The sequence below is a fragment of the Sus scrofa genome, chromosome 2 (genome assembly GCF_000003025.6).
Source record: "Sus scrofa isolate TJ Tabasco breed Duroc chromosome 2, Sscrofa11.1, whole genome shotgun sequence".
NCBI classification, from domain to species: Eukaryota; Metazoa; Chordata; class Mammalia; order Artiodactyla; family Suidae; genus Sus; species Sus scrofa.
Window position 1 is genome coordinate 89955767 of NC_010444.4, and position 429869 is coordinate 90385635.

General features: G+C 36.8%; 1 protein-coding gene and 2 long non-coding RNA genes across 8 annotated transcripts; 1 reads left to right on the forward strand and 2 right to left on the reverse strand.

The window, feature by feature from the left end:
• On the reverse strand, nt 4367-307524 carry SSBP2 (single stranded DNA binding protein 2). 5 transcript variants are annotated; one of them, XM_021084507.1, is made up of 16 exons: nt 307200-307505; nt 219553-219625; nt 207547-207608; nt 195847-195931; nt 85001-85090; nt 61322-61381; nt 51431-51497; nt 50831-50901; nt 43198-43289; nt 37211-37259; nt 23916-23951; nt 22084-22138; nt 18398-18468; nt 15264-15342; nt 12966-12994; nt 4372-5712 (listed from the first exon to the last, which is right to left on the reverse strand). In XM_021084507.1, the coding sequence occupies exons 1-16, from the start codon at nt 307259-307261 to the stop codon at nt 5662-5664; spliced, it is 1032 nt and encodes a 343-aa protein (XP_020940166.1). In that variant the 5' UTR covers nt 307262-307505; the 3' UTR covers nt 4372-5661. The 5 variants fall into 5 exon arrangements, with proteins under 5 accessions (XP_020940168.1, XP_020940170.1, XP_020940166.1 ...); XM_021084508.1 differs by having other exon boundaries at nt 4377-5712; nt 43198-43265; nt 307200-307524; XM_021084509.1 differs by lacking the exon at nt 85001-85090 and having other exon boundaries at nt 4367-5712; nt 307200-307507.
• Nucleotides 337243-341790, reverse strand: LOC110259414. Its single transcript, XR_002341790.1, has 2 exons — nt 341670-341790; nt 337243-337376 (listed from the first exon to the last, which is right to left on the reverse strand). It is a non-coding gene; the product is annotated as an uncharacterized LOC110259414 (long non-coding RNA).
• LOC110259415 lies at nt 379014-395787 on the forward strand. 2 transcript variants are annotated; one of them, XR_002341792.1, is made up of 3 exons: nt 379014-379338; nt 389233-389360; nt 395180-395787. It is a non-coding gene; the product is annotated as an uncharacterized LOC110259415 (long non-coding RNA). The 2 variants fall into 2 exon arrangements; XR_002341791.1 differs by lacking the exon at nt 379014-379338 and adding an exon at nt 380965-382963.

Genomic DNA, 429869 nt, shown 5'->3' on the forward strand with positions numbered 1-429869 from the left:
ATTCCAAATGAGCTGAGGTACTTGCTAGAAACCAGAATGAAGCATTAAGTTGTGTGTTGCATAAGGGTGGATTTATTTTATGGGAGAAGCAGGGATTTCCCAAGTAAGAGAACAGGGTGAGTGTGGCTCTCCTGCAGAAGTCTGGACGGAGTCATTAGATTATCAGGGGCCAAAACAAATTAGCCCACATTGATCCTGTGTAATAGATGACTAGGCCTGAAATGGGTTCGTGGACCTAGGGGGAGGTCAAATCAAAGAAAAATCTACTTGTTAATCACTTAATACTCAATACTCTTGGGATAGGAAAGCTCAATTATATACATTGCTGATCCTCATGTCAGGATTACAGTGAGGAGGGTATCAAACCGGGAGAAGCCCAGAGAGAGACGGTTTCAGTTTGATAGAAAACGTCTCCTCTTTTATCCTTGATAGTGGTAGCAAAAAAGCAGAGCAAAAACCAAACCAAAAACACCAACAATATAGACAAGGACATGAGGTGGAGCCCACCCTGGCCCTGTTCTAGGAGGGGATCTTCCCCAGCTTATCAGGAGATGGCACACAAATCCCCCCTACAGATATGACCGCACGCGGCATGAGCCCTCCACAACTGTTTGTAGATAATGTCCAAACTGGATGGTTGACTAAACAATTATATTTTGGGATTTGACTTGTAGGGGCCAACTAACTACAAGAAGATAAATGGATACCCGGTTTTTAAAAGTAGAAAAAAGTAGAGAATATGCAAAACGGGATAGGAAAATTTAATCGTGATTCCGGTATATAGTTATGGAGATGGTGAACAATCGTGCTGTAGACCCTCTGAGTGAAGATATGTCTCCTGTGTGTCAGAAAGCCATAGCCACGTGCTATGAGTCTTAAAATGCAGCTAGTGTAATTTAGAACTGAATTTTTGTATTTATTTTTCACTAGAGATTGATTTAAATGTTTCTTATTTCTGGTGTATTTCATTTTAAATGACAGCTGATCAATGCTTATTTAAGACAGGTTCCCGGGTGTATTGTCTATTAAAAGACCAGGTTTAAAATTTTTTGAGGACTTCAAAGTATGTTGGAAAAAATTTTGGATAAGTATAATTATTCTAGAGACCATCTCATTCTGAATAACGGGATTTAAAAATGTCTGATCCTTTTTAAGGATTTATAAGGATTATCAGTTCATTCATATATCATGAACATTAGGGAATATACTTAAGAATATATTATAGCCTTCATTCTAATTATGCATATATGCAAACCTAACTGCACATTCTCTGCTCCCAGCATGTCTATTGGTGGCCCCTTTTACACTGGCCTTGTTAGACTGCAACCTGTGGTAATTCAGGTGTCTAAGTGAAGCTTACAGAATAATGAGAACTGTTACAGATACACTGGGAAGTTAAGAGATTAGGCTTGTTCAGGGAGGATCTGAGTGGAAAATAGGGTACGACAAGGAAGTCAGGCCAGAGCGTCAGAACGGATGGCAGCATACAATACAATCAGAAAAATGAAAATAATTAATAAAAATTAAATTTTAATAAAGGTAATGGAAAACGATGCCAAGGTATTGGTAAGTAACAGACTGCCGCCTGCATGACTGTCTTTACAAGTGAGGGGCCATAGCACTGCTCAGGCGGAAACAGTTTGTGCTGCTTTTTTGAAACGCTTTAACTCAGGAATCAAGAATTGGAAACGCGCAGAATTGCAGTACAAAGGATATTGCATTGCTATTCAAGTAGAGGAAATGTTTTTTCAGAAATAAGGAAGAGTAGGTGTTAAGGGTACATAATTAGACAAAAATTCATGTGACGGTCTGAGACACACTGCGATTTTCTATTGTATATGACATGTATTACTAATTCATTTTGTGCAGAACTGGTATGTCAGTGCGCTGCTTACTATTCTGTGGTCTGTTTTCTCCATCAGATGGTAAAGTGGCTTAAAAGCTATTGACATGTCAGTGTTGCTTAGCACACAACAAAAAGGAAACCTAATGGTATAATAAACAGACACTATTTTTTTTCTTTTAATTAAAATACTTTGAAAGGGCATGTCTTGGTGAACTAGAGAATTTATTCTACCCAGTTCATGTCCCATGGATTCCATCAGAAATACTAAGTCTTTGAGCACATGCATAACATTTCTGTTGATATATTCAAGAACACTTCAGATCTTATACTGCATTTCTGTTCTAAACATTTATGTAATATTTTATTGTCTTAATGAGAGGTGATAGTACAGGTACTCTGAGCCAAACTAAAGTGAAATAGATCTAGTCCATATGTGACTATAAAAAAAAATTGGGCATATGTGATTTCTTTATAATAAACAGAATATGACAAAAGGCAGTAAGGGTAATAGAAAATGATCAAACACCTTGTTTATAAATCCTATTTGATGCCATGACTTTAATATCTTGTCTGCTCAGTTGATTACAGCTGAGCGCCATGGAGAAAATACTCTGCTAAATTAATTCAGAAATAAGACTAACTGCTTTACTTGAGGCATGAAGCACAAATTTTTGAACTAAGTAAGCCTTTTTGTATTCTGTATTTCAAAACCAAACATTTTTAGAGTTGAACACTAGGGGCATCTTTGTTCTTAAAGGCCTTGCTTCCATCAAAAAAAAAAGGTGAATGTGAAACATTTTTGGTCATGTTTTTGTATAAGGCATGTTGCATTGCTGGTTTCTGCCTTGGACATTTTGCTATATTAAGTACATTAAGTAGCATGTGTGGATTGACTGGATAGTGTCTGTACATAACAATCAGTAAATAGATGTTTGCTCCTATCTAAGCCTTTCTATGGTTCAATTTCAAGATAAAGATGACAAACCCCCAAAAGCAGACTGCTCAAAAATTTGCTTTCAGACTTAGGTGCATGAAAAACCACTAGAATTTGATTTGGATGTTTAGTCATTAGAAATCTTATCTTTTTGAATTCATTACATGGTTCTACTTTTCCTGGTGACAGTAAAGCTAGCAGTGGAGATAGCTAACCTCTTTACTTCTGACGGCCTTACTACACGTGTCAGCAGTGAATCTCTTCTGCCACCTTCTCTCTCTTCTCGTTAGTCCATCTTTTAAAAAAGTGCAAACAAAAACGTGTGGATGTGATAGAGGAAGACACAGATAAGACTGTTAGTCATAGCTCGGAGATAGAAGAATGGAGCAGCTAGTGTGGACCTGCTTCCAAGGCCAGATTCCCCTTCAAGTGGTGGTGCAATTCTCAACCCCATCCCAGTATTTCTCCTGAGGGACTTCTAGTGGGGACAGGAGAGAGGAAGGGGGGAAGAGAGGGAGCTTTGGTTTTCTGGTAACTCTGCACAGCAGTATGGCATTTTACCTGCTCTATGGCTTTAAGGGTAGCGAGGCTGGACCAGGAGTGGCCATCTGGTCTACGCATACAGTCACAAAAGGACCTGCTATTCAGCATGTGCATAGTCCATTGGGGTGAAAGGGTGAGGCAGGTGTTTATTCTGCACACAGTAGTATTAAGGTCCACTCTGATTCTCTGATCCCCATAAAGAGCTTTCTGTTGCCCATTCTGAAGCAGCTCCCCTCTCTGACAAGCAAGGTGGCAGTCACCAAGGACAAATCAAGGAAGGAAGTGGGAGAGTTCTCCTTGTTCCTGCCCTAAAGTTAAAGTCATGTGGGACTTTTAAATAGTTGTATTTTCCAATACAAAATTATTTCCTTGGTGCTCTTAAAATACCAGGTTTACATCTATTATAGCACTTTTTAATCTGACATATGGTTTAATTGTTGCGTAAATATGTTCTTACCATCAAATTGCATTTTTTGAGATTGGGATGTGTTATATGTATTTCAGAATACTCCATTCTTAACCTACTGCTTTGCATAGAGCAGGCTCATAAACGTTGAATTGAACTGAATTAATTATCATATACCTCACTGAATTATACCATTTTATTGCTGGAAGAATTAGCATAAGATGAAATTAATGTCTATAAAGCGAACATTAATTAATTTGACTAATTTGTCCACAATCTTGAAGCAAACTAGTGAAAGGACCCGGCTCTAAAAATCTTGTAATTCTAAGCACTATGAAAAACAACATAGTTTCTCACATTTTTCTATTTCTTCATCACTGATGGGCTAGTCTTTTGATTTATTTTATTTTATTTGTCTTTTTGCCTTTTATATGGCCACTCCCGTGGCATATAGAGGTTCCAGCTAGGGGTCTAATTGGAGCTGTAGACGCAGCCTACACCACAGCCACAGCAACACCAGATCTGAGCGCATTTGCGACCTACACCACAGCATTGCAACACTGGAGCCTTAACCCACTGAGCGAGGCCAGGGATTGAACCCGCAACCTCATGATTCCCAGTGGGATTCATTAACCACTGAGCCACGACGGGAACTCCTGATTTTTTTTTTTAAACAAATGTTTATGTTACCTTCTTTGTCCTTACTAACCATAATGTATCATGCAAATAAAGACAAACTAAAGATCAGCATAATTTTATGTCTAGCTTTAACAGAAGTAAAGTCTAAAGCAGGGGAAGTCTTGTCCCATCTAGGTCAATACTGAGAAGTAAAAGAACCACAGAACAGTCATCTTGGGCTCCATCTGGGGAGGCAGCCATTCTCTGCATACGTACTAGCCACTGACTGTGATGGTATCGTCTCTGGTAAAGGCTGTTAGGGGCAAAGCGAAGGTAGTTTTCTCTTCTGATTCTCTTTATAGTTTGGTAGATCTTCCATAATAAATTTGAATGAGAGCAATACATCTTTTGAGGTATGTCTATTATATGAAACTAGTTTGGGTTTGAAGCCTTTTATTCCAGCTGAGTGGTTCTTAGCAGAGAATGTCCATCAGCATCACTGATGAAGCTTTTTCACATGTGAGTACGCCCAGCCCCACTCCAGGAAACTCTCACTCATGGGTTAGAGGGGTTCTGGGAATGAATTTAAAAAAATTCTAGTGATGCTTCTAATGTGAAATATTAGTTATGACTCATAAGCCCTTGCAAAGGATGTCATATGGTTCATTTGGTCCCTCTAATGCCTAGCACATGGCTTTATCCTGTGCTAAGTGCTCAGAAAATGAGTGAATGAATTATATTGCTTCTTGGCTGGATCCGGTCCACAGTTCTATGGAGACAGGAATGATACTGTCTTTCTCTTAATATTACAATCACCCTTGAAAGATGACTAGGGTATCCAGTTCGGGTTAAATGTAAATAATATAACGGCAGGAAAAGTCTAGTGTGTGACGTATAGGTATCTTAGAGATAATTTTCAGAGTCTTAAAGACAGTGCTGAGAATAGATGTGGTTTTGCAGTGATCCAAGACATTTCAGTAATGTGAAAATGTATAAAGCTATCAAATATGCCAACTGTTTCTAGTAGTTTCTTTACAGTGGATGTTCTCTCCGGAAAACCAGTATTATAGTTTTTGTCTTGATAAATAGTACATAGTAAAATTTTTATTTTTTAAATGTTTCAAAGAAATGCCACTTAATTTTCGAAGTTTTAAAAGACCAACCTATTGAACTCTATTTAGCTTACAGTCATAATGGCTTTATGTGTTTATTCTAAAGGAGAGCTTCAGAAATAAATCTGGATATAATATGTAGTCAAAGGAATATTACACTCTCACTCTGAAAAGGATTTAAGAAATTTCCCCCATTTCGCCATCATCCTCGGGGTGCCCGTTGATTACTCAGGCTCATATTATTGGGAGAATTCTGTAACAAGATTCAGAAACAAAGCATTTTGAAGATGTTTATTTCCCTTTTGCACTGTACTGTTTCAAACATGGAATCTACAGCCTCATTTCTGAGGACAAAGCAGACAGAATTTCAATCTCAGACGTCTACCAGGTATTCTAGTTCATTCTTTGCACTTTGACAAGTAATCATGCTTTTCCAAATGAAAATGAAAAACAGAAAACTCCAAATAACTCCTCATGACTCTTTTTCTTGGTCTCAGAATCATATTTATTCAATTTCTCACCTTTGGTTTGTAGAGTTCCTAGACTCTGGAGAGTTTAAGAAACATTCCCACCGGGCATGATGAAGGGTGTGATGGGACAATAATTCCCTGGCATTTTACTATCAACTTTGAAAGGCCACTATTTAATAAGCTTTACCTTTATTCTACACACAGTTTACATAGTACACCACTTCGACCATTGTATTTACATGAATCATAAGGAAAAAAGGAAAGAGATACCTATATTTCAGAACAAGAGAAATACTTAGGACATGGCTAATTCAGTACGTAGTTATAGAGGAAAGAAGGCTCAGAAGTGGGGTGCTACCATTTGTTTGAGTAGATTTTCTTGAGAAACAAAGACAAAACTTCTTGACGCACCTGCAAATGCTCAAGCTCCTACACAGGGATTGAACTTGTGACACAGCAGTGACCTGAGCCACAGCAGTGACAATACTGAATACTTAACCCACTGAGCCACCAGGCAACTCCTTGAAATTTTTAAGATAAAATGGCTGATAGTAGAGTTTAGTCAACACTAAGATAGCAGTATGTTCTTTAAATCCTACTTAAATTTCTGGTCTAACTATTACTGTTGGATTTTAGGCATGTGAGGTCATCTGACACTCCACATCCACAGGAAATACAGAATGCTAGTGGCATGTTCACACAGGATTGCAACTGTGACTGAGGGGCTTTTACTTGTAAAAATAAACTTCAAGGTTAAAACTTTTACTTGTTATTTCAAATGGAAGACCGGTTTTAGATTTTTTTCCTAAGCCACTGCCATTTTATATTCTGTTTCTGAATAAGTTTTTAGATTTTTTTTTAAAAGAAAATTGCTCTGAGGCTTCTGACTTAAACCAAGTTATGTCATAAAAATGAAAATTTCATGAATGAGTTATCCCTGAAGAATATGTGCCTTTTAAAAATATGGTTAAACTGTAAAGCAGAGACGGATAGATGAGCTGGTAGAAATAGAGCTTGTCTCTTGTCCTGCTGTGCACCCCACAAGGAGGATCTGAGAACAAGGATCTCTGAAGTCCACAGGAGCTCATTTGCCAGTGAACCCCACGGCTAGGGAACCACAGTTTAATGGCATAAAGAGGATTCTATTTTTTTTTTTATTTTTTCTCGGAAAATGTTAGCTTCCCAAGTATAGAGAAAGGTAACTATACTTTGAAATGAACATGAGTAACTTGATTTTATGAAAAAAAATTAAGTACAATTAACTAAACTATAACTCATTAATAAAGCTATCAACTGTGCTTTTCAAAATTTATTGAGGTACAGTTGATTTACAATGTTGTGTTAATTCCTATACAGCAAAGTGATTCAGTTATACATATATATATATATATATATAAAGAATATATATATTCTTTTCCACTATGGTTTATTACAGGATATTGAATATAGTTCCCTGTGCTATACAGTTAAGACCTTGTTGATCCTTCCATATGTTATTGTAATAATCTGGATCTACTAACCCCATTCCCGTGCATCCCTCTTCACCCTCACTGCCCCCACCAGCCAGCAGTCACAACTCTGTGTTCTCCTTGTGTGTGAGTCTGTTTCATAGATGGGTTCCTTTGTGTCCTATGTATAGACTCTACCTATAAATGATATGGTATTTGTCTTTCTCTTTCTGACTTACTTAAATTATTCATTTAGTATGATAATCTCTAGGTCCATCCATGTTACTGAGAATGACATTATTTCATTCTTTCGTATGACTGAGTAGTATTACATGGTATATTATATGTATATATGTGTTATATATATGTGTGTGTGTATGTATGTATGTGTGTATTGAATATAGTTCCCTGTGCTATACAGTTAAGACATTGTTGATCCTTTCCATATGTTATTGTAATAATCTGGATCTAATAACCCCAATGAACAAAGCCAGAGATTTAACCTACATTCTCAGAGACAACACTGGGTCCTTAACCCTCTGAGCCACAATAGAAGCTCCAGGACATTTTTTTTTTTTTTTAAGATCTGAAGTGATTGCTGCAAATGTTGTGAAAACAACAAAAGGTTGCTCCGTGGGGAGTCTTAAGGAATTGTGCTGTGCATGGGCACTGGGTGACCCAAGGAAGATAAGAGCCAAAGATAGTATAGGTATCTGAGGAACAGCTAGGGCAGTGGTTCCGAACACCAGCCTGGAGTAGGTTATGAGGGTGGGTAGCAATGAATTGTCTGTATGTTGCATTTAACTGTAGCTATGATTGTGTGTCTCTAGCAGATTTCATCATCAAGGCAGGAATATAATGCACAAAAAGGCACTCCAATTTCTTGAGCTCATAGAGGGTAGGGAGCACAAAGAATACAAATAAAGATTACTTTTAGCTACATAATGAGGCATTTCATACCTTAGTTGATGTGTACTTCTTCTCTACTACTTAAATTATTATAGTATAAGAACTGAGCTTGAAGAAGTATAGTTAAGATTATACTGACCCATTTTTAAGGGGTTTTATTACATTTTCACTCATGGGAATGTTTTTCCCTTAAGCTATGACATCATATGAATGTTATTTTTAAGCATACATATGCACACTCACACTTTGTTCTGGTTAACACATTTAATTCTTTTAAGCTCTCAGTTCTCTAATTTTATTTGCAGGTATTCTTTCATATTATCTCTTAATTAGTAAGTTAATGTCCTTCTTCCACCTCTCCCCAGAAATTGTTCCAAGCGTTTTCAAGCTTCTGTTAGAAAAGTGAACACATGTAGACATTTTGGCTCTGCTTATAATTGGAATAAAGTCATTGACATTATTCTAAAATCTTTGAATTGATTTCTCACAGGCTGCCAATAACAAGTTTTGTGGACTCTGCCACCCTCTCAAAGACCAGACTGCCAGTCCTGGTTCTCCAGGGGGTACAGGTGAGCTAGACCACAGGCTACACACCTGCAATGATGGCAGAGATCTATAGCTGGAGACTAGTTCCCTTGTAAATGGTGTGAGATCTTTAACTGGAACTGTCATTCTTGAGCTCAGAAAGCTCCAGGTTGAAAAGACTCCTTTGATAATTTATTAAGCATGACATGATCAGATTTTTGCCTTCTCTGATATAGTTGTTTTCAAACTCAAAAATAGAAGTGTTCAGTAGCTTAATGTGAACGGCAGAATTTATTTAGGTGATTTCCTTCTAAGAGGAAGGTAAGTCATATGCTCCTTTCCAGCCCCAACCCTAAAATCACTCCAAGGGAAAATATTTTTGTACCGCTGATTAAATGAATGACTTCTCAGTTGCAGGAGGGATGAAAAGAATTTTACATTTTTTTTTAACAAAAAGACTTTTAAATTAAAAATGAATCCTGCATGTTTGAGAAAGAGGCATATGAGTTTGATGAGAAAGTACTCAACTGAGCAAGAAATAATTTAAATATCATTAGGAGCTTTGAGTTCACTTTGCCACTGAAAAAGTGCTGTCAAAACGCAGTTGGCAGTGTGAGTTCGTAGCCTTGCCCACAGAAGACAGTATAATGAGGAGGATGATACTCCATATCTGTATAGCGCTTCATAGCCCTTAGCTATGTTCACACTTGATTCTCAGTAATTTTATGAAGTAGGTAGAGAAGGAACTTTGGGGTCTATTTAATGACAAAGGAAACTGAGCCCAAGTGAAATCAAGTAATGCGTTGCCACAACTTGTAAGTAGTAAAACCAGGCTTTCTGATTCTTAATTCAGTGTTCTTTATTTACCTTACATATAAAATGGATACAAATAAAAAGTAGAGAAAGCCTTGAAGCAGTGCTATCACACAATTTCTAAATATGGAGTAAGAAATTAAAAAAAAAAAACCATACTACTGATACTTGACAAAATACAGATTTAATTGGAGAATTATGAAGATACCTACAGCCAGAGACCCAAGAGGGATTTTGAACAAAACTGCCAACCAGTGATGGTCAAGATAATCTTTTGATTCATGAACAAGAATGACTAGAAGAAGGAATAGGATGGAAAGGAATGAACCCAAGAAAAGGAAAAAGGAGGAAGAGTTTCTTGAGATAGCTGTTGGAAAAGGAAGAAGATGGGAAGGTGGGGAAAAACGTGGCTAGCTTGGAGTAAAAGACTTAATGACGAGTCTATAAGTGGAAAGAGGGAGGGAAAAAATAATTGGGAGTGGAGTACACTGGTGTATGCTTGAAGCTGCTGATTACAGATAAAGTGACTATAGTGCAGCAGGGATGTGACAGACTATAGTGGTACCATCACCCAGACAGCCTGCTTAGAGCCTGAAGCCAATGGGGGCAGTGCTGAAATGAGATGCCTAGGAGCCCATCTGAAGGTGGATGCAACTAGTCATTTATAGTACTGGCATGGTTATTCCTTGGGGATAATATACTATGTTAATAGAAATCATTCAAACTTTGCTTTGTAAAAGTTTTGCCTAACTATATATGTTTGCTCTCCTTAGTTATACTGAGGTTCTTGAGGGCAGAGCCATATCTTGTCTATCTTTGGATTTTCATAGCCCAGAATAATGCCTTGGCACATTAATATTAACTGAATGAATTCCTGCCTGAGTGTAAACCATTTGAGGGCCACAGACTGTCTGTATTTAAAGAAGTCTTTTGCATTTCCCCATAGTGGACAAGGCAATACCCAATACACAGAAATACACCATGGGTGATCAATTAATACTTAAAGAATGAGCAATACATCAGTAGGCAAGAGAATGTTATCAGCAGTGGGTACAGTGTGGTGGGAAAATTTGTTTCTGGAAAGAGCAATATGAAAATAAACACAAAAGGAACGGCAACAGATCTGACATGAGAGTAGATTAGAAGATGGTATTTAATCCGTCATTATGACCCTTTAAGTTTGTAAAAGTGCTTTATAAATTACAAAGTACAGTCACATGTAGAATTCTGTTTACATCTATGTAATGTACAAGTTATGGGTTGTTAGTGGAAATTTGGGGAAGATGGCTTTAAGCAACCTAGGTGCTCCCACCTTTGTGTAATGAAGAATTATCTTTAGATATTAGAATATGGCTCTCAAATATAACTTGAGATATTTTATTATGACCACAGTGCACAATTCAGCTAATACCAATTTTAGATACCTAAGAGAGCCAATACAATCATGGTTATCTGATTTGTAAAGGTGCTTCCCAGAAAGAACGTTCCAATGGAATTTTAGAATTAATCTTATTTTGAAAGCAAGCATTGTGAGGGCTTACCTCATAGCATTTCTCACAGAGGTAAGATAGTGCCCATTATATATACTTACCTATTTTTAGAAAAGAAAAAGACCTTTCTGATTGTTCCTAAACACAGACATTCAAAGTGAATGTACAACTGTGAGGCATGCAGATACCATGTCAGGATGCCAATTAAACTCCCCTCGCCGCCGCTTTTAAGTCTTAATCTAAAAGTTTCTGTAGCTCAGTTTTATTTTCCCTGGCATCAGGAATTTTACTTTATTATACATGAATATAATTCAAAGTGGAATTAAAAATGAAGTCATCTTTAATGAATTTCTGTATTTATTGATATAAAATAGGCTTCCAGAAGAGTCATTCTAGTGGTAGTTATAATTAGTTCTTATCAGTCATTCTAAATATATATTTGAACCACAGAGAACTATTTAAAATTTATCATGACCTAAAAAGAATTTAGGTATTCTTCAAAAAAAAAAAAAAAAAAAAAAAAAAAAAAAAAAAAAAAACAGGCACCTTAGCAAAGGACTAATTTTAAATACTCAACACATTGAAGGAAGACAAACACTGACATATACTATTGGAAGGCTTACTTTCCTACTTGTATTAACACAGTTTTCCTCTAGGAGTTCCCATTATGGCTCAGCGGGTTAAGGACCCAGTGTTGTCTTTGTGAGCATGTGGGATTGATCCCTGGCCTAGCTCAGTGCGTTAAGGGTACAGTGTTGCTGTGGCATAAGCCTTAGCTGCAGCTCCAATTCGACTCCTGGCATGAGAATTTCCTTATGCCACAGGCGCAGCCATAAAAAAAAAATTCCCTTACTTTCTTACTCTATTTTGTGGAACTGTAATAATGATTGACGACATCAGCATTGCCTGATAATGGTTTGAAAGAAAAAGGAGATGTATAAATGGAATGCCTTTACAACATATAATAACCACTTTTTCAAACTTGGCCGTTTTCATGTTGTTCTAGACTTGTTTACATTTTCAAAAGATTATCTAAACTATGGTAGTCTGTTTTACAAATGTGTAACACTGTAATGTGATTAAATGGATTATTTACTTGAATCATAAATTAATCATGTGTAGTAATGCTTTAAATGAATCTTAGCATGTTTTGAAACTTTTTTTTTTTTTAAATGGCTGTACCCACGGCATTATGGAAGTTCATGGGCCAAGGACTGAATCGAAGCCACAGCTGCAACCCATGCCACAGCTGAGGCAACGCAGGATCCTTTAATCCACTGTGCTGGGTCAGGGATTGAATAGTGCCTCTGTGGCAACTTCAGCTGCTGCAGTCAGATTCTTTTTTTTTTTTTTTTTTTTTCTGTCTGTTTGTCTTTTCTAGGGCCGCACCCGCAGCATATGGAGGCTCCCAGGCTAGGGGTCTAAATCAGAATTGTAGCTGCCGGCCTACGCCAGAGCCACAGCAACATGGGATCCGAGCCGTGTCTGCGACCTACACCACAGCTCACGGCATTGCTGGATCCTTAACCCACTGAGCGAGGCCAGGGATCGAACCTGCAACCTCATGGTTGCTAGTCGGATTCATTAACCACTGAGCCACAGCGGGAACTCCAGCAGTCAGATTTTTAACCCATTGCACCACAGTGGGAACTCCTGAAATATTCCTAAAAGATGGATTTTACCCTTTCCCACAGATTATATGCATTCATATTTCAAACTTCCACTTAATTATATCTGACCTTCTACTTTCAAACTGTTGTTCAAGAACAAAATTCATGGCATTACTCTAATAATCTATAAGAGTTCCTTGTGGAACAAAACACAGATAAAAAACCAATACAGAATACTCACCTTGGAAATACTGTCCATGTCTCCTGAGCCTAAAACAAAATGTGGAAAGCAAGCCTTGATTAGGTAATGAGTCCATTTTTTACTAAGTACTCCTTTAATAAAAACAAAATGCGATCATGCAATACACTGTATGTATTTTCCATGTATATCTCCTGGATGTTTGAACCTGAAAAAATTACTTTGCTCTTACACTGAGTAGTAAGTAAGCATTATGTGATGGCAAATGCAAGGAAGAGTTGCACATCTAGTTCCCAATCACCTACTTTTTTTGGTAAAAGCAGAATGAAAAATTCTTGCTGCCATCAATTCCCGAAAGTGAATGACTAGATATATATATCATACACAATTCAAAAATGTGTATACTGATACAAATACGTACATATATTTATAGATATGTAAATAGAGAGCAAAAGAGATATGTCTGTTCTCTAAAATGGTGTTTTTGTAAACCTGATAAAATATAAAGTGGACACTGGCAACAATATCTGAAAATGTTCTGAATCATATTTACTATAATAACCAAAATCAAAGTATTCTTAATAATGTTAAAAATCTGGCAATGATAATATTCATGGCAATCCATCAAAATTAATAGTCTTCAAAATACAATGTTTTAGTTTTATTTTAATTCTTAGAAAAAATGGGCAATCAATACTAATTTCTTACTTAAGAAATGGAAATTATAACTTAGGTAAAAAGAACAGTAATCAGATCCTTGCCACGATTTTAGTTTTAACTATTTAAAGTTTTCCAGGCATGAAAATATCACAATATTTTAATAGTACAGCATTCAGTTGAAAGTTAAAATAACAAGGGCTTATTAACCCAATTAATTTATAAATAGGCATAATAAATGGCTAAATACTGAATGCAGTTATGTATATATAAATATACACAATAATACTCATTATAGATGACAAGTATATGTAAAATTATTCTTCAAATTCTATTCTAGTGAATAATATAACTGAGAATGTTCCATGACCAAATGTCATCTTTTTGTGAATGATTTTACAAGTCAAAAGATTAGAAGTGAATTACTTGATAATAAATTAGAAAGTGAAATTCTAGAATGGTGCTGTCCAGTAGAACTTTGTGTGATGATGGAAATAGTTCTTTGCCCTGTCCATTATGACAGCCATTAGCACATGTGACTACATGCATTTGATATGTGGCAGTGCCAACAGAGGAAGTGAATTTTACATTAATTTAAAATTAAATAGTCACACATAACTAGTAGCTTCCATAATTGGATAGTGCAGATTAATATTCTTAAATCTAGGCAAAAGAAGCATGGATCCTTAAAAGCACAAATGTGTCTCAAAGTTTTGTAATAGCTCTTTAGCCATGTATAATATACTACTACTACTATTAATATAATACTGTTTTTCCAAGTATCAGAGGATAGCATTTCCTGATCTAGGGTGGGGTTGTAAAGTCTGTGTATCACCTGAGTGACTCATGGGCATAGTTTCTCCAATTTAGGTAAAAAAAAAAAAATGGTAACAGGTAAAAGATGTGATAAAAAAAATTGATCACAAACTTCAAACCACACTTGTAAAGTAAGCTTATGATGTGAAATGATGATGATAAGCACACACATAAATATCTTTCTTTCTGCCTTTTCATTTGGCCTGCCTATATATACAGCATACTGTGTGTGACCAGGTCAATCGTGTATGACTTGTCTCTAGTTCTCAGTATTGGGAAACTTTTTGTTTCCCTTGAGCATACTTGGATGCATTTGGTAAGAAAATAATCATTTATGAAGTATGTTTATGGCCATTATTCCCACGACTTGAAATAGGCTTTATTACCAACACAGACAATGCGGGCAGTGTTCTCTCTTAAGAGAACCATTCAGGTTTTCCAGACTGTGATTACCAATTTTATTTTTAAAAAGAGACAAACATTAACATACAGAAATGAAGTCAAAATCTTGGAGGGAACTGAAGTTCCTCTGAGACTGTGTCTCTGGACCTTGGGAGAGAAACCTGGGGGGGAAGGTACCACAGTCCTCACAGTACCCAAAGCAGCAGTGTCTCCTTTTACCATAAAATGCTCAGGTTTCATAGGTTATATGAGCTAGATGAGAACAACTGTCATTTATCTAATTTTCTAATCTTTTGCCATTGTAGCAAATATACTGTGGATTAAATGATCAGTTGTAGGTAAAAATGGAAGCATTTCAAAATGAGTTCCTATGTACAGAAGAACTCTGCCAATCAGAAAGTCCTCTATGCAGAATTAGGGTTTTGTTTTGAGTTCATTTCTGAAGATCAAATTTAATATCCTTACCTAATGAGCCATTCATGTGATGTGACTCCATTCCTCCTAATCCACCCATGGGACCATCTGACCCAGGGCCCATTGGAAACTATTTAAAAAATGGAGAAAATGACTGTGATGGCATTGAAAACAATTGTTTATCTCAGTGTTGCTATATCTATCTTTAACACTGTAAGACACTTCTACAAGTTACTTTCATTTTCAAGTTAAGGATATTATTTCCTAGATTTTCCCCAGCCTTCTAGATTCTCTAACTGGACTCTTGTCCTTCATTCATTCCATTTCTCTGTGTTCTGGATCTTCAGGCTAATCTTTACTCATACCCAATTTTTCCTTCTTCAGATTTCCTTGACTAGAAAGCAACATAATCCTGTGCAAATGGGAAGATAAGCATTCTTTTCTAGGCTATTGACAAATTTTGGTATTATAAACCAGAGGTAGTTCTGAAGAAGCTGATTAAGATACTGGCTTATTAATAAGAATAACTGAACATTATACACCAACATTAACATTTTTCTTAGCAGACACTCCATCTTTATCCAAATGGACATAATAATTTCAACTTGAAGGTTAAATACATTTAGCTCCTTGGGGATAGCTGAATATAGCTAAGTCTTCTTGGCAGTCCAATGACTTCTATGTCAGTTCAAAGACAATTAGACATTCAATAGCAGTTATCTTTAACATTTTTAAAAGCAGTGATATTTTTGAGTGAAACCTTACATTAGAAGCCTGGTACAAAACAGATATGAACAGATGTGCTGTGGTAGAGGTGATGTCCAAGAGCTGCCCACTCAAGTTTTTCCCTCAACTCTTTGGAATATTTCTAACGAAACCTGGACCCCATTTTAAAGATAAGCTGTCTATAATTATTTTACGTTTACAGTGAAGATAGCCTACTGAAAACACTTGTTCTTAAAATATCTCATGCCCAAACCATTTCTCTCATGTCGTAGGGTATGAAATATTGAAGGTGGTATTACATGTATTTGTATTTATGTGTGTAGATGAGGTGGTGGTGATGACTATCATATAGGCTTTTTGAGGAAAAACTGCCCTCAGCAGACACCCTGTATACCACCGAATTTGTGTGGAAATTAGATGGCTTTCCATCACTGTGATCACACAAACCACATGCTTATACATTTTCCCAGCATAAAGCCAATTTTGCTGCTTAAAAGCACATGTGTAGATTTTTTTTTCTCCCGTGAATAATTCGGAATATGGTTACCTCTAATGAGAGGTCAGAGAACTTAGCTTTGAACTTACTGTTATTTTTTAGTTTTGTCAAGAGCATAGTTTAGATCTGGGCAGAGAAGCTGGTGCCACTGAGGTCAATAGCCTGTGAACCTCAGTTCGGCCTTTTTATGTGCTTCTGCTGTGCTTTACATGACACTAAGACTGTAGGTTTTCTATCTAAAGCATGTAATGCTACAGTCCCAGCTCCTAGCAGGCATTTGCTTTCACTACCTCTGACTGAAATGAATGACGTTTGAAAAAGTGACATGTTCTTCTTCTACTTTTCTTGACGCTCTTATCTTCATAATAAATTTAAGCACCAGAATGGAACACACTTGGATGATGCTGGTTTAGCTGCCTGCAGAAATGTCTTCAGTACCATATGCTCCTGGTTTCTTGCCTTACTCCCTCCCTTTCGAATATCGCGTTTTAAGATAAGAAATTGCAGTATGAAGAGCTTTGCTACATTTGTGCTGAATTTCTAAAATGAACATTGTTCATTATCATATTCAATATTCTTTAAAAATCTCTGTGAAAACACCTTTTAGACATTACTGACAGTTTTCTTATACTGGTTCTTCTCCCTGGAAATTTATTGGGTGACATAGAGAATACTGATAACTGAAGGCAGTGCTGCTTAACAGAAATAGTATGTAAGATACTAATGTGAACTAGTTGAGTAAATTGAGATATATTAGCAGCCATGTTTAAAAAGTAAAAAAGAAACAGGGTAAGCTAATTGTTAATAATTTTATTTACCTTCTATATCAATATTATCATTTCAAAATATAGTCAATATAAATTTTAATGAGGTATTTTGCATTTTTGTCATTCTAAGTCCTCAAAATCCAGGTGTGTTTCATCTTGCAGCACATCTTGGTCTGGACTAGCCAGAGTTCAAGTGCCATATCATACTGGACAATTTAAAGGTTACCTATGTTATATGCACTGCTAGGAAGCTCAGTTATAATAATTATTTCATCTATAGTTTTTGGTATACTTTTTGAAATTTTTTTTTTTTTTTCCTTTGCTTTTTAGGACTGCATTCACAGCATATGAAGGTTCCCAAGCTAGGAGTCTAATCAGAGCTACAGCTGCTGGCATACACCACAGTCACAGCAATGCTGAGCTGCATCTGTGATCTACACCACAGTTCACGGCAACGCCAGATCCTTAACCCACTGAGTGAGGCCAGGGATTGAACTCACAACCTCATGGTTCCTAGTCGGATTTATTTCTGTTGCACCACAATGGAAACTTCCTGAAATTCCTACATCTGATTTTTCTTTAATTTGAGCTTTTATCCATATTTATCTGTCTATTGACTATTTATTGTTAACATGTAGGTCTTTTATTATAGATAAATGTCACTTTCCTCTAAGCTTTCCTGGAAAAATCATGACCATATCTTATATTAAGAATACCCAAATTCTTTCTGTAGAACTGCTTCAGTTGTATATTTAAACTCCAGCTGTCAAAAACTTAGAGAAAAACAAGCATATTCAATTTCCTAATTTAACTTCAAGTTTATCAGAAAAAAAACATGTTAAGAAATTAGTGATGCAAAAAATGAGGCTAACATAAATGGTTACATATTACCTGAAACTTTCACGTAGTATTAATTATTGAGATAAAATAACGCTATATGCCAACATTTTATCATTGATTAGGTTCAGTTTTACATTTAAGTTATATTGATATGAAATCTTTTGTTACATACACTACACACACACACACACACACACAGACATATACACACACACAATCAGAACATGGAAAGAATTTGATTTTTTTTTTGATATCCAGTAAGATCCTGGATAATAATAGCACCGAGGAAAAGGAATGTACTTAAAGAATTTGGGTCTTCAAATGCACTCCAAAAAATTAAAAAAATTCATATTTACATTAGGCCTGTTAGGTCCCGGAGGTACTGCATTCATTAAAGTATACATGTTGTCTCCAGAGTTGGTTGAATCTGAAACAAAATATTATTGAATTAATATTTTTCATTACAATCAACACCCAAGTTATCACAAAGTAATCATCAAAGATTATCTGTACACTTAAGCATATTAATAGCTGCAGTATTTGAAGTGGTCATTACTTAAGTTCAGAAACAAATACCTGTAAGTTGTTCTCTGATCCAGAAACTATCATTCTGAGTCTGTAAATTAGGGATATTTACCCAATATATCAGGGATAATCACTTGAATAATTCCGGTCAAAAGGAATATTACTTTAAGAATCTAAAAAATTCCAGTAATTTTTTTTCTGCTTTAAAAAATATGAATACCTTTTGACTTACCTAAGCAATTCATATGAATAAATATAACAAAAATCTCTTAAAATTCAGATTTAGTAGATTTTTAGTTATTATTTCCTTAGGCAGCCTATACACCAATTTTAAAAGTTTATTTAGCTAATAGCTAATAAAAGCTGGTAGAATATCCTGGCTTAGTTCCCACAGAAAGAGATTAGAATAAGACTATATAACTGGAAAGAAAATTCTCTTGCTTGACGTAAAAGCCAGTTTCCATTAGCACAACTTTGGACAAAAATTTTTTTTACTTATTTTATTCTCGGTTCATTATAAAACAAATAACTAGAGTGTACATCCATATAAATATATGTAACATTTTATAGAATTAAAAACATTTTGTATTTCATGTCTATTAGCTAATTCTAATTAAGTCTCTGAGTATATGTATTTATAACGTACAACCTAAAGTGAAAGGTTTTATATTTTACATTTAGGAACTATCAATTATAAAATGTTTTTATATTATCCTAAAATTATACAATTTTCTTTAATATAAGGTAGTGGGCCTCTCTATTTTGAAAAATGTGTTTCAAACGTTTTGTACTGATTCAAGGCTGAAGACAAAAATCAGTTGCTTTCTCATGGCAAAAACCATAGAGCAAAAATGGGCAATTACTTTTCCTCTTATTTCGTGATTGTTAGATATTAATTTATCATTTTAGAGTAGGTTAGATGCCATTTTTTTTTCAGGGCTACCCCTGTGGCATATGGAAGGAAGTTCCCAGGGTCGATTCAGAGCTGCAGCTGCAGGCCCACACCATGGCCACGGCAATGCGGGATCCAAGCCCTGTCTGCGACCTACACCACAGCTCAAGGCAACACCGAACCCTTAACCCTCTGAGTGGGGCCAGGGATTGAATCCATGTCCTCATGGATACTAGTCAGGTTCGGTACCGCTGAGCCATGACAGGAACTCCAGTTAAATGCCATTTATCCTGTGTTTTTAAATAATGATCCATAACCCGAACATAATTTTTTACTTCTAGAGTAATAGATTATACTATTGAGAAAGTTGAAATGTTCACCTCTGGTTGACCTATATCTGTTTAAGCTCCTTCCTCACTTTTGAGGCCTTAACTATTTTTATATCCTTCTGTATCTCTCCTGTCATATATTCCTGCATATAATCAATCTTTTCCATCTGCATATTTCTTTCTTCCTCCAAGCATGTTCTCTACCCCATTCTCCCTTTACTGAAACTATACTCTCAATATTCAAGGCCCATGGCCAATGCTAGCTCTTCCTTGAAGGTTTTTTCCCCCAATACGTGAAAGTGTGCTCCCCCACTACTGAATTCTGCTTTGCATTATAGTTAGTATTTTGTCTTATTTTTCCTTCCTGCTTGAAACTAGATTATAAATTCCTTGACAGGAGGAAAGGGCCTGTGTCTTACTCATGTTGAATATTATGGACAATAAATACCTGCTATCTTAGATTCAATTAATGGAATAAACTCTATCCTATAAAAACTTGTTTTTCAGAAAAGCCTGGATTGTTTTTTAAACATAGGAAACCTTCGAATGGTTTTTCACCTTTTGTTAGCTTTACTAATTTTACTTAGTAATTTTAGTAATTAATTTGAAAGGAAAATGAAGAGTATATTTGAAAATATGCAGAAAGAGAAATGTATGGTTCAAATACAATTTTGTCTGAAAATGAAAAAAATTTGAGGGAATAAGCTTGGTATTTTCTAGACTATGTCTGATACATATATATATATATACACATACAGAAAAACTTTACAAAATAGGTATTTGGGCACCTATTTTTGGGGGGATATGGGCTTCGTATTAGAGGACTAACTGTGATAAAGGGTGAGTACATAGAATATGCAGAAAAGCTAGTAAGATAAACTGGTGGCAATTTCTAGCTTGAAAGGAAGAGGTGATCAGATTACTTATTACCTGCACAGTTTAAATTAATCCAAAATTTTTTTAGTACTGTAGTGAAGTATTAATCCCATGCTACCTTCATAAATTAAACCTTAACTTCACCATACAATAATGCAAATATGGGCAAGATGTTCAATTCATAGAATTCTATCTTCAATGAAGTCTGTTTCACTTCAGTGAACATGCTCTGAGAACAGAGATGCACGACAACTTGTAATATACACCAGAGTTAGTAAAGCAAGGTAAAGTTCTGAATCATCAAATTTATGCTTTTTCTATACTGAACTTTCAAAGCTTAAAAATATTTATTTGCGTGATTATTTAATTTCAAACTTTCGTATATCTTAGATTTCCACAAACCAGTTAAGAACATAGGAATTTAACAGTACGACATAATAAAAAAGTTTTCTAACTATAAAAAGTTCCCATCTATCATAACCCAGAAGTTAAAACTGACAGTCTACTTCTTTGTTACCTACTTTTTAGAATTCAGTGTTAAATGTTTTAAAATAACATTGTGATCATACTGTATTAAATCATTTTTCTGTGTCATGAACAATTCTTTGATAATAACTTTAATGGCTATATTATAGTCCATAAACATAGGTTAAAAATTTCACTAAAATTGGATTAGGCACGAAGGTTGAGTCTATTATTTTACTCTTGGCTATAACAAATGAGCATAATTCTACATGATTCTTGGATTGTGGGATTAAAGAGTCAAGTGGTAATGAACTTTTCACAGCTCTTGCTACAAGTTGCTGTGCTACTATTAGAGTCCTCAAGACTTAACACTTTTAATAGTTTGTATTAGAGTCTCAGAGAAAGGAGAGATTTAAAAGATTCCAGGAATATTGAAGTATTTTAGTTTAAAAGATTAAAAAACTTTCCCCACAACATAGTGGATTCATTAGCTAACCAATATCTACAGACATGTAGGGTAAATGATATTCTAAGCACACCCACGTCTATCTTAGATGCTAGGTATGGTGGGTCTTATTTACTCTATTAAACCTAATAGATCTATGTGTGTCATGTGTTACTAAGGCAGAGTTTTTCTTAAGTTGTGAAATTTGGATCTTTTCCACAATCTCAAGCAAACTTTCAGACAGATAAATTACCGGGCAATCCATAAAAATCAATACCGTTTTCATTCTGATTAAATCTGTTACCTATACAACAGGAATTTTCTAAATGCTTACAGTAACTGGACAATAGTTATTTAAAAACACTATTTCTTCCTACTGATTATCTCTACTTGACTTGTGAAACCATCAATGAGGTAATGAATACTACTAACTTTCATAACAATTTCTGTATTTTTTGATTTTTTTAGTCTAAGAATCAAATGCCCACGTGGCTAGTTCGATTACAATACCTGCTGGACTAGGCATGATGGGTGTTCCTGGTGGCCCTCCACCTCCTGGAGGACCCTAAATAATTATACAAAAGTTCAGTAAAAGTAAGGCATTTCATTAAGCAATATAAGGAAAAACAGAAGTTAGACTTTATAATAATCCAATTTGAAAATAGCAGAGGAAACATATTTTCTCCATAATTTATTTTCTTTGAATGCATGCTCATCTCAATGTTATGCAAAATATAATTTAGCTTAAATATGTTGAGACTGTCTTGACAAGTTTCCAAAAACAATGAGCCTGTAACACTGATTTATTATTCATAACTTAATCACATCAGGTATAATGAGTTGAAGGAAAAAACCATTTAATAGGGCCTTGACAAATCCATAAAATAGAAATAATGCATGTGCATTGGTCATTTAGTTTGCTGTAATTTTCTTGTATTTTGTCTCATGGGTTTTTATGGACAACTGAAAACCAAAAGATATTCATATGTTTAAAAATACATTGATGCTATTTCTATCAGTATCAACTGCAACACTTGTGGGCCTTGTACCTTCAGCTATCACATCAATAAGAAATGAGAGGTAATGTTGACGGATGCGGAAGGTTCCCAAGGCTGTAGCAACACAATCAATCTGAAATGGGTATTAGGTGATTCTTAAGTTCACAATCAAACTGGCTAATTCAGGCAGTGGGTTTCAGAATTTTCAAATGTACAATAATCAGTTTATTAAGTGGCTAAATGTTTGCTTCATTGTGAGTGTACAGACATACCCCACTAATTATTTCAAATAATACAGGTATTGCTATTGATTAAACAGCTTAAATTTACTTTAAATAAGTTAGTTAATAGTTTCATAAAACTAGATATCAAGCGTATTCTTAATTGACTTTAAGGAAAAATAGGTGTTACCCAAACTTTGTAACCTTCATTTCTGTTTCATAGAGAATGAGAAAAAAGGCTTTTTTTAGTTTTTGTAGCTTCAGGGAACACTGAGCACTAAGATCACAGGTCCAGAACAGCATGTGCTTTCACTATGTTCTTAAAACATTATTTCCATGGAGGGTAAAATGCTCATTGATCTTCTTCCTAAGTACACCTTTTCTCCTGCCCTGGTTAGCTAACCACCTCTGAAAAGTTCTTTAGAAAATATTTTTCCTTTTCCCATTTATCCTTGCTTCTCTGTCAGGCATTTCCCCAGAAATATTCTAACAAAATATCTTATGGCCTTGAGATGCAGCAAGGATTATAGCGTTATTATGATGGTTAAAAGGTCATTTGTAAGTTCAACAGGTCAGGTAAAACCTTGCTAAGTTGACTAACGTGAATAATTGGAAGATTTTAACATGTACTAAAAGATGGTAAATCCTCTTGATTTCTTAGCCTGAAAACTAAAAAAATCCCCCCAAATTACTAGTCATTCTTCTGCTATCTGATTATTCTTGTGATTAGGAGAAAGTTTAATGTCGCTTAGACTTTGTGTATGGTGAATGGGATGGGGAGGGATGCAGATTATTCTGGAGAACTGCAAATCCAAGCATATCATATTGTGTAACTGGGGATGGCTTTCTCCGTGATTGGGCAGAGTGTATTGTACTGGTTTACAGAAACATATGCTGAAGTAAAACACAGTACTCAGGGCAATTTTGGCCAGATTGATAACTGTTTCACTAATGAATATCAGCATATGTACTGAGGTTGGCAGATGAAACAACTCAATACAAATCAGATGTTCACTTCTTAGCCAATACACAGGGGCTCTTCTTAACATCTGGACAACTGTTTCATTGCCCAAATAAAATGTAACATCAATTCTTATGAGCAAACAAACCCATATGTACTTACTACATAGTTCCCAGGAGATGCTGAGGAGTATGGTATCTGGAACATGAACAGGACAAAAAATATATATATATTGATTCATGTGGCAATATGGAGACTGACCTAAAATGAATCTATTTTCTAACTTTTATCAAGTTTTAAAATTTATCACAAAAGATAGTAAAGAATAAAGGCATTTATTTTTAGCAACATGGATGGACCTGGAAATTATCATGCTAAGTGAAGTCAGTCAGACAATGAAACACCAACATCAAATGTTTTCACTGACATGTGGAATCTGAAAAAAGGACACAATGAACTTCTTTTCAGAACAGATACTGACTCACAGATTTGAAAAACTTAGGGCTTCCAAAGGAGACAGTTCGGGGGGTGAGGGGATGTGCTGGGGTTGTGTGTTAGAAATCTTATAAAATTGGATTGTGATGGTCATTGTACAACTATAAATGTAATAAATTCATTGAGTAATGAAAAATAAATTTAAAAAGAATGGCATTTATATCTAAGTGCTAGAAAATGAATAAAATGCAGTATTATCTTGAATTTATGAAAAAGAGTGGACTGTAGTCAAGAGGAATTTAGACAGAATTATAGCTTCAAGTTACACTGCTTTCAGGGCAGTTGTATTCACTGCTTGATATTAATGACACTTATTCTGTAATTAGAAAGATATATATTTTGCAACAAAAAACCAGAAACCAGAAGTTTTCAAATTAGTAGCCTTTACAGATGCAATTCTTAATTTATGTTCATACTGGGATACATTATTTTTTTTAAATGACAAGTTTCAGGCTACTATATTCATGCAGTATGGTCAATACTTGATATATAGACTTCTTCCTTTCCCCTTTTCCTTTCTAATTAGCTTCTAGGAAACGATATAATAAATGCAAAGGATTTTGTTACTATAAGTCTCCAAAGACGGCTAATTTGTGGGGATTAGATATGAGTAACATATTCACTCTTTCTCTGCAAATCAAGCTCTTAAACAAGTTCCTTTCTAGAGGTGAGAAGGAATTAATAAGACATTGCTATGATAATTTAAGAAATGAAAACTGGAAAACATATTTAAAAATAACTCAAGTGTGGCTATTAATAGAGAAGTAAAACCCAAGTATTCTTTTTCACACAAGCTTACTATCTTATGTCCTTCATCTTTTGCACATCCAGAAGAGATATTTTTGCCTTATTCTGCCAAAAGCCAATAAATCAACTGTCTTCTTAAAGTAAAACAGCAAGGGCCAAAATGAGACCTTAAGAGTAGTGAAGAGATTATAACGCTTATACCTAAATTCTCCCTCCACCCCAATACCTTCCACATAGTTAAACATAAAAATAGTATGAACTCAAAATAAGCAGTGGGAAGTACAACAGCTATGATTTGCCTTTGATTTGATTATTAAGTTATTTGAAAACTCTCATTGTCGGGTGTCCTTGCTTTGCCTTAAGCAGAGACCCCATGTAACCTCTGCTCTGTGACTCTGGGTAATGCAGCACTGCAGATGGCCATTCCCAGAGCGTTCAGTATCATTAGTGGTGGCATTACTTCTATGAATATCGGGATCCCTGTGGCAGTAAACATTTATTTGACTTGGTGAATGAATACAGTTTTGCTCTCTTGGGTGCCCTGCGGTTCGTGATCTGCCATACACCCTCTACATATTACTTATTATTTTAAACTTGTATACCTGCCCTCTCTTCAAATCACCCACTTAGCTTCTGGCTTCAACTTTCATCTCCTTGTAATGTTAGCACCTGGCTCATGTTCTTCTGTCTCTTTTGCCTACTGCCATTCTTAAGCAACTTCAAGATAGGATCTAGCCACTCTTTGGAATTTATGCTTCACTGTCTTTCCTATACAACATACCCTGCTTTTCCTTTTATGAATATGACTATATCCTTGACATTTTCACACAGAAATCTAAACAACTTTACTTGACTGATGTCTTTCATGTTGCTCATGACACTCACAAATATTATTCTTTATTTCAACTAGAATGTTATCCCATCACAATTCCTCCATGTTTACTAAGTCCATTATTTCCCTATTAGTTTCCTATTGAATTGCCTGTACCCTTCCCCAATGCCACCATTAGCATTTTGCTTCTCTTGCAGGTATCTTAAATTCATTATCCTAAAATCTACTTTGTTAATTTCTATCTCTTTAATCACTCTCTAGTCAACTTTTCTGTTCTATGGTAAAGATTTCTATTTTCATTTTTTTTTTTTTTTTTATTTTTAAGGGCCGCAGGCGCCGTATTGTGCGACATATTGAAATTCCCAGGCTAGGAGTCCAATCAGAGCTAGCTGCCGGCCTACACCACAGCCACAACAATGAAGGACCCAAGCTGCGTCTGTGACCTACACCACAGCTCACGGCAACACTGGATCCTTAACCCACTGAGCGAGGCCAGGGATCGAACCTGCAACCTCATGGTTCCTAGTTGGATTCGTTTCTGCTGCTCCACGATGGGAACTCTGAGATTTCTTGACAAGAAACACAAAACAGGATTGACAAGGTCCAAAATGTAATCATGTTACCCAACTTCAATCTAGTTTCCCCTGGAAGCATTTTGTTTTAGCCTTCATGGAAGCCCCAAAGCATTCTAGAGGTGTGCCAGTACACTGAGTGGGGGGATCGCCCAGTCTGTAGCAATTGCCAATTTATGTGGTATAAACATTTCTACAAGGCAGATTTTAAGCTACTGACAATTGAACAATCAGCTCTCAAATTTTAACAATTGACGTTTGTAAGCTGGCCCTCATTGGTGGCTATGCCATCCTGAGATAGTACTTTGCCCTTCTGTCATAAAATAAGGCCATCAAATTCTTGCTATGCTTTCATCTTCAACTCAACACTCCATTATTTACATACTTAAATTTTCATCCAGTTAAGATAGGATAAAGAAAACACTCTTACCAAAGCTAGCCCCTCCTGACCATCCAATTCTCTTAGTCCTTATTCCTTTTGTCCTTTTAATTTCTCTCTCTCCATGGCTCCTTCAGATACCATTAAATATACACATTTAAAATTACTTTAAAAAGTTTGTTAACTCATCTAGTTGTTAAATTTCTTTCCATTTCTGCCACGTCAAACTCTTTAACTTTGGCTTATATTAACTGTTTCTCCTTCATAGTCTTGATGCCCTTGCTAATAGAAAAGGAGTATTTGGGCTCTTACCCCTAGCACTTTATGGGACTTGTGCTCCCATAAGTTATAACAGGAGTTAACTAGAGCCAGCCTAGTCTGAGCAACAAAACATAACAATGTAGGTAGAAATTCTATGTGAGTATAGAAGATATATTGAGCTGGGTAGCTAGGACTTACAGTGAGTAGGGGTCCATTAGAAAGACAAAGAGAAGGAATGTCATTTAAAAAAGAAACGTGAAAGTACATAGTTTATTAAGGAAATGGTAGGTAATTTTACACAGCTGCTACAGTGTGGGACTTAGAGGGGACTGTGGTAAAAGATGAGGCTATTTGGTCAGACTGAAGTTAGGCTTTGGGAAACAGGGAGTCACAGGTTTGAGACATGCTCAAATTTATTTTAGTCAGATAACTCTAGAGGCATTCTGGAACGTGAATACAAGTTAGGACCAATGCAAAAAGTTGAGGCAAGAGATAATAAAAAGTATTCTAGGCAGTGCTGATTAAGATAAGTAGGAGTAGGAGAATTTGCAAATGTACTCTCTGGGGCTTGGTGGTGGGGTGGACAAGGGAAGGAAGAAGTTAAGGCAATTCCTATGTTTCCAACTTGGTGACTGGGTAGATGATGGTGCTATTAATTTATACAGAGGGAATTTAGGAGGGAGGGGACAAGTTTGGGGAATGTCTGACATGTTGAACTTGAAGGTATTAGTAGACAGTGGGACCTGATCAATGGATGTTTAGAAATAGATATCCAGAACTCAGTAGAGATCAGGACTGGAGATAAAGCTTCAGTTGAAAAATTTCCATTTAATGCTGGGCACAATACTTATTCTAGGATTTGATTACATTTGATGATAGTTGAAATTGGTAAAAAAAAAACAAAAACAAGATTATAAAGAACATTACTGTTTAAAAAAAGGTCCATATGGAGTTCCCTTTGTGGCTCAGTGGAAAGGAACCTGACTAGTATCCATGAGGGTGTGGGTTTGATCCCTGGCCTCACTCAGGGGGTTAAGGATCTGGCGTTGCCATGAGGCGTGGTGTAGGTCACAGATGCAGCTCAGAACTGGTGTTGTTGTGGCTGTGGTATATGCTGGCAGCTGTAGTAGCTCTGATTTGACCCCTAACTTGTATATGCTGCAGGTGCAGCCCCAAAAAGCAAAAAAAAAAAAAAAAAAAAAAAAAACGGATAATATGATAGAAGGAAAACCACAAGGAAATGTAAAAAGTCAAGCAAGTTAGACTTTGAAGCAAGGAGTGGGGGCAGCTTTGCTAGGAAATTCCTAAATAGGGCTTATTTTTGAATCTTGTTGGCTTAAGTCTTTCAACCTTTCCGTGACATACCTAAGAATAAATAATCAAAAGGAATATGCTGGTAAAAATATAAAAATGAATAAAGAAACATTAAAATGAAAATAAATTAACAGACATTGAGAACAAAACCAAGGAGTTCCCTTGTGGCCCAGTGGGCTAAGGATCTGAGGTTGTCATGGCAGTGGCTCGGGTCACTGCTATGGCATGGGTTTGATTTCTGGCCTTGGAATTTCAAATGCCATGCGAATGGTTAAAAAAAAAAAGCTCCAAAAAACAAAAAAAAAAAATAAAGTGTCAAATATTTCAGAGGTCAGGTATGATGAGGACAGAAAATAAGTCATTATGTTGGATTGGTAAGTAGGTCATCACTAATCTTTAGAATAGTAGTTTTTGTGGGACTTGAAATGGTAGAGAAGTCAGTTCAACCCATCTTCATTTATCACCTGCTATGTTTAGGCATTGCACTACCACACAGTAATAAGAAGGATAAGATCAAAGAATTCATTGTCCAGTAGAATGGTGGTGAGGGAGTCAATGTGTGAGACACACGATGGTCTGAAACTGAGGAAGTGTTGAGAGAATTCTTCTATCAGTTACCCTCTCTCACCTCTATAGGGATTGGAAGACAGGGGGCTTTATGGTTGTCTTAGGATTTTTTTTTAATCATGTATTTACATATATTTTTTTCTACTGTACAGTGTGGTGACCCAGTTACACATACATGTATACATTCTTTTTTCTCACATTAAGTGTTCCATCATAAGTGACTAAACAGAGTTCCCAGTGCTACACAGCAGGATCCCATTGCTAATCCATCCGAAGGCTACATTCTGCATTTATTTACCCCAAGCTCTCAGTCCCTCCCACTCCCTCCCCTTCCCCCTTGGCAACCACAAGTCTATTCTCCAAGTCCATGATTTTCTTTTCTTTGGAAAGGTTCCTTTGTTCCGTATATTAGATTCCAGATATAAGTGACTTCACTTGGTATTTGTTTTTCTCTTTCTGACTTACTTCACTCAGGATGAGAGTTTCTAGTTCCATCCATGTTGCTGCAAATAGGAAGTTGTGGTATATATACACAATGGAACACTACTTGGCCGTAAAAAAAACAAAAACAAAATAATGTCTTAGGATTTTGTTCATTGGCATAGTTTTGGGGAAAGTTCCAGCCAAAGGAAAGAGACAGACTGAAGATGTCTTTAGAAAAATGAATGAGCAACATATGCAAAGAAGCAACAAGTGGTGGAATAAAGAAAGAGAATAAATTAAAGGGTATCTTTGAAAATAAAGAATATTTCTGGGACAAGGGGAAAAATGAATAAAAATCTGATAATATTGGAGGTAAAGGGTAGGATTTGAAGAAATTTGAGTCTAATGTCTTTTTTTCCCTCTATAAGATATGAGACAATTTTAGCTGATAGAGAGCGGGCCAGGATAAGGAGTGCAGGAAAGTCATGTGACTAAGCAAGAGGAACAAAATTGCTAGTCAAGCATCAGTGAGGACTTGGCAGAGGTTGAAGTTTATAGATATTACGGAAATACAGACTGGGTACTGTGGAAGAATCAAAAGTGGTGTTCTATAAATTCCTGAAATTCAACCTTCCAAAAACAAAGCTCACTGTCTACCCTGTAAACCTGATTATTTTCCTATGTCCCTACCTCAGTTTGTGTTATTCCCATTCTCTCTGATAACTGGGTTCAAAGACTTGAAATCACCTCCAACTTTTTCACTCTATTTATCCTCAAATCCACAAGTCACTGGGTTTGTTTGTTTGTTTGTTTTGTTTTTCGCCTTTTCTAGGGCTGCTCCCCATGCATATGGAGGTTCCCAAGCTAGGGGTCTAATCGGAGCTGCAGCCTCCGGCCTACACCAGAGCCACAGCAACGCCGGATCTGAGCCGCGTCTGCAACCTACACCACAGCTCATGGCAATGCTGGATCCTTAACCCACTGAGCAAGGCCAGGGATCGAACCCGCAACCTCACGGTTCCTAGTTGGATTCGTTAACCACTGAGTCACGACAGGAACTCCATCACTGGGTATTTTTGACTATGTGTGTGAAATTTACCTCTGCCATCCTTTCTCCATCAAGCTATCTCAGGCTCTGATAATGTTTTATAAGGCCTGTTACTATACTCTCCTAATAGTGTTGCCCTATGTATCCATTTTATATGCTATCTTCCTAAAACATAGCTCTCTTCCACATAGATGAGAAAATTTAAAATTTCTCACTATTCAAAGCCCTGAAGACATTGTGTTTCATATTTCTTTTTCTTGCTTTGCTGCCTCCCAGTCTACACTACCAGCCACTGAGTAATAACTTTATCTCACACAATTTCCCCTCCTCTTTATTTTGTTTAGGCTTTTCTCCCCTCTAGTGAACAGATTCTTCTCAATGGTATTAATCTCCGCCTCCGCCCTTCCCCATATGCTTTACAAAATATATATTAATATGAAAGATGAAAATGCAGATGTAGAAGATAAGCAAGATCAAAAACTAGATGATCAGAATCATAGAACTATAACACTCTTATTTGACAGATGATAAAATTAAGGGCCATATGTATTGTCTGGTTAAGCTAGACAGATAATTCAAGAGCTGTGACAAGAATCCACATATTCTGAAATACTCTAATATCCACGACTGGATCCATGTAGAGAGGAGAGCAGAATGATTAGAGGTTTTTTTGGGTTTCATTAAAAAAAAAAAAAACTAGCTATGTAGCTTTCTTCACTATGAAGTTTAAAACTACCCTATAAGCACTGAATTCAGTTTACAAATCCGGGAGGGGAATATTATCTGTGTAGTGTAAGTTGGAAATATCCTATTATATTTTTAGAGTTCTTTTTTTAAAAAAATGATAATCTAATGATACATTTCAGAGGCTGTTTGAAGAAAGATGTTTGTATTTCACCTAGGCATAACCATTGTGGTAGCCCCTCATTTTTCCTTAACGGAGTTTCCTCTTTTTCCTGTCAAGCTAGTGAGTTGATGAGTACAATGCTATACTGAACATTTGTTGTTTCTGCCTATTCTTTCTTTGCTAACAATTCCTTGAATTTTCTTTGGCCTCCTTTATTTTCCTTTGTGCCTTGAATGAGGCTCAGGGAGTGGGTGTATAACCTAGCCTGGCTGATAAAGCAACTATACTCCTGGTCATAACTGGCTCATGAATGAGCCTATGTACCCAAGCTAAGTACAGTATCCAGTTCAGTTAGTGGTTCCCAATACCTGTGTTTAACTGAAGAGCTGTTCTCTTTTGTGCTCCACAGGGAGCCGTGAGGATGTAAATCTGGAGCTTCACACAGCCTTCTTGCCAGATGAGGGGAACAGAGGTAAGCAATGAATACAGATGGGGTCCTGATGACATTATTTGAACAACTGGAATGAAATGAGTCCCAAAGCAAATTTTATCTGGACTTTTCAGATACATGATCCAGTCATATTCTCTTTCCATATGAGCCTAGTTGGGTTATCTGTACCTTATAATCAAAAGTGTTTCCAGACAAAGCTCACTAAGACATTTTCAATAAAAGTGTTTGCTACTAATGATTAGAATTTGCCTTACAGCTCAACCCAAATGCACAGTTACACACACATTTATCCCTCCCCCAACTGCCCTTTACCCACCGATAAACACGTTTTCCATATCTGTGAGCCTCTATTTTGGAAATAAGTTCATCTGTATATATATATTTAAATACACACATATAAGCAATATCATATAATATTTGTCTGGCTTACTTTACTTGGTATGATAGTGAAGGTCCATGTTTCTGAGAATGGCGTTATTTCATTCTTTTTTATGGCTGAGCAATAGCCCATTATATATATGTACCATATCTTCTTTACCCATTCCTCTGTGGATAGATATTTAGGCTGCTTCCACATCTTGGCTATCGATAATAGTGCTGCAATGAACACGCGGGTGCATGTATTTTTTTTTTTTCCCCCACTCTTCTTTTTTTTCAAATGGCTGCACTCACAGCATATGTTAAGTTCCCCATCCAGGGACTGAACCCAAGCCACAGCTGTGACCTATGCCACAGCTGAGGCAATGCCAGGTCCTTTAACATACTGTGCCACACTGGTGATCAAACAACTCCACAGTCAACCTGCTGCAGTTGGATTTTTTTTTGGGGGGGTGTATTTTTTTTAAGGCTGCACCCACAGCATATGGAAGTTCTCAGGCTTGAGGTCAAATCAGTGCTATAGCTGCTGGCCTACACCACAGCCACAGCAATGCAGGATCTGAGCCACATCTATGACTTACACTGTAGTTCACAGCAACGCCAATCCTTAACCCACTGAGTGAGGCCAGGGATTGGACCCAAGTCCTCATGGATACTAGTCAAGCCACGATGGGAACACTATGTTTTCTAATTATGGTTTTCTCTGGATATATGCCCAGGTGTGGGATTGCTTGGCATATGGTAGTTCTATATTTAGTTTTTCAAAGGAACTTCTATACTGTTCTCTATAGTGGTCACACCAATTTATAGTCCCGCCAACAGAGGGTTTCCTTTCTCCACACTCTCTCCAGCATTTACTGTTTGTAGACTTTTCGATGGTGGCCATTCTGATTGGTGTGAGGTAATACCTCATTATAATTTTGATTTGCATTTCTCTAACAATTAGCAATGATGATCATCTTTTCATGTCGTTTTTAGCCATCTGTCTGTCTTCTTTGGAGAAATGTCTATTTAGGTCTTCTGGCCATTTTTTTTTTTTTGATTGGGCTGTTAGTTTTTTTCATATAAAGCTGTGTGAGATGTCTGTATATTTTGGAGATTAATCCTTTGTCAGTTGGTCATTTGCAAAGATTTCCTCCCTTCTGTGGGTTGTCTTTATTTTTTATTTTTTTTTTGTTTTTGTTTTTTATTAAATGATTTCCTTGCAGTGCAGAAGCTCTTAACATTAATTAGGTCCTGTTTGTTTATTGTTGTTTCTATTTTCATACTCTATAGGAGGTGGATGAAAAAGATGGCTGCAATTTATGTCAGAGATGTTTTGCCTGTTTTCCTCTGAGAATTTTATAGTATCTGGCCTTACATTTAGGTCTTTAATCCATTTTGAGTTTATTTTTGTGTATGGTATTAGAGATTGTTCTAACATCATTCTTTTACATTAGCTGTCTAGTCATGGTTTTACTACTACACATACAGAAAGATAGATATGTATGTGAATGTGTGTATATACATATATCTGTCTTCTAGTTCTGTTGGTTGAGAGGGCTAGAAGCTTTATCCTTCCAATGGGTTCTAAAATGCTACTCTCTACCAAAAGGAACCAGGAACCCTTAAAAATGGCCGTTTCCAGGGCTAAAGCTGGGAAAATATGAGCTTCAAAATGCTCAAAGAATAATGGGGACATGTCAAAAGGACAAATGACCCAGCTTGAAGGGGTTCCAACTGGGCAAATCTGAAATTATTTTAGTACTAAAGAAAGCCCCACTGAACAAAAAGTAAGAATTGGAGTTCCTGTCATGGCTCAGTGATTAACGAATCTGACTAGGAACCATGAGGTTGTGGGTTGATCCCCAGCCTCGCTCAGTGGGTTAAGGATCTGGCGTTGCCGTGAGCTGTAGTGTAGGTCACAGACATGGCTCGGATCCTGAGTTGCTGCATCTCTGGTGTAGGCTGGCAGCTACAGCTCTGATTCGACCCCTAGCCTGGGAACCTCCATATGCGGCGGGTGCGGCCCTAGAAAAGGCAAAAGACAAAAAACAAAAGTAAGAATCTATGAGTATACTGGATATACATAAATGAATGGAGAAGAAAGAAAAACTCTTGGTTATGGTAGAAAGTCAACTAATAAATGGAGAAGAAAAGACAATCAGAACATAGCCATCAGTCAGTCAACAAAGTGAAAAAATGATTCAGGAGAGAATCATCAATGGATACCAAAAGTAGCAGATTAAAGTATGATCTTTGTGATAATTAATGTCCAAGCATGTCTCCACAAGTTGATAATTACAAAGGGAAAAAAGGCAATTTTACACTGGAGAAACCTACCACATACCACCATAACTAAGTGATCAAAGTTAACATCACAAGTAATGAACAAATCATCATCATATGCTTCCTGAAATGAAGCACTAAGCAAAATACAAAATTACTTGCGAGGATTCCTGCCAAATGTATATAACGTGAATTGAATCATGAGGAAACATCAACAAGACCAACTTATGGGGCATTCTGTGAAACAACTGGCTTGCAGTCAACAAAAGTCCTAGATTAAGAAAAACAAAAGTGAAGGAACTATTCTAGGTTAAAGGAGACAAAGAGATATGACATGAATGCAGCAAGTGAACTAGGATTTTAGTTATAAGGATTTTGTTGGGACAACTGGTGAAATCCAAATAAGGTGTGCCGATGAGAAAATAGCATTATATCAACGTTAATTTTCTTGCTTTGATCCTTATACTGTGGCTATGAAAGGTAATGTCTGATTTTGGAAACAAAAGTATTTGAAAGGAAAAAAGGATATAAAACACATTTGGAAACAGCAAAACCAAAACAACCAACCAGTTTAACATGCTGCTCTGAGGAGCCAGAGGCTTAATTGTATTGAGAGAAAATGAAAAATACTTGTAATTTTAAATACGGACAAAGAAATTCAAAGAACTTGGAATTCAAAATAATACAGATGAATTATCACTACGATATAATCAAGGGTATTTAGGGGGAAAAACACCCTTTGTAATACTTCTGCTTTGTTTCATGTAAACCTTATTTTTTTTTTTTTTTTTTTTTTGCTGGAAAGTCATCAGTTGTCTGTTCTTTTTTTCTTGTTCTCATTATCGATCATTCTCAAAGGAATGCTTTTCCTTTTCTGTGTTTAAGTGATGACTTTTTTCTCTTTCTGAAGAGAAAACTACAGGTGTTTGCCCGTCCACAACTTTTCCCTGTTGACATTCTTTGAGGGGGGTGTACCCATCTATGGTATATATTAACAGAAGGGACTGCTTCCAACTTGTTCATGTGCCTACACATGTGCTGGCAAAACACCCCTTTTCAAGTGGTGGTTGGACAGTAGTTTGATATGCACAGTCAACACCCTAATTCCCATTGTTTCTCAGAGTCCAAAATAATGCAGAGCTGCTGACTTGATATAGTATATTCTCCTATCCATGATGCTTGGCTCTATGAAATCCCAGAATTTTTTAGGTACCTCAAAACTAAAAATCATCAGAAAGCATAACTATCTCCTCATGTAATACTATATAATACTCTTTACTTGGATAACACGCCCACTAGGTACAACACACCATCCTCAATATCAAATCCTGCCCACCTTCCTTGATGGCTTTTGGAAGAGAGCATCTCCAGATGAGTGTACAAAATGTGGTACTATAGGGGTGGGCAGTGGTGGGTGTGAACTGTTCTCTGGCTGCTTGCAGGGGTCAGAAGGGTAGATGGTCTTCTTGGTTCTAGATAGGAGGGCTTAATAGTTAAGATGGGCCATCCATCGTGCTTTTTAACCCAGTTTCATTAGACATGCAGATAATAGAAGTTCCAGATCTGGCAATAGAAAGATTGGCAGAGTTTTCCTTGTTATTGAAATATGCTTTTTCTGCATCTTTACTGGTATTGAGCTGCTAGTAAGGTGTCATTTTAAAGTGATATGTTGAAATTGGAAAGGTATATAGCAAGGAGTAAATAGAAATGTGAATATTAAAAAGCATATATGCAAACCAAAGGAAATTTAGTGGATATAGACAGTCATGTTACAACATAATCACGCAAAACAGTGTCTTACAAGATTGGTTGAAATTAAACGGTACGCTGAAAACCCAAATGGAAGCAACATCATCATTCTCTCCACCCCAAATATAATTAGCAAGTGTCATAGCTATTGAAACTAAGAGATAGACAGACAGTATAAATTAAATATTTCCTCTCTGACAGTTACTTAATTGAGAAGAAAATGATTGCTGCTTTAGAATTAGCCATGGATGCAGGATGATGCTTTCTGTACCATCCATACCTGACTTTAAATTCTCTTGAAGTTAAAATTAACACTAACATTGGATCAGTTTCATGTTTATTTAGCATTAAGGCCACTACTCATCAGTGAAGGTACCTCTACACATTAGCAAAAGCATCCCTTCTGGGCAGATAACCCACAGATTTCACAAATTAAAAACAGCTATCTTTCAGCCTCCTACTGACTCCCTTGACTCAGGCATCTCTGTGTAGCACACATACTATACAAATGTATGGAACAGAACTCTCTCACATATTAAAGAATCCAAGGATTCAAGTCAAGGAAAAAAAATCTCCAGAATCATCATGTTAAAATCATACTAATGATTTTAAGATGAAAGCTTAATTTTTAACTTATGCCTATATTTGTGACATCAAGAGACAAAAATATTTATGTAGTCAAATCACACCCACAAAACATGTAAGGAAAATTCTCAGGATGTCAAATACATGCTTACAAGTGTAAGAATAGCAATTTAGCCCACTGGTTCCAGGCAAATGTGTAAATCTAGGGGTAACTAGAACAGCAAATGTAATCATAATTCCTCTGATTTGGTGATTATATGCCAACTGGGTGATTATTATAGTCATTTTATAAAAATTATCATAGATTTTATGATTTACTTTTCTGAGGGTCTGCTAATCTACACTGAGTGCATGTTTACAGTAGAACTTGAAGTGAAAAAAAAGACAATTTCAACTTATACATACTTTTTCTAAAAACATGAAAATATATTTTGAATACTTAAAAACTAATATAACCAACTGTAGGGCTTTCAAAAGAAAGAGAATTCTGTTGTTAAGTGCTACAAAGTGCAAAGAAAAGGAAAAAATACAATATACTCACTGAATTGGCATTTGTTGGATTTGGCCAAGGTCTACCACCAGCTGGACCCCTATAAGACAGTATGATAAATGAAATTTTAACTGATGTTTTGAATGTTTCACAATAAGCAAAAATATCATAAAATACTAACATTTATAATTTAGTTACCATGCAGTTCTAATTATTCTTTATATTTATTTTCACAGCTTTTATATTTCTGAAGTTTAAGAATTTTATCATTTTCCAAAACAGCTTCATTTCCAAATCAAACTGCTTTTAGTAAGCCTAGATTTAAGTTCACTTACTGCATAGCCACTAAATGTGGTAATCACCTATAGCAGTAAATACATAAAGATGTTTATATTTATAAAAACCTGTTTTTGGAGTAAAAAAATCACTGAACAAATAAATAGAAACTATACCATTGTGCCATCAATTTACGTGCTGCATGTATCATTGAAAATGAAAATGAAATTATCTGTAAAATAACAATATATATAAAATGATTGCTGTTAAGCTACAAATGTATATAGAGGGTATCTAAATAATAATTTCAAAAAATTGCACAGAATATTATGTAACTTTATAAACTATGTATCAATTTATCTTTCAGTGCTACTGAGGATTTAGTTACTATTAAACAAGGGAATCTTTTTTGTTTTCATAACTATTTCAAGAGAATGACTGGAATAAATCTTGGGAAAGATAGGAGGTAATCTATGCCAATGTATGTCAATATATTCATGTTAGAGTGGAGGAGGATGTTTCCTATTTTATAGCCTAAAAGGACAAACATTTTTAAAACAAAATGAATACCTAAGTAAAAAAAAAAAAAAAATCTCTTGTCCTTAAGCTTTTAGTATTAAGTAGACCTGAATAAATACTGTCTGATAAAAAGAACACTACTGTCAGCAGGTCCTCTGTAATTATGGTCATTCAGCATTCCCTTTTCCTCTAGGAGTCCTGTGGCACAGGGATCTCGCACTGTCTCTGCAGTGGCTCTGGTTACTGCTGTGGCATGGCTTCAGTCCCTGGCTCAGGAACTTCCACGTGAAGCAGGCGTGGCCAAAAAAATTCCCTTTCCCTTTAATCTCAGTGAAAAGACTGTGATTTTTTTATTTAATAAGAAAAAAAATGTCCCCTTATTCTTAATCTAGGGAGCTTAAAAGTTCTGAGTGTTAAAGGCTGTCCAAGTTGACTATATTACCCATATTTGCTTGGAATATATACAACCATTTTGAGTTTTATTTTGAGATTCCCCAGGAATGTAAACGGCAGGGTAAGGTATGAAAAATTGTATCTTTCAGCTCTATTGGGATACTCAAGTGCAATTTTTCCCAATTCTGCTTAAGAAATAGAAGGGCAAAATAAGATGCCAGAGGACACTTGGTCAAAATATTATGCATAGGAAGAAGGTGAGAGGCACTTGTATTGTCTCTGGAAATAGTTCCCCTCTAAGATGCTGATGAGGACTTTACAATTAGTTACTGGAACACTGTAGACAGGTGATTTTTTACATACAGGATTCAATTTCCTAATGGACAGAAACTGCGGTAAAGCATAGGATATATGTTGATCAAGTAGGGCATTTGACTTGTTTGATGTTAAATAAACCACAGTAAAGAAACTGGGAGATAATTACCTTAAAACAATATACGACAGGAGTTCCCGTCGTGGCTCAGCACTTAACAAACCCAACTAGGATCCATGAGGATGTAGGTTCCATCTCTGGCCTCACTAAGTGGGTTAAGGACCCGGCGTTGCCATGAGCTGTGGTGTAGGCCGCAGATGTGGCTCGAATCTGGTGTTGCTGTGGATGTGGTGAATACTGGCAGCTGCAGCTCCAGTTGGACCCCTAGCCTGGGAACCTCCATATGCTGCAGGTACGGCCCTAAAAAGCAAAAAAAGCAAAAAAAAAAAAAAAAAAAAAAAAAACCACACCACCAATATAAGACAAAAATTTGTATACAATGATATGCAGATAATCTGATAATTTTGAAACAGTATGTTCAAACAAGGACTGTATGAATAAGATACATTAAATATAAAATAATTCTGTCAATCTGATTAATATTAAATCAATATGATAAACTAAATGTTAAAATAATTAAATATTTCACTTAAGTAGCAAATAAAAATAAAAATTAAATAACATTAAATTAAATGTTAAATTTATCCTAAGAACCATAAAATACTTTTTATTCATTTCAATTGTTTGACAAATACTATTCTCAGGTCATCATGTATTTCATATTAGATTGTATTTTAATATAATAGGCTAAATATTAATTCATTCAGATAAGCTAAATTTTCCCCAATATTACTACTGTTTTTGGAAACATTTTAGGTTTTGTAAATACCAGTAAATCAAGTGGGGGTTATAGCAGGGAGTAGTTCTGTTAGAACAATTCCTTAAATGCAGTAGTAATTCCTACTCCTTTTGAGGGCCATCAGTATTATTAAGTGAGTAATCTACCAACTATAATGTAGGCATTATTTTGAATATAAATTTCTACACAGGTATAGTTTAAAGTAGAGTATAGGATTAGCTCATTTAAAAGTAAAGGGGTGAGTTCCCATCATGGCGCAGTGGTTAACAAATCCGGCTAGAACCATGAGGTTGCGGGTTCGGTCCTTGACCTTGCTCAGTGTGTTAAGGATCCGGCGTTGCCGTGAGCTGTGGTGTGGGCTGCAGACACGGCTCGGATCCCGCATTGCTGTGGCTCTGGCGTAGGCCACCGGCTACAGCTCCGACTAGATCCCTAGCCGGGAACCTCCATATGCCTCGGAGTGGCCCTAGAAAAGGCAAAATAAATAAATAAATAAATAATAATAATAATAAAATGAAAGTAAAGGGAAAAATGAAATTTAGAGTGCACAGATAGGAGAATCAAGGCAACCATGACTACCAAAGAGAAAAATATTTTTTTCCGTAATTCATTTTGTTTCCAGATAATAACCATACAAACTTCATAATTCTATAGGATATGATCTAGGACAAGAAAGTCTAGGTCCTTTGAAATTCTTTGTCCTCTTAGTAACCATAAAATACCAAGATAGACAAAGTTTAATTAAAAATATTTTAATGCTGAATCCTACACGCTTTTGAAACTTGTAAAAATGTAGATTATTTAGAAATATAATTTCCTTTAAAAATTAATTGATAATACAGTTAAAAACATTTACGTTGTGGTTATAGTTTGTAAATTCTACTTTAAATGACCAAAATTGATTTTAAATTTTATTTCTAAATATGTAATACTAGTTATAGAAACATTAAAAGTATATTCTTATTTTAATTTTAGATGATACTATATATAATTTATCCTGAGTTTAGACCATGGAAATTTAAAAATTATATCAGAAAAACCATTTTCTTTAGAGGTGAGCAATATATACTTTTTTTTTTTTTTTTTTTTTTGGTTTTAAGGGCCACACCCGTGGCATGGGGAAGTTCCCAGGCTAGGGGTCTATTCAGAGCTGTAGCTGCCGGTCTACACCACCACAGCCACAGCCACATGGGATCCGAACTGCATCTGTGATCTACACTACAGCTCAGGGCAATGCCGGATCCTTAACCCACTGAGCAAGGCTGGGGATCAAATCCATATCCTCATGGATACTAGTTAGGTTCGTTACTGCTGAGTCGCAATGGAATTCCCCAATATTTTGTTAACAATGAAATTATCAAAATTTTATGCCAAATGGTTTGCTCTTAGTAAGAGATGAAGTTGCAGTTAGAATATGGTAATTAGTTACTTTAGTGACCAGGGCTGGGTATTTTTTACTGTCATAATTCTGTGGCCAATAAGAAAAAGTGATAAGCTAAAGAAACTTCATCCAGACATGACTGGCAGATTCCTTCTGATCCCAACACACAATAAGGTGACACTATTCTAAAGCCTTCTCCTTTAATTTTTGTTACCCGACATGTAAAAAAGTGACATGAAAAAGCCATACTACCAGTTAGAAATACTTAATTGCCATGACATAGTAAGATTTCCTTTGTTTTAAAGATAACAAATTATGACATGAGCTTCAATAAAATTTACTCTATTGAGTACAATGGAGACAATAATAAGTTTTATTTATGTCTCTTTAAACTTTTACTATGTTGGGACCAATATCAATAAAAGAATTACTCTCTCTGGCTGGGTCTTCCATACTTCAGAACTTTGTCCTTGAAGAAATCCTAATTTATAGAAAACTGAAAATGATGTTGAGACCCCAAATAAAAGTCAATAGTAATATTTAATGGAAATTTGAGCCTGTAAAGTTTAATCATTCTTTAAAAATGAGAAATTATATAAATAATAAAATAATATGTAATAAAAACACCTCAAAATATCTGTGTATATTTAAATGAGAAACGCAAATATCAAAAAAAGTCATATTAAAATTTTTAGCCATACTTTTAGTCTCCATTGTCTATGGTGTTAAAGGTCCCCATATTTATCTGTTTAAATGTATGTGAGAAGGGAATTAGACAATTTAAAGCAGCTATTTGAGTCTTTCAGATGTCACATGAAAATAACTTTTCTCTATAGTAGCAAAATGAGGTTAATCTAAAGTTGACCACATTGCTGACTGTCATGAAGAGTAAAACAGAAAAATGATATTAGACTCTTAATATTTAAAGCAAATTCTAGGTTGATCACGGTATTCAAAATCTATACTCTTTACATCTATACATAGTATTCAAATTTATTCCTTAAAAGCTATTCCATTTTAAAGTCAGAATCTTAGGTAACTTATATATATATATATATCTAAATACTACTGTTAAAAGAGTTTCACCTTTTGATAAAAGCACAGAATACCACTTCTTTTGTAGCAACCATGAATAAAGCTAAATCTTGGAGGAATTTAAGAAAAAATCAGACTTCGTGTCTACCCATTTTTACTTTACAAGTAAAAAGATGCGATAGGAAAATGTGACCTACTTTTCCTCCTTGTTCTGCTAGTTTTGAGTCTGGCTGGTACGCACCTATTAACCTATTTTCTATTTTAGCTAAAACTGCTTTCCATGAAAATGGTTCTAAATACTAAAACAAATCCCAATGTACATCAAAAAAGCTTACCTCAGGATATATCCACTGTCATTAAATGATGGCAAAGTTGTTTAATTTTATAGGTAAGTAACCAAAACGTGAACTAATAGAAAATACTTGAGAGGAGACTACCCACAACCCCTACCCAGAACTCTTTCATTATTTCTGGTAATTTTCTTTAGGCTACATTGTGGAAGTGATCCTCTAATGAATTAATGAATGTCTTTAGAAGTTCTGGGTGTATATGGAACTTTGAGGGGAAGTTAGATTATGAAAAAGCAATAAATATTCGTTAACAAATTGCATTGGCTGATAGAAGCAACTACTCTTTTGGGGCTTGAAAATCCTTTTCAGTCAAAAACAAAAACACGAAACAAAAACCCCCACCAAAACTAAAAAAAACTGTTAGTTTACTCCCAAAGTATATCCTGACTTTACAAAAGAAAATATACTGTAGAAAGTCCTTTAATAAAGAAGACTACCAGAGAGACTTGTTCCTGGATTAACAGTGGTCCCTACATAGCAAAAATACATATATTTATGAGTTTAAAACTCATAGGAATAAGGATATAGCTGTTAAAATGAACAATATGCAATTGTTTACTTCTGCAGAGTAAGTTATCTTGGTGTCATCATCTCTTCATACTTTTGTGTGAACTACATGAAAACTATGCTTATTTATAAATGACTCAAAGTAAATAAAACGTGAAAATTGGGCTACAAGTTGGCATTTACAGCATTTGAAAATGGAAAAAAGGTTGCAAGGGAAGGAAGAAAAATAGAGAAAACGTTATGAGAATGAACAAACATTTCAGCTCATGTTTATTCATTTATACTAGTTTAATTTTACACTGCACAGAAATTGAGCTGAAATTTGTAAATCCTGTTACAAACTGGTGTGACTTTAGAAGACAGAAAATAGAACACTTCACAGGGTAATAATAACATTTAGCTTACATGTTCATTCCAGGCATTCCGGGGCCACCTAAAGCATTCAGTGGGGGTCTCATTGCACCTCCATAGTTCTGTAATGATAACCAAGGGTCAGACTACCACAAAACAAAAAAACAAAACCAAAGAGGAGGGGGGAAAGAAAGGAGAGTAGGTTAATGATTTCCCTACATAACTCCTGATGGGATAAGGCCTGTGCAATTCATTCTCTGAAGGGTCCACTCTTGTACTTTTGCTTCTATTTTAACAATTACTTTGGTTCGAGTCTTTTAAAAACCACATGAATATGTATGATCATTGGAACATGTTAAGTGATTAAGGTACAGTTACAATTATAATAGTCAACATATCTTTATTCATCTGATATCCGTATAACAGTGAACTTTACCAAGCAAAACACTTCATAAATCCAAAACTATTTTTAAAGAAAAGACTTAGTCAACATGTTTGAAACTGTCTGACTCAGAAAAATTACATAAAGTCTGAAAACAGACAGGTGCATCCAACATAAAGGTGAATGCAAACTTCTGTTCACAGAGTAATCAAGAGAAAAAAATGTACTAATATACGAATATATCAAATATATGAAGACTAAAGTATCCTTAAAATATGTATGCATGAATTATGATTCAACAGGCTTCTGTCAATATCTACTATGTGCATTAATAGGATAAAAATATGTATGTTTTAACATGCACATCATCTTAGTTTAGTTTCCATAAGGATCAAAAGATTAATTTTAATATTATCATGTTAATATATCTTGACACTTATCAACCACTTTCATGCTGACACCGCTATTCCTCCAACTTTTCTGACTACTCTTCAATTTCCTTTGCTGGCTCCTTTTATTTTGCTAACTTTTCAAATGTTGCTTTTCTCAAAGTGGCTAGAACTTGAAGAATTTAGCATTATTCTAAATAAACAGGCATTTGTGGGTAATCTTATCTGCTACCATTAGTTCAATAATTATTTATATATTTGGAATCTCAAATCATTTATAGTTTGTCACGCTCTCTCTCCTAAGCTCTTAGATAACTCATATTTTAACTTCATGTGGGTTGTTTCTAGATAGATACCATTTCACACTCAACATATCTAAAAGTTGGAGTTCGCCTGATGGCTCAGCGGTTAATGAACCTGACTAGGATCCATGAGGATGAGGGTTTGGTCCTTGGCCTCACTCAGTAGGTTAAGGATCTGGCGTTGCCGTGAGTTGTAGTGTAGGTCACAGACACAGCTTGGATCTGGTGTGGCTATGGTGTAGGCCAGCAGCTGCAGCTCCGATTAGACCCCTAGCCTGGGAACCTCAATATGCCATGGGCGTGGCCCTAAAAAGCAAAAAACCCAAAACAACATACACAAAAACACACAAAAAAATCTAAAAGTAAACTCAATATTATCTTCTCAAGGCTGTATATTGCCTTCCTCATTCAGTTCTATGTCATCACCTGCCATACAGTAGTTCAGGCCAAGAACCTCTGGGAGCTCCTTGATGTTTCTTTCATTTCAATTGCTGTATCCAGTCAGTTACCAAAGCCTATTGATTGTACCTCTGAAATAGCTCTTTAAATACTGCTTTGCTTCCTATCACTCATCTCTATCGTTTACTGACACTAGTACTATCTTAGTTTCCCTGACTTAGCTCATTCCCCTTCCAATCTATTCTCCATACTGCCTCCAGAACTGTGCTTCTAAAACTCAGTCCTATTATGTCACTTAAAAGCCACAGTAACCCACAACGCCTACCAAAGGCTATTCTTCAGCGTGGTTCTATGATGTTATTCACAGATCAGCCCTAGTCTATCTTTCCTGCCTTCAGTTCTTATAAATTTACCTTCTTCTCCTACTTTCAACTATACTGTCCAGAGGATTGGATTTCTTGTAGTTCAGAAACATGCAGTACACTTTTACACTCATGTTAACTCATCTGCTATGGTCTTCTTTGTAGTAGGTACTAAGATGACAAGGGAATGTTCAATGAGAGAAGGTCTGTTAACACCAGAGAGTAAGCCATAGGTTGTAAATAAATTACCCAGTTTCATGCTCTTCTCATTATTTGCTTTTTCTTTCAGGAAACCTTGTTTGAACATCTCAATTGTGTGTGCTTTGGGATAGGAGAATGGTGTCTATCTACAATGAGTCATTGATTAAAAATATCACTGTTTCTTTTAACCTCTGGATCAAGCGTGGTTGTGTCAGTGGCAGTATTGTTCAGGAGTCTCTGAGAAGAAAGTCATTGGGAACAAAATCTGAATGGTAGAGTGTAACAGCAGTTCTTCACCAAAAAACTGCCCCTCATTTTTGATCTTAGAACATCTGTGCTTTATTTTATCATGGAAAACATTAGTTTTCCTTATAGTTCTGGACATAGAAAGACACTGGCCTGAATCTCTGTTTTTGCCCTATTTTCCCTGCCCCTCCTTCTAGATGTGTGACTGTAGGCCAGTGCTTCTCCCAATGATCCACTCAACCTTAAATTCCTTATCTGTAAAGTGATAATATCATCCCTTTTTTTAAGCTTGTTGGAGGAAAAATGAAATCATGTAAAATACCTACTATAGGATTTCCTGTCGTGGCTCAGCAGAAACGAATCTGACTAGCATCCATGAGGAAGCAGGTTCGATCCCTGGCCTTGCTCAGTGCATTAAAGATCTGGTATTGCTATGAGCTGTGGTGTAGGTCACAGATGCAGCTCAAATCTGGCGATGCTGTGGCTGTGGCGTATGCCAGCAGCTACAGCTCTGATTCAATCCCTAGCCTGGGAACCTCCATATGCCACAGATGCAGGCCTAAAAAAAAAAAAAAAAAGGAAAAGAAAAGAAAAACTATTATAGTGCTTGGTGCATTAAAAGCATGATACTTGGCCCTCCTCCCTGCCTCCCTGAATGTCTTACCACTGTTATAAGGGGCCAATTTAAACAAGTTGTCTTCTCATTTTCCCTTGAGCCCTCAACTCTTAACAGAATTACATGTTTGTTTACATACTGACTCCCTGACAGAACACGCATATTTATTTTCTCAGTTTTTTTCCTACCGTCTAATGGTTTTTCTTTACATATTTGCATCTTCTACTGAACAATTAGTACCTTGAAGGTAGTGTCTGTTTTACTCAGCTTTGCGTATCTAGTGCTCAAGTATCAAAGTGTGCAAGTGTCATAGGAAATGAGTAAGAAATTATCCAATACATATTTTGATAGTTTCAAGATGTTTTCATTTTGCATATAGTCTGAAGCAAACAGAAAACAGGAAGATAAGAAAGATAACAACTGGCTTTCCAACTGGTAACAAAGGCAGAATGGGAAGAGCTAATTTAGAATCACTGAATTTTAAATCTGATGGCAGCTATACAATTCCATCTGGTTTAATATCTCTCCCAATGCAATGCTCCTGACAAAAGGGCTGTTCAGACTTTGCCTGGAAAGTTTATAAAGAGTTTTTCCATGATTGGACAGTTTAGTTTCTAGGAAGTTCTTTCCTATACTGAGCTAAATTCCATTTCTCATTTTAGATTTGAAAATACAGTATCAGTTTACTCTCTGTACATGAGAGCCTATCACATTTTTCTACCTCACATTACTCCACCCCCAGGACTTAATTTGGAATTCATGATTATGTTCCTACTTGTATATACGTCACTGATCCTTCAGATTTCTAGAAGAACTAGAACTAGTTGGATAGTCTTGTTGAATTTTCCTGTTAATTGTCACATGGTACTTGCTGAGGCGAAGAACACAAGCAAGCCAAGTATATCTTACTATAAAAGCCAAGTAGAAAAATGACTTTAAACATGGTATAGGGGAAGATCTTTTTCTTGATTAAACAGGTAATTTTGCTTTTCTATAGAAAGGATACTGATATCAATCTAAAAATCATGTATTCCACTGAATTTAAATTTAAAACAGATTAAGGAGTGGTAAAAATGTGCCAGTATTTGGAGCAAAGTTTTATTTCTTCATACATGCAGTATGTTTTAACATATTTACTATGTTCTAGGTGTGTACTTTTGCCTACATCAGCATTATCTAAGAATCATTAGATTATAGATATTCTAGGAGCTCAATTATTCCAATAGATAACTACTATCATTCTTCACATTGGTCTTCAGATGAAAAAATTTTGGAAATATCAATGATACAAAAGACATGTGTATTTTGTGCATAAAGCTAGAAACAATATTCTAGAACTGTTTCTATAGTTCTGCTATAAAAAAGCAGATGTATTCTGTTCTTGGGTAGCATCTGTATGATTAAATATCTGTCATGAAAGCTGTTTTTCTACTATCTTTTAAGAAACACAGTTAACCCCTATTACAAATCTGTTTATAATCTGTATGTTTTATATATCAGATGTTATGAGTAAATATCTCACAAGAATCCTCTAATTCAAATGATTTTACTTCACTTTTTACCTATTATACCATTTATATGAATATGATTCCTGTTTTCATTTAAGTACATGATATGTGAAAATAATTTGCTTTAACCATAAGTACTTCATATATTGGAATTTTAAAAATTGTAGGTATTTCTGGTTTCTGAGCTATTAAGTTCATGCCAAAATACTTTATCCCAAATTATAAAGAAATAGATAGCAAGGATATTAATCCAAATGGAAGAAATAAATTCCTTTCTTTGGGTTTGAATATGCAAAGAAAGAATTCATACTATATGATAAATTTAGTAAAACTCTTCAATAAGAGATTACTCACTGTTTTCTTATCCTCTGTTGTAATTTACTAAGAACACAAAACACAAACACTTGGCTGGATATTTCTAAAACATAAAGACCAGTATGCTTTTTACTTCTGCATTTTCATATAACTTACATAAGCATTGGTCTATCTTTCAAACACTACAAAACTGACTCAAATCAGACTCTAATTTTTTAAAGTACTGAAAATATTAGTATGGGATGACAAAAGCTCAAAGAGCAGTTAGCTGAAAAGTAAGTGAACAGAATGAAGAATGACTAAATGATAGGTAACAACTTTTGATGTATATTTAAAATATATCTGCTATGAAAATCTTTTGAGGGAAAAAAAATCCCTCAAGTTGTGTACAGTGTAATTGGCTGGCTTAGTTCCTCAAAGACAAAAAGTATATTTATCAATATAATATCCTACAGAACTTATAAATTCTAATTGCTATTGATAAATTAATGATGGTTGGACATATACATCATCAATCCCTAACATGAGTAGAAATAGGGAAAAATAAATATATAAATCAGAGTTTTATAAGAGCTTAAGAAAATACATAGGAAATAACTGAGCCTAAATATAAGAAATGGGTTTTTTTCTGACTTTGAGGCTCTCCCAAATAAGTATATAATAGTTTTTTTTTAATGTGATACGGTATCTCTGAAAAATTTGTGCTTCATGTCTCAATATAGTTTGTATATATAGTTGACCCTTGAACAACATGGGTTTGAACTATGCTGGTACACTTATATGTAGATTTTTCTAATATATTATTGGAAAACATTTTGGAGATATTTAACAATTTGAAAAAACTTGCAGATGAACCACATAATCCAGAAATAGCAAAAAAAAAAAAAAAAAAGGTATCTCATAAAAGCATAAAATGGATATCAAGACACAAGTCTGTCCTTATAAGGCAAAACTCCGTATTTAATAGGAGTGAAATTTAATATAAAATCAACAATGTGTCAATTATCATACTGTTTTAAAACTTTGCCTTCATGGAGTTCCCGTCATGGCACAGTGGAAACAAATCCAACTAGGAACCATGAGGTTGTGCGTTAGATCCCTGGCCTTGCTCAGTGGGTTAAGGATCTGGCATTGCCGTGAGCTGTGGTGTAGGTTGCAGACATGGCTCAGATTCTGCGTTGCTGTGGCTGTGGTGTAGGCCAGAGGCCACAGCTCCAATTAGACCCTAGCCTGGGAACTTCCATATGCCATGGGTGTGGCCCTAAAGAAAAAAAGAAAAGCTTTGCTTTCAAAGAACTACATTACTGTGCAGTATGTGCCTTTCTCACTCTTCCTGCCCCAGCGGGAGAAACTGTGTATCAATCTATCATCCCATGTAAGTAGTTTAAAAAATGTAACAATGCTTACAATGCTGTATTGTGAATGTGACTGCAATGCTGTATATCATAAAAATGTTATAACAATTCATTCATCAGTATATAGGCTAGGCTACCATGATGCAACTGCATTGATTATCACACTGGGCTACTGTAAAGCCATTATACTGCTGCTTCTTTGTTATCAGCAGCATAATAAAGAACTGTGTTACCTGTAGATAAATAGGAAATTTTCCACAGTACTTTTTCATTTTGATGTCCAGTGTTAGAAATACATGTATTATCTCAGTGTTTTGTATAATTTAAGACAATATTAATGTAAATACTGATAGATGATTCATCTTGTAAGCAAATGATGTAAAACTTATGGTATTGATAAATATAGTACAGTACTATAAATGTATTTTCTTATGATTTTCTTAATAACAGTTTCTTTAGATTATTAGAATACAGTATACAATATATATATAATATACAAAATAGGCATTAACTGTTTGTTATTGGTAAGGCTTCCAGTTAGCAGTAGGCTATTAATTTTTAAGGAGCCAAAAGTTGCACATGAATTTTCAATTGCACAGGGGTTTGGTGCCCCTAACTCCCACATTATTCAAGGGTCAACTATTTATATGTTGGCTAGAAAACTCCTACGTCTACATTACATTTACCTGGGTGTTAGATTCTTAATTCTGACTCATTTTGACACAGAATATTTAACTTTTAAAAAGCAGATACATGAAACAAGCTCCTAAAACTGTCACTTAAAAAGACTATTCTTAGAATAAAGAAAGTAAATTAATTCACTCTTTTAACTGGTGATATGATACACTAACCTCTAGCTTAGGAGGAAGAAATTTAAAATTCTGAATTCTGGATTAGTTTCTTTGAAATATAACATTACAAGATTAATTTATACCCCATGCAGTTTTCTCAAGAGACAAAAGGATATTTTAGCTAAAATGTGTGATACCCTGGAACAGAATACTTTAAAATGTTATTAATAGCTCAAATAGGCTCAATTTTGATGTGGACTTCTGGGAAATTTTGATAGAGGAGTAGGCTAACATCTAATGTATACTGATAGAATTAGGCATGTCCCGTAAAAGCCATTTTAACATTTATTTCTAAATGGTTCTCTATTGTTTGCATATTTTGTAAAGAAATATGGTAGTATATAATAAACCGTTAATGGTATTCTATAAAGACTTATAGAAATATATTTAATGCTGCTTACTAGATTTAATTCAGTCAACTAGGTTTTATTTAACTGTCTTACACAGCTATCTTTTATAATACTTGACACCATTTTTCTTATTTCCTTAATACAACTAACAAAAAGGTAATAGTTGATCTTTTTTTAATAGTAATTACTACTGTGTATTTTCTCCCATGTACCAAAGGCATATGTGGTAGCCTCTGTTAAAACAGGGTTTATTGTTACAGCAATTTGGACACGTCATAGATAATAGGTCCTCAAGAACCTAACAACCATGTTATATTAAGCCTTGAATGAATATAAGCACATACAGCACATAATGTAGTCTGTATAAAAAGCAAAAAACTCAGCCTCTAGCTTCCTGCACTGATTATTTACCTGTGGTCCTAAGGGCACCATTCCTCTTGGAGGAGTCATTCTCTGCATTGGCCCACCCATATTTGGATGTCCTAAAAAGAGAAAGAGTGTGATGATATCAGCAGTGTAATGACAATGAGTGCTAAACCAGAGGCTGTAGCCTCCTCTCTGCCTAGTGTTGCATCTTATTTACTAAGGGACTGATTCATTTCTATCACCTCATTCTGGCTTCCTTACCACTACCTATCCACACTCTCCATCAATGTCTTGAAATTTTCTTCCCACTCTGTGTTGAATTAAATCGCTCACACCATATGCTCCTTTTTCCTTGGAACAGTGTAATAGAGCCACACATAACTGTTAGAAATTATATAAAAGTTTTTAGAAGTTACTAGTCAAAATAAGGGTTTTAGAAATTTAATATTCTGTTTCTTACATTATCACTGCCTTCACTATCATGCATGATTAAGAGGTGAAAATATAATCACTTGGCCATGCTACCTACAAAAACGCAACTGGTATAATTATGGAAAGTCTATACAAAGAAAATCTTCCTCAAAAAATACAGGATTTCCTTTGAGATTCTGCACATCAATTTTACTTTTACTTCAGAGTAGTCACCTTGTTGTCGAGTTGGGTCCATTCCACTGGGAAGTAATGGCTGACTTCCTGGGACACCTCCAAGTGCCTAGCGTATTTAGTAAAATAAAATAAAAAGTAGTATTGTAACAATTTATAAAATAAGTGCTTTTAAAAGTATTTAAAAATTTCTACAATTAAAGGATGCATTTCAGTATTTCATAAAATTTCTTATATTTCACACTCATTTATGAATTGTACAAGTCTGTACACCCAGTGTAACTTCATAGTTTTAAAAATATTATACTTGTCCCAATTTTGTGGCAAACAAAATTGGCACTTGGGGGGAACAAAATATAGTCAAAAGCTGTCCTACTTCCTCCTGAGAAGTACAATGCCCATCCCCAAAATAAATTTACTAAAGATATTAAAATAACTAATTTTGCTTTTTAAATGAAAGTTCTTTCTACAGAGTATTCTACTGATTGGGGTTGAAATGGCAAGACTAAAATGCCAAGGGGCCAATGAATGTTATTTTGGCTGGTTATATTTTCCCTAAAACTATTTAGAAAAATAATACTCCAGTTAAGCTCAAACAATTTGGATGAATGGAAAGAGAGATCTAAAAGTGAAATGAGGTAGAGATTAATAGACAGGGTTTATTTTATGCTGGTGTGTGATACCGGGTACATACTGAATTAGAAATTCTAATAGTCATTGAGCAGCACTTAGAGTTGGACCAAGCTATAAATGATTTAAACAAACTGATCTGACGTAGCATGTATGTATACACATATATGTATAATCCTGACAATTGGCTGGCATTTCTATAAAGGTTTAATAATTTACCTTAAGTAGGAATATTTTGTCTAATTAGCTTAAAATTTCAAATATTTCAAAAGAAATTTGATATTAAAGAATTTATATATCCAGATCAGAACTGCTTGCTTAATTGTCATCATTGGGATGCAGTAGAGAGCTGCCAATTTTAAGCATTTTTCAAACATTTCTGTAATCTTTGATTTTTTGTTTATAAGCACACCCAACGCCTATTTGAGTTCCTTCTGAATGATCTATTTTAGGCTTACCTTTCCAGACTAATTCCCTGCCACTGCCCACAAGGACATTCTAACTTTCAGTTCTACCATAATTCTTTCATTTTTTTTCCAATTCTTGTACTCAATCAACAATACCTAAATAGGAACCGTTTAAGGCAAAAGCAAAACAAAAGTAAACACAAACTAAAATTAAACTATCTCTCCCAAGGTCAGAAACCCTTAAGTGCTTATTCTGACGTATTTTAGATCTCAGTTGAGGGATCACTTTCTAAGAAAGTTCTTCCATATAATCCCAGTTTGGGAGAAGTTCTCCTTCTGTATGCTTTAAGATATGAATATATTTTTAAAAATTTTGAACTTATAGAAAAATTGCATAAACAGTACAAAGGATTCCCACATACCCTAAAACTGATTGCCCCAAGAGTTAACATTTCACCACATCTGGCCCTTGAGAGCAAGTTGTAGATATTTTGCCTCTTCACCTCTTAAGTACTAGAGAGTACAGTTCCCTAAACAAGAATATTCTCCTACATAACCACAGCACAACGCTCGAAGTCAGGAAATTGACATTGATGTAATGCTACCATCCCAAAACACACAGGCCTCATTTAAATTTTGCCATTTGTCTCAGCAATGTTCCTTTTATCTCTGTGGGACCAGGATCTCATGGAACACATATTGCATTTAGTTGCCATGTCTCTCCGTGCTCTTCGAAGTCTTTTCCTTAGTCCTTCTCTACCATCTCCTGAATAGTTTTGGAGAATGATTCTTAAATTTGAGATGATCCTTTGAAGTGTCTTCATGACCCAGACATGCAGTATTTCTTAGAAGGAATACTGCAGAAATGATGCTATACTCTTCTCCACGTGTCACACCAGAGGGCGCGTGATGTTTACTCATCCCACTACTGTTGCCGTTAACCTTTACTATCTCTTTGTGTTGGTGTTGGCATGATTTCTACAACATTAGATCATTACTTTTCCCCTTTGTAATTGATTATTTTTAATATTAGAGCTATTCCAAGACTCCAACATCCCATTTCTCATCAGTATTTTATCAACTCATCAGCCTCAGCATCTACAGAAAACTTCTAAGCACTATGATAGCTGCCAAACAGAAATATTCCATGTCTATCATTCTTTTTATGCTTATTAGCTGTCATCCCACTGAAAGGAACAGCTCTCCCTTCTTACTGATTCATTGACTGATGCTTAGAGATTCCTACTCTAATCTTTTACTATAACCATTCATTTCACTATTCAAATATCCAAAATTTGGCCAGTGGGAGGCTCTTCAAGCTGGCTCTTTTATCATTTTGACATATTCCCATCATATTTTGCACATTTCCTTACTGGTACAAGATGTTTCATGTTCATTTCATACTCTTGCTGGGCTAGCTCTGTAACTGGACCTTTCTACAAAGGGCCCTCATTCCTTCTAGGGGAGGTCAGCATGTTAGGCACCAAGATCTGGGTTCTTAATGTGTTCACTGTTAGCTGACCACACTGCTTTTCGGCTCTCTCGGTAAATGCTGCATTCAAAAATCTATATGTACATGTACACACAGATATGCACATATGCCTACTTAGGACTAATTCCATATCTGTGTGTTTGTGTGTATGCTACATACCTATACCATAAATTCATACACTCTAACTCAATTCCAACCTAAAACCTTCAAAATTATTTTTAGCTTTCTTCTTTCTTATGTAAATATTTTCCCCAATGGTGAGAAATCTGGCATTCATTATCTTTAACATCTTATTTATTTGCTCAATCAATGTATTCATTTGCTTAATATAACCAATCTTCTGATCATGATGGCCATTTTTTCTCTCTGGCACTCCTCTTTGCCTCCTTGAATGTGTTAGCATGAAGAGGAGTTAAGGGCTTTTATGTGCTTTTATAGAATCTTACATCTTAGTTTTATAAAACTTAAATATGATCATGGCTTATTTTTCTCTGTATCCCCAATAGACTGTAAGATCAGAGAATGTGGATCCTATCTGTGCCTATTGATTAAGAGTAATAAATATTTACCGAAAAAATAAAAGAAATATAGTTTACACTGGACTGTTTTAGGAATCATCAATGATAATGTCATAAGAACGGACTGGATTTCAAGAAGTGAGAAGAAAAAAGACCAAAAAATCAAAGATATAATTTTCATTAAACACTAAGAAGAGGTAGGAAAGGAAATAAATTGAATAGGTATGAAATTAGCAAGGGGACCAACATTTTAGAATGCATAAAGGGAGTTTCAAGAAGAAAAATAGTCATATTGTCAAAAGTTACAAATAAGCGAATTAGGAGGAGGGCTGAAAATATATGTAATCAATACTATCTTCAATTGTGAGTTTGAAGTTCTTGCTTTTTTTAAGTCTCTAACTGGTTTGAGTTGTATACTCTGATTTTGAATTTATAATTCTCATTGGTGACACCGTGTTTTATTACCATTTTCTTCAAAAATTTAGTTTTCTTATTTATCTTGTAATGTTAGAACCAAGTCTTTCTGTTTCTCTTATTACTTAAAAATATTTCATCCTATAGAAATCTTGATCAATGTCAAGCTGTCTTTAAAACTGAGTGTCTTTACCCAAATTTAACTCGTTAGTCACCAGTATTTGTCTTTTGGTAAGTCAAATCTCTGTTAAAACATTTTTATCAGTCCCAGGATGATCAGATGATGGTTTTATGTATTGAAAAGCCACAGTTACTAGATTCTTTAAAACTTTAGTATCAGGAAAAACAAATCTATACATTTTGTGGGTTGATATAAATTTGCATGTTTGTCAACATGTTACATGTATCCCAAAGAGACTTAATTAGTTACTCATTTCGGCACATATTCTTTGTTCTGTAAAAGATCTTCACTCTGACAGAGGCAGTAACACTATTAATGAGGATGCTTAATAATAACAAACATAATATCAACAGTAATGCAGGAGTTCCCTTTGTGGCTCAGCAGAAATGAATCCAACTAGTATCTATGAAGGTGCAGATTCGATCCCTGGCTTTGCTCAGTGTTAAGGATCCAGCGTAGCCCTGAGCTGTGGTGTAGTCTGCAGACAAAGCTTGGATCCCGCATGGCTGTGGTGTAGGCCAGCAGCTGCAGCTCTGATTCGACCCCTAGCCTGGGAACTTCCATATGCCGCAGGTGCACCCCTAAAAAAGTAAAACAAAAACAATAATATATACTTGTGAGCCAGTCTGTCTGTGCCAAGAACTGTGCTAAGTTCTTTATTATTTCCCTCAATGCCTATAATAATCCCATAAGATTATTATAAATCCTTTCTGATGATGAGAAACTGAGGTTTAATACAGAAATAAGTTTGTTAACTTGTCCATGATTATACTATTAGTAAATAGCAGAGCTAGGACTTCAAATCAGATCAATGTATTCCACAAGTTCTATAAGATAAGTCTGAAATCTTAGGATTTAAAGTAAATGAAATAATAAAATGTTATTAAATGTTTTTTAATAATAAATGAAGTAATTTCTTGCACAAAAAATTACTTAGTTTACAAAGGATTCATCATATAATTCCAATGGTGAGCCCCTCTAGGAACTTAAGATTCTGGTATATATTTCCTCGAATACTGTTAATGTATATAGTCTGCTCACAAAGACTAAATGCCCAGTGATGATTAAAAAATAGTGAATTTATCAATGCCTTTATGACTCAGTTAACAATTTTGACCTACCAAAAATTCTTTAATGGGCCCCCTCAATTACTTGAAATGAGGTAGAATCAAATACAAGAAAATCTGAAACTAGAAAGGAGTTTAGAAATATCTGATCCACTCTCATTTAATCTGTAAGAAAAGCAAGGACTGAAAAAGTTAAGTGACTTGCTCAGGGTCATACAATGCTGGGCATTACTGGCATTTGGACCTAAGATACTCAACACATTGAGGTCCCGCCAACAGCACCACTGTCATTTTTCTTCTGTAAAGAGGCAATATAAGTAGAAAAGATACTAAAATGAAGAAATGTGACATTTCGGTGTGGAAAGACATTTGTCTCCAAAGCACAAGTGACATAGACATTTACTTATTTTTATTTTTTCTGTACCTCAACTGTGGTAACTGCTCTGTCCAGTATAGTAGCACTGCCACTTGTGGCTACTTAAATTAGAATAAAGTTAAAAATTTGATTCCTCAGTCACACCAGCCACATTTCAAATGCTCAAAGGTGCTCAAAGTACTAGAACTACTGCATATAACGATGCAGATACAGAACACTTCTCTCACCCTAGAAAGTTCTGTTGTATATTAGAATGCCAGTTCCATAAGAGAGGGACTCCCATTAGTTTGTTTTCCAAAGTATCCCCCATGGAGAATGGTGCCTGGCACACAGTAAACTGAACAAATATTGGTTGAATAATTGAATATTTCAGAGAGTGATTTTTGTATGGCGCTAAAAAATTTCCAATCACATGTATAATGAATTTTTTTTATTGGTTTATGTCCAAAATGGGAATATCTATGCCAAAAATGCTGTAAGATAATGAGATATGTTTTGGCAAAAGAAGTAAATGTACCAAAAAGCTGTACCACTAACTTAAATTGAGTAAGATGTCAGGCAAAAAATGTCTGTGCTATTTTGAATTTGTTAATTTCCTTTGTCCTGCAAAGGTAGAAAATAATTGGAAAAGATATATATCTCAGGACATGTTCATAAATCAAAGTCATAAGGAAATAATACATTTTGCATTGCGTTTCATTGGATTTAAAATAACAATTTAAATACTTTAACAGTATAATTAACACAATAAAAAAATGACAGTGATAGAAAGGAATGTTTTAAACTTGTCAAACTATTTTATGCTTTCATATAACCACTGATTTATATTAAACAGGCAGGACATAGTTAATTTTAGAGTTTAAAATTTTCTATAGTCATCTTTTTTACAATTTCAGTTATAAGGCCCTTATTATTTATTCAGTAAGGAACATATTTCTCTTTATGCAGCTGAAGTCCTTATCTTATGTTTTCATATTAATATCGTTAAATAAAGGTCAAATTCTAAACATGAAAAACTTTACAAAGACAAAATTATTAAGAAAGGAACATGCTAAATAGTATTTATTCTGAAAATAGAACATGTAAGGAAAAATAAGTATAGTATGTTATAAAATATTGGTAATATAGGGGAATATAGTAAATTTATTTTCAGTATATTAGTACATGTCCCAGTAACTTTTTTCTGCCCAAATGCCTGCTGATTTTTCCCTATCTGAAGTGAAGAAAAGTCTTTTAAAGATTGCCTATCCTTAACAACCACTATGTTTTTCCTTGTATCATGTATAGTAAGAACTATATATTAACATTAATAAAGAATAATCTTATATATCAAATAACCAAAAGAATAAAATATCCGTACTTTAATTTATGCATATAATTAATATTATATTTATCCAATCACAAATGAAATTCCTATTTAATGGAAACTTGAAAAATGCAGGAATAGAAAAATTTCTAATCCTACCACCCAAAAATAAAGGATATAGTCATTAGTCTTTTTGACGTGTGTGTGTGTGTGTGTGTGTTGTGGGGCAGGAAGAGTGTTGAGTGGTGGAAATGAATTTGTATAGTAATATGGCAAGGGTGACAAACTATCTTTTGTGCCTTTTTTACATTTGGTAATAGATCACAGAGAATTTTTTTCATATCAATAAATTTAATTCTATAACATGCCTTTAAATAGCTGCATACTATTTCATCATTTGGATATACCATAATTTATTTAACCACTCATTTGTCTATTATTGGACAAATATCTTTGAGAGTTTCAGTAGAACGGTTATATGTAGTGTGCTTTTATTTATTTATTTATTGTCTTTTTGCCATTTCTTGGGTTGCTCCTGCAGCATATGGAGGTTCCCAGGCTAGGGGACTAATCAGAGCTGTAGCTGCCAGCCTATGCCAGAACCACAGCAATGCAGGATCCGAACCACGTCTGCGACCTATACCATGGCTCATGGCAATGCCGGATCCTTAACCCACTGAGCAAGGCCAGGGATTGAACCTGAAACCTCATGGTTCCTAGTCAGATTCATTAACCACTGAGCCACAATGGGAACTCCTGTAGTGTGCTTTCAGAATGTTGAAATCAGTTTTAGAATTTAAAATGGCCAGTTGCATTAACTATGTTATTTCAGAGTTTCAGGAATGGTGAGAAATGGAGTATAAATTCTCAAAATTCTGTAAGATCAATAAAGCAGAAGTTTATTCAGGTGTCACTTGTTAATAGTCTCTATTTATGGCTGTCTTGGTTTCCTTAGCATAATATTGAATAAATACTATTAATTTTTCAGATTAAGCATTTTATCTATGAGAAGCATAAAGACCTCCAGGTTATAGCTGCCTCAACACCACCAACCTATTTTGACAGCTGAACAAATTTCAATTTCTGTGTTCCTGCATAGATATTCTTTGCTATCTTGTATATTTCTGTAATTTTACTTGTGTTTCATCATTTTAGATACTATTACCTTCCTGCATTTTGGGAGCATAGTGATATTATACCATGTTCCAAATATGCAGAGTATAAGCCATTGTGGATTTAGTCCAGAACCATGAAAACCAGATCAGAAGAACTTAAAAAAAAATAGTCTAATCATTGGTAATTATAAATTCTGGAGAATCTGTTACCTATTCAAAATTATTAGTTAATACAACTGAAGAAGCTAACAGTAATTTGTAATTTGTAATTTTCTTAGCTTATGAGCATTTAAAATAAAGACTAAATTACTAACTAAATTTAAAACAATATATTCATTTTTACATATATCATTCAAAATAATTACTAAAAATAGCTTGGTTAATTCTACTTTAATGACTACATAATGGAATTGAAGGACTGTTTTGTTGTTTGAAAAGGTCACGCTCCTAAGTAGTTAAAACATTTCCTAAAACGATGTTTATACTAAAAAATTTGCTAAAAAATTAAAAAAATAGTGTAAATGTAAATTATTATACGTTTGAAAGATAGGTGTCTATATTAATGAAGTTTAACTCTATATGGTGTTGGGGCAAAAAAATTCCACTCAGAGAAGAGTACAATTGTTTTAAAATATACTTAAAGTCTATTTAAAATTATTTAGAAAAAAATAACCTGTATCATAACTCTTTATTTCCTCTAACTTTTTAATTGCCTCTTTTAAAACCCAAAGGCTTTATATACTTGTTCTTAAAAAATTCAAACAATCTAGATTTACAATTCCATAGCCCATTCCTCTTTGTAAAAACATGTCTTTTATTATGTCAGTTTCTCTAGCTATGGAACTCAGCTTAGTAGCTCATACACAGCAGGCATTTCAACAATGTCAAATGGATGCAATTCCAATAATTCTATGAGATGTTCATTATTCATATGGAATAAATGGAATCAGAAAAAGTCTAACACACTTGTACAAGAAATTCACATTTCCCTAATTGAGATTTTTACAAACCTGTTACAGCGATGGATGGGCTATCTGAAACACCATCAAATGCCAATGAAAGATATAACTGTCTGTCCTTAAAAAAGAAATTTAATAGACTCAGGCATCTGTAAGTAGATCTAACTGTTGATATACACAGGTTCACCCACAGAGACAATAATATTCCTACATGTTGAAAGAAACACTTAGCATCTTTGCGTCTCCCTTTCCCATTTCATGCCATGTTCCCCTGGCCCTATGTACTCAATGCAGATTCAGTCTGAAGGAGAAAACTCCTCCAACTGCTAATGTGAGGACTTCCAGCACTGCAACCATGAGGTGACCAGCACTGCTGCCTGCTTAAAGGTCTCCCTGGGGGTGAATATGGGTGCTGGCACGCCTTGCTGTGCATTAGAAGCAGAGAACACCAGCAGCTGGGACACTTCAAGGACACTACACAATTTCAAAGAGTTAGGAGAAGAGACGCAGAACTCCATTGTTATCAAATGCGCTATCAAAGAAAGCACAGCATTCTTGTTCTACTTTGGGTCAGGAAGGAAGCGGAAATTTTAAAAACATGAAAAAGAATTTATTGTGATAACAGGGTTTATTTTAGATCTGAGATAATAAGTATACAGAGAATAAAGAAAGTGACAAAAAAGTATCTTGACATAAATATTCCATATGCTTAAACATTTAAGTAATTTTTCCTGTGATACACACACACACACACACACACATTATCTCCATCCTAAAATTAAAGTATAAGCTACCTGCAAGTAAAAACTGTGCTTTATTCTGTTTAGCAAATAAATATAATATTGATAAACTGTTTGAGGACAGAAGTCTATGAAATATCAGAGCTCTTGTAGGTAAATTCGTTGGATGATCTACTGTTAACTATTAACAGAGCTAACCCTTCTAGAAGCAGCTAATTATATGCCTGCTATGCCACTATAATTGGGTAAAATTGATACCAATGTTAAGCTGCATTACTGAAACTAATAAAAATGAACTTAAGTATGTTCATAGAAAATTGTATTGCCATTCTTTACAGTATAATCAGCATTTACTGAAACTATATATGTTTTAAAAGTTAGGTTCAAAGTATATGGTAGACTCCAAGGGTCAGCAAACTTTTTCCTGTAAAGATCCAGATAATAAGTATTTTAGTGTTGCAGGCCACATATGGTCTCCATTTTCACCTTCAAATCTGCTATTGCAGTGTAAAAGCAGCCACAGATAATGTATTACTGAATGAACTCTGGGCTCTAGTTTGCCAATCCTTGATGTAGATTATGTATCACTCTAAGCAGCATTAAATGGGATGAAGGATAATTTAATATTTTATAGGAAAGAAATATTTGTGACATTTTCAAGATTTTTATTGATTCTTAAGTACACAAACACACACATCCCAAACTTAAGCAGCACACAGAAATCTTACCTGGTTAGGTATCCTCAGTGGGGGCCTTGGACCTCCAGGATATCGAGGTGACATAAAAGGCTATGGAAGTAAAACAAAACAACCAAAAAACCACAATGTAAAAACAGATCTGAAAATAAACTGCTTTAAAGAGTTTTAAAATTATACAAAACTAAATCAATTTACTTCCTTATCCTGGCTGCTTTCGGGAGAATAAATACTTTTAACAAAAACTACCTTCCTATTTTTTATTTTGTAGAATATCTGCAAGAATTTTCAAAGAGAGTGTAAAATAATCAAAGATGACTAAAGTAACAGTGGCAAAATTTTAAAAAAATGTCAATTATAATTAAGGTGATGCTATCTAATTGGCAAAAAGTTAGGATTAAGAAATTTATGCAACTGAATCTTAGTAAAGACTTCAGGAAGACTGGCACAGCATTATATAAACTGGATTCTGAGTATATACTTTTCACTGAATTATCCAATTTGGTTATCATTTTCCTTTAATAATTTTAAAGCTGTAAGGCTTCTTCATCTTTGCTTTTGTAGTTTTGTTTAAAATGGTAAAGAAATTTCCCTTCCAAGGGTCTTTTGTGGTTAGAAGAGCTTTGGTTTTCTTTCATTTGTTATAATTAAAAATTGATTGTAAATTTTAAAGTTGAAATTTCTTTGCATATTTTGAGCCTAGCAAAGTATGAGCTGTGTACTTATTTTAAACAATCATTTAAAAAGTTGATGTATAGTGTGTTTACAATGTTGTGTTAGTTTTGGATGTATAGCAAAGTGATTCAGTTATACACATACATTATTTTTCAGATTATTTTCCATTGTATGCTATTACAAGATATTGAATATAGTTCCCTGTGCTATACAGCAGATTCTTATTTATTTTATATATAATACTGTGTATATGTTATATGTACTACTAACAAAAGAAAAAAATGACTTTATACTAAAACTCAAGTCAATTTATCTTGTTGGATGAATCAGAGGCTACTAAGTTGACTGTCAGTTCCAAAACTGTCTGAAAAATATCCTGAAGGTATCATTTTAATGATTGTTTAATGTTAAGTGGAAGGAGAATATTTTTGATCACTCAGATTTGGGCATCAAATTTTTAAAAGTTTACTTCTAAAATTAAAAATTCAATTTCTATAGAAAAGCAGAAGTTCATATATATCTATATCTATATATCTATATAGATATATAGATACACACACACACACACACACACACACACACACACACACACATGAAAGTTCCCGGGCTAGGGGTTGAATCGGAACTGTGGCTGATGGCCTACACCACAGCCACAGCAAAGTGGGATCCGAGCTGCATCTGTGACCTACACCACAGCTCATGACAATGCAGGATCCTTATCCCACAGAGCAAGGCCAAGGATCGAACCCACATCCTCATGGACACTAGCCAGGTTCGTAATCCACTAAGTCACAACAGGAACCCCCCCATTTAATTAATTACAATACACAATTACATGTGATATAACCAAATTATCAACTCTAAAGGGCTGAATATTAAGTAAAATATCAAGAATGAATTCATAGAGAAGTTAACAACAGGAGTTCCTGTTGTGGCACAGTGGAAACGAATCCGACTAGTATCCATGAGGATGCAGGTTCAATCCCTGGCCTCACTCAGTGGGTCAGGGATTCAGCATTGCTGTGAGGCTGTGGTGTAGGTCATGGAGGCAACTGGGATACCGCGTTGCTGTGGCTGTGGTGAGGACTGGCAGCTACAGCTCTAATTCGACCTCAAGCCTGGGAACTTCTACAGCTGAGAGTGCAGCCATAAAAAGCAAAAAAAAAAAAAAAAAAAAAGAAACAAAAAAGAAACAAAAAAAACCTAATTTATCAAAGGCAAGAGTAAGCCAAATCTATAATACTTTACATAATTGCACATTTATAATGCAATTTCTACAAATATTTTTAGAAATTAGACCTGCAGTTCATGGCTATAGATATTTTCCAGGGTTATTTTAAAAGCAGCATCTGAAAAATAAAATCCTAACAATTTTATGTGGTATAGACTTTAAGTTGTTTTGGAGGGTCTGACAAACAAACCAGAAGAACTTAAAGTTATTTGGCTTTTTGCTTACTATGTTCTTATATGTTAACATATTCCTAAGAGGTCTTTTTAAATGGACAGAAATAGAGTATTCTTCAGATAATACTGTCAACTTCAGGTGATGAAACTTAGGTGGATTTTCAGGTTTTAACATTTTAAAAATGTTTCATTTTCATGCATTTGATCAAAGTTCACTCTGTTTTCTCATTTGTGAAGTTACTCTAAATTAGATTAGTTAACCATACTGTCAGTTAGAGGTTTAACCCAATATTCACACTCCCTCTGCAACTTTCTGAATCGCCTAATTTAATTTATGAAACTGTCTTTTAAATTCGAGACTCATTTGAAAAAATTTAATATTAAATACTGTGTCACTGATGTGGGGGTGGTTTCCTTTCTTTCACAAAGTGATGTCTTATGACACAAACATGGAGAAATAAAAATAGGTTGCTAATAATTCCTGTCTATAATAAAATCACTTTGAAATAAAATACAAGGCAGAAATTGTGTTTAACAACTGTGTGCAAATTGTGCTTACCAATTTAAATTAATTTCACAATTTCATTTAACACTACTAAATACCAATAAACACTGCGATGTACTTTATTTGAAATGGAGCATTTGAGATTTGGATGTTCCTCTGAATGTAAAATAATGTTACAGTGTTCATATACATGGACTGTTTGAAAAGATAAGTTTTCTATCATCAATAGCATTGTGAATAAATGTATTTTCATGGGACTGTCATACTTTCCTATCTGGCCCTGACACCCCATCAAAGATCTAGGAGAGGGACAGACAGGGCATGTGGTAGTTGGGAACCTGAAGGACCCTAAAGAATAAGACTAGGAGAAAGAGTCTCTCACTAATTTATCTCCTCTTATATCCCCCCTCAAGTCATTCAAAAAAATTTTTATAAAAAAATGAAAACCACTTAAAAATTTCTATCTATAGCTACACAATTACAGCAAAAAAATCAAACAAAAATACAGTTATTTTAGAAAAAAATCTACTTTTCCCTAACATATAAGCATTCCTATAAGTAAAGCATTTTACTATCCAATCAGTGCTGCTACAACATCAACTCTTAATATTCAGGTGATTCTTAAGTTATATAGTTAACTACCTAGGTATTCAACTGGCTACTTGTTGAGGTATAGACGCAGCAATAGAATCTAAAGAAAGTTCAGGGGAGTTCCCATTGTGATGCAGCGGAAACGAACCTGACTAGGAACCATGAGGTTGCAGGTTTGATCCCTGGCCTCACTCAATTGGTTAAGGATCCCGTGTGGCCGTAAGCTGTGGTGTAGGTTGCAGATGTGGCTTGGATCTGGCGTTGCTGTTGCTTTGGCCTACAGCTGTAGCTCCTTTTCGACCTTTAGCCTGGGAACCTCCATATGCCTCCTGTGTGGCCCCATAAAGACAAAAAAAAAAAAAAAAAGAGAGAGAGAGAGAGTTCATATTAGCAACTGAGCGTATTCTACTAATGTTTATATTTCACTATTCAGGAGTCAATTTGCCTTCAAATATAATTCAAGATATTAAAACAAATTTAAATTCTTTTATGGTAAGTGGTAGTCTAAGAGATTATCTACTGATTAAATATAAAATACATATACTGACAGACCTGTCAGTCTTCTCTATGTAGATAAACCTGGGAAGAACAGGTTCTTCAAAAGAGTCCTTAGCCATGAAGGTGTGCTTACTCTTTATATTTGGGGAAAATTTTTTTAATGATGTCAGGATGATGAATCAATATTTTAAGTGTAAAAAGCCCTCCCCTTGGAAAACGGGCTAAAAAAGTTAGTTACAGTGTGTGTGACCAGGAGCCAAAGGTCTGCATTCTAGTTTTTGCATCACCACTAATTAGCAGAGGGACCCTAAACCAAAGACCTTATAGGGCTTTAGTTTTCTCAACCTTAATGTGAGAGGGTTGGCCTGGATGATCTCAGAAGTCTCTTGGGAAGTAATAATGAATTGTGGATTTTTAAAAATTATTTCCAGCATTACCCTTAAATACAAAGATGAGTTTACTATAAATAGTTATAAATATTTGAAGTGTGTGGAGGTGGGACTGACGTATTCCCATGCTTTTTAGAGAGAAAGAAAAAAACCTTGTTGAAGAAAAAAATTCTCCAACCAACAATGATGCTCTTTGTTCAGATCAAAGGTCTACAGAGAGAATAAAAAAGCCGCACCTATCAATTAAAAGATATGCTAGAAATGTGTTCATTCAACACTTTTTTTTGCTTTTGATTTTTTTTTTTTTTTTTTTTTTTTTTTTAGGGCCAAACCTGTGGCACATGGAAGTTCCCAGGCTAGGGGTTGAATTGGCACTACAGCTGCCAGCCTACACCACAGCCACAGCAATGTGGGATCCAAGCCGTGTCTGCAACCTACACCACAGCTCACCGTAACTCTGGATCCCCAACCCACCGAGCAAGGCCAGGAATCAAACCCACATTCTCATGGAAACTAGTTGGATTTGTTTCCACTGCACCACAATGGGAATGCCCTTGACAAATATTTATTAAATACCCACCAGGCACTTGTTTTAGGTGGGTGGACATTAAAGAAGTAAAGATCATTGCCCTCTGCTTAGGATTAATCAATATTCACTTATAATTAAGAGGAGAAAGAATTTTCTGGAAGAATTATTTCTTCCATTAATCTGGAAGAAATAGAATATTTTCTTCTCTAAACTGCAAATATCAATGAAAACCCAAAGAAAATAATATTTCAATCTTGTACCTTCCCTCAGAAGTCTTATTACAGCATCCCTATTTGATAAGAACATGTAGTGCTATGAATGACTGAACATCAAGGCCATGCTTTTTAAAAAGCTTAATTAGGCAAAACTCATAGACCAAGCTTCTCTATAAATTGAGTAGCACAGTTAGTACTCTGACATATGGAAATACATTTATAGGCGTAAATTCTCATTTCTACATGTTTCAATTATCTACTTAGGATGAATGGGATAAGCCAAAGTGGAAGGATTATAAATATCTACAAAGCCAGAAACATCAATAAATATTTGATGACTAAATGAAAGGGAAACAAACTCTAATAGAAATATAAACTAAGCATCCAGATCATTTGCTCCAAGCAGTCTTTTAGAGAAAAGATCACACCACTTAGAATCATAATTTCAGAACGAATGTCACTCAATCTTAAAGGATTATTAGTGTCCATTATATCAAGAATTATTCATGAAATTTTAAACTTCTACTTTCCTAAAAGAGAGATTTTCCTTTGTTCTTTGCCTTTTCTGCTAGTGGGAAGTAGTAGTCTCCCTCTCCTATTCGATCTTCATGAACCATTTAATACTTTATCTCAGTTCCCTAAGAATGAGAAGGAATCAGCTCTTTCTCATCTTTCCTTCTCTGAGGATCCCAGACTCCCCACCCCCTCAATGAAATTGTTCTATAAATAATTTACCCATCTTGAAATTACAGGTGATGAGAACCATTGTAAGCACTAACTTCATTATATAGATACACGATTAAACTGTACATCTTAAAGGACACACTGCTCAAATGTTAACTTTGGTAATATTTTCTAACATTTTCAATGGTTTCTGGAAAACATAACTATGATTTATCAGTACAAGGATTTTTCTTGAGATCACTCTAAACTCTCCTTTCTCTGCCAGGTAAATTTCTACCAATCCTCCAGGGGTCAGTTTAAATATGACTTCCTCTTTTAAGGAATTTCTACAGGCTCCTTTCCCTCCATCTCCTGAGCACTTTGTTCACACTGCTATCCTAGCAGATTCAGCATACCGTAGGGTTATGTGTGCCATGAAGGAACCTACTTCAGAGAAAAGAACACAAAACCAGATCAGAGTTACTACCTTAATGTCAAGGCAATCCATTCATGAAATAAAACTGGTATTTCTAAGAATCATTAAAATTGATGTAGCAGTGTATAATCCCCTTATACTTATTTTACATATTTCAACGTGACTTTAGAAACTCTTAAATTCTTGGTCTTTAAGATGTGATAATTGACCATAAAATCTAAAATCATTAAAAAATAAAAGCTTCTTTAAGCTACACTTTATATTAGCAAAATTTAGAACAAATCAATGATGAAAAGAAGAATAATACGTCCTCAGATGAAAAAAATGTAACATTCGGGACAGTTTACATTTCCGAAAACGTAGCAGTCTGAGGTATGTTCTACAATATACAATTGTATGGGAATTATAATAATTTAAAGTAATTTTGAACTCGACAAAATTATTCATGTGAAATTTGCTTTTGATTTTGAAAAAAATAGTATATTTGTAAATGGCAAAGAAATACACAATTACCAAGTTTAAGAAAATACAAACTAACAAAATAATCTAAAAATGAACACACACAACTTCTTCACAAAACAACTCAACTGAAGTTTTACAAGTTCTGTGTTGTACGATTATAATAAAATCTAATAGAGAATTTTGTTTGAATATGCCTTTTTGACACACTTTACAGAAAAAAGTTTAGAGTGGACTAGATCAAATTTCTCAACTGCCACTTAAGTTTAATCAACTGCCACTTAAGTTTTATTACAGCTTTATAACATCCTGCTATTGTAATATCTTTATAGAACAAAGGCAGGTAAACATACTTCATTCTTACAACCAGCTGACTATAAATAAATTGCCTGACTTGGTACTTCCTCCTACATCCCCCGGCAACTGTGCAACCATTCGCTAATGTAGAATTCTTTGCCTTTGCTACCACTTAAACATGAAAAGCTGAAAAGGCAGTGATAATTCAGGTAAGAAAGTTAATTCGCTTATAAAGCTCTCTTGATTCACTGGAAGAAAAGAATTCAGCAACTGAAATAAATACAGTAAGCTCCATCTCTGTCTTGAACATTTTTGATAGAGTTTTGTCTTTTGTCCAATATATGTTGTCTTTAGTCCATTTATTTGTGCTTTTAAGTCATATGCTGAAAGGGAATAGAAGGTGGGTAGGGAATGGTGGTACATGAATGTAGTGTTATTAGAAGAGTATTATTATAATCAAACTGTTCATTATAATGTGATAACCTATAATGAGGTTCAGGAGGAAGGGAAGGAAGCAGTTAGCACATTCTAAGAGAATACACAGAGTCACATTCAATAAATATTTGGTGGTTTCCATAGCTGGCTCATTGACTGAGGACATGAACAACATTGATGGAAGACTCTAAAAACCAGAAAAGATATGATAAAGTTTGATTCTCTCATCTGAAATCTCATCTGGCCAATTTATGGGGCTGGTTAAAAATAGGTAGTACTTACTGATACTGCAAAGAATAAGGTACAATATTGGTATAGTATACCTGGTCGTCTAATGATAAAATGATTACATGTGTGGAGGGGAAAATTCAGCTTGCTTACATAGGGTAAATTATATCTTGTAGAGGGCCCATTAAGAATAGGTAAGAAAGTGTTGGAGACTCCAAGATAATACTGAGTTATAATTACAGTATTCATATCAATAGCATATAAGAGAATTTATGAGTTAGATAACTAAAAAGTCTTTTACTCTCTCCTACTGCTTTCAAGCTTCTTTTACTATTTCTGAGGTGTCAGGGTTGAAAATAATGATTCTTAGGTTGTTCTACAGAGGAGCAGTATTTAGTAAGTACTCTTCAGTATAGCAGGATGTCAATTTACGTATGCTTTGGCCAAAATAAAAAGTGTGGTAATTTTTTCTGAAGCAGAGGCCAGCCAGGAGAACTGTCAACAATTCCATATAGCAGGGCATCTCAGCTGCTTGTCTCATATAGTGTTGTGTGTAGACATAAAACTCCAGTCTTTAGACTGAAATATATTCAAAGAGCTGCAATCCTCAGTTCTCAGAAACATGTTTTAGCTTACATATTTTCTTTCCATTAAGAAGAGGCTCAGCATTTGAATAAGAGTATTAAATATTGTTTTAAACATCATACTGCCTTCAGCACATAGTCATCTTTAGTCCAAAAATCGATAAGGGAAATCGTTATTTGCTAAAAAGTAATTTGCTTCCCTTAACATTTAGCTAGAAATGCAAGGTATAAGGTGATATACAGACAAGAAAAATATGGGTTACCTTTAGTAATTACATTAACTACACAAAGATCAAATGTCTACCTTATTTGGTCCTGTGAATATATGGCTTTAGACAGATTTAATATTTTTTCTGATGTTTTTCATATACAGTTTTAAGAAGACATACAGAACAATATGCAATTCTGGGACATGGAAATTATTCTAGACTCAAGGGAAAAATCTGCTAAACAATTTTTTAAAATGATAAATATGGAAGATTATAAGTATTTATTTATAGTTCTGGAAAGGTAATAAAATATGTTCACTATAAGATTTTATCCAAAGCATAAACATTCTTTTAAAAACTAAATGTGACTTTTTATTCATTCTGTGCCCATTTTTTTTAATATATTTTTTTTTAATTTTCCCACTGTACAGCAAGGGGGTCAGGTTATCCTTACATGTATACATTACAATTACATTTTTCCCCCACCCTTTCTTCTGTTGCAACATGAGTATCTAGACATAGTTCTCAATGCTACTCAGCAGGATCTCCTTGTAAATCTATTCTAAGTTGTGTCTGATAAGCCCAAGCTCCCGATCCCTCCCACTCCCTCCCCCTCCCATCAGGCAGCCACAAGTCTCTTCTCCAAGTCCATGATTTTCTTTTCTGAGGAGATGTTCATTTGTGCTGGATATTAGATTCCAGTTATAAGTGATATCATATGGTATTTGTCTTTGTCTTTCTGGCTCATTTCACTCAGGATGAGATTCTCTAGTTCCATCCATGTTGCTGCAAATGGCATTATGTCATTCTTTTTTATGGCTGAGTAGTATTCCATTGTGTATATATACCACTTCTTCCGAATCCAATCATCTGTCGATGGACATTTGGGTTGTTTCCATGTCCTGGCTATTGTGAATAGTGCTGCAATGAACATGCGGGTGCATGTGTCTCTTTAGGTAGAGTTGTGTCCGGATAGATGCCCAAGAGTGGGATTGCAGGGTCATATGGAAGGTCTATGTATAGATTACTAAGGTATCTCCAAACTGTTCTCCATAGTGCCTGTACCAGTTTACATTCCCACCAACAGTGCAGGAGGGTTCCCTTTTCTCCACAGCCCCTCCAGCACTTGTTATTTGTGGATTTATTAATGATGGCCTTTCTGACTGGTGTGAGGTGGTATCTCATGGTAGTTTTGATTTGCATTTCTCTTATAATCAGCGATGTTGAGCATTTTTTCATGTGTTTGTTGGCCGTCTGTATATCTTCTTTGGAGAAATGTCTATTCAGGTCTTTTGCCCATTTTTCCATTGATTGATTGGTTTTTTTGCTGTTGGGTTGTGTAAGTTGTTTATATATTCTAGAGATTAAGCCCTTGTCAGTTGCATCATTTGAAACTATTTTCTCCCATTCTGTAAGTTGTCTTTTTGTTTTCTTCTGGGTTTCCTTTGCTGTGCAAAAGCTTTTCAGTTTGATGAGGTCCCATGGGTTTATTTTTGCTCTAATTTCTATTGCTTTGGGAGACTGACCTGAGAAAATATTCATAATGTTGATGTCAGAGAGTGTTTTGCCTATGTTTTCTTCTAGGAGTTTGATGGTGTCCTGTTGTATATTTAAGTCTTTCAGCCATTATGAGTTTATTTTTGTGCATGGTGTGAGGGTGTGTTCTAGTTTCATTGCTTTGCATGCAGCTGTCCAGGTTTCCCAGCAATGCTTGCTGAATAGACTTTCTTTTTCCCATTTGATGTTCTTGCCTCCCTTGTCAAAGATTAATTGACCATAGGTGTCAGGGTTTATTTCCGGATTCTCTATTCGGTTCCATTGGTCTGTCTGTCTGTTTTGATACCAGTACCACACTGTTTTGATGACTGTGGCTTTGTAGTATTTCTTGAAGTCTGGGAGAGTTATGCCTCCTGCTTGGTTTTTGTTTCTCAGGATTGCTTTGGCGATTCTGGGTCTTTTGTTGTTCCATATAAATGTTTGGATTGTTTGTTCTAGTTCTGTGAAAAATATCATGGGTAATTTGATAGGGATTGCATTGAATCTGTAGATTGCTTTGGGTCGTATGGCCGTTTTTACAATATTGATTTTCCCAATCCAGGAACATGGAATATCTTTCCATTTCTTTACATCTTCTTTGATTTCTTTGATTAAAGTTTTATAGTTCTCAGCATATAGGTCCTTTACCTCCTTGGTCAGGTGTATTCCCAGGTATTTGATTTTGTGAGGTACAATTTTATTTTTTATTTTTTATTTTTTATTTTTTATTTTTTGTCTTTTTGCTATTTCTTTGGGCCGCTCCTGCGGCATATGGAGGTTCCCAGGCTAGGGGTCGAATCGGAGCTGTAGCCACTGGCCTACGCCAGAGCCACAGCAACGTGGGATCTGAGCCGCGTCTGCAACCTACACCACAGCTCACGGCAACGCCAGATCGTTAACCCACTGAGCAAGGGCAGGGACCGAACCCGCAACCTCATGGTTCCTAGTCGGATTCGTTAACCACTGCGCCACGACGGGAACTCCGTGAGGTACAATTTTAAAAGGTATCTTATTTTTGTATTCCTTTTCTAATGTTTCATTGCTGGTATACAGAAATGCAACTGACTTCTGAATGTTAATCTTATATCCTGCTACTTTGCTGAATTTATTAATCAGTTCAAGGAGTTTTGGGGTTGAGTCCTTAGGGTTTTCTATGTATAGTATCATGTCATCTGCATACAGTGACAGTTTTATCTCTTCTCTTCCTATATGGATGCCTTTTATTTCTTTTGTTTGTCTAATTGCTGTGGCTAGGACTTCCAAAACTATGTTGAAGAGCAGTGGTGAGAGTGGGCATCCCTGTCTTGTTCCAGATTTGAGTGAGAAGGCTTTCAGTTTTTCCCCATTGAGTATTATATTTGCTGTGGGTTTATCATAAATGGCTTTGATTATATTCTGAGCCCATTTTTTAAGTTAGCTCAATTCTCTTTACATGGTTGTCCTATATTGATTTCTATTCTCAATTTTGCAATTTGAAATTTTACTCCTAAGTAAATCTTGTTTTCTTATTCTGTTAAGAACTCAAGTCATACATTATCAGTAATAAACAATATTGAGAATATTATTTTGAAATGAACATTAGAGTGTTGTGACTTGTACATTTAATTTCAGCGACTGTTCATATAGTAAGACTATTCACATGTTTTTATTTTTATAATTCCATGAAATGCTTCAAGAATTTTCTGTAGAAAAGTAATGAAGCATAAATTATACATCAAATAATTTCATCAGTTACTTTATAATTTATGCATTTTAATTTGTTCAGTTTCTTCTTTATTTTTCAAGAAAATCTCTATCAGGCATTACTGACACTCCAGTGGATAAGACACTCCTGATTAACATACTTTAATTCCAACTAGTATTAAAATAATTTAGTTCACAAAATGACATCCTTGTGCTGGCATAGTCTGCTGATAAAGCATAAATATGTAGCTTATCTTCCATACATCTTAGATATTCTATCATCAACAACACTTAATTAAAATAACTCACAAAATAACTGTGAAGTATGAACAGATCCAGTTTCCTAGATGTTATTTTGGCAAGGCTAATCTAATTCAGCACACAGTTATAAGCAGGTTGATTCTTTTGATATGGATGTAGTGTAAGCATCAAAATTGCTCACTTACATTATGGGCCCTTTCAAAAAGATGAGACTATTTTTCAAACCTTCATTACCATATATCAGATAAAGGTTTGTATCAATGGACTTGTAGATTATGAACAGGGACTATGCTGCCTTCTGGTCTAATAAACTACAGAAGTTTGAATAACATTCTATAAAAGCCTCAATAATTTGTTTTAGATCGATTTATATTCACATATCAACATAGACACTTTTTTTTTGACGCCTGTCAGACAAGTAGCTGGAGTCTTACATATGCTGAATCTGGCTGCCTTCCACTACTGGCTGAAGTCACAAGGACAGATCAACCCATGTTATTAGTGTATTAAAAAAAACACTATGGGTATGAAAATAATTATGTGAGATTTATAATTAGGATAAAGTATCAGCCAGACTCAAAAAACAAGCAAAAATAATAATTTTTAAAAACTACTCTTAATTTTTCATTAAAGAATGCAAAAGTACTCCCCTTTGCCCCCTTTAACCTATTTTATATTCATGTTTCCATGTAAACTTATTCTAGATGATAGTGTGGGAGACAGGCACTTTAATTTATCCAAATGTACCCTTGGGGAAAAGAAAGCTTCTTTGTTCGTACCTTTCTGATAACTTGATATATTAGGAAAGTTTCTCCTGACTAAGCAGTAGTCTTCAAATTCATGAGCAGTGATAACATTTGTTAAATAAACCTGACTATAAGCTTGGTTTCTGATACAAGCGGCAGATTACATATATTTTATTGTCCTTAGAAATGAAATGTTATGCTCCATTTTGACTTGGTTACTTACTTAACAAACATGAAGTCTATTTAAAGTTAATTCATGTCTGAACTACATAGAATAATCTTTTCTACTGAACAGATTTTTACAGGAGTGATTAATCCTCCCAAGTCTGTTTTGAAACTAGAGCTTACTAATTTGACTAATACTAAAAAGCATAAAAATAAGCAAGATGAGAGAACTCAAATCACACAAGGTGAAGTTATTTCTCCATCTCCAATTTAAAACATCAATTTTTAACCATGTGTCTTAAATAGATACAGAATAAATGTACAGAATAAAACTGGTAAGACAAATTTGAATGGAGAAAATATTACTAATGTCAAAGGTATTTTTAAAGTCAGATTATTTATAGAATAAGAAAATGATAGAAAACAGGTGTAGTCACAATTGCAGGCATTCTAAGTAAGTAATTCTATTTTACTGTTTTTTGATAAGCATCCATCTGTGTACAAAGAATATCCAATTACTCTATTCCCTGGCATTATGTCTTATACACAAGGTTATACCTGATTTCTGGTTATAATAGATGATACCTGGCAACAGCCTATATTCTCTTCCCACAGGTGTCAGCAGAGCTGTTTTCTTTGTCCCTCGGCAGGGATGAACAGTTTGTAACAGCCAACAGTTCATTCCCAGCAGCATTTCTTTGACCTCTCCCATTTCTCCCTCCAGCAACTGCTTCATTTCTCACTTTCCCCTTTAGAGCAAAACTCTTTGAAAGAGTTGGACATACTCGTTGCCTCCAACTGCTCTCTTCCCAGTTTATCCTGAATCGGCTTCTATGAGGCTGTTACTCTCATCACTCCACTGAAAAACTGGCCTTATCAAGGTCCCCAGTGACCACCTCAAATCCAATGGTCAACTGTCAGTCCTCAACTGAGGTGAACTCTCAGCAGCATCTGACACAGCATATTCCTCGCTGCCTTGAAACATTTTCTTCCATTTCCTTCCAGGCTCCCACATCGCCTGGTTTTCTTCCTATCTCCCACACTGCTTCCCATTTTTCTTGCTGGTTCCTCCTCATCTTCCTGCCTTCTTAACATCAGAGCCCTGGAACCACTGTAGAGCTTCTTGTTTCTCTATATTCATTACCTTGGTAATGTCATCCAGATTTTCAACATTATCTACAAGCTATTAACTCCCAAATGTCTCTAGACCAACTAGAGACAACCATAACAACTCCAGAGACAAACAGAGCCACTCTGATACCTTGCCCCCGCTCAACATTTCTGAAATACCTAATAGCCATCTTAATTTTGACAAAATTAAGTTCAACATTAAACTTCTGATATTGTCTTCATGACTCCTCTTGAAGTTTTACCTACAAACACAAGTAAACATCAACTCCATTCTTGCAGTGATTCTTGATTTCTTTTTTTTCTCCCAACATATCCAAACCATTGCCAAAATCTGTTGGCTGTAACTTTAAAATATATTTAGAATCCAATCATTTCTCACCACTGTTACAACCTCTGGCTTAGCCATAATAATTTGTCGTAATTTTGCAGTGACATCCAAACTGGCCTCCCTGTTTCCACCCTTCCCTCTTACAGACTGATCTCAACACAGCAGCCAGAAAGATCCTATTAAAACCCTCCACGAAGAGTAAAACCCAAATTCCCTACAATGACCTACAAAGTTCTCCTTGATGTGGCTTTCTACTATCTACACTTCATACTGAACTACTTTTCCCAGCTGACACTCCACTATAAAAAATATTTTTATTGTTCCAGAAAGAGTCGGTCATGCTTTGGACTCAGGGGCTTTTACCCTTGCTTGTCCCTCAGCCTAGAACAGTTCCTCCACACTTGATATGCTTGTTCCCTAATTTCTTCAGGTCTTAACTTAAAGGGCATCTTCTCAATGAGTCCTTCTGCAACCACCCCATCTAGAACTTCCTCAACACTGCATATCCTAATCCTTCTCACAATCTAACATATCATATCTAAAAATAATTACTTATTTTGCTTACTGTCTCCCACAGTAGCCTCTAAGTTCTGTGTGGGCAAGGATTTTCTATTTAGCTTTTTTACTGCAGTAACTCTAGTACAGGTAGTTGTGGGGACACTACATCTTTGTTGCTGAATGTCATCAGTAATCTTAGCTAGTGGTTCTCAAATTTTAGCTTGATGGACTCATCTGTTAAAAATAAAAAAAGCACTGGGAACTTTGTCTAGTCACTTATGATGGAGCATGATAATATGGGAAAATGGAATGTGTACACATATGTATAACTGGGTCACCATGCTGTACAGTAGGAAAAAAAAACTGTACTGGGGAATAACAATTTAAAAAACAAAAAAATAAAAATAAAAAAACAAAGAGTAAAACCACATAGGATTTCCAGTCCCATGGCCCCACCACCAATAATTCTGATATACGAGGAGTGGGGTGACACCCAGGGCTCTCTTGTCAGGAGTACACAGAACACACTTGGAGGAACACGGTTATTAGCCCTGACCTGTGGATGTCTTATAGGCTGTCTAGTGGTGACTGTATTCGTAGAGAACAGGAGTGGGCAAATCATGGCTCACAGGCTAAATGTAGCCCACTGCTATTCCAGTAAAATGAAGTTTTTCTGGAATAGCCTCACTCATCAGTCTATATAGCAGCTCTGGTTGCTTTGATACTATAATGACAGAGCTGGGTAGTGTGACTTCAGAGCTCACATATTCTAAAACAGATACTATATGGCTATTTACAGAAAAAATTCTTTGACTTATGATACAGATATAAGATACATTATTCCAGAACACCACACAGTGATAAGTTACTTTCTAGCTGAAGGTATCCTAATGCATACCTAAGACAAATCTATCCCACCTATATAGGGAATTTGTAATTTATTTAATACCTGATTTATATTTAATAATCCATTCTTCATTCTTAGTTCCCCAAAGAAAAGAATGCTGACTGCTTTTGTTTCTGTAACTTGCCTTTGGATATTTGCTATATGTTTTTTGTTTTCCAAGAACCGCTAATAAAAATAGAAGCATTCTGGGAAGAACTTTGAATAAGAAGACACTGGTCTAGGATGGCCAAGTTAGCTTTTTTGTAAATACTCATTTTGATAAATAGGGAAAGTAGGAGTTCCTGCTGTAGCTCAGCAGTAATGAACCCAACCAGTATCCATGAGGATGCAGGTTTGATCCCCGGCCTTGCTCAGGGGATTAAGGATCCAGCACTGCCCCAAGCGGTGATGTAGGTTGCAGATGCAGCTTGGATCTGGCATGGCTGTGGCTGTGGCACTGGCTGGCAGCTGCAGCTCCTATTCAGCCCCTACCCGGGAACTTCCATATGCCATGGGTGTGCCTCTAAAAAGGCAAAAATAAAGTTCCTAAAAGGAAACTTTCATTCCAGTCTAACTGGAAAACCCAGGTAAAGACTCTGAATCCCTGACACTCCATTCTTTGCTCTTTGTCCATTTTAGTCACTACTGTAGGGTCTTTGGTTGTTGGAAACTGCAATTTTTTTTAAAAAAAACTTGCTTGGTTACTCAAGCTGAGGGGTTTTAATTTGTTCTAATAGTTGAGGCCAGAAAAACCATTACCACAACTGCGGGAAAGCATTATTACAGTCAGCAGCTTCAGGCACCTTTATTTTTTAGGCTGCTTTTATCTTTATATCAGACAAAGAATTGTTCTGTTCTTGATATTTAGAATCTCTGTTCTTTAAAGATTCAGGATCACATTTTTAAGAAAATTAAACTTAATTTTTATGTCTTGAACGCTGATAAATAAGTGACTTTCTCCAGCTCTACAAATCCTGGTATAGTTAATTCTGAGAAATACTATTCTTAATGTGTGAATTTTAAACTACATATATTGATAATGTTAGGTGTTATAGTTCAGTAAGAGAGTTCTACTTGAGATACTCAGTACTCAATCAAATTAAGAAATGACATATTAACTAATCTTCTGGTTTGTTATCTGAGATCACAGATGATGTCTACAACTTTTGGGGAGAAGGAAAGGAAGTTTATATAAGTTTAGAGTATCTCCTCAGACTAACTTCTGAAATAGCCATGATCAGGAAGGATAAGAGAAAAGGCAACGCACTGGGAGAGAAGACAATATGAAGATTAAAAATAGAAGGGAACTGAGAAGGCGTGTAGACTTCTTAACTACATGTGTAAATAATAGGGGAAAACATGTGCTACTGATAATAAAATGGCGGTACTGTGAAATCTCAATAGGAAGAACAGAGGAGATAAGTATGCTTCGTTATGAAGGTATCTTCAAAATGTAGGACTTATGGGGAGTTCTTTGGTGGTACAGCAGCTTTTAAGGATCTGGCATTGTCACTGCAGTGGCTTGGGTTGCTGCTGTGGCGCAGGTTAGATCCCTGGTGCGGGAACTTCCAATCACTGTAGGTGTGCCCCCTCCAACCCCCATATGAAGGATCTGTGTCCAGGAATAAGTTAGATAAATATCTACGTCTAGAAACATTTAATCAGTGCGTGTAAAAACATTTCTTCTTGTTTTTCCTTTTCAGTTTCAAGTGTTAGATGAAATGATCACTGTTCTCCTTTTTGATTTTTTTTCTTTTAAAGTATCAAGAGTATTGTATTAACCTGAGCTTTGTTTTTGTCTTTGGTGTCATTTATACTGAGCTTTTTCTAGTCAATAACAACATCATGGAGAAAAGGGGGGATATCTGATATCTTACTATGTTATTACTATCGAAGCTTGCTACAGTGCTGTCTTGCTAAAAATAGAACTTTTGGAACATAGACCCCGAAAAGTAGAGACATCTGCAAACCACCACTAGATGGCAAAGCTGCTTTACCATTGCTAATATTCAGCCTGTAAACAAAATGTGACTTACAAATCTCCTGTAACATATTTTACACCATATCAGAGTTTTGATCAATTTGGATTTTAAAATATGGATGGCCACTGTAGCTGAAACTAAATTACTTGGTATACTTTATCTTCAACAAGTATTTATAATCTTATTCATGTCAAAGCCTTACATTTACAATCCATCATCGATATATTAGTTTTCAACAGTTTTCACTAAGAAAACTAAAGACCTAGTGACTAAGAATATAGCAAATGTATCAAGATAAAAAAAAAAAACCCAGAATATAATACATGGTAAAAAATGAACAAAAGCCTATACATAATCCAAAATTACATATTTACAGGTATATCACACATTGGTTATGTGCTCAAAGATGTCCACATTAGCGCCTATCAAAAGAATACATTGTATTTTTACATAAAAGTTATAGATGTGTTTAGTTAGAGTGATAAAAATAAGATACAGTTTTCTTTTTAAAAGTTTTCTTGTGGTAAGGAGCGGAGGAAAAAATAGTTTTGATTCTACTCTTTTTTTTTTTTTTTTTGTCTTTTGTCCTTTCAGGGCCACACCCACGGCACATGGAAGTTCCCAGGCTAGGGGTTACAGCTGCCAGCCTACATAAGAGCCACAGCAACGCCAGATCCGAGCTGCATCTGCGACCTACACCACAGGTCACAGCAGTGCTGGATCCTTAACCCACTGAGCGAGGCAGGGAGCAAATCCGCAACCTCAGGGTTCCTAGGCAGATTTGTTTCCGCTGAGCCATGACAGGAACTCCAAAATTTTTTTTCTGATTGAACTAAGAAATGCTCATTTCTTTAACAGAGTATAAGTTATAGCAAATTCACAAGAGAAATCTTGTTACTCAAATCTACAAAAAAATAAAACTTAAGCTATTACAGCTAATGGTCTAATTTTTTAAAAAACACAAATGAGAACTTTATTTTATGCATCTTATAAACTATTTTGATTATTATGCTTGTGAAGAAAATCTAATTGGTTCCAGGATTAATACTGCATATTTGATAAAATTGCTGCAATCAAATTTTGCCTTACTTTTGATAAGAAAGATATGAGAATGGAATACATAGCAGATGGATGCTTTTAATACACATCAGATTTCTTAGCATACAGTGACACGTTTGAATAATACTCTAGCACAAGGACAGGAAGAGTCAGAGTACAGACTTAGTTCTGAGGACCTACTCTGTGTATTCACACCACACCATAGCACTGTATTTTCTTCCTTCCAAACTGCCAAGCTCTAGTTAGAATCAATGGTCATTTCTCCTATCTTCTCTCTGACCTCTGTAGCAAGATTCCTCAATTTAAGAAAGTTGATTTAAAGTCATTCACCAATTCCATGGTAGGTCACTTTGAGAATTTATAGGGTTTATTATACAAATTACTCGATGAATAAAAGACTCCAAGTAAGACTCCAAATTTGTCTTATATCAAATGCCTTTATCTTATGAAACTGATACCTCTTTTTGCATGTTTAGCAACAACAGAAGAAGTACTCCCGTTTCAATAAAAATGGCAAGGTTTAAGTCTGAACAATGTTGATATCTGTCCCAAAGAGACATTTATTCAAAGATTGCCTTCCAAGATGGACCTATTAAATAAATGGGGCATTGATCAATATTATTTATTTTAGAGTTTGAGTTAATTGCTATCATTCAAATGCAGTTGTTATGAATTCACAAAGATTTTGTAATAATTCTACTTGGGAACGTATTTATAATCATACTGGAAAAGAAGGTTCTTGCTCTGCAATGTAAACAGAAATAAAAGGAGTACATTTGCCTACTTAGGAGAATGTTTTCAATGTACCTTTTATGGTCTGATCACACAGTAAGTAGAGCTCAGACCAGCTGAAGCTGCTGAAGCTTTAGGCATTAATTATAAATTCTCCTTTTTTTAACTTTTATTTATTCACTAAATTCTAATCGGCTCAGTCCTTTCCTGGTCTAGTCCCATTCCAGCTGTCCCCAGATAAGCTTTACATTTCCTAAGAATGAGGATTCAAAACTATTTTCATACTCTGGACGATTTTTGGATGTCAGTATCTCTACAGATCTAGATTAGAAACTGATGTTTGCATTTGAATTATGACTGTCTTGTTGCTATTTGAACTCACGGAGGACAGTGCTCTTTGTTAACAATAGGCATGGTGGCCAGAATCATGCCATAGGATAGGAAACTGATGCTGATATTTAGCAAACATTTGAGTACCCTGATCCCGTCATTCTATGTACCAAAGATAACATCCTATTTGTTCTTTAAAACTTTCATGGCTTGAGATTTTCAATGTTTCAGAGAGGCATTTCTAGGAACACTAGCCATACTTAAGCCTACTGAATAGGGGAAAAGAGTATTTAAAGGATTGGGTCTCCCTGGATAGAGAGGAATAATGTGTACCATGCTCAAACATATCCAAAACATGTTCTTACCTCCTATCTTTCCTGATTCAGATAAAAACATTAGGATTCTCCAGGGGCCAAAGCTAGAAACCTCAGAATCATCCTTGATTCCTCCAACTCTTTCTCTTCTACCCCAATTTGGTTAATCAGCTAAGGCCTATCAAACGTAACTATGCATTGCTTCTTTCTTTGCAGTTCTGCTGCCACTGCTCTTTAATAGGGCCCCAGAGTCTCTTTCTTGAGCTATTGTAATAGCTGACCAACTGGTATCCTGTACTAGTCTCTTTAATGGGTTCTGTTGCCTTTGTTCTTCTTTTAAGTGTTAGTGTTTTTGGAGTTCGGGTGTATGCCCCTTTTCTCTCTCATTCTGTACTTTCTCCCTGAAGAACATATGCCTGTGAATCCTTGACATGATGACAATCATGCAAATTTCTTCTCTAGCCAAGACTGCTGTCTTGGGCTTCAAACCTATATGTTCATTAGCCTAAAGGATATCTCCAATTGGAGGTCCCACAGGAACTACCCCTCATCTGCCCTACCTCAAATCTACTCCTCGTTTTGTGGTCCCTATCTCTGAAAATGAAACCCCCATCTGCCCAGGTTAGAGCCAGAAACCAGGATATCAGTCTTGAATTCTTTTACTCATACCTCTCGCCTTTAATTGTCTCTCAAATCTGTTCATTTTGCTCCCTACATACCGCCACTCCTTTAGTTCAGACCATCAACAATCTTACCTCTATGACTGTAATAGCCTCCTGGTCTCCCTACTTTCACACCTGTCTCTCTGCAATCCTGGCTACACACTATATCTGGAGTAACAGTTCTAAAAATGCACATGTGAACATGCCTCTCCAGCTTAAAACCCTTCAATAGCTTATTATTGCCCTCAAGATCAAGTTCAAACTCTTAACTACCCTCCAAGGTTCCTCAAGGCTCTTCTGGAGCCTTATCACCAGCCATTCTCCCTTTAGCCATGTAAGCTCCAGTTTTGGGGAATTACCTGGTCTCTATCCTTTCTCCTCTGGGTCTTTGTAAATTTTTTTCCCCCTCTTCCTGGAATATTCTTCCATCTCTTGCTCTTTGTGTGTGTGTGTGTGTGTGTGTGTGTGAGCGCTTAATTCATCTTTAGACACCAATTTGAATTTTATTTGCAGTTTTGACAATATTTTTCTGACAAAGACTCTCCTGGGACTGGATTTGGTGGCCTTTTGACTTGCTCTAAAAAACACACACTACTCATTTAGTATAGCCATTTTCCTTCTATAGTCTTACTGCCTTTTCTCTCTTTCATTTAATATGGTGTAAGTATTTTGAGGGCAGAGATTTTGTATACAACTATATCATAGGTGCCTAATAAAGCCTCAATCTACTCCATAGTTTGAATTCAGGTCACTGCTCTTCTTCCTTTTTTTTTTTTTTTTGTCTTTCTAGGGCTACACCCTTGGCATATGGAGGTTCCCAGGCTAGGAGTCAAATCGGAGCCATAACGCTACCCTATGCCACAGCCACAGCAATGCCAGATCCGATCCATGTCTGTGACCTACACCACAGCTCCCAGCAATGCCAGATCCTTAACCCACTGAGCGAGGTCAGGGATTGAACCTGCCTCCTCATGGATACTAGTCAAATTTCCATGAGCCATGACAAGAACTCCAGGTCACTACTCTTCTTAGAGATCCCTGACAGTTCCTACCCACCTACTGAATAAAGACTCAAGTTCTTAACATGGTATATATACAGCTCCTTTCAGTATGCTAAAGCATGTCTTCCAATTGCATTTCTGGGAATTCGTGCCTGCCCTCCCCTCTACTTTCTGTTCATATTACTCTGAACACCTCTGAAAAGGTCATTCTGCTGCTTTCACACTTTTGCTTATACTTTCCTCACTTTCTGGAATGTATTTTCTATGCTTGTTTTCTTGGAAAACTGTTTCCAAACCACTCTTATCTCCAGTTCAGACAGATTTAATAGCTCTCTCTTCTAGGTCAATGCAGATCTTTACCCTTGCCTCTGTTACAGCATATATCTTGCTGTATTACAATTATTTATGTTTAATAATGACTCACTGGCTAGACAATGAGCTTCAGGACAGTACACATTGTACACACTCATCTTCAGAGGCCTACCACAGTGCCTGGCATCTAGTAGTAGTTGAGTAATTGCTTTAATTAGAGTAATTAAAACAACAGTTAATTCTGTTTCAACCACTCTTACTAAGACTTAGGCAGAAACAGAAAAGGGGAGAATGGTTCATTCTACAAAATGTAAACATGAAAATGTACAGGTCCATCTATCTTTGCTTAATCCTCGGAAGAATGTGGCTTTCTTTCCAACCCAACCCCTCTTTTTAAAAGTGCCACTTAGAGCGCGTCTACGAGTTCTTGTAAGTAGATAAACTCTTCTGCTTTACTCACTAATTCCAGTGTATCCTTAGAAAGAGAAATAAGAGCATGAGGAAAAAATATTAAAATGAGCTAGAAATATTTTATGAATAATGATGAACTATGAACTTTAAAAGGTGAATTCAGTGGCAGAAGTTCAGGAAGCCTTGCTTTGAATCCCAGTCCTGTGACTTTCTGACTGTGTGCAAACTGGTTATTATGCCTTGGTTTTGCCATCTGTGCAAGGGGAATGATGATAATACTTAATTTTATTCCCAGATTGTTGTGAGGATTAACAGTTTACACATATGAAATATTTAAAGCATAGGCTACAGTAAGCAGTTTTAAATGGTAACTATTAAGTTATTAAGTATTAACTATTGTTATCTTATATAGTGATTAATTAATAATCAAGAGTTATAGCATATTTCTAGATTATAAGAAAGGGCCCTTAAGACAAAATGTGAGCTCTAAGACTTTTCAATACTAATATAGCATAATCAGACAAATAAGCATGTCCTAAAGGACTTGACATTTCATGGTTGGTACAAGGTTCTAATTATGACCTTTTTATTCAATTGTTGTACCGTGGAAAATTTCTTACAATTTTATTTCTCCATTTTCACATTTATAAGTACATTGATCTATGCTACAATGATGGTATGTAAAAATTAACAAATGATTATCAAGGACTTTGAAAATACAAAATACTAAAGTGACAAATTAGCTTATAAGTACCTGATGTAATTCATTAACAATATATCATATTACATTAACTCCTGTAATGCCTTCCAACTGTGGTACTTTACTCCTAAATTCTTCCTAATTTTCTCAAAAGGTGTTTCAGAATCTATGGTGGTTCGTTTAGAAAACTGTCAGATTTAAATGTGGATGCCATAAAATTAAGAATTGATGCACAATTATAATGCTAAAGTCATTATCATCTTTATCATCTTATGATATAATAAATGAGCTTGCTGCAAATTTAAAATACTAACATTTGTATTTTAAAATCTGATCTTAAAATGTTATATATGATAAAGATTGCAGTTTAAAAGCCACAAAGATGATTCTAAAACTATTTTGTTATAGCCTGTAATTTTGATAAATGAATAGATTATGATTTAGCCATATTTTGAAAGTACAGCCGAATCTTGATTATCTTTAGTCTGTGGAGATATGGATGGCTTGGATAGTTAAAATCCTTATATTATTCCAAAACCTTACCCATTAGTCTCTCCACCCAGCAAATCTTCACCACAGTTAGCCTAGTGGGCTAATTTGCATTTCAACGACCTTTATTTCTTACTTGAACAATGAAATGGCAAAACAAATACAGGAATAAAAACCTGGCAACAAAATGGTAGAAGGAAGGGATAATCTATATATTAGATAACCAGTCTCTGAATAATCAAGAGTTGGCTGCACAGCATTAAGTTTACGTTAAGGATTAAAATAGCCTCATTCTCCCTCATATCTTTAAATAAAATCGAATAGGAGTTCCTATGCCTTAACAGTCCTAGTCAGAGTTTCTCTGAGTACCTGAAAGAACCCTGGTGGTACAGGACCTACTGGCATGCCATCTCCTGGGGGAATGTTTCCTAGCACTGGACTGGGAGCTGCTGCAGCACTCTGCAAAGAATAAAGGAGAAACAAACCTACGTCATTACAGAGAAGGCACAAAACCAAAGACAGATGATAACAGACTGTAGGAAGGGAAGCTTTTCATTCCTGGGAACAAATGATTGGTAAATTCTCCCACTCCAGAGGTCAACTAAGATATAACAGTTAATCTGGTATATGACTAAGTTATTTGGTTTAAACACATCTCTTTAAGCTTCTTAAAGTCACAAAACTTTAATAGGATGGTGTATCTGAGTGATATATAAAAGGCAAGTAATAATATGACAAAATGATAGCAGTTTAAGTAAATGCTTTATTTTAAGGCACAAGCATCTGAAATGGCAACATTAACAACAAATCGGTAAATACTTCAGTAATAAATTTGAAAACGGAGGTTGCAGGATTGGAAAAAACAACTCTTGTTTAGATTATACTTTTCTGTGCTATAAATAAGTGTAGTTAATTCTCTCTCTGTAGGTGACAACACTCACTATCCGCCTTCTGATAGACTATCATTGATAGCAAAAATAGGGTGGTGAGGATAAAAAATTAATTAGGAGATTGAATAAGAGAACGGAATTAGATTTGGAGAGATTAGCCTCATATAAACAGATTATGAAAAATCAATTTGAAAAATTCAAAGTCTACTCACTTGCAAATTATTTCATGGAATCCTACGGCTTCATGAAATAGGAATACAAAAAACTTTGGGAAAGGCTCTTTGTAATCAAGTCAAGGTTTTAGATTTAATTCTTACATAGAGCAGTAATATATACAACCATGGATTTCATCCCTCAGTGTGGTTAGAGATATTACAAATACGAAGGATAGTTAAGAAGGGACCAGAAATATGTGAGGACAGATCATCATGAATCCAAGAGTTCTGTTAGGAAAAGAACTCAAAACACATTCTGCATCTAGTGTATTTGTTGTACTTCTCTCACCTATAAATTAGTTTATTCACTCATGCATTAATATTCCATTAGAATATGTAATATCAGTAAATGTGTAGCATACATTTCCCGGTATATAAATTAGTAAAAATACTAAAACACGTTTGTTCTATAGTACTGGAATTAATTATTAATGAAGGTCAGTGATTTTAGAATTTCTGAGGAAATCTAAAGTTAAATTGGTTATCTATGAATGCCAAAATTCTAAACTTCTGATAATGCATATAAGTATAAAAGGAGAAATATTATTTCTTAGCTATTAAGATGAAACATCAATCTATTATTCTATTTTAAGCAAAAACATGCAATTTCATTCTCTGTACATTAATTGAACACCTACCATTTGTCAGATATTGTTCTATTTTACATTATGTGTCATCACTCACCTTTTTTTAAAAAACGAAAGGCAAATTGCTTTTTTCATTTTAACTAAACTTTTGTAAAATTTGAATACAATGTTAGAGTAAAACGAACCACCATTTTTCTTCTTTTAGTTTAAATATATATGGTTAGAGCCAGATCTAGGAAGAGAGATTTGATCTACATCCTCTGACAGTCAATTACTGTAATAGGGAAGGTGCTCTTGGTACGGAAAGCTAGACATAGGATGTCACTCTTCTGATTCATTACAGAATAGAAACCTGTTGTTGCAATAAAAAAGACTTACGTAAAAAAAGAGACTCAAAGCTTACCTATGCTTTCATAGAAATGTATACTGTAATGTTAAGTAGGTTTACAAAAATAAAATAGAATTCAGTGAATTGTTGTAACTTGATAGTCTAGTTCAAAGATGCTATTTCTCCCTCAATTCCAGTTACCTATCAGGTATATGAAAGGAGCTTTTGCCTACCTAAAGGGAAAAATGTTTACTTGCATTTAAAGTAAAATTCAACAAGTGAAGATGTTGGCTAATCACTTATTTACTTTTTTCTTTTTTGGGGGGACTACATTGTTTAAAGGTATATAAAATGCTAGTTTTTTTCTTCAAAGTTCTTCATTGCATATATTTTCTAAGGGTTTGTTTTTTTAATCTATTTTAAAGTGAAACAAAATTAATGATAACAGATGAAGGTTTAAGCAAATTAAATCCTTGAAATATCTTCTGAATTTTCATTTTATGACTTCAAAATTATTTAATAAATTCAATTAAAATATATATTCTGAAGGACATTTTACAAGCCTTACAACAGAACAGTTAACACAATAGAAAAAAAAATGTCCTTAACCTTTTTAAGTTAATATTCTAATGTGGGGGTCAAGAAAGCAATCAGAGGTGAGAAAAAGAGCAGGGAACAGAGAGTTCCCAGGACAGGGGGTAGGACTCATAATTTTAAATAAAGTAATCAGAAATGAATGAATCAACCAAACTAATGGATCAAGTTATGGTGACTAACTGATTTAAATACGCCTCTTACTCTGTTGAGACTGTCTTCCCACATTTTAAAGATGTCTCATATTTTTATAGTATGCATCTACTTCCTCACAGAGGCACAAGAATTTTGTAGAAATTTTGCCATGATAGTCATACGCTGGCCTTAACTACAGCGGTATCTTGAAAATAAAGACTTTCATAGCTGCATGACTTCTAGTATAGAGCACAATGATTTAGTTTTCCAGCGTGACAGCAATTTCTAGGCTTGGCCTAAGGACACAATGTGAGGTGAACAGAATAGTAATAATTATCCAGTTTGTTTATCCAGTACAAAGCACTCGTATAGAGCATTTCAGCCCAAAGTTCACTTTGTGGGTCACGTTTTTGAGCTAAACTATTTATCCATTCTTCTGGGATTTACGGAGAAGGGATAACTGCTCCCTTTATTGCCCTGTGTGGACTCAAGCTTAGAGTACCACTTGGTACACCATGTTGATCAGTAACAAATACTAGTCTATAATAAACACTAAAGAGGTACTCTAAATGTTACTCTAAGCACTGTAAAAGAGTGTATTTCTCAAACTGTCCAGTTGGCTCACTTATATACAGTAGCAATATAGATAAAACAAGCTTTGAAACTGTAAACTTAACAAGAATCAAGTTTTGGAGATTAGAGCTTTATGTAGAAGGGAGAAGTGTAGCATATTTTTTGAATTTCATTGTTGGAATTTCTGAGACTTGTCTCCAGTTTACTTCCAACTCAAGAGACAAATTTATCTCATGACTTGAGGATCCACAGAAAGTTGCAATTGGTTCTAACTCAAAAAGTATGTCTCATTCTGGGGAGTTATGACTGAATTACATAAGGAGAGCGAATAATTTAATTATATTAAGAACTACTACAAAGGATTAGTTTCACTGGATTTGTGTGAATTCCCATTAGAATACCATGGAAAATCCTTTATATATAATATATCCACAATTATTTAGGGTTGACTTTTTTATATTCTGTCTCTCCTAAAAAAGCAAGACATATAAATAATATTGCTTTAAAATATTTCTTCTCACTAAACTGAATACATAAGACTTCAGAGCAAATGTGAAAATATTATCATTAAAAGTATTTTGTCTTTTTACTGAATTTGCATGCTTTTAATATATACTTTCAGATATATATTTTCTAACTGCTTTTAAATCATTTGTCATGCGACTCAAATTTCAAGGCCTTTTTGAAAATGAAAACTTTTATTTTAAAAATATTTTACCAAATCAATAATATAATTTTTACTTGCTTTTCATAAATACAATAAATTAAAATTGGTATTTTCAAATGAACCAAATTACAGAACGATTATTTGCTTTCCCAAGGATGAAATGAACTTTAAAGAGTCACTGCAAAATCTTTCCTCATGTTGCTATACACTTATCTTTGCTTAAGTCTGTGTGGGAAATTTCCCTCTTTTGGATGTTCTGTACTTGTATCATTCTACCCTATAAAAAGTCAATCTGTGTCCCTCCCTCTCTGTATTATTTATTTTTTCCCTTGTATATATGTCCAGCACCATTTCCCATTTTTGCCTTTCTCTTAAATGCTATTATATAAATGAACTTTCACAGTATTTATTATTCTCTAATTACTTCTTTCTGAACTTAAATGGAGAGGCATATGGTTTATATTTCTCTAAAATAAATATTTGAAATAAAAGCTAGAAGAGTACTTTTTTTTTTTTTTTTTTTTTTTAGGGCCACACCGATGGCATATGGACATTCCCAGGCAATAGGGGTTGAATGGGAGCTGCAGCACCACCGCCACAGCAACTCGGGAGCCATGCTTGTGACCTGCATTGGAGCTCATGACAACGCTAGATCCTTAACCCACTGCGCAAGGCCAGGGATATCAAACTTGCACCCTCATGGATACTAACTAGTTGGGTTCAATACCACTGAGCCACAACAGGAACTCCAAGTTCTTATTATAATCTTAGTTATTATCACTAGTGGTCTCTGGTAGAAAAAAAACTTGTGTATACTTCCATAAGCAAGTTTCAAAACAATAGATACAGAATGAAATTGTGCTTAAAAATAAAATTAGGATGCAATTGACTGCTACACACAAAGTTAGCATTTATCAAGGTTCTACATCTTAAATAACTAACAGTTTTATCATTTACACTCATAAATGATACTAGCAGTAAGGTTATTACTACCAAAATAATATTATTTTATTATTTACCAAGGATGGTAGAGAACCAGCTGTGTAACTATACACCAGGGAATCAGGATATAAAATATACATTTGGTGGGAAAAAATATTTTAAGTATGTGTAACATTGTAAAGGTAATAATAGAGGAACTAAAATAGTGACACATTTATTAGAAACTGACAGGAAGATTCAAGGGAGGGGTGGGTACGAAGAGACTGAGCAGGGAATTACTGGTTTTTAGTATTAAGACATTTGTATTGTTTTTAAGTCAAATACAGGTATTATTTTGAGAAACATTTAAAATGGTGATAAAGCAGACCCCCTTTCTGTGGGCAGTACATCCCAAGACCCCCATTAAATGCCTCCAACTGCAGATGGTACTGAACCCTACATATATTTTTCCTATACATTCATAACTATGATAAATTTTAATGTACAAATCAGGAATATTAAGAGATTAACAATAAGTTATAATAAGAGGATTATAATAATATACTGTCATGAAAGTTATGTGCATGTGGTCTCTCTCCTTAATCCTTACCTCTGCCAGAAATGTGGCAGTGGCTTCATCAACAAATACAGGCTCCCCAGTAATTTTTGTATTTTCTGGTCTAAGATTATTCTTGCATTTATGTAACCATCCCTTACTTGGCAGTTAATGGCTTTTGGTGTTACTCATTTCAGGGCGTCCCTTGCTGAAGTCTTTGTCGAGGCTCAGTGCTTTCTGGCACTACATATTGCCGTCAATCAGAACACGTTTTCTGTACATGTCTTCCACTCACAAATGTGGTACCTTTTCCACCCATTTAAGTGCTTATCATGCACTGTCATAACTTTTACAGTTTGAGGTGTGAAAGCTAGCATAGATTTCTTTTTTCTTCATCACAATTTCATGAATAGAAGATTCATTCTTATCACAGATCTTAGCAACCTCACCATACAATTGCTTTTCTTTCCTTATTAAGTCGAGAACTTTCACTTTTCACTTAAAGGAAGCCCTTGGCAGCTTCTCTTTGTCAAATCTGAATTGCCTAAATCACTACTCTTGTGCTTTGGGGTCATTATGAGTAAAATAAGGGTGACCTGAACCAACCACTGCGGTACCGTGAACAGTGGATCTGATAACCTGGACGGCTGCTAAGTGACACATAGGTGGGACAAGCTGGACAAAAGGATGACTCATGTCACAGGTGGGATGGAGCAGGACATGGTGAAACTTCATCACACTACTCAGACTAGTGTGCATTTAAAAACTTACAAATTGTTTATTTCTGGAATTCCCCATTTAATTATTTTTTGGACCTTGAATGACTGTGAGTAACTAAAACTGCAGAAATCAAAACCGTGGATAAAAGGTAGTAAGTTTCCTGTCCTCAAAGTTATAATGCAGAGCACAGTTACATATTTGGGCTAATGGTGGAAAACATGTCCTTTATTATACTAATAAATATTTCTATGCCAAGTATTTTATTATACTTTATTTTTTGCTTTTTTAGGGCAGCACCGTGGCAAATGGGGGTTCCCGGACTAAGGGTTGAATTGGAGCTACAGCTGCCAACCTACACCACAGCCACAGCAGCGTGGAATCCAACCTGCATCTGCAACCTACACCACAGCTCAGGGCAATGCTGGATTCCTGATCCACTGAGTAAGATCAGGGATTGAATAAACCCACATCCTCATGGATACTAGTTGAATTTGTTTCTGCTGTGCCACAATGGGAACTCCTGCCTAGTATTTTAGAACCAATTTTCAAAGATCAAAAATAAAAGGAGTTCCCGTCGTGGCACAGTGGTTAACGAATCCAACTAGGAACCATGAGGTTTTGGGTTCCATCCCTGGCCTTCCTTGCTCAGTGGGTTAAGGATCCAACATTGCCGTGAGCTGTGGTATAGGTTGCAGATGTGGCTTGGGTCCCACATTGCCGTGGCTGTGGTGTAGGCCGGCGGTTATAGCTCTGATTGGACCCCTAGCCTGGGAATCTCCATATGCCGTGGGAAGCAGTCCTAGAAAAGACAAAAAGACAAAAAAAAAAAAAAAAATATCAAGAATAAAAAAAGACACTTTTGCCTTTTCATATTTGATTGGTATTATTTGGTTTTTCTTTTGACAAGCATGATATCTATAAATAAATATTGAAGGTCTTCTTAAACTTAAACCATCACTTTATTTCTGAGACAAGACATGCTTGATCATGGATAATCCCTTTAATAGCCTAATGAATTTCATTAGCTAATATTTTATTTATGATCTTTATATGCATATTCTAAGTGAGACAGGTTTAGATAATACCTTGCTGGATTATATTTTCAAATTTAAGCATTAGGATTATTGTACAGTCTCAAAATGGATTGAATAGCAAACTCTTTTATAACACTCTGAAAAAATTTACCTAATAAGATGTTTATCTACTTTTTGGAAGTTAAAAAATATGAAGCAGTAAAACTGCCTGAATACAAAGGCAATTTTGGAAATAATTATGGTCATTATTCTTTTTATATTTTCTGCTTCTATTTGCTTCAATTATGTTCATTTATATTTTTCCCAGAACAATTCATTTCATTCAGAGTTTTAGTTTTATTCATAGACACACTACTTTCACATGTTTTAAAAAGGTCCTCTGTAGCAGCTGTGAGACTGCTAGTAGAACACAAGCATCTGTTATTGTCTTCTTCCACGGTAACAGAACGGTAGCCAGGCACATGGCAGCCCAGCTACACTACATTGCTTAGTCTCCCTTGTTCTCACCAAGAATTGCTCTTACTAATGAAATTTGAGCAGATGAGGTATGCATCACTTCTAGAATGCCTCTACTTACTTTTAACTGTCACCTACAGTATCAGCACCCTGAACAAAGGCAGAGCACCCACTAACTTCAGTCTCTGGATGACACTGTGGTGCATATTCTCTGCACCTGTCCAGGACTGTATTACTGAACTGCAGGCTCTAAGACAGATGATGATTTGTCTTCTTACTCCTAAACTGAATTAGTGTTCTCGTGGCTGTCTTTGCAAGCAATTGTTCTCTTAGTTCGCTTTTTTCTATTTAATTAATATGTTTTCTTCTTTAAAGAAACCTCTATTTTCCTTTGTTTTTTTTAAAAAAGATTTTACTGTTTATTTTCAAACTTCTTAAATTAGCAACTGTTTTCTTGTTTAAAACATAAAGGATATAAAACCGTAAATGTGATTCTGAATTTACCTTTGGTTGCATCTGCAAGGCTTGATGGTGGTGTTCACTATTTTTTCCCTAACTCATCCAATAAGTTTAATTTTGATTTCCCAAAGAATTATTGGATATAACTGAAAACCAAAATTGCACTGATCAGATTATTTAGAAAAAAAATAATAACACCAATACCAAACCTCAGAGATGCCAAAGATAAAAAGGTTTCATTTTCATTTTTAATTTCTAGCTTTCCAAATTGTGTCCAAGTAAGAATTTGTTGAATAATTTTTCTGGTCTAATTAATGAGCAATTTTTATAATTTCCCATGAATAATTATTTGTCTAATATATTGTCTCCAATTTTTGTCCCCTTACTCTTTCAAATATACATAGTACCCTACAACTGTTGTTTGTCCATTTCTCCTTTTCCATGTTTAATAATCATTGCGTTGAATCTATTTTGCCTAAAATTAATACTGCAAACTCAGCTTTCCTTTTGTGTTCATATCAAATCATCTCCTATCCACTTATTTTTAAACTTTATGCTATGTTTTATTTAACTGTTTCCCTTGTTAGCAAAAAAGTCCTCTAATATGCACCAACTGAGATGTCCTTTAATATTATTACTATTTTTTCTTTTTAGGGCCACACCGGAAGCATATGGAAGATTCCAGGCTAGGACTTCAAATCAGAGCTGCAGTTGCTGGCCTACACTACAGCCACAGCAATGCTGGATCTTTAACCTACTGAGCAAGGCTAGGGATCAAACCCGCATCCTCATAGACAGGAGTCAGGTTTTTAACCACCTGAGCCACAAATGGGAACACCTGCCCCTTAAACTTAGGAAAAAGAAAGAACTTTTCTTTATCATAAGCTTTAAATGTATTAAAGTTAAGACAAATACTGTTTACCTTCCTCCACAAAGAATGAAGAACTCAGTTTATTCTTTCTATTCTATAGCTCCCTCTTCTAGTTCCTAACCCTTAGTATAAACATCTGGATTTTTAGGTGTAATCTTTTTGTTTTCATCATCTTTTCTGTCAGTAATAATCTTGATTTCTATATTCAGTTTTTTTAATTTCTTTTTTTTTTTTGGTCTTTTTTTTTTTTCTTTTTATAGGGCTGTACCCATAGCATACGGAGGTTCCCAGGCTAGGGGTCGAATTGGAGCTGTAGCTTCTGGCCTATGCCACAGCCACAGCAATGCCAGATCCAAGCTGCATCTGCTACTTACATCACAACTCAGGGCAACGCCAGATCCGTAGCCCACTGAGCGAGGCCAGGGATCGAACCTGGGTCCTCGTGGATACTAGTCAGATTCGCTTCCATTGAGCCACAAGGGGAACCCCCAACATTCCCTTTTTTAATCAAAGTATAGCTGATTTACAATGTTGTATTAGTTTCAGTTGTATAGCAAAGTGGTGCATATATACATGTATATATACATATATACATGTATTTTTGTAATAACCCTTATAGGTTATTACAAAATTCTGAGTATAGTTCCCTGTGCTACAAAGTAGATCCATAGTTATCTATTTCATATACAATAGTGTATATGTTAATATAAAACTCCTAACTTTTTTTTGATGAGAGTCAAAAAAGACATATAGGTACCACTGTTGTCTGGTATTTAGTATTTGCAGAGAAGTCTCATAGCATTCTCATTTTTGTTACTTGGTATGTAATCCATTTTTCTCTTCTAAAGATTTGAAGGATGTTTGCTTGATATTTATAATTCCCAAATGTTTCAGTTTCATATCTAGATATTGATCTCTAAATTACCTGCCTAGAATGATGTGAACCTTTTCAGTGATCATGCCTGGGTTTTGCTGTTTGTTTCTTTTTTCGCCTAATGCTAGAAAGTTGGGAAAAAATCTTTTCAGTTAATAGATGTAAAGGAAAGATCTGGCAGACCTTAAAGGGTCATTCTTTGCAAATGTTACTAAGTAAATAGCCATGGTGTTATTGATAACTAGGGAAATATGCTTAGGAATCTTGCCAGGACAGGATTTTAATAGTTATTAGTGACATGGAAAACTGGTCAGTACACTTGTAGAAAGTACTTTACATGTATATATCATGTGACATAAAAAATTAATACATTTTGACTCAGTGGTCCTTCTTTTCAGACACTATCCAAATAAAAATTCTAAACTATGAGAAAAACAGTATGCGTAAAATATATTTACTGTCATATATTTATAGTAAGAAATATTTGAAATAACCCCAACTTCAGCAATAATATAATATTTCTATAAATTGTAGCATATAAAAGTGATAGAAGATGTTTCAATATTAAAAATTATAGTTACAAATGGAATTATTTGGGAAACAAAGGAATTTGTTTATGATGAAGTGCTATATAAAACATCCTAAATAGGAGTTCTTGTTGTGACTCAGTGGAAACAAACCCGACTAGTATCCATGAGGATGCGGGTTTGATCCCTGGCCTTGCTCAGTGGGTTAAGGATCCTTAGTTGTTGTGAGCTGTGGTGTAGGTTGCAGATGTGGCTCAGATTCAGAATTGCTGTGGCTGTGGTGTAGGCCGGCAACTGCAGGCAGCTCTGATTCAACCCTAATCTGGGAACTTCCATATTCCACAGATGAGGCCCTAAAATGCAAAAAAAAAAAAAAAAAGCTATAGAATTGAAGTGAGTTTGATTATAATTATGCAAGCAATAAAAAGAATCTACCAAAGACAAGCATATGGATATATAAAATTAACTGTTACAAGGATATATGGATTTTTAAAAATAAAACATTCACATACATTCTGAAGTTTATATTATTTCTATTTATAATATAAATAAAAATTATTATAGGTTAAAAAGACTCACTGCCAGTTTTGTCAGTAGGTATCAAATGTGACCAATACTAATAACATAAGACAAACCTAATCCTTAAAATTTAAGGTTAAATGAAATGCAGGTATTTCTAACTTAAAAAGAACTCCTAAAAAAAAAAAGAATTCCCATTACAATAAGATAAAATATGAAACATTTTAGTTTTCTTACCATGAAGAACCAGTCTTTCTGTTCTGGAAAGTGAGAGTCTAGAAATAATTTAAACATCCCTTTCATTATCCCTGGGTGTTTGTTTGCATTGACTTGACAAGCTCATTTTTAGCTCCACATGTCCTACTCCAGTTCACTCCACTCAGTCACCCTCCTAGAGTCTAGAGAACCAGCCTGACTACTGTGTACTTTTTAGGCTTGTTTTTAAAATATTTTATATACTGCTTTCATAAAAACTTAATTATCCAGAGAATAGTATTCAACCCTTTAGGCTTCCAAAAGAATGACAGACCCAGAAGGATCATTAAAAACAAAATGAAAAGTAGCCCCAGAGCACCTAGAAACATAAAGTATAAAAGAGTTGGTGATCTGAGTATTTCAACTAAAGGAAAGTGTGCTTTGATTTGCTGTAATTTCTACAAAATGCTAACTCTTTCTTATGAAGGCCAAGAAGCATGGGAAATATGATAGGCAACAGAAGGGAAGCAGTTATGGGTGTTAAAAAATGTTTTAAGTGCAAAAGAAATGCAAAAGGACTCTGATAAACACAGTGATGATTTCATTCCTAAAGAATTCTTTAGCAGGTGGCCTTTGATTTAGCTGTTAAATTTCAGAACAGCAGCCATGTTTCATGGTTCAGAAGTTCAGTTCCTTGAATTCAGTATTTAGCTTTAATCAGAAAAGGTAGATTATCAGAAAAGAGGCTGACATAAAGAATTTGCTTCAAGAATATTAAGTTCTAGGGGATTTCTTCTCATCTATACATGCCTCCCAAATATTAGGTACCTATACGTGCCTGGGGCTAAGATACACAGATTCATTTTGATCACACAGTATTTGAACCTAATGTGATTACTACTCAAAAGTATGGGTTATTAAGAAAACTCATAAAAATAGCATATAAAATTTTCTGCTTAAAATGAAACAAAATGGGTATATTTAAGACATTCTTAATATTCATATATTGTAATTTCAGTGCACAAGAACACTTACTGTCTTCATATGAATTTCAGAGGCTGGGTAAATTGTTATTAGAGCAGTTAGCCTGCATTAGGCCACATGGTCAAACTACAAGCCTACCTGTGAGCTTTTCCATTAAATACCCACTACCCCAGTCCACAAACTAACATTTTACTTAAACACTTAGTAAATTAACCTTAACAGTGGTTCAAAATACCACAGTTTAAAGGAAGCACAAGGAAAAGGTGTCAAATACTAATGTTGTAACTTCTTTCACGAATTCTTAACAGTCATATTTCTGGTCATTGCCCTACTTTTTTCCTTTTTGACCTCAAAAGCCTTTGTCTCTTTTCTACACTGATTTGGTATAAAAATCCTTAGGCTTCTACTTGTTTGGAGTCTAGGTATTCTAACTACTCCTACCGGTAAGAGAAATTGCACAATCATAGTCACCCCTTGGCAAGAAGTTGTTTTCCTCTGTGGAAGGGAGAATGTCCCCCCTCCCCAAAGCTATCCACGCCCTAATCCCTAGGGCCTGTATATGTGGCAGCACCTAGAAGCTGAGCACAGTCTCTGGCCAACTCCTTCAAGCACAAGGAATGAATTTTAACAACAACCTATGTAAGCGTGAAAGTGGGTTCTTCTCTGAGCCTCCTGATAAGAGCCTAGCAGGCCCAGACCTTAACTTCAGCCTTGTGAGACTTGGAGTAGAGAAAATAGCCCCATCTATCCAGTCTTCTGACCTACAGAACTGTGAGATAATGAATTTTTAAGATATTAAATTTATGGCAATTTATTAAGTCAGCAATATAAAACTAATACACCTCTCTCCCTAAATTACTGTTTTATTTTGAACACTTTTCATGGGGCATCTAGAAACAAGGGAACTCTGTGGATCCTTAGAGGTTATGGTACTTGCCCTGTTAAACAGTGCATATAAGTTTGATTAAATCGATTGTCCATCTGATGAAAAATAAACAAAAATATCTCACAGGTTTAATAAAGCTTGGTTTTGTGGTGTTTTTAGAGTCAAAATTGTTTTAGTGGCTTTGATTCATGCCTCATGTGAATCAGTTTTTCCCCTTCCACAGCTAAAAGCAGGGAAGCATAGTGACAGGGGCAAAAACAATTACCTTTTCTTCAGTTAGAACTGCCTGCACGACTCTAACTCTGCCTTTCTTATCCACAAGGGAAGAGCTTCTTAAATTATTAGCCGAAAGCTCCCCCGATTCCAACTAAGCTAGATACTAGGATGGGGGAACACAGAGACAACTGAAACCATAGTTGAGGATTCACCATCACGTCAACTTTTCTAATGGTCCCTGACCCGGTACACTGATTCAAAGAAACTAGGATCCAACCTCAGTCCCTGTACCAGAAGAAGGTTCACCTCTTACTTCCATTTGCTGGGCTTTTAGCCCCAGTACCCATCTAATTAGCATCTCAATGCCTTAGTGACAAGCAGAAAACATTCTATTGGGGTCTTTCCTCATATCAGCTCTGACAGAGTATGTTCAGTCCCTGGACTTCCATTTCCACAGCTGAGTCATCAGTACTTGCATTTGGATTGCCTTGGTACCAATGTACGTGCATTTGGATTGCCTTGATACTTTCACCTGTCTAGATCTCCAGCTGTTATTTCTTGCCATGCTCCCCTGGGGCATGGCTTTCTCCACCTGTAGGGCATTCCCATTACCCATTATCTACCATCCTAGTGATGACGATTTGCACATACCTCTGCCTATTGCCTGCTATCAGCCTCTAAGGCAGATCTACTAACGTGTTTGACTTCCTCTCAATAGTCAGCTGTATGACTTCTCTCAGTTGCTTACTCTGTCATCCTAGAATGGCCTTGTCTTAGAATCCAAGGTATGCTTGTTCTGACTGCATGACCACAGGACCTCTATTTAAGAAGTTCTTTTAAAAAATCTTTTGTCACAGAACAAATTACAGTCATAGAGGTAGAACTCTGTATCAACAGCATGAATCATTGCCATTTTTGTTTATGTATTTAATTTTTCCAGGAAGAAGATAACCATTATGATGTACTCGTCTTTTAAAAAGTCACATCCCTTATGAGTCAGTTGAAAAGTTTACGCAAAAAGGCATATCTTTTCTAAAATATATTTTTTCTTTTGTAATTTACAGCTTTTGTACAAACAAATTTAAAGCAGTAATTATGAGTTTTTTCCATTAAGAGCATCATTAACATGGATCTGAAACAATATGCATCTAATAGAACAAATTTTTAAATTTTATCTAGAATAAGTAGTTCAAATACACTTAAGCAGAAATTTTAATAGGTTTAAAAAAGAAAATGTAAATTATTTCACTACATCACAATACTTTAGGATTTCCATCTGGACATTAACTTTTAAAGCTTCAACATTTATTTAATACGTCTCACATCCTCAAAAGTTATTACAAATAAAAATAGATGAGTTCCCATTGTGGCTCTGGTTAATGAATCCCACTAGGAACCATGGAGGTTGCGGGTTCGATCCCTGGCCTTGATCAGTGGGTTAAGGATCTGACATTGCCTTGAGCTGTGGTGCAGATCCTGTGTTGCTGTGTCTATGGTGTAGGCCAGTGGCTATAGCTCTGATTGGACCCCTAGCCTGGGAACCTCCACATGCTGTGGGTGGGGCCCTAAAAAGACAAAAATGAATAAATAAAAATAGAAATTGAAAATAGCTTCAGTAGAAATATTACTGTTTTAAAAGGTGTTAGGTACAGTTTTCTCAAAAGTAGCATAACAGATGGATTTTAAAAGTCACAAAATGAACAAAATAATATAATAAATGAAAATATTTGTTTATATTGTCTCCAAGCTAGAAATAGAGGATAAGCCACTGAACCAGCTTTACAAATCTTTTTTATTAATACAGAGTATAACTCAGCTTAATTCTGTCACTGGGTTTGAAGCTATTTAATTGCTGCCACAGGCAAAACAAAACAAAACAAAACATTACTGTATGTTAGCACATATAAACACACAGATTAAGGGATACCTGCAAAGGTTGCTTTTATATCTGTGTAATGTTTTGGTGGAGAGAGAGTAAAACAAACAAACAAACAAAAAAACAGAAAAGCCTTAACAAAGATCCTAAAAATAGTACCTGTGAAAATACAGTAGACTAAAAAATAAGAAAATAGAAAATAACTGGCACTCTATTAGAACAGAGAAACAAAATTAAAGAAAATCATTCTAAAGATCTGCTTTAAATTAAAACAAGTAAATCTCATGAGACAGTGGTTAAGATACATTTGGCTAAACTTCATCCATCACTTTTTTCCAGCCTTCAACTGCAGGGCTCTATCGGTATCCCTGATGTTCACTGATATAAAATATGTAAGATATATCATTAACAGATAAGAATGGCTAAGTGCATTTTTGACATGAAGAGCCTTTTTTTTTTTTTTTTTTGTATGCCAAATCTTATATTACAAAATGGTATTGGGCTCTAGAGTATGCCAACACTCCTCAAAACATCTGTAATTCACTTTAGGGAATTATCTGCATTCAGATACTTTATCGCATAACTTTGGATATTTTCAAGATTAACATTTTTTTTTTTGTCTTTTTAAGGCCACCCTTGCAGCATATGGAGGTTCCCAGGCTAGGGGTAGAATTGGAGCCATAGCCGCCAGCCTACACCACAGCCACAGCAATGCCAATTCCGAATTGTGTCTGCGACCTACACCACAGCTCATGGCAATGCCAGATCCTTAACCCATTGAGCAAGGACAGGGATCGAACCTATGTCCTCATGGATGCTAGATTTGTTTCCAATGAGCCACGATGGGAACTCCAGATAACAAATCTTTATTCTTAAACAGTTAATTTGGTTTTTGGAAGTAGGCAAAATTCATCTGCAGTGTGTTGTAAGTAGTAGTTAATAAGGACACAAAAAGTTTGAATTAAAAAAATTTTAATATGACAGCCTTTCCACATAAACAGGCATTGTGAAAATTTGAAGTTATTAAGTGACAACATGATTGAAATGTTTCAGGTTTATTGATATATTTTTAAATCAATTTTTTACCTCATAATTTTCACTCATTTGTGCATTTTTTACCTGACATGTATTTGTATCTACCACATATCTGATATTACACCAAGTAGACCTTATTCTTGTTCTCAGGATCTTATCATCTTAGAAAGGAACACAGACAATTGCACACATACTTATTTACCACTGTGATAAATGCTAGAAGAAGAAAGGAGATGATGTACTTTAGAGGATTACAGGATGTTCCCTAGGAGTAAAATTTAAGCTGAGAGCTGATGAAAGTGTTGCTGATAAAGGGCAAAAAGAGAATTAGAAAGTGAGGCAACAGAATTAAATTATTATAAACCAAGTGAATTAAAAAAGAAAGACCCTAGAGTGGGCAGGAGAGTGATAGAGTACAAGAGATATTAAGGATGGTCACTGTGGCTCAATCACAATGATTTTAATTTTATCATAGGACCAATATGAAGTCACTGAAAAATTCTGAGAAAGAAGTACATGATCAGCAGATCTATTGTTTTAAATAGATCCCTGGAGAAAATGAAATAGAAGGGGTGAGGGAAGATTCCTAAAGTAGCGTAGTGATAGGTTGAAGTGCTTGGGCAGCAGTGGAGAAGAAATGCGGATGGATTCAAAATATGCCTCAAAGTTAAAAACTGCCAGGATTGATGAAGGTCAAACAAATTGGGGGTAGGGAAGAAGGCCAGGCCATGGAAGACCCAGATTTCTGGCGCACTGCTAGGATGCAGTGGTACAGGTAGAATATGGATGTGCATCATGTTGAGAGGGACGACTACAAGACGGGGGGGAGAAGCAACAGTTCAATTTGGATCAATTTAAGAACAACTGTGTTCTTAGTATTTCCAGAAAGGAAAGTCCATACTCCCAACTTGTTTAACAATCTTATTGACTTTGAATTTTAAATCCACTTATTTCCACTTAAGTCTTCCTTTCCCACTGTTTCTAAATTAAGAAAAAACAACTGACCACTAGCTTTGATATGCACTGATAGCAATATATACCTTCATTAGAAAATGATGAATAAGAATTTATGGCTTCTATGATTCCTGCATAAATTCTTCTGTAGCACCAACCATGTTAAATTGAGATTTTCTCTGTTTAGTCTGAAAATACTTAGCCCTAAAGGGCCAGGCCTGTTTTCTTCTTTTGTATACACAGTGCTTAGCCATGACTAGTGTGTGGTCAGTAAAAACTGGCTGAACTGAATCCATGTCATTTTGATGACATGTTTTGTTCTGGCTAAAATAAGTGTTATGTCATTTAGAGAACGGATAAATATCTCAAATCTAAACTAGCCTGTGTTATTTTATGTCAAGCAAGCATATCAAGTTCCTGGAAGACAAGCTGACAGAAGTCAGTATAGCTAATATTGGTTTTGCTATTTTCTAAATAGGCTTCGACAGTTTTAAAGGATGCTAAAATGGAATAAATTATACAATCTTCATGTTAGCATTCACTGTAGGTGATGAACATGAATCAGTAGTGCTATTACATGGGAAATGTCAACTTATTTTTAGTATCATTTCATCTGAATAATAATATAACTCCTGTAAGATGACCACATAATTAATTTTCAAGATCAAATTCTAATATATGGTTGCCAATCACATATAACGATTAAGTCAACTTTATTTTAAATACCATTTTGAAAATAGATCTATAAAATAACCATTTATTTCACTGCGAAATCACTATCGGTGATTATTCAAGCAGATAAGACTAGATGTTTTATCTAAAAATAAAATTTAAGGCAAAAAGCAGCAGTAGATAAAAAAGGGTCTTAATAATGAATGGAATGATTTATAAGCAAGTTATAATGATCCTTGATGCATCTAATAGTATATCTTTAAAACACATACAGCAAAACATATGGCAAATCCATCATCACAGTGACAGATTGAGATGTCTCTGAAACCTATATACCCAAACAAAAAATCAGATTTGACCACAATTAAGCTTGATTTAATGGACATTTATAAGACCCAGCACTACAAATATACACTTTTTCCCAAACACTCAGAATATTCATAAAAAACTGATCACAAACTAGGCCTCAAAGAGGCAAAAAATAGCCAAGAATGTATATGATATGGATTATATTCTTTGAACATAATGCAATAAACTTAGAAATGAAAAATTTAGTATTCAAAACTGTGTACTTCTAGAAACTGAAAATACATACTTCTAATATATAGAATCACAGTGGAAAATTGTTCATATTTGAACTACAAAAGCCCTGCATATCAAAACGTGTAAGGTACAGTTAAAGCAGTACTTGGAGAAAGTTCATAGCTTAAATGTGTATGTTAGGTGATAGGAAAAGCTATAGAAATATCAGATGTTTTGAATTTATCCCTCCACAGTAATAAATATAGGGAGCTTATTTTTGTTCCGTTTGGAATTTACAAACATATTTATTATGTTTCTACTTTAGATTTGGCACTTGTTGCATGTAGTTGAGTGAAGTGTAATGTAATACCGTATTCTTAAATCTACTGTAAAAAAGAAAAAAGTGATTAATAGTGCAAGGTAATGCATATAATCAAGTACAATATACAGTGGTAAAAAGAGAGCTATGGTAAAACGAACCATCTTGTATGCATTTTAACCTCTGAAATTGCACTGAAGTGGAAAATATCTCAGAAAGAAACAACTACCATTCAAGTTAGAACTTATCATAAACTGTAGTTATTACACTGCCTTGGTAAAAATATTGCAAATTCCTGATAGGTTTGTGAGAAACTTGAGTATTCCTGCCACTTATCCTGCACACTTTAACTCCCTGATACAACTTAGATACAGTGATCCCCAGAGAAGTCTGTCTTTTCTGCAACAGCCAGGAAATCAGAGCCTCACCAAAGGCATAGGTAATTCAGAACACAGCTTATTTTAAGTGCTACAGGAACTCACATTAAGGTGAAAACACTGTACAGCAGAAACTGGCACAACACTGTAAATCAATTATATTTTATTTTTTTTAAAAGCGGAAAACCACCAAACATTGGGGTTAACTTCACAGAAGATAGTCATGGTTAAGCTAATTGTTAAAAGTTAATGTGATAGAAAGGAATATGAATAAATTTTTAAAAATTCAGACCAGAATAAGAACATGGAAAAATGCACAAAGGAAGCAATGAGTTACAAAGGAACTATAGAAGACAGGAAATTATTCCCTCATTGGTCATTAGGGGAAAAAACTTGTATATATGACAAAGGACTAGTTTCTGGGAATGTTGGGAAACAAATCAAGATGTATTTGATTCAATGAGTGATAGTTATTTTACGTCTCAAGGACATGAAGCAGCTCAGTAACAAGATGATAGTGATATTTCTCCAAGAGTAAAAAGAGGAAGAGGAATGAGGAAAAAGCTGCAAGTAGAGACACCAACATTTAAAATAATCCAGGATTTCACATTGGAAAAGTGGATGGCAGAAATGGGTGATAACAGAGAAAAGAATACAAATAGAAGAGAAGGCAGGAGAGAAATAATCCAGGATTCAGACAATATATAGTACTATGGCTTAAAAAAAGACAAAAGAAGAATATGGATCTTGTGACACTGGCCAGTTACTGAAACTCTCAGTGCAAGAGAAAGTGTACCTAAATAATTGCAGCTATTTTATAGTTGTTGGAGGAATAATGAGTTAATTCGTATAAAGAATTTAGAATGATACCTGACAGGAGGTTAAGTGGTCAGTAAATACTAGGTATTGTTTCTTTCATTATTTATTTCTAGTTTCATATATAAGTAGAGGTGTTTGGGAGACCAGTGGGGAAACATACAGCTGAAACATGGATGAATGAAGAAAGTCGCATAAATATCTTTGTATTTTTCTCATCCTCCTCCCACTGCTGTTGTCAAAATCATCTTTCCCCATCTTTAAAAAAAAGACTGTTACAAAAGCCCCCTGTTTTTCTCCTATTGCTTTCTCCTCAGGTCCACATTTAAGGCTGCCAATAATGATCTTTTTACAAGCATAGATTTGCTCATATTGCTTCTTCATATGAAAACTTTAAAACAAATGAAGGCACCTCATGTCCTATAGAAGAAAGCCCAGATTACTTGACATAGTGTAATGTATAACTTCTTTTAATCATTGAGTACTTTTCACTCATTTGAGTCAATTAAGTTCTCAGTTAAAGCAGCTTTGCCTTATTAATCACGGAATTTCATATGCCTAGGTGCATGGAAAGCGTTAAAGATATATTGACTGAAGGCTACATAAATATATAGAATGGTAATTTTATGATGCTAAGCAAACATTAGCAAATAGGCTCTCAAAAAAGAATTTTGAAAGAATAAACCAGAAAGGTTTAGAAGGCAGGAGAGGAGACAATTTCTAGTGGAATAGCAAATACATTGAGTGACACAATGATCAAAAAGTTTTAGGAAAAGATTCTGACTTTCAATTCAATTAAGAAAACTATGAACTTAAATATCAAACATTGCAAATAAAAATAAGACATGATTACAGTTCTAAAGGGATAAATACAGTGTAAAGTGGGAACTAGATTCATAAAATAACAAGAAAAAGAAATTCACAGAGAGTCCTTCTGGGGACTTTAGAGAAGGCTTCTTGAAAATTATTATTCTGGAACTTAGTGTTGAAGTAAGTAAGAATTAATGAGGCAAAGAAATATAATTACAGTAAGGTTTTGATGTTAAAGCCGTATCACAAGGTTTGAGGAAGGAAGGAAGTTGCTGGGAAATACAGATAGCAGCTAAAAATTATTCTTTTAAAAATCTTACCTAAGGGAGTTCCCACCGTGGCACAGTGAGTTAAGGATCCAGTATTGCTGCAGTTGCGGTGTAGGTTGTAGCTGTAGCTCAGATTCAATCCCTAGCCTTGGAACTTTCATATGCCATAGGTGTGTCCCACCCCCCAAAAAAAATCTTAGCTAAGGAGGACAGTACAGCAATAATAAGGCATTTAAAAGGAATAAGACAGTCCAGTGCAGTTTTTATTTAAATGGGTAAGTATGCAAGAAAACAATAAATCAGGAGAGCAGGACCTCTAAGAGACAAAGGAATGAAATTCAGAGTACAACTTAGAGAGGAAAGAAGGGCCTCTTTTCTGAGACAGCAAGGAATAGTGAGACTGTCATCATCTACTAGTTAAGAAAGTAGAAATTAGTTGAGGTGAAAGCAATCATAAAGTTATTCCAGATGGTCTTGTTCTTCTCTGTCAAAAAGGATATGATTATCAATTGTTATTAAGAGGGGCTAAGACTGAAAGCATTTGGAAGAGATATTTGAAATACTTGCTATAAAAAAACAAGCTGTCAATATTAAGAGTAGTACTGCCAGGGTGTACAGGGCCAAGTTTATGTTGGTAATGTACACCTGAAAGGACAAAGTCAGATAAAATCTGTTTGGTAAAAAGAATGTGGCTTAATATAAGGGAAGAAGTGATCATACAGTCAGATCCAAATCTGAAAGATTAATAGAGAATTCTATAATGTAGTACACATTAATTTTGGCTTTAAAATGACCACCTTCAAATGACAACTTTCTTAGTTCAAAATTCTGGTGATCAGGAGTGCCTATTGTGGCTCAGTGAGTTAAGGACCCAATGTTGTCTCTTTGAGGATGTGGGTTTGATCCCTGGCTCACCTCAGTGGGTTAAGGATACAACAGTGACATAAGCTGCAGTGTAAGTCACAGATGTGACTCAGATACAGTGTTGCTGTGTTGCAGCTCTGATTTGACCCCTAGCCTGGAAACTTCCATATGCCACAGGTGTGGCCATAAAAAGAGAAAAAAAAAAAAACAAAACCTGGTAATCCATAATATATGCAGTCCACATCAGCAATAACTTTCTTTGAGATTTTTTTCCTAAGTAAAGGCATATTTCAGACATTGTAACCTCTAGATCATCACTAAAAAAATTAAAGTATACCTAACAGGGGAGATAAAATATCAAAAATTAATAGTAAAAAATCAGAAAAAGTCAATATAAAGGAAAAGAGGGACAAAAATTAGATGGGACAAATATAAAACAAGACAGCAGACAACCTCAAAATACAGATCATTACACTACATGCAAGTGGTCCAAACACTTCAATAAAAAGGCAGAGATTTCAGAACAGGTAGTAAAACAAAATCCAGTACATGCTATTCGAACAAACAAACATTTTATATATATATATATATATACACATATACATATATGTTAAAAATAAAGGCATAGAGGAGGATATACCTTCAAATATTTATCACAAGAAAGCTGGAGTACCTGTACAAATGTCAGATAAACCAGACTTCAGGACAAGGAACATCAGAGATAAAGAGAAACAGTTTTATAATAATAAGAGTCATTGGATTAAAAAGACAAAATCCTAGATGCATATCCATTGAAATTTAAACAAAGATTGTCAGAACTCAAAAGAGAAATGAACAAGTTCATAATTATAGGTAGAGATTTTAACACTGCTTTCTTAATAATTAATAGAGTGGGTACACAGAAAAATCAGTAGCGATATAAAGGACTAGAATAAATCTACAGGTCTAATAGAACTAAATGAATATAAAATACTACACTCAACAATAGAAGAATACACATTCTTTTCAATGTGTACTCTTGAAGGAGTCACCAAAATAGACTGGGCCATAAAACAAGTCTCAATAGCTTTTAAAAGAAATGTTTTCTGACAACAATTAAACTGAATCAGTAATTAAAAACAAAGTATTTTTAAAGTCTCACACATTTAGAAATTAATATTTATGTATTAATACAAGGGTAAAAGAAATTACATGAGAAATTTAAAAATATTTCATAGTAATTGATAATAAAAATTACAATATATTAAAATTCTGAATGTAGCTAAAGCAACGCTACAGAGTTTGTAGCATTAAATCTTAATAAGATGATACAAAGTCAATGACCAAAATTTCAATGCTATAGAAGCTAGAAAAATAAGACCAAATTAATGCCAACGTATGCTCAAGGAAGGAAACAGTAAAGATAGAAGCAGAAATCAATAGAGTAAAAAATTTTTCAAAGAGAAAATAATTATAACCAAAAAGAAGATTCTTTGAAAATTCAAAAAAATTGATAAGCCAAACTCAACAAAGGAGAGAAGACATAAGTCATGTTTACCAGAGGAGAGCAACACTTAGCCTCCTGACATGAAAAGGGAATATTATGAATAACTGTACACTAATACATTTGATAATATAGAAGAAATGAACAAATACTTTGAGAAAAAAAATGACAACTCACCTTAAAAGAAATAAATATAAATATCTCTATATCTAATACATAAATTGAGTTCTTGATAAACAAAACCTTCCCACCAACAAAAGTCCAGGCCTAAATAAAAATCTGTAGGTCACTTCATGAGGCTAGAATTACTCTGACACCAAAACCAGACAAAGAAAATAACAGAAATGGAAACAAAGACCAATATCACTCAGAAATGTGCACACAAATATATCTAAGGAAAAATCAGGAAAATTAGGATGCAACAACATATAAAAGGATAATACATCATGACAAAATAAGACTGTTTTTTTCCAGAAATGCAAAGTTGGTTTAATATATTAACAGAATAAAGGTGTAAAACCACATGATCAATACAAAACGTATTTTAAAAAAATAATTTGCATTTGAAAAAATTCAAGACTTATCTATGATTTTAAAAAAATTTCAGCAAAATAAAAACAGGAACTTTCTAAATCTGATAAAGTTCTATCCATGAAAAATTTAGAGCTAGAGTTATATTTAATAATTAAAGACGGAATGCTTTCCCCTTAACATCAGGAACAAAGCAAAGATGTCCATCATCATCATTCCTATTGGACATAATTATTTTACTGGAGGGAATAAATAAACTAGCTAGGCAAGAAAAAGAAATAAAAAGGCAAAGAGATCAGAAAGAAAAAGGTAAAACTGTCTTTATTCACAGACTACATGATCAAGTACATCAGAAGCTTCCAAAAAGTGCCTAGGAATAGTAAATTTAGCATGATCAAAGGATACAAGGTCAATATACAAAAACTAATTAAATTTAAATATGCTATGAACAGATAACTGCAAAATAAAATTTAAAAAATAGTATCAACAGTCCCACAAAAATATCTTCTCAGGATACACTTAACAAAATAAGACTTGTACAGTGAAAACTACAAAACATTTCTCAGAGAAACTTAAGACTTAAAGAAGAGATATAACATGTTCATGGAATAGAAGAGTCTATATTTTCATGCTATCCATTTACCACAATTTTGAGCTATAAATACAATCACAAATCAAAACCACAGCAGTTTTTTTTAAATGTAAAATCAACGGGCTAATTTTAAAATTTATATGTAAATGTAAATAAATTAGAATAGCCAAAGTACTTCTGGAGGGGGGGGAAACAAAGTTGGAAGACTCACACTTAATGATTTCAAGACTTTCTATGTAGCTACAGTAATCAAGACAGTATGACAACAGCTTACGAACAAATATTTAGATCTGTTGGACAAAAAAGTCCAGAAAGAGCTTCAAACTTGAATGGTCATTTGATTTTTGATAAAGATGCCTAAGTAACTCAGTAGGGGAAGGATAGTCTTCAACAATTTTGAGTAATTAATTTTAAACTCTCTTTGCCTCAGTTTCTTCATTTGAAAAGTGGAACTAAGAATATCTCAATTATGTTAGCTTCAGTGAAAATTAAATTATTTAATACATGAAATGTGCTTGGAATATTGGGTCTGGCCATATTAAATGCTCAGCTATTCAATAAGTTCATAGTTTTAAGTGAAAAATGGGTGAGAAAACTACAGATATTACTGATGAAAATCATTCTAAGATGACACTTTCACATGAAATAAAAATTAAAGTGAATATGAAGTTTTGTTTCCTTCTAAGATTTAGAAAATTGTCTTAATTTTGTTGTTGTTTGGTCTTTCCTGCCATTGTTATTTTTCAATTGAGATACAGTTGATTTACAATATTATTTTCAGGTATACAACATAGTGATTCAGTATTTTTGCAGATTATACTCCATTATAAGTTGTTAATAAGATAATGGCTATAATTCCCTGCACTATATGATATATCCTGTTGCTTAACTATTTATACACAGTAGTTTGTATCTGTTAATCCCATTCCCTGAATTTGTCCCGTCTTCCTCCCTCTTCCCTTCGACAACCACAGTTTATTTTCTATATCTGTTCTATATATACATTCATTTGTGCTTTTAGATTCCACATGTAAATGATATCATACAGTATTTGTCTTTCTCTGTCTGACCTATTTCACTAAGCATAATATTCTCTAGGTCCATCTGCATTGCTGCAAATGGAAAAATGTCATTCTTTTTTATAACTAAATACAAAATTATCTTAAATTTTGAAATTTCACCTATGTGCTTAATTTTAACATGGGACAGGAAAAACTACCCTATTTCCAAAAATTGTGGTATTATTGTAGCACTTGATATCTATTCTAGAAAAGATAAGATTCATTTTTGGAAAAAATCTGAAATGTTTAAAAATTTCAATTGTCAACTTTCTCTAAAGAAATGATGGGCCATAATTATCTTTGGCATGTACTAATCTTACTGGGCTTTTCTGAGTTTATCATTGTGGCTTTTTTTTTTTTTTTGCCTTTTAGGGCTGCATGTACAACATATGGAAGTTCCCAGGCTAGGGGTCAAATTGGAGCTGTAGCTCTGGCCTACATTACAGCCACAGCAATGCCAGATCCAAGCCATGTCAGCAGCCTATTACCACAGCTCATGGCAACACCATATCCTTAACCCACTGAGCCAGGCCAGGGATTGAACCCACATCCTCAAGGATACTAACTAGTTATGTTTGTTACCACTGAGCAACAATGGGAACTCCTTGACTTTATTGTTTAATAAATAAAAGTTCTATTATGGAATTTCTAAGAGCAACACCCACAAATTAATTTACCAAAAATATTCTTAACTACCAATGTATTTCTCTTTCAACTGAAGGTTGGATAGGAGACAATGCTGATGAGATCTAAGAGCCAATCCTCATGTAAATTAAATCTTTTGTGAAACCTAAGCCACAACTGACATCATTAACTCTTGGCAGATTCTTTGAAATGTCAGTGACCACCATGATAATCAGGAGTAAGATTATTTAGGGATTAAAGCAAAACCATCATCACTACTTACATGACTCAAGAAGCATGATATTAAGTGTGAGTACTTTCAATATCCAGGGCTATATGTGTTAATTCTCTCCACAGTGATTTATGGATACTTATTTATAGCTTCAATTATACATGCTCTACTCTACAGATAATAAGCATTCAGTAACAATCTAGTAGATGGAAGAATAAATGAACTTACTTTGTGACCTATCATATAATCTAACTTGAGAATGGTCTACGTGCACGTGAGAAGAATGTATTCTATGTCCTATATATATACCTCTTAAGTCCATTTGGCCTAAAGTATGGTTCAAGTCCAATATTTTCTTATTTTCCATCTGCATGATCTCTGTTGTTGGAAGTGAAGTATTGAAACCCTCTATTACTGTATTATTGTCTATTTCTTCCTTTAGTATCTCCTTGATATATTTAGGTGCTGTGATACTGAGTGTGTATGTATTTATGATTGTTACGTCTTCTTGATGAGTTGAGCCCTTTGTGATTATATAATAGCCTTGTCTCTTGTTACATTTTTTACTTAAAGTCTATTTTATCTGATATCCATGGAGCTATCCCTGCTCTCATTTGGTTTCCACTTATACATGAAGTATCTTTTTCCATTCCTTCACTTTGAGCTTGCATGTGTTTTTAAAGCTGAAGTGAGTCTCTTACAGGCATTATATAGTTAGGTCTGTTTTTTTATCCACTCTGCCGTTGATTATAGAATTCATCCATTTACATTTAGAATAATTATTGATATGTAAGGACTCACTACTGCCATCTTATTATTTTCTGGCTGTTTTGTAGTTCCCTTATTCCTTTTTTACTCTTTTGCAGTGATCCTATGTGAATTGGTGACTTTACACAGTAGTATGCTCTGATTCCCTTGTCTTTATTTTTGTGAGTCTACTGTAGTTTGTTTTATGGTAACAAAGTGACATATAAAACATTTTATAACAATCTGCTTATGCTGATTGCATATAAAAATTCTACCTTTTTAGTCTCCTTTTATGTTTCTAAAGTCAACACTGCTTTTTAATATTGTGTATTCATTATTTATATTATCTGATTTTTATATTCTTAACTTTTACACCAGAGTCAAATGGTTAACATATCATTTACAGTAGTAAAGTTTTTGAATTTGTCTCTTTTTATCTATATGCCTTTATCAGTGTGTTATTTTCATATATTTTCAAATGAAAGCATCCTTTCATTTCTGGTTGAAAAACTCCTTTTAGCATTTCTTATAAGGCAGGTCTTATGGTAATAAATCCTCCCAGCTTCCATTTGTCTAGGAAAGCCTTTATTTTTCCTTCATTTCTTAGGGACAAGTTTGCTAGACAGAGTGTTCTTGGTTGGCAATTCTTTCTTTCAGCACTTGAAATAGATATAATTCCACTCTTTCCTGGCCTGTAAGGTTTCTGCTGGGACATTTACTAATAACATAATGAGTGTTCTTTTGTAGGCATAATATTCTCTTTTGCTAGCTTTAGTATCCTTTTTGTCTTCAATTTAAGATAGCTTTACTATATCTTGGAGAGCATTGTTTTGGATTGAAATAATGAAGTAATCTCTAAGTTTCATGAACTTAGATGTCTAAAATTTTTCCCACATTTGGGAGATTTTCAGTCATAATTTGTTTAAATAAGCTATCTTCCCCTTCTCCCTCTCTTCTGAAACTACAACGACTTGTAAATTAATTTTTTTCATGGTGTCTCATAGATCATGTAGGCTTTCTTCACTCTTTTTCATTCCTTTTCCTTTTCAGACTGGATTATTTCAAAGTTCATATCATCTCTATAATTCTTTATCTATTTGGTTTTTTTAGAAATTGATGCTTTCTACTCATTTTTCATTTCATTTACTGATTTCTTTAGCTCCACAATTTCTGTTTGGTTCTTTTTTATTTCTGTCTCTTTCTTAAATGTCTCATTTTGATCTCATATTGTTTTCCTGATTTCACTGAATTGTCTGTGTTTCCTTATAGCTCCCTGAGTTTCCATAAAACAGCTATTTTGAATTCTTTATTAGGTAAATTGTAGTTCTCCATGTCTTTGAATTTGATTACTGGAAGATTACTGTGATATTTTGGTTATATCATGATCTTGATTTTTCATGTTAAAGTTTTGGATTGTTTTTGCATTTTAAGTAGCAATCACATCCTCCATCTTTTATTAACTTCCTTTTGGGTAAGAATACCTTATATCAGTCCTGATATAGATTCTGAGATGTTCTCTGACTTTGTATGGATACAACTGCTCCAATGCTTCTTGCTCCCTCTTGTGGCAGAATTCTTAAGCTTATATCTCTTTTCTCATCCTGCTGAATGCCCGTCTTTTGTTTTCCTGAAGGTGGCACTACATCTCAAGTTTGTGGTTTTTCCCTTGCCAATACAGCCTGGTCTGCTTTCTGAGTGAGTTCCTTGCCAACCAGACTTTGCTCTCACTGCAGCCTGGAACCACCCAGGGAGCAAGTGACTGAGTGGGGGTTGGTATGGGTTGGGGGAAGTTTATCCTTTTATTGCCCTTTGGGAACCTAATATGCTACTCTCCCAATCTGTTCCCTCTCTTTAGTCATGAAGCTCCTTCTTTAAAAGCATCCTCTGGATGCTGTGAGAGTAATGAGTCTCTTTGGTAGGGGCCCATGCTGCTGGGGAAGCCAAGTTTTCACGCACTGACTCTCCCTTCCGTCCCCACTCAGAAGAAATCACCAGCTGTCTAGCTTAGCCCTAAACTGTGCCACGTTTGAAGAGGGATGATGCTGGCAAAGATGAGATATTCCTCTTACCCATTTCAATGCAGACAAACTATTTTTTCCTTCTCTAATAGAATGCTGGAACTCCTCTGGAAACCTGGACTTTCACGAAGGCTCTCTAACCTCTTTTCCGAAGGTGCTCCCAGACTGTAACCAAGAATGTCCAGAATTGGTTCACATTCTCCTGTAGGTTTCACAGGTGGTACCTAAGTCTGTGGTACTTAGTTATCTATTACCCCAAGCACTGGTTGCCGGGGCTACTGCATCCCACAACTCCTACAAAGGTATTTCTGTTAATGGACGGATGCCAAGTTTTTGTTGTTGAAGTTAGGGAAACAAAAATAAGGGCTGTCTTATGCTATCATTATGCTAACCTCACTCCCCCTGGGCATCCTATATTTTATATCTGATGGTCCTACCCACAGTAGCCCTCCTATGCAAGAAAATTTTATTAAGACACTGAGATTTACAATTATTTCATAACACTTGCCTACTCTGAACTAACAGAAGACAAAAATATTTAAGGAATAGTAATAGAAATAATCATTAGTAATAATAATAATACTAATAAGAGTCAGAGAATTAGGTTTGAGAATGAAGTCTGAAAATATCAACACATAGTTTATTGTGGTTAAGCTGAGAAAGAACAAATTATCTCTATCTCTCAGGCATAGAATATGAAATAACTGAGGTTCAGGGAATTCACTTATGATACTTGTTGAATACACATTAGTTGTGATGTACTCTGGGATGTATAACAATGAATAAGACGTACTTTGTGCTTTCAGGGGCATAGAAGGGAAGCTTATACAAATGCTACAATAATCCTTGTATAATAAAGCAACACACACCAAATTAGAAGGGATAATAATGTTAACACAAAACTTAGACACTACAAAACATGTTGCAGAAATGGCAGGAAGAGAAAAACTGACATGTAAGGGCAGAGAGAGTATTTCATTTTTAATTTCTTCATCTTGAACCTCTGCTCCTGAAATCTAATGTCTAAATCCATTCTTGGTGGACAAATGAAATTCTCTTACTTTCCTTTAGTAGTTTTTAAAGGGACTGTTAAGTCTAGTTGATCTTATTAAAAACAAGCAACATGGCTACCATTTATTGAGCACCTACTGGGTGTTAGGCCTTGTATGTACCAAAGAGGTTCATAAGATCTCATTTAATCATTACAGTAGCTATGAGGAGCATCATGTTTTCCACTTTACAAATAAGGAGGCTATGGCACAAATATGCTACCCAGCTTGTCCAAAACACATGTTACTATGTACTGAGATAACAATTTTCAATTCAATTCTGATTTCAAAGCTTTTGTTCTTCAAGTTACCCTGTATAATGATGCTTTTCAGGTTGATTATTCTATACCTCAACCCAATCAAATCTTTAATCTAGGTTAAACAGTTTGAGTTATATTGTAAAAGAAGCTAATTTTTAGGTGAAATTTGAAAATGTCTTTTTCTCTATAGAAGCACTACCTGAGAAAAGGCACCTTATTCTGCTAACACAAGATGTATGAACACTTTGTCAGTGTCCTGAGCCTTAACTTTCTAGAGCTTTAGTCTTTTCAGGCTTTAGTTACATTTATAAAATAGGTCTTTGAGGTCTAAGGGATAAAATTCTTTATTATCAGAATTCTTCGTATACATGCAAAGATAAAACTGCTTGTCTTTGTAGAAACGCCTTAATTTTCTTAGAACAAATGTCATTTCTATTTCTCCTTTCCACCAAAATATTATGAATGCATTGTAACTCTTGGGCAAGCTACTGAAGAATAGAAAAATCAGAAATTTGCCTTCTAACACTATGCCAATCTTATAAACATAAAATTTTAAATGTCACAATACATTCTAGAGAGTCTGTATATATACATTTTCTCAAAAATAAATCAGAAAGAATTCTCTTAGATTTTATTAGAATAATGATGGGTAGGAGTTTTCAGCTAGGCTAATCATCACTCATACTTTGAGTTTTTAGTAAGAGACAAATCTTGACTAAAAAAAGAAATGAGGAGTTCCCACCATGGCGCAGTGGGAACGAATCCGACTAGGAACCATGAGGTTGTGGGTTTGATCCCTGGCCTCCCTCAGTGGGTTAAGGATCCAACTTTGCCATGAGCTGTGGTGTAGGTCACAGATGAGGCTCGGATCTGGCGTTGCTGTGGCTGTGGCGTAGGTCTGAGGCAACAGCTCTGACTGGACCCCTAGCCTGGGAACCATCATATGCCACGGGTGAGGCCCTAAAAAGACAAAAAACAAACAAAAAAGAAATGATGTCTACCCCAAAATGCATGTTCAGAAAGCACTGTATCAGGCTTACAGTTCTTAGAAAATGTTTTAACTATGGATCTAATGTACATTACTTCTGCCCGAACATGGCTTCATGGCATTTGTATGAAGAAAAGGGAAATGAGTAAAAAATTGTCCTTCCTGTTTCTCCCTTCATTGGATTTGCTAATGCAGGCCCTGAAATATTTTAGAATGTATACTATCAGGTAGATAGTTTTTTTAAACTGAAATTTTATACATAATTAACATGTTTATTTTTATCTAAGAAAGAGTAGCTTAGATGCTTAATAATAAAGGCATACCACATTTTTTTAAACTATCAAAGTAAACTTACTACTGAGCTACTATCTGACTTTAAGGCTTAAAGATTCTAGATTTCCAGATTTTTCAAAATCATCTTTCTCCTTTTCAACTACAATACTGAAACCCTAGTTTGTCATTCTGATACCTTAACTGTACCACTGAAATAAAATAGCATTTGATCTATCTTTCTGCCTTTTTCTCTCTTCATCAGTCAATCCCTCATTTCATGCTGGCAATGTCAGGTCACAATGTCAAATATCTCTGTTCTTGTCATTCATATATTCAAATATCTTCCATGAGTGCCATTTATCTAAATTCATTCTATATTTTTAACCTATAATAAGGTGCTCCATGTCCATTCTCTATTTTAGAGACACATGTCAGAATCACAGCTCAAAGAAATAAAAGCATCTCTAATATATTTACTCCTGCTTGCTGATGGACTGATTAAACTTCAGTGCAAATGAATTTTAGTCTTTATTGCTATCCTTCAACATTAATTAGGACTTACATATGTTATATTCCAAATCTACCCTCTGACATTTGGAAAATATAACTATGCTTCTGATACTGTTATCTCTGAAGTTGTCTAACATTAAATTTTTTAGTTTAACTTTGCATGTGTTTGAGAGTTGACTCCAACTATATCGCAAATTCCTCGAAGACCACAATGTCTTACAGTCTCTTACTATCTAATGAAACCTCACCAGCACCTTAGATTGAATAGCTAGGTGTTCAATAAGTAGTGTTAAAAAAATCATATTAAATATTACCCATTTTTTATCAAAGTAATTTTATTAATGATAAAAATAAAATCAATAGTTTAAAGATTTTAAAATGAGGTAAAAAAAATCACACTGATCCATTAACTTTTATTTTGAATTTATAAACGATTTAAAACTTCAAAACAACCCTTAGTTGATTTTAACTGAGTTGATGGAACAACTGAATTCCTTAAATATATCTAACATGATCAACAAATTTCTACTTAAATATGTAGATATAATTTCAGGATTTTGATTCTTATTTATATTTCATGGAATCATGGATAAGAATTTATTAAGCTACTTCTGAGATCCCAAAACACAAGTATCATATTTTACTGTAAGTATAGTAATTACGGAAAAAAAAGACCTTATGTTATTACTATAACTGACTAGGAGTGAGTTTCTTTTTACTATGAAAACAGCTAATTAGCCTCTAAGATTTTTCAGTTCTGTATTATCTCATTACATTATAAAATACATTTGGTCTCAGGAATTAGAAAAATAAGACCTTATTTTTCTTAAGTATATGTATCTTCTTCATAACAATAAATTTGATGATCTGTATTCTGGAGATCTTTAACACATGCATAAGCACCAGGTTTTCCAATTAATGGTATTTCAAGTGAAGCATCTTAGGTATATCCATTTTTGGAATTTTACTATAGTCATAATTTTAAAACTTTTAGAAATGCAAACGCTAGTAGCTTTATACAGAGTTAACCTATAAAGTTCTGGAAGTCTAGAATCAGTCTTTCTCAATGGGAAAGCTTGAACAATGAATGACTTTCTAAGGACAATTTTCTACTTATATTTTACCATATTAAAAGTATCATTTTTCATAAAGCAATGTAACAATTTCCTCCAGTAAAGTGCTCAACTTAAGTCTTGCTTGAATTTTTGATGGTTATGTGTTAATTATTTAGTAATTATATTTCAATACTGAGGACAGTATAAAATTAAGTTTTCTAGAATTTAAGAATGTATACTTTATCAAATTGAGAATAACTAGGATTTGTTTGTTTTTATGTCATTGTCCTTTTTCATGTCACGTGTACTTTTAAAAAATACCTGTAAGACTATTCTTTTAAAATGTTGCTAAGTATTAAATACTTCTAAAGTTATTATGCTTTATGTGGTAGTTTTAAGTTTCAGGAACTTTCAAAGAACTTGGAGCAGGCTATTTTAAGAAAACAATTAACTGAATATGAAAAGATATAAAAAGTGTCTACTCACATTTCACTAACCATCTACTTAAATATTTGTGACTGCTCTCACATTCATTTTCCAGTTAGATTTATTTGGGATTAGGAAAAAATCATTTACAGATTTATTTTGTTTTATAGCATGAAGCTAATAACATTGGCTGGGAAAGTCCTTGAATGTATGAATATCTGTGTTAATTCTTGTATTGAGCAACACATAAGCAAACGACAGTCTCTAAAATGTTTAACACTAATCACATTTTATGACTCAGTTGCTTTCACATGGTATATATATTTAAAATAAATATTCATATTTAAGAAGCAGAATGAACCACATATTTAATTATATAATCAGAAACTAGATGAAGAAACCAGAGTTACACAGTAAAAACAAGTAAAACAGATTTACAGAAAATAACGTAAAAATGTACCTTGGGGGGGAGGAGGTGGTAGAAGAAAATACAGCTTGGAAGATTTTTTTTAGTTAAATTATGACTTGAATGGTGATAGACTTATAGTAATTATAAAGAGCATGAACATGCAAAATGGACTCAGAATTTATTAATTTTTCATCTATTTTTAGTAGCAATGTGTAAAACAAAGCATTCAATATTATCTCTTCACTTGAAAAGGCAACATTAAAAATAGGTCACAGCTTCTGACAGAGGATACAACCTGCCAGGGTGAGGACTGTGAGCACAGTAGGAGTTCAAGGAATGATGGCAATAATGAGACCACATTACTGCTCACTCTCAGCTCTGCTGCAGCCCTGTCACCATCCTCCATGTGGCCTTGAGTGAGTCACTTAAACTTTCAGTGACCTGATGAATAGCAATACTGAGTTTACTTTCCTCACACATGTATTAGAAGGCCAAAAAGAGCCTTGATGAAATGAGCATGTAATACAGACCCCTTTACTCACTGCCCAAGTCTGTGTAACTACCTTGCACATTTTACTTTCTCTAAGACAACTTTCAGATTTATGTATGTCGCAAAAGTTGAGAGACTAATTCTAAAAATAAGAGAATCTTTCAGGGAAAGGATTTACTTTAGAAGGGAACAGGTAAAAACCCTCCAAAATAAGGGTTTTACATCTTCCTCAGTTCATGCGGAACAAAACTTGAAAGCAAAGTTGTGAAAATGGACCAGACACTTGATCTTTGACAAAGAGCGGCATGCACTCTAATAATTGTAACATTATACTAGTTTGGAAAGACTACTCAAATAGTTATCATTCAAAACTCTTGAGAATGATTTAGAAAGTGTCATTTTAATACCTCAGAGCAGGGTTTTGCCAGCCTTTGAAAATCCATCTCTTTAACAGACCTTTTCAATTCCACCTTTTATATTTCCCTATCAGCTAAGATTTTGTTAAATTTTACTCTGTACAGATTTTAATATAAAAAGTTATATCACACACACACACACACATATATATATATACACATTTTTTTTAACTGCCTAAATTCTCTTTCCCAAACAAGATGCTGAAGCACTGACTCCTGAACCTACTTAGCCAAATTCCAGATCTGGGAATGGTATTTTCTTTACTTTCAACATTAATACAAATATTACTGAGGTAAACTTAGAAACCTATAGGAAATGGCTATTTTCCAGCAGTCTAATATAATTTTTTTAAAAGTATAACCAGAACAGCTCTCCTTTATATTTCCATTACTTAGAAATTCAGTAAAAACATCACCAAAAATATACATATTTATTCATTTATTTATATATGAATAAAATATCAGGGCAGTAGGGAATAAAAATGAGACAATGATAGGATCTTGCTGTTTTGAACATTTTACAATTTCTTATTTGTTTTTATACAAGTAAACTATAGTTAACTTTCTTGTTTTCTTTTTTTGCTTTGTTTTTTTTTTCTTTTCTTGCTATTCCTTCCTACAGTCATTCCTCCCACCCTCCCTCTCTCCCATCCTTTTTTCCTTTTCTTTCTTTTGTCCAACGCTGAGTTCTGGCTGAGACTACAATTTTGACAGGAAATAAAAATTGCATTACTCAGGAAGGAAGCTAATAAGTTTCCCCTCCCAAATGCCATTAGAGACTTCTTAAATTAATGTGAAGCATATTAATTTAAAAAAAAAAGAGAGAGAGTGCTTGCATAAGCAACGAAAACAAATTCTACATTATCATTAAAATAAACTTAAATTTCAAAAATAGGTAAGATCTATTAGGACACCTTGTACATCTATGGCCAATGAAGTCTGCTCTCAACAAATGTGTGATCTCTTAAATTTATTGTTAAATAGCAAACAATGGGACTTCTACCACTTGCCTTTAAGATAATCCCATAACATAATGGATTTCCATAACAGGAAATTTCTTTTAAATATAATTATTGCTGAAATTCTTTTTTTTTTTTTTTTTTTTTTTTTTTTTAAGGGCCACACTTGTGGCATAAGGAAGTTCCCAGGCTAGGGGTTGAATCAGAGCTGTAGCTGCGGGCCTACACCACAGCAATGCCAGATCTGAGCCTCAGCTTCTGCGCCTGTGACCTATACCACAGCTCACTGCAACACCAGATCCTTAACCTACTAAGTAGGGTCACGGATCAAATCTGCATCCTCATGGATACTAGTCAGGTTCATTACCACTGAGCCACAATGGGAACTCCTATTACTAAAATTCTTCATTCAAAATGATTCCATTATTCATTGTCATAGTAGTCAGTGGAATAGATGAATTTACACACATAAGCACGTATACATACATATATATAACATGTACATATGTCTGTGTATGTGTATTTAAATGTATTACTGAATTTAATTTTATATAATTATTTACATATTTAATTGATACATGGGCTCAAATTTTACATTAAAAACACTATCTACAGCCATATAGCCACATATATTCTTGTTCTGAGGCTCCTTCTCTATTGATTTAATTATTTTTTAAAACAAGGTTACACAAAAATTCCTCTTACAAGTTAAATTTTAATTATAGTTAATGAATCATCAGCCTATTTGACTCATATTTAAGATCAAGAGAACAAGGGTTTGGGGGGTTATTTTTTGCTGTGGTTTTCTCTTTGTTTTGCATGACAATTTATCTGTGAGTGGGTACTTTGAAGTCTAAGCTACAATCTTGAGATTGTTCTCAACTACTGATCTGGTTATTACAGAGATAATAAATACCACTCATAGTGATAATGTAAATAAAAAAATACGTAACTTAATAGATGAGATTTGGTAAAAACTGCTCTTTTATTTCAATGACTTCTAACAAAGTACAGCCACTGAAGTCAACCTAATGTTTGTCAAGATCCATGAACTTCGAGTGAGCATCTAGGCTGTGTCACAGTGCCAATGTCGAATAGAATACCATAATAAAATGACTTCAAGTCTCGTCTACTAGCAACAGTACTTCGCTGAAAAAATTACTTTCTGTAATTCCGACTTTGTTTTGCCCAAATGAAAGCTGTTCACCTTTTTTTTTAAAGGTACAACTGTGACGTTTTATGAAACAAACCCTTCAATTTCTATTAAAGTGTAGGTTTTATTCATAGCTAAGTAGTTTAATTTTTCAGGTTAAATTAGTAATATAGAATATTATCTACAAGTCACAAAAATATCAATCTCTGGAAATGAAGGACAAAGCCTATATGTAATTTATAACATATATTTCTATTTTTTTCCCCTCTTTTTTGTGCATTCTTGGGCAGTGCTCATATCAGATGCTGGTTATAAGGGACTGAAGAACCTGAAAGTGTCTCTTAGTGGCATTGTCAAAAAATCTCTTCAATTTTTTTATAACCAACAAGAAACATTTTTTTAATGCACCTTCCAGGAGTTTCATCTTTGCCTAACCCTAGTAAATTCTCTGTTCTTTGTATTCTAACTCATTTGGCTTCTATGTTCTCATCCTATCTTACTACCAGATTATTTTGTTAATACAAAAACACATGTTCACTGTAGACAAATAAGAAAACAAATGAGAACCGGCAAGAAAGTAAAAATCAAATGTATTCTCACTGTTCAGAAACAACTACTATTAAAATTTTATATAAATTGTTAATATAAATTTTTAAGTAAAAATGAGATTAAGTTATAATCTATATAGGCTTGTAAAAGTCATTTTTTCACTTAACAATATATCCTAAATATCTTCTACTAATGCTTTTCTAACTCCCTTCACATTTTTACTATCTTGATTTTTCTTTTTCTCAAAAAATTTCCAAGTTCTTACTGCTTTATTATTCTAGACAAGAGATCAGCAAATTTTTCTAAAGGGACCACAAGTAAACATTTTAGGCTTTGTAGCCATACAGTCTCTGCTGCAACCACTTAACCCTGGTGTGACAGTGCAAAAGCAGCCACAGACATACATTAAGAATGGATGTGGCTATGTTTCAATAAAGTTCCAAATAAAACTTTATTTTAAAAAACAGGCAGAGGGTGGTAGTTTGCTGACCTCACATTCTAGACAAGTGCTTATAAAGAAATACTGCACATCATGAGCACTACTACCTACAGCTGAATATTTTACACATTATACTTGACCTTTTCTATCAGTACGGATTTACCCCAGCACACAGTACCAAGGAGTATGTTCATTTCCTGTGGTAATTGTAAATGTGATTCTTCAAAAGCGGCAGAAAATCCTCCATGCCGGAACGGTACCAGAAAGATATCCCCCGCTCAGTCTGTGTCTTAGAAACCTGTATTTCAATACCAAAGTAGAAGGATGCTCTTCCCTCTCCCCTTTAGCCAACAGAAGTCCAAGTTAATTGGGTAGTAACTTGCAGACACAGAGAATTTTCATCCCTGTTTCAAATCTATGAAAGAGAGAGAAATTGAGATTGAAGGAGTTGCAATAGCAGGAAACCTCCAAGTTTATATGCATCTACATCCATGTTTTCCTCTTTCCTGCCATGACAGTAACATACTAAGAGGTGTTGCTCCTCCTAGGGTCCCTCAATTTATTTATATTAGCTATGGAACTTATTCCCTATTGCTTTGCCATCACAGTTCAGAAACTCTTTTTATGCTCTGTCTCTCTTTCTCCCTTCCTTTCTTCCTCTGTCTCTCTAATCCCTCTTTCTCTTTAACTGTTTGCTCTTATCAGCATTTAAACTTAAGATTTGCTTCTCTTTAAGAACGCCCTTCCTAAATCTCAAACTGTATTCACCCATGCCCCTTACACCCAAGTTTCATGAAAGTGTTGTCTGTATTTCCCTTTTTTCATTTATTTTTCAGTCTGCCCCAGTCAGGCTTTTGTTCCCATTTGATCCACAAAAACTGACTAAAGTTATCAGGAAAGTCCTTATTGTTAAATCCAACTACCACTTTCATCATTTATCTTGTTGATGAAAAGCACAAATTATATAGTCCAATTATATGAGTTCAAATCTTGATTTTTGTCTTTTATTAGGTATGCCTTTTCTTGGGCAAGTCAACCTCTCTGTACCTCACTTCTCTGGACAATTGGGATATATTAATACCTAATTCAAAGGATTGCTTTGAAAATTAAATCAATAAAATACGCGAAACTATTTACAAGAATGCTTAGTCCACAGTAACCTCTACACAAATGTCAATTACTACTGACTTCTCAGAAGCATTTGACACTATGAATCTCTCCTTTCTAAAAACATCTTTCCAGAACACAGTCTCTAGGTTTTTTCATAACTCTGATTCATCTTTCCTAATCTCACTTTCTTGTTTCCCTTCCTATGCTGGTTTCCCTCCCAAGCCCACCTCTACTCACATTACATTTCCCCCTAGGCAATCTCTTCCATTCCCATGGCTTCCATTACCATCTGGTGTCTTCCAATCTATTATTTCCCATCAAAACTTAACCCTATCCAGACATCTGTATAAACTGGCTCCAGTACATCATCACTTGGCTATCTCAAAAGTATCCCAAGCTACACCTGTTTAAATTTATCCCATTTCCCAACTCTTTCCCAAACATTATTCCTTCTGCCACATAACCTATCTCAGTGAAGAATACCCACAACTCCTCCAGTTTGTCAAGCCTGAAATGTGAGCTGTCCTGTATTCCTTATTTTATCCCATTTTCCACGCTGAGTAAAGGTCCTGTCAGTTCCATCTTGAGAGGTATCAAAACTGTTCTCATCTTTCCTTCCCTACTGCAGTCTAGGCAACTATCATCTTTCATCTCTATTACTTCTATAGACTTTGGAGTCTCTGCTTTGAGTCTTAAGGCCCTCTTCAATATACGATCCACAATGCAGTCAAACTAATTGCAAATCTGATCAATACAAAGTTTAACAGTTACACACTGCCCTAATGAAACTCTGGCACCTGTTAATGTAGATTTTAAAAGCTGGAAAAAATAAAAATCATTTTAAAAAAATAAATAAATAAAAAGCATTCATGGCCTGGCCCCTATTTGCCTCTTGAGCTTTGTGTAAACATCCTCACTCTCTCCCCACCTCAGGTTTTTTACACAGATCATCATGTTGTTTGCAAGTAAAGACAATTTTAACCTCTTCCTTGTTGCCTTTTCCCCTTTTTTCTTGCCTTGAGTGCACTGGCTAGAACTGCCAGTATGATGCTGAACAGCAGTATTAAAAATGAACAGTGGAGTTCTCATCATGACTCAGTAGTTAACAAATCCGACTAGGAACCATGAGGTTGCAGGTTTGATCCCTGGCTTCGCTCAGTGGGTTAAGGATCTGGTGTTGCCGTGAACTGTGGTGTAGGTCACAGACATGGCTTGGATCCCATGTTGCTGTGGCTCTGGCGTAGGCCGGCTGCTACAGCTTCAATTAGACCCCTAGCCTGGGAACCTCCATATGCCGTGGGAAGTGGCTCTAGAAAAGACAAAAAAAAAAAAAAAGACAAAACTGAACAGATACCCTGCCTTTATTGTTGATGGTAGGGGGAAAACAGTCAATATTTCACTAGGAAATAGTATGTTAGTGGTAAGATTTTACCAAATTGAGGAATTTCCTTCTTAGTTTGCTGTGAGTTATTTTAAAAAAAATGAATGTTGGATTTTGTCAAATGCTTTTTCTGTATTTACTAGATAACACATTGCCTCAACTGATTTTCAAATGTTAGACCAGACTTATATTCCTGGAACAAATTCCACTTGCTCACAGTGTATATCCTCTTTATATACTATTGGATTCTGTTTGCTTTTGTTAGGGATTCTGTATGCATCTATATTCATGTGGGATACCAGTTTTTAGTTTTCTTTATTGGAATGTCTTTGTCTCATTTTGGTGGCAGGATAATGCTGGCCTTTTAGAATGAGTTGAGAAGTGTCCTCTCCTTTAATTTTCCAGAAGAGTTCATAAAGAATTGTCATTATTTCTCCCTGAAAATGTTGGACAGGTTTCAAAGTAAATCTCTGCATGTGGGTTTTGTTTTGTGGGAATGTTTTTACATATAAATTCAATTTCTTTAACCAATAGCTATTCAGATTATCAATTTCTTCTTAAGAGGGCTTTGGTTATTTGTGACGTTCAAGGAATTTATCCATTTCATGTATGCTGCAGAAATTACTGGCATAAAGTTGTTATTTTTTAATATATAGAATCCATAATGATGATATTTCTCTCATCTCTTGGTTTTGGTGTCTTTTTTTGCTGATAAGTTAGCTACAAGTTTATCCATTTCATTCATCTTCTCAAGGAATCAACATTTGGTTTCACTGGTTTTCGCTACTGTTTTTATTTCATAAATTTCCACTCAGATCTTTATTATTTCCATTTTTTGTCTGACTATGGTTTTATTTGACCTTTTTATTTTATTTGCTTGAGGTTGAAGCCAAGGTCACTAATTTGAGACCCTTTTTCCTTTCTAATACAGGTGATTACTGATGTAAATTTCCTTTTAAGTGTTAGTTAAGTGGCAATCCACAAATTTTTATATGTTGCTTGTCATTTTCATATAGTTAAAAGCTGATAACTATTCAGAAAATTTCCATATATTTTTCTGTTATTGGTTTCTAGATAAATTCCATTTGGTCAAAAAACACAGTTTGTATTTTTAAATTTAATGATATTTAAGTTTTATGGCTAAGAATACTGCTTACCTTGGTAAATATTTAATATACACTTGAAAAAAAAAGTATATTCTGCTGTTACAGGTAGAGTGTTCTATAAATGTCCATTAGGCCAAGTTAGTTAACACTGTTCCTACACTCTATATCCTTACTAATTTCCTATCTGAATTGTCTATTAATTATTGATAGAGGGGTATCTCTAAAACTGTGGATTTCTCAATTACTTTTTATCATTCTGTCTGTTTCTACTTCCTGTATTTTGAAGCTCTGTTAATAGGTGCATAAATGTATTAGATTACTATATTCTCTTGATGAGTTGACCCCACTATTATTTAAATTTAAAAAAAAATAAGAATTGTATATATTTAAGTCTTGATGAATTGATCCCATGATTATTTAAATTAAAAAATAAGAACTGTATATATTTAAGGTATACAACATGATGATTTGATATATATAAGTACATATATACACACACATAGTAAAATGATTACTACAGTCAAACTAATTAACATATCATCTCCTCACATAGTTATCTTTCTCTGCATGTGACGAGAGCACCTAAAATTTACTCTCTTAGCAACTTTCCAGTTTTTGATATGGTATTATTAATTATGGTCATCAGGCTGTACATTAGATCTCTAGACTTGCTTATCTCACATAACTGCAACTTTGTACCCTCTGTCCAGCATCTTCTCATTTTTCCCACTTCCTCACCCCTTATTACCACTGTTCTACTCTGGGATTTCATGTATATGACTTTTTTAGATGGCACATATCAGTGAGATCACACAGGTTTTTTTTCCTTTCTGTGTCTAGTTTATTTCACTTAGCATAATGTCTTCCAGGCTTATCCATGTTGTTGCAAATGGCAGACCTCCTTTTCAAAGGAGGAATAATGTTCCACTGTGTTGAGTGTGTGTATCACAACCCCTAAATTTCTTCAACCCCTTTCTTATATAAAATGACCTTCTATATCCCTGGTTATAGTTCTTTGCTCTTAAATCTTTTTCTGACATTAATATAGCCACTCCAACTTTGATTTAATTAGTATTTGCCATTCTTTTAATTTTTGATGTCTTTCTTATACTTAATGTATAATCTTGTAGGCAGCATATAGTTGGATCTTGACTTTTCATCCAATCTGGCAATCTCTGCTTTTAAAATGGGATGTTTAGATTATTTATATTTAATATGATTCCTGATATGGTTAAGTTTAAGTCTACCATTTTGCTGTCTTTTATCTGTCACATCTATTCTTTATTCCTTTTTCCCTCTTTATGCCCTCTTTTGGATTAATTGAATGTTTTTTAATAACTCCTTTTTATTCCTTTTTGATGAGTTACTACCTATAACTGTTTTCTTATTTTGGTGGTTGCTCCAGAGATTATAATACTGTATTTATACACTATCTTCAAGAATATGTTATTGGGAGTTCCAGTTGTGGCTCAGTGGGTTATGAACCTGACTATTATCCATGAGGATGCAGGTCTGATCCCTGGCCTTGCTTAGTGGGTTAAGAACCTGGCATTGCTATGAACTGTGGTGTAGGTTGCAGAATTGGCTCAGATCCTGTGTTGTTGTGACTGTGGCATAGGCCAGCAGCTACAGCTCCAATTCAACCCCTATCCTGGGAACTTCCATATGTCCCAGGTGAGGCCCTTAAAAGCAAAAAAAGAATCTTATAACAGTAGAAGATTCCCAGCCTTTATGTTGTTGTACACTGAATACATGCATATGTTATAAGCCATGTGCTACATTTTTTCCTTGAAGTCATTTATCTTTAAGTGAGATTTGAATAGCAATAGAGACATACATTTATTCACATATTTACAATTTCTGATTTTCTTCATTGCTTTGTGTAGATTCATATTTCCTCTTGCTGTCATTTCCTCCTGCCTCAAGGACTTCCACTAACATTTCTTTTAGACAAGTCTGCTAGTGATAAGTTCTTTCAAGCCTTTGTGTGCTTCAAAAAGCCTCTATTTTGGCTTTGTTTCTCAAGAATATTTTCACTGAGTATAGAATTCTACATTGATCCTCTAGTACTTTAAAGATGTTGAAAAGTGCTTGCATTCTTTTAACAAGAAGCTTCCTAGACTCTTTAAGATTTTCTCTGTAACTGGTTTTGAACTATTTGATTATCACATGCACTGGTGCATTTTTCTTCATGGTTTTTTTGTGTGTATATGCGCATGCTTAGGGTTCTTTGAAGTTCTTGAATCTCTAAGTTTATAGTTTTCATAAATTTGGAAAACTTTTGTCAATGATTTCTATAACTATTTTTCTATCTTTCCACCTCTATCTCTCTCCTATCCTGTGGTGACTCCAATTAGGTTGTCCCATAGCTTGCTGCTACTCTGCTTCTTTTTTTTTTTTTTTTCAGTTTTTTTCTTTGTGTGTTTCATTTTGGATTTCTATTGCTAAGTCTTCGCTCCTGCAATGTCTAATTTGCCATTAATGCTATCCAATGTATTTTTGATCTTTAGGATTTTGGTTGTGTTTACATATTCCATATTTTTACTTAACATCGTAAAGCTTTCCTCTAACTTTTTGAAGATACTGAAAACTATAACTGTTTTAATGTCCCGTATGCCAGTTCTAACTCTGTGTCCATTCTGGATTAGTTTTAACTGCTCTTCCTTATTATGGGTGAGATTTTGCCACTTTGCCATTGACAGGTCATATTTGATTGAAGGCAGATATAAATTTTATTCTGTTGGGTGCTGCATATTTTTATATTCTTTAGTTTTGTTCTAGGATACAGTTAAGTTACTTGGATACAGTTTGATTCTTTTGGTTCTTGCTTTTAAGATGTCATAGGTCGGTCTATCATGTGGGAATAATTATTCCCACTACTGCAGCAAGGGCCTTTTCGGTAGGCTACCCAATGGCCTATGAATTATGAGGTTTTTACATTCCTTCTGCCATGTATATCAATAGCACCCTGTACTTTCTTTAAATAAAGAACCTCTTCTATGTCATTGAAATTGCTCTTCTGGTTATCTTCTCATTATGTAGTTTTTCCGCCATACTGTTGCTCTACTTAGGTTGTACTTAAGCAATGGATATTTTGTATTCCTAACACCTGCACAGTCCTGGCACAGAAGATACTAGCTGAATAAGAACATTCATAGGTGTATGTTGACAAGATCCCAAATTCTACATGTTCAAACCAAATTTTTGTAAATCCACGGTTTAAGATTCAACTTTGTCTTTTTTAGGGCCACACCTGCAGCATATGGAAGTTCCCAGGCTAGCGGCTGAATCAGAGCTACAGGTACTGGCCCTTGCCACAGCCACAACAATGTGGAATCCAAACTGAGTCTGCGACCTACACCACTGCTCATGACAAAGCCAGTTCCTTAACCCACTGAGTGAAACCAAGGATTGAACTTACATCCTCATGGATACTAGTTGAGTTCGTTACCACTGAGCCACAAGGGGAACTCCCTAAGACTGAACTTTTTCTAACTCACATGACTTTTTAAACCTAGTGGTTACTTTTATTCCTTAGGAAATCATAACCACCTGCACATTTGAATTTGAAAGCTAGGTTCGACTTGTATTTTACTTTCCATCTCTTTCAAGATAACTTTTACTTCCCTTACTATCTCTTTGATATTAGGCTCCAGACCGAACTAATAAATCAAAACATATTCTACAAAGAAGTAGTGCTATCTATATTTACTGTGGCTTGTCAGAACTGGACATCTTGTCTCTTTAACAGTGTAGTGATGCCTAGAATTATCAGAGCAACAGCCAAGAATCAGCATGCTTGGGAAGATGTTTTAAAATACACTTATAATGTTACGAAAATTGGAAATTAACTGCAAACCAGTGATTATTTCTGCATTAAAGTCTGAGTTATCATACTTTATAATCGATTTATCTTTTTATCAAAATATCACTTAACTATATTTCTAAAACAGATCCTTTATTTTAACATATATAACTATAATAATAATTAAACCTTTTGTATATTCAAGTCTATATACATCAATACAAATGTCTTCACACACAGCAACTATCAAAACCTACTCAGCCAGGAGTTCCCATCATGGCTCAGTAGAAACGAATCCGACTAGGAACCCATGAGGTTGCGGGTTCAATCCCTGGTCTTGCTCAGTGGGTTAAGGATCCGGTGTTGCTGTGAGCTGTGGTGTAAGTCACGGATGTAGCTCGGATCTGGTGTTGCTATGGCTCTAGCGTAGGCTGGCAGCAACAGCTCTGATTAGACCCCTAGTCTAGGAACCTCCATATGCCATGGGTGCGGCCCTGAAAAGACCAAAAAAAACCCCAAAAAACACAACACAACAAAAACCTACTCAGCCATAAAAAAGAATGAAATAATGCCATTTGCAGCAACATGGATGGCCTAGAAATTAATATACTAAGTGAAGTAAGTCAGAGAAAGACAAGTATCATATGAGATCACTAATATGCAAAATCCAACAAAATATGATACAAAAGAACTTAAAGCAGAAACAGACTCAAAGATTTTGAAACCAAATTTATGGTTACCAAAGGGGAATTGTGAGTCTGAAGGGATAAATTAGGGGGCTGGGTTGACATATACATACTACCATATATAAAATAGATTAGGTAACAAGGACCTACTGTAGAGCACAGGGAAATCTACTCAATACTATCTAATAACCTATATGAGAAAAGAATCTGAAAACATATATAACTGAGTTACTGTGCTGTACATCTGAAGCTAACACAACTTTCTAAATCAACTATACTCAAATAAAATTTATTTTTCAAAAAAAGACTGTAAGTAGACTCATCTTCATAAAAAAATTTATTCTGATGAGAGTGTTATAGAAGGTATCAGAAATCTAGTTTCATTTGTCTTTAACCTAAAGTTCTTAAATAAGCTTTTAATTTTGCTTTCTCTAATAAGCTCATTATCTTTAATAAACTAATATTCAATTTATTTCAATTACTTTGTGGTTTCAACATATATATATATATATAAAACCACAATCAGTGACTGAAAAAAGGTCTGCTTCTCCTAAAAAAAACAAAATTTTAATAAACTATATTACATAATAGAATACTATAGAATATCAAGCCTTTTACTATGTGACATGCTTAAGTGTATAAAACTTCCTACGTAGTTATAATAAAAGTCATGCTGCTACTAGATTCTTCTGTCATGTCCATTTTTTTTAAAAGTTGTATTTAAATTTTAAGCATATGGTTAATTTTCCTAGATTAACAGGCGAAAAACCTTTATATTTCACTGACCTGTTCTGTTTAAATTGGAACAGAGATATGACTATAAACTCCTTACTATGAAAGGGTTGCAGGGAAAAAAACGCAGTCAGAACTTAAGTTTATCCTGTCAAAACAAAAGGAAACAATTCTTTGGATGAATCGACTTGTAGGGAAAGCAGGTATTATGTCAATGCAGATAGCAGAAGTATTTTTCTAGCTAGAGATGAATAGAAAGCTATCACAATACATATTTTTCCACATCTGGTCTCCCCTATTCCTTACTCTTTTCACCCTCTATTAGAAGAGAAGCAGCATTCTTAGATTTTATAGAGGTATGTTTTAACAGACTTGACTAAGAAATTATATTTTATAAATAAGTTCTGTTTTCATTAAGTATTACAATGGGTAACAATATTTGAGTAGAAGAATGTGTTTAAGAAATAATAGAATTTTATAGAACAAATACAAGTTGCTAAAGGACTTAAAAAAAAAAAACTGGGAGTGTTGTCCCACTCCCACTCCCAGAGTTACTGTCCTCTGATCAAAAGAATTTCTCCAATTCCCAGACATCTTTCTTTACAATTAATGTTTTCAGAAACTGGTTTTTCTCAGTTACTTGAATAAATATTTGTCTAAAAGTGTTACAGTAAGACATCACACCAAAAAAACAAAATCCCCTGATAAATCTTTCCTCAAGAATGTTTTTTTCTGTTTTATTATGGGAACATCCTCTAACACTGGAAAAATAACAGTTAAAAAGACTAAGAATAGAAAAAAAGGAAAAAAATATTGTTAGTAGTCTCTTAAAATGTAGAAAACGACAAGTATTATCTCTTAAACGTGTCTTTAACTTTAAAAATCTTCTTCATGGAAGAGCTGGCAATGCAATATCTGAAAAAAAAATCACCTTGGCTTTTCCATTTGTTAATCCTAAAAAAATTAATTCTACTTAACTTCTGGTTCAAACCAGTGGCCTTAGGATGTATGTTCACAAACAAATAAACAAAATAGGCAAGCAAAATTGTTAGCTAAAACTCCTCTACTAAATGCCAAATGTAAGAAAATTTTTAGATTGAGGGGAACAAAACCATCTAGAATCAAATGCATTTTATTTTCAATGACCCTATATTACTGAGAAGAAACCCTGAGTTGTGGCCATGTAGAAGGAAAGAAATCCATAAAACACTATAGAGTAGAATTGCATCTAGATGGCGATTACACACTGTAAATGCCTCTCATTCATCATATTCTGTTCAAATTAAAGATTCATTTTTAAGGTCTTGAGAATTCACTAAAGGAATGTCACAACTCCTTTTTTAAAATCACGTGAAATATGAAGGCAGTCTTGAACATGATTAAAATGCTTAAACTTTTTAAACTTTTATAACAATGATGACTAAGCAATACAAAAAGGGTACAATTCTAGCAAGAATTTTCCATTTTTATTGTTTTAGCTGTCTATAGCAAGTAAGATACACATTCTTTCAAATCCCATTAAGAGAGACGACTATATGAAATATTAACTTCCTCATATGTCATTTTTCATGTAAACTTGAATCCTAACTACACAAGACAATGGCATTTTATATGGGACAAGTGATTAAATTGGTTCCTTAAGTCAAATAATTCTCACTAGAAACAACCAAGGTGAAAAAAGAAAAACTATAAGAATAATCTAATTACATGGTATATATGTAAAAACTACCACTCTATGTTCCTAAAAATCACATGAATGAGACAAAAAAATATACACTTTTTTGAAATCCAAAACAGATATCATTACTTATATATAAACTCCAAAATAAACCAGGAAAAAGGTAGTAACATTCAGTAATGTAACAACATAGAACATCAAGTCTGTATGTATAGGATGTGAACAATTAGGTAATGAAATTTTAAAAGTACCATTTATTAAACCACAAAATCATGAAAATATTTTGCTAGAAATCTCAAAATATGTTCACTGAAAGCTACAAATCACTAATAAAAAATTAAAGAATTGGAAAAATGTGTAGTATTTAAGAATGGGAAGACTTAATATTCTTAATATTTCAACTTTCCTCAAACTATAAACTCAACAAAATTCCAATCAATATCCCAACAGAACTGCTTTGTAGAAAGCAAAAGCTGATTATATAGAAATGGAAAAGAACTAGAATACCCAAAATAATTTTGAAAATGAAAGACAAAATTGGAGTTTTGCATTACTTTAGTTCAAGACTTATATAAATATAAAGCATAGCAAACAAGATAACATGGTCATGAAGAAGGAATAGAGGACACACACATATGGTGATTTTAACTGACATTAAGAGATTTAATTAAGATTTAACTGACAATGGAAAAAGAAGAGTCTTTTCAACAAACGGTCCTGGAAATAAGTGGATATCAATATTCCACAATATAAAAAATAAGATAAAGAACCCAATCCAAACCTTGGACCATAAAAATTAAGTCAAATCGAGTCACAGAACAGAATGAAAAACCAGAAACTATAAAACTTTTAGGATGAAACATAGGGAAGAAGTATCGGTAGACTCTTGGTCTAGACAAAGATTTCTTACTATATCACCAAAAGTAAAAACTGATTTAATTGGACTTCATGAAAAGTAAGAAATTCTGCTCTTTGAAGGACACTATTAAGAAAATAGAGACAAGCTACAGCAGGGGGAAAATATTTGTAATTCATAATTTGGTAAAATTTTTGTATCCTGACTATATAAAGAACTCTCAAAACTTAAGAAAACAAATAACCCAGTTTTAAAAATGAGTAAAAGATCTTAAACACCTCACCAAAGATATGAGATGACAAGCACATGAAAAGGTATTCGACATCATCAGTCAATAGGAAAATGAAAACAAAACCACAATGAAAAACCAGTACATAGCTATAAAAATGCATAAAAATAAAAAAAGCTGACAAAGGTGCTGGTGAAAACACAGAACAACTAGAACACTCATACACTGGTGGTGGGAATATAAAATGGTAGAGACACTTCAGAAAACAGTTTGGTAGTTTCTTGTGAAGTTAAACAGCACGGTACAATACAACAATCACATTCCTTGGTATGTATCCAAATAAAAAAAACACACTAAAATCCAATGTTTATATAGGCTTAATTAATAATTGACCCAAAGTGAAACAACTCAAATGTCTCTCAAGTGATGAACAAGTAAGAAACTGTTTATAAACACAGTAAAACAATATGGTGTGTTCGGGGGGAAAATGATGGGTTTTGAGGACACACAGACAAACAGGCCTAACTTCAAATCTTATTTATGCTTATTCACTTAAATTAAGAGCGTCATTCAGATTACCTTAGTTGATTCACACAAGAAGTAACAGAGAACAAGGAGCTCCTTGCTGGCTTCTAGATATTCCACAAATATTCTCTCCCTTCTTCGCCTTCCTCCCTCTCTTCCTTTCTGAAAGCCCAAGTTTTCCCAAAGTCCTAGAGATCTGAGAATGTAAGGTAACTGCTTTTTAAAAAGAGTAGTGTTCCTGTTAACAAAGTCCACACAAATTAGTTCCACCAGTTTCCCTCTCATTTATTATTGCCACAACTCTCAACTGCACCATTAATCTATTATTATCAATGAGTAGTTAGTGTCTCAGGGGCGGCCAGTCTCTAGGCTAATCAGTGATCTGTGAGGCAGGCAGCCTTGAAGAACTCTGCTTAGAAAAAGATGGTAATTTGTTTACCCAGTCAAACTGAATATTCTCAGATATAAACAAGAGAAAACTGGCTAATCAACAGCAAAAGGAAGGAGCAACACACAGAGACAAACAGTGTGAAAGACTGTGGGCTTGCAAAAGAAGAGGGGTGTGTTTGTGTGTGTGTATATATATATACATGCAGAGAACATAACTGCCAGGAGAGTTCCTGCATAAAATGGCTGGGTGACAAAAAAAAAAAAAAATAGAAAAACAACAACAACAACAAAAAAACTAGACCTAAAGCTGCCTTGGTACCTAATAGTTTTCTAGTTTCAGTTCTTTATCCACTTTATGAGTCCTTATAATAAAATTCCTTATTCTTAAAATGGTATACTAAACATGTTTCATTACCTATTCTATTCTTAACCACTTTCATAAAAACTTTCTCCTGGGATTGTTGTCCCTGAGGACTATATACAGCTGATTGGCCCAAAGAAAGTATCTGACCCAAATAAGCCTACCTGCACCATTCTCTCTCAAGACTATGAACCAGGTTACCCATACTCATACAGACAGTAGTTGATTCTCCAGCAAAAGATATGCAGTTAAGGTTGTAATTATCAGTCTCATGTAAAATAAGGCTATAAGTTATCAGATATCAAGAGAAAGCTGCACTAAAGAATGAGCCAGTCATTTATAAGCCTTAGTATTAAAAAGTTCTCTCCTGGTTTCCAGCTCCTTCTAATGTGAAACATTACCTTATAAGATATTTACAAAGACAACTATGATGACTACTGTTCGGCCAACAACGGTTGTACAACTATGAACTATAAACTGTATTCCAATTACAGAGATGTTAAAATGTTTTTAAAAAGAGCGTCTTAGAAATGATATAATTCAATTTAGTTCACTAAATATATTCAAGGGGATGCTTTGGTGCTTGGAAATAGTTCTACACTCTCTCCACACTTACATTCCTGTCAAGGATATTAGTTCTAGAAACATCTTGAGCGTTGCTGCCAAAGAAGTAAAACTTTACATACTTACACTTTTGCATTCCCTGTCTAAATTTTCAAAAACAATACCATGACAGCTGAAAAGAGCCAATTTCTATGATTCCCACCCCTACTCCAATCAAAGTGAATTTTACAAGATGCTTAAGTATTATGTACAGCGTTCTTATATATCTCTTCCTCTCAATACCCCTTTGAACATGCAATGCTTAATGATTCTTTATCATAATAACAGTCTGTTAATATCTTTAGTTTCTCCTGGGGATATATTTCTAACTAAAACAATTGGGACTGTTTTTCTCCAACAGTCCAATAATGGAGCACAAAATCTGAAATCTCTCTTAAAATCTTGCCAAAGTCACTTCACCAGAAGTTAATGTCTGTCCTACAATAGCAATTATTTTTTTTTAAATTTACACATATAGAGTATAGCAAAGATAACTTTTAAAAGCTGTGACAAACTCATTTCCTCATCTCTCAAAAACCTAAGTCCCTTGGCCTAAAATTTTTAAGATGAAAAGATAGGTTTTTAAAAGTCCCACAACGATTTTCTAAAGTGCCAAAATAAATAACATAGGTGCAATTTTTGATTATTGTAAAAACTGTTCCCCAAATTTATAAGACAAATCACAAGTTTGTGTTCTATCATATTTCGTGCATAATTCTCTTACAGATTTATCAAGTTTTTCTCTTCATAGACCATAAACTCATAAAGAACTGACCATATCCTTTACTTGGAGTCTTCAGCACTATAAGAGCGCTTATTTCAGAGTAGACACATTAAAAGGGTTTGATTAATGAAATAAATATCCATTTCATTAGAGATCTTAGTAAAATGACTAAGTAAATTTAGGCTACTAATATTAAAATCTGTAGCATTTCACATATTCAGAAAAAAAAAAAAATTCCAGCCAATATACTTAACTTCCTTCTTAATCTGGCTAAAAAAGAAGCTGGTATGTTTGTATTTCTTAACTTTCATCCTTAAAAAATACTCAACTCAGAATAATATTTTCAGGGAGTTCCCCTCATGTTGCAGTGGTTAACAAATCCAACTAGGAACCATGAGGTTGCGGGTTCGATCCCTGGCCTCGCTCAGTGGGTTAAGGATCTGGTGTTGCCATGAGCTGTGGTGTAGGTTGCAGACGTGGCTCAGATCCCATGTGGCTGTGGCTCTGGCGTAGGTCGGCAGCTACAGCTCTGATTAGACCCCTAGCCTGGGGACCTCCATATGCCGCGGCTGCGGCCCTTGAATAGACAAAAAGACAAAAAAAAGAGTAACACTTTCATTTCATCAATCATTTAGTAGTAAGAATTCAAAGGAGAAAACACCAGATACCAGGCCCAAGAAAAACCATAGTAAATGAAAACTCCTGACTACTGAATATATATGTGCAGCAACTGAAAAAAATACATGAAGATAAAATTGAGAGTTTGTTAAAAACAGGTTGTGAATAGTGTATCTTCATTCAATTTATTAATCTATCTAGACTCTGATGAATAACTGTGCTAAACAGTAGTGTTTATAATGTTAATGCAATGTTCAAATAAGGCTCAGATTATAAACAGAATTCTTATGATAGCAAGGTAATTTTATACTGTCCTATAGTTTATTCTAAAAATGTGTGCTATTCTTCAAAAGGAAGAAGAGAGGAAACAACATAGTTGTCTACATACAAATATCATCACCCTTATTAAAATAACAAAGTTTTCAAAAACAGAATCGTTAGGATGAATATATGTATACTTTTACATTAAAAAAATTACAAGCATTTAAAAATTTCCCTTTGTGCCTAAGTGAGAAACAAATTTTTTTCTCTATAAACAACAAGCCAATATTTGAAGGTAGGTATCTGTCCTGCGTAACTTAAGAAATCTAGCTATACACACACACACACACACAATGGGATGTTACTTAGCCATAAAAATGAATGAAATAATGCCATTTGTGGTAACCTAAAGATTATCATACTAACTGAAGTCAGAAAGAGAAAGACAAATACCACATGGTATCCCTTACCTGTGTTACCAAAAAAGGATACAAATGAACTTATTTACAAAATACAGACTCATAGACATAGAAAGCAAAGATATGGTTACCAAAGGGGAAAAGGGGTAATAAATTAGGAGTTCTAGGATTAAAACATACACACTACTATAAAAAAAAAAAAAGCAACCAACAGGGACCTACTGCATAGCACAGAGAACTATACTCAATATGTTGTAATAACCTATAATGGAAAAGATTGTAATAACCTATAATGGAAAGTTATCTTCATATATAAAATTTCATATATAAAAGGAATCTATATATATATATAAAACTAAATCACTTGGCTGAACACTTGAACCTAAAAACAACATTGTAAATCAATGACACTTCAATAAAGAGATCAAGATACACCAAGTATCTAATAATATTGAATAAATGTGCTGGTGAAAGAAAGGACTGCCGTATTTTTATTTTTTCCTCTTTTCGAAAATGACATACAGTAAAAGAAACTCCTTTTTGGTGCAAATTTCTGTGAGTTCAGATGAAAGAATGGTGTAACCAACCACCACAATAAAAATGTAGACAGTTCTATCACCCCCAAATTCCTCTGTGCTGTCACTTTATGTCTTGTGTCTTATTCCAACCATTAAATTTAGCTATCTTTTGTTTAGTGAAATAGCTTAACAAAGATAGACTAGGGAGTGGGGGATAACTACTTTCAGTTACACTGTTAAAAATTAGTTACACAGGAGATGCATTTATATCCCCAAAACAATCGTCCCTAACTCCATGATGTTAAAAAACAAAATAAAATACAGAATTAGACTGGTGATATTCTCTAAACATCTGATTGCTCTCCAATGCTGAGAACCTCTGCTGCTGGTACAGGCATACCAAATCTACTTTGTTCCACACAATTAAATTAATAGTACCCCTACAAAATAGCCACAACTAAAGTCTATCTCTACATATATGAGCAACAACTAATACTGTAATAACTTAAAAGGCATATCAGACTGCTTTTTGCTGGCAGTTTTTTTTTTTTTTTTTTTTTTTTTAATCCTCTCAGGTAGAGCAACAGCTGTTACTGAATAGCTCTAGTCACCAGAGAATTTCTTTTAGCACAGTTTGACATCATGGCCTAAATTCAAAGTGACACCAAATTAAAGCTTGTTATGGTAATAATCATGGCAGTGTAAAGTGTTTTGGAGACACCTAAAGTCTGAGTCTTCAGATACAATTTCAATTGTATCACTGTTGACTCTGACTAGTTTCTAATCTTTAAGATAAAACTATACTTAAAAATGTTTAAAATTTTGACCAAAAAAATCAGATAAATGGGTAATAAATTAACAAACCCTTTCATTTAAATAATACACTACTTGTCTAGCAGAGGGAATATGATGGGGTAATTATCTGTTCAGAGGTTAAGTGCCAAACTTTATAGTTTTCACAAGTTTCCAAAAGTTAAAAAATAATATACAGGGAGACATCAGTAGGATAGAGGAATAAGTCCCAGTCTTCGTCCCTGCACAGAAACACTGATTTAACAACTATATGCATATTAGAATACCCTGATGAGAACCCCAGAAGCCAGTTAAGAACATGGAGCACCCTATAATACAAAATCAACCACAAACTTCACTGAAATGGTTAAGCACGGTAGTTTCACTACACTTGTGTCCTCCACCCTCAGTTTAGCACAGGTAAGTACAGAAAAAGATCCCTTTAACATGTGATTTCCATCAGGAGAAAAAGCCAAGGATGAATCCAAAATCCCTAGCCCTCAAGAGAACTACTTCCTATTTCACCTCACCCAGAGTACTGGGAGATCCAGCATAGTTTGAATGCCTCAGAGCAGCTAAGAACAAGGAAGAGGGTGGGTGGCTCTCAGCAGTGCACTGTGGACTGTAGCTGCCAGAACGGATGGCAGCAGCTGGTGGGGACTGCAACAGCCATCAAGGAACTCAGCAGCTGGTGTGGATATTAGCAGGTGACTTAGCTCTTGTGGGGTTGGAAAAGGGTGCATGATCCTGAGACTTGTTCTTCAGGAAGAAGGGAAAGCAGAAAGTAATGAGCTTGCACCTAAAACCCCAGCATCTCAGTGCACTACTCTGGGGAAATAGGGTGGAGGGCTCTCAGTATTAAGGATGGCTCAGTGAGATTGGGAGAAGGTGTACAACCTCTGAGTATTCTCCCTCAGGAGGAAGAGAAAGGAGTGGAACATGCATATCCTTTGGTTTGAGAGACTCCCAGTCTAATTGGGCATATCTAGTGAGTTTTTCCTGGCCAATGCCAATCCATAAAGACTGGAAGAACTAGACTTTTTTTTTTTTTTTTTTTTTTCAAATTGTAAAGACACCAAATGCAAAACTTGTAAGAAACAACAAAGAATCAGAGAAATATTATACTGCTCCAAAGGAACAAAATAAGTCTTTAATAACATACTCTAAATAAATGGAGATCTATTAATAGCCTGACAAAAAAAACCAAAATAATCATCTTGAAGTTCAATTAAGTACAAATAAACACAGAAAGCTAGATGAAATGAGGAAAATGATATAGGAACAAAATGAGAAACTAAACAAAAAGAGGAATCATAAAAAGAACCAAACAGAAATCCTGAAGCTAAAGTATAGAATAACTAAACTGAAAAATACATAAGAAATCTATATAAAGAGAAAGGAGTCAAAGCATGCCACTACAAAGTATCAACAAATGACAAAGAAAGACAGCAAGAGAGAGGAAGAAAGGAATGACAAAAGAGCTAGAAAACAATTAACAAAGGTCAATAATCCTTATTGATAATGTCTTTAAATACAAATGGACTAAATACTCCAATCAAAAGACAGAGTGGTGGAATGGATAAAACAAACATCTAACAATGTGCTACCTAGAAGAGACACACATGGGCAAAGGTACCATAAAAGATATTTTGCTAATGATAATCAAAATAGAGCAGAGGTAGTAATACATCAGACAAAACAGACTTTCAGTTAAATCAGTCAAAAGAAATAAAGAAGGTCACTAGATGGGAATAAAAAATGGATCAATTTATCAATAGGATACACAACTGTAAGTATATATGCACTAACACTGGAACAAAAAATATATAAAGCAAATATTAATAGAACTAAAGGGAGAAATAGACAGCAGCACAATAAAAGAAAGAGACTTCAAGATCCACTTTCATCAATGGATAGATCATTCAATCAGTAAAATCCATCAAGAAAGGACATGAATAACATTAAAGACCTAACAGACATATGTAGAACATTCTGGTAAACAGCATCAGAATATATATTCTTCTCAAGTATACATGAAATATTTCAAGACAGATCATATCCTAGGCCACAAAACAAGCCTTAACTAATTTTAAAATACTGACATCATATTAAGTGTTCTTTGCATTCACAATGGTATGAAACCAGAAATAAGTTACAGGAGGAAAATTGGAAAATTCGCAAATATTTTTAAATTCCACAAATATGTAGAAATTAAACAACATACTTCCAAACTACCAAAGATGAATTCAAAAAGGAAAATCAAAGAAATACCTTAAGGAGTTCCCATTGTGGTTCAGTGAGTTAAGGACCTGACACTGTCTCTGTAAGGATGCAGGTTCAATCCCTGGCCTTACTCAGTGAGTTAAGAACTTAGTGTTGCCACAAGCTGCAGCATAGGCTGCAGATGGGCTTGAATCCAGTGTTGCTGTGGCTGTGGTATAGGCCTCAGCTGCAGCACCAATTCGACCCCTAGCCTGGGAACTTCCATATGCCATAGGTGAGGCTGTAAAAAAATAAAATTAAATTAAAAAATAAAGTATTCTAAGACAAATGAAAATAAAAACAAAATACAAAAATCAACATATAAAATTCACCTGCAAATGCATTGACCTTTTAATCCAACAAGTCTATTTCTGAGAATTCATTCTACAGATCCAACCTGCTCATGTACAAAATGACAGATGTCTAAGTTAAGTCATGGCAGCACTGTTTTGGCAAAGTGGAACCAAGTGTCCATCATTTTGGATTAAATTCAATTAGGCTAAAGACACACAGTGGAATACTACGCATTTGTAAAATGACAGGAAAAACACATAGGGATCTCTCTATATACACTTTTGTTAAAATATACAGGGCATATTGCCGAAGGGGGGAAAACATGGCAAAAAAAGTATACTGTTTGTTACCTCTTGTGTAAGGAAAAGAAAAAATACAAAAATATATTCACATTGGCATAAAGAATTGGAAGAAAATGTAAAATAGCTATATTTATTGGCTTTGGGTGCAGAAGAATGGAGAACAAGGTAGTAGGGTGTGGGAGAAAAACCTTACATTCACTTCCTAAATTTTTATATTGTTTTGATTTTTAACTATGAGAGTGTATTATCTAATTAAAAAACTCAAAAAAGTCATCTGCATTTTTATACACTAACAATGTACTGTCTGAAATGGAAGTTAAGATAATTCCATTTAGCTTCATAAAGAATAAAATATTTAGAAATAACCTTAACCAAGGAGGTGAAAGACTGGTGCACTGAAACAAAATACATTGCTAAAAGTAATTAAAGAAGACACAAATAAATGGAAAGACATCCTAAAGACTTAATACTATTATGATGTACATAAGTACCTGAACTGATCTAGAGATCTGATACTATTCTCATGAAAATCCCAATGACATTTCTCATAGAAATATAAAAAGTAATCTTAATTTACTTAATTAACAAAAGACCCCAAATACACAATCTTAAGAACAAAGCTGGGGAATTCCTGTCATGGCTCAGTGGTTAACGAATTCCACTAGGAACCATGAGGTAGTGGGTTCAATCCCTGGCCTTGCTCAGTGAGTTAAGGATCCATCGTTGCTGTCAGCTGTGGTTTAGGTCCCAGATGTGGCTCAGATCCTGAGTTGCTGTGGCTCTGGTGTAGGCCAGCAGCTACAGCTCCAATTAGACCCCTAGCCTGGGAACCTCCATATGCTTTGGGTGAGGCCCTAGAAAAAGACACACACACATACACACACACACACACACACACACACACAAAGAACAAAGCTGGAGGCATTACAAATCCTAACTTCAAAATATATTACAGAAATAGAGTAATTAAAATAGTATGGTACAACATACCATAAAGGCAGAAATACAGATCAATGGAACAGAACCCTGAAATGAACCCACCTATATAACATCAAATGATCTTCAAAAAGGGTGCTTAGAATACACAATTGGGAAAGAAAAGTTTCCTCAACAAGTATTGGAAAAACCATATCCACATTCAAAAGAATGAAACTGGACTATCTTACACTGTAACAAAAATAAATTCAAATTGGAATAAAGACTTAAACATAGACCTGAAACTATAGAACTCCTAGAAGAAAACATAGTGGAAATGCTTCAAGACATGGGTCTTCAACGATTTCATGTATAAGACATCAAAACTACAGGCAACAAAAGCAAAAATAGACAAGTGGGAATATGTCAACCTAAAAAGCTTCTTCACAGCAAAAGAAACAATCAACAGAGTGAAAAGGCAACATACAGAATGGGAGAAAGTATCTGCAAGCCATGTATCTGATAAGGAGTTATGTTCCAAAATAAATAAGAAACTCCTCTAACTTAAATAGCAAAACAAAACTAAAAAACTAACAACACCCAAATAAGCTAAATAAAAAATGGGCAAAGGACTTGATACATGAAAGAAGACATAATGAAAAGGTGCTCAGTATGTATCACTAATCATTGAGGAAATGCAAATCAAAAGTACAATGAAATATCACCTTGCACCTGTTAGGATGGCTATTATTGAAAAAAAAGACAATAAATGCTGTCAACATTGAAGACAAACTGGAATCCTTTAACACTGATGGTAGGAATGTAAGGTGGTGCAACTGCTGTGTAAAAGAATATGTCAGTTCCTTTAAAAATTTAAAATTGAACTAACATAGGATATAGCAATCCCATTTCTGAGTATATATCCACAAGAACTGATATTAGGATTTCAAAGGAGTATCTGCAGTGCCATGTTCATTGAAGCATTACTCAAAACAGCCAATAAGAAAACAATTCAAACCCACATGTCCACGGACAGATGAAGAGATAAAGTGGTATATATGTACAATGGACTATTAATCAGCCTTAAAGAGAAGTAAAACCTACCTTTTGTGACAAAAGGAATGGAACTGGAAGACATTATTCTAAGTGAAATAGTCACGGAAAGACAAATGCTACATAATTCCACATATGAGAAATTTAAAATATCCAAGCTTATAGAAATAGCAAACGGGGAGATTCTGTTATGGTGCATCAGAGATGAATCCAACTAGTATCCATGAGGATATGGGTTCAATCCCTGGTCCCATGCAGTGAGTAAAAGAACTGGCATTGCCCTGAAGTGTGGTATAGGTCACAGACGCAGCTTGGATCCCGCATTGCTATGGCTGTGTCTGGTAGGTGGGCAGCTATAGCTCTGATTTGACCCCTAGCCTGGGAACTTCCATATGCTGTGGGTGTGGCCCTAAAAATAAAAAAAGAAAAAAAATTTTAAGGATAGAAAAAAAGAAATAGGAGATGGAATTATGGTTGCCAGTGATGGGAAGAGAGGGAAGGTGGAGCTACTGTTCTATAAAGTTATGGCATGCAAGATGAGTAAGTTCTAGAGCTTCTCTGTACAACACAGAGTCTATAATTACTGATAGAGTATTATGTTTTAATCTGTTAAGAGAGTTAAGTAGATCTCATGTTGTGTTCTTACCAAAAAAGGGACACAAGCTTTTGAAGGGGATGGTCAGGGTTAATACCTTGATTTTGATGACTATATTTCACAAAGGTATGCATATGCCTAAATTGCATATGCATACATCAAATTGTATATATTTAAATATGAGCAGTTTTGTATACATTTTACTTCAATGAAGCTGAAGATATCAAAAATATATATATTCATATAAATGTAATCCTCACATATATATGGGAAGGGAGGTAAGTGCCCTTTAATATTAATACTATAATTTGTGTTAGACATATAATCAAAGATGGTGGATCAATTAACATTTTCCAGCTGATCAGTAACATGATTAGTATCAGAGTTCTTGAAAGTTAAATCTTTTGGTTATCTGAAATAAAGCAAATTATAGAACTTTTGTTAAAAGAAACTAACTTCATTCAGAGAAAACAAGCCTTTGAGTAATAATACTTTGCTGGGTTTTTTTTTAAATTACTCCAACAGTAAGGCAAGCAATCAGATACAGAAAAAGATCACATTACACCTGAAATCAGACTAGAGAGAAATACTCTAAGAACACCGACCAACAAATATTCAGAGATGCTGTGTATGATTGTTCAGGCTATGCATATGCTCAGAGGCATCTTGGCAAGGAAGCAGAGGAGCCTGGAACTGAATCCACTTCACTAGTTAAGCCATATCCCTGTAGGATAATCCACAGACAATATAAAGGTAAAATACTATAGAAAATTTTTGAAAAATATTACATTGCATTCATTCATTAAAGCAGCTCAATGTAGTATTATTAGAGGAAGATCTCAGAATCTTAGGTCATTGCATTGCTACTTCTTCCAAATGAAACACATCATTCACCAATCTAGTCTGTATTTGAGTAATTCCATAGACAGACATTGCTATTAGGTAGTTCTTTGTGATAAGCCAAATCATATCTCTCTAAAACTTCTCTCTTTGCAATTGCTGCTCTTATACAGGATAGCCCTAAGGGATTTTTGAAGACCACTATCCCATCTGCTTTACCCTCTCTTCTTCATTGCATACAACTTGAGTTTCTTTAATTCATTATTAAATAATATGATTCTAGAAGGTGGCTACTCCAGATTTCCTAATTAGGACAGGCTAGAGGACTTGTCTTGAAGTTTCTTCTGCAAGGCAAACACATAGTTTCTACTTAGCTTTTATGGAACTACTTTTGTCTCCCTAATATTTGTCCAATTATTCTAAGATAAATGATAGTATTCACTTGGCTTCTACCATAAATCAAGTATGATACATCAGCTTGAAAATTTAACAAGCTTTGTTGGTTTTCTTCCTTTAATTTTTTGGGGGATGGCTTTGGCAGGGCTTTGGGGGTGGGAGAACAGAATGCAAAAACACATCTCACAGCATCAAGGCTAGTCAACACTCTTTTCAGAAGGCCAAGTCCCAAGAACCTAGTGTGGAACTATTCCTTCTTACAATACTGGAGTATTATATTTAGCTTATCAAAAACTCTCAGGTATATTTTCACTAATGAGCTTTCTAATTACACCTCTAAATTTTTACATTTTATTTTTTAACTTCAATATAAACTTGGTTTGACTCATGTAATTAATGTCGGATTATACATTTTGTAAATATTCAAGTACATAAGTTCAATTAGGTATACGTTTGTTTTTTAGATATTAGAATATCTAAAATATCTTAGAATAAAGATTCCAAGAGTAAATACAGTAAACCAAAGCATTTAATAAATTATTTGTCAGGAAGTCCTCTACACAGAATGTTTCCTAATTCTCCTTCAGTTCTAACAAACTAAAAAGGATCTAAATTCTAATGATATTACAAGTGAAAAATGCTTTAGGGAAAAAAAATGTGATCTCAGTTCTAAAGTACTCATGGTGGAGTTACCATTGTGGCTCAGTGGATAACAAATCCAACTAGGAACCATGAGGTTGCGGGTTTGATCCCTGGCCTCGCTCAGTGGGTTAAGGATCCAGTGTTGCCATGAGCTGTGGTGTAGGTTGCAGACGTGGCTCAGATCTGGTATTGCTGTGGCTCTCGTGTAAGACAGTAGTTACAGCTCCAATTAGACCCCTAGCCTGGGAACCTCCATATGCTGTGGGAGCGGCCCTAGAAAAGGCAAAAAGACAAAAAATAAATAAATAAAATAAAATAAAAAAGTACTCATGGTAATCCATTTAATGAAAAAAAAACATAACTTTCTGTCTTTTCTAACTCTTCTACCTCAGTGAAATTGATTAGTTATATTAAAATTTTGTTAGTAAATGTTTTTAATTCAAAAGATTCTAAGAAATAGCAAATAATCAATTTGGAAAAATTGGCTACAAGTCTTTATGCATAGTATCACACCAGATATTTAATGAAAATGGCATTCTTCTCACATCATTTTGATGGCCCAGTACATATGTACTTTCCAAAGGATATGAATTCATGTGTTTCCAGGAAAATACCGAATAACCAATTAACCTGAAAATAAATCTGGATAACTCTAGGATTGCTCTGAGTTTATAGTAACATTTTAGAGCCTCTGGGACAAGTATTGAGGAATAAATCTGTTCTGGTGTCTAATGCCAGTGAATTCCTTTGTGGCAACATTTAAACCACAGGAATTATCCCATTTGGAGGCTATAATTCTCTTGTAAGATGTGCTTCCCAATTAAAGACCACATCCAGGAGGCATGTCAGTAAACATTATGGCTCCATGGATAAATCCTGAGGGAAGATTTAAATGGTCATTAAGAAGGTAGCTTATTTACACTGGATTTACAAATTTTCAAATCAATTCTAGCAGTAAATGAATGGTCTACCGGTATAAAGAATACTGTAAAAGCTTTAGGTGAACAATAGAATCAATGTATTTCAGAGATGAAGAATTTTAGAGATCATATAAGAAGTATGAAGGAAAACTCTGATTTTATAGAGAGAGAGAGTGACTTGTCTAAAGGACAGCCATAACTGGAAATGTGACTCCTGCACGTTTCCTTTTTTAACTTGCTTCATCCCAAGCAAGTTCAAAACACTACGTTAACAAGAAAATGCTGTCCCCACAGACTGTGTCACATAATAGGTTTGCAGGATAAGAATGCAGCATATACACTGCTATCATCCCTATTACGTCTATGACTTGGTACCCTAAACCTACGTCCCCAGGCATAGAGAATGAGAAAATCAGACATAGTGACAGCCTCTTTCCCTTCCTTCCCAAAAAATCCAAGGTGCCACAAAAGGTCAATTATTTAATTATTAAAGTCTGAGGACAAGGACAGTTTTGTACTTTGTGGGTATCTACCTGATCACATGCAACTGGCTGTCTGGGTAGCCAGAGACTCCCTGGCTCATTATGCCCAGACTGATGTAAACACATGTATGGAGGCCATTCTTAACATTACAAAAAGATTCTTCTCCAAAGTATTCTCTTAAATGTTTTAGCATTTCATTACCATTACAAAATTGGATTTAAATCGAACATTTTATCCATCCCTTCAATACCTGGATTCTCATCTGGAATGTGAAGGCACAATCCCTGAAAGGCCACAGGATCTGGGGGGCTAAGGGGCTCTCTTAAACTTGCAGCCTCTAAAGATAAAAATACTGGTGCCACAATCCACAAACGGGCACCATGGGGTGTCTTAAATAGACTGGAAATTAACTGGTTCACAGAGACTCACCTACAGGAGTGAGGGTTCTGAGCCCCACATCAAACTCTCACGTGTGGGGATCTGGAACTGGGTGAAAGAGCCCCTGGAGCATCTGGCACTGAAGGCCAGTGGGGCTTGTGTGCAGGAGCTCCATGGGACTGGGGGAAATGGAGACCCCATTCTTAAAAGGCACACACAGACTTTCATGTGCACTGGGTCCCAGGGCAAAGCAAAGTCTCCACAGGAATCTGGGTCAAACCTGACTGCAGTTCTTGGAGGACATCCTGGGAAAATGGATGAATGTGGCTTGTTGTGAGGGAAAGACATTGAAAGCTAAGTGCTAGGGAATATTCAGCAGTTGCCTTTCTCTGGAGGTGGCCATTTTGGGAAAATTTGGTCCCACCTGTTAGTCAGTGTTGAGAAGCCCCAGGGAAAACAACAATCCAGGTGGGATCACAGCCCCGCCCCTCAGTAAACAGGCTGCCTAAAGACCCCTCAGGCACACAGCTGCCTCTAATCCCATCCAGAGACTAAGCCCCATCCACCAGAGGGATTAGAATCGGCTCCACCTACCAGGGGGCAGGCATCAGTCCCTCCCATCAGGAGCCTACAGCAAGACCCCCATACCTACTTCAGCCACAAGGGGGGCAGACAACAGAAGTAAGAGAGGCAACAACTCTATTATCTGTGAAAAGGTCACCACACCAAAAACCTATAAAAATGAAAAGACAGAGAACTATAACTCAGATGAGGGAGAAAGGAAAAACCCCAGAAAATCAGCTAAACGATGAAGAGATCCTCAGCCTCCAGGAAAAAGACTTTAGACTGTTGATGCTGAAGATGATGCAAGACATTGGAAATAAACTGGAGGCAAAGATGGATAACAGGAAACACTGATCAAAGAGATACAAGATATAAAACTTAAACAAGAAGAGATGCAAAATACAATAACGGAAATAAAAAATTCACTAGAAGCAGCTAACAGCAGAATACAGGAGGCAGAAGAACGAATAAGCGAGGTGGACGACAGATTAGTAGATATTACGGGTGCAGAACAGAGAAAAAGGATTGAAAATAAATGAAGAGAGTCTCAGAGAACTCTGGGACAACATTAAATGCACCAACATCCGTATTATAGGGGTGCCAGAAGAAGAGAGAGAGAAGGGGACAGAAAAAATATTCCAAGAAATAATAGCCAAAAGCTTCCCTAACATGGGAAAGGAACCATTCACTCAAATCCAGGAAGCACAACGAGTACCATATAAAATAAACCCAAGGAGGAAGACACCGAGACACATATTAATCAAACTGACCAAAATTAAAGACAAAGAGAAAATCTTGAAAGCAGCTAGGGAAAAGAAAAAAATATCATACAAGGGAACCCTGATAAGGTTATTGGCAAATTTTTCAGCAGAAACTGCAGGCCAGAAGGGAGTGGCATGATATACTTAACGTGATGAAAGAATAAAACCTCCAACCAAGATTACTTTACCCAGCAAAGCTCTCATTCAAATTTGAAGGATAAATCAAAACCTTCACAGCTAAGCAAAAGCTAAGAGAATTCAGCAATACTAAAACAGCTTACAACAAATACTAAAGGAACTTCTCCAGGCAGAAAGGAAAAGACAGCAAGAGGAAACAAAAATTCCACAAATGACAAGGCTCGCCAGTAAAGGTATATATACAGTAAAGATACAAAATCACCCATGCACAATCATACCACCAAAATCACAAATCATGAGAAGAGGTGGGTACAAATGTAGGAAACTGGAGATGAACTTGCAATTAAGAGAACAACAACCTAAAACAATCTCATATACATACAGACTCTTACATCAAATCTTCAGAATAACTACAAACCAAAAATCTACAATTGATACACAAAGAAAAATCAACTCAAATACAACACTAAAGATAGTCATCAAACCAGAAGAGGAGAGGACAAGAGAAGGAAAGAAAAAAGAGCAACAAAAACAAATCCAAAGCAATTAATAAAATGGCAATAAGAACATACTTATCAATAATTACCTTAAATGGTAATGGACTAAACGCCCCAACCAAAAGACAAAGGCTGGCTGAATGGATACAAAAACAAGACCCATATATATGCTGTCTTCAAGAGACCCACTTCACTTCTAGGGACACATACAAATTGAAAGTGAGAGGATGGAAGAAAATATTTCATGCAAACGGGGATCAAAAGAAAGCTGGAGTAGCAATACTCATATCAGACAAAATAGACTTTAAAATGAATATTTTAAGGGACAAAGAAGGTCACTACATAATGATCAAAGGATCAATCCAAGAAGAAGATATAACAATTTTAAATATCTACACATCCAACACAGGTTCACCACAATATATAAGGCAACTGCTAACAACCTTAAAAGGACAAATCAACAATAACACAATAATAGTGGGGGACTTTAACACCCCACTCACAGTAATGGACACATCAAGCAGACAAAAAATCAATAAGGAAACACAGGCCCTGAATGATGCATTAAACCAGATGGACTTAATATTTATAGGACATTCCATCCAAAAGCAACAGAATACACATGCTTCTCAAATGCACATGGAACATTCTCTAAGATTGATCACATCCTGGGCTACAAATCCAACCTCGGTAACTTTAAGAAAACTGAAATCGTATCAAGCATCTTTTCCGACCATGCTATATGATTGGAAAAACACAAACACGTAGAGACTAAACAACATGCTACTAAACAACCAATGGATCACTGAAGAAATCAAAGAGGAAATTAAAAAATACCTAGAAACAAATGACAACAAAGATATGACACTCCAAAACCTATGGGATGCAGCAAAAGCTATTCTAAGAGGAAAGTTTATAGCAATACAAGCCCACCTCAGGAAACAAGAAAAAGCTCAAATAAACAAGATAACTTTACATCTCAAGCAGCTCAAGAGAGGAGAACAGACAAGACCTAAAGTTAGTAGAAAGAAAGAAATCATAAAGAGCAGAAATCAATGAACTAGAAACAAAGAAAACCATAGAAAAGATCAATGAAACAAAAAGCCGGTTCTTTGAAAAGATCAACAAAATTGATTAACCCTTAGCCAGACTTACCAAGAAAAAAAGAGAGAGGACTCAAATCAATAAAATTAGAAATGAAAAAGGAGAAATAACAACAGACATCACAGAAATACAAAGGATCATGAGATGACTATATGCAACTATACACCAATGAAACAGAAAACCTAGATGAAATGGACAAATTCTTAGAAAAGTACAATCTTCCAAGACTAAACTAAGATGAAATAGAAAAGATTAATGGACCCATTACAAGAACCAAAATTGAAACTATGATTAAAAACTTCCAAGAAACAAAAGTCCAGGACCAGATGGCTTCACAGGCAAATTCTATCAAATATTTAGAGAAGAGCTAAACACCTCTCCTTCTGAAACTATTTCAAAAAATTGCAGAGGAAGGGATACTCCCAAACTCATTCTATGAGGCTACCATTGCCCTGATACCAAAACCAGACAAAGATTCCACAAAAAAAGAAAACTACAGGCCAATTTCACTGATGAACACTGATGCAAAAATCCTCAACAAAACACTAGCAAACTGCATCCAACAATACATCAAAAGAATTGTGCATCATGATCAAGTGGGATTTATCCCAGGGATGCAAGGGTTCCTCAATATCCGCAAATCCATCAGTGTGATACACCACATTAACAAACTGAAGAATAAAAACCACATAATCCTCTCAATAGATGCAAAAAAAGCCTTTGACAAAATCCAACATTCATTTCTGATAAAAACCCTTCAGAAAGTGGGCATAGTGGGAACCTACCTCAACATGATAAAGGCCATATATGACAAACCCACAGCGCACATCATTCTCAATGGTGAAAAGCTGAAAGAATTCCTGCTGAGATCAGAAACAAGACAAGGATGTCTGCTCTCACCACTACTCTTCAACATAGTTGTGGAAGTCCTAGCCACAGCAATCAGAGAAGTAAAAGAAATAAAAGGAATCCAAATTTGAAAGGAAGAAGTAAAACCACCACTATTTGCAGATGACATGATACTATACCTAGAGAATCCTAAAGACTCTACCAGAAGACTCTTAGAGCTCATCCACGAATTTGGCAAAGTCGCAGGATACAAAATTAATACACAGAAATCAACGGCATTTCTATACACTAAGAATGAAAAAGCAGAAAAAGAAATTAGGGAAGCAATCCCATTCACCATTGCATCCAAAAGAATAAAATACCTAGGAGTAAACCTACCTAAAGAGACAAAAGACCTGTACTCTGAAAACTATAAGACACTGATGAAAGAAATCAAAGATCACACAAATAGATGGAAAGATATACCATGCTCATGGATTGGAAGAGTTAATATTATCAAAATGACTACGCTACTAAGGCAATTTATAGATTCAATCCAATCCCTATTAAATTACCAAGGACATTTTTCACAGAACTCAAACAAAATATTTTAAAGTTAGTTTGGAAGCACAAAAGACCCAGAATAGCCAGAGACATCCTGATAAAGAAAAATGGAGCTGGAGGAATCAGGCTCCCAGACTTCAGACTATACTACAAAGCAACAATCATCAAAACCATATGGTACTGGCACAAAGACAGAAATATAGATCAGTGGAACAGGATAGAAAGCCCAGAAATAAACCCATGCACCTACAGCCAACTCATCTATGACAAAGGAGGAAAGGATATACAATGGAGAAAGGACAGCTTGTTCAATAAGTGGTGCTGGGAAAACTGGACAGCCACATGGAAAAGAATGAAATCAGAACACTCCCTAACACCATACACAAGAATAAACTCCAAATGGATTAAAGACCTAGATAGAAGACCAGACACTATAAAACTCTCAGAGGAAAACATAGGCCAAACATTCTCTGACATAAACCACAGCAACATCTTCTCAGATCCACTTCTTAGAGTACTGACAATAAAAACAAAAATAAACAAATGGGACCTAATCAAACTTAGAAGTTTCTGCACAGCAAAGGAAACCCTAAACAAAACAAAAAGACAACCCACAGAATGGGAGAAAATCTTTGCAAGTGAATCAACTGACAAGGGATTAATCTCCAAAATTTATAAATACTTTCTGCAGCTCCATGCCAAAAAAACAAACAACCCCATCGAAAAATGAGCAGAAGATCTAAACAGGCAGTTCTCCAAAGAAGACATACAGATGGCCAAAAAACACATGAAAACATGTTCAACATCACTCTTCATTAGAGAAATGTAAATCAAAACCATTCTGAGGTACCACCTTACACCAGCCAGAATGGCCATCATCCAAAAGTCTACAAACAGTAAGTGTTGGAGAGGGTGTGGAGAAAAAGGAACACTAGTACACTGTTAGTGGGAATGTAAATTGGTGCAACCACTGTGGAAAGCAGTATGGAGATTCCTTGGAAAACTAAAAATAGAACTACCATTTGATCCAGCAATCCCACTCCTGGGCATCTATCCAGAGAAAACCATGACTCGCAAAGACACATGTACTCCAATGTTCATTGCAGCACTATTTGCAATAGCCAAGACATGGAAACAACCTAAATGTCCATTGACAGAGGAGTGGATCCAGAAGATGTGGTACATATACACAATGGAATATTACTCAGCCATCAAAAAGAATGAAATACCAGCATTTTTTGCAACATGGATGGACCTAGAAACTATCATGCTAAGTGAAGTCAGCCATACAATGAGAGACCAACATCCAATGCTTTCACTGACATGTGGAATCTGAAAAAAGGACAGACTGAACTTCTTTGTAGAACAAATGCTGACTCACAGACATTGAAAAACTTATGGTCTCCAAAGGAGACAGTTTGGGGGGTGGGGGGATGTGCTTGGGTTATGGGATGGAAATCCTGTGAAATCAGACTGTTACGATCATTATACAACTACAGATGGGATAAATTCATTTGAGTAATTAAAAAAAGTAAAGGATCCCATAAATTTAAAAAAAAAAAAAGGATTTTTTTCACAACTTTTTAAGGCACCAGAAGCTACTGAGGTAGTAAAGAATGCTACAGAGTCATGACCAGGAAAGGAAGTCAGCTCAGAGATAAGCCTGGAATTTGAGGGCGATTTTGTGCTCAAAGCTTTTGTCAATGTCAAAAGTATGGCTGAGAGATTAAGAAAGGGAAAACAGGGCTTAATAATCTTACAATGATGGTACATACTAATTAGCATTCAGAGCCCACCAAGAATATAAAGCCTAGTATGGGCTGGGACCTCAAAGGGTTATACACCATTGGTCTAAGTATGAATCTAGAAATAAAACCTTACAGAAGATAAGCCTATTTTAAATCACCTCACTCTGTTGAAATTGCTAATGCTTCTAGATTTTCTGCCTGCCGGAAGCAAAAACAAACAAAAGTCCTCCTTGGAATATCACTGAGATTCTCAAATTATCTCCATTACATTTTATATACAACATTTGGACACAGTGAAAGATATCCAGGTATATGAGAAGACAACAATACCAAACATCTGGAAACCAAGAGGAACAAAAGAGACACCAGACCCAGTGGGGCTGTAGATAATGGGGCTATTAGAGGCAAGCTTAAAAACCATTATGCTTAGTACCATCAGTAAATTAAGCAGCATATTGAGAATGTTAGAAAATGGTAAAATGATAACATATAAATGCAAATTATAGAGATGTGGTGTAGGTCTCAGATGCGGCTCAGATCTGGTGTTGCTGTGGCTGTGACAGAAGCCAGCAGCTGCAGCTCTGAATCAGCCCCTAGCCTGGAAACTTCCATATGCTGCAGGTACAGCCCTAAAAAGAAGGAAAGAAAGAAGGAAGGAAGGAAGGAAGGGAGGAAGGGAGGAAGGAAGGAAATTAAAGAATAATTAGTGGATGTCTACTTTAATAATTTTTTTTAAATTAGTGGCTGGATTAAATAGAAAATGATACCTAGTTGAAAAAATTAGTGAATGTCAGGTGAGAAAAAAATATTCAAACTAAAATATGGAAGAAAAGATGAAAAATTCAGGAAAGAGCCTAAATAATTTACAGGATATGGTAAGATACCTAGCAGACAGGTAATTGGAATCCCATTATGAAAGGATTTGTTAAAAAAAAAAAAGAAATAGAAATAATAGTTGAAGATACAATAGCTGACAATTTTCCAAACCTGATTAAAGACATTAAGTCCAGATTTTAAAAGCACTACAAAGTCTAACCAAGATAAATTAAGAAAAAGTACAAAACCCAAAAAACCCTTCAACCCCCCCAAATAAAAAAAGACCCCAAAAAACACAGTATCTAGAAGTCTGCTTGCAGATGGCAGAATAGAAGGACCTTGAAGTCATTCCTCTCATGAGCACACCAAAATCAAAACTAAATGCTGAACAATCACCGATATTCCTTTCTTATTTTAAGTTTTTTATTATAGTTGATTTATAATGTTCTGTCAATTTCTTCTGTGCAGCAGAGTGACTCAATTATACACACACACATTCTTTTTCTCATAATATCTTCCATCATGTTCTATTCACAAGTAATTGGATATACTTCCCTGTGCTATACAGGAGAACCTCATTGCTTATCCACTCCAAAAGCAATAGTTTCCATCTACTCTCCCCAAACTCCCAGTCCATCCCATTCGCTCCCCTTTGGCAACCACAAATCTGTTCTCCATGTCTATGAGTCTGTTTCTGTTCTGCAGATAGGTTCATTTGTGCCATATTTTAGATTCTGCATATAACTGATATCATATGGTATTTGTCTTTCTCTGACTTACTTTACTCAGTACGAGAATCTCTAGTTCCATCTGTGTTGCTGCAAATGACATTATCTTGTTCTTTTTATGGCTGAATAATATTCCATTGTGTCTTCTTAATCCATTCATCTGTCAATGGACAGTGAGGTTGTTTCCATGTCTTTGCTACTGTGAATAGTGCTTACTGAACACAGGGGGGCATCTATCTTTTTCAATTAAAATTTTATCTGGATATAGGCCCAGGAGTGAGATTGCTTGGTCATACAGTAGTTCTATATTTATGAGGTACCTCCATATTGTTTTCTGTAGTGGTTGTACCAATTTACATTCCCACCAACAGTGTAGGAGGGTTCCCTTTTTTCCACATCCTCTCCAACATCTGTTATTTGTAGACTTACTAATGAAGGTCATTCTGGCTGGTGTGAAGTGGTAACTCATTATAGTTTTGATTTGCATTTCTCTAATAATTAGTGATGTTGAGCATTTTTTCATGTGCCTGTTAGCCATCTGCATGTCTTCTTCAGAGAAATGTCTTCAGGTTTTCTGCACATTTTTCAATTGGGTTCTTTGTTTTTTTGGTGTTGAGTTGTATGAGTTATTTGTATATTTTGGAGATTAAGCCTTTGTGGGTTGCATTGTTTGAAACTATTTTCTCCCATTCCATAGGTTCTTTTTTTTTTTTTTCTTTCTTTTTTTTTATGGTTTCCTTTGCTGTGCAAAAGCTTTTAAATTTGATTAGGTCCCATTGATTTATTTTTGGTTTTATTTCTCTTGTTTTGGGAGACTAAGAAAACATTTCTATGGTTGATGTCAGAGAATGTTTTGCCTACATTCTCTTCTAAAAGTTTTATGGTGTCTTGTCTTATATTTAAACCTTTAAGCCATTTTTAATTTATTTTTGTGCATGGTGTGAGGGTGTGTTCTAGTTTCACTGATTTACATGAGGCTCTTCAGTTTTCCCAGCACTACTGGCTCAAGAGACTTTTTCCCATTTTATATTCTTGCCTCCTTTGTCGGAGATTAATTGAGCATAGGTGTCTGGGTTTATTTCTGGGTTCTCTATTCTGTCCCATTGGTCTGTATGTCTGTTTTGGTACCAGTACCATGCCATCTTGATTTCTGTAGTTTTGTTTGTACTGTCTGAAGTCTGGGCGAGTTGTATCTCCTGCTAGGTTTTTGTTCCTCAGGATTGCTTTGGCTATTCTGGGCCTTTTATGGTTCCATATAAATTTTTGGATTGTTTGTTCTAGTTCTGTGAAAAATGTTATGGGTAATTTGATAGGGATTGCATTGAATTTGTAGATTGCTTTGGGTATTATGGCCATATCAACTATATTAATTCTTCCAATCCAGGAGCATAGAATATCTTTCCATTTCTTTGAATCCTCTTTAATTTCCTTGATTAATGTTTTATAATTCTCAGCATTTAAGTCTTTTACCTCCTTGGTCATGTTTATTCCTAGGTATTTAATTGGGGGGGGTGATTTTAAAAGACAAAAAACTATACAAATTTTCAATTGAACATATGTTCATATAGCTAAAGACCACATTTTCCAGTCTCTTGTAGCTACATAAGGCATATGACCAAGTTCTGACCAACTCAGATCCAAGATTTGGGCATAAGTGATAATGTTTAACTACCAGGTCATCACTTTTGAAAGAAAGTGTATCCCCTCTTCTTAGCTGACTGGGATTGAGTGAAACTAGACCAGTAGATGGAACCTGCCATGTTCAAGTTGGCACAGCAACAAGAGAGGCCTAATTCTCTGATATTTGTGGGGCCATCTTATCAGGCCAGATATTTAAATAAGTGAAAAATAATCTTACTGGGGATCTTCTAGCCACTGACCATGAATCCTAACTAATTTAGAAATAGGAAAGTAAATCACAAAGTGATTTGTTTTTTATGCAAAAAGCTATAATTATGGAATATGTTCCTATCCTTGGTCTCAACCTCAAGATAAATGTTACCCACAATACAATAAAAGGACAAAATAAAACAAATATCATTAAACTCCTTTATAATAAAAATTCATAATATGTTAATGATAAAAATACATGTAAATGTGCTACACACACTGGTTTTTACATGGCTTATATAATTTTGCATGAAAACATAAAAATACATGTATCACAATTATACACAGTATCTCATAAATGTGATATAAAATAAACAAGCCAGTTATAATATGACTAAACATTTAATTAATACCTTTGTTTACTCCCTTGGAACTTAATTGAAGGAGGTTTTGCTTGTTTCTCTGTTTTTGTAGTGATGTATTATAGTCCCTTGTTTTCTTACAAATCAGTTCAGGGCAGCTTAAAGTAAAAACTTCTTCTCTTAAATAATTTCCTAAATGCAGACATGTTATTGACCAGATAGCTGAACTCTGTAAAGTACCCTGACATTCTCCTTTACTACTTTTTACTTTGGTTGGCATCTGATGACAAACTTGATGTGCTATGGGCAATTAACACAAGATACCAAGGAGGGTTAGAAATTAAATTGCATTAAATCTAAGTATCTGGGTCCACACTGATTCATCTGTTTCTAATGAACACCTGAAGAAATTTTTTAAATAAGATTTAATTCTTAGAATTAACTGAGAGGAACCAAAACAACTCTGTGGGTAGTGAGTGTACACAATCATTTGCCATATACTCAAAGTTGTGATTTAACCACCAATCTCAGAACTCTACACATTACACTGGAAAAAGAAAATCTTTAAGGCACAGAGACAAAGTCCTAGACCTGGTCTAGTAGGGTTCCCTTCTTGAGCCACACACTATGGGTTCCACCCGAGTCTACATACTGACATGTACAATGACTTTACAAACTCTTTACCCCAAACTTTTCCATTTATATGCATCCACTTTGTAATGTATTACTTTTTTCCTTTTCTGCTGCAAGTCTGGAGGTCCTCTCATCTTTCATCTACCTCTGACTCTTGGTATTTGTGGAGGGGAAACATCCCTCGTCTACTGGCACTATGTTTAACAGTGTATTAAGTTTCCCAATGTTAGATTATCATGCTAAACTAATCTGAGACCCCATCTTGTATTGTTTAAGGTTAAATATTTTCACTGCCTCACTGGCCCTAAGAAAATTATTTTTCTTTTTTACCTTGTCTTTTATACATATGTGTGTGTGTGTGTGTGTATAATATTATTTTGTTTGTTTGTTTTTTAGGGTTGCACCTGCAGCATATGAAGGTTCCCAGGCTAGGGGTCCAATTGGAGCTACAGCTGCCAGCCTACACCACAGCCACAGTAACACCAGATCCAAGCCATGTCTGCAACTTATACCACAGCTCATGGCAACGCCGGATCCTTAACACACTGAGTAAGGCCAGGGATTGAACCCGCAAGCTCATGGTTCCTAGTTGGATTCGTTTCCGCTGCGCCATGACGGGAACTCCGTTTTGTTTTTTTGTTTTTTTAAGGGTTGTGCCTGTGGCATATGGAAGTTCCCAGGCTAGAGGTTAAATCAGAGCTATAGATGCTGGCCTATACCACAGCCACAGGAATGATGGATCCAAGCCACACCTGTGACCTACACCACAGCTCATGGCAATGCCAGATTCTTAACCAACTGAGCAAGGCCTAGTATTGAACTTGTATCCTCACAGATACTAGGTTGGGTTTGTTACCTCTGAGCCACAACAAGAACTCCTCAAATTATGATATATTCTTATGTTTTCAAGTGAAATTTTTCCTAACATTTGAAAAATACTTGAAAATTATAATTTATGAAAGAAATAAAATAATTTCTTCAAAAGAAAAATCATCTTGTATAACAACGCTATTATATTCAGTTTTAAGTGGCTCTGAAATCACGCTCAAACAGTGGCCATCACTGACTAGCTTACAGATAAAATAAGAATTGAGAAGAAAAAAATTAAAATACCCTATTGTAGTAGCTCACAAATAGAGTAAGAAAAGCATAAGAACAAAATTAGAAGGAAAGCAAAATCAATTGTCTTTAAACCAATGAACCTCATGTGTATTTTCCACATACAAAAATGTTAATTTACTCATAACTTATTAAGCCAAAAAATTTAACAGTAACCCCATATAAATTATTACATTTTTTCCCACCTCTTTTGCTTCATGTTGAGATTAACTTCTAAACTGTAATACAAATACTTAAATTAAAAATGGTAGTTGAAATATTAGTTATAGCAATAACAGAAGCAGCAATCATTAAGAGCTTACTATATAAAAGATTGTATAAAGTTAAATGAATTATGATATATAGTCCTGCTTATACCTCTATTAAACACATATTGTTTGTTAACCCCATTTAACTAGAGCAAAAAAAAAAAAAAAAATTAGAGGGATTAAGTAACTTGCCCAAGCTGAGACTGCTTGTAAATGGTTCAAATGGAACTTAAATGGTCCAGATAGGTGGACCAAGAGCACACTTGCCAATTTTACAAAAATATGTCAAGAGTGTCATAATTGTGTAATTACTCATTTAGATTCAAATTTTCCTTTAATTAGCAATTACACATGAATAGGCTAAATAACAGGTCAAAGATAGCACATCAATGATTACTTCCAAATAAGAATTAGAGGATGCTTGAATTACAGAGCCTCAAGAGTTCCACACTGACAGCAAATCTATGAAGTTCTCTCTTCTCAAGGTTTTCTCTCACCACTGCAAAATCCCAAATAATTTTAGAGCTTGGTAAAGATCAGAGTAGTATTACAAAAACCATATTGACCTATTATGCTAATTAGAAAATAAATTTTACTTATAAAGAGCTGCTATATAATTGAATTTAAATTCTAGATTTTCAAAAAATGTATACAATTTAATGAGAACAAAGGTCCAAAACCAAAAAGTACTGAAAGAATGTAAAGTAATGAAAGGGAAAGATACAGAAGCAGAATGTAAAAAGGGAAAAGAAAAGGAGAATCAAAATGGTTACAATAAGAAAATTACTAAAATAATTACAAATTTACAAAAGTAAATTACACAAGGAAAGGTAAATCATAAAAAGCAGACTTGCAGCAAAAATGGGAAATGAAAAATGGGAAAAATCTGTGACTATGACTATTCTTTTCTTGCAAACATCTACTAACTATAGATCTCTTCATTACTCTTTTTTCTAGACTTCTGTTATTTGGTAGCCATTCAGACATAGTGTTTGCTATTTTGTAGGTCAGGAAAATATTGAGATACTCTAATCCTTTACAGTCACTTTTTCTTTTAAAACATTTTTCTTTTTGAAGTACATAAACTAAAATTCAAGAGTCTAAATGGTTATATGAAGTACTAAAAAGTATTTTATTTCATTCTTACTTTATGATAAATGTATTTTCTTAATATACTATTAATCACTTTATACTGCTCTTCTGCAATATAACATTAGAAAGCATAACTTCCTTTCAAAGTTAAATATATTACTTATAAGAGGCCAAGTTAGAAGCTCTTTCCAACCTGCCAATAATATATCTGTCATAAGGTAACCAAAATCAAAAAGACTGATGCTTTCCTGTCTGGTTCTTTTCCAGGCTAACACTCATTTATATAAGTAATTCCATTTATCCTAAATCTGGCATTTATTACTTCTGAACAATCTTAAGAACAATGATTTAACCTAAGTATGTGACATAAACCCAAATTTCACCTAAAGGAAACCTTATTTCACAGAATTAAAAGAACATGTGATACATTACAGCTTATTTAGAAATAAGGTGTGATATTTCTAAAGCAATTCTGGTGTTTCTTCCAATGCAGATGAAAATTTGATTACAAATAAAATCTGTCTTTATAAGAATATTCACAGGAGTTCCAGCTGTGGCTCAGCTGTAATGAATCCAACTAGTATCCATGAGGATGTGGGTTTGATCCCTGACCTTGCTCAGTGGGTTAAAGATTTGGCATTGCCGTGAGCTGACATGGCTCAGATCCTATGTCGCTGTGGCTGTGGGCGGCAGGCAGCTGCAGCTTCAACTGGACCCCTAGTCTGGGAACTTACATATGCCACAGGTACAGCCCTAAAAAGAAAAAAAAAAAGAATATTTACAAATCCACTGATTCACAACTGAATAAATATATTTATAAATTAACTTCTGAGTGATTTGAAAATATGTTAGAGACCCTAATTGGAAAGAAACCGACATTAAATGCAACTCTTTTTGGGAAAAACTTTCATTTCATATATGTTCAAGAACAACTGTTCTGTCAAACCAGCTACTAAGAGTGCTTGACTATCTTTCAAGGATTGCAGTAGCACAAAATCAAAATGGTAATGACTTCTCCATCACTGCAACTTGGTCTGGGTAACACTTCAGGGGTGAAAAATTGAAGGGAAATTTTGATAACCAAAAGACATACTACATAATGAGAATGAAATCTGTTTCAATAATCAGCTATATAACTTGTCAATAAATTCTTATGTTAAAAAAACTAAACAAAATAAAATGAACTCTAGTCATTAAAGGCACTGATACCTGAGAACATTCTAGGAACAGATTCTAAAATGTGTAAGAAAAAAATTAATTTACAACTACTTATTACCATAATAGATTAGAAAGCAACTAATTTATATATTTCCTATACATGATCTACTCACCCAGTCTGGGCAGGAGGAAGAAGATACAAAAGGGGCAGGTGAGGAATAACCCTGTGATCTGGGGCAGAATAAACTTCTTGCCACCACTTTTTGGAAAGGGATAGACCCTGAAGCAGTAACAACATTCCCTGATATTGCCTCTCTGTCATAGTAAACTCCCTTAAGCATGTATCTCAATGGAAAATGGGGCCACTCAATTAAATTTGGTACAATAAATTTTTTACCAACCCTAAAGGTATAAAAATCATCTTTTAAAAAAACCAATGTATCAGCACAAAGTAAAAAGAGACAGGCTGAATGAATTAAAAATATTTATACATGTTTATATACATGTATGTGTGTATGTTATCCTTGAATTAAAGTTTATTTTTTTAAAGATCAGGACATGAGCCTTGAAGTGGTCCATTAACATGTTGCTTATAACTCATGATCACATGGCATTTAAATGGCAGAACATGGACATAAACCTAGATCTATCCATCTAACTCCAAAGACACTGCTTGTTCTTCGTGGTTATACTATACTGTCTACCACTCAAAATAAGTACACCAAAATAATTAATCATTCCAAGTCTATTAAATGTTTATATGGAATGCACCAGCCATTGTGCTGGGCGCTGGAAACTTACAACTAAGTAGTGTTAGCAAATTATACCAATAATTAAAATTGATTTTTGTTAACAGCTGTTACTATATATAAGGAAGGGTAAAAACGACATCCATTGAAGGGATTAAGAAAGGCTTTATGAAGAAAATGGTTTCTAGAGTAGTATCTCAAAGGATGGATTTCATTTAACAGGTGGAGAGAGAATCTGACCATCAGAAAATTCCGTTGTGGCTCAGTAGGTTAAAACCCAACACAGACTCCATGAGGATGCAGGTTCCATCCCTGGCCTTGCTCAGTGGGTTGTAGGATCCAGTGTTGCTGCATACTGTGGCATAGGTCACAGATGTGGCTGGGGTCCTGCATTGCTATGGCTATGGCATAGGCCAACAGCTGCAGCTCTGATTTGACCCCTAGCCTGGGAACTTCCATATGCCACAGGTGCAGCCCCAAAGAAAAGAAAAACCTGGGAAATATTTCCAAAGCCATGTGACTAAGAAAGGACCGCATTGATTTAAAAGGTAATGGATTTGAGCATAGCTTTAATGCATAGTCCAAGGACAATATGCAGGGGCAGACTTGTTTGAAGTAAATGGGAGTAGAAACTTAATAATGAATACAGAGAACTGAAGCAGATAATCATGCAACTAAATGCCAGGTAAAGAAATCTGTTTTTCTTTCTGAAAGTATTAAGAAATTATTAAACATTTTTGTGTAGAGGAATTAATTGAAAAAGCAGTATTTAATAGCTATGTATTAGTTGGGTAGAAGGGAAGGTGACAAGATAATTTGGAGGATGTTGGCAGAGAAAGAGAGGGAAGGGTCAAACAAAGTTTCAAATCATGGAAGAATAGAAGAAAAATTTTATTAAAAATAGAATCATGGAAGCTAGAAGCTAGCAAGTCTCTAATTGTTTTCTCAAAGTTTTTTGTTTGTTTAGGTTTATTTATTTATTTGGGTTTTTTTTAGGGCCACACCTGCACATCTGGAGGTTCCCAGGCCAGGGGTCAAATCAGAGCTACAGCTGCCCGCCTAGATCACAATAGCAAAACACGGGATCCAACCCGTGCCTGAGACCTACACCACAGCTCATGGCAACTCCAGATCCTTAACCCACTAAGCAAAGCCAGGGATCAAACCTGTGTCCTCAGGGATACTAGTCAGATTCATTTACGCTGAGCCAAATGGGAACTCCTACTAATTACTTTTAAAATAATTGAATTTAAAGTGGAGAATGATGTCCAAGTACAAATGATCAATGGATCAACTGGACAAGTAAGATTAAAGCATGAGAGGGACTGGGCAGTCATGCTAATAAGGATGATGAAAGGAATTATGACAATAAAAGAGAAAAACTGGTACAGTAGCAGTTCTGAGTGTTAAGGATAAGAAAGAGAATGACAGAGGAAAAAAGAGAGCTATCCCTATGTTACATTAAAATGTATTCTCATTGGAGTTCCCATGGTGGCGCAGAAGTAACAATCTTGACTAGTATGCATGAGGACGCAGGTTAGATCCTGGGCCTTGCTTCAGTGGGTTAAGAATCCAGCATTGCCATGAGCTGTGGTGTAGGCCAGCAGCTACAGCTCTGATTCAACCCCTAGCCTGGGAACTTACACATGCCATGGGTTTGGCCCTAAAAAAAAAATAAATAAATAAAATAAAAAGAAAAAAAAAAGGCATTCTCATTAAGGATGGTTTGAAGAATGGTTACTTCATTACGTCTTTAATTTTACTCCTAGCTGCTTCTGTCCCCATCCACTGGAGAAATTGGAGTGGAAATATTCTGGTCTTAAATGCTATGGTTTCCACCATATAGTTTCAAGTAGCTGACAGTAAAAAAATAACACCTGGCCCCTGGAATGTGTGTGCGCAAGCACACGCACGTGCACACACACATATTATGTAATCAGATCAAGGCTTTCACAATAAGGAAAGGAAGCTGTCAAACAGCCCCTAGATACTACCTGGAGAATAGGTTTGCCAGTTCCTATTCTGACCAACTGCCAGCAACAGTTTTCAAATTAATTAAAACATATGGTCATTAAATTCACAACAAGAATGCATTATAAATAGACATCTTTTGCACTACAGACATATTCATAAGAAGTTGCCAATAAATATCATTTTTAAGTGTAAGAGATTCTTTATCTTAATTTCTGATCTTAATTTGGCAGTGACTCAACTCAATTTCAGTTTATCTGCCCTCTAGCTCTGCAGTTAAGCAACTAATGTTCTATAAATAATATTTAATGAATTACAAAAGTTACTATTTCAATAGGCCATTCAATAAGGTTTTGTAAAACAAACAAAAATGAGAACCTCTTGGTATCCACTTTGAAAATTCGAATTTGGGGAAGAGGGTGATCTAGGGTTGGGGCAAAGGGGCTTTTCTATAGAATAAAAACTTGTGTATTTCTATTAAAGTATGGTCTCTGTGATGCAAGATATTAGAGCAGAACTATAGAAATGATTTACCACTGTTCAATTTTTTTCAAAGAAATCTGTCTAAGAGTACAGCAATTAGAATTTACAGATTTGAGGAAAAAATGTTGTACTGGGAGGTGAAAAATATAGTCACAGTGATGTATCCTCAAGCGTGAAGAACCTCTATTGGGTCACACTCTTGGCATTGGGTCACATCAGGTGGACAGTGAGACCATCAGCCATGTTAACTCCAAATTCTGCTCAAGCTCACAAACATTTACCGAGTACCTGAACAAGATCTGCAGGGAAGAAAGATAAATGATGTGATAATTCAACCAAAAGACAGCCAATGCAAAATCAAAATCCATACTGGTATTTTATGTTAGTTCCCATTTCAGACTATAAATCTTAATTTTTCCATGGGAAAAAAAACTCACTATGTCTAGCCCCCTAATCTTGTGTTCCTATCTCCATATGGTATTGTTTTCTCTGCCTTGTATTAAAATTACTGTGTAACCCTAGCAGTTTGGTCCTGGATGGAAGAGATGGATATTATAGATAATAATAGTAATAATCCAGATATCTTAATATAGTCTCAGGTCTACTACACTACATCGAGTATACATCTGCTCAATGTCAAGGTAAACACTTTAGCTAGGATTCTCCTAAAAAAAAAAAAAAAAAAAATCTCACCTGTAGGTGAGGAAAAAAACTACTTTGTGAATAGAAGGCAAGGACATCCAATGACACCATATGTTAACACCAAATGCTGATTTTATTGTACTCAGCTTCTGGCTTCTCCATTATCCAAGTATCATATTTTTAAGATATAGATGATTAAAGATAATCTTCAATATAGTTATAATGAAGGTCTTTAGACCACTTACTATCTCAGATCTAAAAATGAAAGAAAAATATATTGACAAAGTACAACATATTCTGCTTTTCTAACTGGAGCACCAAATAACACAGGAGAAAGTTCAATAAAAGTACAGACTGTAGTGGGGGTTTGGGATGGAAATGCTATAAAATTGGGTTGTGATGATTGTTGTACAACTATAAATGTAATAAAATTCATTGAAAAAAAAAGTACAGATTGTAGAGGTCAAATATACAATCCACCACTGTGGTTTAGCAGGTGTATTAATGGTCTGGTAGCTGATAAGCACCAACTGACTACAAGTTAATCATATCATTTGTTGCCTAGATCTATAAGAAACAAAGAGAAAAGGATCAGTGGTGAGGTGTGCTGCAAGTGAAATCAGTACGCATGGGTCAGAAATGTGAAGCTGGAAGTAACTGAGAGCATATAATCCCTAAGGATATGTAGCAATATTAAAGAGGCCACAGGATGGAGAGGAGGTTTGAGCTGCCACTGAGGTTAAATGTAAAATCAAAGTGTATGACTAGATGATCTGAAAAGTCACTTTTAGCTCCAAAAATCTGTTACTTTGTACCTTATGATCTTTGTGGAGGCACTACCATGTTAATAGAAATCTTAAGAGCCAAGAAGAAAATTCCACTAAGAACAGTTACTCTACTGAGTTGAAAAATTTAATTTCAGTCTTTTAAAAACAGGAGAGAGAAAAATGATGACTTTTTGCCACAAAAGACAGAGGAAAATGTTTCTGCTGGGAGAATCGATCACTTACAGCTATTTATTGTTAAAACTGAGCGTAGTACAATAATTTTAAGTATATAAGTACAGGAGATAAAGTGTGTATATATATTTTGTAGAAAAAAAGCTAAAAATAGTCTTGTTCTCACAATGGAGTCTCTGTGCCCTATCTCCTCAATATTTCCCATGTAGATGGTTCCTTTTCAGCAAAGATACATATAAAAATGCAATTTAAAACATGAGAAAGTCATATAATTATTTCAAAAACACATACTTTAATTAAACTTTATCTTAGTTACAAATTCTAAAACTTTTTAATTCAGAAATTTAGATTTAAAGCTTACCAGGTTAAAAATACATAAATGTCCTTAACAGCAGCCATCAAGTTCTATCTCAGCCAAAGCTTCCTGAGTTTTTCAAAAGACTTCCTAAACTGAGTCTCAAAGTAAATAGCTTTTCCCTTGGAATATAAGCTCTGTTTGTTTAAGTATTAGGTTAAAGCTCTGATTGTTTTATCTAAGAAAACCCATCTTCACAAGACAAAAGTATCCCTCTTTGTTTGGGGTTGGGGTCTAGGGGCTGCCATTATTTTTCCCCTTGTAAAATTTTTAAAAATACTGAAATTAAAATAGTTAATAAAATTAAGTTCTCTATTTTGAGGAAATTACACTTAAAATTTATGGTACAAAAGATGAGACTTTTCCATCTTAATCATTAAAAAGAAGCTAACTAGTTTAATATGCATTCTCATAAATTCACAAAAACATTATTCTCAAAACAGTTTATACTGAACCTAATGTGTATGTACTCAATTTCTGTATTAAACTTCTATTACACAGTATAATTTCCTTTATAACACGTATTTCTCATTTACAAAAGATATATTAGTGGCACAAACATGAAGAAAAATTTTGTAATTACTAAAATTTGATAAACACATATGATCAGATTTATTACTATCCTCTTTTAACATGTAAATACTTTAAGTAACCAACAAAGGAACTATGAAAACTACACCAAACGGGTAGATGGGGCTACCACATGTATATTTCTCCCTCACTTTGAAAAGTAGACATTCTGACACATTTCCAATTAGAAATGTAGCTTCCCATCACTGTTCAACTAGTTTTCTAATATGTTAGATTACTGGTGATAGATAAGAAAAGATGATTCTACATACATCATAAATCTAGAGAAAAGAGAATAAATCAATTACTGAGCCATTCATTGATAGCTTAGTCATTCTTTTTAGTGATCAGTGACATTCAAACATGTGGCCTAAAACTTTATGTTTCATCTAGATGTTTACCAAGAATTATGTTGTAGTAGTAGAAAATGATTAGTTAGCTGAATTTCTAATAGTTCTTGCAATATATTATATTTGAAAAAGTTAACTGTTCACATTTAGACAAATATTCACACAAGATAGCTTCAAGTGATGCATTAGGTAATTGTGAAATATTTCCTATCTCTTACTAAAGTACAAAGAAAGAACTTTTATTGTATAGCTTTGCTATCTTGGACTAAACGACCCCTTTAAATTCTATTTTAACCATAAAAAATACTGCAAAGGCAAATACAGAAGATTTTTTCTTATAACAGTTGCTTTCCAAACAGTTGCGTATAATACCAAAGGAAAACACAGGAAACAAAGGTCAAATAAGGAGCCTATATGATATGAAGAAACAGGAAAACCAAACCCAGCACATACTTAAATGCTAAATGCCTACACTGTAAGATAGGAGAGTTGTAATGTTTAGCAGCAAGATAATCTCTGGTATAAATATTCAGTGAGGTGGTGGGAGATCAGGTAAGAGTAAACAGGTAGATAATACTGCTGTGCAGAAATTCCATACCTAATAATAATTATATGTTAAGTACACCTAATCCAACTCATTAGGATGAGACAGTTATAATTTTTTAAATGATGGCCATAAATACTTCACGCAGCTTGTTTACATACATCATATTATTTAATCTTTAAACCAACCCTCTGAATTAAGTAGTTTCTAATTTGGAAACAAAAGAGAATAGTATAACACTTGTACCTCATATAAACTATTAAATAAGAAAAGTAGGTCTTCCTAGAAAATTCCGGAATCCACAAAAGCAGAAAATATATGGATCGGGCATCTTTGTACCAACAGCACTGATGCAAAAGCGACTGTGAGTTTATATTTGCTTTAGAGTAAAAATATACAAATGTCTCTCCCCTCCAACTCACTCCATCCTCAATCTTCTCTCAGTCATGCTATTCAATTGCCCTAGTATATCCTTTGTCTCTTTTTACCTATCTTTACATTCCCCATCTTCAGTTCAATTCCAGTTTCCTCCTTAAAGGCTTCTCCAATGAATTCAGCTTACTCTAATTTCTTTCTTCTCTGCATACTACATATAAGAAAATCCTAATCTAGATATTATTCTAAAATTTCATTTGCAAACCAGTTGTTTGAAACTTGGAATGGGGTTTTACTTTAGAAAACTTGCTATAAATTTCTAAGTGTCTCATAAAAGCCTTTTAAATTCCTAGTAGAAATACTATTTGTGGTGAAAAGTAATAGAAAATTGTTTCTATAACATTTTAATAGCTTACAACAAATGTTAGTGTTTGTTCAATTAGCAGTACATGAGGAAACATAACCAGAGTTCTTTATTGATCTGAATGGAGCTTTTGGATGTTTTCTGGAAGGAACTTCAAAGCTAACAGCAGTGTGCAAGAGAGTTAACATCGTGTGATTGAGTTTGCTCTCCTTAAAAAGGTTTGCATGCAAGTTTGGTCTTTGGCTGTCTTCTGGGAACTTTGATTTTGGGAGAGTTCTCACCTTTCACAAAATGATGGCTTACTATGCCTAAACTGTTTGCACAAACAATACAGTATACACTGAACGCTTCTTTTCCTTCTACCAGAGTACCTACATGACCAGTCCCCAGTAAAACCCTTAGGCACTGAGTCTCACATAAACTTCCTTGATGGAAGTTTCACATTTTTTTTTCCTTCCAGTTTTATTGAGACATAATTGACATATAGCACAGTATAAATTTAAGGTGTAGAGCATAATGATTTGATTTACATCCTGAAATGAGCATCACAATAAATTTAGAAACAAAATTAAAGAAATAGAAAAAAAGTTTTTTTTTCTGGTGATAAGAACTCTTAGGATTTATTCTCTTAAAAACTTTCACTAACTTTCAGCAGTGTTAATTATAGTTATCATGTAGTATATATATCCCTAGTACTTATTTATCTTCTAACTGAAGTTTTTATCTTTTGACCACCTTTATCCAGTTCTCTCTTTCCTTCCCCACAACCTGGTAATCACCAACTGGATCTGTTTTTTTTTTTTTTTGGGGGGGGGGTTGCCTTTTTTTCCCTTAGGGCTGTACCCACAGCATATGGAAATTCCCAAGATAGGGGTTGAATAGGAGCTGCAGCTGCTGCCCTACAACACAGCCACACAATGCCGGATCCAAGCCTCATCTGCAACCTACACCGCAGCTTGCAGCAACACCAGATCCTTAATCCACAGAATGAAGCCAGGTATCAAACCCGCATCCTCATGCATACTAGTTGGGTTTTTAATCTGCTGAGCCACAACGGGAACTCCCCTGATCTCTTCTTCTATGAGTTTGTTTTTGAAGTATAATTGACCTACAATACTACGTTAGTTGCTCTTATACAACAGTGATTTAATATTTCTATGCCTTTCAAAATGACCACCATAATAAGTCTAGTTAAAATAGTCACTATACAAAGATATGTGTAGCTATTGACTATATTTCCCACACTGCACATTTCATCTCTGAGGCTCATTTATTTTATAACTGGAGTCTGTTGTCTTTGTATGTTCCTCACCTCTTTCTCTCCTCCTCCTACCCCTTAGCCCTCTGGCAAATGCCTGTTTGTTCTCTGTATTGATAATTCTGTTTCTGTTTTGTTATTTATTTGTTTTGATATTTAGATTCCACATATAAGTTAAATCAAAGTGTCTATCTTTCTCTGTTCAACTTATTTCCCTTATCATGACTATTTCACTTAACACATACCCTCTAGGTCTAATCATGCTGCACATGGCAAGATTTAATTCTTTTTATGGATGAATAATAGTTCATTGTATACATACATACCACATTCTGTTTATCCATTTAGGTTGGACACTTAGGTTGCTTCCATATCTTGGCTATTGTAAATAATACTGCAATAAAAGCAAAGGTGCATATATCTTTTAGAATTAGTATTTTTGTTTTCTCCAGATAAATACCTAGGAGTGGAATTGATGGATCATATGGTAGTTCTATTTCTTTGGCCATGCCCACGGCATGCAGAAGTTACTGGGCCAGGTATCCAACCCAAGCCACAGCAGTGACAATGCTGGATCCTTAACCACTAGGCCATCAGGGAGCTCTGGCAGTTCTACTTTTTTTTCTTTTTTTTTTTTTAAGGCCGCACTTGCAGCATATGGAAGTTCCCCAGGTAGGGGTGGAATTGGAGCTGCAGTTGCCTGCCTATGGCACAGTCACAGCAATGCAGGATCTGAGCCGTGTCTGCAACCTACACCACAGCTCATAGCAATGCCGGATCCTTAACCCACTGAGTAAAGCCAGGGATCAGACCTGCATGCTCGCGGACACTAGTTGAGTTTGTAACCCACTGAGCCACAAAGGGAACTTCCCTGCAGTTCTATTTTTAACATTTTAACAAGGAATTATTGGAGGAATTTAGTGGATCTTGTATACCTCTACCGCTGGTAGGGGACTCTTGGCAGCTTGCATCTAGTTTCCTCCAGCACCTTCTCCCAGCTTTGAGCCTTCGCCCTTTTCCCCCAGCCTTCCTCTGCCCCTTTTTTCTTTTATAAGCTTTTGCTGTATAAATCATATCAGTGAGTATGACTATATACTGAGCTCTGTGAATCCTGAATTTTCAGGTGGTCTTAGTATAGCAACCAGACACAAGCTGTTACTATGTTTTGTCTCATTTCCATTAAAATGTGTGATTATTTCATCCTTAACACAAATAAACTACTAATAATATTCTTATTCATCTCATTTCTGATTAGGATTGTTTGAGGTTTTTGTATATAAGATGAGCAAAAGAGAAAGACTTTACCATAAAAATGAAACCATATTTAGAAAAGGAGAAAAGTTAAATATGCTATCAATATGTACATGTGAGGGGAAAAAAATCTTGAAATAGAGTGAACTGAGATGTGATTTGGGAATGGGGTCCAGATAGGGAGGAAAGGAAGGAAACCTGGAACATAAGAGTCCTATGAAGAAGGAGGAAGGTGGCAGATGAAGACACTGAATATATTCATCTCTGCCCTTGCTGCCATATTGGTACATGACATCTTGGTTGCTAAGACTCAATAAAGAACAATAATTGACTTCTGGAGTACAATGGGTGACTACTTGGTAAATACTTGTTGAACAAGCTCAACATTCTCATAGAACAGTTACGTAGTGACCAAATTTTCAGAAGGTTATGAATAAATGAGACACTTTTTTCACAGAAAAGTTTTTAAAAAAACACTTTCTGACAAGATGCCTGGGAACTTTACAACAACAACTTAGGAACAAAAAAGTAATGAGGGTCATGTATCAATCAGACCTTCAAAAAATATTAAATAGTAGCAAATCAACTCTTACATGGACAGCTAATAAAGTAAAAAAAAAATCTTTAAAGGTAAAAAGACATATTTTAAGGCAAGAAAATTCTGATCATCAAAGAAAGATGGGGGGATCTATGAGGCAGAGTATGAAAGGTTTAAATTAGAAGTTACAAAAATCAAAACACAATTCAAGACCTTAACAAGAGTCTCTAAACCAATAATAAAAAGTTCTTTAAATAAATCAAAAACAGGAAGTCAGATAGATTATAACTGGTTCAGTTAACCTTGGTAAAAATAAATGCACTCATGGGTGAAAAGTATATTGTGAAAGGTAATAATAAAATCAATTTGTATAGAGTTTTACATTTTTCAGAGGTCATTTATACGCAATATTTCAGTTGAGTCTTGCAACAACTCTATAAGAGGAACAAAGATCTTAAAATCTTCTTTTTTTCACTTTCAGAAAAAAGAGACATTCAGCTAGATGAATGATTGATTTTAGATGAACTAACTAATAAAAGAAGAGCTGATACCAAAACCCATATTTTTCTAATTCTTAAAAATGGGATTTCTTTTCCCCACCAATGTATTTCAAACTATGCCTTAGAAACATGTTTGGGGTGAAGAAGTCAAGTGCTGAGAAGAACTATCAGGCTCTAGTCAGAAATTTTAAAAGAACTTATTAGAAAGAAAATTAAAATGGAACTTGTAGACCTTTCAGATCAAGTGAGCAGCACAGGAAATATCATAAACACAGTTGAACAATATGAGCATATATTGAGGGATCTGCTCATAGGTTTTCTACATAAGATAGAGAAAGCTAGAAACACATCATTTCCAACTTTACAACATAAAAAACAGTTAATTTACAAAACTGCAGATTTTCTTGAACCTATCAGAGAGCTTATCTAAATACAGACAAACACCTCCAAGGAGAAACAGGATGAGGACACTTGATAACCTAAAGCAGATGCCAGATGGAATACAAGCTGGTAAGAACCCAGCTAAAATTTCCAACAAATTGCTAAGGGCTGAGTATGAACTAGCATGAGATCATAGAATCCCTGGGAGCCAGAAATACTCATCTAGTCACAGACCCTTCTCCACAATGTTCTCACAAGAAAAACTGGGAGAAAGCAAGTGACTGAAGAGAGTCTCCCTACTGTAACTGGCCTAGAGGAGAGGAAAAGCAGCTCCTGTGAAAAAGCTACAAAGCTCCATCTAGTCCCCTCTCTCCTGAGAAACAACAAAAAACCTACAGCTCTTAGGACACAAGCAAAGGCCCATTAAAGCTGTGGGAAAAAAATGGGGGGCGGAGGGAACACATCTCCAGTTTTGGAAATGAAGGGTGTAGAAGAACATCCTGAACCAAGACTACTAGCCACCCCCTACCACAGGGATAGAACAGGGTTACACAGAATCTGACACTCTTGAGACCCAGGGAAACAAGCCCTGCCTAACACTGAAGCTGAATTAGAACAACAGGGAATGCCATCCCTGCTCCTACACTACCAGCCTGATAAGCATCAAGTAACAAGCAAAGCAGTCAACTTCTAGGGGAGGTGCCAGATAGTAAAAAGAGACCCTCTTTTAGGCTCATAAACAAATAGAGGACTTGGAGCTAAAGGCAGACTACATAGTGAAAAAAACTCTTGAGCAAAACAGCCTCTATCTTAAACACAAAGTAATGCTAGAGAAATCTGAAGTCTGTGGTACACTAATACCAACGCAACAACAAATCCAAGCCCAGCTCAGTTCCTAAGTTAACTCAATGCTCTGCCCACACATTAAAGAATTAGGAAAAGAAGAGATACATAATTTCCTAGGCATAAATAAAATTTACCTTAGTCTCAATTGCCCTACAAAGAGGTTAGCTTTCAACCAAAAAAGTACAAGACAAACAAAAATGAATTAAAAAATGAGACTGTTAACCAACAAAGAAATAAACCGTGATATGACATTATTGGAATCATCAGACAAAACGTTTTAAACCTCTAGGATTAATACGCTAGAAGCTCTAATGGAAAAGATGGACCACAAGCATGAACAAATAGGAAACTTCAGTAGAAAAGTGAAAATTATGAAAAATAATCAAATTGAAATGCAAGAAGTAAAAAGACTAGTAACAGAGATGAGGACTGCCTTTGACAAATCCATCAGTGAACTCAACACTGAAGGAGGCATCTGTGAACCTGTAAATAAGTCCAAAAAAAGTACTCAAAGTAAAAAATAGAGAAAAAAAGAATAAAAAAAGAACAGATCGTTTAAGAGCTACTGAACAATATCAAACAGTCTAACATACCTGCAAAGAGAAGAAAAAAGAGGACAGAAAAAATATTTGAAAATATAATAGTTGAACATTTTTTAAAATTAATAATAGACAAACACAAATCCATCCTGATCAAAAATATCAAGCATGATAAAAATCATACCTAGACACATAATATTAAAATCTTAAGATAAAAAGAAATCTTGAAGGCATCCAGAAATAAAAAGACATATTACATACAGAAGGACAATTTGTTGATAGGAATTACAACAAACTCTCATCATAACTTACCATACAAAAACAAGAGAGTGACAATTTACAGAGGATCAAACATCACAGAGCAGAGACAAGCCATGCCTACTACAACCTGTCCAAATTCCAGCCTGCAACACAGCAACGCAGGATCCAAGCCACATCTATGACCTACACCACACCTCACAGCAGCGCCAGATCCTTAACCCACTAAGTGAGGCCAGGGATCAAACCCGTGTCCTCATGGATATTAGTCAGGTTTGTTAACGCTGAGCCACAATGGGAACTCTGGTCTAACTACCTTTTTAAAAACAAAAAGAAGATGTAGATTACATACTAGAAATAAGATAAATCACACATAATAGTAATTTTAGATTTCTATCTGTGGATCACAAATTATGCATATCGTACACTAAAGTTCTGCAAAGTTAAAAATCCTGCACAAATTAGAAAATAAAATTCACACCAGTGTTTCATAATACTTCTGTCATTGTTATAAACAACAGGATCATAGGAAAAGACTGTAAGGAACATAAGATAAAGAAGAAAAAGGGATACATGCATCCATATGCAGCACTATTCGCAATAGCCAAGACATGGAAACAACCTAAATGTCCATCAGCAGATGAATGGATTAAGAAGATGTGGTGTATATACACAATGGAATGCTACTCAGCCATAAAAAAAAAATAATAGTAATAATGCCATTTGCAGCAACATGGATGGAACCAGAGACTCTCATGCTAAGTGACATAAGTCCGAAGGAGAAAGACAAACACCACTTATATCTGGAATCTAATATACAGCACAAATGAACCTTTCCACAGAAAAGAAACTCATTGGAGAACAGACTTGTAGTTGTCAAGGGGGAGGAGGGAGGGAGTGGGATGGGCTCGGAGTCTGGGGTTAACAGATGCAAACTACTGAATTTGGAATGGATAAGCAATGAGATCCTGCTGTATAGCACTGGAAGCTATGTCTAGTCACATATGATGGAGGATAATGTGAGAAAAACAATGTATATATGTATGTGACTGGGTCACTATGCTGTACAGCAGAAAATTGATACAACACTGTAGACTAGCTATAATGAAAAAAAATCACTTTTAAAAAAAAGGAAGAAAAAGGGAAGGAAAAACCATAAATTGGTAATCAAAAATTTTAAAAGGAAAAACACCAAACTACTTACAAATTACTTTGCTTATTTTTCTTGCCACAGCAACAAAACAGCATAGTAAATAGATACTCAAGTTGCACAGAAAGGCAATGCTTTCCTTTAGAAATGCTTTCCTTATAACTCTCCATACTTGATTACCTTGAATGTGCTGAACAGAGAGTAAAAAATCACTATTTAGGGTATATATTTTTATATACAAAAGCAAAGTCATTACACTATTGTCCAGTCCATCTATATAATTCACCACATGCAAATGAAGCACTTATATCAATATTTTAAACCATCTCTGGACAGTAGTGAAAAATAGTAAGCTAAAGTAGTTTTTAATTGATATAATAGTTATTTCATTAACAGATAAATCCTGAATTTGGAAAAATCGACCACTGTATATTTCTAAATTGAGGCCTTTGTTGGTAATTTCCATAGACCCCATTTAAAAAATGATCCTATGTATTACATATTCATTTTTCAAAGGGTATCTGCATTTATAATGTGAGTTAATGGGTGTAATAGAATTCAATCTGTGAGAATTAGAAACAAGAGTGGGGAGGCAGGTGTGGCTGTAACAGCAACAGGAGGAATCCTTCCACCTGTTTACTTTGACTATGGTGGTAGACACAGGAACGTACAAATGATAAAAAAAAATCACGCAAAACTAGATACACACAAAAATACAAAGGAGTACAAGAAAAACCGGGGAAACCTGAATTAGATGGTGTAATGAGAAGGCTGGAGGACATCCCCCAGAACAGAGAGAAGTACTCCTAGCAGGACTGGGCCCAGTACCAATAAAGGTAGTCGTACATGTGCTTGTTGGATATCAAACCTTATTGTACTTGAGTTTTGGAAGACGCGTTACCATCAGGGGAACTAAGTAAAGGCTACACGGGATTTCTCTGTACTATGTCTTACAACTGCATGTGATTCTATAATTATCTCAAAATAAAAAGTTTAGTTTAAAAACTCAATCTGGCACAGTCCACTCAATTTTCACAATTCACATCCCAACCCAAGGTATAGTCACTCCCTCCCCCTACTCCCCAGAGTTTCTTCATAATTACAATATTAGTTCAAAGTCTAAGATCTAATCATCTAAATCAGGTCAAGATGCAAATGATGTTCTTGGGTAGGGCATCTTGAGTACAATTCTTCTCAATACAAGACCTGCCAACTAAAGAGACAAGTTATCTACCTCCCACACATCCAAAATAATATTTCATACAGACAGGAACTGATGATCAGATTTTTCAGTGACATCACTGATCATGTGAAGTGTTATTAAGATACACTGTACTTTCTGGACTCCCCGTCGTGGCTCAGTGGTTAACGAATCCGATTTGGAACCACAAGATTATGGGTTTGATCCCTGGCCTTGCTCAGTGGGTTGAGGATCTGGTGTTGCCGTGAGCTGTAGTGTAGGTCGCAGACATGGCTTGGATCCTGAGTTGCTGTGGCTCTGGCGTAGGCCGGCGGCTACAGCTCCAATTAGACCCCTAGCCTGGGAACCTCCATATGCCACAGGTGCGGTCCTAGAAAAAGACAAAAAAAAAAAAAAAAAAAAAAAAGAGAGAGAGAGAAGAAGAAGAAGAAGCAAAGAAAAAAAAAAGATACACTGTATTTTCCATTGAAAATGAAAATATTATCTGAGAAATCTAACCCAACTCCTCCAAGCTTTCTATATGATAAAAACTCACTTTTAGTATTTTGGACCAGTTTAAACAGTATTTCTTTCTCCACTTAAAATGAAGTAAAGAGATATCAGGAACTCATGAGATAAGGATTTAAAGTATTTTTAATAAATCTGATCAACATTTACCTATATATTCAAATTGAAGATTATTTTTTATTAGAAAACTAGTTTAATGTATAAATTAATCTCTGACTTTCAGAACTTTCCTAAATATCAAGGTCTTATTTCTAATTCTTAGTCCCTTTCTCTGAATCTTTAAACACTTACTTTATTAAGTAGAATTTATATTTCTTACTCTTTATTTTAAAAGTTGATCCTCAGGATGATTCATTAAAAAAAACTTATTTTTAAATAAAAATTAAAAAAATAAAAACTCTAAACTGAATTACTGTTTATCCTTTTTAATTTGTTTTAACTCTCCCCCAAGTCACTGACTCCCCTCAACAGAGAAATGGTTCTTATGTCTTTATTCTTGACAGCACCACTGTTAAGATAAAATATCTACCTACATACTCAAGGGAAAAACATGCACAATTTTTTTCTACAAATATTTACTGACAAGATCTATTACTCACTCTTTAGATTTCATATAAACCTCCATTATTAGTATAAACAAATAAATGAGATTTTACAGAAATCACAGTTCAACTTAAAAAACCCCTAAATTTCTTTTTATAATCTAAACTAATCAACCCTAGTTCCCTAAGCACCTCTTTTTATTGCTATTCTAGTCTTCTGATATGAATAAGGAAAGCATCAGATGCTATTTGTTCTTCACAGGTACTAATGCCTCATGAGAACTATATATACATTTAAATCACAGAAAACTATATATAATCATCATGTCTTAAACTTCCTAAAATAAGGGGAGTAACTCCTTCTGGCTTTTTTATATTTCAAAGAAAATTAGCTATTACTTTAGCTTCATGAAATTTTTTTTAAAAGGAAAGGGAAAATACTTTAATCAAATAGTCTACATAAAAAGCAAATCAGGTAGAGCACTGACAGGAAATTTATTGTATTTTTTATATAATTGCTATACCGTATTATATAAGTTATAGGTATACAACTCAGGCACAAAAAATGAAATTTTGGGAAAAAAATGAAATTTCGTCATTTGAAATAACATTGGTTGGTTTGGAAGGAATTATGCCAAGTGAAATGAGTCAGACAGAAAAAGACAAATTCTACTTATATGTGGAATCAAACTAATAATGCAATCTCATTAAACTGCAACCTTAAATCTATAAGGTGGACAATTTACTAAGGTCAGAGTAGTTAAGAAAGTCCTCTCTTAAGAGGCAAAATTTGACTTATATCCTGAACGAACTGAGAGCTTGCAAAGGCAGAAGCAGACATATTATAAGAGGAAAGCCTACCTTTCCCACTGATGGAAACAGTTCATTTGTTTGACAGAACTTACATCTGGAAAAGGAGGCTGAGAGTTTATCCAGAGAGTATCTAGAAAACTGAACTGAGCAAGCAGGTCCCTAACCAAAGGCACCAATCATTTTTGTTTTAGAAACGAACATCTCTCAGATAAGACACAGGAATTCAGTAGATGGTCCAACTGGATGCACAACTTTGACACAGGCAAATATAGGAGTTGGCTAAAAGCAACTGAAGGGAGCTAGTAATCAAAGGCGGAAAACTTCTCTAAGTAACACATGATGTCAAATATCACTGGCACTGAAGAAACTAAGCCTGAACATTTGTTAAGAAAACACAAGCTTAGCTTCCTTCCTTCAAAGTTAGAATTCACCTGGAAGTCCCACAAGTTGACAAGCTGATGGAAAACTAAGCATTAAAAGGCAGCTGAAAAAATAAATAAATAAAAATAAAAGGCAGCTGAAGAGCCCGAAGGAGAACCTTTGAGGAAGAGAGGAGAAGACAAATGCAGAACATTGAAAATGCATTTGAAATTAAGAGACCAGCAAGCAGAAACAATTCTGCACATATTTATAGATGGCTATATCAAAATACAATGGGGCCACAAATCAAATAACTATAATGGTCACACACATAAAAAAGAAAAAGCAAGCAAAACATAACACTAAAGATGGTCAGTAAATCACAAAAGAAGGCAACAAAAAGAGGAAGGAAAGAAAAAAGACCCAAAATAGCAATCCAAAAAATTAAGTAAATGACAATAAGTACATACATATCCATAATTACATTGAATATAAATGGATTAAATGCTCCAACTAAATGATACAGACTGACTGAATGGACTCAAAAACAAGACCCATGTATATGCTGCCTACAAGAGATCCACTTCAGATCTAAGGACACACACAGACTTAAAGTGAGGGGGTAGAAGAAAATATTACATGCAAATAGAAACTACAGAAAAGCAGGAGTAGCAATACTCATATCAGACAAAATAGATTTTAAAATAAGAAGGTCACAGGAGACAAAGAAGGATACTACATAGTGATTAAAGAATCAATCCAAGAAGAAGAAATAGCAATTGTAAATATGTGTGCATCCAACATAGGAGCACCCCAATATACAAAGCGACTACCAAGAGCCATAAAAAGAGAAACTGACAGTAACACAATAATAGTAGGGGACTTTAACACCCCACTTACAGCAATAGACAGATCATTCAGATATAAAATCACCAAGGAAATACAGGCCTTAAATGATATATTAGACCAAACAGATTTAACTGATACCTATAGAACTTTTCACCCCAAAGCAGCAGAATATACTTTCTTCTCAAGTGTACACGGAACATTCTCTGGGCTAGATCACATCTTGGGCCACAGTTCAAGCCTTGTTAATTTTAAAAAAACTGAAATTACTTCAAGCATTTTCTCTGATCACAATGCTATGAGACTAGAATCAACTACAAGGAAAAAATAGCAAAAAACACAAACTCCTGGAAGCTAAACAATATGCTACTAAACAACCAATGGATCACTGAAGAACTCAAAGAGGAAATTAAAAGATATTTAGAGACAAATGACAATTAAGATACAACAATCCAAAACCTATGGGACACAGCAAAAGCAATTATGAGAGGGAAGTTTATAGCAATACAATCATATCTCAGGAAAGAAGAAAAAACTCAAACAACCTAACCTTACAACTTAAACATCTAGAGAAGGAAGAACAGACAAAGTCCAAATTTAGTAGGAGGAAAGAGATCATAAAGATTAGAGTGGAAACTAATAACATAGATAACAAAGAAAACAATTGAGAATATCAATGAAACCAAAAGTTTGTTTGAAAAGATCAACAAAATTGATACACCTTTAGCCAGACTCATCAAGAAAAAAAGAAAGAGGGTTCAAATCATTAAAATTAGAAATGAAAAAGGAAAGGTTACAACCGACACTACAGAAATACAAAGGATCATGAGAGACTACTATGAGCAACTGTATGCTAATAAAATGGACAATCTAGTAGAAATGGACAGATTCTTACAAAGGTACAACCTACCAAGACTGGACCAGGAAGAAATAGAAGATAAAACAAACCAATCATAAGCACTGAAATTGAAAATGTGACTTAAAAAATTCCAAAAACCAAAAGTCCAGGACCTGATGGCTTCTCAGCTGAGTTCTACCAAACATTCAGAGAAGAGTTAACATCTCTTCTGAAACTTTTCCAAAAAATTGCAGAGGAAGGGACACTCCCAAGCTCATTCTATGAAGCCAACACCACCCTTACACCAAAACCAGAGAAAGATACCACAAAAAAAGAAAATTACAGGCCAACATCACTGATGAACATAGATGCAAAAATCCTCAACAAAACATTAGCAAACCACATACAAATGTATATTAAAAAGATCATACACCATGATCAAGTAGGATTTATCCCAGGGTTGCAAAGATTCTTCAATATCTGCCAATCTATCAATGTGATACACTGCATCAACAAAATGAAAAATAAAAACTATATGATCATTTCAATAGATGCAGAAAAAGCTTTTGACAAATTCAACACCCATTCCTGACAAAAACTATCCAGAGAGGGGCACAGAGGGGAACTACCTGAATATAATAAACACTGTTTATGACAAACTCACACCTAACACCATTCTCAATGGTGAAAAAGTGAAAACATTTCCACTAAGATCAGGAACAACACAAGGATGTCCACTTTCACCAGTGTTATTCAACATAGTTTTGGAAGTCCTAGCCATGGCAATCAGAGAAGGAAAAGAAAGAAAAGGATTCCAAATTGGACGAGAAGAAGTAATATTATCACTGTTTGCAGATGACATGATACCATACCTAGAAAATCCTAAAAACACTACCAGAAAACTATTAAAGCTCATCAATGAATTTGGTAGTCATTGGATACAAAATTAATACACAGAAATTGACTGCATTTCTACATACTAATAATGAAAGATCATTCAGAAAGAGAAATTAGGGAAACCATCCCATTTCATCAAAAAGAATAACATGCCTAGGAATAAACCTATTTAGAGACAAAAGACCTGTATGCTGAAAACTATAAGACACTGATGAAAGAAATCAAAGAAGACACGTGGATGGAAAGATATACCATGCTCTTGGATTGGAAGAATCAGTATAGTCAAAATGACAACACTACCTAAGGCAATCTACAGATTCAATGCAATCCCTATCAAATTACCAATGCCATTCTTTATATAAATAGAATAAAATATTTTAAAATTTGTATGGAAACATTTAAGACCTCAAATAGCCAAAGCAATATTGGAGAGAGAAAAAAAAATTAAAAAAAATAAAATGGAACTGGAGGAATTAGGCCCCCTGACTTCAGACTCTACTACAAAGCTACAGTCATCGAAACATTACAGTACTGGCACAAAACAGAAATATAGATCAATGCATAAAAAGCCCAGAAATAAACCAAGCACCTATGGTCAACTAATCGATGACAAATGAGGCAAGAAAATACAGTGGAGGAAAGACAGTTTCCTGTCTTTATGGTCTTTAACCCCACACACAAAAATAAACTCAAAATGGATTAAAGACCTAAATCTAAGGCCAGATACTCTAAAACTCCTAGAGTGCCCAGGCAGGACACTCTTTGACATAAATCACAGCAACATCTTGTTGGACCCTTCTCCTAGAATAATAAAGACACAAATAAACCAATGGGACCTAATTAAACTCGAAAGCTTCTACACAACAACAGAAACCATGAAAAAATGAAAAGACAACTTACAGAATGGGAGAAAATCTTTGCAAACAATTCAACCGACAAAGGTTTAATCTCCAAAACATACAAACAACTCATATAACTCAACAACAAAAAAACCAACCCAATTGATAAATGAGCAGAAGACCTAAATAGACATTTCTCCAAAGAGGACATACAGATGGCCAGCAGGCACATGAAAAAAATGCTCAACATCACTAATTATCAGAGAAATGCAAGTCAAAACTACAATGAGGTACCACTTGCAGCAATTAGAGTGGCCATAATTAATAAATCAACAAACAACAAATGCTGGAGATGATGTGAAAAAAGGGAACCTTCCTTCACTGTTGGTGGGAATGTAAATTGGTACAACTACTATGGAAAACAGTATGGAAATATCTCAGAAAACTAAAAACAGAACTACCATGTGATCCAGCAATCCCACTTCTGGACATATATCTGGACAAAACTTTAATTGAAAAAGATAGATGCCCCCCCTATATTCAGTGAAGCGCTATTCACAATAGCAAAGACATAGAAACAACCTCAATGTCCACTGACAGATGAATGGATTAAGAAGATGTACATAGACACAATGGAATATTATTCAGCCATATAAAGAACAAGATAATGTCATTTGCAGCAATAAGGATGGAACTAGAGATTCTCATACTGAGTAAAGTCAGTCAGAAAGAGAAAGACACCATATGTGGTATCGTTTATATGTGGAGTCAAAAATACAATACAAATGATCTATCTACAAAACAGGAACAGATCAAGAACAGAGAAGAGACTTGTGGTTGCCAAGGGGGAGGGAGAGGGAGCAGGATGGACTGGGAGTTAGGGATTAGCAGATGCAAACTATAACATTTGGAGTGGATAAACAATAGGATGCTGCTGTATGGCACAGGGAAATATATCCAATTCCTTGTACGGGAACATGATAGAGAATAATGTGAGAAAAAGAATATACACATATATATGTATGGCTGGTCACTTTGCTATACAGCAGAAACTGACAGAACATAGTAAATCAACTATAATAGAAAAAAAAAAAAGTGAGAGGTTTCCAAGGATACCACAAGTTCTAAAGCACCAATCAGTGGGGCCATCTCAATCCTTTCTTGGTCTGAACTTAAAGAAGCTTGAGCCCTCATCCAGTCAAGAGAGTAGAATAATAATTCCCAAATAAGAGACATACGATGCCCACACAAGGCCTCAAACAAATAAATATAAAAATAATAAATACTCAGAAATGTGGGCATGGAGATAAAACCAGGTCAGTTCCATTTATATTGCAAACATAAAATCTTGAGATTCCCAATTCTCTCAAAATTCCCCAGAGTTTGTTTTGTTTCCTCCTATATGTCTCTGCAGTGAATGAAATGAAAATTCTGGACATAAAGGAGTAGGCACTGTGGGAAAAAGAAGTTGACAAAGGAAAATGGGAAGAAAAGATCAAATGTTATACTCAAGGTGTGGAAAAGATAGAAGGGTATGTAGGCCTGTAATGGAATAAGTCTGCAGATTTAACTTAGAGCAAGTTCCCAATGTTCTTCCACAAAGATATTCCAGGTTAGAGTAAAAAGGAAGTTATTGTCCTGGTTATGAGGCTTGGTGTCAATAAAAAATGTATTTGGAAATTATGCCCACAGTTTCTAATGCACATTAAATTAAGATACACTATTGTAAACAATACAGAAGGCATTGTGATATCTAAAGATATTCTATTTTCTTTATGCATTTGGGCTTCTGTCCATAATAAAAATTATAACTTCAGTTTCAAAATGTTTTTCTTAATTTTCTCTTTTTGCATCTCTCTTAGGGCTGAGAAAGAAAGGATGATGATCAGGTAGAGGGATAAGGCAAGGTGATAAACAGGATAAAGTAATTATTAAAGGAAAGCTAGAAAAAGAAATACTGAATGGATCTCATGAGAGCAGTAATACAATGTTCCCATGGAAGTGGGGGCACTTAGTTTAGAAATACCATGCCTGCCATTCCCACTGTGGCTTGGTGGGTAAAGAACGCCACATGGTGTCCATGAGGGTGCAGGTTTGGCCTCACTCTGTGGGTTAAAGATCTGGTGCTGCTGCAAGCAGCAGCACAGGTCACAGATGTGGCGTGGATGTGGTGTTGCTGCTGCTGTGGTATAGGCCAGTATCTACAGCTCTGATTTGACTCCTAGGCCAGGAACTTCCAGATGCCCCAGGTGTAGCTATAAAAAGAAGAAAGAAAGGAAAGAAGGAAGGAAGGGAGGGAGGGAGGAGAGAGAGAGAAAGAAAGAAAGAGAGAAAGAAAGAAAGAAAGAAAGAAAAAGAAAGAGAGGCAGAAGGGAGGGAGGAAGGGAGGAAGAGCATACCTGAAGAATACATCCTTTCATCAAATACTGAGAACTAATTAAGTACCAGCCATTACACTGCCAAATTGAATGCATTTTTTATAGTTTTCCCATATGTTTACTCCCCTAAGGTATGAGAATTTTTACACTGCTCTTTATTTACCAGGCAAGTCAATACATGTTGGCTAAAACAAAGCTGCAACGAAGAAGAAAGGCTAATACATTGAGATTTCTCTAGCTATTAATCTAAGTTTCAGAAACTTCTGAAGAAGCCATGGATCATTTAAGTCCATTTAGTTTTCCTCCAAATTTAAATCTACTCTCTCCTCTCAACAACACATGACTGCTTTCTAAAATGAAATTGTGGCCTATAGAAATCACCCAGGCATTGACAGTTTGAGTCTCAAGTCTTGCTTCAAAAACCATAAACAGCTTTTGAATATCTTAGGAACTCAAGATAGTACCTTAACACCAAACACATTTTATTAGTGGCCCTAGGATACAGAATTCATATTGGAATGCATCCAGAAATAGTGAACAGATTCAGTAAATTTACTGGGTGGTAGAATACACCCGTCACACCATCTAAGCTCTAGCTAGTGTGTTACGTACTTACCTCACACTGTGCTGTATTTCCTCCCCCCCCGCCCCCGTCTTAATGCTAGCCCCTTCCTCCCTATCACCCTTAAGGGTTTTTCTTTCCAAATTTTTATCTCTAGGCCTCTATTCTTACTTTACTCTTATTCCTTAATTCACTGAACTCATTTTTTATAGGGGAACCTTTCTTCCTTCAAAATTTCAGATTTCTGCTTAACAATATCACAGGTCTTGAGTCACGTGAATTGCAAATTATTTTAACATTTTCTCTCTTTCTGAGTATTGAGAAGTATTAAGTATTGAGAAATACTTAACTAGCCGCTCTTTTTTAATACTTTGTTTTCACTTCTGACTTCCCATTTCATATGCCGCCACCTTAATTCAAAGGCTTTGCAGCTAAGATTATTAGGATCGCTTCTTCACGGTCTTTGCCTTTCACCCTTCCTTCACTTATTCTTACATAGTGTCCTCAGGTTAACTGTCCCAAAATACAAATCTACTATTTTTTGAATATGCTTTAAAATGCCTCTTGATCGCAGACAGAACAAAACATTCATCCAGGATAGTTGAAAAATTACTCAGTGAAAATTTGGAAAACCTAAGTTTTCTTGGCTAAACCTCACTCAATTCTTAAACAATGGCATATCATATCCTTTACATCTCTAGGCACCAAGTTTATTATCTAGAAAAATAACTAGGTCAGACCAAATAAGCAGTTTTCAAAGTTTTTAAAAGTTTTTGGATTTTTATGGATCCTGAAACTGTAAATATGCAAAAGAGATGGGGGGAAACGTTGCTTATTTAAGAGTTTTACCAAGAATCTTTGGGGGAGAGTTTTTGAACCCCGTGAGTGTAGAAGGGAGACAGATGCAGAAACAGCTGTTGTACTGCTGTTGGAATATGATGAAGACCTGAACTAAGGTATCTGCAATGGGATTAGAGAGAAGACATGTGTAAGAACTGTTTAGGCACTGGAATTGACTGGTTTTGATGATCAGTTGGAGATGAAGGAGAAAAAACAAAGAAGATTGAAAAAAGACTCATTTATGGCATAGGTAACTAGTTAAATAGAGATTCCATTTAATTAGAAAGAGAAAATAGGAACTGGGAAAGGGTGAAAACTGAGTGCTTTATTTAAAACAGAAGGAGGTCAATAGCCTTCTGGTAAGATTCTCTCCTGTCTCACTCCTAGGAACCATTGATAGCTCTTCTACTATACCTCAAGAGTCGAGGGAATGCAGCTTGAAACCACTCAAAAGGATGATCTCATAATTTCCTTACAGTTTTAAAATGCTGCCATTTGATAGCTAAGTACTGATCCTTTGTTTGATTTTTCTACTCTGGTCAAATAGCTCTGCTTACCATTTCTTAAACACACCTTACATTGTTTCAACATCAGACAGATTTAAAAAATCTCCAGAATAACTTAAATTTAGAAATTTCATTATCTCTAATAGAAAGTTAGAAATGCATGCTCTTTTTGAAGGAGTATCATATTTCTCTTGTTTATATTATGATGATATTGGCAACATAACCACAGCAATGCAACATCTGCATCAAAAAAATTAAAGCCTTTCTATATTCATCTTTCCACATTCACCAGATTAGACTTTAATAAAAATGAATATATTAGTAAAGGGAAGAGGCTTAAGATGAAGTTCCTTGAAAATACATACTTTGAAAAAATGTATTATTTTTCACAATGAAACAAACTATAAAGTCATCTCTATTCTGTTTATCTCTTTACCATATTACATCTTTCATTTATTTTTCTGAGAATTTCATAATGTCTAGATAATGCAGTAAATGAGTGCAAAAGATTTTTAAGTAAAGCAGAATTCTTCCATGATGCTTTATAGTTTCCTTCATTATCTCCCTTTATTCACATTTCCCATAAAAATGGCTGAAATAACATATTTGCCTGCAGGAAATCTCAGGATCAAAAGGAATATGGAAAATAGCTGATAGTTTTTAGCAATACTTAGATGCCACCCAGAAGCAATCCTAGGCCCAAGGACAGCTGGTAATAGAGACACACACCTCACAGGTTAAAGTAGTGAACGTACTCTTCAACAGAGCTTGCACAAAAACAAACAAAATAAACAACTTACTTTATGCTATGAAGAATATAAGGTGGTTTATACCATTTATTTACATGGCAAAAAAAATTTAAACTGGATCCTACAGGAAATGAAAACAATGGTAGAAATACTATGGCAGATAAAACGACAACGAAAAATGGGAGTTCCCGTTGTGGCACAGCAGTAATGAACACGACTAGTATCCATGAAGACGTGGGTTCAATCCCTGGCCTCGCTCAGTGGGTTAAGGATCGGCGTTTCCACAAGCTCTGTCACAGATGCAGCTCGGATCTGGCATTGCTGTGGCTGTGACATAGACTGGCAGCTTCAGCTCTGATTTGACCCCTAGCCTGGGAACGTCCATATCCTGTGGGTGCATCCCTAAAAACATGAGGGAAAAAAAAAAAAAAACGCAAAAAATGAATCTCACTACAGTAATCTCTAGGTATCCACAGGAGGGTAGTTCTAGGATCCCTGCAAATGCTTGAGTGCCTCACATAAAATGCCATAGCACAGTCAGCATAGTGGAACCTGCAGATACGGAGAGCCAACTGTCTGTTCTACCTTTTGAGCTGAACAGCAGCCTATATAGTACTGACTGACAAATGTTAATAAATACCAATGACAGTTTTTATCATCTTAATGGACTTTAAATGTAACTTTATTTGTTCCTAGCCTAGTAAGACCTCTAGTTTACACGGACTGTTTAGGAGAATTATGGCCCAATGTGAAACCAATCATTTAGGCATTTATTAATTATGATTACTGTAGGCCAAAAACTAAATATATGTTAGAAGCTAGGTATAATTTCCATATTCTTACCTATTTCTCTCCATATTCTTACATATCTATAAATTTTGACTGGTATAGAAATACAATGCTATACTGTATCTCTACATGTATTTCACCGTTTTATACTTCAAACTTCTTGAGGAAAGGTCTCTTTTGCTAGAAAAGCCCATGAGCATAGGGACTATATTTATTCTGTTCACCACTACACTTCCCAGTGCCATGCTTTCCTCAAGATAGAAAGCCTCTGCTACCTGCTCTGAGTCACTTATGTCTGCTCTGAGTCACTTATGTCTTTCTAAGTTGCTGTCTTATCTAAATTTGTCTTGAAATACAAAGTGAATAAAAGTAGTATTAAATGACCCTCCTGCAACTACATATTCAATTATATTAAAATATATAATTATTTAAATATGATTATATTAAATATATTTATATTTATATTATATATTTAATGTATTATGTTATATTAAAATAAGAAATGATAAGTACTTATTAGATAATACTTTGTATAATAATTCATTTATATAAACACACAACATGATTTGAACATCTCATGTCAGGCACCCTGCCTGGTAAAGAAACTATAAAAGATAAATAAGACAAAGTCTATTCCCTGAGAAAGCTAACAAGTTATTAGAGAAAACATCTTATTACAAAAATCTAATATACAAGGATCTAATATACATTGTCTATATACAAGTAGGTATACAATGTAACAGGATCATGGCAAAGAACATACCTACTCTATGCAGTAGTTTCTACATGAGTATTTTCCTAAACAATATGTAATTATCTGTAAAAAATCTTAATGAAGCATGAGTGAAACACTCTTCTATTATTTTATTTACATAATATGTGAGTTTATCACTTTTTAAAAAGTATCTCGTTACTACAAACCTGTAACATAATCCTTTCTAGGTATTACAAACACTCTCTTAGGCAAGAATAAAAAAACCAGCCATGTGTTATCAACAATTATGATTCAAGCCTATCACTTTACTTGATCATTTGAATGATCTGAAACATTTCCAGTCTCCCAACTAACAGACTACTTCATTCTGTTAATATTTATTGAACATCTATTATTTGACAGACCCTGGGGAAGAATGGGTCTAATTTTCTCTGCTCTCAAAGAGTTCAGTATAATAATGTGATTTCATTACCATCACACTAAAGCAATAATATATTTTGGCTCTATGTTTGCTTTAGGACAATTAAGGACTCTTCTATTCATACTAGAGAACTAAAATTATAATCACTGTATGTGTTTTTTTTAAAAGTTCAGTAGTATGTATTGATATTTTTGCTAAATATTTTAGACATAATGAAACAGAAGTAAATTATTAAATAGAACTACTTCATGTTAAGCTGTAGCAGAAAAAAATCTAGTAAACATTAATTGGCTCCACATAATAGCACTGCCTGTAATTTCAGAGTAAAATAAAACATACTAATGGGAAGGAAAAGATAGCTAGTCCAATAAACTTCAGAAGTTAGTAGGCATTATTTCTAATCACTTGAAATGATGCTTTACTTTTAATGATAATATTGTAATATGTAATAATAATTCGACTGTAGCTTAGACAAACCTGGTTTTCACTCAGGATAAAAATAACAGCCAAGCTAGATATCTCCCATCCATGTGGCAAAATCATTACCTTATAATAAAATCTTTTTCTTCTCTTGGAAGACAAATTCCTAATTATTAAATTTTCCTCCAACATTTCTGATGTTATTCTCTACTCCCCTCTAGAAAATCAACAGGTAAACATAATTCATAGAATCAATCTGTCATAGCAGAGAAGAAACAAACACAAATTTGTCTGGAATCCACCCCTAGATTTTCTGCCATCAGTTCTCAAGTATGAACAATAGCAATGCCTGGAAACACATTAGAAACAACTGACTGTGCGTATTCTTTTTCTAAAGTTAGCTGTTTTCGAATCTTGTTATGTTCAAATAGAAAACAAATATAGAAAGCCATACAAAATAAATTTGATTATGAAATTTTATAAAGCAAACATACGGTTATTATAAAGTAACCACCACTGTGGTCAGGAAAAATAGAACTTTGCCAACCACCTCAGAAGCCCTGGCCATAAGCCCCTCCCAATCATAACCTCTTCCTTCCTCTCATAAGAAACCATTATCCTGACATGTACAGTAATCATTTCCTTGTATTTTTTTTAATAGCTTTGTCATCCAAAAGTGCATCTCTACACACTATTAACTGCTAATTTCTAGATGTGTAATTATTTTACATTTGGTACTGCATACAGATGCTAAATAGTTAATATATTTTAAAATATAAATGTCAGAGGATCAATTTACATTTTAAATTGATTATTATAAGTATTTTCTCTTTTTTTCTTTTTCTCACAATAAGTATCAAGAGGGTGATTTTTTTGAAGAAGAAGAGGATATTCACATTGTATCTATAATGATTTGGCAGTATAATACAGTGACAAAAATCCACATTTCAAAGAGGCAATGGTTAGAAAACAAACCAGTAATGTTTTAAACCAAAAGCCAAAAATGTTTCTGGGTAATTACTACCAAAAGGAATTAGTGGAAATTATAGATGGTTCAAAATTGCACATATACAGTTTATAGATATCTCTTTCAATATGTGTATCTACTAAAAAAACAAAACAAAACAAAACAAAACAAAACTTTCATGACAAATGTTAAATATGCCTATGAATATAACATGGTGATATCGAATCATATGACCACCTCAAATTTAAATTTTATTTTACCAAGTTTTTTATTTTCTAATCTTAGAAGAAATATTAGAATTTACAATAAGAAGAAATTTAATCTGCTTTAAAGTAACTTTGCTGGCATTCCCATCATGACTCAGTGGAAATGAATCTGACTAGCATCCATGAGGATTCAGGTTCAATCCCTGGCCTTGCTCAGTGGGTTAAGGATCCGGAGTTGCCATGAGTTGTGTGTAGGTCACAGACGTGGCTCAGATCTGGCATTGCTGTGGCTGTGGCATAGGCCAGCAGCTACAGCTCCAATTCGACCCTTAGCCTGGGAACCTCCATATGCCGCGGGTGTGGCCCTAAAAAGACAAAAAATAAAAAAAGTAACTTGTTGATTATAAAATTAACTATAGATATTTGGAAAATACAATATAGAGAAAAATAAAAATCATTCATAATCCTATTATCAAAAGATTATCTATTTTAACATTTTAGCCTGATTTTTTTTATTTTGGCTTTTTAAGGCCGCACGCATGACATGGAAGTTCCTAGGCTAGGGGTCGAACTGGAGCTACAGCTGATGACCAGAGCCACAGCCACAGCAATGCAGGATCAGAGCCACATCTGTGACCTATATCACAGCTGCAGCAACGCCAGATCCCTGACCCACTGAGCGAGGCCAGGGATCAAACCCTGCACCCGCATGGATACTAGCTGGATTAGTTTCCGCTGGGCTACATGGGAACTTCTAGCCCGATCTTTAATTAAAAGGATTATTCATTATTTATCTCCTATGCCTCTACTATTTATTTTAAAAAATTAGTTTATCTTTCATTTCATTCAATCTCATAGGGAAATGAAGACTATAAAATAGTAAGATGATTTTTTAAACATATTAGAATTTATATATGCAAATATTCTTTATTCTAAAGATGCAGCTAATAAAGTATTTTTCATAATGCTTCCTTAAGAACTAACTTGAAATTCAGTAGGTACATATATTAATCACTATTTTAGAAATGGCTCCTAGTTGACTAACATTAACAAAGAAGAGGACAGAAATGTACCAAAATCTTATTGTTTGTTCCTGTTTCCTATTTTCTTCCCTGAGTCTTTCAAACTTCTAAATCTACACATTAAACATGAACTATGTTGATCATTTTCATAAACTGCCTATTATCAGAAGTTCAAGAAATCCTACCCATGAAAATTAATTACCACAGAGGTGTGCTAAAGAAAATATACATATTTCTAAAATTCCAAATGCTATACAAAATTATGTAAGTCAAACTTCATCTTTCCAGCAACTTTCATTTTAAAAAATGTGTTACCAAATAAAAAATAATAAATTGGCTTATTTATACGGTATAATAAAAATGTTGTCTAAGAAAGCAAATCTTTTTTTTTTTTTTTTTTTGTCTTTTTAAGGCCGTACTCACAGCATATGGAGGTTTCCAGGCTAGAGGTCGAATCGGAGCTGTAGCTGCTGACCTACACCACAGCCACATCAATGCCAGATCTGAGCCACATTTGTAACCTACACTACAGCTCATGGCAATGCCAGATCCTTAATCCACTAAGCGAGGCCAGGGATCAAACCTGTGTCCTCATGAATGCTGGTCAGATTTGTTTTTGCTGAGCCACGATGGGAACTCCCAAATCTCTTAAAACTAATATTTAAGATAAAAATTTGAAACATCTGATAAAATATGTGCTAATTCATAACAAATTTTAAAATCCAAATACTTAAATTTTTTCTAAACTACATTTTCTTAGGACCATATTATATGGTGAAGGGTTATTCTTCTGATAAAATCTACTCTAATTTTATTCCTACATCTGGTCAATGCTCATTTTCTCATTTTCAGAAACTTTGAAATATTTAAGTGGGTTTCTAAACCTAATAAATATGAGCATTCTCTAAAATACTGAAAATGCCTTATGAATGCAAAATGATGATGATGATGATGGTTATGACAATGATGTTTTATCTAATACCTCTAAGAAGGAGGTACTAAATTAGTTCCATGTTCCCTATAATATCTCCCTAGGTGAACAGTAGGCTGTACCTTTCTATACAATGGAATTTTGAAAAAGCACTTACATGAATAATTTCTTAAGATGTAGATCCACAAATATTTTATGTTCTTTACAGGAGAACACTGGTACTATCTAATGCCATCTAGTTGTCAAAATTAGTGGTTATTTAAAAAACTTTTCCTATGACTGACAGATCAAAACTAGGCTTGTCTTTCTTGATGTAATAGATGAGATGGGGTATCTCACTCTAGCCAGAATCTTCACACTCTTTGTGACTGGTTCTCTGATTTACTTTACAGCTATCACCCAAGGCTGAAAAAGGAAAACTAGATTGTTCAAATAAATACTATGTCCTGGGCCCTGACTTGTCTGCCTCTTCTGTACTTTTTCTTTATAGGCAGTAGCATCCCTCTCACTCACCTTGTCCCCAAGAGCTACTGTTTAGTACACAGCAAGCTTTATGAGAACAATCAATATCCAATGAAGTAATCACAAGCAGTCTTGCTTTAATCAGTTTAGTACACATTTAAAGTATTTACACAATCCCTGCCAGATGCCCAAGATTTTCACTTCTCTTAAGTCTGCACTCTTCCTTGTGCTACGCTTGGGGTGATAATTCTTCTAGCTAATTCTTCTACCTACTTCTAAGGCTAAAGGATTTCTTTTGGAAGAACACGTTCTTTTTCCCTTTTGAGCCCTGGTTCTGTTTTTTAAAGCTATTATACAGAATGATACCTCCCTTCTACCAACTAAACATGTAATCCTCTGGTGAAGTTTTAGGTACTTACTATCAGGTATTTCCTCAGGCTCCAGGCACAATTCCTCTTCCTCCAAACCAAGGAAACTGCTTTTCCTCCATGCCAAACTCAATCTGTAAGTCTTTTATGGTCAGTTCTGCAACCATACTGTTTTCCCAGCTGCTTTTCAATATAAGCGCATTCTTAAATGCCATTTTGCCCAAAAGAAAATCTACCCCCAACCTTTCTTTTCCTTTTCTTTTTCTCAGTTTAACTTTCTGATACCATCAACTCTCTAAAATGGTATTTGCAATTCTTCTAAAGAAATACTCAATATATATCACCTAGCCAAGAACAGTCTACTTCTCTTCCTTAAAAAATATTTTTAATTCCCATTTTCAGTTTTGCACAGAATCTTTGGCTCTCTTACTTTGAATTTCCTTTAATTCACAATAAATTTACTTATGGAACTGAATTCAGTGAAGGGGATATTTAGCCTTAAGATGTGTAACTAAAAGTGGCAAAAAGAGAATAATGTAGTATTTCTATATATTTTAAAAATAGTATATGAAGAAGAGGAGCTTTTCATTTATAGAATTCTTATGATGACTCTTATGGAATAAATAATTACTATTTAATTTTTATATCTGAAATTTCACAAACACAGCATCCTTAACGATTAAGAAATACCTTTCATAGCTTGGAGTCAGGACTACTCTCTTATCCTAAGATTCACACACCATTTGTATTTCACTTTTAAAGTTATGAACCTATTTTCCAAGGGAGAAAAGAGTAATTTCTTAAGTACCAAAGGAAAAAAATGGATGGTCCAATGCATTTTCCAACAACAGTAATCAAAAAGAAAACTGACAATATAACCTAGAAAAATTATATAGTAACTTACATAATCATGGAAGGCTTTTGCTTCACTTGAATGTTCACATGTTTCCCGTCTTTCTGGAGCTGCACAGTAGAGATCCCAAAAGACACTAAAAGAGTAATTATGGTAACATTAAGAAAAACATTTAATGCCAAATGAGATATTATAATTCTAAAAATAGAAGACAAATATTCCTAACACAAAATATGTCTTCTACTTCAGGACAAATATTTATTTGAAAGACTTAAATTCAGGCAAAGCTCTTCAAGCAATAATAGGGTATAAATTAGCCATCGTTCAGAAATGCTAATTAGATTTTTCTAAAATAAAAATATAATTAAAAAAATTAAGACTGTCATTCTTAATTGCCTATTTACATGACTTAAACACATGATTGAAATAATTATAATACTTTCACAACTTTCCCATTAAGAATAAAGTTTTTAAAACATACTAATATAATCCAAAATAATAAAGTAGTAACACTTTATTCTTAAAAGTGTAATGAATTTTTTTCAAGATAATTTGTTGTCCAATCTCTAGGCCAATACTCTAAACACCTGTTAAATCAATGTATTTTCTTAAAATATAGAATGAAATTAAAAATGTACATGCACAAGGCATTAAAAATCAGATGGCCAGCAAACACATGAGAAAATGCTCAACATCGCTGATCATAAGAGAAATGCAAATCAAAACAACCATGAGATACCACCTCACACCAGTCAGAATGGCCATCATTAATAAGTCCACAAACAACAAGTGCTGGAGGGGCTGTGGAGAAAAGGGAACCCTCCTGCACTGTTGGTGGGAATGTAAACTGGTACAGCCACTATGGAGAACAGTTTGGAGGTACCTTAGAAATCCATACATAGAACTTCCATATGACCCCGCAATCCCACTCTTGGGCATCTATCCGGACAAAACTCTACTTAAAAGAGACACATGCACCCGCATGTTCATTGCAGCACTATTCACAATATTGCAGCACTATTCACAATATTGCAGCCAGGACATGGAAACAACCCAAATGTCCATCAACAGATGATTGGATTCAGAATACTACTCAGCCACAATGGAATACTACTCAGCCATAAAAAGAATGACATGATGCCATTTGCAGCAACATGGATGGAACTAGAGAATCTCATCCTGAGTGAAATGAGCCAGAAAGACAAAGACAAATACCATATGATATCACTTATAACTGGAATCTAATATCCAGCACAAATGAACATCTCCTCAGAAAAGAAAATCATGGACTTGGAAAATAGACTTGTGGCTGCCTGATGGAAGAGGGAGGGACTGGGACCTCAGGGTTATCAGACACAACTTAGAATAGATTTACAAGGAGATCCTGCTGAGTAGCATTGAGAACTATGTCTAGATACTCATGTTGCAACAGAAAAAGGGGTGGGGGAAAAAATGTAATTGTAATGTATACATGTAAGGATAACCTGACCCCCTTGCTGTACAGTGGGAAAATAAAAAAAATATTAAAAAAAAAAAGAAATTCTATTCCCTAGAAGAAAAAAATAGGAAAACATAGAATGAAAAAAAAAAAAGAAAAGAAAAGAAAAAGAAAAAGGGGTGGGGAAAAAAATGTAATGTATACATGTAAGGATAACTTGATCCCCTTGCTGTACAGTGGGAAAATAAAAGAAAAAAATAAAAGAAAAAAAATAAAAATAAATAAAAAGCAGGAAAGCAAATGGCTGAAAGTACTGGTAAGAAAGGCAATTTTACTGATCAACAAGTACTTTTTATTACACATTTCCCACTCTACAGAATTGGAAAGCAGGCTAAATCAAGTAGTTAATAGCACAAGTTTGGGAATAGGGCACATCTGAGACAGAAGCCAGCTCTGCCATTTACTAGCTCAAGTTGTTTAACCAGAAAACAATTTCCTACTCTATAAAATGGGGTTGTTGAGAAAATTAAATTATATAAAATAAACATAGGGTCTTATAGTAAGCATATTATTAATAATATCATCAACACTACAATCAGCTTTCATAAAAGCTTAAAATGTATGCATATTTTTAAGGTAGATCATTGGGCCGAGGGCAGAGTGAACAATGGTACAATAAAAACTGGCATACTGAAATGGTCTCTTTGTTTTGACCCTTGCAGTCTTATTTAGACTGGATCTCTCTCTTCTAATCTAGAATGTAACATTCTGTCAGCCTTATAACATAACTAAATCAGTAAAATAATATTATTCTTAAAGGTGAAAAACATGAAAGATTCAGTATTGGCATTTATTTCCTTCTAAATTTCTACAATAAGCAAGAATACAAAGAAAACAATAAAGGTAAAAATAAGTTAAATAAATTTAAATTTCTATAGTAGAAGAGTACAAACAGATAAAAGTTATAGTTGGTCTCCCTATGACCTTTTTGTGATAAAAAGTATAAGAATTATACACACACAGGATACAGCTAAGAGTTTTCCACCTGGATCAGGAGTGTTATGAATTACCATATACTGCAATTATTCTTATTTACATGTTCTTAAGGAACTTCATGGCCCTTAAAAATCAAAATTTTATAATGGTAGTCTTTAAATTGTATTTAATCATAGAATATTATATGCAATATTATGACAAATACCTTAAAATCTCTTCTTGTTCCTTAATTTCCTAGCAAATATCATGAGCTTTCTCAAATATTATTCCCACATGACTTTTAAAGGTTTGTCTTACAAAATGAACTAAGATGAAAAATAATAATTTATTATTGGTTTATACCCTAAAAGTTATAGTAGCATTGTTCTACTTCTGTTTTTAAGTTTCTCTTTATGGATTTAATAGGAAGTAAAAAATTTACAAGAACATGATTATGAATAAAACAAATCACTAAAGCAGGATAAGTTTATATATGGTATTTCTAACAATCCTACAGTACCTACACAAAATTTCCTTGAATAAAGGTAAAGAAATATATTCTCTTAAAGACATTTACCCAAGGGAGAAACATAGTTCAATAATAATAGAGTCATCAATATTCCACCCTCAACAATGGATACAACAACTAGCAAGAACACAAGCAAGGAAACAGAGGGCTTAAACAGCACAATAAATCAACTGGATCTAAGAAACACAAACAGAACACTCTACCCAACAAAAAACAAACGTCCTTCTCAAGAGCACATGGGATATTTTACAGGATAGACCATACATTAGGTCACAAATTAAGTCTCAATATACTTAAAAAGATAGATATCATACAATGTATGTTCTCTGACCACAATGGGATGAAGTTACAAATAAATCAATAACAGAAGGGAAACTGAAAAGTTCACAAATTTGTGGAAATCAAAGTAAGCAAAGATGAAATAGAGAATAAAAAAATAAAATGAACTACGACTAACTTTTAGTTTTTAAAAGAGTAACAAACAACAAACTTATAGCTAATGGACTAAGAAAAAAGAGAGAAGACTCAAATTATTAAAGATGCTACTAAAAAAAAAACTGTTAGAAATAATAAATTTAGTAAAGTTGCAAGAAAATCAATATACAAAATATCTGTTTTTTGTTTTAGTGAATCTATACTAACAATGAACTATCAGAAGGAGAAATTAAGATACAATCCCACTTAAAATTACATAAAAAAGGAAAAAACCTGGGAATATATTGAGCAATGGAGGTGAAAGATCTATACATACATTGAAAACCATATGACACTGATGAAAGAAACTGAAGAAGACATCAACAAGGAAAAAGATTCTATGTGCCATGGATTGAAAGAATTAATATTGTTAAAATGTCCACACTAGTCAAGGCAATTTACAGATTAAATTCAGTCACTATCAAAATTCCTATGGCATTTTTCACAGGAAAAATAACCCTAAAATTCGTATGGAACTACAAAAGATCCTGAACAGCTGAAGCAATCTTGAGAAAGAACAAAGCTGGAGGCATCACACCTCCCAATTTCAAACTATATTATAAAGCTATAGTAATCAAGAGAGACAGACTTCCTCTCTCTATAACCTGACATGCTGAAGGCTCAGGAGCTTTTCAATTTCTCTAATCCCTACATCTATTAAGTTTGAAACCAAAATACTGTCCTTGAAATGTGGTGGATTAATCATCATGAATAACGCTTTAGATTTACAGTGTCTTAATTCCTAAGCAGAAATGAGTGAAAAGTCAGCACTTTATAGATGAAGAAGATAGAAACTAAACATAGGGAAGCAAAACCTGCAAAGTATTAAAGTCTTGTTTTTGTATCATCTATGATTATTAATAATTCCTCTACTTAAATTAAAAAAACAAAAAACCCGTTAAGATTCCCAAATTGAGGATCTCACCTGAAATTTTCCCTTCTATTCTGAGTATGTGCGTCACAGTGATTTAGCTAGGCTGTCAATATCTTTAGGGAACACACAAAGTAAAATGGGTGTCAGAGAAGTCTACAAGGGTGGGTAAACATGCTAGATGTGTCCCAGAAGGTGAGATGCTAACAGAATTATATAACCTTCACACCAATGGCCAGATTTAGGGCTCTTTGAAAATAAAAATTAAAGAAGAAGCAAAAAAGAACCCTCAGGAAAACATTTTTTTTTTCCTGAGGAGCAAGCCATGCCATTATAAGTTCGAGTAAGGAAGTTATTTCTCATTGCCTGGCCCCCAAATACATTATCAATGAATGTTACAACCCATATTGAAGAAAACTATCCATTTGCCAGGCTAATGAGAGTTTTACATGAAATGCACATGTACTTGCTCATCACCTTAGAGCTTCCATATATATGTACTTGTATTATTCCTTAGCATTGCTTAATACTTTTTAAAATGCAAACATTAAATTTTGTTCTGCTCTCATAAAATTCTCCCTTACTCCTGGGTTAGCAACAAATTCATAGTTTAAGGTATCATCAAAATAGCTTGCATTTAATAAGTATTTGCTAAATCATCATATACTAAGCATCATCTATTCAGTGTTTAATTCTCTTATTATTATTTTATAGATGAGGAAACTAAGGGTCACACAGTTAGTGGCAGAGCTGGGCCTGAACTTTTTATCTTACATTATTTTGCTTCTAATATGAGTATGTCATTAAAACTTCTTATTTCAAGATGCCTTATGCCAAGTATGGGGAGGTTTATACAGCCCAAGCATTTTGAGCACCATCAGCTGTTACAAGAGTGTGGTAGATAGATACTTGCCCTGAATAAGGCAGCAAGCCCTTAGTTATCCTACCTTCGACGCTTGTACTCCAACTCATTTTCTGAGTATTCTATGTCAACCACCTCCTCACCCTACATAAAGTTGCTGGTGATCCATGGATAGCTCAAGGTAGACTGGACTTAGATAACTTTTCTGAGTCACATTTGTATCTACTGTCTGGAATTAGCCATTCATAATGCTCAAAAAGGGATTAATGTCATTAATAGTGGGCTACTAAATTCTGTTTCGTTTAAGAAATAATTATCTGTTACTTAGATGAGCACTAGTTACAATAGAAAACTTTAATTCCAACTCTGAGATTGACTTTGAACACAGTTCTGTTCCTTAGTTTTTTTTAAGTAAAATAGAGAAATTATCTGTTATGTATCTTACAGATTTTTTGTGTAGATACAAAGAGATAGTTTACATGAAAGTACTATTAAAAGAGGTATAAAGGTATTAAAAATATTCTAGAAAAGTATCAGAGTTATTATGGTCAGAAAAATTTTTTTCTTTTATTTTTTATCATTTTTAATAGTCATTTTTTAAAAGTTTTCTTATTGACTAAGTAAAATTTGCCTCAATTTCCTTTCTAAGCCTTTGTATTTAGCATAAGATTCCATGAGTTTTTTAATGTCTTCTCCCCACAAAATCTTCCTCTGTATCCACACTCCTTTCCTATTCTCCTGGACACATTACACTTTTTCTCTATAGCCTGAATACCTCTGTCCTTTGCCTTCTGTCTTGCTAACACTTTTCATTCCCTTCTCAGTGTGATTATATTTCTCCTCCTACCCTAGTTGTTGCCTACACTGTCTTCCATTGCTGTTTAAAAATTCAAATAAACAATTAGCTATGCAATGCCTACAACAGGCAAGACATACAAGATGAGTAAGAACCAGTATGCCAATTATAAATATTATACCATTCTAGTAAGCCTGTTGACTAATTCCAATGCTATTGTTTCATATGGGTGTTTCGTTATTCTTAGCTGCACCTGATGTCATCCACTAGATTCTAAAATCATTAGCGTGCCAGCAGGCTGCAACATCTGACTTCCTACTGCCAGGTGAAAGAAACTGGATTCTCATAATAATCTTATTTATTTTCTTTGCAATTATATGTATATAATTATATATATAATTACAGGATATAAATATATGAGCCAAAACTTATTTCAAAAGTTGTTTTATAAATAAAATTAAAATAAGACAGTTTCTGCCATTAAAACTTTAAATAGGAATTAAACTGTTTTTAAACTATGCAAATTGAAAAGGACATTAATTTCAGAGGAAATAAGTTTCTTGGCATTTGTATTTCTGAAATTCATGGAAGAGCTGGAAACTTTTATTAAAGCATACAAACAGGGAAAACATTTTCAAGGGGGATTTAATCAAGGCAAACGTAAGGAACATGGGAGGGAAGCATAAGTATGATAGCACAGGGAATGGTGTAAACAGGGAAATAAGAAGTGATAAAGGAAATCATACCAGAAACAAGAGAAAAACAGTTCCAGAAAGTAGAATCACATGCACTCCTCTATCCCATGCCAAAGGGAGAAAATGCCCTCCTCTCCAAGGCCTTTACCCCTCATCTCTCCTGAACTTTATTCTGCATTCCTGTGCATGTGTATTGCTCTTTCATACATCTTCAAACTGTCCCGCTCTTTTCATCTCAACCTACATACATGTCCAATTCTATTAGCCAGATCTCTGACTTCATATAGAGAGCATCTCTATCTGAATATGATACAGGCATCTCCAAATTTAACCTGTCTAAGCTAAATCATGGTCTTTTCTTCAGAACCCATTGCTCTCTATTTCTTCACTCCATCAATGGTGTCACTATTCATCCCACCACTGAAACCTAAAACATGGGAACTTCTCCATTCACCTCCAATCTATCCCACTAATTGTTCACTACCTAGGATCCATCACCTAATCACCTTTCAACTGAACAATAATGACTGCCCTGTTAGCAGACTCTGCCTATGTTCTTAACCCTTTCCAATCCATCTCTATGTTGACATCAAGTGTCTAAAAGCACAGACCTAATCATGTCATGTATTTATTTAAAATATTTGGTTTTTAATCCAAAATCCTTGATGCACTCATCATCTGGCTCCTGCTTCTGTCTCTAGCCTTATATTCTATTACTTCATAGTGCTGCAGCTACAATTCAACTGATCCAAGAGAACTGTCACTTGAACACCCCTTTGGAGATTTCATTCTAACTACACCTTGGCCAAAATACCCTTCCCTCACTCAACGTTCAAATCAGCTGTTTCACCTTCCCTATGCAGCTTTTTCTAATTCTCTCAAGCTGACATGAGTATTCCTCCTCTACCACTATTACAGCCAGTACATACCTCAGTTATAATATCAATTGTTTATCTCTCCTACTGCTTATTTCCTTGATGGCACAGCATAATTTTGTACAGTAAATTTTTGGTGAAGACGCTTAAGCAACAGGAAAACTCCACTTGCAAACATCCTATTGAAAAACTGAAGTGAGAAGAAAACTATAAAAATGCAACTGGTTCATTCAACAGGGACCCTTAGCTTAACCAAATGAGCAGGTAGTAACTTCTCAAAGAATCCAGGTTATCCTATCATCTGGACCTCAATGGCAGCAAAAGTTTTCCCAGTCAAAATTAAAAAAAAAAAAAAAAAAAAAAAAAAAAGGCAGCATGAAAAAAAGGCAGTTCTGAATCCTTAACCCAGAGAACAGATTATGAAGCCCAGCTCTAAATAAGTTAAGGATAAATAAGTCAGGCACCTCAATATTGTCAAGATATCACTTCTTCCAAACTTGATCTATAGATTCACTGCAATTATAATCAAAATACCAGCAAGTTATTTCATAGATATTGAGAAACTGATTGTATGGAACTGGAAAAAGACCCAGAATAGCCAAAACAATATTAAATAAGAACAAAAATGGAAGACTGATACAACCCAACTTTAAGACTTATTACAAATCTACAGTAATAAAGATAGTGTGGTATTGGTAAAGAACATACAACACATCAATGGAACAGAACAGAAAGCCCAGAAAAGAGTCCCATGTAAATATAGCCAACTGATCTCTGACAAAGGAACAAAGGCAGTACAATGAAGAAAAGACAGTACTTTCAACAAATGGTACTGGAACAGCTGGACATCCCTATGCCAAAAAAAAGAAAAAAGAAAAAAAGAATCTAGATTCTAGAAATCCTTCACAAAAATTAACTTAAATTAGATCACAAACGGAGATGTAAAATGTAAAACTATAAAACACCTGTTCAGTTAATTTAGGAGAAAACCTATATAACCTTGGATATGACAATGACTTTTTGAAATAACATTAAAAGCATGATACATGAAAGAAATAATTGATTAAATTGGACTTTTTCAAAATTAAAAACTTCTGCAAAGGACAATGTCAAGATAATGAGAAGACCAAGCCACAGACTGAGAAAAAATACATGCAGAAGACACTTCTGATAAAGAAATGTTAAAATATATAAAAAACTCTTACAATTCAACAATAAGTAAACAACCTGATTTAAAAAATGGGTAAAAGACCTTAACAGAAACCTCACAAAAAAAGATACACAGATGACAAATAAGCATATGAAAAGATGCTCTACACCATATGCTGTCAGGAAAATGCAAATGAATACAATGAGATACCACTACACACCTATTAGAACTGCCAAAATCTAGAATGCTGTAGAGCAACAAATGTTGGCCAGGATATGAAGCAACAGAAACTCTTATTCAGTGCTAGTGGGAATGCAAAATGATAGAACCACTCTTGAAGACAGTTTTGCAGTTTCTTACAAAACTACACATATTTTTACCATATGATCGAGTAATTACACTCTTTGGTATTTACTCAAAGGAACTGAAAATTTACAACCACATAAAAACCTACACACAGATGTTATTAACAGCTTTATTCATAATTGGCAAACTTGGAAGCAAACTTCCAGTAGGCAAATGAATAACTGAACCACGGTACATCCAGACAATGGAATATTATTTAACACTAAAATAAATGAGCTATCAAGCCATGAAAAGGCATGGAGAAACTTTAAATGCATGTATAAAGCCCAATGTGAAAAGGCCACAAAATGTATGGTTCCAATTAAACTATGGAGGTAATAAAAGCATCTGGTTACCAGGGGTGGAAGATGGTGGAGATGGATGAAGAGGCAGAGCACAGATTTTTAGGGCAGTGAGGATACCGTGTACAATACTATAGTCATGGATACATGTCATTTTAAATTTGTTCAAACCCACAGAATGTACACCAAGAATGAACTGTCTTGTGAACTGTGGACTTGGGTGATTACAGTATGTTAATGTAGGCTCATCATTATAACAAATATCCCACTCTAGTGGGGAATATTGATAACAGGCAGGGAGGCTCTGCACATGTGGAAGCAGGAGATGCATGAGAAATCTCTACCTCCCTCTCAATTTTATTAGTGAACTTACTAAAAACTACTCTAAAAAATAAAGTTTTAATTAAAAAAAATTAAAGGGACCTCTGAAACGGTTTTTTAAAAATGTCAGGCCTCTCTGCTGGGCTTAAAGCCCACAGTCATGGCTGGCTACACAAAATGATCAGGAAAGCTTAGGAACTGGGCAGTTTCCTCGAAGAGAGGATCCATAGCTTTTCATTAGTTCTCAGAGGACCCCATAACTTCAAAATCATTAAGAATCAGTGATTTATACGATAAAGTAGGCATTTTCAAAAGGTACATTAGTAGTTTTAAGGAAGAAAAATTTAAATATTAAAAAAAATGTACCTCCTGCATGTGACAGATTTAAATTAAAATATAGCCTAAAAATATTTTTGTGCCCATTATTTACAATTTCTTTGCTATCTCCAGCTAAGCAAAAATTACTTAAAATGTCAAAACCACAGAGGAAGAGCTCCCCTGAATCGAAGAGCAAGAGAAAAAGGAAGAGCAACAGCAGATTTAAGAACAACACTTTCTGATAGCTAGGACCAAAAAGCTAAAGTCTGACAGAAACAAAAAGCCTAAGTGTTCCTGAGTTATTATCAACCCCAATAGTATGAGACTAGGTTAAATTCATGAGAAATGGAGTAAAAGAGAAACAAGTACAAGAAATAGAATTAATTTTAGAATGGAAAACTTAAAATCCTCATTTTGGTAGCTCATTAATCCAATAGGGACAGACTTAGTGGTTTCCGTGCTACTTTGTAGACCTAAGTGGAAACATACAAAATGTAAGGGTGTCAACAGATACAAAAATACAATTACATTTAGCAAAGAGTTAAGTATTTACAGTCCAGATCTAGATATCATAAACATACAATGTAAAATGGAAAGCTGTCTTTTATAATATTATACATTACAAGAGGTCAGTCGTAACCCCAGGAAAACAGCACAATGATAATGCTTAACTGCAATGAACCGTTGTTCCAAATTCAGGAACAACTGTGAACCCAAGGACCGCACCTGTTCCTGATGTATGTATGTGAGACAAACAAGGGAAACCCACAACCACAACTGACCAAGTGTGGTTCCATTCACCACGGAACTTCTAGTAAAGCATGTTTTCAGGAGAGAGATTAAAAAGATGATGGCATTCAGTAACGGATCAAGGAAACCGCATGCACAGCACTAGAAGAGAGCTTTTGGTTTTTTTCTTTTAAATAAGATGCTGAGAGATGAGTGTATAAGATTCTAGGCAGGAATTGCTTCTAACTGAAAAAAATTAAAAAAAAAAGAAAAAAAAGAAGAAGAAGAAGAAAACCCCAGCTTGTCCGCACAAATATCTAGACTAACAATTGCTGCTGCAGAAAAGGCACACACTGGTGCCACAATAAAATTTATAAATTCTGATATCAAATGGGCCTTTAATACTGACTGACAATCTTTATGTACATGTTTCTATCTCTGAGTCTATACAGAATTATCTCAAATTCTTTTGGACTATTCTTTTCTCTCCCAAACATTCACCACCACCACCTTCAGTATCCTCAGGTTTAGATAAAGTCACAAGGGTGATGCCCTCATGATGTAATTAGTGTCCTTATAAAAGAGACACCAGAGAGCCACTTAGCTAGTTAGTGCATGTTCCCTCTCTTTCCCCTCCACCCCAGTCCCCACTAGATGAGAACACAGCAAGAAGGCAGCCATTGACAAGCCAAGAACAGAGTTCTCATCAGAAATAGACCAAGCTTGGTAGCTTGGTCTTGGACTCCTTGCCTCCAGAATTGTGAGAAAATTTGTTTTTAAGCCATTGAGTCTATGGCATTTTATTATGGTAGCCAGAGGTGACAAATACAGAACCATACTTAGAGTGTAGATTTCACACATCGGTCACAATTCTAGCTTAAGAGCAGTATCTTTAAGTTAAATAATATTAATGCTGGTTTTGAGTTTTTTATTTTCTTAAGTGCTACTTTTCAGAAAATAATTGCATAAAATGAAAAATAATAAAGGAGAAGCATGAAACCATCAAAGGCAGAGTGCGAGCCTTCTGAAATGCATCATCAATCTAGTAAAAATGGAATAAAAGATACTTACCACCACCAAGAATGTAAGAATCCTGGTGGTTCCCCCAATGTGATGTTTTTTTCCCATCTTATCTAAAATGAATAAAAAAGATATTAAATAATTTCCTAAAAATACTTTTTCCCAAACATATTACAAAGCATTATTTTCCCATTTAAGATTTTAAGATAATACATAAGATTTTAATCATTTTCATATTATTCTTTACTCAAGTTTTACAAGTATTCATTTAACACTGTGATTTGTTGATGAGAGAGTCTGAGAGAAGATGCCACCATTAATTTCCTGAATTTGCTTCCCACTGAGCCAGATTTTCAGTAGATATTTCAGGACCCTAAGATACATCAAAATCACCATTACTAATTCCAATATGAAAATCAATTATCCTCACTAACCCTGAAATTTACAACAGACTGGGTTTAATATGACAGACTCTAACTTTTACTTTAAGGATTGTTTTAAATAAGTTCCTAATTTGAGAGGGTAGGAGTAAGAAGGTATACATCTTGCATAAGAGTTTTTAAAAGACGGAGATATTAACTTCCCAATTATTTATATTTCAAATGAGTTGGTGTTCACTATAATAAATATGGGAAAAAAGATCAATACTATCGAAAATTAAAAGTTCTAACTAAATGCTCCTTACAAACTAAATTTAAACACTGGAAAGCTGTGTGGATATTTATATAATGACTTTTCTAAACACTAGACAGCAGTAAACTGGAAAGATAAAACTCTTTGCATTCAGGGAGATTACATTTTAGTAGAAAAGATAGACCATAAACAAACTAAAAAAAAAGTATTTATTTTGGAAGTAGAAGGTGGCAGATGCTACAGGAGGGGAGGGGAAACAAAGCAATGAAGGAGGATAAAGAGAGGAGGAAAACAGTAAGAAGTTAGTTATAATTTTAGCTAAAATGATCCAGTTTCAAAACAAACAGACCTTATGTATAAGCATGTTCCTTAGTTTTTTAAATAATTAAAAATTATTTAACAATACTCCAATCAACAAGCCCTTAACAGAGTTCCCATTGTGGCTCAGTGGGTTAAGGACTTGTCACTGTGTCCGTGAGGATGCAGTTTGATCCCTAGCCTTGCTCAGTGGATTAAGGATTCGCTGTTGCCACAAGCTGTGTAGGTCACAGATGTGGCTCAGATCCGGTTGCTGTGGCTGTGATGTAGGCCTGCAGCTGCAGCTCCAATTTGACCCTTGGCCTAGGAACTTCCATATGCCTCTGGTGTGGAGATAATAAGGGGGGAAAAAAAGGCTTTAACAATACTAGGAAATTAAGTATTGTTAATGTAACAGATTTCAAAAAAAAAATTCAAGGAATCCTTTCTGTCACCTACTACTAAAGAAATTAGAAATTCTTAATCCAGAAGGATAAAAAACAAAAACGTTTTAAAATAAACACTCAGAAAGTAGCTCTAAATGTTAAAAAAGAAAGAAAAAAATCTAAGAGCTGCGAAACTTAATTGCTCAAAAATCACTGAAACCCACACCATTTTTAGAGTTCTTAGGTATACAAAATACAAACCAAGGGGAACCCTGACAGAGACAAGTAATGTGCTTTCAAAAAACAAAGAGAAATTTTTTAAAGATTAGAAAATTAAATTTGTGATAGCCATTTTCAAAAAGAATTAAAAGGTGAAATTCTAGGAATTGATGAACTTGAAGTTATAAAGTTTAAGTATAAACAGTGAACCGGAACATGTTATACAAATATAAGCCAGATCCTAACTCTAATTCTCCTAAATAGTAACAATCAATAATTTTTATATCTATGCTACCTTTTATCTGATAATTTCAGTTGATCAATAGTCTGTCTTTTTGCTTCATGAAAAAAAAGGAGTGATACTTAATGAGTCTTATGAGAAATAAAACTCTGATGTCCTGCTAAAGTTAAAATTTAGTCAAAAACCCGTATCTTTCAATCTTTTCTCTTGCCATTTTTTTCACTAACTGTTGTCTTCTTGAAAGCATAATAATGGACCTCACGGATGTGCCCCAGACACACTAATATCCCTAACCCCTAGAATTGTTTTAAGCATATGAACAGCAAGTATTTCAAAGCACTATCCTTACATTTCATCTCAGTTCATCTTGACTATACATAATATGACTGTGAAATAAAGCAAATAGTACTATTTTTAATAAAAAGGAGAATATGAGGTGACTACAGAAGGGTCAAAGTAGAAGGACTAGGTCTCAATGCCAGACTGTGCTGGAAGTAGGGTTAGACTCAGAGTCTAACATGAGTCCTGCTGCACCACATCAGCAACTAAGCAGTCTCCCTCCTGCACTTTCACAACTTCCACAACCAATCATCAGCTATTTCAGGAGATAAAATACTCAAGGACAATACCTACATGGTTTATATTTGAGTCTTGATGTCTGAAAGTAACATATTTGTATTTTAACCAGTATTATGTCAGTTTATTCCTTAGAGAAACTCAAAATGCTTCACATTTGAGTTCAAATCATCTTTTTCATCCTCAAAATGTTCTTCACTATATCATGAATAAAAGTCATTTTTTTCACTTTACATTGCAAGTCCGTGGCAGAAACAGCTAAAACTTTGGCCCAGCATACTGAAGTTAACACAAAAGTCATCCTTTCACAGATATTCTATAAACAACAACTGATGTTTTATGTATCTGCAAAGAAGAGATGGTTCTACATAGGAATATAATTCCACAGTGAATGATATTTTTTGCCTCCAAAATAATTACTACTCTAGATATTAGCTGTTTAAAGAAAGCATGAATGATGCTCAGGAAAACCCTAAACTATAGAAAACTATTGCAATGGCGCACTGTCAAAAACAATGAAAATTAGGAGTTCCCATTGCGGCTTAGTGGTTAACGAATCCGACTAGGAACCATGAGGTTGCGGGTTCGATCCCTGGCCTTGCTCAGTGGGTTAAGGATCTGGCGTTGCCGTGAGCTGTGGTGTAGGTTGCAGATGTGGCTTGGATCCCGCGATGCTGTGACTCTGGGGTAGGCTGGCGGCTACAGCTCTGATTCGATCCCTAGCCTAGGAACCTCCATACCTCCATATGCCGAGGGAACAGATCTAGAAAAGGCAAAACAAACAAACAAACAAAAAAACAATGAAAATTAGAAACAACAAGAAAAACATTCACCAATAGCAAATGTAAAATAAATTTTGGTACTTAAATACTACAGGACAGTGTGTAATCATTAAGAAGAATAAGATGTACCTACACGGAAAAAGGGCCATCTATGTCGATTTTTTAAGCTGGAGACAATGGAAGGCTGGAGAAGAATTCACATAGTGTAAACCTTTCCTTTTTTTTTTTTTAATGCATGAATACGTATGCATGCATTTGGGTGTATGCATATTTTAAAAAATAACACCAAACTGAAAACTATTATCTCTGGAAAAAAGGCATAAAGGAGGACTTCCATTTTAAAATCATATTAATATATGTAGTTTAATTTTTTTGGCCATGCCCACAGCATGCAAAAGTTTCTGGTCCAGGGATCTAACCCATGCCACAGGTACAACCAAAGCCACAGCAGTGACATGTTGTTTATTTTTTAAGTAAACATGTATTAATGATGGGTGAGGCTGAAGAATGGCCAGAAAATATCTCTAAATGTCAATAATCATTTTCAAAATAATTCTTCTGCTATTTATGAAGAGTCACTTTATGCTGCACTGAGTTTCATGGACACCAGGCTTGTTTAGGTGTTTCAGTGGCATCTAGGCAAACAAGTTCTCTCTCTCTTCATTCTATTTTGTCTTCTTCCATTACCCATCCACAATGTGTATTCCCTATTCCTTAGGCTGTTCACTGTTTAATCATCCTGCTCCCTTCCTTCCATTAATATTCCAGCCAAAAGCTATAGTCTCCTGTAACTTTGCAAATCTTAAGGTCAATTCCCACTGCCATATTCTGCATCTTAGGGCCTGGTCTATAATTATGCAGGGCCTCTATCATACGTTCTAGCATTTTCACCATATCTACATAAATGCAGAACCAAACAATGAATCATGAATGAAAGGTATATTGGCAAGGGCAATTCATGCCATATGGTTTATAAATGAAAATTACAAATTACAAATGCACATACTATCTGATGTAGCAATTCTTTTAGGAATTTATTCTATAAATATGGTCTTGTGTGCAAAATTACACATATAATGATTTTCACTGAAGCATCATTTATAATTGCAAAAGACTAGAAATAACCTAAATGTACATAATTATAATTAGGGGGCTGATAAAATATATTACGGCACATTTCATAGAATGAAATGCCCTACAACCACAGAAAGAGAAATTCTATTTTAATGAACCAGTATAAAACAACTGAAGTCAAATAAATGAAACAAAAATCAGAGCACAGTGTGTTTAATTTAAAAATATGATACATCATAAATACACATGTTTACTTATCATTTCATCGTTATTTGCTTTCAGTTAGGTATACTGGTCATTTACCTATTGTCTCTTAGCTCCACACCCACTCCTCCCTACTCCATTCTATACTTGGATTCTGAAAATTACATTCCTTGGCTCCTTATTAGTTAGTTTTCTGTTGAGTTCTATTAGGACATTACTTGTAGGAGATTAAAAGTCAGGAAGAAGAAAAGAAACTTCCTGCCCCTGGCTCCAAGAGAGAAGTAGTGGCTGGTTGCATCAGCAGTGACAACAGACAGAGGTGGGGCAATTCTGGATTTCTAGCAGCACCTTTTTGGAGGGGCTCCAGCCTTGTCAATATGGAGCCTCTTTAGATGATCCAGATCCACTTAATAGCATCTCCAACAACACAGTAGGTTTGAAACTCATGGGATTCAAACTTTTCAGAGTATTCCTAAATCCTTTCATACTTACTGAAAGCCAATATTCAAAAAAATGAGTATCATAAAAGGATAAAGCCAGTTTGTGTGTTAAGAAAAGAATCTCATGTTAAGAGTCTGGGAACAGGAGTTGTCATCATGGCACAGAAGAAACAAATCTGACTAGGAACCATGAGGTTGTGGGTTTGATCCTTGGCCTCGCTCAGTGGGTTAAGGATCTGGCATTGCAGTGAACTATGGTGTAGGTTGCAGACGGGGTTTGGATTCTGTGTTGCTATGGCTGTGGTATAGGCTGGCAGCTGTAGCTCCAATTGGACCCCTAGCCTGGGAACCTCCATAGGCTGCAGGTGTGGTCCTAAAAAGACCAAAGAAAGACAGAAGGAAAAAAAAAAAAAGAATCTAGGAACAAACATTTACCTATGTAGATGATTATTCCTAGACAAAATTCTGGGACTTCTAGTTTAGATATGACCCACTGTTTCTACTGTTCCTAATTTTCTAAATCCTTCCACGTACAGCAATATGGGTGCATCTATACACGAAACTGTTAAAAAAAAAAAGTTAAAAAATTTACATTCTATTAAAAAAAAAAAAAGCAAATAGAGGAGTTCCCATCATGGTGCAGTGGTTAACGAATCTGACTAGGAACCATGAGGTTGCGGGTTCAGTCCTTGACCTTGCTCAGTGTGTTAAGGATCCGGCGTTGCTGTGAGCTGTGGTGTAGGTTGCAGACACAGCTCGGATCCTGAGTTGCTGTGGTGTAGGTCAGCAGCTGTAGCTCCAATTTGACCCCTAGCCTTGGAACTTCCTTATGCCGAGGGAGCGGCCCTAGAAAAGGCAAAAAGACTAAAAAAAAAAAAAAAAAGCAAATAAAATGTACAAGAAGAAAAAAATCTGACTGTACTCTGAAGCAGACATAATCCCAAATTCGGCATTCAACATGGTACTCATTAACTGCATGTGGCTCTTTACATTCAAAACTAACTGAATATTCCTCAATTGCTCTAGCCACTTTTCAAGGGCTCAACAGTCACATGTGACTGGTGGGGAACTTATTGGAAAGTGCAGATTGGATATCATCTCCATAATCATGGAAAGTTTTATGAACTAGAGCTGCTCTGCTTTAGAAGGAAGGTAAAATTCCTCTTAAAGGAATACTTTTTATTGGGAAAAATTTAAAAAAAGGATCCTTCATGGATCCTTTCTATTTTTGTTTTTACATTTTGACGCAGAAAGGCAGTGGCCCCAAGGAATGGTTTGAAACTGGAGAACGAACATTTAATATTCTATATGATAAAATAACAAGGATTTAAGAGGTTGCTGACAGTCTCTCAAAAAGAAGTAGTCTGGGCAGAGAGTCGTGGGGGCGGGGGTCTGGGAGGATTCAGAAAAGGACAAAGTAGGACAAATGGTGCAGCATCAACAAGATGGAAGGCAAGGGGAGCCCTCAGGACAATGTCTAGTGAGAAACTCCCTATGGCAAGGAGACTCAGGAACTTAGGAATAGTTGTGTCTAATATGTGAGTTAATGTTGTTGCCTGTACTGTACTCAACTAATGCTTAACATTCTTTAGCTTTGCTCTAACCTTCAGTAAGATTCTTTTCTATGCAAGAGCAATAAGTTAGTGGAGCTTGGAGGTTATGAAGGAAACAAGAAAGTTTAGGGCAAAAAAAAAAGGTATCAGCCATAAGGAAAAGCAGCGGGGTTATAATACCTGGTGAGAGCAAGAAATTAGAGCAAGAAAACCAGGACCCCTCTCTCCCTGTAGTAAGCCCCAGAGATATTAGAAAGGACTTGAGACAACCTGCTATATGAGAGATTAGAGCTGGAGCCACTTTGATGGAAAAGGTAACCCTCAGAGGTGGGAGGACTGTGGACCATCCAGGTGATGCTATCTGGAGCACACATGTGCATAGAGGAAATAAATTTATACTTGTACTTGAAAGTAAATGACACGAGATAGAAAAGAATTGGTCAAGAATTTTTAAAATAACACTTTTAAGAACTCACCCCATGCCAGGCCCTTCAAATCACTATATATGTACTAATGCATTTAAATCTCAGCACAACTTTAAAGTATTATTTACTTCTTTTTATAAACAAAAAATTGAATAATAAGTTATGGAATATAATTAGAATCCCGCAATGTGGCCCCAAAGTGATCAGTCTTACCCACTACACTGTGTTGCCTCCAAATTAAAGTTCAAGAAATAGGTTAGGAAATTACAATTACTTCTCTCTTCATACAGATGAAAAACAAACAGAACAGAATTTTGGAGTCTATGGAGTTCAATAATTTAGCATTCCCAATAAAAAACTGAAGAAGCAATCCACTGGATGTTTTTAAGCTTCCATTTCCAGCTAACTTACTTGCTAATTTATGGCAAATAAGGCCAGCAATATAGTATAAACAAAGTAAAATTTTTAATAAGAGAAAATAATGCTGGATCTCTGAAATCTAATTTTTAATTTTATTTGTTACAGACACCAGGCCTCATTCTGAGGCATGAATACCATGCAAAATTTCAAGAATGAGTGGGATATCTTTGCATAGTGAAACAATATAACCCAAGAAAAGGATAGTTTCTAATAAACCCAAAGTAACAAAAATTGAGAGAGATTTCTTAGCATTCTATTTGTAATTATTTAATACTGAAGGATAATAAAATATAAAGCAGAGGAAGAGCTCCATGTTGAGATTATTTCTAAAGCATATTCAATTTTGTCCCCTTGGTGGTAAGAACATGAAAAATCATATAAACTATATTTAGGATTCAGGCAGTGGTATAGAATCTAAGACGAATCAGATAACAATGAGCTCGTTAACACAACCTGGCCAGAGAAATGTTTTAGTTTCTACTGTCAGTCTAATGCTGCCTCTTTGAACAAAGAAAAAAAAGTAGCTGGGCTCATAGTGCCCTACTACTCTGCTTAAAACAAAAGCTGTCAAAAGCAATCCAATTTCTAGAGGCTGGGCCATGGGCACTATTAAAAAGGCTAGGCCCAGGAGTTCCTGTGTGGCTCAGTGGGTTAAGGATCCAGCATTATCACTGCTGTGGCATGGATTTGATCGCTGGCCAGGGAACTTATGCATGCAGTGGATGTGGCCAAAATAAAAGATAGAAAAGCTAAGCCCAAGTGAGAGACTGGACTACTGAGATACATACCTTACTTGTTCAGATGATGCCTAAAGTTCCAATTTGACCTTCTCACAACTTTGGCCAGAAAGCAGACTCATACAAATGAAAGAGGCAGCCCAGCACCGTAAATCCTGGCTCACAAGGGCTCATTAATATCACAGTCATCCATATCCTCATTCATGTTAAGGGAGAATGTCAAAATCAGAAGAATTCTATCTTGCCTTGAACCAGGGTGAGGGTATGGAATACTTGAGTAACTGGTGCCACTTCAACTGTCTCATTATCACAAATACCCAACCCAAATAAATATGTCTCCCTATTTTTTAGGTTCTTTGTATAACAGTTCTAAATTAGGTATAAATCTGGGTATGGCGTAAGAAGAATTTAGATACAATAGTCCTTTACTACTCAAACTTAAGAAGTCATTCTATAACAAGGCAGCCTTAAGTTTTCCAGATGATCCAAGTGAAAGTAAGAGAGAAAGCAATGCTAAATAGGTTCCAAAGCTGTCAAAGATTCGATTCTCCTTTCTTCACTGTCCATAGTTAAGGAGGATGGGTACTACCATTCACACAGACATGACAGTACAAACCTAAGGATGCTTTTCTGTTACTTAAAAAGCACCAGAAGTTCCCTTTTGCCAAGAAGGTAAGTCCAAACTTCCTGGCAGAGTATGCAAAAACTTTCATGTAAGAATGCACTACCAGCATGGAGAAGCGGAACCCTGAGAAAGCTTTCCTGGAAAAAGTGAATTCTAAGCTAGTCAAAGGGAGAAGGGGAGATTTTAGGCAGCACTGAGTAAACCCTGATGTGAGAAGCCTTCTGGTATGTACAAGCAAACACAAGTAGTTGGTATTCTGGAAACCTGAAGTGTGAGGGAGGATACAGCAAGATACTGAAATTTAACCAATTGAAATTACAGTCAACCCTCCCTATCTGCAAGTTCCACATCCATAGATTCAACCAGTCATGGATAGAAAACATTTGGGAAAAAATTCCAGATGGTTCCAAAAAAGCCAAACTTGAAATGCTTCCATCTGGCAACTATTTACATATGATTTAAATTGTATTTACAGCTATAACAAAGCATTTACAACATATTAGATAGCATAGGTAATTTAGAGATGATTTAAAGTGTATGGGAAAATTACTGTGGGTTATAGGCAAACACAATGCTGTTTCACATAAGAAACTTGAGCATATGTGGATTTTGATTTTTTTTGGGGGGGGCACATAGGAAAGGCGGGTCCTGGAACCAATACCCAATGTATACAGAGGGACAACTGTATTTTGAACTCCAGGTTGTGCTCAGTAATGGTCTACTACAATTATACCTCCAGGCTTCCATTTTAAAATCAAGATAATTTTGTATTTTATCTTCTACTATTTTATTTTTAAATAACTATACAAATTATATATATACACACATGTTATATATATACATGTAAATTACATATATATGTTTCTTATTTTAAAATATCCTACAAGTAAGGATAAAATTCTCCATTACTCCTTTAATATTCCTACTCCCAGAAACAACTAGTCTGGTATATATATTCTTTCAGACCTTTTATTATACTTCACATTCATAAATATGTACCCACAAAAATATATAGTATTGCTTTATATTCAAAGGTTTCCATGTAACTAGTCTGGGAATCAATATGCCCATCTCTAAAGTCCAGAAATACTGTATCTTCCTGGTGATAACAGTTTGTTTTCAGCTTAACTGGTTCCTCTTGTGAAACTGAACCAAACTGACAATTCAAAGAAATCCTTATTGTTGTATTCCAAATGCAGCCAAAGAATAACATTATGGGTAAATACTTGTTTAAAAAAATATGTAAATCCCCTGTGAAATTGTAATTTTATTTTTACCAAACAGCACCAGAAAATTTATGGATCCATTTTCCATTTAGTTCAGAAGCATATCAGTATGGTACCTAGTTATCTGCCTGATCCACATAACCCATCTAAGTCCAAATACCTGAACCTCCCTTTATAAGTCAGCACCATTTTTCTTTTTTGAAGAAATGATTATTGTGTTGGTAAGAAAGAACAGTCTTGGGAACTACCAAGGACTCAGAAAGCTGAGCCAGTGCAAATGATCCCTGATCTAAGGAAAGTTATCAGTAAATCTTTCCATCAAGTTTCATTAAAGTTTCCAAGTGCATTAAAATAAAAGTTGAAAAATCTCCATAACTGGATTTAGTTTCTTTTAAATATAAGTTGGCAGTGATTGAGAGTTATTAAAGGCATCTTCTTTGCTATCTCAATCATTTCCTTTCTAACATCAAACAGGTGACTCAAAAAGGTTATAGATCAGTCTACCAATCAATGATTTAATGATATAGACATGCTAACTTCTGTTCTGATTGGAATAAACTTTGAAATCACATTTTTATTATGTTGCCTATATTCCTTCTATGGTAAAACAACTGACTTCTTAAGTTTGTAAATAAGGTATTTACAATAAGGCCCTACTAGTTCACATATACTACTTAGATAAAAGATTGGGGGGCTATGCATATTTCTTTACTTGTGTGCTTGGCAAAGGCTAGTGAACCTCAAGAAGGTTGTACCTCAGGAAGGGTACTTTGGCCAAGGGGTTGCCTGTTGTGTCTGTGATCTAATAGAGGCCAAACTAGTGATACCACCCGAGACGATGTAATTTTTTATCAGCAATTTTCTGGTAACTACATTTTAAAGATAAAAATTAATGTTAAATGATGTAAAATTAATGATAAAATTAACATTTTATTTTACCCAATATATCCAAAATATTATCATTTCAATGTGATCAAAAATTTTAAATTATTGATATTTTACATTCTTTTCTTCACACTAATTCTGCAAAATCCAGTGTGTGACTTCACATTTACAGCATTTCTCAATTGGATTAGTCATGGTTCAAGCCATATCCTCCCAGTAACTACCATACTGGACACTACAGAAACAGAGAGAAAACCAGGGCCTTTGGAATTAACATGGACCTAAGGTTTGAATTCTGGCTCCATAACTTACTAAGCTGTGTGACCATAAGCTAGTTAGGTAAACTCTCTGAATCCTGTTGTTCTTATCAGTAAAATAGGAATAATACTATCTGCCTTACAAATTTCTTAGAAGAATTACAGATAATATATGCATAATGTCTTGGCACATCATATGAAAGAACTCATTAAGAAGAAACCAGTAAAATCCTCCTCATCCTCATCGTTACATAATTGGAAAAGAAAGTGTAACATTGTAAGAAAGATCAAATTGAAAGTTTAAAAGAATGTGAAGGAGAAAAATAGAAACGGAAACAAGAACTTCAAATAAAATTATCAAAATGTTTTATAACTAAAGTTCAGTCATCAATCTCCTACTATTTATACAAAATAAAAACAAAAATCATATTTTCGGAGTTCCCGTTGTGGCGCAGTGGTTAACAAATCTGACTAGGAACCATGAGGTTTCAGGTTCGATTCCTGGCCTCGCTCAGTGGGTTAACAATCCGGCATTGCCTTGAGCTGTGGTGTAGGTTGCAGATGCGGCTTGGATCTGGCGTTGCTGCGGCTCTGGCATAGGCCAGTGGCTACAGCTCCAATTAGACCCCTAGCCTGGGAACTCCATATGCTGCAGGAGCGGCCCTAGAAAAGGCAAAAAGGCAAAAAATAAATAAATAAATAAATAAAATAAAATAAAATAATCATGTTTTCCAAAATTGTGAGTAAAGCCAAAATATTGCTAAAACTAGAGATATGACAATGTTTGCCTTCTTAAAAAAAAAATAAAATTTGCTTTCTTGGTTATTGTTGCCAAGACTAATATTTGTTTCTATTTCGAAGGAGAAAAATTAACTGGAAAGTACGAGTTTACTTACATGGAAATGGAATTTCTGAATACTAAAAATGCTTACAAATAACATACGAAGCCTTTATTATGCATTTTGATAAGCACTCAGTACATAATATATAACGAGAGTTTTTTCAAATAATTGTTATAGTATATTTTTCACTTATATAGGATATCAAAATACAGTGGAGAAAATATATAAAACATACCTCTGATAAAAATGTTTGGGCTGACTTCTGAGCTCCTACATGGAGCAGATACTCATATACGTAGAGGGCTAACCTGAAAAACAAATAAAATACTGAGAAGAGGAGTAGTTAAAATTCATTCTTTAAGACATACATCTTTTCATTACAAAAATATTTTTTCACAAAAAATCAACTCTTCCAACATCTTTTCAATGGGAGTTTATGCATGTACACTCAGGGAGAACTTTAATTAAAATACCACACAAAGATAAAGATAAATGGGAGTTCCTATCATGGTGCAGTGTAAAAAAAATCCAACTAGGAACCATGAGGGTGTGGCCTCGCTCAGTGGGTTAAGGATCTGGCGTTGCCGTGAGCTGTGGTGTAGGTCGCAGATGTGGCTCAGATCCCGAGTTGCTGTGGTGTACATCGGCAGCTGTAGCTCTGATTCGACCCCTAGCCTGGGAACCTCCACATGCTGCTAGTGCGGCCCTGAAAAGCAAAAGGAAGGAAGGGAGGAAGGAAAATACAAATAATTTTTTTTTGGCAAAAAACACCTAAACATGGGTTTTTGTCTTGGGATCATCTAACTTATCATACCCTCAATTCCCTTTGTTATACCTGATACTAATTATAATTTATAACCAATTAACAATTCTCATAACCTATTTTAAGGTATAGTTATTATCTTTTATTAGCAAAATAAATGAATTAAGTTACTGGACCTTTGTAACACTATATCCTTCTGTCTTTTTGGTGAACATTAACATAAACTCCAGCTATTTACACATTCAAAAGCCAAAATGAATGTTGAATGTCCATTTTAATATTTTTTTAGGCACCTTCTCCTTATTCTTTAGATTTGATTGTTAAACCAGTAATATTTTAGTTTATAAGAAATTTACCTTACCAGCAAATTATAGCATTATGTAAACTTTAAAGACATCAGATTACATTATGTATTTGGGTGCTTATAAAGGTTAACACAAAAGTATGTATAAATTTATCATTCAAATATAGAATATTAAGTATGCCCTATTTATACTACTCTCATTATCTTGAAGATTCAGAATTTTAAGCTACACCATGTGGCTCAATTTTAGTTAAGCTGTTAACAAAATATTATTCATAAACCCAAATTAGTCTGAGGCAGTATTTTTAATGATATCTTGGACTGATGCCCAGATAGCTCACAACAGTTCAGTTTCTGCTACCCTGTATTTACCAATATTGAGCCAGGTTTACAGTAAACAAAACAATGTAACAATAACCACAATCCTGTACAGTTACACCATCTCTCTAGCCAAATGAATGTATGATTGTTAAAGACTGACAGATAGCACTTTCAAAGTAATTTCTTCATTATCATGAAAATATAACATGTGTTTGTCATGAAAAGGGAAAGCCTATATAAAATCACTTGTTCTGTCCCTTTAATTCTTTCTCCATTCCAAAACTGCCAAACACATAAGATGAGAATTATTTTGTAGGTAATAAGCACCATGAGTAGACATCTGTTAAATTTACCAAGAGATGAAAAGTATGTTGTTGACAGTAACATACCAATATAATTCAGAAACATCTCCTAATCTCTTCAAGTTGAATATGCCACATCTTAGCTCAGTCAAATCTACCCTAACGCAGAGGAGGTAGCATGTCATGTCCCTGAATGACGCTCCCTGTGGAAGTGTGGTCCACCACAAAAATACATTATAAGGGACGTGGAAAATCGAAATATTCCCGTAGTTTCAAACAAACAAACCCCACTGGCAATTTTTTCATACATTCTTCAAAAACATATATCCCACATACTCTGTCCCTCTACTAACTACTCCCAACCCTATTACATGATTCCATACAACGGCAAATTTCGCCTTGAAAAGAAGTTATCTGTAAATGTTTCCTGGAGAGATGGTGAAGCCTCAAAATTCCCTGTCCAAATAACCCTACAGCCTACTGCCCTGGAGCCTCAGGCAATTCCTTGTGGGTTATAAAATCTTGGGCCTATAGCCAATCCAGTAATGCAGGCTAGACAAGAAAGCCAGGCCTAAGTCAAAGGCGAACAATACAGATGTTCCACCAAACTTGGGAAAGTTGGAAGTGAAAGGCAGAGAGTGAGGCAGAGGCACCATGGTTGCCCACAGGTGGGTAAGAGAACAGACCTTAGAACAGTCACAGCTAGGGCATAACTCTTGCTGTGTCCTTATAATAAACACCATTCCTTAAAGTTAAGCAAGTCACTTCCTTATAATCTCTTCTCTGTAATACTAAAGCGGTAATGTATCTCTTCTATGTTTTTCCCTGATTAATTAACAAAAAGTATCCCTCTTTTTAAGTAGAATTTAAAGCAACAATTTCCTCCTCTCAATGGGTACAGGACAATGATTCTAAAAGATGTATTGGTGAGGGCACGGAGTTGATGGGGGAAGGGGTTTCAAACTATAGAACCAAAGATTCTGAGGCATCTTCCTAGAGGTGTGCCTCTCTACTCTTCATATCTCTGTGGTAGCAGCATATCATTTGGTTACCAAACAGGGTGATAAAAATAGGGCAGGGCTGAGAAAAACTATCTATAATGCCACCTCATATATCCATGTTCTGTAACCTCCCTTGAATAAAATGAATGCTTCTCAGACAGTTAGGACCCATGCTCCAGAAAGAGTGACAGGGAGCATCGCATGGCTGAACAATTAATCAACTCTCCCACCATGATGAATCCATAATACATCACTGGCAAATCGCCCAACATTTTAACTATTACCTCTGTGAAGAGGATTTTCCAAACCTATCTCTTTAGGCCTATTCTCTCTACCAAGATCCAAACCTGCTTCTCCTAAAACTGTTTAAGTTCCTTTTTTTTTTTTTTTTAGGGCTGCACTCACGGCATACGGAAGTTCCTAGGCTAGAGGTCAAATTGGAGCTATAGTTGCTGGCCTACACCACAGCAATGTAGGATGTGAGTCACAACTGTGACCTACATGGCAGCTCATAGAAATGCCCGATCCTTAACCCACTGAGTGAGGCCAGGGATTGAACCAGCATCCTCATGGATACTAGTCAGATTTGTCTCCACTGTGCCACAATGGAAACCTCCTGTTTAAAGTTTCTAGAAAGTTCTTTCTTAAATTGACCATGTCCAGAGTTAAATTCACCTTCACCATCTGTTTACAGTACTTATGCTCACCTTCAGTGAAACACAATTTCTTTCTTTCTTTCTTTCTTTCTTTCTTTCTTTCTTTCTTTTTTTCTTGGTCTTTGCTAGGGCCGCACCTGTGGCATATAGACGTTCCCAGGCTAGGGGTCACATCGGAGCTGTAGCCACCAGCCTATGCCACAGTCAGAGCAACACGGGATCTGAGCCACGTCTATGACCTACACCACAGCTCAGGGCAACGCCGGATCCTTAACCCACTAAGCAAGGCCAGGAATCAAACCCGCAACCTCATGGCTCCTAGATGGATTCGTTAAGCACTGAGCCACAATGGTTTCTGAGTCTCAGTTTCCTCACTTGTAAAATGGGAAATGGGAAAAATACTTTTCTTGCAGTAACACTGAAAGGACTAGAGAGCACAGGAAATAGTAACAATGATTGTAACACTTTCAGCTAATTCTGTCACATATTGTATTACAAAGTTGTGTACTGGATTCCAATGCCACAATCTCTCCCAGGTCTGCCATTCTTTTCTATCCCCTTCCTGCTCCAGGGGAACCATTAGGAGCCACAGTAGTGGAGTATTTGTTCTACCTTCAGATAGATACTGTATACTCTCCACTAGTTCCCTGTAATAGAAGCATTAGAGCCACGAGAAGTAAGAATCTCCAAATCTCGGGGGGGGGGGGGTGGGGAGAATCCCTGTAATAAATTATTTGTGTATGTACATAAATGATTCCAGGGGAGTAGGCATGAAACCTGTCCATCCATCCATCCATGCTGGGGACTCACAGCATAGTCTTTTACCCAGTGACATGAGATCATTAAGCATTTTATTTGGATTCAATTTCTACTGGACAGTGAAAATTTAAAGATAAATATTGAATATACAAATATTTATTTTATGCATACTCTCATATTAATATTTTCCTTTTCCTTTTTGGATCTTTAAGAAATTTAACTATTTTTGATGAAGTACAGAGTTAACTATTCAACCTAGTGGCTCATAATGTAACCCAAACATATAGAAAAGAATTAACAATCATGCAATAAGAGTTTGGTTGTAGAAAGTAGATGCAGGCTTTTTAAATTAACACTAATTAATGAAAAAGTATTTCAATGATGGATGGATCATATATCTTTAAGTTATCTTTTTCGCATTCTAAATTTCAGATAGTTACCAATGATTGAGTTACCAAAACCACGTCCAGCACTTCTAGAGAGGGAGCCAAAGCCAGAATGCAAATATACCTGAAACAGTTCACTACTTTCCTTACTCCCTGGCTCTAAAGCTTTAAAAGTTAAGTGCAGGGGTTCCCATTGTGGCACAGCGGAAACAAATCTAACTAGGAACCATGAGGTTGCCGGTTTGATCCCTGGCCTCATTCAGTGGGTTAAGGATCCAGAGTTGCCCCAAACTGTGGTGTAGGGTGCAGACTCGGCTCGGATCTGAGGTGGCTGTGGCGTAGGTCGGCAGCTGTAGCTCCAATTAGACCCCTAGCCTAGCCTGGGAACTTTCAAATGCCGTGGGTGCGGCCCTAAAAGACAAAAAAAAAAAAAAAGTAAGAGCAAAGGTAGAGGCTACAATGGGAAGAATACAGAGAACAGCCAAAACCCAAACCCACTTGGCACGGCCTGCAAAACCATAATTATATATATCACCTACACATGTGATGCATACTTAACTCACTGTCCCAAAGTTACACATATAAACAATCACAAGATGCCATAGGAGGCAGAAGCAAAAGTCAACCAACCCTGATAAAACACCAGAATTCAAATTCCATCCATCTCCAATTCTGACAGAATCAAATCTTTTTCAACTAGGCTTCATGGATTCAAAATCTCTAATAACTTGGAAGTGGACCAGTCTACAGTTTAACTTTTTAGCCTATTTAATAAAGGAGGAATTCCCATCATGGCTCAGTGGTTAACAAACTCGACTACTATCCATGAGGATGCAGGTTTGATCCCTGGTCCTGCTCAGTGGGTGGGGATCTGGCATGAGCTCTGGTGTAGGTCAAAGACACAGCTCAGATTCTGCATTGCTGCAGCTGTGGCGCAAGCCGGCGACTATGGCTCCAATTCAGCTCCTAGCCTGGGAACCTCCATATGCCATGGGTTCAGCCCGAAAAGACAAAAGACAAAAAAATAAAATTAAGGAAAGGGGGAAATCCCACTCACCCTTTATTTTTTATGATTCTGACAAAAGTGGATTTTCACAAGTTATAAAAATATAATTAGAAGAGAATTAAAGACATATAAAAATGAAAAAAAAACATAAATATGTTAAACCTCTGACTACCCCTCAGAAAACACCCAAATAAAATTAAAAAGCAATAATAAACTAAGAAAACAGGATACACAATTACCAGGGCAAAAAAATGCAAATATGCTTAATATATAAAAAGATCATATAAAAAGACCTGCCAGAACATGTAGACCTTAATTTAAAAATAATGAGCAAGTTAAGGAAGTTAAAGGTCAAATAAGAATGGTGGCTGGAGTTCCCGTCATAGCTCAGTGGTTAACGAATCCGACTAGGAGCCATGAGGTTTCGGGTTTGATTGCTGTCCTTGCTTAGTGGGTTAAGGATCCGGCGTTGCCCTGAGCTGTGGTGTAGGTCGAAGACTCTGCTCGGATCCTGCGTTGCTGTGGCTCTGGCGTAGGCCAGTGGCTACAGCTCCGATTAGACCCCTAGCCTGGGAACCTCCATATGCCACGGGAGCAGCCCTCAACAGGCAAAAAGAAAAAAAAAAAAAAAAAAAAAAAAAGAACAGTGGCTACCTATGGCCAGTAAGTTATCCTAAGGAAAAATACTCAATCTCCTAGTCATAAACAATATTTTAAAATTTAACCATTAATGTAGCAAAGACTCCTAATACATTAACATACTCAGTGCCCAAAGGGTAAAATATAGAAGTGCACATAATACAGCTTTTTAAGAAAATAATATAGGTAAGTGAATAAGTAAGATACACAAAGTGCAGAATAGCCTGTATAGTATGCGCCCATGTACACTACACATATATTCTTCCAGAGATATTTCATATACATACAGGCATGGGAGCAACAAATGTCACTTCCCATGCTTCCCCTTCTGCTGGAAGCATGTATGTCCAAACAGAATCTTACATTGAAGGGCTTTTTTCCTAGGGGTTAGAAGTCTAGGATAAGAGGAAGGTATTTTTTTACTGCATAAACTTTCTTCTGTTTGATTATTTTTCCTGTGATTCTTGTATTACCTATTTTTAACAACAATGAAGTAAATACAAAAATACTAAATCATAAACATTTTATATCCTTTGACCCTGTAATTTTTATTCTAAAATACTAAAGAATTAATCAGAAATCCAAACAATTCATACTGAAGCTTGTGGCAAAATTATAGCAGTGAAAAACCAGCAACCTAAATATCTGATAAAAGAGGAATAATTACTTTGTGATATATGCAAGTGATAGCAAAATATATTTTTGAAGGTGTTTAATGAAATGGAGAAATGCTCATAATGTTCAAATTAACAGCATAAGCACATATATACAAAGATACATACAGAGTGTATACAGAAAAAGAGTAGAAGGAAATATGAGTTACAGCTATTGGGAGAAATATTAATCTATAAGAAGCAACAGATGAAGCCCAACTACTATGAATGTGGCAGAAAAACTAGTAATACATAAAACCGGTATGGCCTAATTAGAGTAGGAACAAACATCCATGACTCCTTCAGAAGGCCTAAGGACAACTATTGTTACAGCAGTGTCCTCTAATTAACAACCATAATGGTAGTTTTGCATCTCCAGTAAGAGATTAAATTCTGTGCCACTCACACTACACAAAAAAACTACTATATTTAGCTAAATAAAAATATTAAAACCCTGATACATTATTTGCAAACATTTTTTTCCAAGACTGCTGTCAGGATTAATTTTGGTCTGATTTTGTTTGTTTTTTTTATTTTTTTGAGGGGTGAGAGATCCATTTAGATACTTTTGATTAACTTTTAAATATACAGTAAACTAATATAAGCCAAAACAATAACAAACATTATAATTAATTTTAAAATGTGGAAAATGTTAACCATCACTGGGAATCAAACAAATACATATTAGAGCAACAAAGGGATTTAAATTCTCAATTAAACACATACAATGTAAGAAAATGGATACCTGAATACTGCTGACGGCAATAAACCAGTATAACTCTTTTTCAAAACCAATTTGGCAATAAGTATACATCAAAAACTTGCAAAAAAAGAAAAGTTCATATACTTTGACCCAATAATTCCATTACTGGAAGTCTAGCCTAAAGAAATTCTAAATGCAGAAAGCCTAATTCAAAAAGATTTTTTGGGAGACTCTTACAAGATGGCAGAAGAGCAAGAGGACATGCTCACCCTCTCCCACAAACACATCAAAAAAACACATCTACATGTAAAACGATTTGCACAGAACATCAACTGAATGCTGGCAGAAGAACTTAAACCTCCAAAAAGGGCAAGAAACTCTTGACCAAACTGCAGAGAACAAAAGAAAAAATAGAGAGAGAGAAAAGGAATCAGTACAGGTCGAACACTCCCATGAAGGAGTTGTGAAGGAAAAAGGGAACCTTCACCCTGGGAAGCCACCTAACCAATGGAAAGATCAGCCTGAGTCGGCGGGAACTCCAAGAAGCAGAGAAAAGCACAACAGCAGGTCTGAGATCCAAAACGCACAATGAGAGACACACAGACCATCTGAACCACTGGCACAGACACCACAGACTGAGATGCTGGGCGGGGGCTGGGTGCCTAGACTTAGGCAGGTCAGTCCCAGGGAGTGGGCTGGGGTTGGTAGTGTAGAGACAGCCTAAGGGACTAGGGAGCGGTGCACTGCTGGTGGGGGGAGTGGTACACTAAGGGCTGGGGAATAGAAAGCCACGGCAGAGGGAACCAGGGAGAAGGTCCAGACCCACAGGAGAGGCAAGGTGCCACTGTTGGGAAGGGGAGAGGAGGAGGGGCAGGCTGCCACAGAAAACTCCTTGGGCCCCAGTATGCACACTTTTCCACTATATCACAGAAACCTAGCGCTCCTTCCCTGTGCCTGGCGCTCGTGCCCAGCACACGCAAATCTGGCCCCACCCAAGCAGATCTGGCCCTGCCAGCACCCTCAAGCGCTCCCAGCGCCCAGCCTGCGCAAATCTGACCAGCACCCATGCCCCACCCTCACGGAGCCAGCCCCACCAGACCACCACGGACTGTGCAAAACTACACTTTGGCTTCCCCAAATTCACAGAAGAAAAACACAAGCACGATGAAGCAGCTCAGAAACCATTCCCAGTTAAAGCAACAGGAGAATTCACCTAAAGCAATCAACAATGAAACAGACCTCTGCAGTTTGATAGACTTTGAGTTCAAAGAGGAGATAGTGAAAATACTGAAGGAATTAAGAAAGGATATGAACAGTAATACAGATTCCCTCAGAAAGGAGCTAGAAAATATGAGGAGGAGCCAAGATAAACTAGAAAATTCATTTGCAGAGATTCAAACCAAGCTAAAGGCAGTAAAGACCAGAATGAATAATGCAAAGGAACAAATTAGTGATGTGGAAGATAGAATAATGGAAATCACCCAATCAGGACAGCAGACACAAAACCAAATGAAAAAACATGAAAGCAATATAAGAGACCTATGGGATAATAGAAAGTGGGCCAATCTACGCATAATAGGAATTCTAGAAGGAGAAGAAAAAGAAAAGGGGATTGAAAATATATTTGAAGAAATTATGGCTGAAAATTTCCCAAATCTAAAGGATACTGATATCAAAATACAGGAAGCACAGAAGGTCCCAAACGAGTTGAACCCAAACAGGCCCATGCCAAGACATATTATAATAAAAAATGATATAAGTTAAAGAGAGGATTCTAAGGGCTGCAAGAGAAAGGCAAAGTGTTAATTATAAGGGAACCCCAATAAGGCTATCAGCTGATTTCTCTATAGAAACACTACAGGCCAAAGAGGAGTGGCAAGATATATTTAAAGTGATGAAAAGAAAAGATCTGCAACCTAGAATACTCTATCCAGCAAGAATATCATTTAAAATAGAAGAGGAAATAAAGAATTTCTCCAACAAAAAGCTGAAAGAATATAGCAATACAAAACCCATTCTAAAAGAAATACTAAAAGGGCTTCTCTAAATTAAAAAAAAAAAAGGAAGAATTGGGATGGAGGAAACCACAATTGGAAAGAAATCACTTAAGCCAGCATACAGATCCAAACATGAAGATGTTAATAAAAAAAAGGAGAAGACATCAAAATCATACAATGTGAGTAAGGGAAGTAAGAAAAAATAATTCTTTTTTTTATCTTAATGATGTGTTTGAGCCTATATGATTATCAGGCTAAAGTAAGCAGATATAGGAAGTTGTTAACATACTTAAAAAACAGGGAAACCACAAATCAAAGCCAAACATTACATTCACAAAAACTGAAAAGAAAAATACTCAAGTATAAAATAAATGGAGGAGTTCCTGTCGTGGCGCAGTGGTTAACAAATCCGACTAGGAACCATGAGGTTGCGGGTTCGGTCCCTGCCCTTGCTCAGTGGGTTAACGATCCGGCGTTGCCCTGAGCTGTGGTGTAGGTTGCAGACGCGGCTCAGATCCCGTGTTGCTGTGGCTCTGGCGTAGGCCGGCAGCTACAGCTCCGATTCGACCCCTAGCCTGGGAACCTCCATATGCCGCAGGAGCGGCCCAAGAAATAGCAAAAAGACAAAAAAAAAAAAATAAAATAAAATAAAATAAAATAAAATAAAATAAATGGAAACCATCCAACCAAAAAAAGAAAAGGGAAACATAGAGTCAACTAGAAAACAAGGCTTAAAATGGCAATAAATATCTATCAATAATCACCTTAAATGTCAATGGAATAAATGCTCCAATCAAAAGACAGAGAGTGGCAGACTGGATAAAAAAGCAAAAACCTTCAATCTGCTGCCTACAAGAAACTCACCTTAGGGCAAAGGACACATATAGATTGAAAGTGAGGGGATGGGAAAAGATATTTCATGCCAATGGACAAGACAGGAAAGCAGGAGTAGCAATACTCCTATCAGACAGAATAGACTTTAAAACGAAGGTCATAAAGAAAGACAAAGAAGGACGCTATTTAATGGTTAAAGGATCCATTCAAAAAGAGGATATTACAATCATCAGTATATATGTCCCTAATACAGGAGCACCCAGATACCTACAACAAATACTAACAGACATAAAAGGAGAAATCGATGGGAATACAATCATAGTAGGAGATTTTAACATCCTGCTCACAACAATGGGCAGATCCTCTAGACAGAAAATCAATAAAGCAACAGAGATCCTAAAAGGAACAATAGAAAAGTTAGACTTAACATTTTCAGGACATCACATCCAAAAAAAAAATCAGAATACACATTCTTCTCAAGTGCACATGGAACATTCTCAAGAATTGATCATAAATTGGGGCACAAAGCTAATCTGAACAAATTTAAGAGTACAGAAATTATTTCAAGTATATTCTCTGGCCACAATGGTATGATACTAGAAATCAACCACAGGAAAAGAAATGAGAAAAAACCTACTATATGGAGACTAAACGACATGCTACTAAAAAACCAATGGGTCAATGAGGAAATCAAGAAGGAAACTAAAAAAATACCTGATAATGAAGACACAACCACTCAAAATCTATGGGACGCCACAAAAGCAGTGCTCATGGGAAGTTCATAGCAATACAGGCCTTCCTCAAAAAAGAAGAAAAATCTCAAATCGACAACCCACTATGTAAATGAATTAGAAAAAGAAGAACAAGAAAAATCTAAAGTCAGCAGAAGGAAGGAAATCATAAAGATCAAAGAGGAAATCAATAAAATAGAGATTCAAAAGACAATAGACAAAAATCAATAAAACCAAGAGCTGGTTCTTTGAAAAGGTAAACAAAATGGACAAACCTCTGGCTAGACTCACCAAGGAAACTAGAGAAAAAACCCAAATAAACCAAGTAAAAAATGAAAAAGGAGAAATCACAATGGATACTACAGAAATACAAAAAACCATACGAGAATACTATAAACAACTATATGCCAGCAAATCTGACAACCTAGAAGAAATGGACAACTTTCTAGAGACTTACAGCCTGCCAAACCTGAATCAGGAAGAAATAGATCAACTGAACATACTCATCACTAGAAATGAAATTGAATATGTCATAAAAACACTTCCTACAAATAAAAGTTCAGGACCAGATGGCTTCAAAGGCAAATTCTACCAAACATTCAAAGAGGAACTTATACCCATCCTCCTTAAATTTTTCAAAAGGTTGAAGAAGAAGGAACACTCCCAAAGACATTCTACGATGCCACCATTACCCTAATTCCAAAATCAGATAAAGATACCACCAAAAAAGAAAGCTATAGGCTAATATCTTTGATGAATATAGATGCAAAAATTCTCAACGAAATTTTAGGTAACTGAATCCAACAACATATCAAAAAGATTCATCCCAGGTTCACACAGATGGTTCAACATACACAATCAATCAATATCATAAAACATATTAACAAAAGTCAAAAAACCACATGATCATCTCGATGCAGAAAAAGCATGTGACAAAGTCCAACATCCCTTCATGATCAAAACTCTTACCAAAGTGGATACAGAAAGAACATTCCTTAACATAATTAAAGCCACTTACGACAAACCCACAGCAAATACAATACTCAAGGGAGAAAAGCTGAAAGCCTTCCCACTAAAATCTAGAACAAGACAGGGATGCCCACTCTGACCACTGTTATTCAACATGGTATTGGAAGTCGTGGCCACAGCAATCAGACGAACAAAAGAAATTCAAGGCATCAAAATAGGAAGAGAAGAGGTAAAACTGTCACTGTATGCAGATGACACGAAACTATATATAGAAAACCCTAAGGACTCAACCCAAAAACTACTTGAACTAATCAACAAATTCAGCAAAGTAGCAGGATATAAGATTAACATCCAGAAATCAGTCTTATTTCTGTATACTAACAATGAAATATTAGAAAAGGAATACAGAAAGACAATACATTTTAAAATTGCACCCCAAAAAATCAAATACCTGGGAATACACCTGACCAAGGAGGAGAAGGACATATGCTAAGAACTATAAAACATTAATCGAGGAAATTAAAGAAGAGGTAAAGAAATGGAAAGATATTCCAAGCTCCTGGGTTGGGAAAATTAATATTGTAAAAATGGCCATACAACCCAAAGCAATCTACAGATTCAATGCAATCTCTATCAAATTACCCAGGACATTTTTCACAGAACAAGAACAATCCAAAAATTTCTATGGAACCACAAAAGACCCAGAATTGCCAAAGCAATTCCGAGAAACAAAAACCAAGCGGGACACCTAACTCTCCCAGACTTAAGGCAATATTACAAAGCCACAGTCATCAAGAAAGTGTGGTACTGGTACCAAAACAGACAGACACAGCAACGGAACAGAACAAAGAATGGAGAAATAAACCCTGACACCTATAGTCAATTATTCTTTGACAAAGGAGGCAAGAACATAAAATGGGAAAAAAAAAGTCTATTCAGCAAGTATGCTGGGAAACCTGGACAGCAGCATGCAAATCAATGAAACTAGAACACACCCTCACACCATGCACAAAAATAAACTCAAAATGGCTGGAAGACTTAAATATACGACAGGACACCATCAAACTCCTGGAAGAGAACATAGGCAAAACATTCTCTGACATCAACATTATGAATATTTTCTCAGGTCAGTCTCCCAAAGCAACAGAAATAAAAGCAAAAATAAACCAATGGGACCTAATCAAACTGACAAGCTCTTGCACATCAAAGGACACCAAAAAGAAAACAAAAAGACAACTTACAGAATGGGAGAAAATACTTTCAAATCATGCAACTGACAAGGGCTTAATCTCTAAATTATACAAGCAACTTATACAATTCAACAACATAAAACCAACAACCCAATGGAAAAATGGGCAAAAGACTTGAATAGGTCCAAGGAAGATGTACAGATGGCCAACAAGCACATGAAAAAATGCTCAACATCACTGATTATTAGAGAAATGCAAATCAAAACTACCAGGAGATACCACCTCACACCAGTCAGAATGGCCATCATTAATAAGTCCACAAACAACAAGTGCTGGAGGGGGGGTGTGGAGAAAAGAGAACCCTCCTGCACTGTTGGTGGGAATGTAAGCTGGTACAACCACTATGGAGAATGGTATGGAGGTACCTTAGAAAACTATACATAGAACTACCATATGACCCAGCAACACCACTCTTGGGCATATATCCAGACAAAACTTTCCTTAAAAGAGACACATGCACCCGCATGTTCATTGCAGCACTATTCACAATAGCCAAGACATGGAAACAACCCAAATGTCCATCGACAGATGATTGGATTAGGAAGATGTGGTAGACACACACAATGTAATACCAATCAGCCATAAAAAAGAACAAAATAATGCCATTTGCAGCAACATGGATGGAACTAGAGACTCTCATACTGGGTGAAATAAGTCAGAAAGAGAAAGACAAATAACATATGATAATCACTTATATCTGGAATTTAATATACAGCACAAATGAACCTTTCCACAGAAAAGTAAATCATGGGCTTGGAGAATAGACTTGTGGTTGCCAAGGGGTTAAGGGAGGGAGTGGGGTGGATCGGGAGCTTGGGGTTAATGGATGCAAACTATTGCCTTTGGATTAGCAATGAGATCCTGCTGTGCAGCACTGGGAGCTATGTCTAGTCACTTATGATGGAGCATGATAATGTGAGAAAATAGAATGTGTACATGTATGTGTAACTGGGTCACCATGCTGTACAGTAGAAAAAAAAATTGTAATGGGGAAATAATTTTAAAAATTAAATTTAAAAAAGATTTTTTTAACCAAAGAATATGTAAAACAATAAAAAATAAATAAAAAGGGGAATTCGCATTGTGATTCAGCAGAAATGAACCTGACTAGCATCCATGAGGATGCAGGTTTGATCCCTGGCCTCACTACACTCAGTGAGTGGGTTAAAGATCTGGCGATGCTGTGAGTTGTGGTGTAGGTCACAGACATGGCTCTGATCTGACGTTGCTGTGGCTATGGTGCAGGCAATTGGCTATAGCTCTGATTTGACCCCTAGCTTGGGAACCTTCATATGATGTGGGTGAGGCCCTAAAAAGACAAATGACAAAAAATAAAATTAAAATAAAAATAAATAAATAAGTAAAAAGGAAAGCGGCCAGAGTACAGTATTTTACATTAGTTAATTTCATGTTTGGAAATATAATTCAGAATTTAGATGTGGTTATTCACCAAACACTTAAGAGACCTCTCGTAATTCTTAAACTTTCGAATCTGAGAAAATGTCATAATTGTACCACCAAATAAAATTACTTCAAATTTACCTTGTAAAATTTACAAAATCTAACAAAGAAACAAATTTTTAGCATTCACATGAATGAAATTCATCACATACTTGCCGAAAAAGTACCATCTAACAGTATAAGACAAGCAAATATTTAACTAATAAAGCATCTACAGCAGACACTGACATTTAAGAGTCTAATTACAGCAAATTCTCATTTGTAGTTGTAAATAAGGAATTTACAGTGTGGGAAAGGGGTGAAGAATTCACTTCACTCTATAATCTAGACATCTAATTTGTTTTTATGGGTTTTTTGGGTTTTTTTTTGGTTTTTTTTTTTGCCATTTCTTGGGCCACTCTTGTGGCATATGGAGGTTCCCAGGCTAGGGGTCCAATCAGAGCTGTAGCCGCCAGCCTACACCAGAGCCATAGCAATGTGGGATCCGAGCCGTGTCTGCAACCTAAACCACAGCTCACAGCAACACCGGATCCTTAACCCACTGAGCAAGGCCAGGGATTGAATCCACAACCTCATGTCTCCTAGTCGGATTCGGTAACCACTGAGCCAAGACAGGAACTCCTAGACATCTAATTTGAGATTAAATCTCTTGCCCCGAAGAGATTAATGGTAGAAAATAAGGAACTCTGGACAACATATAAAAAAGAAAGTAGATATCTTAACAATTAAGATAGCATTGTTAATTTTCAAACAAGTTTTCCAAGCTACACCTAAATAAAAGGTGAATACCCCCTATAGTTCAGACTTAATTCCTCTTTCTACTACATATATATGTATGTCAATATCTATGTATGTGTGAATAATAAATCTATATAAAGCAAATCATTATTTCACAAGTCAGCCAATAAAAATGGCCTAATTTGTTTAATCTCAGTTTATAGAATAAAGTGGACATGACTAGATCATAAAAGAATTTTTAATCTTCTGAGAATTCATCTAAAGTTTCCTTTATATTACTCACGTTAGTTACAATAAATATGACTTAGCATTTATAAAACTTTCCAGAAATATGTACTATAAATCGGTGCCACCTATGGATAACATTTAATCACGCCTCACAATATTCCTGCGAGGTAGATATTGTTATGAGCAATGTATAAACAACATTAGATAAATACTTAATATCTAAATACGTTGAAAGGACCAACTACCAATAAACAGCTATGTCTGTCAGCCTGATCATGGTATCCTCTATCTGCTTTTCACACTAAGGTCTATTACTAACTGTTAAATAACCTGTCTTTTGCATGCTATTCTTTTAATATTTCAAATAGATGTACTGTCGAAACCGAAAAGCAAAAGAAAGTAGCCATTTAATATGAGAAAACATACATCCATTCCAAATTTCAGTAATAAAAACTGATTTTGTTGGGATTTCTCTATCTTCTTACATTTAGCAAGAGGGAAAAAAAGATGCCAGTAAACATAAAGCCTTCAAATTAATGGATCCCCATTTGCAGTTTTAAAATTCTTTTGGGAGTTCCCATCGTGGCGCAGTGGTTAACGAATCCAACTAGGAACCATGAGGTTGCGGGTTCGGTCCCTGCCCTTGCTCAGTGGGTTAACGATCCGGCGTTGCCCTGAGCTGTGGTGTAGGTCAGAGACGCGGCTCGGATCCTGTGTTGCTGTGGCTCTGGCGTAGGCCGGTGGCTACAGCTCTGATTGGACCCCTAGCCTGGGAACCTCCATATGCCGCGAGTGCGACGCTAGAAATAGCAAAAAGACAAAAAAAAAAAAAAATTATTTTGGTTAATTCACTGTATGTGCAAAAGTAGAAGGAAGACAGGGTAGGAGAATAACAAAAAAAACCCAGCTGTTCCTAATTTCTCTTGAAATTAAACTACTCTAATGCATTTTTAACTTGTTTATGTCTGTATCTCCAGCACCTAAACTAGTAAGTACCATATATATATATATATGTATATATATATATATGTATATGTATTTAAATGAATGAATGGCTCTTTAGACAAGGTATAAGAATAGAATCCTTGGTTTCTCCATTCAAGGCATGCTAAGGGAAAGTGTAAGGTTGCCTTAGTTGCCTATTATAGCATTAGCATCCTCTTAGTAGCTTTATGATTCCGCCTCTCAATAAAAATACTATAGTCTGACAACATGAAGATTACCAAATAATTCCTTCACACTGATTCCTAATCCCTAAATACAAAGGATAAGTTTTTTTAAGAAATAAATTAGTGCATTTAGTTGTGGGTGGTAGTTAATTGCTATTTTGTTATTTTTAATAAAACAAATTCTCAAAAGACAATAGCCTCTCTATTTCCTTAAAGGAAAGAAGTCCAAGCCAGGAAATAAATAACAAAAAGACTACAGAGGGCTAGAAGAGTGGTCCAGCTGTTACCATTTAGCACTGGTGAGTAGTATGTGCTGTGAAATATTGCATCCAAAATCCACTCCCCATCTTTTGTCCTTAAATCCCAATGTCATTGACTAGAGAAGCCTCAGATACAGAGAACTTAGATTAAGTTCTCCTAATGGACTGTAAAAAGTCATGCTGGATCTAGAAAAGAGATCTCATTCCTGATCCACTGTTTAATTCCACTGTCAACTAATGGTATGTATCAGTGTCCAAATGTGACTCCTACAATGATAAAATGCCAAGAGTTAGCTGGATCACAGTTAGCTAACAAGTAGCAAAGAGCATTTGGCAGCCACTGAGAGACTGCTCATGAGACTGTAAGTAGTTTAGCAATGAAACTAGATCAGCCTGATCAAATTATCAACAGAGCTTACAACCTGGTGCTAAGGAGGTGTGAAAAATTAGAAATCTGTTTCTAACATTGTCTTTTTAAAGTTCTTCATCATTACAGTGAAGCTAAAAAAAAAAAATTTTAGCGTGTCACAAACTGTCTATGCAACCACATAATAATATTAATACCCAGCCTTTGTTTTAAACACCCTTAAAAAGTCTTTTTTTATATTCTCAGTATCAGTTTTAGAGAAATAAATCCCTGATATACATAAAAATATTGAAGATACTAAACTGAGAATTAAATGTTCTGGGCAGAGATAACTCCATCAGTTAAGATTGACAGGGACAGAAATGAAAGATTTAACAATTATTAAATGGATAGCTGGGCATAAAAATATGACTTTGCCGATGTTTCATTTATTTCATAAATGATAGACACCTAATTCTTAGGAGTATGGATTTAGAATTAAATGATTTGGTGTGCTTAGAAATAGAAACACTTGGAGTTCCCATCATGGCGCAGTGGTTAACGAATCCGACTAGGAACCATGAGGTTGCGGGTTCGGTCCCTGCCCTTGCTCAGTGGGTTAACAATCCGGCGTTGCCCTGAGCTGTGGTGTAGGTTGCAGACGTGGCTCAGATCCAGCATTGCTGTGGCTCTGGCGTAGGCCGGTGGCTGCAGCTCCGATTGGACCCCTAGCCTGGGAACTTCCATATGCTGCGGGAGCGGCCCAAGAAATAGCAGAAAAAAAAAGACAAAAAAAAAAAAAAAAAAAAAAAGAAAAGAAAAGAAATAGAAACACTTGCCTTTTGCAGACAGGCAAATTCATGATTAAAATGACTATTAATTTGGGGAAAATTTAAAGGCAAAGCTATAATAAGAATTAATTAAAAACTCATCAACAGTGTGTAGAAACATGGTTATTTGCAGAAATTAGTAAAATTCTCCATCTAATCTTAGAACTAAGCTATATACATTGGAATTACAGTACTAAACATACTTTCTAACAGTACTTACTCCATTTCGGTTCAGCTTGAAGATTATACATTATACCCAAGCTCCCACCCACCTATGGAATCTTGATATACATAGTCTAATATTCATAGTTGATACACACAGTTCTACCTATTTGTGCTATCCTTATAGAGGAGATTTTCCTTTATATCCACCCAGAATACTAGTAGCCTCTTAAACACTTGTTGACTAAGCTTGGAAGACTTCCCATATTCTATTTCAATGTTTTAACATCAAAATTAATACCAGACACCAGACTTCCATTTACGTCATGGAAGAGTAAGTGGGACTGAACTTGCCCTCTTGCTGCAGAAAACTAGAACATCAGGATATTGAAACAACTGGTTTTAGAGACTGGACAAAAGACAGTGTAGACCTATAAAACTGAGAAAAGGGGGACATACAGGATTGAGTCCTATCATAACCCTAGCTTTCTGCCTCAAGGCACATTACAGAACACAGTGCAAGGAGGGAGAAATCCAATCACAGGACAGTGGTCTAAGTTGAGGAGATCAAGGGATCAAATTTGGAGGGGGAGGTGGAGGATTGAGGCAACTAGATTTTTTAGGCAGGGTATCAGCAGGGGTGCTACACAGCAAAAGAACTCCAACAATCTGCACTGGGGAAACTCCACCTGGCCAGGCAAAGAATTGTTGCTCACAAAGAGCTGGGAAACCACTAACTACTCACAGGAGAAACAACAAGCTCATCACTCACAATGAACATCAAGACCATTTGGTGGAGATGCGTGAGTGACTTCTGAGGTAGAACTAAACTCTAGTCCTAGAGTACAAGTAAACTTACCCTAACCATGGTGGGTAATTTTAACCCCAAACAAGCTTTTAACAATACACAATTGTAGCCAGATTAATTTGACTAGAGAATAGTAGCTTTAAGTTAACTTCAAGGTAAATATTTAAAAAGTGATACTGGGTACCACGTCAGAGATATTAAAAGAACTTTCATGTTGGTGAATGACACGGTCAGTGGAGGCAAGGGATATGGGAAATCTCTGTACCATCTACTCAGTTTTGCTATGAACCTAACTAAAACTGCTCTTTTGAAAAAAGTATTTTTAAAGTGATTACAATAGGTGATGGGGCTTCTTCCTTCCTTCTCTGTATTGTTCTATGTTTTGCAAATTTTCTTTAATCAAGAAAAAATTATTTTAAAAATTAGTCATAAGCTCATATCTCCTTCCCAAGCTTATTTTGAATTATCTATATGTACTTAAGTTGGTAACCAAGAAAAAATCTTCTTTCTAAATAATATAAATTACATATTTTAAGAAATTAAGATGAGTGGAAAACATTTAAAAGCAGTCTGTTTTTCCTCTTGCTACTAAGCTCTGAAAACAACTTACTCAGAATTTCTTCCTGACTTTACCATTCTAATTTTTCTTTCTTTTCTTTTTAATCTAATGCAAAGATTACTATGAAACTGAAAATAAAGTGCATCATTTAAAATCTCTTTATTTTTATCTTTTACAGAGTGCACAAAGCAGAAGCTATATGTACAGGTAGCACCTCCTCACAACAGGACATCATTTGCCCTGGTGCCCAGCAGGTCACATGCCAGGTGGATACAACCCATGCTGTAGAATCAAGTCTAAGATTAGTAGTTCACTCAGAGATAGCCTGGCAGAGCAGGACTCAAGCTCACCTCCTCTCATGAAAACACCAAAATTACAGCTAAGTGCTTAACAAGCATCAATGAAATAGACTGGAAATGCCAAAAAATATATCCCACACCTAAAGACAAAGAAGAAGCCACATTAAGATGGTAGGAGGGGCGCTATCATGATGTAAGCAATCTCATACCCATCGGGTAGGTGACCCACAGACTAGAAAATAACTATATCTCAGAGGCCCTCCCACAGAAGTGAAAGTTCCAAACCCTACATCAGGTTCCTCATCCTGGGGTCTGGTATTGGGAAGAGGAGTTCCAGAGCATCTGAGGCTGAAGGCCAGTGGGGCTTGTGTACAGATGTGCCACAGGACTAGGGGAAATGGACTCCATTCTTTGAGAGCATATGCACTGGGTTTCAGAGCAAAGCAGGGACTCCATAAGAATCTGGGTTAGACCTACCTGCAAGTCTTAGGTGGGTCTCCTTGGAAAACTGGGGACAGCTGTGGCTTGCTGTCCTGATGGGGGCAAGACATTGGAGGCAATGGTCCCAGGGATAATCCTGGCATCACTATTACACAGAAATTGATTGAATTTCTATATACTAACAATGAAAGATCAGAAAGAGAAATTAGGGAAACAATCCCCTTTACCATCACATCAAAAAAAAAATAAAATACCTAGGCGTAAACCTATCTAAAGAGATAAAAGACCTGTTCTCTGAATAATTGGCATGAGCTCCCCTGATGACTGCCATTTTGGGAAAATATAGCCTCACCCATCAGAGAGAGAAGTCCCAAGTCAAACAACAACAACAAAAAAAGTGGGAATACAGCCCCTCCATTAGCAAACAGGCTGCCTCAAGTCCTCCTAGGCACACACCTGCCTCTAATCACACCCATAGACAAAGCCCCATCCACCAGAGGAAAAAGACTTGGCTCCACCTACCAGTGGGAAAGCACCAGTCCCTCCCATTAGGAAGCCAGCCACAAACCCCTATATCGACTTCACCCACCAGAGGGCAGAAACTAGAAGTAAGAGAGGCTATAATCCTGCAGCCTATAAAAAGGAGACCGCAAAAAAGGCTATATAAAATGAAAAGACAGAGAAATGTGAGACAGATGAAGGAACAAAACAAAACCCAAGAAAAACAGCTAAGTGAACTGGAGATAAGCAAACTCTATGAAAAGACTTAACAGTAATGATAGTAAAGATGATCCAAAATCTTGGGGGAAAGAAAAACTGGAGGCAAAGATTGATAAATTACAAGAAACTTTTAACAAAGAAATAGAGTATTTCAAGTTTAAGCAAGCAGAGATGCAAAATACAATAACCGAAAAAAATTCACTAGAAGGAACCAAGAGCTGATTACAGGAGGCAAAGGAAATAAGTAAGGTGGAAGACAGACTGGTGGAAATCAGTGATGCAGAACAGAATGAAGAAAAAAACAATGAAAAAAATGAGGTCAGTCTCAGAGAACTCTGGGGAAACTTTAAACACACCAAAATTCATATCATAGGGGTGGCAGAAGGAGAAGAGAGACAAAGGACCAGAGATAATAGTTAAAAACCTCCCTAACATAGGAAAGGAATCACTCGCTGAAGTTCAAGAAGCACAACAAATGTGATCCAGAATAAATCCAAGGAGGAACACCCCAAAATACATATGAATCAAACTGATCAAAATTAAAAGCAAAGAGAAAATAGAAAAAGCAGCTAGGGAAAAGCAACAAGTAACATAAAAGGGAACCCCAATAAGGTTATCAGCTCATTTTTTAGGAGAAACACTGCAGGCCAGAAAGGAGTGGCATGATATAAAGTGATGAAAGGAAAAAACCTCCAACCAAGATTACTCTACCCAGCAAGGCTCTCATTCAGATTTGAAGGAGAAACCACAAAGTTTACAGACAAGCAAAAGCTAAGACAATTCAGCATCCACAAACCAGCTTTAAGACAAATACCAAAGGAAGTTCTCTAGATGGAAAAGAAAAGGCCACAACTAGAAAACAAGAAAATTACCAATGAGAAGGTTCACTGGTATAAAGGCAAACATAACTAGAGGTAGGAAATCTTCTGTACACAAATATGATACCAAAACCAACAATCATGAGAAGAGGAGGGTACAAATGCAGGATACTAGAGATGTATTTGCAATTAAGAGACCAGCTTAAAACAATCGTGTGTGTGTGTGTGTGTACATATATATATGTGCTCCTATATCGAAACTTTATGGTTACTGCAACCTAAAATCTACCTGGATATACACACAAATAAGAAAATGCAACATTAACATAGTTATTAAACCACAAGAGAAGAGAACAGGAAAAAAGACCAACAAAAACAAATTCAAAACAATTAACAAAATGCCAATAAGAACACAAAAATACCTATTAATAATCACCTTAATTGTAAATGGACTCAATGCCCCAACCAAAAGACAAAGACTGGCTGAATAGATACAAAAACAAGACTTATCTATGTGCTATCTACAAAAGACACACTTCAGTTCTAGGGACACATACAAACTGAAAATTACAGGAAGGAAGAAGATATTATTCCATGCAATAGAAATTAAAGCTGGAGTAGCAATACATAATAGACAAAATAGACTTTAAAATAAATATGGTTATAAGAGACAAAGAAGCATATTACATAATGATCAAAGGATCAATCCAAGAAGAAGATATAACAAATTGTAAACACATATGCACCCTACATAGGAACACTGTAATATAAGACAATTGCCAACAGCCATAAAAGGAGCAATCAACAATAACACAATAGTATGGAGTTCCCACTGTGGCTCAGCAGTAATGAACCCAACTAGTATCCATGAGGATATGGGTTCAATCCCTGGCCTTGCTCAGTGGGTTAAGGATCTGGTGTTGCCATGAGCTGCCATTTAGGTCATAGACAGGGCTTGGATCTGATGTTGCTGTGGCTGTGGTGCAGGCCAGCAGCTGTAGGTCCAATTTGATCCCTAGCATGGGAACTTCATATGCCATGGGTGCAGCCCTAAAAAACAAAAAATAAATTTTAAAAAAAACAATAACACTAATAATGGGGGGTTTTAACAGCCTGCTTATAGCAATGGACAGATCATCCAGACAGAAAACCAACAAGGAAACATGGGCTTTAAATGATGCATTAGACCAGATGGACTTAATAGGTATTTATAGACTATTCCATCCAAAAGCAGCAGGGTACACATTCTTCTCAAGTACAGACAGAACATGCTCTAGGATAGATCACATTCTGGGCCACAAATCAAACCTTAGTAAACTGTGGAAAAATGAAATCATATCAAGCATCTTTTCTGACCATAATGGTTTAAGACTAGAAATCAAAAAGGAAAAACCTGCAAAAAACACAAACATGTGGAGACTAAACAATATGCTACTAAACAACTAATGCATCATTGAAGAAATCAAAAAAGAAACCAAAAAACACCTAGAGACAAATGACAATGAAGACACATGATCCAAAACCTATGGGGTGCAGGGAAAACAGTTTTAAAATAAAAGTTTATAGCAAAACAAGCCTATCTCAGGAAACAAGAAAAATCTCAAATAAACAATGTAACCTTACACCTGTAGCAACTAGTGAGAAAAACAAAACCCAAAGTCAGTAGAAGGAAAGAAATCATAAAGATCAGAGCAGGAATAAATGAAATAGAGACAAAGAAAACAACAGAAAAGATCAATGAAACTTAAAGCTGGTTCTTTGAAAAGGTCAAAAAAATTGATAAGCCCTTAGCAAGACACATAAAGGAAAAAAAAGGAAGACAAATCAATAAAATTAGAAATGAAAAAGGATAAGTTACAACAGACATCACAGAAATACAAAGGATCATAACAGAATATTTCCAGCAACTATATGCCAATAAAATGGACAACCTAGAAGAAATGGACAAATTCTTAGAAAGGTACAATCTTCCAAGACTAAACCAGGAAGATATAGAAGATAAACAGACCAATCACAGGCACTGAAATTGAAACTGTGACTTAAAAGCTTCCAAAAAACACAAGTCCAGAACCAGATGTCTTCACAGGCAAAAAGAGTTAACGCCTATCCTTCTGAAACTATTTCAAAAAATTGTAGAAGGAAAACTCTCAAACTCATTGTATGAGACCACTATCACCCTGATACCAAAACCAGACAAATATACAAAAACAAAACAAAACAATACAAAAAAAAAACCCCAAAACTTTGCAGGCCAATATCACTGAAGAATACAGATGCAAAAATCCTCAAAAAAAAAAAAAATACTAGCAAACTGAACCCAGCTTACATGATACCATATAAATCCTAAAGACACCACCAGAAAACTGTACCATATAAATCCTAAAGACACCACCAGAAAACTGTTAGAGCTCATCAATGCATTTGGTAAAGTTGCAGAATACAAAACTAATACACAGAAATTGACAGCATTTCTATACACTAACAATGAAAGAACAGAAATAGAAATCAGGGAAACAATCCCATTTACCATTGCATCTTAAAGAATAAAATATCTAGGCCATAACCCTACCTAAAAAGACAAAAGACCTATATTCTGAAAACTATAAGACGGTGGATGAAAGAAATCAAAGGTGACACAGATGGAAAGATATACCACGTTCTTGGATTGGAAGAATCAATATAGTCAAAAATAGTATATTACCCAAGGCAATTTACAGATTCAACACAATTCCTGTCAAATTACTGAGGGTATCTTTCATAGAACTAGAATGAAAAAAAAATTTAAATGTGTATGGAAACGCAAAAGATTCCAAATAGCAAAGTAATCCTGAGAAAGAAAAATGGAGCTAGAGGAATAAGGCTCCCTGACTTCACACTTCACACACAAAGCTAAAGTCACCAAAATAGTATGGTACTGGCACAAAAATAGAAGTATAGTTCATTGGAACAGGACAGAAAGCCCAGAAATGGAAACCCATGCACCTATGATCAACTAATCTATGACAAATGGAGGAAAGACAGTCTCTTCAATAAATGGTGCTGGAAAAATGGACAGCTACATGTAAAAGAACATAATTAGAATACTCTCTAACACCATACACAAAAATAAACTCAAAATGGATTAAAGACCTAATATAACACCAGATACCAACAAAACCCTTAGAGGAAAACTTTGGCCATACACTCTGACATACAACTGCAGCAGTATCTTCTTAGATCTACCTCCTAAAGTAATGAAAATAAAAACAAAAATAAACAAATGGGACCTACTTAAAAGTTTTTGCACAGCAAAGAAAATCATAAACAAAATGAGAAGACAACCCACAGAATGGGAGAAAATATTTGCGAATGAAGCAACTGACAGGGATTGATCTCTACGAATACCTCTTGCAGCTCAATATCAAAAAAACACACAACCCAATTGAAAAATGGGCAGAAGATCTAAATAGACATTTTTCCAAAGAAACATACAGATGGCCAAAAAACACAGGAAAAGATGAAAAGATGTTCAACATCACTAGTTACTAGAGAAATGCAAATCAAAACTATTATGAGGTACCATTTTACACCAGCAAGAATGGCCATAATTTAAGAGTCTACAAGCAATAAATGCTGGAGAGGGTGGAGAGAAAAGGGAACCCTCTTACACTGCTGGTGAGAATGTAAATTGATACAATCACTATGGAAACAGTATGGAGGCCCCTCAAAAATCTAAAAATAGAACTACCATATGATCCAGCAGTCCCACTCCTGCACATCTATTCAGAGAAAAACCATGATTTGGAAAAAAAAAAAATTCAATGTTCACTGCAGCACTATTCACAATAGCCAAAATACAGAAACAACCTAAATGTCCATCAACAGAGGAATGGGCAAAGAATATGTGGTACATATATACAATGGAATATTACTCAGCCATAAAAAGAAGGAAATAATGCCATTTGCAACAACATGGATGGACCTAGAGACTATCATAGTCAGTTAGACAGTAAAAGATAAACATCATATGATATCACTTACATGTACAATCTAAAAAAGGGATACAAATGAACTTATTTGCAGAACAGAAATAGACACAGACTTTGAAAACAAACTTATGGCTACCAAAGGGGATGGGGGGTGAAGAAGGATGGACTGTGGGTTTGGGACTGGCATATGCACACTTAGGTATAAGGAGTGATTGGCCAATAGGGACATGCTGTATAGCACAGAGAACACTACCCAGTATTCTGCGATAATCTTTGGGAAAAGAATCTGACAGAGAATGAATGTGTGTACATGTATAACTGAATCACTCTGTTGTACAGCAGAAGTTACCACAACCTTGTAAATTAACTATACTTCAATAAAACTTTAAAATGAAAAAATATTACTGTTAAACATGATTTTAATAATTATGTAATACCTCATTAAATTGTTTATGGTCAGAAAAGGATAGAAAAAAAGATCAGTAGTTTAAGCTCTACCTTCTTTGCCTGAGGCCTTCAAACTTAGGATCAGGGATGTGATCCATTCATTATGACCCAGCTTTAGTAAATTCGATTTACCACAAGTTTCAGGAACACTAAATCCTCCTCTATCCTTCTATTCCCTCCTTCATGCAAATTAACAGTCCCCTTACTAAAAGGCTGGTGTGTTCCAAAAACACTCAGCTTACTTCTCTACCCTCAACTCTTCATGTGATTGGACTTCTAAGGAGTCTATGAATAGGAATGAGGAGAACTTGATCTGACTATTCTTTTTCTTAATTCTTCTTGTTAACTCTCTTTCCTAATCTTTGCACATGCTATTTTGGCATTTAGATCTATTCTGCTTTATGTGTGCTTTCCTTTTCCACTCATTTTACATTCCCTACTACTTCTTACACCTCCTTTTTCGATGTTTCACCTTTTTCTAACTTCCTTAACCTCAGCCAAATCCCTATGATCATCTAGCTACATGATAACTGGTGATATCTGCAGAAGGACCTACCTCATTACTATCATATTTAGAGTATCTACATTAATATGCATCATTCAATGAGACTAGTGCTTATAATTCATTTTCCACTTTCCCTAGAGGAATTCTGGAAGAGTTTTTCCCGTAACAAATTGCAGCAATGTCTCTGATCTGTACTCCTTAGGGCATAGGCAGGACAGGAAAGAAATGCTTCAGAAGAATACACCCGTAGACACAGGACCCAGAATTCTTAATACCACAGAAGGAAGTGGGCAGGTGTTCAAAGGAAAACCTCAACTCAGGAAAGACACAGGATTCTTTCTCCCTGATTTTCAGAGAGTATAAATGCAGAGTAATTATATTTTTAATCATTATTTGGAGAGATTTTTTTTAAAGTTCCATGTAAAATAATCAGAAACACAGGGTTTGGGGAGCTAAATCCATTTCCTAACACTGGTTTGAAATATTTAGATTTTACAGCATTTTCTCTTTCAGGCCACTTATCTATCTCCTTGTTAAAAGACTCTTAGGCATCTATTTTGTATAAAGTATTGAGGACCAATGAAACCATTAATTGAGGACACTAAAACAGAATTTGTGGCAATATGGTCAGAGAATGTATTTTTATTCTAAGAAAGTTTCACAATTACTAGCATAAAAACTACTCTAAATATCTAATGTTAGCAACAAAAACTATTTTTAAACATCCTGAGAAACTTTACAAATAAACACTTAGTGCTCATTAACATCAAAGGCTAGTAAGCACTTTTCATTGTTCTAGGTCTTAGATTTAAAAAAAAAAAAAAAGAACACACAAATTCTGCCCTCAAGTAATTTGCAGACTTGATAATGGGAAGAAACATGTAATTAAAAATAAGATCAGTAACACAAAATAGCATATGACTAGTGTACAGGCAACAAAACATCAAGAATTCAGAATAGGAAGAGACCATTCATTGTAAGAGTCTCTTTACAAAAGGGCTCTAACTGACAGAAGAAATGGTACTTAAGCTAGGTATTAAGGGAAATGGGATAAGCAGGAAGAAAGGGGGATTTTTAAGGAAAGGATAATAGCATGAAAGAATTATCTAAATTATATACAACACTGGTAGCTGAAATAAAATTCTTTCTGTACCTTAGAGTAATAAAATGTTTTCACAAAATACTGCTTATTATTGAGACAGATTTCTACTATCACTATGCAATAGAAAGATTTTACTTTATTATGTGGAATATGATAGAGTAATAAATAGGAACTTATATTTACAGTGCTTTATAGCTTGTAAATACATGTGAAGTAAATACTTACTTAGTAGCAATTTACAGTAATTTTGTTTTATTAAGAGTTTCTTCATATGGTTCTCATTTTTTCAGCCTTTTAAAAAATAAGCACTTTTATTTTCATGTGTAATTGGAAAAAAATGTTAATCTAGAAGGCAATCCCTATGGCATTTCCTAATTAAAATTTAGGTTACCATGTAAAGCTTTGGAATATAGAAATTTATTCTGTACACCAAAACAAAAGCAAAAACCATTATTTTTTAAGTATCAGAAAGTGGAGTCTCTTTTTCTATATAAGTTTAGATAAAGTTATTCTGATTCTTCAGATACATCCGTGACACTAAAATAAAATGTTTAAATATATCTCTACATAAGAAACTAAAATAATAGATAAAAGACAAAGAAGGAAGAAGACCAGGATTAACTACAACATGAACTGAACCTCTAACAAAATTAATCTCCAGATATTCAATTTCCAGTCAATTGCACTAAGAAGCACTTAGCATCCATGGGTGCCTAAACCAATGAAAAGAGTAAACTGAGAGATGTGGACCTCCTCAAGTCCAGATACAAATAATCAAATAACTCCTTGACTTTAGATGAACAATCACAACATAATCATCAAATTTGAAAATAAAACTAAGGAGATAACTAATGTATTTAGATTCCTGAATTAGTATCCCCAAAGAAGAGGCACTCTAAAATGCTGCACTAAATCTGTTGATAGCAAAAACAAATGTAAAATTCCTGTGCTCGAATCGAAAACCTTGTATAATTTAGACAAATATAACAAGAGCCCATATAAAAAGACAGGTTTTAGTTGACTGCAAATTTAATATGAATTAATAGTGTATTTGATTGCCCTGCCGAAACAGCTAATTTTATCTTAAATGCATTAATAGAGTATAGAACTAGAAAAGGAGAGATAGCAATTCCTAGAAAGAGGACAGGAAAAAAAAGACAAGTCAGGAGCAATAGCTGGAAGTGTCAGTGATGCACAACCTGCAAAAAAGGAAAGGCTCAAACACTTATTATGTTCTTAGTTATTTAAAGGGAATGGTCTTATTTTACATGGCTAAAAAGGGTAGAACTAAAACCAATGGGTTAAAGTGATAAGAAGGCAAACTGTAACTCAATATACCAAAGACCTTTTTTTATAACCATTAAAGCTATCCAAAAATGTTATGGGCTGGGAAAAGAACAATTTTGGGGTTGGGAAATATATGTGTCCAATCTCTAAGAGAGTAAAGGTATAGTACAGGTTGAAGCTGGGAATACTGCAAGGGTGTTATTTATTAAACAGAAGTTGAGGTGAGATGAACTTTAAAATACCCCTCAAATACAAGGATATACAATCTTATTATTACTAAAGTATTTCCCAGAGAAACTGACTGACTTCTAGATCAACAGAACTATTTGGTAGAAGAGTTGAGATGAGGATGTATGACTTAAAGTTTAGTCTGCTATACCTAGAAAAATAATGCACAACAACATTATAATAATGCACAATACCTTTCACGAATAAATTAGATTTCCCAGGAAATATCACTCTGACCAAGCAAAGAATGGAGAAGTAGACAGATCACCTATCAAAGTCACAACTAAGGCAACTGCTAGTACAATCACCACTCCCATCACCAGATAAACTGTTTCTCCATAATCTAAGTCTGTGTGGTTCCCATAGATCATTATGGACCAATGTTCCAAGGTTTCCATACCAAAAATGGAAGCTTAAAGCATGTTATCTATACCATGGGAAAAGCCTGGCCATATCAGTCAAAGATTAGTCAATGGACTCCATACAAATTGGTTCAATGGGTAAAATCAGAGCAAGCAGAATTCTAATCAATAAGTGGAAAGAGGAGTATCACTATAAAATTCTATCTAGGATGTGTGTACATGTATCACTTTGCTGTACAGCCGAAATTATCACAATATTGTAAATCAACTATCCTTCAATAAAACATTTTTAAAAATAAAAATAAAAGAATGTGCAATTTCTAAACACGTTTACTTTTTCTAAATTCTCCCAGATGTTAGCTTTCCAAAGAGCAGAGAACTGCTACATCCTATTAATCCTTCTAACCTAATCTGCCCTATAATTAGAAATCATACTTTTTATTCCAAAACAGTTGAAGGGGATAAATTATGCTACTATTAACAATTATAAAGCCAGTTAAATAGAAAATGTGTTATAATAGGTTCATGGTACTAAGTCAGATTACTATGCCATTACAGTGTTTCCCTGGAATACCAAAATGTAATTTACAGAATGTAAGCAAAATATTTTAGCAAAAGTCTGCCTTCCTTAATCGATTGCCCTAAATACACAATTAAATGCATTTAAAAGGCAGAATGGTTCGGAGATCTAAACACTGTCAGGTGCACAATCTATTTGTCTTTTTAACGTTTCCTTTTGATTATAGTAATGTCAGGAGACATATCATGCTCTGCTCCAGAGGGCAGATTAACCAAATTTGCAGAGTTTTAATAAGTTTCTATTCATTCTCTCCTCTCCTCTTTCCTCCTCTCTCTCTCTCTCTCACTCTCTCTCTCTCCACACACACACACACACACACACACACACACACACACACACACACACGTTAACATCTTCTATAGCAGAAACTGCTATTTGCCTGAAAGGTCTCTCCCCTGAGTAGTAAGAAACCAAATTTTCAGCTGGACATATATTTTCTCAGCTAAAAGATAATTTTTTCCTATTTCCCTTGAAGCTGGGTGTGTTCACTTGCCTAAAGTTTGGCTGAGAAGATACAGATTTAAATTGGGGAGTTCCCGTTGTGGCGCAGTGGTTAATGAATCCGACTAGGAACCATGAGGTTGCGGGTTCGATCCCTGGCCTTGCTCAGTGGGTTAACGATCCGGCGTTGCCGTGAGCTGTGGTGTAGATTGCAGACTCGGCTTGGATCCCGCGTTGCTGTGACTCTGGCGTAGGCTGGCAGCTACAGCTCCGATTAGACCCCTAGCCTGGGAACCTCCATATGCCATGGAAGCAGCCCAAGAAATGGCAAAAAAAAAAAAAAAAAAAAGATAAATTGGAAGACTTACACAAAAGAGTATTGTTCTACATTCCCTTATCCTGCTGATTCAGCCTGTAAGGCTGGTGTGATGGTTGGAGTTTCATCCTCCATCTTGGACCATGAGAGTGAGACCACTTTGGAAATGCCAGATGCAATGAAATGAATGTTTGTGCCTTCCTCCCCCTCTCCACCACCAAATTAATGTTAAAACCCTAATCCCAATGTATGGTATTTATAGGTAGGGCCTTTGGGAGATAATTAGGTCATGAGAATAGAGTCTTCATAATGGGACTGGTGCCCTGACAAGAAGAGACCAAAGAACTAGCTAGCTTTCTCTCCACCATGAAAGGATACAACAAGAAACTGGCAGTCTACAACCTGCAAGAGGATCCTGCCTGGAAACACACCATGGCTGACAGTGTGGCTGTCACTCCGATTTTGGTCTTTAAGCCTCCAGAATTGTGAGAAATACATTTCTGTTCTTGAAGCCACTCAATCTACGATACTTTATTACAGCAATTGAAGCTGACTAAAACATTAGCCTAAAAAGGTAGAAGGAGTATATAGATCCTTCTAAACACCATTCTGGAAGGAATATGACAACTTCATGGAACTGCCACTTCAGCCCCCAAGTTCTCAATCTTCAGACTTTTCTCATTTAAGAGGAAATCATTTTAACTTTAATCTCATTACTATTTAGGGTTTCCAATTATGTGCAACCTAATCAATTCCTGATGAGTATATGGGCTGATAAATCAGGCTTAATCTCCAGTCTTCCCATAAGATGACCTCCACACAACTCTACCTGAACTGCTTTTGTTGCACTGTCAAAAAAGGTCATCATTCGAAACTTGTCTTCGTTTACTTCTTTAGTGTATTTGACTCTGGTGATAACTTCCTTAGATGTAAAACATCAAGTCACTCTTTTTACTCCTTGTCCTTCATATCCTAAACTATTGCTTTCTTTTTCCTACTAGCTTTTCTTCCTCTACCTACCACTAAAATGGTGGCATTCTCGAAGACTACGTCACAGTCTTCTCATTCCCTACATTTTCCTCAGTCAGTAGAAAACAGTCTGTGTTGACACTACCAAATCTCTACCTCCAACTCATAATTTGCAAAAAGCTCCAGGTCAATTTATTAAACTGTCCTCTGGACACATCTACCTGAATATCGCCCAGGAAACTGAAAAGCCACATTCCTCTCTGTTCTTTCTCTTAGTTAATGACACATATCCATTTAGCTGTCCAAACCAAAAACATGAAGGTCATCCTCAATTTCATACTCTTGCCTGATACACAATCAGTCACTAAAAATTCTGGAGCCCGGAGTCCAAGGCTCATATCTACCTTCTCTGGCAACGTCCTCACTGTTCGGTTCTCAGATTAATGTAATAGTATTTGAACTGGTCTTCCTTTCTCCTACCCTTGCCTTCTCCACTGTGAAGTCAACAGATCATTAGATAGCATCAATCTCTTAAAGTTGCTTGCTTGGTCATCAGTGGACCCTTGTACCTATATGCAGGGCTAGAGACCTAAATATGGTAAACACAGCCTGCCCAGATGTGCAACGGCTTCTTTCTACAGTAAAAAGCTGAACAAACGGAAAAATCAACAAACCTTAGATCTGCAAGAGAGGTGAGGTCTCAGAGCAAACCACTGCCACCAAAACTGGAGACACACCAAGGTAAACAGAAACACAACCAGAGAGGACCCCCCACCACCACCACCAAAGAAACCTACCCAGAAACCAGCACCTAGGTAGGAAAACTGTTAATTGACTATTGCTAGAGGCTCAGTATGGGCAAGTCTGAGAGATTAAAAAAAAAAAGCAGGGGAAACCAGACATGGAGGCATCCACACCACAGTGAGTTTTACCTCCAGGAGCCCAACTTGGTACTTACAGTGAATATCAGAGAAGAATCCCCTCATGATTCTAGCAGGGGGGCGGGGGAGACAACCATTTTGAAATACACTGGAGCATTCTATTCTTAAAAAGGTCTGCCCTTGGAGAAACTATTTTGCTAGAGTCTAAACTGCCAGCCAGGGTATCAAAGCCCAACCTGCTACTCAGGGTTAGTGACATACACACCTCCAGCCTCCTCCAAGTGTCCTGTCCTACCTAAAAAGATAAAGAAAGAAAGAAACAAAGAAGCACTGGAAAAAGTTCCTAGTCCAGAACACAGGCTAAAAGACTAAAACCTAATCCCAGGACTACAGAATATACTCTCCCCCTACTCCCCCATCTTTCTACTGTTACTGCAGTTCCTTTGACCTGGCACACCATGTCCACCTTTCAACAAAAAGTTACAAGGCTTACAAAAGGAAGAAAAACACATTGGAAGAGACTGAATAACCCTCACAACCTCTGAAAACAGATGGTTAACCTAAGTTAACCAAATTATTATTGCTAGAAACATCTCCCTTTCTTTGACTAAATGGGGTTTGACTTATTTTAATACTGCTTTCTTCTTTTAATGGATTTTATTTTATGCTGTTTTTAGTTTATGCTAAATGGTATAATATTTGAAAAGATCACAAAGATTATCAAATTTAAAGGAAAATTTAAGAATTTCAAATGCATAAAGATAACATTTTTAAGCAGATCTATGTGATCTATGGACATTTAAAGGTGTCCTAATGATATTACACATAAAAAGGAAATGTCAGTAAAAGGAAACAGTGTATAGGCAGAACCTGACTTGCAAGTGTTGATCCTGTAAATCTGCTGCATCTGAGAAATTCAAGCCAGTGGAGTAGGCTGACTGCCAAGATTCCAGTTCCCTTTTATGCAGCTATTGTTAAACATTCCTTCCAATTCCCTGTTCTACCACTTTCACATAAGCCAGCCCACTACTTTAATGCCATCTTGACCCCATCCCAATACTACTCCACCTCCCTGAACGCCCATTCTTCCTTTTCTAGGTGCAAAAGGGTTTCCACTTCCTGAATGATCTTTATCTTTCTCCAAGTTTAAGGACCTCACCCATTCCCCTACCCCAGCCCCAAACCCCTATCTTCTTCCTGGCACAGCTGCAGAGGACACTTATTCTCCTCTTGCCATTGTCACTACCATAGTAGGTGAAGAAATCTATCACTGCCAATGAGTTGGGAGAAAAAAATGGAAATACTCCCTGTTGCTTAGGGCATATGGAAGTTGGAGAATGGGGTGGGGGGGAAGGCACATTCTGCAGTTACTGAAATTGTTGTAAAGCAGAATAGAGCCTCTCAATTTTAAATTTACAGTTGAAATTCATATGCTCAAAGATAATGGAAAACCATAATATTGTTAGTTCTGGAATTCAGCTATATTCTGGGTACCATCTGGGAATATAATTACAATTTATAATATTTTCTCTTTGGGGATATGCTTCCTGTATCAAACAAACCAATTTGCAAACCACCTATTGAAAGACAACCTACCTAAATATTGGGGTCAGCATGTGCAGTTATTCTTTCATATTTTCCCATACTAAGAAATAAAAAATAGGGGAGGTAAGACTGTAAGGTGCTAACGAGCAGGAGCCTTGAGTGTCTTGTTCAACATCTTATCCTGTACCCAGCATCTGACACACTTTAATCACTCGACAAGTACTTGGAAAAAGAAGGCAAGTGGAGGTTGGGGACAGGGAAAAGCCCAACTGCAAGAGTCTTCTTCCATGATGAACCTGTGTCATGATTAGTAAAGGAAGAGTACAGGGCATTTCAGAGGCCTAGAAGAAAGGAGTCTTCTTTATCCTTCAGGTTACCTGAAATAAGTGGGGATTCCTTTGCAAATAATCTTAAAATTTACTCATGGCCAAAATCTTATCTATCAAGGACAGACTGTCAAAAATTAGGTCTCGGAGTTCCCATTGTGGTGCAGTGGAAGAGAATCTGACTGGTAACCATGAGGTTGTGGGTTCGACCTCTGGCCTCGCTCAGTGGGTTAAGGATCCGAAGTTGCCGTGAGCTATGGTGTAGGTCACAGACATGGCTCAGGTCCAGCGTTCCTGTGGCTATGGCATAGGCTGGCAGCTGTATCTCTGATTAGACCCCTAGACTGGGAGCCTCTATATGCCACAGGTGCAGCCTTAAAAAAACATAAAAAAAAAAAAAGGTTTGTCCAGGAGTTTCCACTGTGGCTCAGCCATAACGAACCAAACTAGTATCCATGTGGATGGGGGTTCAATCCCTGGCCTCGCTCAGTGGGTTAAGGATCCTGTGTTGCCTTGAGTTGTGGTGTAGGTCACAGACGCAGATTGGATCCAGCATTGCAGTGGCTGTGGTGTAGGCTGGCAGCTATTGCTCCGATTCGATCCCTACCCGGGGAACCCCCTGATGCCGTGGTGCAGCCCTAAAAAGCAAAAAAAAAAGAAAGAAAGAAAGTAAAAATTAGGTTTGTCCAGTTGAAACATGAGACCTTATTTTATCTTTCACTGGTAACACTATAGATAACATTATAAATGCTTTCAATTTTAGACCTGCCAAAAAACTATTAAATGAAGGACTGAGAATATTTTTGTATATAAAGTTAAGGAGTAAGGGCAAGCAATAGGAAACTCTTTCAGACTGATTTATCCAGACTGGTTGGTTTTGGTTCCACTTCTTTCATTCACTAAAACATTCATACTCCTGGGTTATGTTTTCATTACAACAGTCTGTGACAGTCCACTGGAATTTACAACCTGGTGTTTATTTACACAGAATGATTCATTAATATCACTTGCTGATCTACTAATTTAATTAGATGAACATCATTTGAAATAAAACCATTTCAGGAAATAAAGCACAAAAAAGCTAAATATAATAGTTAGCAACTATTGATTTACTAGCTTTAATATATTTAATCTTATTGTTTCCTGAGCGACTTAGTAGAAGATTTTGAAGAATAAATGAAGCAGGACCTGAAGTTCAGTTCTGCTGCCTACTGTTCTGGAGACATAAAAACTCTTGAGGAAGAAATAAATTTCTCAAAATTGGCCAGGTAAAACACTGAATTATAACATTACATTGCTGTAAGTATAAATCACTTAAACCCAGTAATAATTATTCACACACCCAAATGAAACATTAAGATGATAAAAGAAATCTATCAAATGAATATTGACATTATAAAAACATAACCATAATTATTTGCCCCTCAATTAAAATTATTTATCTAAAATCTCATCTATATGTCCTTTTAAAATCTAAGTTCTTTATACCATGTTTTATATCCTAATTAATTTTTACATTCAATTTCTTTTTCAAGGCATTATATCTCCTCAAAGGTTAAAAATGATATTGAGAAACTTATGTGCCTATTTAAAACACTCAGACTATGACTAACATAGAATATGAGTGACTACAAAATATACAGAAAGTAAAAGATTTTAAATATCAAATACCAACCGTAAAAATCAGATTGAGTCAAAATTAATTTTAAGGGTTTTTAGCATAATTCTTCCACTTTATATGTAAACAGTAAGACAGGCTGCCTAATGTATTAAGAAATGCTATCTACACTACAGGTATTTAACAAATACTTTTTGTCTAGATGTTCCACCTATCTCCACATTTCTTAACTTATACTAGTTTTTTTTTTTTTTTTTTAAGGGCACAAATAAGAGCCAAATAAGCTCAAAAAAAAAAAAAAAAAGTAAGACAGTAAAACCCAAAAGTTATCCTGTTTTTAACAAATAACTCATTTTTAGCAGTAAGTAAAGGTTGATGGATAGCCAAGGGAGTGAAAAGAGAAAAGGCATTTATTTAAACTGTGCATGCATGTGCCAAGTTCTGATAAAATAATAAATGCCAAACTCCAAATTGCAAAAAAAAAAAGAAAGAAAGAAAAAGAAACAAAATAGCCAATGGTTGAGAGTAAAGTCCGACAAACCTTTATAATTTGTTAGCCAGGAATAAGTTTGAGGAGTAATAAAGCAAAAGGAGTACTGGCACATAATTTAAGCTTCTAGGATTTGGCAAAAAACCTCTGATTTAATAGGTACTTTGAATGACATCAGCATCCACTAGTTTAACTATACTAATATAACATTTTGTTAGTTACAAAGTCCTTATTCATCACACATTGTGAAATGTTAACTTGAGACTGAGAAAGATTCAAGATCAAAACAGGAAAAATATTGCAACAACCTAAATAGATAATTGCTAAGTGTAATGTAAGATGGAGAGTTGGTCTTGGTTACTGAATGCTCCACGCAACTACTTTGGATAGCCATTCCTCAATCCCGCATCATGGAAAAAAAAAAATTCCACTGAAAAAAGTCAGTAAGAACTTCCAGGCAACTCTCTGGTGCCACTAGTTCTGCCCAAGATGGCAGCAGGACAGGGAGTTAAAATGATTATCCTACCATTACAGCCTTTCCACTTCCTCAATAGGCCTGATCTCTGTAATAACTGCCACAGCCTCATCTATGCCTAACCCAGTCATGGGAATGAAGAGCTGTGGGGGGAAAGTGGAAATGAAGGAAGCAGCAAGCATCTTTCAGTTCCACCAGGTTACTTACAACCAAAGATACATACAAAAGAGGAGGCCAAAAAATTATTAATCCAATGGTTGAGTAAAAAGTGAAAATAGGTAAATGAGTAAAAATAAGCATGAGTTTTAAAAGAAGAGAAATAAGTGGGTTTTTTCTCTATTGTTACTTTCCAATATACTGAATCCTAACTAGAGGCTTTAAAACCAAGTTTTAAAAATGAATTAGAAACTAATTTATGAGAATAACTACAACAAAATCAATAATCTCTCTGAAACATCCTGCCTGCAAAACTGAACTACCCAGTAATTGAACTACCCACTTGAGTTGGATGTAACAATTACAGAGGAGGTATGTAAAGTGCCTAGGACAATGCCTAGTCCATTATGGTTAAAATAGTAACTATTATTATGGCGACAAATACTTTGAATATATCCATAAATAGATAAACTTGACCACATTATAAAAGTATTATAGTTCCTTTTCCTTCAAGTAGGACCTAAAGGGCTAGAAATGTAATCCTCCAAGTTTCGAAAGGCTTTAAGATTTCTGAAGTAAAACAGAATAAATGGTGGTAAATTCAATTGGCCTGATTATTTCCAATCCAGCAGCAACTTTTACTTGCAGCCCTATAAGGGCACAGACAACTATGAGAATAAATGGAAGAAAAAAATCAACCCTAAATGAAGCTCTATTACAGCCCCCTGGGGTAGCTGGGTTCAGAACTGCAGGGATTCCTAAGGCTCATGTTGTCCCAGCTCCTGAGTCTCTCCACCTCTACCCCTCAACCCCATCGATGAAGCCAGAAAAAGTCAGAGGGATAAAGCAGGGGAAATACTTCCTAGAATAATGAAGTAAGGAAGACTCCACAGAAATACAGAAATGTTGAATATTTCTAAAGTCTTTGTATTTCACTGTCTATCCTTGATCAATCTGAACAAATCCTCTTCTTTATTAAGCATCTATGTGTCAAACACTGTGCTAAATGATTCCACTAAAGAAGTCTCAAACAAAAAGGAACTTTTTGACTAGGCTAATCTCATAAGCTCTTTTATTTTAATCACATCAAAACAAGTCCACCAAAACATAAAAGTATTTAAGGCAACAGACATCACTGTCACTTCTCTACCTTTTCTTCTCTTTATTTACTTATTACTACATCATTATTTACTTCAGCAACTCTCAGAGCCTTTGACATTATGATATACATTATGAATCTCTAAAAAGAGATGTACCATTCTATTCTATAAACCTATTTGACCTCTGAACTCTTTTATCCTAGAATACCAATTTACATGTAATGAATGTTTCACAGAGGATTATAACTTAACCATATAATTAACAGAGATGATTAGAAACAAAGAATCATGAGAGTAATAAGACATACTTTGAAATAAATCACTATCAATTTTTTAATTAAAGAAAAAATTTTGTTGTATTAGAAGAAGACAAAAGTTATAGATTCTTCCCATGACTCAATCCTACTTATACACAGGGCTTCCACTCAAAGCAATGAAAGCTCCAATACAGGATTCTGAAAATACAAAGTATATGAAGCTTGATGTCAATAAATTTTGAACAAAATGCAGGAATGCTATTTTTTACAAATATGCTTATCATTTCATACTTTCATCCAGACATTTGAGCATGAGCTCTCTGCTAGTGCTCAATCCCAGTAGAGAGAATCCTTATGTCACACGAACCAGATGCCAATTCAAACTGGGTCACTACATTTTTTTTTTTTGTCCTTTTATTATAGAAAGGTACATAGGAATTTTTTTTTTTTTTTGTCTCTTTTCATTATGTCTCCTTAAACAGCTACATAGTATCTTCACAGCCTTTAGCCAACTAAGAGACCTGTGATGTACTCCAAGTTGCCATTAGAGTCTCATATTGAACCACTGGACAGTAAAGGAAATACGATTTCTCATGCTATGGCTAAACCTTAATATACTCTAGCTCTAATAACTAAGAGTAGATATTTACATATAGTCTCCACTGTTTACGACAAAAGACAAACTGGTCATTTTAATAAGGGATTTTTGTCTTCTCCCCCTTTTCCCTCACATATCTTATTCAGTATTCTTTGTGTGGTGGCTACTTTATTAAAGTGGTTCAATATTTAATTAAGGATTAAATGGTAAAGCAGTTTGCCCATTAAATTATAAAAACCTTCAGTGTTTACATAGCTCTTTAAAAATTAATTAAATAACTTAATAGAAGTTTAAAAATTAGATTTCGAAGTGAGCTTTGAGAACACACAAATTATTTTGATTGCTATTAAGCCATGACAAAATATATGCACCAGACATGACAGAACACACATGCAGTGCTAGCAACCCAGAAGGACCCCCAAAGCGCAGGCATCATCAGCCATTATCTGCACTGTCTGTCAGATGGACACTCAAAATTTGGCTATAGTGTGAGTGATTCCGTGGGGCAAGAGAAGCACTCCAGGTTATCTGAGGAGGCCTAGAGGGAAACACAACACATACTTCCAGGGAAAAAAGTCAAAATAATTATTTTAAAATTCAATCATTTAAATTACATTCCTCTCTTAACTGCTAAGCACTGAACCTAAGTCTTTGTGTTTATTTTTCTAGTAACAGAAAACACTGGATTTATTAATGTTTTCTCTTAAAAGAGGAAAAACCCAAAAAAGGCTTAATAAAGTCAGCTTATTTTAGATTATCTTTCAGTTTATTCTAAATAAATTTTGTTTTAATCTGCAGATCCAGAATTTGGTGCCAATATTTTCCTTCCATCTGCAGACAAATTCCACATTTTATTATATTTATTATATTTTCTTGTATAATAAATATACTGAGGTAGAGCTGAAAATATTTGCTACCTAAAATGAATAAATGCCAAGAGTACCTGGCTATGGAACTTTCCTGCTGCTTTAGTTTCTTTGACATGTCAACAGAAAACTGGGAACTGAGACAGTGAGAGAATACCCAAGCCAGGCAAAAAGCCAGCAATCTGAACCATGTGAAATGGTCACATGATCAAAGCAGCAATGGTATTTGTGTTACCTAAGCAATGAGGTGGTGGGTTGGTGATTCTCCTTCTTAGTCATCTGGTGCTCCTTTGTTCTCCTTTCCCAATCCTTCCACTGTGGCATATAATTAATGACGGCATGATTACAATTTGTGAAGGGTATGGAAGGCTTTCACTATCTCTAGTTCAATAACTCCTGTAAAAACTGTAATCTTACATATGCTTTCCCAGTTACCTACAAGTCTAATGAAATACCATCTCCATCTTCCATTTCTCTAACAAACCGCCAACTGTTCAGTTCTATCACTTATATTACATAAAAACCCATTGTCTTCCAAATTTGCACACACACACACACACACACACACACACACACACAATTTTGGAAATGCTGGGCTAAATTTAAATAAGTTTATTGCTGGACCACTCAGAACTTTTAAAGTGTTAGTCTGTATTGATTTATTGACATGAATGTGATATGCCACATTTTCCAATCTATTTGGCTGTAGAGACCATTTTTTAATAGAACACTTTCCATAGTACACACCTTGGAAAGCATTCATCCAAATTATTCAGTACAGAATATATATTATATATGTAGGTATAAAATATCTAAACAAATAGGTATAAACAAGTATGTATATTTTATGCCTGTATGTAAAGTATGTGCATTTATATACATATGAATATGAAGCAATTCTGAATATATTAATTTATTCACTCATCCATTTACACACCCATCCCACCAGTCATTCAACAGACAGCATACAGAGTATCTATATATGTGAACATTCTTGTGCTTAGTGCTATGGAAGGTAAATCTGAAAACATGTTTAATACATTTTCTATTATTGTCTTATTAATCTCCATACGAAATATTGCAGTTTTTAAAAGCCACTTAATATATTAAAATTCTTAAAGAATCTTTTAACAGAAAACAGTTGATCCCCCTTAGGAAATTATAAATGATAAACTAAGGAAACTTAATTCACCAAAGTGCTGTAATACTGAATGTCACAAATATAGTTTATATTTATTTTACAAAATTTTCCAGGAGCAAGTAAAATTAAACATAATCAACTGATTTTTAAGTCTAAAAAGTTAAAATGTGTGTAAAACTATAGTTCAAGTTTTAAAAGCCATAAACACATAAAGACAATTATATGTACCCTAGTTAGATTCAACTAATCAACAGTTGTGCAATACCAATTACTTAAAATCTCTGCCTTGAACTTCACGATTTTTTACGCCAAGCCTTCTTTCACCTCCCTTGTTTCATTCCTTTTATATTGCAAAACTATAAGAAATCTTCAAATTATTTTACCATAAATGCTTGCGTCAAGTAAAAATTAAAAACTGAAAGACATTTTAAATTGGACATATTGGGCACCCAATATACCCATGATTATTATGAGCTATACTTTAAAAACAACCTTACTTTTGTTTTAAACAAATATTACTTATAACTCCAGCTTCTACACTTTTGCTGGATCCTCCCTGTTCCTTTTCCCTTCATCTATGCAAGGTCAACAGTTTCCTAAAATTAATTCAATCCCCATTCAGTGCAGGTATTTTCAGATGATTCTTCCCTACAGGTATCTATCTCATCCATCTCAGGACTTACAGTAAGGACTTAAAGTCCACATCACTCATGGCATCTATTATGTTACAACTTATATTGTAACTTTATACTGTCACTTAACTTTTCATGTATTATGGATTTCCATCCATCTATACTGTAATCTTTCTGAAGGCAAGGAACATTTCTTTACCTTCTTTGAATCCTATACTACACCTTCAATAAAGTAAGCACACAGAATAATAAAGTTTCACAGCTGAATGTGCAAATCTCTCATTTTGCAGATAAAAAAAGGAAGCTTAGGAAAGTGAAATAACTTGCCCAAGATTATTCAGTCATTTGGAAACTGAATCAGGGTGAGAACCCAAGCGCATGGATCTAATCTAGTGTCCTCTGGTTTAGCCCATGTTAAAAGAAGTAACACATGCCCTGAAGTGCTAAAGTATACTTGTTCTCCTTCCAGTTTTGATAAGCATAAAAAGCCAAATGTGTGTATAACCAAGAACTTTGCACTGCCTCAAAATTACCATTCTCTTCAATATTAACCACTGGCCAATCCTGAGAATGATAATGATTATACATATAAGATGAAGGTGATCTGGTTAAATGTCTACTGTCCCAGAACAGAACATCCTTTATCTTGTGAACTTCTTCCTTTTAAAGCATGATACAACTAGGGGTTGGGGTGAACAGGATTCAGTTAAACTAAATAGGTTAATTGCCAAAGTTTTAGCTAAGCAGGAATTTATCTAAACAGTAAAGAGCTATTTGCCTTCCTCTGAATCTTACTGTGCAAGAAACCTTCTTACCATTTATTTATAGAATACCCTTTTAAAAAATAACTAGCTACTTGATAGTCTGATTAATCTAAACTTTCCTTCAGAGACTCTTCCATCATCTGCCTAAGTCCTCCAGAAAAGTGGGGCCATATAGATGCACAGGAGAACAGCTGGAGCATGAAGTGACAGATTTACTTTAAGAGATTAGCCCCGAGAGGAGTACTTAGTTCTCAGTTAACCTTGTGTATTCTAACTTAAGAAAATCCCAGGGAAATAAAATTATAAACAGGGGTATTTCTACAAACTATTCATTAGATAACTCCATGGCTTTAAGAACCAGGACAAGGGATCGTTATGTCAAAAATGCCTTTCAATGGCATTAAAATAATGTCATCTGAGAGTTAACAGAGCGACAAAAATCAAATGAGTTTCTATTTAAAAAAAAAAAAAAAGTTCTCATCTCCCGTCACACTTCTTTTACTAAGAGGTTTAAGTGTGATTTAAATAGTTTCCAATGAAAAAAGATATGGTGGAATGCTAGCCCCCAATTACCTCAATGTAACTTTATTTTTATTTTTTATTTTTTGTCCTTTTGCTGTTTCTTGGGCCGCTTCCACGGTATATGGAGGTTCCCAGGCTAGGAGTCTAATCGGAGGTGTAGCCACCAGCCTACGCCAGAGCCACAGCAACACAGGATCCAAGCTGCGTCTGCAACCTACACCACAACTCATGGCAATGCCAGATCCTTAACCCACTGAGCAAGGCCAGAGGTCAAAGCCGCAACCTCATGGTTCCTAGTCAGATTCATTAACCACTGAGCCATGACGGGAACTCCAACGTGACTTTATTTGAAACATGGTTGTTATAGATAGAATTTGCTAAGATGAGGTCATACTACAGTAGGGTGAGCCCCTAATCCAATGTGACTGGTGTCCTCATAAAAAGAGTAAATTTGGATAGAGACATGCTTAGAGAGAAGAAGATGAGAAGAACCGCAGGAAGAAGACATAAAGAGGTCTGGACAGATTCTTCTTTCACAGCCCTCAGAAGAAACCAATCCTGTGAACAACATGATTTTGGACTTCTAGACTGCTGAACTATAAGAAGAGAAATTTCTGCTGTTTAAGCCACCCACTGCAGGATACTTTGTTTCAGCAGCCTTATCAAGTAACACAATAAGTAACAAGAAATAATTTGAAAGGTATCTGTAAGGTAAAGGTAAAAAAGCACTGAACTAGAAATTCAAAAGTTTTAAATGTATAACTTCTGGCATAAATCTCTGCCTCAGTTTCCTCACCTATTTCTCTTTCAGGTTGTTGCGAAGATAAGGCTTAATAACACATGTGAAAGTTCTTAAACAGTATAAAATGTTATCATCCAACATTTACAATTTACTTAATACATTTGGCTTTTAGGTAAGAAAAACAGTAAAGGTACAAAAAAGCTATCATTTTTTCCTCAGAAATGAGAGACTAATGACTTCAGATGTTAAAAGCTAAATCAAATACTCAGTGCACGTTAGAGAACATCATGGTCAATACTTCCTATCTATTAATTTTTAAAACTGCAACCCCCCCCACAAAAACAAACAAAACCCATCGAAAAACATTCGTAGCTCATACAATGATTAATTCATCTAACACCTGTTCTGTGTCTGCTATACTCCAGGAACTGGGTTCAATCTTAAAGATACAGAACTCAGAGACAGGGGTCCTGACTTCAAGGAGCTCCCTCTACAGCAAAGGAAATAGGAAGTAATTAAGCAAAAATTCAAATAAACTATGACAGAATTATGCACACAGAACAATAGAGCAGACACTTATTTGCACCTACATTTGAATACCATAGTGTTCAATTTTCTGGAACTGACAACGCTTTGCAGAGCATACATGTTAATGAAATAACTGAAAAGTTTTTCAATGTTTTTTAACTGCTGATCATTAAGAGAACTATGTTCCTCAGATTTTTTTAAAAGCTGGTTTAAACAAATATTATTTTTTCTTTAAATTTGCTGTATTTGTATTTTATCATTCTTTTGTGCTGGAGAAGAGAATTATAAAGCTAGGTAACTCGGTATTTTTTGTAAGAGAACACCAGAAAATTAATGTTTCGATCCTTCTTGAAAATCCTACCAAAATACACCCTCTCTTCCTCAACTATGTATGTGAGCTCTGTGTACCAATTAAAGCTGTCTTCGATGACTAAAGATTTTCCAAGTCCTTAGGAGTCAGCTGAGTATCAGTGAGCCAGGCATGGTTCTATAACCAAATACAGAACTGTGTACTGGGTTGATTTTTACCCCTAAGTGGAGGATAGCTGGGAGAGGCAGGGGCTAAAAATCAATACAATTAAATCCATTAGAAAAACACTTCTATTATAAATTGCTTTTATTTTTCTAAGGAAAAAAAAAAAGTCAAACAACTGATCCATTTCGAATCAAAATTAAAGACTGACTATGAATAGTCTAGTCTAAGAGCCAAACTACCTAAGAGTGCAAAAGTAAGCATGAAATAGTAAAATGACTTAAAAAGTCTTTATCACCCTCTTTGTTTACTTATGTCAATAAGAACTTGAAAGCTATATTTGCAAAGGCTAAAACACAAAGCAGATAATCTCTGAATGGATAATTGAGTTGACACTATTAGGATCTGGGAGTTGCAAAGGCAGCAGAAGCAATGGCCCCCATTTTCTGGAAGTTTAAAATTCAATGAGCAAAGAACAAGTAAATTAAATAAATTGAAACAGAAGCAAATACATAATCAACCACAGCTATGCAAATAATTCTCTTTGCATTTTTTTCTTCTGCTCTTTCACCTTTCTTTTCCATTTTTATCCCCCTTCCCCTTTTCTGACTTCTCTTCTATACTGCAATTAAGCAAATACCTCTCAAATACAGTTTCCTTCATTTTCTCCACCACCATGTGCACATTCCTAGTAATTCCTTAATAATACCTTAATCACAATTCATATCAAATCTTAATCTAGCACATGATACATAAAATACAGACATATGAAAATGTAAGAAAGAAGGAAAAAGAGAAACCCTAGAAACTGGACATATTTATGCCTGATTTGATCTACAGAATTTAGGAATTAAATCATAAATGCAGAAAGAAATAGAGACTTCTAAAAGATCTGTGATTTCCAAGAATTTAATATAGAGGTTTTTTCCCTTTGTGAAAATGTTAAAACATTATCCACTTTTGTATAAGGAATTTTTTAATATGCCTTTATTTTAGAGTTGAAAAAGTTATAAAAATAATACAGTGAAAAGAAACATAAAACAGTCACCATAGCCAGAGGTTTAACACTTAGAGAATTATTCTTTTGTGTATGTTAGGAGTCAGTCAGTCCTAGATGCAGTTTTCCCTCAATTAAACATTTTAATTAAAAAATTAAAAATTCATCAGAAGAAAAATAAGCAGATATAAATTCTTAACAATTTTAGACTATTAATTCAAATATTCAACCAAACAGGCAGTTCTTATACAGTGTCCTCTAATTCAGCAAATTTACTCTTTATTAAATTAGAAAAGAAAAAATTTGAAGAAGATGAACTCTATGACAAGAATTCAAATTAAGAACACCGTGGGTTAAGATAAATAAATAAATAAAATAAACAAACAAACAAAAAACTCAAAAAACCTCCCCCTGATCCTAACTGTCATGAATTGAGTGGTAACTAGTTGTCCAACTATAACGGGATGTAAAAAGTGAACTAAATAATGGAGGTGGATGAATGAAGATTATCTAGTAGATACCTTGGGAGAAAAAAGGTGGTTTCTTCACAAAGGCAGTGTTTTCTGATGTTTTACCCTTATTTCAATATGCCCTCACATCTTATATCACACTTCTCATCTAAATGAATCTCAAACAAGAATCTGTGCCATCAAGACTGGCACTGGCTAGTGTCACTAGCAATCAGAAGGAGGGAGATGGTGATGAGCTTTTAACATGATCAAGACCTATACAGTTAAGAAATTGAGTCAAATTTTTCTGTGGAATTGCTGAATCAACATTTATTCATCATCTCCTAGAAGCTAAAATATAATATGAGGGTTTAAGAGATGGAAATAAGACTAAAAGACCTGAATTAGAAAACAACCTCTCATTCTTAATTCCAATAGGAAACTAAAAAGCACATTTCCATAGAAACAAAATGTTGCCTCAAATATAATACGAATACATAAGAGCTAAGGGAATCCCAAGCATCAGTCTCACAAGAGTGAGTTGAAATAAATGATAGATGAATTCTAAAAAGAAGTGAGAGAGCTATGCTTAAATATATGAAAAAGGCAAAAATTTTCAGGGAAAAAAGTACATTACACTCGTGGATACAAGAATAAAAATCTGTTAATCAAGTAAAAAAATTAAATCTGATTCTAGGATTTGTTTATATAATTAGATTTTTTTTAACAAATCACAAATAAATTCTAAAGAACAAAGTCAAGAAAATATATTTTTGAATGTACATCTGAATATGACTACATCTAATGCTCTTAAAATACATTTAATAACAATACAAATAAAAACTTGATTCTGCTTTCTTTCAGGCATAAACTGAAATAGTTAAGAGGGTGCAGAAACCTAAAGCAAGTTAAATTCTATAAAATTAGCTGTTTACTTACATCTTGATGCAGGAAGGGAATTAAATAACTAGGTGCTTGTCTTTAAGATTTTTCTTCCAACTCCTACTAAAACAGGAAACAAAAAGCCTGCCTGTTTTTAAACAACTAAACTCAGCTAACTGATTCTTCTCATAAATTCTCAAGTATCTGTTCCAAAGATTCTAAAATATGGATAATTCCCCTTTAAGATAATTAATATCTGAAATCTGAAAAGGGATATTTTCCTACAGTTTACCACTTTACCAGAAATTTACCATATGCTTGAATAACGGTATAATGAAGCAGGAGGTAGCCTTTGAAAAGAATGAATCAATGAAAGTCTGATAAAAGAGGATCATTAGAAACATAACCATTTGTGGGAGTTCCTGTTGTGGTTCAGTGGTAACAAAGCCAACTAGGATCCACAAGGATCCAGGTTTGATCCCTGGCCTCACCCAGTGGGTTAAGGATCCAACATTGATGTGAGCTGTGGTATAGGTTGTGAGCTGTGGTATAGGTTGCATATGTGGCTTGGATCCCACGTTGTTGTGGCTATGGTATAGGCCAACAGCTGCAGCTCCAATTTAACCCCTAGCCTGGGAATTTCCATATACCATGGGTGTGGCTCTAAAAAGATATATAAAGATATATACATATATATACATACACACACACACATATATATATACACATTTGTATAAGGAGGGGAAAAGTAGAGCTTTTAGGACACGTCAGAAAATTCTAAGTAACAAATAACTTATCTTCAGATAAATCATCAAAAGGAAAGTATTTTTATGTCTGCAGACTATTTGAGATAAATAATGCATAAACAGATACATGACTTCTAGTGGACAAGTAAAATTGATTATTCTGCCTGATAGGAGAAAATTCAAATCTTTATCTCAAACAAGAGATAACCTCAACAGTACATGGAGGTAGGATAGCAAAACGGTTAAGAATGTGGGTTCTGGGGTGTTCCCTTTGGGACTCAGTGGTTAATGAACCCAACTAGGATCCATGAGGATTTGGATTTAGTCCCTGGCCTTGCTCAGTGGGTTAAGGATTCGGCACTGCCATGAGCTGTGGTGTAAGTAGCAGATGCAGTTTAGATCCCATGTGGCTGTGGCATAGGCCAGCGACTGTAGCTCTGATTTGACTCCTAGCCTGGGAACCTCCAAATGCTATGGGTGTGGCCCTAAAAAAAAACAAAAAAAGAATGTGTGTTCTGGAGCAGACTACTTAGATTCATACCTACCATATGATCCTGGAATCCCACTCCTGGGCATATTTCTGGAGATGACCCTAATTCAAAAAGATAAACACACCCCAATATTCACTGCAGCACTACAATAGCTAAGACATGGAAGCAACCTAAATGTCCATTGACTGATGAATGGATAAAGAAGATATGATACATATATACAATGGAATATTACTGAATCATGAAAAAGAATGAAATAATGCCATTTGAAGCAACATGGATGGCTCTAGAGATGTCACGCTAGGTGAAGTAAGGCAAATAAAGACAAGTATCATATGCTATCACTTATATGCAGAATCTAAAAAAAAGATATAAATGAATTTATGTACAACACAAAAACAGACCCACAGACATAGAAAACAAACTTATGGTTACCAAAATGGAAATGGGGGAGAGAGGTAAGTCAGGAATTTAGGATTAACAGATACACAGGTGCTGTACACCTGAACATTGTAAATGAACTCTACTTAATTTCTTTTTTTTTAAAGAGTGTGCATTCTAGAGCCAGACTACCTAGATTCATCTTCTTACTCCTCCACTTCTAGTTTAGCTGTGATGACTATGGAAAAATTATATAATGTGTCTATGCCTCAGTGTCTTCATCTATAAAAAGGAAATAATAACAGTACCTTCTCCAAAAAGTTAGTCTGAAGTTTAAATATGTCAAGTGGAGAACTTAGGTAATGCGTGGCAATGCAACTGTAAGCTATTTAAGCTATTTTTATCATCACTCTTGCTATTATTAGAGCCTAATACAAAAATACCTATATTGAAGCTTCAGACATTACCTGTTGTAGCTATCATTAACCAATAGCTCTTCAAGTAAAACATCAAAAGTTATGACCTGAGTAAGTCATATTAAAAGGGGTTGACTATCAATTAGGAACATGCCTAAATCATCTACTACATGTGAGAAAAGGAAAAAGATCTTATCTTCAGAAAATTAAGATTTCAGATTTATGATAAAGATAGCGGGCTGAACACTCTCCCACCAAATGACAGTAAAGGTTTTTTTTTTTTAAAAAAAAAAAGGCTTAAATTTACAAGGGCATAGAGTCCAGGATATGAGACAACAATAACAAAATTATAGTAAATGTCTTTTCAGATCTAAGAAATCTGAATACTAAGCAGGCAAAAATGGAAAGGAAGAACAACTCAATTCACATGACAGAATCTCCAAAAGACAAAGAAGGATTATGAACAGGTTAAAAATCTGCTTGAAAAGCTGTCAGCTTCCCAATTCCCCATTTCACCTCTCCATAACACCAGTTAGGTTAACGCTCCTCCCCTACCCCTACAGAACACTGGAGGCTTATTTTCTGGAGGAGACTGTTAAATGGTCTCATTATTACTGGATGACATAAGGCAAGTTTAGATCATACATATCACACACACACACACACACACACACACACACACACACACACGAGAGAGAGCAGGAGATGTTAGAATAGAAAGAAAATTTATGTGTTCCTTCCCCCATTTGGTTTTCAAAACACTAAAGGCAGTCTATGACCTCCAGTCAGGTACTAAAAAGTCTTCTTTGGGCAATCTAAGCAGCCTAAAACAAAATACCTAAAAAAATGGACATCAGAGATTCTCCGACTGAACAGCTCTGTCAAGTTACCATCAAAGACTACAGAGTGATATTTATAAGTCTACAAGCCTCATCCAGAGACAAAGAACTAGTGGTCAAGAGAACACTTTTTAGAATGTGTAAGTGAACAAATTAGCCAAGGATCACCGCACATGTAAGGAGAGCTTAAACAAGATGGAGACCAAAGTAAGCAAACAAAAAATATGTAAAGAGAAGAAAATTTCTTAAAACTATCATTGATAACCTTCAAAGAGATAAAACAGTATAAGTCTCAATGAAACAAGAACAGGACAGTATTTTTAAAATGCAGCAGTCTAGTAACAGGAAATTTTTTAAATCTACAGATGGTTGGAGTTCCCGTCGTGGCTCAGTGGTTAACGAATCCGACTAGGAACCATGAGGTTGCGGGTTTGGTCCCTGTCCTTGTTCAGTGGGTTAAGGATCCGGCGTTGCCCTGAGCTGTGGCGTAGATTGCAGACGCGAAGCGGATCTCTCGTTGCTGTGGCTCTGGCATAGGCCGGCAGCTACAGCTCCAATTCGACCCCTAGCCTGGGAACCTCCACATGCCGCGAGAGTGGCCCAAGAAATGGCAAAAAGATATAAAAAAAAAAAAAAAAAAAAAAAAAAAAAAAAAAAAAAACTACAGATGGTTGGAAGATAACTGAAGAAACCTCCCAATAAAACAAACCCCAAATGAAAGATGTGAAAAGCAACTGAAGGGAAAAGATAAAATAATTGGAGACCAGTCCAAGTTCTGACAACATCCAAAGAAAATAGGAATTCTAAAAAGAGAGAGAATAAGAGAATTGAGGAAAGGAAATAAAAAAAACCTAACTCAATAAAACTGCCCCGGAATAGGGCCTGATTTTCTAAATACTCAGGATGCTGCTGAACAATGTCCTCCATCCACCACAGGAAGACTCAACCAAGAGGAAATCAGGTAATGCGGGATCCAATGTAAGAAAGAAGCAAAAGGAATCCTTAGGATGATGGAGATGGCGGGAAAGGAAGGGTCTAGGATAACAACTATCAAAAAGACCAGGAGAATAGCCAGCATAGATTAGAACAGGCCAAAGAGATTGAGATCTACATCCTCAAGAAAATAAAAGGAATAAAATAATTAAGAGGCTATTTACACAACAAGGTAGAATGTGGGGATAAATTAATAAGTGCAGGGAAAATTGAGCTACCTTTTAACGCATTCCAGGAACAAAACTGTATAGAAGAAAGAAAGAGTAATCATAAACTACTACTACAAGGCAGAGCTATGAAAAGTGATAATAATGAAAACAGTAAATACTCCTCTAACCAAAATTAGAATAAGTAATGAGAGGACAGGGAGTTCCCTTCGTGGCTCAACGGAAACGAATCTGACTAGCATCCATGAGGATGCAGGTTCGATCCCTGGCCTTGCTCAATGGGTTAAGGATCTGGTGTTGCCATGAGCTGTGGTGTAGGTCACAGATGAGGCTCACATCCTGAGTTGCTGTGGCTGTGGTGAAGGCCAGCAGCTACAGCTCTGATTCGCCCTCTAGCCTGGGAACCTCCCTATGCCATGGGTGTGGCCCTAAAAAGACACACACACACACACACACACACACACACACACACGGAATGAGAGGACAGGAAGGCAAGAAATATATACATGGGAATTCCTGCTGTAGTGCAGTGTGTTAAGGTACGGGTTCAATCCCTGGCCTAGAGCAATGAGTTACAGGATCTAGCTTTGCCACAGCTGCAACCTGTGGAACTTCCTTGCGCCATATTTAAAAAAAAAGAAAAGAAAAGAAATGTGGATGTGGATGTGGAAACAGAACAAATGAGAGAACAAAATTCTCATCTTCAACTGTGAGAAGTCAAGAGCATCTAAAAAGATCAAGTAGCAGCAATATAAGTTTGTTATTTGGAGATAAGACAGTAAATAGTAAAAGTTAAAATTGTTGAAGGTAGTTTCCCCTAAGAAACAGAAAATGGGATAAGGGTGAGAGTAGACAAGGTAATTTCCCATTACAAGCCTCAAAGAATTTCTGGCACTCTTTAAACAATGTGTGTGTAAAACATTAAAAAAAATGCATATAAAACATTGATAATATTAAATCAAAACAGAAAATCTTTCCTCATACATGCTCAGTTTAGAAATTGCACAGACTAAAAATAAAATAATTTTGCCATTTAAATGAAATATATTGCTGTATTGCCTTAGAATATTTTTGCTACATAAACACACTTACATATAATTTTTAAAAATTGAGGATTTGGCTGAATATGCAAATTTATATAATTTTTTCAATTAACATTGTATCATGACTATTTTTGATGTCCTTAAATACTCTTTTAAAATACTGTACTATTCCACTTTATCCTCCAGGATCACATATTTAATCATTTGCCTATTTCAGCTTTAGTGTATAAATGGTTAACAAAGTTCTCCCTTCTCAAACTCCCATCCCTTGACTTAGGATATCTTTCCTGATTTTCTTCCTCTCTCTAGTCACTTCTGTCTCTCCTTCATGGAATCCCTCTCCTCAGCCTACCCCTTAAATGTTGGTGTCCTGCAGGACTTTATCCTCCGTTTCTTCTCCATAACAACGTGACACCACGATAAATGACAACCCCAGAGTTCTGTTAATTCTACTTTTAAATAACTTAAATCTACCAACTTCAATCCATGACCATATTAGAGTCCAAACTCTCATTTTCACCATCCTAGAGTCCTAACTGATCTCCCAGATTCCATTTCTGCTCCCTTCCACAGCATTCTCCACCTAACAATCAGAATCTTTTTGAAACACAAATCTAATCTCACAACACCCTCCTTAAAACTTTTCAATAGCTTTCTGTTGTTTAAAAGTAAATTCCCAAATGCTTTCCTGCCTACAAGGTCCTGAATAATCTGGCCCATGTCAACTTCTCTTCATTTCACACCACTCTCTCTCTGGTTCCCCGCGGTCTAACCACACTGGTCTTTCTGTTCTTTGAGCTTAACAGGATCTCTCTTGCCTGGAGCCCTTGGCACATGCAGTTTCCTCTGCCTGAAACAATTCTCTCCCCCTCCCCACAACTCTTCCCTTGGCTAACCCCTATTCATCCTGAATGAGACCCTCAAGTTGCTCATTTTATCCTATGCAAACAATGCCCCCTGGGGATGGGCAACACTACAGCTCTAAAATCTAAGACAGGCAGCACTTTATTTTATTTTATTTATTTATTTATTTTTGGCTTTTTGCTATTTCTTTGGTCCACTCCCGTGGCGTATGGAGGTTCCTAAGCTAGGGGTCTAATCGGAGCTGTAGCCACCGGCCTACTCCAGAGCCACAGCAATGCGGGATCAGAAGCCGCATATGCAACCTACACCACAGCTCACGACAACTCCGGATCCTTAACCCACTGAGCAAGGGCAGGGATCGAACCCGCAACCTTATGCTTCCTAGTCGGATTCGTTAACCACTGCGCCACGATGGGAACTCCAGGCAGCACTTTAATAAAAGAATTTGCAATTTTTTCTGTTTAATGTCTGTGTTCCATGGAAATGTAAACTGCATGACAACAACTCTTTATTCAATGCTGGTTCCTCAGCATCTAGCATAGTGCTTTTCCTAAGTAGGTATTCATCTGCTGAAAGAATAAATGACACCCAAACCTCTATCCTGGTGTTCAAAACGCTACTAAATTCTAAATCTTTATAATCAACCATGATCTCCACCTAGATGCCCTGTAGGTACCTCAATAGAACATATTCAAGCCTGTCAGATATTATCTCCCTGACAACCTTTATTTCCCTCATGCTTATCTTCCCATTAATGGCATCCTGTCAATGCTGCTCAAGGTTTTTTTTTTTAATTTGTCCCCTCTTCTTCATCTACTTTGTCAAAGCTGTTAGTTTAGACCCTTACCAAATCTTACCTGATTTCACACTGGCTTAATTAAGAGCTCCACACCTCCAGCATCAATCTCACATGTCTTCCAACCTCAGTGCCAACATAATGATTTTTTAACTAGAAAAGCCTTGGTCCTATCACTCCCACACTAAGACCTCTTCAAGGACCTTTCTACCCTGTGTGAAGTACTCCTGAGGCAATACCACTACAATACTAGCAGGTCACTGAATGCAACAAACCCTTGTGCTTTTGTCCTTTTTAGTCCCTCTGCCTGTATGTCCATCTTTTCTTACCAATTTTGCTAACTTTTTAAGACTCAACTTAGAGGTATGCTCCTTCCAGAAGACTTTTCCTAACCACCTGACCCTAGGCTGAGTTGGGTACCCTTCTTCTGCGTCTCCACAGCAACCTGGGTATCATAGCATTTATTACATTATTAACAGAATTTACTTTCTTCCCCTCCATTCAATCCTCAGTGGACAAAGTGCTATGTGTTGTTTCATCTTAGTATTCCCAGAGACTATTTAATAGTGAGCTCCCCCAAACTCTTTGTAGCATGATTGCCTAACAAAATGACTTCATTACTAGTAGAAAGTTTGGCATAAATTTTCTAATTTTTGCACAATTAAGAAAACTTATGGCTTGAACCTCACTAGAAGAACTTTACATTTTAAAATCTCCTGTAGTTAATTGTTCCTTAAATACTATACTTATAGTTCTAAAACTTAAGAAAAACAGGATATACTTATTGACTCTTCATACAACCTGTATTAAAAGACTCTCCTCTATTGATCTCTCACAGTCCTGTATGTCTTGTTGGATAGGCCAGAAATGCAAGGTCCTGATCACTCCACCATGGTTGTGTTTGCAGTGAGCAACCCCAGAGGATGAGGTATCATCACCTTCCGGGGACAAAGAGCAGTCTTGGTTACTATAAAAGCAGTGGAGTTCTCATCCTCGGTGTCCCTCAGCAGGAACCTACCATATGTTAGAGATCTATCTGTACCGTATTTCCTCTCTTCCATGGGACTTGGGGGCAGGGAATCTCTTGTCTTCTAACAGCATTCATGAAACAGGAACAGGCCACTTATAAGCAGAGTGAATCAAATTTCCGACCCACCAACTTGCCTATTACCAATTCGAGAGACCTCTGGGATCAAATATATGATATTTAAACTACAGAACAGCACTGCCATTTCTTCCTGGCCATCGTTTAAAAAATACAATAGATGAAAATCCACGTTCCCCACAAAATTCAATTTACTATACATTTCAAGATTTTCCACCTGCTTCTTTATACTCTTTTACTGCTTCAACTCTTTTATCCACAACCAAATAAATTTCATGATTCTACTTTTCACTTCTTTTATAATGTATATTCCTTAAAATGGAAGTTTTCCAGTATATTGTCTTTCCAGTCATAAGATAAAAACCCACACCTGAAATATTCACAAAGCCTACCCAAGAGGTACCAGAAGCAATCAATGGACAATATATTGTTGTGGTCTCTCCACATAAAAAAGGTCATCAATATATAGCTGAAGCATGTTGGTACCTCCTCTGAGTTGAGTTAGAGAACTCTAGATTGAGTTCTAATCTTTTAAGACCCTGAGAATTCTTCTGTACCATCCTATGGATGCTACATATGCCTTTTCATAATTTATAAGTTTTTCTTTTTGATAATAGACTTTCATATCTTCCCAGACATTAAGCAAACAACTAAGAAGTTATACTTCTGAAAAAGGCAGGGAAAGGAGACAAGGGAAGCTCATAGTGACACCTTATCAATGGGGAAATATTTTTTAGAAATTTATGTAAGAAGAAGTAGATGGAGGAAGGAAGAAATGACCTGAATTCTCACTGTGGAAATAATATAAATCATGTACCACAGGAGTTCCTGTTGTGGCTCAGTAGGTTAAGAACCCAGCTAGAATCCATGAGGATATGGGTTCAATCCTTGGCCTTGCTCAGTGGGTTAAGGATCTGGTGTTGCCATGAGCTGCGATGTAGGTCACAGATGCAGCTCAGGTCTGGTGTTGCTGTGGCTGTGGTGTAAACCAGCAGCTACAACTCCGATTCAATCCCTAGTCTGGGGACTTCCATATGCCACAGGTGTGGCCGTAAAAAGAAAACAAAGTAAAAAGAAAAAATGTACCACAGAGATAGAGTTGAGAGAGCTAACTGGTATGAGCAGATCTAAAGTGGCAGAGTAGCAAAGAAAAACTCATACAAAAGCTGAGAAAAATAAAAAAAGTGATTAAAAAGCAACAACAACAAAAAGACAACAGAGACAATGATTAGCTTTGGAAGCAGGCAAAGTAGGCTAGCTCTCACCAGGTCATCTGGCAACGATCAATCAGCCTCCTACTAGAAGCAGAGCTCAGGCTCTTGCGGGAAACCTAAGCGAAAAAAATTCTCCATATTCAAAGGAAATCAACTGAGACTTAAGAAATCAGGAAGCTGGTGGAGGGGGAGGGTTGCACAGCTTCAATGAGCAAACTCTGAGCTGATGTTCTAAATTAGTTAAATTTATTAACACAACTGTGAGAAGATTATAAATTCTGCATTTCAGATATTCCCAAGAATGCCACATATGAGAAGAGAACGTGTCAACTTGTCAATATTCCATGAGATTAAATCCTAAGGGGAATCTATGTAAGAAATCCACGACTACGGTCTTCCCCAGTACATAGATACAGTAATGCCATAGCCATTAAGTCTATAAGCTTCCTGAACACATTAAAGCACTTTGGGCCATAGAAACTCCAATGACAACCTCTACGGCCATTTCTAACCTAGACACTGCTATAAACCCCTTACATAAATCTCTAACTTTAAAATACAACTGATATTTAGTGAACACTAAATTTATGATTTTTCTCCATTTTCCCTCCACTTGCATTTTTTATAAAACCATGAACACATTTTTGCCAGAATTATATAATATCATCTTTTCTTCGGTAAAAATTTATTATGTTTATTCCTGCAGTGTTTCTCCTGAAGCATACTTGTTTATACATAGGATCCAGATGAGGTCGCCGCAGGTTTCAAAACAGAGTGTGATAATAACCTCCTGCTACAGAAATCCACAGGCTGTTTTTGGGTCTTAGGCAGCAGCCTTCTGGGGGATCTGGCTCTATGCCTTCTGCAGCAGTGAGTAGCTGCTGGTGGGCTTCCCTCTGAGGTTGCCCAGCTCCCCTTCTCCAGAACTTAAGAGCCCCCAATGCTCCTCCCCTTCCCCACCACATCTCCCATTCTCCATGAAGAGCTAAAGCCAACCCCAAAGGAGGGGCCAGGTTACTATCTTCATCCAGCCCAGCCTATACTTCTGGGGAGGGCCTGCATGGACTTCTCAATATTCACAACAAAGGGGGTGGAAGGAAAAAGTGTAGAAAATGGCTTCTCACAGTAACAGTGAGAACACCACAGGCACCCACGGTCTTTCTACTTATCTGGATTATGAACCTGAATTGAGGCTCGGGCAGAGGTAGCTGAAGGGGTGACTCCAAAAGAGAGCTGCGCCCATGATTTAAAATGTGCCCAGGATGTGTTTTCATCGAGTATACGAAGATGACAGACATGGAGATGACCGCCTTTAAAAGAAAAGTTTATTACAGTTCCCAAGAAGGGGCAGGTCGGTCAAGGAGGCAGAAAGATCAAGGGGAAAACATGGACACAAGCCTTTATTGTGGTTTTCTCAGAAAAGGCAAAGTAGGGCAGGGTAAATTGTTTAGGATTGGCAAGTCTGAATCATTTCGGCAGCCTCGAGGGCCTAGGGACTGCCCCTAGTTGGCTGCTACCTGGCCTTGGGGTGCAACTAGGGCCAAGGGATGGTTGCTCAGTAGAGGTGGTGTGTAAGGGCTCTGGACTGGTTGGTTTGTATACGAAAGGCATAGGCACAGGGAGTGTAATCTCGAGGAACCCTAGCTATCTCGAGGGTTTAGCTAGCCCTGGCGGTGAGGGGGCGGGCAATCTGCCCCTAGTCAGCAAGGCTCCAAAGTGTCAAAGCATCATAAAACACAGAAAATAAAAAATATGATTTGCACAGCCCAGACTGTACTTCTGGGCTCAGAGCTCATCTAGTTCGCACTTTTTTCATAAATTCTGGTACCATGGCCCATTCTGAGCTAAAGAGTTTTCCTAAACTTAAGAAGCCCTCCTGGAAGCACTACCAAGCCATCTCACCTTGTGTTCCCATTACCTTGCATTGGCAGAAATTATATCAGAGTAGTCACTTCAAATGGTCTTCCCTTGGTCTTACACTGTTTGTTGTTTACATCACAATTTGAAATCTGTGTCACAATCCATCGAGATGATGGCATGGCCTTTGTTATAACTTCTGAAGAAGGCACACTACTGCTGTCAGATTCATTCAGAACATTAAAGCTTCAGGTGCTAAAAAAGCACACACACTAAGCTTTTCAAGCTAGACTGTTAGCTACTGTTTAGATGTTTCCATAAAATTTCAACAAAAGAAACACAAAAATAATGCCTCCGGATTTCAAAGACATCACTAGTGTTTATCATCTTCTGGAAGGAAGGCAAGAAAGCTGACTAGATAAATATCAAAGCATCCCCCGCCTTCTCTGATGCTAAGTGTTTGAACACAGTTTTTGTTCTACTTTAAAATGCCATCAGTCATGCACTCTTAGAATTCACAATTTGGCTTTAACCATTGTTCAGTGCAGTAGATTTTTAGCCATTGGAAAAACTTAAACCTCTACAATGATTTTTTTAACTGGTAGGATTCATTTCACTGTTGAACTATTATACATGCTGCCTGATTATTCCATGTAAAAGAAAAATGAGATCTGTTTAAAGCCCACACAAATAATATCAATAACCAGGGATTTTCCTTTTGCCATGCTGTTTTCACAATCACAGGCATGCTTGCTATGTAACAGAATCCTTGTGAAACAAAATATTAGGTAAAATAGTGGTTTTAAAACAAAACTAAGTGGGAAAAAAAGTAACCAGATATACAGACAGGGTCAGTTCCACATTCTCTAGTATATTTATCAACCACTCAGCTTAGTACCATTTTCAGAAATTTTAGAAAATAGTCACAATAGTAGGAGACTGAAATCTGCCAGCTACAAATCAAGTTTGGATGGATACTATAAAAAAAATTAAGACTACTACTTGATGGAATGGTTAGTCATAGCAACAAAATAAGTCAGCTATTTAATCCTTCTAGATCAGGATTAAGACTCACAGGATCTAAAAATTTTCCAATATACTTTTCTTAACTTCTGAAGAACTCTTCCAACTTAGACAATAAGCAAACAATGGAACAGATTATACTTCAATGTCTAAAATCAAAAAGGATTAATGTCTAGAATATTCAAGGAACTCCTCCTGTATAGGGAAAATGGGCAAATGATATAAATAGCAAATTCACATTTATTCACTCAGCAAACGTAAGTTGAGGACCTACTATTTTAAGTGCTAGGATTATAGGTGTGTACAAAGAAGACACCTGCCTTCAAGAAAGAAATACATAATAAAATTAATATACTATGTTTTGTTGTGATAAATATTATGAAGAAAGATAAAAGAGAACAAAGATAGAGGTGATGAAGAGTACTCTTTTAGATAAGATGGTCGAGGGTATGATATTTAAGCAGACGGACAAGGGTATGATATTCAAGCAGACGGTCAAGGGTATGATATTCAAGCAGGGTTTAAATTCATTCACTCATTTCCTTCACTCACTCTCAACGAAGTGAGTGAGCCAAGGAAGCAAGGAGAAAGTGTTTTCTAGGCAGAAGAAACAGTAAGAACAAAAGGCTCATAGAATAACACATAAAGTACATGAAAAGATAACCAAACTCAGGGAGTTCCCAGAAATCTGACTAGCACTCATGAGGACACAGGTTCGATCCCTGGCCTCACTCAGTGGGTTAAGGATCTGGTGTTGCCATGAGCTGCAGTGTAGGTTGCAGACTCGGCTCAGTCTGGCATTTCTGTGGCTGTGCTACAGCTCTGATTGGACTCCTAGCCTGGGCGCCTCCATATGCCACAGGTGTGGGCCTAAAAAGACTAAATTAAAAAAAAAAAAAAAAAAAGATAACCAACCTCACTAATAATCAGAGAAAGGAAAATTTAAATAATGACATACCACTTTAAAAACAGCAGACCAGAGAAAATATCATGTGAGAGAATACCAAGTGTCAGCAGAAATGAAAATACAGGGAACTCTCATGTATTGCTGGTTAGAGTGTGAAGAGATACAGCCATTCTGGAAAGCAAGCTGGCAGTACTTAGTGAAATGATGAATGTATAGACCCTATGATCCAGAGGTCTTACCCTGGAAAAGTCAGAGCTCTCCCCAAAGCCATTAAGAAAACAGGTATGAAAATGAAAATTACAGGAGTTTCTGTCCTGGCTCAGTGAAAACAAATCTGACTAGTATCCATGAGGACGCAGGTTTGATCTCTGGCCTTGCTCAGTGAGTTAAGGATTCAGTGTTGCCGTGAGCTGTGCTGTAGGTCACAAATGCGGCTCGAAACTGGCGTTGCTGTGGTTGTGGTGTAGGCTGGCAGCTACAGCTCCAATTCGACCCCTAGCCTGGGAACCTCCATATGCTGCGGGTGTGGCCCTAAAAAGACAAAAAATAAAGATAAAAAAAAAAAAGAAAATGGAAATCACAGAGGTGTGTGGGGTAACCAGAAGTTAGAGGCAGCCTTGGTGATCATCATCAGAGGACCAGAGAAGATGTTGTAGATGCACACTCTGAAATATCTGAAGAAGTTTCAACTTCAGATTCAAATGGATATATATTTTTAAAGTACTAAGAACTGAAATATAGGGGGGAAAACCCTCAGATTTGCTTCGAAATAATACAGTTTTTCGATGTGGAGTTGTGGAGGGGTTAGAAATAGTTATCAAGCAAGACTGGCTATGAGTTGATCACTGTTGATACTGAATGATAGATACAAGGGGGTTTGTTATACTATTCTCTCCACACTTGTATGTTTGAAATTTTCTATCATAAAAGGCATTTTTTAGAGTGTTGAGTGAAAAAAGAAACAGATCTATAGCAGAATATCATTTATACAAATGAAAAACATATATATGCTCAAACACCACATTTTTTTTAAAGATACACACATATTCAAAAACATTATGATGGGAGTTCCCAGGTAGCCTAGTGGTTAAAGATCTGGTGCTGTCACTGCTATGTCTCAGGTGACTGCTGTGGGCACAGGTTAGATCCCTGGCCCAGGAACTTCCACATGCCATAGGCATGGTGAAAAAAAGAAAAAAAAAATGAGTATGGATGTCTTTGGAGGTAGAGAGTGAGAACTGAAATTAGGGTAAATGAGAATTATTTTAAATGAAATAATTCAAGAGAGGAACCATGCATATGCCAAAGCTGACAGTGTGCCATTATCCAAGTTTAATTCAATTTTTTTCACCTGAGGTCAAGAAAGAAAATATTAAGCAAATACTCAGCGCTCTAAGATGACAGAAAAGGGATAACTTAACCTGACTTGGGAGGAGGGGGTATTCCTGCCCTACACCATAAACTACCACTGACTGATTCAGACTCCCCAGGGTCAGGCAAAAGATACCACTTCCATTCTCATTTCACAGAAGAGAAACTGAAGGACAGCAAGCGGAATAACATTCTAAGCTCCTAAAGCAAGGAGGAGAGGTGGAATTCAAGCCCAGGGCCAGAACCGCCACTCTTACTGAGGGCATTACTAATGCTACACTCTTCGAACTTAAAACCTGGATGTGGTTATCAGATTCAACTTCCTAAAAACACTACTTCATCCCACAGTACCATTGTTCTTTGCTAAAGAAAAAAATAAATTCTTTATAGATTATATACTGCCCCCAATCACTCTCATTCACTTTATCAACAAATATCCTACTTTTCCTACCACAAATTCTCTCTTCCAGTCACACCAGTCCTTTCTTTCAAGATACCCACCACCAGGCCTCCAAGCACTTTGTCCAAACTGAAATACCTCTACTCTCCTAAACAGTACTTACTCACATCCCAGATATCCTATAAGATCCAGTATTCCAAACACTTTCATAGCACTGAGTGAACTAAAGTTCCATAGATACTCCAAGAAGCTTCCCTATTAACTAGAGCACACACTTTTTCCTTCTTTAATTTCTTTTGCACTTACTCTCTGTGTCATTCAATTAGCACCTATTACAGTAACACCTCATTTATCCAGCATTATTGGGAAGGATAAGTGTCATCAGAAACAAATTTTCCACACAACCTAAGCATTAATTTAGGAAGCAGCAAAGTAGAGTCATGCTGACTTTAGTTACAGATAGACCTAGGCTCAAGCCTCTGTTCTGGCACGTAATTAGCTTTGAGCAAGTGTCAACTGTCTGTGTCATCATCTATAAAGTGGAGATATACTACTAACGTCACAAAGCTGCAGTGGGCATTAAGGAAATCACATGCAACATTCTTCAAATCATGGCTAAATTACTCTAACTACTATTAGGCATTAAGACAAAATCATTTTTATGGAAATATTCATCAAATGCATATACTTTGAGACTTTTCTCAGAGGAAAGTGAATGTAAATTAATCCTCTCTTGATAACTCGTTATTTATTCAACATTCACTCATTCAATAAATATTTATCAATTCAGTAAGCTGCAGGATACAAAATCAATATACAAACATTTCTGTACACTAACAATGAACTAAAATTTCTTTTTAATCTCATCAAAAGAATAAAATACTTTGGAATAAGTTTAACAAAGGAAGTGAAAGATCCATACACCAAAAGGCTTGATGAAAAAATTAAAGACATGAAGTTCCTGCTGCACAGTGGGCTAAGAATCCAACTGCAGCAGCTCAGGTTCGATCCTCTGCCCAGTGCAGGGGGTTAAAGGATCTGGCGTTGCTCAGATTCAATCCCTGGCTCAGGAACATCCATATGCCATGGGTGTGGCCAACAAATTGAAGAAAAAAAAAATTAAAGACACAGATAAATGGAAAGGCATCCCATGCTCAAAAATTGGATAAATTAATATGGTTAAAATGTCCACACTACCCAAAGTGATTAGCATTTATTTTCTCATTCTTTTGTGGAATTAACATTGACTAATTTGATATAGAGCTTCCATCCCAAAATAAAAGCAGCAACAATACAGTTAAACAATGATTTTCAAAGTTTTGTTAAAAGGAAGCACGCTTTTTTAAAAAATACATTTCCTTTTATCCCACTACATAAAAACATTAATATTGGAGCTTCTCTAAGATGGCCTTATTTCATACCCTAGTGTGGTCCTCATTTCACACTACGTCATCTCCTTCAGTTCTTTCTGGAAAAGAGTTTGAAAACATGGGTATAAAGTTAAGAACATTGGCGCAGGAATCAGAAGATTCCAGTCCTAGTCCTGATGACTTCAAAGCAAAGTAACCTTGTACAAGCCATTAAATGTCTTCAGTCTCAACCTCTCCTTTATTAAAAGGGAGATAAATCTGACATGCTTAGAATACATAATGGTATGTGAATCAAAAACAGTAACATTGTGGAAGGAACACTGTCACCAACTGGATTATAAAGTAGAAACTACATCTTTTATTGCTTTTGTAATAAACTCTGGTTGCCTGACTAATGTCCAAATCATACTGAAATATAAAGGCCCCCAAAATGAACTAAATTGACCAAGATAATTTACAAATTGGTAACTGTGGCATCAAATGGAATTAACACATTCACTGAATTCCTATTATATTTGAGGTCTTATTCACTGCTATAACCAACTACAAAGAATAACAAACTTTGACGCTTAATGGAAAATGAAGTTTATCTCTTATTTACTTGAAGAATTTTAAAAAGTCAAGGAGGTAACAGAGTAAATAATATACTCTCCTAAATTTCTCAATGCTTTCGACATGTTAAACTTACTTACTTTTTATAAATTGCTAAATTAGGTTATATTTGTTCTTTAAACAGTTCATCTGAACTAACCTATCTTCAAGGAGATTAGATTCTCTTTTTAAAAAACAAAAAAATTAAATAATTTGAAGATGAGAATTTTCAAGCAGTTAGACAATATAAAAAAATAAATCCTCAATGCAGTAGTTACAAATAGAGACTAAACACACACACAGAGAGGACAGACCTAAAATGTTTCCTATGTGGCTAGAGGTTGTAGAAATGGGGAATGGAAGTAGACAGGAGTAAGTAAATGAGTGAATGAGTGAATGTGGATTAAACAGGAGAAAGGCCTGAACCAAAGATATACTATGTCTTGAACTGAGTATTATTAACTCCACTCTCTACATTTACGGTCAAAACAAACAGTACATATATAGATAGAGAAGTACATTAAATCTCATAATTTGAAGTACCTAATTCTAAACAATTGGCTCATATTATCAATTGTTCTTTTTAATCTAAAAGATAATTTTAATCTAAAAGATAATTTTTAAAAATATAGGTGCATAAAATTAATCTTCGAGAGACACAGAAGAGACACTAGCTTCTTACAGCAGTTGGTTTTTTAATTGAGATGTTGCACATCAATCCTGTTATATGGAAAGGCATCAAAATAATGATGCATCGCTAAAATATGTTAAGTATTGTAAAATACATAGTTTTTATTCTATTTTAAAACAAATGCTTTACTGCTATTACTGAAAAACAGCTACAGAATAACTATTTTTTAAAGAAATTTTACATGATCAAAATCTCATCTGTGAAGTTCCTGTTATGGCAGAGAGGAAACGAATCCAACTATTATCCACAAAGATGTGAGTTCTGATCCCTGGCCTTGCTCAGTGGGTTGGGGATCCAGCGTTGCCATGAGCTATGGTGTAGGTTGCAGACATGGCTCAGATTCCAGATTGCTGTGGCTGTGGCGTAGGCCGGCAGCTGCAGCTCCGATTTGACCCCTAGCCTTGGAATTTCCATATGCCAAGGGTGTGCCCTAAAACACACACACACACACACACAGAAAACCATGCATCTGTAACTCTAAAAATCTTCAGGCTTGCTTCAGTTAGATTTCTACTGAAAAGAAGACTTCTCATTTAGAGTAACAAAGTGAAATACTTATTTTCTGGTACCATAACTCTGATTTATATATTATCCTTTAACTTTATATCACTGACTAGATGTTTTAAGGAAAAAGTGAAATACTTTTTCTCTGGTACCATAATTCCGATTTACATATTATCCTTTATATCACTGACTAGATTTTTGAAAAAAATTACAATCTTTTGATTATAAGAAAACTAGACTTTGTATACAGCTCAGTCCAAATCTAAGTAGAAACATAGGTTCCTCTTAAGTGGTTAAATTTCAGAAGTTCCATTTTGGATAAGAAAAGAACCAAAACTGTGGCACAACAGGTTGAGGATCAGGTGTTGTCATGGCAATAACCTGAGTCCATAGGTTTGCTCCCTGGCCTGGGAACTTCCACATGATGTGAGTGTGGTCAAAACAAAACAAATCCAAAATGAACCAAAATGAACTTTTTTGTCTTTTTTTGCCTTTTCTAGGGCTGCTTCCCACAACATATAGAGGTTCCCAGGCTAGGGGTCCAATCAGAGCTGTAGCCACCGGCCTACGCCAGAGCCACGGCAATGCGGGATCTGAGCTGCATCTGCAACCTACACCACAGCTCAGGGCAACGCCGGATCCTTAATCCACTGAGCAAGGGCAGGGATCAAACCCGCAAACCTCATGGTTCCTAGTTGGATTTGTTAACCACTGTGCTACAATGGGAACTCCCAAAATGAACATTTTTACCTCCTGTTATTTTTCACTAAATTTTTACAAGTAAACCCTCCCCCCAAATTACTTCTAATAGAAGTTGTATTGAGATAAAAACCATGTAACATAAAATTTTCTATCTTAACCATTTTTAAGCGTACATGTCAATTGTGTTAACTATATTCATTGTTGTGAAACAGATCTTTAGAACTTTTCATGTGACAAAACTGTAATATTCATTTGAAAAAATGTTTGATTGAAAAAATGGGTTCAAATATGGATTCTATAAACACTAAAATGTATGATCTCAAGTTTCTAACTACTTTTGTCTCAGATTCTTTGTGTATAAAAGAGTATAGCATCTACCTCACTGGGACTGCAAGATAATGAGGTCATTAATATTGGGTGTTCCTTAGGTCATTCAAATATGTTAATAGCTTATTAAGTGATTATGCATTAACCCTTTACCTTTTTCTAGATGACCAGGGATTTAAAGAATAATGACTGATATTTTCATGAAGTAAAATCATTGCCCTCAAGAAGTAATCACAAATCCATGTGACTGCCAAGCCAAATAAACCTTTGGCAATATCCTATGGAAAAATATCTTTACTTACGCCAAGTAAGAGAGAAAGATTTCCTGGCTGCCTGAATAAGCTTCAGGCAAAAAAGTTTATCCATTTCAAGTGTTCCAGTAACCATTCCAGTAAAGAACCTTAAAAAATAGAAAGTCAATTACCTTATCCAAATAGAGTTCAATTAGTATGTTTTTTTTTTTCAATTTCCAGATTTCAACACATCTATAGAAGAGATCATCACCCAAGTTAAAAGAAATCTTTTTCCTTTTCCATAAGAACAATGAACCATTTATTTGTAGATTACTTGGGAGGGATAATACCCCAAACTTTGCTTCTCTCCTCCCTGTTGGTTCTGTATAACTTGAGAAGTTGATAAGATAAAGCCCCAAACGGAATTTTCTTGTATTACAAAATTAACTTAAAAGGAGAAATGAAAAATTCTATCTTCATTTCAATTATCATATCAGGAGAACAGTATCTTTTCCTTTTTTAACACTGCAATGCATTGGAGCATTAGATTTCAAGGCCTTAAAGTTGTCTTCAAAAGAGAGTCTTTGATTTGATGCAAAACATCAAATTTGATGTAAAACATCAAATCAAAGTTATCTCTAATATCATTCACTTATATGAATTAGAAAATCTTAATAATAACCCTTAAAATACTACATCAAATGTAAAAGAACCTAACCTACTCAATCAGAACCATAAAATAAATTCATTTCAGAAATTAAATATGTAAAAATTAATGGCATATGATGTTAAACCATCTGGTTCTTCAGTTTTTTTCTTAGTTCTTTTTATTCAGTTTCTAAACATGGAAACTATAATTTCCCTTTTTCAAAATAAAAAGTCATCCATGATGCACAGCATAGATAAATACTTTAAAATAAACATGTATAAAAACATACTGGTCTTTATGGAACAAAGTAATAATAATTTACAGCCTAGCATGTAACACATGCAATAAGAGTAATGCCAATACACCCTGTAAATTTACTCTTGGTATTTTGTAAATTATGTTTTCAATGTTTTAAAAACATTTATATGTTCAACTTCCTGTCAAAACTCTACCAAAATTGAATGGAATCTCTCAAACTTAACTTTTTAAACTAAACTCTGAATCATAATCTACGAGAAGAAATAACTACTTGCTTGTTTTTCCTGTTTTGTTGCTTTTTATAAGAACTTCCCTTTTTAACAGATACAATAAATTACATATGCAAATAAATAAAAGTAACACAAGCATTTAGTGGTCTAAAGCTTTGCAGCGTGGTTCTTTTGAGTAGTTCACACAGAAGAAAGAAATCTTGACTATAGATGAAATTGAATTTTATATAGATGCACCTATCACTACAATAGAGTATCTAATACTCTTTCTAGTAAACATACCCCCCCACCTATTTTAGTAGTCTGATGCCTTACTGGTTAAATGATATCATAACATTTTAGACAACTAGAAAAACAGCACATTCAGAAACATTCAACTTCTACCTCTATAAATATTAAATGAATATTCTTATCCCTTGAAGGAAAGGGATCAGAGAAAGTAATTCTAAATTTTAAGATCATACAACTTAAATACTATCTAAAGGTTTACATTTCTAAAATATTTTGATTGTTGAAACTGTAGCCTTCTTTGTTAGGCAAAATAAATATGTCCAGAGTTTCTCAAAAATAAAGGTCCTATTAAGTTCATCTGAATGTCAATCAGTAATATGAAATACTATCAGTCATCAACAGAAAAAAAAAAAAATGAAGGCCCAATAATCTCAGGATTACACTGAATGGAAAACATAACTTGGAAGTCAGCCAGAAAAGAGAACTAGTCATACAGCAATAAACAAACAGAAGGAATAGACAGGGCTCCCATGACTTTCAAATATCAGAAAAATAAGTCTCCTTTACTCATAGTAAATTATGATTGTTTGGATTTTCATCATACATCAATAGCTGGAAGAGAAGGATCAAAAACCCTCATTATAGCCACACAAGTGGAAACTCATTAGACTTAAAACTGAAGTATTGGCACTGATAAGTGATATATCTCACATAATGTGAATTTAATATAACCTACTCAAAATCAAACAGGCTCAAGAATTGTCCTTTATAGGTCCTCCAACTTTGCTGAGAAATCATATTAAGAAATCTAAGAAATTATTAACCCTAGATTTTCCTGACTACTCTTTTCTTTCTAGATAACACACCTCAATCTGACCAAATGTCACAATTAGACAGTATTTGCCTGTAGCAACATAGTTCAGGAAGCTGAAAGATCCCATAAGCCTGTTACACTGGCTATTTTTTTTTGTCTAAAATAGGGCCCTGAATGTAGGTAGTTCTTATTTCAACTGCTTAAATTTTTACACATTTACAAAGAAATGAAACTCATTCTCTCTCCCAGAAAGGAAGTCTGAGAATTTTTAAACATCATCAGTCTTGCAATTATTTGAGAAAAAAAAAAAATCAAAGGCAACTACAGAGACCAATCAGAAATGTGCACTTTGTCATAAATACCTATTTATTTAAAGTAAATGGACAAAAGTACGACATGTTCTGATTAGAAGTGAGTGTTAAGACCCTTTATTTTAATTAAAGCTATTTAGATGAACTGGTAGATGTCACACAAAAGTAATACCAACCTGTGCCTACTTCTCTGCCTTTTATAATTGTTTAAATATACATATAAAAAGTCATTCTTTAACTTATTTTACTTACATATTAACAATAATAAAAAATGCGATAAAACAGACACATAGCAAAATATCTCTAAGCAATCTTTAATACTTTAAAGGGCTGGTAAAACCTAAAAAAGATATTTTTCATCTTGGTTTCCATTTTTAGTTTGATGCAAATATTTCCCACCCTCTTCTTTAAATGACAGCAGGCTATTGTAACACATACACAATTCGTGTACATTTCAAAGTTCTATCCTTGCCAAGAGGACAAGCAAAAAAATGAGAAGTATATCCATAACATAAACAAATTCTCAGTACACATCATATAAACAACTAAACAGCAAAGGGAATGGACTTAGAAAGTCATGGAGTTCCATAGTGGTCTAGGGGTTAAAGCTCTGGCATTGCCACTGCAGCGGCTCCAGGTCACTGGCATTGTCACTGCAGCGGCTCCAGGTCACTGGCATGGGTCTGATCCCTGGCCCAGGAACTTCCGAGTGCTGTGGGTGCAGCCAAAATAAAATAAAATAAAATAGTCTAATGGATTTATTAAATAGAAAGATTTTTCTATATTTAAGATTTATAAGGAAAACACTTCAAGAAAGTATGCTACACTCTTAAACCAGCAGTACCACTGCCTTTCCAATCAATGACTCAATATTTTACAATTGATATGAAGACCATTATCCTTATTGGAAGATTTTTCAAACAAATGCCACTTCATTCGAGTTCCCAAGAGAAAAATCAAATTGACCTGCATATGCTCATTGTTGATTTTAAATAAATATAAGCATGCTAGATTAATGATCGAATGAAAGTACTTAAGAATTTTGCTTAGAACAGCAATGGTTGTAAACTTTAGTGAATTCGTTTCATGTTGGATGTTGCAATTATATTGACAAAACTTAATTTATTATATCTGTTATAACTACATAACAAAAAAATAAATAACAATCCTAATCTTGTCAGTTAGATTTCAAAGTTCTAATGAAACAGTCACAAGATTTATGTAAAAGGCAAATATGCTATTAATATTTTATGCAGAACTAATTCTAATTTATACTTTAAATTTTTAAAATTCAAATACACTGGGAGTTCTCGTCTTGGCTCAGCAGTTAACGAACCCAACTAGCATCCATGACGACGTGGGTTCAACCCCTGGTGTCACTCAGTGGGTTAAGGATCTGGGGATGCCTTGAACTGTGGTGTAGGTCACACGCGGCTCAGATCTGCGCTGCTGTGGCTCTGGCATAAAATAAAATAAAATAAAAGGCCGACAGCTACAGCTCCAATTTGACCCCTAGCCTGGCAACTTCCATATGCTGCAGGTGCGGCCCTAAAAAAAAAAAAAGACAAAAAAAAATTCAAATACATTTTTATAAACTAAATTACAATAATGAATCAGTATTTCACAAGTGATAACTAACAACATATTTTGTAAACCTCTCTATTGACGGGAAAAAATGTTACAAATTTTTTTGTGAAATACATAAAAACAGAACATTAATAACAAACTATACTTTATACCACTTCTATGTGTCCTTCTGTTTTCCTCTGAGCTTAAGTTTATCCTGTTACAAATAACAAAACATATTTATCAATCCATCTGGGCTTATTACATTTGGGTAAAATAGAATTGTTTTTGTTTTTGTTTTCACATCTTGAATAACCTGTTTCCTATTTTCAAGACAGTAGAAAGTAAACTCTGATCAAGGCACTTCTCTGTTTGAACCCGAGTAGCTTCAGGATGAATTCAGAATTCTTAGCATGGCTTTCAGAAGCTAGCCTTGCTCATTTCTGTAGCCTCTACCACCTTTTCAAAATCACCCCTCCCCCAAACACACCCACATAACTAAAGGACTACTCAGCTTTCTGTTTCTAGAAAGGATTAAAGTTTCTCCCACTTCTGCACTTCTCCCAAGCACAAACTACTCTCTATTCCAAAAACCCTGTTTACTTCTCTGGCTGGTTATGTATACCTTGCTCACTATTGTATCCCCACTGTCTTATACAGAGCCTCACACAGGTAGCGCCTTGAATGAATGGATTTTATGAGCAAATTATGTAAATAATTTTAAAAGGTTTAACTTTTGTTTTTGAAGGAGGTATTTATTGGTGACTGGAAAATGATATATGTTCACAAAGAGTTCCTTTTGTTGCTTTCCTCCTCTTGTTTAAAAGGGTACTTTTTAGTCAAGTGGCTTTGATGTTTTTCTTATCAAGTAACTCCCAAAAATTTATATGCATGTATGGATACAGGAAAAAATATCAGGAATGTTATATGATTACTTTCATTTTCTTCATTTTGCTTATCTATGTTTTTCAATTTTTACTTTGAGTACTTAAATACTAAAAATTATTTTAAAGGGTACCATTGTACATGTAAATAGGGATTTTACTCAAGTATTCTCATTTGTCCCTTTTACCAATTTTAAAAGTAGCAAAGAAACTTAGAGATACTCTATACAGAGGAGTTATAACACACTAACCAGGAAAGATTTTTAAAAATACTTTCCTATCAAAACTTGCTGTAAGGCTAACAGCCTGACTAGTAGCTCTTGCAGGCAACTATTAAGTTGGTTAACTATTCCACTGGCATTTCCAAGTCATCACCTACAAATATTCCTTTTATTCTAATCTCCTAAGACTTAAAAAACTTTTCAAAAACCAATTGACAGGGAGTTCCCATCGTGGCACAGCAGAAATGAATCCAACTAGGAACCATGAGGTTGTGAGTTCAATCCCTGGCCTTGCTCAGTGGGTTATGGACCCGGTGCTGCCGTGAGCTATGGTGTAGGTAACAGATGTGGCTCAGATCTGGTGTTGCTGTGGCTATGGTGCAGGCTGGCAGCTACAGCTCTGATTGGACCCCTAGCCTGGGAATCTCCATATGCCGTGATGAGGCCCTAGAGAGACAAAAAGACAAAATAAATAAATAAAACCAATTGACAAAAGCTAGCAATGTAACCCCATCAAAGAATCTTACCCCATCCTAAAAACCATTTTAAAAAATTCATAGGAGTGGGAAGGGATGAATTAGCAGTTTGGAATTAACATATACACACTACTATATATAAAATAAATAGCCAACAATGATCTACTATAGCACAGAGAACTATCTTCAATATCTTGTAATAAACTATAACAGAAAAGAATATGAAAAATACACATATATACACACACACATATATAACTGAATCACTCTGCTGTACATCTGAAACACAACATTGTAAATCAACTATACTTGAATTCAAAATTAAATTAAATTTAAAAACTAACACAATCACTTTCAAGCCCATCTACTAGAGCTAAAATCCACTTTACCTACTGCCTTCTTTCCCTTCCATATCCCCTAGAGAATTTTCGTATTATCATTCTTCAATAAAAGTGGTTGAAAGCAACTGACAAAACATCTTCACAAGAAAATAAAACCCAGTAGTGTTCCCCAACTTATACTCCCCTGCCCCATGCAAAATTACCCAAGTAAAAAAATCAATATCCTCTTCTAGTTTGTCTTCTTTATAGTTCCCTTCCCACGTGGAGGATGTCCACACTTGCCGTCTCCACTTTCTTGTCTATCCCCCACTCCTCAAAACACAGCTTGTCAGCTTGGGTGTACTCTGCTTCTCCCTAAGGTCACAGATGATCTCTTACTCTAAACATCCACCCCCTGTCTAACCTCCTCATTCATGCTACTTTCTCTGGCATAGTAACTCCTGCCTCTATTCTCAAAAGTCCCCTTCTTTGATTTCTGTGATGCCAATCCTTGTGAGTTTCTCCGCACGTCCCTCTAGTGTTCCTTTTCAGTCTCAATCTCAAACTTTTCTTCAACCTATCCCTTCAGTATGCCCCCAGGTTCCATCTTTGATTTCTTCATTCCCACCCATCGCATGGCTTCAATATGTAAGCAAAGAAAAATGGACCATATATAAGGGGAAAAACAGGCAAAAATAATCTATGCTCTCAGAAATTGGGGGGTAGAAGGGCACTACTTGTGTCAAACCTCTGGAGTGCTGGTAACGTTCTTGTTCTTGATGTGGGTGCTAGATTACACTGTGGTGTTCAGTTAGTGAAAATTCCTCAAGTTCATGAAACATGCGTTTTTCCGTATGAATGTCATACTTCAGTAAAGTTATTTTTTATAAAGAAAACGTGAGGTAAGCCTGAGTTCTGATTCCAGGTTTGACATGTGTGTTTTAGCTAAACATTTATCCCATTACAGCCTTAGTTTCCTCATCACTAAAGTGGAGATGATAATACCTACTTCACAGCACTGCAAAGAATGAAATGAAATATAAATAAGGTACCCGGCACAATGCTTGAAACACAGGTACCTTATGCTTACAAATGTTACTTCTCTTTCTCCATCCTTTCTCAATTCTGTACCTCCAGCCTAGACACCTGCCCCCACCCGCTACACACACCCAACCAGCTCAAAATCCACATATCTGTTTCCTCCCAAAATGCTTCATCTCTAGGTCTGAAAGGCATCTCAGATTAAACTTATCTTCTTCCTCCTTACTAAACTTATCCTCTTATAGTCTCCTAAAGTTTGACTCTAACCTCTACCCACAATTACAGACACCCTAAAAACCCTAATTTTTGATATTTAAGCTACCAAGTCCTGTGTATTCTATATCCTAAGACATCCATTGGACTGCCAGTAGTGTAGAAAAAAATGGCACATTATTACAGCAGCTAATTTATTACAATAGCTTCTTGTGGCTACAGCTCCAATTCAACCCCTAGCCTGGGAACCTCCACATGCCGTGGGAGCGGCCCAAGAAATGGCAAAAAAGACAAAAAAAAAAAAAAAAAAGAAAAAGAAAGGCTACAAGGATGTATCATACTACATAGGGAATGTATCCATATTTTTCAAAACTATAAATGAAAAGTAACTTTTAAAATTGTATAAAAAGTAAATATAAATGAAATAGTTCCTAATTTGCCAGACTAACCATCAATAGCTTTAATTTACTAAGTGTACCATATTCTTTAATGACTCCATGTTTCTGGACATGTTTCTCTCTCCCTCTAAAATATTCTTTGCATGCCCTCCCAATCCAATTTGGCTGATGTTTATTTCTCATTTAATAAATATCCTCTTGGAAATATCTCATGAGTATATTATATAATCTTTGGCTGGATTCAGTGGCTTTTTTCAGAATTCCCATAACACCTTCTGCACACTCATTAGAGTGTGTGTTACCCAGGTGGGAATCACTGATGGTGGGCCTCCTCTGAACCATGAGCTACCAGTGGGCAGAAACTACTGCATTATTCAGATCTGACTGATGAAGACTCAACCGAGGCTGACACATGAGAGACAGCATTTCTTAAATAAATAAAGGAATGAGAGCAGAAAGCAGAAGAAATATTATCCCCACCTCATAAAATGTATAGATTTATATTATCAGAAAAATAGTTAAACATATTTAATTTTTTTTTAAGGGCCGCACCCCCAGCATATGGAAGTTCCCAGGCTAGGTGTCTAAGTGGAGCTATAGCTGCTGGCCTGCCACAGCCACAGCAATGCCACATCACAGTCAAATCTGCGACCTACACTATAGCTCACCACAATGCCAGATCCTTAACCCACTGAGCTGGGCCAGGGATTGAACCCACATCCCCGTGGATACTAGTTGGATTTGTTACTGCTGAGCCACAACTGGGAACTCCAATTTTAAGTGTTATTTTGATAAAACCCAACTTTTTATAAAGCTCTATTTTCTGAGGCCATTCTATTTAAAGAACTGGAAGACTTGTTTCAAATGTCTAAGGAACTAAAACTTGAACATTGTCCTGGGTATTCTCCATTGGCCCTGCCTTTCTGCTCTGCTGTGACCTGGGGGGCTGATCATCTCAGCTCCATTGCCCTGTGGCTCCCAGTTGGGCTCTATATAAAGAAGGCTTCAACTGATGAGAGGGCAGGGAAAGAAAGACTGCCTCCCTACCAAGTCTCCAGCCTCTGTTTGCAGTGGGTCTGACTGTGGCTATGATCCCCATCATAAAACCACAGTTCCAGAAGGGTAGCCTTTCTGCAAGGACCACAGTGTTCACTAGACATTGGTAACTGTTCTCTTCCCTTTCAGACCTAAGCAGGGTAAAGCTTCTCTTGTTCCTAATTCCTGGGTGTTCTTCCATCCCTAGTTGGTTTTAACCCTGCACATTACCTTCAATTAAACTCTCTTCAGCTATTCTTTTAAGGGTGCTATCCTACTGGGGATCTAACACAAACACAAACATTTTACTCACTAGCAGCCAATGACTACTATGTCACAGGCTCTCTTGTTAATGAAATCCCCATCTTACAGAAAAGCATCAATAGATTTACCATTTTAATAAAAACTTGCCTATACTGTAATCTTTCTGGCTCTGAATTTTTTTTTGTTTTTGTTTTAGGCCTGCACCCCCAGCACATGGAAGTTCCCAGGCTAGGGGTCAAATCAGAGCTGCAGCTGCTGGCCTATGCCGCAACCACAGCAAAGCCAGATCTGAGCCAAGTCTGCAACCTACACCACATCTCATAGCAACGCCAGATCCTTTTTTTTTTTTTTTTTTTTTTTTTGGTCTTTTTGCCTTTTCTTGGGCCACTCTCCCTCGGCATATGGAGGTTCCCAGGCTAGGGGTTGAATCGGAGCTGTAGCTGCAGGCCTACGCCAGAGCCACAGCAACACAAGATCCGAGCCGCGTCTGCAACCCACACCACAGCTCACGGTAACGCCAGATCGTTAACCCACTGAGCAAGGGCAGGGATCGAACCCACAACCTCATGGTTCCTAGTCGGATTCGTTAACCACTGCGCCACGACGGGAACTCCGCAACGCCAGATCCTTAACCCACTGAGTGAGCCCAGGGACTGAACCTGCATCCTCACGGATGCTAGTCAGATTCATTTCCACTGAGCCATAACAGGACTCATGACTCTGAATTTTTAAGTCCAACTTACTTGCAAGATTAACCCAGTACTGATTTGAATTAATAATGAATTAGTAAGTCATTTCCCAAGATGACCTGTTACCTGAAGATGGAAAAAAAATTCATACATATATACACACACATGCATATTTACACACATATATATACATATACATATATACATATATGTAGTGTGAATGTATGTACTTTATGTAAATGTAATGTATTTTATGGTACAAAAAACTCAAATTTTTTTCATTACAATATTTCTAAATTAAAGAGTAACAGTATCAGTCCCTTATTTTAATTCAGGGTAAAAAAAATGCTTATTGAAATATCTTTAATAGCTTCCTAATAATAGCTATTGCTTATATGCACTAATAAAGTATAATAATCATATAATTTTAATCAATTATAAATGATAGTGCATGACACTGTGAAAAAAGAAAACAATGAAATTGTTTCCATTTTTTTCTCATAGTCAGTACTACAGAAATGACTATATAATAGATTCAATATGATTGTACTATTGGTCCTGGACCACATGGAATGTTCCAGATGCCCTAGTCTAAAAACAAAAAAGCCAATAGGTCTCATGCTGGCTGGAAGAGACAAGTAGAGGAAACTCATAATTAGAGAAGTATTTTTTCTACACATCAATATTCTTCTTCTATTTATTTCTGCCTCAAACATTTACCAAGTAAAATAACTAATGCCAGATTATTTGGCTTCTAGATACAGAAAGAAGAGTGGAGAAACAGCTCTACTTGAAATTATAATGTGAGCTCTTAATTGGCATCTTCCTCTCTGACAAGCCTTACAACCAAGTTGTTAAATATCAGATACCGGCTAAAGAATTTGGAGCTATTTGTGGGATATTTTGGGTGGCTACCCACCTTTTTAGCAGCTGAAAAATGTTTTCTTTAACCTTTTTCCTTAACCTCTCTCTTCTCAAACGAATCTCACCCTAACTAAAAATGGTGTAAAGAGAACTAACCAAACAGTCCTTCCCACTCACCACACTCAACAACTCCCATTATTTTTTCCCAGGATTGAAACACACTGAGGCAAGACTGTTCAGTATGGCAGTGGAGTCAGAAACCTGAGTTTGAATCCATACTATGAAATTTACTATTTATTTACTTGGACAATGTATATAACCTCACTGAGACTCTTTTCTGCCTTATAGAAAATGAGGCTTATATCAAATTCGTGAAGTTGCTGGAGGGATTAAGCAAGGAAAAAAGCCAGACATAAAAAGGCAAGTATTATAATTACACTTATACAAAGTATCTAGAATAGTCAAATTCATTGTGACAGAAAACAGAACTGGTGGTTGCCAGGGCCTGGGGGAAAGGGGAAATGGAGAGCCACTATTTAATGGGTACAGTGTTTCACTTTGGAAAGATGAAAAAGTTCTACAGAGGGATGGTAGTGATGGCTGCACAATGTAAATGTGCTTAATGCCACTAAAATGTACATCTAAAAATGGTTAAAATGGTAAATTTTATGTAATATATAGTTTACCACCCTAAAAACAAAAATAAGAAAAGAATGTTTATCAATAATTCAGGAGTTTCCTGATGACTCTTCAGGTTAAACAGCCAGTCATTGCTATGGCTTGGGTCACTGCTGTGGCCTGGGTCACTGCTGTGATGTGGATTCAACCCCTGGCCCAGAAACTTCTGCATGCTAAGTGTGTGGCCAAAATAATACTAATAATTATCATTATTATTATTCGTATAAAAATCTTACTCCTTATTGGAGAGAGGTACAAAAGGGGAGAAAAACAAAACAAAACACTACCTCAACTCTCCAAATTAAAGCTATTTGACAAAGGAATAGAAAAGAATTTTTTACTAACCAAAATTAGCCTCAATATTCACAGATGAGAAATCCAAACCTACCTCAAATCCCAAACTAATCAATTTATATAACAAAAGTATATAGAATTCAAACAGAAATTAGATCTTATGATGCAGCATTCTGAAATTAATTATATAGGATTGTGTTTAACAATATTTCTCAAAGTATTGACATGAACTTTTAACTATCATCTATCTAGTCCATGATTCCCTGTTAAATCAAATCCATATCTAAGCCTTCTTAATGTGTGTGTGTGTGTGTGTGTGTGTGTGTGTGTATAACTCATTTTAAAAGAGGCAGCTATAGTGTAATGAAACACCGACCTTGGAATCAAAAAGTCTAAATATGACTAAGCTCTGCCACATATGATCTGTATTACTCTAGCTGGGCCAGTCAGTTTCCATGTATGAATCTCTACAGTCAGTAGGAATTATCATCTACCTCACAGAATTATCAGGAGATTTAAATAAAACACATTAAAATACCTTGAAACTATAAAGCATAATTCCATTTACATTATTAAATTTGCTGAAACACAAAGAAGATTATTCTATCAAAAATTCATATTAAAAATATATACCTATTTCACAGTAATATAACTAGATAACCTCCTGTAGTCCTAAAAGCCACAGAAGACTACTAAATGCCTTTATTACAGAACACTCTTCTTTAGAAATTACATAGTAATCCTGATACTAAATATTAGGAATATTGGGGAGAAAATGAGCTAGATATAGTGATATCCTGTTGTCATATATTTATAGCAGGTTACATCCTTGATTCATTTATTCTACAAATATCTAATCAGAATTCCAAGCACTGTGCTAAGCAGTGAGAATACACTGGTGAAGACAACCATGGTTCTTCTCGTCAGGGAACTTGCAATTTATCCAGGAGATGAGACATTAAACAAAACACACAAATAATTGATAAATCTGTGATAGACATGAAAAAGGGTAAGGAGGGGTTGCCATGAAGCATAAAGTAAGGGTGTCTCATCCAACCCGGAAAACTTATGAGAAATAACTATGCCAGTCGTACAAGCCTTTGTTAACCCAATAGGCTTTAAATGTTCAATAAATCTTAACTATTTCTATCATCAATATTATTATAAAAGCCATATATTCCACTGTCCTTATTAGAAACAACTATATCCCTGGCATTTGGAAGATAAGAGATAGGTAACCTCAATATTTAGGAAAACTCCGATAAACCAGACCTGCCACCCAATTCCTTAATAAAAGCCAAAACCATGCTCCAGGAAGCATGGTTTCTTGTTTCAATTTTGACTTACATTTTACATATCCTTGAGCAATCATGCTGATCTAAAAGGTTACCTCAATGGTAATTGAGATGTGTCTAAAATGCTCTAATTCCAAACCTTCTCATAACCAATTCTCTCAATATTACTCAGGTTTCTGCTTAAAGTCTCCTCCCTGAACCTTCCCCTGACTATCCTCTAATGCAGTCTCCCAGTCACTCTCTCTGTTACATCATAACACTTCATTACTTTTCTTTAAATATCACTTGTCACCATCTGAAATTGCCTACTATATTTACGTTTCTCCTTCAAACTTGAAAGTTCCACAAAAGCAGGGACCAGGGACCCGTTTTACTCTCTTCCTATCCTCAAGGATACATCTTCCTTGCCAAAGACCTCCAGTTTTGTTTAGGTAGTTCAGGCGAAAATGTTTCCAGCCCCAAGGATGACTGATTTAAGCCAATTATGGTAATCCCATTACCTTTCCTGGTAACTGGTTTAGGGGAGGGAATTTCACAGTTTTCTCCAATAAGGCATAAGTAGCTATCGGCTAAGCTATTTCAAGGAAAAGTTTTCCTTCCTGATTGATGAAACATAAAGGAACAACCCTGCCCTTTTTCCTGCCTTTACACTTGGTTGTATGAGGAAGTGATACCGGGAAGCTGATGCAGGGATGCTGGATGCTGCATTCACAGAGGGAAACTATAAGATGGCAAAGAAGCTGATCTCTTGATGTCCTTGATTCACTGAATCAACTCTCAAACTACCTCTTCCAGACACCTTGTTATGTGAGATTCATTTTTAAACCTTGATCAATTAGGCCATTTTCTATCTCCTGTTTTGATATCTACAGCCAAAAGCATAATAAACTCTTAAGCCTCTGTTTCTTCTATAACATTAACAGAAAATAATACCTACAGTCTAGTAGATTCTTGAAGGGATTAAATGAGACAATGCAAGCAAAGCGCCAAACGTAAACAAAATACTCAAATGATAGCACTGCTTTAATTGTTACTACTAAACATTAAACTTTCCATGACAAAACTCCACCAGCTCTTTATGTAGTATTTACAATTTTATAATTTTACTGAAGGCATGCATTTTAATGTTTAAATAAAACATTTTTAATAAATTTACCTAGCTTTCATCAGTAAAGTAGCTTTTATTTTTCCTCAATTTTGAAGAAAAGAAGAATTAAGGCAAATATCTGATCAGGAAAGAAAAATAATCATATTAATATCAGGTGAGACCCTATTTTTGGTATCAACTCCTCGCTTAACTTATATGGACAGAGCCACGCATAAATTTTTCACCTACTATTTTTACCTTCACAAGTATTTCAACAGTACTTTAATATGGCTTAGATTATACTAATTCAAAATAAAACTATATTAGTAATTAAAAGTATACTATACATATAGGTACAAATTAAAAGAGTAAAAAAGAGTAAACTCTCATACTTCAGTTTCTATGTTTTTCCTATGACTAACTACTTGTTTGATATGCCATGAAGCAAAATTAACACTGAAGATCAAAAATAAGAGATTGCCAGACCATTGGTTCAAGATCACTCCAACTGAATTGTGGTTTTAAATGCTACGATGGCTTGTTAACTCTCGGAAAGCTGTTTAGTGTCCTCCATGAAATAGAATAATCAAAATTCTTAAAGCGAAATACGAGGGTAGTTTTGTCATTACTAAAGAAGTGTTACCGGGAGTTCCCGTCAGGGTTCAGCAGTAACGAACCCGAATAAGATCCATGAGGATGCGGGTTCAATCTCTGGCCTCATTCAGTGGGTTAAGGATCCAGCATTGCTGTGAGCTGTGGTGTAGGTCACAGACCCAGCTGGGATCTGGCATTGCTGTGGCTCTGGTGTAGGCCAACAGCTGTAGCTCTGATTAGACCCTTAGCCTGGGAACTTTCATACGCCATGGGTGAGGCTGTAAAGAAGTGATACCAACTGAAGCATCTCTCTTAAAGATGAGCAAAGAACAAATATTTATTCTTTCACTGCACTGGAAATGCTCAGGCTCTTCTGAACCCGTTGAATTTTTGGTTCTGTCAATATTACAAAAACAATATTATCCCCACTTTTCAAAAATCTTTAACTATTAACCTACTCTGACGAAAAATACCAGTTACCCATGATGACCTACCATAAATTTGACCAACCTGTAGAGCTATTAAAAGTTACTTGGAAAAACTATTCTTCCCCAGATGGACCATTTTTCTACCTGTTTTTCAACACCTCACACAGTGAATAAGACATACAGTTTGGTGAAGAATATTTCTTCTATTTCTCTAACACTACTGAAAAAAAAGGATATAAATCTTGGTGGATCACCTTTCAGTTCACTCTTTATAGTACACATGGGATTTTGTTACAGTAGTCAAGTAACTTTCACAGTCCTAGTCATGTTAAGCTACATGTTAACAAAACCATTAATAGATGTTACATATGTACAATATATACAAAATCTGATAAAAGTTTAAAATCTAAATATAACCACTATTTTTTATTCCAAACTCTTTTCAGATTTTAACAAGTATCTTATTCTATTGTTCCAATGCTACTTTAAGACTTCCCTTTGAGAAACAAGAAGTTATTAATAAAATTAATGTACTAGAATGTTCACAGAAGTTCACATACTAACCAACAATCCATCACTAGTACACAAGTATTTTATATCATTCCCATATCAAAGTGATAATGTACACACAACAGTAGAGAATATTCCCACATATTTCAAAATAAAATTATAATTATCTTCAATACATATTTTAAATTATACCTTTCAAGAAGTAGTTTCATATTTTTTAAATCAAGTACATTAATCCCTACTCCTATGTTACATTAATGTTAACAGTTGTGATCTCTATGGAAGAGAGAAAATTCGAAATTCAAAAAAAATTTTTCCCAAATTTTACTTCTAACTCTAAACTATCGGGGCGAAGTGTTAATAAAAGGTAACCTAGGTATTTGTGTCTTTCTCTTTCTGACTTACATCACTCAGTATGAGAGTCTCTAGTTCCATCCATGTTGATGGATTGGGAAGTTGGGGTTAACAGATGTAGACTATTGCCTTTAGAATGAACTAGCAATGAGATCCTGCTGTGTAGTGCTGGGAACTATATCTAGTCACTTATAATGGCGCATGATAATGGGAAAAAAGAAGAATGTATACAAGTATGTGTACCTGGGTCACCATGCTGTACAGTAAAAAATTGACAGAACATTGTAAACCAGCTCTAATGGAAAAAATAAAAATTATATTAAAAAATTAAAAATTAAAAAAGTAACCCAGGTATTTAAAAAAAGTAACCTAATCCACAGTGTGTTTCAGTTTAAAAATCAAATAAATATATCTTCTAGTAATAATGAAGACATAAGACACATTTAGTTCACTACTGCAAAGCAACTAAAATTTAATGATTTTTAATTTTTTTCATCCTAAATTGGTTTTATGTGGCAAACTGGCCCTGAAGTGTAGGAATAAATCTTTCAATATTTTTTCTTTCATAGTTCTGAAAAAATACATTTCAACATTAATACTCTTCCTAAGAATCAAAATAAATCTCTAAATCAAACAATACTAAAACTTAACATTTTATATTTTTCTTTGGGTTTCTTAAAAATTTTTCTGGATACTTATAAATAATGAAAAAGAGATCAATCAAAAGAAAAACTCTCACAGCTAGGATGACATTAGATCACAAGTATTTTGGAGGAAACATCCTGGGGATGGGGAAGGGGAAAGTCAATTTAATATCTTACAGACAATTTCATTCTCATGAAGGTATTCCTTCATTAGTTTCAGAAATCTTGAATTGCATTAACTGCTTGTCAATCAGGTTGCTGAAGAGAATTGTGTTACTTCACTTGTCTTTCACTTCCAAAGGAAGGAAGAAGGAAAGTTTATCATTTGGGGGGTGGGTGTTGACAGCAATTTTAAAAAGAAGGGAATAGGTGATGCTGGTAGATGCTAACTCCTACAAACTCTCTTTTATATGGAGTAGTACTTAAATGATCATTAATGCTTTAACCACTGTAAAATGACTGTGTGGTGTTTTCATAATTTAAAAACCAAAGTTACTTTTCTGAAATCCAGGTTAGACGCACAGATTTCTGTAGTTTTTGACAAGTTCATTTAGTGTCACTGTTTAGTATGTGTTGTTTATGTTTAATGTTGCTTTATAGAAGATTCATCTTTCTGTGCTCTTACATAAAGATGAAATTAGTTTAATAAAAAGTAGTAATCACCACTCAACTATTTCCAGGTACCAGTTATTCTTTCTGTGGAACAGAAAGCCACAGAGGAGCTTAAAGTTCAGCAACTTTTCATACAGAAATTGTTCATAACTACAATGTCTAAGGTTTAAAACTTCAGAGAATTTCTGGAAGGAAAAATCTGAAGAAAAAGATTCCTCATTATTTTAGGCTTCCAACTTTCACTCCTAAAGTTTCTATGTCTTCCCCACACCACACATATATCTGTCATAAAGGAGGATATAGGCAGAGGGTGCACCAATGGTTAAGACTGCATATCTGATCACATCTTTAAAGTCTGTTATACCTGATTACATAATGCTGTTCCCTAAATCTGTAGCATTCTACCCTAAATCAGGAAGGCAATCTGGGACACTGAAAAATGTATCTTTCGGCTTCAACTACAGGTTTTAAGTAAAGAAATCTTTGTCAGAAATCCAGCTAGCCATGTATCTTTGGGCAAGTTAAGTTACTTAACTAGTCAAGAGCAAAAAAAAATCTACCTTGCAGTATAGTTGAGAGAATTAGATAACACAGATATAAAGCGCTGAACACAGTGACAGATACATAGAATGACAGATAAATAATGATTACTGTTTTGTTGTTATCGGCTCTTTTTGAAATACACTTAGGCTAGAGCATATGGAACTCAAACTTCAAAGTCCTTGTTTTGGAGGTCATTGAAAAAAATTTTGTCACATTGGAAAAAAAAAAATGCTCTTGAGTCTAACATCCTTATTTATCCATCAGTATTTATTTGGTGCTTTTGACATTTGATGGCACTATTTTTAATGTTAAGGATACCTTAAAGAAGAAATTAGAAGTACTACCCCTTGCCCTCAAGAAACTTACATTTTAGAGAAAGGTAGACATTGAACAACCTATTTCATAGTTACTTAATTGCAATTGGGATAACTGTTAGAAAGAAAGCCTGTTAAAGGGGGAAATGACCTAAGAGGATCAGAATTTAAATTTCTACACAAACATCCCTCCTCCCTCCAAGGGTTTTCAATCACTCTCTCTATAATTAAACCTAATCCAAACCTTTGTAGAGACTTCAATCTGTCTGGCTTTTAAAACAACAAAATCAGTAATTAACCTGACTCCAGCCATTTTTATGTTCGGAACTGTAGAGTGAAAATATAGAAATGTGTAAAGCCGAACAAATTAATTTCAAGTATTCCATATAGCGACTTCTTAATGAAAGAAAAAACATAGGCAAGGGCCTGTCTGCTATCCACTTGAACTCATTAGAAAACGCATTTCTTGATAGATTATAAAATCCATGTTTTTATTTTGTGTCCATGCCATTATTTTTAATGGCCCATTTTCAGAATGTTTTTATTAAAGCAAAATAAATATTTACATATTTATTACTGAAAACCATTATTTCTCTGACTTTAAAGTCAGTACATTATTTTGAATTTGCTTACTGAAAGCATTCTTCACCCAGGTACCTTTTAAAACCTGCCACTTAAAAAAAATTTTTTTTAATTTTGTTACATCCATTTTAAAAACAACTTCAAGATTCCTATCTTCTGAAGTTACTAGGCCATTGTAGAATAGTGCCATTAAAGTCCCAAGTACACATAAAGGGGAAAAAATGAGTGATCAGATCAACTCACCCAGCAAAATGAAACTAAGTTTATTCCATAAATAGAATCTACCTCAACCTTGGTCTTGGATTCAAACATTCACCTAGAAATTAATGCAACAACAATTAACCCAGAACAGTCATTGCCAATTCTCCAAAAGTGGCCTCTTCACCTATATTTAGTTCATAAGGCAAGCCAGTCTAGGATTCCTGCTGCCAATTATAATGAATGGGAGAAATATATTTAAATCAAATAGCACCATCTAGCAGAATCCTTACCACTTTGCTTACAAGAGTAGATGTTACTTGGTGTTCGGTTTGGTAGATTTAACAGCAAAAGTGGGAATTATTTGCTTTCATGACAGAATCACAGAGTTGGAGCTAAAAAGGACTACAGTCACACCAGGTTCAAATTCCTCATTATTATATCAGATACTTAAAAAAAAAACCAAACTTAAAAAGTTGTCAGAATACAGATTAAATTCAGCCATTCACGTTAGTCCAAGTAAAATCCAAAATTACTTTCTCAAATTCTGCCACCCCAAAATAAAACTATACCTCAATACACATTTCAATTCCTTCACTCACCAAAATATGAAATCCAAATACTCTGTAATCATTAGAGTATCTTCCCTAAATGTTTTTATTTTCTCAGATATATTACAACCAAATGATTAATGCACACAAATTAGGTAATTTCAAAACTTCACTTCCAGTAACTTGCTGTTTCTTCTCTATAATGCTTAGTCTTTTTTATATTCCTGTCACAGCAACAAAATCCTGAATAGAGCTCACAAAATACCTCTGGGAGGGGGAAGCACCTCCCCGTTAATTTGTTTGTTTTGCTACATCAAGGCCTGCCACCCCTAAATCCTATGGGAATTGTGTATGTTGCTGCCAACACGAAGATTAGGAAATGCTCCCATCCCTTGGGCACAAAAAAACTTTCAGGAGAAGACTACTAAATGCCTAAAGCAAGGAGGGAAGCTCGGTAGTCGGTTTTTATTTATGCGGCTATTTCCGTGCGCAAGATAACCAAAGTAGCTTTTGAGAGATGCTCTCAGACTTTTCCCCAGTCTGAACCCCTCGGAAAGGCAGTGCGCGTCCATTGACAGGGAGGGATACGCCTCACCTCAGAGTAGAGGCTGTTACTGGGAATCACTGTTAGATCTGCTGCACAGCAAAGAGGGGTTCTTCCTCAGTGGTCACAGTCACTACTCGCTCTCATTTTTAGTAACAACCAAATCACCGTTACAAGTATATAAGAATAGCAGCAACAGCCCAGCCTTGCAGCGTGCCGTGACGGTGGCATCCCAGGCCGGGAGGGGCTCTTTTCTTGCCAGCCTCCTCCGGGCTCCCACCGAAGATAACACCTGTATCTCCCCACCACCCCACAAACAACTCCTCCCTGCCTCCACGCTTCTCCCCTACCCGCGAGATCCCATTCGTACCACTGCCCCCTCCCCACCGCAGACAGCCCTCCTCCTGCTGGACGCCGCGGTTCCCACCGCTACCCCTCCGCGCGCCCTGCGACCCCCGCCCGGGCCGCCACGGCCCCCAGACCTTTGGGAGGCTGCAAGTCTCCAAAAAAAGTTCTCCAGCCGCAGCCGCCGCGGAGCTGGGTCGCCTGCGAGCGGCAAAAACGCCACCCAGCCCCAGCAGATCCCGCTTCTCGCCAGCACACTTTTCCTCCCCGGGAACTCGGTTCTTCTCAGACTCCCAAACTTCAGCTGCACCACCGGCGCCCCATGCCCCAGCTCGGTGAGGCGCCGGTGGCTGCGACTGCCGCGTTGCTCCGCGGGCCGGGGAAAATCCCGACGCCCACCCGGCCCACGCCCGCACACGCCCTCCTCGCCCCGCGCGCGTCTCCGCGCCCCGCGGGGCCCCGCTCGGCCGCTCCGCGCCCGGCTTCCGCCCGCCGCGCGCCCGGTACCTCCGCCCTGTCTTCGGCCGGCGCACCCGGGCCCGAGCCCCGGCGCCCGAGCCCCCGCCGCGGCGCCCCTCGCGGTGCCCGCCCCGACCCCCGCCGGCCCCTCCAAACACACATTCCATTCGCGCGCCCTTCTCCACGCACCTGCCCCCTCCCGCCGGCCCCGCGACCCCCAGTGGCTCTCCGTCCCCGCAGCCCCAGACCCTAGTTTTAAAGTTACTTTATGAGGAGGTGAACCCACGGGTTATTTCCCTCAATCACCCAAACAAGTTTCCATCCTCGCCACCAGCAGCGCCGCCGCCCCCCAATACACTCGCTCCCTCCCGACAGCAGCCCCCTACGGCCGCCCGCCCCACGAGAGCACCTCCTGGGAAACAGCCTCTCCCCTCATCGCATGCCCCCACCTCGCGTACCCCTCCCCCTGCCAGCCCACCCCCGGTTCTCCCCGGGCGGAGAGTGTCTGTGTGTCTGCGTGCCTCAGAGAGAGTGTACGAGTGCGTGTGTGTGCGCGCGTGTGAAGGCGGAGGTGGGTGAGAAGCGGAGACACTTACTTCTCCCGGGCCTGGCTGTCGGACGGGACGGCGCTGCTGTTACTCTTGCCTTTGCCGTACATGCTTGTGCCGAGAGCAGCTCCCACTGTCACGCACCTGTCAACCCATCACAGCCTCCCCGGGAACAGCCCCGTCCCCATGGCGACCCACGCAGCCACCCCCACTATTGGCCGCCCCACGCCAAGGCTCCGCCCCCTTCGCCCAGGCAACGCGCGAGACTGACAGGCCTCCCCCTCCCTTCGGCCTGCCGAAGCGCGCGGTGGCTGCCACAGCCTAAGCGGCAGTCTCCTCCCTCCTTCCCTCCCTCCCGGGTTCCCTCCCTCCTTCCCTCTCCGCTCTCCTCCCTCCACCCGCTCTTCTCCCCCCTCCCCCCTCCGAACCCCGGCGCAAGGGGGGAATTAGAAACTGCTCTAGAAGGATTTTAAACAACTGGCTGTTCTCTCCGTCGCCGCCCCTCCCCCCGCGCCGCCCGCGCTCGGCTCCTCACTGGAGAGAAGGCGCCGGGAGGAGGGGAAAGTGCGGCCTGGAGTCTCCGGCACTAGCCGGCGGAGCTGGAGCCGTGGCGGCCCCAGACTTCTGGGCGCCCGCTGAGCACACAGGCAGACCTACGACCCAACCGCCCCGGGGACCCCCAACCAGCCCCTTTCTCTCACTCCTCTCCTGTCTGTGACCCCCGCGCCGGAACCCAGGGGTGATCGCTGCCGCTCTCGGCCCCACTCCCCGGGTGTCGCCCCCGCCCTGCTCCCAGAGGGCTGGCTGGCGAGGGAGACACGCGCTCGACCTTCTGGCTGAGCCAGGGAGGGACTGCGCCTCCGGCCCTTGGCGCCGCTGGGGTGGCGTCGCCTGGCCCCTTGAGCCGCGCCCTGCATCCCAGGGGAGCACTCTGCCTCGGGCCTGCCTCCTCTCTTTAGAGATGAGCTTGCCTCCCAAAGATGGCCCTGTGATTCATGGGGCCTCGGTGGCCCCCATCCTGTCCCCCTAAGACCTGAGCCCCGCGGCGCACCATTCACCAGCTTCCCTGCCAGATGTGCTGCAGAGAAGGGCCCCAGGTGTGCCTGCTTTTCCAGCCTTGGTCACTGATGTCAACTTACCCTGACCTTTGGAATGGAAAGGGTCTTAGAAGCCTTTAAGGACCTCCCTGTCCTTGTCTATGAGAATAGGCCCCAGCCGTTCTTCAAGGTGTGCAAAGCTTTGCTAGAGCTAAAAGGCTGCCCGAATATTTCTGGATCCAAGCTCATAATCCCATTTTAGTAAATGCACAAAAGTTTATAAAACACACATAACCTGTTTCCCAACAGAACTCCATCCTTTATCTTGTGGAGATCCTTGGATGTAAAATCAGAGAGAGTGCAAATGGGGTTAAAAAGAAGAGATGGGCATCAAATGGGGAGTGACAGGGGAAGGGGGGGTGCAGGTGAGGGTCAGATGGGGGAAAACATCAGGAAAAGACGAATAGACATGGAACAGCTATGGGAGGAGAGAGGAAATAGGATTCAAATGAGGAAAGGCACCCTTCTATTCCTCACATTCACCTTAAAGCTTTTATAGTAGGATCATAAAAATGTATATGGAGATACAGAGATAGATGGAATGGAAAGAAATGGGCTTGTGTGGGTATTGACAGCAAGTGATAGGAATAAAACATCAACAGAAGGTTAAGGAAGGGCAGTTAGTAAAAATGAGACAGAAAATCACAAAAGGTTCTGGCAACCAAACATAAATCAAAAACAGAGAAATGAAGAGAAAAGGCCTGCTAGGGTTAAGGGAAATTAAAAAAATTAAGTAAAATGTAAAAAGATAGGTAAGAGTAACACAAACAGGATTAAATGAAGTATACACAGAATATGATAGCAAAAGAAGATGGCAAAAACATTAGAGGACTGATTGATGTAAGATGTAAGAAAAATAAACTTACCTTTATTGAAGGCACGAAAATTTAGCCAAGAGAAGAAGTAAAGATAAAGAAACTGAAAAAAAAAAAGTCACCTTGGCTTAAGTTGATTGATTTCCAAGAGAAGTAATTTGCCATTTCTTACTCAAAATTCTCTTCTCAGATGACCTACAGTGATTTGGTGGTGAGGACAGGGCATTCCCTGGGTCTGAAGAACTGAAAGGAGTAATAACCTCTCTCTTTTGATAAACTTTTGTTGAAAATGCTCAAACGTCTATGTCTGCCACTGTTCATAGACTTTACCTTCCAGGTTAGCCTTATGTAATTTGTTGTTCGATTATCTACTTCCATTGGCTTTAACCCAGAAAATTATTAGCATCTCAAGGCTCCATCACCCATAGAACATTCCCTATAAGGTGCTGCTTAGAGAATGCTGTCAAGGAGAGCGCTTTGGCAGCTGCTGCCCACACCTGGCATAAGGTGAGGTTTCCATTTAAAATCAAGAGTGTGCTTTCTACTATTATCTAAAAACAAATTAGATAATTATTTTTGCACTAGTGTTGAGATTCTCTCTGATTCTCAATCGTAGCACATTAGAATTGCCATAAGTGAATTTTTTTTTTTTCTGGTTTTGGTTTATTTGTTTTTAAATACAAGATCTGGAACCCCACCCCAGACTAACTAAATCAGAAACCTTGGGGAATGGACCCAGGTGTCTGTATTTTTTGTAATCCCCAAGTGATTCTTAAAGGTACTCAAGGCTGTTGAACTCTGCTTTTCAGTATCCATTTAAAGAAAGCCAGTGGGCACCTTCTCTTAGAGCAAGATTTTTAAATGTGATCCTCCCCATCTAAAGAATTAAGACATCTTTACAGTGGACTTTCCTTTCTACCCACTGAGCCAACAAATTTGTTAATAGGATGAAAATGTATGACCACATGTGTTCTTATAGTACAAGACCACAAATAGCCATGGTTTAATTTGATATTTCCTAAAGAGAAAAGAAAATGAAGAAAGCAAGAGAAGCTGTTTGCTGTCTACTGTTATAATTTATTCATTTGATTGGTCTTTACCCAGATTTGTTACACAGAAGTGTCTTTGGGGTAATGGTATATTTTCTGATATTTAAAAAAATAAATTATAGATCTGCACAGTAGGATATGGAATTCAAAACAATTTGGTCTTAGTATCTGGAAATAATAAAATGCTAAAAGGTCTTAGTTCAGAACTTGCCAAGTTAATGTCAGAGTTACCTTTACGAGAATGTTATCATACAACAAATATACTAAGTGAAAACATAACTATTTCTATACCTGGAAACGTCACAGCTTAAGTAATCAAATCAATTATCATTAAAATATCTCAGCTTCCACCTGAACCATCATCTCGGTTTTTTTTTTTTCTCTTAATGTTTACACATGTACATAAAATGCTTCTTTGCCCTTGTTCAAATTATTTTGAGTACAAAGAGTGTTCTTTGCATCAGCAACCATATCTCATGGGGCCAATACTGTAATTAATGAGATTTGAAACACATATTCAGAGCCAAATTTGAGATCCCAGACACAGAAATGAAGATCCATGTTTTGTTTGTTTTCATTTTTAAAAGGGGGGAAAGGGGAGGGGGAGAGATAGGAGATGTAAAGCTTCCTAGTGTAAAGAATCAATTTATTTTTTAGAAGTTTGGGGTTTTTTTAACCTCATATATGAGGCTGATTAATTTGGGCGGGGGGGGTGGATTTGGAGTAGGTGAATCCTGACCAGCTGAATCACCAGAATGAAGCATTTGCATTTAAGGTTCATTTTTTTATATTTGTCAGATATAGAACCCCACAATTACTCAGTCATTAGGTCTTTTTTCCCTCCTGTTTTGTTTGGGTGCATATGCACAATTTTCTCTTTCTGGAACCTGCATCTTATTCTTGGAAGTCTTTATCATTTTTAAACAGCCAGTTTAAACAGCCAGTTTATTACACCACCCTATGCAAGCTCTAGATTGACTATACATTTCTTTGATCCTAATTTTTTCCTCTAAAACATTAAGGTTAATAATGTCCGTATGCTTACAGTGCGTGGAACTTGAGAAAAGATTTCCCTTTGCTATGTAGAACAAAGAGACTACCTCTTTATGTTTAAATGGAAGCTAATCATGAATTTAATTATTTGCATTACATAAAATCCTTAACATGTTAACTTACAAAAGAAAAACATTTAGAGTAGAAAATATTTATTTAGAAAAATTAAAATGAACTACTTCAACATGAAAATGAATTTTCTTCTTTGGGGGGTAATTTTTCCAAAAGATGACACTCTTCTATTATTTATTTGTTTTATAAAACTAATTAGTTTGTGAAAATAACATCACCCTACTTACATTCACATCACTTTTCATTTCAAGTCATTTACAGATATCCATTCATTAATACTCAAAATAGGCCAGTTAATTAGATTTTCTTAACAAGCTTTTAAAACTGGGTAAACTGAGTCCCGGAAAAATTCATTAGCATGATCTGGTATATAAAGAAAATAGAACTAGTTCCTAGATGAGGACTCTGTGTTCCTGGCTGACAGTCCTGTTCCCAGACCACTAAGCCGCACCTCTTTCTCTCAGAAGTGACTATTCCACAGAGGAATGTGAGCAAGCTCTGAGATGTTTGTCACTCAAACTACCATATGAAACTTCACTCCCAAGCAAAACAGACCAGCATGCTCGTATTCACAAACTGTTCACATGCCGTGTACCAAAGTAAGGGAATGAACGGAGTCTTTACAACCATAATACTATGTATTGGTGGTCTCTCATACCAGAACAATAAACAAAGTGGGGCCTCAAATTAACATTATTTGACACACTGCTATTGGTTTAACATCAGTTAAGCTGAGGCAATGACTGTTTTCTTACCCTGTTGCCTGGGATTTTTAAAATCCCAACTTAGATATTCATAAACACTTACCAACAGGTTGGGAGAGACAGTGTGCAGAGCTACTAGTTCTAAATATTCCATCTCTAGAGGGCCTAGTCTTTTTTAACACTATCAAGAATTTGAAATTTACTAACTTGGAATAAAATAACATACAAAGCCTTGTGCATTAGCTGAAGATGAATAAAAATGAAAAAAATAAATGCGAGGCTACCATGTATAGCAATTTCACACACTTTAGAACATTTTGCAAAACAGATTCCAAGTGTTGCAGTGTTCACTGACTGGATTTTTGTCATTAAATGTTGAAAGTTATGTAATAGGAAGTATGCCAATGAGTGTTTTTTATTCAAAAGTATTACTATATTTTTTTAGTGCATTCTTAAATCTTCACAATAGTTTTTCATTTACCAAGGTTATGCCAGTATCATGTCTTTGCACTCTTGGAGTGGACAAAAGCCCCAATCTCAAAAGGTTGTACAGCATTCCATACAGTGTCATTTCCTTCTGTTGCAAATGGAAACATAGGGAAAAAAACAGCACTAAATTTGGTTTTCATAATTTTCCAACATAACTAGGTCTTCTCAACCAAGTGTGGCAAAAAAGGAAAATGACAAATTATACCACTACGGTATTTTATTTATCTTGAAATAGTTTAAGAACATTATTAAAAATCTAAGACAAGTGTTGAATATAGCCATTGCCAATTGTAAGCCATATAGAATAAGCAATCTTATCAGGGTATTGTATACTTGCTAAAGTTATAAAGGGCCCTTTATTGTGTGGTGTTCAAAAAGTCTTTGAACCCGGTTGGGCTCCATCGTGTATATTGCAGGAAGTTCCTGAAGATTTGTAAGTATTCTGTGGTGGCTATTGCTACCTGCTAGCATCACCGTCTTTAGAGTATATGTGTACAAATTAGTTTCCTCATCAGATGAATTATTTTATAACCTCGTTATCATTAGCTTTCTAAACTCAGGTCTTTTTCCTTGGACCTCAGTTCTTAAGGCAGAGGAGAGAAGGATCCCGCTGCCATGTGGTACTGAGCTATTGACTACTGTAAGGCAAATCCCCAAGTTGTTTGTGGTACTGGGGGCCAGCATTAAGAAAATTAAAATAGGAGTTCCTGTCGTGGCTCAGTGGACATGAATCCGACTAGGAACCATGAGGTTGCGGGTTCAATCCCTGGCCTCGCTCAATGGTTAAGGATCTGGCATTGCCATGAGCTTTGGTGTAGGTCAAAGATGTGGCTTGGATCTGGCATTGCTGTGGCTGTGGCGTAGGCCGGTGGCTACACTGATTAGACCCCTAGCCTGGAAATCTCCATATGCCGCAGGTGCCGCCATCAAAAGACAAAAAAAGAAAAAAAAGAAAAAAAAAGAAAATTAAATACATTTTTGTCTTATGGTCTGCTACTTCTACACTGAGCTTACCTCCTACCCTTTAATACTCATGGGATTTTAGTTCCTTGAGGAGAACTGTCATCAGTGTCTACAACCCTGTGAACGCTACTTAGGGCTAAAGTTTGTTGCTAGGTTGAAGAGAGTTGTTTTGTTTTTGTTTTTAGGTTAAGGAGAGTTTTGACCAAGGATACTGCTCTGTGAAAGATTCTTCTTTTTGGTGTGTTTGATGCTGAGGTGCCCAGAAATTAGCGGCTTTAGAAATACTATATTCACTTGCCCTGGCCTTTGAGGCTGGTCCAGTTTCTAGGAGAGAGGCAGACAAGGAGCTCACTCTGATGACAGCTGTGGATAGTCCAGGGAGAAGAGAGATCATGGAAGAACTGAGCTCTAGGCACTTTCTCTCACCTCTCTGGAAGAGTTACTCCTGTACCCCAACTTTCCTGTACTGCTTCCTTTGGTTTTGCCTCAGCATTGTGTCCTTTTAGGAACTGTCAGGCCTATTCCATGGTTTGGGTATTTTCTTTATCTTAAAGGAGCATTTTCATTGGTGGCACATGGAGACACATCCATGTCTCGGAATTTCCTGAAGACCTAGAGAGTTCACTAAAGGGTTGTGAGGCACAGGACTACATCTTATCACCTCAGCTTCCAGTCAGTGCAAGTTCTTCAAAGGGCTTTACCTCATAAACCACCACCTTCCTGTTCCTTCTTTTAGCCTGTCCTCCCGCTCTCTTCCCCTTTCCTTTCTTTTCTCCTTAATCCCTGACAAAAGGACAAAAGGTGAGAGAAATAGGCAAGTTTCATGGGAACATATTAGATTGAAATACACGAAACCACTAATTTTGCAAGTCAAATATGGTTGACTGCTGGCACTGTTATAGGTTCCAGCCATGCAAGAATTTCTGTTTTTACAAGCCACACCATAGGCTTATGATGAACAACACTGATATTGATCAAGCTCTTGTAGTGTGCCAGGCACCATCTAAATGCTTTATGTAGAGTCATGCAATGCTCTTCACAAACATCTGAGGTAGGTATTATTATTCGTGAAATTTTCTAGTTCACACAAGAGTGTATTTCTCACATAGGCAGCTGATCTCTTCAGGCCCTCTCAGGAATCTGATACAAGCATCCTTCCATCTTCCCCTGCCCCTTAACATTTACTCTTCCATGTATCATGATTTTAGAAGGGCTTCTGTATGAATTCCGGTTGGATTAAATACAGGTGGGACCACTTGAACAGGGCTTATGGGATCTTGCTTCAGCATTGTAGGCAGCAATGAATTCTGTTCTTAGCGCTCTGCTCTTGATTAAGTAAAATCAGAAACACAATCAGCCACACTTGGCTTTATTACAGCCTTGTCCTTTATCAAGTACATCATTTCTTCCCATTTTGACTATTGTAAGGTGAATCCTTTGGCTCCCTATAGGATGTGAAAAGGAGAAATGATGTGACATGAGTTATTTCTTTTTTGATATGTAGAAGAGGTGAGTATTCTCCTTCCTCTGTCTAAATTGGTCAGTTCATGTCTTCGTTCCAGTTTTCCCCTTGTTCATTTATTCCTCTTTTGGTCAATCACATTTCCCAAACCTATGTGGCTGCGTGATCTATGGAAGAAAAACTCAAAAACCAAGGTCTTTGTTTTAAGTCACGTTCTGCTTAGGAAAAGGGAGACCTGGATCGCTGGATCCCATTGCCATGCATTCACTGATCACTGTAAATAAGTGCCCTAACTCTGGAAATGATCAAAATCTTGTCCCCTGCGTGTAAATCGGCAGACTGCCGTTCCCTTTGGGTGTTTTTTCCCCCTTGTGCGGTTTTCCTTTTCTGGTAAATTATTGTAGTTCACTGTTACTTTTCCTTCTTCTCTTGTTTTTCTGGCTTCACTTCCTCCTTCTATTGTTGTAGCTGTCTTTTCCTCTCATCACTTTTCCTGTTGCCTTTCCAGTTGGGTGGGGCCCCCATCCAACTCACTCACTGTCTGGCTCTAGAATCTCTTGGTCTCAGGGGAGAACAAGCTTGTGCCAAATTGTCCCAATCTCTGGGGCATCAGAAGAAAGATCCTAGAGACTAAGTATCCCTAAAGTTTTCCTTTATTGATTTTATATTAAAATGAAATCCAAAGATGCCTAATTAGGAAAAAAAAAAAAAAAACACACTCATCCTTTTGGCCTCCTAGCCCAGGACCATTCTGAACTCTGACAACACCAACATCCATCAATTCAAACAATGAAATCAACTTTTGTTACTTAGCATAATAGAAATAAACTTGTAATATCCTATTAGTGAAGGATCAATGTCTCCTGTCTTGAAAATAAACATCAGAGCCTGGCCTCAACATTTATGTAGCAGCAGGAGACCATTATTTTGTGGCAACATTCGATTACACTGACATCACAACAGATTTATTAAATTAATAAATAGTACTGGATTTTCAGCCTTTCGTTTCCAACCCTCGCCACCACCACCCCTCCTCAAGGTGATCTTCTGAAATCCTTCATCCATATTCTGAACTCCTTATTCTCTATGACCTTTATTTTTGTTGTTGTTGTCAGTTTATAGTCAAATTCATTTTTTAAATATCCATTTTTTTTCAGATGGAAAATTTTAAATGGTTATTAAAAACAAATTTAATGAAAATAGTTGCATTATTGGTAAAATGTTTTTCTGACAAAATGGTTGCAGAAATATTTCAGATATACTTTTCAAAGTTCTGAATGTGGCTAATGGTAAAAGCCCACAGTTTTTGCTACGTCTTCGACTTTCAACCTCAGGGCCTTTGCCCTGGCTGTTTCCTCTGCCTGGAATGTTCTTCCCTCTGCTCTTTGAATGGCTGGCTTTGTTCATTACTTAAGGCTCCTGCGATGTCAGAGAGGATTTCTCTGAGAGACCTTTTTAAAGTGCTTACTCCCCATCCTCAGTCACTCTTCATCCCATTTCTCTGTTTTATTTTCTTTAGAGTCACATTGAAATGTTTATGGTCTGAAGAACTTGCAAATTTTATGAGGGAATTTGTCTTGTTGTGCTTTTTCTTATATTGGACCTCTATGTCCCAAGACCTAGAATAGTACCATGTACCCAGTGGTGCTCAATGAACAAATACAGTTGACTCTTGAACAACAAGGGGGTTAGGAGCACTGACCCTCTAAGCAGTTGAAAATCCATGTAGAACTTCCACATGCATGATTCCTCCTTGTCTGTGGTTCCACACCTGTGAATTCAATCAACCTTGGATTGTGTAGGACTGTAGTATTTACTCTTGAAATTAAGGAGATCCATATATACGTTGACCCACGCAGCTCAATTCCGTGTTGTTCAAGGGTCAACTGTATTCACTGAATGAAAGACTGAATGAATGAATGGATAACTCTAAAACAGTCATACAAGAATGAACCTCTATCCTATCTAGTTCTCTTAGATATTTGCAACATACAATATTACAAACCCTTACGTCCTGTGGCTCCTTATAATCTTAGTAACAATAGTGATTAGACAGAAGTATCAGCATGCCTTCAGATTTTAGGCTTCTGATCTTACTCCAGTTTATTGTTGCAGAATCTAAACCAATTTAACAGAATTTGGGTGAGCAGGACATGAAAGGGAGAACTATTTCCTCCCCTTTTTTTATACCACAGATCTAACTTGCTTGGAGTTCCAAGTGGCTTAATGTTGCTGACAATAAGGAAACAAGTAGCACAAGGTCAGCAGATTAAGTTTTCAGTAATAAGCTTTCATCATGTCACTCTCTTGCTCAAAAACCTCAATTTCTCTGCACTGGTTATAGGATAACTTTCTCTCCCCTCAGATTTTCTCCAGTCTGATCCATCAGTACCTATAGCCTTCAGTACACTATAGTTATTTATGCATGTCTTTCTTCACTATCAGAGTATATACTCCTTGAAAACAGCCTATTCATTCACAGACATTTATAGTATACCTACATATTGAGCTTGATACAGGGGAATATATTTCCCTACTTTTAAGCCCTGCAATTTCTACCTTAATTTGTGCTTTGCCTTTGGGAAGTGATTACTAATGTTTCCGGAATGAAATTTGAAGACTGAAAACCTGAGTTTGTAGTCCCTGCTCCACAACTGCTCACTATGTGAGTTTAGGCAAGTCACTTTACCACTCTGTGTCTCAGTTTTATCAACTGCCAACAGAGACGATGTTCCTAACTGTATATCAGAGTTATCATGAGGATTGAGAGAGAAAATGCATGTACTGGGATTGGCATAGAGCTTGGTGCTTAGTAAGTGTTTATAAGTGTTTTCTTCCTTTGTAGAAATGGCCTATGCCCTCTATGGTCTGAAACCACACAGAAACCTACCTGGCACATTTGTCATCACCGTATCACTTTATGTACACGCAGTTCCTCTAGGCTTCTGGCTCTGACTCCTGACTCCTTTAGAGCCATTCTCTGCTCTTATAATCTGAGTCACATATAAGAATAAGCTGCCTTTTACTAGAACTTTATTTTCCTGTGTCTCATCTCCCCAGCAAGATGTAAGTGTAAGGCTAATGCTGTGATTCTTCAGCAGAGGCTGAGATGAACCTACATTCACAGCATGTACCACTTATCTGAAGGCAGTAATTGGTCAACGTAATGCCATATTCAACAGCCATTGGTGGCAGTGGACACTGTGATGACATCATTTCATATTTCACAGGTTCAAAGGTGGAAAACAAGAAACTTGATGTCTCCTAGTCACATTTGCAATGTGGGAGTTCCCACAATATCCCTTAATTCCAGGGATGAAATCCTTTCATATCTTTAACCATGGATACAGTGTAAGTACTTTTCCTCATCATATCAGCAATAACAATGGGGAAAAAATTAATCCTCCTCCTCCTTATAATAAGGCTACACTTACTTCAAGACAGTCATCAAATAATTCTCATCTCCCAAATTAACAATCAAAATATTTATTTGCATAGCTAACAGTTTAGGCAAACAAACAAAGCACTCTCTTGTAAAGAAGATGATCCCGACCCCAGTGTCAGCCTGACAAAGCCAATGGCAAAGACAATGAGGAGATCTCTGGAGCAAATGCTGCCCATCAGAGTGTCCTGGGTCCTGCCAGAGATGGCCTGATTTTTGTACCTCAATCTTACTCATCGGATGCGAGCTGCCTCAGAGAGGGCATGATCTCTGGAGACGGTGTTCTCAGCAGCTGAGGCAGCCCCCGAAGATGCGAACACTCCCCATCGCTGGATAGTGTGTCTTTGAAAGAGAATCTCTGTGTCTTCCATGCCTGCACACCTGCATTTGGATGTTGCTCAAAGGCAGAACCAGGCTGTCTTCCTGGCCTTGGTAGAACTGAATCAACGCAACTCCAGCCACACAGTTATATCTCCTACCCTTAGAAGTGTTATTTTCAGAAATACAGAAATACCAAAATGGTGTTGAAAAAAGAATTCAAAACTGAATTTAAAAATCATTTATTAATAATAACATACCAGTGGGAGTTAATAGAAGAAAAGCAAAAACATATAGATTGATTGTTCTTTTCTGTGTGTTATAGCAGAAATTACAGAATTAATACAACACAAAACATTCAGATAGCTTCACAGAACTAGAAGGAACGTTAAAAAGTGATACAGAGCACTCTGTTGGTTTTTTTTTTTTTTTTTTTTTTTTTTTTTGACCATGCTCATGGCATGTGGAAGTTCCCAGGCCAGGGAGAACACTCTTGAACACAGGAGACAACTGTGGTTTCTGTTCTCCATCTAGCCAGTAACAGCTTTATCTGAGGGACCTCTAACAAACATTTACATTCTCTTTGCTTGAATCACCAGTAATTGAATAGTGCTCATAATAGGAATCTATATCATGTAGAAATTACAGCACAAGGCACAAGATGGAAGGAGAGACTATTTTAAAAACCAATAGGAGGACTGAAGAAGAATGGTTTAATCCAAGTTCAGAATATCAGTCTTTCTCAACATCACAGCAGAGTGAAGGACAGACAATAATGAAGATTTTTAATTGTGATTCCTACAACTTCAACCATGGAGTGAGTTCATAAATTCCTTATCCCTCAGAATTTATCTCTATGGTTAAAACTCATTGATTAAGATCCCATAAATTTGTATTGTTACAGTAGTATAGCCATAGTGTCATTCTAAGAAAAAATTTTATAATAATTATTTCCTTGAAAAGAAAGGGTCTACAAATATTCTCTAAGAAAGTCTTCAAATTTTAGATACAGCTATTATTCCCATAATGTGAGGGTGGTCATGATCCATTAAAATGGACCAATAGTGACTCACAATTTTTAAAAAATTCACCTATTCTTAACAAATGTGATTTTTCTTATCTTATGCAAATTATTTGTGAAGTAATAAAAGAGCATTTACTTCAAAAAATTATTTTTCACTGATTTGGATAGGGTGTTCTCTTCTCTCACACTAGGTTTACTGTAGTCCTAGTGTAACCCCTCTCCCCATCTCAACTAATGGGGTTCTGCATTCCTGCCTAGATGCCATGTGTGCATCAGCAAACCTCTTTCTATACCCCCCAAAATTAGATTTGTGCAATAACACAGATGAGAGAGTAGAGGAAGAGAGAAAAGTTAGCTTAAAATGATAATATCCAAATTAAATATAAGCTTACAAGTACCCCAAAACTATCTGAAAGGTAATTATGCTATACCAGTTTCCTACAAACCCTTTGGTGCTTGAGTTTATTTATCACAAACTGTATAATTGCCTACAGAAAATAATGCACTTAAAAGTGACCATCCTTACATATATACAATGGAATACTACTCAGACACAAAAAAGAGCAAAATAATGTCATTCACAGCAACATAATGCAACTAGAGATTTACCATACTAAGTCAGTCAGAAAGAAGAGTTCCTGTCAATAGTTCAGAAGAAATGAATCTGACAGTAATTATGAGGAGGCAGGTTTGATCCTTGGCCTTGCTCAATGGGTTAAGGATTTGGCATTGCTGTGAGCTGTGGTGTAGGTCACAGATGCGGCTTGGATCTGGTGCTGCTATGGCTGTGGCGTAGGCCAGTGGCTGCAGCTCCAATTCAAGTCCTAGCCTGGGAACATCCACAAGCTGCTGGTGCGGCCCTAAAAAGATCAAAAAATAAAATAAAAATGTTCTTGTAAGTCAGAAAGAGAAAGACAAATATCATAGATATCACTCTTAGGTGGAATCTAAAATATGACACAAATGAACCTATCTATGAAACAGAAATGGACTCAAGGACAAGGAGGACAGATTTGCAGCGCTGAAGGGGAGGGTATTGGGAGTGGGATGGAGGGGGAGGTTGGGGTTAGCAGATGTAAGCTATTATACACGGAGGGAATAAACAACAAGGTCCTACTCTATAGCACAGGAAACTATAGTCAATGTCCTATGATAAACCATAACGGAAAAGAATAGTTTAAAAGCATATATATATAAATGAATCACTTTGCTATACAGCAGAAATTAATGCAACATTGGAAATCAACAATACTTCAATTTAAAAAGTTATCTTAGTAACTTAAAATTTTTCAATAACTCAAGTTAAACACATTGATGCTCTGATTTTCAGAGTGTGTGTGTCTAGTGAACAATCCATTAGAGGCTTTTAATTTTTTTATTATTGCAAAGAAGATCTTGGGCTGAGGCACTGCTTCCATCACAACTACCACAGGAAGATCCCTGTGGCCCCAATCCCTTCATCTCAGTGAATACTGTTAGCACTGGACAGCACATGCTGAGACCTCCACCACTGTCCTCCTCCAAAGCCAGAAGCCTCCACTGCCACTCTTGCCAGAAAATAGATTCTGTGAGGCACCTACTTCCTCACTTATCATCAAAACAATCTCTCCTGAAAGCAAGGAGGATTAGCTGAGCCTAGGTCTCAAATTTGCATCTTGCTGTTAGAGAGGCTGGGAAAGTACATGTGGGGCTTCTACATGGGGAAGCAGGACTCAGACTGTGGGGAATTCCTCAAATGTAGAAAGGGTGTTCAAAAGGTGGTAAGTGGCCGCAAAAACCTCAGCATGAAAGGCAATGAAATACAGAGCTCAAAATGTATGCATCACATGACTGGGAGGGAAGTTTCCCCAGTCAAGGAACCAGGGGAAATACTTGTCTTCCCCGGGGGGGAGCAGAAAGGAGTCATTTGAGTGCTTCTTGCTGACACCTTTCCTTGTGCTCCAGACTGTTCCAGATGGCAGGAAGTCCCCGCTCGGGCCTCTGGCTGGGCTTTTCTCCAAGAGCTGACCCTCAACCACTGCACAGGGGCAAGCTGCCAGAGCAGCAGGGAAAAACTCACCTACAGAGGCATAGCCCATTCTCCTTAACAATTTGGAGACTTAACAGACACACAGTGGGGAAAAGAACATGTGTACAAGCCTTGTTACTATGCATATGCTAATTATTAGACAGAGGGGAACATTATAATTGAGTTATGAAACAACTAAATAAAAATAGAAAACCTGACAGAGAGTTTCTTTACATGACATTCTTACACAAGAATAAACAATGCGTTCCTTGTAGAGCTTAAAAAAAAAAAAAAAAAAGCAGGGTTAGTTTTATTCTGTTAAGCTACAGTTTCTGGTTGTAACTACACTAGTGCTTGTGTTTGTTGACATCTTGATTTATAAAAACCTGAACAAGTTCGGTTTCAATAATTCTTTTTGTTCAAGCAACACCAAGAAGGGAGGAAAAGACTGAAGTCCACCACCACCCCTAAAAAATGGCATATGCAAAAGCTTTAGAATTCTCTTTGTTCAATTCGGGGTCAGATTTCATGAAAAACTCATTGAAATTCCTTTTGCTCCGCATTCTTCCATGCACGTATGGAGGCTTGTGTTCTTAACGAGCACCAAGAAACTTCTCATCTCTGAAAGATGAAATCACCTGTTTCTCTTCAACTCTTCTCAAACTCATTTCTCTGTTTTATTAAAGCCCGCCCCTTCCTCAACCACAACAAAGAATGTGTGCTAATTAATTCAAGTCAATCTAGTGCCTAGAATTCCTGCCATGTGCTAACAGTAGAACCTAAAGCAGAGAAATAAAGGGTACTGGGTTCTGTTACCATTTTTTTTTTTTAAACACTGAATCACTTTGGATAAAACCAAGAGTAATTGTACCTATGAAATGGCAAACAAGTGGTTCACATGCAATCAGATTAATGCATCTGTTTGTGTAATATGCTTTGAGATTCTTTGTTTAAAAAGAAAGATAACAAAGATAATAATATATAAATACAACAATTTGGAAAAAGTCCCGTGTACACCATATTTATTCATAAAATGTTACTCTCCTCACGTTCTATGATAAAAGTAACAAAAGAAAGGAACACTCAAAATACAGTTTCTGGTAAGAAAAGCAACCAGATGTTTTAAAGAAAATGTCTCTAAATTAGATGCTAATGTGTGATATCCACAGAGAAATTCCCCTTCCCCAAGTAGCCACTAAGCCCAAATACATATATGACTGTAAGGTAGTGCCCCTCCTAATTCATCCTTGTCTGTATAATTTACCCTCCCAGAATCATTCATGAGTCCTACCTGAAAAAAAAATACATTGCTTTAAAAGTATACCCTGTTTTTTAAAATATTTTGTTTAGTTGATTTACAATGTTCTGTCAATTTCTACTGTAGAGCAAAGTGACCCAGTCACACATACATATACATTCTTTCTCTTACATTATCCTCCAACCTGTTCCATCACAAATGACTAGATATAGTTCCCTGTACTATACAGCAGGATCTCACTGCTTATCCACTCCAAACACAATAGTTTGCATCTAGATACAAAAAATATACCTGTATGACACATCCACTTTTGCTACAAGTTCCTTTTTCAAACAAACAGCAAGGAATGAAGTTTAATTGCTGATCCAGGCTCAACATAGTAGGATCTTCCAGATATTTTAACAGGTTACTCAGAGTTCCCTCTTCTAAGACAATTCCTGAACCAAAGCACAGGAATACTTAGAATGCAGTGGCCTAATTTAATAAATAACTCCAATCCTAGAACTGAAAAGGCCAAGAAACAGACCCAAGCTGCTGTGACCCATGACCCACTGACGTGTTCTCATGTGTCCATCACATAAGATGGACAGTGGAGAAGCGCGGTAACAGATATTTTCTACTCTTTCGTGAAATGAAACATTCTCTGTGTTACAGATGACATATCAGGCTTTGTCATCAGAGTCATACTCTCAAGTTTTGCCGGTGGGAAGATTGTGTCTGCTAATAGCTGGATCCAAAGTTGCCTGAAAATCTGAGAGAGGAATTTGCCCCCAGTTGCCCTGTTTTCAAATCAATCAGACTTCACTTGAAGCTCAAATGTGACGATGACCTACCTTGTCCTGATTATCCTGTTTATTAAATGTCTGGGTTTTACTTCCCTCCCTTGATTGCATCTTTGTGTTGGCCACTGCACTCTTTCTCCACCAGAGAGAAGATCTAGAAAGCAAAAAGAAGTAAAACTGGAATTTGTGAATTATTCTTTATTATTAGTGTTGGGGGAAAATAATTTGGATTGAAATGTTTTTCAAAAAAATCAATAAATAAAATTTGAAGTTTCAATAAATAGGTTTGAACCCTTATTCCTATTACTAAGCCAAGTTAACTAGAAAATAATATATTTTTATTTGTAGTTACTAAAAAAGGCCTTACTGTTTTTAAAGTGCTTTCATGTCATCATCTCATCAGAAACTCCTGAAATTTCTGTACAATACTTTGTGTGGGTATTATTTATTTTTATTTTAATATTACCAGTAAGCACTCCATTTTATAAATGAAGAAACTGAGGACAAAATGTTGAGTGTTGCTCTGGAATACCTAGCTAATAGTGGTCAAGTTGAGACTAGATACCAGCTCTTCTGACCTATGATACCAGATGCTTTCTACCCAGCCTTTGCTTTCCAGGCAATCACATGGTTCTTAGCTGGAAGGGTCCTATATGCAGTTGTTCACATCGCAGCCTACTGGGTTCCAAAAATGCAGTTGTAGAACTTAGAATCCATTGTCCCACCAGAACAATAATGCCTATATCCCCGTGTCAATTCACAAAAACCTACACCTGACCCACAAGAGTTAAGTACGTTACTTTAAGACAAAATGTATTTCACAGAGGAATATTCTCTCAAGAAAGTTTCAAGGAAAAAATCCCAAGGTCAAATAAGTTTGGGAAACACTGCATATCATATATCCCACTCAGAGACTCATAATGTACATTTGCATATTAAAGGCTTTAAGAAATTCTGCAGGAAAGAAAAACTGCTTAAAATTGTTCCATTGAGAATCCATCGACCTTCTTTGACTTTGAAACCCTTTTATTGAGTAACAGATACTAACACCCAAAACTAGAGTTCCCCAAACCACATTCTGAAAATCGCTGCTGCAGGAAAATATGTTGAGTTGCCATTTGAGATGTGAGGAGCATCTCTGCAGCTCTGAGATTGGGGGTAACCCCGAGTGGAAGATGGATACTAGTGATCATTCCTGTGAAATCAGTGTGGGCCTAAAATCAATAATAGGTGCTGGGACATAAAGCAGAATCAGACATGGAAGGATAAGGAACAGATCAATAAAGGACAGGAACGATGCCTGGGAACACCGAAATGAGACCAGGATGATGGGGCTGGGATACATAATAGTGAACATGACAACAGTGCAGCTAACTTGGAGATTTCTTCTGCCTTCCTCTTTCTTCCTCCTCAAATCCTGTGACTAGAGACATTCCCCTAGAACAAAAAAGGGTAGGAAACAGAGAGAGGCTGAGAGAAGGAGGGGTAGACCCCAGCATTAACGGTTCCATGGAAGGAAGAGACAGAGACGAGAGGCACCGCAAACAGTGGGCTAACATCACGGTGATAGCTGGCTACATTCCTTCCCTTCTCTTGAGAATACAGTCCACCTCCTTGTCTTTTCCATCTTCTTGGGGCCATTCCCATTCCTTGGCTCGTGGTCCCCTTTTTCCCTCCATCTTTAAAACATGAGGGGTAGGAAGAGTTCTCCTCACACTGCATCCCTTGGACCTCTTCTTTGGCCTTCTTTCCACTTTTAAGAACCCTTGTGAGGAGTTCCCGTTGTGATGCAGTGGTTAACGAATCTGACTAGGAACCATGAGGTTGTGGGTTTGATCCCTGGCCTTGCTCAGTGGGTTAACAATCCAGCGTTGCCATGAGTTGTGGTGTAGGTCACAGATGCGGCTCAGATCCCGCGTTGCTGTGGCTCTGATGTAGACTGGTGGCTACAGCTCTGATTAGACCCCCAGCCTGGGAACCTCCATGTGCTGCGTAAAAAAGAACGCTTGTGTTTATACGGGGGCCACCTGAATAATCCAGGAGCATTTCCCTCGCTACTGATTAGTGACCTTAATTCTCTTTGGTCACATTGGTTAACACATTCACAGGTTGCTGGGGTGAGGACATGAACATCTTTGGGGGGCTATTATTCTGCTTACCACAGCATCCTAACTGTTAGCCTCCTCCTTGATTTTATTCCTCTCCCCACTCCCATTTGCCCCAGGCCCCTCTAACACTCATCTTGTATGTAATGAACTTTTACTGAAGATTTGTGGATTTCGAAGGGTGATCACCGTACAGTATAGAAAGGCAATTAAAATCAAGTATGAAATTTCTCTGCTTCTAAAATTTGGGGCCACAAGGAGTTTCTTTTGAGCCATGTTCCCTTCTGATCTGCCCATTATCCCCATCTTATTTGCTCCCCCTCTTATTCTCTCTCCTCAAAACACCTTCCTCCCAATTCTCACTGGAAATGGAAAATTCCTCTTACTCTATTATTTAAAGCAAATTAGCTTGTTTTGTCTCAGCCTTTTTCATCCAAGGTATGTCATGGACCTTCCTTTTCATTACCAAAAAGACCTATCAGCATCTTCAGAGACGAATTCTGTGTTTGCAGTTCATTTTACTTCTTTTTAAAAGTAATAATTTTCTTTTCCCGACATGGTAACAGAGAAGGTTTTAATTCCAATTTTAGAAAGAATAGTCCCTTTCCATTACACGTGGGTGACCTTCTGCAAGGTCTGCAGTACAGGGACGAATCAGACAGTGGTTTACAAAGAAATGAAACCAACTGCCATATTATCACCTGGGATGTTGGGAAATCAGCCTGACTCTAGGAATCAGAGCCTTGGCTACTGATTCTGTTCATGCTTCAAATGGCCTGGTGACTTTGGGCAAGTCATGGCCTCTCCCAGTCACCATGTTTTCACGTGTAAAACAGAAAAGTTGAATTAGAGGTTCTCTGGGTCCCACAATTTTAATTCTCTAGAATTCAGACTTGGCACTTTCTCTGTGTAGAAAGAGTGTGGCTCTTGGAGAAATCAGCTCTAAAGAATCTGGTAATGTTTAGCCAGTGGGTCTCTCCTCAAAATTTAGAGGATTTTGATGAAACAATGAACCTGGGATTGTATATTAAAAACATATTTTCTAGTGCCTCAGGGATCTCTGATCATATTGTAAATACCTCATTGAATTAGTGGAGTTTATGTTTATAGCCTGGGGAGTCTTTATTTGACTCAATAAGCAGTTGAGAGCAAACCTGTGTCAGAGGAGTTTTGGAGACTCCCAGAAACTCTATGACTGTGATACCTGGCTTAATCTTCTGGGATTACATTCAATTCAGGGACCCTAGGCTTTTTCTTTTCTTTTTGAAAGGGCGGTTGGGATGGTAGCCAACCTTCAGAAGCCACAGTGATGGACTGAAAAGAAAAATATGACAAGGCTGGTGTCTTTTGAGAAAGATTAATCAACATGTTATGTATGGGACAGAATGAAATAGTGAATGATCGGCAGCAGGAAAACCAATTATGAGACTGTGGTAAAAGTTCAGGCATAATAAAAATGTAACAGGATGCTGGATGCGACTTTTCCTGTTGTCTCAGAGTTTCCGCCAAAGCGCCCCAGCTGAGGACAAAAGGCAACAGGAGTCCACACATTCTAAAGACAGCTCCTAAACACATCCATCCAGGGCTTGCTAACTGTCTCTTCATCCATTCAATTATGCTCCTACCCCATATGAGAAGTTAGCGAATCATTAAGGGAAGGATCTGGGGTGTAAGTGGAAAATGCTACAGTTTGTCTCTCTTCTCAAATCACATATTCCCTGGCGTCTGGGGAACAGGCTGATGCCTGACTCGCACCTGGAGGTGGATAGGGACAGAAGCAACAGCAACGAAAATAGACTGAATTTGATAAGAAAAGGGGGATACATTTTCATAAACCAAATAGCATGGGAGGTAGTTGGGTTTCAGGGCTGCCTGCTGGGCCCGAGTTATCATTTTTTTGGAGAACAGAGCGGTGTTTTATTTTTTTGTTTGTTTGTTTTTGTTTTTTACCTATATTGCAGCTGCAGCTATGTCAGATCCTTCTAACCCAGTGCTGGGGATTGAACCCATGCTGCCTCAGAGAGAACACCAGATTCTTAACCAGTTGTACCACCTCGGGAACTCCTATGTTCTTAATAGCAGGGTTGGGGAGGAGTGAGAGTCTCAGAAGAACCCACAAAAATGTTCCTTAAAAGAAAGGGCCAGGGAGTTCTCTTGTGGCACAAGGGGTTAAGGATCTGGCATGGTTACTGTAGTGGCTTGGGTCACTGCTATGGCACAGGTTCTATCATTGGCCTAGGAACTTACTTATGCCCCAGGCATGGCCAAAAAAAAAAAAAGAATGGACTGTTACTAGGACCAAAGCCATTTGAGAGAGTCCGTCAAGAGAGGACCAAGAAAGAAGTACAAAAAGGAAAAAAAAAAAAAAAAAAAAGAACAAGGAAATGCAGCTACCACCTCCTCTGGTCCCCATCACCCCTTTCACACACACCCCACCCCACCTCACCCTCAGCCTGAAGGAGCCAGAAGCAGGTGACAGAAACAAAAGGAGGACCAAGGAAAGACTCGTGTGGCTCCCCCCACCAATCTGTGGGATCCCTGGACACACCTGAGCAGGGCGAGGGGAGAAGCTTTAAACTAGATGGGAAATGGAAGTTTTGCTTTAGATTGGACCAGACTTTTTAAATTTGAAAATGAGACTGTTGTCTAATATCCTAAAGTAACAGGAAAATATACCAAATCTGTCAGAGATATCATTCTGGGACAGGAAAGGGAGATAAGACAGAAAATGTTTAAAGGCAATGAAATTTAAAAATAAAGCTACTTCCTGTTTGTACCTCACAGAGCCTAGCTACTATAATACATTGTTATAAGAACAATAATAAACAATAATGATAATAGCAGCAATAATAATAACAACCATTAGTTAAATGTTGGCCACAATGGGCCTGGACTCTGTGCTAGGTACTAAAGACACATTATTTCCTTTGATCTTTAACAAGAGATCTTAGGAGGTAGATACTGTCAAATTTAACCCCATTTAACAGGTATTAAAAGTGAAGTGTCAACAGGTTAGGCCATTTGCTGCAAAATGCAGTTAATAAAGAGGTGATTTTAGACTCCACAACCAATTTAGGGCTAAAATACAATGGCAGTTATAGAAGGTGAATTAATGAATAAAATAATCTGTTTTTACCATTCTAATTCAAGAACGGATAACATAATTGATGAAAAGCAATGACATAATTTTATTGTACAGTGGTAATACTCCAGTTACAGTACAACCCACAAATACCATTTGTTGTTAAATATAAATGTCTACCTTAAATAACTTACTTTTGGTGTGTTGTTTTGTCTTGCTGCTTTTGTTTTTTAAAGAAATGTTGCCTGGTCATTTTGAAATGAGTTCTCTGGAATACAACCAATGTATTAATTCATCATTGATGCCATGTAGATGTTTCACTATGCCTAGGCTATTTGACAGAGATAACAGAGTACATGCTTATTGTTTTAGAGGTGATATAGCTACCTAAAACATTCATCTAAATTCAAGAATAACTTCTACACTGTGCACTCTATGAAGCAGGGATCTTGTCTTACTCCTTAGCATGCTCTGAACCCCACACTCACACGAGAAGTATCTGGCACAGTGTAGATGCTCTTTAGGACATTTTTATTTAGCACCTACTAGGTTCCAGTCACCGAGGTGAGTGTTACATGTATAAGACAGGCCAAACTTTTTAAAAGTGTTTTCACAGCCCTTGCCACACGCCTGCTGCCACCTAAAGAGAATGCTGGCTTTTGCTCTACAGCTTCTATTGTCCACCCTCTGAGGGGAATCAGACTTCTGCCAGATTCCAGGACCTTTGTGATACAGAACTGAGACACTGGGAGCCAGAAACAGAACTGGTGAGATGGGTGGAAGGGGAGAAAAAGAAAGGATAGCCCTATGAAGGTGCGACTCTGGGGAGAAGGGAGGGGGCGAGGTTTTTCTCGGGAGCACTATTGTCCATTACACACAGGCTCCTTTCCTGAGGAGAAACCCAAGTAAAGGATATCAATTTGCTTCTCAGTGTTCCGAGAGGCTGTTTCTTCTCCAAATAGGAACAAGGGGGCCCAGATGACATATGCATTATTTCTAATCCTTACAAAACCCTGCTAAGTGAGTTAGTGTCTTTAATTTCCAAGGCAAGCCTTGAAGCAGAAGCCAGTCTCTCAGGGCTGAACAACCAAGGCTAGGATTCGAGTCCAGCTCTGCTGGGCCTGAAGGCTGCCCTTCTGCCATGATACCACACCATGTTCCCATAATCATCTGGTGCGCTGAGCCAAATCAAGAGGCTTCCCTCTTCACGCAAGAGGTGTGAGGGACCTCTATGTATTCTGGTATCATACGTAAATGGGAAAGGCTTATTTCTGATATTTGAATCAGAAGAGAAACACTTAACTCCTAGCCCAAAAAGCAGGTTGTCTGCTTGCTGTCCTAAGCTTGCCTGTGGGCTTGATGGTTCATTTTGAAGTCCAATCACTCTGCACCCAGGAAATGGCATTGTTTGCCACAAAGGTTCAGCTAAAATTGCTCTGTGGCCATTCATGTTTCTGGAAATCAATTTTCTGACCAGGTAGCTAGCTGTCTAATGCAAAAAGTGAAGAGTGAAAGGTTTCTTCCAACTGCCCACTAAGTTACCCTACATCTTTCACTGACCAGATCGTAAACAGAATGGTATACAATTGTTTCGGCGGATTCTCATTTTAAATAATTTGAAGAAATGTTCTCATCCTCAGAACCAGGACTACCTACCCTCATGGAAATGGAAAGGGAATATAAAGGACCTCCAAGGAAACAAACGACTGCTTGACAGAAAATAATACAGCCCATTAAAAGAAATCTATCCACAACCCAAGGTCTAATGGACAAGCTGAGTATATGCACAGGTAGGGGGAAAACAGAGTCTGAAAGCAGTATGAGGTGGTTTTGGAATCGTTTGCAGATAGTACTTTGCAAAGTTGAGCAAACTTTCTCTCTTGTTGAGGGAATATTCCATTGAGGTGTTAAGAGTGGAGTGATTTCATCTACATTCAGAGAGTACATGTCACGGAGCCATTATAGACCAAAAAGGAGTTGTACAAAAATGACTTGACAAAAAGAAATAGCCAATCTGCTATGCCAAAATCCAGAGTGCTCCTCTTCAAGGTGAATCATATTCCCTTCCAAAATGTCAAGTAGATTTAGTCATTTTAATCTTTTTATTAGATTAAAACTTGATACTTTTATAGGCAAAAGGAAATGACTGGAATATAGGTGCCACCTCTGATAACTTGCTTATGTGATCTTGGGCGAGCTGCTTGGCCTCTCAAAGCCTCAGTTTCCCCATCTCTAAATTGGAGGATGTGCTAATTTTATGGCAGAACTAAATAAAATAACCCATGCAAAGCACTTAACACTGTCTTCAGCATTTTAGTAAACAGCCAATGATAAATGTTAGACGTTACTACTTGTCCAGGTAATAACTGATAATAAGTTTGCTGAAGTCCTCAACATATATTGTTAATTTTTACGTGCTTTTTCCCTCGAACCCATGGACAATATATGATCTTGAATAATGGAATAGAGTGTGCCAAGGGATAAAGAAACATAGATCTTAAAGGCAGAGTCAATGCAATCTCTGCATAGTTCTGACCAGTCTGGATTGGTAGATCTGGAAATTTCCAGGTGCCATGGGTATCCTTCTTGACGTGTTTCCTCCTGATGCTTGAAGAAAAAAGTCTGTTTTCATAAGCTGTTGGGTGTGATTTCCAGTGGGAGAAGGGCTGAAGAAATTTGGCTTCATTTCCAAGTATCTTTGCACTTTTCCCAATTGCACAGAACCTCCAAGCTTTCCCAGATTACCTCTTTCAGTGACATCCAATCTTTCAAAGGAAATGTAATAATTCCACAGAGAACTTAGCATTTCTGACAGCCTACCTCCCACTGTCCTCGGTGCTTCATAAATTATGCTGCTTCTGAATGGGAGCTGGGCAGCACCATTTTCCCGGCCTCTCATGATTCATGGTTTCTCTTAACTATGTCAGTGCCTCATCAGCAGAGCTGTTCCTTTTGGACAGAATGTGATGTGATCTGCTTCTTGGAGGGCAGCTTGCTAATTATGCACTGATTTTATATACTGAATTGTTGGTTGTGTTTTTTGTTTTTTTTTTATAATTTCCTGGTAACTAATAACTATGAACTTTAGAATTACTTCCAAATTCAGAAAACGTTACCATTTAATTAATAATTTGCTCTCTGCAATATACTGTGACCTGAGAAGGCACTCTATTGGTAATATGCTGTTATCTTCAAAATTAACTAACAAACCAGAAGAATGGTACTGTTCAGGTCAGATATGGAGAGGCCATAATTAAAAGAAAGTGAAACAAAAACCAAGCAGCAGACCAAAAGATCTTGTCTGATAAGGCCTCCTGGGCCAGCTATCCTCTTTGGCATTACCAAATAGCTCCCTCCTGACCTCCAGTTCCCCAGGAATTCCAAACCTAGGCCCTTGCCTACAGCACAGGACTGAGCCAATTTGTTGGGCAGTTTAATAATGGAGGAGCTGAAGGAAATAGGATGAAAAGTTATTTAAAATGACTTTTTTCCAGACTGCCTTCTTATGTACCTACTATCTTTACATGTAAGAAGAAAAAGCCATTCTTATCACCAACTTTTCTTTCCAGGAATTCCCAGATGTCTTTCCAGTTACACTGGTTCTTCCTGATTTAGGCATCTTACACCCAGGGAGATGTGATGGAAGTAGGTATATGGAGGTCTTCCCAGCATTTTCCTCCCCAAACCCCAACTCAGAAAGGGTTCTGCCATTGCCAGAACACTTCTTTGGGCTTATGGAATGCAGAATTAGAAGAAAGAAGGTGGCAGAGGAGGAGAAAAAAAAAAAAAAAGTACACATCCTGTGGCAAAGAAAAAAAATTTACGGGTTTAGAGAAGGGAAGCTTTACAATGAAGACAACAGAAGAGCAAAAGGAGATTGAAACCAAATACTTCTGTGGACTATGTATTGACAGCATGACATTTGAGAGAGGCAAGTATTTAAATTATTTTGAGACTACCTTTTTGTTGCTGGGCCATGTTTCTTGGATAACGTGATGACCCTGAGATTGGACCTCCTGAATTTTAGCCTCAGTAGAATCACTTTGAGAATGTAATGTAGATATTAATGAATATTAATACAAGCAAACTGCTGCTGCTCAGTTCTCCTACTGCCAGAGCCCACCTGATTTCTGATGCTCAAAAAGGAGAACCCCGTCAGCATTGGCACAGGACTCCCTGAACAACTCTAGCCTCCTGCCGTTGCTAAGGCTTCTCCATCCTAACCCAATAGCTCCATCAAAGGGCTTTAAAGACCCAAGGTTTACATAGGGAACAAATGGGTGGGGACAGTGCACCCTTAAAAGGGCTTAGAAATCTGCACAGGTCAGAGGGCTAAAAGCCATTATGGGCTAAGTCAGGTTTTCTTTTGTTTTGTGGGTCTGAATTGGTGACCTATCATTTGAACATAATTTTTTTTTTTCTTTTTGCCTTTTCTAGGGCCCTACCCATGGCATATGTAGGTTCCCAGACTAGGAAACTAGCTGGAGCTGGAGCCGCCAGCCTACACCAGAGCCACAGCAACGCGGGATCCAAGCCACATCTATGACCAACACCACAGCTCACGGCAACACTGGATCCTTAACCCACTGAGCAAGGCCAGGGATCGAACCCGCAACCTCATTGTTCCTAGTTGGATTTGTTAACCACTGAGCCACGATGGGAACTCCTTGAACATAATTTTTATGGGAAAAAAATGTGTTCTGGTTTCCAAACAATGAATATATATAGAGATTTTAGAAACACAACTCAATATAAGATTCCCTTTTAATACTTCTTGGGCTATATTGGTGATAGATTTAATTTTTTATTTTTAAAAGACAGACTCATATTTATATTTTTAGAATATGTATATGTAGATATGCATAAAACAAGACTATTGGCTATTCACCAAGGTGCTAATAATAATAATCGATACTTTTTTCTCTATATATACTTCAAAATGAGAAAACAATGAACATTTTTCATTTTTTAACAAAGCAAGTAAGACTGAAATGTGAAATTTATAACATTCAAAACACTGTAAATATTTTGGGATAATTTAATAACAGAATTTTAAGACTTCTATGCTGAAAAAATATACGGTATTGCTGAGATATTCAGAAAAAACACCTAAGTGGAGATAACATGTTCATGGATTGATAGACTCAACATTGTCGAAATGTCAATTCTCTCCAAAGTGATCTATAAATTCAATGCTATCCAAATCAAAATCCCAAAAGTATTTTTTTAGAAACTGATTTAGAAGAAAAAAGAAAAAACAAAGGTCCTAGAATAGCAAAAGCTATTTTTTTAAAAAACGAACAAAGTTGGAAGACTTAATCCTTAACCTACTTGATTTCAAAACATATCACAAAGCCATAAAAATCAAAATGAAGTAGTACTGATTAAAAGATAGGCAGATAATTCAATGGAGCATAATAGACAAGTCTGGAAATAGACCCTCACTTATAGGGTCAAGAGACTCTAGACAAAGATGACAAGGAAGTTCAGTGGGGTTGAAAGGATGGTTTTATTCAGTAAAGGTTCTGCGACAACTGGGTAACACTATGTGCAAAAAAAGTGAAATTTAACTCACATAATACACAAAAAATTAGTTTGAGATGCATCATAGACTTACATAGAAAGTTAAAACCAGAAAGCATTTTAGAGGACCCATAGGGGAAAATCTTCATGATGAAGGGTAGGCAAAGATTTCTTAGACTAGATAGAGAAAGTACTAATCATAAAAGGGAAATATTGGTAAATTGGACTTTATTAAAGTCCAAATATCTCTGCCGATCAAAAGACACTATTAAGAAAATAAGTAGGCAGTCTGAAGAGTGGGAGAAAATATTCATAACACATATATTTGCCAAAACATTTATATCCAAAGTATATAATGCTCATCTACAACTTAATGATAAAAAAACAAACACACTTTAAAAATGGGCAAAAGGCTTGGAAATGTCACAAAGGATGACATAAATAGCCAGTAAGTATGTTAAAATACATTCACTGTCATTAATCACCAGAGAAATGCTAATTAAAATCACTGGTATACCACCATGCATCCACCAAAATGACTTAAAATCTAAGATTGACTACATCTAGTATTAGCAAGGGTGTTAAGCTGCAAGAATTCTCATAATTGCTGGTGAATGTATAGACTGGTAAAACCACTCTGAAAAATTGTGTTATTTCTTGAAAAGTTAAGTATATATCTACTCTATGACCCAGCAATTCTACTTCTAAGTGTTTATACAAGAGAGTTAAAAAAAAATGTATTCACAAAAACTTGTGCTATATTCATAGCAGCTTTGTTCATCACAGCCAAAAAAACTAGAAACAACCTAGTTAGGAGTCTCTTCCTTGTCAGACGCCTAGCTACCTGTCCACTGTTGTCTTACATGAATCACCTTTCCCTCCCCACCCTTTCACTTATACTCTCAGAACACAATACTCTCTCTCATGCTCATGCCTCTGAAAAGTACAATTCCATCTGCCCAGAATTCCCTCTCCCTCTACTCCTGTTCTCCTGGTCCATCCTCCCAGGATCAACCTGCATTCTCTGAGGTGCCTGCCTTCACTCCTCTTTGTGATCTTAGGCTTGCTTTCCCCTAGGATCCTGGGATGATCATGCTGCATAATCTTTTATGTTCATGTTCATCCTCCCTGCTAGCTCGTAAACTTCTATCTCATATCTCATTTGCACCAAGCATTACATCTAGCACACAGTAGATGTTAAAATTTAAGTATATGCCAAAATCTAACATGCTGTATCTAATACTGAAATACATGTTCTCATTTACCTTTATTTCTAAACACAGATAAACATAATAATAATGCTACCAATTCCATGGCATGACCCTCCACACTCTAAGCAGTGCTGGAAGGAAAGGCGAATAAATATACTGTGGTGCTATTGGTCAATGTTTGTGCTGTGCCAATTACCACATGTCCTCTGAATTTTACCAGGGCTCTCAGCCTTTCAGTTTTTTAATGATTTACATAGTAGTGGAGAAATCTTAAGCAGATAATCCTGTGAAAGTGTGCTTTTTGTTTTATAGTGGGCCTAGCATGTAGGGTTTTTTTTGTTTGTTTGTTTGTTTTGTTTTTGTCTTTTCTAGGGGCCGTACCTGCGCCATATGGAGGTTCCCAGGCTAGGGGTCTAATGCGAGCTGTAGCCACTGGCCTATGCCAGAGCCACAGCAACGCGGGATCAGAAGCCGTGTCTGCAACCTACACCACAGCTCATGGCAACGCCGGATCGTTAACCACTGAGCAAGGGCAGGGACCGAACCCGCAACCTCATGGTTCCTAGTCGGATTCGTTAACCACTGCACCACGACGGGAACTCCCTGACAAATGTTTTTTAGGAGATGAAAACAAATACACTTACCTAAAGACCTTCCTGAGTAGAGGTTTTCCATATGCAAACTACTCTAGCCAAATTACTCCTCTTCTGGTTCCTTACAACTCCTGTAATTTTTGTATGCGTTAATCAAATAAATGAGAGGAAAAAAGTAAGTGTTTTGGAAGTAATGACACTGTCTATAATGAATGCTACTTAGGTTCTCTAAATTCCTTATTTCCGTGATAGAAATTTACTAATTCAAATGTCAACGCATGCTGTATAACACCTAACCCAGCTGGTGACAATATCTGGAAAAGAATCCCAGACATCTAATAAGAGATAACACTGCAATATTATTTGCAAAAACAAAATGTATTTCATAGGTTGACAGAAGTCATATTTCCTATTGAAGTAATTATTTATAAAAATCGTTTTTATTATTAACTATCCAATGCTGTTTCATGTTAGCTTACTTATTGAAATGAACTGTTCCAACGTGAGCCCATAGCTAATAAGGCTTCGGAAGTGTGGAAAATTTACTGGAACTCCAAAAGAACTGTCCTGAATCTAGGAGAAATTGATTTTGGTTCTTTCTAGCTCTCTGCCCCTCATTTGTATGTGACCTTGGGGAAGCTCTTAGATCTTTTTGAATCTCCCAATCCTTGTCTCTGGTTGGACTAGAAAGCCTTAGCTTATTTATAGCCTCAAGATTCTATGATGTCATGGTTCCTTCTCTATGCGTGTTCTCTTGAGAACCAAGCAGGATCAATAGTTTTCAGAAGAACAGAAGTACAGAAAAAAATGTGTTGTACTGCCCTAGCTCTACCCCTCCCAGGTTATGACTCCTTCTGTTACTTTTGACTGGGTCCTACCTTCCGTTTTTGGTCCAGTAACAGGGCTGCCATTTGGGAATGGATTCTCAGGCTCTAGTTGCTCCCCAGAAAAGCCTCAGCAAGTCATTTTACCCTTTGCCTCTCACTCTACATGGGTCTTTTCGAGAATATCTTAATGAAATATTTCCTCATCCCTGCGGACAAAGAGATTTTTATTGTGGGGGTGTCCCATTATTTTCCATCTCAGGGACTCCTCCTTCATTGTTTCCTTTTCTCTTCTGCTTCTCTTTCATGGCTGCGCGTTTCTTCTTCCAGTGTTGCGGGCTAGGTCAGCAGCTGCAGGAGAACTTGATTAGTGCCTTGCCTCAGTGCAGATGCATTTCCCTGACAGCATCGATCCTGGGTGCTTTCGCTTTGCAGGCAGCTCCACAGAGGAGGAGCTTGTACTGCAAAGGAGGTGGACTGTTGTCTGTTCAAGGTGAGTTTGGGGCAGGCTACTAATTCATTCCTCTTTGCTCAGCTGTTAATTTTGCTTAAATAGGAACTGCTTGCAAATTTTTATTTAAAATCCACTGCCTGACTGAGACCTTCTGATGGCAAGATTCAAAGACAATTTTTATTGCTAAGTTATTAGTCCTTTGAAAGAAGGAAAATTTGATGTTTAATATTTAAACAGTCTCTATTTTGCTGAATTCTTTGATATCTGAGTGCTAACTGTGTAACCATTTAAGGTCCATTTCTAGAGACTTTTCCAGACATTTAAAGTACTACAGGAATTTATTTGTAATACTCTTGCATGAAAAACTGCCATTCATTTCTTGCCATGGTGTCATTGCCAGAGATATGTCCATTAGGAATGAGATTTAAAAATATCTTATATTTTTATGCATTTCAATTTGTCCACTATACTGGACTTTTTTTTTCTTGAGGACAGGAATAAATTGCTTTCGTCTTTAAAATATAATCACTTTTTCAAATTTTGGAAAAAATAACAGAATTTAGCACAGGGAAACTGTATTATCTCTGGGAAAAGAGGATAACTGCAAGCATTTTTATTAAATTTTTTTTCTTGATTTTTGGTTTGAGGTTCAGGAGTCATTGAAAAAAATACTGGCACAAATTGCCAGGGACTAGATCTGACTAAAGGTTCATTTGTTCATGAATTTTTAGGACATTTCCACCTTTATGGAGCCTGTGCCTCCCTTAACCAAAATGTTCCAGCTCCACACCAACTGTCCATATTTCAAAGGCATAGTCTATTACTTGCACAAAATTGAACTACAATTACTCAACAGCCCAAAACAATCTATTCAACATATTTTTTTCCTTGGTATCCATAATTCCTACAAGTATGTACCATACCAATATAAGAAAATTATTTACATGCTTCCAATGGAGTGCAGAATTAACTGTTAGGTGCAACACAAAGATGTGGTTCCATGAAAGGAAGCTAAAACCCATTGTGGTTTCAAATTAGCAAATTCATTCATGAGTGCTAATTGTGAATTAAACTGTAGGTGTACAACCACCACAAAGCAACTTTCTTCCATAAACTGTGTCCAATTCCATGGACAAAAGGCAGCTTAATATGGCGGAAAGACCTAGGGGCTTTGGTATCTAGTCCCAGGTCCTCCATTTACTTTGCCAGATGACCTTCACCAAGCCAGGTGGTCATAGTTTCCTTAAGTGTAAGGTGGGAACAGATAATTCCAGATCAAAGGAGACTATATGAAAATATTCCCCAAACTTTGTGAATGTGACTTTTTTTCACATACTTTTTATTTAAGGTTGGAGGTGTATTTGGAATGCTTGCTTCACTCAGAGCCCTTTTCTCTAGGAATTGCCCATACTGGTAACCCTTCCTAAGGAGGTAGGCATAAAAATCATGTTTGTATCTCCCTCCCTGGTACCACCAGTGGACACTGGATCAAGGACACAAATGGCAGTTAGGAATCAGTGCTGTCAAAATTAAAGAGACCCAAGAATGTCCTTCGATGGTAATCTGGGGATCATGAGAAATTGGGATCTATGATGGCTATTTTCAACCATAAGCATACTGATGACGGGTAGAGAATGCTGGAGAATGGAGCAGATGTGCAGAGAGAAGCAAAACCAGTAAATCATGTGGTCACGGTGGAGACAGAGGAAGTACCTTGGTTCTAGGTCTCATTCTTAAACCAATGCATGGTCTGAACATTGATTTTTCCCCCCCTCTAGGATCACCAGAAGATGGCCCATTTTAACCTCATAATAAACTTCTCTTGAGTGTCTTTCTCTTCCTGGCAATGAGTAGAGCTTTGGCTAAGACATTAATACCACAATTGAAAAGGTCATTACCAAAAACACTTTATATTGTACCAAAAGCAAAAGTCTCCAACTGTCTTTTTTAGCTACCAAGATGAAACTCTTTCTAGACATGTTTGTCCAACTATAAAATGCAGACTGTTGCATAGAAGATTCAAGAACAGGTTAAATTTGCAGCATGTGGATTTACTAACTAGATTTGAAAATGTAATCCAAACAATATGAGGTGTTACCTTCCAAATGAAACTCTCCCTCTTGTCTTTCCTATATGAAACTTCAGAATCCATAGAAGGTACCACAGTATAATAAAAATAATATAAATTTTAGAATTAGATTCAGAAGTTCTGATTCCTCTAACTATGAGCTCTGTAAATTTGGTCAAGTTATTTAAGCTCTCTTAGCTTCGGTTTCCTCATCTATACAATATTTCCCTTTCAGTTTGCTGCAGGGAATAAATGAGGTAATTTATATGAAGAGCTTGGCTCCTATCAGCAAATGTTCATCTCCTCTGTCCCCTCTTCCACCACGTATGTGCTATTTTTTTTTTTTTACAACAAACCACATAATATAATTCCAAGTTAATGAGGAAGGCATAGAAAGAAACTAGAAGGGAAACAAGCTCTTTTTGACTTCTTTACCTAGTCAGTCAGAAAGTTTCTTACATTATTGTCAAAAAGAGGACACACAGGGCTTAAAACCAGACTTAGGCAGAAGGGACATTACTTAATTCATATATGCATATTTCAGTCAACGAAGTACTTTTTCAGCGCAGTAACACGTGATGCTAATACATGTCTGAGCCAGTGTGTGCGTGTGTCTACATGTACCATCAGGGCTCACCTGACAGTGGCTTTGTTCATCCTATAAACTAAAGATCGATTTGTTAAGCATATCTGCTCATTTGCATGAAGAAAGCTTGAAAGTTTCACTTACTTCACACACTGCTTCAACATTCAGGCATAAAACCTATTAAGCCCTTAAGATATTATTTAATGTAAAATAAGAATATATTTTTTGTTTTTTTCGGCTGCCCCTGGGCATATGGAGTTCCCTGGCCAGGGAGCAGATCAAGTGGGAGTTTGACCTAAGCTGCAGCTGTAGCGACGCTGGAGCCTTAACCCACTGTACCAGGCCTGGGATTGAACCTGCATCCCAACACTCCCAAGATGCAGTGGATCCTGTTGGGTCAGAGTGGGAACTCCAAAAGAGGAATATTCTTGACAAGGAAGTACTATGAGAAATATCCATCTCCAGCCCTGCCAGTCCATGTAGCACTATAGAAAACCATGTGCATTCCTTAAAACATCTAATTTCCTATATAATAGATAGGGCAAATAATCTTCTCGAAACCAGGCCTCAGTGGCTATGATGGGGTTTGCAGCCTAAATTTCAAACTGCATGTTTTCAAAGGAGGGGCACAAAAAGGATCAAGAAAACCATATGCTATTAGCTTCATACATGAATAATTATTCCTCAAGCAACTTGATGGAAAACCACCAATTCACAAATACTTTTCTGAAGGTACTCTCTCCAGCCTCTCTCCACCCATCTATGCCTAGTCTTTGTGCCAGGCCTAAATAACCTGAAAGTGGATAGAAAACAAAGAAAAATATTTATATCCTAAAAGAAGATCTTTCTTTAAAATGAGTGAAAAATAGCAACTATATTCTAATACTCTTATTATATCCTTAAGTTGATGTTCTTTTGTGGTTGTGGAAAATCATAACTTCATAAAGAATAAGAACAAAGCACTTCTATATTTACATTATTATCCTTAGGCTGTGCACATAACATGCTAATTCAACACCCAAAGGAGAGGTATCAACAATGACAAATCAAGTTTGAACAGGTTATTTAAATTGGGAAATCTGATAGCATACCCAAGTTAATAAATTATAGCCCATTAGTCCATAGTTTTATACCAGCCTCTGTCTATTTAAGGTCTATTTAGAAAAGTTTTCAAGCAACTACTGTAAACCGAACCCCTTTTTGATTTTGCTATCAGATTAGTGTTTAAATAAGTTTATGATATAAGCATTATAACTGTCTAAAAGAGCACTCCCCCTCCACCCCCCCAACCCCTCACTAATTTAGGTTAAAAACAAAGTAATGGCAGCAAAAGTGTCTTTAAGTTTTGCAATAATCCTTCCAGTACTTTTGCATCCCAAAAGGCTCCAGATGTGACCAGCCACTGCAAAATGGTAAGTTGTTTATCAGCATTCTACACTGGGAACTGGCACCTGTAATTTTACTCTTATTTTGCATCAGCATTAATAAAACACTAAAAAATGACCAAGCGAAGGTTTTGTGTAATCACACACACACCTTCAGGGTGAGTTGCCCTGTCGGCTGTCTGTCGTCCTTAAGGTGCCAGCTACAGCAAGCAGCTTCCTTCTCTGTTGTCTGCGTAGCTGCTATGAGCCTGCTTGGACAGGGAGTTCTGCTGATAGCTGGACCTGGAAAATAATGGTGAAATGTTGTTCTGGCAGCTTTTAAAGAATCGATTGTTGATCCATTTTGATAATGCAAATACAATCTTTTTCTTTCATTCTTTTCCCTTCTTTTCTTTCTTCCCCCTTATTCCTTGTTAATAGTTGTCTGCAGCAAAAAAAAAAAAAAAAAAAAAAAAAAAAAAAAAAAAAAAGCTCCTTGTCCACCACAGTCTGGAATGAAGATTTAAGAAATAAACATATTTGAATCATGTGACAACAATTAACCACTTTGTTGAGCCAGAGATTCCACTGCACCTTTACCTCCTCTTTTTAACCCCAGGGCTCTGTTCCATCCTGCCTACGGTTTTTCTAGCTGCCTGCTTCAGCCTGCTCCCATATTACCAGTGGTTTAAGAAATATGACAAGCTACCTTCTGCTTTCTGGCACTTTAACAACGCAGATTCTTGGAACTTAACTTTTGGTTGACTGCTGATTTCTAACCCTATATGGCAACAGACTGTAATGTGTTACTGATAAAAAGTCAACCCAGGATAGAAGTTTGCTTTTTTAAAAAGTTTCTTTTCTTTGATCCTGTAAAATGATTTCCTACTCAGATGCCTGTAAACAGGTCACTTTTTAAAAAATCTTTTTCTGCAAGGTCTTTACATACCTGTTAAAGGGAGACAAATGTGGAAACTAAGGAGCAGAGGGTTTAAGGGAGTCAAGCTGGGATCACAGAGTGAGTCACTTCCAAGTTCAAGTTGGGACTCAGTGTTCCCGACGGTTAATGGTCAGCTCAATATGTTTGATAGTACTTTGGGGGTTAAAGCTTGATAAAATTCTCCTTTCTGGTTTAACTTGGGTTTTGACTAGTTTGGTTTCAGTTTCTTATTCATAGCAATTAAACGTGTATTGATACGTTAAAATAACCCCAAGACCAAAGACAGTCTAGATAAGGTCAAGCAGGCTCTCTAATTGCTGTTCCCTGAAGCTTAGAGTGCTAAGAGTACACAGCAAAACCTAGTGCTATCTTTATTTCCCTGAGTTAGTTCTTAAATTGTCTTTAGAGTCAGTGATGGTCAAAATGTTTATATTCATCCAAATAACTTACTGTAAAACAAATCTTACACCTAGCAGTTCACCCATTGATCAATGTTAGGAAAGTCTCTTATCAAATATGCAGAAAGGCTGTGAAATGTGTAGGTACGTGGAAGGACAAAGAGCAGGGTTATATCCCTGCTCTAAAGGAAGTGAGATCTCATGCATGACCCACCAGATTAGAGTGACCATGGTGCCCTAATGAGGGCCATATCAGGACCTATTAATGTTTCATAACTATGGGATCCATTGTTAAGAGAGGCCTCTTCAACAGAGTTTGCGGGTTTGACCCCAGTCATCTGGATGTCAATTCATTTTAAAAGGCTACTTTTTAAAATTGTGGAAAACCTTCGTCAGAAGTCTCAAAGGTAAGTTCTTTAATGGAAAATATTTTCTATTATTTATTTTTGTTTTATTTAAATTAATTGACTAATTTTAAAGGAATAAGGTGATACTCTTAAAAGCTGGACCCAAAAGATCCTTGTGATTTGGGTGCAGATGCAAAGACTCTGCTTCTGCATTTTAACTTTTCAGTGGAGGAGTGTCCCCTGGGAGCAAAAAGTCTAGAGAGGACCAGGATCTCCCCCTGAATCAATCAAAAGCCCTTGGAGGAGTCCTAGAACCACCTCTCTCTAATTAGTCTCCTCTACTGTATTCCCTCAGCACTTACTCGTAATTATATTTATGATTGTAATTGTATTACATTACAGTTCAGATCAGTTTTTTTAATAAACTTCAGTATTATTAAAAAAAATCCCAGTAACTTACTTATTCAAGCATATTCAATACCATAAAATTTTAGTGAAATAAAATAATTTGGATGTTACTTTAATTCTATTATAATGGAATTTGGCCTTGTAACCATAACTTTGTCATATGAAACTGGATCATATGATTCTTAACAAAATGGTCCCTAACTCAAAGTTTTGTACATAGTAGATGCTTAAGAAACACTAGAACAAGTGAACAGTATACAATAGAATGTGAAAGCCATTATTGGTTATGATTATGAAATGGAAACTAGTACCCCTGGAACTACTAGAATTGTTGAACTGCAATCAGCATGGCCTTCATTCTTCACCACCATTTTTATCACTATTCGAAGGAATTAAGTGTGAAACTCTAGCCTGTCATATGAAATCTAGACTCTTTTGTTCATCCAAGATGCCTCGTTGAAAAAGTAACCAGTGTATTATCATCCAATAATGGAAGGGCTGTTTGTGCCTACATAGTGCTGTCTGTAATGGCATTAACTGTCTGGTTCTCATCTGGCTTGGGACTTTTAACTGTGCCATTGATATCAATCCTTCACTAGTAGTGGAAAACAATTCTACTTGGATATGGTTGGTCCATAGTATTTTTTTATATACAAACCATAGAACCTATTTGTCTAGTCTTTCAAAAATCTCCACTTTAAAAAGACAATGTCATAGTGCCTACACTGAAAATAAAACATTTTAAATGTGAAAAGAGAAATGAGAGAAGCCAAAACTAATTATTTTTTACCAGATATGAGTGGGATCACTAAAACATGGAAGCAACAAAAGTACCTACACTTCTATCTCTACCTGACAAGAAAATATTGCAAGGTAATAGAATTGTGTGGGCTTGTGTGTTACCCTCCAGAAGGATATTTTTCTGAATGTATGTTGTATATACTCATAAACAAAAGAATAAAATGCATGTAGGCTCTATGCATTTCACAATTACTTCTGTTATCATTGAAAGAGGAGAAGATATCTAAATAAAAAGCAATATGCTTGTAATTCATATTAATGAACTAATTTTAATTTGCAAATTCAAGTGACCTGAAAAGCAAAGCACTGCAAACAGAATTCTGGATTTAATTTTTTGCACCAGCAACTTATTTAAAGTAAGTGGATATTAACGAAGATTTTTGTTTTTCCATCAGGTATATGTATTTGGAAAAGTAAGAATCACTAAGTCTGGTGGTGATGGTTGTGCAACCTTAAAAATATATAATAACCATGAAATTGTACATTTTAAATGGTTGATTTTATAGCATGTGAACTACATCTAAAAGAGAGGGAATCACTAAGTCTTTTAGGTCATCTGGGTGGCACTGTGCATGGGAAGGAATAGTCACCAGTTCCACAGATTTCCAGGGAAGGAGCCTGGCTGATCCTGTAATAAGCCTCCTGCTGTAAAAATCAATCAACCCATAAACCAAAAACAAGGGGATAAACTTGTTATTTGTTTGAGTTCAAATGTGTGTTATACTCAGACCCTTGGCTTTGTGCCTGAAAACTAACCCGTTTCCTGAGCCGTAAAGGCAGATATCCCTGTTAAGTCTGTGGCATGGGTTCAAGCCAACAGTGAACTGACCAAGGCCTCCAGGATTCTAGCAAATGACATCCCACTTGAAAACCACCTAATTCTGAACACGAAACAGGGCCAAATGAGCATCTGATTCTGATAGACACATTTTATAGATGGCAGTTTGAGCCAGTAAACCCTACCCTCTAATCATCACCACCAGAATCGCTTGTCATCCTCTTAATCAAACATTCATTCAGAAAGGTTGCATATATAATACCATGTAAGGAAGAGGAAAAATTTGTGAACAAAGTATGCCAGAGCCAGGAAACCTATTGTCATAATTTAACCTGTGGAAACATTAGAGAAAGCAGGTTTCACTATAAAGAAAGCTGTTTTTGTCAAACTCTTGGCAGGTGCCTGCTCATGTTCACCAATCAAATCCTTAAGAACATTGCAAAGTAGGTCTTATTATCCCCATTTTACAGATGAAGCAACTGGAGTCCTGAGAAGTTTTATTTCTCAAAGAATATACCACTAGGAAATGGTAGCACTAGAATTAAAATCAGAGCTGTTTTTCACCATTACACTGTACTCTCTACACCATGGAAAACTATCTTCCCAACAACTGAAAGCAATTTGTGTCAGGAGATGTAATCAGTCCTGCTTAGTTAATAATGGCCCCCAGGTTGATGAGAATGGAAAGTAGTTCTATAGGATGGAATCCTTATTCTAGGAAAAATAAATAATTTGGGGCCACACCCCATAGGTTTTGATAAAGATGGTGGTCTTGAAAGAATGAAGGCTCCAGAGGTTAATGTTAAAACTAAATTATGGAATTGCTAATGGAATTACAGGATTATCGAAGACAATTTATCCTTTCTGTACTAGTCTTCTTCCACGTATCTGTACTCTAGCCTTTTGCCAAGCTGGTATCCAATATCGACCCAAAGGCAGGGGTAACATCCCCAAGATCTCTAAGAAGGACTGTGGTAATAAGAAATAGAACCTAACCTCTGGAGACAGACTTAGTTCAAATTAGTAACTACATGTCTTTAAGCAAGTTACATGTCTTTCCTGACCACTATTCCCTTGTTAGTAAAATGGGTATGATGGAATGACTAGTATGTAGTTCACACGACTATTCTGAGTTCAAATCACAAAGTGCAAAGATCACATTTGGCACATAGCAATCATTCAACATTATTTAGTTATTATTTTTAACAGTTCTTTTGCTGACAAATTAAAAATGGCATATATTTCTATCAGAAGTATTTCCTTTCTATATGCTCAAATCTCTCTTACTAGATTCAAAATTTTTTTATTATATTGCTCACATTAGAGAAGAGAAGCTATTTGTTCTTGAAAAAGAAATTAATGGTCATGCAACTTCATTCTTCAACATTTTTGTAGGATTTGGGGATTTTGTAAATCATTCAGGAAATAACACTAAAATTAGATTAAGACTCCTAGCATTATTATTGTAGTGGGTGATTTTCTTCAAAGTTGAAAATTTTATAATAATTTATTCAAGGTAGTTATCATCTGGGCTCTAATATTCCTTCAGATTCATATCCCTGACAAGAAAGAAAGCCACTGGGAGCTTCAGATAAATAATGAATGGGACTGTGGCCTTAGAAGATATTTGAGTAATACTGTCTTCAAAATTCTCAAGAAATAAAGGATGCACATTGGAATAAAACCAATACATTTAGAAGGCGGAGTATTTGCACTGCTGAAGGGTCTTCTTACCTCCCAGACCATGGGCTCTAGAAGGCCTTCCTTTTAAAAAATTGAAATCTAAATATGCCTGCTCAAAATCGCTTCCACAAACTTCAGGCAAACAAAGGAGCCAACCCAAACTTGTCAATGTGGCATTGCAGGCCATGTATGATCAGCCCTGCTTCCTTCTCCAGCTTCATCTCTTTGCTCAGTTCTCCTCACTTTTTGCATGCCACAACCACAGTGAACCACAGCTATGCTCCTCCCCTCTGGATCTTGGTCCAGCTGTTTCTTTACCAGAAGGCAGCCTCCATCCTCCTCCTCAACACTTTCTCAGCAAAGCCTTCCTAGACTTTCCTCCTCCAAGGCAGGATGGGGTGACTCCGGAAAGTTTTCTAACAACCAATATATGCTCCCAATATTATACTTGGCACTCAGAGTTGAAATGTATGTTTTCTTGTCCATCTTCCCTACCAGACAAGCTCACTGAGGACAGTGACTGGGTCTTGCTCACTGCCGTAGCCCCAGCTTCTAGCCCATTGCCTGGCAGGTACAAGGCTCTTAGTATCATTCACTGAAAAGATGAATCTGAATCTATATGCTTAAATTCAACAAACATACTATTACCTTTTAAATAATAAAGAACAGGTAACATATGGAGAAAACGCTATGTTTTTGCCTACTCATGTGAGAAATCTTTTGTAGGAAGGGGTTGCTTTGCTATAAACACAGATAATTCTGCTGTGAGGTAGGAACAAGGCTTCTACAGGGGTCCAGGCTTTGTGCAGATGAAGAAAAATCTGCCTAATAAAGGAGGGAGAGCAGGCAGGTGCAAGGCCAAGGGCTTCCTGCAAGAAGGGGTAAAAAAAGAGAAGATTCTAACTGTTTGCCTACCTATAAAGAGACCTTGGGGGAAAATGCACAGTGGAGCTTTATTAAGTTGTTTTCTATGTGGTGTGTGATTAAAAACTCTTTACTCCATCCACCCTACTAAATCTCCTTTGATAATGCTTTTGTGTAAAAAGTTTTGTGATTTGGGAAACTCAAAGAGGACAAGGGGAACATATGGTGATTATACATGTTTTTAAAAGTATGCATCCTCCTGAATCTTTCTTTGGACTTCTAAGCAAGTCCAAAGAGCCTATAATGTGAAGATATTGGTAACCCCAAATTGTCTGTAGACCTATCTTCCTTCCTTGGGAGACAGGATTTAGCAAGGATCAACTGGTTCACTTGCTTGTATTTTGAGGAGATAAACCAATCCTAGCCTATCACACAAGCGTATATATAACTCAGGGTTACTGTGAAAGAGTTATTTTCCTGCATGTGACTAGGCAGCTTTGGAGAAAGTAGAGAAGCTTGGTGAAATGGCTATGCATGAAGCAAATTCAAGAGATTGGGGGAGGAAGAGTGGAACCTGGAAGGCTGAATATAATATTACAGTCATACAATGCACTGGGGGAGGGGACAAAAGAAAAGGTCTGCTGTGGTGTGGGTCTAAGGAGCATGCCGGAGAGACTTGGGCAGAGAGGCAGGGCCGAATACAAAGAGGATTTATGAGAGTGTTACTATGTGCAGGGGGCAGTGTCAAACATTCCTTAATCTCCCTTTTAAAAACTTGAGTAAATTTTATAAGACTGACTAATGTTTTTGGTTTGAATGGATTATAGCTCACACTATTGCTTTAAAAGTGACTTGTGGGTGACTGTCAGGACTCTACAGAAAGCTTTGTGAGGGGGAAATTGTAACAATTCACACAATTCCTTTTGCTTCTCAAGTTGTGGGAAATTACTGCTCAAAATTCCCCTCTTTTCGACTTAACCTTAAGATATCTTTTTCTTTGCAAGAGCTCTGATCATCACTCCAGACCTTGCACTGGGGCAGTTTCAGAATCACTACTGCTCTTCCTCAATGCCTAGTATAGCATGGCTGGGAGACAGCTAGTGGAGTTTTTGTTTTTTATTATTTTTTTATTAAAGTATAGTTGATTTATAATGTTCCTTCAGTTTCTCCTATAGAGCAAAGTGATCCAGCCTAAATCACATAAATACATAAATACATTCTTTTTTTTTTTTTCTTCATACTATCTTCCATCATGTTCTAACCCAGGAGATTGGCAACAGTTCCCTGTGCTGCACAGTTAGAACCCCATTACTTATCCATTCTAAATGTCATAGTTTGCATCTACAAACCCCGAACTCCCCATCCATTCCCTTATCCCCCCCGCCCCCACCCCCGGCCCGGCAAACACAAGTCTACTCTTCATGTCCATGATCTGTTTCTGGTACTCACAGACTAGTCTTAGGTTCAAGAGAGATATGGGCTAGGACCATCTGTTCTCAAAGGGAAAATGACACTAAATATTTTCCCCTGACCCGGAGTCTATTGGCCATATTCCTGCCATTTTTTCTCTAGCTTTCTCATACTCCAAATCCTCTTGAAAAGGAAAAAAAAAAAATGGACACTAATATTTTAAGCATTTACAAGACAGCTATCAGGCTGAACACATGATATGAGTTAAGATTGGGCCCGCATATCTCCACAGTTATCCACCAAGGACACAATAGACTAAAAAACTTCACCTGATTATGAGCCATTTGGAGCATTGCTGCATTCTACAGCAGTCCAGCCATAAAGATTTGAGCCATGAAGACTGATTTTGATTAGAGGGTTTAAACAGCCATCTTGATTTAGAGACATCCTGGAGGACCTAGTTCAAGTTTATACCAGCCCCAGAGAGTCAAGGGAGGGGGCAGTTATTTTTTAAGAATTTCCTGGAGTTCCCATCATGGTTCAGTGGTTAACAAATCCAACCAGGAACCATGGGGCTGAGGGTTCGATCCCTGGCCTTGCTCAGTGGGTTAAGGATCCAGCATTGCCGTGAGCTGTGGTGTAGGTCACAGATGCGGCTCGGATCTGTCATTGCTGTGGCTCTGGCGCAGACCAGTGGCTACAGCTCCCATTAGACCCCTAGCCTGGGAACCTCCATATGCTGCCGGAGCGGCCCAAGAAATCAAAAAGACCAAAAAGAAAAAAAAAAAAAAAAAAAAGCGGGGGGGGGGAATTTCCTAATTGACAATTATAGACTATATACCTTAAAAATCATCTCGAAATCCACCCACCAGGATTTTCATCTTAAAAATCCATCTTGAAATCTATTTAGCATGGTATCTGGGAAACAGGAAGACTTTCACAAAATAGAGCTAGTATCTCTCCCTGAATTATTTCGAAAACCTGTTTTAGGATGGAGGAACGATAATCCAGAATTTTTTTGTCAGGGATCATCTTGATCAGAAGAAATCAGCTTGGATGATTCCTGACTGCTATGAATTGTCTAGATCCAAAGCCAAATGGGTTCAGATTCAAAGCATTCCCAAACTGTTAGGTTAGTAAATAGGTGACAGGAGGTCAGAACGTACTCTGGCCCACTGTGGCTGTTAACTGTATTGGTACCACTTAGGGACAAGCTGATACTCCAACTTAGATAATATCATGTACATGACTTCAGTGATGAGCACTGTTCAGAAAGCAACTGAGATTTAGATTCAAGGCATATCTAGGAATGTTGAAAAATCTTTTACTTTTCAAGAAAAGAAAAGACCATACAAGGATTAAAAGGATTGTAAATGGGCAAATAGCATTAAAACGTAGCTGACTTTCAGAACAAGGTGGACATTTACTGATGAGAAAACTAAAAGTATAAATAGCTTTGTAGTTCATTATCGTGTGGGGTTAGTAGTGTTCAAAATAATTTTGATTCTTAAAGAGAAGGAACATTATGAATCCAGGATAAAAATAAAAGATGGTCTATTAAAATAGTGGTTTAGGGAGTTCCCATCGTGGCTCAGTGGTTAACGAATCTGACTAGGAACCATGAGGTTGCGGGTTCGATCCCTGGCCTTGCTCAGTGGGTTAAGGATCTGGCGTTGCTGTGAGCTGTGGTGTAGTTTGCAGACACGGCTCGGATCCCGCATTGCTGTGGCCCTGGTGTAGGCTGGCGGCTACAGCTCTGATTTGACCCCTAGCCTGGGAGCCTCCATATGCCGCGGGAGCGGCCCAAGAAATTGCAAAAAGCCAAAAAGCCAAAAAAAAAAAAAAAAAAATGGTTTAGGAGTTCCTGTCGTGGTGCAGCAGAAACGAATCTGACTAGGAACCATGAGGTGGCAGGTTCGCTCCCTGGCGTCACTCAGTGAGTTAAGGATCCCACGTTGCTGTGGCTGTGGTGTAGGCTGGCAGCTACAACTTTAATTGGACCCCTAGCCTGGGAACCTCCATATGCCGAGGGTGTGGCCCTGAAAAAGGACAAAAAAATAAAATGAAATAAAATAAAATAAAATAGTGGTTTAATGAAAGGTTATTTGTTTTTATTTTAAAATCTTAAAGCACATAGTAGTCTTATCTTAAATAAACAGTTACTAACCTTCAGTTGTAAAGTGATTTTCAATAATCAGAAGAGGCAAAATATTCAATAAAATTTCCTAATACAAATAATAATATTTACAGAGATTATATAAAAGGTGAGTTTTTTTTTACTGAAACTATTCAAAGGAAGTTGCAAATTAAGAATTTACCAAAAATAGAGTAGGAAACTATTTTATTAGAAGTAAAGCAAAGTGAAGGCTTCAGCTACCCAAAGTCACACACCAGTGATTTAATTGGAAAGATCTTTTCTTATAAACAGGATTAATTCCAATTAATGGAAAATTCAAATTATGCTTATAAACACTAACAAAATGCTATCATTCCATAGCATATTACTTGTGCAGCATCTATCCTATAAGACATTTTATAAATAACAAAGGTTCATTAATTTTGCTAATTCTCCATTTTATAGATGAAGAAACTGAAGCATAAAGCATCTAGAAGACAAGCCACTGCAAGTTTCTGAAAAAACTGAAAAAATTCCTTTTGTTCATGGTATTCCCCCAGGGGGAAAAAAATTTAAAAGCAAGCCCCAAGTAGCACAAAAAAATGATAAAAGGAAAAGTTTTATAAGGGTATACAGCAGCAATCCAGAAGAGAGGTGAACTTGAAAGAAAGAAATAAATGTTTACAAATTGCAAAGACTTAAATTCCCTTCTCTCTGGCCCTTCTAATAAGGTAGGACCCCAAGGGACTACCTTATCCAGGAAAAAAAGCATCTTGACAGGAAGGCTCAGATTTGCAGTTCTTGACGCTCTCTTCTTTTTTTTTTTTTTTTTTTTTTTTGTCTTTTTTTTTTTGTTGTTGTTGTTGTTGTATTTCTTGGCCGCTCCTGCGCTATGAGTTCCCTATTGTCCTTTACGGCCAAGGCCGGTTGCAATACAAAGCTTAACGATATTTGTAGTTCTTGGACACTCACCCTCTCTTCCTTGTAGGACCTCTTTAGTCAGATATTTAGCATCCTATGCCGTTGTTGACACCACCAGCCACAGTATGACCTGGCAAAGTGGAATTCCTCTATGGAGGTCTATCCTCAAGTCATAGGGCCAGCTCAGCCCCTGACCCACTGTACTGGGACTGAGATCTCTATCAGAAAAAGCCCACAGCCCAGCAGGTAGGAGCAAAAGACTGTCAGACCAACCAGCAGAGATCTATATACCTGGCGAGATTTTCTATGATAACCCAGAAGCCATGGTTGTAAGTGATTGTCTCAGGCTGTATGGGGGAAAGGGGTTGAGAGAGAGAGCAAGAAAGAGAACAGAAAAGGAAAGCCCAAGGGACCTTTGTTGTTGCTACCTGCCTGCCCTCAGGAGGACATCCTGTACCCAGAAGAGCCTAGGGCAGGAGACAAGCACCAAAAGATGTGGCTGGGGAGGAAGGAAGGGCCAGGTCACCGAGGACCTGCATAGCTTTCCGTATTGAAGAGCTCAGATTTCATCCAGAAGGCATCTGGAAGCTGATGAAGATTTTTAGCAGAGAAATGCCCTTGAGAATGGTCCTTCTGGCCGGCTGCAACACAGAGTGAAGTGAGCGATAACAGCCTATTTCATCATTGTAGTAAAGTATCTGCTGCAAAATAACTCCACCGGTGCTCGATATATAAACCTGTTGACTGGATGAATGAATGAATGATCGAATGAATCATTTTAGTGGGGAGAAAGAGGAGCCTGGCAAAGAACTTACTTTGTTGATGGTTGCCAACAATACCTTCATCATAAGACAAATGAGATTTCTTAATGTATAAGGAGGGGGGCACACTGTCTACTTGGTAGGATTGATTATGCTTTTTGGTTGCTTTTATTATGGAAGCAGAAATAAAGACAAGTAAACTATTAACAAATTGTGGCTGGTATCATGTGAGAAACAGGGGCCAAGATAGAGAAGAACAAAGAAGACCTGTTTTAGAGGATATGATTGGAGAAAATCTCCCTCAGACTATGGTCTCTAAGCAGAGCCCTAAAGGAGGAGATGGATTGGACAATGGGAAGAACCAAGGAAAGAGATTTACAGTGAGAGGAATAGCTTATGTAACGGTTCGGAGGCAGGAAAGAACTCATTTTGTTCCCCAAATGGCAAGCAGACCAGAGTGAACCGAGAGCCCTTCTGAGGAAATAACCCAGGCAGGGCCAGATCCCTCAGGGCAGGGAGATCAGGAGCTGAGCGCTCCATTCCGCCAACCCCCTTTCCTGGTCCGGCAGGAGGAATGAAAGGCATCTATAAGAGGTAGCAAAGCAAACAAGCAACTGGAAGAATGAGGGGAATTTCAGACCAGTTTTATTCTAGACCTTCCCCAAAGGGATGACCACATTCTAGAAACTCACTAAAGGGAAAAGAGTACATGTATCAAAGATAAAGACTTCAACTCTGTCAAAGGAGATGCATGGGAAGTCAGATTCCTGGGCAACAAGTCTTCCTCCAAATGAAAAGTCTCACTCACCCAACACATGCAAAGAGAGGTTTTTTTTTTTGTTTGTTTTTCCTTCAACATTTTAAACCATCCCAAAATAAAACTGCCAAGGGGGAAAATGTCAAAGAAAGAAACAAGCAGGAGAAAAAGCTTCCAAGACAGTGTAGAGCAAGGGGAGGTACAGAGCAAGTCAGCAAAGGGAGATTGGCTCTCTCTGCCCCTACTCAATGCTCCCCATCTCCTTCATCCTAATGGAGTCTGGACACTGAGTAGAGGGTTAGGTGGCCCAGAGGGAAGAGAAATTTTTCCTCCTTTCCTTTTTTGAACTTGGTGTATGTTGTATTTTTCTCCTGAACAAGGTACACCTGCACAGGAAGTTTCCCTGACAGTGGGGGGAATGGCCTTTTCTTTTATTCTGTTTGATAATTCTCCATTCAAGTTCTTGAAGTTCTTTTGCCCGCAGCCCCGAGGTTCCATAACTTGTTTAGGAAGAAACATTTTGTAGCTGAAAGCAGATGGGATCCCAGTAGTAGGGGGAGGGAGTGTGTGTCCAGAGAAACTGGGAAAGTCTCTGAGATCTGCTTGTATCTTGGGGACCTCTGACTGACGGGTGGGGCATCTCCTACCTGGGGCTCCTCTACACTCAGCATAATGAGAGTGGGGAAAGTCTCAGATCCACCATTTACACTACATGACCTTGAGCTAGTTACTAGGGAGGTCAAAAACTAACTTTTCTATAACTGTGTTTTGCCAAGAATGAGGATCCCATTAATGGGTCATAAACTCAATTTATAGGTTTGACAAACATTTTAAAAAAGATTAGAACAGAATAGAAAACGATAGAGTTCTTTGCATATGATAAAGGTGAAGTATTTTCCATAAAGCTTGTCTCAGATGTGTGTGATGTGTGGGGATGTGTACATGTGTATATGGGGGGGATATATACACACATGTGTTTACTAGCTGCAAGGTCAGACGCATCGCTTATTATGAATAGTGATTAAAGAAGTTTGAAAAATACTGATAACTTAGGTTCTAGCTCCCATTCCCACTCAGAAGTAGGAAAAAGTTAAAATTGTACGTTCAACACTACTCAACATCTTTCACCTTCCGGGTGAATTTTGGGTGAGTTTTTACAATCCATTCTTCCCCCGCCCCCCGCCCTTTTTTTTTGTCTCTTCTATGGCCGCATTCACAGCACATGGAGGTTCCCAGGGTAGGGGTCTAATCGGAGCTGTAGCCGCCAGCCTATGCCAGAGCCACAGCAACACAGGATCCGAACCACATCTGCGACCTACACCGCGGGTCATGGCAACGCCAGGTCCTTAACCCACTGAGCGAGGCCAGGGATCGAACCCACAACCTCATGGTTCCTAGTTAGGTTCATTAACCACTGCGCCACAATGGGAACTCTGATTCTCCCCTCCCCTTTAACTTCCTTCTTCCTCCCCTTTAACTTCCTTCTTGTTTCTCCTCTCTTCCTTCCGCTGGTCAGTCTCCATGTCAGTGCTTGGTTTCAAGGGAATCAGAGCTTCAAGCAAACTGACCAAAAACAAAACTCTAACTTACTTAGAGGGGGAAAGGTAGCAGGAAATGCTTTTAAAATAATATTCCACACTACATATAGATTCTATATGTTTATAGTTTTTTTTTTTAATCTGTTAAGTATGATAAAGATCAGATAAATTTCATATTTGAATGCCTGCCACATTTTAGGTACTGGATAGATGTGAAGTTGTTCCCTCTTTGGGCATTTACTTGCTCAAAGAATTTCTCTAAACTAGCCCTTGCCCTCTGGGAACTTAGGCTGGGATGTGGATGTGCATGGTACATAGAGACGACAAAATGAAAACAAATCAATACATCAATGGAGTGGAAGGTATTTATATCATACTCAGATCAAGTGCGTTTTATGGCCCATGGCCAAGGGTCTAAGATACCTCAGCTGATGAATCCCCCAGGAAACTAGTTCCAATACATTTAGATTTAAAAACAAATACTGAAATACAACTGCAGGGGCACAGGCAGAGCTAACCAACCCTGAGCAAAAATGAGAGTGGCAAAATGTCTGTTCCTAAGCCCCCTGTCTGTCCTGCTCCCTCATTCAGAGCCTAATTACAGTCCTCACACTGAGCATGCAGTTGCCCTTATGCTCCTTTCACAGACCAACCCCCAACCACTCTGAGAAGATTCTGATAGCCTGTAAAATAATTGAAGTGTTTCTGTAGAACTATGCTCTCTCCTCTCTGCCTCTCTCTCTCTCTCTCTCTCTCTCTCTCTCTCTCTCTCTCTCACACACACACACACAGAGACACAGACACAGACACACACATTCTCCCCTTAAATTTCCAACAGGATCAAGGGATCTGAAGGAAACTTAACTTAGCTCCTTAATACCTTAGCAGGTGAGGAGTGGGGGAGAAGGAGAAGAGGGCCCACAGGGGATGCCCTCTCCAGCTAAAGACCCTTTGACCTGGCTCTGAAGCAACTGAGATAGAGGAAGATGCCTTCACCCTTCCAGGATAGAAGGTTGCCCAGTGAACAGGAACTGAAAGGCCTCAACTCACCCCACCACCACCAGGTCATTATACCTTAATCTGTCTCCATCTTTACCGCTATATTGGTCAAGCTTCTCTGGAGGGACAAAACAGAACCAAACAGAACAGAACCAAAGAGGGAAGCAGGGATTGGGGTGGGGGAGAGGAAAAAGAGAGAGAGAGAACAAATTGAGATTTATTTTACACTATTTGCTCACCTGATTATAGAAAGGCAAGTCCAAAATCTACAAGGTGACCCAGCAAGGTTGAGACCCAGAAAATAGCCAATGTTAGAGGTGAAGGCTGTTTGCTGGCAGAATTCCTTCTTAGTCAGGGGAAGTCAGCCTTTTGTTCTCCTCAGACCTTCAACTGATTGGAGGAGGCCCACTCACACGGAGGGCAATCTGCTTTACTCAAAGTCAAGCAATTTATATGTAAATCTCACTTAGAAATACCCTCATAATAATATCCAAAATAATCTTTGACCAATTAAGTGGCCCAGCCAAGTTGACACATAAAACTAATTGGAGGGCAGGATGTTTTCCTCTATACATTCAGTTCTCAGATTTCTTGGTTTCAGAACACTTTTATACTCTTAAAAATTAAGAATGTAAAAAAAGGTTTTAATCAGGAGTATGAGATTAACATATGCCCACTACTGTATACAAAATAAACAATAAAGACTTAGCACAGGGGACCGTATACTCAATATTTTGTAATAACCTATACAGGAAAATAATCTGAAAAAGAATATATACATATGTATACATTTATATATATAACTGAATCACTTTGCTGTACATGAAACTAACACGTTATAAATCAACTGTATTTCAATAAAAATAAAATAAATTTTTAAAAGAATGTAAAAGAGGTTTTGTTTATGTCGTATCTGTAGGTACTGCACTTTAAAGAAATACATATATTAGAAACAAAAATGAGAGACTTAAATATATATGATGAATTCCTTTCAAAATAATAATCCTAACAAATTAGTTAGCTTAACATATTTTTATTTAAAGAAAAAAAAAACTGTTTTCCAAAACAAAAATAATTGGTGAGAGTGTGTCACTCATTTATATTTTTTGCAAATCTCTTTAATGCCTGGCTTAATAGAATATGGTAGGATTCTCATATCAGCATCTGTTTTTTTTTTTTTTTTTTTTGGCTGCACCTATTGCATGTGGAAGTTCCTGGGCCAGGGATCTAACCAGCACCACAACAGCAACCCGAACTGCTACAGTGACAATGCTAGATCCTTAACCTGCTGCACTCCAAGGGAACTCCTGCATCTGTATTTTACCCTTGGTGCTGTTTGTTTTGGCTAAAATGCATGAAGAAAACCTAGTCTCATATGAATATGTAGCCAGAAAAGGGAAGAGTTGCCCAGGACTCCTCAGACCACACTTTGAGAACCACTGGTGTCACAGAACTACCTCTACTATGACTCAGAAGTCCCAGGTCCTGCTATGCCAGTAACCAGCTGTGCAACCTTAAGGAAGTCATTAAACTATTCTGAATTGAAGCTTTCTCATGCAAACAAGGAAAGCAATTAACATATTTTTGAACACCTACTATGTGCCAGTCACATTTCATTTAACTGAATCTTCATAGCAATTTATAATGTAAGCAGTTATGTGGTGATAAGTGCTTAATTTTGGAGGGGGGGAAATTCGTCCAAGATGCTCACTTGAATGTGACTTACATTGTCAAATGGCACCTCAAGCCCCATTCACCAGTTTAACCTACTGCCTGTGTGGGCCAATGCAGCCCTAATTACTTCTTTCTCACAAAGGATGGTGAGGAAGGGGAAGAGATGAAGCAGAAGAGAAAGAACCAAAATTAAATTTGAAGAGTGAAACAGGTGTGCCAGAAGCAAAGGGGAGGGGCAAGGGCTAGCCATGCCATGAAGTCCAGGGGTTAGGGTTAGCATGCTGACCTAGGGGAGCCCTAATTTGTAGTTATTTGCCAATTTTTATGGTGGCCTAAATGAGACCACATGGTCAACTTTAAACGACCAACCTGACATTTAAACAAGGAATTAGAAGGACAGGTGCACAATTGGCTCTCAAGAGCCAGTCCCAATATGACCTTCTGCTTCTTGTAGCAGAAATGAGAAACTGAGGCTTAAGTGATTAAATGACTTGACTGAGAACATGCAAGCATCCCTGGTACATGAAACAAAGTAAATCTCAGATTATATTTAGTATGAACCCAGTTACATTAAAAAAAAATTTTTTTTAGGACCACCCCTGTGGCATATGGAAATTTCCAGCCTAGGAGTCACGAATTGGAGCTGTAGCTGCCGGCCTATGCCACAGCCACAGCCACAGCAACACTAGATCCCAGACATGTCTGTGACACAGCTTTTGGCAACTCTGATCCTTAACCCACTGAGCAAGGACAGGGATCAAACCTGCATCCTCATGGATACTCATCAGGTTCTTAATCCACTGAACCACAAAGGGAACTCATAAAAATCTTTTTTTAAAAATACATCTGTGTTTAAATTAACTGTCGGTAAATGATAGGAAAAGGTCCAGACAGCTATACTCTAAACTATACGTACTAATTTACTGGGGGAAAAGAAATACGACAGGAGTGAACATGATAAAGAATTTTTATTTTTTTACTCTATATTTCTGTATTTTTAGTTTTACAATAAGACTGTAATTATGTATTCCTTATATAATCTAAAATGAAACATTTTTCAAAAAGACTTAGGAATATGATTAGGTATTTAATTATACAGGCTTAACAAAAATGGTTCAAAATTTTCAATAGGGGACTGTGGAGGGAACTTGTAAGCACCAGAGAAAGAAGAGCGTGAGAGAGGAAAAAAAAAAAAAAAAAAAAACCAAAAAACGAAAACAAAAACAAAAAACTACATTGATATAGTGCCTCCTCTTTTAGGTCCCTTAGCAAATTCTCTTTTCAAATAATTTCTCTCCAGTGGCTAAACCTGAAGTATCAAATATAAAATGTCTTATATTCTCTGGCTAATTGGAATGGCCAATAGCTTTTTGAGAAGACTAATATTAAAATGAACCTTGAATCCCATGTACAAGCCAGGGTTCAGGTCTCAGTTTGTCAATACTTACGGAACCACTTAGCTCAATCTGGGGTCAGCACAAAGCAAGCTTCAAATTGTTCACCTCTTATTTTCCAGGTGTGTGTGTGTGTGTGTGTGTGTGTGTTGTATGCATGAGTATGTACATGTATTGATGGAAGTGCTTTGGTGACCTGAGCTAAGTGAGGAAGAATAGAAAGGCACCCTGCCAAGATCGTTTTCTCCCATGTTCCACAAAGTAATGATTAACTTGACCTGACAGATTCTTCCTCTAAGGGTAAGAGTCACCAATATCGTAACATAAATTAATTTACTTAAGGCAATTGTCTTGTCTTTTTCCTTATCACAAAAACTTAAAGAATAGGAAAAGTAATTAGGGAGGAAGAAAAAAGTTTTTTGTAGTAGGAGGCACCAAATTTGGGTAAGGGGAGGGGCCCCTAGAGTGGTTTGGTAGAAAATCAGCCTGGATGTGAATCTGGGCTTTGTCATTTGCTGGTATTGCATCCTAGAGTAAACTTCTTAACCTCTCCGATTTCCTTTACCATAATATAGTATTGCATACATTTCATAATTCACAGAGAGGAAAGAAAATGAGTTTGCAATCATTGAGGCACTATGACCTGGATGAAGGTGGTGTAGTGATGGTGATGCAATGATATCAAGGATTATGAGAGCATGACATTAAACTACACTTACTGCTCCCAAATTACTTTCACATTCATCCATTCACATTTTTTCTCCCCATAATGCCCTGGGGGTACACCGAGATGGCAAACAAGTCAGAATTTATCACCTGAGTTCATCCAAAAAGCTGTGAACATCAGAACTGGGGGAGAAGGGATTCAAAATATCAAGTTTCTAATCTACAGGTTTCCACTCTATCTGAAAGGAGAGTATTCCTACGAAACCTGTCGTAAGCTGAAATGGCATGTCGTGAAGAAGCAATTATCTTTTTAAATAAAAGTGAAAATCCGGTTAATGAAAACAAGTACTAAAACAGGTCTGCCATAAAAGAAAACTGGTGTCCATCAACCTTTCGAAAGGAAAGTCACGGATACCTGTCTTTCAGATTCATCACAACTTTTGATGCGCTCTTTAGTGTCTGAAGAAATAAAGATTTTGCTATTAAAAGGAAGAGTGAACTATATTATTTTTCCTAAGACTATGAGTTAGTATCACAAAAAGTATCCCTTAATACCATAACTCAGGTAGAAGCACCACATTCCAAGTAGCAATAATGAAAATCCAACCAACTCAACAACGTTCAACCAAACAACGGTTTGGATGGTTTGGTTGTTCATCCAGACAACCAGGTAAACTGTCTCTGTACAATGGCCACTTTCCCCTTCCACTAAACATTATTGTAAAATATTTGAAAACCTAAATTAAAATAGTTGCTGTAAAAGCAGACATAAAGGATTAAAATAAAAATGGCAAGGACAACCACCAGCAAAAGCATTGTAGAGCCGGCAAATATTACATTTAACCCCACATGAATTCTCTGAAGGAATTTAACACAATTTCTCCCATTCTAACTCAAAAATTAATTTCCGTATATTGTCCTTGATATTTGGATTGGGAATGAAAAGGAGAAAACCGGTGAAAGTGTGAAGATTTTATATGAATTAATCAACCAACGGTTCAGACACTGGGGAGTGAAGATTAAACTTTATAGTTTAGAAACCCAAGGACAGTACTTTTTCTCATGAATGTAGCTCACATCAAAAAGTCTCCACTGGCATCTGTCTCTCATTTACAACATTCAAGTGAAGAAATAATTTTTATGACATCCCAATGAGAAGATACAAAGAGGTTAAACATTTTATAGAAAAGTCAAGGGAGAGTCAAAATTAGAACTAAATGGTCCCCCAGTCCTGGCACTGACTGGATTCTAGATGAGAAGATAATTTTGTCCCTCTGTCCACCCACATTAAAGCCTAAACAGATGAGACAATTTGGCCTCAAGGCTTGCATCTAGGTTTGTCCGCCCTGTTGTTCCCCAGGCCTAGTCAGAAGTATTCTATGGGACTGAGGTATGAGTTGGCCTACATGCTTCACTGGGTGGTGAAAAGCTTACTTTGTAAGGATTGTCTATTCCTGACATCATAGACAATCTGAACCTTTTCTCGAGAAAAATCTAAAAGGAAATGTGTGAGCAAGTGAACCTATAGGATCTGCCAGGCTTCATCACTTTCAAGCACCAGTTGACTTACAAACAATCCAGAATACCATATGCTATGATGAGGAGTCAAGTTCTGTATCCCACAGAGTAGGCAAACTTTTCATTTCTGTCATACAAAATCAAGTTGGCAGATTTGACATAAAGAGTATGCTACGGGTAATTCATTCTGTGCTGGACTTTAAGGCCCTTGGGAATATGGTGATTTTTTTTTTTTTTTTTTTTTTTTTGCACACCTTTCTCAGACTCCCATATAACTTAGCCTGAGGTAGATGTTCTTTCTATGTATTCAATCAACAATCATCATCAGATAACTTCTCTGTGGTTAACCAGTTTGAAGAAAAAAAGTATAAGATGTGGTCTTTACCGAAGACTTCACAATGGAACTGAGCTTATGAGAAACAGCTAAAAACATGCGCACAGTATAATGTTATACAAAGAAACCATGCACCTAAGAATTAAGAAAGGGCCAGCATGACTTTAGGACTGGAAACCTTAAAGAGAAGTAGCGTCCTCTGCTTTTTGGAGCTTTCTAAATAGTCTATTCTTTCATTCTTTCTATAAGCAGAAAACCCCAAATTGAATGGGATCTGTGAGCACTTAAAGACATTGAGAATTTTCCACTTCTGGGAAAATGGAGTAGATGTACTTTTCCCTCTTCCTCCCACTAAATGCAATTCAAAACCCTGGACCTTATATATAAAACAAACATAAGACTCTGAAAGGCAGAGAGAAGAGGGGAACTTAATAGGACCTCAGGATCCAAGGAACCATGCAGTGGTGGGTGCTCTGGATTTCCTTTTGGCCCATTTATCCCAGACTTGGAGCTGAAGAAGACAGCAGTCCAGAAACACCAAGGAGAACAGGTGAAGAAAGCTCCAAAAAATCCTGCTCTCTGTAGCAAAAGGGCAAGGAGAGGGGCAGCCAGGAAAGACTGAAAACTTTTTGACAACAACTGCTCTACTCCGGTGAAACACCAAAGAAAACCTGTGGCCTCAGCCACAGCCATACCAGCAAAAGCCAAGTGGGACCCTAGAGTTCCACCCTTGAGAAGCTGTGATAGGAAGCCTAATAGTCCTGCCAGGTGGGATCCGACAAGGCAAACAGAGAGCCAGGACTTTCATCAGGGCAGAGGTCCCCCTGTATCCTGGGCAAGGGGTACACAGGATCTCTCTATTATTTCTCACTGCTGCATATGAAGCTCCAACTATCTCAAAATAAAAAAGTTTAATTTAAAAAAATAATGGAATTGAGTCACTTTTGACATGTGAGGTGTCTCTATTGGGAAAGGAAATTTCATTTGTTGGATAATTCAAAATAGTAATCTGAAAATTAGGAGAGTGTATTAGTTTCTTGCGGCCACTCTAAGTCACCACAAACTTGGAAACTCAAAGCAACAGAAATTTATTCACTCACAGTTTTGGATGCCAGAAGTCTGAATTAGTATCAATGTGTGGGAAATGAGGGTGTCAGTGGCTTCTAGATCTGCTGAGATTTCTTGGCTTGTGGCCACAACATCCCAAACTTAAAATCTCTTTCTGCTTCATCTTCATGTTACCTTCTCCTCTGTGTGTATGTTAATTCCTACTCTGCCTCTCATAAAGATGCTTTGTGTGACACACACCTACAGTCAATCTTTGACAAAGGAGGCAAGATTGTACAATGGGGAGTTCCTCTTGCGGCACAATGGAAATGAACCTGACTAGTATCCATAAGGACGTGGGTTCTATCCCTGGCCTTGTTCAGTGAGTCAAGGATCCAGCGTTGCTGTGATCTGTGGTATAAGTCCAGACACGGCTTGGATCCTGTGTTGCTGTGGCTGTGGTATAGGCCCACAGTTGTAGCTCCAAGATTTGACCACTGGCCTGGGAACTTCCATATGCCTTGGGTGCAGCCCTAAAAAGCAAAAAAAAAAAAAAATGTACAAGGGAGGAGTTCCTGTTGTGGTGCTGCAGAGGAATCGAATCCGACTAGGAGCCATGAGGTTGTGGGTTCAACCCCTGGCCTCACTCAGTGGGTTAAGGATCTGGCATTGCTGTGAGCTGTGATGTAGTTCGCAGATACAGCTCAGCTCTGGCATTGCTGTGGCTCTGGAGTAGGCCGGCAGCAACAGCTCTGATTCAACCCCTAGCCTGGGAACCTCCATATGCCTCAGGTGCAGCCCTAAAAAGACAAAAAAAAAAAAAAAAAAAAAAAATGTTCGATAGAGAAAAAAGACAGTCTCTTTAGTAAATGTAGTAAATGGCTTTGGAAAGATGGACAGCTACATGTAAATCAATGAAGTGAGAACATTCTCTCATACCATACACAAAAATCTACTCAAAACGGCTTAAAGATTTAAGTATATGGCATAACACCATAAAACTCCTAGAAGAGAACATAGGCAAAACCTTCTCTGACATAAATCATAGCAATGTTAGGTCAGTCGCTCAAGACAATAGAAATAAAAGTAAAAATAAACAAATGGGGCCTAGTCAAACTTATAAGCTTTTGCATAAACAAAATGAAAATTTAACCTATGGGCTGGGAGAAAATATTTGCAAATGATGCAACCATCAAGGGATTAATTTCCAAAATATACCAGGCAGTGTATACAACTTGATAACAACAACAATGAAAAAAAAAAATCTGGGCAGAAAATCTAAATAGACATTTCTCCAAAGAAGATATATAGGCGGCCAACAGACAATTGAAAAGATGTTCAACATTGCTAATTATTAGAGAAATGCAAATCAAAACCACAATGAGGTTCTCACACTGGTCAGAATAGCCACCATTAAAAAGTCTACAGATAATAAATGCTAGAGAAGGTATGGAGAAAAGGGAACCCTCCTATACCACTGGTGGGAATGTAAACTGGTGGAGCCACTACAGAAAACAGTATGGATACTCCTTAAAAGACTAAAAATAAAGTTACCATATGACACAGCAATCCCAATCCTGGACATGTATCCGAAGAAAACTCTAATTTGAAAAGACACATGTACCCCAATGTTCATAGCAATGCTATTTATAACAGCCAAGATATGGAAACAACCTAGGTGTTCCTCAACAGATGAATGGATAAAGAAGATGTGGTACATATACATAATGGAATACTACCCAGCCATAAAAAAGAATGACATAATGCCATTTGTAGCAACATGGATAGACTGTGGAGATTATCACAATAAGTGAAGTAAGTCAGACAGAGAAAAACAAATATTATATTGCATTACTTACATGTTGAGTCTAAAAAAAATGATACAAATGAACTTACTTACAAAACAGATATCTACTCAAAGACACAGAAAACAAGCTCATGGTTACCAAAAGGGAAAGGGGGGAAAAGGGATAAGTTGGGAATTTAGGATGAACAGATACACACTACTATATGTAAAACAGATAATCAACAATGAACTACTACATAAGGAACTATATTCAATGTCTTGTAATAAACTATAATGGAAAAGAATATGAAAAAGACTACATATATATATATATATATATATATATATATATCACTGAATCACTTCAGAAACATCAGAAACTAACACAACAGTGTAAATTAACTATATTTCAATAAAAATAAATACATTTAAAAAGATACTTTATGTGATGTCATTTAGGGCCTACCTGCTAATCCTGGATAATCTCTCCTTCACACATTTCTTGATTTAATCATACCTCTACAATCCTTTTTCCATATTAGATTATATTTACAGATCTAGGAATTAGGATCTGATGTCATTTTATCAGAATATCTTATCAGAATAAAATATTATTCAGTGTGCTAAGCAATCCATTGTATGAATATGGTGTAATATATTTAACAAATCTACAATTTACAGGACACTTAGGGTGTTTTTCTTTTTTTGATTTCATATTATTCACTTTATATAGAGTGCTTTATGTATTTCTTTCAAGTAAGTAGCTCTCCTGGTACAAATATAATGCAATTACAGATACAGAATAAATATAACTGTGATCTTAGAAACATTGAGAGTAACAAAATTGAGTTGCGACCCCAGGAGATTAATTTATAAATATACATTGTCATATAGTCACATCATACTCTTGACCCATATAAATGGGGCCTTAAAGAATTCCTATTAGGGATCATCTTCCTTTCTGGAATTCAAAAATGTCTAAACATTTACATTTCATCACATACTTAACTACATTAAAATACGGGTGATTATTGGTCACATATCGAATTAATGAACCCCTGATATCAGTGGTTATAACGTTATCTAGAGTCTTATCACAGTGACACAGTAACATTTGAGTTATTTTTTAAAAATACCATTATTATTATCATCATAGAACTTGGCATATCACTAAGCTTATGAAGTAGGAGTTCCCACGTAACCATGTGGGAAATGTGTTTTCCCCTGTGTTTCAAATGCAGAGTTGGGACCCTTGATGAAATGTTAAATAGGAAAAACAGAAGCCTCCACTTTGGTGTTGAGCCTACAGTACTGGGTTGTTGGGTTTTTTTTTTTAAGTTTTATTGAATTATAGTTGATTTATAGTATTGTGATAATTTCTGCTGTACAACAAAGTGATTCACTTATACATATATATATACAGTGTTTTGTTCTTTACTATAAACATGAACAAAGGTATTTTTGTATTAGCAAATTTTTTTTTTTGAGCATCTACTGTGTGTCAACTTCTCTTCTAGGCACTAGGGATAAAGCAGTGAACAAACATGCAAAAAATCCCTCCCTCATGGAGTTTATAATCTACTAGGGGACGGGGGACATGGGCAAAGAACGAATGAGAGGTAGACATAGAATGTTAGTTGATGATATGTGCTATGGAGAAAAATTAAGCCTAGAAGAAGGATGGGGAGTCTTAGGATCTGCATGTGGCAATTTTAAATAGAATGACCAGGGAAGATCTCACTGAGAACGTGACATCACAGCAAAGACTGGAATGGGATGGGAGATCAAGCCCTATTCAATTATCTAGAATTGCATCATGGCCAGAACAACAGTAAATGCAAAGGCCTGAGGAAAAGAAGAAGTCAGGGTGGTTACAGTGGAGTGAGGGCAGGTAGGGGGTCAGGTATATCTCTTAGAACCCTTCTCTTATGAGATTAAAACAAGGATTATTAACTTGTGAATGTTCCCATTCTTTACCAATCTCCTTGGGTCCTCTGCCCTTAGGGAGGACACATTCTTGGTCTTCTTGATCCAAAGGGAGAAAGGAGAGTTGCCTACAGCTAGGGCAAGAGGGGCACCTTAGGGCAGAGTATCTGAGGATCACTGCTCCGACTGCTCCGAAATACAGGGGCAGTGCGTTAGGGGAAAGGATGAAAAGGGATCTAATGTATAATACTGTGAGCTCATGCTTCCCAGGGTGCCTGACAAAAACAAGTAAAGAGTGTGAGTTATTTTGAAAAGACTTTGAACAGTGAATTTACTTTGCATTACACAAACTCTATGCTAAGGAACAGTTTGGGAACAGAGCTTCAGGATTCATGGCCTTTTTTCAGGATAAATAAATTACTACAAGCAAAATTTCTGGGCCAAAAGGAACCCATTCAATTTTGATACACAGTAACAGATCCCCTCACTAGAAAGGGTGTGCCATTTTACACCCCCAACAACAAATTGCTCCCCACAGGCTTACCACATGGAATATCGTCATTCTTAATCTTTGTCAGTATGATGGAGAAAGAATGATTTCTCAACAGTATTTGAAATTTTTGCATCTTGGAAATGTGAGGGCAAATGTCTTTTTGCTATGTTTTTGGCCATTTGTATTTCCTCACTGATGAATTGTCTGCTTATGTCCTTTCCTTTGTTTTCTATTGCAATATGCATCTTTCCTTATTGAATTTATTAGAACCATTTGTATTTGGGGGATACTTTGCTTCTGTCTGTCTCTAAAATGCTGCCAGTAGGTTTCCCAGTGATACACAGGGGTTCTTGGGTGCACGCAACAGAAAGGTGACTGGCTCATTCCGCCAGAAAATGAATGCTTTGAAATTTGCTAGATCTCGGAATCATTTGAAAAGCGAGGAAATCGGACTCTGAAAACAGAGCAGCACGAACGGAGGCTGGTCAGAAAGCAGGCCCAATAAACTTAGGAGGAAGTGATGAGGACCCTGATAATGACACTACATCCTGAAAGCCACTCGGGGCACCTTTGCCTCCAGTGGCTCCAAGGTGGTCTGTTCTCCGTCACACCTGACTCACAGTGTCTCCGTGTCCTCTGTCACAGTCTATATCCTAGTTGCCCAGGAGCTGAGAGAGTGAATATAGGGAGTTTTCATCTCCTGAGGTGGAAAGTAAGACCCTGTGCTTCATCTGGAGTCACACAGTAGAGAATTCTGCAAACAAGAGGAGCGCATCAGAGGCTAGGCAGAGAGACAGGGAGAGACATAGAAAGACAGGGAGAGACACAGAAAGAGAGAGAGACCCCCTACAACCAGCTTGCTAAGTTTTAATTTTGTTTATTGTGCTCTTAGCTTTAAGAGAAATGGACTTTTGGTGAATATAATCTAAAAACATCTTTCCGTTTGATTGCCAATCTTGTTTTGTTTTCCTTTTTAGCTGCTCCACAGCATATGGAGTTCCTGGGCCAGGAACAAGATCTGTCTTGTAGTTGTGGCCTAAGCTGCAGCTGTGGCAACACAGGATCCTTAACCCTCTGTGCTGAGCGGGGACTGAACTTGCATCTCAGTGCTCCTAAGATGCTGCAGATCCTTCCCACTGAGCTGCAGCAGCAACTCTTCATTTCTGATATTATTAGCTCTGCTCTGACCTTCACCCTCTTTATTTTCCTATAATCTCCCAGTGGGACCAACCAGGGGTGCATTTTTCCTTTAAAGGACTTCCTGTGCCTGAATCAAGGGTTTTGCAGACTCTCTTTTGGGTCCAGAGGCAGCTTTGATGTCCCAGGTATTCATCTCATGTCAGAGACAACCTTGACCCTTAGATGTGTGAGGGTCTTGCTCTGGAGGCTAATTAGGTGGGGGTCCTATCACCTTTTAGGTTGGGAATCTACTGCCTCTCAAAATGTTTAACATTCTGCATTTTAGACAGGGGAATTTTTCTGACCTGTTCATCAAATATGTGCTTTCATGGCTAAGGAGTCCCCTAACTCTCCAACTGCTTTAAGTGTATTTTATTACTCACTTAGTTACAACTGGCTAGCAAAATGTGGGATACTTGACATTTCGATATCTTGGGCGTTAAACTGAAAAGCGTCCAGTCGATCATTTTTATACAGTAAGGCTTAAATCTTCTTTCCTACTTCAGAGATGGTGCAGTCTTAAGGACACATTAAATAATTTTACTGGTTTTGGAAGGGCTTAGTCATCTTCTCTTTTCTTATCTACACCATTAGAAGCCTTTCTACACATGTTGAACAGACCAGAGGCCCTAACACATGCTAGTCCAGAGGGGATCCTAGAGGATTCTCTGCCGAATCAGCATATCTTAAGAAAGCTTAGATGCTGGCTCCCTATAAAGGCTCCTTCCAGACTCAGCAGTGGAAGGAGGGGTAAGAATTAGGGAGCTTGGGCCATGGTAGTCGGAGCTATGCCTGAAGTTGCCGGATGTGGGATGGCCAGTATAGATGAGCAAGGGGCTTGGAGACCAAAGTCCCTATAGGTGATTGAGGGACTTGCTGCCTGGACAGTAAGGCAGTATCTGGAATGTTCTGAGACAGGCATTAGGCAGCATCCTGAGCAGGGATCCAGGGCACAGAGGCCTAAAACTGGGTGGAAGGAGCAGGGCTACTGGACCAGGACTCAGGACAGGGCTCTGGCTCCTGGGGAGGTCATGGTGAGGACCAAAGACCCCAGGCAGCTCATCACCACAGCACTCAGGCAGACAGAACAAGTTGGAGGCTTAATCTTTAGAGTGGGAGAACGAACTAGAGTCTGAGACAGAGTAATAAAGAAGAAGCTTATTGGGGGGGAAGTGGTTAAGTGCATGGCCTGTATATCCAGCTGGCCTGGGTTCCAGTCTCCATTCTGTCACTCACTACCTGTGTGACTTTGGTCAAGTTACCTAGCCTCTCTGTGCTGCAGTTTCCTCACCTGTGAAATGGGGAAAATAACAATGCTTACCTCATAGGGCTTTTGTGAGAAGCAAAAGTAAAGGTAAATTGCTTAGAACAGGGATAGCACAGAGTAGGTATTAAAAATATTAGTTATTGGAGTTCCCATCGTGGCTCAGTGGTTAACAAATCTGACTAGGAACCATGAGGTTGCGGGTTCGATCCCTGGCCTTGCTCAGTGGGTTAAGGATCTGGCATTGCCATGAGCTGTGGTGTAGGTTGCAAACGCGGCTTGGATCTGTCGTTGCTGTGGCTCTGGCATAGGCCGGCGGCTACAGCTCTGATTCGACCCCTAGCCTGGGAACCTCCATATGCCATGGGAGCGGCCCTAGAAAAGGCAAAAAGACACACACACAAAAAAATTAGTCATTATTGTTAATATTATTATCATTACTAGAACTGGAAAAATGAAGATGAAGAAGTGAGAGAGTGGTCCTGATGGGGAATCACCAAAGTTATTCTTATTCTTCAGTTTCCTCCGAATAAGAACTAGATTGGCCTCAGGTCTAGGGGGAGACTAAGTTTATAGAGGGAGGTCAAGAGGCAGAAAAGGGCTGCAAAGGAAAGGAGACCAGCAAATTTTTGCAGGTGCAGTTGGGAGGGTGGCATTTTTCTCCTTTGGTGAACCCTGCCGTATTGTCCCTGTGCCCTCCTCCGCCCCATCCAGCATCTCTGAGCTCTGTGGGGCCTGTGCTGGAGATATGAGGAGTGAGATAGAAGAGTCTGGAAGGCCTTCTGCTATCTCAGGGACTCTGCCATAGGCTGGTTCCCCTAAACTTCATGGGTGTGCAGTGGCCACAAGAGGGATCCTGACCTCTGGCCTCTTGCTGGCCCTATTCATAAGAGTGAACTTGGAGTTAGAGGCATTCAAGCACAGACTCCATTTCACAAGGTGCACCCTCGTACACATGCCAACAAACAGGGCTTTAAGAAAAGTCACAACAGAGTGGACTCTTGAACAACATGGGTCTGAATTGCACGGGTCTAGTTTTAGGTGGTTTTTTCCAATAGTAAATACGACACTACTGCACTATCTGTGGTTAATTAAATCATCGTGGATCAGGAGGAGCCACGTACTCAGAGGGCCGACTACAAGTTCCAACCCTTGTGCTGTTCAAGGGTCAACTGTAAAGATAATGGCCACCATTGCTGGAGAGTTCAGCCAAGATAAAGTGCCGAGACGCTGTGTTTGTACACGAGAGCCACGTGTCCCTGAGCTGTTTTAGTCCCCGATACAAAGCTGTGAGCTAAGTCCTATTACCGTTTTGCAGGTGAGGAAGTGGGCTCCTGAGGGGTCATGTAACTTGCTAAGGTCAAACAACCAGCAAATGGTAGAGCCCAAATTCCAGCCGAAGCAGTTCAATATTCCAGCCTGCGCTTTTAATGAAAAGAAACAAAGAATGCTTTGGAGTTGCTCTCTGAAAGGAAAGATGACATTTCTGACAGAGTGAAATGTGTGCTGTTTGCTCCGTTTCTTGGTGAGCTGACACCAACAGGGGTGAAACATTTGCTCCCCCCAAGAGCATCTGCGTTGGTTCTCTGAGGACGTTAATTCACTCGGAGACTCTCTGGGAGAGGTCCACAGTTCCTTACAGCTTCTGGAATCACAGAACCCTTTTCAACAACATCCCTCAGGCCCAGCCCTCTAAAAACTATGTAATAAATTTACCATCAAAACAATCTCACTTGGTCCCTCAGAGACCATTATGCTACAAACAAAGGTAACATGATATTCCAATAAATATTTCTCCTGTGAAGTCATTAGGGTTTTTTCTCTCGTACACTAGACTGTATTCTTCAAATTTAATATAATTTCATAGTTCCCCTAAATCATTCATGGATATATATACAACATTCAAGTGTTCCACATACTGTCATTTGAATAAGAATGATTATTAAAAGTTTAGGCTGAGTCGAAAATGCAAAAGCATTTTACTGTTTTTATTATTAAAAATGCAGTAATGAAATATTTTAAAATGTTATAGCAATTATCTTTTCATTGCACAAACCTGCATTGTCAACTCTGCCACATTAAAATGTTAAATCACTATTTTAATATCAAATTACAGAAAGAGAGAGAGAAACTGCTAAAAATCCCTCTTCTGTGCAGCATCTTCCTCTGCAACATTCTAGACCACATGGTCTGTCATGGTTGAGAGGTGCTGCCTCATACAGGAAACACAATGGATTCTGGAGACCCCAGAGTTGAAACAATGGGGAGATCTGGGACAGGTGTGATTCCTCATCATTTAAAAAAAAAAAAAAAAAACTGGGATAATTAGCTATTTTTCTGGGTTCCTAACCCCAAGCCTTCAGGACATCACTGGAAAGTGAGCAGGACTGGAACAGGTGGGCTAGAAAAATGAAATAATTCATGGAAGCCATTCCGGAAGCTGCATGCTTTGGGCATCAATGCTGGGGTCTTCCCTCACCCAGTCAGGCTGGTGTGTTGGGCTCTTGCAGGTGAGTGGCTCTTGACACTCAATGAATCCTACGTGATTCTCGGACTCTTATCTATAAAACTGAGCTACCTGTCTGGATCGCACTGAGTATAATCATTACACAGAGGACCTTGACCTGGGACTTTGTCTCATTAGGTGATTAAAAAACAAAAAAGTACATTTTTAATAGATTTCATGAGGACCTGGTTCTGTGTGACTCTGGTTGCTCATGGGAAACTATCAGATGAGGTCTACACTGAGTCAATAACTCACTTTTAAGGCCTCGAAATTATGTGGTCTTATTTTTCTATGCAGTTTTTTTTAAGCTAGGGCTTGTTATCATCAAAACTGAAAATCATCTCAATGATACCAACATATTATGTTATAAAAGAACTGCACTGTGAATAGGGATTTTCAGTCAGAAACTAGTGCTCAGTAAATACCTGACTAATTGATTAGTACTGGTGTTATTTACATAAATACATCAAATCAGCCTTGAGGGGTACTATAGAGCCAAAGCATGTAATCTAAAGGAAATTTACTTTATTAAGACTGATTTGGGGAGTTCCCGTCGTGGCTCAGTGGTTAACGAATACGACTAGGAACCATGAGATTGCGGGTTCAATCCCTGGCCTTGCTCAGTGGGTTAAGGATACGGCGTTGCCGTGAGCTGTGGTGTATGTCGCAGACGCAGCTCAGATCCCGCGTTGCTGTGGCTCTGGCGTAGGCCGGTGGCTACAGCTCTGATTCGACCCCTAGCCTGGGAACCTCCATATGCCACGGGAGCAGCCGAAGAAATGGCAAAAAGACAAAAAAATAATAATAATAATAATTAAAAAGAAAAAAGACTGATTCAGAGTTCCCATTGTGGTGCAGTGGTTAACGAATCCGACTAGGAACCATGAGGTTGCGGGTTCAATCCCTGGCCTCACTCAGTGGATTAAGGATCCGGCGTTGCCATGAGGTGCGGTGTGGGTCGCAGATATGGCTCGGATCTGGCGTTGCTGTGACTGTGGCATAGGCCAGTGGCTACAACTTCAATTCGACCCCTAGCCTGGGAACCTCCATATGCCATGGATGTGCCCCTAAAAAGACAAAAGACAAAAAACAAACAAACAAACAAAAAAACAGACTGACTCATAGTGAAGAAGTAACTCCTCGGTCTCCTTCCTACCCTCCCAGCTCTGTATTGACATCTTTGTTTGGTTTCTTTGTTTAGTATCTTAGCTTTGATTCCTCAGGACACAAACAGAGATAAAGAGGTACGTGCAATAATTTTAGGAGGGTGTCCTTTGGAAAACAATGCTTATCAAAGTGGCTGAGGAAAGCAGGATTGGCAGAAGGGGAAGTTGAACTGTTGATGGATGCAGCTGGAACAAACCTCAGCCAATCCCACCAGAAGTCTGAAGGTGGTCAGTCCATTAGAGAGGCCCTCAAACTAAGGCAAGAAAGCCAGGACTCAGGACCACACCATTACCAGGTTAATCCTGTGAAAGAAACAACCTGGGGCAAGACAGTTCCTTTTGACCAAGGGCAGTTGCTGGAGAGGGACTCAGCTGCGAGCTGTCAACAGGTAATACGCTAACAGCTGGGGGTGTACGGTGTCCTGTCCATGGAATTCGAGTGGCGCACCACAAAGCCCACTGTACTGGGTTACACCACAGAGTCACCATGTGGCAACTAAACTCATCCTCCTTTAACAAGTTAAAATCTTCCTTCTGACTTTCCTCTCTTTGTTATCAGCATCACCATTTTTCCTTACCCAAGGTAGCAGGAAAAAAAAAAAAAATCTGAAGATTTCTAAAAATTGCCTTGGGCAATTTTTAACAGTCTGTCACATTTAATTTCCAGCATATTTATCCTTTTAAACAATTTTAAATAATTCACTACAAAGTGAAATCTGGCATAAGTCCTATCTGTCTTTTACTCCCTGAATTACTGAAGAAGCCAAGACAACAGATTTCTAGGCAGTTTCTAGGGCTTGGGTTGGGAACTGGTGGTATAACTAAGGAATGAGGAAGTGGCTGTCTCTTCTTCCTATTTTAGCGAAGAAAGCTTGAGTCATTGGTCAGGCAAATAAATGCTCCACTATTCTCTGGAAGTCCTACACTGTCAATAAGAAAGCAAATGAGTGACCTTGCCAAAGAATGTTGTTATTTCTAAATGTTTTCAAAGATTGGGATTTTAAAAAGTCTACATAGTAGTTGTAGATATAGCCTCACCTTCCACTAGTATAACTATGCTGTCAGAGACCTAGCTGCCACTCCAAACACTGTCCTCAAAGTACTTGCAGAGCAACACAGGGGATATTAAATTATCATGTAATTAAATTAAATTATCACTTTGCAATCCCACCAATAAGGCTGAGGTGGCACTTCTGTTCTGAATCCTTGTTTGCAAATCCTTTTACTCTGAGATGAGAACTCCTTCCTGGCAGAAGCAGTTTCAGCTTAAAGGTGAAGTTGTAGATTAGGTGATTGTATAAGAGTTCTTGCATCCAGAAGATTCTAAGGACAAAAATATAAATCCACTTGTTTTTAAGATGTGTGATCTTTGGGTTTTAAATAATTTAACTTCTCCAAAACATGGATCTATATTGTACGTATTGATGACTTCACATTCTAAATATAAAGCTTTTTGAAATTTTCAGAACACTTTCTTTTGTTGAGTAGTAGAGTGGGGTATTTTAATGTTTGGGAATTTGGGGTGTGCAAAGAAAATATCTCTTTCTGAATAAATGGGTCAGAAACTAGTACTGATGCTTTGAAGCAAGAACTGTAGGGGCTATCCATTTGTCATCTCCACACCTACTGTATGCACAGCCCTTACGAGATATAATGATGATCACAGTGTGGGGAAAACATGATCTCAGATTTCTAACATTACGAAAAGGAAAACAGGGCAGGAAAACACTTGGAGCTCAGTTTTCCTCTTTAAGCCCATGAGGCTTCTTAAGCAAGTCTCATTAGGTGAGTGGGAAAGATGAGGTTCCTCCAAGAACCACCTTAAAGTCTCTGGGGCCACAAGGAACCTGTACAGCTAACACAGGTGCTCCCAGTACACTTTGGATGTGAGTTTGTGCAGCAAGGGGTACCTTCGTAGTGCAGGAATGCCTTGCCATGACAAAGCCACATAAAAGAACCCTACCGAATGGCTTCATCTGCCCTCCCCTTACCCTTCAGACTCTCTCTGGGATCTATTTGGGTGACACATGTGGCAACAGATGGATGCCTGGTGGCATAATGTATAGTCGCCCGACATAAACTATGGACACGAGCATGTGTGGACGACAGGTCAACAGCCTCAGACCCAACAGTCTTCCCTCAGGAATATTCTGGGGACACCATCCAAACATCAGACCATTGAAAGGCTGGCTTAAAGCAGAAATTTGCAAACATTAGCCTGCTTCAGAATCACCTGAAGAGTCTGTTAAAACACAGATACCTGAGCCCCATACCCAGAGTCTTTGATTCAGCACATTTGGAGCAAAGCCTGGAAATGTGTATTTCTAACAGATTTCCAGGTGAGGCTGATGTTACTGGCCCAGGGATCTTCTGCTGAGAGACCAGCATGTAAAGAAGAGAGCCTCCACTGTCCTCTTTTGAGGACTTCGAATTCATTCAAGTTGCTGGGCGCAGAGGTAAGGATATGACCACCAAGTGGAGGTGAGTGAATCTTCGGGTAAGGACTCAAATCCCTGAGATGACCCAAAGATCTGAGGTGGGAGCACAGGTGTAGAATGTGTCTGTAGGAGGACCTTGGGAAATTAGACAAAGAGCCCATTTGCTCTTCTGCTTCTTTGCAGATGATACAGCAAAGTTGTATAGCTATACTGTAGCAAAGATGTATAGCAAAGTTGTCTCTTGTCATAGATACAGTTCCTTATTTCTCCCCCCCCTTTTTTTTTTTGGTCTTTTTGCTATTTCTTGGGCCCCTCCCACGGCATATGGAGGTTCCCAGGCTAGGGGTCGAATCAGAACTGTAGCCGCCGGCCTCTGGATCGTAACCCACTGAGCAAGGGCAGGGATTGAACCCACAAACTTATGGTTCCTAGTTGGATTTGTTAACCACTGCGCCACAACAGAACTCCAGCTCCTTATTTCTGCATGGAGCAGCATTCCTGTTCCCTTGGGGAACTGCTCTTCCTCCTCTCCACGCATGTATTTCTTGTGGGCTTCGAATCAGAACGTTATGCTCCTGGGCCACAGGGATGTGTGACCTTCCCTCAGAAGATATTCCTTTGGCCCATGACCAGAGCCTAGCCAGAGTTCTTCCTTGGGAAATTTCTACGTTTACTGGTGGGGAAAGTTCTCATTCATTTCTGGTCGTAGAGCTGTAAGAATATTTCCAAGAGATGCTATCAGCTGTATCTCCCACCACAGAACATGCAAGAGAATGAAGAAGACAAAAGCCAAGAAGAAGGAGCAGGAGAGAACCATGGCAGCAACAAGGCTCTGCTTCTAGTTGCTAAGGGCTCAGGGCTATCGGGGTTCTGCAGCAATTTCCTCAGTTCTGTGTTCTCTCTATCTTTCTAACTTCCATGTCTCCCCCATTTCTCCACTCCATCCCTCTTTACTTGCTTGCTTGAAGTAGTTGGGTTTCTGTCACTTGCAAAGCAAAGAATCCTGACTAGCATCCCTCTTGTAATCAAAACATTAAGGACAGAAGTGGAAGGAAGAAGCCTCAGAAGAGTGTTGGTGGTGGGATATGCTCGCGTGCTCTTTGTAACTGCAAGAATAGAGCCTCGCTCAGGTCTTCCTAAGGAAAAGTACAAAGACACATATGTGGAGATGGAAAGTGGAAAGCCACCAGAAAATGGAGACAGGGAAGGGCCAGCTACTCTTTAGGTCTCTCTCTCCTGGCCTCTCCTGCATGTCATCTTGGCTTCTCGGAGTGTCTGTTCCATTCTCCATGTGCTCCTATTTGATCAACACTTGCCCAGTTTTCAGTCCAAATGCCAGAAGGTCAGCTAATGACACTGCTGTTTGCAGTGTGCAGAGCCCTTTGTTCCCAGCCACGAGGGGTGGAGGGGGGAGCACTATCTCTGGTCCCATTGGGGTGTCCTCTGAATAATAATTACAAAAGCTGGAGGAGTTCCCTGGTGGCCTAGCAATGAAGGATTCGGCACTGTCACTGCTGTGGCACAAGTTCGATCTCTGGCCTGGGAACTTCCACATGCCATGGGTGTGGCCAAAAAAAAAGCTGGGGAATTTAGGATGAAGCAGGCATTCCCTTGTGCCCACTGTAGGAGATGTATGTGTATGTTCCAGGACACCAAGAATGAAGAATCATAGTATGAAACATCAGGCAAATATTAAAGAAAACATTTGCACCAGAAAATCAAGTGTATCAGAGAAGTGGGTATGGAGAAGGGATAGGGCAAAGACGTGACAAAGTGGTCTGGAGCCAAGGGCTTCAGGTCCTAGAAAAAGGAGTGAGTCCAGATCAGAAGTGTGAGGCCTCTCACAGCCCCACAAAGCCATGGGCCTCTGCTTGGCTTGGCCTTCACTGCAGACTGGGGGAACTTGGGATGGTCCCACATTTACCCTTCCCACCATCTCTCAGAGAGAGGTCACACACTTAGAGCTCAAACAGACCTAGGATGGGGTCCTTGTAAATGACTCTGGGCAAGTTTCATAGCTTCTGAAACCTCAGTTTCCTCATCTAAAGAGAGCATTATCTGCGTTCATTGGGTTTTTCTGAAGAGCAAATAAGACAATGCCTCTGAAACACTTAGCTTAGCTGCAGGCACTGAGTGTTCACTGAATGCCAGTTATCATTGCTATATCATCCTCATCATCATTATCCTCATTTTCATTATGATGCTTTGAAGGTGAGCGAGTGGTAATATGACTCCAGGGATATATTTGTGAACAAAGCTTATCTCTACCTGTTTGCTGATACTAGTCATTTCTCTAACAAACACTCCCCACTTACAAATGAAATTAAAATCAGAATATATTTTCATTGTACAGCTACATTGTGTAAAGTGAACACTACAAGCAAGCAAGCAGGGAGGAAGGGAGGGAAGAAAAGAGGGAGGGAAGAAAATCACTTGTCAAGTCCTCTTTCACTTGTAAGATTTTAGCCTTCATTATAAGAGATGCCTATTGTTAACTGAGGCATCAGCACAACAATTACCAAAAAAACAGCCCGAAGAGGTACCTAACATCATTTCATTCTGTAACACAGAACGTCTGGATATATTTAACCTTATGTGAAATCATTAATTTGGTCTGACATGTCCTGAGTATTACCAACAGTTTACTTGAAAACGATATGAAGAGGATGGGAGGGTGTGGTTTAAATATAATCTACAATTTAAAATTTAACTTTACACATTGCCATGCTGTTCCATTATATATGCAGGAAAGGGAAGAACAGTATTCTTCAGACTTGAAAAAATTAATCCATGTTTCTTGGCATGGGCAACCAATGTTATGTTTAAAATATACATGTATAATGTGAGACATATTATCTAATAAAAATCATGCAATCTAGCTTGTTCACTTTGTAACGTATAATAACTGGAAGTTGATCAAAGAAAACTACTTTCATTTTCATTACTACATTGTTCCTATTTTTATGAACAAAATTTAAAATGTATGATAAAAATCCAATATACGGTAATTGAAACATACAGTCTGACCTCACATTGCTCTGATAAATCTGTTCATTTCTGGCCATTTTCAGTGTTGCTATAGTGAACAGTGTTGACAAGGGGATGAAAAAAAGCTTATAAATGGAATTTTGATCATAGATAAAGCTGAACATAAACTATCTCCCAACATTTCTGCATGTTGGGAGGCCCGGTTTGTGCCACAGATGGCCATCTCCCAATAATACATAAAACATTTCTTGTTGGAGCTCGGCACATGTTGTTGAATGCACAGGTCATCTGAACAGAACAATAATTCAATTCACTTAATAATGACCTCACTGGGAACAAACACAGACACACGATGATGCTGTTAGAAGAACAAAACCATACTAGAGTTTTAAAAATGAAATTCTTAAAAAGTCGCCATGCTCTTGTGAAAATAGCACTTAAATATATTCAGTGTTTAGCGACCAGGCAGGCTCACTGAGTTTATTTTAGGCTCTTGAATTTTACTGCAGTGTCGCTGCCATGTTTTCTCCATTTTCAGGCTGGTAGCTTTCCTGGAAAGGTCAGTGGTGCCCACTGAACCCTCTATTGGCTTATTGGCTGAGCTCATTGATGAAGAAGCCTTGAGTACATCATTTTTTCTTCTCAAAGAGCTGAGATGGCAGTCCATGAAGAATGACTGCAGAAAGTTTCAGAAGGACACATGGGAATCATTTAACCAGACCAATAAAACCTGCTATTTATGTAAGTAACAGTTATTACAACCTCAACCATCAAAGCCATCCATACTTCTCTAGAATAATTTTTAGATTTAGGGCTAATTTTATTTCTAGCTTTTAAGGCTTAAAAGCCAGGATTTCCTGCAGTGGCAGAAATGAATGAACTCAGTCTGGAGAAATCAGAATCTAGAGTGACCTCCTTCTAGCATCTAGATGCTTGCTAAGATAGCATGTTTTGATGTCACTGGTGTTCATACAATCAGATGTCACCTACTCGAAAGTTTTACCCACAATATTCATTTCTATATTATAAAACCAAGCCCAAGTGCTACGGAAATTGTGCCCTTTACTGTCGTAGTTTTAACTATTAATACCATGTTCTCTTTTGTCATCCACGCTGACTATAAAAGCATACTCAATAAATGGTAGGGGCTTCAATTATGTTTTTGCTTAATACATTTTATTAAAAAGATCTTTAATGTTTAGAACCCAAATTATAATCTTGGAGAATAGAGGGATTTCTTTAAGAGCAATGAATGAAGAGATAGTCTATTCAAATTATTTTAATGTTGGAGAACAGGGAGAACTTTGGGTAGGAATTTTGTCAAAAATCCTATGGTTGTTTATAGTTTATTTTTATAGTTTAATTATTTCGATTGCTATTCTTTTTTCCCACTCCATCTATTCTAGCAGGCTTGAAAAAACTAAATCTGTTTTCCTACCGAGTAGTGCTTTTATGCTTAGGAAACACATTTCTTTATAGGAACTAACCCATTAGCTTATTTCTGTACCTGCCTCATCAATATCAGCTAGAATACCCTATAATCGTGGCAATTTATTAACCTCTGCTGTAAAAGCAGATGAAAGAACACTCATGCTATTTTTCCATGAAAATGGTGGTTAGAGGAAGGGGTGTTTTAGGAATATAGCGGTATGAGGGGAAAGGAGAGAGAATTAAAGAAACAGAGTACATTTCCAACTACACGTACAAGTTTCTAAAGCTTAAAAAGAGAGGTGGTGCCTCCTTAGTGCTGTAGGTAGTGCCTCAGTCTCGTACATCCTAAAGCTTAAAGAGGTATCTGTAATCCAAACAAGATATCCCTTTTTTCCTTCCTCAGTTTCTCTCCCTCCATTTACTGATTCTTCTCTCGGAAGACATAGTTCTTGCCTCTAAAAGAATTTGCTGTGTGAAGGAAAGAAAACACAGACGGTAATTAAATAAACTGAAATGTCCATAGGTAATTTAGGGACCAGGTTGTTATTGTAGGAGCTCAGAGAAACAGAGATCAGGAAAGGCTTCTTGAAGGAACTGCAAGGCATGTGTGCAGACCCTGCTCCTGGGACCACAGGCTGCCCCTCAATTCTCTGTGAGGCAGAGTGGAACTGCCCTTCCTCTCCCACCCTAGAAGGCTCCTCTCTCCATCTCCTGAGAGGAAGGAGGTCCTTCTGCAGCCATTTCAGTGGTGAAATGGTGCCATTTCAGCTCAGCTCCTCAGTTTACCTGAGGGCCAGCAGTGCTGGCAGAGACTGATCAGGAGGCTGAAGAATCTGTGTACCTTCCTCCCGAGGGAAGAGGGGGAGGATGGGGCACAGGAAGCCACACTCCTCTCTGGGCTTAGGCACCTGGAAAGGGCAAGCTGGGGGGAGGGAAAATCCAGAGAATGCTGCTACTGATCACAATAGCAACATTAACGCAGCACTTACAGCACAGGGAACTGTTCAAAGCAATCTACATGGGTTATTAACCCAGGTGATCCTCACAACAACCCCATGAGGAAGTCCTATTAATACCCCCATTTTACAGATGAGGCACAGAAAAGCTAATTAACTTGCCTAAGATCACACAGCTACATAATTGGCAGAGTTTGGACTGCAGCCCAGACTCAGCTGGACTCCAGCCCCCCTGCTCTTACGTGGTGCACAACTCAGGCTGCACTTGGAGAGCCATTAAACAATATTGATACCCGGGCCTCGATCTCAGAAATACAGATTTAATTGATCTGCAGTGGGGCCGAGGGCAGGAGTCCTTCTGAAATTGCCCCAGGTGATTCTAATGCACAGCCAGGATTGCCAGCCATGCCATTCCACCTCTCACCATCCTGCTTCATTATCCCCATCCCTCTCCCCTCCTCTTAGACGATTCTGCCCTGATCTTAGACTCTGCCTTGCTCCTTTTTCCTTCCCACACAAAACGGCCCTTGAGGTGGTTTGAAAATATGTCCACAGTTTCTTTAACACTCCTTCCTTCAAAAGGGGGAGCCTAACCTCCCCTGCCCTTGAGTGTGGGCTGGACATACTGACTTGCTTCTAACGAATGGAATTTGGTAGAAGTAATGGTCTGTGGCTGCTAAGACCAGGTCATAAAAGACACTGCAACTTCCTCCTGTCCTCCTTTGTAAGTGGTAGATGGCTCACTCTGGGGAACACAAGCTGCCATGCCATGAGAACTTCAAACAGCCCTAGGGAGAGGACCTCATGGCAAAGAGCTGTGGATTCCTACCAAAAGCCAATGAAAAACAGAGGCCCTCCAGCAAGTAACCGTTGAGTGAGCCAAGTTGGGAGTGAACTTTCCAACCCCAGAGAATCCTCAAAATGACCACAGCCCTGCTGACATTTTCAGTACCCCCTCGCCAGAGACCCTGAGCTGGTCCCATCCTGCCAAACCGCTCTCAGATTCCTGACCCTCAGAAAGTGTGCGAGATAATAAATGTTCGTTGTTCTATGCTGATAAACCGTGGGGTGCCTTGTCATGTAGCAATAGATAACTGATAGAGGCGTCTCCTGCCCCAGTCCACCCCACCCCAGACCCTCCCAACCTTGACTTGGAGCTGGAGAAGTTGCCAGGGCTGCCAGAGAAAAGTGTTCTGACATCGCAAGGTGGAATTTTGAATGCATTTACCACAGAAACATAGCTCCATGCATTTTACATATGTACATGTATGTATGTAAATGCATAGGAAAAGTCTGGAAGAAACAAGCCATGCTGTTAACAGTGTTGGAGCCAGAGACAGGAGAGGGAGTGGGATCAGGGTTGGAGGAGGAAGCCAAGGGGAATTTTCCTTCCCTTTCTGAAGTCGTTGCTCGGATATTTCACATCGAGGATGTATCTGGGTAAATGTATTTTTCCTACATAAAAGCAAGGGAAGTGGAAAAAAGACAAAAAAAAAAAATGCGTAATCATACCTGAGGATGAGTTCTGTTGGAAGTAGAGCATTAGGAAGGTTGTTCCACAAGTACATCATGGATATAATAGTACTTGGCAGTCTGACCTGACTGCCTCAGCACCAGGTATACCACCAGATTGTAGGCACTGCAGTGATGAAGAGTTAAGAACACCAGGCCATGGAGCTTGATGCTCATGTGTGTTTGATTCCTGCTTCCTGGCTCTGACAATTAGCAGCTTGGCAAGGCATGCAACTGTTCTGGGCCCACTTCTTCATCTGTAAAGTCGGGATAATAATGTGAAAAATGTTAAAGCTAAATATATAAGGAACCGCAGACAGTAAATGATCCACAGGTGGCACTCATTAAGTGTTACCTAAAGAAGTTCCTTTGTGGTACAGGGGGTTAAAAATCCAGCATTGCCTCGGCATAGGATGCAACTGCAGCTTGGGTTTGATCCCTGTCCCAGGAACGTCCACTTGTCACAGGTGTGACCAGGGGGAAAAAAAAAAAGTTAGCTAAAATGCCATGGAAAAAAATTTTTTTTTCTATTTATGGCCACTCCTGTAATGTATGGAAGTTCCTGGGAATATGAAGTTCCCAGGAAATGCTGGATCCAAGAGAGGCCAGGAATCAAATCTGCATCCTCACAAAGACTATGTCAGGTTCTTAACTTGTGAAACACAAAAGGAACTCTGGAAAAATATTTTTCTACTTCCAAGGACATACATTTGGGGAATTATTACATATAAATAAATTAAGGACTCCATGAATTATATATTATATATTGGCGTCAATTCACCTTGTTGGGGGGGGGACACAAAAGGTTCATGACACAAAGCAGATTTTCAAGATACTTTTACTGAGTGAGCTTTGCAAACATTGTAGTGGTCAGATGTTTGTTTTCTATTTAAAGTGGTAAAGAACTGACTGAACTTTTTTCTTTTCTGGCTTCTTTTTTTTAGGGCCACACCCATAGCATATGGAGGTTCCTAGGCTAGAGTCGAATTGGAGCTGTAGCTGCTGGCCTACACCATAGCCACAGAAATGCCAGATCCAAGCCTCATCTGCGGCAATGCCAGATCCTTAACCCACTGAGCGAGGCCAGGGATCAAACCTGTGTCCTCATGGATACTAGTCAGATTCGTTTCTGCCGAGCCATGACGGGAACTCCAAGACCTGAACTCTATTCCAGTTACAAGGGAGAAACTGAGGACAGTGGAGGTGAGCATACAATCCCAGAGAAGTAAAACAATGCAAGACTTCAATTCTACTGGACTTTGGCATTAGTGTATTACACTATCCCATCTTGTACACATACATGAGAGATCACATATGAGGAGCCAGCCTATAGATCCCAGAAGTAAAAAATGTGTTTTGTTTGACCCCCCTCCAACATTGTTGAAAATATTTAAATTTGAAGCTCACATAAAAATACAAATTTCAGACTGCTCTTTAAAAAGGGAGACATCTGGCTATCTTGGACTAGTTGGCTAGGACTGAGTCATGGATTCCTCCTTTAGTCATGATAAGGGTTCTCTGGAAGGTCACAATTCCTACTGGGACTGGCCTGCATTACTCAGTGGGGTTACTTTCCTGCCCCTCTAGGCACTGAGTTTGCACCTATGAAACTTTGGATGTTTACTTCAACGCAGTAAGAATGTTACTGGGATGGGATGATCACAGGTTTCTATAATTATAAAAACTGCCTAAGCAGGCCTGCAATGTAGAGATCCCAGAAATGAAGGCCATCTCTCTCTGTTTACTTTTTAATGAACTGAAGAAAAGGAATGTAGAAAGAACGCTCTAAAACGTTTCTATGAGGAGATGCGGAGCTGCTATTTATAATCTACTATGCTTCTGCAATGAGCTAATATTTATCAAGAGGACCTCCAGTCTTTCAAACACTCTAGAGTTGCACATCACCATAGCCAATCTATTTATGTCATCTTTTCCATTTGACTGAGCAGACTGGGATTCTCTCCTTCTACACATGCTCAAATCCTAAAAATGGAAGAAAAAGCTGAACCATGACCCTTGCCTTTGATATATAAAGATGCTTATCGACTTTGGTGATATTGAGTTCATTTTTAATATCATGGAGTCACTTGTGCCTCAATATCTATCCAATACTTGTTTAATAAATGTTTCTATCTAATCGTTATTAAAAACAAACAAACAAAAAATCAGTCCTATTTCCTTAAATTAGCTTGATGATCTCTCCATGGAAATATTCTTCCCCATAATTAACAAAAGCAAAATATGAATTTGCGGTAAAAAGAGTCTTTCAGTTGCTAGTTATTTATTTTTAATCTAGATCATTTCCCCCCATCATTTTATTAGGAAAACTTTCAAACATACAGAAAAGTTGGAAGAATGGCACGAAACACCCATACATTTACCATCTGGATTCAACAATTTACATTTGCTATATTTACTTTATCACATGTTCATTCATTTCTCTATCAATCTATGAATTTGTCTTCAGTTCTTGACTCCTTTCAAAATAAGTTGTAGACATCAGTACATTTCACCCAAGAACACTTAAGCATGCATATCATTAGAGTTCAATATTTGTTTATGGGTTTTAAAAACAAAACTTTTTTTAGTGTGATAAAATATCCATAACATAAAACTACCACTTGAACTGTAAGTATACAGTTTGGTAGCATTAAGTACATTCACATTGTTGTGCAGTCATCACCACATCCATCTCCAGAACTTTTCATATTCTCCAATTAATACTCTATATCCATTAAACACTAAATCCCCACTCTTCCCTCCCCCTGAGTCCCTGGCAGCCACCATTCTATTGATTACTCAGTATGCCTATATAGGAGTTCCCTTTCGTGGCTCAGTGGAAATTAATCTGCCTAGCATCCATGAAGATGTAGGTTCCATCTCTGGCCTTGTTCAGTGGGTTAAGGATCCGTGTTGCCATGAGCTGTGGTATAGGTCCCAGCTGCTGCTCAGATTCTGCATTGCTGTGGCTGTGGCTGTAGCCAGCAGCTGCAGCTCCAATTCAACCCCTGGCCTGGGAACTTCCATATGCATCAGGTGCAGCCCTTAAAAAAAAAAAAGATACCTATATAAATAGAATCACATACAGTATCTGTCTTTTTGTGACTAGCTTATTTCACTTAGCATGTCTTCAAGGTTCATCCACATTGTAGCATGTATCAGAATTTCCTTCATTCTTCAGGCTGAATCATATTCTGTTGAATGTCCACAGCACATTTTGTTTATCCACTCATCCATCAGTAGACACCTGGTTGCTTCCACCTTTTGCCTATTGTGAATAATGCTGCCCTGAACATGAATGTACAGATAGCCGTTCGAGTCCCTGCTTTCATTACTGTTAGGTATATTCCCAGAATGGAATTGCTGGATCATATGGTAACTCTATACTTAAGTTTTTGAAGACTCTGTGGTGTTTTTTAGTGAAAAATTTGCACACAATGAAATGCATACATCTTAATCTACCATTTGATGGGTTGGGACAAATGCATACTCTAGCAGATATTTTTTGCTTCCTTTTTTAGGTCTTCCATATATATAAGAAATGATCAGTTAGAATGCTGCCACTTTCTGTGGCTAAAAATCCTAATGGAGAGAGTGTGCTTGGATGACATCAGGCATCTGGGTTCAGGATCTACTGACCATACCTGGTCTCATATTTTAAAAATCATAAAGGAACTCATAGTCCTGATATTAGGAATTTGCAAAAGTTGTTTATCTCCATCTTCTACTACTGACGATAAACACTTTACCTTGTAGGAGCAATGACTGCATGGTTTCAAAGCAGGATATTGTTAAACAGCTAACTGCATGTTAAGCTCATTTTTTTTTTAGCTTCTGTCCATTACCACGGGTGAGATGAATCTCTCCCTGCATCTATTACAAAGATTTTCCAAACTCTATAATGAGACTCTTTCTAAAGATTATAAACAGGCAGCAAGCAAAGTTTATCTTACAGATCAAGAATTTATATTATTGAAAATGAAAACAGCAATGTACATAGCATGTTTCCGCAATCCGATTGGCAAAAAGTGGTAGTAGTCTCTTTGGGGAGGATGTAGAGTAAGAGGCGCTCAGAGACTATAGATGGCATTAAATGGTCAGACGATTTGCTAATGTTTGTTAACACTACTGTATATATTTTTAATATATCTTTTTCCAACCCAAAGAATCTCACTTCTAGAAATTTTTCTTACAGAGATGCTATACAAGTGCACCAAGATATATCTGTACCCTGTTGTTCATTGCCACATGGCTTGTAGTAGCAGAAAATTGGAAGCAACCCAAATATCAGTCAGTAGGTAACTGCTAAAAATAAATCCTGATATACCCACATTTAACTGGTATAACTTGCTTTACCAGCTTGGACACAAACAAGGTTACATCTTTTTTTACTTTTTTCAAATTACATTAGGCCCAAACATCCATGTGCCAGATTAGTGCCAGAGGAAGTCCACTGCCTGTCTCCTTTCTCAAGGCCTCTTCCCTCCCATGAATTATCCAACCACCCTGAGGCTTTACTTCTTGCAAAGTGGCTAGTCCTGCTTCTAAATGTCTCATGGAAAGAGAACTGGGGAATCTGATTAGTCTATTAGGAGCCTTATTTTCAGTGTCTGTTGTTTCTGTTTGCCATAACATGACTGTTGAAAGCCGCATCGGTAATAAATAGGGTCTAGCATTGTAAAACCAAGAGTGAAAGAAAAAAAAAGGTTTGATTGAGACATTGTTTTGAAAAAATTAAAGATTATCTTATCTTTAAATAGGATTAATCTTCAAAGATATACATATAACAACTCTACTTGCAACAATGCTCTAATTTTTACAATAAACAAAGGATGAATCAAGTGCTGATTTGGTGAGGGGAATAATTTTTCTAACAAAACTACTTGATAGCAAATTTTGACACCCTTCACTTCACACTGACTTTCATAGCAGAATCATACAAAGGTCATTTTGAAAAAAGATGTGAGGGCTTCATCAATTTTCCTGAGAGCCTCTCTTAATCCTTTGATATTCAAATAATTTTCCTTTTGAAGAACTTATCCTCTTATCATCCTTGTTGTTTTTCTCATCTTTAATTGTTAACTGGTCTAACACTGCCGGATACTCATTTGGTTATGGAACAGTTCTCTAGAATCACTTTCAATGACTTCATAAAATCCTGCATCTTTTGCAAGATTAGCAATTTTACATGGTAACTGAAATGCATTTTATTTACATTGTATTGTTGGATGTTTATAACATCTACAATCAGCAAAATTGACTGGCTGAGTGGGGATAAATGCTGGTATTAAATTGGGAGGGCTATTTGAGAGGGGACTAATTTAGTAAGTGGCCAGTTTGTTAGTGGATATTTTCCTGTTATGACCAATTCCTGCTTCCCTACACAACTTAGCAACTGCAGGGATTCAGATAATGATAATGAATAGTTGGACAACATGAAACTTCTGTACTATGCAGCTCTAAAAAAGAATGAAGTGTGTGTTGACACAGAAATGTTCACAATGCACTGTTAAATGAAAAAAGCAAATTCTGAGACTGTGAACAGTGTAATCATGTTTCTATGAAATAATTATGAATGTGAATATGTGCATCAAAAATATAAATAAATAAAATAACCTGGAAAAGTATATTCCAAAATGTCAGCAATCATGTTCTAAAAAAAATTGTGTGTGAGAAATGTGGGAAGACCCTCTAGGCAGCCTTATTTTTAATGAGTATTATACTTTCAAATATGATAAAAGCCAGTTTTTATATATATATGTATACACATATACTTTTTTTTTGCCACACTCATGGCACATGGAAGTTCCCAGGCCAGCAATCAAACTCAAGCCACAGCTGCAGCAACACTGGAGCCTTAACCCACTGTACCACATGGCAGGAACTCCAAGATATTTTAAACCAGTATAGTTGAGGTAGGGCCAGATTTAAAAAATAAATAAATAAATAAGAGAGAGTGAGAAAGAAAAAGAAAAATGTGTTGATACGACATTAGTGACCAAACAAGGTTTTACTAGAAAGCTATCTTATAGGCCCATTAGGAAAGGGTGAATTGGGATTCTGCAATATGAACCTGTTTGTTTTGTTATAAACGCTTGGGAACTCTTTCTCAAAAGAATCAAACCACAAACATTTGCTGGGAATCTGTTGTTCTCAAGGTACTGTGTTGCACTTAGTGTATAGAGGAAGACAAGTTCTGTGGCACTGCTAGAGCCTGTCCTCAGAAAGCTCCTAGTCTGGTGGAGAAGATGAGAAGCTGCTCAGTGAATGAGGTTGGCAACAACCCCTGGTCATCAGCTACCACGGTCTGAGCAACTGCGTACATCTGTGTGATGGGACAACTGAGAAAATGACTTTCTGATTTCTGAGCCTTTGCCCCTACTCTATTTCTATGGGTCAAGCAATAGATGCAAGTGTGAGATATTAACTTTAAGAGAGAAATGTGACCCTTTAGCCTTTTTGAGAAGGGAAATTCACAGACTGATCCAAAGGCCAGTTAAAGCGCCATCTAGATCTTATGAGAGTTTCAGGGGGCCTTTGTTGGGGATACCAATGAAGGGAGATGGTGAAGAGTGGGATGTGTATTTTTAAAATTTTCTGCCCTGTTTTATAAATGAGGAACTTAAGACTGGATCTAGGTGACGTTCTGCTAAGACAGAATCAGGATTTGAAGCCAGCACTTGTTACAGTAGAGCCTGCCTCTTACTTTTTATGACCCACTCCTTCCTCATTGCAGATTACAAGCTAACCATCACCTGGAAGGAAGAAATGTTGGGCATGGCACTAACTGATGTGTATATTTACCGTGAAGTTTACCCCAGGTGAAAAGAGGAAACCAGCTGTGTGAATGGAATTTGGAGAAAGGTAATACCCGCTGGCCAACAAGAGAAAGATCCATGAAATCTATATAGTCGTCCTGGATAAGAGTTTGCCAAGATTTCTGTAGACTTGGTCTTCCTTTCTACTCCTGGAAAAATTCCCTTTAGGGCAGAGTTGAAGCACATTTTAACAGAGTAGCACTTGCTCTTCTGCCTATATGCTGCCTAAGCAGCAGATAATCAGAAGTGCTCTGGGTTCCGAATTCAGCTGCAACAAAAATCACTTTTTAAACAGTTTGCTGTTGAGACACCCGAATTACTGACTCACTTTGGATGGCGTCTTCACTATCTAGGATAAAAGTGCTTTAAATGTACTCTATAGCATAACCTATAGTGATAATGCAGTATGCCATGTTATTTACCACTTAATTATACCACTGTTCCTTAGAACTCTGAAATAGAAGTGTGACTTAACTATTATTAGAGCTTAGCTTGGATTTATGACCCATTCCAGAAGAGTTAAAAACTTTAAAAAAGTGTACAGTTTTAAAAGAAAAAAAATCATTTGAACTTTTAGGCAAAGTTTATATGTATTAGCTTGCAAAACAGCATCAGAGAAGAACCAAATATAGAAAAAAAAAGGTTTTAGTTCACTACTGTGGTCTTTATGAAATGCAAGACAAATTATTTAGGTCACTTCCCTTGTTGCAGAGTAAAAACAAACTGCTTCTTACATCCACTCTTGGGATAGCACATGAAATGCAAAAATACCCCTTTTTATGGAAAATGGCTGGAAGTCATCGCCTTGAAAAATTTCTAAATAACTCTCAACATTCTGAACTACAGGAAAAATCACTTGTGGATAATGAGCTACACATTCTTTCTTTCCTTCTTTGCCCTCTTTATCTCTGAGAATGTGAGGACTTGGCATTGAACATTGCAATCACTTATGGACAACCTCAAAGTTCTGTGAAAAATAAAAATTTGCAGTTTTGCTGAGAGAAGCATCAGAATCCCAAACATGACTGCCTCAGAACAAATCACTTTATTGGTGAGTGGGCCCAGCCTGGCCATCCACCTGGTAGTCACATCTTAAGTGAGGTTCTAATTTGTCACATCTGCAATAAATCCTGCCAAGAGATAGTAACTTTCCTTGTGAAAAATGTCCCTGAAAAAAAAGTCAACTGTTAGTGTAGTGCTGAGACATGATGGCAGTTATTAACCGGCATGATTATATTTAGATCATTCCATGGCTGTATTTATATGTAGATTATAGTTGGACGCTTAATGCTGAAGAAAGCCCTCTTGATAGACCTCTATGTTTGAAGACTCCCTGTGTATTTATTCTCAGACTGGCATGTGACTTTTCTGGACAGATAGGGGAAAACAACTTCTGTTTTCACTTGTTCATTAAGGAAAAATAAAGAAGAAAATATTATATTGATATGGCATTTGGTGGGGGGGGGCAAGCACCTTTAGAAAACAAATATAGTGTGTAACTGCTAGAGTCTGAGATGGCTATCTGGCTACAAAAGCTTTCTTGAGTCAGTTAAGTAGACGTTTTTCCTCTAAATTTTTCTTTTAAAAAAATCGCCTGAGGTTGACCTTGTTGTTCACCATTTGCAGCTGAGTTAGGGCTCACTGTTTTCAGCTGAAAGTCCCATATAGTCATCACAATAATCCCAGAATTTTACAAACCACAGAAGGAAGGTGGCATGCAGATGGGTATCATCAGGCCACTGACAGGTAAAGAGCTGATGCCATCTTTGATACACATTCCCCGCACCCTCTTCCAGGGAATGTGAGTAGGCATGTTAGGTTCTAAGCTTGAATCACTATTTATTCTGCACATGCCCTTTACCGGTAGTCAGTGAAACTGAAGACGAGAATACCCTATCCACAATGTGATTGTGATGACACATGGCAAGATGTCAAGCATCTCCAGAGGTCTTAGATGTTTGGCCTATTGCCATTTGAGAAATAGCCTCTGCTTTTGCAAAAAATTATTCTCATAACTACTTCTAGATGGAATCCTTAATGGTCATCTTGGGAAGGTGGTGGCATCGTATAGTTGGGCTTGTAGATTCTGAAGAATATTTGCTGCCTCAGAAGAACTCAAGGAAACTTAATTTCAGATCTGGGAATAATTCATTTTTTAAGAATCGCTTAGCTGTGTTGCCTTCAGTCAAATAAAGTGAGTTATTCTTTATGAAGCATGAACAATGCCGGAAACACATCATTAAAATGTTAATTTAATTCGGCCAGTTGAGGTAAGAATCCAGACAATTTGGTTTACCTAAAAGTGACTGGGATTTGTAATATTGTTTTTGTTCTGGAACAATTCTGGTCACATGAATGAAGGTTCTGAGGCAGGAGACTGGGCATAATTATGAAGTCATCAGCTTTGCTGAAGGTTCGAGACCAAAGAATGAAACATGCTTTCTTCAGAGTTGTTGATTTTGTTCTTTTGATAAACAAAAGATTCACTTTTAAGAGGAAGGCGAAAGTTAAAATCTGTTTGGCTGTGACCATGGGTTTTCAACTGTTCTCTACTTTGCTGCCAACTTCTCTGAACTGAAATGGGGAGAGCTCACCCTCAAATGATACAACCTTATTCTGCAAATCACCAACGGGTCCACAGTAGACATTAAAGCTTCGCAGGCCCAGAAATCACAAGAGTATTCTTTTTCTATTTGCCAAGATAAAATCCCAACTTTTGGATTGGGACCATACTGTAAAATGTAAATAACATTTTAATGAGTCCTGTAGAGGAAGAGTGTGCTGGGCTAGTCGCCCACCACTGAAGGGCTGGATTTAGTGTACCTTGGGTCATAATGAAACTAGTTTGGTGGTCTTCGCCTCCTCAGTTGACATTTTCCCACATTAGAAAACCAGTACAAGAGTTCATGCAATTCCCTGCAAAGGACAATTGCAGTTCGGCCCAAAACCAGAACTGGAGTGTGGATGGGATAACTGGAAGAGAAGCTAGAGGAATCAACATGGAGACTTTTCATCCTAAATTAAACTCTTGCCTAAATTTAGAATGAAAAAGGAAGGGGGAAAATAACTGCTTGTGTACTTTTATTTCTGTCCATATTCTGTAATCTCAAATACTATGTAAAGACATCTCCTTCACTGTTCCACTTCCTTCACTGTTCATGTTCTTGACTCTCTCTATACCAGCAACTCCAGCTCCTGGGGCTACAGAGGAAATGACTGCATCTCAACTAGATTGCATGTCAAGTGTACTTGTGTCTTACCTAACTCTCCCTGATTCCAAATTTCTCTTCTCTAACCAGCTATGCCTCACCTGTCCCTTAATCCAGGCACAGTCCCAGTTCCTGCAGGGGGTCCTCTGTCGTGACAAGAACATACGTTCATATATCTTCTTTTTTGTACCTAGCTATGTGGAACAGTTAAGACCTAATCATATACATCTGAATTTCCTATTACTATTCTATTTGATTGATTTAAATGTAAGTGAACATTTAAAAGGTAGAGAGAAAAAACCCTTCAAACATGAGCTGCTTCCTTCCTGACCTCACCAACCCTCAACAGAGATGATACTTTAGGTCCTTTTTTCCTTTGGAAAAAGACACTAGCTCTGAATCCTTTCATAATTCTACCTGATTTAAATTTGACTTTTATCCTGCATGATAAATTAAGATTCTGTATCTTTTCCCCCTTGCTTTTTGGAGCAATTTGTCTAACCCAACACCTGCATAAGTAGATCACATCCTCTAAGTGACAGGAAGGCACTGGGAAGGGTAGCATTAGTTCCAAGAAGAGCTCCCCTACCAGGGGGCATCCTGACCTGGATGGTGCTTGCAGGCTTCAGGAGTGGGTGCATTTAGAGGCCCACTCACTGTAGGAAGGTCATCTGATGCCTCTGCTTGCATGTAGAGTTGCCTGGACAGCCACTACAGGTCTTCTCTTACAGTATTCCCAAGCCGCCAAAATCCCCTTGGAAAAGAAAAAAAAAAAAAATTCTACTTAGAGTAAGGAAGCATTGTCCCCGGGAAGATCCCAGGTAGCCAGGAGAAGAAGAAATCCAAAGGTTGGTCCCAGCACAGTGCTTCCCTGTAGCAGGAAAATGTGCCTTTCCTGGAGCCTGGCCGACTTTGCCCTAAGGTTGCATTTCCACACAAAGAAGCCTTTAAGGGTGCTGTTGCAGGCCTCCACACTGGAGGTTTATGTCTGTCAATCTTAGAAAAAAGGGAGGCTGTAATAAAACTGCAGGAGCCAGTAGTAGGAAATTACAACTCCAGAATCAGCGAAGGCCTGCCTCACAGCCCTGCTCAATGCTGAGCACTGGCCACTCTAAGGACTGAGAACAATAAATCGGAAGGAATTTAAGTCAATTGGCGGCTGGATTGCATTAGCAGGACTCAGAGAAGGGGGCACTTGCTGAGGGTGGTGCACGGATTCTTGGCCATTGCCATTATGCCAGCCCAGCTGGGCCACCCCGAGTCTGAGAGAATGAGAAAAGTTCACCCAAGTCAAACAAGTTGAGGAGGCCTGCAGACACCCAAGTTGGAGGCCGGTGTGTGTGGCAGCCAGTGCAACTTCCAGTGTAATTCAGAGGATTTATAGTTAATAAGAATAAATGCTAATCAAGGTCTCAGTGAGTGACCATGATAGGCAAAAAAACAGGAAATACCTCAGAAGGTGGACCGGAACACCTGCAAAAAGACACAAGGGAAAACAAAGGTAACTGGGAGCTAGGCAGAGAGAGGTGGGAAAGCCACGGAGTTGTGGGGTGGGGGCGGCTGGAGTCAGGGAACAAGTGGTTAATGGAGCTGAGAATAGAGAGAGCATCACTGCCACCTGTCCAGCAGCTCTGCAGCCCTCATTTTGGCAGTGTGGCCCCCGATGCCTGCGCAGAAGGTTGGTTGGACCCAGCTTGAGCGCTTCCTAAAATATCCTTGGGTCTGATGCAATATCACTTTGTGATGGCACTGCATTGCGATGTGGTGACAGGATAACCTGGTGGTGGAGTGGGAAGGCCTTTTATGTCTTCATATGACTGTGCCTGAAAGAGGCCAAGTGAGCAGAGCGTTCCCAAAGGAGAAGAGGTCAGGTGGAAGAGTGCTTAAGCTCTCTGATGTGGAAGGAAGGAACAGAGTTCCCAACTGCCCACTCCCACTGCAGAGACTGGCCACTGGCAGAGGGCTCAGTCAGGGGATGGAGACTCAGGCAGACAACAGGGCACCCTAAAAAGCACAGTCAGCAGAGGAAGGGCTGTGCTAAAACCAACCTGCACCCCAAGAAAGCAGAAAAAACAAGGTAGCTTTCCCCTGAGTATGCCCTCAGGGCAAAGGAGTTGGTTTGGGGAACTGGAGAGGAGACAGGCTTAATCTGGAGAAAACCACCCAGAGCTACCAGGAGCTGGCAGCAAGGTTCCGGTTGGCCTAGGTCTCCAAATAAAAACAATTTGCCTAGGTCTAGGAAAGCCCTTATTCTGCATAATGACATGGAATTTGAAATGTGAATCAAACCTTGCAAAGGAATGCAACTCTTTTTTTCCCACTCCCCAAGGCCATTCTACCATTCTTAGAGGGGGACAGGTGGGTCAGAGGAAGGTTTAAAATTTTTGCCCCTTTACTAAAATTTGAAAAGTGTCAACCACCTCTCCTGCCATCCCTGCCCCCAATGCTCAAAGTGTTCAAAACTAAAAGATGCAGCATCTTTTCAGCGAGTAATCAGCACAAGTTGAAAGGCACATGCTGTTGCATTTCTGATCAGATTGTATGTTAAGCAGGAAAATATCCCCCCCTCTTTCCCCCACTTTTTTTTTTTTTTTTGGCTAAATGCTTGTCTGTTTAAAGAAGCCACTAGGCAGTGCCTCTCACTTTGTCTTGGCAGGGCACAACCATCAGACGAAGTGGGAGGAAGAAACATTAACTTCAACAGCTGTTTCTTGACCCCGGCTGTCAGTCTTCCCAAGAATAAATTTTGGAGAGTCCTATTTGAAACAAAGAGGGAGTTTTGGGGGAGAGAAAAGTTGGTTGGTTCCAGGGCGACCGCCCAAAGGAGCTGGGAACAAGATGTTGGCAGTTACCACGCAGCCTGCCTGCCTCTGCCGGGTGCAGAGATGGAGCAAAGTAACTTGAAAGCTCCCCTCTCGGCGCCCTGTGCCTGCAGCTTCCCCCCCTAACGCGCGCCCAGATCCAGCGCCGGTGGTAAGAGCCGTAGCTCGACTACAGTAATTCCCCAGCTCGGGCGGCTTGAAACTGCTCGGGCTGAATAGCATTTGCTGTTCCGTCCTGTGGCCGCCTCCCGCCGCCGCTGCCGCGCTCCCTGCAAAGCAGCTCTCATTATCCCGGAAGTTGTGCTGACACAGTCTCGCTGCCACCAGAAGTTTGTCAACATCAAACTTCTCCTGTGTGGGGTACGTTCACCTTCCACGAGTATTTAATCGAGCCAACAAGCAAACAAACAAACCCAAATAAACCTGCCCGTGATGTCATGGTCTTTTTTTTTTTTTTTTTTTTTTGCTTTTGCTTTCCTGGAAGGCTGGGGCTGTTAGGAATTTGCTGGTGGGCGCTCAGAGCGCCGGTAGGTTTCTGGGGAAGATAAGGGACAGCCCCCGGATGGGAAGCGGGGAAGGGACCGAGGAGGGCGTGGGGGATGTTGGTGTTAGGGGAAGGGGGCTGGGAGCCCGGGCCAGGGTCAGCGAATTTGTCCTGCAGCCTCTTGCCCACCGCTGGGTTGGAGGATGCACGGACCGGGGCGAAGGTTGTTTCTTTGCGGGCCCACCCCTCAGCAAAGATTACTTGGACGCCGTGGCTGGGCACTTAACGGCGGGAGGGGGGCGGGGGCTGTCTACACTCCCTCTGCGTTGTGAACTCCTGCTGGACAGTTCTACAAACACCTCTCGGGGGCTATCGGAATAAAGGGCATTAGGGTCATAAAATGTATTTGGAGGCTTCGACTGCAACATAAAAGAAATTCCTGCGATATGAGGGCAGGGGCGCACCACCTTTTCTGTCTCTGATGAGTCTGTTCAGATACCTTGATAAAACCATTTCGTCTAAACCGACTCCTTTCCCTGAGCCAAGTCTGCAGGTTCAGAGTTGCTGCTACCCAGCTTGGGTGTTTGTGGTTTCCAGTCGCTTCCCTGCTGAGATACTCTGGCTCTGCGGGGGGGCGGGGGAGGAGGGCGGAGGGAGGAGGAGGAAGAGGAGGATTCTGATTAACCCTTTCCATTCCGTAGTTTTATCTGGGCACCTTTAATCCTTCTCAAACTGGAGAGGACAAGGCCTGACTTGCTGAGTTGTGACGTAGGCATTCAGGATTTGGTGGCATTTGAGGGCCACAGGTTTTTGTGGAGGAGTTGGAACTCAGACGCTGATACTAACTTTTCTCTCTTGTTTGGGAGGCCACTTACTGCATTCAGACCCTGGAGATCAGAGAGAGAGGGTTGCAAGTATCCCCTGTGTAATGTCTGGTCAGATTTGGGCAGCTGAAAGGGTTCAGTGTCCCTAAAATGGGCAGCCCCAAATCTCTCTTGGACTGGAAATCCACTTGTGGATGCAGCAAATTTTTTTTCTATATTCTTCAAAAATAAGTTATAGAGTAAATAACTATCTCTGCAGAGAATATTGCCCATTATCCCACTATGTTATGGTGGGGAGGCTGATTTAATCCTTTTAGGGAGCCAGGTACAGGATTTACTCTTCTTGTTGGTAGGCTGTTATTAACTGTTTTTAGAAAAATTATAACTACAGTCATGAATCTTTGGTAACAAAAAGCAAGACACTTTCTCCTATTTTTCAAACTACCATAAACAGGAAAATTGTGCTAGTCCCAAGGGGCTAGCCTATCTTAAACACAAAATAAAACACAAAGCTAAAAATAAAATCTAAAGAAAATGTAACTGAGGTGTTTCTCTGGCACTGTAAGTTACTTTTGACAAATGCAAATCAAACGGATTCAAATATAGTTTAGAGCAGGCAGTCCTAAAAATAAATAAATAAATAAATAAATAAATAAATAAAAACACACAAAGAAGTGTGCTTTCCTGAAAGTTTAGTCATTCTCTACAGTGAATTTTCCTGTTGGCCATGCCTCAAAAATCTCCCTGAATTATTCAGACTTCTTTTCTTTGGGTGGTACTTTCATTTTTATTTATTTATTTTCTTATAACCCACAAAATACTACTCAACATTATTGTACCTCAGTGTGGACATGAATCAAGAAGGACATGTGGAGGATTCCATTTCCAACTCCACGTGCATGAATTTTTTGCCCTGGTTGTTAATCTGTCATGGTGTAAAAAGCCTGATTTACAAAGGCTGGTGGACTTTTGCAGAGCAAGGTTTTGTATGGTTTCTATGGCTGGGCTTATATACAAATAAAACTATTTTGCATTTCTGTCCACAATTTCCTAGTTGCACAAGGATAATTTTCAGTTTGCAGTTTCTAGTCCCTGAATGGGAGCGGCAAGCATGAGGAAACAATTTCTTTTTACAGTGATGTGAGCTCTATGCTCATCTGGATTTAGTTACTTCATAAGGTAAATATCACTAAATGTGTGCTGGACTCTTTGGGGATCTAAGGTAGTGGACGGGTGAAAATAGTCTACAGCGAAATGCTAAAGAATGTCAAACAACAGAATTCGTTTGCAGAGCTAATTGGGTCAACTATGGTACTCTTTAAAGTGGAAATTAATTCCAACATTTAAAAAAAGTATTTTCAGCTTACTTTTGGTTACATTTAGGTTATTTTAGTCACTATGATTTTTAGAATTTTACCCCAGGAATTCAATTAAAACAGGACCTTCTGAAAAATATACACCCTCCAATGAACAATGTCTGCTAGAGAAAATGTAGGTTTTAAATTTCATGCTAATTACATTTTTAAATAATGAAGTTCTTGGAATTATTTTTTATTTAAAAGCAAAATATCTGATAATGGCCAAAGCTAACCAAACTGCTTTAAAAATTAATGAATATTAATGAAGTTCATGAATAGCACAATACTGCCCCTGCCCGCCTCAGGAAAACAAATGTATTGACTTCATTCTCCTAAAATAACAACCCTTAGTTATTGATGGTTAAAATAATTTTATTGCTAAAAAGATTGTACATAATGCAATTTTTGCAATTCATAAGATTTGGCCCTGTTTTCTGGACTTTACTGGATCTCCTCGCCCAAACTAAGCATGTTTCTTTTTACATATGTGAATGTTATTTCTTTTTATTAATTTGCCACCTCAAGACATTTTGTTTTCATTTTTCTAAGTTTCCCTCCTCTGTCATTTTAGCGGCTCACATGAATGACTCAGGATTTTAGGCCTTCATTTATATTTGGTATATGGATAATGGCATCATTAGTCAGAGTCTCCATTCATCTAAATTTGTCTAAGCATATTGGAAGCTGCCCATGAAATTTTCCAATGAGAGTGACAAATGGATGTCAATCAAGTGGCCCCACCCATTTCAACCTTATTTTGTGTGATGTGTAAATGTTTGCATATATCTCTCCTATGAAAATAGGCTATTTTTTGATCTGGACATCTGCCTGCAAAGGTAGGTTTCCCAGGCAGGTTGGCATTAAACTAAATTGGCAAAACTTAACACCAAATGAATGACAAAAGAAGAGAAATAGTGTATAAAATTAATTAATGGCAAAATCCATTCCCTTAAGATAAATAATTTTTGATGCTCTAAATTTCAAGATTCTACAGTTTTACTTCAAATGAATTTCTAATGAGAAAGGTAAAATCATTTCAAGTAAGCCAGCAAATTTGGGTCAAAATGAAAGCAGTTCTGAGAGAGAAAGAGGGAGAGATGTTCCTGCTTCCTATAGGGCTGGTTGGGATTTTCCGTCTCTTAAAAAGAAAACACACACACATATATATATAATTTTGTATATATTATATATAAATGTGTGTGTGTATGTGTATTAAAAAAATGCACACACAATACTATACTCTGGTGTCCTCCTTGGTTTCCTTTATTTTTAATGACCAGTGCAAACTCTAGTGCTGTTTGGTAGGTGAATATGCTTATTACAACTTGATGCCAGTTTTAATCTGAGATTACTTTGACTGCACTTGAAATCATCACTGTTTTATAATCTGTGACATGTTTTTACATGTTTAGAAGTGCTGCTGCTGCTGCTGTAAAAAATTATGTGTTGATATTATAATGAGTTTATTTGTTTAGCCAAAAAGTATAGCATGTTAAGCTTAGACAGAAAAGATTCTAAAATCCTAACTGGGTTAGTAAACCCTTGATAATAATTGTGGGTTTTATGGATAAAAAATATTTCTAACACTTTAATATTGCATAAAAGTGCATATTTTCCTAAAGTTATGAAATTTCTTTGTCCATAAGGAGTATTTTTTTTTTTTAAGTTTATCATTTGAAGTTATTTGATTTGGAAATGCTTTGGAGTGAAGCTAATCTTTACACCCAGGACCATGGATTGCAATTTCACTTACCATTATCCATGGCAGGATGTTTAATATTACTCCTGTGACCCAAAGAATTTTTAGTGACTTTTTAAAAGTGGAATGTGGAAAGTAGCTCCAGTTCATTGTGAACATGGGAATTTGATAAATAATGCTCTAAATGACCGTTTACTCCATGACTTGCTGTATAATGAGTAGATGTGGAAAAGAAGCTATCAACTAAACTGTGGGTTTAAAGTTTAGAATATCTTTTGATTGTGGCTTTAGTCAGAGTCATCATGGCAATTACATTTAGCATTCAATATGTTTTTTGGTCCACCAGTCCTTTTTTCCCCCCCAAATTTGCTGTATATGAAGGTACAAATAAGATTTTTCTAATTGGCCATGCTGCAAACTTAATTTGCTTTCTAAAACCCAGACTGGGCATCTCTTTCTGTTTACAAATGGAAACAAAGAATCCTGAATTAGAAAAAAATCTGACTCTCCTGTGTATGATTTTGGAAACAAAACTTTTTTTAAAATATAGATTTATATTGAAGGGTTAAATGCCTTCTTTTAGGGGGAAAGAAGAAGCCTTGGTTTTGTTAATAAACAGTACTAACCCAGCTCAGAACTGCTAGTGGGAATTAGATGTGGAAAGGTTCAAGTTGTTCTGACTTAAATTTTTAGATATGTAACATATGTGATGACCACCCACCTCGTGACTAAACAGTATGTTTACTTTTCTACAATTTTCTGAACCCATCCAACTTCGGAGATTTAAATATGGCCTACACCTCTGTGCTGAGGAACCTGGTGTGGGAATTCTGATGTAGCAGGGTCCTCCAGCCTTAATTCTGGTCTGTGTCAGTCTCTTTTCCAAGTCGGTGCTTCTGTCTCCATCCCACACACTTGACTCTCCTCTGCCTCTAAGCCATCCCCCTGCAGTGTGCCCCACTGGGCTGGTTTGGAGGGCCTGAAAGACAGACAGCTGTTTAATGGCTGTATGACATCCTAGGGGTACAGTTTGACAGGTGTAGCCTCACATACCAGCTCTTTAAGGCTAAAATTAGCAAGGTTTCCCTCACCACCACCACCACCACCACCTCTTCTTCCGAAAGGCTATATTTAACCAAAGGATCTGAAGGATGGAGACGTTCTAGAAGAGGCCTGAGGTTGCATCCAGGTTCTGGTTTCTGAAGAATCCACAGCTCAGGGCCCAAAGACCCTTTAAAATGTTTTATCATCACTAGAGGGCTCTGAAGGAATCCTTAAATGCTTTCAAAAGTCCCAGTACCCTCCCTCCTCATTTAGCCAGGGCTTGCAACCACACTGGGCCCATTGCCTTAACAAGGGCATGAAGAAGCTTTTGGTTAGGGTTGGAAAAATGACAAGGATGGATGTTTCTCATCCCACTGTTCCGAGGGGGAGATGGGAGGACAGGCAGCTGAAGGGACAGACACCCGGTGCAGACACTTGACAACTCCTGGGCAGTAGGCCAACCACTGGGCCAAGCACTGGGCGCAGCTCCAGAGCCCGGGCCCATGCCCAGGGCACTCAGCGGTTTAAAGCTGGCACAAAAAGAACACTCCTGCCGGCAGGAAACTGAGTTGAACAGATTGGGGAAGAGAAAAAAACAGGCTGCCCAGGAGGCTGTCTCTCTTGGCCTAGAGTTTCCAGTTGTCAGAGGCAACCGAAGGAAGAGGGGATTTGAGGTTTCCTCCTGCCTAGGGGGCTGGTTAGAGGTGAGGTGGAGAAACCAAGGTGGGTGCAGAGCACAGAACACAGCACAGGAAGGCACAGGGGCATATATCCACCTGGAGAGAAACCCTTCATCAGCAGGATTCCCAGGCCAGCTTTGTCTGAGCTCTAGAATGTCCTCTGAGAGTGAGTTATGATGCTTTATATAATTTCTGTAAGATGTTAGAACTTGCTTGCCCCAGATTTATCTCAAGAAAGATTTTTTGAGAGGGTAAGGTGAAGAGCAAAATTTTCTTAGCCTCATTTCATTTCTCCTATTTAGTAATGCTTATCCTATTTGTAAGAAAAAGAAAAACGGAAGAATATGATCAATCTTCCTCTTGTTGCTATAGTAGATTCAAATTTTTGGTATGTTAAATTATTGCAGCTATTTTTTTAAAAGCTAAAAGTTGATAAGTCAGACCCACTTCCTTGCACTTAGAGGAAGGCAAAATAGTTCTGAGTTTTATTAAATTCTGGACCCTGGAGAATCCAGGCATTGTATTGGAGCCAAGAGAACAAGAAAGAGAATGAAGCTTTGGGTTTGCAGAAATCCAAATGGGCTTCAGATTAACAGTAGGGGACTGCAGCTGGTGGCTCATATAATTAGCAAAACAAAACAAAACAAAACAAAAAAACCAGATAGACAATTTTTTTTTCCAAGTTGACATTACATTAAAACTCACTAGTCACTCAGACCTCCTTAGCCATAATCCTACGTAGGAGGGGAAGAGTGTGTTCAGGAACTTGAAGTTTCAACAAGTTTCACAAGTAATTTTTATATATGCTGAATTTTGAGAGCTACAGCCATACAGCTTGATAATGCCATTCTTCTATTATCCCACATCATGAAAGCAAGTAAAGATTTCATCTGAAGTCACTGCTCTGCTATTTTTGAAAGCACTGTGATTGTTTTGCAGAACATCTTCCCTTCCTAGTTGCCTTCATCCAGGGCAAATTTTACATTGGTCAATAATTGGCAGAGAGGCTTTCTGAGAGGTTCTATTCTGGCCATTAATAATCATAGCAGCAAAAAATTATGCTACCCACTTTTCTCAGTGCTTAGATACAATATTCCCACTTTATAGATGGGGAACTTGACTATAGAGAGGTCAGACAACTTCTAAGGTCAAGGTAAGTGACAGAGCCAGGTTTCAGACACGAGCTTGGGGCATTGTAGTCCCTGCTCCTAGTCACTCTGTCCTGGGGAAGCTACTTAATCTCTGTAAAATGTCGTTTTTTTCTGGCTACCATAGGGACAAAATCTACTTTAAGAAGGTGTGAGGGGTAGATAATAACAGAAGTAAAGCTCCCTACGCAATCATCACTCAATAAATGGTTGCTCTTATTACAAAGTAATGGAGTAAACCAAACAGTGGATAATCCACATAGAGATAACCAGTAATTGACTGGATTTTCTGAATCAGCTTCATGGTTACATTTTTATTAGGCCTGCATACCTACTTCATCCTTGTTTTGGATAAGAAAGTTATTTCCTGGTCTCTGATTTGGGACCATGATAAGTGAGAGGTGAACAAACCACAAGGCTTGAAATCTATTGCTGATTTATCTAATGCCAATCTAGATGAAGTCTAAAAATAATTTATAAACACAGAAGATGACTGGCTGAATTTTTCTTGACTAATATATATAAGGACTAAGGAAAATTTCTTAAAGCAGCTATGATGTCACATGGCATCTCCAGAGCTTTGAAATCCATTTTAACAAATCGATTTGGTTACATCATTGCTTTATTAAGGCTATAAAATTTGTCTACCTCACCTGGTTTGTCTCCCCTGACAGACTTTGTAACACTTTCCAACATGTCTTCCCACATGTTGCTTTCTGTGCCAAAATATACATCTCTTCTCTCTTCCTCTGGAAATGCCCAATTTGTTCCTCAAGGCCCCATCTTTACCTTCTGTGTGAAATCCCTATATCCCACTTCTCCAGGGAGAATTACTCTCTCTGCTCCGGCAAAATGCAGTCACACCTCAGTTATAGCACTATCACAAGATACTGCATCGAAATTATTTGTCCTGTGAACCCTTCCAGGTCAAAGACCATGGTTTATGCAACTCTGTGTATGTCAGCACAACCAACAAAGTTGATAGCACATTTTAAGGGCTATATAAATGTGTATTAAATGAATGAAAAGTTTTAAATGGTGCAGGCTTTTTTAATCAAAGGGAATTTGGTTGGATAAAGTCGACTGACTGGTTTTCAGTGGGCTGATCTAGGAGTTCTTGGTCATTCATTGTGATGTAAGAAATAATGAAGAAATGAACCCGCCTTCAGGCATGTGCATGCTTTCTGCTTTCATCTGTAGTGGTGGAAGTCATGCTTAAGATCCTGACCTTGGGCAGGTTAAACAGAATGAACACCAGCGGGAATGATAGCTGCGATTGTGTTGCTAGGGGTAGAGAGTGGATGGCCTTATTTTAGCATCTTAGCTGAGTTTGGAGTAAAAGATGACTTCGGAACAGTTTAAGAGCAAGAGCATCCATTATTTAATTTTCAGTTGCTCCTTTATTCTGAACTATGCCTTATTTCCCCCTCTCTTAGTCCAAAACTTTCTGTAAAAATTCTACTCTTCACAGCAGTCTTGGACTAGTGATAAGTGGAAAATTAAGAGAGAGAGTGAAGTAAAGCCTTTTCTTCATTTCTCTTTGGTAAGACCAGCACCTTGTCAAGAAAAATGGTATCCTAGGAGTTCCTTGGTGACGTAGCAGTTAAGGATCTGGAGTTATCACTGCTGTGGCTTAGGTTACTGCTCTGGTGTGGGTTCCATCCCTGGTCTGGGAACTTCCTCATGCCTTGGGCATGGTCAAAAAAAAAAAAAAAAAAAAAAAGAAGGAAAGATGGTGTCTGTAGTTCCATGTATAGTTCGCTCTATCAGTGGTAGAATGACTGGAGATTCTGGGCCTTGCTTCCATTGCCTCCACCTTCCTATCCAGCAGTATCCAGCAAAAGACACTGTGTCTCTCTGCTTCAACCATACAGATCTTATTCTTGATGTGCCCCTTCTTACAGAGACTGCATATGCTATTCCTTTTGCCTAGGAAGTTCTTCCATTCCCTTTTTGTCAAATTAACTCTTTCTCATTCTCAATTCAATTATCATTTATAGAGAGAAACTTTCCTCAACTTGCAGACTAGGTCAGTCTTCTCCTGATTGCCTCTCCTTAGTAGCACATATCATAGTCAAAATTTTACATTTATTTGTAAGATTATCTCTTTAATATCTGCTTCCCCTGTGACTGGAAGCTCCATGAGAGCTGTTTTTTGTACCATTATATCCCTACTTCCTAGAACAGTGCCAGATGCACAATGGGTCTCAATAAATACTTGTTTAATGATATTAGAAAAATTATTTTTCCCCAAAGACATTAGAGGTAGGTGACCCCTGAAATGATAGCACCAGATAACTTGAGTCCCACGTCCATTCACTGAGTCCCTCCTGTGTGCCAAATGTTGTGCTAAGTCTTAAGGATACGTGATGAATGAGACACTGAGGATTGCCCTCATGGTTTCTTTAAAGCTTCTCTTAACTATGTATAAGCTACTTATAATGATGATAATAATGTAAGAGTGGTAGTGACTGCATGTAGTAGATTGAGGATCTACTACATAACAGATACAGTATAATGCAGGTGCCTTATGTTCATCATTTCACCTGATTTTTACACAATGTCTGAGATAAGCATTTATCATCTCTAGTTTATAGCTGGAGAAATAGAGGCCTCAGAAAAGGTAAATTCCTTGCTGGAGATTACTCACCTAAAGCTGGAACTCAACCAGAGACTCTGGTCTGATGACTTTTAAAACTGTGTTTTGGGGTATTAGAATTAAGAATAGAAATTTGTCAGAAATGAATCTGAAACCCTCCTAAAATCTCAGATTCCAACATCCTCCTTTCTGGGTACAACTCTCTCTCCTTCCAAGTCTCACTCCCAACCCCAGTCAGCCTCAGAGAGAGACCCTCAGAGCCTCAATTTCTTTCACTCTCCATTTACTGGCCTCCCTTCACCTCCACTTCCATCCTTAGCTTTCACAGGGGCTTGATCCCCTCATAGCCCTCTACTTTCATTGCATCCATCAACGAAATCTCAATGCCATGATCAACCTCCTCTACTCATACACAATTTGATCCTTACATCACTCTCATGGAGCTGGTATGAGGATTAAATAAATCAGAATATGCACTCTTAAAAACAATTCCAAAAAAATAAATAAATAAAAAATAAAACAATTCCTCACATATACATAGTATTATTGTTTTTACTTATCCCTGTATAGTCAAGCACTGGTAGATGAATTCTTGCCTGCGCTAACTTAGACAACCTCAGGTGAATTCTTAGTGTTTCTACTTGTCATTCTTACTTGGCCATGTTGAGCTCCCATATATTTTTTTAAGGACTATTCCAAATCTCTACACTTCTTAAGTCTCCTACTTAGCTCCCAGTATACTTGCCATCAGCAAATGACCTTGGCAGTGAACATTTCTTGTTGATTGCTCAGCATCCATTCCCCTTTTATTCTGGTGACCCCCACCACCTCTCCTCCTCTCTGCGCCATTCACTATTCTTATGTCTGTGGTTTGAGTGGATGGCCATATCCTCTTGGACATTGGTTCAGGAGTAGGTGTTTGACCCAGTGTGAGCCAAATAAAAACATTCCTAAGACTTTAGAAGCATGACCGTCAAAGATATATTTAGACCACAGGTCAATGGACCTCTGTTTTATTTTTGACAATGTCTATCGCTTCACTTCTCAAGCTTTCTGTCTAGGTTCTGAGATGAAATTGCTCTCTCCCAGTCCCCCTAAAACCACTGCTCTCTATCTTCCTTATGGGTTCCCATTCTGTCCACTGGCTTTTCTCATGTTATATTCACCTTAGATGATCTAACTACTCCATGGCTTTCAATTTTGCTATATGCTGATGACACTCAAATCTACATATCCAATCCACAGCTGAACCTAGAACTTAAAATATTTGCTGTGTAGTTATACCTTGACATTGCAAAGGCATCTCAAATTCAACTTCATAAAAACAGAATTTACTCTCTTACTCCCAAATCTGCTTTCCCTGCTATATTCTCTATCTAACTTTATACTACCTCACCTCCCAGAGGTGCAAGCCCACAGGCATGAGTACATTTTTGCCTTCTAACCTTCACCTCACTTGATGACCTAACACCTTGAGTAGATTCTCTCCTTATAAAAGATGCTGATGGCCACCTGCCTGACAAACATTCTCTTTGCCTTCTTCTCTGCTAAGAGAATTCCAGTTTTGCTCAGGTATCCACATGATTCTGTAAAGATATGTGCTTGAGGGAAAACTGGCATCGGTCTCTGTCCCAGCTCCAAATGATGAGTCTTGATTTGTCTATTCTAAGCCAATCATGATAATTCTTGTCAAAGAATAACTCAGAAATATTTAGTTATCTGCACAGAAATATTTGACTCATATATGAGGCAAACAGTCATTAGATTGTTGTCAACAAACAAAGGCAAAACAACAGGAATTATGAGATGAGGGGAGAAAAGCCCACAGACATTCTGGGCACATGAAATCTTGTTTTATATTTTGAGTAAACTCATTAGCCAGCAGCTGCTTTTGTTCATTCCGCTACCACTTTTTGCAAATCCTTTTACCCTCTCCACCTTCCACTAGCTCAACAGATACCACATTCTCTGGGATATCTCCCTAGTCAACTCTTAAGCCCTGCTACACACCAAGTGTATTAGAAACCTTTCCTTTGCCTAGGATGGACACACACACACACAGCACTGTACACTAGCTGCTGGATTACTCTTTCTCTAGTTAGAGGGAGGAAAACTCTACAGTTTAGGGGAGGGGGGGATATGTGCTAAATGCTAAGTTTAGATGTACTTGGGTATGGTGGAATTTTGAAAAAGGAAAGAAAAGGCCACATTCATTGCCTCTGATATGCTGTGGCTAAGGACCCCTGGCGTTCTGCAATTCTAGAACTGAGATTATCTCATGTACATCATTTATAAAATGTCTAGTTACTAAAGTGGAATTCCTAAATAACTGGAGAGGTACTTCCTCAGGAAATGCATACAACTAGATCTGTCATTTATTTAGCATTTTATTCAAGTGTTATAAAGTGCTTCATTAGAGCCTTGTAAATAGATGGTTGCCTAGGGCAAGCAATTTACGGGACAGAGAATAAGGTTCCCATGTTATTCATTTCCTACTGTATATTTTGTATGGAGGCAAATAACTCACAGAACTTTCAACTTTCCCCCTAACTTTTTATTTTGAAAAATTTTAAGTCCAATGAAAACTCATTATACCTTCCACTTAGATTCACCAATTATTAACATTTTGCTATATATGCTCGCTCCCTTCTTGCCTTTTACCTCTCGCTAACATGAACATGCCACACTTTACTATGGCTGAACCATCTGCAAATAAGCTGCAGACATCACCTTGTTACCCCTTTCATCCTCCAGCACGTATCTCATTAGAAAAGAACATTCTCCTACATAGCCGCAATATCATTGTCATACTCAAGGAATTTAGCATTAATACAATGACATTATCTATAGTCTACATTTGAATTTCTCTGATTGTCCCAAGTCTGATCCAGCTTTTTGCTCACTTGGATCTTATCAAGAATCTTGCACGGCATTTTTTTTGTTATATCTCTTTCACCCTCTTTTATCTAAAACTTCTTAAAAAACTTTCATGACATTGATATTTCTGAAAAATCCAGACCCATCATTTTGTAAAATGTCCCACAAGATACATTTGACTGTTGAATTCAGGTTAAGCATTTTGGGGAAGAATACTACATAAGAGATGTTTCCTCAGTGAAGAGCATGAGAAAGTACTTTCATTATTGGTGATGTGTGCTTTGGTCACTTTTCTCTTTTTTTGTACACTTCTCAAGTGAATAATTTATTATGGGAACTTCATAGAGATGAGACCAAAATCTCCATTTATTGAGCATTTAGTAAAGTGAAATTGTGAATAAGGTAATCATTTTAAAAATACTTAAAAAATAAAATGGCCAGGTTTCAATTATCTAGATATTTTTATTAAAACATTTTTAGCATCTGAGGAAACAGAATTATCTGCACAATTGTTTCAAATCTACAGTTCCCTTTGTTCACAGAGATCTGGCCCGCTAATGGCATCTATTACCTTCAATTCGCAGATCAGCACAAAATTCAAATGGCTTAAAAGCAGCACAGTATAGTGGTGGAAAAAAGAGATTCATCAAAAGTCCAGAGTAGTCAAACTTGTTTCAAAACCTTAAGCAAATCACATTCATCTCCTGGGACTCAGTTTTCTCCTTTGGGTAAGGAAGAAATAGGACTTTAAGGTCTTTAAAATGCTACCATTTTAAAAGTTCACTCATATCTGTAGTTCACTACCAAATACAGCCCAAATCATTGTGACTCCTAATTATAAATACTTATGCCTTGTGCAAGAGCAAATTAACTTTAATATTTTTTCCTGGTGGAAGTAACAGAATTTTAGGAATAAGAAATTATGGAAATTATTGCATCAACCCCACACGACATGGGATTCCCATCCTGTTGGTGGCCATCTGGATGGTGCTTGAACACATCACCTAAGTAACGTGGGACTAATCACGGGAGATGACGTGTTCATGTGTGGACTCTCTGAAGTTCTGCCTCAGCCATTTTAGGTCCTATCTGATGATCGACAACGTCCTCGCCATCTTAGTCAGTTTGTTCTGCTCTAACAAAATACCACAGACTGAGCAGTTTATAAATAACAAAAACGTCTTTCCTTTTCTTTTTTTTTAGGGCCAACATATGGATGTTCCTAGGCTAGGGGTCTAATAGGAGCTGTAGCTGCTGGCCTATACCACAGCCACAGCAACACCAGATCCAAGCCGCGTCTGTGACCTACACCGCAGCTCATGGCAACCCCAGATCCTTAACCCACTGAGCGAGGCCAGGGATCGAACCTGCAACCTCATGGTTCCTAGTCAGATTTGTTTCCACTGTGCCACGATGGGGAACTCCAAAAATTTCTTTCTCACAGCTCTGGAGGCTGGGAAGTCCAAGATCAGATGCCAACATGTGTATGGCCTGATGAACTCTCTTCCTGGCTCTTAGCTGGAGCCTTTGCTGTATCCTTACCGGAGGGAAGGGCAAGGATGTCTCTCAGGTGTCTTTTATGAGAAAACTAATCTCATTCAATACCTAAGGCCCTTAGGACCTACTCATCTTCCAAAGACCCCACCTCCTAACACTATGACATTGGGCATTAGGATCTCAACATAGCTGTTTGGGAGAGAGATAGAGATACCCAGTTTATAGCATTCACCTTCGCTTGGCTTCAAACATCATTTCCTTCACTGTCCTTCAACAATGCACCTGTGTGTCTATACCTGGAACTCACAGCTCAGCTCTTCTCTGCCCCTGAGATGTACACATCTGGTTTTCTCCTCTTTGACCATTCTTTCCAACTTTTTTTTTTGGTCTTTTTAGGGCCACACCCACTGCATATGGAGGTTCCAGGTGAGGGGTCGAACTGGAGCTGAGGCTGCCGGCCTACACCATAGCTCATGGCAATGCTGGACCCTTAACCCACTTACTGAGGCCAGGGATTAAACCCGAGTCCTCGTGGATACTAGTCGGGTTCTTAACTTGCTGAGCCACAACAGGAACTCTACTTCCACAGTTCTCGTTGCCCTTGAACAACACCTGGATGTAAAATCTCTTGACATTTTCCTTCCTCCCCATCTAGTCCACCAATTCCTTATAATTATATTTATTTTTTGTCCAGCTTGGGCAGTCACTTCAGCATTGCCCGTACAACTTCCTCAACATCTACAGCATTTCTTTTCTCTCTTTTTTTTTTTTTTCTGTCTTTTTAGGGCCAAACCATTGCATATGGAGGTTCCCAGGCTAGGGGTCAAATCAGAACTATAGCTGCTGGACTATGCCACAGCCAAAGCAAGGCCAGATACGAGTTGTATCTGCAACCTACACCACAGCTCATGGCAACGCCAGATCCTTAACCCACTGAGTGAGGCCAGGGATCAAACCTTCATCCTCATGGATGTTAGTCAGATTCATTTCCACTGCTCCATGACAGGAACTCCCATCCATAACATTTTTAATTACACCAGTTATACTTGAATATTTATTTACAGGCAAATTCTGCACAACATACTTGCAAAATATACAATAGCTGTGTGGGGAAACAAACCAAAAAAAATGAACTTGTGAAGAATGCTATAAGGTGGAGTTCCTATCAAGGCGCAGTGGAAATGAATTCAACTAGGAACCATGAGGTTTCAGGTTCGATCCCTGGCCTTGCTCAGTCAGTTAAGGATCCAGTGTTGCCATGAGCTGCAGTGTAGGTTGCAGACGAGGCTCGGACCTGGTGTTGCTGTGGCTCTGGCGTCGACCAGCAGCAACAGCTCCTATTAGACCCCTAACCTGGGAACCTCCATATACCGCAGGTGTGGCCCTAAAAAGACAAAAGGCAAAAGACAAAAAAAAAAAGAAATGCTGTAAGTAGAATGCTATAGATAAGTGTACACATTCTAGAAAAAAAAATGTGTATTTAACTATCTTTTAACCTAACCAAGCTAATACTACTGACCAATTCATAGATTATTCACATAGAGTAATAATGGCAACTTGCCCAGGTGAGAATGAGACACTTGCATATGTAATCTTAAAGAACTTAAAATATTGAGGGCTGCAGATATGTGAGGTAACAAATATTTCCTCTGATGTGTAGTAATGTGCTATGGTTTAAGTTGGAGATGGAATACAATGATTATAGATCAAGAAATGTGACCCTGAGGGTTTGAATGGGTTTTTATTGTATTTTTCAAGAGTAAATGAGTATATCATATTTCAAAACAACATACTTTTAATGCTAATGTAAAACCATGAGTGCCTTTTTTCATATTTCACCCTCGATAGATTTCTTTGCTAAGTCTCAGTGTGACTAGTTATATTTAGAAATCCGAGTAAAATATTTGGACTCTTAGTGATCATTCAGTCTATTAGTGAGGAAACTGAGGCTCAAAGGGGCAAAATTACTTCTCAAAAGTCATACAGCTCTGGTGACTGAGCTGGATCTAGAGCTTGGTTTCAAGGTCAAGCTGCATTCCCAATGATTTCCATGCTGTCTGCCTGGGGGCATTGAGGGGTCTCAAAAGGCATGTTAGGACTACCTTAGTAGAGTGTTTCTCACTTTCTTCAGCTAGAATCCACTGCTTTTGAGTGGTTTCACATATTGTGGTTCTACCTACAAATCTGAACTAGAAAGAAGGATTCTAGTGTTAAGAGCATGTACATTTTTAAAAATTGTAAGCAGGCATTATTTATCCAAATGATGACTGAATTTTTTCTGTGTAGCTAATTGAGTACTAATACTCAATTTTAGTATGAAGTTCTAAATGACATGCATGTCATATATTTTTGTTTAAATTGGTTAAGTAATTACATAAAAAATATTTCTACTCTAAATGACATGCATGTCATATATTTTTGTTTAAATTGGTTAAGTAATTACATAAAAAATATTTCTACAGATAAAGATGCAGTTCAACCTGGATAAAATCCTCCCTGTTGCTATCTTCACAATCAGCAGCGTTCTCCTTGATTTTGCCGGCATACTACCTAGCTATTTCAAAATGAAGAGAAATAAAATAGAGGCCATAAGATGAAAAAAAAAAAAAAAAAAGAAGAAGAAAGAAAAAAGGAAAAAAACAGCTAAGTTTAGGTTTCTACAAACTACTCAGCACTCACCTGGTAGAAGCCTGAAGTGTTGTTATGTACAAACGACTAGAAACCTATCAGATTCATACTCTTAAATAGCAGGAAATTTATTTTCACAGCTCTATTCCATCTCAAGAATTTGTATTCCCAGGGAATACAAATGCTGATATCAGATAAAAAACAGTGCACATTTTCCTAAGTTCTTTTGCTTTTTATAATTAATGGTAAGAGTTCCCTTTCTAATATTATGGTGACTGTGGCCATGTTTTCCTAGGGTCATGAAATGGCCTATATTTAATTTTTGTGGGCTTTCTGGATTTCTAGTTAACCGGTATTTTCAAGGTTAATTCAGACTATTTAGTGCCTGAAATTTTTCATTGATCGTTTCATCCTTCCTTAATCCTAAAATATATTTGATTACCGAAATAAATTTGAACACAGTTAGAAAAAAAATTCAAGCATGAATATTTCTTAAAGTGGTTGTTTTCCCCCTTAGAACAAACTCAGTTTGCATAGTGATAATTCACAAACATTTGGGATTCCAGTTATGAACATCTTTCCTTTATTAGAGAATTAAGATCCGTGAAAATGGAAGCGCGTTTCAAAAATATCAGGAGCATGGATTTCTCTTAAAATTTTTTTAACTTTCACAGAAAATTAAGATTTTTCTGAGCTATAATTTCATTCTTTTGACACACTCTAATAGATGTATAGCTTTCCTCAGCACAGCTGTTTTCCTTCACTACCTGTGGTGATGTGGTTGCAATATTAAAAACCAAAGGTGTGCACTAAACTCTGGCCATAATGTTTCTAAACTAACCCAACATGAGGAGAAAAGTGATTAGAAAGGCGACAGTTTCCAATGGAAGATGGATAACCTATTTCTAGAAGCTACTGAAAAAAAATCTAATTGCTTTCCTCCTGTTTTTGGATATTTCCACCAGTTCAGGAAGGACATAAAAGTGTGAAAAACTTCACCTTGCTGTTACTTAGGTTTCTTTCCTGAAACTGCATACAGCAATAGGTCTCCAAAGCAAATTTTTGAGAGAACTGACTAATGTGCTTAAGAGAGAAAAGATGAAAGTGTTTTTGTGTCTATGGATGAGTAGGTAAGTAAATAATTATTGATTTAATGAACATTATGATGTGCCTACTATGTGGCAGGCACGGAACTGGACAAAAGCAAATAATATAGAGTCTTTGCCCTGGATCAGCTTAACATATTAATTCTAATGTGACATAAGTACTAATAGTCAGTAAGAAAAATGACTGTGGTAGTCTTGAGAGAGAGAATGCCTCAAATATCACCCTGGTGCCCTTTTAGGACTTTGCAAAATGCGTTTTAAGCCAGTTCTGCCCAAACCTACATTAGGGTAGCAATTTACTATGGGATGACAGATATAATATCTATTTTCAAGTTCTATAAAGCTTAAATTAATATACCAAAAATACATCATGAAATCTGGGAATATTTGAGCTGATGGCTGAAAGCAGGAGCCTCGGAGCTGTCCTATGATTGTTCTCCATGGCATGTATTATGGAAGGAACATCAGCTTTGATCTAAATCCAAGTTCTTCCAGTTATAAATTAAATTAGCAGAAGCAAGTCGCTTAGTTTTCCTCAGTCTTGGTATCCTTATGCGTAACACTTAGCTAAAAATAATATCTGCCTTGCTAGATCACTGTCAGAATCAATTGAACAAATGTATGTGAACATACTGTAAAATTTGCACTGTTGAAGTCCAGTCAAAAGTGGCTTGTTTATAGCAAATTCACAACATCCTTTAATCAACATGGAAACAATATTGCTGTAGTGATAGTACCACCTTTTCCGATGAAGAATGCTTGCCATGTCTGTTAGAAACCCTGACTGAAAGTGACTGCAATGCTATGAGTAGTCATGGTTAATATTACCATGTGGCTATTTTCATTTTTAAGTAACAACTTTTTGACTTCATGGAAAGAGTCTACTTTTTTTTTTCTTGAGAAGGTTACCAACTATTTAAAACATAAGAAACTGAACTAATAAATCAAAAGGGAAAATGAAATGAGAATCATTTCTATAATCACATGATGAAGTGTTAAGAATTTATGTCCTGAAAAGAAAGGAACTGTATTGGTTGGGATGTTTTTGGTTGTGAATGTCAGAAGATCTAACAAACACTGGTTTATGTCAAAAGGATACTGATAACTTAACAAGAGTCTAGTTATAAGCAATTCCAGAGCTTGTTCAGTAGCTCAACTATGGTAGGGCTCTGGGTCAGCATCTTTGACATTATCTTCAATGTCTATCAGGCTGTTGCTTAGGGCAGTCACAAGATGTATATTTCCAAGCATCAGTTCTTTACATCAATCAATTATCTCAGACAGGAAGAATAGGAGCACCCCAAGAAAATCTTTTAAAAATACTTATCCCCGCTGTCAGAAAGCAAAATAATACCCAGAAAGCCCCTGAAGAGTTCCCCTTACATTTGATTGGAACAGAACTGGGTCACATGACCGACAGTAACTATAGGGGAAGCTGAGAAAATAAATATCCACCAAAAGAGCTTATGGCCATACTATAAGGGCCTTAGACCAATCATGATTCACTTCTTAGGGCTAAGCACATTGTGACCAAACAAAATCCTTAGGGCAAAGGAGGGCGGAGAAAGACTGTCGTTGGAGTTCTTGTTGTGGCTCAGTGGGTTGGGATGCCAACATTGTGTCTGTGAGGATGCAGGTTCGATCTCTGGCCTCGCTCAGTGGGTTAGTTGCCACAAGCTTCGATGTAAGTTGGAGATGCAGCAGCACAAAAAGAAAGAAAGAAAAAAAAAAAGGCTGTTGGAAAGCTTCCTGGTGGTATCCCTCTGAGATATTTTAAATGTGTATATAAAACTAGTTAATGAGCTAGACCCAATACAAAAGAAATACTGTCCTTGACGTCTTTTTATTTTTATATTTTTGCTTTTTAGTGGCATATGGAAGTTACCATGCTAGGGGTCGAATCAGAGCTATAGCCGCTAGCCAGAGCCATGCCAGATTTGAGCCGCATCTACTACCTACACCACAGCTCATGGCAACACCGGATCCTTAACCCACTGAGCGAGGCCAGGGATCAAATCTGCATCCTCATGGATACTAGTTGGGTTTGTTTCTGTTGAGCCACAATGGGAACTTCCTGTCCTTGACTTTTAAAAGAGAGATTCTAAAAACCGGAGTCTGAATTTTAAGGTTCTAGTAAAGAAAGTCCAGTAAAGCAGCAAATAAAATATTATATATTATAGCAAAAAAATGTCAGGCTGAAAGCCATTTGTGTCTGTCCTTCCCTGAAGCATGCCCACTCTATGACTCAGGCTGCTTTCTCTCTTGTGAAGTACTGATCCTCTGAAATGGTTATTTTAGTGTTTTAACCATCATGTTCTTATCCATCTAAGTATGAGTTTTGTGATTAATTACAAAGTGTAGAGTTCTTGTCAACCCATCAGCCTTTTCTATTAATTTAAAGTTTTGTTTCCTAGGCTAGACTTTGATAATACAAACAGAAACAGTTAAGAACCAACTCTCACCTGCTAACTCAAAAAGGGGCTGTGCAATTTGCCCTCTTTTCATGTAATATCTCATTGATAGCTGCTTTTACATCATTCCCTGTTTTGTTAAAGCTAGATCTAAGTTGTGATAAATTGCTTTTTTATAAATGCTGTCTCTTCAACTCCCACTGGATCTAGCCAAAGATATACCATCTCTTGATTCCACTGAATATCCTCTAAGAAGGAACATTAGTTTCAGAAGGAACATTAGCTGAGGACAGCCAAGAAAGGTGATGACAATGTGTATTAGTTCAGACTTTGGATCCCTACTAAATTTTAAAAAGTGATCAGTCTTAGGGCTTATTTCTTTTGATACTGAAAATTTTACAAAGCTTGCTATTTCCTCTTACAATGTAAATAAATTACAATTATAGTTATAATAAATTATAACAGCATTTTTGTCATACCAGATATCAGATGAAATGAATCCATTGGCAAAAAAAAAAAAAAAAGAGAGAGAGAGAGAGAGAGAGAATAAATTCATACAATTACAACTTCTCCCTACCATCTTCCCATTCAGCTTATACCATCTCTCAGTCTGGCTGCAGATATTAGTAAGTAATGGAATAATACACAGGAAATGAATAGCCCCTCCTCTGCCCTGTAAATCAGAAAAGTCATTTATAGGAGCTGAGTGAATGGAGGGAGAGGGAGAGGTGTGTGGCAAGGGAATTGAACTTTAATGGCCCCTTAAAAGCTGTAACTGTCTCTCTCTCTGCCAGTCTGTCTGTCTCTCGCCTTCCCTCCCACCCCATCTTTCTCAGTATTGTCCCCTCCATTCTTTTTTCTTTCTTTCAGTCCCATTCTCTCTCTCTTCCAGTTTAGAAATCTCTTAGATCTAGGGACCTACTGTCTTACTGAAATGTGACCTGTTTGTTTTAAACATTGAATGAAAACTTCCCCGAAGTACCTAAGTCACTCCCTGTTGTAAACTTTCCTCTTATTTGACAATGGGATACTTGGTTACTGATCTCCCGTGGTGGCCCTTGTTTTTTATCTGTGTGGCTTCTGCAAACTGTTAATTTTGTAGTTCAACTCTATATTGTCATGAAAGAAGTCAAGAGTCATGAAAATAATCAAGATTTGAAAATAGGAGTTCCCACTGTGGCTCAGCACTAACGAACCTGACTAGTACCCACGAGGATGCAGGTTCCATCCCTGACCTTGCTCAGTCAGTTACGGATCCGGCATTGCTGTGAGCTGCATGTAGGTTGCAGATGCGATTTGGATCCCATGTTGCTGTGGCTGTTGTGTAAGCCAGCAGCTGTAGCTCCAATTTGACCCCTAGCCTGGGAACTTCTATTTGCTGCTGGTGTGGCCCTAAAAGGAAAAAAAGAAGAAAGATTTGAAAAGAAAAAGGTCATCAAAACATTCTTTGGAATGTATTTCTACTTATATTCAAATATGGACAGTGTGGTAAACTGAGAGTTTTCAAAATTCAGACAAGAAAATGAATGGCTCTATCAAGTTCTAAAGCAGAAGGTATAAGGAGTTATCATTCTTTTTGATCTATTTTCCACTACTTCTTTTCCTTTTTCCAGTTTTGGGCTAGGAATGAACTCTCTCACTTCTTAAGACCCCAGCAGATCATCCAAGCCATCTAATTCTTGATTGTACATTTGAAATCACCTGGGAAACCTCAAAATTTTTGATGCTTGAATGTCTTCCAGAAATTATGACATCATTAGTCTTTAGTAAGCCATGGACATCAAGACTCTTTTTTTAAGTCCCAGGTGATTATAATACCCAACCAAAGTTGAAAGCCATTGATTGTTATAGAAGAAGTTGTAAAACAATAATGGAAAAACATGTTTGGTGGGCAGATCACTTTGTGCAAGACTGTGCTAGTTAAGTTAGAGGTTTGGCTGCTGTGACAGAAATAACAGTGGCTTAAACACAATAAAATTTGTTTCTGTCTCATATAACAGGCTGAACTAGTAGGCATCTCTGCTTTGAGAAATTATTAGAGGCCTAAGGTCTCTATCATGTTGCTTTGCCTTCATTCACGCGGTTCAGAACAACTCACCACTATGTCCATTTTCCAGTTAGCAAAATGGCACACTCTTTCCTTTTAAGGAAACAACCCAGAAATTGCACATGTCACTTCTACTCCCATCCAATGGGCCAGAACTTAGTCATAAGGCCAAATCTTGTTGCAAGGAAAGCATGGCACATAGCCTTTAATATAAGCAGCTATGTCCTCTAATAAAACTTCGGTTCGATTATTCTGAGGACAAAGGAGGAAATAATGGAGAAAAAGTGACGAAAACATTTTACTGTCTTTCCAAGGTGAGGTCTTTGGGGTCCTGAAGTAGTTGGATTCAGCAAGAGAGAAATGGTGGGAGAGGAGAGATAGAACTCAGTGGTTAGAGAAATGATTTCAGTGTTCACGGTATTGGAGTAGGAGTCATCCAGGAGCTGGCTTGGGTGAGTCGAGCAGTGATAGGTGAGATTTCCAGAGTAAAGGAAGTGCAGGACCACAGGACTATAAGCCTCATTGTGTGGAAACCACCGTACAGAAGGCTTTTGTCACCTGATCCTCTGCTGTGAAAGCTGTTGCTTTTCTCATCCTATGTACTAATAACTAATATAAAATGGGGCTACTTATCAGGTCATATTCTGATCCCTGGAAAGGCTTGGGAAAAAATGATTTTTACAGCATAGGATTGCAAAAACTTAGTGCTGAATGAGGGATTTACACTTTTCTTGCAAACACAAGCCACTGCTGGTAGGCACAGAACACTGGGTGTGTTGATTGCTAACGTGATTTATTGCCATCCCTGTTTATTCAGCAGCATTCTATGACCTTTCTTCCACAGTGTCCTCTGCCTTGATAAAATCGCTCTATTCTATGTCAGGTCCTTTTAATTTTTTTTCAGAATCAAGTATGAAACAATTTCAGTGTATTCAATTCTAACTTTTTTTTGCTCATTTTTTATTCCTTGAGGACTGAATAATACATTTAGAAGTTGAAGAAGGCACCTATACACAGTGCCTTTAACTTTTTTTGTCTAGATTTTCAGCCTTGCCTCAGAAGAACCTTTCTTTTTTACAGAAGAACTTTGGGTGTCCAATGTTTGTCACTTGGATCTGAAATTAATTATATCTATCCCCCAAATATGAGGAATCATCTAACTGGGCACATGAGGGGATAATTGCACATATAAGAAAGAACAGTAATGAGGTAGTTATGCACAAAAGTAGCAGCGTAAAAAGTGGGGGCAGGGAAGAGAAGACTTAGGAAAGGACCCTGGAACTTTAGCCCCTAGTGGTCCACCCACCCATCCCTCAACCCAATGAAATATCTCGCAAAGTATCAATCTCTATAGAACTCACTAGGATTCAAAGATTATTATGCTTCCAGTATTTGAAGAGTTTATATGTCATAACTTGAGCAGACCCAGTTTTGAGGAAAGAAAGGAAGTCTGTCAGGAAGAAAGGAAGGAAGGGAGATTATGCACCAAGTGTGTCCTAACTACTATGGAAAGCTTTACATATATCATCTTATTAATGATCAGGACAAAGGGAGAGAAAGGCCAATATCACAATTTAGTAGAAGAATACAAATGCATAAATACGTGTAACCCCATGTCATTAGTACTATAATAAGAGTAGAAACCCAGATGACAGACAGGCTGACTTTGCCTAGGATTGACAAAGAAAGCTTCCCAGAGGAGCCCACATTTCAACTCAGTCTGATGAATGATCAGGAGCTGCCCAGGTTGAAAGGTGGGGAGGACACTTTAAGTAAAAAGAACATTGCGCACAAAAGTGTAGCAATGTAAGGAATAGGGTAAGCTTGGACACTGTGGAGTGGTTAAGAGCTAAGATGAAGGACTGGAGAAGTAGATTGGGATTCTCTATGCCAAGCTAAAGCATTGGAATTGTATTAAAATGTAGGTAACAGGGAGCTATTGAAATTTTGTAAGCATGAGAATATAACATCATCTGATTTATGTTTTGGAAAGATGACCGAGATAAATAAGCAAAGGAGGAAAAGACCAAGGACACTCATCTTCACCTAGCAAATATTTATTGAGTACTTACTATGTTCTGGGCATGTTATAAGGGCTGAAGATACAGCACCCACCTAAATAATAAAAATTCTTGAAGATCCCACTGTGCCACCTTGGGTTAATTATCTGCCTTGTCTCTGTGGTAACACAGGTCACAGCTGCAGCTCAGATTTGATCCTTGGCTGGAAACGTCCATATGCCACAGGTGCAGCCAAAAAATAAAAATTATTGCCCTCATGCAGCTTTAGGGAAAGAAAGAGGCTATAAACAAATATAACTGTTCAAGTGGCGATAAGTGCTGTGGAGAAAATTAAAGCAGGGAAGGAAGATGGATACTTTCTTTGCAACTGGATGATTCCTTCACCCTATATATATTATAACTTCCCATTGAGAAGGACGGGAACATTTGCACAAAGACTGAAAGAGAAGAGGGAGCAAGCCTCTGTGGGAAGAGAATTTTAGGCAGATGGATAAGTACCAAGCCCTCTATATTATATGAGAGCTCTGGAAACCCAAGATGCCAAAAGAGAGCGATTTAAGACTTACAAGCCCATATTTATATGAAGGAGGAACTGAGCCAAAGAAATAGTGATAACCTCTTATATACCATTCAGAACTTCTTGTCATTTGTCTAAAAGCATTTGAGTTTGACAGGATCTTCTTTTACAGATCATTGTTGGGGCAGAATTTTGGACAGAGGTAACTAAACTATTTCCTGCTATCACTCAAGACCAGAAATTTTGCATTTAATACAAAAGCCCAGTTGTCATGCCAAAGCTAAGAGAGTATTTCTCTGTTTCCTTTGCAATTTTAAATCATTCATTTCATTTTCAGATGCTCAAAATCCATACTTGATGACCACATTTAAGGGAACTCTTCCTCAAACCCAAGAAAGCCATTGATTGGATGGCACACGTAGAAACCCTTCAGTAAATAAGCAAGATGAGTGAAAATGGGAATGTGTCTGGCTGATCATGGTCTAGCTGAGTGCACTGCACACACAGAGATAAAAATGAAGCTGGAATCTGGAATGAGATCATTAGTATATACCATCCTGTAACTGTAGTCAGACCACACACATTTTTAATGCATTGAACCCACCTTGAAATGCCCCTCCAGTCCCTGGGAAGAAAGTACTAGAAAAAAAAAGGGGGTGGGGGGTGGGGGGAGGATGCCGAGTGATCCATAATGCTGTCAATGTCACAATTCATCCTGAACAGCAGAATAAAGTTAATAGGGAAAGTTCTTTAGTGCTTGTTCAGCTGCTGCCTGCCACCCAATTCTATGGCAGAAAAGTGAGGAGGAAATAGATATATCATTATAGAATGTATCAATAATAAATTATAGATATGTCATATATAAGGAGCAGTCCCCTTATTTATTTGAAGTATCAATCTTTAGGAGTGTGTATTTGACCACTCAATGCCAAAAAAATATAGACCTTCTTAAGTCATTTTTTGACTATTGATACTTTAATAATTAATTAAATTAATTAGTCAAAAATATTGAAGACAAGAATTGAAAAGTGTCAAGGAAAAAGAAGTAATTCTCTTCCCAGTCTTCAATAAATAAAAAATTGCCTTGGAATAAACACTGAATCTATTTATAGCATTCATAAAGGAACCCTTCTGGAATCAACTATTCTATCTGAACTTTAAGCATTATTTTTCAGCTCAGAGAATTTCATGGTTTATAGTAAAATATTTTCATTCCAAAGCTATGTACCTTTACCTCCTAAAAATATTTCCTAAACCCCTCTAGCATTGCACTACTTGGACATGGAGTCAAGAACTTAAGACAATTCAACTGAAAGCTATAAAACATCTATTTAGATGTTAAACACCTTCTGTGTTCAAGGTGCCAACTGGGCAATGTACAGCAGGAATGCAAACTGAGTAAAACCTAGGAACGTCGGAGGTAAAGTAAAAACTGATAGTAGGTGACAGAGAATTTGCTCAGTGCCCTAAGGGTTCGTAGCGGAGAGAGATGACTATGGGTTAGAGAAATCAAGGAAGGCTTCAAGGAAATGCAACATTTGACTTGGAACCTTGATGGGTGGGTAGGATTTCAGTAAGCAGAGATTAGGTTGGTTTGAGCAGGGTGGAGAAGACAATTCAGGTAAAGAAGGGACCTATTTGAGAGGAAAAATTCCTGTTTTACTGGAGCGTGTATGTATGTGGTAGTAGCCAGACGAAAGCTGGAAGGTGGACAGAAGTCATGGAGTCTGTGGACTCGGATGTCAGCCTGCAGTCTGGACTAGACTCAGTCAGCAGTGGGGCTCCACTGAAGTCGATGTGACATGATGTGACATGACACTGCTCTGTTTATGCTCTGATGCCCATGCTTTTGTACTCAGTCACATTCGCCTGCTGAAAGGATGAGGTTGGTTCTCCAGCCCTGAGGGAGAGATTGGTTCTGTAGTACAGATTTACTTGGAGGGCAGAGCACGGTAGGGGGCATTTCGGTAAGTTCCTCCCACTTCCCCCAAGGACAGTCTAGTTGCTGAAAGTGGCCTCTGTGTCTTGGCTATTTAAGTGTCATCTGAGCTCCTGAATATCCTTCAAAATGAAGGAGGAAAACATCATCATCCACAAATACTTTTTAGGTGTAAATTAAAAAATATAAATTTATAATAAATTAATCAAATAAAAATTGAAATAGATGAACAGCAGCAGTTCTTCCCTGCTCCAGATTGGTGGGAAAGCAGCACTCCCAGCCGGAAGCTAAACAAAAGCTTGAATTGAGAACAGGAAAGGGCTGAGGTCAAGGATGGGACACCCAGTAGATGGGCCATGGAATCCTTGCCTTTGCAGGGCTGCACTATTATACACTACCTTCTTAGACAACTTTTTAAAGTTCTAATATAAGAAAGGCAAGAATAATGTTAGGTGTTTAGCAAGATACAAAAGAAGTGGTATTCATTCCAGAAACACAGAAATGAAAAAGAAGCTTTAACCTATTAATGATGTGTACCATAGGTAACATATAAAGTCCCAGAGTGTTTTCTGCTAGGTTATGTTCAGCACACATAAACCTCATCTAAACACCGTCTTACTAAGGGACTGTTTGCCCTGTTTGTCTGTTCTGGTACCAGGAGTTAGCCTGTTGTGGTTAGTTGAGTTTGTAATCCATATACAGACTTTAATAGTACATAAAATGGTTCTTTAACTGAGATTTTTCAAAGACAAGGAAAACTTAAATATGACTGAAACCCCTGTAGAATGAGAACCTTACTGTATAAACTCTTATTTGATAAGACCAGAAGCAGTACTATGTTAGTTAATACAAAAAATTTGGTAGAAGCCCCAAATCCTAAAAAAAAAAAACGTAATAATAAAACATGCTCTGGCGATATTTTGAGGTAGAGTCAAAGACTTTTTCCCCAAGTGCAGATCTGTGTTCTAAAGACTTTTTTGCATAAGTCACACCCATAATGCATCTATTTTTAGTTTCATTTATTTAAAGGAAAGCAAACATTTCTGAGGCAGTCTTAATCTAGAACCTTATGGACTTTTATGATTCTTATTGCATTCTTTTAACATTTTTTTTGCTCACCCCTATTGTAACAATTATCAATAATCTTTTTTAGTGATTTAAGGTTATTAAGACTTTCCAAAGCATTCAATTTAATTTTCGGAATAACAACTACTCTCTTTTTGCTATCCCAGTTTGTTGATTTTCACAATATTTAATTAAATATGCTTAATCTAATTAATTAAAACACTACAGTCACAAGTCTAATTAGTCCAAACAGGCTTGGGAACAAATACAACGGACTCTTGGTTAGTAAACCACAGCAGAAGTGGGAGCAGAAGTTCTTGTATATATTGGAGAGTAGTTACTGCCCTCATGTGCTCAGCCTGTTGTGCATACCAGAAAATTCAGTTCACAGAAGGAATGGAGGGCATCTGGGAATCTGGCAAGTTAGTTAAGTGGAAGTGGTTGAGAATGCCTACTGTATAAAGTTAGCTATGTGGTTAGTTTACGTGTATTTAATTACCCATAGTACACTTTGTGATTCTAGATAAACATCCCTAAAGAAATGGTTAAACACACATAGATGAACACATACTTAAAATGAAGATATTTTGTCAGGTGAGGATAAAGGAAATGCTGGCTCTGGTCCTGTTGTGAGCTTCTGTTTGTATGCTGATGATATTCTTGAGTGTTTTACCCTAAATGTCCATCGGTGTTGTAATTTCTCTATATCAGGGCTTTTATGTTAATTAAAGAAACTTGAAACTCCTTAAAATATAGATAGTGCTTATTTTATAGGCTTTTCTAAGAAAGTGAAACCATGAATGTAAAGTGTTAAGCACAGAGCTGATGAGCTCTACCTTCTCCATCCCATTTGCTTTTTTTTTTCTTTTCTTTTCTTTCTTTCTTTTTTTTTTTTTGTCTTTTACCTTTTCTAGGGCCACTTCCCGCGCCGTGGCATATGGAGGTTCCCAGGCTAGGGGTCCAGTCGGAGCTGTAGCCACCAGTCTACACCAGAGCCACAGCAACGCAGGATCCGAGCTGTGTCTGTGACCTACACCACAGCTCACAGCAACGCCGGATCCTTAACCCACTGAGCAAGGCCAGGTACCGAACCCGCAACCTCATGGTTCCTAGTCGGATTCATTAACCACTGCGCCATGACGGGAACTCCCCCATTTGCTTTGGAATGCTGGTGTCCAAATTCAGACTTTGAGTAAAGTCTTCTTCAAAAGCATATTGACCAACTTGAAGGGGTTCCCACTGGCCAAATATGGAACAATCCAAGTATCAGAAGGAACAATGACAGGACTTGACTAAACACATTAAATTTTTAAACTACCTATGAATTCATATAAATAGGAAATAAATTTAAAGGAGAGAGAAGAGAGAGCCCTTCTCTAGCAAAAAAAAAAAAAAAAAAAATCAATTAGTTAATGTAGAAGAAAAGAAGTAAGAAATTATCATTTTAAAACCAGCACAGTAATTACAATTACTCAGGCAAAAATTATCAGTGGATGCTAAAACATGGGTGAAAGAACACTGGAGTGGAGCATGGGATGTTCAAACAATTTCACCTCATAGATTCTCATTTACTACAAAGAGAAAATACACGTTTAACAGTGGAGAAACCTGGTGAATACTACCTTCGTCAAGAGAATACTACCCTCACCAGAAAATCACAGGTTTGCCACCAGTGAAGTACAAGCTGGAGTCACGAGGTCCCTAATTTGCTGGACGCAAATCATCTGTGTAGTGTTCCTGCTCTAACTCCCAAAGCCCCAGTTTAGCCTGAATCTAATTATGAGTAGGCAATCAAATCAATCCAAATTGAGAAACAGTCTGTAAAAGAAAACGCTATCATCGATAACAAAATATGTAAATCACTGTTGCAAAAATGAGAAAGGGTAATGATTTAGTTACAAGAGACTCAAGAGACAACTGGGGAAATTTGAATATGTCCTGTATAACACATAATATTATCATATAAATGTTAAATTTCCAGCCTCATGGTTAACCCTGAGGTCTTCATTCTTAAGGGTAAAGTATCAGAAAAACAATAATAATAATAATAATGCTTGTGTGTGACTGTTTAAAAGCATATATATGAGACAGAGAAAGCAAATGTGATAAAATAATTGGAGAATCTACATAAAGGTTATGTGGATGTTCATTGTACTTGGAAACTTTCTGTAGGTTTGTAATTTTTTGAAATAAAAGCTGAGAGAAATAAATATATATCTACAGCTTTAGGTACTGCTCTTCCTAATTTGCTATTACATAGATTTGTGCAATGTTGGACCATCCAGTGCAAACTGCAAAATTGTCCTCTGTCATCTAGATATAGGTTTGCTTTGTGACATGCTTTCCCAATGCTACCATTTACAGAAGAACATGTAGAACCAAGAACTTCTCTTGTATAATAAAGCAAAAGCAGCCCCAATATCTTTAAGAAGACAGGCAGATTATTTGGGGGGAGGTGTCTTTTTGTCTTTTTTCTTTTAGGGCCGCACCAGTGGCATATGGAGGTTTCCAGGCTAGGAGTTGAATTGGAGCTGCAGCCACCAGGCTACACCACAGCCACAGCAACGCAGAATCTGAGCCACATCTTCGACCTACACCACAGTTCATGGCAACGATAGATCCTTAACCCACTGAGCGATGCCAGGGATCAAACCCTTGTCCTCATGGATGCTAGTCGGGTTCACAAACCACTGAGCCATGATGGGAACTCCGATATGCAGATTTTAGTGAAACTTGATAGTGACAGAAGACAGAGCAAAGAGCACAACTTCTGACAGGGCCTCAGAGGTGCATGTTAGAATTCCCACTAACTACACAGAATACTAAGCTAGTCACCAAGATTCCCTGTGTAATACTTTAACCTGAAGTACACATCACTGAGAATGTTAGGAAAAAGAAACAGGCTGAAAAGCTGACATGAGAATTACCAGAGGAAATAAGGTAGATGGCAATCATATGATACAAGTCTCTTCTGAGATGGTTAAAACTCAAAAGTTCAGCAGAAGGCCTCTGAGCAAAGAGGTCAAAAGGCCAAATAGAGGGAGAACTTCCTCCACTGAAGGTTTCCTGAAGCAGATTCCAGTGAGCAAGAACCACAGGGTCATCTCTGCAACTCAAGCACAATAGATCACAAGGTGTAACTCTGTGACTGGAGCAGGATATCACTGCTGTGGAAACTTGGGTCATTTTAAGAAAGGTGTAGGTACTTTCTATACACATCTCACAAAACAGCCCCATCAGCACGATCCAAGTATATGGAAAGGATCTTCACATTAAGGGAAAATCTAAGGTACCATCAAGACAATAAGATCAGAAAGTATGCATTAAAAATAAAAAGGAGTTCCTGTTGTGGCTCAGTGATAACGAACCTGACTAGTATCCATGAGGATGTAGATTCGATCTCTGGCCTTTCTCAGTGGGTTAAAGATCCAGAATTGCTGTGAGCTGTGGTGCAGCCTGCAGGTGAAGCTCAGATCCTGCCTTACTGTGGCTGTGGTGTAGGCTGGCAGCTGCAGCTCTGATTTGACTCATAGCCTGGGAACTTTCATATGCCGCAGGCATAACCCTAAAAAGCAAAATGTGTATGTGTGTGTGTGTACACACACATAGGCAAGAAGGTGTAAGAGAAAGGTAAGGGTGACTTTCCACCTATAGGGTTGATTAAGACACATCCAATTCTTTAGTAGAATAAGTTGAAAGTAACTGTTTTAAAGATGGGCCAAGTGTATGTGTAATAATTCTCTTCTTCTTCAAACTAAGAACTTCCTTTGATGGTAGTAAAAAAGAGGAGATACAGACAAGAAATCATATTTAAGAGAATAATCCCACCCCCACCCCCGTCATGTTGGCTGTGTCTTACAGTCACAGGATCAAAACAGTAAGAACGGTGTATGATGGTGACAGAGCCTCCTACCTCTGGTGTGAGAGAATGGTCATATTTATTTGAGCCAGATGTTAGTAGCCTAGAATGGGAAGACATTGAAAAAACAACAATAACAGGGAGTTTTGGCATGTTGCAGCGGAAATGAATCCGACTAGTAATGATGAGCTTGCAGGTTCGATCCCTGGCCTTGCTCAGTGTGTTAAGGATCCGGCGTTGCTGTGAGCTGTGGTGCAGGTCATAGACGAGGCTAGGATCCTGCGTTGCTTTTGCTATGGCATAGGCCAGCAGCTGTAGCTCCGATTAGACCTCTAGCCTAGTAACTTCCATATGCTGCAGGTGCAGCCCTAAAAAGCAAAAATAAATAAATAAATAAATACAACAATAACAACAACAACAACAACAAAATGTTAGGAGAAAGGTAAAGACCAAAGAACCAAAGTAGATAGGCCATGGGAATTAGGGAACATATAAACTATTGCTCTACCTACATTATTATACATGGATTTTCTGATCCTAGGATCAAGTCCTACAGGAATCACAAACATACTAAAGAACATAAAACATTAGAATATAAAGGAAAGCCTTAAATGTGATAATACCTATGGGAGATCTGAATTTTCAAGTGCTTAACTATGTGCCAGGCAGTTGTTAAGTATCTTATCTCATTGACTCCAATTTTATGAGATAGGATCTACTATTCTCATTTTACTAATGGAGAAATGAAAGCACGGGGCAGTTACATAAACTACCCAAGGCAGAGCCAGGGTTTAAAACCAAGTTGACTGGCCCACATGCTCTTAACTATTGTTCTATGCTGGAATATTATTAAACCATTACAGTAATCTCTTTGTAGACCATCTAATGGCATGGTAAAGTGTTTTTAAAAATTAAAAACAGTGGCGAGTATGTATGTGTGCTATGTTTCCAATTTTAAAAGTATGAAAAATAAAGGAGAGAGAGATAGGGAGAGAGAAGGCAAGCATGAGCAAGCCCAAGAGAGGGAAGGTAGGAAGGCAGTATGCAAGATGTCAGTACAAATCTCTCAATGATGGTTTCTCAATAAATTTCATCTTCTATTTCCAAGAAATTTTTAGTTTTTTATGGTGAAAAGGTAGCATTTTTAATTTTTTTAACAAAAGCAAAATATAAAAGAAATATTCTGGAGTTTTAAAAAATGCCAAATATTCATAGAAGCATATCTAGTCTTGGACTCACAGTTTCTCCAACTATACCATGTACATGCCACTTTCAAAATTTTTTACATATGAGTTCTACCCCCACAATTATCTACTTACTAATCTTTTCAATTAAATCACCATTTTAATTTCACCTCCTGAAATCACATTTTTGCTATTATATGGGTTTTAAATATAAATGAAAATAAACACATAACTCTTACAATCCCTTGGGCCATCACAATATGAATGGCTGCTTTGGGAAAGACTAGTATACTGGCTTCAGAATCACTTAGATGTATAAGACGAAGAGGCAGATTCCTGGTTGATGGAAGCATAAACATAGGCAACGGGCCTGGAAACCTGCCCTTTAAACAGACTCTGCGAGAGATTTTTGTCAGCCCGAAGTTAAGAACAATCACATCATGGGTTCCCCGAGAGGATGTACAACGGTTAAGGATTCGGTATCGACTCTGAAGTAATTAAAGAATTTAGAAAGATAACCAGGATACAGTCCAGAACTATACCAGACCACCCCAGGAGATAGCTTGTGGAGAGCTTTAGAGATAACCTGGGTGACGGTAGAGAGGAAAGGCTAATTATTGCAAACGAAATGAAATCCCTAGTTTCTTTTGTTACCAGGAGTGACACCCCTGGAGAGTGGCTTTGCTGTCTTGTTTGAGTGACAGTTCTTACTGCTGAAAAATCTTATCACAAAATGTATTAAGGTAGCAGTATGTGACAGTTCGGGTTGAGGGTGAAGTAGACATGTAAAAGTGAGACAGAAAGCGGCCTCAAATCCTGAAGACCAGAAAGAAGTTGCAACAGCAGAGGGAGCAACAGAAGATCATGCAAAGGAGCAAGATAAAGAGTTGGATGCTGTGAGCAAAATAGAAGTTGGCCGACAAAGGGAAAGAGAGGTACGAGTTGATTTGAGGAAGTGAATGAGGAAAGTTTTCAATTTATTTTCTATGCTGGAAGAGACCAGTCTTTGTTGAAAAGGGGCTTTGATGAGCCCTCTGCTGGCTGGAAATAAGCCTCAGGGCCTGGAGAAGAAAGCCATTCTGCCTAACCAGGAGACAGAGCTGGAAATGGCCTTTGGGGTAGGAGGTAGCATTGGGGGACATGGGGGCTCTGTGGTGGCAACAAGAAGAAGGAACTGCTTAGGGAAACACCTGTGGCATATGGAAGTTCCCAGGCTGGGGGTTGAATCAGAGCTGTAGCCTATGCCACAACTACAGCAATGCAGGATCCAAGTGGTATCTGTGACCTACGCCACAGCATGAGGCAATACCAGATCCTTAACTCACTGATTGGGGCCAGGGATAGAACATGCATCCTCATGAACACTAGTCAGTTTCTTAATCCATTGAGCCACAATGGGAATTCCTTGATTCCGTTCTTAACATTTGTGGTTCTCAAGAATTTTTTTGTCCTTTTGGATACTCTTTCCCTTAATTTTCACATTAAACCTTTCATAAACTGTATTTGGACTCCCTCAGCCTCCACTCCTCTCCCGCTT

What these genes read in the sequence shown, in the direction of transcription:
- SSBP2 (XM_021084507.1), bottom strand. Translation starts at nt 307,261, where the DNA reads ATGTACGGCAAAGGCAAGAGTAACAGCAGCGCCGTCCCGTCCGACAGC. An exon ending in CAAAAGCCTTCCATGATTAT is followed by an intron (nt 85,091 to 195,846) that starts GTAAGTTACTAT and finishes TATTCTTTGCAG; the next exon opens with AGTGCTGCAGCAGCTCCCAG. An exon ending in ATCCAACAAATGCCAATTCA is followed by an intron (nt 23,952 to 37,210) that starts GTGAGTATATTG and finishes TTCATGTTCCAG; the next exon opens with ATACCATACTCCTCAGCATC.